This window comes from Bos javanicus, chromosome 4 (genome assembly GCF_032452875.1).
Source record: "Bos javanicus breed banteng chromosome 4, ARS-OSU_banteng_1.0, whole genome shotgun sequence".
In the NCBI taxonomy this organism is placed as follows: domain Eukaryota; kingdom Metazoa; phylum Chordata; class Mammalia; order Artiodactyla; family Bovidae; genus Bos; species Bos javanicus.
In genome coordinates this window covers 69,130,955-69,707,670 of record NC_083871.1, presented here as the reverse complement: position 1 = coordinate 69,707,670, position 576,716 = coordinate 69,130,955, and the positions used below count along the sequence as shown (strand labels likewise).

At 42.8% G+C, this 576,716-nt stretch overlaps 14 protein-coding genes, 5 long non-coding RNA genes, 1 other non-coding gene and 1 pseudogene across 28 annotated transcripts; 5 read left to right on the top strand and 16 right to left on the bottom strand.

Annotated features, from left to right (window-relative positions):
* The first annotated feature begins 41,933 nt into the window (after positions 1-41,933).
* Positions 41,934-42,711, top strand: LOC133246803 (protein crumbs homolog 3-like; annotated as a pseudogene).
* A 56,530-nt stretch (positions 42,712-99,241) lies between these two features.
* HOXA1 (homeobox A1) lies at positions 99,242-102,041 on the bottom strand. Of its 2 annotated transcripts, XM_061414294.1 has the most exons (3): positions 101,576-102,041; positions 101,278-101,372; positions 100,702-100,789 (listed from the first exon to the last, which is right to left on the bottom strand). In XM_061414294.1, the coding sequence occupies exons 1-2, from the start codon at positions 101,921-101,923 to the stop codon at positions 101,313-101,315; spliced, it is 408 nt and encodes a 135-aa protein (XP_061270278.1). In that variant the 5' UTR covers positions 101,924-102,041; the 3' UTR covers positions 100,702-100,789; positions 101,278-101,312. The 2 variants fall into 2 exon arrangements, with proteins under 2 accessions (XP_061270277.1, XP_061270278.1); XM_061414293.1 differs by having other exon boundaries at positions 99,242-100,789; positions 101,278-102,040.
* Positions 102,042-102,199: 158 nt separating this feature from the next.
* LOC133246224 (uncharacterized) lies at positions 102,200-106,143 on the top strand. The gene is made up of 2 exons (XR_009735952.1): positions 102,200-102,397; positions 105,778-106,143. It is a non-coding gene; the product is annotated as an uncharacterized LOC133246224 (long non-coding RNA).
* Positions 103,358-112,937, bottom strand: HOXA2 (homeobox A2). The gene is made up of 2 exons (XM_061414291.1): positions 108,119-112,937; positions 103,358-107,483 (listed from the first exon to the last, which is right to left on the bottom strand). The coding sequence occupies exons 1-2, from the start codon at positions 108,495-108,497 to the stop codon at positions 106,744-106,746; spliced, it is 1,119 nt and encodes a 372-aa protein (XP_061270275.1). The 5' UTR covers positions 108,498-112,937; the 3' UTR covers positions 103,358-106,743.
* A 71-nt stretch (positions 112,938-113,008) lies between these two features.
* On the bottom strand, positions 113,009-127,930 carry HOXA3 (homeobox A3). 4 transcript variants are annotated; one of them, XM_061414284.1, is made up of 4 exons: positions 127,848-127,930; positions 124,601-124,828; positions 116,143-116,788; positions 113,009-114,718 (listed from the first exon to the last, which is right to left on the bottom strand). In XM_061414284.1, the coding sequence occupies exons 3-4, from the start codon at positions 116,666-116,668 to the stop codon at positions 113,916-113,918; spliced, it is 1,329 nt and encodes a 442-aa protein (XP_061270268.1). In that variant the 5' UTR covers positions 116,669-116,788; positions 124,601-124,828; positions 127,848-127,930; the 3' UTR covers positions 113,009-113,915. The 4 variants fall into 4 exon arrangements, with proteins under 4 accessions (XP_061270268.1, XP_061270267.1, XP_061270270.1 ...); XM_061414283.1 differs by lacking the exon at positions 124,601-124,828 and having other exon boundaries at positions 127,848-127,928; XM_061414286.1 differs by lacking the exons at positions 124,601-124,828; positions 127,848-127,930 and adding an exon at positions 123,833-124,586.
* On the top strand, positions 119,853-128,169 carry LOC133246225 (uncharacterized). Its single transcript, XR_009735953.1, has 2 exons — positions 119,853-119,940; positions 127,193-128,169. It is a non-coding gene; the product is annotated as an uncharacterized LOC133246225 (long non-coding RNA).
* A 5,632-nt stretch (positions 128,170-133,801) lies between these two features.
* Positions 133,802-136,115, bottom strand: HOXA4 (homeobox A4). The gene is made up of 2 exons (XM_061414295.1): positions 135,389-136,115; positions 133,802-134,836 (listed from the first exon to the last, which is right to left on the bottom strand). The coding sequence occupies exons 1-2, from the start codon at positions 135,999-136,001 to the stop codon at positions 134,490-134,492; spliced, it is 960 nt and encodes a 319-aa protein (XP_061270279.1). The 5' UTR covers positions 136,002-136,115; the 3' UTR covers positions 133,802-134,489.
* Positions 136,116-145,359: 9,244 nt separating this feature from the next.
* On the bottom strand, positions 145,360-149,242 carry HOXA5 (homeobox A5). Of its 2 annotated transcripts, XR_009735951.1 has the most exons (3): positions 148,348-149,242; positions 147,022-147,333; positions 145,360-145,448 (listed from the first exon to the last, which is right to left on the bottom strand). XR_009735951.1 is itself a non-coding variant. In XM_061414289.1 (2 exons), exons 1-2 carry the CDS (start codon positions 149,240-149,242, stop codon positions 147,083-147,085), a joined length of 1,146 nt encoding a protein of 381 aa, XP_061270273.1. In that variant the 3' UTR covers positions 146,304-147,082. The 2 variants fall into 2 exon arrangements, 1 of the variants encoding a protein (XP_061270273.1); XM_061414289.1 differs by lacking the exon at positions 145,360-145,448 and having other exon boundaries at positions 146,304-147,333.
* A 1,699-nt stretch (positions 149,243-150,941) lies between these two features.
* Positions 150,942-153,017, bottom strand: HOXA6 (homeobox A6). Its single transcript, XM_061414298.1, has 2 exons — positions 152,576-153,017; positions 150,942-151,201 (listed from the first exon to the last, which is right to left on the bottom strand). Exons 1-2 carry the CDS (start codon positions 153,015-153,017, stop codon positions 150,942-150,944), a joined length of 702 nt encoding a protein of 233 aa, XP_061270282.1.
* A 5,921-nt stretch (positions 153,018-158,938) lies between these two features.
* On the bottom strand, positions 158,939-161,831 carry HOXA7 (homeobox A7). The gene is made up of 2 exons (XM_061414297.1): positions 161,453-161,831; positions 158,939-160,484 (listed from the first exon to the last, which is right to left on the bottom strand). Exons 1-2 carry the CDS (start codon positions 161,829-161,831, stop codon positions 160,147-160,149), a joined length of 717 nt encoding a protein of 238 aa, XP_061270281.1. The 3' UTR covers positions 158,939-160,146.
* A 5,806-nt stretch (positions 161,832-167,637) lies between these two features.
* Positions 167,638-170,701, bottom strand: HOXA9 (homeobox A9). Its single transcript, XM_061414290.1, has 2 exons — positions 170,122-170,701; positions 167,638-169,040 (listed from the first exon to the last, which is right to left on the bottom strand). The coding sequence occupies exons 1-2, from the start codon at positions 170,699-170,701 to the stop codon at positions 168,802-168,804; spliced, it is 819 nt and encodes a 272-aa protein (XP_061270274.1). The 3' UTR covers positions 167,638-168,801.
* A 5,122-nt stretch (positions 170,702-175,823) lies between these two features.
* HOXA10 (homeobox A10) lies at positions 175,824-180,299 on the bottom strand. Of its 2 annotated transcripts, none has more exons than XM_061414287.1 (2): positions 178,572-180,299; positions 175,824-177,358 (listed from the first exon to the last, which is right to left on the bottom strand). In XM_061414287.1, the coding sequence occupies exons 1-2, from the start codon at positions 179,539-179,541 to the stop codon at positions 177,084-177,086; spliced, it is 1,245 nt and encodes a 414-aa protein (XP_061270271.1). In that variant the 5' UTR covers positions 179,542-180,299; the 3' UTR covers positions 175,824-177,083. The 2 variants fall into 2 exon arrangements, 1 of the variants encoding a protein (XP_061270271.1); XR_009735950.1 differs by lacking the exon at positions 178,572-180,299 and adding an exon at positions 177,909-178,563 and having other exon boundaries at positions 177,269-177,358.
* Positions 180,300-186,922: 6,623 nt separating this feature from the next.
* Positions 186,923-190,735, bottom strand: HOXA11 (homeobox A11). Its single transcript, XM_061414296.1, has 2 exons — positions 189,814-190,735; positions 186,923-188,397 (listed from the first exon to the last, which is right to left on the bottom strand). Exons 1-2 carry the CDS (start codon positions 190,529-190,531, stop codon positions 188,165-188,167), a joined length of 951 nt encoding a protein of 316 aa, XP_061270280.1. The 5' UTR covers positions 190,532-190,735; the 3' UTR covers positions 186,923-188,164.
* Positions 190,736-192,540: 1,805 nt separating this feature from the next.
* LOC133246227 (uncharacterized) lies at positions 192,541-197,800 on the bottom strand. Its single transcript, XR_009735955.1, has 2 exons — positions 197,250-197,800; positions 192,541-192,769 (listed from the first exon to the last, which is right to left on the bottom strand). It is a non-coding gene; the product is annotated as an uncharacterized LOC133246227 (long non-coding RNA).
* LOC133246226 (uncharacterized) lies at positions 193,328-194,583 on the top strand. The gene is made up of 2 exons (XR_009735954.1): positions 193,328-193,521; positions 193,874-194,583. It is a non-coding gene; the product is annotated as an uncharacterized LOC133246226 (long non-coding RNA).
* A 305-nt stretch (positions 197,801-198,105) lies between the features above and the next one.
* Positions 198,106-205,719, bottom strand: HOXA13 (homeobox A13). Its single transcript, XM_061414288.1, has 2 exons — positions 204,540-205,719; positions 198,106-203,820 (listed from the first exon to the last, which is right to left on the bottom strand). Exons 1-2 carry the CDS (start codon positions 205,459-205,461, stop codon positions 203,576-203,578), a joined length of 1,167 nt encoding a protein of 388 aa, XP_061270272.1. The 5' UTR covers positions 205,462-205,719; the 3' UTR covers positions 198,106-203,575.
* An 18,341-nt stretch (positions 205,720-224,060) lies between these two features.
* Positions 224,061-246,776, bottom strand: LOC133246211 (uncharacterized). Its single transcript, XM_061414282.1, has 3 exons — positions 246,573-246,776; positions 245,837-245,928; positions 224,061-226,162 (listed from the first exon to the last, which is right to left on the bottom strand). The coding sequence occupies exons 1-3, from the start codon at positions 246,774-246,776 to the stop codon at positions 225,703-225,705; spliced, it is 756 nt and encodes a 251-aa protein (XP_061270266.1). The 3' UTR covers positions 224,061-225,702.
* A 198-nt stretch (positions 246,777-246,974) lies between these two features.
* On the top strand, positions 246,975-251,712 carry EVX1 (even-skipped homeobox 1). Its single transcript, XM_061414281.1, has 3 exons — positions 246,975-247,401; positions 248,992-249,239; positions 249,808-251,712. Exons 1-3 carry the CDS (start codon positions 246,975-246,977, stop codon positions 250,345-250,347), a joined length of 1,215 nt encoding a protein of 404 aa, XP_061270265.1. The 3' UTR covers positions 250,348-251,712.
* Positions 251,713-323,694: 71,982 nt separating this feature from the next.
* HIBADH (3-hydroxyisobutyrate dehydrogenase) lies at positions 323,695-574,068 on the bottom strand. 2 transcript variants are annotated; one of them, XM_061414279.1, is made up of 8 exons: positions 573,860-574,068; positions 564,606-564,766; positions 550,356-550,465; positions 547,341-547,462; positions 483,021-483,154; positions 481,382-481,458; positions 474,373-474,529; positions 465,568-466,540 (listed from the first exon to the last, which is right to left on the bottom strand). In XM_061414279.1, exons 1-8 carry the CDS (start codon positions 573,948-573,950, stop codon positions 466,382-466,384), a joined length of 1,011 nt encoding a protein of 336 aa, XP_061270263.1. In that variant the 5' UTR covers positions 573,951-574,068; the 3' UTR covers positions 465,568-466,381. The 2 variants fall into 2 exon arrangements, with proteins under 2 accessions (XP_061270264.1, XP_061270263.1); XM_061414280.1 differs by lacking the exons at positions 465,568-466,540; positions 474,373-474,529 and adding an exon at positions 323,695-324,038 and having other exon boundaries at positions 573,860-574,031.
* Positions 353,113-360,492, bottom strand: LOC133246208 (uncharacterized). Of its 2 annotated transcripts, none has more exons than XR_009735948.1 (4): positions 359,943-360,492; positions 354,843-355,057; positions 354,073-354,280; positions 353,113-353,284 (listed from the first exon to the last, which is right to left on the bottom strand). It is a non-coding gene; the product is annotated as an uncharacterized LOC133246208 (long non-coding RNA). The 2 variants fall into 2 exon arrangements; XR_009735947.1 differs by lacking the exon at positions 359,943-360,492 and adding an exon at positions 359,740-359,916.
* LOC133246962 (small nucleolar RNA SNORD56) lies at positions 557,383-557,453 on the bottom strand. Its single transcript, XR_009736208.1, has one exon. It is a non-coding gene; the product is annotated as a small nucleolar RNA SNORD56 (small nucleolar RNA).
* Positions 574,069-576,716: the final 2,648 nt, after the last annotated feature.

Sequence of the window (576,716 nt, the reverse complement as noted above, 5' to 3'; positions counted from 1 at the left end):
TGGAGTTTTAATCATAACATCTACTAAAGGAAGAAGCTAATCCTAGGACAAAGATGAGATGTCACTCTGATTATTTTAGGAATTAAATGAGATAATTTACACAACACACTAAGCTTAGTGTCTAACTTAGTAAATGCTCAAAAATGTTATTATAATTTCTTCCAATACTCCAACAGATTACGACTTATTTTAACCCCATAGATTAAGACTTATTAAGAAATTATCATATTTTTTCCCAATACTTCCAATAGATTAAGACTATTTTCTTTCCCTGAATTTGCAATGATGAATCTACATAGAATTCTTTCCTTGTCACACAAACACTTGCATTACTACCCCCAAAGAGGGTGCTGACTGTGAGCTGAAGGAAATCTCAGAAGACAACCATCCCCAGTAGACTACCAGCACAAGCTTTGACATGCTTTTCTTTCCTAAACTGACCTCTTTTCCTGGGTTAAAGTTGAGTAGCCGGGCATTAGCTGCTGCTTGGAAAAGTGCTGAGTGGCTGCTGCATTTTGTCAGCGTTGTTCAAGGTCAGCCAGACAATGTCAGCATGGCTCCTTCTTTTCCACTCGAATTTGGCAAAGACTTCACATCTTGATCCTTAGAAAGGTGGAAAGTGATGAAAATGCATAGTTTTTTCTATGCACATCATATCATACAACCACTTAAAAGGCCATCTTCCCCATAGTTTGTTGAGCTTAGTAGAAACAGCAGTGAAAATCACAAAAGGAAACCGTCATCTCTCTGAAAGGAAGTCGAATCTGGCAGCCAAATTTACAAATTAATCTATCTGCTCCCTATTCTTTCACTAACTGACTGGTAAAAGGCTAACTGGTATGTATTTCCCATCTGTCAAAAGTGGGTAGTCATAATTATCAAATAAAAACTGCATAAAAGATGCATCTTTATTAACAAACAGTAAATAAAGGGTGATTTCCCTTTGGTAGTCTTAGTTTGTCCTGACCTGACACAGTTTAAGTTCATCACTGGGCTTGATGGACTTGACTTTCTCTCCCCTCACCATTTTGAACCCCCAAAAGTCTTTGACCTTAACTATCCACTTTCATTTTTTTAAAACCTTGTGACACTTTTCAGCAAAGGCAGGAAGAAGCAACCATCTCTCATTCTCCTTCTTCCAGAATCCCTTTTTCTTCTCTTAGAAGACTCTGGTTCCCTTGAATCCTGGCAGCCTAGTACTTTGGTGCTCTGGTTTGCCTTCCAGGCACTGCTTCTCTCTCTGTCAGTTATAATCTGACATGTATTTATGTGAGATACAATTCAGGCATAAAGAGGTGTTTGTTAAACTCCATTGTGAAATGCTCCTAAAATATTTTATAAATGAGACTAGCCTTGTTAAAATGTTTTGTCCTCTAAGTGGTATGGTATCTAAATATCCACATCTGAATAAGCAAGAAGTATAGAGTTAGGGCAGAAAAAACTAAGATTTGGTCTTCTTATTGACAATAATAACTCCCTGTTATCTGAACAACTATCACTTGCAGAAGGTCAATAAAAATATTTAGACTAAGGTTTAGATGAAAATTGTTAACTACAGAGTGAAGACAAGGAAAGAGAGAACAGGTCATAAAATAGTCAAGAATTTAAAAAGTGAGGATTAGAACTCCCTCTTCAAGGTTATCAATTCAATGGAGGTTTGGGACAAGATATACTGCCTCTGTAAGAATTATTTTCCTTTCAGAGAGTGATTACTCTATTAAACAGGTTAACCACCTAATCCAAACTCAGATACAGGAGGATGAATCATAAAGGGGAAAAATAAATATGTGTGAAAATGAAAAATATACATATATATATATATGAAAATGTCAAGGTACAAGGGGTGGGAGAATTAATAAGTAACGCAAACAGAAGGATAAGGTAAGGGGGACAATATTTATTATGTCAGTTTAAAGACAAAGACCTATTAATATTTCCTGCCCAAGGCTTCAAAATTATTCTCACTCTCCTATAATCTTCTGGCCTCAGACAATAAGATTATATGTACATATACAACCATCCAGTGAGACAATTGGGTTACACAGAACATTTTCCTACTTCCTCTAGGGCTTCCTAGCACTGCTTTAAATCTAATAGGAGCAGAATGTTATGAAGGGGAATGAGTTTGTACAGTCCACTTCAGACTTAATTTCATACAGTGTATTTAAAATGCTCTTGTAATTTACTTGAATATCTACATCCACTAGGTAATAAAGAGAATGATTAATATGTAGTGACTAAGGAACAGAAAGGGAACTGGCACCGCCAGTCATGGCCCCTAGTAGAGTCAACAAATTGCAAGGCAAATCATTAATATTCCCCTACCCCTGCATGGCCAAACTCACATTGGATAAATTTTCTTTTATGTATATTATAAAACAGTGGACATATAAATTTAAATTTCTTAAATGACTGGTTTCTTAAATAAAATGGCTGCCACAGCTGTACGAATGTAGCCTTGTATTCAAAGTCAAGCACCCCTACACACAGTCCCAAATATTTTTTCCAACCATATCTCTCAGCACTTGCTGATAAAAATTTTCTACTCCAACCAGACTAGCATACTCTCTGTCCCCATGCACGTTCCCATCTCATTTGTCTCAGGTAGTGAAGAGAAGTGAAGTCGCTCAGTCATGTCCAACCTCTTTGCGACCCCATGGACTATACAGTTCATGGAATTCTCCAAGCTAGAATACTGGAGTGAGTAGCCTTTCCCTTCCCAGGGGACCTTCCCAACCCAGGGATTAAAGCCAGGTCTCCCGCATTGCAGGCGGATACTTTACCAGCTGAGTCACAAAGGACATCTGGAAAATAAATGGATGTCCTCCTCCTTCAAGCCATTAGAATTAGATATCATAAAACCTTAGCACTGGATGTGATTTTTTTGGTCATTTGGGCTAATTTTCTAACCCAGTGTATTCCCAAAAGTGAGCCAACCTAGACCTGAACACCTATTTTTTTCTTCTTTATCAGCCTGAGCATTATTTCATTCAAATTATCTTTAGGAGTAAAGAAAGTAAAAGGAACTTGGAGCCTTATGTTGAAGAATTCCTGGTTAACTATGCTAATAGACGGAATAAGGGATGTGAGACATCTATGTTGTGATGAGCACACCTAGAGCCCAGATCTTGATTTCTAGTATTATTCTCCAATAAAAGGAACCAGGGCTCTTTGGAGAAATGGCTAATTCTAAGACTGGATCAGGAAATATACAAGATGAGCCTAGAGCATCTGACAGTGCCAGAAATTAAGGAAGTGACAAAAAAAAAAAAAAAAAGCCATAATGACTGGGTATGTCAAAGGGCCACAGGACCAACAGCCAAAGATAGAACAATCTGAGCAACAAAATAGATAAAACAGCACTGGATTCTAATCCCTAAAATAAAATAAATGTCTGTGTGTGTGCTAAGTTGCTTCAGTCGTGTCCAACTCTTGGCAACCCTATAGACTGTCGCCCGGCAGGCTCCTCTGTCCATGAGATTCTCCAAGCAAGAATACTGGAGTGTGTTGTCATGCCCTCCTCCAGGGGATCTTCCCTGGCCCAAGAATTGAATCTGAGTCTCTTATGTCTCCTGCATTGGCAGGTGGGTTCTTTACCACTAGCACCACCTGGGAAGCCAAATATTCATGAGTCCAGGTTAATATAAAGAAATGATTAAATAAATGAAAATAGATCTCATGATTAAAATAATTCCCAATAATTTATGTAAATCCTCCACCCTCAAAAAGGCATGGCTCCCTACTCCTTAAGTGTGGGCTGCCACAGTGACTTCCTTCCAGGGACTACAGTATGGAAAGGGGGATAAAGAGAGAAAGTTTATAGTACAGAAATCTGACAAACACTGCCTCAGCCAGGTGATGAGGACTGTAATCAACAGTGGTAAGTCATGACGATAGTTGTTTATACCCTTCATATGATGTGACGAAAGTGGCATCTTACCTCTCTGGTCTTCTTCCCTCACACACATAACCCCAGTCTAATCATGAGAAAAATATCAAGAACTAATCCCAGTTGAGGTACTTTCTACAAAGTACCTCACCATTACTCCTCAAAACTGTCAAGATCATCAGAAACAAAGAAAAAAAAAGTCTGAGAAGTTGTCAAGAGTCGAGAGAGTCTTAAGGAGGAGACATGACTAAATGGAATATGCAATCCTAGATGGAATCCTGGCACAGCAAAAGGATATTATGAAAATTCTGAGGAAACCTGAATAAAGTATGGACCTTTGTTAATACTAATCTATCAATATCCACTCACTAGTTGTGACAAAGGTACCAAAGTAATATAAGATGCTAATAACAGGGACACTACCTGCAGGGTATATGGCAATTCTGTCCTATCTCTGCAATTTCTCTATAAATCTAAATTACTCTCAAAACTTTATTTTAGAAAGTCACAGAAGTAGTGAGGAGTCTGGAGAGGTGTGTGGGTAGTGGGATGGAAAACAAAAAGAGGATGGAAATATGGGGCCTGAATCTAGTTGGAAACCATAGGCATCCCACTTGCAAAGTAACCTAGGTTCACCGGGATTCTTCTCTACATGATTCTTGCACCCCTCACGATTCCACTCCCAGCCTGCTAATTTCTTGGTATTGGTCTCTCTCCTGTGAGGATGCTTCTCATAAACCTGCCACCCTGTGGTTTTAAGGAAAAACAGAGCAAGGGGACAAGTTCAAGTGTTAAGAAGCAGCAGAAATATCCTCAGAGTCCTTCCTTCCCTCCTTCTTTCCTTCTTTCCTTCCTCTTGTCTCCTTCCTGTCTTCTCTTGGGGAAGAATAAATTAAAATTATCATTCTGAAACTTGCAGATATATGAATCAGTCAGAGTTTAATCAGGTAAACAAGCCACCAGGAGTATTCGAAACAGAGGAAATGGGTACGACAAGTGAGAGGAGAGCTAAGATGGAGCTGGAGACAGTGAGGCAGCCTGAGATAACCAAAAGCAGGAAGCCCTGCACTACACTCCGCCGCTCAAGAAGACCTAGAGACGAGGTAGTTCCTGGAGGCTGGGGAGTGGGGTCACCTCGTAGAAGCTAGAACCACAGCTGCTAAGAGATGTTGCCCCAGGCAAAGGGAAGAGGAAAATAGGACGGCTGCTTCTTCCGCTTGCCCTCCAGTCTCCTGCTTCCGCTTGCCCTCCAGTCTCCTGCTTCCGCTCCAAAGCCAGCGGAACAGTTTGCACAAGCGTGCCCTCCTGTAACATAGGCCAACCTGAGGCAACCAGTTCTACGTGATATGCTACCTTTTAGAGAGGCTATTTCTAGGCTCTAAAATAATTTATATTACTTCTAGTTGGATGCATAATTAGATCTGGGCAAAACCGGCAGATTGTTCAGGTTTTTTTACTTGGAAATTTAAAAACCTTTTTTATAAGCACCTACTAAAGTAAACATGGATAATGATTCCCACTTCATAACTGGAAGGTTGAAATAGAGCTGTTTTATGAGACCTCAAAGAAGGTCAGTCACTGGACTAGGGGAAAGACAGAATCTGTTTTATTTGCAGCATCGTTTTCTGTTGTTTCACCTTTTCTCCCTTTTAATTATGTACAGGATCACTGGCAGAGTTGAAAATAAAACTGGGAGCCTAGTGTCTCGTCTAATAATACCATTCTTCTGACAAACTCAGCTTTGGAAAAGAGTGGTTTGATTGTTTCCTTTAAAGCTAGGATTTTCTCTAAACAAAGTGAAATGTTCACACATTGTTAAAAAAAAAAGAAAATACAAACAGAGGAGCCAATACTTTGTAGTATTTGCTAATGTTCAGTCACTATGGAGGCAGGGATCCAAGACTCAGATGAAAAGACACCTCATATAAGCAGGTGCGGGGTGGGGGGAAATATTTAGCAACTTTGGAGAATATGTCTTGTCTTTCTAGGAGTCTTGTAGCCTCAAAATGGCAACACACTCCAGTATGCTTGCCTGAAGAATCCCGTGGACAGACTACAATTAGGGTCGCAAATAGTCAGACATGATTGAAGCAACTTAGCACGCACGCATGCAAAAGGTATTTCTATTATTAACAGTACCCTAGGAGTTCATTGGCCTCCAGGGAAGGCCACAGCCTCTCATTCTGTGTCTGTGTCACTGGATCAACTGGGTTCTGGCTGCCTCAGTGATACCCTGAGAATCCAGGAGAAGTTTTGATGCTCCTTAATTTGAGGTTGAAGCTGCCCTTGTCTGCAGCCATCCTGAAGGTTTCACATGGGAGCCTTCTCTACTCTCCCTGGGATCATGGGGAGTGGGACAAAGGGAAATTTGACTGTTCCAAGGACAGTGGGATACTGCAAATCACACTGGAGATTTGAGAGGCTGTTAGATTCCTGGGGTGAGGGTAACAGGTGGTGGTGGTGGTGGTGGTGGTAGAAACACAACCTCTGGGAAGACAGCATGTTTTACACTTCCAAAGGTCTCTTCATTTGGTGATAAATATCTAGGTCAGAAAGAATTTAAAATGAAATCAATAGCAATATTACAACCCAAACCATACTGCTGATCCAGAATAACTAGAGCTCTTCTACCTCAAATTTAGTCCTTTCAAAACACTGTCCTCAGAACACAAAGTTTAGGCAGAAAATTATGGTAAAATCTTAAAATAAGGAGGTATGAATAATTTTTACACCTCTCAAGATAGTTTTCAGCTTAATTTCAGAATCATGAAACACCAGTGCAAGTTCTATAAGACTTGAGCTCCATAGATGCTGAGTACAAGCATTCACTCAACTTAAATTGGAGTAAAGCATACAGACTTTCTATCCTATTATGAAAAGATGTGGATTAATTTTAGTTCATCTAGGCAAGGATAATTTATTACATTTATCAATGTTACTGTTTTTATGAAATTCATCCAAAAGAATATCAATCATTTTAACAAGCAGTTTATTTTGTGAATTAAGCTTAAACCAAAAGTAAAGTTGCCCTTGAACTTATAATAAAAGCTTTATTAATAAAAATCTTTTGAAGTGATATGAAAATCATTGCTTCATTATCTTTGTTCCTGAGGAACTTCCTAAAACGAATAACAGCCTCATCTGCATTGGCAAGGAGGAAACTGAAAGCTTCGCCAAGAGTAAAGCTTAGTTATTACGTTAGTTGCTTACAGATATTTTAGAACAAGCATTACTTCAGCATTTCAGTATTGGCTAAAACAGCTTTAATATGCAAGACAGGATGTAAGATGCTTAGCTGATCCAAATGCCAGTCTATGGATTTGAAAGACTAAAGATCACATCACTAGAAGGTTGACAGAAGTGACACTTCGCAAAGTGCCAATGATTTATGCCAATGTCTTGCTTGATGATACTGTTATAGACAGCACTGTCATTAAAAAGTCCCTGCTGACTTCCTTCTACATTTATGGTGCACAAATTATAGGTGAGCCCAAAAATCGAACCCTCCCTGCCTTTAAGATTTCAATGACCATGTATTTCTCATTGAGGTTAGTTATTGCATGTACCCTCCTTTCCACCTTTCTACCTGCTTCTTTATTTCATCTATAAACATGCAATGAGAAGGAAAGGATTTTTATTCATCTTGCTAAGAAATATACACACATTCCCTGAAATCTCTCACAACCATAAACTGGAAGGGATATTTTTCACATATCAAAAGTCTTTTACAGTCTGTTATTATTATGGAAAAAAGACACCAAACACAATTTTTAAAGAGCATATTGGGAAGCACAGCTCTGGAGCAAACTGTCAGGAATACTATGGCTTGACCTTTAGCGATGTGTATCATATTCCATCACTGCATGGGGACTTGCGCATTTCTAAGACAGCTCTTAAAACAGCAAAGAGCAGATGCAATTATTTTCTAAGTACTTAATTTTAAATGTTTTCTGCTAAACTTCTGCTTCAAATATATAAATATTTACTGTGTAAATATGAGTGAATTTTTAGAAATATTCTGAAGGCAATTTTTAAATGGTGTTGTTTTCAATCCCATTTATAGAGACCAATCATTTTATCTAGTACTTGGAAAAAATACTCCAAATTTTATTAGCTAATCTCAATTTATTAAAGTGAAGTCAAGATTAAAGGATTTCTTTTCAACACGGATTACAATAGCTCTACAGCTTTTTTTGTTTTTCCCCTGAAAAGTAGCAGACAAACCCAGAAACATTTATGTGTGCTTAATTTGTTTGAAATGACTACTTTAAGTTTTTACCTCAAAGAAAAGCAGATAACTTTGAAAATACAATATGAAAAGAAACTGGCCCAAAGGTTTAACTGCAACTCTGTTAGTCAGATTTTTTAGTGTTGGTAGTGTTCTTTTCTTAGTACACTATTAAATTTTTCTAAATGAAAACCATCAAAGATAATTTATAAAACAAGAAATACCTTTTAATTTTTTGGAAAAAGGTGATGAAATAGAAAGCTCAACCGAAAATAACTACACAACAGTATTAAATCAAGATGTGCTTTTCAGAAAACCAACCACAATGAGAATTAAAATACACATTACTTTCTGTTTTGCTGGAGTCCACAGAGGCTGACAGCAAGGAGACAAAGGCAGCAAAGCTTCGGCCAAAGGGACTGGGAATTAGGGACAGCTCCAACCCCAGGGACTCCCGGTGCCCAGTGGCAAGCTGAGACACCTGTCTAAGCTGGCTCACAGGCTACAAATATCAGAGGTAGGGCAGGTAGACCATCATAACGTCGCAACGACGAAAGTGGGGACAAATGCCAAGTGGTTGCTCCAAAATAAGGGTTATAAAAATGTTTAACATTTCATTATACAAATAGTACATTAATACATCCTCCTTATTAAAAAATTAAACATAACAAAAACACCTAAAACTTAAGTCAACCCTCTGGATTCCTCCTTTTAAAAGTCCATAGACTTATTAGAAGTGACTGAAGCATCAACCAAGATAAAGTGAAGTGAAAGTCGCTCAGTTGTGTCCAACTCTTTGCGATCCCATTGACTATACAGTCCATGGAATTTTCCAGGCTAGAAAACTGGAGTGGGTAGCCTTTACCTTCTTCAGGGTATCTCCCCAACCCAGGGATCTAACCCAGGTCTCCCGCATAGGAGGTCTCCAGGTTTCCAACATCGGAGGATGGTTGAATAGATTATGGTATATACATACCAGAAAGTATTGTACTATGCAACTTTAGAATGATATTGGGTTTGGGGGGGAGTTTTTTTTGTTTGTTTTATTTTCGCCTCACCACATGCCTTATGGGATCTTAGTTCCCCTCACCCCTGACTAAAGATTGAACACAGGCCACCACAGTGAAAGCATTGAGTCCTAACCACTAGACTGCTAGGGAATTTCCAACATAGATTTTTTTTTTATGCTCTAACATGGAAAGATCTCTAAGACATACTGCTGAGTCAAAAAACAAATTAGAGAATGACATATACCTTATGATATTATTTGTGTTAAATATATCATTTATGTAAAACAAGATTAACACTCATCTTTGGGAATCTTCCTGTGGGTCCCAATACCTATGTGTGTCGCCATCTTTGACACATAATCATGGATCATCTCGTTATTTGTTTTCCGATGTCTCACACTATTAATTTTTCATTTGAGTATACTTCAAAAAACCCTCCACAGCACCAAGTACACCCAAGAATAAGCACCCAGTGAATACTATTTAGACATATACTTTTATGTCTAATACCAGTGATAAAGTGTGACAGCTATAATTCTTGTAAGCTCACTTCCAACAGGCTTAGAATAATGTGAGATTCACTGTAAATGCATATTCATCTTTTGAAATTATTATTTTTTCACCTTTTAATAATAGAAAAGCAATTTTTGTTTGCTTGTTTTATAACATTCAGAGCTGTCATGAATAAGAAAGGCTGCTGGTCCATTTCCCACCTACTGATAATTAACAACAATATACAGTATTTAGTAAAACTATTTTAGTGTCTTTTACTCATTTTATTCTCTGTGTTACATATTCACTATGTGGCCTGGGAGAAGAGAATTTAAAAATTAATTGAAGAATTAATTAAGAATTAAAAAATTTTCACACTGGTAATTTGTACCTCCTTATAAGTATTTGCCTATGGTTTAAAAGGAGAAGGCATTGGCACCCCATTCCAGTACTCTTGCCTGGAAAATCCCATGGACGGAGGAGCCTGGAAGGCTGCAGTCCATGGGGTCGCTGAGGGTCGGACACGACTGAACAGCTTCACTTTCACTTTTCACTTTGATGCATTGGAGAAGGAAATGGCAACCCACTCCAGTGTTCTTGCCTGGAGAATCCCAGGGACGGGGGAGCCTGGTGGGCTGCCGTCTATGGGGTCTCACAGAGTCGGACACAACTGAAGCGACTTAGCAGCAGTAGCATGGTTTAAAAGAAAACATATCCATTTTCTTTGTCTTAGCTAAAGTATAATTTCACTGTATCCATTAAGAAATGGCACTTGATCATATATAGAACCTGAATTAAGTCATGGAGTGAGGTTTTTGCCTTAAAAAAAAATCTTACTACTTTCTCAAAACACCTCAGCTTTTTTCTTTTTACTGTAACAATCCAAACTTATAATTATCCTTCTAACCTAAAGGAAAATAAGAGAACAATGTATTTTGTACCTAAATTCTATAAAGCCTACAGTCAATATGTTTCACACTGTAATAATTGCAGATAATCTGAAAACATGGAATGACCCCATGAACTGTAGCATGCCGGCTCCCCTGTCCATAGGATTTTCTAGGCAGGAATACGGGAGTGGGTTGTCATTCCCTCTCCAGGACATCTTCCTGACCCAGGGATAGAACCTGGGTCTCCAGTACTGCAGGCAGATTCTTTACCTTCTGAGTCACCAAGGAGATTTACTGTAATCCAAAAGCATCATGAATGGTTACCTTGTGTAAATTATCAAATTTTAGTTCTGTTTCTCAGAACTTAATGGATCATCTGCAAAAATAAAATCTTTAAAAATCATCTCAAAGTTTGTACTTTCTCTGCCTTACATACTGTGCTATTTCAAACAGAATAAAATAAAACCTTCTTAGTCATAATCAGCCTCTATCTAACATCCTTGTTGTAACTCCAGCTGTTCCCTCAAACCCACCACATGCTCCGGTCATACTACATTTCTCACTTTCTGGAGCACTTTCCCCCAAAACAGGTCTTTGTACATGTTATTCTTTCTATCCAGAATGGCAGCTTCCCATGGATCCTTTCAGAGCAAGCTTTCATGACACCACCACAGAGGAGCCTTCCCTACTGCCACCAGGCAAGGAACTTTACCACATGCTTTGCACTTTTCTCCTCAGCAGGATTTACCTTAAATACTATGTTTATATGATGGTTAGATTGATGGCAGGGATGGTGTCTTTGTCATATTTATGTTTCCAGAAACTAATTACAGCAGCTACCTCAAATAGGTGCTCACTAACTGTTTATGGAATTGACAAGTGACCAGATAATCATGATGGTGTGATCACCAACCTAGAGCTAGGCATCCTGGAATGAGAAGTCAAGTGGGCCTTAGGAAGCATCACTACCAATAAAGCTAGTGGAGGTGATAGAATCCCAGTTCAGCTATTTCAAATCCTAAAAGATGATGCTGCTGTGAAAGTGCTGCACTCGATATGCCAGCAAATTTGGAAAACTCAGCAGTAGCCACAGGACTGGAAAAGCTCAGTTTCCTTTCCAATCCCAAAGAAAGGCAAGGCCAAAAAATGCTCAAACTACCACACAATTGCACTCATCTCACATGTTAGCAAAGTAATGCTCAAAATTCTCCAAATCAGGCTTCAACAGTACGTGAACTGTGAATTTCCAGATATTCAAACTGGATTTAGAAAAGGCAAAGGAACCAGAGATCAAATTGCCAGCATCCGCTGAATCATCGTAAAAGCAAGAGAGTTCCAGAAAACATCTAGTTCTGCTTTATTGACTATGCCAAAGCCTTTGACTGTGTGGATCACCACAAACTCTGGAAAATTCTGAAAGAGATGGGAATACCAGACCACCTGACCTGCCCCTTGAGAAACCAGTATGCAGGTCAAGAAGCAACAGTTAGACCTAGACATGGAACAACAGACTGGTTCCAAATAGGAAAAGGAGTGCGTCAAGGCTGTATATTGTCACCCTGCTTATTTAACTTATATGCGGAGTACATCATGAGAAACGCTGGGTTGGATGAAGTACAGGCTGAAATCAAGATTGCTGGGAGAAATATCAATAACCTCAGATATGCAGATGACACCACCCTTATGGCAGAAAGCAAAGAAAAACCAAAGAGCCTCTTGATGAAAGTGAAAGAGGAGAGTGAAAAAGTTGGCTTAAAGCTCAACATTCAGAAAACTAAGATCATGGCATCTGGTCCCATCACTTCATGGGAAATAGATGGGGAAACAGTGGAAACAGTGTCAGACTTTATTTTGGGGGCTCCAAAATCACTGCAGATGGTGACTGCAGCCATGAAATTAAAAGACGCTTGCTCCTTGGAAGAAAAGTTATGACCAACCTAGACAGCATATTAAAAAGCAGAGACATTACTTTGCCAACAAAGGTCTGTCTAGTCAAAGCTATGGTTTTTCCAGTGGTCATGTATGGATGTAAGAGTTGGACTATAAGGAAAGCTGAATGCTGAAGAATTGATGCTTTTGAACTGTGGTGTTGGAGAAGACTCTTGAGAGTCCCTTGGACTGCAAGGAGATCCAACCAGTCCATCCTAAAGGAAATCAGTCCTGGGTGTTCATTGGAAAGTCTGATGCTGAAGCTGAAACTCCAATACTTTGGCCACCTGATATGAAGAACTTACTCATTTGAAAAGACTCTGATGCTGGGAAAGATTGAAGTCAGGAGGAGAAGGGGACAACAGAGGATGAGATGGCTGGATGGCAACACTGACTTAATGGACATGAGTTTGAACAAACTCCAGGAGTTTACTGGAGTTTATGGACAGGGAGGTCTGGCGTGCTGCAGTCCATTAGGTCGCAGAGTCAGACACGACTGAGCAACTGAACTGACTGACTGACTGATGTTTCTTTTCATTTCTTTTCAGTGTTATTGTCCCAGCTCACTCAAGATAGATCCCTGGATGGCTACAGACAGAAGGGTGCAGAAGCCCAAGGGGCTTAAACTGACACTAACAGGAAGACTTGGCCAGTGAGCAGGAAGTTTGCAAAAATAATTTGTTTCTTTCAAAATGCAACATATCTCCACAACACAAAGGGTCTCAGTTAGTTGACAGCCTTAAAGACAAAAGTTCTTTATTCCATGTTACATAATCCGCATTGAAAGAACAATCTTGGACTCTTAATCTTAAAAATATAAGTTTTGCTTTGTTTGAAAACAAAATAATAGAGAAAACTAAGCTGAGGAAAAGAGCCAAGAAAAAGAATCTCCAGTTATGTGGGAGTTAAACAAACTGTCTCAACTTTTCGGACTGCCTAATAAAAAATAAAATTCAAAAGAACTAGCAGAAAGAGCCCCCCACCCTGTTTTTTGTTTTTTTTTTTTCACTTATATAGTCTATCCCTAATAAGAATATAAATAAGTTGTCTTCTACACTGGTTCAAACTGAAGCTTTCAGTAGCTTGAGTACAGACAGCTAAGAGTTCACTGCCTGCTTTATTCCTCCATATCTCTAGCAGGCTCAGAGGCTTTTGTTTACAAGTATGACCTAAAATCTTCAGGAACATTTGGGAAATCTGCTTTAACCTGTTAGAAGGTGTTAAAGGAGCACTTCTGGAAAAACCACTTCATTAATTTATAGAAAGGAGGCTAGCAGCAGGATTCTGATCAAGTTAATTTGCCACAAAACTAATGAAGATTACTCTTCCAGCAATGTGCTTATAATGTCATAGTGAAAATGAAAGTCGCTCAGCCATGTCCGACTCTTTGTGACCTCATGGACTATACAGGCCATGGAATTCTCCAGGCCAGAATACCGGAGTGAGTAGCCTTTCCCTTCTCCAGGGGTTCTTCCCAACCCAGAGATTGAACCCAAGTCTCCACCACTGCAGTAAAACTTGGAAAAATAAGATACATATCCTCAGTAGACTTTCCTTCTCTCACACTTTCTCTCAAGTGGGGCTATCTTAGAGTGGCCACAAACATTTTGAGACCCAAAAAGAAGTTACGTTAGTGATACACTTAGTGTGGCTTCATGAGATATTTATGTGATTTGTAGTCACTTTCATGCTGCTGCTTAGTCGCTTCAGTCATGTCCAACTGTGTGACCCTCTGGACTGTAGCCCACCAGACTCCTCTGTCCATGGAATTCTCCAGGCAAGAAAACTGGAGTGAATTGCCATGCCCTCCTCTAGGGGATCTTCCCAACCCAGGGATCAAACCCAGGTCTCCTGCATTGCAGGCAGACTCTTTGCCACTGAGCCACCAGGGAAGACCAGTCACTTCCATGCTATGTGCTTAGTCGTGTCTGACTCTTGGCAACCTCACGGACTGCCACCAGGCTCCTCTGTCCATGGAATTTTTCAGGAAAGAATACTGGAGTGGGTCACCATATCCTTCTCCAGGGGATCTTCCCAGCCCAGGGATTGTACCCAAGTCTCCTGTGTCTCCTGCGGTGCCGGCCGAGTCTTCACCATCTTAGTCACTATGGAAGTTCTATCACTTCCATGTATTGATATAAGTAAGAATGGCTTTCAGGAATCCATTGATCACTGTGCAAACTAACCCAATGTCAGGATACAAAGGTGCTGGACCAGATGTTTCTCCATATCTTTGAATAAAATGATGGAGGATACTACTGACTGTTCCCCTGCATTGTGTCTTCTGGGCCTTTGCTCTTGTTATTTCTCCTACCCAGCCCTGCCTCCCTACTTCCTCCAATTAAAATCCTACAAAAGATCTGCTCAAATGTCATCTTCTCAGTGCAGCCTTTCCAAGTATAGAATAAATCTCTCCATCTGTTCTTCATTCTATCTCTTTTATGTATGTCTCTATTTAAAAACTAACAAACACTAAGTTATATTTCAATTATTTGTGAACATGACTATCTCTTCCACTAGATTATAAATTCTTGGAGGGCCAGAAAATATCTTACTTAACTTTGTACTTTCCACACCGTCAACCATGGTGTCAAACAACAGTGCCTAGAAAATGCTGACACAAACTTAAATTTCTAAGTTGATCTGTTCTTTTGTTAACATGAAGCTGAACATATTTATTTGTCTCATGCACTATTTCTGTTGTTAAAACAGGTTCTTCCACAAAGATAAAAATATTGAGACAGGTAATACATATATATCATTGATATGTAAACAATTAAAAATCTAGTAATCTAAGTCCTAGTATCTTCATAAAATGAAGTTCTAAGTAGTAAATTAATCTTTGCAAGACTAAGGGCTTAAAAGAAGACAGAAAAGACCACTGAAGGTCACAATTTGCATATTGATCTAACTGTATGCTTATTCTCTTACAAACACATAATTAACTTTGCTTTTATTGAATTTTGGTTCTAAACCAATTTTATTAGCCATAGTTTCACTGGCAATTTCAGTGAAGTGTGAGAGACAGATGTTAGTTAAGAAGATAGCACGGATACTAATCTATCTGGATAATAGATTTAATACGTACTGAATGTATTGCTTTGTAGGCCTTAGATTTCATCAATAGCTATGCTCCCTTCTTATAATGTTTCTTGGGGCAAGAAGTATTTCATGATTAAGACTAAATTTAATCTAAAGGTTACCATACAGAGGAGATGTACAAATAAGCCATAATTAGAAGCACCAACTATCTGGTATGAAAGCAGGAGAATTAATTACAGTAATATAATCTCTCCCTAAGTTTTGGAGTTTTAAAAAATGTTTTTTCTATAATTAGTGACAGTAGTAGAAAGCGCACTGAGTTGGGAATCAGAAGACCTAAGCTGAGTCTTGGCTGTGCCATTTATTAATAGCTCTCAGTTTTCTCATGTATGAAATGATGATATTCAAGTACTAATACTTGTTCTGCCTACTTTATAGGTCTGTTTTGAGGAGTCATTGGAGCTCATTCATTGATTCATCAACATATATTTAGTACTTATGCCAGATAATGGATATTAAAGAGATTTGTAAAATTTCAAAGCTCTAAAGAAATAAAGATTATTTGAGAAAATATTTTATTTGGGTACTTAATATTAGGGCACGAAAGAGAAATGTGAAACTTTTGAGATAAATTACAGAACAGAAAAATGACTCTCGTTTTAATTGGTACAAAGCTCAGCCTCCACTGCCGAGGCAAAAGACAAACATTTCAGCATTTTCTCCCTAATCTAACACCAATGCTGATTAATTCAACATATGTAAGAAGTTCTAAGTATATGAAAGTATGTGTGTGTATGTGTATATACCATACATACAAATATCCAGAGCCACACTCCAAAGCCTCTGGACTTACATAAGGTTGAATTGTAAGGCACCTGCTGTCGTGGAATTAAAACTGTACCAGGCTCCACTGGGAGAAGAAAGGTCAGAGTCACATTCAGGATGCCTTGGGAAGTCCATGACATCAGCTAAGCAAAAATATTTATACGGCACATTCATTTGTACAGTTAGTCCTAACTGCTAGAGAGAAAAACAAACAGAAGGAAAAAAAAAAAAAGTCCCTAGCCTTGAACTGCTCACAGTTCAGCTAAATATCAGGAAAGACAAAATAAAATGTCTTCATAAACATTCACAGAACAACCCAAGTACAAATGAACACCATATTGTTCAGCTTTTTTCTTTCTTCAGTATCTCACTTGGGCCCCATCAGAATAGTCCAGAAAAATCTACTTTTCTAGGGGGAAAGGGGACTTACAATATGCTGATCATTAAACTGTATGCTTTATTTGAAGAAACACACTCATGGATCTTAAATAAGTTTCCCAAACAAAGTCATAAATCTGCTCAGTAACATAGCAGGTTTCAAACCAATATCACTAGTGGGCAGATACACTGAGAAGACCAGAATTCAAAATGATACATGCACCCCACTGTTCACCAAAGCACTATTTACAATAGCCAGGGCATGGAAGCAACCTAGATGTCCAACAACCTAAATGCCCAAGGAACAGATACAGAAGTTGTGGTACATATATGCTATAGAATGCTGCTGCTGCTGCTAAGTCACTTCAGTCGCTTCCGACTCTGTGCGACCCCATAGACGGCAGCCCACCAGGCTCTGCCATCCCTGGGATTCTCCAGGCAAGAACACTGGAGTGGGTTGCCATTTCCTTCTCCAATGCATGAAAGGGAATAGTGAAAGTGAAGTCGCTCAGTCGTGTCCAACTCTTTGGAATGCTACTCAGCCATAAAAAGGAACAAAATTAGGACATCTGTAGAGATGTAGATGGACCCAGAGTCTGTCATACAGATGAAGTAAGTCAGGAAGTGAAAAACAGATATCATATACTAACACATATATGTAGAATTGAGGAAAATGGTATGCATGCTCAGTTGTTCAGTCATGTCCAACTCTGCAACCCCATGGACTGTAGCCCACCAGGCTCCTCTGTCCATGGGATTTTCCAGGCAAGAATACTGGAGTGGGTTGCCATACCCTCCTCCAGGGGATCTTCCCAACCCAGGGATCGAATCCACACCTCTTGCAGCTCCTGCATCGGCAGGCAGGTTCTTTACCACTAGCGCCACCTGAGAAGCCCAGGTGAAAAATGGCAGACATGGACCTATTTCCGGGGCAGGAATAGAGACACAGACATAGAGAATGACATGTGGACACAGTGGGGGAAGGGGAGAATGGGATAAAGTGGGAGATCAGGATTGGCATATATACACTACCATGTGTAAAACAGAAAGCTAGTGGGAACCTGCTGAAAAATCACCGGGAGCTCAGTTCAGTATTCTGTGATGACCTAGAAAAGTGGGATGGGCAGGTGGGTGGGAGGGAAGTCCAAGAGGGAGGGGATGTATGTATGCATATAGCTGATACACTTGGCTGTACACTAGAAACTAACACAACATTTTAAAGCAATTGCATCCACTAAAAAAAGTATTTATATATAAATGTCATGATAACTGAGACTTGCTTTAAAATACATCACCACCACTTCTCCCAAATAGTGAGAAGGACAAATGAAACAAGATTGGCCAAATGTTATAATTTAGTGATGCAGAATGAGGGGTGCATAGGGATCCATTATACTATTCTCTCTACCTTTATTAATATTTGAAATTTTTCATGATAAAAGGGTTGTTTTTTAATGTAATGCCTCTGCATAGCACCTGGCACATCAAAAATTCTTAACAAACATAATGCTGAATAAAGTCCACTAATAAAAGGAAAACACTTTGAAATTCCAATGTAGATTGCAGTAGCCACTGAAAAATTATATTATCTTCCTGGGGCCCTTTAGTGTTGTTTTCTCTTATACATTATATAATTATCAACCATACTGTTTTCTTTTGTGATCTAGAGATCCCATCAAAGAGTGAAAGGAGATTTGTATATCTATATCAATAATTAACATTATATAAACACACAGCACTCTAGCGGGATCTTTATAACATACAAGACAACAGTCAAGAGTTATCTACTCAGATAAGAGTTATCTACTCAGAAACATCTTTATGACACCATAGGTGAAAAACAAAAGTTGTTCGCATATATAGAAAATAAATTTCATCATATCTGTGTTTATTACCACAAGTTCTAATTCTACTGCACTTCTTATCTCTGGTTTTCTATATTAATGCAAGTGAGCCTGCTGTCACTATATGCAGAACCAAACCATACTCACTGAACTGTGTTTCAACTTTTAGAACTAAATACTACTTTTGAAATGATCTGTCACTCATGACTATGATTTTTCACCATATTCATAATTTATTCCTTACACCCAATGTGGCCATTCAATTTTCTGAACTACTTAATAATACACAAATATCTGTATCACTTATAAGATGAATCAAGTCTAGAGACCCAGTGTACAGCATGATGAATATAGTTAATAATAATGTATTATATATTTGAAATTTGCTAAGAGAGTAGTCTCAGTTCTTCTCATCGCACAAAGGAAACTAGGAGGTAACATATGTTAATCAGTTTGATTATGGTAATCACTTCACAGTGTATACATATACCATAACATCATGCTGCATACCTTAAATACATACAATTTTTATTTATCAAAAATAAAAAATTTAAAATATATCTAAGGCAGTCTTTTAAGAGTTTAACTTATTGTTATCATGCACAGATTAAAAAGGAGGCTTGTCCCAAAAAGGAAAATCATTCTCTCCTAAAAGAGTATAACAGAGGCTTTATTCCAAATTTAAATTTGATGAGAATTTCATCAGGTAGAATCTAAATTGCTTTAGACTTTAGGGAGTAGAATGTGTGTGAACAAAACACTTTGTCTATCGTAGAATCTGATATCAATATTTCTTTCTTCAGTTTTGCCATGCTTTTTGAATATTAAAATATCCCCTTGATTTAAGAAACATAATAATGAGATGCAATACACTAACCATAAATGGATCCTAGTTTGAACGAAAACACTATCAACATTTGGAAGACAAAGGGAGAAATGAGAATACGGATGGGTTATTAGATAATTAATAACCCAAATTAGGTTATTTGGGTTTTACTGTTAATTTTCTTAGGTGCAATAATAGTATTGTGGATAGGTAAGAAATTTCCTTACTTTTAGAAAGTGTTGAATTTATTTAGGGTTGAACTAAATACTTCATGATGTCTGAAACTATTTGAAATGGTTCAGATAAATAGATATAGGTAATAAGGCAAAACATTAAAAATGAGTGAATCTAAGAAGAGACTATACATTCTTCTATGTTTTTAAATTTTTGAAAATACAAACTTAAAGGAAGCTCTTTTTCGTACTTTACTTAGACATGCTGAAAGGGTGACCTAGGAGAATACGTATGCAGACTGATGTACCCTTTTGACCTAGAAGAGTATTTTTAAAACCAGGTTACTTACTGACTTACTGCCCAAGGGTTCCATAGCTGGGGAATACACAATGAGAAATCAAGCCCATCACAAAGGTATCAGTGATGGTTATCATCACTTCAGCAAACTGCCGTACCCTCAGTACACAGTGCCCTCAGCCACCATCTCCAGATCAATATGGCTATCAATGACGGATGGCCAAAGCAGCCCCATCCACTCAGGTCATTCTTAGTTCACATGGTCCAAAAGGATTTAGGAGTCTTGTGTCACTAGACATCTTTAGAAAACAACCTAGCCATTAAAGGCGGAAGCAGAGTAATGTTGTATGTCAGACAGCACACTGTTGACAGTTTAAATATACTCAGAAAGCTTAAAATGTGTTGATTTTCTGTGTGCTACAATTGCATTTTTACTGGCGGAGAATGTGTCATTAAAATGTAAATGCATGTTGAAAGCAAAGCTATAAAAAGACTTTCTGTCACAAGCCATTTCTAGACACACCATAGCTAAGAAGAAAAGGTAATATTGTTCAGCACTGATTTAATCAAAATTGTAATTCCTTTGGAAAGGAGCAGGAACTTTTGGTCCAAATATATTTTTTAATGTGGTTTATACTTAACAGAATCTGATTTGGGATGCACTTAGTTTGAAGACAGTACATAAACAGGTCACCTACTCAAAAGAACCTTTGCAGTAACATTTCATGAGCACATCAACAATTTTCTAGTCATTGAAATATTAACATCCTTACTAAATAATCTAAATTAATCACTCAGTGCATTCCTTGAGCATCACCTCTTCTGCCCCAAAAGGCATAAATGCGCAAGCAGCACAGGGAAATAGTGATGAGGCCCTACATATACTACAAATAAACACCTCTTTCCTATTTCAGTCCTTAAATAAGCTTACTCACAAGTGATTGGGATCGAGGTAAAAACAATTCTATGAACAGTCACCACATTAGTTATGGATGCATAGGAAAATCCATTTTAACTAATTGAAAGCAAGACCTTGAAATACATTTAGCCATTTATGTTTATAACATACAAATAACAGATTTATTACTATCATGGGGCAAATTACTTCTTACACAAGTATTACTGACTTTGCTATCTGAGGGCTGGACTTGGCCCAAAGTGTATTGACTCACAATATTTTCCTTCATGGCAAGATTTCCATGAACAGTTGCTTTAACTTGAAAAACAGACCCAGAGTTGTTGAAGGAGGTAGAAGAAAGAGATTCAGCATTGGTGAGCGATGTAGTCACTGAATACAATGACCTAGTTCTGGTCAAGGAAAAAGTCACAAATACTCCATTTAGAAAGAGAACGTAAACTTTTTTTTTTTTTTAGAAAGAGAGAAAAATAATTTCTTTAGGGAGAAACTTCCTTCAGGCAAATCTCAAAAATAAATGGTAACATTTATATAGTAGTCGCTATAATGCTTCGTCACTGACAAGAGAGAATTCAAAAAGCAAAGAATCTTGGCCTCTGGAAAAAGCAATGGGAAACCTCTGGCTTTTAGTTTAATTTTTTCGAGCTAGACTGTGAAAAGTTTTCTAAAACCAAGTGTCTTTTGAGCCTCCCTTCTCCACCATTAAGAGCAACAAATACAGCTGTGCAAACAGCAGGAATGTGTGTTCCTGTGGTAAGATGTGGGCCCTGGATCTTCCTGGCAGAACTCTCCAGCAGACATGTGCCCAGTCCTCTGAGTCAGCAGGCTCAAAGAGGAATTGGAGATGTTGGCAAAGGTAAATTCCAGCCTCAGACAGTAAGAGAAGACATTAGGCCAATTGGTGGGAATTCTTGGGCAACTGAGGTGAAGTTTCTGATAGCTGGCAAGAAAGGAAAAGACTGAAAGCTGTGCAATTGGAGTTGCAAAGAACACAGTCTGAAAAGGCAGGAAACACTACACTTTTCTTCTTATCTATTTTTATACCTGTTTCTCTTTTTAGTCCTTCTGCCACCTCTTTTTTTTTTTTTTTTTTTTGTTCTTTTTGCTGGTAAAAACATAGATTTTAGACCCATTGCCAGGGAATGAATCTCGGTCATGAATTAGTTGTGTGGTTCTGGTAACTTATCTAGTATTTCTAAACTTCAGCTTCCTCATCTGTAAAATGGATAGAATGATACTTAATGGACTGTTGTGAGGCTGGAATAGGATAAACTAAAAATACACAGCAGGTGTCTGGCTCATAGCAGGTGCTTTAAAATGTGTTAGCACCTTTCCTCTCCTCCTTCTTTTATTCTTGTAGCCTATATTTCTAACTTTTTTTTCACATCTGCTAGAACTTTGGGTCCTTTACTTCATTATTCATTTTCTGTGGGTCAGTGACCTTGGATAAAGAAAGATTTCCCAGTTCCTAAAGTAAATGGGATATTCACTCACAAGAGCTGATTGCCTTCATGTTTATCTGATTCCCAAAAGACTGAGTTTCCTGTTGATCTGATGAATAACATGATGAATGCAATTTTCATAACAGGAAGTTTTAGGTAATCTGGGGATTAGAAAAGAAGAATGCCTGCCTCCTCTTAATCAGCGGGTGTTATAAACTTGGATTCCTTCGCAAACAATGACAAAGCAGTTAGATAGAGATGGACAGACTTCAGTCCAGCCTGAGACCTGGTGCAGGCTATGTCCCCTTCCTGTGCAACAATGAGACCTGGGCTCTAGGGGACTACTTTCTTAAAAGCAAGTTTTGGGACTTCCCTGGTGGTCTCTTGGCTAAGGCTCTACGCTCCCAATGCAGGGAGCCTGGGTTCAATCCCTGGTCAGGCAAGCTGATCCCACACGCCACAGCTAAGAGTTTGCATGCTGCAACTAACTGAAGATTCTGTGTGCCACAACTAAGACCCAGTGCAGCCAAATAAGTAAATAAATATTTTAGATTAAAAAAATAAAAGCAAGTTTCAAGAGCAGAGAAGGAAGTCTGCACCGTATCCATAAAGAATAAATTCTGCATTCAAGATGAAATGAATTATAACTCAAATTCCAGCATTTTTTGCTTTTGAACTAGCAATGCAAGTAGTGTGATATGTTTTGCTTTGTAAGGGAGCATCAAAGGAACCCCAAATTCATTTCAGGAAGCAACTACGGTTTAAAAGAAGAGTAAAAGCGTAGGAGAGGAGTGAAAGGAAAGAGGAGAGAAAAGGAAGCATCTATTCAACAGCACATATTTTCTCTCTCTCTCCAGGCCTCTGACAGAGCCCTCCAAGAGAGCCCACCTACAGTGAGCAGCTGCTGACAGCCCCCATTCTCTTGGCTTTCTGAACACATCTCTAGTCTATCCCTCCTTCTCCTGTGCCCTCCCTGATTCATCTCCTGCATCACTCCTTGTAGCTCTCACTTCGCAAGCTTTATCTGAACAATTTTATTTCTATGGCTTCTCCTATCCTTTCTCCAACCAGGGATTCCCACCAGGGTGGCTCAGACAGTAAAGAATCTGCCTGCAATGCAGGAGACCCAGGTTCGATCCCTGGGTCAGGAAGATCCCCTGGAGTAGGAAATGGCAACCCACTCCAGTATTCTCGCGTGGAGAATTCCATGGACAGAGGAGACTGGTGGGCTACATGGAGTTGCAGAGAGTCGGACACGACTGAGTGAATAACCTACACTTTGAATAATGATGACTCGTAAATACACATCTTTAAACCAGTTCTCTTTTCTAAATCCCACAAGCAAACTGGCCACACCAAGCTGGCTTGTGACCACATCTAAAATCAGAAATGTTTTCTTCCTAAACCTCTTCCCACCATTCATACCCTTTCTACCAGTTCTCAAAGTAAAAGCAGCTTGAACTAATTTTTTATTATCCTTCTACTTCAACTCCCAAATCCAGTCTATTACCAAGTGCTAGTGATTCTACTTTCTGAAGCTCTCTCACATCTATAGTCTTCTTCTAATCCTGTCACTGTCTTAGATAAATCTCTCTTCATCTCCCACCTAGACTCCTGACTTCTCTCTTTACGGTATTTTTTCTGGACAAACTTTGTACCAAAGTGATTTCTCTAAAACATAAATCTGATACTTTCTCTTTTAATAACCTAAATAACCTCTGATAGCTCCTCTCTGCCTCCCAAAATAAAAACCCAAATCCAAACAAGATGCATAAACTTGCCTCAGTCATCTTTAACATATCCATCTCTTGTAATTCCCCCCACTACTACATCCCACAGCTCTTATTTCAAGCCCTACAATTCAGCCACACCAAGCTGCCTACCAATCCCCAAACACATGATCCTTGATTTTTTGCCTTTGCATATTCTGTTCCTTCTGTATGAAATGCTTTTCCCTGCCTCCACATGCTTTAAGATTAAGCTTGAATGTCACTCTTCTATAAGCTTTCCCTCACTGCCCAGTACCTTACTTACTGTGGGATCCTGCAGGTCCTTTATCTGGGCACTTTCCAGATATACTGGAAGTATCGGTTTATATATTTGTTTCCCTGGACAAATGAGACCAAGATTGCAAGCTCCAATAAAACAGGCATGAGCTCTCATTTCTTTTGGTGTCCCCAGCTGTTCACTAAACATTTAACAAATGCTAATGGATGTCAAGAGAATCAGCTTTGCACACAAAGAAAGAACCTTAGGACCCTCCAGGAAGAGCTACCCTTTCCCAGAGAGAGCTCTTTGGGCCATGTAGTCTTGCCCTATGTATCAGCCCACAGCTGGAATGAGTTCAGAATGTTTCCTTCAGCTTAAAAGAGGGACTGAGAGAGGGTAGTAGAGACAGGGAAAAAGCAGGGGAGAGAGGGACAGATGAGCGTCCCTTTGATAATTCATTGTACTTTTCCCACATAGAAAAAGACCTTATTCCTTGCTTCTAACATTGAGGAATAAACAGAAAACCTTGCCACAGTGCTCTATATTTTTAGTAGATACTTACAAAGCAGCTGAACAAACGAAGAACAAATGAATCTGCGGACAAATGCTATCTGGTTGGTAAGAAATTTACACAAAAAAACAAAAACTGAGCTTCTCATTCACTTTAGGTTTCCTTTCTCCAGTGTGTGTGTGTGTCTCTGTCTACCTGTGCCTCCCTTTCTCTCTTTTCTTTACTTAGCTGAGTTCATTTCCGACAAGCACAGAAAAGTTAGAGTGGTGACCAGGAAATGTTTTGAGCTTCTGGATTCAAATACCTTGTGGAAAAGTACATTTGATTTACAACTACAAAACATACAACTGGGTATTTTAACTGTAAATCCAATGTGATGGTTGTTCCTTTAGATATTTCCTTAATTTTATGTGAGCATTAAATACATATCCTTTAAAGAATATAGGTTCTAACCATTTCCAAATGACTGATGTTCACTGCCCCGCTACTGTGCATTTCCTTTATGTAAATAAAGAAATATTTCTAAATTGCTCCATTAGCATATAGAAAAACATTTGCTATTTGCTTTTAAATGACTTTAGGGGGGTTATAAGCACATTGCCCAAAAATGAGCTTTATAACAATTCTCTAGGCATTCATGTTTGAAAATGTAATATTTATATGGTAGAAATTATAAGATTAAAACCCAGCAAGCTTCTATAAATTTGTCCTTTTAAAATATAAACTATTAAAATACTTTAAGAAATACAAATGCAACTGCTTTAATTCCAATTCCATATCAAAGTTCTCAGGATTTTGCATTTATATAGAGTAGAGTTCATGAACTCCTGCTAACCATGTTAACAATCTACTAGGTTTCTAAAGACTCAGCAGGGGTTAGAATTAGAAGGCTCTGCCATCAGCATCAATAACAGAGGCAGTGACACTCAGAGGAGTTTTTCACTGTGCTCTCCAAAGAGGGCTCAGCACACTCAGAGACCACAGCCCATAAAGGAAAGAGGTCTCTGGCTAGTAACTCCAAATACAATCTGGAGAGACACATTATTTCCGATTTCATTTTTAAACAGTGATAGTCTTTTTAAAATTACATCTATGCGTGTGTATGTACCTTGTGTGTACATTCATAAGTCCATCACAGTCATACTTATTTTAAAGGGCCTTAACCACTTAAAAGGAGTTTTGAGTTCAGTTTTAGTTCTGATTCACAGGGAAAAGATGTGAACAAAATCACAAATGTACCTCTGGGAGGCAAGAGAGTGGCTTAACTCCTTAATTTAAGACGGAAGCCTATTAGATGACTCAAGCATTTTGGTGTGGCCTGGGTCCAAGGCAGGTGGCAAATGAGAGACACATAAAAACAAAGGGAATACATCTAAATTTACAGATATACGTTATCGGCTAATTTCAAAGCAGTTTTTGAAATAAATAAAACTTTGTACAAAATGAATTTGCTACCTATGGGCACGGAAACATATTTCCCCCTCCTCCTACCTCCTTTTTTAACAATTTTCACCTAATTCCCTTTCTTCATTCCCTTGTTCACAAAAGCCTATCTTTTTTTAAAACTGGGTTGTTGGGGGTTGGTTAAAAAAAAAAAAAAGCTCAAGAAAGGGCAATATTTTTGGAGAGCCAAATAGTACAGAATATCTGTATCTTCTGTTGTTGCCTGCAGCAGGAAAACAGCGTCTAGCATTCTATCACTTGGTCATGAACCTGAAGGAAACATGACCTCTAATGCAATGTTTTCTGTGGTGGAATCAGCACTGATCACATACATGATTTGCATTCTAGTCTTCTGGATCTTCAGTTTTCTGAAATTTCAAGTATTATAAATCTGTATATTTATAATGCCCAAACTTGTTTCCCTTTCAGCTCATCATCATTCCAGCAGTTATTGCACACTAGATAAAGACTTTCGTGAGCTTTTATGTTGTTCTTGCTAAGTACTCTCCAATTACACTAGATAATAAACTCAATTTTTGACTCTTTCAGATAAAGCTAATTCACTAAAGCCAAAACTAGTGATTTCACAATAATCTCAATCTTATCTGTCCCTGATTCTAGGAAGCATATCCAGGGTAGTCATGGCAATTTACACTAGGGAGCTAAATTATCTCTTTTCTAAATTACCACATGGACATATTCTGCCTTTGGAAAAAGTGCTATATTATTTGCATCCATGGACAAGTTATTTATATCTGAAGACATTCAAACTAGTCTTTCCCATTCTATTGTTTTCCTCTATTTCTTTGTATTGATCACTGAGGAAGGCTTTCTTATCTCTCCTTGCTATTCTTTGGAACTCTGCATTCAAATGGGTATATCTTTTCTTTTCTCCCTTGCCTTCCTTTGCAAAGAAATAGAGGAAACAATAGAATGGGAAAGACTAGAGATATCTCTAATAAAATTAGAGATATCAAGGGAACATTTCATGCAAAGATGGGCACAATAAAGGACAGAAATGGTATGGACCTAACAGAAGCAGAAGATATTAAGAAGAGGTGGCAGGAATACACCTAAGAACTATACAAAAAGATCTTCATGACCCAGATAACCACGATGGTGCAATCACCCACCTAGAGCCAACATCCTGGAGCGCAAAGTCAAGTGGGCCTTAGGAAGCATCACTATAAACAAAGCTAATGGAGGTGATAGAAGTCCAGTTGAAATTTTTCAAATCCTAAAAGACGATGCTGTGAAAGTGCTGCACTCGATATGCTAGCAAATTTGGAAAACTCAGCAGTGGCCAAATGACTGGAAAAAGTCAGTTTTCATTTCAATCCCAAAGAAAGGCAATGCCAAAGAATGTTCAAACTACCACACAATTGCACTCATCTCACGTGTTAGCAAAGTAATGCTCAAATTCTCCAAGCCAGGCTTCAAGAGTACATGAACCATGAACTTCAAGAAGTTCAAGCTGTATTTAGAAAAGGCAGAGGAACCAGAAATCAAATTGCCAACATCTGCTGGATCATCAAAAAAGCAAGAGAGTTCCAGAAAAACATCTACTTCTGCTTTATTGACTATGCCAAAGCCTTTGACTGTGTAGATCACAGCAAACTCTGGAAAATTCTTAAAGAGATTGGGATATCAGATTACCTGACCTGCTTCCTGAGAAATCTGTATGCAGATCAAGAAGCAACAGTTAGAACCAGACACGAATCAACAGACTGGTTCCAAATTGGGAAAGGAGTACATCAAGGCTATATATTGTCACCCTGCTTATTTAACTTATATGCAGAGTACATCATGATAAATGCTGGGCTGATTGAAGCCCAAGCTGGAATCAAGATTGACGGGAGAAATATCAATAACCTCAGATATGCAGATGACACCACCCTTATGGCAGAAAGTGAAGAACTAAAGAGCCTCTTGATGAAAGTAAAAGAGGAGAGTGAAAAAGCTGGCTTAAAACTCAACATTCAGAAAACTAAGATCATGGCATCTGGTCCCATCACTTTATGGCAAATAGATGGGTAAACAATGGAAACAGTGAGAGACTATTTTGGGGGGCTCCAAAATCACTGCAGATGGTGACTGCAGCCATGAAATTAAAAGACACTTACTCCTTGGAAGGAAAGTTATGACCAACCTAGACAGCATATTAAAAAGCAGAGACATTGTCTTGCCAACAAAGGTCCATCTAGTTAAAGCTATGCTTTTTCCAGTGGTCATGTATAAATGTGAGAGTTAGACCACAAAGAAAGCTGAGCACTGAAGAGCTGATGCTTTTGAACTGTGGTGTTGAAAAAGACTCTTGAGAATCCCTTGGATGGCAAGGAGATCAACCAGTCAAGCCTAAAGGAAATCAATCCTGAATATTCCTTGGAAGCACTGATGCGGATGCTGAAACTCCAATACTTTGGCCACCTGATGCAAAGAACTAACTCATTGGAAAAGATCCTGATGCTGGGAAAGATAGAAAGCGGGAAGAGAAGGGGGTGACAGAGGATCAGATAGTTAGATGGCATCACCGACTCAATGGACATGAGTTTGAGCAAGCTCCAGGAGTTGGTGATGGACAGGGAAGCCTGGAATGCTGCAGTCCATGGGGCTGCAAAGAGTCAGACATGATTGAGCGACTGAACTGAACTGAACATTCAAACTGACAAGGAAGTTAAAAAGAGAGAGAGAAAGATAAGTTAATGGAAATATACAGGAAAAAATTTACCAGAGCCAGCAATTTCCCCCATTACTTTCTTTTTATATTCACTGTGACTATAGTCATCAGTTCAGTTCAGTCGCTCAGTCGTGTCCAACTCTTTGTGACCCCATGAATCGCAGCAGGCCAGGCCTCCCTGTCCATCATCAACTCCCAGAGTTTACTCAAATTCATGTCCATCAAATCAGTGATGCCATCCAGCCATCTCATCCTCTGTCATCCCCTTCTCCTCCTGCCTCCAATCCCTCCCAGCATCAGAGTCTTTTCCAATGAGTCAACTCTTTGCATGAAGTGGCCAAAGTACAGGAGTTTCAGCTTCAGCATCATTCCCTTCAAAGAAATCCCAGGGCTGATCTCCTTCAGAATGGACTGGTTGGATCTCCTTGCAGTCCAAGGAACTCTCAAGAGTCTTCTCCAACACCACCAACTTTTGGCGCTCAGCTTTCTTCACAGTCCAGCTCTCACATCCATACATGACCACTGGAAAAACCATAGCCTTGATTAGACGGACCTTTGTTGGCAAAGTAATGTCTCTGCTTTTCAATATGCTATCTAGGTTGGCCATAACTTTCCTTCCAAGGAGCAAGTGTCTTTTAATTTCATGGCTGCAATCACCATCTGCAGTGATTTTGGAACCCCAAAAAATAAAGTCCCCATGAAGTGATGGGACCAGATGCCGTGATCTTCGTTTTCTGAATGTTGAGCTTTAAGCCAACTTTTCACTCTCCTCTTTCACTTTCATCAAGAGGCTCTTTAGCTCCTCTTCACTTTCTGCCGTAAGGATGGTGTCATCTGCATATCTGAGGTTATTGATATTTCTCCCGGCAATCTTGATTCCAGCCTGTGCTTCCTGCAGCCCAGCGTTTCTAATGATGTACTCTGCATAAAAGTTAAATAAGCAGGGTGACAATATACAGCCTTGACGTATTCCTTTTTCTATTTGGAACCAGTCTGTTGTTCCATGTCCAGTTCTAACTTGCTTCCTGACCTGCATATAGGTTTCTCAAGAGGCAGGTCAGGTGGTCTGGTATTCCCATCTCTTGAAGAATTTTCCACAGTTTATTGTGATCCACACATTCAAAGGCTTTGGCATAGTCAATAAAGCAGAAATAGATGTTTTTCTGGAACTCTTGCTTTTTCCATGATCCAGCGGATGTTGGCAATTTGATCTCTGGTTCCTCTGCCTTTTCTAAAACCAGCTTGAACATCTGGAAGTTCATGGTTCACGTATTGCTTAAACCAAACTGTTGTCTGACTAAGTTGTTTGACAGTCCCATTTCTGTTGCAATGTCCTCCTTAAGAGGAAGTAGTATACTTTTCCCTATTAATTTGCTCTTAGAACTGAGTTTTTCCCCCTTCTCTTAATGTTAGTATTTTAACTTTCCTGGCAGTCCAGTGGTTAAGATTCCACCCTTCCAAACAGGGAGTGTAGATTCAATCCCTGGTCAGGACACTAAGAGCCCACATGCTACATGATGTGGTCAAAAAATATCAAGCTAATATCAGTATTTCAACACAAAAATTTGCTTTACTCAATTATGAACATTTGTTCATCATGTCTAAAATTGCACTTTTATCATGGTTCAGTTCAGTTCAGTCGCTCAGTCGTGTCCGACTCAAAAACACTTAATGTAACAGTTATCATTTTAACCATTTTTCAGTAGACAGGTTCAATGGCACTCACATTTTCATAGCTGTGAAACCAGCACTGCCATTCATCTTGAGAACTCTTTCCGTCTTCCTAAATGAAATTCTCAGTCCTTCCTCCCCTCCAGCCCCTGGCAACCACCACTCTACTTTCTGTCTCTATGAACCAACTCTAGTCACCTCATATAAATGGAATCATACAATATTTGTCTTTTTGAGATGTCACCAGCTTATAATAATCTCCTCAAGGATCATCCATGTTATGTAGCATATGTAAAAATGTCCTTCCTTTTTAAGGCTGGATACTATTCCATTGGATGCATACACCACACTCTGTTTATCCATTCATCTGCCCATGGATACTTGGGCTGCTTTTGGCTCCTGCAAATGATTGCTATGAACATGGGTGCATAAATAATTGTGTAAGCCCCTGCTTTCTCTTTTGGGTATACACCCAGAAGTGGAATTGCTAGATGATATGGTAATTCCGAGCTTCCCTGCTGGCTCAGTGTAAGAATCCACCTGCCAATGCAGAGGACACAAATTCAACCCCTGAGTTGGGAAAATGCCCTGGAGAAGGAAATGGCAACATACTCCAGGATTCTTGCCTGAGAAATCCCATGGCCAGAGGAGCCTAGCAGGCTACAGTCCACAGGGTCACAAAGCAGTTGGACACGACTTAGCGACTAAACAACAATGGCAATTCTATGTTCAATTATTTTTTTGAAACATCATACTGTTTCCATAGTGGATGCATAGTGTTACATTTCCACCAGCAAATGCACGAGGGTTTCAGTCTCTGCACAGCCTCATGAATACTTGTCTTGAGTTTTTTTTCCTCTTTTAAAATAAGTCACCCTAATAGTGTGAAGTGGTATCTTATTGTTGCATTTCCCTAATGATTATTGATGTTGAGCATCTGTCTCTTCATGTGCTTAGTGGCCACTTATATATCTTCTTCAGAGAAATATCTATTCAAGTTCTTGGCCCACTTTTCAGTCAGATTGGTTTTGTTGTTACTGTGGTGGGTTGTAGAAGTTTTTCATATATTCTGGTCAGATGTATGATTTGCAAATACTTTCTTCCATGCTGTATGTTGCCTTTTCACTCTGTTGATGGTGCCCATATTATAGCTTTAAGTTTTAATATTCTATTGCTACAGATTTTTGTTATTTGTAAGTTTAATTATTCTAATTTTTAGACTTAATCAGTTTTATAAGGTTTGAGTAACAGATCTTTAATTTTATGTTTTTCTTTTGATCTCTCTGAAGACATAAAACAAAAAATATTATTAAAATTCACAAGATTAAATAAATATGAACTCAAATGTTTAAAGTGCTATTTTTATAAGTTAATAGCATTTTACTTCTAAAATTATTAAAGCATAAAACGGCACTAAGACTTTTAGAACACCTTATTTTAATTGGAGAATCTAAGTAGTGAGTACATGGGTAAACTATACAATTCTTTTGAGTCTTTTGCATGTTTGGAAATTTTCACAGAAACTACTGGAAAAAAATTGGGTCAAGAGATATCATGTAATTATGGCAAATTAATAAATATGTATTTTAAAAGCTAAGCAGTCTTTTGAAAAATGTCTATTCAGACATGCAGATGGCCAACAGGTACATGAAAAGATGCTCAACGTTGCTAATCATCAGGGGATGCAAATCAAAACCATGAGATATCACCTCACACCTGTTAGAATGGCTATCACCAAAAAGAACACAGATAGCAAATGTTGGTGAGGATGTGGAGAAAAGGGAACCCTCCTACATGGTTGGTGGGGATGTAAATTGGTATAGCCACAGTGGAAAACGGTATGTACATATCTCAAAAAACTAATAATAAAACTACCATATGACCCAGCAACACTACTCCTGCATAAATATCTAAAAAAAAAAACCCACTAATTTGAAAAGATAAATGACTTTATTGCTTAACATGAATACATTACAATAATCACAACTACAGAGCCAAAGTGAACCTAATGTAGTTGGTTCACACTTTCAGAAAAACTGGACTGCTAGCCTGTGGAAGAGTAATAAGTCATTGTTCAAGTAGACTGCCTAGGAAGACACAACTTGATTTCTTTCACCATGGATATGAAATCTTTAGGTTCAAGAATAATAAGAACAGATTAGCGAACAGACTTGGGAACACAGGGGACGAATTGAGACAGTGGCATTGACATATATAGACTACCACAATGTAAAATAGATAGTGGAAAGCTGCTGCATAGCACAGGGAACTCAGCTCAGTGCTCTGTAATGACCTAGAGGGTGGGAGTGGGGCTCAAGAGGGAGCAGATATACATACATATATATATATATATATATATGTAGCTGATGCATGTTGTTGTAAACAGAAACTAACACAACATTCTAAAGCAATTACTCTCCAATTTAAAAAACAAATTAAAAAATTTTTTAAATAAGATATTCACTTATGTTTCTGAAAATGTCACCCCTCAAATATTCAATTTTTTTTCAAAATCTATAATACTATTAAACATATTTGAACCTCAAATATTTTTCCAGGGTTGTTGGTCAATTTTTAAAAGAAAAAAACTTTGCATTGGTAAATAACATTTTTGAACCTTATCAGTCTTCACAGAAGAGAAAACAAGTTAGCTGATTTCCTTTCCTCCAGACTTACTTAGATTTCACAGTTACTTAGAACTTTAAAATGTTTTTCTCAGTTAAATTCAGAAAACTTTCCCAAAGTAACAAAGAATACAAAAAGAATCCTGATAAGCTCCTTACAATTTCATTAACTCCAGATATTAAAGAACCTTGCTATTTCTAATCATTATATCCATAGAACGCACCTCCTGAAGAGGCTTCTATAGAAAATCAAGGCTAGTGAAATCTGACTGCATGAGATCTCAGTTTCCTGAGCAGAGACTAAACTCAGGCCACATAAGTAAAAGCGCTGGATCCTAATCATTGAACCACCAGGGAACTCCACCTTAACTTCTTTTTCATACCTGCCTTATTAATATCCTCACTCAGGACCAATATTTATAAATCTGAAACCAATATGTCTTTGATATTCCTCTCTTTTCATCTGGCTCTTTAAAAACAAAAGAGCATAAACAGCCATAACATAAAATAAGAAAGGAAAGAAAAAGAACCTTTTGAGTTTATATCTGAACATCAACTTCAGTAATTTTATGTTTTCTTCCTTAAACATGCAATTCTGAAAATTATTTGTAACAATAATGAGTTAATTGTTGTTATCTTCCATTTAATTATCAATCCATACAGCTGCATCTCTGTAACACTGGTATAAATTACACTTGTGCATTTTCAGGTATATTCCATTTTTTTAAGTTCAGTGATAATTCATAATATCAGTTTACAAGCTATCCTTTAATAACAGAGGTTAACCATGGATCCATATCAAAACTAAGATATAAAATCCCACATATATGAGTATTAACCTTGGACAGTCTAAGATTAAATTGCTTCTTGATCTTGTCATCAAAACAAGCATTTAATAAGCTCTTAAATATTATATGTTTAAGATACATCATTTCTATTTTAAATATTTTACCTCTTACTGAGATTTTTTTATTTGACATGTGTCCAAGGTACAAAGATAAATCTTCCCTCTTGCTCCTTGATAAGATGTCAGAGCTTACTTAAAGGTTTACGAATAGAGCTATTAGACTAATTTTTTTTCTATTGCAAGTTACTTATGAGAACTGGTAGCAGCCTGTTGAAAGAACTTTACCTGCGGATAATAGTCCTTATCTCACCTCTATCTATCATGCTATCAATTTCTTTATTATAGGAGTTTACCTTTGGGCAGCTCATACACCAGCTGTCAATCTGTCCTCACCCTGAGACTTTGTAGCAAACTAAGCTCAGGTGTATTGAAGCTTTACAAGAATAAATTGTCTTCCTTTGTTCTCCAACTAGGACAGGTGTATCAGTATGCAAGCCTCTGGCACTCCAGATGTGCTCCATCACAGTGCAGAGCCAGAACTTTTTTATTCCTGTCTCCTAGGTCACGATTCTTCGTCTGGAGATTTCCTAGACTTTACTTCTTGTCCTAGTTTTTACATTTGCCCCTCACCCCTCCTCACTAAAGGCAAGTACAATGGCAGCTTTGAAAGGACTGAAACAATTCCAATATCCATCAATAGTGGACTGACTAAATAGATTATTGTACTCCAAAAATGAAGTAATAGGTTGACCAAAAAGTTCATTTGGGCTTTTTGGTAAGATGTTATGGAAAAACTCAAACTTTTTGGCCAATCCAATACTATGTTTGTTGAAAGAAAGAAAGAAAGTTCTCAAAGTACTAATGTGGAGCGATTTCCAGGATATATTAAATTAATAAAGGAAGACAAAGGATAGTATCACCCTTTGCATTAAAGAAGAGAAAAACATTCATAATTGCTTCTATATTCATAAAGAAAGTCTGAAAAGACACATTAAAAACAAGTCATTGGTTCCTGGGGCTGGGGGTGTGTGGGAACCGGACATGATGAAAAGAGAGTGGGAAGAAAAATTTTCATGATATACCTTCCTATACTTTATTTTTTAATTATATGACTGTATTGCTTATTCAAAAATTTAAATAAAAAAGAAATAGTAGCTTTATTCACTATAAGGAAGCTGAAAGAAAGAAGGAAAATATTAAGAGCCTCATTCTTAGACTATTAGAACAACAGTTTGGTGAAGAGAAAATAATAATTACCAGGGAAAAGAAAAATAAAATTTAGAAAAGCATCAGTGAAAGAAGCTAGGATTGCTTTGGCTGAAGAACAGGCTAAACAGTCTCTGAAATTATCTACTAATTGATTTGCATCTATGTTTTAAAAGTGAGAATTACATTATAGTAGGATTGAATGCTATCTCCTTAAGCATTTTCTTCTATTTTCTAAAAGACAGCCCATACACAGCCTCTTTCACACCTCTGATTCTGAAGGCACCCAGTGAAACGCGAAGGCCTGAGCCCTGGAGTAAAGCTTAGGAGCCTAATGCCATCTCCACGGCTCAGTGCTGTGTGGCTGAGCACATTATTTAACTGCATGGTACCTTGTTTCCTCATCTGGGCAGTGGGGATAAGATTAGAATCCGCCTCATAAGATCACTGTGAGGATTACTTTACACACAAAAGGCACATAGAACACTGCCTGCCTCGCCTAAGAGCTGTGTAAATGTTTGCTTTTTAATCTCTTCTTCAACTCCTTTGCTGTTTATCTTTCTTTGTTGCCTCCTTGGCCTAATAACTTACTCTTTCCATTAACCCTTTGTTCTTTTTTACTCTGCTTGCCTTCCTCTTTTCTTTTTAATAAGAGGATGCAGTCACTAAAATTTTCCCATTGAGTTTCTGGGACAAGATCATCCCAAAGAAAGTCATTCATAAAGGAAACAGAAAGTACAGTGTTGGCCAGGGAAATTCAGGCTTAAAACAGTGGCATAAAGTCAATTCCTTACATTTCTGTACTGCTCTGTAAAACTACATGTTAACTCATTTGATCCTCGCAACAACCCTCTGAGAGCATCAGGGCAGATAAAGAATAAAGAGCAAAGGAGGTTAAAAGGCTTGCCTGAGGCTGTGAGGATGTCTGACTAACTCAGTTCAACAATTTAGTGAACACCTGCTAGAGCCTGGGTACTGTACTGACCTCCACATTCCAAAATGCTCTGCGCTTCAGAGAGTTTCTGTGACATAACGCATCTCTCAAGACGATCATACTACTTAAAAGCTACCACTATACTACTGCAAAAGATCTTGGGCTTTGGATATCTGGCAAACTCAACTACTCTATTCTCATCTCCAAATGTGTGCACCATACCACCAGTGGATTGTAAGGGTTAAATGAGAAATTAAATATAAAAGAAGTCTGTAAACTGTAAAGTTCCATAGCAGATAAAAGTCATTGTTATCTGATTTAGCAGTGGAAAGCAAGATCAAACCCAGGTGGGGAAAAAAAAAAAGAAGGTCTGAGAGCAAAACATCCCTAAGTCCCCAGCCTTTAAAAGACCCCCCAGGGAGAGTAGCAAGATTACAAAAACTCACACTGTCTCCCCTGCAGAGGGTACCCACTGAGCCAACAGGGTAGACTGCCGATTCTAGCAAATGTATTCCTCTCCATTTGCTCCAGTTGGTGGCAGGAGTTGAAGAGGGGCAAACCATACAGCTGGTGTGACATGAAACAGAAAGATCTACATTTTACCTTTGAAAAAAATCTGTGGGAAATAGTGGGAGAAGGAAAGAAGCAGGCAAGTGCTTGGGGCATTTCAGCTGATAAGTGAGAGAGAGAGAAGCTATACTGAGACAGATGCAATCCACACCCTCCATCTGTAATCGCAGAGAGGCTCACATGTCAGAAAAAAGTTTGTCCTCCCTCAGGGGAATTGTGAAAGCTGTCAATGTTCTAGCCATGAGAAAACAAAAAATCTATATAGAACATCCCAACATGTGGAGGCCTGATACAGAGCTCAGAGAGATGTTCTATGGGAGTCTGACTCTTGCAGGCTTCTCACTTGGACTGGGAATGTAGGCATGAGGCATGCTTCACCGGGGAGGGCAAAAGATGTCTGAACCTGCTAGGAGACAGGCCTGAGGCTTACGACTTAGGAAGGCAATAGAGCGAGGCACTTAAGTAAGCCGATTGTCCGTCAAACCACTTAGGTTCAAAGCCCAATTCCTCTGCTTATGTACTTAACCTGCATGACTTTTCAGTTGCTTAACTTTCGCTGCAAAATTATTTAATTTTGCTAAGTTTCAGTTTCCTGCTCTATAAAATGGGAGCCAATAATAATACCTTCCTCAGGATGCTGCAATGATTAAGTAGTATGTTTATAAAGCAATTATGAAGTGCACACTTAGTAAGCAGCCAATAAATGTTGGCTATTGTTTCAAAAGGCCAGTTTACTAGTTAATCTTGGTTCCTGTGGCTTCAGTTCAGTTCAGTTCAGTTCAGTCACTCAGTCATGTCCAACTCTTTGCGACCGCATGAATCGCAGCACGCCAGGCCTCCCTGTCCATCACCAACTCCCGGAGTTCACTCAAACTCATGTCCATCGAGTCGGTGATGCCATCCAGCCATCTCATCCTCTGTCGTCCTCTTCTCCTCCTACCCCCAATCCCTCCCAGCATCAGAGTCTTTTCCAATAAGTCAACTCTTCGCATGAGGTGGCCAAAGTATTGGAGTTTCAGCTTTAGAATCAGTCCTTCCAAAGAGCACCCAGGACTGATCTCCTTTAGAATGGACTGGTTGGATGTCCTTGCAGTCCAAGGGACTCTCAAGAGTCTTCTCCAACACCACAGTTCAAAAGCATCAATTCTTCGGGCTCAGCCTTCCTCACAGTCCAACTCTAACATCCATACATGACCACTGGAAAAACCATAGCCTTGACTAGATGGACCTTTGCTGGTAAAGTAATGTCTCTGCTTTTGAATATGCTATCTAGGTTGGTCATAACTTTCCTTCCAAGGAGTAAGCGTCTTTTAATTTCATGGCTGCAATCACCATCTGCAGTGATTTTGGAGCCCAAAAAAATAAATCTGACACTGCTTCCACTGTTTCCCCATCTATTTCCCATGAAGTGATGGGACCAGATGCCATGATCTTCGTTTTCTGAATGTTGAGCTTTAAGCCAACCTTTTCACTCTCCTCTTTCACTTTCATCAAGAGGCTCTTTAGCTCCTCTTCACTTTCTGCCATAAGGGTGGTGTCATCTGCAAATCTGAGGTTATTGATATTTCTCCCGGCAATCTTGATTCCAGCTTGTGCTTCCTCCAGCCCAGTGTTTCTCATGATGTACTCTGCATATAAGTTAAATAAGCAGGGTGACAATATCCTGTGGCTTAGAGGACAGTAAATTAGAGTGAAAGAAAGGAAAAACTTTTCTGTAGCATCAAACAAAAGAAACATAAGAACAGAACTTGCATACTCACTGGTGACTGAGAAAAGTTTCAAATGTTTCTGTTTTGTGAGCTAACAAATTGAACATCTGCACAGAAAGGCAGCAAATCCCAGTGTCCAAATACCTAAAATCAGCGCTGGGTTTGTATTCCAGCTCCACCTCTCCACTCTGAACAAGTCATGTAAGAGTCGAGCCTCTATCTATCTATTCCAGATTTGTGGATGATAGCAAATAAAATGAAATAGTATCTACCTCATAATGTTGGAGTGATGACAAAGTGGACAATGCGTGTCTTAGTACCTTCCTCAGTACAGTCCCTGGCATATGAAAAGTGCTTAGTAATTAACAAGGATTATTACTTCCTTCACTGCAAAAGAAGAATCAGAGGGTGGTAGATTAAATTTAAAGCCCACTTCTTTGAGTAGAGAAAGCAGAATACACTGCTTATCGGGAATCATTTCTTACTCTATCAGAAGTAACTTTCTCTTTTGAGACAAATTTATCTAACAATCTCTCCTAGGAAGAAGTAATTTACCTGGGGTATCAGAATACTTTCAGTTTGATTCACCATATGGTCTTGCTGTCTTCATTATGCTTTAAGTAAACTAAGCAGAAAATTTATATGAGATAATAGAAAATTTTGAATTTTCTCCGAGAGCTATGATTAATATTCTGTTCATATGTATGTATTGCTATTTTATAATTGAGTCATAGTCCTAAAAGTAATAAGACAAGTGTCTCAAAAATTCTAGCAAAAATAGGGAAATCCCTGGAGGTCCAGTCTGCACTCCCAGGAGTTTTCGCTCTCACTGCCAAGGGTGTGGGTTCAAACCCTGGGAGGAGAACTAAGATCCTGCAAGCTGCTTGCAGGACCAAAAACTAATAAGTAAATGAAGAAAAATTCTAGCAAAAATAAAACAAAACACATTTGATTAAAGGTTTATCAGCTTTACAAAAATTCATTCTGCATTTTTTTAAAGTTTGCCAGTTCAGTAAATTACAGTAGCAGCAAAATTTTTAAATGTATATTAAGCACATCAGAAAACATAAATACAGTTGATAAAAGTTTCTGAATGCCTACTACACCAGACACTCCCATCTGTTTTAAATATATTCATTTACTTTTACAAAATTGTTTCATTTATCATCATCTACATTTCACTTAAATTTTCCCATGATCTGATATTGCAACCTGATTGAATCAGTTAAAATATTAAAAACTCTGTTACTCTAAGAATTTGTAACATTTTCCATCAACATTCCTCTCTAGTTTTATGTACTCGATCTGTGCTGTGGGATGTAGTAAAAATTGTCTGCCTTCAGCAAAATGAACAGCTGAAGTGCCCTGCTGCCTGACAGCGCTTGTTAGGCCACGATCTGCTGTGAGCACACACTGTACTAATGATTGCCTTTCAGCTGCCTCAAAGAAAGCCTTTAAGTGGTTCAAACCATGTGAGTTTGGTCATGTTGTTGCTGTCCAGTCGCTAAGTCCTATCCGACTCTCTGTGACCCCATGGACTGCAGCACGCTAGGCCTCCCTGTTCCTCACTGTCTCCCAGAGTTCGGTCATCCAGTACCCCAAATGAGCCCAATATTTTAGCACCATGCTTGGAGGTTAACTTATAAATGTGGTGAAAACAATCCTACAATGTTTATTTTTAAAGAAAAGTACCATTACAAATTAATGCTTTGTGCTTTACTAAAAGACAACAACAAGATAGAATGAACAATATTTTTTAACAAAATCTTTCTAATAGAGCCTGGGAAGAGGACATATATTTAAAACAAACAAACAAAAAACCCCACAAAGTCATTGTTTACTTAACTAAAATTTATTCATCCAATATCTCCTCTTACAGTAGCCTCACATCCATGTGCTTGCTCTATCTGGAACACCCTATCTCACCCCTTCTTCTCCTGCCTCTGTTTCCACACTATGCCTTCTAAAAATCCTTTCCAGCCTTGCACAGCCTACTCAGAGGCTCTCCTCTCCCACCTCCCCACCCATAACCACACCCTGGCTGGAAGAAATCTGAGCACTACACTTTCTTTGGAAAATAATTTGACAGTATTCATCAAGGGCTTTAAATTTTTTAATTTTTTCTTAATCACTAGATCTAGTTATCAACCCTAAGGAAAAAACGGGTATAATTTTTTTTTAAAAGGAATGTAAACATGGAATAATTTTTTTTAGCCATGTGGTGGGATCTTAGTGCCCCAACCAGGGACTGAATCCCCACTCTTGGCAGTGAAAGCATGGAGTCCTAACCACTGCACTGTCAGGGGATTCCTTACATAGAATAATTTTGAAAACACTGTTCAAATATTATTTATAATAATTCAAAATGCTAAATAGTTCAGACATCCAACAAAGGAGAATGGGTAAGTAAATTATATTCGACAATAAAATATTATACACAAATTTTAAATCATAATTATTTCAGAAGATGTCATAACAGACAACATGAAAAATGTTTAATATGTACTATTAAAAGCAAAAATGAGTACCAAATTGTACAGCTGATTTAACAAATATGTAAAAGAGAAATATCTACTCACACACAAAAAAATTGATTAGAAGGAAGTACTCCAAAACACTAATAATGGTTATTTGGGAGTAAGAAGATAATGAGTACTTTTTTTCCTCTTTATATTATTTTGTATTTTCCAAACATTATACAATAAGTACATATCATTTGGAAAAGAAAAATAAACTTTAAACAGTAATTAGAAAGCTACATAAACACAAGCTATTAATATTGTGCCCTTAGATCACATTACTTCATTGCTACATTAATGTGTAGGTTCTGGGATTGGTCATTTTCTTAAATAAAATGAAAGTAATTAAATTAGGCTATGCCCACTCCAGTTTTCTTGCCTGGAGAACGTCATGGACAGAGAAGCCTGGTGGGCTACAGTTCACAGCGTGGCAAAGAGTTGGACAAGACTGAGCACTCCTGCACCAAGGCTAGTGCAAACAACCAAGAAAAAAGTTTCAATCAGATTGATTCAACCTGTGCTCAAAAATAATCTGGATAAGTTTAACCAGTGAATATAAAAGGTCATTCATCCCTTTTTGTTACTCAGATATCTTGTCAACCAGTTTGAGGACCTGTCTTCTAGTTCATAAATGTTCATGTTATCTTCAGAGTATTTTAGAATCCAAAGCTACCTTTTACTTTCTCTTCTGAACCTTATCCTTCTTTAAAAAGTTGTTCTGTTTAAAAGAATCATCTTTGCCCACTGTTTGGCAAATTTAAGGGCTTTTCTGGGTTACCATCAAATGCCAAGGTTAACAAGATTTTCAAAAGTAGTGTAGGCTACCAAATGTTTTCACACTGGGGAAAACAGTTTTTAAAGGAGAAGAAGAAAAGAAAATGCCCAGTTTCTTTGGTCATAAATCTCATTCCATAAAGTCATTATTTGGAATATGATTTTATGTTACCCTAAATATAAAACTCAAAATAGGAAGGTACCCCCGGCCAGAGATGCGGTAGGAGCGGCCCCCGCGACAAGCCCTTCCCTGTGCCACCAGCCTGTCACCCGGCCCATGGCGAGCCCGAGCCTGGAGCCGTTTCTGGCGCTCAGCCTGCCACTGCTGCTGGCCCACTGGGGCCGGGTTGGGGGGCAAGTTTCTACGACCTCTACAAGTGTGAACACCACCACTATGCCCTCTGGCTCCAGCCCTGGTTTCAATGGAGCCCTGTCACAGGAGGCAACCACCGCCATCATCGTGGTTTTCTCTCTCCTGGCTGCCCTGCTCCTGGCCTGCTGGTGCGGAAGCTACGGGAGAAGAGGCAAATGGAGGGCACCTACCGGCCCAGCAGTGAGGAGCAGTTCTCCCACGCAGCTGAGGCCCGGGCTCCCCAGGACTCCAAGGAGACTGTGCGGGGCTGCCTGCTTATCTAGGTCCCCTTCCTCTACCCATCACCATTCCTGGTCGTGTGACCTTGGGGGAAGGCAGAGCCCTCTCTGGGCAATCCAACCCACCCAGTCCAGTGCTTAACAATAGAAGGGAAGAAGGTGCTTCTAAGACTGTGCCCTTGATGGCAGGGGACACTGAGGCTGCTCACTTTACACATATATCTATCTAGTGGGTGGTGAGATATTATAAGACCTTCCTGTGGGCTGGTAGGAGTAGGAATTAGCCTAGATGGAGGAGACTCCTACAGGGTACATAGGCTGTTGGGAGAGGAATTCTAAGTTCTCGAGGGCCCTAGGGGCTGGGAGGGCTTCCTGGAAGGGAGGGGCTTTTAGCTGCACCTAAGAGCCAGCCTGAGGTTGCCTCAGGAGGGGAGGTGGTGAGTGGTGTGGGTTTCTGAGCAAAAGAGGGCTCCCAGATAAACTCATCAGGAAAAAAAAAAAACTCAAAATATTCACTTCTCATTTTTCAGGTACTTTTCATGCACTTTTAAAAGCATATCTCTTAGTGAAGGTTGTAATTACCATCCTCTTTCAAGTAATATCTATAACTGATTTAATTTACTTAGAGAATAGTTTTCACTGAAGAAAAAAGAAATTTAGCCTTGAATTTATTCCAAGTCTAAATCTTCCTTTTAGAGCACCTGAATAAGAGAACTACTTTATTTGATGATGCCATTGATCCTTCCCAAGTTAATTTTATTAACCTGCTTTTTCATTGAATTTGTCCACTCACATCTAACTGACCCAGATGCCTTATCAAGTGCCCAAATCAGGTCAAGGATAAGAGCTGCTAGTGATGCTATTTTAAGAGGAAACAGAATGCACTGAAGCTAGACCAGCCCCTATTCTGTCAAAATGCACCATTTCTTTGGCATACACAAGTTATGGTTCACCAACAGGAGAAATGGTGAAAAGTTAACAAACTAGCTCATTCCTGGAGAATAGTCTGGCTATTTTGTCTATGAATATGCACTGAAAACTTTTTAAACAAAAACATGGTTAATGTGGGCTTCCCAGGTGGTGCTAGTGGTAAAGAATCTGCCTGCCAATGCAGGAAGGAGATTAAGAGACTCCGGTTTCATCTCTGGATTGGGAAGATCCCCTGGAGAAGGCCATGGTAACCCTACTCCAGTATTCCTGCCTGGAGAATCCCATGGGCAGAGGAGCCTGGCGGGCTATAGTCCATAGGGTCAGAGAGTCAGACAGGACTGAAGTGACTTAGCATGCATGTAGGCATGGTTAATATATGAAACTGTATATTTTGATTCACAACTAGGGGCTTTAGAAATTACATGCTAGCCATAGATAGTCATCTATTTCTTTCAAGGACATTAAGTGTGTCTTTTTTACTCCTTATATCCAGTATCTAGCATACTGCCTGCATATAGTAGGTACTCAATAAATATTTGTTAAACTTGTGACACAATGACATAATTAACTTAACTGAAGAGCAACTGCCAAGTTGTATCATCTTGCAATAGCATGTGTGTGTGTGCACACGTGCACATGTGCTCAGTCGTTTAGTCGTGTCCAACTATTTGCTGCCCCATGGACTGTGGCCCACTAGGCTCCTCTGCCAGTGGAATTTTCCAGGCAAGAGTACTGGAACGGAGTAGCTCAGTCTCTCCATGTAAAAAGCAGAGGTCAAGGGCTCAGTCCCCAAAAAGGTCTTTTGGCCTTGTTCTACTCACAGTTTCATATCTTGTTACAACCAGTCATCTCCCTCACGATGCATGAAGAATCGACAAGCAGAGAAAGAGAAAAATAGTTTTTAACACAGTTCATCACTGTTATAAAACAGATAATTTATATGAAGTATTTATTTAGAAATTAAACTGATCCTTGTACAGTTCTTCTGTGTATTCTTGCCACAAAAAAGATCTTCACAACCAAGATAGTCATGATGGTGTGGTTACTCATCTAGAGCCAGAATTCCTGGAATGTGAAGTTAAGTGAGACTTAGAAAGCATCACTACAAACAAAGCTAGTGGAGGTGATGGAATTCCAGTTGAGCTATTTCAAATCCTTAAAGATGATGCTGTGAGAGTGCTGTATTCAATATGCCAGCAAATTTGGAAAACTCAGCAGTGGCCACAGGACTCGAAAAGCTCAGTTTGCATTCCAATCCCAAAGAAAGGCAATGTCAAAGAATGCTCAAACTACCGCACAATTGCACTCATCTCACACGCTAGTAAAGTAATGCTCAAAATTCTCCAAGGCAGGCTTCAGCAATATGTGAACCGTGAACTTCCGGATGTTCAAGCTGGTTTTAGAAAAGGCAGAGGAACAGATCAAATTGCCAACATCCGCTGGATCATCAAAAAAGCAAGAGAGTTCCAGAAAAACACCTATTTCTGCTTTATTGACTATGCCAAAGCCTTTGACTGTGTAGATCACAATAAACTGTGGAAAATTCTTCAAGAGATGGGAATACCAGACCACCTGACCTGCCTCTTGAGAAACCTGTATGCTGGTCAGGAAGCAACAGTTAGAACTGGACATGGAATAACAGACTGGTTCCAAATAGCAAAAGGAGTACGTCAAGGCTATATATCGTCACCCTGCTTATTTAACTTCTATGCAGAGTACATCATGAGAAACGCTGGGCTGGAGGAAGCACAAGCTGGAATCAAGATTGCCGGGAGAAATATCAATAACCTCAGATATGCAGATGACACCACCCTTATGGCAGAAAGTGAAGAGGAGCTAAAGAGCCTCTTGATGAAAGTGAAAGAAGAGAGTGAAAAAGTTGGCTTAAAGCTCAACATTCAGAAAACGAAGATCATGGCATCTGGTCCCATCACTTCATGGCAAATAGATGGGGAAACAGTGGAAGCAGTGTCAGACTTTATTTTTGGGGCTCCAAAATCACTGCAGATGGTGATTGCAGCCATGAAATTAAAAGACACTTACTCCTTGGAAGGAAAGTTATGACCAACCTAGATAGCATATTGAAAAGCAGAGACATTACTTTGCCAACAAAGGTCGGTCTAGTCAAGGCTATGGTTTTTCCAATGGTAATGTATGGATGTGAGAGTTGGACTGTGAAGAAAGCTGGGTGCCGAAGAATTGATGCTTTTGAACTGTGGTGTTGGAGAAGACTCTTGAGAGTCCCTTGGACTGCAAGGAGAGCCAACCAGTCCATTCTAAAGATCAGTCCTGGGTGTTCTTTGGAAGGACTGATGCTAAAGCTGAAACTCCAATACTTTGGCCACCTCATGCAAAGAGTTGACTCATTGGAAAAGACTCTGATGCTGGGAGGGTTTGGGGGCAGGAGTAGAAGGGGACAACAGAGGATGAGATGGCTGGATGGCATCACCAACTCAATGGACATGAGTTTGAGTGAACTCCGGGAGCTGGTGATGGACAGGGAGGCCTGGCGTGCTGCAGTCCATGGGGTCACAAAGAGTCGGACACGATTGAATGACTGAACTGAACTGAAACTGATCCTTAAATTAATACAAACTAATATTTGACCCCTGTCTCATTTCATTATAACTGAAATAATTTGTCACACAGTTCTATTTCTGAGGACAATAATCTTATGATTGCTATGAAAAATCATTTAACTCAAAACATTTCACTAATTAAGGGACTTATATTTTTTAGACAAAGAAATTTCAATAATATTCTTTACAAAATAAGTAATATAAACATATACAAGACATATAGCCTAAAAATAGGACCGCCAAATAAACTTCTATCACAAATGGAGCCTGTTTCAGAAGTTTAAATACTAAAGAGTTTTAATTTGTATTAAGATCTCACTAGCTTTGATTCAATAAAGCCAACCAGCTTCTGTCTGTACATTTTCTCGCTGTGCAAGTGGAGATAATGATGCTGCTGCTGCTAAGTCGCTCAGTCGTGTCTGACTCCTAGCGACCCCATAGACGGCAGCACACCAGGCTCCCCCGTCCCTGGGATTTTCCAGGCAAGAGTACTGGAGTGGGGTGCCATTGCCTTCTCCGGGAGATAATGCTACTTACTGCTTTACAGGAGTGCTGTGCGAATTAATTGGTTAATGTTCTTAAAGCACTATGTGCCAAATGTTATCATTACTTTGCATTGTATATCTCTTTGCAATTATCTGCCACCTTAAAATTCTATGGCTTCAAGGGTGCTTCACTCTTAGAATACTTTAAAATGGGTTAAGGAAAGTTCAAGAAGGAATTTAAAAAACACTTGGGCTAAGTTAGCATGAAAGAAAGAGAAATTTAGAATCTGGCATATTTCATTTCATACTTCTTACATCAAGTTACAGGCTTCTAGACTCAAAACCACTGAACCATTTTAAATGGGTAAATTGTATGGTATGTAATAATATCTCAATACAGCTGTTAACAAATAATAATAAGGCCAAATCAAATATACCCAAAAAAAGTTATATACGCCTTGAAAGTGAGATCATTATTCTAGAAGAAAAATTTCTATCTACACACATCTTGAGATAAAATGCTATACAGTTTTAGGAAATCAAATTACAATAGAATTAAGCAGTTAAATTACAGTGATATCATTCATCTCTAATAATTTAATTATTAATTATAATCAGTCAGTCAGTTCAGTCTCTCAGTCGTGTCCGACTCTTTGTGAACCCATGGACTGCAGCATGCCAGGCTTCCCTGTCCACCACCAACTCCTGGAGCTCGCTCAAACTCATGTCCATCAAGTTGGTGATGCCATCCAACCATCTCATCCTCTGTCGTCCCCTTCTCCTCCTGCCTTCAATCTTTCTCAGAACAGGGTCTTTTCCAATGAGTCAGCTCTTTGCATCAGGTGGCCAAAGTACTGGAGCTTCAGCTTCAACATCAGTCCTTCCAATGAATATTTAGGATTGATTTCCTTTATAATTGCTGGTTTGATCTCCTTGCAGTCCAAGGGATTCTCAAGAGTCTTCTCCAACACCACAGTTTAAAAGCATCAATTCTTTGGCACTCAGACTTCTTTATGTCCAATTCTCACATCCATACATGACTACTGGAAAAACCATAGTTTTGGTTAGACAGACCTTTTTTGACAAAGTAACATCACTGCTTTTTAATACAGTGTCTAGGTTGGTCATAACTTTTCTTTCAAGGAGCAAGCATCTTTTAGTTTCATGACTACAGTCACCATCTGCAGTGATTTGGAAGCCCAAGAAAATAAAGTCACTCACTGTTTCCATTGTTTCCTCGTCTATTTGCTATGAAGTGATGGGACCGGATGCCATGACCTTCATTTTTTGAATGTTGAATTTTAAGCCAGCTTTTTCACTCTCCTCTTTCACTTTAATCAAGAGGCTCTTTAGTTCCTCTTCTTTCTGCCATAAGGGTGGTATCATCTGCATATCTGAGGTTATTGATGTTTCTCTCAGCAATCTTGATTCTAGCTTGTGCTTCATCCAGCCTGGTATTTCGTATCATATACTCTGCATATAAGTTAAATAAGCAGGATGACAATATACAGCCTTGACGTACTCCTTTCCCGATTTGCAACCAGTCCTTTGTTCCAATTAATTATAATAGTTACATATTTAATCTGATTGATCTCCTTGAAAGAAGATTCGAGGAGAAAGAAGATTGAGTCTATCTTGACCTAAATGAGCCCAGATCCAATAATGCCTATGTTTGCTTTTGCTTTTTTTCTTTGAAGAGAAATTCTTACATGAACAGAATGAAATTTCAGCCAAGTTAATAATGACAATAGAAGTAGTAGTAGTAGTAATAGTTACATCTTATACAGTGATTTACCCAGTGATTTACAATTTATACAGTGATATATAACAGTTACATTTATACAGTAATTTACAATTGAACCGGGTAGCAAGAAATGTAAAGGATCTGACACTTCACCCGTTTTGCACACTAACAAGTCAGCCTGCCATAGCTTCGTGCTTGCTGGTAGAAGACACAAAGCTCATGGATCAGAGACAAAAATCAATTTATTAACTGCAGAATAGCAGTAGCCAGAGTATTATTTTCTTGTGCCCGTTCTCCAAGCCCCAATCCCAACAGCAGGATACAACAAGGCCTGGAGACAGCTGTGCACACAGCGGGTTCTGTTAAAAGAAGGGCACCTTGAGCTTTGAAAACCCCAATCTTTTCCTTCTTCAGAAAGAGATACTCTCTTTTCCCAGGCTATTTCCTATAGCACCATTCTTTAAAAAATAGTCCTAAACAAAAGGTTAGCAGTGGCTATACTCATAAGACATGCAGAAATGTTAGAGAACCAAGGAGAATTACATGCTAACACCATGTACTAGCATGACCATGTATTTTGGTTTGCTTGGGACAAGCCTGGCTAATACCTATTGTCCAAACTTAATTATACTTAATTATTAATAACCTCTTTCACACTCACAAGTGACCCAGTTTAGATAAGAAATTATATGGTCACCACAAATTAAAATTCTGAAGGAATTCCTCTGCCTGGTCAAACCTCTGATGATCTCACAGTTAAGGTTTAGGTCAACCAAATAAGAATGGAGGTCACCACCATATAAAAAAAAAAATAACTCAGATCTTGAACATAAGCCTTGAAACCATAAAAATCCTAGAAGAAAATATAGACAGTAAGCCTCTGATACTTGTCTTGGCAATGTTTTGGGGAGAGGGAGGGAGGAAGTGGGAACCTGACACCAAAAGCAAAGGCAATGAAAGCAAAAATATACAAGTAAGACCACATCAAATGAAAAAGTTTCTTCACAGCAAAGGAAATCATCAATGAAACAAAAAGGCAGCCTAATGAATGGGAGAAAATATTTGTAAATCATATATGTGATAAGGTAAAAATATCCAAAATATATAAAGAACTCATATAACTCAATAGCAAAAAGACAAACAAACCAATTTTTAAATGGACAGAAGATCTGAACAGACATTTTTCCAAAAGAGACATGCAGATGGCCAGAAGTACATGAAAAACTGCCCAGCATCACTCATCATGAAGGAAATGAAAATCAAAATCACAATGAGGTATCACCCCACACCTGTTAGAACAGCTATCATCAAAAAGATAAAGTGTTGGTGAGGATGCAGAGAAAAGGAAAGCCTAGTGAACCGCTGGTGGAAATGTAAATTGGTGTAGCCACTATAGAAAATAGTGTGAAGATTCCTCAGAAAATGAAAAAAAGAAGTACCATATGATCCAACAATTCCACTTCTGAACATTATCTGAAGGAAACAAAAACACTAACTTGAAAAGATATACGCACTTCCATGTTCAATGCAACATTATTTAGAACAGCCAAGACATAAAAGCAACCTAAGTGTCCATCAATAGATGAACGGATAAAGACATCATGGTTTATGCATGCAATGGAATGTTATTCAGCCTTAAGAAAGAAGGAAATATTGCTATTCCTTACAACATTGATAGATCCTGAAGGCACTATGCTAAATAAAATAAGTCAGAGAAAGACAAATACTCTATGATATCATTTCTTGGTGGAATCTTTTAAAACAAAACAAAAAATTCATAGATACAGAGAATAGACTGGTGTTTGCCAGAGATAGAAGGAGTGGTAGGAGAAATGGATGAAGGTACTCAAAAAATATGAAATTCCAGTTATAATAAGTCCTGGGGAATGTAAATAATTAATAATACTGTATTTTATATTTGAAAGTTGCTAAGAGGATAAATCTTAACAGTTCTCATTACAAGAAAAAATCATAACTATGTGTGGGATGAACATTAGTAGATCTATTGTAGTTATCATTTTGTAATATATACCAAATCATGTTGTATACCAAAAACTAACATAATGTTAATTAACTATATTAGTTAACATAGTTTTTATATATCAGTTAATCTCAAATTTTTAAAAAAGAATGGAGGCCAAAAAGGTGAAAGTCAAATCATATATATCACTTTAAAAATCACTACATGAAGGGGACTTCAAGTACTTATCTAGAAAGAAAGATTATTTCAGGAAAAATTAAAAGCTGGTTTGAACATTAAGTCAAGCTACTAAAAGTGGCAACTAAATCTTTCACATAGCTCATATAACAATTATATTATTTTGCCTGAATTCTTGTACATCTTCACTGAAAAATCTCAGGTGATTTTTACCCCAAGTATTCCTGAAACTGAGAAATAATTTTCTGACCTCCCATTTCATCCAGTGTATTTCAGCCACATCCTTTCAATCCGCTCTTGCCAGATTTCCCTTCCCTTCTCACCCTTCCAGTAGCTCAAGCTGTTTCAACTACATTCCACTCTTGTTCTCATCCCTTTGTCCTACTCTCTCTTGGGCTCAACTCTGACCCCTGTCCCTACAATCAATCTTGACCTCAAATAATAACGATTTAATGAGTTTTAACTCAATACTATGGAGCCACGTTCAATTTTCTTCTTCTGACTAGTCGAACTAGCAAAGTTTTGTCAATGGCACTTTAGTCTTAGTCTAAAGGATGTCCATCAAGAGCTCCACTGATGTTGAGTGAATCCTGGATGGTCTCATTCCCTGAATTTGAGTTGGCATGTCAGTTCCTGGGGGCTGTTACCCAGCCAGGCTCTTGTCACGGCCTGTCAGGGAAGAGAACCCTAAGTCCTGAGCAAAGTGTTCAGATACCACAGGCTACTGGATTCTCTGTACCTGTGCTTTCAAGCTTGTTGAAGACCACCATTATAGCCACATGAGACTTTCAAGACACATGCAATTTTGCTGTTAAGTCTTCTACGTCATATACCATGGAGTGCCCATCAGCCTGGCCTTCCTCTTTAGACCCTTCCAAAGTCTCACAGTAATGACCATTTCAAAAACCTCAGTTCAATGAGTTTTGCTCCTTTCCCACCTTGACATTTCTGCCCCAGGTAGCCTGTTCATGCCTGACTATTCTAAAACATTATTGAGGACTTCTGCATTGCTGTTCTCCTTTTACAATTATATCTAAAGAATTAATTCCATGAAAAAAAAGAATTAATTACATGATTCTAGTGGGTTCTCAGTATGAAGTCAAGAAGGTTTAAAAAAATAGTCTGGAGGGAGGTGGGAGGGGGGTTCAGGATCGGGAACACGTGTACACCCGTGGCAGATGCATGTTGATGTATGGCAAAACCAATACAATATTGTAAAGTAAAAAATAAATAAATAAAATAAAATAGTCTGTACTTCAATATAATATCAGTATGTGAGAGATTATTAGAATGCTTGGACTCTGTTTATGAATTTATGAATTTTCAATTCATATGATCCTTAGGGAACTACTAAAATCTCAATGTAAAACAAAATTTGAAAAAATCTGTAGTAAAAGTTATATGTATATTATGATTGCAATTATGTAAAATAATTATGATGTGAGCAAAGCCTGAAAGACAATCTACAAACAGCAATGTCCTTTAATATTATTTTTTGCATTACTAATGTATTTTATTTTCTTGAAGGTGAAGAGATGTTTATAAAGAATTGCTTTTAAATTAAAGTACCAGATTTGAACAAAATAGTATTTGTGAGCAATGCACTTTATACACAAGTGAATAGTTCAGTCAGAGTAATGTGATTATGGAATTATTTTCTCTTAAAAAATCTATTTTCACACTTTGATAAGGAAATGGAAATTATAATATTTATTTATCATAAGACAATACTTTGCAATATGCTGAAATAACTCAGTGAAAAATATTGTAGTTATCCATGCTTCCTTTTTAGTGAGCTCTTCCTGAATCAAATTTTGTTTAGCTGTGCATTGATTTAAAACATGTCCCCTTTCATATGCACATATGTGTTTTCCACAGATTCTGAAAGGTTAACAACTGTTATATATCATTATATACTAACAGTGTGGTCTAATGGATAAGAACTGAATCAGCAATCTTAGTATCTTCCTCTTAATTCTATGACCCTGTCAAGCCATTAACATCGATCATCCCAGTTTCTTTTTCAAAATGAATAATAGTAATTGTTGAATTAGGAAAATACCTATAAAGTTTATTAAGAGCCTTTAGTGAAAAATGAGAAATGAACGTAAATGAGTATACTATAAAGACCCAGTTTAGTCTGTCAACTTTTCTAATACATGAAATTTTAATTTGATAGAAATGTGTTCTTGGATTATAACTAAGATTATTGGCTGGAATGTAAATTAGACTGTTAGTACATTAAAAACATATTAATAAATATCAGAATAATATTTTGACATAAATTTTCAATAAGAGACATAGTATGACATGTAAATATATATAATTCTTTGCATGGCCCAAAGATAGGATTTACAATTGTAAAGAAAAAGAAAAAAGAAAAAAAGTTGTAGAGAAAAGAATTAATTGGTAACTGCTGCTGCTAAGTCGCTTCAGTCGTGTCCAACTCTGTGCAACCCGGTAGACGGCAGCCCACCAGGCTTCTCTGTCCCTGGGATTCTCCAGAAGAATACTGGAGTGGGTTGCCATTTCCCTCTCCAATGCATGAAAGTGAAAAGTGAAAGTGAAGTCACTCAGTCGTGTCCAACTCTTCACAACCCCATGGACCTCTCCGTCCACGGGATTATCCAGGCAAGAGTACTGGAGTGGGTTGCCATGTCCTTCTCCAATTAATTGGTAAAGATGACTGTTAATTAGCAAGTGGCAATCTCAAACTAAAAATTTTATACTTCCTTTCAAATGTATAGTAATAATTTCACAGATTCACATATCACTGTGATGATACTCTTAGAAAATTCCTACTTTTTCACAAGTAATTGAAGAAATATTGCAGCAAAGATTAATTACCATTCTATTGTCTAAAAGTGTACCTTCAAGCTGTTAAATGAGTGAACAGAGATCTATTATGACTTTAACAAGAACGTTATTCTCCATGGGGATTACGGCCATTAACAGTAGGAAATGCATCATTTAAAGACATTAAAATTAAATGGAAATGTTTTTACCCATTTAAATAAAAGTCCTTGATCTTTACTTCACAATAAAACTTGCTTTCACTTTATTCAAGTGAGTTTATTGTAGGAGCTTATTCAATTTTATTGTAGGAGTTTATTCAAAATTTTCCTGGTCAAGCCATTTCAGATGGCTTTTATACTTATTAATCTCTATATTCCACTCTCTTCCATCTCCTCATTTTTTAAAAGGTAAAATTTGCTTGCAATTCCCAACCCAATGATTTTTTTATGGTTATAAAAATACTCCATTCTCATTATAAAATGTTTAGAAAGTACTGAAAATTATTAAGAACCAGAAAAAAATCACCTACAATCTCCTCAATCTAGAAATTACCCCTACTATTTTTTGGACACAGTTCCTTTTGATCTTATTTTTAAAATTCACTTTCCTATCTGCATTCACATTTAGATTATAAAACACATGCAACTTAACTTTATTATTATTTTTAATTGAAGTATAGTCAATTTACAGTGTTGTGTTTCTGGTATAAGGCAAAGCGATTCAATTGTACATTATTTTTCATATTCTTTTCTATTGTGGTTTATTACAGGCTATTGGATATCCTTGTGCTATACAGTAGTACCTAGTTGTTTATCTATTTTATATATAGTAGTTTGTATCTGCTAGTCCCATACTCCTAATTTACCCTAGAGCCCATGCTTCACAACAAGAGAAACCATCACAATAAGAAGCCTGTGCACTGAAGCTAGAGAGTAGCCTCTGCTCACCACAACTAGAGAAAAGCCCATGCAGCCAACGAAGACCCAGGACAGTCATAAATAAATAAAAACTTTTAAAAAAAGATATGGTATATATACTACAATGGAATACTACTTAGCCATAAAAAAGAATGATATACTACAGCAACATGGGTGGATCTAGAAATTATCATACTAAGTGAAGGAAGTCAGACAGAGAAAGAAAAACTCCACATGATATCACTTACATATGGGATCTAAAATACGACACTAATGAACTAATTTTAAATTGGAAACAAACTCACAGACATAGTAAACAAACTTATGGTTACCAAAAGGGAAACGGGTTGGGGGAGGGATAAATTAGGAGTATGGGGCTAACAGATACAAACTACTATATATAAAATAGATAAACAACTAGGTACTACTGTATAGCACAAGGATATTCAATAGCCTGTAATAAACCATAATAGAAAAGAATATGCAAAATAATGTATATGTATAACTGAATCACTTTGCTGTATACCAGAAACTAACACAACGCTGTAAATTGACTATACTTCAATTAAAAATAATAATAAAGTTAAGTTGCATGTGTTTTATAATCTAAATGTGAATGCAGATAGGAAAGTGAATTTTTAAAAAAAGATCAAAAGAAACTGTGTTAAAAAAAATAGTAGGGGTAGTTTCTAGATTGAGGAGATTGTAGGTGATTTTTTTCTGGTTCTTAAAAATTTTCAGTACTTTCTAAACATTTTATAATGAGAATGGAGTATTTTTATAACCATAAAAAAATCATTGGGTTGGGAATTGCAAGCAAATTTTATCTTTTAAAAAATGAGGAGATGGAAGAAAGTTCTTCATATATGGTCAAATAGAAAAAACAAACCATTTAATAGTAGATGTACATTGATTCTATTTTTGTTTTTTAATAACAAATCCATAGAAACAGAAAGTAGAATGGTAGTTACTGAGGGGAGGGAGAATTGGAGAGTTGTTTTGTGGGTATAGAGTCTCTGTTTTGCTAGATGAAAAGTTCTGGAAATCTGCTATACAATGTGAATATACATAATACTATTGAACTGTACACTTAAAAATAGTTAAAATGGTAAATCTACGTTACCAGTTTTTACCACAATTTTTAAAAAGTATAATTATATGAAAATTAGTATGTGTATGAGTGTGTATCAGAATAAAATACCAAATTATTAGCAAGAGTTTTCTCTTAGTAGTAGGGAAAGGGGATGATCAGGAGGGAACTTTTACTTTAAATATTTCTTTGTAATTTGAATATTTTCAGTAAGCCAATACTACGTTTATTACATTTTTTTTTCTTCATCTGGGGTAAAATCTAAATCCATTTGTGGTTTCTTGATCCTAATTGCCATAACTTTCAATGAAAGAGTAATGAGCTAAATCACTTGTATCCAGTTTAGCAGTCAATAGCAGCATGCAGCCTGCAGATCAAAGCAAGACTGGGAAACATTTAAACACCTGTATTGTTTCCCTCAGAAGTGACCTGAACTTTTACACCAACTTTCCAAAGTATTGCATAAAGAAATGATTACAGTACTTAAGGGATAGAATGGAATAAATTAAAGATATAAAAACTACTGGAGTTAATATCCAACATACATAAATAGCTCACATCAAAGTAAGTCAACATCAACTTTTAAAATAGAACTTTAAAATTAGAAGGAGTATCAAAGCAGTCATTTCTTATTTTTTTGGTGTGTGTGTGCTTAGTTGTTCAGTCGTGTCTGACTCTTTGCGACCCCATGGATTGCAGGCCACTAGGCTCCTCTTTCCATGGGGATTCTCCAGGAAAGAATACTGGAGTGGGTCGCCGTGCTCTCCTCCAGGGGATCTTCCCAACCCAGGGATCGAACCCAGGTCTTTCTCATTGCAGGGAGATTCTTTTTTTTTTTTTTAATTTTATTTTATTTTTTTAACTTTATTGTATTGGTTTTGCCACATATCAAAATGAATCCACCACAGGTATACATGTGTTCCCCATCCTGAACCCTCCTCCCTCCTCCTTCCCCATACCATCCCTCTGGGTCATCCCAGTGCACCAGCCCCAAGCATCCAGTATCGTGCATCGAACCTGGACTGGCGACTCATTTCATATATGATATTATACATGTTTCAATGCCATTCTCCCAAATCATCCCACCCTCTCCCTCTCCCACAGAGTCCAAAAGACTGTTCTATACATCAGTGTCTTTTTTGCTGTCTCATATACAGGGTTATTGTTACCATCTTTCTAAATTCCATATATATGCATTAGTATACTATATTGGTGTTTTTCTTTCTGGCTTACTTCACTCTGTATAATAGGCTCCAGTTTCATCCACCTCATTAGAACTGATTCAAATGTATTCTTTTTAATGGCTGAGTAATACTCCATTGTGTATATGTACCATAGCTTTCTTATCCATTCATCTGCTGATGGACATCTAGGTTGCTTCCATGTCCTGGCTATTATAAACAGTGCTGCAATGAACATTGGGGTACACGTGTCTCTTTCCCTTCTGGTTTCCTCAGTGTGTATGCCCAGCAGTGGGATTGCTGGATCATGAGGCAGTTCTATTTCCAGTTTTTTAAGGAATCTCCACACTGTTCTCCATAGTGGCTGTACTAGTTTGCATTCCCACCAACAGTGTAAGAGGGTTCCCTTTTCTCCACGCCCTCTCCAGCAATTTATTGCTTGTAGACTTTTGGATCGCAGCCATTCTGACTGGCATGAAATGGTACTTCATAGTGGTTTTGATTTGCATTTCTCTGATAATGAGTGGTGTTGAGCATCTTTTCATGTGTTTGTTAGCCATCTGTATGTCTTCTTTGGAGAAATGTCTATTTAGTTCTTTGGCCTATTTTTTGATTGGGTCATTTATTTTTCTGGAATTGAGCTGTAAGAGTTGCTTGTATATTTTTAAGATTAGTTGTTTGTCAGTTGCTTCATTTGCTATTATTTTCTTCCATTCTGAAGGCTGTCTTTTCACCTTGCTTATAATTTCCTTTGTTGTGCAGAAGCTTTTAAGTTTAATTAGGTCCCATTTGTTTATTTTTGCTTTTATTTCCAATATTCTGGGAGGTGGGTCATAGAGGATCCTGCTGTGATGTATGTCGGAGAGTGTTTTGCCTATGTTCTCCTCTAGGAATTTTATAGTTTCTGGTCTTATGTTTAGATCTTTAATCCATTTTGAGTTTATTTTTGTGTATGGTATTAGAAAGTGTTCTAGTTTCATTCTTTTACAATGGTTGACCAGTTTTCCCAGCACCACTTGTTAAAGAGATTGTCTTTAATCCATTGTATATTCTTGCCTCCTTTGTCAAAGATAAGGTGTCCATATGTGCGTGGATTTATCTCTGGGCTTTCTATTTTGTTCCATTGATCTATATTTCTGTCTTTGAGCCAGTACCATACTGTCTTGATGACTGTGGCTTTGTAGTAGAGCCTTAAGTCAGGCAGGTTGATTCCTCCAGTTCCATTCTTCTTTCTCAAGATTGCATTGGCTATTCGAGGTTTTTTGTATTTCCATACAAATTGTGAAATTATTTGTTCTAGCTCTGTGAAGAATACTGTTGGTAGCTTGTTAGGGATTGCATTAAATCTATAAATTGCTTTGGGTAGTATACTCATTTTCACTATATTGATTCTTTCAATCCATGACCATGGTATATTTCTCCATCTATTAGTGTCCTCTTTGATTTCTTTCACCAGTGTTTTATAGTTTTCTATATATAGGTCTTTAGTTTCTTTAGGTAGATATATTCCTAAGTACTTTATTCTTTTTGTTGCAATGGTGAATGGAATTGTTTCCTTAATTTCTCTTTCTATATTCTCATTATTAGTGTATAGGAATGCAAGGGATTTCTGTGTATTGAGAGATTCTCTACTGACTGAGCAACCAGGGAAGCCCAAGAATAATCCAGTATTCCTTCTCCAGGGGATCTTCTGGACCCAGCAAGCAAACCGGCATCTCCTGCATTGCAGGTGGATTCTTTACCAGCTAAGCTACAACAATTTTTAATGAACTGATGATTCTATTAGATGGTATTTATTTTCCTTAAAGCCTTAGTTGGGAAAATAACACATTTGAAACCATATGAGTTCTCTTATTTTAAACTTTTACAAGTGTATGAAATCCAAAAGTTTAGAAATAATTGTCCTAAATGTCATCTAGAGAAAAGTATATATTTAATTCCATAAGCAACTGGAATGGTCTGTAAGTAACAGAATGGTAAGATTGGAGCAGTATAATTGTGACAGATTAGAGGCTCATTATTTGTTGACAACTCCTTACTAGATTTTAGCAAAGGCAATTTAGTAAAATGTAAAAAGCTAAAAATATATAAAAAGGAGAACCTATTGCATAGAATAATTTAATACAGAAAATATGACAGACAAATAGAATGACTAGGATATGTTTCAATGGTTCAAATCATTTCCAAACACACCCACATGCACACACATACTCATATTCAGTGGCAATATTGACATTTCAAAATTAACTCAATACATTATGCATACCCTGTTCAACAGTGCTGTTCACTAAGCCTAAGGAAAAGAGTAAGTCTTGAGGTATTGCTTCTAATTTTTTCAAGTCAGTGAGATATTATTTGTTTAATATTTTTGTAAGTTGAGTTAGTAGTGCCCCAATTTTAATTTCTGATGATGACACTGACCCAAATATAATTTGTCACTGCCTTGGCTTTCTCAGAGTAGGCAGTAAGAGAAAAAAGGAAGACTGATAAACTCTTACTTACTTTGGATGAATGTACCAGGAGCAGTCCTACAAATAATGGGATGAATCACTGGATTGCAGAAGACAGCATCTGCCAAAGTTCCATTTTAAAAAGCTAACATTTCTATAGCTCTCTTTGTTCTTCCTTTGCTGTAGGGCAGATGTCTCACACTATTTGGAACATCAAGTAGTGGCTGAACATCAGGACTCAATAATTTTGACTGTCAAATTGACAGCTTCATTTTTATTTCTCTTCTAAAATATGTACGTTACCTTTGATTTTCTTCTTGTATCATTTCTCTATTGAAAAGCTGCTCTTTTAATTTTTTCTCTTTACAGAAGACTCATCAAGCTATCTCCTCTGGGCTTTCTGATTATACCCTGAACACATTTGTTTATAAACATGAACTTCTGGATATTATATTAATATAAACTATTTGATTCCAGCCTTGATCTTCAAGGAAACTTTCCAGGGCTTGTGATTTCTTGTGTGAACCTGCCTGGAAACTACCAACATTTGCCTACCAGAGCCAAGCCTTTGTCCTCAGCAGTAGTTCATAAACCTGATGGCATTAGAATCACCCATGGGGCTACTTTGGAGGAGGAAATGGCAACTTACTCCAGTACAGTATTCTTGCCCGGAGAATTCCATGGACAGAGGAGCCTGGAGGGCTGCAGTCCATGGAGTCACAAAGAGCTGAACACAACTGAGTGACTGAGCATTTATGGCTTCTTAAACACATGGACTCCAACTTCAACCCAGATCAATTAACATGAGAAATTCTGGCGATGGCACCCAGGCATATGGATTGACAGTTTCTAACTTTCTCTACTTTGCCTGAACTGAGAAATAGAAATTAACTACCATTTCCAAAGTTATCTTATTAACTTGTCATTATTTCTTTGTATGTCTGTCTCCTCTGTTAGAGTTTGAATCCCTTGAAGATAGTATCTCAAATAGCAGATTTTCAATAATTTCATTAAAAAAAAAAATCCTAACTCTTTACTATGGTCTACAGGGCCTGATGTGACCTAGTTTCCTTCCTGTCCACCTCATAACCACCCCCCTCACCCTTGAGTTTCTTGCAAACATTCCAAATTTATTCTTATTTCCTGGCCTTTGCATTTATTACCCACTGCCCACTCCCCACTCCCCAACCAGAAACACTCTTCTCCCAGTCCTTTATTTATATGGCTCTATTTCATCATAAAGTTCTCTGATTTGTCCATAGAAATTCCTTTCCTGACCAACCTATACAAAATAACCACTCTCCCCAAAGTTTCTATCATCTCTCACCCTTATTTCCTTCATGTTATTCACCTCTAAAAAAATTAACATTCTTATTTATTATGTTCTTACTTACTATTTCCACACACCCATTCCACTCACCCCATACTGGATTCCAAATTTTCTAAAAGAGTTAGACCTTTGACTTCTTTGCCATTACAACTCCAGAGCTTACTTACTGTGCTAGGACTGGATAATAAAATAATAAATATTTTTGAATGAACACTGAATAAGCATATAAGTGTGTAGGGCCACCCAAGACAGATGGGTCATGGTGGAGAGTTCTGATAAAACATGGTCCACTGGAGAAGGGAATGGCAAACCACTTTGGTATTCTTGCCTTGAGAACCCCATGAACAGTATGAAAAGGCAAAAAGATAGGACACTGAAAGATGAACTCCCCAGGTCAGTAGGTGCCCAGTATGCTAATGGAGATCAGTGGAGAACTAATTCCAGAAAGAAAAGACAGAGCCAAAGCAAAAATAACACCCAGTTGTGAATGTAACTAGTGATGGAAGTAAAGTCCGATACAATAAAAAGCAAGATTGCATAGGAATCTAGAATGTTAGGTCCATGAATCAAGACAAATTGGAAGTGGTCAAACAGGAGATGGCAAGAGTGAACATTGACATTTTGGGAATCAGCGAACTAAAATGGACCGGAATGGGTGAATTTAACTCAGATGACCATTATATTTTCTTTTGTGGGCAAGAATCCCTGAGAAGAAATGGAGTAGCCATCATAGTCAACAAAAGAGTCCAAAATGCAGTACTTGGATGCAATCTCAAAAATGACAGAATGATCTCTATTCGTTTCCAAGGCAAACCATTCAATATCACAGTAATCCAAGTCTATGCCCCAACCAGTAAGGCTGAAGAAGCGGAAGTTAAATGGTTCTATGAGGACCTACAAGACCTTCTAGAATTAACACCCAAAACAGATGTCCTTTTCATTATAGGGGACTGGAATGCAAAAGTAGGAAGTCAAGAAACACCTGGAGTAACAGGCAAATTTGGCATTGGAGTACAGAATGAAGCAGGGCAAAAGCTAACAGAGTTTTGCCAAGAAAATGCACTGGTCATAACAAATATCCTCTTCCAACAACACAAGAGAAGACTCTACACATGGACATCACCAGATGGTCAACACCGAAATCAGACTGATTATATTCTTTGCAGCCAAAGATGGAGAAGCTCTATACAGTCAGCAAAAACAAGACCAGGAGCTGACTGTGGTTCAGATCATGAACTCCTTATTGTCAAATTCAGATTTAAATTGAAGAAAGTAGGGAAAACCACTAGACCATTCAGGTATGACCTAAGTCAAATCCCTTATGATTACTCAGTGGAAATGACAAATAGATTCAAGGGATGAGATCTGATAGAGTGTCTGAAGAACTATGGATGGGGATTCATGACATTTTACAGGAGGCTGTGATCAAGACCATCCCTAACAAAAAAAAAAAAAAAAAAAAACCATCCCTAAGAAAAAGAAATACAAAAAGGCAAAATGGTTGTCTGAGGAGGGCTTACAAATAGCTGTGAAAAGAAGGGAAGTGAAAGGCAAAGGAAAAAAGAAAAGATATACCCATTTGAATGCAGAGTTCCAAAGAATAGCAAGGAGAGATAAGAAAGACTTCCTCAGTGATCAATGCAAAGAAATAGAGGAAAACAATAGAATGGGAAAGACTAGAGATCTCTTCAAGAAAATTAGAGATACCAAGGGAGCATTTCATGCAAAGGTGGGCTCAATAAAGGACAGAAATGGTATGGACCTAGCAGAAGCAGAAGATATTAAGAAGAGGTGGCAAGAATACACAGAAGAACTATACAAAAGAGATCTTCATGACTCAGATGACCATGATGGTGCAATCACTCACCTAGAGCCAGACATCCTGGAATGTGAGGTCAAGTGGGCCTTAGGAAGCATCACTACAAACAAAGTTAGTGGAGGTGATGGAATTCCAGTTGAGCTATTTCAAATCCTAAAAGATGATGCTGTGAAGGTGTTACGCTCAATATGCCAGTAAATTTGGAAAACTCAGCAGGGCCGCAGGACAGGAAAAGCTCAGTTTTCATTCCAATCCCGAAGAAAAGCAATGCCAAAGAACGTTCAAACCACTGCACAATTGCACTCATCTCACGCACTAGCAAAGTAATGTTCAAAATTCTCCAAGCCAGGCTTCAAGAGTATGTGAACCATGAACTTCCAGATGTTCAAGCTGGTTTTAGAAAAGGCAGAGGAACCAGAGATCAAATTGCCAACATCCGCTGGATCATCAAAAAAGCAAGAGAGTTTCAGAAAAACATCTACTTCTGCTTTATTGACTATGCCAAAACCTTTGACAATGTGAATCACAACAAACTGTGGAAAATTCTTCAAGATATGGGAAACCAGACCACCTGACCTGCCTCCTGAGAAATCTGTATGCAGGTCAAGAAGCAACAGTTAAAACTGGACATGAAACAACAGACTGGTTCCAAATTGGGAAAGAAGTACATAAAGGCCATATAGTGTCACCCTGCTTATTTAACTTTATGCAGAGTACATCATGAGAAACGCTGGGCTGGAGGAAGCACAAGCTGGAATCAAGATTGCTGGGAGAAATATCAGTAAACTCAGATATGCAGATGATACTACCCTTATGGCAGAAAGTGAAAAAGAACTAAAGAGCCTCTTGATGAAAGTGAAAGAGGAGAGTGAATAAGTTGTCTTAAAACTCAACATTCAGAAAACTAAGATCATGGCATCCAGTCCCATCCCTTCATGGCAAATAGTTGGGGAAACAGTGGAAACAGTCAGAGATTTTATTTTTGGGGGTTCCAAAATCACTACAGATGGTGACTACAGCCATGAAGTTTAAACATGCTTACTCCTTGGAAGAAAAGTTATGACCAACTTAGACAGCATATTAAAAAGCAGAGACATTACTTCACCAACAAAGGTCTGTCTAGTCAAAGCTATGGTTTTTCCATTAGTCACGTATGGATGTGAGAGTTGGACAAAAAGATATCTGAGCGCTGAAGAATTGATGCTTTTCAACTGTGTGGTGTTAGAGAAGACTCTTGAGAGTCCCTTGGATGGCAAGGAGATCCAACCAGTCCAACCTAAAGGAAATCAGTCCTGAATATTCATTGGAAGGACTGATGCTGAAGCTGAAACTCCAACACTTTGGTCACCTGATGCAAAGAACTGACTCATTTGAAAAGACCCTGATGCTGGGAAAGATTCAAGGCAGGAGGAGAAGGGGACGACAGAGGATGAGATGGTTGGATGGCATCACTGACTCAATGGACATGAGTTTGAGTAGACTCCGGGAGTTGGTGATGGACAGGGAGGTCTGGCGTGCTGCGCCCATTGTGTTGCAAAGAGTCGGACATGACTGAGCTACTGAACTGAACTGAATAAGCATTTGAATGAATGAAAGCATCAACTCAGCAGACTGTTCAAAAGTCAGGACTTCTTGGCCTATGTTTTAGTAACATCTTTTTGATGTTACTTTCTTATCACTTTGTTTCCCTTCAAAAACGTGTCAATAAATGTATTATTCAGTTTATAAGATTCATTCTTTATTTTAAATCATTGCATTAGATTTTTCTGTAATTTCCTCCCTTTTTTGCCCAGATTAACTTCTGTTTCCTAAAGTCATCAAGAAACAAAATATGGAAAACCACATGCCATCCTACTGTAGATTATTGAGATCTGGAGGCTGATTAATTATTAAGATTATTCATTCTGCAGTACTATAGTCAATCATGTCATTGGCATCTTTCTAGAATTACCTTTATTTCATTGTTTTAAAAATAGAAATAATCCTAACTTATTTAAATTTATACTTTAAATATACATAAATGTATATATTAAACTTGAATTAAATTACTATATTTTCATTTCCCTTTGACAGATAATGTTTAAAAGTTAAAATTTCAAATCTTAAAGTCAACAGTGCTTTCAGAAGGACCAATTTCTAATTCTATAGTGAGATCTGGTATGGAAAGCACTTAAAATATAAAAGTTCACTTTATAGAGGAAAGAATTCGTCTCTTACATAAAGCAAACTTTAGCTAAATAGCTCATGTAAGAAACAAGATAGGAAAAAATATTAACAAACTATAGTCAGAATAAATGTATCATAATGTGGTATCTATTACTATTTACTATTCTGTAACATAAACAACTATTTTTTTTCAGTTGCTTATATTTTTGATCACACACATCAACCCTGATCAAATGATCATGGAAAGTGAAAGTGAAAGTGAAGTCGCTCAGTTGTGTCCAACTCTTTGCAACCCCGTGGACTGTAGCCCACCAGGCTCCTCCGCCCATGGGATTCTCCAGGCAAGAATACTGGAGTGGGTTGCCTTTTCCTTCTCCAGTGGATCTTACCGAGCCAGGGATAGAACCCAGGTCTCCCGCATTGCAGGCAGACACTTTAACCTCTGAGCCACCTTGCAAACAATGGTAACAAAATTCAAATTTTATCTTAAGAGCAATGCAGCGCCATTGAGGGGTTGGTTCTTAAGCAAGGAGAATATTATCAGGTTGTGTCTTAGAAATTTCACTCCACTGGATGCTGAATGGAATAGAAGAGATCAGAACTAAAGGCAGGGAGAACTATTGATCTAGAATTTGATAGTGACAACATATGTGTGTGTGAAAGTTGCTCAGCCATGTCCAGCTTTTTGCGTCCGCCATGGACCATATAGTCCATGGAATTCTCTAGTCTATAATACTGGAATAAGTACCCTTTCTCTTCTCCAGGGGATCTTCCCAACCCAGGGATCAAACCCAGGTCTCCCACACTGCAGGCAGATTCTCTACCAGCTGAGCCACAAGGAAAGTCCAATAGCGACAATAAACATGAAGAAAAACAAACAGATTTAAGACAGACTTAAGGGCACCCCACTCCAGTGCTCTTGCCTGGAAAATCCCATGGACGGAGGAGCCTGGTAGGCTGTGGTCCATGGGGTCACTAAGAGTCGGACACAACTGAGCGACTTCACTTTCACTTTTCACTTTCATGCATTGGAGAAGGAAATAGCAACCCACTCCAGTGTTCTTGCCTGGAGAATCCCAGGGATGGAGGAGCCTGGTGGGCTGTGGTCCATGGGGTCGCTAAGAGTCGGACACAACTGAGCGACTTCACTTTCACTTTTCACTTTCATGCATTGGAGAAGGAAATGGCAACCCACTCCAGTGTTCTTGCCTGGAGAATCCCAGGGACAGGGAAGCCTGGTGGGCTGCCGTCTATGGGGTCAGACACGACTGAAGTGACTTACCTTACCTTACCTAAGGAGATAAAACAGAACTTAATCATTGCCGTTTACTATATCCTGTCCCCTTTTATTTATACTTTTTGTGTATTTTACATAAGAGGAGGGTGTTCAAAGTTTGTGAATTAAAGTTTCACATTAAAGACTAATGGAAGCAATATCTTATCTTGCTCCCTGTTCATCCCCAAATCTTGGAAGAATTACAGAAGCAAAGCTATAACCAATTCACAGAATATTGATCAGATAAAGCATCAAAATATTTGACATGTAATTTCTTTTGTTCTTTTTACAATGTCCTTGTTATAAATTTTACATAAGTTATTTTTCTAGGAATTTCTAGAAAAGAAAACAATCACATCAAAACCTTGAAAAAGAAAACCTCATTCCCATAATAAAAAGACTGAAGATGATCAGACCCATACATGTGGCAGCTATGGTATAAGTTGTATCTAACTCCAGGAGTTGGTGATGGACAGGGAGGCCTGGCATGCTGCGATTCATGGGGTTGCAAAGAGGTGGACATGACTGAGTGAATGAACTGAACTGAACTGAACTGAATACAAAAGTAACATATAAGATACAAGTTGACAAACAGCAATACCCTTGTTTGTCTGTACAACCAAAGGACCATGGCAGGAGCCTCCCTAGACTCCTTTGTAAAAGATATAATGGTTCATAATGATCTTCAGGCCCTTTATTTTCTTTCCTGCCCAAGACTGCCTGACCAAATCCAAAATACACCCCCAGCTCATTTTAACTGCCACCTCTCTGCCCTGCAGCTGTCTCAGATCCCAGAATCTGTAAGTAACAAATCTTTTCTCCTACAGAATTCCTGTATTTCTTTTATGACACTTCATGTACTTTGTGTAAAGCTCTTATCTAAGGTAGACTATAAGCTACTTGTAACCAAGGTCTTTATCATCCCTCCTATGCCAGGGACTTAGCATAGTGCCTGGCATGTAACAGAATCTCCATACATATTTGTCAAATGAATAAATCAATAGCTATTTCCAGCTGCTCTTTCCACCTCTGCCTTGTTTCACCTAGATCAATAGCAATGGAAATGCTGCCAAAGATCAAAGCCTCATGGGGATCTTCTGAATTATAGGTTCAGCGAACAAGGTTCACTGGCAACTTTGTACAAACTATATCGGCTATTTCACTTAAAGAGATACTGCTAAACCACTTCTAAACTTTTAATTATAGTCTCTCAGACAACAATACCAATCGAATATTTTAGCATAAAAATTCTAACCACAAGTTTCTCTTCCCTGGTGGCTCAGATGGTAAAGAATCTGCCTGCAATGCAGGAGACCGGGGTTCAATCCCTTGATTGGGAAGACCCCCTGGAGAAGGAAATGGCAACCTCTCCAGTATTCTTGCCTGGAGAATCCCATGCACAGAGGAGCCTGGCGAGCTACAGTCCATAGGATTGCAAAGAGTTGGGCACAACTGAGAAAGTGAGAAATAGATTTAAAGGACTAGATCTGATAGACAGAGTGCCTGATGAACTATGAATGGAGGTACGTGACATTGTACAGGAGACAGGAATCAAGACCACCCCCAAGAAAAAGAAATGCAAAAAAGCAAAATGGCTGTCTGAGGAGGCCTTACAAACAGCTGTGAAAAGAAGGGAAGTGAAAAGCAAAGGAGAAAAGGAAAGATATACCCATTTGAATGCAGAGTTCCAAAGAATATCAAGGAGAGATAAGAAAGCCTTCCTCAGTGATCAATGCAAAGAAATAGAGGAAAACATCAGAATGGGAAACACTAGAGATCTCTTCAAGAAAATTAGAGATACCAAGGGAACATTTCATGCAAAGATGGGCTCAATAAAGGACAGAAATGGTAGGGACCTAACAGAAGCAGAAGATATTAAGAAGAGGTGCCAAGAATACACAGAAGAACTGTACAAAAGGATCTTCATGACTCAGATAATCACGATGGTGTGATCACTCACCTAGAGCCAGACATCCTGGAATGTGAAGTCAAGTGGGCCTTAGAAAGCATCACTACAAACAAAGCTAGTGGAGGTGATGGAATTCCAGTTGAGCTATTTCAAATCCTGAAAGATGATGCTGTGAAAGTGCTGCACTCAATATGTCAGCAAACTTGGAAAATTCAGCAGTGGCCACAGGACTGGAAAAGGTGTCTTCATTCCTATCCCAAAGAAAGGCAATGCCAAAGAATGCTCAAACTACCACACAGTTATACTCATCTCACACGCTAGTAAAGTAATTCTCAAAATTCTCCAAGGCAGGCTTCAGCAATACATGAACCGTGAACTTCCAGATGTTCAAGCTGGTTTTAGAAAAGGCAGAGGAACCAGAGATCAAATTGCCAACATCCGCTGGATCACGGAAAAAGCAAGAGTTCCAGAAAAACATCTATTTCTGCTTTATTGACTATGCCAAAGCCTTTGACTGTGTGGATCACAATAAACTGTGGAAAATTCTTCAAGAGATGGGAATACCAGACCACCTGACCTGCCCCTTGAGAAACCTGTATGCAGGTCAGGAAGCAACAGTTAGAACTGGACATGGAACAACAGACTGGTTCCAAATAGGAAAAGGAGTACGTCAAGGCTGTATATTATCACCCTGCTTATTTAACTTATATGCAGAGTACATCATGAGAAACGCTGGGCTGAAGGAAGCACCAGCTGGAATCAAGATTGCCTGGGAAATAAATATCAATAACCTCAGATATGCAGATGAGGTTACCCTTATGCAGATGAGGTTACCCTTATGGCAGAAAGTGAGGAAGAACTAAAGAGCCTTTGGATGAAAGTGAAAGAGGAGAGTGAAGAAGTTGGCTTAAAGCTCAACATTCAGAAAACGAAGATTATGGCATCCGGTCCCATCACTTCATGGCAAATAGATGGGGAAACAGTGGAAACAGTGTCAGACTTTATTTTTCTGGGCTCCAAAATCACTGCAGATGGTGGTTGAGCCGTGAAATTATGCGGTCACAAAGAATCGGACATGACTGAGCGACTGAACTGAGCTGAACTGAACTGAGTGACTAATACTTTCTACTTTCTTTCAATCCCCACATATCAAACTATACATAAGAAAATGGCTCAAGATAACCAGATTGGGGTGCCTGTATTGAAACCCAAGTGACTATTAACATTAACATAAACTTTGAGCTTCACATTCACTTTATAAGTGGTTTCTAAGGAAAGCAATTTCTAGAAAAGAAAACAATCACATAAAAACCTCAAAAAAGAAAACTTCAATCCCATGATAAACAGACTGAAGATGATCAGACCCACATATGTGGCAGCTATGGTATCTTTCAGATGTCTAGCCTGCTTCAACAGAAAGCTAGCCAAAGTCCTGCCCATGTAGGCCTAGAACGTAACTATTTTTAAAATTCCTTTCTTACTGTATGGAATGCTGCAATCTTTCAGTATTAGGAATATTCTGTAGGCCTGGTACTGAGTTAGAGATTGGCTTCTGTGGTTTTAGGAGAAAGGAGTTTAAAATCCTTAAACCCCAGAATACTTGGATGTATAGCTGAATCATTTCTATTTGTATTAAATAACAATAGCAAAACAAGGTTATTAAAAAGGGGGCATTTGATACTGAAGTATTTAGGGATAAAATGGCATGAATTCAGGATCTCCTTTAAAATATTTCAGCAAAGGGGAAAAGGAGATAGTAGGTAAAGAAAATGACAAAATCCAGATGGTAACTGAATTTGGGTAGTGAGTTTACAGGGGTTCATTACACCACCTTTCTACATTTGTGTATGTTTGAATTTTTAAGTATTACATTATTGTAAAAACAATTTTAAATTAAAAATTAAAATCCAGACAAATTGTGCCCAGAGTCCTGAATCATCTTTGAGAACTGCAGGGTGTGTTGCATTATGGGTCACCTCAATTTGATTCTAGACTCATGTCTTTAAAGCTGGCTCTCAGCTTTAATATCATTTGTTTCATGGGGAAAAAAAGAAAAATAAAGTGCTTTCAGAGAGCCAACTGGACCTGTGGCCCCGAACACTGAAACATAGCCAAAATTTCAGGATGGTTCTTGACTTCATATCTCCTCCTAGATAACTGGGAGTCTCTGTGACATCCAAGATGGGGCTAGAAAAACAGGAGTAGACATTTGCTTAAGATTTCCTCTGGCTTGTGACCCTAGAACAAGGAAGATAATTTCCAGAAAGAAAGCCGAGACCAAGCAACACAATCCCACCAAAGCAATAAATTGAGGGGGATGGGCACAGAGAGAGACAAAAACAAATAGGAGCTGATGGAGAAATCAGGAGCAACTGGTTGGAACAGAAGATGGAAGAAAGCCTCTGAGACCCAGGTTTTCACACCTGGAGAAGGGCTATGAAGGTACTAAGCTGTCTCAGATGAACAATAAGAAAAATATTGTAGAATTATCATTATTTTAACTATACTAGTGAAAAAAAATTCATTTGTCAAAATGAAAATCAATTGACATTAGAAAGAGAAAAAGATCACGTGGATTTTCTATCCTGTTACACCTTTTTTGCTTCTTTAGACCATGAGGTGAAAAGGGTGGATTAGCAATCAACATCCATCCCAGTTCCCCTCTAGTGTGCCTTCCAGTGGTGCAGAGACTAGAAAACTCAAAAGCGTATTTCCCTACATTCCCTTGTAGCAAGAGTTCTGGAATCAGGACCCACCAAACAGATGCAACTGCATGAGATTTGGAAGGTGGAGGGAGATGAGAGCAGTCACTCTGCTCTTGCTTTGCTAGCTGCTGACAAGTAGGATTGTGGGGGGAGTGGTCAAAGGGGGGACATGTTGGGTTTTTCTGCAGCATAATCCCAGTGTGCAGTCACAAGATCTGTGAGGCTGTTGTGGGGTGTTCTTGAATTCCACAGTTCCATACTGATTCCCCATCTTCCTGATCAAACAGGAGCTAAAATTTCACGCCAGTTCAGCAGTTCTGGGAGTCACTCCTGCAGGCCCAGCAATGTGCTCACAACTCCAAACTTAAAAAAACAGAATACTCTATATTTAAATCTCTCCTTAAAAGAGCGAAATGGTTTCTGCTTCCTGAAACTGAACCATGAAATAGCCTACTTCTTAAAGCATTACAGGTTTGTGATGATAAACAAGTCAAGCCAAACATGAATTCCATTTATAGGGAGGGGTCATTTGGACACAAATGATAATACCCATAAAATAAAAAACACTGGGGTGTGCGCAAATGAGCAAAGCAGCAAAACATATATATCTCCGCAGCAGCTGATAGGGTCTTACTCTTCTATCTTTGTCCTCAGGTAGAAGGGTTTCCATGAGGCAAACTTCCCTAATGCCAAGCCATCCATTTAGAAGTGTTAGCCAAGTTAATGAGGTTACTGGTCCTCACTTGTCATTTCCCCATTGTAGGCACTTAGACACAATGTGAAATATTAATAAATTGAATAGGTTACCAAATACAGTGGTCTCATCAAGATGGAACTGTTTATAAGAGGTTATGAATCAGATTAAAATCCTCATTTGTCACAGAGCCAGGGAGGTAATACTCTTCCCTTAGCCACAGATCCCTCCACACTTTTCAGAAAACTAATTCTATAAACCCAGATTACAATATTATTAGAAAACATGGCCAATTGGAGTATGCAGATCACTACCTGTTTCTCTCATTAAGAGCACAGCAAGGAATAATAACCATGAAATATCCTGGGGAAAGCACAGGCTTGAAAGTAAATATAGCAGTTGAATTTGGAGTCCTGTCATGGCCCTGGAGGGAAGGTAATTCAGCTAAAACTTGGTATTTGTGAAGATCTGACTCAAAACCTGTACCATTTTTCAGCACTGCAAGTAGGACACAGAGGGCTTTTTTCTTTTTTCCAGTGGAATCAGATGGGAGCGCCAGCTCCGTCCTGTGTTTAGCCCTGCCTCACAGACCTCTAAAAGACCTGGGAGTCCAGTCCCTACAGTGCTGCTGCAGTGAAACTTTCAAAGTGACTCTGGAAAATTCTAAAAGCAGGGTCAGTTTGTGAGCTGCAGTGGTCTTTGAAAAGCTAAAAATGAGAAAAAAATTCAGAGAAACAGAGGATTTTTATAATTATTTATTTTTTGTGACTAGGGCTTCCCTCACAGCTCAGTTGGTAAAGAATCTGCCTGTAATGCAGGAGACCCAGTTTCAATTCCTGGGTCAGGAAGATCCCCTGGAGAAGGAAACAGTAACCCACTCCAGTATTCTTGCCTGGAGAATCCCATGGACAGAGGATCCTCGCAGGCTGCAGTCCACAGGGTCACAAGAATTGGACACGACTTAACGACTAAACCATTACCACAATTTTTTTGTGAATAATTGTTAAGTGCATTTTACACCTGGAAGAGATTGTACATATATGATATTTGTATTTTTACCAGTTGATTGTAAACATTTTAGTAATTATGCATGTGCTAATAATTTATCTTTTTTAAGGTGTTGTTGCTCTTCAGTTGCTAAGTCGTGTCCCACTCTGTGTATCCCCACGGATTGCAGCACACCAGGCTTCCCTGTCTTTCACTATCTCACGGAATTTGCTCAAACGCATGTCCATTGAGTTGGCAATGCCATCCAATCTTCTCATCTCATTTTTTAAGGTGAGTGTATCTATTTTTCATGCATGAGAATCTGAGGGGAAAAGTGTTACAAGAGAAAACAACAGAAAACTCTCCACTTTAGTCATTGAAAGCTAATGCTGTAACCTACATCCCTGTTGCTTAGCTCCTCCAAATGTCTATCCTCTTACTAACAATTCTGCTTTATGAAAATAACTGTTTCACATGGCATTTTTACAGCAAGGGAGCATGACAGTCAAGCCTAAATCCATATTCTGCAGCCCTTGGTATGTTTGGTGTGCTTCCCCTAAACTATCATTTTTAACCAGGCTATAAAGATTTAAGCAAGAAATTTAAAATGCAAGCAACTTTTAGGGATAAAGAGCTACCAAAAACAAAACAAAGGCTAAATTTTACCATAAAATGCCATTTGTAATTTTAAGCACTTTAGAATATGTTGTTCCACCACTGTAAAATTAACTCTTGATGTATGTATGTGTAAAACGTATACACACTCAAGTACAAGTATTTGAAGACATGGTTAAATTAGAATATTTTAAATACAATGAAAACTTATTAATTGTTCCTCTATGAATCTTAACTTTACAAAGCAAGGAGCATCTAAAGTCAACATTAAACCCTCAGAAATTTATTTCATGGAGTTGGCATGGAGGTGGCATCCTTGTCACCTATGTGTATATCAGCCCTTGCAAGTGATTCTGCAGTTGCCTCACAATGGGGCCCTCCAAGTCTGTTAGATATCTGATTCCTGTGCTCTGCGACATATCTAACTCCTGCATCCAGCAGAGCTCAGGGTCATTCTTAGGTCACAGTGGTTAAAGATGGCTGTCAATTCACTGCATGGGCTGCGTTTCAAGTCTCCTTTATCTCTGTCATATTAATGATTCTTAGTGATATCTTGGGAACTTAACCACACCATCAATATGCATCTTAATGGTGTGTTTTGTGGCACCAAAGTGACTGCATTTAAAGCTCAGTGTGCTGTATTTGAGTCTGTTACCCTTTGAAAGCTAAGAACTGGAACAAATACACACTTTTGTCTGAATAAACCATATGGTTCTATGCTGCCTTGCAAAGTTTTTAAAGGAGGGGTTGTAATAAAACAAGTTGAAACTAGCTGATTTTGCCTTTTCTCAGTACAAAAGTAATTATTATTCAGTCAAAAAATATGCAGTGAAAAGAATAATTGCATAAGAGGACAATATGATCCTGAAAGTACCCACCTTGTGTTTTTATTTTGATGAATACCCATTTGGATCCTTAGGCTTGTGCAACTTAATGGTTGTCACAATTCTCTGTGACTAAGGAGAAAGATGAGCCTTAATTGTAAATTTGCACATGCTTTATTGTCAATGCAATGGCAGGAACACATTTAATAGGATTGTCATTCCATTTAATTACTCCAATTTTGACATGGACCTACCACAGATAAAATTGATGGCATGGGTTATGAGCACTATAAAAAATCACTGCTTTCTCCTCAAGGGGTGAGTATTAAGGTGTTCTTCCATATTCTCTACAGCTATCTGCATTAGGCGAAGGGAAAATAAAGCATGGTAATAGGATACCCATCCTCAAACTTCTTCCTTCCAAACTGAGATATGACTGTGACATGACAGTGATGCATGGTCATTTTTTTAAGCTTGCCTGGGTAAGATCTGTGACAGTCATAGAAAAAGAAATAAATAATGGGTCAGTGGACAAAACTAGAAAAGTTTTCTGCCAAATGAATCCTATGTTTAATTTCTGACATATTTGCTATTCCTCAGCTTTTTCTCAGCAATATTTAATGATACTCATTATACTTTTGCCTGAAACAAGTAAATAAATATCTCAGGAACTAGGCACTAAGCTTAAGATGTGTGCAGATGTACAGGAGGTATGACATGGCTATGGTAACAGTCATCGTCATAAATTCAAAACTGACAACAAGAAGAAATCAGCAGCTCTATTCAAGAGAGAGTGGTGGTGAGGTGCCTGGCATCTTGGCACATGTAGCCAAGTGGAAAGTTGCCAGATACTGGCTGGAAGAACGTAAAGAGCTGGCTTTCCCTTCCACAAGTTGAGGGAAGGGCTTTAACAGCACAATATCAATGTTTTATTTGGCCACATTAAACTGTCTGCTACTTGAGTTCATTTTCCACATTCTAGTTTATGACTCACTGAAAATAGGAGCTAGTATCTTCTTATAATGTCTCCATAAGCCTCCTTTCCCAGCCCATGGAGAAAATCTAAGTTTCTAAGTAAATCTATAAATCGATTACTCAAATAGATGATGAATCAAAGCATTTTTTTTTTTTTTGGTCTTTTAAACTTGAAACTGTCATTGAAAATAAGCTCATATTTATTTGGCTATTGATCAAGTAGAAATCTTCAATAAAAATATTCTGCCATTTGGTTTTATCCCAAGCTTCCTTTGTCTTTCAGTTAAGAAATGGTTTTATGCTATGCCCATAGAATGAGATATTCAGAGAATTAAATCAATAGACTATAAATTATATGTAAAAGAAAACATCAGGTCATTGCCCTGACACAACAGATTTATTATTAAAGTAGGCAACTCCATGACAATTCACTACATTAGTTCTTATAAAGTAAGAGACAGGGAGAGATCAATGATAACTTTAGCTTACTGTTGCTTTTAATGGTTCATTTATAATAACTACTTATCTCCTATTATTTTAGCTTGCTATAATAATGTCAAGCCATGAAAAAAAAGATAATCACCATTATGGGAATATATATTTAATTCACATCTGACTGACTATTCCTTAATCTGATTCATGTATTTGTAGAGTAGCCAGAAATATACTAAAATGCATAGTGATTCTTAGGTACACATAAAAACTCCATTATATCAGTTACATTAGGTTTAGAGTACAAAAAATCAGGCAGTTTTGGGTGTACTTTCATAGGTGTGTTATTAGATGAACAATCACATTGCAAGGCCCACCCACAGCCCACAAGCTCAAATCTGCTGTGCTAGCAACATCAAAAATAATAGCTGATGGGGACTTCCCTGGTGGTCTAGTGGCTAAGAATCTGCATTCCAATGCAGGGGATGTGGGTTCAATCCCTGCTCAGGGAACTAAGATCTCACATGCAGCAGGGCAACTAAATCAGCATGCTGCAAGTACAGAGGCTATATGTCGCAACTAGAGAGAAGACTGCACACCCACAATGAAGACCCAATGCAGCCAAAAATAAACAAATAAATCAAAAACTTTTTTAAAAAAGAGTAACTGCTGAATCCTAAAAGGACCCTTCAGCTTCACTATGTTTCCTGGAAAACTATTGACAATATAAAGCAAATTTTTGCTGCAGACATGCATATGGATCCATATTCCATTTGTGGATTCTCTACATTTGCTTTACCATTCTTGAATAATTATTACTCTGATTTCAGTGGAGGTTTGATACAGGCTTCTAAAGACCATCTCAAATGAAGGAGGAATAAACTCATCTATTTCTTTCAATAAGGCTGAAAGAGGGGAATCCCTAGCAACCAACTGCCCAGATATTTTCTCCCAGGGAAAATGGGATTAAATAAATATTAAAAGGGATGAAGTATGATTGAATCAGGGAGGCAAGGCTCACTACCACCACTTTTACTTTTTAGTGACACAAAAATGATTTAAAAAACCCCTCGGGTCTTCTTAGCACACATGGTAGCTCCACCACTGCTTACCCTTGCTGGTTGTCTTCCTACTGATCACTCCAGATTCTCCACATGTCTGAATTGCACTACTGGTGTTGCACATGCAATTTAACTCTATTTAAAAGCAATGATAACTAATATCCAGACTATAGAGAATTGTTAAAACTCAACAATGAAAGACAATTCAAAAATGAGCAAAGGACTTGGCACACATTTCTACAAAGAAGATATACAAATTACCAATAAGTACATGAAAAGATGCTCAATATCACTAATCATCAGGGAAATTCAAATCAAAATTACAATGATGGAAGCAACCTAGATGTCCATCAACAGTTGAATGGATAAGAAAGCTGTGGTACATATACATAATGGAATACTACCCAACTATTAAAAAGAACACATTTGAATCAGTTCTAATGAGGTGGATGAAACTGGAGCCTATTATGCAGAGTGAAGTAAGCCAGAAAGAAAAGCACCAATACAGTATAGTAATGCATGTATATAGAATTTAGAAAGATGGTAATGATGACCCTATATACAAGACAGCAAAAGAGACACAGATATAAAGAACAGACTTTTGGACTCTGTGGGAGAAGGCAAGGGTGGGATGATTTAAGAGAATAGCATTGAAACATGTATATTACCATATGTGAAATAGATCACCAGTCCAAGTTCGATGCATGAAACAGGGCACGCAAAGCCGGTGCACTGGGACAATCCTGATGGATGGGATGGGGAGGGAGGTGAGAGGGATTTTCAGGATAGGGGACATGTGTACACCCGTGGCTGATTCATGTCAATGTATGGCAAAAACCACCACAATATTGTAAAGTAATTAGCCTCCAATTAAAATAATTAATTTTTTAAAAAACTACAATAAGATACCACTTCACACTCATTAGGATGACTACTATTTAAAAGTCCCAGAAAACAAGTATTGACAAGGATATCGAAAATTAGAAATCTTGTGCACTGTTGGTGAGAATGTAAAATGGGATGTAAAATGGGACAGATATCAAAGCGATATCTGTATGTCCATGTTTATTTATAGCAGTATTGCTCATAAAAGCTAAAACATAGAAGTAACACAAGTGTCCAATGATAAGTGAATTAATAAGCAAAATATGCTAAATACATATAATAAATACCACTTAACCTTAAAAAAGAAGGTACATGGGTGAAACTTAAAGACATTATGAAAGTAAAATAAGCCAATCAGAAAAAACAAAGACTGTATCATCTCATTTATATGAGAGCAGTCAAAATTATAGGGACAGAAAGGAGCATGGTGGTTGCCAGGAGCTGGAGAGAAGAGAGGAATTGGAGTTACTATTCAGTGGACATAGAGTTTCAGTTTTATAAGATGAAGAGTTCTAGAGATGGATGGTGGTCATGGTAGCACAACATTATGAATGTATTAAAACCACAGAACTATATACTCAAAACTTGTTAAGACAGTAAATTCTATGTTAAGTGTATTTTGACACAATATAAAAATTGGGGGGGAAAAAAGGATAGTGGTACTCTAATCTACAACTCTCTATAAAGGCTAAAGCATAACTGACAATTCCAAGTGTTGGCAAGAATGTGGAGTAATTAGAACTCTCATACATTGATGATGAGAGTGCAAATTGGTACAACCACTTTAGAAGAGTATTTGGCAACATACATTAAAACTAAGTATATGCCTAGCCCATGATCCAGCAATTACACTCTTACGAAAATATCAAAGCGATATGAGTGTACATTTTCACAAAAGACATCAGCAAGAATGTTCAACTTTCCTCAAAATAGCCAAATGTTAGAAACAACCCAAATGCCATCACAGTAGGATGGATAAATGAAATGTGGTATATTCATACAATGGAATACTATACAGTGATTTTTTAAATAAAAAACTATTATTATTAGTTGTAACATGAGTGAATCTTATAAGTATTACATTAGGCAAAAAAAGCCATTATACTACTGTATAATTCCATTTATATTAGATATGAGACAGATAAAATTAATACATTGGTAGAAGTCAGAATAGTGAGAGGAGGGTACTGACTGGAAAAGCACAGGAGAGAAGCTTTTGGGGTGCTGAGACAGTATTAGATCTTGATCTAGGTGGCAACTATACAAATATGTGATGAATCTTAGAAGCATTATGGAAAAAAGTCAGACAGATAAGTCTACATAGGCTATGATTTCACTTATACATTTTGGAAAGGGCGAAACTATAGGGATACAAACAGATCAGTGGTTTCCAGGAACTTAAGGTGGAAGGAGGTGACTGACTTGCAAAGGGACACAAAGGAACTTTGGGGGTTGATGGAAATAGCCTATATCTTAACAATGGTGGTGCTACATGACAGAATAAAGCTATCAAATTTCACCAAACTATATATTTTAAAGAGGTTGAATCTTCTTATAGCTGCTGAAATAACTTTCTAGGCCCAAGATGGAGCCACTCCTGCCTGGAATGCTGTGTCAGCAAACCAGAACTTAGATAACTTTTGTGTCCCTGTGACTGCTCCACTTGACCAGAAGCTTAGTGCACCGGGTCAGCCCACTCCCAAGGGCCAAGCCAACTCTTGGCCTTCTCATCCCAGACAAGGTTGACTATGTGGCCCCAGGCAATCATATATTTTCTATTTGTCTCTTCCTTGTTCTTAGTTCTTTACCCTGTTAAAGCATCCACTTTGCAGTTCTCCAAAAGGAGAATATTCACTTCTTGAACTGTTAAATAAGTTTATTTGTATAACTTGAGTTGTCTTTTTAAATTATTTTCTAACATAACTAAATTATAACTCAATACCTACTTTAAAAATATTGAACAATCTGTACACTTCAGATTAGTGCAACTTATACACTTACTATACTAAGTATATTTTATATTTCAATAAAAAATAGAAAAACTTAAAAATTCTAAGTAGAGGTTAAGTGGGTCCTAAGACCTGTGTTCCAGTCCAAACTCTGATACCAGTTTGCTGTGTCAAATACTCAAGTTGTTGCAACTGAGTAGAAACAGTATTATGTCTGAAATGAGCCCTGAGATTCACACAGGCTCACATCACCCCAGAGAGGAGAAGCGATCTGTGGTGTGCCACACAGCTACTCAGTGTGGAGCCAGAAACTAAAAACTAAGACATCTGACTCTCAAGTTCAATTCCAGTTAAAAGGATATTTTAAAAAGAAAAGAAAGAAAAGTCAAACTGATCATCTGGCACTGCATAAGCTGCACATTTTCAACCAATTGTACAGCACTGTGTCTCTGTTGGTACATATTTGCGCTCCACTTCCAAAGATACTAAGAGAAGGAATCAGAAGTTTGCAAAGTGCCTTGAGCTATTTAAGCAGCTCTACCTGAATAATCTGAGGTATCAGAGATCCTTTGATAACAGCAATTTACCATAAAATGTAGAGGATGGCAGTCCCCATTTAGGGAGCTCCAACTCAAAATCCAGTCTTGGCATATCCCCTACGTGTCCAGGGCCATCTCCAAAACTGTTCAGTCAGTCACGCAAAGTACACAAACTGCTCTACTCCTCAGAGAGTTATTTTAGGGTATAATCTAGGTTGTATGACCCTTAATCAACTCCTATGAAAATGTAATTCCTCTGCAACAAAGTCAGCTTGTTTACATACACACATACATACACATACAGATCTTAACAAATCTTACAAAGCAGCGTTCACATACCCCATAGTGTCCAACACTGTCCTAACAAAAGCACAAACCTGAATGGCCATGCCATGCTCCTCTCTAAAACGGAGACATTAAGGAAGTGCTCAATCAGTGACCCCTAGATCCCCTTTCTGTGCTCTGCTTCTACCTAGATGACCCTTTGACCTCCCACCCTTTCCTGCCACCTCTAAGGCCAGAGCACCAACTTCTAACTTCTACTCCACGCCCCCACCTTGCTCACCCCCCAATCCCTCTCAAAACAGAAAAGGCTCTAGTATCAGTTATTTATACTTTTTGACTGATTGGTTACACTTTAGCTTCAATAAGCTTTGGTGGGTATGTTAATTCAAGCAGCATTTACACTTAAACCATTTTACATTCCATTGTATAATGAAGTATGAAAGTATTTTGAACTTCTATTTAACTTCAGTAAGCAAGTAAGAAAATATTTTGGAAACATGGAAGAACTTGAGATCATACTCTGTGGACTCAGCCTTGGTAAGCCATGAGCCACATTAGAATAGCTGAGAGGCTATAGAAAGAACCCAAAGAATTTTTCCCTCACCCACTCACTCATTCACCCATTCATGCATTCAGCAAACATTTATCAAGTGTCTACCATGTACCAGGGATTGTACAAGGCACAGAGAATGATTAATAAGATGTGGTCTTTATCTTGGAGTAATTTACAAAGAAGAGTAACAGACTGGTTAAAAGAATTTAATGCCCCAAAGTAGGAACTGCTCTAACAAATAAAATGCTGAAGGAGGATGATTCACTCTTCCTGGGGCAGGTTTCACAGAAGACAGACCCATGAGCTCAGCTGGAAGGAGTTTGACAGATCACAACACAGAAAGGGGGCAAAATGGGTTCCCTGAATCTTTTAGCCAAATATATTGGGGAGATGGGAGGGGAATGGTAACCTTTTTTGTGCAAGGAGCATTGAAGGCAGGAAGGGTCTCCTGCGGCCACAAACAAAGAGGACTTGGGCTGTGGCAGCAGCTGGGCCCCTTCCTTTCATCTCTAGTCACCTGACCAGGCCAGTTGATGATAAGCCAAGATGCCCTGAGTCACTCAAAGAGAAGGACACGTGCAAGGACTGTCATGCAGTTCCACACTCAAGCCACACTTATAAAAATGTGATTTCTCTATCAGGACACATCACTGAAACATAAATTTTATCCACATTCTTTAAAATAATTACTATTTGGGGGCTTCCCTGTTGGCTCAGTGGTAAAGAATGCACCTGCCAACGCAGGAGACGCGGGTTTGATCCTTGATCCAGGAAGATCCCACATGAAACTAACAGAGCAACTAAGCCTACACACCACAACTATTGAGCCTGTGCTCCAGAGCCTGGAAGCCCCAACTACGGAGCCCACGGGCCTACAGCGCATGCTCCCCAACAACAGAAGCCACTGCAGTGAGAAGCCTGCAGACTACAACTGGAGAGCAGCCACCACTAATGAAGACCCAAACAGTCAAAAATAAATAAAATTATTTTTAAAAATAGTTACTATTTTGTTTTGCTCTATTTTGGTCCTTAGAAATTCAAAGCTTTTGTTAGAGTCAAATCTAAGTCAACAAAGAAAAATTGGTAATCAAGTAATGCCCTTGCTTCAGACTAGTTCCCTTCTGATTAGGGAGTGTTAGTCATTCAGTTGTGTTTGACCTTTTGTGACCTCATGGACTGTAGCCCACCAGGCTCCTCCGTCCATGGAATTCTCCAGGCAAGAATACCAGAATAGGTTGCCATTCCCTTCTCCAGGGGATCTTCCCAATCCAGGTCTCCTACATTGCAGGAGGATTATTTTACTGTCTGAGCCACCAGGGAAGCTCCCTTCTGGTCCCTAACTATAGCAGCTAAAAGTTTATTTCTGGGCGCTTACTGAAGACAGAGAATTCATCCCCCAATTCAAACAAAGCCAGGTGCACACCCACAAGACCCAAAGCTGCCCATGCTCTCTTTGCTCAATTTCTTGGCTTGAACAAATTTCTTAGACCTTTAAACTCTCTTGTTCCAAAATTTGCAGGTGAATAGGTTGTGTCACGAAACATATTTGATGTTATCTTAGTCTGTATCTAATATTTTTGTATCACAAATATTTTTCTAGAGTTCTAAAACAGCCCTCAAACCCTTATGTTATTCCAACTCTGATAATGTAAGAATGAATATTCATTCTTTCAACATTTAGCCAACAGTGATGCAAATGATTACTTATCCCCCAAAGACCCATTCACTTTTTCTTCCATTTTAGATGGCTATGGGCACCACCCAAAGACAGCATTTTCCAGTATACTTTGCAGCTAGGTGTGGCCATGTGACTAAGTTCATCACAATAAAATGTGCCACTTACAAGTCACTTACTTTGTAGGAAATTGCTTGTCTTTCACTTTCCCTCTATTACTCTTCCTAAAAACTGAAATGTGAAGGTAACACAGCTTCAACTATGCAGGAAAGACCTAAGGAATGTAGGAACAGCACAGTGGAGGAAACCCAGCTTGTGAATGGCTTCATGAAACTAAAGCACATCAGCAGTCTGAGCTCTTATATTTTTCTGAAAATTTACATGCAAGAGAATTAAATTTAGCCACATTTAAGCCACTGTATTTTTAGATTTCTTTTTAACAGCAATTTAGCTCGACCATAGTTAATATAAACATTCATTCAATGTCCATTGAGCATTTCCTATATGACAAGAACAGTATGCTGAGGAAACATAAAGTAATGAATGGACAGAAAAGCTCTCTGGGCATAGGTCACCATGGTCTAGAAGAAGAGACATATATATGTGTGTATGTGTGTGTGTGTGTGTGTGTATCCATGGGGTTGCAAAGAGATATGACTGAGACTAACACTAACTAAATATATATATTTAGTTATATATATAAATATATTTTTATTTTATTTAGATGGGCTTCCCTGGTGGCTCAGACAGTAAAGAATCTGCCTGCAATGCAGAAGACTGGGTTCAATCCCTGGATCAGGAAGATCCTCTGGAGAAGGGAATGGCAACCCATTCCAGTGGGCAGAGGAGCCTGGCAGGCTACAGTCCATTGGATCGCAAAGAGTCAGACACAACTGAGTGCCTAACACTTTCACTTTCATATTTATTAAACATATTTTTATTTATATATCTATTTTTAATATATATTTTTAGCTAAGGCCTCAAGATCTTAGGAAAAAATGGGACAACCTTGATTCCAGGTTGCAAGTCCCTGAGACAAGAAAGAGATTGGATCTTTGTACAGAATTCAAGGCAAGTGAACAATGTGAGTAGTGTGGCATTAGAAGGAAAGGTTTTCCTAAAGAGATACCCACATATATGTATTGCTGCATAGATATATTAAATTATCTTGCTTTTAGAGTTGTTCCTAACTCTATGTTCTTTTTTTAAAGCAGGTTTTTTTTTAAACTTCCTCTGCTGCTGCTGCTGCTAAGTCGCTTCAGTCGTGTCCGACTCTGTGCGACCCCAGAGACGGCAGCCCACCCGTCCCTGTGATTCTCCAGGCAAGAACACTGGAGTGGGTTGCCATTTCCTTCTCCAATGCATGAAAGTGAAAAGTGAAAGTGAAGTTGCGCAGTCGTGTCCGACTCTTAGCGACCCCATGGACTGCAGCCTACCAGGCTCCTCCGTCCATGGGATTTTCCAGGCAGGAGTACTGGAGTGGGGTGCCATTGCCTTCTAGTCACTCACATATTCCAGCACTGGATCACCTTGAAACCATAAGAATCCTATCTTACTTGGTAGCATCCCTAGATTCTATCTATAGAATTTTCCCCAAATTAAATCCTCTTTTTCCTAAGCACACAACTTCACAAGGATCTGTTCCATCTATCTCATCCTTCATTTTCATCCTTTCTAATTCACAAAACCCTAAAAGCCCCAAGTTTATAAAATTCTGACCCTCTTCTCTTTCCATTCCCTTGGTTGTCACAGTCAAATAGGGGGCATGAAGCTTATGTTGACATTTCCCCTACGTCTTGTCTTCTCCGGCAAAGGTCATCATAAAACCTTAGCATTTGACTCAAATGACATGTTGATCACAGTCCCAACCAGAATTAAAGGCTTACTCTCAAGTTACACATTTTGGGGAGAAAAGAATGTCACCTGCAATTACTCTATAAGACTTTTACAATAAAATCCTTAAAGTTTAAATGTATAACTAAATTCTAATAAAAATATTAATTTAAACTGTTATACAACATAAATCAAGTTATATACTTCATTATGATCTGTAAACTCCTTGAAAGGAGATGGCATCTTCTCTCTAAAATTTTGCATCATCTCTGAATAAACATTTTAATTAATGAAGGAGCAGAGTCATAAGACAGGATTCAATAGAAGGTAGCAAGAAAGAAACCAGATGACAAGAGAGCAGAAATTCCATGTGGGAGGAGGGATGGAGGTCAGGGAGAGGTGAAGCCAGAGGAATTCCTGGAGCCAGGAAAGCAAAACTAGAGGTATTCTCAAGGGCACCTGCAACCAATAGGTTCTGAATCCCTCACCTCCCACAGTTACAGATGCTCAGTTAGAGACTGCAAGGGGTGCCTTTGTGTCATTCTCAAATAGAAAGAAAAAATTAGAGGATGAGAAAGAGGAAACGTAAGGAAAAGAACAATGGGATGAGTCAAGCAAGTCAGGAGAAAGAGTATATACAATGTTACTAAGAATGAATCCTCAGGAATAAGACTGCAAAGTTGAAAAATAAATGTTATTCGATTTTCTATCTGGGTGACCCCTCCTCTCAGTTTTTCCTTCTTTAAAACAGAATGGGGTATAGCTATGTTGTGGAGAGGAGTTTAGGGAGACAATCCAAGTAAAGTGCTTAGCCTAGTGCCTAGCAAAACATGAGCCATCAATACGTCTCAGCTACTCTCCTACATATAGGCTCAGCCTCAGAATAACTCCTCCAGGTGATAAGATAGGAAAGCTGTAAAATAAAATAGAAAATAAGTTCTGTTCTAAAACTCAGTTAGGTAAATTTCTGTTTTCTTGGTGGACAAACAAAGGGCCAACTTTGGCTCTTTTCATGTACTTGTTCAGATTTCACAAGGTGAAAAGGGTGTGTTAAAAGAGTCCAAAGCTGGGGAAGGAGAGAAAATGGGATTAAAAGAAGTTGCCATCTGGCCATCTTACATAGATACTCTCTAAACCATATAGTCCAACTTCCCTTCCACAATCCCAGGCCATAGGTCACAATCTCTAAAAAAATTCAAAGCACCATTATTTGCTATGTCACATGGCACAATATCAGCATTCTTCTTTATAAGCAACAGAAACTAACTATTGGTTATTTAATTGGAAAAGGGACACATGGATAGCTCAGAAAATTGCTAGGAAGACTGGAAATCAAACTTGAAAAATGGAATATTTGGCAGCCAGAGCCAGAGCTAAACATCCACATAGCCAGTCTGGTGAGACAACCACCCTCACCACAAACCCTGATGCCACCAAGCCACTAGGCCTGACTGCTGCTGGATACAATCTCCCCTACCTTCACCATGGCTATGTTGGAAATAGGAGAGGAAATGGAGAAAGTAAGGATATGGCCTTTTCTGGCTCATAGTGAAAAATTCCCTAAACATAAAAGGTTCACATGCTGGCCAATCCTACTTAAAAAAAAAGGGAGGAGGGGGAGGAAGGAAAAGGAAGAAAAATATCTTATATAATAAGTAATGATACTTTCATTGTTTTACCTAAACATCAAATAAAAATTATATCACGTAAACACAGATGTTTATGATATAACATAAGAGAGGAAAAGTGGGCTTCCCTGATAGCTCAGTTGGTAAAGAATCCACCTGCAATGCAGGAGACCTGGGTTTGATCCCTGGGTTGGGAAGATCCCCTGGAGAAGGGAATACTCACTCCAATATTCTGGCCTGGAGAATCCCATGGGGTTGCAAAGAGTTGGACACAACTGAGTGACTTTCACTTCACTTCACTTCAAGAGGGGGAAAAGAATTCAAAATTGTGATACACAATAATTGTCTTTAAGTAAAGTATGTGGTATGTTCAGTCGCTCAGCCGTGTCCAACTCTTTGCGGCCCTTTGGACCGTCAGGCTCCGCTGTCCATGGGGATTCTCCAGGCAAGAATACTGGAGTGGGTTGCCATGCCCTCCTCCAGGGTATCTTCCCAACCCAGGGATCAAACCCAGGTCTCCTGCATTACAGGTGGATCCTTTACTGTCTGAGCCACCAGGGTAGCCCAAGTAAAGTATCAGATCAGATCAGATCAGTTGCTCAGTCGTGTCCAACTCTTTGCGACCCCATGAATCCCAGCACGCTAGGCCTCTCTGTCTATCACCAACTCCCGGAGTTCACTCAGACTCATGTCCATCGAGTCAGTGATGCCATCCAGCCATCTCATCCTCTGTTGTCCCCTTCTCCTCCTGCCCCCAATCCGTCCCAGCATCAGAGTCTTTTCCAATGAGTCAACTCTTCGCATGAAGTGGCCAAAGTACTGGAGTTTCAGCTTTAGCATCATTCCTTCCAAAGAAATCCCAGGACTGATCTCCTTTAGAATGGACTGGTTGGATCTCCTTGCAGTCCAAGGGACTCTCAAGAGTCTTCTCCAACACCACAGTTCAAAAGCATCAATTCTTTGGTGCTCAGCCTTCTTCACAGTCCAACTCTCACATCCATACATGACCACAGGAAAAACCATAGCCTTGACTAGATGAACCTTTGTTGGCAAAGTAATGTCTCTGCTTTTCAATATGCTATCTAGGTTGGTCATAACTTTCCTTCCAAGCAGTAAGCATCTTTTAATTTCATGGCTGAAGTCACCATCTGCAATGATTTTGGAGCCCAGAAAAATAAAGTCTGACACTGTTTCCACTGTTTCCCCATCTATTTCCCATGAAGTGGTGGGACCGGATGCCATGATCTTCGTTTTCTGAATGTTGAGCTTTAAGCCAACTTTTTCACTCTCCACTTTCACCTTCATCAAGAGGCTTTTTAGTTCCTCTTCACTTTCTTCCATAAGGGTGGTGTCATCTGCATATCTGAGGTTATTGATATTTCTCCCAGCAATCTTGATTCCAGCTTGTGTTTCTTCCAGTCCAGCGTTTCTCATGATGTACTCTGCATATAAGTTACCTAAATCAAATCCCTTATGATTATACAGTGGAAGTGAGAAATAGATTTAAGAGCCTAGATCTGATAGATAGAGTGCCTGATGAGCTATGGAATGAGGTTCGTGACATTGTACAGGAGACAGGGATCAAGACCATCCCCATGGAAAAGAAATGCAAAGCAAAAATGGCTGTCTGGGGAGGCCTTACAAATAGCTGTGAAAAGAAGAGAAGTGAAAAGCAAAGGAGAAAAGGAAAGATATAAACATCTGAATGCAGAGTTCCAAAGAATAGCAAGAAGAGATAATAAGAAAGCCTTCTTCAGCGATCAATGCAAAGAAATAGAGGAAAGCAACAGAATGGGAAACACTAGAGATCTCTTCAAGAAAATTAGAGATACCAAGGGAACATTTCATGCAAAGTTGGGCTCAATAAAGGACAGAAATGGTATGGACCTAACAGAAGCTGAAGATATTAAGAAGAGATGGCAAGAATACACAGAAGAACTGTACAAAAAAGATCTTCACACCCAAGATAATCACGATGGTGTGATCACTCACCTAGAGCCAGACATCCTGGAATGTGAAGTCAAGTGGGCCTTAGAAAGCAGCACTATGAACAAAGCTAGTGGAGGTGATAGAATTCCAGTTGAGCTATTCCAGGTCCTGAAAGATGATGCTGTGAAAGTGCTGCACTCAATATGCCAGCAAATTTGGAAAACTCAGCAGTGGCCACAGGACTGGAAAAGGTCAGTTTTCATTCCAATCCCAAAGAAAGGCAATGCCAAAGAATGCTCAAACTACGGCACAACTGCACTCATCTCACACGCTAGTAAGGTAATGCTTAAAATTCTCCAAGCCAGGTTTCAACAATACGTGAACCGTGAAATTCCAGATGGTCAAGCTGGTTTTAGAAAAGGCAAAGGAACCAGAGATCAAATTGCCAACATCTGCTGGATCATGGAAAAAGCAAGAGAGTTCCAGAAAAACATCTAGTTCTGCTTTATTGACTATGCCAAAGCCTTTGACTGTGTGAATCACAATAAACTGTGGAAAATTCTGAAAGAGATGGGAATACCAGACCACCTGATCTGCCTCTTGAGAAATTTGTATGCAGGTCAGGAAGCAACAGTTAGAACTGGACGTGGGACAACAGACTGGTTCCAAATAGGAAAGGGAGTACGTCAAGGCTGTATATTGTCACCCTGCTTATTTAACTTATATGCAGAGTACATCATGAGAAATGCTGGACTGGAAGAAACACAAGTAAAGTATGGATGAGGTCAAACACTGAACTATAGGAAAAAGCTGTATTTGGAGGAATGTGATGGTAACTGGGTTATTTTCTTTATTAACAATTGTATCTGTATGCTATTATAGAACCATGCTATTTCTTTACTAGGCTATGAGTATTACAAGCAAATCATTGTCTTTCTGAGAGCTTTAATTCTATCAGGAATAAAACCCCAAATAGAAAATTAACTTTTCTCTATGCATGTGCATAATTCTATATATTTTAACAGAACTAAGATCATTCATAGTGTACCTGCAGGCTTATAACAATCTGACACTAGGCTTCTAAAATATAAACATCTTAAATCTGAAATTAATTTCAGTTCAGTTCAGTTCAGTCACTCGGTCGTGTCCGACTCTTTGCAACCCCATGAATCATACGCCAGGCCTCCCTGTCCATCACCAACTCCCGGAGTTCACTCAGACTCATGTCCATCGAGTCAGTGATGCCATCCAGCCATCTCATCCTCTGTTGTCCCCTTCTCCTCCTGCCCCCAATCCGTCCCAGCATCAGAGTCTTTTCCAATGAGTCAACTCTTCGCATGAAGTGGCCAAAGTACTGGAGTTTCAGCTTTAGCATCATTCCTTCCAAAGAAATCCCAGGACTGATCTCCTTTAGAATGGACTGGTTGGATCTCCTTGCAGTCCAAGGGACTCTCAAGAGTCTTCTCCAACACCACAATTCAAAAGCATCAATTCTTTGGCCCTCAGCTTTCTTCACAGTCCAACTCTCACATCCATACATGACCACAGGAAAAACCATAGCCTTGACTAGACGGACCTTTGTTGGCAAAGTAATGTCTCTGCTTTTGAATATGCTATCTAGGTTGGTCATAACTTTTCTTACAAGGAGTAAGTGTCTTTTAATTTCACGGCTACAGTCACCATCTGTAGTGATCTTGGAGCCCCCCAAAATAAAGTCTGACACTGTTTCCACTGTTTCCCCATCTATTTGCCATGAAGTGATGGGACCGGATGCCATGATCTTCATTTTCTGAATGTTGAGCTTTAAGCCAACTTTTTCACTCTCACTTTCACTTTCATCAAGAGGCTTTTTAGTTCGTCTTCACTTTCTGCCATAAGGGTGGTGTCATCTGCATATCTGAGGTTATTGATATTTCTCCTGGCAATCTTGATTACAGCTTGTGCTTCCTCCAGGCCAGCATTCCTCATGATGTACTCTGCATATAAGTTAAATAAGCAGGGTGACAATATACAGCCTTGACGTACTCCTTTTCCTATTTGGAACCAGTCTGTTGTTCCATGTCCAGTTCTAACTGTTGCTTCCTGACCTGCATATAGGTTTCTCAAGAGGCAGGTCAGGTGGTCTGGTATTCCCATCTCTTTCAGAATTTTCCGGTTTATTGTGATCCACACAGTCAAAGGCTTTGGCATAGTCAATAAAGCAGAAATAGATGTTTTTCTGGAACTCTCTTGCTTTTTCCATGATCCAGCAGATGTTGGCAATTTGATCTCTGGTTCCTCTGCCTTTTCTAAAACTAGCTTGAACATCTGGAGGTTCACGGTTCATGTATTGCTGAAGCCTGCCTTGGAGAATTTTGAGCATTACTTTACAAGCGTGTGAGATGAGTGCAACTGTGCGGTAGTTTGAGCATTCTTTGGCATTGCCTTTCTTTGGGATTGGAATGAAAACTGACCTTTTCCAGTCCTGTGGCCACTGCTGAGTTTTCCAAATTTGCTGGCATATTGAGTGCAGCACTTTCACAGCATCATCTTTCAGGACCTGGAATAGCTCAACTGGAATTCTATCACCTCCACTAGCTTTGTTCATAGTGCTGCTTTCTAAGGCCCATTTGACTTCACATTCCAGGATGTCTGGCTCTAGGTGAGTGATCACACCATCGTGATTATCTTGGGTGTGAAGATCTTTTTTGTACAGTTCTTCTGTGTATTCCTGCCACCTCTTCTTAATATCTTCTGCTTCTGTTAGGTCCATACCATTTCTATCCTTTATCAAGCCCATCTTTGCATGAAATGTTCCCTTGGTATCTCTAATTTTCTTGAAGAGATCTCTAGTCTTTCCCATTCTGTTGTTTTCCTCTATTTCTTTGCACTGATCGCTGAGGAAGTCAAAGTGAAGTCGCTCAGTCGTGTCTGACTCTTTGCAACCCATAGACTGTAGCCCACCAAACTCCTCCGTCCATGGGATTCATCAGGCAAGAATACTGGAGTGGGTTGCCATTTCCTTCTCCAGGGGATCTTCCCGACCCAGGGATCAAACCCAGGTCTCCCACATTGCAGGCAGATGCTTTAACCTCTGTGCCACCATTACATTATTACTGTCATGTGTGAGAGTAATATGAGGCTTCAACACAGGAGAATTAAAACCATGGGCTGTAAATTTCAACTTTACCCACCACTCAGTACGTAATGGTGAGAAATGTAGAGAACTTCTCTAAGCTTCAGTTTCTTGATCTGTGTGTGTGTTAGTCACTCAGTCCCACTCTTTGCAATGCCATGACTGTAGCCTGACAGGCTCCTCTGTCCATGGAATTCTCCAGGCAAGAATATGGGAGTGGGTTGCCATTGCCTTCTCCAGCAGATCTTCCCAACCCAGGGATTGAACCCTGGTCTCCTGCATTGTAGACAAATTCTTTACCATCTGAGCAACCAGGAAAGCCTGTTCTCTATCTGTAAATGGGGATAATAAAACTGATATCATGATGGCCAATAAAGACATGAAAAGATGCTCAACAAAGAGAAAGATGATAATCATAGAAAAATGATTATCTACAAAGAAGTATCTTTGTAGAAAAACTACAAAGAAGTATCTCCTCACACCAGTCAGTAGGTATATATATACCTACAAACAATAAATGCTGAAGAGGACGTGTACAAAAGGTAACCCTCTTGCACTAATGGTGGGAATGTAAATTGATAACAGCCACTATGGAGTACAGTATGGTGATTCCTTTAAAAACTAGCAATAAAACTACCACATGACCCAGCAATCCCACTACTGGGCATATACCCTGAAAAAAGCATAATTGAAAAAGGAACATATACCCCAATGTTTATAGCAGCACTATTTACAATAGCTAAGACATGGAAGCAACCTAGATATTCATCAACAGATAAATGTATAAAGAAGATATGGTACATATATACAGTAGAATATTACTCAGCTATAAAAAAGAACAAAAATTTGTCAGTCCTAGTGAGGTAGAGCCTGTTATACAGAGTGAAGTCAGAAAGGGAAAAACAAATACAGTATATTAATGCATATATATAGAATCTAGAAAAGCTTGTATTGATGTATGTATTGATGAACATATTTACAGGGAAGGAATGGAGATGCAGGTACAGACAATGGATTTGTGGACACAAAGAGGGAAGGAAAGAGTGGGGTGAATGAAGAAAGTAGCACTGACATATATACCATGTGTAAAATAGATAGCTGGTGAGAAGTTGCTATATAACACAGGGAGCCCAGCCTGGCACCCCATGATGACCTAGAGGGGTGAGATGGAGGGAGGAGAGGGAAAGGAGGGAGGCTCAAGAGGGAGGGAATATATGTATAATTACTGCTGATTTCCATTGTTGTACAGCAGAAACCAACACAACATTGTAAAGCAATTTTTCTCCAATTAAAAAGAAATTTTAAAAACCCACATCACAAGGCTGTTATGAAGACTAACTTAGATATAATACAAATAAAATTCTTAGCTCAGCATCTGGTACTAAGAAAATGAATAATAAATATTAACATAAAAAGAATAAGTTGTCACAACTTGCTAAAGTCTGGATCTCTCTCATAGAAGGAGTGTATATATATTAATAAGATAATGAACTGCAAATGAAGTCCTTATGGTTCATAGGAACCAGAATGCTCTCAACTTCCATGGTGCCTGAATCAGGGAACAACCAAGGAGTTAACGAACCATCTGAGTGGCTTGGGCAGGGCAGTTAAGAAGCCTGATATTTTCTTGATTTTGTCTCTGTTTCAATAAAAAATTTCTGAAATGGATCCGCCAGTTCTTTATCCATGGGATAGGAAGGATCTGAGCAGTCACCTTTTCTGTAGGATTCTAGGAAGTAAGTAGGAAGGAAGAAACCCTCTGGCCATATATCTAGTTATCCAAACCTACTTCTTAATAACTTTGGGATCTTCAGCAATTAATTATTATTGAGATTAATTATTATAATTACAATACTTAACAGAGTAATCATTAATGTTACTAAATATATCTAGCTTGAGATTAACTTTTGCCTGCCAGTTTTAATACCCACTTAAGTACATATTAAAGATATATGTAAATATTTTTTCTTACCAGTAGCACTGCTAGCACCTTTCTGGGCCTTGGGTTCTTCACCTGAAAGTGGAAAAACCAAGTTACATGTCTAAAGGGTCGGACACGACTGAGCGACTTCACTTTCACTTTTCACTTTCATGCATTGGAGAAGGAAATGGCAGCCCACTCCAGTGTTCTTGCCTGGAGAATCCCAGGGACGGGGGAGCCTTGGTGGGCTGCCATCTGTGGGGTCGCACAGAGTCGGACACGACTGAAGCGACTTAGCAGCAGCAGCAATGTCTCTTCTTACCTTATATTCTTTGATTCAAAACTAAATAACATCAGTAACATTGTAATGTTTGTAATTATGCCAAGCCCTTGCTCAGTTTTGGAAATTAGAAAAGTAAGAGGAAGTAAATTGTAGCAAATGTAGCACTTTTCTACATAGAACTCAGCCCGACTTCATGCAAATTGAGGTCTGAGAATAACTGGCTTCTAAAGATTGGCTCTCTTTAGGCTTCATAATTCATGCCTCTAAGTTCTTGTTGAATCTGGTTCCTCTTGTTATTCTCAGTCAGCAAGTGTTAAGTGGTAAGATAACAGGAGGAGTAACCCCTATGGGTGAGGATGAATTATTCTTTTCCTTTTTTCTTCAATGGAAATTGTGACTGGATTTTCAGTATATAAAATAAACAAATGCAAACTGGGGTGTGGGACATCATGCATTCAAATGTTTTCAGCTGTATGGATGTTAGCTTTCATAGCGACAGTACATCTATAATTTACATTAAATATTTTGAATTTTGTCCACATGTTAGGCATGCCACAGACATAATTTGTGAATATAAGTGGTATCTTTCCTTGCAAATAATTTCCTTAACCAATTACTGTAAGATATGAAAAAAAAAAATCTTTTATTCTTAAATCAATCCTCCCACTGACTGAATTGTTAATTTTGACCTCTCTTTAGCTTTGCTTTCATTTAAATATTTGCCATTTGGTAATTTTCCCAAGCATGTACAGCCACAGTTTGCATATACATCTGATATTAAAGTTTCCCAACTCTCTAATTCTTTACCAGTGAGCAATCATCCATGCTAGTACCTGTATCAAACGTTGATAATCTGATAACTCTTTGTAGAGGACTTATGTGGTTAGCTATCTGGAGAAACAATACAACAAAATGGATAAGAATTTAGGCTCTGGATTCAGTGGACAAGTCACTTAGCATCTTAGAATTTTCCATTTCCTTATCTGAAAATCAAAATAATAAAATACTTCCTTCTCAGGGCTGATTAGATGAATTATTGTCTGTAAAGTATCTGACATAGGACCTGGCTCAGGGTAACCACAAATAAACACCAGATTTACAAAAATCTGAAAAATCACATAAATTTTACAGAATAACTTACAAGTCAACAAAAACGTACATCTTATTTTCTAATTTAAGAATCTCAAAGCACAGAAACATTAAGTATCCTATCTAACCCTATACTGCGAAGGAGAAAAGAGTAAACACAGGTGTCTTGAATTCCAGTCCAGAGCACTTTCCGAAGAGACTATTTCATCATTATTAAACGTCAAGAGCCCTGCCCTCAGGAAGCTTAAGAACTCTTAGGGGGAGTCAAGACTAACATACAACTCTAGTTAGTTGTTCTATAACAAAAGATGGAGTACTAAGGTACTCAGCTGAAAGAGTGGGAAGTGGTTCAGGGAACCTTCTAGAAGCAAGGCGGGGTTTGACTCTACAACTTAATGAGAAGAAGACATTTGAGAACCCAGGATGTTTCCCTGAGCAGAGAAGTACTTGTCTCTCTAGGAACATTCACTACTGGGGAACTGTTTAGAAACTCACCACACCTGCAAACCCCCACCTCTACCCTCAAAGCATCTGAATTGAACCAGAAGGGGAATTAATATATTACTCAATTAAATACACTTTGAAAATCTGGAAAGAGGAGACAGGCCGGGAGTAAAGCCTCCCTCCGCTTTCAAATCAAAAAGGTGAAGCCTAGGCTTCCGACCTGGGTTTCTTCTCCTCGGGGAGAACGTCCTGTCCAGCACCCTAGGTGGGTTCGCTCGCGGGAGGGACACAAGGCCCTCACCTAAGCCGCGAGGAGTTAGGCGGCCGCCTGCGGCATCGTAGGCCGCAGCTCAGCCCCTGGGACTCGCTCCCAGGAGCCCAGACTCGGGGGTGCTGGCTGGGAAAGAAGGAGGAGACTGGAAGCGGGATGGTCCCTAGAGGCACTGCGGGGCTCTCGGCCGCCGCAGGGGACGCGCCCCGACTCCCGCGGCGTTCACTGTCAACCCCGCGGGCGCTCGGCCGGGATCGGCAGCGCCCGCACACCCCGAGACCCGGCTGCTGGTGCCTCCTGATCCGCGTGGGTCCCGCGAGGACGCGAAAGGCAGCCGCGGCGTTCGCTCCGGATCTCAGAGCGAGAAGGCAGGGAAGCCGAGGGCGGAAAGTAGTAGTAGCCGTGATGTATGGGCTCTCTCCACCCGCCGCGGGCCCGCGGAGACCAGACGGCAACCCCCACCTCCCCCGCCTCTGCCAACCCGGTCCCCGGAGGCCAGGTCTCTGCGCCCGCGATGCTCTCCCAGAGGTTCAGGCAGCTGCTCCCTGTAAGCGCTGAAGCAAGGACCCCATTTGCTCCTCAGAATGGAAAATTCCTGTCCAAGAACATTACTGACATTGGGTGGGGGCGAGGAAAGGGTCCCTACCATCTTAAGTCATTGCTTTCTGCCTTTACGTTATGGGTCTGGGCGATTTTTCTTTTAAAAGGCAGCAGGTCGTAATTTGTGAAATGTCAAGCGCAGCTATAATGTTTCCCGACTTAAAAAGAAAAAAGCCATTCAATAATTTTTCCTTTATTTTCTGTTGCAAAGTTACTCAGTGCTTAGAAAAAAACAAAAAACACTTAAAAACCAAATAACCACCCAAACCTAAAAGGAAAACGTAAAACAATCTGATTTCTATTGATTAGCCCTGTGACTAGACGTTTTACAAACACATTTTTAACAAGAAAAATATAATGGGATGTTTTAAAATGGAGACATTTTAGATGTGTCTGGAAATGTTGGAAAAAATTGGTCTTTTCATTCATTTGAAATAAGCTAAAAACACAGTCTTTCTCGACTATTTTGCATGATATAACGGACCATAGGCTAGAGTCTACTGAGTAGCTTCGCTTGATTGATACTTGTTTTCAGTTCTGCAGCCTGAAAGGCAGCTATATTGGATAATTGGCTTTGTTTAAAATAAGGCTGTAAAACGCTAGGGATTCCAGTTCAGTCCTTCAAACACTGACAGGCATAGATGTCTCTTTGGGCAGCAAGTTCTGCTGAGATCACAAGGACCCCACTGAGGAAGGAAATCGAGGCATGTTGTGATGCAAGGAAACTTGATGTTAATTGGTCTTAGAGTGTGTGCTTGTGTGTGTGTGTCTGTGTCTGAGTTTTAGGTTCATGAGTGAGTCCTGGAGAAAATTAAGAAATTTGGACCAGAACCCTTTAGGAGGATATGCTGTGCCACAAAACAAACAGAAACAAACAAGCACACACACACACATGCACAAAGAGTCAGGGTTAAGACACCCCCTGGAATGTTCCTGCATCTCTAAGCCCTTTCGAGTGATACCTCTTGCAATTTAAGGGAGGTTGAACTTGGGTTCAGGCAACTCCTCTTTCATTTACTCTTCCCTAGTATAGATTTAAAAACAACAAAAATATACGTATGTTGAACATTGCCTGCTCTACCTCTATTTTTTATATTTTAAGAACACGTGTGTTTAACAGCAAGTAGCCCAACATTTTGTTGTTCAAACAAGATGGCAAAAACATTCCATCTGCCATACTGGGAGATTTGTTTCAAAGATTCTGTTATCCTGATGGCCTCAAAATAAAAAACTTGACTGAGTGTGTGGTTAGTAAGCCAGAAGTAAAAAAGTTTAAACAATATCCAGCCTGAAACTAATCATATTGAATAAAATAGGAAGAAACAAAATTAGGAATTTAAAATTCAGAGCACTGACCTCAGGTGCTAAGCCACTCTGGTTTTCATTTAAGAAGTAAGAATATTGATATTATGGGCTCTGTGGCAAATCAATACACCTTTGGGTGATTTATCTCTCTGATTCATAAAATGGGAGTTTGGGTAGATGGATTTCTTTCTGTTCTGGTCACCTAGGTACAAGAATTCCTAAGACAGAACTTCTAGGTGTACTCAGAAACTCAGGCAAAAAGGTGATTATTTACAGCAGAGGGTCACCAAAGTTAGCTGTCTAGTGAGTAGCTTATCTGATAGGGGCATGCTAACTCATGTTCTTGTGTGTATTGAAAAACCATAGCATTTCTGAGAGAGGTATTATTCAGTCCCAACCAATATAAACAAAGATACTGTTCATGTACCAATTTAAAAATTTTAAAACCGAAGTGTTGCCTGTCGTTCAAAATAGTAAATTAAAGACTCAGACTCCTACTCAGACTTCAGCTGCAAGGATGATTATTCTTCAGGAAGAAACACAATCTGCAGTGACCATTTTTCTTCACAGACGTGATCAGCCATTAGAAAAGCTTAATAAATCCCTATTTAGTATGCATTTATGCAGTGATTACATGAACTTCGACCTCTGAAGAGCTGTAGCAATTAGCTTCAGTGTCCAGCATCTTCTCCCACCATTCCCCACTGGCTTCCTTGGGTCTTCCTTTCTCATCTCAGCAGTTTGTGTGCTAGGAAACATACAGTTTTAAAGTTGACTTTCCACCTGAGGTATTTGCTTCTGCTCAAGTCACTTCCCCCTCTGTTCCCCCTACTCCTGTCTAAACAGCCATCTCAGATGGATATTGGGGCTCTGATCGTTGATATTACTCAAACGCAAATGGATTTCAATTCAATCTTGCCCTGTACTTTCGCAAAGAAGATAAACTCTAATGGCCCAAAGAGTTTCATTTCATAGCTTGTGGCATCTGAAATAAATCGGATCTCTTCTGTCAGGCTAATTTAACATTTTTTAAATATTCAGTGTAATTTATTTTAAGTGAAATGAAAGCTAGTGGCTTGGCAGAAAGCTAGAGGAGGTGGCAGGAGGGCCGCTGAAAAGCCCGTCTCCATGCGCTGCACCCTCACCCCCTGCCAAAAAAAAAGCCAGGAAGGCAGAGGAAAGTGTTTTAAGTTTCTAGTAAACACCGTTTAGCAAAAGAATAATAGGAAAGTTATCCCTTTCTCAAAGAGGGATGGAACTATAATTGTTGCCTTTAGCAGAGAGCTCAGATAAACCGCTGGGACTCATTCTAAAGTGACCCATCACTGCATTCATCTCTTCTTGAACTTTCAGTGAACCTGAGATTAAACAGGGGTGAGCAGCTAAGCAGTTTGTTGTTAGCAGCCTTTTCAACAACCCTTTCAGACTGAGTAAATATTGATCGGTTTGAATCTGATTGCCCCAGAGGAAAACACCAGGGCATCTGAATAGCCTCCAAAAGTAAACTTTCAAAGGTGAAACCGAGAACAGACTTCAGAGTCACAGCCCAATTTCAACTCAGTCCTATTTGAGGACACCCTGAATTTCTGGAGTACTTTGAATGAAGGTGAGAGAAGAGAGGAAAAGCATTTGAGAAGTGGAATTTTATACTGCGATCAGCCCAAGTCCCTAATTGAGACTCTTGTCCTTTTAAAATTTATCAGTAAAATGTTATTTTCTATGTTCTATCCTCTGTCATTTCAGTTACCATGGCTGTCATTTTTTCAAGGAGCTAACTGTGCTCTTCAGAGACCTAAACAGAAAAAGAGAGAACTTGAAATAAGATGTGTTAAGCGCCTTTGATTTAATCGATAGGGACAACTAAAAAGATACAAATGTTTTCCTCGTTGAAAGGTATATTAATGCTTCCTAAATGCATTGCTTGTTAACTGATTTATTCCATGACCTAGAGAAAGCTTGGGATGTTTTGCCATAATTCATTGTTCTCTCAGCTACATTAAAACAACCCAGCACCTTGAAGATTGGAATCTCTGGGATTCCAGTGGGTCGGCTCTGCTTTTAGATATTGAAATCTCGGCAGTGGCATGCAAATGACACTTTAACACATTAAAGTATTTCAAAACCAGCCATCTGTTTTGCTGTGTGGTCTTATACTAATAAACAAAAGATACTGTATATGGCTAGGCGGGAAATGAAAGAGTTGACTGACTTTGAAGTTCTCTTCCATCCACTTGAGTCTTTTAGAAGCAACCCCAAAACCCAGGAGCCGGGCAGGGGTGGGGGGGGGCGCTCCGGGTATCGGGTGCTCTTGATATGGCCGCGGCAACCGTGCCTGCAGAGTCCAGGCTTGCTCCCTTTGACAGGGAACTACAGGAAATCTCAAGGAGGCCTGCAAATTATAAGCTTTTGTAGGATTTCTCCCCTCCCACCCCGAACCCCAACCCATCCTTTGTAAAACACCCTTCGGAAAGGAAGGAAGTCATATGGCTGTATTTGTTTGTGATGCTGTAAAATTTCTGCTCTGCTGTTGGGGCTAAACTACAGCCTCCAAAACTGTGTGAAAGTAAAGGGAACGTGGTAACAGGTCTGGGAGCAGGGTCACTTAGAACTCTTTGCTGGCTTCCTCTATTTGAGAGCAGCAGATACAAGTGTTGGTCAGAAGCAACTTGAATATTGACCAACTTCAGGGCAGCTTCCACAAATTCACCTGGAAGAACCTGTTGAACCTAGAGAAAAAAAATTTTTTCTGGGTTATATGGCATGAAGTGAGAGCAGTAGACCCTTTAAAGCCATGAGGGCTGTGAAATCAAAGCTGAATCTGATGGGAATGAGATGTGTAACCCAGAAGGAATTGGGAGCTGGGGTTTAAAAAGTGACAGGAAGGAGTGGATATTGACAGGAGGAACTGGAAGAGGGATGCGGGGTTTGCTCAGTACAGACCACACTGAGTTTAAACAGTGGAATATTTTGGCACACTGACAACCCAAAAAGAAGGAAGAGGGGTGGGGTGGGGACCTCATCCACAAACAGCTTTATACTGGAGCTAATTAAATGTGAATCTCTTGGTTCACTGATGTGAGGAAAGACTGACTGAAGAGTTTCAGCTTTTGAAGGAGATTCTGTTTATATATATGTCAGCATTGAGTTGGAGGTGAAAAGGTTAGCACTTGACCCAGGAAGTATCCATGTTTGTTTCAAAAATAGATCTGCTTCATAAATTTCTTCACCATTCATTTTTTTTTCCATGATGAACTTTGATTATAATATAGCAACTGCTGGAAGTATCCATGTTTGTTTCAAAAATAGATCTGCTTCATAAATTTCTTCACCATTTTTTTTCCCATGATGAACTTTGATTATAATACAGCAACTGTTGCTCTTTTAGAGAAAACCAACCTATTCCATAGACAGTGTTAGGTGCAATTACACTCATAGGAGAAGCTTCAGCTACATGATGAAAAGCTTTTACTTTTTTTTCCTCAAGAAAAGGCCCACCTCTTTGAAAATACACACCACGCTTCTCCCCTTCCCCACATGAAATGAGCCAACTTTGGAGAAACCAGCAAATTGCAGCCATGCTGAAGCATATCTGAAACTTGAATATATTTATTACAGACATCTTAAGACCCGTAAACTCTGCTCTGGATCACACCACCCCGGGATCCCAGAGCTGTTCATGATTGTACAGGAAATGGGAAATATCACAAAAGGATAACTGATAGAACTCAGTGTGGTACTTCAGGAACACCAAAACATTGTGCGACATGCAAAAGACTATTCACGAATCACACAAAATATACATTCATTGTGCCATCCATCACATTAACAATTGAGCTGAAAATACATCATATCCAGCTAAGATAACTGTGGAAGGAAGAAGCTGGTTTGAATAATACTTTTAGGTCCCAGATAATCCAGCACAAATTTTAAATAGAGTGTGGCCAGAGAAACAAGAAAGGGGTGGGGATGGGGAGAGATTTAGCCCAGGAAGCAAGGTTTCTGACCCTTGTATTCTGCAGGCCTTCTTAACTCACTGAAAGAACAAACTGAGACTACCCTCTGAGGCATCTGATTGATTTTAAGTGAGAACTTTTATTCTTTAACCTATAATCACATACAAAGTTGTACCAGCTTTGAGAGTTTGCCCACCCTGTTTTAATCTAAACATTAATCTAAACATTTCTAGAAAATCTGTATAAAGATAAATCTTTCAGGACAAAGTATTTACAACCAGCAAACTCACGCACATGGAATTAAATTAAATTAAGGGATGAATTAATTGTGTAAACACGCTCGTAGAGAATCTCTTCTTCATGAGCTCTTGGACTCTCCTCTCTCTCCAGCCTACTTTCAGGGCAAAGTAGGAGAGAACTGTAAATATACAGATAGATAAAAGATGAGAGGCCTCCCTCTGATATATTTCTGCTGGCAAAGGAGACTATTTTCCAAAGGGCATCTGAAAGGAGCAGTAGGTTCAGTCGAAATCTCCTAAAAGTAGGGGTGTTAGGGGCCATCAGAAAATTGATGCTGGCACTCAAGCTGCATTAGGGAGCTAACACCCTTTTCCCCCTCCCCCCCATCAAGTCTCTCATCTAGAATTCTCTGGAAACACATTATCCCCAGCCAGGAGTTACCCAGATAGGATCAGAAAGGAAGAGAGAGATTGTAAATGGAAAGGAAGATAAGCTAAGAATGTGCTTTGGGTAAGAAGTCCCAGCCTGAGGAGTAGCCGTGGCTGCTGAGTGGGGCTGGGGCAGCCTCAGTGGGAGGTAGGTAGAGTGTCTGAGGTAGAAGAACCCGGGGAAGGAACACAGGGCGAGGAGCTGGACTTCTCTGAGGATTCCTCAGCCTTCTCCTCACTTCCCGTCGGAGTGGCTGGAGAGATGGGCAAGAGACCCTCCTTCTCTCGCTTCTTCTGCTTCATTCGGCGGTTCTGGAACCAGATCTTCACCTGGGTCTCATTGAGCTGCAGGGAGGCGGCAATTTCCACCCTTCGGGCGCGTGTCAAGTACTTGTTAAAGTGAAACTCCTTCTCCAGCTCCGTGAGCTGCTTAGTGGTGAAGTTGGTGCGTACCGCATTGGGCTGACCCACGTAGCCATACTCTCCAATTTTCCCTGGGGGGCAATGAGAGGAAAAGGTAAAAATGTTTATAATCATATCAGATTCCCTACATGCTTCAGAGCAACCTTCAGGTAAAGGGGGAAATCAAGACTTTCTCAACCTAATCCGGGCTTGGGAGGGTAAGTGATGAGGTGTAAAGTGTTGATCTGAAGTCAACCATTAGCATGGTCAGACCGTGATTAATGGAGCCTGGAGATATTAACAGAATGCCCTCCACACACACACACACACACACACACACACACACACCTACCCACTTCCTACTTCCTAAACCTCTAAAATTCAGCCCCTTTGGAAACACAACAGTCCCAGATGCTCCTCTGCCCCCAAAGGACCTGGGCAATCTCTCCACATCCTATAACAGAAGTGGGAGGCCAGAACTTTTCTTAAGAAAAAAAAAAAGATTAATTTTCCTTGGAAACTAAGCATACCAGCTCCTTTCAGAATCATAAAGGAGCATTCATGGAATGGCAAGACTGACCTGTTTTGGGAGGATTTCTTTTGACTTTCATCCAGTCAAAGGTTTGTGCTGGAGAAGAGGTCTCTGACGCAGGGGAGCGACAGGCTTCTTGGTGGCTGGCGTGGAGAGGGGACAAGGAGTTATTATACGTGGCCAGGGCCAGGCTCTGGTGCTCTTGTCCATATGAGTGGTGAATGTACTGAGGCGAGCCCACCGCGCCCCCGGCATAACCCTGGTGGTGGTGGTGATGCTGGACCATGGGAGATGAGAGGTTTCCAGAGTAAACAGCGGGAGCGCACGAGGGGTACCCACCACTTACTTCTGCTTCCTGATTTAACGCGTAGGTGCTGTAAGGCGCGCCGAAGTTCTGCGCGCTGTAGCTTGGACCACAACTCGAGTGGGAGTAGGACACTCCCAGGTTCCCAGAAGTCTGATAGGTGGTCGGCTGGGGGTGGTGATGGTGGTGGTGGTGGTGGGGCGGGCTGATCTGCACCCCCCTGCCCACTAGGAAGCGGTCGTCGCTGCCACAGCTGTTGGCACTGACCGCGCACGACTGGAAAGTTGTAATTCCGTGGTCGGAGGGGTAGGCTCGCGCTGAGCAGGTCCCCGAGTCGCCACCGCTGAGGATGGGGTATTCCAGGAAGGAGCTCATTCTTGCATTGTCCATCTGTCACTGAGTGACCGGGTCCTGCGAAGTCCTGGGTGACCGTGCCAACTTTCTCACTTCCTCCATGGGGCCCGAGAAGAAAAATGATATGAATGTACAGTGCGCAAGAGGGGGGGCGGGAGGGCGGAGGGCGCTACGGGAGGGGCACGTGATTCTATCAGCCAATGGCGGAGCCTCCTGAGAAAGTTTGTTGGCTCCTGCAGTGATGGATCACCGTTTCAGTGGCATTTAAATCCCCGGCGCTCCTCAGTCTAGGTGACGCGCAGTCGCCCCCCCAGGCAGCCTGGGCGGCGGCAGCAGCAGCTGCGGCGGCCGCAGGGGCAGAAGCGGAGCGCTAAGGCGAAGGGGAGCAGAGGCTGCTTTCTGCGCGCGCCGACTCCGATCGCCCTCCCCGCTCCGGGAGGTGGGGGCTGGAAGGCATCCCCCGTCACCGCCCCCCTCTCCACCGCGCCCAGAAAGATGAATTGGCAAAAGGTGAGAAGCACGAAGGGCTCCGCGATCTCTCGGGCTGGGAATCAGTGGGGAGGAGGAGCTCGCTGGGCCGCCACCAGCACACTGGCCGAGCCCGGAAAGCCAGGAACTGAAAGGGTCGCTTTCCGGGCTCTTTCCCTTTCGTCCTTTCTATGGTGCCTTGAGAAGGGCCGAGAACGGTGGCGTAGGACATGGTTAGGCCACTAGGTCTCTAAAGTCGGGATGGAGAGGGAAGTACGCAGAGGGCTGGTTCGGAGGAACCCGAGTGGGCGTGGAGGGAACGAGGGCAAGAAAGGAAACTTCCCTTCCTCAAGGAGAGTCCTGAAGCCTCCTTTCCTCCCGCCCCCCGCTCCCCCCCCTACACACACCTCCCCACCCTTTGGCTATTAGTGTGGCAACCGGGAGCTTCTGTAATTCAACGCCTGGGAGAGGGGGTGAGCCTTGGGAGCTAGGCTTGCTGGCCAAGGCTGGGGGTGGCCCGGCTCTTCGCCCTCCCTCTCTCCTCGCTCTCCGCCCCTTTCTCCTCCCCACTTAGCTTTGCTCCGGGAGCCCTACGGGGAGCAACTCCGCCGCTGGATTTTGAGGGGTAGGAGGAGGGGGAAGAGAGATGACGATAGCGGACGTGGCCAGCGTGGGGGCCGGGCCCTGCGCTGCAGGCCATCTGCCGGCTCCCTACGAACCAGGAGCCTGCAGGCTCCCACCCGGGTCTCAAAGGGTGAGACCACAGCTCCGGCGAAGTACGATGAACTCCTCTTTCCCACCCCCACCCACCCCCGCAAAGTTTCTTGTTTTCTGGAGGGGGACGTTAGAACTGGTAGAGCTTCTTTTATCTACACCTCCCCCCCATTCAAGTGGGGGTGGGAGCTGGCAGGTGGGAGGGGCGGGGGACAGATGGCTGATGGTGGACGGGACATTCTCTTCTTCCCCAGCAACACCTCCTCCCTTTTGTAACTGACTGTGTAGTTCCTTGTGTAAACCTGCCAGTCTACCCCTAGAGAGACACGTGCAAATCTGAGCGTCATCCCAGGACAGCGTTCCTGTTCTCCATCACCTTCCTCTTACCCCGATGCCCACGGGGTCGTTAACTGCTCTTTATTATTAGGCCTCGTGTCAGCCTTTGGCTTGTAGAGAGAAAAGGCCAAAAAGAGGCAAAGAATTGATGCATTCTTAGGTAAAAGAAGTCCAGACATCATACAAGAATTTTGCAGCCAATGCTGTACAGATATTACTCTGACCATGTTCACCACATGGGGATCCAACGGATCAAATTTATCTGATCGTGTGTGGCTTTGGGGTTCCCACTCCCTTCCAGCTTTCCCTCCCCGGTTAAAAGAAGGAAATTTTGCTTGACGCAGGCACATTTCAGAGGCGTTAGCCTTTCAGGTTTCTGTGTTCTGTTCTCCACCTATACAAATTCCCTCCTAATCTGTCTCCTCAAGAGGGAAAACGGACATACATTTGACTGTGGATTCCTTCAGAAGCAAAGGCGCATTTTCCCCTAAACATTTCCTTTTGAAAGGTATTTTCCTGTGACCTGTGACCTATCCCCAATCATAGTTAAGAGGGAGGCCCGAAAAGGTCACTCCTGTCTCCCCCCCGCCCCCCCCCCCATTTCAGCACCTAGAGAACCTCATCCTGGAGAAGAGAAAAGGCAAGGAGGCCCTCCTGGAGGTGGCTTCCTTGGGAGTGCCAGGCGTCCAGCCAGGGGGGAGAGAAGGGGCTCTTGGGGGGAAGGAGACAGGACATTAGGGGGTCCAGGCTGGCTTTGCGGACGACCTGCTCTTCCAGCCAAAGCTCGTCGGTAGGTTCTGGCCCTTGCCTCACTCCTGTCCCTTTGTTGGCTTCCTCGGCCCGGGTCTGCACGACCCCCTCCACCGCAGGGCTCACACCACAAAGTCACCCCAGTCTGCAACCTCTCTCCTTCCTCTGCTAGTTCTGGGCCTCTGAGCTCCTCTCTCTCCACCTCTCTTCCTCCCTCCGGGCTTCTTTTCCCCCCTCCGGGCTTCTTTTCCCGGCCTTCGTGGGTGGAATGTTTTTCTTGGGATCACACATAAGCTTTCGCTCGCACACAAGTCCGCTGCACAGCGGCGGGCTACCGACACGCCTCCGCGCACCGCTCGGGGCAGGCAGGCTCCCGCGGCTGAGCCGACTCCGCCCAAGCTGGTCGCCCAGAGCGCCGCTCTCCCCGTGCGGCTCACAAAGGCAGCCTCCTCTGGCCTCGAGCCCGGGGGCTTTCGTAGCGCGGTTCCTTCCCCACCCCCACGAAATCCCAGGGCTCATTCCGCCGGGTAGGAGACCCGAGGTCCGTGGGGCATGTAGGCCAGCACCCCACGACTCGAGCCAAAATCTCTTAAACCACCCGTGAAGACTGGATGAAAGGCGAGCCCGGTCCCTTGCAAGCCGCTTGTTGGGCTCAAAGCGCCTTTCATGGCTGTACTAGAAAGGGAAGGAGCGAGGAAGAGACAAAACGCCGCCGAGGCCTGGAGCTGTTCATGGCATCCGCAGCTCAGCCAAGCTGCTGTTGTTTTAAAAGAGCAATAAAAATGAATTATGACTAAACGCCTTCTAACTTAATGCTTTCGGACGGGGATCCCCGGCAAATACGTAAGAGGATTTTTATTTGTGCATGTGTTCCTGCAATTGATCTCTTTGATGACATTCTCATTCATAGAAAGCGTTTGATTTATGAGTGGAGGATGAATCGCAAACAGCAGCGGCTTAGCCCTGGCCGCGGCCCGGCCGCCTGCTCCGCTCTGCTCCGCTCCGCGCCGAGGGCAGGAGACCTACCCGGGTCCTCACTCGCCTCCGCCGCTGGCAGGATTTAGGGGGCAAAAGGTGGGGGAGGTAGGCAGTAAATCCGTGGAGAAAGATCGCGATTTCCTCATAACTTCCAATCCTTTGCTATTAAGAGCCGGGTTCTTAAATCAACCCACCCCCCACACATGTTGCTTACACTCTGCGTTTTCTCACGGTAAGTAGCCATCAGAACAGAGCTCAGTAAGGGAAAAATAAACATGGGGAGACATAAGAAGGGAGAAAAAAAAAAAAAACAGAACAACCCAGCAACATCCCTAGATCACATTTTATTGATATTTCATTTAAAGTGCTTTTTCTCTTTCTCTAGAAACTGGGTTAATCTATAACCTGGAGTGTAGAAACACTCCACTTTAAATCTCATCTTGCTAACTTGACTTCAAAGCTTTAATGATCCATTATTTGCCATGTAAACAGATTTAAGAATGAAATATTGATTTTTCTGACCCTGGGGAGAAAAAAAAAGAATCCTAGAATGACTGAACCAGAGGATTGGAAAGAAGCCTTTCTGAAGTGCATTTTCCAGCTAGTAACCATTGTTTTGTTTTATTTTTGTTTTTCTGTTTTAGACCTGTTTGCCTGGACCCATCAACAGCTGGGAGACTAATCAACCACACTGAAAATGTTTTGGCATTTGTGGGGGAGGGAGTTGGGATGTAGATATTTGAAACAAACATGTATAAATAAATGAATTGTTGATAACTTAGTTATTGACCTGGAGACTGGTAGCTTGTTAAAGAAACTCCATGTTCCTCCTTCCTGGAGTTGGAGGTTTCTGTAGGCACTTTATTTCTCCACTTTCAAAAGCTTGGGCTTGGCCCAACTCAGGCTGCCCAATTCTGTTTCTATTGCCAATTTAAATCTATGGCTTGAACCTCTACGTTGAAAACCTAATCCATTCCCTTAAAAAACAAAAACAAAAACAAAAAGCAAAACACACTTCTCAGAAGCCCTAACCCTTTTCTGGCTTTCCTTATTGTTGCTGTTTCTGTCTGTTGAAGACTTTGAATATGCCCATTCAATAAATATATTAAAATTGGAAAAGAAAGTGGATTGTGACCAGAATTTTATTTACCAAGTTAGACTAAAAGAGGAAAAAGAAACTGTTATGAGCCTTGAGAAAGAGGGGGAGGAAAAAAATAAGAAAGCTACTTATAGCAAAGGAGAATTTATTCTACCAAAAATACGCATGACAATGCACCCTAACGTAATACAAAAATAAAAAGAAAGTGAAGATACAATTATATGATCACTTTCTTGCAGGCCTCATATATTGCTTTCAGGAAATCACATAGAGGGTTGTTGGATTAGATTTAAAACAACTAAAACTCCAAAATAGTCTGGAGAAAAGATGACTCTGAAACTGGGTCAAGGGAATCACTAAACAGAAAAATCTTCCAACATTTAAAAGAGGGAGAGGGTAAGTCAAGAAGAAAATAAAATAAAAATTAGAATAAAGGAAGGCAAAACCACCTGGTCAAAGGGGTCTTTTTTTTTTTTTTTTTTTTGTGATGCTTTGTTTTGCTTTAATGTTTTTAGTAATTCAGATGCTGCAAGTCAATTGTGGTGAGTGTGTCTGTAAAAAAGTCAAAGCTGTCAGCTGAAATATCTACTGGACTGTCGAGGGAACCCGGCAAACTGGGCGAGACTGCATCTGAAAGCTGCAGGCAGGAATCTGTGGAAAAAACATTAAAGTCCTGCAAAGAGGGGACCTCGAGGGCCTCGGGACTGTCATTGTTTAGGCCAGAGCCACAGTTCTGGCCCATTGTTGACAAGCAGTTAGGAACAGTGGGTGACTGGTGCTGAAAATGTTTCAGATTTTTCTCATTGCTGGTTAAAGGCGAAACTGGGAAACTTTGGGAGTCGCCATTGTGTCCATTGGAAGCCTGCTGCTGAGAGAGGGCATTTTGCTGAAAAGTGTAACCTTCCCTCTCCAGAAGGGCCCCGGAGACGCTGAGGGCTTGCTCAAAGAGCGACTTCTCTTCCTCGTCCTCGTCCACTTTCTCAGAGTCTTCCAGGCTTTTAAATTTTCCTTCGCTGTTTTGGTTCTCCTTGCACTGGGTCTGCCTCTTGTGCTTCATCCTCCGGTTCTGAAACCACACTTTCACTTGTCTCTCAGTCAAGTCCAGCAGCGCTGCAATTTCCACCCTTCGGGGTCTGCAAAGGTACTTGTTGAAATGAAATTCTTTTTCCAGCTCTAAAAGCTGCGTGTTGGTGTAAGCAGTTCTCAGGCGCCGAGAGCCCCCGCCGCTGCCATCGGCGATTTCCAGGGATTCTGAGGAAAGGGAAACCAACAAGAGACACACGCACAGTTGGAGGTGGAGGGGTCCGAGCGGGGTTATTCCACTGGAGAATAAATATAGCAGAAAAGATCAACTGCAACAAAATGGCCGCCCCTGGATGCAGTAAAGCTATTGTGCTGCCCTTCCTGGGAGCCTAGCCTGGGGAGACCCCATCTCTTCCACCTCCATCAGATTCCTGCCTGTAGCTCCCCCCAACCTCTCCATCCGGGAGCAAACTTTATATTAGCCACACCACAATTTATAATTAATGCATCAGCTGCTTAGCTGAGCAAGAGCGATCTATCACTCTTCATTACTGTCAAAAAGCCAAACTCTAGGACAACTAGACAAGAGGAGGTCAGTTCCAACTCAAATAAATCATCCCACATTACACAAGTTAGGGAAAGTTCCCCCACCCCCTTCTTAAAAATATATATATGTCTCATTGTGGATCCCTTGTCTCCACATCAAACCCACTCCTGAGCCCACAGGGGAAGGGAAAGCAGCCAAGCATCTCTCCCTCTCCCCCTTCTCTCCCAGCCCACGCTCCCCTCCCCCATAACCGCTCTCAGGGCAACCCAGAAGGGGAAGAGGGTCCCAGGACCTGGGGCCAAGTCTTTGGACTGACCTTTGTGGCTGAGGCAGGCAGGGCCGGTGGCGGAGGCGGCCGAGGCGGGCGGCAGCACGGTTTTCTTGGCCGCCTTCTTCTCCTTCATCCAGGGGTACTCGGGCGGCTGCAGGGCGCCGGCGGGCACTGGGCTGCCGCGGCTGCCCGCGGGGCTCGGCTTGGGGCGGCCGCCAGCGCCGTGGCGAGGGTGACTGCCCGGGTTCAGGCTGGGAATGGTCTGCTCAAAAGGAGGAGGAATCAGTGTCGAGTGTGAAAGCGTCGAGGTCTTGATTGATGAACTTTGAAATGTATCAGCGACAGGGGGAAAAGATGTCAGGCACTCAGCGAGCGACGGCTGGCTATTGATAAAACCAATCTCTCGCTCAAATTCGTAATTCATGGCCTTCTCCTTGGAGCCCCCTCGGAGAAAAAGTTCCCTCTTCTGGAGGGGTTTGGGGGGGCAAGGCCCAGGAAAAAGGCGAGCGCAGAGGGGGAAAAAAATCTATCATAGAAGATCGCTGCTGGGGTGTTTTTTTTCTAATTCACTGATTACAGCCGTATGGGGACCGCGCTACTATTAAACTATTGAATTCATGGAGACAAGGTTGAAATTGGACCGAATTGGCTGTCACATGATTGCTTCTGCCCAATGACAATTTGGGCTTTAATCAAAAGAAGCCACTGTCTGTTTGATTGATCCAAAAAAGTCGGGAAGGAACGCCTCATTGGGGGCCAGCGAGGCTTTATTTACACTTTTTTCAGGGCAAAAATACATATATGTGGGTGTGGGTTGGGGATGCGTGGCAGTGCGTGAGGGCGAAGGTGCCTGCTTGCCTCCTGATCCACACGGAGGTGGTGTGTGCGCCTGGGAGTGTGTGTGAGTGTGCGAGTGCTGAGCCCCGCTGCCGGTCCCGCCGGCGGCTGCCCTCTGCCTCCCCCGCACACTCCGCGCATTGTTTGGGACTGTCGGGAAGACGCCTCGCACCTCACAAATCATTTAAGCACCTCAGTCTGACGCCTGCAGTCATTAACAAAGTAATCCATTAATCTTCAAAGTTTTGACACCCGAGGGCCACGCATCCCAGCCACACAAGTTCTGCTAAGGCAAGAGGAAGAAGCAAAGGGAGAGGGGAGATGAGACGGAGTAAGGGGCGTCGGGGACAGAAAAAGAGAAGGATTATTTAGGGGGCTCCCCCCTTTTATTTCTCTTTCCCTCCTCCGCTTTTTCTAAAACCAGTTCCTGGATCTCAGAACTGATCTGCCTCTGTTTTCCTTCCCGTCTTTCCCTCTTTTCCTCTTTTTTCCCTCTTCCGTCTTCCTCCTCCCTTTCCCCTCTGTACACCTCTCCTCCCCCCACTTCCCTCAGGCTCTCACCCCCCCTCCCAAAGCCCAGCTCGTAGTCCGCGCCCCCCGGACCCCGGCCCCCGGCCCATTGTTAGCCGGCTTTTCCACGACAGCTTCGCATCTGGCTCCAGCGGGAAGCGGAAAACGGGAGGCGGCTCTCATGGCTTCCCGACCCTCCTGCGCCATCAACTTTTCAGGAGTGGCTCGAGAAAGATAGAAGCATGTGCCAAGCGAGACAACAACCCCAGATCCATGTGCCCAAATCCCTGTAGCCAGGGCGGCGGCCAGCCAAAGAAATGCCGCCCCGAGCAGGCGCGTGCGGCTCCTGGCATTCTGGGTTTCATACCCGTAGGGCTCGGGTGCGGTAAGTATTTCTGATTTCGAGGAAGTCTGTTGGAAGTTAGCAGCACGGAGGGAGAAAGAGCTTGCTTGTTCTTTTTTTCTTTTTCTTCTCCTTCCCTTCTTCTCATCCTTGTCGCTCTGATGGGGCTTGTTGATTCAGATGCAGTGAGTGCTCCTTGGCAGCCAGAATTGTCTCCTGAACTGTCCTGCTTCTTGGCCACCAGGAATGTTTGCACTCAGGGTCTGTTGGAAACAGCACCGCGGGTGAGAGAGGGCGACCCAAGGAGGAATTATAAAGGTTCTGTTTCTCTGTTCACTGTCTTTTTTTCCAACTCGGAGACTTGAGACCGAGCGCATCTTGGACTGTGCTGGAGGGTTCAAAAGATAACACCTTTAGATACCAAACAATAACTGCAAAAATCCACCAAGGCAGCAAAAGGGAAGGAGGCTGAGAGAGCAATCTGAAGGTATCTCTTTTCCCCCACACCGAGGATGATGATTCGCTTTTGCTTCTTTGAAATGGACCAAGTGATCAGACTCCCCCTGGCCGGCAGGCATCAGTGGCAGGAAAATAAATCATTCTGATGGCCAGGGAGAGAGAGATTGTTGGGGGAGAAAAATCTACGTAGAAAACAAGAAAGGCTGACCAAGCCACAAGGACAGGACTCCATCTCTGAGGCTGGCATCAAAGAGGGCTTGGGTTGGAAATTAGATAGAAAGTGGCCTCCGTCATTGACTAGCCCAGAGCAATGCCTTACAGATAGAGAAGCTATTTTGGAAAATGTGAGGTTTTTTCAGTTTTCTTGCTTTTATTCCAAACAAAGCTCTGAAGGAAGTCTGGGTGCGATCAATCTTGCTCACCAAAAGCCTTGACAGCTTCTGGCCCTTAAGAACACATTTCAGCTTCGAGCTCTTTCCAAGATCAAATGTGGCCGAGCAAAGAGGAGAGCAGGAAACGCAAGTAAACAAGGAAAACTAGTCTTTTTAAAGATATTTTTGGCAGCAGATTTAGAGGGCTGCTTTTAGGAAAGGTGCTTTGCGGGCTTTGGGATGGTGACTTTTGGCATTTGCTTTTACCAGAAAATATTGAGGAGTTTAAGGGGAGGGGGAGTGTGGAGAGGAAGCAACGCTGCCCCCATATCGCTGAGGCTTTGTCAGGGGCTGCGTGGGTGAGAGCTTTCTGCTCGCCTCAGCGGCCTTAATTCAAATACCATCTGGAAGAACCACCCCCCCCCCAGTTTTTTTTAACCACTCAACATTGAAATCTTCCCCAAATCTATTACTTTAACTCAGGAGATATTTTAATACATATTTCTTTTTAATATCTAGAAAACGGGGGTTGAGATTGATATTTTTTCTCTGAAAGTCAAAATGAATGTCTTGACTGGCAAGATATGGGAAATCATATTGGAATCTCACTTTAAAAATCTGCCCTGAAGGAAGGTGGACACCTCCAAACCAGTTCTTCCTCAGCTAAAGGGTAGATTTTAGAAACTATAAATAGTGGTATCCCTGAAAGATTTTTTTCTTTCTGGATGGGTAGCTTTCTCTCTCTCTCTGCCTTCTCTTTCTCCCCTCCCCCCACTGTCCTGTATTCTCCCAGGTAATTTTACACACTTCTCTAAAATTATTACTTAACAGAAGACTCCCTTGTCTGCTCAGCCTACTGTATTCATATATGAACAAGCAAAAGGGTGGAAGCTACAGTCCTAACTGGAGAAAAGGCTGGTTTTCCAACTTTGCATTTCTGAGTTGCGCCATATTTCAGCAGGGATGTTGGAGTTGGGTAGAGAGCAAAATCTACTTTTTCCACATCCTAAACTCTTTTGAAAAGAAAAAAATAAAATAAATATAGCAGGAGCTCCAGGACAGATTTGGGGGAAGCACTTCTAGCAGTGAAACATCCAGCGCTTTACAGCTGCCTGGCTTTGCATCTTCCCAGTCTTTTTCTTTTCTTTTTTTAGACTTCAGGAGGTTCCCTAAAAGCAGCTCCTCCAGGCCCAGTAGGTACCCCTAAAATGGCTCCATTGCCTGTTTTGAAAGCTCATCTTCAGGAGTTTCTTAGGGGAAAGATAGAGGCCATGATGATGTATATTTTGGATTGCAAACAAAATGGCGACATTTCCCATCTCTGCCTCTGAAAGATACAATCCAGGGAGATGGGGGTTATATTTCTCACATCAGATGCTCCTGATACCCAGACACAGGTGGTTCCTCACTTTCTGCTTTGGAGGGGGCAGTTGCTGATGGGGATGCAGTTCTGAGGTTTGCGTTTTCTGATTTTGGTTTCTTCTCTGAGCAATTCTTTAATCTGAAGATGAAAGTATTTCCCTTTCCTGTGCCTGCCTTTGCCTCTGCCAGCCAGTCAGTAGGCAGCCCTCCTTAAATCCAGCAATAGAAATATAATGTTTAGCTCCTGTAGCATCAAATAAAATAAGTACTTGTAAAACTGCATTTTTATTAGAAAGATACCAATCTCCTCTCTCTCTCCCCCTCCCCCTGGGCCATAAAAGGAAAACAGGGAGGGAAGAAGGAGAGGAAATAAATCCAGAGAATGCCAAATCCTATATTCCGGGAAGAAGCCAATGCTAGGACTCAAACAGTCTATGGAAGGACTTGAGGAGGCTCCTCGGAGTTCAGCCGTTCTTTTGCTGGAGTCGTGGGTGAACCATAGTCTCTTTCGAACCGCCCCACTCCCAGGGGCGATTTTAGCTGTGATTCTTTCCTCTTGGAGCGGTAGGGAACAGCGAAGCATCCGCGGACGTTGGGTTGCTCCTAGAAAATGCATCCTCAGCGCAGCCGGTGATTCCCCGAGTTAAGGCATTGGCTGGTCCGCTTTGATCCGAGAAAGATCGTGGAGAAGACAGCCCTACCTTACTCCCTGGCGGGGCTGCCGGGTCACCTGTGCGCCCCCCTCCGCGTCTCAGCGGGGTCGCCTTTGTTCCTTCCGCACTCAGCACTCCGCCGCCTCTGCGCCCGCGGCTGGCCACGGTGGCAGCTGGGAAACGGGCAGCCCAGCGGGCTGGCAGCTCGGCGTTTCCAGAGCGGCCGCCGCCAGAAGCTCCGGCTGCCTTCCCCGAGAATTCGCCGCGCTCCCGGGCGAGCCGCTTGGCCAGGCCTCACGCCGGAGCTGGAGGGCTGCCGCGGCCTGCTCCTCCAATTCGCCTCCGCCTGGACTCCATGCAGACCCTTCTCTTTGGCCAAAGAATCTCTTCTGAACACGGATATTATTCAGAATAAACTTTATTTTTTTTGTTTTGTTTCTCAGAATGTGAGCAGCAAGGAATGTAGAACTTTCAAAACAAATCTAGCATTTTTCGCGTTTACAGATTTTTTTTTTTTTCAGTTTCGCCGGATGTTACAAACCTAAATCACTGTTTTCAAAAGCTGGATCCTCTCTGGTATTATTGCATCATTACCATCTTTATAAAGGAATTATATTTCCCTTTCGAATAAAATTTTTTTCTATGTATGCCAATACACCATTGAACAAAAGGCCCAAGAAACCTTCTGAACAATCAGGGTACAGAATTTCTTTAATATAAATACAGACGGATGGGGATAAATAATATTTAAAACTTATTCAATGCTTGCAAAAAAAATATAAATAAATCTGACTTCACCAGCATACACACACGGAAAGACGTACACTTAGTCATCCTTGTACAGGGAGCCCCTGTCTCAAAGCGCCTTTGATTTTTTTCTCGCTCTTTACAAGAAGTGCAATAAAAAAAAAACAAACTAAAAATTAATTGCTTCCCCTCGGGAGCCATAATGTACGAACAAATTCACATTGAACAACTCGGCTAGAAAATTTGTTCATATACCCTGTTTCTGATCAAAGAGTAGAGAAGGTAAAGGGTGCGAGGCCAACGGCCCAGCGAGGGGCGGGAGCAGATACATATCGCTACTGATACCAACAGCCATTCCAGCAACCAAGATTGCTACGTCACATAAACCATAAAAACGTGTTACCAAAGAAAACAAAACGGGTCGGGGGAGAGCGGGGCGGGTGGAGAAGAGAGGAAAGGGAGGTGCAGAAAGAACCTTAAAACAAAAAAAGCAAATGAAGAAAGATGGGCGGGGGGGGGGGGGGGGGAGACTCTCCTGGCGTGCAGCCCCAAGCCCACCATCACAGATGGGTGAGCTTGGGGGCTTCCTGAATTCTTCCCTGAGAAGGATGGTGGGCGGTAAGGTCCGTGTAGGTTGGATGCGGTTCCCCTGGCCCGGGCCCATGATGGTGACCGCTACCCAGTGGCCCAGCACCCCCGTAGTCCATGGCAGCCGAGGCTGTGTGGGGCAGGTGAGTTAGGCCAAAGAGGGGCGGGCCAGAGTTGCTCATGGGCTCCACGTAGCTGCCCCCTACAAAGACGGGGCTTCCCTGTAAGTGTGGAGTCCCATAGCTGCCGTTGCCCTGCAGGCCATGCGCGTGTGGATCATAGTCAGGTGTGCCCCCCGCGCCCGCGCCTGCCGCCGTGTAGCGTTTCTGTGGAGGCGGCGGTGCGCAGCTGGGCAGGGGCGCAGGGTAGGAGGCGGGGGGTAACCCATAGGCGCCCTGAGGGGGCTTGGAGAAAGGCGGGGGCGACTGGGGCTCGTATGGGACGCTGTTAACCAGCGAATGCATAGAGTTCAGATAACTGCCAGGGCCGGGGGGCACGGGACTGCGACTTGGGGACTGACCCCCTGATGACGTCAGCATGCCCTTGCCCTTCTGATCCTTCTTGTATTTCATGCGTCGATTCTGGAACCAGATCTTGATCTGGCGTTCAGTGAGGTTCAGCAGGTTGGCCATCTCCACCCTGCGCGGCCGGCACAGGTAGCGGTTGAAGTGAAATTCCTTCTCTAGTTCCACCAGCTGCGCGCTTGTGTAGGCCGTGCGCGCCCTCTTGGATGATGCCTGCCCAGGTGGGCTCTTGTCACCTGCGCAGCTCTCCCCTGCGAGATCAGAGGAGAGAGGAAGAGTGGCATCAGGGGCTGCCCCGCCCAGCCCCTGACCTAGCCAGGCCCCTCCTTCCTCCAGGCCCCAAAGATCCCTCCATCTATCAGGGCCCAGAAAGAGGAAGAAGGACGTAGGTACTATTTTCTGTCCTGGTAGGGAAACAGTGTCAGCAGTTTCTCACTGACTAAAGCTGCAAGTCATAAGCCTCTCCAAGGGGGCAAGGAACAGAAAAGCAGAACGCCCTGTTTGCATTCCTACACTGTGTTTCCCTTCTGGAGCTATTCAGTTTCTGGTTCATCTCCTGATCCTTTGCCCTATCAGACTACAAGCTCTGCGTGGGCAGGTCTCATTCTGTTTATTCCCTTTACAGTAACTGGAATGTGGGGCACCTAATATACACTCAATAAACCTTCCCTCCATCACTATCTCACTGAAGGATTGGACAGTTGCCTCCACTGGCCTCTTATTTACTCTGTCCAGTAAAGAGGACTGGAGTGGAAGCTCCAATCTGGAAGGCTTTCTCTGGCCAAAGAAGGAGATCCCATTGAAAAGAAATCCCGTTTCTGGTGGGGAGGCCCAGGCATCTGGTGCTGGATGCCATTAATTAGGGTTCTTCATGTCACCAAGCAGCATGCCCCAGCTATGCCCACTAATCCTGACCCTCCTTTTCTCCCTGCTCCCCACCCACCCCCCCTCCCCCTGCCCTGCCCCATTCCTGGCTCCGGATGGCTCCAGATGCTCAGGTTCAGAACAGAGCTCTAGCAACTGGAGAAGGCAGTGGCATAGGAAACCAAGATGCTGGGAAGCACAAGACCCAGAGCCTGTCCTGGAATCTGGTTCCAGGAGGACCATGTGGTTCCCATTAAGATGACAAGGCTGAATCCCCTCCCCCAGGAAATCCCTGGCGACCTTCATTGTACTAAGTCTGAGCAGGGCCTTCCCAGAGGTAAGGCAGCCACTCCATCTGCTGGAGCAAAAATTAAAAATAGGTTCTGATTATAGGCAGACCATTGATTCTGACTTGGAGGCCTGCTTTTATTCTGCCACATTTCCTTGTGGGGTAGGTACCACCGTTTCATTAGAAATAAGGAGCTGTGCTAAAAAGAGAAACAGTGGTGCCCATGTCTGTTCTGCCCAAAGGTCCTAACTCTACAAGCAGGTATTCCAAAGTCACTAGGGCCCACTTGTTCTTAGATCCAGAAAGACTCATCAAGTCTCCCTCTAGGGTTTCCCAGGCACACAGAGTCCAATCATTTCCCTAGTTGCAAAGACTCTGGAAACCTTTGAGGGTTGGGGGAAGGAGGAGCAGTGAATTCTGGAAATATTCCAGCGCTCCCAGACCCTGCTGGCTGTGGCTGGAGGTGGTTTGGGGGGCTGGAAGCCAGGATGGAGGGCCCTCTTGCGCAAGGCACCTCTTTACCTGAGCTGGAGCCGCTGGTTTTCTGCTTTGTGTTTTGCCGAGACTCTTTCATCCAGGGGAAGATTTGTTTGGCCACGGTGGGCGAGTTGAGGAGGGGGCTCTTGGCTGCACTGGAGGGGGTGGGGTTGCTGCTGCCATTCTGAGGTGGGGAGACTGAAGAGGGGGGCGGGGGCGCGGCAGGGGTGGGTGCAGGGGGCTGCGGCGGGGCTGGAGGCTGCGGTGGGGCAGGGGGCGCAGCCTGAGGTGGCGGTGGGGCCAGGGGCGGCTCGCCAAGAACCGGAGGCTGGCTGGGCGGACCGCTCAGGGTGCGCAGACAGGCCTCGCTCAGCTCGTGCGCCTTGGGGTGGCTCCCGGCATTTGCAGGCGACTGGAGTGAACAGGCGGGTCGGTGGTACTCGCCATCGGCGCCCAACGCTGTGGATGCCGGGTACGGCTGCTGATTGGCATTATAACCGAACCCGTTGGCTGCCTGGTAAGGGTAGCCACCGTAGATCGCCGAACTGTCGTAGTAGGTCGCTTTTTGCATCGCGTTGTTTCACGATCTTGATCGCACGCTCTGACAGAGGCTTGACACCCGTGAGGGCGCACATTGGCACGCCCCCGCGGTCACGTGACGCTCCGCAGCCAATGGCCGCCCCGCGCAGACCTGGGGGGCGAGAATCGCAGCGCCGTGAGGGCTCCGCGCAAATCCATCTTACTCTCAATAGCTAAGTGACATGAAAGCCATAAAAGAAAAAGTGGTCAGCAATATTTAGCAGCACGACTTGGCCCCGGGCGCAGAGAGCCGCGCTATAAAAAGCCGCTGGAATTTACTGGCAGCTACAAATATTTGCTTAACTTGCGTCTGGAGTTGGGGGGTTTTCCAGGGAGAGAGGAGGAGAGAAAGAGGTCGGGAAGCCGGGGCTGGAGTTCAAAAGGAGAAAGGCCTGATGGGCTAGAAAAGAACAGGATTCGAATCCCTTATTTTCCAGGGAAGAAGAAACTTGGGGTCTCCCCTCCTTGCATTCCTCCCTTCTGGAGATCATGGGGAGGGGCAAAGGAGAGTTTGGGTCACCAACGTTTCCTCCAGTATTTTCTTTAAGATTAATATATGCCAAAAGAACCCATGACGCGGGGTGACTTCCCATCCAGGCCCTTCTTGGACCTTTCAGCACCCAAGAGAGGTACGCACAATATCTTTTCAGGCAATAGCCCGACTGGACCCTTGTTGATTTCAGAAGCTGAGCTTGTTAGACAGTTAATCTACCCTTGTGTAAGGATATGACCCACCTCCTCCTAATGAGACCTCTGTGGTCAAGAAGGGGAGAGAAAACGGTGGCTGGAACATTCCGGGTGGGAAAAGACAGACAACAAGACCCTCTCCAAAAAGTAAAACTCAAATCTTGAACAGTTCTTTACTCCTCCCTCTCCCTATTTCTCAGGCAGGTCCCAGCAAGCCACTCCCACCTCTTTCCCCCTGTTACAGAAGTCCCCAGACCCTCCTGCCTTGGACTTTCTGAGGTCCTGTTATTCAGGACAACTATCAAATTCTACCTGTTAAAACATGATGGATTAGAGAAAAAAAAAAAAAAACATCAGGAACCTGAAAAACCAGCGTCATCTCCATGACCACCGCTTGAACTCTCCTTCCAACTTAACGATAATAGGTTCTGTCTTAGAAACTGCTATGTAATTTGATGTATGGGGGTCATTTGGCTCCGGACAAGGGATGGAAGCACAAGCCATAAAATCCTGCCAGAGTTCTCTGATCTTTGTGTGCTGTTATTGTTGTTATGTGCTACTTGGCCTATTTACCTGCTTCAGAAATACAAAGTAAAGGACAAACCTGGAAAGCTAAAAAGCAACTGAAAGCCTTCTTAATCCCTTTTCATTTAGAAAGCATGTTGTAAAAGTGAAATCTGTTTTATGTTTTCACCTTTGCATGGTCAACCTCTAGCTCTCAGCTCAGAAAACTTTCATGTGAGTTCATATAGTCACCCCCACCACCACCACGCAATCAGAATGTTAGTCTCTGACCATTTAAGAAAATTACAATAACAAATTCATGAAGAAAAGGGTTTACACTTCATACCTCAACTATGTGTATTTGTGCCCTGGAGTTATTAAAGATTTCCAGAAATAGCAGACCCTTTGTTAACTAGAAAAAAATTAGTGTAATAAGCATCTACCAGTGAATGATTATAATTTTGGTTTTAATAATAGACTCTTTTGGATTTCATTATTAAACCAACAATCTGACCACCATCTGGAAAACAGGCACAATTAATTTTCCAGAACCAAAATTAAAAATTACAGCATCCCTTATCCGGAGTTATTGTATGTGATCTTGAGCCTGTACGGTTTCTCTTTTGGAAATAGATAGGAAGCTACAGATCCCATGATCAAAAGTAAATAAAGGATAAAATAAAATTTAAAACAGAATAGCAATTTAATGTCTGTTTCCTGTTCTTTCACTGAAAATAGTTCCAATTACATTTGGCAGTGTTAATGTCTGCCATTATAAATTTTTAAGATACTGGGCTTGTATCTTTGTAAAATAAAACGTCAGGTTAAGAAAATTACTCCAGACACTTGAACAGAAAGATATTAGATAAAACAAAATTAAGCTGATCTTGAACATGCAATATTTCAAGTGACTTGCTAATCCATTATCAGAGGCTACACCCGCCTGCGGCTTACTTAAGTCTTTTCATCAAGTTATGCATTGCCTTGTAAAATAATTTAAAATACCTTTAAACCTCTAAGAGCAAACAACAAACTCCATAATCTCAAAATGTGAACTCACCCACCAAAGCCCTTCCTATTGTTTGAGGCCCACCTTGGGGCCCACACAATCCACAAACCTCCTCTCTACCCCAACCCAGCCCCCAAAGTTTGCAACCTGGTAAAGAAGTTGGAGATTTGCCAGCCAGGAAACTTTGCTTGGCACCCCCAAGCAAAGGTTGGGGATGGGAGGAGATTCCTCTGAAAAGCTCCGTTTCTGGAGAATAACCCCCAGGTGCAAGAACTGAAACAGAGTTGAGGCTAAACTGACTGCAGGAAGCAAGCCCTATTGTCTCTCTGGAAGATCTGCCCAAATTCAACCTCCTTCCTTCAGACACCGCTCTCTTTTTCCACTCCCGCCCCTTCCTCGGCCTGCCCTCACCCCGAGTTCAAACGGGAACGGCGGGTAAGAGACCCCGCGTCCCCTCGCCCACCCCTTCCTCTCCTTCCTAACCCCGAAAAGTTCAGGCTGGGCTTGGGAGAGGGAAGAGGTGGGGGCGGGGATGGGAAAGCGGCCTGAACTCGAAGTGTAAGGGTATCAGTCACTGCCGGGAAGGAAGCTCCGGCTTGTGAACTCTTCTTGAACCGAGATTTAAGTCTGCAGCCATAAATCACCGAGACGTAAACTCCACCATTCAGCGCTGAGAGCGGCCGGTTGGAGCCCTGCTTACCTTAACTTCTGACGAGCTCGGGCTCGGGCGCAGGCTCGGGCTCCGGCCCCCGGCCCGGCTCGGCGGCCCGGCCGGGTCCCCTCGGCGCGGGATGGGCACCGACCCTCAGCATCGGCCGAGACGGCGGGCGGGAGGGAGACCCTGAGGCCCGGACGTCGCGGTGCAGAGCTTGGCCGCCTCGCTGCTCCGGCACGGCTAGCCCAGGGCGGACTGGGGCGGCTCGGACCCCCCCTCCCACCCACCCCACCCACCCTCCCCTCCCCCACACCCCCGCCCCCTGCCCTTCCCGAGGGCAGCAGCCGCGGCCCGGAGATAAGCGCTAGCGCGGCGCGGGGCTCTGCCTGGGCTAGTGGCACCGACTTGGGTATGTTTCTTATGAATATTACACGCGGAGCAGCGTCTGGTCGGGGGGTGCGGTGGGGGTGCTGGGGGCGGGCGGGAAGGGAGGCCGAGGCGGCCGGGTTGGGGGGGAGGACGCCGCCGGCGTGGGGGATGGGGCGGAGGCGAGCGAGAGGGGGAGCTCGGCGGCAGCGGGGGGGGGGGGGGGGCAGTCTCCCCCCAACCCCCAACGCCCTCCCTCTCCCCGCTCCTAAGCGTCACTAAAGTCCAGGAAAATTATGCTAATGAGGACAAACGGCTCTCACAAAGGGGCTCTCTTCCTGGGCTCTATTTCTTTGGAATCCGTTTGAGAAACTACCTTACCCCATGCTCTGAACATTTCCAGTTGCGGGGCAGAGAACCAGGAGAAGAGAGTTCCCCAGACTTTGGGCAGTTTACCTCACCTGCCACCCCCAAGCTGAGAACCTCAAAGCCAGTCTCTAGGGGCTGGGACAGGGCCTCCTTTCTTGGGAGTCCTCCCCCAGAGCCAACTGGGCTTTCTGGTTATATTTTTTCAGGTGGAAATCCTTGAAATCCTGGCGGCCGGGAGGGAGGTAGCCTGGGGGAGATACGGTTTGTCCAGGCAGTAAAACGGGCCGCTCTGGGCTCAGGTACACACAAAGGTGTTAGAATTCTAGGTGTCCAACCCTTCTGTACCCATTTCACAGTACAAACACGCGGCTCACTCTCGGGCTAAGACACCTCTGACCCCAATAGGAAACCGCGTCTATATTTTCTGCCCTAATTAGTGGCAGATAGGGACGCTGAGCAGAGGAAAGGCCCAATATGCCCAGCGATTTTGCCAAAACTTTAAGGAGGATAGTCTTTCTCCCTCCTAATGCCTCCCTCAACTTTCCAGATTCGGAAGTGAACTCTGTCAGGATATGTGTGTGGCAAAAGAGAAATGGAGCATTCGTGCAATTCCAAGGTGTCAACGGCCGGTCCTTCTCAAAGGAAGGTGTTAAAAATATAAGTAGTATGTTTAAACTGTCAGGGAGCCAAAGTGTCACCTTAGAGCAAAAACAAAGCCAAGGGAAAAGGGAGAAATCAAAAAGCACTCCGGGCCAGGGTGGCCTCATGCATACCAATGGTTTTTGTCATTTATGGCTGGGCAAGATTTATGACTCGGCGCCCCAAAGCTGTAAACAGAGCACAAAACAGCAAACACTTGCTCCTTATGGCATACTGCTGCAGCGCGACTTGAAAGGGGGAGCGAGGCAGCGTAGGAGGCAAGAGCCGGCCGCAAAAATCCGCTCGGCGGCATTTTCTCTTCAAACCGGCTGGGTCGGATGTAGCATTTGAAGAAAGAAGGCGTGGGTCAATAATCAACCCGCACTTTCTCCTCCAAACTGCTGACGCGACTCGCCGCCTTCTCAGCTAAGCCAGCTGCCGGGAAGGCCCGCTCTCCGTGAGAACCTGCCAGGGGAGGGGACGGCCCGGGGCGCCGAGGTGAGGGCTGGGGGACCCGGGACGCATACCTTTCCGCCGGCGCCCAGAGAGGCCGGGAGCCGCCGAGCAGGGAGCCCAGGGAAAGATAGGGCGGGAGCTTGGGCCAGGACCTCCTCTGGGCAGCGGGCAGAAGTGGGGCTCGGACCTCAAGACTAGGGTCTGGCGACCTGGCACGCAGATTGCTGGGGCCCAGGCCTCTCTGCTAAAATCCAAAGGACTGATCTTTGGAGCCAGATGGGTGAATTGATTAAAAATAATAATGTATAATAGCTGAAGGATTTTTGTTTGTTACTGCTTTTTTAAAAGGAAAATATCGCCTGTCGATTTCAGCCCCTACCCAAGCGCCCTAAGTAAATCCCGCAGCCATTCACCCGGCTCCACCAAAACCACTGAGGTTCTCTCTGGGGAGAGGACCCCTTGGCTCCCCCAGTACTCTTAAGCCCTGTTCCCTGCCCCCATCTCTCACCCATGAAGACTAGAAGAAAACATATTTTCAGCACTAGAAGAGTGTCTGGAACATCAGAAGTGCCCTGGTGCCTTTCTATCCTTTACAGAAGTATCTTTATGAACTTATCTGTGAGAGCCTGTGGGTGGCTGTGCAGCCAGGGAGGAAGGTGGGGAATAACTGTTGGCTACAAAAGGCACAGAAATCCCAGGTTGGGGAAGAAAATCAATGAGGAAATAAGCTTGCTTCTGAGGGTGAGGTTGGCATTTTGAGGGTAAAGGGGGAGACTAGCCTTTATTTTTTTAATGGCTATAGTTCAGCTATGATGGAGTGGCTTTGGCTCTTTCCATGTGGGAAAAACCAACCAGTTCTCTATAAATACCTCTACTGGCTTCTGTCTGTGTACACTTTTATACAGAACCAGCTCGGTAGTCCATCCTTAGATATTTATTCCACTTGCTGGCACTGAAGCGACAATAAAAAGATGCATTTAACAAACCTCTATTCCTTCTCTCATTCTTTCTAGTGAAACTATATTATTTATGAGTCTTTAACTGGGTCAAAAATGCGCCAGAACTGGGTCATAAATCATATGAAATGCTGACAAGTAATTGAACAGCAATTAAAGCTTACATTTTATTTCCAAGGGGTGTTTTAGAGCACTTGAAACGGCCTCAGTTAAACACGGTTAGTGCCTGGGCCAGTAGCGGGGAGGGCTGAAGCAGCCCTTCTGTCTGGGGAAGTAAATCTCACTCAAGTAGGGGAAATCTGATTTGATTTCTTTTTTTTTTTTCCCCCAGTGCGGAAAGTTTTGGGGTTTTTTTGTTTGTTTGTTTGTTTTTAAGTCAGGACACAGATCCGATTCCCAGCTCCTTTGTAGGCATCCCTTTTCTCTGCTCCAAGAACTTCAGCAGAGGAAAGTGAAATTTCCCTCACCTTTTTAGGGAGTTTCCATCCTTCCTATGGGGTCCCTAAAGCCCAATTAGCTCGGGCTTTCCCAGTAATTTGGAAGCTATTTAACTCTCATCTGCCCCCATTCTGACTACAGCACTGCTCCTGGGACTCTGAAGATGTCTGCCTCTGCTTTCTGCAGACTTTGCTTTCAGACTTCCCTCCAGCCCAGGGCACACCGGCCAGTTCTCCAACTCTCCTAGCCGGCTGGGGGTGAAACAGGGGGCGCCCCAGCCTTGTGTCTTACGAAGCTCAGCTAGCTCCAGCTCCCTCCTTTCTCTGTCTCCTGAATGTTAGAACAACAGAGCTTCTGGGCATTCAGCATGCTTGCCTCCAGCCCAAGCCTCTCCTAGATTTGAGCTGTCCTTCTCCACCCCTGTTCAGGCAAAGGGTACTCGGGCAAACAATGGCTAGTCCTCAGGGTCTGGCTCCTTCAGTCTGGCAAGTGGGAAAGCGCGTGCAACCACCTAACACTGAACAAAGTGGCCCGAAGCATCATCAATAAAATGGCAGCGCATCTGGACACTCATTGATTTCTCTCCCCCAGCTGCTCTGGCTGTCCAGGTCAGCCTTCACCCTCCATCCTAGCCAGCAAACACGGCTAAACGGAGCAATTCCCCTTCTCCTTCACTCAGCCCCCACCCTCTCCAGGCAGTTCCATCCAGCAAGCTGTGAGCTGCGCTCGGGCCACCTTGGCTGGAGCCGGCAGTGCTCCAACACTCGCATCCGCCAGGGGCTCAGCTTCTGGGACCCAATTCCCGCTGCAGTGGACAAAGCCACTCGAGTGTTGGAGGCCACCAGGCCCACCTAGTAGCCCCCAAATGCTCTTTCCTTTACACCCCCCAACACTTGCCAGGGAATTAAATGCAGTCTGAGGCGCCACTGGGGATCTTTCAAATGCTTTCGATTCTAAGGAAGAAACAAAGGAAGAGAGGCGCTGAGGGTCCTGTCCATGAACCAGGGTCTCCTCGCCTGACCTTTGTCTCTCTCACAGCCATAACTCACTCCAGATATGAACAATCAACAGAAATACCTTAAAATAAATTCCATTCTCCCGGTGTGGCCTGGAGTCCCATCGGCTAGCTCGCCCAGAACCGCTCCATGAGCGCTGAAAACTGCAACCCGCTAGGAGAGCACTCTCCGGAGAAGGGGAAGAAGGAGGAGGTGGGTGCGTGGGGGTGGGGGAAAGCTCTCGCTCTGTAGAGAATCTAGAAAACGTAATCACAGGCAAAGCCCGTCTGGGTCTCCGCTCCAAATGCCACAATAATGCGCTGTATTATGTGCTCACGTGGTCATACGTCAACTTAAATCCTTTTATTTGAAATAGGGAATCACTGAAGGAACTACGTTTCCAATCAGAACATTTAGCTTTCAGGGAGGTGAACTGGGGGACCTTGACCAGCAATGGGGAAGTTTTATCCAGGACAGTAGGACACTGGGGCATCTCCCCCCATCCCAACACTCATCACACAAGGCCACTTAGCTCCACTTACATTTCTGTACACATGAGTCAGCACAAGGGAAGAGCAATTCTGTCCCCATTCTCACAGTCTGAAGAACTTTCCTTATAGTCTCCCACTTACACACAAGCTGAACCCAAAACACCCAAGCACTCCAGTCTCCCCTGGCCAACTGGCCAGTATATCAAAAGGCAAAAGGTGCTGGCCCTGTTTCCAGAAGAAAACCCAGTACTAACTGGCCTCTTCAGTGGACTCCCTAATGGCCTGCCATTGTATGGAGTTTGCTCACACCCACACCATACACCACAGTCACTGGAGAAACCCAAAAGGCCCATAATTACCTGACAAAAGGCCGAAGCACCTCCTCCAAGTCCAGCTGGTTTTGATAGGAGCCCCCTACAAGAGAGATGCTTGGCTCTAGAGTGGTGGGTCAGGGTTGCAAAATCTGGAGGGACCAAGTGTCCAGGCCAAATCTGCACTTACACATTTCCTTAGTGCATAGCTGAGTGATACATGAAATTACAGGCTTCTAATGATGAAAAATGTAAGGGGAAATGATCTAATTGTCGCTGCAAGAGAGGGGAAAAAAAAAAAGAACCAATGTTTGCTGGCATCCCTTGAAATAACCTACAAGACAACCTAAGACCCTTTCTGCAGACAAGTGTGTCCACTCTCCTCAAAGACAACTCTGTGTCCACCATCAGAAACTGAACGGGACCAACTCTGCTCATGAGGAACCTGGCATTCCCCCTCCTCATCCCACTCCAACTCCTGCCTTCTGCTTGGGGGCTCTGTCCACTGACTTCAACAGTTCACGTTTTCAGAAGCCATCTAAAAACTCCCTCTTTTCAGGTCTTTGTTTCTAACTTGGGGAATGCTCTGAGGTGGTAAGATCCTCATGCCATATTCTTTTGTTCCTTGAGAGTGGGTCTTCAGCTGGCTATGACTCTCTAAGCATGAGGGCTCACTTGTAGCAGCTGCAGAAAGCTGTGCATGGTTCTTTCCCTCCCCTTCTCCCCTGCAGAGGGACAGAAGGCGCCTGGTGAGAAAATAAGGCCCTCAGCAGAGGCCTGGTCATGGGGGTGTCCAAATGAGAAGGGCAATAAAAAAGGAGGAGGCCTAATTCCTTGGAAGTAAGTCCCGGCCTAAGCTGGATAAAGTTCTGTCTATGGGATAGCTAGGAGAGAACCCCTATGTGAACCTTCCCAGCTCTGACCTAAGTCACAGGCTACAAAGTAAGAACCCAAATCGAAAACCAGCTTCTCTCAGGTTTGGGGGGTAGGGGTCAGGCCCAAAGGCTCTTTTCAAAAGCACTCTCTGGTTTCCCAAGGACTCAGACAACTAATACACTGGCCTCTGCTCCCCTTACCCCATCCATCCATATAATTTCACCCTGAGCTCTCCAGATAGCCTGGCAAACTCCCTTCCTTGCCAACTAAAGTTTCTGCATAGGCTTCAACTCAAAAATGAGAAGAGGCCCCCTTTAGAACTCTCAGAGCAGTCTGGAGCAAACCGAAATTCCGAGGCGATAAATCAATGAGAGAAGTCTTTGGTCCTGCTTCAGAGAAATGCCTTAATGCCAGAAAGGCCCAGCAGCATCTCAGCTTCAGCTAGGAGCCTCTATACCTCTATTAACAGCCCAGTTAATGCTTCAACTGCTGTTTAACAATTAACATTAACGACTTGGAGTGGGATGGGGTGATTGGGTGGGATGTGAAGGGAAAAATCTGAACAAGTCAAAGGAAGTTTCACTTTTGAAGTGAAAATGGCTTCCCTAAGAGAGATCTTGGTCTGGCCAAGCCCCCAGGGAACCAGCAGCTGAGAGTCCTCCTTCACCACTCTGAAACCCACTTTCCTGAAGCAAGGCTATGGGCCTTTTATGGTTCCGTTTTGTTCCAGAGAACAAGAATAGAGATGCTCAAGTATCTAGGCGCAGGTTGGGAAACCCAGCTGCCAGTTCCCCCTTTACTGACTCCTCCACTCAACCTGGCCAGGGCTCGGACACAAGCCCTAGATCCATGCAATGGAGCCAAAACAGCACAAAGTTGTCTTAGAAGGAGCAAGTGACCAAGGATACAGAGCTTTAGTCAATATTTGCAAGGCTGTTGGCAGATTAGCTATATCTGTATTCAAACACTGTAATCTGATTTCTCCGTCAAAAATACACTTAACATTTTTCTCCCTTTACTTAACTGTAGTGGTTTTTTCTATTCAGTGTCAGGTAAGGCCCTTAGCCCACTGTGTGTGTGTGGGGGGGGGGGGGGTTAGGGGGGCAGGTTATAGATCATTATTTAACATGAGATATTTCCTGTGGGTGCAACTACAGTACAAATGGGCTCCAAGTTCTCTTGGATGTGTATTATCATTTTATACCCCTGGCCACAGACCTCTGCAACTGTTTACACATGCGGTGGTTCTGTTATGTTCTGAAATGCAAATCCTAAGTACATCTAAGTTACAAATTCCTGAAATGCTCTATCTATACTTGGGATAAATAAACATACAGTAGCTGAGAAAGTACCAGCTTTACTATTACTCTGTTTACTTCCTATCTGATAAAGTAATAATTGTATCCAGAACACCTTATCAGCCCTAGAGCATCAGTGAATAGTGTTTCAATTAATTAACAACCTGATATCTATTGTAGGAGCAGATTTTAGGGAAGACTGAGGCCTAGGGAATAGAAGATTTAAAAAAAATCTCAGCAAACTTTTAAAAATAAATAATTCCTAAAAGAACAAAGCAAATCCATTCCTTCATCCCACGCTTTTGAAAGCTATTCCAGCGGCCCCTCCCCCAAATAGGCACGAAATTTATGGATCTTTTACAAGGTAATAAACCACAGTAACTACCTCCCTGCATCCCAAACTAAGAGAACAAATTAAGCCAGAACTTGGAAAGAATTTTAAAGAGTTTTCTCTTGTTCTAAATAGGAAAAGAAAACGACGAGACACAGAAAACCCGTGCTTTTCCCACAGGAAGATCAGTGGATCAGTCCGGCTAAAGAAACCGAGAAGCCCAGCTGCCAACGATGGTCTACACATTTGAAATACAGCAACTTCCCTCTTGCCAAGGAAAGGCAAGACGATAGGAGAAACTACAAGGCGTCGAGGCACGTTTTCTGCGCGCAGACCTGAGGCTGACCACAACGGCTGAACTCCCAGGCTCCGCAGGCGCCGTGAACAGTCCACAAGGAGAGCGGCCCACGCGGCTACCGCCGCGCCCGTGGCCTCTACTAGTAGGCTTTGGCCCTGCTGTTCCGTGGAGCGGTTCGGTTCGTCTGAGGCATGCCCGAAGAAACACACACGCCCTTCTGAGCCCCCCACTCGCCCCCGCCCCCGACGAACACACATCTTTGGTTTCTGCAACCGCCCCTCCTGCACGAAGCCGGTCTGGGGTAGAGCTTTGTCGCCGAAGCCCTCGCTGGCAGGGCGCGCAGCTGAGGGGAACTCCTCAGAAGTTATATATTGACCAGCACCTCTTTCAATACTGACCAGCTAGCTGCAAGGGGTGGCAGCTGCCAGGGAAAGTAAACTTCTTCACCGGTGCGAGGGCCGGCGCGGTGAAGAGTTGGGACGCAGCGCTTACCTCGAAAGATGTCCAAGGCTGAAGCCGAGAGTGTCTCTAGCTCCGGGCGCTCAGGGACTCCCCGTTTCCGGCATCCGGCGGCTCTGCGGACAAACAAACAGCAGAGGGTGAAGGGCGGCCGCGGAAGAAAGGACTTGGAGGAGCAGAGTTGGAGGCGCCGGCGATGCGGGTGCCCGGGTAGCCCCCGGGGTGACGCGGACTCGGAAGAGTCGCCAGGACACTCGCCCATGTGGTGCACTCATTGCTCGAAAGGTTCCGGTCTACAAATGGCCTGAAGGTGGTGATTTATTTTTGTAAAATAAATACATACTCCATCTCCGCACCCACACTTTTTTTTTTTCTTTCTTTCTTTTTATGGCGGGGGGGGGGGGCGGGGGTGCAGGCGGAGGAAGACGGGAAGGTGGAAGAGGCTTTCTGTTGGTGCCCTCCCTCTGCTGCAAGAGCTGCTCTCGCACCTCAACTTGGGAGTGTGAATGCACGCTTTATTTTCTTCTGCTAACAAAGGGAAGCCTTGCCTGGGAGCATTCAATCACCGGCTCTCCTGAAACCTCACTAATAGTGTTCATTTTTGTTTGGCGCGAAATCAGACTCCGGCTCAATCCATGGGCCAGGGGCAGTTTTGGAAGGTTTTGTCTTCTGGTTCATTCAAGCCCTGGGGCGTCCTCTCTCTCGGCCCCAGTGGGCTGGCGGGATCACCATAGCACCCAGTCCCTCTGAGTAGGCTAGCTATGGTTGCTGGAAGTGGGGGAAGTTGGGGAGGATGCAGGTATTAGACAATACCCCATCTGGGGACCCTATCCAGCCTCCCTTTACACAGCAGCGGCCAGTCCCTCCAGGCCCTAATTCTGTTGCTGCCGCCTCCCTCCAGATATTTGCAGCCCTCTCTTGCTCTCTAACTGGCAAATGGTCAGCCAGCTTTGGGGGGATAGGGTGAAGACACTGAGGAGGGGCAAAGAATCCTCCTGGGTGCTGGGTCCCTGGCTTAGAGAAGTTCTCTGCTGGGCTGGGACTCTGAGGTCCAGTTGCTTCCACAGCCCTGTTCCTGTCCCACACTCTAGCCTGCCCAAATCAGCCCCAGTGGCTGTCCTGCATCCATGCAATCCTGCTAAGAGTGCCAAAAGGGGCTACCAAATAGCCCACAAGTCCCCTGACCCTCAGGCTTCATGGACCCCTAACACACTGAACAAGTGGATGCACACCAGCCCTTAACTGCTCTCTGCCACCACCTCGACCTGCAGCCCCCAGTGTCCATCAAGCACTTGGAACTCCGAATCCATGCTGGGCCCTTTTCCTCTATTCAAACTTGTCCTCTGTGTCCCCAAAGGGAGTGCCCCCTGGCCTTGCGGACAGTGGCCTGACCCTAAGCAAGGTGGGGCTTAGCTACCCTGCAGTTGCCACTCAACATAGTCCCAGAAAGATCCACTATGCCGCCATCCACCGCCACCCACCCACCCACCCACCCCCTGACTCTTAGGAGCATTGTAATTGTTATGGTTATTATTATTGTTGCTGTTTCCTTATCCCCAAGTCAAATATTCATGGCTGCAGTTCCACCATAAATCGTTCAGACTAATGAGTCACAAAGAGACGCTGCCCAGGTCTCTCCCCTGCAATGGCTGCCGCTGCCGCTGCCGCTGCGGCCTCTCTCTCCGGCGTTTTTGGCGCTCGCTTGCTCCCTCGCTCGCCGGGCGCGGGTGATTTATGAACACCGGGAAAATTGAACAAAGCCGCGCGCCCGTCCTGTGGTATCTCTGCAGCCTTCCCCAGTGTGAATCAGAACATTACCAACTGTCTGAGCATCAGTCCCACTTCATCACGAAAGCCAAGATGTGACCGCAGAAATCCCGAACCCGAACTCACGTTTCCCCGGTCGCGCCGCGCTCCCCAAACTCGCAGAAACCCTACGGAAAAAGCCCACGACCCAGCGTGGGTCGGCCAGCTCCGGGTCCTGCCCGCTGACGGCCTCTCTCCACCCCTCCTGAAACAGTTAAAAAGCTTTTGGATATAAATCTGAGGGTGTGTGTTTTTAAAAATCAAATAGGAAGTTGGGGGACTCACTTCTGAGATTCATTCCTAGTGAGGCCCTGACGACTACGATCCATTCCTGACGATCCACATTAATTATTTAATGAGTCACGTGACCACAAAGATTACAATTTCAATATCTCCCTGGAACAGGCACTACACCTTTATCTGCTGCAACCAGGGTCCTTGTTTGGCTTTTTTAGTTCCCAGGCCTCCAGAACCCAGACGCCCTTGACAGGCTCCGAGGCAGCAATCACCTACAGAAATCTCAGGGCTAGCATATTAGAAATAGTCATTCCAGGACTAGGAGAATTGTGGACAGTCAGATGCCCTGACATCCGTTCCCTCCTGAGTCCAGAGGTCAACCCACCTGTCTTAGCACACTGGCTACAGCAGTTTGGTTATATAATTTCCCCAACTGCTTTGGTGGCTCATCAGGCAAGAAGCCACCCTTGTTCCCTGGCCCCTGGACACCTGAGGCCCTCCCCTCAGTTTCAAGTGAAGCCCAGAAGCACATGTCTATTCCAGGCAGAAGAGGCTTCTGCAGAGAAAAGATGTCGGTACACTCACCCCATCCAAGATGAGACCCAAGACTCTATTCAAGCTACATACTGATTAACATAAAGAACATAAACGGGAAGCATTCAGCTGCCTCAGTTTCCTTATTGGTAAACTGAGAAGACTAAACCAAAATGGCATCCATTTCTCTTTCGCCTTGGACATTCTTTCAATCAAGGAATCTCTTTTGGCCCCAGGAATCAATCATAGAGCGAGTAGGGCTGGCCTGAAAGTAGTAGGGCTGGCCTGAAAGTGGGGATAGGGGAGAGTGGTTACTCCTGGAGTTTGGGACCTTGGGAAGAAGAGATGCCAGAGTTCCAAGACTGAAGTTTCAGGCTAAAATGCTTCACAGCAGCCCCTGCAGCCTCACTGCTACTGTCAAGGAGTCAGAACACACTCTCTTCCTCCTCCTTCCCAGCCCATACTCTTTGAGAGAGGAAGCAGAATTATTCTCAGGCTGGTGTATAGTACAGAGAAGGGGCAACAGGAGCAGCTGTTGGGAAAGGTGAGACTGAGTTCTTCCATACCGGACCACAACTAGGGATGCAGAGACTAAGGAAGTACAAAGAACCAACTCACCCACACCGGAAGTCCTAGGTTTCTGTTTGCTACATAGATTCTTTGGGGTTTTCTTTCTTTCCATTTCAAAGAACCATTGATCTGTTTCTATGTTGAAAGGGTGGTAGGACAGGCAGTGGTGAGAAAAGCAGCACAGTTTGGAAGCTCAAGGTATGGAAAGGGATAGAGGGAGAGAGAGTGATACCCGCTCCAAGGGGAGGAGGCTGAGAGGTGGGGGGAATGTGGGCATCCTGGGACAGCTAAATATAAAGTCAGAGATGCTGTCTGGAGGGCCCACTCACCATATATCTAGGTAATCTTCCCAGGAGCTCCATCCTGGGTATTAAGTACTCTACTATGCCTGTCACAGTTGAATTCCTGCTGTAATAAAACACCGGGTATATTGTAGATTTCAGCAAAACTAGGAAAGAGAGCCTGCAAAGTGCCATTTTTCTTCAGGGGGGGATAGTGTTAAGTACTTAATTCAAACTGTGACCATTAAAGTGTCTCCAATCCGATTTAGGTTGATTTCAGATGTTGACAAAACTTTTATCTTAGGAGTCATGCATAGTGTGGCTCTGTGACTAAAACTGATGAGTGTGTGTTAGAGGGAAGAAGGGGGAAAGAGAAAAAGAAGAAGGGACCATGTTTAAGGGTCATTTTGGTAGGAAACTTACAGAGCTTACACAAAATACTGTCTTTAAAGGTCAAGGGTTTGTGGGGCCCATAGGGTTCACGTAAAAAAAAAAAAAAAACAATTAATGAGATAGAAAATTTGTCCTCTGGGTGAACTCTTATGGTTGCCCTAGCAAGGGGCAGACAATGCAGGATTTTGAAACACAAAGTGAGATTTTCTAAGCTGTTATAACAAGCTCCCTTAAAGACCAAATCTGAAGCAGGTAAATCACTTGAAAAAATGAAATAATCATTTGGATCATTGTGGGTAATTTTGGCTTTGTAAACCTTACCAATACCTTAATAATCAAGACAGCTTGGGCAAAAACTGACATTCCGTCAGGGAATATTAGAAAAACAATCTTGATCTTCTCTCTTTTCTCGGATAGATTAAGAAAATCTCCTTCCACCCCCAAACAAGTGCCTCCATATGAAGTTAATGAATGCCCCCATATCCCTCCTTTCCTACCAAGGAGAAATATAAGAATTTACCTTAAATGATGATAATCTGCCAATTGAGGTTTTGCAGCTCGACACTCAATTTCCACCAAGAGGCTAGGCATTTTTTGAGCAGACAGCCAAGATGCTGAGTCTTTGCCCGAGACCACATTATTTGCAAGAAGATCCCTTGCTTCTCCACAGACTTTTCCCAGAGAATGCCTTTCAGAATTGCTGTTGAATTACAAAGAAGTATTTATTGTATGAGGTGATTAATGATTCCTGGGAAAATTGCTATTTTCAGCATGATTTAATTTCGTTTTACAAGTGCATGTAGTAGGGGGAGGGTTAATAAGTTTTTGCGGCAGTTGCAGGGCTTCCAGAGCTCCCTGGCACCCGTTCACTGTTCACACCTTATAAAATGCACTTTATGCCAGGTTTGGCCTGACTTGGGAAGGAATATATTTGTTTGCTCCTGAATTTTCTTGGGGAGAGGAGGAGGCCCCTCAGAGACTGGTGTCCACTTTCCTCTAAGATCTGGTTTGTTCCCAGGTAGAAAACGGATCACCCTTGCCTCTGGCACACAGACCAGTTGAGAAGGAAGGTCTAACAGCACTGACCACTGGCTACGTGTAGTTAGCCTCTGATGGGGAAATGCGGTTACAACTCCTTTGATACTGCAGAGGTGGGTGAGACCCCTTTCCCATCTCTGCTAAAATTATTACATGAACTAAAAACCATACTCATTCAAGGTCAGGTGATAGTTCTTATATTCTGGGACTAGGGGCTGTTGGTTTTCTCAGTCTTGTTGGAGATACTCCCTTCAGTGACAATGAAGTTAAATCCTCTTTGCTAATTTGTAAATGAGTAAGCAGATACTAGGGCTATGAAGATTGAGAAGTGGGGTTTGATTTCAGCCTTTTGAATCTAGATCTCTAGGTTGCACAGTGCGATCTGGTGATATTTAAGGAAGATGTCCCTGGTTCAGAGTTTGGCTTTCTTCCAACACTTAATACTCCCAGATCTACCTTGGTTATGGTGTCATTATGCTTAAGGTGTCATTATTCTTTCCTCCCAAGAAACTTTGGAGGATATACCAGAAAAATTCAGTTTATTTTTAAAGGTCTTGCTTGGAAAAAAAAAAAAAAAGAAGAAATGAAAAAACAAACAAAAATCCCAAGTTGCAGTTAGTGAAGGGAACCTTAAAAACGGCCAAGCGACAAAAAGCAATCTCAACTCTTTGCACAAACTATTTTTTATCTCCAGGGAAACAGGCAGATTAAGTGTGAAGGTGCAATAAATACCAAAGGGACCACTTCTTTCCAAGTGTGCTCAGAGTTCAGCATGTAGAACAGCTGCAGAAACTCGTGGGCCCGCAGCACTGCATGGTTTCACCTTTCATTGCAGAGAAGGACACGTTTCTATGCCTTACAGAGACTTGAAGCTTGAAAGCCTGGCCAAGTTTGGGAAGAAGAGGAGCCCTCTCAGAGCTCAAGAGCTTTCCTGCTCTTTGGAACTTTTCCCACAGTGGGTCAAACTTGACAAGAGTTCAGCTCAAGTTGAACAAATTATGTGAGCAGTCAGTCCAAGTGAATGCAACCCAAACCATCTACAGGATTTTTACACGAAAGGTCAACCATTTCAATTCAGAGAACTTTTCTTTAATTAAAAGTAGGAAACACACAAATATGTCTTAGAAATTTGTTTTTTAAACAGAGTTTATTCTTAGCACATGGCTTTCTACAGAGCCACACCACAATTTATACAGCTGCACATGGGACTAAATGCACTCTCCCTTCCAAGATTGTGCCTCAGAATTAGACAATATCTCCATAACAATATTTTAAATAAATGAAAGGAAGGGAAACCAACATGTGTCACATCTACCATCAAGGTCTATACATTTTTGAGAATTAAATAATCTTGTGAGGTCCACAGTGGCTACTCATTTATTCAGTTCAGTACAAGCTTTTATGAGCTGCCTTAAGGAGGGAGGGGAAGGGAAGGAATGTAGGAAAAGGGTCTGTTTTCTTCTGCTTGCAACAAATGTACATGTTCCCAGTCAACATGAGTTGTGTGACTGGCTTCAGCCATCTCAAAAGTATTTAATGCCAAGTGGTCCTTCTCAGGTACCCAAACCTGGCAGCCTTGTCCAGGCCAGCAGGTTGTTCCACCAGCCAGCATCCTGGTCATTGTCTTCTCTTCAGTGGCAAGCAGTTCACACACTTTCTTACCCGCAAAACATCTTCGTTTTATCATCCTTTTCTCCAAGTTGAGTTTTGTTTGGGGGGTCTGTTGTAGTCCAGATGGGGACGGGTGGATGGGAAAAGGGGCAGAAGAGAGGAGAAAAGCAGGTGAGGGACAGAACTGGTCTGGAGCTCTGGAACATTACATAGAGGAAGGAGTGAGCGCGGAGGCGCCCTGGTGGGGTTGAGGATGCAGATGCGGGCTCTGAGTTTGTGGTTTTCCTGGTGGGCCTGCTGAAGCCGAGCCGGAGTTGGAGGATCGCATCTTAGTGTTGGGCAGTTTATGATCTTTCTTCCACTTCATCCTTCGGTTCTGAAACCAGATCTTGACCTGGCGCTCAGACAAGCAGAGCGTGTGGGCGATCTCGATGCGGCGACGCCGGGTCAGGTAGCGGTTAAAGTGGAACTCTTTCTCCAGCTCCAAGACCTGCTGCCGGGTGTAGGCGGTTCGGGAGCGCTTGGGCTCCCCTCCATTATAACTGGGGTTGACTGAAAGCCCATAACCCCGAAGGAGAAAGCCAAGGAGGAGGGAGTGGAGGAGAGGGAAAGGAGGAGGAAAAAGAAGGTGGGGTGGGGAAGAGCAATTGGACATCATCATTATATAATAACCTGACACCAAGTTCACGCAAGATACATAAAACGGCAAAGAAAATGTTTCACAGGCTATTGACAACGGGAAACACCCGAGAGCCATAAAGAATAGTGCTGGGCATTGGGGCTGAAGAAAAGCTTCAAAGACACATGGCCTGAAGCCTCTGCCAGGGCAATTAAATTTATGGGGGCTATAATTACTGCCCTAACAGTTTGTCGTCTCGTAAATCTCCAGATAAAGGGACCCCGGGTACAAAAGGGTTCTCACACTGGAATCAGGCGGCTGGCTGGCGCTCACACACCCACATCCCACTGTAGCTTGGGCCAGTTGAGTGCTCCCCTCCCGAGGCCCTCTTCCCCTAGGGGCCTCTCCCCCGATCCCCGCCCCGACCCTGGAACCCGGCTCAGCCCCAGCCCACCCTTCCGCGCCTCCCCAGCGGCGCCACGTACCGGCGCTGACATGGATCTTCTTCATCCAGGGGTACACCACGGGCTCCTTGCCCTTCAGGCCCGGCGGGCTCTTGTCAGCCAGGAGCAGCGGGCACGCGGGGGCGCTACCCCCTGACGGGACGCCCGGGGTGGCTGGAGCAGCCTCGCAGCGCCGCTGGGGCGCAGGGGCCGCCGCACGATGCTGCGGGGGAGGAGGCGGCAGGACGTGGCTCGCGTGCAGGCCGTGCGCAGGAGCCTTGGCGTGCGCCGGGGGCTGCTCGGGCTGTGGCGGCTGCCCCGGGCTGGCGCCACCGCGGTAGCCATAGGGGTAGGCGGTGTCGGCCGCCCCATGCGCGGGGTAGAGCGCGGCCGCGGGATAGGAGGACTCGCGGGCGGCCCGCGGCGCGTAGTAGGAGGCTGGGGGCTCGCGACTGCCGCCCGCGTGGGAGAGCTGGGGCTGCTGCTGCGGCGGCGGCAGGTGCTGGGCCGCGGGCGCTGGGGGCTGCTGATAGCCGGGGCCCCCGCCCGGGCCGCCGTCTCCGCCGCCCGGGCCGCTGTGCTGCGCGTACTCCTCGAAGGGAGGGAACTTGGGCTCGATGTAGTTGGAGTTTATCAAAAACGAGCTCATGGTCATTAATTTGTGAAGTGCAAAAATACTAATTTTTCTCGCGTTGTCGTTTTTCTGGGCTCGCCGAGGCCCCTCCCCCTCCTGCCTCGTTTCCCATCCCCCCTTCCTCCTCTCCCTTCCCCTCCCCCGCTGTCAAGCACCCACCCCTCCCCCTCCCTCCGCCGCCGACGCCACCGAAGTTCGCGCCGCTCCTCCCCCCCGCGCGCGCGCGCGCGCCCTCTGTCCCGGCCGGCGCGCATCCCGCCCCGTACCTCCACGTGACCCGCCCCCGCCAATGTGCGCGCCGCGCGCGCGGACCCGGATCAGGAAGCGCGCGGACGGGTGATGGATACTGCTGTCCCACTTCAGCCGAAAGGAGGGAGCTGGTGCTTTGGTCCTCCAACCCCCCAACTTTGAGTCCCGCTGGCAATTCGGGGCCCACAGGCTTCTAGTTCTCTCGCATGCCGGGACCGAGCCTACGCCTGCCCTGGTCTAGGCCTCGGGGCAGGCATGCGGCCGCGGCCCAGCGCTGACCTCGGGCCCCAGCCTAGCTTGGTTTGGAGTCCTCCAGAGTTCGAGGCCGCCTAGGGGAGGGAATGGCGTGGGGACCAAGGCGAGGGGGGTGGTATTCCGTTTTTCATCCTGGCCCCGGAATAAAACGAATGGAGCCAACAGACCGGTTTTCTCACCAACTGATTCCTTCCTCACATCGTGCTCACCGCATCCGCGCCCGTTGTACCTTGTTTGAGAAGTCAGGCAGGAGCCAAAAAGGGTGGGTGGGTAAGCAGCTGAAGGAAATCGGCCCCTAGATTTGAAACAAGACTATTCCAGTACAACCGGATGAGCTTTTTTTTTTTTTCCTTTTAGAAGCAGAATTGATTTGGTTATTTCCTAAGAAAAACAAGAATTTCCTAATAGCGTCTCATTTGATGGAAGTGTCGATTCAGAATTAAATATGCTCGAATGTAGTAGGTGCGATTGTGAGAGAGAGAGTGGCCCAAGGGTGGGGATAGATAGAAGCGACGATGTCTTCACAAAATCCACCATTGAGACCACCAATTTCCTACTTCAGAACAATCTCCAAGCAAAAACAAGCTAAGGATAGCATAGGCATTGTGCCGACAGGTTTTTTCCCGCTAAGAATTTTGTTTTGTCTTCGGGTGTTGCTTTTCCAGGCTGTATCTGACGTTAAAGTTATATTTAAAGATAATCTATAATTTCTGAATTGCTGAAAATTAGCATATTAACGATGTCAGTAGCTCTGGAAAGTGGAGAGAGAGGGCTGTTGCCTGCCATTTGGTAATTGAAATTTGATGGGTAAACTAATTACGCCATTATTAACAAATAAATTACTTATTAATTCCACCTAATGTTGATCTTTGAAGTAAATACTGATGCCTTACTCGCAGTATATACTTTCCCTTTCCTTTTCTGAGTAATAGTTCTGAGTAATAGACACACCTAGATCCTCTTTTCAACCTAGATTAAAGCAGTGCAAAGTACCATAGTCACCATTCTAAAAATACTTTCATACTGGCATGCAAAGCAAGTATTTTTCAGCTGGTGCACCTTAGTTGATTTTTCAAAGAGCAATATAAACAGCCTTCTCACAACAGTCTGGAACGCAGACAAGGAAAGTTACAGCCTAAGCCTGGAGACACTTAAAAAGGAATCTCAATTCTATTTTCATTTATATGGGTTACTCATATGAGTTACTAAATGCTGGAATATATCCATTTGATGGATAGTCTTTAATGCCTAGCCACATAAAGCCTATTATATGGGACTAATCTTTAAACTAACTTAGGGAAAGAGGTTTAAAAGGGGACCATGTTAGCTTTCTAGCTGCAGTCATCCTGAAGTGGTACAAAGAGGTTTTCCACATTTGAAGAGAGTTGTCCATCGACATGGGCATCCTAAAAAATTTTTACAAATGAAACCTAAGCCACAGACAGAAATCAACACTGAGTGTAATCTTGAGACATCCTCTTTAGACTCAAGGGAAATATCTAGCCTGTGATAGAACTGCCTAAACCAATATCTCTGGACTGCAAGGAAAAATAATATATACATATGTATACTATATAACATGAATAATATATACATACATAAAGTAATTAGCAAAACTGCTCACTAAGCTTCAGGGAAGAAAAAACCTGACAAGGAAATGTTGACTCCCTCCTCGTGTCATCAGACTAGGGTTTAACCATGTCTGTTCAATATTATTTACAGATACTAAAACACAAAATTCATGTTGTTTAGCCTCAGAACCTTCTACCCAGTTTCTATTTAAAAGTATTAAGGAGGCTCAGGCACTGTTTTGTATATGGTTAACCTAAACGAGTTAACTGTGCCTGTGTTTCGTGTGGCTCTATTCCTTTAGGAAGATGGGCTTACACAGAATCCCCCCAAGGCCTGTAACTTGTCTCTGTGGTTCCTATCATAAACACAAACGGAGCCAGGACCACCAAGTGTTATCTCGCACACCGACATTTTGACATTTTACTGCAAGATTTATGGCTGTAATAAACAATCTCAGTACCTTTTTTGATCCTTCCACAATCTCTCTTTGCAAGCCATAGCATCATTCCACTGAATGAAATAATCTTTTGAAAAAACAAACAAACAGAAAAATCTCTTGCTTTCACATGAGATTCAAGACACCAACATAAAGCCAGGAAGAAACTAACTCAATTAATAAATAAACTGAAGTTTACCGGCAGAATCTTGCCCAGAAAAAGATGGGATGCCCTGAAATCAAGCCGAGTGGGAGCATACTAATCTTCGCACACCAACTGGCTCCAGTCCCAAGCACGGTGAAAGCGTTATCCTTTTCTTGGGAAACTGGTAAGCATATTTCCTCATTTCCATGTGCAAGGATAACATATATTCCTAACGAAAGCTTTCTTAAAATCCCATTAAGTGAAATAACTTTTCATCATGTCCTCAAATCCCAAATGGAGAAGGAAAGCAAAGGGAGTCCCAGGGAGAAGGGAGGGTGAGAGGGAGTCAGTGTTTTGCTGCTTAGTTTGAATTTGATTTGAATTATTTTGAATATATTTGGAACAGCCTTCCCTCTTGAATGCAACCCTGTCCCAAGTTTCAAAGTGACCGAACAGTGACACCGTGTGCATTTTGTTTCTTATTAATCTTACACATTGACAGTCTTTGTTAAATCACAAGGCGCGCCCTTCACCAGCCGACATTTTCATATTTGTTAGACGCGCTGACCTGAAGTTCACCTCGGCCTTGGACTTTGCGCTTCTAAAAGGTCTATACAGTGCCTTTTAGAGAGCAGGGTGCTTTGCCCAGGTCACTCCTTCTCAGGGAAAATCAAGGCGGGAGCGGGGGTGGGGAGGAAGCAAAGGAAATGTAAACGTTATGGAATGTATTGACTGTATTTGTCCTTTGTTCTCTAGAGCTAGAGTCCCTCAGACTGACTGTTCGCTATCTGAAGCACGTCTCTGGAGCGTTCAGGAGTACTGAATTTCAGAATGCCTGATGGTGGCATTTGAGGGCTCCCCCCACCCCCACCTATACTCGATAGGATTTTGGAGAAGCAATACTTTATCAGCCATTTGATAATCAATTGTTTTGGGGGTAATTTCCTTAACAGTAGTTTATACTAATGAACACAACCCAGGCGTAAGGCATATGAAACTCATATTTGGATTAGATATCAATTTTAAGCAGGGTTGTGCCAGAGGCCTAAAGATTAAAATCGTCCAAATTAAAAAAAGTAAGCACTCTAAATGTGATAAGTTCTGCAGGTACCTTTTCTTTGACTTGAAAAACTAGCTAAGAGGTGTCTGTGATTTTTTGAAGCTGACATGTTCCTAAGGTGTGGAACGTTTTTAACCAATAACAAGGTTTTCTCTAAGAGACACATAACTGTCTTTGTGAGGAATACAGGGGGTTTCTGCTTTCTTCATCTCACTGGCCCAGATGTGGTGAAGTGTTCGCTGCTGTAACAGCAGTCACCACAGTTGTTCCCTTTCCTCTGTTCTCATCTGGCACACCCCCATTTGGCTTCAAGCTCTTGGCCAGAGTGAAAACTTTACACATTGCACAGTGGAAACAATCTGACTACTTCCAGGAAGGCAGTGTTTGGGAAATATTTGCTTTATACCACTGAAGTTACCTGGCACCAGCAAATCCAATCAACCAGATTATAGTGGGATGATCTTAAATGTCCCTGCAAAGATCTATATTCTGAGTAGTTGAATTAGCTTATCTCCAAAGTTAAAAGAAAAACCTAGGGAAAAAAATTTCATCTTTCTCTTCTGTTTCCCTTCATAGATTACTTGAAGATCAATACATAGAAAAGGAAACCATGTCCCCCAGAAAATAGATGCTAATGGCACCAGCACTTAAGGTTAATATAGGTGCATGAAAAATAAAATATTGTTTAGCTCTCCAGCTGCAACGCACACACGAGGCATGGTTCCAGTTGGCTTCCCTCACACACTATTCCCTTTCTTTCCTATTCTCCCGCCCTCCCTCCTTAGCTTGCTTCCCCCCTCCTTAGCTTTTATTCCAAATGTATTTTTAAGGAGTATTTTCTGGAGAACAGAAGTCTGTCACAGTGGTCTCATGAAGCGATCTGGCATTTGTGGATTCCACCTTCCAAATGGCATATTATTTACAGTTTATTCACCCATAAATTGTAGCATTTCTCTTCCGTTCAGTGTAGGGTTAACAATAAGCATAAAGAAAAACGTTTGACGACAGGAATATTTTCCTGGTACCAATAAGCATTTTCTCATTGGTGGGGAGGTAGAGGGTTTCCACTTCCTTTCTCCCCTTCCCTTAGCATTTAGTGAGTGGAAGTTTCAGAAAAAAAGCATTCTGTGCTTGAAAATGGCAAAGGATACATTTTGTAATCAGTGCCTGTGTTTGCCCTTGTTTTCACACACTTTTTAGGGATCATTATAGGTACTAAAAAGGAAAAAAAATTAGCCCATCAACATGACAGTTTTCAAAGAGAGGAAGTTTCCTTCTCCATTCTTTTCCCTCTGAAGGTATGATGGAACATTGGCAACTTCCTACATAATTTTTTTAAAGGTCCACTGAGTTTTCAGCTTTTTTGTTTTGAGACAAACCCACAGATTCCTGGATTCTCCAGCATCTAAGTGTTGGTGTTTCAATAATCTATGCCTATTTACCTGCTGCTATTCCCTTAGAATGGGAGTGATAATTCAAGATGAAATACAGCACGTATTACTCTTGAAAAGAGGAATTTTCTATCCTTTCCTTCGTAATTGAGGTCATTCAACCACTAGGGTTCACCTGGAGTCCATACCGTGATACACGCGTCACTCCGAGCCATTTTATCTTTTGTGCTGATAGTCAAGATCGCAGCTCTAACATTGACATCAAACTCTGTCTGGACAGATGACTAAGAGTGCTGCACAACGTAAACTTTTGACCCTCAACTTTTTGACCTGCTGTTACAACCACAAAGATACACAAATCTATGCCTCTTCTTTCAAGGGGAAGCGCCCCCACAACCGGAGGAGCCCAGGGACGCCCTGCTTCTGCCACTGCCTTTTGGAATAAGAGAGCGAATTGGATATTTTTGTGTGTTTTTAACTGTATTTCCTGTCGAATCAGCCTCCTGCCTCCTTTTGTCATCACTTAAATAGGAATGAGATTATTTTAAAATCACTCATCATTTCATTTTCTAGGAAAATTTGGAGCAGAAGACTTTTTCGAGGGGACCCTCGCAAAAAGTGAAAGAAAAAAGAAGATGGGGAGAAAACAGGCAATGGAAGCTGGAGACTTTTCCTTTATTTAAAAATAAAGACGCAGCCCTAATTGTTGGGAGAGCTGGCCCAGGCAGGAGAGTTGACTGTGAACTTGTACTAAAGCGTGCTCTGCTGGCGATTCCTAGGGTGTGCAGATTTATCTTCTCTGCATTTACTTAACCCGGCAGTGAACTGCACGGGCGTCATTTGTTAGGCGATGACAGACTTCACCTCCAGCAAGGGCTGCTTCACAAAATCGCAATAATTACCCAATAACCTTCATAACAAATATTATTATTGAAAAGACTGGTTTGTGGGGAGGGGAACTGGTGGGGGAAAGGCAGCTTTCTTTGCAGGAAAAACACCAAATAAAACAGACCTAGGCAGACCTTCCAGTCCTGGGGTTTCGAATGGCTAGGACTGTGGCTCCCCTCTCCTATGTGGGTGGGAGCCTAGGCAGACCCCCTCAGCCCAGTCTGGAAGCCCCGTGTATAGTTTTGTCATTGTCTTGAAAAACGTTCTGCCTTAGAAGCCAAAGGTATGGCGCCCACAATGTTCTGCACTCTCCATGGTGGGCAAACCTCAGACAGACTCCAGAGTGAAGGTGGGAGAGAGGCTTTGAAGGGCACCTTTTAAGCTAAAAGAATTGTTTTCCTCTTTAATAGCCTATCTTTTAGGATGTAATTTGCTCTCCCTCATTAATTGTTTGGATATAATACTCTTCACATCTCAACAACTGAACATGACTCCGTTTCTAGTAGAAATTTCTGTGTTGTTCTCTCAGAACGCCAACAATGAAGCAGGGGGAAAGAGTTGGGGAGGGGGAGGAATCTTGGCATAATGTTGTGAAATTAGACCATGGAAACCCTAACAAACCCCTAAGTAAGTGTGACCAGAAGCTTCCTATTATATTTATACTTCAGGAAATATTGTCTCTTCAGCCTGTAGAAACAAATGGGCCCCGGCACATTTCGGATGCCTTCTCCTTTTACAAGGCTAGGATCACAGACAGACACTGCAGCCGATGGGCTGAGACTAGATGTCTTCATAAAGCCCTCAGTGTGACAGAGATTTTTTTTCTTAGGTAAGTTCCTCTGCAAAAACAACCCCAAAAGAATGCACAAGAAAAAAACAACTTTATCTACAAAACAAGCAGATAACCAGCCATCCTCTTTATGATGCTTCCTATGAAAATAGGAAGAAAAAAAATTCCTCCAATACCGCTCACATAGGTCTGACTGGATGCTGTATTTTTTAAAGTCGTTTAACCCCATGTGCGTTGGCCTGCTCTCTTAAACTCTAAAGTTTTATGATAATTACAATAGACAGAATTAAGCAAGCTGACAATATTTATAGCCCATATATTTTTTTAATGCATGGGAAAGATTCCCCCATATTGTGTGATACTGGTCCAGAGCCTTTCTGCCCATTCCCACACCCCAGGGTGGGATGTGATCACGGAAGTGGTATGAACACTTCTCCAGGCAAGTTACCTAAATGAACCTGTCAGGAGCACTATCCCTCTTTTTTCTGCCACTAGTTTTAGTCACCAAGAAATCACTCATGCAGGATCACCAAATGAGTAACCAAAGTAAAACCTTAACCCAGTGTTTTCCATTAAAGAACCTGAAACTCACAGCAGCAGAACAAAGACACCAGAATTCTCACAAACACATAATATAATAAAAGACAACCCAAATAAAGTTAATATCCTGGTTCTGACTAAGATACAGACCCATCTTCCTAAGTGCTTAACTATCAATGCTCACTTTAATAGATTACACGAAAGGACTTCAGAGATTCGCCTTCCCACTACTCAAAAGGAGTGGGACCTGTGGGAGGGTTTCAGTTTTTCAAAAAACTTCTGAGGTTTTGCTTTCTGGACCTCTGAGTTTGGGGACATCTGTTGGACTTAGGTTGAGTGAAAGTGGCCTCTGCACAATAAAATTTGTGGAAATTCCAAATTACACATTAAATGTTTCCACTTGAAGGACTTTACTTTACAGTCAGCACTTGCAGAAAATTTCCCTAAGGAGAAAAGCATTTGGAGACAGAAGATCCCAATTTCTGTTTCATTTCTGGACTGGGGGATTTGGCTTAGTTCTTCATCCAGGATGGGGAAAATCTGCTAAATCCCTTGTGGGTACCCATTCAGAGAAAGGACCCAAGACAGGCCACAGGGTCCCCAGTCATGTCTTTGCCACTGAAGAATGTAGGGGGTTGGGTCCAGAAAGGGTGGCTGAGACCAAGCTGCAACTGTACCCAGGAAAAATTTATCTCACCCATTGGTGCAATATTGGGAACTGTTTTGGAAACCATAGATTATGTAAATTTCCTGGGATCAAACAGAAAGAGCAGCTAACAAAAGAAAGGCGGAAGTCTCCTACTGACAAACGACCAATTTCTCCCCTAAAGTACCCTTTATGATGTGTGAGGAAAAACAACCTAATGGCTCTAGGGGCTTTTAAGTTGGGCCTTGAAGACACTTCGATTTCCCCCCAAACTTCAGGGCACAGTTTGCAACAGAGAGTTTGCCTGTATATTGAGGGGGAATAAATTTCTCTAATCTTAAGTGTTATCTAGGGAGATGGCTAAGTTGCCTTTTGAGGGTCCCGTGCCTGGATGGTTTAATTCTGCAGAGGAGGAGAGGAAAAGGAAAGAAGAGAGGGCGAAGAAAGGCACGGCGGAAGAAAAGAAAGCTCTGTAACTCCTTTCATTTAGACTGGGGATTCAAAGACTAAAGTTAAATCCGGCCATAAAGTTTATTGCTTCAGACTCACAGGCGGGTGAGAACAATCTCACCGAAATAAAAAGAACGTGCAGGCAAACAAGGTTCAGGGCCTCATCCCGGGTTGCGGGGGGGGGGGGGGGGGGGGGGAGATACTGAGCCCTCCCCTCAGGTGGGGACCTGTGGTCCCCAGGGTCCCGCGGGTGCCCGCGGCCTGGACTCGGCCTGGCAACCCTGGGGCCCAGCCTGGAGGTGTGCCCCCGCCCCCGGCCCCTGCCACGCTCGGGCTCTACCGAGCCGGCCTGCGACTCGGCCCTGAAAGCCGTCGCCTCGATTCAATGCTGCCAAATGACCCCGGCCCGCGAAGACGTATTGCCACAGCCCCGTAAGGAATCCCGCCAGAGTCCTCCTCGGCCCTGCTCGGCCTTTTCTTTCAAACTCCCGAGCGCGCCCGGGCGCAGCGCGGCCTCGGCGCCCGCGGCCCGCGCCCCCCCGGGTCTCCCAGCCCCCACCCAGGGCTCCGCAGACCCCGTAGAGCCCGGCCCGCCAGTCCCGGGATGGGGGCGACTCTGCCCAGTCTCCACATGCAGGCCCACTCACACACAAAAATCATCTTTTTGCACGCCGGCGAGAGCAGCGGAAGTCATTAACATCCGCGCTGGTGCAGCAATTAAAGTTAGGCCTGGGGATGCGGTGCGGCCACAGGCGCCTTGCACCGTGGTGCCTCCGAAGCTAGCTCCTGGCTCTCCTCATTTGAGCCGAGGGAAAGTCTGCTCTCCCCTTCGGAATTCTGAGGCAACCCCAGAGTTAACTGAACCAGAGAGAGAAAGAAAGATGGAGAAAGAAAGTTTTCAGAGTACAAATAAACTTGAAAGCGCTCAGGGGAAGAGCTTACCTTAACTCGGAGGTAGCCATTTTTCAGAGAGTTTTGAGAACTTGTGGTGTGGACACTTCTGGACCTAAAATTGACAATTTGAATGACCAGGCGGCACACGTAGCCTGCAAAAGAGTCAAATGGAGTCCAGCGTCAGTGAGATTATATGTTATGTGGTATATAATGTTGGATGTCAACTCCCCAAAACCATAAAACTTACTTTAATGGCCCCACGTGACGTTTTATAGCCAGTGAGCCGATCTGTCTGTGCTATGGATGATTTTACGATCTAATTCATAGACAAAACCCTATTCATTTGGCACCCAAATGTCATATAGCCGGAACTGAGGCTTATAAAGTTTACTGTTTTATAACTTTTAAAAGGAAAGACGGCATCAGTGTAAGCAGTCGGTAAATGTGCAAATCTCTAGTTGCTGCTTTAGCTGCTCTGAGGAGTTTCCCACTCAAGCTAGGATGGGGTAAGTACCTTCCATTTGTAGCAAATTAATTGTAGCAAAAGAAGCCAACTGGGTTCAGGAGGGTGAGGAGTGGGAAAGGGTGCCTGGGTGGTTTAGGGGTAAAGGGCCACAACTTGACACAGCAGCCTTTTCAGCAAGTGGAGGCCTAGGATGGCCTTCAGAGAGAGGCAGCAACTGTGTGGGCCCCTGAGGGCCGCTAACAAAGCCCTGGGTTTTTTCTCCTTTTTCTTTTCTTTTTTTTTTTTGTACCCAGCCGGTTAACTTGGTTTCCTCAGAAATGGGCAGGTTAAACTCAGGCTTTGCAAGCACCTAAGGCTTTTCTACCTCCTGCCCTGAACTCTGCTGTGTCAGAGCTAGGGAGGCCGCGGGTCAGGCTGCTGATTTGAGGTCCTTCTTGCACAAGCAGGCTGCTCAGGTAGCCACAGACTCACTGCCTCCCCGCATCAAACAGACAGAAGAGCAGAAAGAGCCGCTTGCTATTTGGCACAAACCAGACCAAGAGAACTTACAATAGAAAGTTTATTTTTTGTTTCCAGTCAGTATTTTTTTCCTTAAAAACAAATACCAAAAAAAAAAAAAAAGCTGATCACAGTTTGCTTAAACAGCCAGACTTGGACAATATTTGTAACTTTGTTCACAAAAACATACATCACTGAAGCTGCGCTTATAAGAGCCACTTCCAGAGTTCGTGCAAAGGGTCCTACAAAGGCACGCAGGGACACACCGCTCAGAGTCACAGTTTTCGTCACAGAGTCACTAGTCACTACACGTCGAACAAGTTAAGTTGTGTCTCATCAAGTCACCTCTACAACAGCATTAATTACACAAGGAATATAGGTAGTTTGAATAAAAATATCTTTAACAGCTTGGAGCTATTGAGACAGGGACACTTCCACTCACATGCACAGTTAAACAACGAGTGCGACACACAACATTGGCACTAAACGAGGTCGAAGGGGACTTTTTGTGTGTTTTTTTCTCTTTTCTTTTTTGTTATAGTTACTTCAAGTAACACAGCTTGCTTCATATAAATAAGTTAAAACATCTATTTTTTTTTTTTCAAGACAAAGCCATTCAGGACAAAGAGATGAACAGAAAGCATATCTACTTATACAGGCGCTATAATGGCAATAAACAGGCTCATGATTAAAAGATGAATTAGAGCAACGAGAACAGGGCTTCTTCACAGAAGGAACACAAGGGAATTTCAGAAAGTCACCTTAGTACTGACACTACGCGGGATCCGCTAATACTGCTCAGTACTTTAAACGCTCAAATACTCAGGGGCGGAAGGCCCCTCCCGCCGCCGCCATGCTCATGCTTTTCAGCTTATTATCTTTTTTCCACTTCATTCTCCGGTTTTGGAACCAGATTTTAATTTGTCTCTCCGAGAGGCAAAGAGCATGTGCTATTTCAATCCTTCTTCGGCGGGTCAGGTAGCGGTTGAAGTGGAACTCCTTCTCCAGCTCCAGGGTCTGGTAGCGCGTGTAGGCCGTTCGGGCCCTTTTGCCTTCCGGGCCGCCTATGTTGTCTGCAAGAGAAAAGTCAGGGGTTTAGCCACCCACTCCTCAGCCTCTGGCTACCAAAAAGTCTGCCAGCTGGAACTGCCAGGGTCCTGGACAGGGAACAGGGGAAAAATGCTCAACAAGTCCTCCCTCCTCGCCCGCCCACCCACCCCTCCCGAATTTCCTTCCCTCTTCCTTCCTAGAGAGAAAACAATACGGTTTGGACTCTGGGAACAATCGGCCCATCCGAGGTTGAAGCCGCTCCCAGGAGGATCGCCCGGCTTTCCCCCGTCCCTCTCCTGCCCTTTGGACCTGCCTCTGGCGTCCCGAGGCAGGGCACAGCCCTCTCAGGCTGCCCGACACTCAGACACCCACCAAAGCAAGGCCCTTTTCTGAGCGCCCAAGTGGCCTCCAGGTCACCCTCAAAGTTCCAGCCCCGCGAGGCGCCTCTTGTTCCAGCCTGCACGCTTGGGGCGCCTGCTTTCTTTTTTTTTTTCCCCACCCCCCTTCTTCTTCCCTTTCCTTTCTTGCTCTTCCTCCTGCGCCCAAACTTCAGCATCTCGCCAGCTCTCGCCTCGATGATCCCCCCCACCAAGCCCCTTTTCGGGGACTCTAATTAGTAACGCTGTTTCCCCAGCGTAGCCCTCCTCATAAATTATCCGCCCTGACAAGCCCGATTCACGGCTCCTACTGCCATCCTCTACCCCTCTGCTCCCTGCTCGACTGGCCTGACCCGTCAGTGCGTTCTGAGGCGCTGGGGTTCGATATGTTTTTGTTTTTCCTTTTCCCCCTCTTTCAACGTCTAAACTTGCCTGGCCAACGGCCCCTCTCCCCCCAACCCCCAATTCGTGAGCGCCCAGCGCTTCAAAGAGAAGGAGGAAGAAGGAAGGCAGGGGAAGGAGAACGGCGGGGAGAGGCTCCACCGGGTTGGGAGAGGGGAAACCAGGAGAGAGACCGGGAGAGAGAGGGCGGTAAAGGAGATGGGAGGGGGACCGAAAGTCGCACCCCCGCGGCTGGATTTAGGAAAAGGCTGGCTTTACCATGACTTATGTGCAGCTTGCGCATCCAGGGGTAGATCTGGGGTTGGGCGGGCGGCGCCGGGCTCGGCTCGCTCTGCGCGCTCGCCTGCTCGCTGCTGGCGGGGGCGTCCTCCTCGGCTCCGGACGCCGTGCCAACCCCCTCTCTGCTGCTGATGTGGGTGCTGCCGGCGTTGGCCGAGGCGCCGCTGGAGTTGCCCAGGGAGTTTTTCCCGCCGTGGTGGCTGTCGCTGCCGGGCGAAGGGGCCACGGCGGAGCAGGGTAGCGGGTCGGGCGGAGGCGAGTGCGTGGACGTGGCCGGCTGGCTGTACCTGGGCTCGGCGGGCGCCGCGCTGGCGCCGGCCGCGTAGCTGCGGGCGCGCTCCCCGGAGCCAAAGTGGCCGGAGCCCGAGCGGCCGACGCTGAGATCCATGCCATTGTAGCCGTAGCCGTACCTGCCGGAGTGCATGCTCGCCGAGTCCCTGAATTGCTCGCTCACGGAACTATGATCTCCATAATTATGCAACTGGTAGTCCGGGCCATTTGGATAGCGACCGCAAAATGAGTTTACAAAATAAGAGCTCATTTGTTTTTTGATATGTGTGCTTGATTTGTGGCTCGCGGTCGTTTGTGCGTCTATAGCACCCTTGCACAATTTATGATGAATTATGGAAATGACTGGGACATGTACTTGGTTCCCTCCTACGTAGGCACCCAAATATGGGGTACGACTTCGAATCACGTGCTTTTGTTGTCCAGTCGTAAATCCTGCCTGATGACCTCTAGAGGTAAACTCGTGCACTAATGGGGGAGTTGGGTGGAGGCGAGAGGGGTGGCGCGCGCGCCCCAGGCGCGTGCCCGCCGCCCGCCGCCGTCGTTCAGTCGGACTCGAGCGCCACCCGCTGGAGGCAGAGCGCATCGCTCCGCTTCCGACCCGGGGCTGCGAGGGCCGGGGTCGAATTGAGGTTACAGCCCATTATGGCAAAATTATTGCATTTCCCTCGCAGTTCCATTAGGATGTACCAATTGTGAGGCCGTCAGCTGCCGATCGCGTGCCCGGCGAGGATGCAGAGGACTGGGGGAAGATGGTGACTTGAATTTTATTTACAACAACTTTATTTCCCCGCTGTGTAGCCCCTCTTATTTTTGTGGCGAGATTGGGGTCGGTTCTGCCCATCGTGCCGACAGCTCTGAAATTTGAAAATACAGATATCACCTTCGGGGAAGGGGGGGAGGCCATTTAGCCAATTGGAGAAATAAATCCTACCCGCAGCAGCAGTTACAATTATGGCTCTGTTTTTTCGAGCGCGTGAGGGGCAGTGTCCCTGCCGCTCTTAAATGACAGGCGTCTATTAAAGATAGCTTTTGTGTAGTGTTTCTCCGAGGCGAGGTCAAATTCCATACACTTTTATAACCAGAGTCGATTTTTCTTGCGTGTAAATATGGTTCTCCTGTCATTAGTTTGCTATTTGATTTGCTTTGAGTATCCAGCTTGGAGAATCTTCACCACCCAGTCCCTTTCCTCCAGCCAACCCGGCCCCAAGTCGAAGGGTTCTCCGTGAACCCAGAGAGTGGGCCCAGGCTCCTCACAGCCACAGAAGCTGTTTGGGGCTGGGGATACGTGGGTCGAATTATTAGGGTCTTGCTTAGACCTCCAGGAGTAAAATGAGGGCGCTAATGAAAGCATTTTGTGGCAGTGCCTAGTACCTCCGTGGTTATCTTTCTGGGTTCTGAAAGACGAAAGTAAATCACAAATATAGCCTAAAGGCGAGGCAGGGGAGTCTCCCCGATGGAGGCCAAGCATCTCAGGCACCCCTGGCACGTTTGAAAAACAGGACTCTCGCTGCTCCCATGGCTCTGGGCCGTCTCCTTAGGTTCTGAAAGCTGCTGTGGTGGCAGCGCCGGCGCTATCGGAGGTGGGGAGCCGGAATCCGGAGCTCAGAGCCTTCGGGGAGCCCAGTCGCTTCCAGGGCTGTGAAGTTCCATCCGTGCCCAGGTTGGCTCGGCTGGGCTGAGGCTGTTTCTTTTCCACGGACGGTTGCGCGCAGGGCCGAGACACAAGGCTCTCTCCGTCTCCCTTTGTTCCTCGCGCGTCTTCCTGTCTGGGGACGGCCTGGAAGGCCACGGCAGAGCTGGGGCCCCAGACTTTAGGCCCCCTCTTCCCAGTGGTCGGGGTTGATTTAGTGATCAAGATCTCTGGGACTTGGCGAGGAACTGAGGCGGAAACGCCCAGACACCAAAACGGGCTCGGTCCCCGGGTTCTTTCCTCTCCAGCAAACCTGCGACCCGAGCTCAGGGACGTGCAGAGGCGCTAACAACAAGAGCCCGGGACGGATTCGGGGCGGGCCCGGAGATCCGGATCCGGCTTGGGCAGCCTGGGAGATCGGGACTGTGTGTGCAGTGCGCCTCGTTCTACCGCTGGGATTGGCTGTGTGGGATTTTTTTTTTTTTTTTCCTTGTAAGAAATAAATGCTCAGGCGTTTGCAAAGCGCCGGGCTCCCCTGAAGCTTCGAAAGCCCCCCGGGTGAGAGCAGGCGGGAAGAAAGTTGGGGAGCAGGCGAAGGCAAGGGGGCAAAGCAAAGGGAGGTTGCGGCGCGGGCCTGGTCCTGCCCAGGCGCCTATTCGCCTGCCTTTGCCTCAGCGTCCTCCCCGCTGGGTTGTGTGGAATTGATGAGTTTATTTTCCTTTTTCCACTTCATGCGGCGGTTCTGGAACCAGATCTTGATCTGGCGCTCGGTGAGGCAGAGCGCGTTGGCTATTTCGATGCGGCGGCGCCGCGTCAGGTAGCGGTTGAAGTGGAACTCCTTCTCCAGCTCCAGCGTCTGGTAGCGCGTGTAGGTCTGGCGGCCTCGGCGCCCGTGACTCCCATACACAGCACCTGCGGGCAGAAATGGCCGGACGCCAGTAAGCCAGGATCCAGGCACCCTGACCAGTCAGCCCTGAGCCCCACGCTCTGGCCTCGGGGCTGGAAACCACCCGCCTCTCCCACTATGTCTGGGGCCGAAAGCGGACTGGATAGGAGAAGATTATTTCATACCAAGCGAGATATTTTCCACCTAAAACGACTTAGGGTGGGAAATGATTGTTTTTGCAAAATCTGCTCAGTAAAAATATTACAAGAAAAAAGAATAGAACAGCATTCTTAAATCCGGGCACCTGAGCCTGTTTTGTGAGGGTACAGTGTGTGTGTCTGGAAATGATGGGTATGGAACCCTGTGAGTAGGGTACACACTCCGAATTCACACACTGACCTCTGTGGAGTTATTACTGTGGTCAGCACTTCAGGACACAATATACTTTTTGGAAAATTTTAAATGGTCAGCCCTCTTAGATCTTCACAAATGCCTTCCCATTGTATGGCCCTTCTGAGAAAAGCAGAGCTCTTGAAAACACAAATGACTTTTAAAGCAAAAGACTGTAAGTTTTAAAATCCGCATTAGGCTCCTTCCTTCTCCAAGAATTCCCTGTGGAGTTTTGGAAATCAGGGGCAAAGAGATGGAGATATGGGCCATCTGGGGCTTCTAGAATGTAGGGCTGTGATGGGCTATCTATTCTGATGCCAAAAAGACCCATGGGTTGGGGGCTCCCCCCAAGTTGGGTGTGTGAGACTCAGGCAGGGCCTCAGAAGGAGGCAGAAGTTGGCTGTGAGTGAGCAGTTGAGTGGAGGGGGGAGGAGGGGAGGGAGGAGAGAGCGGAAAAATCCTGAGGCCGGGGATGTGGCCCTCCAAGGCTTTGGGGAGACACTGCAAGGGGCCAAATGAGGGCCTCTTTCTAGATGGGTTTCTGAAGGGCAGAAAGGTGAGGAGACAGCGAGGGAAAGAGGCGTTCTCAGGACGGGTGCAGAAGGCCATCAGGACTAGGGAACTGAGCAGGGTATTACCAGGGTGCAGGGTGGGCAGGCGCACTCTCCCATCCAGCCTTGCTCTCTCTTCAGATTGCCCCTGTCACTGGGTTTCACACAGCGTGGAGTGACCCCCCCCACGCTCCCCTAAGGTGTCACCTTACATGGGCACTTGGGCCCTGCCTTCACTCTTTCACAGCCTGATTGTCCCATTGGGAATGGGTTGGGTTTTTTATTTAAAAAAAAAAAAACAAAAAACCTCTTTTTTTAAAAACCAAAGAAACTTTGTTTATTCTTTCCTCCCTTCTTTCTATGTCCTCTTTCTACTGTCTCCTCCTTCCTTCCTTCTTTCCCTGCCTCCTTCCCCCTCTCCCTCCACACTCTTTGAGGGGCTGCAGGGAAACACCTTACCCGCGCAGGAGTTCATCCGCTGCATCCAGGGGTAAACAGGGCTCGTGTACTTCCGGTCGGTGCCTTCGTCATGGAGGGCTTTGCCCGGCACGCTGCTGCTGTCGGGTTTGTACTGCTGCTCGGGAGAAAAGTGCAGGTAGTCCCCGGGGCCCCTCTGTTTGCCACTGCCCGAGGGCGAGGCGCCACTGAGGTCCTTATCAGAATAGAAACATGAGGCCCCGTACTCGTAGGATGCCCGGTTGCAGGCCAGGACCGAGTTGGACTGTTGGTAGAAACAAGGTGAGGTGTACGTCTTGTCCGGGAGGCTCGACGCCCCGTACGAGGCCGGGAAGGGCCTTAGCGCGTCATAGCCGGCCGGATAGAGGGGCAGCTGGCCCAAGAAGGAGTCCTGGCCGCTGGGCAGGCTCCCGGGGAAAGTGGGATTCACAAAATAGGAACTCATTTGCGCGCCCCTCTGCAGGACTGTGATTTGTTGTGTATTAGTACATCTGGCTATAACTATTAGTAGTCATCGAACTGGTTTGTTTCTGGATGGCCGAACGCCAAAAGCGACAGCAGCAAATCGCACCAGCTGACGCGGCGGCGGCCAATGGGAGCGAACGCCGGAGCCCGCTCCCCGGGGACCGCGGCGACCGAGGCAGCAAAGTTACAAACAGCCCCCAGTCCGCCCGCCCGCCCGCCCGCCCGGCAGATTGATGGGCGCGCACAACCAACCCGCCCGGCTCTCTCCCCCAACGCTGGCGGCGGGCACAGCCCGGGCAGGGGCGTGCGGATCGGCCCGTGGTAGGGGCATCGGTGTCCCGGCGGCCGCAAAGGCCCCAACAGGCCCGCTCTTTGCTCCTTCCCTTTTGCCTTGTTGGATTTTGCTGGTTTTTCTCTCCAAACAGGAAACCTGACAGCCCCGCGCCGGGAGGGGCGGTGACAAGGATGGCTCTACTCCGGCGGGCCTGCCCTACCGGCAGGGCCCTGAGTTTGCCCCTCCCCCTGCACTCCTCTCCCCGTGGGTGCGGGTTACCGAGATGGAGAAGGGATCTGAGAAACCAGGCCTTCGCCCCAGTTCTTCTCTCCTATGCCTTAGGAATCGGTGCATCATCTCCTTCTCTCTTTCCCCACTCCCACCAAGGGCCTGGGCCTCACCACCAAAGGGAAAGGCTCACCTCGAGCCAACCAGGACTAGGATCAGGCTAGTCTCTTCCCCTGCCGGCCCCCTACTCCCACGTACAACATGTCTCCTTTGCATCTCCAGAGGCCTCCTTACAATGGCCAGCTATTGCCTGGCCTCAAAGCGCGCACACACACACACACACACACACACACACACAAGCTGTGAGCCCCGCTCTGGGTGCCTCTGAACCCAGGAACGCAGAGGCTGGAAACCACTGGTTTCAACGAGAAAGGAATCTACAGAGGAATAGCTGTGAGACTGAGTTCCAAAGCCAGCCCTAGGACCTGCTCCCCTCTCGTGCTCCGGGGTGGGTGGCAGAGATGAGACAGGTCCAGATGTGGAATCTCTGCCCTCATTTCAGAGATGCTAGTGACCCAGGGTACCTGGCTCAACCCAGCAGAGAGGGCAGCTCTGCTGGCCCAAGGTGGTGGCAATAACGAATGTGATTGGTTTCTGGGCCACCTGTCCAAAGGGCACTGTCCTGGGATATCCCCTTTTCCTGCCTTTTCTGGGACTTTGGGGGAACCTGCCACCCACTGTGCTCCAGAACCAGAAACAGTTGTCTCCTCAGGTCCAGAAATTATCTGAATTGCGTTCACCACAGTCGCAGGCCTGGCCTTCCCCAGACAGGACATGAAAAGCCTGTCCTGGGCTGTGCTCTCTTGCCTGAGAGCTGTGCCTTCAAGATAGTTGACTTTTACAGTGCATAGATCAATCTCATTTTGTAAAATGTGGTATCATTCCAGTGGCATTTTTACAACTGTATTTGTTAGGCTTGTAAAACCCTTGAATTAGCTTTAAAGTCCTCAATTCTGTGCAGCTTGAAGAAAGACTTATTTATATGATTTAGTTGAATTTCCGGAGGGTGTTTATAAGATCTGTAAAACTGGTGAATGCAGGCTGATGGGGTTCAGAACTTGGGGGGGTGGTAAGGGCCCCCTAGGAATCTGGCAACGACTTCCTTAATCTCTTTCTTGCTTTTCAATTTTTTCCCCTCACTTCCACCAAGGAAAAAAATTTGAGAAAAGACTGGGCTCTGATTGGCCTCCCCAGAGACTATGGTGCATCCCTGAAATCAGCTGCTGCCCACTGAATGGGGGCTGCACCCAGATGCCTTCTGCCTGCGCCCCAATCAATTGAACCTGGGAAAGTTTCTCTGTTGCATATATAAATAAGGGCCTGGTAGGACAGGATATAATTTTAACTTGCCCTCAAATTTCTTTAGGAAAAGGATCTGATAGGTGAAAATTAAAACTCGAGAGTTGAAATTTAAAAAAAAAAAAGCTGTGTTAGAAGAAAACGTTTGAGTTGTTCTTTAAACAACGCCATCAGATGACAGTGATTTCAAGCAAGTTATTAAGACGAAAATAATCATTTGGAGATGTTGATAAATATTTATATTTATAATGTCTGCTTTATTCCTCTAGGTTCCACATAGTGTTGGGGCTGGGAGCAATTTACTACTATTATTAGTATCTGTTATGGTTTGACCTGGATTCTCGATCTAATCATTGTCTCGGTCAACAAAATATTTGATCTGTCAACTAACAGCAAAACAGCGTATTTCTAGCTTCTATAGGCACTAAGATGGCAAAAATATATTACACTGAAATCTCTAGATGTTAGCCAAGGCTAGTACATATCATGTTGGCAGCTGCCCAATTTATTTCTCCAACCAGCATTAGCTGCATATATATATAGAGAGAGAGAGAGAGAGCGCGCGCGCCGGAGAGCGCTCCTTTCAGGCAAGAATAGAAGCCCCAGACGCTGGAGGGAGCCTCTCCTAGGAAGGTGAGAATGGCCACCAGGGCTCTTTCCTCGGTCAAAGCCACACAGAAAACCCACTTACCTTTCAGCTGCTTTTCAAGGCGGACGGGATGGTGAGCAGAGCCTCACATTTCGCCCTTTTCCTGGGCTGCCCACTGAGCTCCTCGACCTCCGCGGGTGTGGAGGGAGGCCTGCTGTCGTGCGGGGGGGCTCCTTCGGGGCCCCCGAGTCCACTGGACTCGCTGGCCCAGGCCAGAGCCCATAGCACACAGGTGCGGCCTCTGCCTGTCACAGGCCCTCGCGTGGAGCCAAAGCCCGCCTTCCTTGCCATAGCCAGTCAGGCCTGCAGGCCCCAGGACTACGAGTGATAGCTCCAATTTCTAAATCCCAAAGCGGGCGCGTTTCCCGAAACCAGCGTGCACCCCTGGGGCGCCTTGGAACGCGCAGTTTGGAGAGAAGCAGCCATGACGTGCCAGGCGGCCTGTGCGACCAGTCTCCATGGTTGCTGGGTGGGAGCAGGACCCGAGTCTAGTCAGGCGTCCAGCTCCCGTCAAGGGCGGTCAAGGCGGGGGAGGTTCCCGGCCAGTCAGGCCCTGGGAGGCCGCCCTTCAGGTCCTCCCTCGCCCCCCTGTCCTAGGGTTGCTTGGAAATCTCTGAGGGGCCCGCGCAGCAGTCGCGCCAGGCTGCACGACGCGGGACTGCTATTGGCGTCGGTTCCGGAGATGGCCACAGCGTGGCAGCAGCGAGCGCCCGGCACGGTCGCAATAAATTATCTGCCCGCGGCAGCCGCAGTCGGGCAGCCCACGGCCCCGCGATGCAAATACGCCGCTTTATCCGCCCCAGCGCGTCCCGCCCCACCCCCGGCGCGAGTGGAAGTCCCCAAGGTCCACAGACCCTTCTCAAGTATCGAATGCATACCAAGGCATTATCTTAAGGTGGGGAAAACAATAACCACCAAAATCAAACAAACAAACAAAAAGAACTCGGGCCCAGAACCACAGGGTCATTTCGCTGTCCCAGGAAGCTACCGGGACAAATCTGGCCGAGGTTCACCTAGGCCAAGTCAGCTCTGCGCCACGGGGCTCCTTCAAGCCCACGCCCGCCGCACCCTCCGCGCCTCATCCCAGGCGGCTGCACAGTCCTCTCCCAGCTCTCTCTGGAGATGGGGAGCGCCGTCGCCAGTCAGCCCGCTGCGCCGAGGTGGTTGGGGGTGGGAGGGTCCCCCTATCGCCCAGACTCGGTTTGTGTCCTTCCTTCAACCTTAGCTGCGGCCCCTGCCACTCACAATAACACCACTACATCCTCTGCACCGAAACTTCCCGCCAAGCAACACCCAACAATTAACCCCATCCTCTCCTTCAACACAGAATTCCACCCACGAACCTGTTCCCTCTCCCCGCGCGCTCCTGACATCTCTCTCATTGGAAAACCACGCGAAGCGAAGCAGGCACTCAGCAGAGGACTCTGGCTGAATTAGTAAGTTTTTGGTTTTTTGCTTATTCTACCTTTACTCTCTAGAAACCGCTTCCCAAGGAATAGAAGATACTATGATAAAAACTCCTGTCGATGAATTCACTTTGCCTTCCTCTCTTACCATCTTCCCACCTCGGGAACTGTCTCCAGTTATTGGGGGGATTCAATCCGGCCAATTGGGTCATGAATGAAAAAAATCCAAACCCGGGAGGCTGTCGGGGAACGCAGGGTGCAGGGTCATTTCCTTTTGGGGGCTCTGCGAGGTCGCTGGGGAATGGGAGAGAGAAGCCCTCAGCTGCTGCTGCCCCGTGCCAGGGAGCTGTGGCATGGAAGGAAGGAGGGCACCGACTGCCAAGGTGAGCACGCGCGGGAAAGGAGAGGGAGGGTGTGTGTGTGTGTGTGTGTGTGTGTGTGTGTGTGTGTGTGTGATGGGGGGTGCGTGTGTGATCAGGTGAGTGGGTGGGAGAGGGTTAGGTCTGCCCCCTTTCAGCGCCACCCTGGGGTGCCCTCCCCCAATGCCGCCGGCGCCCGCTGCCTTCTCACCACCTTTGCTCCTATCTCCCCACGTGTCTCACCTTCAGATGGCGGTTCCCAGAAGCTCCAGTCCCTCTGACAGCTGTCGCTTGGGCAGCCCGGGGAGACGAATTGTCCTTCGTGGTGCTAGAGGACGCAGGAAATTAGCCAGGTTGCGAGTTGCAAAGCGACCGCCGCGGCGCCGGGAACTGGGCACACCCCACCTCCAGCGGGAGCGGCCGGGCCGGGCCGGGCCGGGGCCTCGTCTCGCTCGCCATCGCTGGACAAAGCACAGCCGAGCCTGGCTGGAAGGCTGAGCTCCGAAGCAGGCAGGACGGAGCGGAGCAAAAGAATGCGGCTCTATTCTCGCAAGGGAAATTATAAAAAAGTTCATGTTCACGGTTCCCATCCACATGACCGACAGCGGCCAATGGAAGGGCCGAACAACTCATAAAGTTGTATTGCAAAGTTGTAAATTTTCATAAACAACAACGGATTTATGACCCTTTCCCCATCACTAAGAGGAGGCAGCTCCTACACCGGCGCCATCTTACCACCGAGGCGGCCCCGACTTGGGGCCGCAGGTTTTACAGACCCAGTTGTGCCGGGGTTTATTAAAAGAGTAATAAGAAGCCGGTCCAACCCAAGCAGGAGACGGGAGTCGAGGTCTTCGCCTGCGAGCTGCCACTGTTCTGCGCTGTCCCCACCGCCCCCTCGCCCCTTCCCCAGCTCCTCATTTTTCCGCATCCAGACGCCCTTGCCAGGGTTTCGCAGCGGGGTCTGCGGCCAGTGCCCCTTCTACCCCTTAGCTTCAGTGCTGGGTTCTGGGGCCACCTCGCTTTTCCTGAATGTGGGGCTGGGGGCGGCATCAGAGGCCCTGAATCTTGCGTCCTTTCCCGGGCCGGGTTCAGGGCTCCTGGGGAATTCGGAAACAGTCGCAGGACGATATACCTTTTGGAACCCACTCTATAACCTTAGAGGAAAGGGTGGAATCCATGGAGGGTTTGGGGGAGGTTCATAGAATAGACTATAATGTATCAGTCGAAGATTTCCGTTTTCAAGGGATCTGGAAGATGTTTGTATACACACCCAAACCAGACAAAAATCTCCACACAGAGAAATGTACATGTACAATTATGGACACACAGAAATGTGTGCACACAATTATGGACACAGAAATACATACAATTGTGGACTCACAAAAATAGACACACAAAGAGGTACACACACACCTATATAAATCTCCATAGCGATCCACGCAAAAAGGGATTCAACAGGCATATACACTAATACATGGCAACCAGCACTTGAACCCTATCCCTCCTTCCATTTTTGCTGTCCCAAAGCCCCTTTGGCCATACAGACCTAGCCAGGGCTTGCTCTCCAGACATGCTTCACCCTCTCTTCCCCAGCACACTGCAACTCCCAGATAAGGCAGTCCACAGTTCTTTGTCATCAAGCATCTTTATTTTTCTGTTACATAAAACACTGTTAACTGGGCAAGACGGAAAGTGTAGGAAAATGTACCTTCCCGTTCCTGGAAGCCCAGGCTAGAGCTGAGAGGGATGAGGGGGGACACAGGACAACACAGGAGATGAAGAGCGCTGGCGAGGGCATCAGTCCCCTCACCAGCTATAGAGTTAGCTCAAGACAACACACCATGCTACAAAGCCACCCCATTAACACATCCTTCCCAAGTCAGGACATTGCCTTACAAATGAGCTCCAAGACTATATAAATGACCAAAAAAAAAAAAAAAAAATCGTGTTCAAATATACAATATTTGCCATTGTAGGAAAAGTCAGGATACACATATTCAACATGGCTGGACAGTGGGACACAGGGGCCAGGGGAGGGGCAGGGAGGCTGGGAGCATCTCTGCGGTCCTACTAAGCAGAAGCGAACCCAGAGGCCCAGGCAGCTAGCTTGGGAATGCTCCAGAAGGAGGGGATGATGGGCCTGAACATGAGGTGCCCAGACCAAAGAAGGAGGGATTCTAGATTGTAGCACTTAGAATGCTTTGGAATAAATATATTATTTTTCCATTTAAATAGAAGCCAATGCCCTGGTCCCCGGATCCCAGCGCCTTCTCAGCGCAGCCTCAGGGACCCCAAAGGCTACTAGCCGGAAGCAGCAGAGGCCTGGCCGAGGAGGGGGGAGGGTTCGGCACTAGGTAGCAGGCAAGCCAGCGAGCACAAAATAGGTAGTTTGGGGCGAGTAGGTAGTACTGAGAATCAGGTCCTTGCCGGTTCCGGGGGAGGTGCTGGGGGTCTGACAGTGTTGGGACACTTCTGGGCTTCCTGGGAGTGGAGGCCCTCTGGGGCTGGGCCCTTAGGTAGTTTGGGAGTGCCTCTCCCGGAGGAGGCCTGTGCTAGGTAGTATTTTAACCGTGCCAGCGCAGAGCTGGTCGGCCTGGGGTTGGGGGTGTCTGTTGGGGGTCCTCAGAGGCAGAGGGGATCCCCAACGGGACCCAGTCTGGTGACTGCTCGGTCAAAAAAAAATTGGGAGCTGGAGTGGGTAATGGGGTAGATTGGGTGCAGGTTGGGGAGTAGGGTTTTTTTTTTTTTTTACATTTTCTTTTTTTTTTTTTTCACTTTTGTAAATAAAATCAGTCTCTAAAGACGCTTTCCAAACTGTCTGGGGCAGCCGGGCCTCATTCCTCCTCCTCCTCGTCGTCGTCCTCGTCCTCCTCGTCGTCGTCCTCGTCGTCGGCCTTGTCCGCGGCAGCGGCGGCGGCGGCGGCTGCAGAGGCGGCGGGCGCGGCACCCTCGGGGGCGCCGGAAGCGGCCGGACTCTCCTCCTTATGTTCTTTCTTCCACTTCATGCGGCGGTTCTGGAACCAGATCTTGATCTGGCGCTCGGTGAGGCAGAGCGCATGGGCGATCTCGATGCGGCGGCGCCGCGTCAGGTAGCGGTTGAAGTGGAACTCCTTCTCCAGCTCCAGCGTCTGGTAGCGCGTGTAGGTCTGGCGACCCCGCTTTCGGTCCGGCCCTGCGAGCAGACACATGGACACATGGACACACGGACAGACAAGCCGACAGGGACACAGGCCAGGGCATCAACCCGGCTGCCATTCAGAAGCGCGCACCTCAATCCGGGCCCTGACCCAGGTCCGAGTCCCCCTCCGCCCTGCGCCCCCAACCTGAGCTGGGGGAGGAGCGGGAGTGTTAGCGGAAGACACCGACTGCGGTGCCAGACGCGCAGGCAGCTCTGTGAGGGGGGAAGGCGCAGAATCCCAACTTTACAACTGCTCTTTCCAGCCGGCTAGGCTTCCACAATGTCCTGCTTCCCCCTGACAAAGGCAAATTGTAAATATAGAGTGTGGGCAAGTGGGAGACGCTGCGCTTTTGCCATTCAAAGGCGAGCCAGCCGCTTCCCCGCCTAGCTAGGCAAGTGGGAGACCCTCTCCGGCGGCCCTCACTCCAAGGGCGCCTTTCCTCCCCAGCAGCCCGCGCCCCCATCCCCAGACCTTCCTAGGGCACTGGGCTCTCTGTCTCCACTCCCACCCATCCGTCCCTCCCTGCCTTTAAATGGCCCCTGGCACAGGGGCGCATAAGGGACCCAAAAGCGTTTGGCTCTCCCTGCTTTTGAGAAGAAAAGCCAGGCTGAAAGGAAAAGGAGGAGGGAGAGAGAAGAAAGGGAGGGAGAAAGAGAATACGAGAATAGCGAACAAACCAACTTAATGTTGAGATTCCAAGGCAAATAGAGTTAAATAAATTTACGAGGATCGAACCCATTAATTGGGCCATAAAAAGTTTTATGAGCCTCATTTACATACAATGCTAGGAGCTCTCCTTGCTATGGCGCCTCGGCTCTAATTAAAACCAGAAAGGCAGCGCCGCCAGGAGTCAAGGGGCCGCCGGCTCGCAGCCGCCTCGTTCCGCGCTCCGCTCCCCCAGCCCGGCGCTCCCAGCTCCCAGTCCGCCCGCCCACCCGGCCCGCCTAGCGGCTGCGCCTACCTGAAGACCGCATCCAGGGGTAAATGCGGAAATTGGCCTCGGCCGAGCCGTGCAGCGCGCCTTCGTCTGCCTTGTCGCAGGCGCCTTTGGCGAGGTCACTGCAGAGCCCCGGGATGTTTTGGTCGTAAGAGGCACAGGGCAGGTTGCCGTAGGCGTCGGCACCCAGGCCGTAGCCAGACGCGAAGGGGTTCTGATAGAGGGGGCTGTTGACATTGTACAAGCCCGGTACAGTCGAAGGGAAGGCGCCGGCGGCCGCCCCATAGCCGCTTCTCTGCGAGTTGGGCGCAAAGGAGCAAGAAGTCGGCTCGGCATTTTGGAACAGAGAAGCCCCCGCCGTATATTTGCTAAAAAGCGCGTTCACATAATACGAAGAACTCATAATTTTGACCTGTGATTTGTTGTCCGGCAGCTTTCAGTGTCGGTTTTACGAGGTAGCGTGATATATGATAACATTACACCCCCAGATTTACACCAAACCCCATTTTCTTTTGGACGGAGCTCGCCGCAGCACGTGACCGCCCACATGACCGCCTCCGCCAATCTCAGCCGCCCTCACAGGTGGTCTCGCTCGGCTGGGCCCGCGGCAGCCTAGAATGGAAGGGAAAGAGGTTCAAATATGTGGCCAACGAATCTGTTCGCGCCCGGCCGGCCTGGCGCATCCCGCGGGAAAAGGACTCCCAAGGCACTGCGTGGAGGCTCCGCTCGCCGCCAGCCCGGACCCCTGGCCGGCAGAGGCCGCGTGGAACCGGCCGGGCGCAGTCCCTTCCTTGCTTATTCCCGGACGCTAAACCAAGCTGGCGGGTCCTCCCTGCCCCTCGTTTCTGCCCACTCACCCAACCCAGGGAAGGTCTCTGCGCTCCCAAGTACCGGCCCTCTACTCGGTGGCCAAGCGGACAAGTTTCAGCTCTGGGCAAATCGACTCTTTGCCTACGTTCCCCGTCCCAAGTCCAGTGGGCCAGAGGCCGAATTAGACTCCGATCCAGATGGGGCCGATCCAGATGGGGCCAACGCAGCGTCGCTTTCTGCTGCAGCAAGAAGGCCACCGCTGACTGGAACCATGTGGTTGGAATAAAGTCAAGGTCTCCCAGCTTCCTTTCTTTAATCGGCGGCGCACTGTTTATCCGCCTAAAGGAAACAGTGAAATATTTATCTATTAATGAGCCTCATTTGCCAGTAGATTTATTAACGTGAGGTTTCCCTCCCTCCTCCCGAACACCGCTGGCCTGTCAGGCTCTGTGCGTTCTCTCCTGGGCACCTGGCTGGCCTCTAGCAGCCGAAGACATGCGTGGACACTCTTTTGTCCTCCCTGCAACTCTTGGTTCCTCTTCGCTCAGACGGAACCAAATCTCTTTCCTCCAGCTTGTTGGGACCTCAGGCCCACACCTTTCCAGGTGCCAATGTTACTATAAGGTTTCTGGTAACCTTCACTGGGGACATTCCTGGGCCTCGGCTACCTTCTCTTGGGCCTGGATGCCTGGGAGCCAAACATGCTTTAGAGCCAATTTGAAGAGAAGAGAGGCCCCAGGGGCCTGGGGACCACAACCCCTACGTTTCTCCATTTCTTTTGGAGACCCCCAAACAAAAGAGGAGACCCCCCCTCCCCTTTCAGACCTTTTCCAAAAGGCCACCCAGCTCTGGCAGCTTCACCTTTCCAAGGACTAGCTTTACTTTTCCAAGACTGAAGCACAAAGTAGTCTCACTCACTCCCACCCAGGGCCCCCACTCTAAGACCTTACTTTCCCAAGCTTCCAATCTCTGGGGCAGGGTTGGAGCACCCTAGAGGGTGGTGGGGCGAGCCTTCCCCTATATGCCTCATAAACTGCCCAGACAGCGATGGAAGCCCAGCGGCTGGGTCAGTACGCCTTTTACTGCTCAGCTCGATTGCACACCATAAACCCGACCTCACAATGGAATTGCCCCGGAAATTCTCCTCTGAGTTATAGAGTTTGATTCCTTGTGTACAAAGCACTTCCCATCACTTTCAGAGGGTTCAGGCCATCCCGTTCACCGCACGCTCTCAGGGGGTTCCAGAAGCACAAAAGGTGGCAGGAGGGTTCATGCTTGGATGAAAACGGAGTCCCAGCTCTGGCCTAGTGGACGGCCTGAGGCATAGGTGGGGCAGTGGGGGCTGTCTGAGCAGGTGGGTGCCTGGTGGTTCCCCCTGGGGGCGCAGGGGCCATGGTGTGGCAATATCCAGGGATGCCCTTTATGGAGGACCAGGGTGACAGTGTGTCCCCGTTGGGGAATGGAGGGGGTAAGACTGGTAGGAATGAAAAAAACAACTATTCCAAATAACATTACTTTCTGGCAGGAAATAAAAACCTAAGAAAATTAAAGAAAGACCAAACAAACAAAAAGGCTAGGAGATCAAAGAAGCGGAATTAGACAGCTTTAGACCAATAAATTGTTCCTCGGGTGACACAGAACAAGATGCAAAGAGAAAGACCGGCTCTGCCGCCGCCGTCTGTCTAGACTCCGGGGGCTGGAGCAGCCAACAGCTATGGCGTTTGTAGTAGAACCTGCCCTAGTGGGGCGACCCGACAGACCGAGGGGGAGCGATTTCTGGGAGCACAGGAAAGGGCCCGTTCCCAGCCAAGGGGTCTGGGAGCCCGTGCCACAAGCTCATCCCTGCCCGAGTTTTGTCGGGAGTAGGTCCAAGCCGTCCTGGCAGAACGCACTGATCCTCCTCCTGGGCCAAAGAGGATCCAGATACTGCCAGCAAGGCTTCAGTCCTTTTGAGCCCAAGTCAGCGAACCCGGCCGAGCCCCACGGGTGCTGAAACCTCTCTTTCGTTTCTGAGCTTCTCTCTCCTCTCTTGCCTTCTGCAGCGGGGTTTTAAAACGTAAAAGCCAGACAACACCAGGCTTTCAAATATGGCCTCTTTAAACGCGTGTTCTTGAGCCTCCGGTTTTCTATTTATTTGGCCAAACAGACACATGCGCTGGATTAAATGTGATAATATTCATACAAATACTCGTTGACGCTCAACCTGAAGCAGGCCACGTGAAGGCGGGTTTCTTATCAGCCGAGTGGTCTTTAGATAAAGACTTTTTCCTAGGGCTCTCCTGGAGCTGGGGTCCTACCTACCTAGCAAAGTGTTTCCCTTGCTTCTCTTTACCAAAAAGTCCTCGATATTGAAATCCAGCTAAGAAGGTAAACCCAGCTCTGGGGCGGTGAGTGGAGCCTGCCAGGAGTCGGGCGGCTGAAGATTTGCTTCTATAAACGTTGCCACACGCACCCCGCGCTCGGGTTGCGCGCCTCTTATGCACCCAATGCTCAGTCTTCCATCGCAACTCGAACAGCGACTCATCCCTGACGAGTGCAGAGGCGCTCCGGAGGACGCGGGGTCCCATCTGCGCGCCTCCCAGACACCCGCCGGCCAAGGGCAAGAGAGGCCTTACCCCGGGCAGTCCACGAGGCCTCTGAGTTCCCGACAGGCTTGCACCTACCTGGGGCCTCCGTGACCGGTAACCACCGATCTGCTCCTTCGCCGTTTATTTAAAGTTACGTAAATCGAGCTTTGTATCTGCGGCTTGGAGACACGGCCACGGGCGACTCTTGGGGAAGCTATAAAACCTCTTTCACCAAAGGCTGTGAAATTTTATGTATTAAGTAAGGAAATATAATGAAGGCGTGTGTCTGTAATACCAACGTGTGTATATAAACAGAAAAGAGAGGGGAGAGAGACACACGGGTAGTGACGCCCAGGAGATGTCAGCCAAAAAAACGCAGTACTGGGTTTTACAGCGTGTACAGCGCCGAGATGTAGGTTGTAAACATTTTGTGGGCTTGGCGGAGATTATTACAACCCAAATAAACGCACAGCGTGGCGTATTCACAGGGCTCAGGAGTGCTTCGGAGGGGTTCCCTGTTTGCTTTTGCATTTTCCTTCTGAAACTATTCTGCACCCGGGGCTGATCCTCGAAAACGCAGGAACGCACCCGGCCTCCTCCTGTTAGGGTCTAAGGCATATACCCCCGCCCAGGGTCGAGGGTAGGCTCGAATGGGATTGGGGTTCCCTCTCTCCCCCTCCTCGCCTCTTAAGCTGGGGACGGACGCCAGAGTAGCTTGGTGCCTCCACTACCCAGGAAATTCGGAGACGAGAGAAAGCAAGGGCGGCTTTCACCACGTGAACTCCTGTCCTGGAGCTGGGATGTAAATATAATTATTTTAAATATCATGTATTTTAGAATAACCAAAGCAGTTTCTGGTCCGGGTCCCAGGATTCCCCATCCTTCCAGACCCACACTAGACAATTACCAAGAATGCCTTTACGCCCAGTTCTCAGCCGCCTGATTGTACCGTGACGTTTTTAAGGCGGCCGAGTCCCGGGGTCCTGGCTCGCCTGCGAGTGCTGACTCTCCCTGCACCGGGACGCAGCCTTCGGGGGGTCTCTCGGGTCGCCACAGGACCCTTGGCCACTGTGTATGCCCTCTGCGCGCCCTCTGGAGGGTCACCAGGTCCACGGGCTGTAGGCCTTAGTCCTGGTGTCTGTCCGCCGGTCGGTCGCGTTCTCCGAGTGTCGTGAGGCCCCGAGGCTTGTCCCGGGGTGGGAACGGTCACCCTAGATCGGTCCCCGCGACCGCCCCGCAGCCTCGGGACAGCGGCAGCACCGCAGCCCTAGGCCCCCTGCCCAGGATGGGGAGCGGAGCGAAGAGGGCGCGACCTGTGCCGATCAGGCGAGACCCCGCCGCTTGCTTTTTTTGTTTCCCAGCGAGGCTTCTGGCCATGCGTGAGCGGCACCGAAAATATACGACAGCCGTTCGTTCAAATGTGGGGCTCCCATTCCAGAAGAGCTTGCATCAAGTCGACATCTTAGGAACTTCCCAGGGTCGCGGCGGCGGGAGATGGCGGCGCCGGTGCCTCTTGCGTGGAGCCATACTGCCATCTGCTGGCCGTGCCTTGACACTGCAGCCCAGCCCCGGCCTGAACTTCGTCAGCAGCCGCCGCGGGTCGGGGGTACCACTTTCCAAGCCGGGCAAGGGCCCATCCCCGGGGGGTCTGCACGGAGCCCGGAATCTACACTGCCGAGAGGGCAGTGCCCATAAAAAAAAGAGCTGTTTCCGCAGCTGGTTTATCGGCGGCAGACAGAGCCAACAAATGAAAGGGCTTTGGTGGAAAATCTTAATTGGGGTTGGACAGTTGTAAACCCATTAAGGGCCGAATTCCAGACAGTTCGCAGACCCGGCCTTTATGGCACACCCTCACTGCCCATTCTTTGAAGTTTCCTCTGTCTGCAACAACAGAGGGCGTCCCAACCTGGCGGCAGGGTGGGGGTGGGGGTGAGCGGACGCCCCATCCTCCGTTGTCCCCGTTCCCCTTTTCCGCGCCCAAACACAGATAACTTTGCAGAAATCGAGGGCGAGGGGCGGGGAGGCGAGAAAAGAAAAGTGGGGTAGGAGGCTGAACCCTCCGCCACATCTAGAAGGCGCTCGGGCCTCCGAAGTTGTGGCCGTTCCCCCCGCAGCCCTTTACACCCCATAAACGGTAACAGCCCTCATTTTCTTTTATGGCGCTCGGGGCTGGTCGGTTGCCTGGGCTCTGCCTCTGTCAGGACTTGTGCTTGGGAGAGGTGTTGGGGCGGGCCAGCCTGGCAGGATGCGGGGGGCGGGGTGCGGGGGCGCAGGCAAAATCCAGTCCCCTGGGAGCCGCCAACTGTCCGTGCCCGCGGCCACGTTGGGGCGAGCGGGCTCCAGATTCCCTCCTGGTAGAGGCCTTAGGAGGCAGCTCTCGGTCCTGCCACCGCCTTCCCAGCTCCCCCTACCCACCCCGCCAGGGAAGATCCAGGGCCCCCTCCAGTCGCGGTGGACCCGGGTTTGGGGAATTCTTGGGGCGCCAAAACGAAAGAATGGCCATTCCCAGCCACTGGACAGCCGTAAGCGACATCCCAGACCGACCAACTTTTCTGAAGCCTCCCCGCAGTCCCGCAACCGGACACAAAGCCGGGAGCAGGGCCTCTCCGCCTCTTGTTGTTCACCCTTCCTCTGCTCGCTGCCTGCAGTCGCCAGGCAGCCGGCGGGGGAGGCAGAGCGGAGGGCCGCCTGGGTCTGGCTGCAGCAGGTTCATGCTCCCAAGCCAGAGACACAGCTGAGCTCTGTCCTTCATTTCAGCCCGTCTGCCACCCCCCAGACTACCCAGGCTCCCCTGCCCCGGAGAAGAAGGTGCAAAGAGCTGACCCGCAAAAATTAGAAAAGAATCAATATATTTTATTGGCAAAAAGTTAAATATCATTTCAACACAACGATTTGGTCAGTAGGCCTTGAGGTAACTATTGCAAAATATACAGTGTGCGTTCAGCCTGATGGAAACCCCAGATTCATCAAGGATACAAATCTACAGTAGCCCAATGGCGGTTTCATAGTGTATAATTTATTATCAATAAAATTAACTCCATTACAATAAGCATTCATTTTTCCCCCAATTAAAATTAAACGTAAACCATAGGTAGTAACCATCTGCACATACGTAGTATAGCTCCAAATTTCCTCACTGTTTGGTGCAAAAACAATATTCAAGCTTGTTTACTTTTTCTTTAATATGTGGATTATATATACACAATGGACGAGATAGGTCTAGAGAGCATGTAGAAACTAAAATGTCCGCATTTCAAGAATGGAGAAAATCATGAATCTATGCATCCCAGAGAACGCTTTCTTTTTTTGTTTTAAAATTTTATGTCACTGGGAAATCCTTACAGCTAGTTTACAATCAAAGGTTAACAGCCTAGTTACACAGAAGACATATTCCACTACAGAGCTATACTCTATGCAACTGCTTTCTCCCCTCATAAACAACCTGAGTTCAAATCGAATTCTAGCTTTCACAATCACAACGGGTGCATCACCCATCACAGAAGTTTGAGTCACAAAACATAATTACCACAATAAAACACAGTATTCAAGTATCTGGGCAGATCGCTCTGCCGCACAAAGAGCAAATTAAATTAACTACACACAGTCTAAAAACTATACAGCCCGCCGTCAATAGTTGTGCATTATAAAAAGGTAGTTTTTTTTGTTTGTTTGAAGTCAGGAACAGGTAGATTTTTTTTTTTTAATATATACAAGCTAGCACATATAGCCATCAGCGCTAATGCCCCCGCCTTTTTTTTTTTTTTTTTTTTAATCTTATAGAAAATGGAAAGCTTACAATACCTCCTCCATCAAAGTGGCAGGCCAAGGAACCAGCCTGAACAGGGTTTGCCTAGGACATGAGGCCTGGAGTTTCCAACCGCCTTTTTAGGGTGGTGGAGGCTGGGGTGGGGTGGGGTTGGGTGGGGATAGGAGAAGAGGACGGGCAATTCTTTCTCTCTAGCTCACTCTCTCTTTTCTAAATGAACTCGAGTCGCATCACTCGTCTTTTGCTCGGTCCTTGTTGATTTTCTTCATTTTCATCCTGCGGTTCTGGAACCAGATCTTGACCTGCCTCTCCGTAAGGTTGAGCAGTCGGGCCACCTCGTACCTGCGGTCCCGGGTGAGGTACATGTTGAACAGAAATTCCTTCTCTAGTTCCAGCGTTTGGTGTTTTGTATAGGGGCAGCGTTTCTTCCGCGTGGAGCGAGCGTGGAGCCAGTTGGCAGCCGGGTTACCTGCGGGTGGGGGACAGAGAGGGGGGGATTTAGGAGGTGAATAAGCACACCCACCCCCCTCCGCTGGGGGCTAGGAAAACTCCTGGGGTCTTCAGCCAAAGTGCAGGACGCTGCTGAACTGGTTAGGGAAGGCAGCCGAGCCTCGGATACAATGGAACCCTGGCAGACAGACGCAGGGACGGTCACTTACAATTGCACGCCAGAAAACCTCGGCTCCCCCCACCCACCCCAGACCCTTCTTTCTCCTCCTCTGTCCTCCTTTCCCCTCCTCTGCTTCCTCCCACTCTCCACACGTTGTGTAAGAAGTGAAATTTACAAACAGATCTCTTTCTTGCCACACAGGAGGAAACCACGCTGCCATGTGTTCCTTAGCAAGCTTAATATTCTATTCTCCTTCTCACTGACTCTCTTTCCTTCCCACCTTTCCATCTACTCTCCCCATTCCTTATTTTGACCTCCCTGGAAGGCTGTGGGAGCTGGCCAGGCCGGTATGGCGCCCCTAGGCACCCCAAGGCCGTAGATCACTTCTCCAGTTTATTTGAATAATCTAGCACGGGGACCCTCGCGTCCCGGTCGCCTGCAGCCGCATCTTGGGCAGGGTTTACGCCGCCACTGGCTGAAGCAAGAAGTGGAGAGAATCGGCCGTCTTCCCCAGAGTCCCGGGTCAGGCTGCCCGGGCTGCAGTTGCTACCGCCGCTCCCGGACAATCTAGCCGCACAAAAGGCTTTCTCTGACGCGTTGCTTTCGAAGAATCTCGCCCAGAGTATTTCTGTCTTGGTCCCGGGCAAGCCAAGGAGAGGGTCACCAGGTCTCGGGTCGTCCCGCAGCGCCTGCCCCGCCCCCTCTCCAGGCAGCCGCCGCCTCCCCTCCCCCGAAGCCCGGCAGGCCGGCTTGTCACTGCTTTCTGGACTTGGGGGGCCCCATCCGAGGAGGCTTCCTAAACAGCAACTTCTGGCTCCCGGCCTTTGCTCAGGAGGCTCCCAGCGAAGGCGAAGGCAGGCTCCGGAGAAAGCTGGAGGGCCGGCAGATCCGGGTGGCCGGCGTGGAGGCGGTGGCCGGCCTGTAAGGAGGAGACACTTACTGGGATCGATGGGGGGCTTGTCTCCGCCGCTCTCATTCTCAGGATTGTTTTCGGAGAAGGCGCCTTCGCTGGGCTGTTTTTCTCTATCAACTGGAGGAGAACCACAAGCATAGTCAGTCAGGGACAAAGTGTGAGTGTCAAGCGTGGGACAGTCACCCCTTCTGGCCGACAGCGGTTCAGGTTTAATGCCATAAGGCCGGCTGGAGGGCAAGCCCGCGAAGGAGAGCGCGCCGGGCGTGGGCTCCAGCCAGGAGCGCATGTACCTGCCGTCCGGCGCCGCCGCCGCCACGGGCGCCTGGGGGTGCACATAGGGGTGGTGGTGATGGTGGTGATACACGGCCGCGGGCACCGCGTTGGGGCCCGCCGCGTGCACCGGGTTCCACGAGGCGCCAAACACCGCCGCCTTGGACTGGAAGCTGCAAGGGCTGAAGTCGGGGTGCTCGGCCAGCGCCGCGGCCTGCCTGGGGGGCTGGCCCAAGGCTCCCGGTGCGTAGCGGCCCGCGCCCAGCTCATCCGCGGCATCGGCGCCCAGCAGGAATGAGTCCACGTAGTAGTTGCCAAGGGCCCCGGTGGTGGCCATCGCCGTGCCCCGCGCCCGGCCGGCCCGGCCCGACCCGCGGAAATTATGAAACTGCAGATTTCATGTAACAACTTGGTGGCACCAGGGGGGGGAAGTACAGTCACCTAATAAGTTGGCGGCGCCCGCGCCCCCATTGGCCGCGCGCGTCACGTGCCCGCCCGGCAGAACAATAACGCGTAAATCACTCCGCACGCTATTAATGGCCCGGTGTTTTGCAGTCATAATTTTTATAGCAAAAGCCATATGTTTTTATGCAAAGGGATCGTGGCGCTCCGCGATCGGGTTTGTTTTAATTGTGGCCAACGAAGATTAAAAGATCAAATCTGGCCTTGCCTCTGTACTCCCTCCCCTCCCACCGCCACCACCAGACACACACTTCTTAAGCGGACTATTTTATATCACAATTAATCACGCCATCAGCAAGACGCGGGTCCCGCGCGCGAGTGCGGCCAGCAGAGCCCCTCACATAAAATTAGACAATAATTGAAGCCATAAAAAGGCAGCCAAATCGCATTCTCGCTCTACTGTATTTAAATCTATATTTATGATATTTCATAAGGAGTTATTGTTCAGAAGCCACACAGGCTGGTGGGAAGTTGGGAACGACCAACAGATTCGTTTGCCTCCTCGTGACTCGCAGCTGTAAAAATTTACGAGGACTTGGAAAGGTTAAATTAGACTGTTGTGTTTGGTTGGCGAGCTCCCTGTAAATAATCCTTGCGATCCCTAGAGATGAGAGTTTACCCGGGGCTGGTCGAGAAAAGTCAAATTCAACGCAGTATCCGTCCCAGACTGAGCCACCACCACCTCTTCCGGAGCGCGCTGGACAGGGACAGGCCACAGAGAAGGCAGCACCAACTGTGAACTCCCCTCCGGCATCTGCCCGACTGGAGCGCAGGGCGCCCGGGCAGCTCCCAAAATCGCCGCTGAGCCTCCAGCGAGGGCCCCACCGAGGAGCGGCCAGGGAGAGAGTGGCCAGTCTTCCCTGGGGCCACGGATTTGAGGACCTGATTGTGCCGCGCGCTCGGCTCCATCTCCGCGTACACGCACGACCAGCGCGCCCAGCTCGCGGTCCGCCGGAATCACTATCCACACCCCGGGCGGACCCAACAAGCGTCCCAGCCGTGTGTTCCGACCTTGGAGGCCCTAACGCTGAGCTCTGCAAGCCTCGTCGCATTCCCTGAACCCAAACTGCGAAAAAACACGAGGCAGGATCAATGAAAGGCGAGTTTGCTGGCGAAAAAGCAGCTCCGCCTAAGAGACCCCTTGGCTCTAGTAGCTGGGAAGCCGGCTCCGGAGCGGTTAGCCTCTGGTCCCCCGTATGAGTCCTTCTGGGCTCCTTCCTTTCTGACCACTATCCCGGACCCGCCTAGGTTACCCACTCGACCCTCGGCTCGGCAGTTACAAGGCCTAAAACTCGGGGTTGCAGATCAAGTCCAGGGCTAGAAATTAAAACAGGGAGGGGCACAGGGCATTGACTTTTAATCCTGTTTCTTAGCTTGGCCAAATTGAGGAAGGTATTTCTTACTCCTTAGAGTCTTTCAGAGGTAAAAGACCTCGGCCTGTATGTTAATTGGGGAAAAAAATAAAAACAAAACCTACCCCCAATCCGAACAGAAAGAGGCGACCCCTAAAAGGGGGTAATTAAATTCACGTGTGAACATTGTGCCTGCAAGAGTGTGTTTCTCATTAGCCCTCTTCCCTGGCGGCGAGGGCAGGCGGGCGGCATCGGTCGCTTCCATCTTCTGTTTTTCCTTCATCCTCCCCAACAGTTCCAGTAATCCCCCCAAACCCTGATACATCCCTGTCCCAGGCGAAAACCCGCAAATGCCAGGCTCTCCCGGAGAAAGAGGCTGCGGAGCCGCGCAGAGAGGCACCGGGTGCCCCTTCCTCTGCTCGCGCCGGAAGAGGGAAGTGGCCGACACAATGAACTCCGACGTGGCCGGTCCAGGCCGCCTCAGCCCCCTCCTCCCTAATATTTTCCTTTCCTTGTAAATTCCTCCGCCGTATCCCCACCCCCACCGCAGCCCAGGGTGTCCTAAATATCGACCCCTTAGATTTTCATTAAGAAAAATTAACTCTGGGGGAAACCTTCACTCGTAATTGTCTGCAAATAGGCTGGACACGCCTGGTTGCCTTCTCCTTTTTTTTTTTTTTGTGGTAACCAAAGAAGACACCAATTATTGTTAGTAATGTTTAAAATAAAACAGGCTATGTTTCTTTAAATAACCTTAGACTTTCCAAATAGAATGGCTTCTAAATAATTATCCGGCGTTGAGAATTAAGCAGTCCTTACTGGTGCCAGGAAAAGGGGGAAATCACAAAACTAAATATTATTCCTATTTAGCCACAGGTTTGGAGAGAGAATATTCAGGCTTTTGTGTTTGCTTTTATTTTGGAGGTGAAAGAGATTATGTGTGCATAAAGAAACACTAAATGGGTGTAATTACAAACTGCCTTTTCTAGCCTGAGAGTTCAAAAACCTTGGCCTCCAAAACGAATCCACTACTCAAGTCCTGAGAGGCAGAGAGGAATTGAGGCGAATGCCCTGTGACAGCCTCTCCGATAACAGGAGGGCAAGCTGGGCAGTGAAACTAGTTTCTGAGCTGCTGGAGCTGGGAAGGGAAGCACCGTTCGGTGTGCTTGAGCCTGAAGGCCCGTAGGCGTGTTGGATTTCCAGGGGTGGAAATTGTTTTCAGTTCCCGGTAATGAGAATGGCCCCTCTAGCTTCAAACCGTGGCCTACAACTTGGAACGCCAACTCAGTGTCTAGAATTTAGGCCTCCTTTCCCCTATTATTTGAAACACACTGGCACTGGAACGGTTCCCTTCTGTAGTACTGTCCCCACAAGGATGTCATATCTAACATCTTCTGACCCTGATAGAAACTACTGGCAAGCAAACAGCCAATCTTTGCCCTAGCGGGGCTCCCTTATCGCGATTAAAGCCGGAGCCTGGACCAGCAGGCCGGGAAAGCAGAGGAAGCTTTGTGGCAGTTCCCTGCGTGTTGTTCCATCGAGCCTGGCTGAGCCCAGGACTCAGCCTCATCTCCCCAATGAAGTCAGCGGAGGCCTCCTTGCCCTCGGAATGGGCACACAAAAACGACGTGAATTCCCCCCAATCAGAACGCCTAGGCTGCCGTTCAGGACCCGCGGAGTAGGAACGCCAGGCCGCCGCCATCCGGTCGTGATCATAACCGAGGCCTTGCCTGGGCCACGGCACACCAGGCCGAGATCCATAGCCCTAGACAGCCGCGCCCCTCCAGCTCTTCCTCAGCAGATTGCCACCTCTGATTGAAGGCGCATGGAAAAATAAGACACCCCCCACCCCGCTCTCCCCAAACAAGCCCTGTATCTCTCCCCCGGGTTCCTCCCAAAGGAATAGTTGGGGAGGAGACAGAAAGAAAGAAAACTGGACACAGACTGAAGGTGAAAGAAAAAAGGAAGGAGTAAACAAGAAAAAAGAGGAAGGAAGGAGGGAAGGTAAGAAAGAAGAAAGAGTCAAAGGCAACTCTTGGGAGTAGACAGAGGTTTACAGAGAGAAGGGTAAGTGACAAGGCCAGTGATCCAGCCCCTGTCAGCCCTGTCCGCTTCCTAGTTTAGGCTGAATCTCCACTGGCAAAGCGATCTTTCCTCATCTGGTGCCCCGGATTGGGCTGGAGGTGCCCCGGCCTTGCAGGAGGATGGCAGAGTCCCTGGCCAGGCGCAGGCCGGGAGGAGGAGAGAGCCAGGACAGAGGCGTGCGCCCCTGACCTTGAAAGGCCCGGGGCTCAGAATTCCTACCACGCCCCTGGCATCCTCGAAGGAGCAGGTAACCTGACTGTACCTGCTCCAGGCCAGGTAGGGGGGGGTGGAAGGGGGGATGAGGCCGGCAGCCTGGCAGAGCGTTGAGGAGGCAGGGTCCAGGCTCCTGTGCGGGATAAGCCGAGGTTGCCACCGCAGGCCTGGCACGACCAGGGGTTGGATGCCCCTCCCGGCCCGGCCCGGCCTCCGCGCGCACAGGTACCTGGAGACGATTTCAACTGAAGTAATGAAGGCAGTGTCGTGCTGTCGAGAGAAAGGTGGATCCCAACAACAGGAAACTACCTAAATCACCGACCAGTTCTGTTGCTGCCCGCTTGGCGCTGCCTCGCCCGCCGCCGCCGCCGTTACTGCCGCCGCCACCACCGCCGCCAAGTGAGAACCCTGCGATCGCGCCTGGCCCCTCGCCAACCTGCGCCCGCCGCTGCCGCTGACGCATCAAGGAGGAAGAAGCCACCGGCCCGGGTAAGGTAAACCTGGGAGAAGGAAGGTAAAGGAGAGAGGAAAATGCAAGGAGGAGAGAAAGCCAGAAGAGAGGAGGGAAAGAGCAGCGTGCGCGCTTGTTTCCCAAATCTTGCAGCTCAGCGAGCCGGCGCGGCGCCGAGCGGCGGCAGCCCAGGGCGATTCGCAAGCGCCAGGGACAGCTCGGAGCCCGGCTCCCTGTCTGGCCTCGGCCTCCCGCGCTCGCTCCCCGCCACTTGCTCTCCCCCTCTTTCCCTCCCCGCCAGCCAGCCAGCCGGGGCGCGCGCTCCCGCGCCCCCTCCCCCATGCTGTCGCGCCCCCCCCCCCCCCCGCCTCCCGCGAGCAGGAAACGCGTGGCCCCGCCGAGGGCGACCAGGTGGGGGAGGCCGTGCTGGGGGCGGGAGGACCCGTGCAGCCCCGCCGCGGTCTACCTAACCGCTGCCGCGGACGCTAGTGACCCGCTGTGGGCCCATCCTGCTCCCCGGAATCCTAGGCTGGGGGTCGTCGAGGACCAAGAGACCCACGAAATAGCCAGCCTCTGCGAACCTCCCAGGGGGCTCCAGAAACAAATCCTGTTTGGCTTCCTCTGTCTATGCAGCTCCCCTCTCAACTGAAACCACTGGTCCAAGACAGCCACAATCCAGATATACTAGCAAGTCATAAAACTGAACAAAAGCCGACAAACCTTACGGCACCAGGGCTATAGGGCCCAGACAAATTACGACCGTCTAGGTAATATTTAAATAGATGCCTAAAGTAATTGCAGAGGGCGCGGGCTAGTCCTCCTGTTGTAAAAGCGGTAGACGGGATAAAGTGGAAGGTGAAGATAAGAAGTCAAAAAAAGAGGTAAAATTAAAAAGCTTCATTCCACAGCTTTTATTCTTCTATAAGAACATAAACATCATCTTTTTTTTCCACGCACAGCAGCATTACAATATTAATTTATTCTGATTTAAGATTAGAAGTAAATAGAACTAGAACTAACATTTATAATAATGATAGAATGCATTTGCATAAAACAAGATTGGCAATTTTTCATAATAATAGACATTTATACAGATTTGTATTTTATAGTTTTTTCTTTTTCTGCACCTACAGGTTTGACCCTTTTATGCATGTAACTTCACAGTATAAAGGAAACCCAGCAATGTCTCCCTTCTCTAGTCTATTCCGCTTGCTCCAGCCCTCCTCGGCTTCTGTGAATTTTGGAAAGAAAAGGGGGGGAAAGGGGGGGAACCTCTGCAGACTAGGGAGAATTGTGGTGTGCTTGTCTTATGTTACCAGTGGTAACAATTATTTAATGACAAAAAATGCACTAAACCTGCATGTATAAACAAAACTACATTCTATTATTTATCTACAGCCAGAAGGACATGGAAATTCAAAGTAACTGAAATAATTTAGTCCCACAATGCAAGACCTTACACAAACTGGAAGAGACGTTTCCTTCTCCTGGTCATTTCTTCTTCTTTTAAAGCTGAGCTATCTTACAGGGGAAGGAAAAATGAATCTTTCTGATTTTCTCAATTTTACCAATCAGCCAAAGTCAACCCTTTTGCCAACCTGCATGTACATTTCTGCAAGCCCTTCTCTTTGCCAAGGAAAAAAAGAGAAAAGAAACCCAGGGGCCTGTGCCCCCTGATTAAAGACAGCCCTGCACTCCAGGCAGGCAAGCCCGGTGGCGGCTCCTTGCACCATTGACCTCAGGCCAGACACCTCAGCTGCCTACAATGGGACCTCCGCCTTCCGGCTAGGTTGCTGGCCCCGCAGGAAACCAGCTGCACCCGGAGGACAGAGGCCATTTCAAGCAGTGGAACCCCGAGACAGCAAACCATCCCAGTCACCACTTGACACTTAGGACAGCATTCTCTATAGAATTTTAGCGCGATATGGCTTTTTCCCCCAGAAAACAACAAATAAACCAGCACCAAGCAAACAGACAAAGAAACAAAAAGTCAGAACAAACCAGCCCTGCACAGATGTAACGGCCAGCGAGATGGCGAGTGTGGGAGGGAAGAATGGGGGGGCTCCCGCACAGGTGCGAGTTCCTGGGCAGAGCCGAAGACAAGAGGGAGGAGAACGGTTCTCTGGACGAAATGAACCACATTGCCTGGAGCTTCATCAGGAAAAATTAAAGTTGGCTGTGAGCTCCCGGATCCGGTTTTCTCGGTTCATTTTCTTCAGTTTCATCCTGCGGTTCTGAAACCAGATTTTAACTTGTCTGTCCGTGAGGTGGACGCTGCGGCTGATCTCTAGGCGCCGCTCTCGAGTAAGGTACATGTTGAACAGAAACTCCTTCTCCAGCTCCAGCGTCTGGTGCTTGGTGTAGGGGCAGCGCTTCTTCCGGCCGCTCTTTGCAGTGAGCCAGTTGGCTGCGTTTTCGCCTTTGGAATTGCCTGGCATTTGAGAGAATAAAGAGGGGAAGGTTAAATCGAGGCCATGCGGGCTGCACGCAGAGGGGAATTCGGGTCGTTTCTACAGTATGAGGGATGCCCTAAGTCACCCAGAGAGAGTTATCCCTCCGCCCTCCGCCCCTTTTAGTTTGCCCAGGGAGAGCAGTTCCTCCAAAAGTTATGTGTAAAATCGAGTGGGCCTCCTATCTACACCTACTCTCTTACATTTTCCTCCACTTTTCCCCCTAAACACCTGTTTTAGCACAAAGCTGCCATTCGCTTGCAGAAGGAACGGACTGGGAGGGCAGGCTGTATATCTTGAACTTAACGCCTTTTTTTTGCCTCTCGCCCCAAGGCAGACAAGCATTTCCTGCAACCCCCAGGCTGGGAGGACAGGGGTGCTCACTTGGAAGGGGGGGGGCGGGTAGGCAACGTGGCTGTGTCTCACTCCAGCCCCGTGGTTACCCAAGGCCTGTTGAGGAGAGGGAGAAGGGCATAGCTGGGAGCTAGAAAAGGCACAAAAAACTGATTGGGGTCAAGGGCCCTCCCTCACGTCTCTCGAGGAGCCAGGGACGTGCAGTCTGGGCGGTTTCGAGTTCCAGGGGAAGCGAAATGACCCCTCTCTGACTCTCAGATCAGGGCCCAGGCGTCCGGGACGGATCTGCCTTTTCTTCTCCCCGCAACGAGGATTCCCGCCCCTCAAGCAAGTTTGAAAAAAGCAAGGGGGATCGTAAACTCGAACTTCGCCGGTTAATGGGCTTATTTATTGGTGCTGGCGGCTGCTTATTTTGGATGCCTTACAAACATCCGCGCTATCTGCGGGCGAGCCACTTTCCCTCCCTCCCCCTCCCCCCCGCGTGGGCCGCGCCTCGCAGGCTGGGCCCAGACTCGGTTTTGGGTGCTCTGGGGCACGGAGAAGGGCATGCACAAGAGGGGAGTTGCTCGCCGGTGTCCTCGGCTCCAGTCGGAGTGACACTGGGGAGGCGAGAGCAGAGAACGTCGCGGTGTGGGGCGCTAAGCCGGGACATGAATTTTTTTACTGAGTCCCCACGCCCAAATATTAAAAAAGCAAGTTCACAAGGTCAGCCTGCCTGCAGCTCGGGCCAAGGCCGGCCGGCTGCTGTGCGGACTCCTGGCTCTCTGCTCCTTCCCTTCTCTGGGTCTGCCTGTCTGCCAGCCCGCCTGATTGCGGAGCCCTTCAGCGCGCCCTGCTTACCCAGGGAGTCCTTCTCGGGCGAGGCTTTGCTGCTCTCGGAAGGGGCCGGGGAGAGCTCCTCCGCGGCCGAGGACGACGCGTGCGCCTCCTCGTCGCCCTGCGAGCCCCCGCCGCCGCCGCCACCGCAAGCCAGCGTGGGGGGCGGCGGCGAATCGAGGGCTCGCTCCTTCCGGGCTGCATCCACCGAACTGGAGGCGAGCGCGGGTGGCGGGTCGAAGCCGCGCCCCGGGGGCTGAGCCGGGAACGGGCCGGCGCCGAGCTGCGGCGCGCCGCCACCGCCGCCGCCGTAGCCCTTGGTGGTGCCATAGGCCTGAGAGAGACGGAAGTAGCCGGGCACTGGCACCCCGCTGGAGGTACCCAGGGTGCAGCCGTCGGGCGGCGGGCCCCGCGGGAAGGGGGCCAGCTCGGCAGCGGCGGACGAGCCTTTGGGGCATTTGTCAGCCGAGTCGTAGAGGCAGTAGGAGCTCTCCTCTTTGATGTTCTGCGCGAAAGAGCACGAGGTGGCCTGTGGCGGGGGCTGGGGTGGTTGCGGTGGGGGCGGCGGCTGGGGCTGCTGCGGCGGCGGCGGCCCTTCGGGCTGCTCCATACGGCACGACCGGGGCGCTTCCAGCCACAGGTCTATAGGCGCCGGCGCGTAGCCGTGCGCCCCGGGACCCAGGCCCCCGCTGCCACCACCGCCGCCCGGCGACGCCGCCTCATTGCGCTTGCCTCCCAGAGCCGGGAAGATCCCGCAGCTCTGCAGCCCATAGGGCAGGTCGGCGGCGGACGGCAGGTAGACCCCGCCGTGGGCGTAGTAGCTGCCGCCGCCGCCGCCGCCGCCCCCAGCGCCGCTGCCACCACCGCCAGCCTCGCCTCTGCCGGAGCTGATCAGCGAGTCGACCAAAAAAGAGTTCGCGGCGGGGCTCTCCGAGCATGACATTGTTGTGGGATAATTTGGCGAAGGGAGCAGATAGCCCTTTCTGGCTGACATTTCTTGTGCAAAACATGCTGAATACGATTAGCAATCCCCCCGCACCGCGGCGGGCGCCCGCAGCCAATCCTGAGCCAGAGTTTCCGCGCGACCACTCCCAGTTTGGTTTCGTAGGCGCGGGGCCGCTCTCCGAGGGCGCCCTCCGAGCCCGCGATTGATATAAATATGTAATCTGTATTGATGGGCCGCAAGACGCACACCCGATACCTCAACCAAAAGGCCAGAAGCGACGGGGGCTGCCCCAACGTGGCTGGTGGGGGGCCTGGCCCCTGGGCTCGCTCCGCCCATGCCCGGACGCGCGCCCTCCTTTGGGGTCTGTTTGAAGGGCCCCTGGGCCCCATGCAGTTAACAAGTGGGGTGTTTATGGTGCGCACCCCGGCCCTCTTTGGGGGCTCCCTGTTTTAATTTTTCGAATCAGCCACCAGACTTGGGTGCACTCTTAAAATACTAAGCGGCGGAGGCCTCAGTGCCTCAAGTTCTTCCCATTCAGCCCCAGACCCGGAGCTCTATCACAGGGTGGGGACCTAGTCCTAAAATCACCAGGATTTTCAGAGTTTCCGAAATCCAGAGGAGATTGGAAACTGGCAATCACCACTTCTTTCTAGCATCCCTCACCGAACTTCCCCCAAAATGCAGTGCCCTGGCCTCTTAGCCCCAAACCCTCCACTCCTCCTCTGCCAGTGGGTAGATCCAGTTAGGATCTTTGCCCATGGTGTGCTCACCTGGCTTGCCTTCTCTGCAGCTCCTGTTGGTGAACCTTGGTGGGCTGGCATCAGTGGGGGCGGGGGGGGGGGAGGGGGGTTGAGGCGACTGACAGCTTTGGCTGAAAGACTTCCCCACCCTTACTCCAAGGCCAGAGCCAGGTCCAGGCACCCCACAGCCACATCACCCTTGCAGCCTCCAAGCTCATACGCCTTTGGGGGGAAGTGAAAGAAGTGTTGATCTTGAGGGTCTTTGGCTTACCCAGAGGGGAAGACCTGGAGGGGGAAACTTGGGTGGGGTAGGCCAACGAACACCTCTGCCACCCAATTCTCGAATTCTCCCTTTAGCCTTGGCATTCGCAGAGGAGGCTACAAGAACCAGTGTCACCACACTCCTGTCTCTGTCCCCTCCCCTCCTTCCCCCTCCCCTCCAAACCCACGGATGGGGCAGCCCTCACTCCCGTGGTGTGAGCATTTTAACGAGGCCCGCGGTGAGGAAATCCGTTCCCTGTGGGGCCTGGCTGGGCTTGTGGCCCAGTTATAGGCGCGTTCGGAGGCCAGGCCCTTTGCTCAACAGACACCCAGGCCTTCTCCTTCCCTGGTCGTAGGGACCGCGCTCTTGATGAACTGGAAACGGCCGGCCTAGGGTGCTACCCGCCAAGTGTGGGCCTCATACATGTCTCAGGAAACGCGACCTTTTCCGGCCGGATCCAGGGAGCCCAGGTGGTCGCTGCCTTGTCCCGGGCCTGAGGGCTAGGGCTAGAGCTCTCCAGGATGCCCCAGGCCTGCCCGCTCCGCCAGCTCCGGCCCCTGCTGCGGGCTTGACGCCGGCATCCCGAGAAGCAGACCGCTCAGGCCTCGGCGGGCGGCGGCGGGGAAAGACCCTTGCATCCCGAGTGATTTGCCAGGCACTTGGCCTTGTTCTTCCCAACACGAACCTAGTCGGAGGAGGAAGCTGAGCCTGAGAGGACCTAGAGAGAGCCTACGGGAGAGCAGGCGGCAGAGCCCCGGCGCTGGCTTCTGAGATGTAAAGCACGCAGTTGCGGTCTCTGCCGGCAGCGGCTGCTCGGCTCGGCGCGCAGCACCCGGAGGCCGCGCCACCGCTTGCGCTGCGCTCCAGCCACTTCTACCTCTGCGCCCCGCGGAGACCGGCTCCGCGGACTGGGCCTCTGGGGTGGAGAAGAGAGGAACAGAAAAAGAAAAAAGGAAAAGAGGAGAAGACAGAGGGAAAGAAAAGCGAGAGAGGTAGAAAAGGAGAGCGCTAACTCGCTGCAATTCGACAGGATCTTGAGGTGGCAGTAGCATCGCCGCCGAATCAAGTGAGGGGTCGGTGCCGAGATCAGGAAATGTCCTTCGCTCTCCATATTGCTTAAACGCCTCAAACGCACAAGGCCACGGCAAATTTTCATCAGGCTAGGCCCATGAGGTCAACGAACTTGAGGACCAGAAGTTTGAAAGTAAGGCAGCTTAGGACCTTTCCCCAGATGAGCTTGGTCCTTACCCAGCTTGTCAGGAGAGTGAAACTGACTGGGACTGTTGTGTTCAGCAGTGCTACTGGGAAATGCCACAAAGCCAAGGACTGGCTAAGAAGGGGGCTTTGCCCCTTAGTACTGTTCATGCCTATCAGGAAATTTCTGCCCAGGCGGAAGTAGGTTCTGAGCATAGGAGAGGGTCCCTTGAGAAGAATGAGCCCCAGCAGGCAAGTGGGCCAGGACTGGGTGCTTTTTCAGTTAAACTGATGCAGAAAGCATCTTCCCAGGCCACAGGTTCAGAAGGGCCAGTGGCCACAGGAGAAAAATGCTTAAGATAGTGGAGGCTAAATAAAATAAAGTGAAAGACAATGATCTAAACTTGTCTTTCTCAATATTTTTGAAAGTTGGACCCCCTTTGGTAAATCTAAGGGCATGTTCGGACTTACCCTGTGAAAAATGCAAATCTGTGCATTCCCACAATTTGACCCAGTCATTTTCAGGGAATTCACAGACACCCCCCCCCCTTCCGCCCCTCAAAGCCTTTTCCTTGGCCTCTCCAGAATGTTCCAAGACTCTGGGAATTCAGTAGCCCTGCCAGTTTGACTGGTAAGACAAGCTGGGTTCCGGGCCGTAGACAGCTCAGGCCCCGTCTAGTCAGAGCTCTGTAGGGTGGCCAAATGGCCTTCTAGGCTGAATGGGATCCAAGAGCATGCACGCTCCAACCAAGGTTACAAATATCAGTTTGGTGCCGTGTCTGTTATGATAAGGCCACCGCAGCTGAAGAGTAGAGAAGGTGGAAAGCCGGCTGTGAGCTCACAGACCATGGCATTGGCACTTGGGTCTTCAGAGACCTTTGGGGAGAGTTGGATGTTTCTCCCTAGCATCTTTTACCCCCTTCTAATAAGCCAAATGGGATGTTGAGTTTGTGCTGTTTCTTGCTTGGAAAAAAAACAAAACAGAATACATAAGCCAGTGTGGGATCTTCTCTCTGGCTCAGGTCTGCCACTCTCCCTCCACTGCTGAGCCGAGAGTGAGAGTGAATGGAGAGCCCATGGGTGCACCTGGGACACAGACTGGCTTGCCCCGCTGGTTTGGACAAGAAGATATCCACACAGCAGAAGCTCAAGTCAAATGCCTGCTACCTTCTCAGTTAGTCTCGGAGCTCCCAGCATCCCCGACCGCCCCCAAGGCTCCACACTCCCCAGACTGTAACACCGAGGTGTTAGCTTCCTCAATAAAATATTCCATTTATTGATCATCTCAGCTTTCCCAGGGTTCCCCACCCCCAAGAAATTAAGAAAAGCAATTCAGTGGTCGGCTTCTGGACAGTGTCTCCCTCTCACCCATTTGCCTTCTTTTTCTCTCTTTCCTCCTCTTTCCCAGCTGCCGAATTTCTCTCTTGGTGGTCAGAATGCCTTTGACCTAAAACTCTCAAGTGTCTGCCTGCTTCAACCAGGCCTGTGCAGTTGCCGGGGCCCATGTTTTATTTAGGAGTAAATATTGCTCATTTCTACCTGGTTCATTACACCCCATTCAGCTATGGAGCTGAAGTAAATGCCAGGCTAGTGAAATAAGCCCTCTGTTGAGAATTACCCTGCAGTTTACCAAATAGTACATTCCCTCTCCTACGAGTAGGCCCTTGCAAACTACGAGAAATAATAAACTGTTATTACAAAAAAAATTCTTACAAAGAATACCAGGTACTGAGATTGAGATAGCCAGTAAACAATTCGTATCTGGAGGTTGCTCTCAGTGCTTTCTGGGCGCAGTATTATCTGATCGGCTGTGGAGTTGGAGATGCAGCCCCGGAGAGGGAAATAAATGCTACTTTGACATATTCGGCTTTAACAAAAATTCTGGACTTTTTCAATTCATGTATTTACAGCATAGTTTAAATTTTGGAAGGAGCAAAGACCTGATTCTCCCATTCGTCTTTAAGAATGTCAACATTTTCAGGGATACAGTATTTGATGTGTCTTCTTAGAATCAGTCTATCCCTAAGCAACCTGCTTAAAAGTTTTTTCTAAATCCAACCACTGAACTGGCCCTTCTCTCCTGATGGGGGAAGTGTTGGAGACTTTTTTCGTACACGCCTCACATACACCCCTCAATTGCAGTATCCTCAGTTTTGTCCATCATAAACTGCCTCTGGCCTGGAAACGATATCAGGAAAGGCTCAGGCTGCAAAGAGCACTGTCTGGGCGCCCACTTCTTGCTTTACTCTGGCAGAGTTTGAGAGACCATACTCAACAAAGACTGGTGACTGTGATCGGCAAAATTATACACTCATACACGGTAGCATCTACTTTCTCTGAGATTCTCCCCACCCCACTCACCCATGCACAATATATTTGTAAAAAGAAAATAACCATTTCAAGAAACTAATGAAAACACACTGGAATGAAAAATTTAAATATAGAAAAAGAGGGAATTTGAGTTTGGCTTCCGAAATGTAAGTGACATGATTATTTTAAACTTGTTTTATGACAATTCTGATGGAGAGATTGTTTGATCAGAGTTTATCCTCACTGCTAGCCTTGGGGAAATGTATAGGTATTTACCAATACAATTTTTGCATGTTTGCAGAATATGCAAAATATCTCATTTTTACATATAAGAAATTGCTGCAAACCTCCAGCCAGGTTTATAGCAGTACAGTCAAAATAAGCAACACAGGTTTCTCTGGCAGCCTCAAAAATATAATGCGACTTCTCCGAATTGGCCTTTTTCGAAACAAAGATTACCTCCAGTCTGTTGGACAAACCTAGAGAACGCATCTAGTAGGAAATCAGCTACTTCCCTGACTTCTGCCCCAGGGAATAAGCCTGCCCCAGTGACCACAGTCGCTGACCACTTCATTGTTTCGAGGAGAAACTCTATTTTCCCCAGTCCCGCCATCTCCTCCCCCCGCCCCTTTTTTTAACCACCATAAGCCGGTATGCCAGCACAGCCAGGAGGATGCTCCCCATCCCTGGTTCATCCCGTTCTGAGTATTTCTACAAAATCTAAAGATCGCCTCAAGTGAAATGCTGGCGCAGGGAGTTAAAACCGTCAACTTCTCCACTGGGGCCTCCCCTGCTTTCCAACCTTAGGGAGCGATGGGAGAAGGGGGGGTGGGGTGAGTTGAGCGCCTATAGCGTCACCCCCGAGCTCACACACCCAGCCACTTTCCCCAGCCCTGCTCAGATACCTGGCCCCGCTCCCGCCACAGCCAGATTGAAATTGCTAAACTTGTGGCCTCTTACCTTGACACATTTCCGAAATCACTGCCAAGGGACAGCTGGCTTCTCCGCGCCGCGACGCCTGCGAGGCCTAGAGAAGGCGCGCTGCTTTAAATTACAACACCAACCACTTCTTGAAGGTGAGCCCCCCCCTTTTTTTTTGATACGGAGGAGAGCGGGACAAGTGAAATAAAGTAACGTGCTGCTCTTAGAATCAGAAGCGAACAAAGGCCAAGAATCGCGCTGGGGTTCCCCGCTCCCCGGCGGCTTTGACATTGATCGGAAGTGCGCCATCTCGTGGCGACCGAGCGCCTAGACCCGGCCCAAACTCCGGCCCGCAGCCCGGAGAGGAGAGTAGTCTCAAGGCAGAGACAAGAAGGAGAGAATGTGCCCAGCCCGCTGCTAAAGAGATCTCATTTTTACATCTAAGAAATTGCTGCAAAACCCCAGCCGGGTTTATAGCGGCGCATTCCAAATATGCAAATTGGCCGGCCCCGGACGGGTTTACGACCACATTGTCACAGCCATCGGAGGATGGGCTTTTATAGGGCTCAGAAATCAAACCCGCGCCCGCTCGCCGCCGCCCGCCCTCGAACAGTCCTCCTGGCTAGACTCTCCCTAGCAACTTGTGAGACTTTGGTTAATCTTTAACCGTCCCAAAGGAAGTCTTTCCTTAAATCCTAGGCTTCCCTGTCCGCTCCCTCCCTGCCCCGCAGGAGAGTCCTTGTTCACTTCTGTGTATCTGTCTATCAACCTAGACATTCATCTCGGGGTCTGTCCCATTCCCATTTGAGCTTGATTTCCCCAGTCGCGCCAGTTAGACAAACACACAAACAAATAAACGAAGTGGGGGTCTGGGGCATGGGGCCTCTCTCCAAATTCCATCCCCTCTGCAGCTCTCTCTGATCCTGCCTGGGTGGCTAGGGAGAGAGAATGGGATGGGGTGGGATGGGATGGGGTGGGGTGGGGTTGGGTGGGGGGCAGTGGGGGTGGGTGGGATGGGGGTGGAGGGTGGGGTGGGGGTGGGGTGGACAAACAAAAGGCACTGGCCTTTCACCCTGCCCCTCAAGGTTATGGGTGATGTCCAAATTTAAGGCAGAAGTTCAAAGGCAGGAAACAAAGAAAACCAGCATCTTTCTTTCCCCAAAGGGAAAAGGCAGCCTCAGCTGGGAGCTGGGGAGAAAGTGCCCTTAGATACTCCTGTGAGTCTGCTCTTTGTACCCAGACCAGTCCCCCCCTTGCTGAAGGGCTCCCCAGGGCACCCTAGAGTGTTTCCACTTCAGGCCTTCTAGTCTGGAGATGAGTGAGGCCAGCCTGGGATCAGACCCATTGGCCACCTCAAGTCCCAAGACTTTCTCCCAGGGCTGGGTCAGTCTGAGGGGATGAAGCCCCATATTCCAGGCCCTGGGATACCCCATTCCTGAGACCCCACTTCCCCAAAGGACCTGGCCATTCACCTTGACTTCCTAAGCCTGGCTTCTAATGGAGTTAAACCCTGAATAAGCCACCTCCCCACCTCCTCAGGGGCCTAGTAACTTGCCTCTTTCCTAAGGGGGGTAGTGGTGTTGGGGGTGGGGGTGACATTTGGCAGTAAAAGGCGAGTAGGGAGAGGAATGTCACACCAGGACCCAATACTCAAGTTTCCACAGTCTTTATTTTCCTTGTGCCCTGTTGCCTATATACATGCTGCAACTTACGCGGTGGGCTAAAACGGAGGACAGGGCATTCATTACTCCCTTTACACGCAGAGCCACCAGACACTTCTTCACACGGGGAGGCAGAGGAGATTTAATGGGAAGGTGTCTACCTTTCTCAGCTGAGGTCCCCAGACCCTGACTGGCTGAACTACCTCAGAGTATCTCCCTAATGCTTTTCAAATATTGCAAAAAAATTAAAAAGACCATTCCCAACACCTGTCCCATCCCCTCCAATACCCCAAAGGCAATCAACTAATGGCAAAAAAAAAAAAAAAAAAAATCAAACAAAATAGGTTATGGTTCCTTTATTTACAAGTCTTTTGAACACCATCCCTGTATGAAGCGTACATTCAAATATTTTTAGCAGTGAGTGAGTTTAACCGTGGAACACTGTAAACAGATAGAGCCTTTAAATATTCTCTTCATCATCTTTTTCCCCCCTCTACATTGCATCTTTTAAAATTCACTTTGGTTCTTGCAGGGAAATATATATATATAATATAATATTTATCTTTTAAAATAATTCCAAATCACTCTTGAGCTCTTGGAAGGTCACCGAAAGCTTCCAAGCTCAGTTCTGGGGTGGCGAAGGGCAGAGTGCGGCGTGGAAACTGGGTGTTTGGGGGACTCAAGCCCCTCATAGCTGGGGACTGCTGGCCAGGCCCACCGCTTCACTGAGCAAATCCAAGCTTGAATTAAGTGTGGCATAGACTTTGCCAAATTGCCGCACTCCACAGGCATTTCCTGCAGGGATCCGGGGGCCAGCGGCCTGGGTGCAGCCTCTGGGCTTTTTGATGTCGTCCACCTCAGGGAATGGTCTGCTCTGCCACCAGGCTTTAGGCCCAAAGTGGCAGGCCAGACGAAGACCCTCGTCGGTAGGAAAAACTAGGTGGGTTGCAGAAGGCAGTCGACTGCTAGAAGCTCGGGACTAGGACAGTTCGGTGAGTGGCTAGGAAGACTGGAGAGCCAGTGATGCCACCTGGGATGGTAGATTAGTTTTCCCCTCAAGGATCAACAGCTCTCTCCCACCTTGCATCGACCTCTTAATCCAGTCATTTTTCACATTAGCTTTGGAAAGCAGCCCCGATCCAGACATCTAGGAATCCTCCCCTTTCCTTCTGCTCCTTTTCCCAAACTGAATTGGGTATGGCGATCTTGACACAGGGGTCCTAGAGGTGACCAGGCTTCATGTGGAGGGTCCTGGGTTGGGATCATTTTCCCTGGGGGGCCAGGAAGGGGGCCCAGTCCCTGATGGAGACCACACCCAGCCCATAGCTCTAGCAGTCTTCAAAGGTGAACCACCAGAGGCCCTAAACCATTCATTCTCGTTGATGCACAACTCTCTGAATCATTAGAAATCTTAACCACCACCGGGCAGCCTCCTTCCAGGCTGTCTCCATGTATTGCCTTTCCTCTCTTGCACATCTCCTTTCTTGAAAAGTCACCATGTGCCTTGACCTTGTCAAGGGCAAAATCTGCATATAATCTCCTGTGTATGAAGCCCCCCACCCAGGTCCTGCTGGCTGGAGCCTTTAGAGAAGCGGATTGGCCGAGTAGTACTGTAAACGGTCTCTGTTAATTTTTTTTTCCTTCATTCTTCTGTTCTGAAACCAGATTTTGACCTGACGGTCGGTGAGGTTGAGCATGCGGGATAGTTGCAGGCGTTTCTCTTTGTTGATGTACACACTGAAGAAGAACTCGCGCTCTAGCTCCCGGATCTGGTACTTGGTGTAGGGGCAGCGCTTCTTTCGGGTTCGTTGGCCACCTGTGAAGGCCGAAAGAGGCAGGGAGTGAGCCAGGTGTGACGGTTGCAATCCATCCCAGAGCCCCAAGTGAAGGGAAAGGGCTGGCCTCAGGGAATGGAAGCCCTGCCTCAAGCCCAAGCAAGGTCCCCCGACTAGGTCCCTGCCTTCAGGCTCTTACTGCCGGCTGGGGGAGAGGCTGCGGGAGGAGGCTCAGCTCCGGATAAAAGCCAGCTCCCTAGATAGGCCCCCAGGGAAGCTGCTTACTCTGCTCCGGAGCAGAAAGGAGGGTTCCTCACTGCAACAGGCGAGTTAGTGCCGCGGAAACCGCTTTCAAAGCAGCGAGTGGGGGTTGCTGGCTGCCTCCAGCCCGGCCAGACTAAACAAACAGCCGCCCGCGACCATTTCACCTTCCAGCACCTGGGCGGCCGAGTCCCGAGGCAGTAAAGGCGGCCCCAGCCCCAGACTTTACCGGCTTCGGCGGGACTCGGCCCTCGTTAACATCTGGGGGCAGCTGCCGGGTCTTTGTCAGCCTAAGTCCTGGTCATCAGCTCCTGCCTCCCCGGCCAGCCCCCTGGCTTCCGCGGGGTGGGGAGCGGGTGGCGGAAGCCCCCTACCCCGGGCCTTCCCTAAGGACCAAGGCCACCCAGCCATCCTGGTGCTCTGGCAGGGCTGGGGTGCTGTCCCCGATAGGCTGGAGGACAGAGGGGTTTCCCAGAGCTGCGGGCAGGCTCGATTTGCACCCCTTTCAATAAAACGCCACCAGAAGTAAAGAAAAAACCCGCTTTTGACAGATTGAATAACAATTGTAACATGCAGTCGGACAGAAGGCAGCACACGTAATTGCCACTGCGCCCAAGGAAAATGGCTTCCTTTGGACAAAAAGGCCAACTTTGGGTTAATTTGTTTCTTTTAATATATTGCTCGAGCTAAGCGGGCTATTTTATCTGTTAAACACGCTCCTAGAGCCATCGTTAAACAGCAATGCCTTTGAATCCCGGCCGGGACTGGAGTCCCGGCGCAACACATGGCTTTTATAAAAATCTCCGGATTACCTCGCTATCAAAGGCTCCCGAACCCTTGCAGGGAGAATTTACAGGCGCCCACCTCCGGCTCCCCAGCCCCAAGCTGGCCCCGAGCGGGGTCGAGCTGCTGGGCTTGGGAGCCGAGAAGGGAAAAAAAGGGGAAAAGGGAGGTTTTTTGTTTTTTTGGGTTTTTTTTTGTAGGCATGCCTTGGCCGGTGGGTATTTCACGGCCAATTTCAGCACTCGCCACGTGATCCCGCCTTTTATAACAAAGTTTTGTTGGGGGGAAACCTAAAGGCCCTTCATAAACCTTATATGCTTATAAAACAGCATATAAAAATTTAACAGCGGTGCTGCGCTAGATTTCCAACTCCCCTTTCATAAAGCGCAGGGCGCGCTGCCTTTTATACGTACTGGAGCCGCCGGCCTTGTCCTCAGTGTGGCCGGAAGACGACTCGGGGCTGCTGCTGCTCTCGGGGCGCCGCCGCCGCTCCTTTTCCTCCGCCGCCGCCGCCGCCTCCCGGCAGCCGCCGGCGCCGCTGTCCGAACTTGAAGTTGCCGGCGTGCCCGTGGCCGCTGCCGCCGCCGCCGCCGCCGCCGCGGAGGTCGCCGCGGCCGCCGGGGGCCCCTTCTCGGCGCTCTTGTCCCCGGGGTAGTCGGAGGAGGCGAGGTTTTCCGGGGTGCCGTAGGCCGTCTCGAAAAACTGGTCGAAAGCCTGCGGCAGGACGCCGTTCCTGCCCACGGTGCTATAGAAATTGGACGAGACGGCGGGGGTGGGGTGGTGGTAGACGTTGGCCGAGCTCTTGGCCAGAACGTCGCCAGGCACGCCGGCCGCGCTGGGCGCCTGCAGGCAGTCTCTGTGCACGAGCTCCTCCGCGGAGTAGCAGTGGGCCAGATTGCCGCGGGGGTGCCATTTAGTGGCGGGCTCAATGGCGTATTCTCTGAAGGTCACTTCGCGCACGGGTTGGACCTGGGGCAGGTTGGAAGAGTAGGAGTATGTCATTGGGCGCGAAGACGGGGTCTGGGGTAGAAAAGAAGGGAGGCTGGAGAAATCTGGACCCGAGACGTAGTAAGTACAACTTGGCAAATACATGTTAGAGGAGCAGGGACCACGCTCATCAAAATCCATCATTGGGCTACCTTGGGCTCTCCGCAGTAGCCGAGCTTAACATGATTCTCCACTGCAGCTGCCTCTTTGAAGCGGATCCGTGAAGTAGAAATTTGGAGACGTAAGCTGACGTGGAAATCTATCCCCATCCTTAGCAGGGAGGTGCTGGTCATGTGACCCGATGTTGAAATTGACAAGCTGCGAGCGAGTCCGGTCTTTTTTTTTTTTTTCCCCTTTCCTTTTTTCCCCCCCTCCCTCCCCGGCTTCCTTTCTTTGTAGCCACCTCAGGGGAAGCAACAGATCGTCACTCGGTGTTCTCACCGAAAGCACGTAATCGCCGGTGTAACTCATGTTGGCTGGGGGGCCTCCCGGCGCGCGGCGAGGCTGGGTGCTACCCCGTGCCAATTGCTTGAGCTCAGCTGCACGGTGCTGGCCCTTGAGTGCGCCGAGGGCGGTGAGAGAGCTCAACTGCCACCCACCTCTCCCTGGGTGAGGGATGCCACAGGCTGGGGGTGGCCGGGTGGGAGCTCGTCGCTGCGTGGCCCGTGCGTGGTCTTGGAATCTATCCGCCAGGAGGCTCGCGTTCGCACCTCCTTCTGCGCTGTCCCCCTCCCACAGGCTTGCTCTGGAAACCACCTCTGCCTCCGATCCTGGCTGGACCCCCTTCGGGGCCAGGGTTCGCAGCCGTGGATGTGACTGCCTCGTGGCTTGCCCGATTTGCACGGTGACTTGATTACACGCTCGCATTCATGGTCACTTCCGAAGCGCTTTAGTGCCTTCCGTCCCTAAACCGCCAACAACCAGGGCGGCTTCCCCCGCGGTTTGTCAGGGATCCGCAGGTCCCGGAAGGGCCTTCGTCTCACCCGGGATCCACCTCCCTTTCATTCTCCCTGCCGGCCTCCTCACCCCCACGCCCTGCCCTTGAAGAAACCCGCTCCTTCTCGCTGTCTGCCGGGGTTCGGAGGGACTCAACAGAGCCAGAGACGCGGGGGCTGCGCCGCTGCGCACTGATCCGCCCTCCGGGTCTTCCGGAGCTGAGGACTCGGGAAACCATGCGGTTGAGGCGAGCCTTGGGCGGCTTCACAGGCGCTGACATCCGAGGAGACTACTCCTGGGTATGCTGCACCTTTCCGGAGCCCACATCTGAGCTCCAGAGCTGCAGGGAGAGTTGGGGGCAATGAGCAGGGGGCGAGGGCCCGGGAGCCGTGGCTGAGAAAGAGGTAACGCGCCTCCTTTCCTCTGCAAAGCTTGAGGGCCAGGGATGTGCAGGGCAGAAACTCAAAAGGACCGAGGCCTTTCCTGCAACTCATCCCACGGAAGGGACACAATGCCAAAGAAAAGAGATGTCCTTCCGAAACTCCCAGCACCTTGGATGAAAAGAACGCTTTGAAAAGGCTAGGTCTGAACTAAAGATACAGAGGTCATGGCGGCTAGGATGAGTCTAGGTTTCTTGGGAAGAGGAAAGACAGAAACTTGAGATGGTGAAAACTGCTTGCCATCCTTCAGGACTGAATGAACAATATTCGGGAGAAGCAGAAGAGGAGGGCATAGAGCAGCCAGGCAGGGCCAAGAGCTGGGAGGGGCCCAGCTCTGAGGCCTCCCCACATCTATCTTCTTGGAAGGAACTGGATGCCGCTGAAGGAAAGTTGAAAAATGAAAAAGGATAACCTTTTCCCTTTCCCCATCCAGGAAATAGCTGAAGGTATTTATATATCTTGGGGAGATTTAGAGTATAAATTCTAAGATCTTTGGTATTTAAGTGTCAACATCGATTTATTTATTGCTGAGCTGACTGTAACTGACTCAATAACAAATCTAATCATGTATTGCACTGGAAAAGAAATTTCTCATTATGTATTTTCTCCAAATGATGGCCACCATTGCATTTGAATACCCGCTGTAAATATCAATAATATCAGGTAATTACTCTGTAGTGGAGTAAACTAATTTATTAGCATTCATGTTTATGTGGCTCCTACCCCTCTCCTTTACAGGGGTTGCGTATCACAAATCAAACTACTGGGACACATTGGTTTAATGAACTCTTTATTCAGGATTTGCTGCAAGAACTTCCATGCCCCTTGAATCCCTGAGAGCTGAACTTAAAATTATTTGTGCATCTTCAGCTTGACATATTTGTCCACAGTGGCTTGTGCAGAGGGCAGTATCGGTGTGAGTGAGAAGCTCTGGTGGGAAAGAAGGTTGTTTGGGAAGGGTAGCTTGAGACCTCCTAAAGCCGGGAATCACAGTTGCAGGATTGCCCTGCAGCAAAAAAAAAAAAAAAAACTTCTATTTCCATCGGTGACCAACAAGGCAAAATATTTATTTCTCTACAGCATTTCTTTCTTGAAGACTGAATATAAAAGGGAGAAGGAGAGGTTTTCAAACAGCAGTGTTTAAGTCATTCCCAGGCTGATTTTGGCTCTTTCCAACTCTCTCCCAGCAGCCCACCCAGTCCCCGCCACCCCGACCCTCGAACAAAAGGAATGCTTGAGGGGTTTCAGTGACTTTGCCATAACAAAGGCGCCACCACTGCGGGGCTTGCCCCGCCCCTGGGTGAAGGCAAACAAATTCTTGCACTTGTATTAGGGCTTTTAAGACTATAATTGAGCCCGGGGGCGTCTAGGAGAACCGAAAACAGTTCTAGACAGACCTGGGGTTTTATAGCAGTGTTGGCAGTCAACTTCAGCTTGTGCCTGAGCAGACCGGCTGCGGTGGCCCGCCAGCGGGGGACGCCAGGCTATCAACTCTGGCTGCAAGCCCCTCTCCCAATTAGATCAGTTTTCCCCTTGATGCCAGGGAGGGCGGGGGGGGGTCATCGCAGAAAAGTCGGTATAGGGACTTTCTCTTCCACAGAACCAGTGCCTCCCACTTTCTTGAGAGCCGAGCTGAGAGGGTGCTGGTCAGTCTGGATCCCATGGGTGTCTGCAGGAGACAATGGCGAATTCCCGAGGACAGGCAGGGGGTAGGGAAGGTGCTCTGGGAGCCGCTGGCAGAACTGAAACGGGGTGCAGGTAGGGTCTTGCAGCCTGGAAGGGGGCAAGTGGGGGCGCTGCTGTGAAGATAGTTGAGCATTAAAGCTTTTGATGCCAGAAGAAGGGAAACTGCCTGGAGCGGTGAATGCTTTTTAGTTCTGCAGCAGGGACAGGAGAGGGTGCTCAGAACCCCAATGCTGTCCACGGTTCCCAGCTTTGCCTGCTTCTGCCCCTCTGGCCTGGAATATACTCATGCTGTGAATGTTTTTTGGGGGGGAGGTGTTCGGAGGTGGGCGCAGCTCTGAGGATCAGACCAAACCTTGGGGAGGCAGAGCTTTGGGTCCTTGGTTTTAACTTTGCTCTGAGCCTAATTGACTCTTCCACTTTGCAGGAGGCCCAACAGCCAAGTTGAGCCCACCCGGCTCGAGAGAACACCCGATGGGGTATAAGTCCGCCCTGGAAGGCCAAGTGCGAGTTGTATTTTTTTTTTTTTTTGAGGAGTCCAAGATGGGCACGGCTGTGACATTGGCCCTGGAGACTGATTTCCCACGAGCTGTTCTTTCTCAGAAGCTCCACAGTGCAGGACACTCTTCAGCGTGTATTTCCTTTTATCGTCAACCCGGAGCCCCACGGCAGCTAATGTGAGAGGCCGAAAATGTTTTGGAGGAAGAAAAACAAAGGCAGGAAGTGGCGGCAGCCTGACGGTGCGTGTGTGTCTGCGGAGAAGGGAGGGAGCCATTTCAATCTCTTCTTGTTTTTCCAAACTTCACGGTCTAGGCAGCCCTAGCAGGGCCGGCCCGTCACTCCCAGTGCAGCATTTGGAGATGGCCACCCGGACAGGAGAAGGCTGGCGCCCGAGCCAGCCTCGTCAGGCGGAAACGGCTAACGAGGCACTTTGCTCAGCAGAGCAGACCAAGTCTTTCCAAACTTCATTTGATTTGGCCCTAAAAGTCAGGGATTGGGGGATTCTGCAACGCCTCCCAGACCTTCCTCGGCAGGCGGGCTGAGTGCGTGCCTTGCTGGGGATTCTTGAGCTCTGCACTCCACTCCACGCCTCTTCCCAGGCGGGATATGGGAATAAAGTGTGTCCAGGTGCATCTACCCAGCACTGCCGCCTCCCCTTCTTCTTGCAGCCAAGGGGCCTGGGAAGCAGCTGGGTAGCCTTGGCATGGTCAGTGCGCACCAGGGCAAAGTGAGCCTTTTCACCGGAGTTATCCTGTGTGTGCATGTGTGTTGGGGGGGTGGGCAGAGAATCATTTCCAGCATAGTCATTCAAGGGAGATGAGCAGAAAGGACCATCACTTGATAGGCAGCCTAACTGTTCACTCCAAGGGAGGATAGAACTGGGGGGCAGGGAGTGCCTCCAGACTCTGGGCCTCTCATCCCTAACTGATCATGCTCCTACGTTGCCTTCTCTCTTTGGGGCTGATTTGGACTCTGGCAGTGGCTCATTGTCCCTGAATCTGAGAATGCAAAGTCTCAGCACCTGCACTGGCAGCCCCTCAGACTGCTCAGTGCATAACCCTTAAAATGAATGCCAACAGCAGACTGCCCGCTCACTCCATTTCCTCTCTAACCATCGTCTGTTTCTATCTCTCTGCGGCTCCTGCTTGCCAGTCACCTGCCCTGCCCCTTTCCAGCCAAGTCTCCCTTTCTGTGGCCTCTAGCCTCTTCTGATACTTCCCCTATGCTGAGCCAGAGCTGAGGTGCCACTGGAGGGCACTCGGTTCAGAAAACACAGGTTCTCTGGAAGCTGGTTAGGTTCCTGACTCTTCTCCCAGTTCAGGCCTCCACCAGCGGTCTGAATTGGACCTCTCACCTCCTTCTTCTGAACATTCTATTCCAAGGCCCTACCAGGCTCTTTTTCTCTCCCTTCCTCTCTCATCAACAGTCCCTTCTTCTCTTCTTGGAACTCAGCTCCTGATTTTCTAGGCCTGGCAATCTTGGATGGCAGCTGGCCTGGGAGGGGGCAAGGCCCACCTGACAGACCAAAATTCACTCCCAAAGATCTCTGGTTGTTTGTGGATCACATAAGGTACCTTTTTTTTTTTTTTTAGTTCTGACCTGAGCCCCTACTGTCCTCTGTTCCCAAATGTCACACCTGTTTCTAGAAAACCATAGCAATGACTGTGGCAACCCTTGCACACTGCACACAGGTGCAAGAGCCAGCTGGAGGACCCAGGATGAAAATGGCTATCAAGCCCTTCACAGGGTTGGAGGCCAGGTCCCCATTTGAGGGCTTTCTGTGTCCAAGTGGGAAATACCCTGGAGGCACATCTGTCTTCCTTGGTAAAACCCAGGAGATCTCCTAGAATTTGTTCTTAAGAAATGGTCTATTGGCAGATCATGGCCAACTTATCACATTTCAAGACACCCTCTAGAGGAGACACTGAGGCTTCAATAAAATATCAAGAGACCTCCTTCTATCACTATGGATGCGGGGGTTAATTTATCTCCTTGGCTGGGAGAGGCACCTGTTCCCCCCTCCCCCAAGCTCTTCGTCCCTTCCCTAAAGCACAGGAACAGGTAATGCCTTGAACTTGAACTTACAGTTGACTCTTTTCTGACTCACAGTTTAAATCTCCAAGGTCCTTAAACATCTGAAGAAGTCCACATCCTTCCCGTGGCTACTGAGGCATCAGGTTTAGCAGAGGGTCTCAGACAACCAAGCAATCTGGTTACTATTTAGTTTAGTGTGTCCCAAAGTGATGGGAGAAAGAGGGTTACTTCCTTTGAGAAGAACTATTTTTATTTTTATTGTTGTGCACTCATTAAAGATTTTTTTCCCCTACTGAGTGGGAACAGATGAGGGGGTGGGGGCTGAAGGGCAAAGCCCTGGTTCTCAGTGTCGGCCTTCCATTCTCCCTGCAACTTCGCCCCAAACGGGGTTTCCCCAGCCAAGTGTATCTGTAATAAAGAGGACAAAAGGCAGAGGGCAGCCCAACCCAAAGGCCAGCTCTGGTCCTGGGGTGGGGGTGGGAGCGTGTCTTAGTCTTGATCGCTGTGGCTCACAGGAAGCTCCTATACCCCAAGCTTCAGCTACCACTGAGGGAAGTTCCCCCAGGCTCCTCTGGTTCTACTCAGCCTGAATCCATGGCTCATATTCCAGGCTGGAGAAGAGCTAGCCCCTGCCTCCTCAAACTCTGCCCTAGGAGTCTCCCCCAAGGGCCCTAATACTCAGTTCTGTGATGGTACCTATTCACAGACAATCCTTCTGCCTACTGTCCCCTGAAGACCCTGCTCCACACATGCAGCCCTAGGGATAAAGCCCTGCTTTTCTATATGCTGTGAAAAAAAGACAAAATCAGTCATTTACAAGGCCTCTTTGATTCATCTGGAGCAATAAGCTCAGAGGAGGACCAGATTTAAGTGACTGACCACTAGGCCTGAAGTCATGACCTGCTGCAAGCAGGCAATGGACAGAGGGAAGGGACCCCCACCCTCCTCAGCACAGTGAAGGGATTGTGGGGGGTCGGGCTGGGAGTCAGAGAGTTTTACCTTTGGCAGAGTGCACCTCACTTCGTGGCCCATATTTTAGGCAGGAGAAGAAGCACATGCAAGTTCTCACCAAAGGCCTGCCATGTACTGAGGGGGCAGACCTGGCCTCAGGGGCCTCAGGAGAGGCTCCCAGCAGGCTCCTTGCTACCCCATCCTATTCTCCGCCCACCGGGCCTGGTGGCCCCTGCCAGGTTCCCTGTCTCTCGCAGAGGTCAGAACTCAGATCCAGCCGCATCCACTCTACTGAGCTTGCAGGTTTTGCCTCTCACCCCGGCTAGGCCTCCGCGGGCTCAGTTCTTCGGGACTCGACGGGAACAGAGCCTGGGCCACCTCTGGCTGTGCGAACTCCGCTTCAATATGGCTGGAGGCGAAGGAGTTGATCACCAGGAAAGTGCTACCTCCAGTCCGCGATCTCCGGTTATCAGAACCCGCTTGCAGCCGGCCGGTTGCGTGTCCTGTGCCTTCTCGCGGCGACCGGCCCTGGCCGTGGAGACGGCGATGGCGCGAGAGGAGAGCGCTCTCTAAGCTGACAGGAGGGGGGTTCTGAGGTTTCCAACCTCTCCCACCCAATAGCAGCCCAGACACCCACGCATGCCCCTCAACCCGGTTTCCCCCTCCATTTTGTGCATTGTCCTCAGATCCGCAGCCAGAACAAAGCCCCCAGCAGTGGTCTCTCCATCGCCTTCGCGAGCTCTTGTCCCTATCTCCCGTGAGCCAAAAGGCTCGGAGCTTAAGTCGAGCGGTCTAAGTCCAACCCCCTCCACCGCCTCCCACCCCAGCGCCCTCTTCTCTCCCTTAGCCCCAGCCGCCCTCAGCCAGAGCCAGGGTACTACTCTGCATGCCAGTCGGACCCCTGCCCGTGCCAACCTCCCATGCGCCCCGTCCTGGCCTCGGACTGCGGGCGGCCCCGGACCTACAGCCGAGTCCAGCGCGGCCGAGGCACCCGGCGCAGTGAGGCCGAGCCTGCTTTCCGGCCCCGGGGCGGGAGACCCGAATTAGGCCGCCTGGGTCCGCAACCTGCCCGGCCCGCTCTGGGTTCCCTCGGATCCCACCCCACCCATCAGGCCGGGGCTCAGAAAGCGGAAGTATTTGGTGGAGAAAAACACGGTTTCTTTTAAGCCCGTCTCAGAACCCCTTTTAGAGCAAATGCTCCTGTCAAGTTTTATTTCCCGTTGCAAACCACCTTCCACGCTGCCAAGAATTAAGACCGGGAGAGATTAAATACCCGATTATTCTCGTGGGGAGTTAGGGGCGGGAGCGGAGAAGAGGGACCCGCACCAAGACTTTCGTTGGACTCGGTTTGTCCGCATCAAATAACGCCCAGCGAGACCCGCGAAGGCCCGCGCGGGCGGCGGTGACGTCAGCCTGCAGCTGCGGGGCGCCGCGCGGGACTGGGGGGCCTGGGCCTTGACCTCGGCTAGCGTCCCGATGCACGCCCCCTCCGGCCACTGGCCGTCTGGGAGAGGCAGGCTCTCTAAAGCTTTGCGCCTCCATTTTGAGGAGAGTGTTCCTAGCGACGCGCGGAGAATTCTGAGCCTTCTCGGCCCACGAGGGGCGCGGCATCGGGTGGCTTCCCGGGTCCGCTGCGGCGCCTCTCCCGCGCGTCCTCGGTCCCTGAGGGGTAGGGGGCGGCCCCCGCGCCACTGCGCGACTGCTCGCCAAGGTTCGCACATCCCCAAGGCCTCGCCGTGATGACCGCTTCCCGGTAGATCCAGCTCTTCGGCGGCGCGACGGAGCCAGGCAGAAATGAAATCAACTGTGGCGAGGCCTTGGCTGCTTCCACGGAGTTTTTCTGTGCCAGCCTTTTTTTTTTTTTCCCCTTCCCTTGAAAATCAAATTAAAAATAGCAAACACCTTTCAGACATTGGTCGGGCGCTAGGTAGATGCGCTAGGATTGAAGCAGCCGATCAGTAAGTGGGCATTTTCATAAAGAATGAAGCCGGCTGTTATTTACACGGCGGCCTGGCGGATGAAAACTTAATTATTTTGTGCGTGTCCTAAACCGAAGCATAAATCTCCCCAGGCCTCTTGGATAACGCTACATCTCTGCTTATGAAAAATGGGATGTGAGCAACTTGCTGCACATTTCTCTGATTCTCCAGGTCTTGGGCTGCTGACACGCATTCGATCAACTTTAAAAGAATGCGCATAAATCAGCGAGCCCCTAGCGTCTCCTCCATAGAAGTTCGCAAATCCGGAAGGGCGCCTCTGAACCCACCCGGTCTGGGGCTTAGCAGTCCCGGGCAGGCTCCGTCTCCGCTACAAAAGAAACTCGGGAATTCGCAGACGGGAGCGAGAACCCGCACCCTCACCAAACCCTCCAAACACACTCAGCAGGATGTAATCCGCACATATATTATACGGTGAAATCTGTCATTAGCTACCCGCACACATATGTTATCATCCTCAGCTGAATTTCGCTGCCTCGCGAAGTTTCAAGAAAATATCTCAAATAGGTTGAATTTTTAAAAAGAATAATTCTCACCCTTTCTTGAAAATTTTAGTTTTCTGTTAAAAAAAGAAAACCAGTTTAAATAGATGGCTTAAGCTCTGTATCAGGCATAAATAGTAGTGAAAAGCAAAGTGGCACTTTACAATCATCCACTTAAAATACCTTAATAAATTTGACAGTATTAAGAGCAGATGGAAAGAGTAGTTTTTTTTAAGTCCCATATTTACAATTTTAAAAAATGGTAACATGACAGTCCATTACGGGATTAAAAATCATTGTTAATTTGATAGATGGAAATGGTGTGTAGCTGTTTCCATATTATAATTTCTTACTCTGAAAGGGTATCCCTTTTGGGGAAAAGAAATATACTTGAATCAGGGATTCAACAACACTATCCCAGTGTCTGGCATTATTATTCCTATATGGTGGCGGGCATCCTCCTGGATGTCTATTTTCTAAAGGTTTAGATTAATTGCTATTTGGGTATTAGGGAACCATCACACTCCATGCTTACTTCAGGTTATCTGGTAGATCCATGATAATTTTAAGTAAAAGGTAAAATCAACATTATCAATAACTGTTTCAGAAAAGAGAGAAAGAGAAAAACAACCTCTGAAATATCTTCTGTCATTAATTTCAAAAACTGAAGGGAGAAAAAAAAGAAAACTACTTTACCCAGAGTTCCTGCAGTGGCGATGGCTTGTGAAAAGGGTGGTATTCCTGCTGCAGAGCTGCTGTTGGCCTTCTTCCTAGGCCTGAGGCTCAGAATATTTCTTACATCTAAAGAAAAATATCCCCCATCAACAGAAGAGTCCCCTTTGGAGCTGTTCGTAAACACACAGTTTGATCCAGCTTTGAGGGGATTTTCCACCACTTTAAACATTTTGGGAGAAAGTTGTTACTTTGGCTTGGTGGCAGCTCGTTTAGAAACGGAGTGCTGTAGAACAAGATGTGGGGAGGTTGATTTGAAGCACCATTTTCATTTGTTTCCACAAGTGGAGTGAAAATCCTCAGGGCAGCAAAACTAGATTGCACTTCACAAGACCATTCCATGTGTACGTTTCAAGACCATGCTGTTTTTAGACAGCTTTAGAGATTCTTTCTATAATTCTCCATCTATAAAGGAGTTCTAAGTCTTCAGGTTGGAGAGGTTTCTGTTGGCGTCAGCCAACTTTGTTATCAACTGATATTATTTTCCATAAAATGATGAATAAGATTACTCAGTTCACAATTACTTTTGTCTTAACATAAAGATAAAATTCACCTCATCTCAAAATTTTGCATCCTAAAGATCTTGGTTCCACCAACATTTCAATGCATATATGCGCAGCATAGCATGTTTTTGACAAAAACATCACCTTATGTGTATATTAAATATAGAAACATACATATGTATTAGTTATGAGTCTACATACAGCATCCAATGTGTCATTAGGGGTCAATAAGTAGTAAATATGACTGTTATTGTCAGTATAGTTTTGATGGTGGTTGTTAATATTAAATGTATATATTTCTTCCATAAATCAAATGGCAGCTTAGAAAACATCAGTATAAGATTGCACACCACCCAGGCACAGCACTCGACGCGGAGCTATCCAGGATAACTCTCCTTCTGCATCCATATTATGGTCATTTTATAGATATGAGATCTTTAAGCTCTCCATACTGACCTCTTAAGAGGTGAGTTTCTTTGAATTTCTGAAATGTAACTCTAGAGCTCTAGAGTTAGCAAGGCATCTAAAACTTTTTATTTACCGTATAGATCCCTTACAGCTCTAGTTAGGATGGTAGACCACCTTGGAGGGTGAGGGCCAAGAAAGAAAGGTTATTTAAGAACACCTCTTAGACTGTAACAAAAATGTACAGCTTTAAAGCAGATCTGCAGAAATCTGATGCAGGGGAAGCTGCTATGAATACAAATCAAACTCGGCCATTAAAGAAAAGGAGCAAAACTTCATCATATAAGGTACATTTTGGACCTCAACACTCAAATCACCTTAAATTACACCATCTTGGGTCATCACTAATTAACGATACTCTATCTGTACAGATTCTACAAATATATATACAAGCACACACAAGCAGTAATATGCAAATGTATACATGTATACACATATGATATATATTCACACATATACAGGCACATGTATAACTTACATATATTCAAATTTGCTCCATCTGGTGCCAAAGAAATGAGTACCAAATCTCTAAAACAAGGAGTCAAGGAGGTAAGACCTTTTGATTCCCTTGAAGCTGAAGAATTACAAGGAAGCTTGTCAACGCGAGGTGGCGCCCTTGATCTACTAATCCAGCTGAGGCCAATTCATGAGCTGTCAAAAGTCAAGGTCACAAATTGTCTTTTTTCATCAAGGTCAAGGTTTAAGGCCTTTCCTAGTCCTGTCATTTCAACAAATATCAAAACCTGCCCTTTCAGATACATGCAGACCCAACAGCAGATTTTAAAATACGACAGCCTGGGCATCACTGATACTAAACAACTGGTTTTCATTTTCCACAGGGAGCCTGGGAATTTATACTATCTCCTCCTCCTTTCTTTTCTCTTCTTTTCAGAATACCTGAAACTTTAACCTTCTTAAAGCACTTATCTAAATTTTTAGGATTTTAGTTGTGAGGGATTTCTCCCTTTGCTTAAAAAATTTGTAGCAAAAAAAAAAGCTGAATAATAATAGAAAAGAATGGTCCTTGGTTTGTATAGGACAAACCACCGGCTCCTTTTCTTTCTGTGAAGTGCATGTTTAGCATAGGAAAATAATGACTATTTCCTTCAGATTTTAATGACAGTGTCTATTTTATTAACATAATTAATACCACTATATCAACTATCTACAGGTCTAAGGCTTTTTTAAACTATTATTTTTAGTAGAAATATTTGAAAAGCAGGTGCACAAATACATTTTCACAGTGTGCTGAATGTCTTTATTTACAAGATAGCATTTTATAGTGAATATGAACAAAATGAATGTGCTGGTTGAAATAACTGCTTGATTAAAAATGTGCTGTGAAGATGAACCCCTAAACTTTCTAATGCAGTCTCATAACACAAACAAACAAGGAAAAAATACTAATCCCTTAACAGATCAAACATATAGAATGTAAACATCTAAATGTTTTAGGGGAATGGATTTCCATTTTGAGTTTTCTAAAAATAAAAAAAAAATTATTTCTCTAGCCAATGTTTGTAAATATTGGGAAATATCAAATTACGTGAAACATTAATTGTATTCAAACCAAAGGCCACCATGTTAGGGTGGGACCTCTCAGAAGATCTGACATAAAGTGAATTCTGTGAATTATCTGATGCTTTAAATATTTTTAAATGTATCAAATCCTTTGAAAAGTAGATTATATTGGGGCAGAAAATATTGTCCAAATGTCACAAAAAAGAACTTGTCATAAGCAATTAAAAATTATTATCAGAAGGACATTCCCAACCCGGGGTTCTCCTATGGCCTCAAAGGCTCACTCCGATGGTTGTATTTACTCCCAAGACAAACGATCCTCGATCCTCAGAAGAACTTTCTCTCCCTTTGCCCCTTCATAGTAAATAGTCCAAGATCATTATTTCAGTACCTTCTTCTCCTTTCCTTTCTAAATCTATACATGACGTGTTTTGCAGAATATACAACAATGGTAGGAATTTCACTAAGATTTACCTGAGCAGTCACTTAACATGCAAAGGGGATGGTAATGGTGACCCAGAAGACAAGCAGATGTTTACAACAGCCTCTTGCATTTGTAACCAACTTTCCGATCATTGATCATTATCACATAACATAGTGTCCTAAAATACAACGGTCACATAAATACTTACAAGATTTCAGTAAAAGGGTAAACTTATCTGAAATTGCGTATTTGGGGGGCTGATGTTTGACTCTAGAGTTTGTCATTTAATGGTCTGTCGGAGTTGGCGGGAGAACTGGCAGTCTTTACCATTTCTTTAAGTTTTAAAAGAGTTGTAGATTCCACAGGAGAAAGAGATCCCCCTTAGAAAAGCAAAATGCCAGTGTCTCTCTTTCTCTTTCCCATTCTTCAATTATTATTAGCATTATAACCATTATCTGAGCAAAGCAACGAGTTCTGAAGCATTTCTTCAAGTTGCCCTTTAGCTCCACTTTTAATCCATTAACTAGTGGTCTTGAGTTTGTTGATAACTTTTTTCTCTTTGACCCTCCTGTTCTGGAACCAGATTGTAACCTGTCGCTCCGAGAGATTCGTCGTGGCTGATATCCGCCTCCGTTTGTCCTTGGTAATGAATTTGTTTGTAGCGTATTCCCGTTCGAGTTCTTTTAATTGGACTTTGGTGTAAGGGACACGCTTCTTTCTCCCCCGCCTGTAGGAGCTGGCGTCTGAAGGATGCGAGACCACGTCTGGAAGATAGGGAAGAAGGCAAGTTAAAGAGGGATCGGATCCAGGCCAGGACACAGGCGACAGCTTTCTCTGAGCCACCGCCTTGCAGTGCCTGGCTGCCTTTTGCCACCGCTGTACAATCCAGCCCTTCTGCCAAAACCTGGAGGGTCAGTGGGGAGGATGGGAAGTTCTGCACTGAAATGAAATCGCCGAAATCCAATTACTACCCCAGCCTGGGCCACTCTGCCCGCACAGCGGCGGGGCTTCGCTTGATCTCCTGGCCCAGCGGCTCAAATCTTAGCCTCCAGGCTCAGGGGACAACACTTCCATTCCTGATTCCTTTCTATGTCGCCAAAGCCCCAACACTTGATGCTTCTACACTGAAGACATTTTTGAGAGAATGAATACGGGCAATTTGATAAACCATTTCCAGGTCAATTTCCCATCCTTAAAGTCCATGTCAGGGGCTGGCGAGGGCGGAGCGCAGAGGGCGAAGGAAGCCAGCGAGGGTCCGCACGAGCTTCTTCCCAGCCATCCCTCACCCAGGGAGAGCCAGGACCAGCCCAACTCCAGGGCAGTGAGGGTAGAGCCAGCCTGCCAGGGTCGGGCTCCCAGGGGTGCAGCACCACTAGGACAGGCCAGGGAGAGAGCAGAGGGGCACGAGGGTGACCCAGGAGCGAGCGGAGGAGAAGCTGGGGCGGAACCGGAGGACCGGGGCTGAGAAGGGGGCGCCATTTACCGGGCAGAGTGGACTTCCAGAGGTGGGGAGGCTGCGCCTGCTCTTTGGGGCAGTACATTTGGCCGTTCCAGCCGTTGGGCAGCGCCCAGGGCTGGTAGCTTTCCATGGGAAGACCCAGGGGCTCGTGGCGCGACTCGCCGGGGCCCCCGAGGCCCGGCACCACCGGCATATCCAGGTAGCCAGGCACGGGCTGGTGGTGGTGGTAAGGCCCGGGTGCGTAGCCCTGGTGGTAGAAGGCGAACTCCTTAGCGCGGGAGCTGAACTCCTCGGCCGCGGGGCCGGCGGTGTCCATGTACTTGTCCGCGAAGGCAGCGGCGGCGGCGGCCGAGGCGGGCTGCGCGCACGACTTGATGGCGTTGGGGTGCGGGCCCATGCGCGCGCAAGGATAGTAGCCGCTGCCGAAATAGCCGTAGGGCAGCGCTGCGGGCCCCGACGAGCTCTGCGCCGCCGCCGAGCAGGGACTGCACTGCTTGGCGGCCTCGGCGCCTGCTGGGCCCGCGGGGCCCGGTCCTCCTGAGGACGACGCCGCCGCCGCAGCTGCTGCAGCGGCGGCGGCGGCGGCAGCGGCGGCGGCGGCCGACGGGGGCGCCTCCCCGGGCGCGCTGCTGTAGGCGGCCGCGGCGCCGGGCGCCAGGGGCGCCGGGTGCGCCATCAGGTTGCGGCACTGGTTGGCCGCGGCCGCCGCCGCCGCCGCGGCCGCCGCCGCCACCGAGAAGTTGCCCCCCGCGGCCGCAGCCGCCGGGTGGGGGAAGCCCCCGCCCCCGGCCCCAGCAGCCGCCGCCGCTGCCGCAGCCGCCGCCGCCGCCGCCGCCCCTTCCATGTTCTTGTTGAGCTCGTCGGCCACCAGGCCGCCGCCGTTGTCGTAGAGAAACATGACGGTGGGCTCGATCCAGCGGGGGTGGAGGAGCACGGAGGCTGTCATAGCATGAGCCGCATGGAGAAGACCCCAGTGGCGCTGTTTTAAAAAGCCCCCAAGAAGTGAAGAGCGCGCGGCGCGGGGCCGGGGCCCGAGCGAGGGGGGCGGATCGCGCCCCGCGGGGTCGCGCCAGGCGGCCGCCCATTGGCCCGGCCCCCCCTTCCTCCCGCTCCGCCCACGGCGTATGCAAAGCGGGCGGCTCCAAGCCCGGCTCTGCCCTGTACACTCGCCGTCCCCACCGCCGCCCGCGCCGTCCTCAGCGCCAGCGCCCGCAGCGCGGCCGCGCACCATTCACCCAGGGGAGAGGCGGGGGGTGCGGTAGGGTGGGGGCGAAGGACATGGCGGGCGGGGAGGGGAGGCAACGGCGACCTCCTCGCAGTTCGCTTTCCCTTCCCGTCTCCCAGTGGGGCTCGGAGCGGCGTACGGCGGGGAGGGGACAGGGCGAGATGTTGGGTGACGACCTGAGGCGGTGGGGACAGGTCAGGTAAATCTGCGGGCATCTGGGGACGGTAAAGTATCGCGCCGTAGACCAGGCTGGGTGTTTCCTGGGGCCTCTGGCGCCGTTTTCTTTACAGGTATCCGCACCCCTTTCTGCGGCGAGACGCCTGCACCGACACTTGCGCTTTCGGCTGTCGGCTTCGACAGCTTCGCGATTTGGCTCTTTCCGGGGAGCCGTGGTGGGGCATTTGCGGATGTGCCTGGCTCATGAGTCCCAGGACATTACACTGGAAAGCTCGGACTGCATGTAGAAGCTTTCTCCCCTTCTCTGTCCACAGTGTTGGTGGGCAATCTCCTAGACTCGCCCTTAGGCCCATAGGCTCAGGACGACCCATCACAATCACACACGGACATAAGCGCATACACAGCCAAGTGTACTTTGGTGCCACACTCACACGTTTATATGCAGACTTTGTTCCTCACTTTGTCCCAGTAGCAACTCTTCTTCCTCCAGAAGCTTTGAGATGGAGAGACCGATTTCTGAGCATCGTTTTTCAGTGCTCCCTTGTCTCCAACCAGTCTGGCCTGTCTTGGAAGGAGTTTAAGAGGAACAGGCCCCAGCTGGGTGCTGAGTTGGGACTCTCTCCTGGGGTTTAATGAGGCTTCACAGAGCCTGGGCCGGAGCTGATTCTCCAGGCACCTGGGCATTCTCTATCACACTCTGTTTTGGGACAAGAGAAAGAGACTCTTTGGGGCCATTTCACATCTCCCTCCCCAGCTTCCCCAGGTAGTACTGGGGAAGAGCACAGACTCCAGCCGGCAGAGAGGATGCCTGGCCCTCCTCTGTACATGAACCAGCTGAAGAAGCCTTTTGCCCTCTGTGCCTGGGAAATGCAGCCCTTTCCTGAGAGCACAGTGGGGTGTTGATGCTGGAAGAGCCAAGCGGCTGCCACATTTCGGTGAGAAATTCTGGGGTCCTGTGCCTTTGGGATCATATACTTCCATCTCCGATTGTGAATGTTGTGAGTTGCTCAGATACCCAGAAAGGGGACTTGCGTTCAAAGTGAAAGTGGGTGCATTGTATCGGGACATGAGGGTTGGGAAGAGTGCTGGACTCCCATCCCAGGCAGACTGGTGAGCAGCCAGGCTTGGACCTGCCTCCTGTTTCAGCTTGCAGACTCAGTCCTAAGCTCAAGGCACTGTGAACATCCCCACCCCAGTGCGCTCTCTAAAGTTTCTGGTCTTCCTGAAGTGTCCGAACCAAGGAGGCTGAGCTCCGGCTTTTATCCACCCTGATCCCCGGTTTGTCCGGACCAATGTAAGTGTTGCCCAATAAAACCTTCTATGACCCCCACTCCCTACCATACACATAGCCAGTGTGCCCTTTCCCTCCTGCCTTTTTAGTAGCTCCGGGTAAATATTGATTTGCCCCCAGTTTACCTCTTCCCTGACTTGGCCATTTGCAGCCTAAAGAACCAGCCCCTGTAGGGACTTGATTTTTGTGTTACTTTCCGGCCCGTTCACCCCCCTTCCTTCCTCCAAGTGGCATTGTAAAACTCATGATGACAAAGAGACAGGGTAGGGTTTGAGGCCCCAGTTCCCAAGGACTTGAGGGCTGTTTTACATACAGGTCAGACACGGCTGGAGGCCAAGGTCAAGTTGAAAGTTGCAGTCTAGCCATGGTGAGAACTGCCCTGCAAGCCTGGAGACTCCGTACGCTTCTCAAGGAATACTGCCCACCTCCCCTCACTCCTGATTCCTTTTTCCTTTAGAATTCCTCCTGTTTCTGGTTCCGTTTGGTTACCCAGGTTTGTTTTTGTTTTTGTTTTACTGCCTTCTCGGAGTTTTGGGGGCAGTGTTTACAGACTCTTCTTCTCTGCCTCCGCCCTGCTCTTGGCCCGAGCTTCGTGCCTCTTCTGTTTTCTAGCCAGACCCGGAAAAACGAAAACACTGCTCCGAGAGCCCCCACCAGCTGGCGCCTGTGCCAGCTCACCTCTGGTCATGGCATGGCGCAGCTGCCTGCCGGTGCACACCGCGGCCAAGGCCAGCTCCACATTCTTCCCTCACTCTCCCCAATTCGCCGGAGACCAAGCCCTGAATGCAGAGGAAGGGCCCCAGCTCCACAGACTGCCAAAGCCAACTGGGTCCCTCCTCACCAAAAATGGTGAGATAAGATTTCATTTTGTCTGCTGAGAAGCCCCAAGCAGGTTTGTCTGGGAGGGACGGCACCGAGGGGAAGACTTTGGGTTGCATCTCGAATTAGGTTTTGCTACCCAAGCTTGGTGACCCCGCTAAGGAAGGGCTTCAGGCAGGCCTGAATTATTTATTGCGCTTTGAGGTGGATCTTTAGTGATCAGGTTATGGGGATATTTTTTTTTTTTCTAAATATCTGTATCAACTTTTGAAAACTCTTGAGATGTGATTACTTACAGGGAGGCAGCCTGCCTGTTTCCTTCTTGTCTTAGATCTCAATCTACATGAAGTGATTTTTCTACCAGACAACTTAGTGATGTCCTGGCATGCCTTCACTGTTTTTAAAAGTCTGCAGGTCCCGTTAGATATTGAGTTATATCTAGTGGAGATGGTTTACAGAATTTGGATTAACTCTGTGAATAATTTTGGTTCTCCAGAATTTCTTCTTACTTTGAAGAAAACCTCTTTCTCTCCCTCTTCTTGTCCATTGCTGAGGGACCTAAGAGATGCATTATAAGTTCCCAGTATTGTTTCTTAGCCTCTTAGTCCTCCAGGCAGCCACTAAACCAGCTTGCTGGAAAAGGAAAGGTCGGAGGGCAGTGAAGAACTGGAGAGCCTTCTGGGAAGCAAGCACAGACTCTTTCCAATGGCAAGGTCAAGACTCCCTTGCCTGCCCAGCTCTTGGGCCAGACCCTCTGAACTGTCCCTCTGCTTTTTTTTTGGGGTGGGGGCATCTACCAGGCTCAGAAATTCCTGTGGGATTGCGGGGAGATGCCTCAACTTGAATCATGGCAATGACAGTTTTTATCTTCAGACCCTTTGTAGGCTAGGCTGGGAAGCCATGGCACCCATTGGGTTCTGTAAACAGCAGATTCATGGCCCATTGAGCAAGAGGGTGGCAGAGTGGAGGTGGGTTTTGCCCCGTGTTCCCTGCTTTCCTTTAGAGGGGCCCTCAGCGGGCAGCAATGGCAAGATCAGAGGCCAGCAGCTTTTGTTCCAGAAGTTGCCAGATCCTTTCTCTTACCAGCCCCTTGGCAGACATGGCTTCAGACCTTCTAGGGCAGGCTGGGGTGCCCTGAGGGGTTTTGGTTGCTCTGGAGCGGAAGAAAAATACCCTGGCTGGGTGTTATTTTGGGGGAGGTGTGATGGGGGGGACTCACTGCCAGCCTGGCCATGAAGCCCTGGGTTCCCAGGGTTGGAAGAGAAGAGGACAAAGGGAAACCCAGGTTTTAATCGAGTTTGATTTTCACTAGCAAATGAAATTTACCTGCTCTCACTTTAACTTGGAGGAGGCTGTCAGCACTGCTCTCTGGCACTATTTCTCTGCATCCATCCAGCATTAGGATAAACATTCCTGGGTTGGTTTTAAAGACACTTTGTATTTCAGGATATTCATGTGTTTCTAATGTATCCAAGCAGCTTTACGAGCTGCATTTGCAGAATATCTTAACCCTCTCTCTCCCAGGGCACGAGGGATATGGGGCTCAGAGATAATGGCAAAGGAAGAAAGACCTAGAGAATGGGAAAGGGCTGAGGAGCTGAGGCTAGCTAAGAGAGAAAGAGAGAAAAGGAAAAACACTTGAACAGGACAGCACTTTCAATACTGTAGTCAACTGGACATTTTGGGATGCAGGTGAGGGACAACTTTGTTCATGGTGGGTTTTGTGGAAGCTGAACTCTTACTTAAGGAGAAAGGGTAGGTTTTCAAGAAATTTGGGCCAATGCTGGCCACTAGGCAAAGAAATAGCATGTCCTGAGTCACTTGCTCAAGCTTTAGGGTTTTTTTGTTTGTGTATTTTGTTTGTTTTTTGTATTTGACACATGAATAAGGCAGCACAAGGCCCAAGGTGATAGGAACAGTGTCTGGCTGTGGGAAGTCACTTGGCATTATGGTGACCAAACGCTAACATGGTGAAAATGGGAGGGTGTGCAAGGTCTAAGAAAATCCACAAAGACCCCTACTTTGTCTTGAAAATGCCCTCATCCTGTGAATTTTGAGGAGAGTAAGGTTTTGGAGGCAGCAGCTCTGCCTGGTGGGTTCTTTCTGGTACCAGACCTTCAAGGCCACCAGTGACCAGAGCGTCAGGAAGGACCCCACTTCCCGCACTGCCCTTTCCTAGTTCTCACAGAAAGTCCCTGAGCAGGGAGAGGGGCGCCATCCCCGTTTTAGAACAATTAGTCCCAAGTCTCCCAAGCTCCCTTGAGGACCCTCTGCACAGCGCCAGCCAGCCAGCGGCGCCCAGACTCCGCAAGATTGGTGCAAACTTGGGAGTGAAGGTGGAGTTCTCGCCTCTGAGACCCGCCGCCTTCGGGCTCAGGATGGGTGGGTGATTCCGCCAGTGGCGGTGGCCTGGGTGACGATGAGGTTGAGTGCTGCCTGCCCCCGACGCTGCCGCCGCTGCCCGGCTCTTGACTGGACCTGGAAACTCAGCCTCGGCTTAAAGGACCGAAGCCTGCGCTAGAAGCAGAGGGAACCCGGAGAAGCGCTCCTCGCAGGGAGGAAGCGCCTTCGCGCTGTCCTCAGCTGGCTGGCGGACTCCGGGACTCACGCCACCAGGGGAGTGAGCTCGCCGTCACCCTGCCGGGCCGCTGGGAGAGCGCAGAACGGCCGAGGAATCCCGGGAGGTTGCGGCGGGCGTGAAAGAGGCGAGAGATCTCCGTCCCGACGCTGTCCGTACGGCCCTGCCACAGCCCAAGAGAAGTCCCACCCGCCGGCCCCCACCCCCTTCCTCGCTCGATGCTCACTCAGGCCCCACAACAAAACAGGAAATCGGCTCTTGCGGGGGGGTGGGGGGGCTGTGGATTCATTATGTCAACAAATACACTGAAGACATTCGAACGTTTGAAGGAAACAGGGGCTTGGACAGTAAACCTGGCCCCGCGGAGCCCCCAGCTTTCTCGCCGAGAAACCGGTGCAGACGACCAGCGGCCACGCGGCCTGGGCCCGCGGGAGTTCGTTCCTCCCCAAAGACTCCCAGGTCCCTGACCCGGGATGCAAATTCTTAACGCAGTCAACTAAGGAAGGGATGAAACTCACTAGCGCGGCCAAGAGAAAGGGGAACTTAGAACAGAGAGGTGTGATCAGACTTTTACAGGCAAGTGATATGCGGTAATCATAAGGATGCGTGTGCCTCATAAGGCACTCACAGATTCACGCCATAGTGAACACGGACATCCAATGTCCTGTGGGTGAAACACAGGCATCCTACCAAGTCCTGAGGAAGAATAGTTCACCCTGTCAGACCAGTCTGGTGACATATTTCGGGGTGGCTGGCGTCTCCCTACCTTTGCTGATTTTTCCATCCACTCACCATTCCTTTACCCGCCGCCGTTTTCCAAATACACCTGTCCCCAGGGGAAGGCAAGCCCCCGATTGGCATTTACCTGGTTTGGATGTTCTCCCCAGAAACTCCGGCTGGCTCTGGGGGCCGCGCCAAGCCAACCAAAAACGCCGACATTTCTTGTGGCTCAGCTGCTGCTCCTTTGTCCCGCTGCTCTGGCCCCGCTCGGCCCAACGCTCAGGGAAACGAAGCAGCTCAATAAAAACTTTTGATATTAGTTTTTATGGGTATTTACACTCTGTTCAGAGGAGCTGAGTACGGAAGCTCCATTAATCAGCCCCCAACCTCGGGTTTGGATGCTCAGTTTATGGGTTGAGAAAGGAAGATTGCCGGAAAGAAAGCGTGGGGATGGCGGGCTGATTCCCGAGAAATGAAAAAGGGAGCAAGGTCGTTTACCATTCTTGAAAAACGAAGATTAAAAGGGTAACTCCAGGTGCTACCCGATGGACTACGTTTTTATTTGAGCCCCCTGGCAGGGATAATTTTTCCACCTTTGCTTAACACATTAAAAAAAAACTTTTATTATGGAATTTTCCAAACACACAGAAAAGTACAATGAACCCCTATATACCCAACTCTAAGTTTCAACCCCTATTATCATTTTGTCTTTCATGTTTCACTGTTCACTTCCACTCTTTTCTTTCTCCTGGAGTATTTTAAAGTAAATCCCTGACATCACATCATTCCACTCCCAACATAGGATTTTGAAAATAAATTTCAAGTTGAACAAAATTACTTAACAAAAGGAATCCTTCCTATGTCTGAGGGTAAGGGGTCAGTGTGTTTGAACTTGAATTGTTCTGATTACAATCTAGAAAGAACTTGAGGGTCCACCAGAGAGAAATCTAGATAAAGAAGGAGTGTGGCATCTCGCCTGAATTTTTATGTCTCTTCATCAAAAATGCGTATGTAGACACTTGTTACCCTTTTCCATAAGCATGTCATCTTTTAATTGAAGATTTCTACTGCTGCATCAGGATTTGGGGGAGAGATAAAAACCATGCCTCCGTCCTTTCTATGTCCTCAATTGACATATATTTCCTTCTTATTGGGCAAATAACCATTTCTCATTTCAACACACCTCCTCCCCTTTTAGAAAGCAAAGAACGATTTCTAATGATTAAGGGAAAGGTTTTCTGGGTTGATACATCATCGCAGTAACCACAGTTTTCAAGAAGAAATTCAATTCTGTGTATTTTATAAAAATCTCAACAGTAAAATATTTTTTAAAAAGAAGTACTAGTGGTGTCGTAGCTTCCTTTGTTTTAATTTGGTGGTCTAATTGACAATGCACGTGATCCTCCTCTGAAACATGATTTAACTTAAAGAGTTGGCAATTTTAGAAAGCAAGAAGGTAAAAATGGAAACCAGCAAACCGTTGAATCTGAAAATCCTGCACCAACCAGTTACTTAATAAATTCTAATCCTACTTTTCTCAGTGGATATCAGTCACCCTTTCTGTGGCAGAGTATTGGGTTATTTTGCATTTGGAGTGTTTATGGCTCCTTAATGTTTTTTGAGGAGTTGTTAAATATCTGGGACACTTTTACTCGGGGATATTTTTATGCTAATAATAGATGCTAAAATGTTAATGTATGCTAAAACAACTCCTCATTACATTAGAAAAGAACTATTTGGGTAAACCCATCAGGGATGTGTAAATTAAACAAGAGAAGAAATTATGTGCACAGATTTTTATATAACTTTCTGACAACCCCAACTACAGCTAGCAGAAGCCCCTGGGGACACTGACATCGAGTCCCTTTCCTGCAGCCTGAAGGTCATTAGCAAGACCAATCCCTGCCAGGTCTACTGGGCAGCTTCTTCAGGGCTCCCTGATCTCCTGATTCTAGGATGGAGTTCAACATGGGGGTTAACGTTCCGGCCAGGGTCAGGGTGGAGACTGCAGAAATGGGAAGATTCAGAGGAAGGGGGAGAAGGGAAGAAAGCTACTGCAGCAAAGCCAGGAGACAGAGGAAAGGGGAGATAGGAGGGTGCAAAATAAAAAGTAGGGAAACCATGTGTGTTTGTGTGCTCAGTCGCTAAGTCATGTCCGACTCTTTGCGACCCCACGGACTGTAGTCCACCAGGCTCAGACTCTGTCCATGGGATTCCCCAGGCAAGAATACTGGAGTAGATCACCATTTCCTTCTCCAAGGAAACCATAATTCTCATCAAAAAGTCAAGCCATGGCCGCCCAAGTCAGGCCCGTGTTTTTAAAGCTCCACAGAAACCGGTTCTCTGTGGAAGCCTGACTTCCCCCGACACCCACTCCCCCCCCACACACACCCCACCTCGATAGCCACTGGTGTGGAAAAGATGCTTAGGTTGCAAGTCTCCCTGCAATTTCTTTAACTTCACAAAAATAATCTGAGCTTTCTAAAACTGATTCGAGTCCAGAGTTAAATGTGGGCATAACCTTCTGACCATAGGGAGCCCAAGCAAGGAATTCTGGCTGGTCTCCGCTGCCCCGTCATAGGACTTGAGCCATACTTGGGACAACCTCCGGAGCCTGCTAGCAATTACGTGCTCTCAGTTACTTTTAAAAAGGCCATATTTCTTTACATTTCTAGGACCTAATGTGGGGTTATGTCGGGTCATGGGACCCTTGGCTGGTGCAAAGTAATTTGATGTCACTGAGAGCAAACAGACTCGTTTGTCACCCAGAGGAATAGACATCCCTGCGGGTCTGAGCTGGGAGCAGAGCAAAGCGGGCTAGCTGGGGCTGTGGGATCCAGCCATGGGTCTAGTGCTGACTTAGCCAGGTGGGCTGGGAGGGGGGCTGCCTGAATTGTTCATGTAGGTGCAGGGAGTAAAGGGTCAGCTCTGTTCCAAGCACACACATTAGCTGGTAGAGCTTGCATGGAACCCAGATTGTTTCAGGCCCTTGGATCCTAAGTTCATTTTCTACAGGATCCAAGTCTCAGTTTTTCATTCCCTAAAGTTAAGGCTGGTTATATCAGCAGTCCTTCCCCCTAAACCTCACTCCACTCACCACTGCTCTAATGGTCTGTATCAGTTTCAATAAAACCTAAGGGATTCTCTACTGAGGAATAAGATTCACCCAGCTAAGAGGTATGAAGAGGAGAAGGCAGAAAGAACCATACCTCTTATACTACTTTGGGGATGCACTTCAGGGAAGAAGATGCACTTCAGTGTGTGACAGGGCTGGCTAACACCTTGGTAAAGGGCTTCAAAGCATTTGCCTATGATGGTATCATCCACTGTTTCTAGTTACTTTCATTTGGTGGGGGGTGTAGGGTAACACAAAAAAGAACAGGGTTCCCTAAGCCCTCCTGTGAGAATCAGGGAGTGGTTAAGCCCTGGAGTATAGTAAGCTGGGCTTGCCTGATAGCTCAGTTGATAAAAAAAAAAAAATCTGCCTGCAATGCAGGAGACTCTGGTTCGATCCCTGGGTCTGGAGGATTGGCTGGAGAAGGGATAGGCTACCCACTCCAGTATTCTTGGGCTTCCCTTGTGGCTCAGCTGGTAAAGAATCCACCTGCAATATGGGAGACCTGGCTTCGATCCCTGGGTTGAGAAGATCCTCTGGAGAAGGGAAAAGGCTACCCCCTCCAGTATTCTGGCCTGGAGAATTCCATGGACTGTATAGTCCCTGGGGTCACAAAGAGTTGGACACGACTGAGTTTGGAGAAGGCAACTTGATGGGCAAAAGGAGGGAGGAGGCCATTTCTAACAGCCCTGGAATGAGCATAAGATGGGGTCTTCCTATTGAGGGCAACTCTCAGCATCATCACTGTCCTCTCAGGCCCCACCCCAGAGGGCCTGGAAAGTCTATCAGTGGATCCATGAAGTCCCAGGATTCACACATAGAAATGTGACACATACACATGCTTTGTCCTTCTGTATCATTGGAAAGTATCCTGAGGCTCCTCCTCCCTAGTGATTCTTAGATGATGTGTGCCACAATCAGTGGAACAAAAGGGAAACTTAGATCCAGCTAAAGTGGTCAGCCATGAGGGCCCGAGGAGAAGACCCTGATTTAAACAGGTGAAGCTGCCAACAGAGAAGCTGTAATTGGCATCTCTGAGGAGGAGGCCTGCCCAGGATCTGCCTGTCTTTCTGCCCACATCCATGTTAGGGAGAGGCACTGGTGCAGCTGGGAGAGCTAATATAAGAGATAGCACTCATAGTGTGGTTCATTCTCCCAGGGTCCTTAAAGGCACCAGGTCCTCCATAGAAATGAGACAGTCTGGGCAAGAAGAAGAAGATGGAGCAAGGTGCAATGGCTCCACCACACAGATGTGGTGAGAACACACTGTATCTGGCTGTGCACCTGGGCAGCCGGGCTCCTCAGTTTTGCAGTGTGCCTGGCCACCACCAGCAGGTGTTGAGGGTGATGAGAGCTCAGAACAGGTAACTGGGTGGGATGGCCTTCAGGGGATCTGCCTCCCATGAATTCTGCCGCTGTCTGTGGTTCCCAGAGTCACTCAGTACACTGGAGGAGAACCCACACGTGCAGTTCACCACTCTATTGGCTCTGGGTTCAGGATCCCTAGTAAGGGTTGAATGAAAATCAGAGGAACCTGGGTTCAAGTGGCCTCAGTTGGCTGATTAGGACCAGAACCTGGAGACTGGAAAGCCAGTGAGAGCTGGACCTGTCCTCTCCGAGGTAGAAATAGTGTCTCGGCACTGAGTGGGATTTCTGCCCTGACTGGAAAACTTTGAGATAGTCGCCTGCTTCGAAGGCACGGCCAGGGAGAAAGGGTCTTCTCTTTTCCGTCCTCCCACCCTCACAATTAAACAGTAGTCAGGATCGCGGCAGGCAGAGGCAGAGGATGCTCGAGAGACGTCGCTGCAGTTGCGACCTCTTCCCACTAGATGTCTTCCCAGTTAATCGGAATTGTAGGGCTCTGTCTGTTCCCCAGCCCGAGACTCGGTTTCCCCCGCCGCTTTTTGAAGTCTGGAGTTCCGCTGGGAAAGCAAACCTTTTTCTTTCTTTCTTATGGCCCCCTGCCATGCCCCGTGCTCCCAATCCTGGCTGTGGAAATCCATCAGAATTAAACGCTGACTCCCTGCAGGCCCGCGTTGGACCCGCTCATGGCATTGGAATCCTTTTATGACCTTTGATGTGTTTAAATGACACGGCAAGGTTGAGGACACACCCCGGATTAAAGTTTAATCGGCTGCCGTCAAGGTCGCCCAGGTGGTAAATGCGTTTCCTCCGATGTCTTCTGGCAGACATTGTGGGGTCCAAGGTTTGGGGCTGAGGTCCCACTGTGCCCTCCTCCCTCTGCTCAGGCCTGGGTGAGGGCCAGGATGAGAGCCATCCTACTGGGCCCCAAGGAGGACTGAGGAAATAGGATCGATTGAGGCAGACACCCAGGGTGGGCTAATGACTGGAGCACAGTTTTTACAGCTATTAGACAAAATAGTTAAAAATTCCAAGAGGCACTTCCAATTTCCCCTGACTCCAGAGAATAGTTGTAGATCAAAAGTCATGGTCAGTGCCTTAACTATTTCCCCCAGCATGGTTCTGGTCACTCAAGGAGTGATTGGGGTTGCTGCTAATGATGGGTGGTGAGCCAAGTTAGCTGACTGTTTTGCAGGTTGCCAAGTCCTTTAGAGGTATGTCAGGATCTAGAATCCAGGCTATAATGACCCTTCCCCCGTGCCAGGCCACACAAGGTTAGCATGAATGTCAGCTGGGTTGAGTCACCAGGGCTGAACATAACTTTCTGAACCAATACATGTGTCATCGAGAATTGTCTTGGACAGTTACTTAGGGAAAAAAATCCAAGGCCAGGGCAGCATGCATATTGAGGGCTACCAGTGTGGTTTAAAAAAGGAGGTGTGTATGTAATAAGAGCTGGAAGGATAGTCAAGCCACCAATAACAGCAGCTTCCTATGGAGTAAACTGGGGGTCAGAGGGTCAGATGGTGAATTCATTTTTTGCTGTAACTTCTCTTGTATTGTTTGCAATTTGTACCAATTTCATGTGTTAGCCAGTGGGATAGCACTTGTCAGGAAACAGGGTGCCCTGTTCATCTCACGGCCAAACATGTCTGTAGGAAATTCCCTCCACATATCAACCTAGATTTGTACTCAGAGGAGACACTGAAATAAGACACCCCAAAACTTAGACCTTACCCCTATAGGAATCAGATTCCTATCCCTTGGGAGGGATTCTCAGGCCTTTCTCTGCTGGGCTTGCCCTAACCTGGAATTGAGCATACCAGCCCAGGATATAAAGTCCCAGCTGCACATAGCAACAGGAGAACCCCATGGTCTCAAAACGGACTGAAGTCTTATCTTCAATTTTCCCCCAAATCTCCGTGTGCCTGGGGGTTTGTAGACAAAAACCCATCCATGCTCCTTCAGTTCAGAGATTCTCACAGCCCTTAACCATGGTGTGAATAGTAAATATCCTTTCTGTGTATATTTGGTTTGTCAATTTTTGTTGCTGAGGGTCAACAGGCTCCACATACTTGACCAGGGTGTTGACTTCTTGAGTTAGAGACAATAATGTTATCGCTGACTAAAGTTAGTTTTAAAAGTGCTTCTTCATGGAGCCTTTTGGGGGTTAGTAATTCTCTGTATCTTGATCTGGGTAGTAGTTATACAACTATATACACATATAAAAATTCAGTGAGCTGGGTGCTTAAGATTTTTATGCTTCACTATATATGTAAGTTATATGGCAATAAAAAAATTTTAAGTGCTTCCTCATAACAACCTGTGAAGTAGGTCCCGTGGTTATTATAATCATCTCCATTTTACAGACACAGCAAGTAAGACTCAAGGGAAGCTAGAGCGTCCCTGGCCTCGGTGGGAGAAAATAACCACTCCCAGCTTCCTCCTCCCAATCTTGCTGCTTCAACAGGGAGCTCTTTTCCAGCAGATTTCTCAGGTAACAGTAACCAGTCCCATCTAAAGACACCCTTCTCAGGATGGTTGCGAAGTGGGGGAGGTGATAATCAGCTCCTTCTCCAAAATGTTTAGCCTCTGAAGAGGAAAAGGATGGGGAGAGCAGTGTCCAGAGGCTGTAAGGCCTAGAGGGCCCCACTTACATCCCTCAAAAGAGGAAGGTGGCCTCCCGCTGGGAACCTATTTTTCTTCTCCCTATTCCAGTCACCCCTGTCCAGGCACAGAGCCCTGGGAGCCCTCCCTCATTGCGGGACACCTCTCCAGGAGGCTGCACCCTCCTTCCCATACACAGACCCCCACTCACCTCAGGCACCTTTTCTCAAAAGCACCAGAAGGGATGGGGTGGGGGTGCTCTAAAATTACGGTGGCTGCAGTTTAGATGGCTGAGGACATAGAAAGCGGTCGTTATTTATTCCAGGCATAGTCGCAAAAGGCTTCCAAAAATATCGAGCCGAGATATTTTATTGTTCAGGCTGTCTGCAGCCTGTAATTATGCGTTCAAGATGTTTAATGTGTGCAAATGCATTAGCCGCTTTCGCTGGTGAAAACCCTAGCTGGGAGCGGGGGAGAGGCAAGTCTGGAGATAATTATGTCGTACAGTCGCAAACATTATTCTGCTCTTACTGTAAACGGCCTCAGCCACCTTTACGAGAAGCCAGGAAAACTTGGAGAGTGCCTCGTAGCGTTTATGCCGGCAAAGTGGTTTCTTTCTTTCGTTCTTTCTTTTTCTCCCGTATTGTTCGAAGTGTCTATTGGGCGGCGGCTTCTGTGCCAAGTTCAGGGGCGCGCCAGAGAGAAGGCGCCGGCCGAGGAGCGCCCGGAGCGGCCCGCGCGGGTGTACGGAGCCCGGGGCCCTTGGAGGCCGGGCCTGGCGCGCGGGCCTAGCAGCCGGAGGGGGCTGGGCTGGTGGCCTGGAACCCTGGCGGCCTCGGACAGCCCCCAGCTTGGGCAGGAGCGAGCGCTGCCTCTCTTCCCGGCCGTTCGGGTCTCATCCGCACTCTCCGCATCTTCCCATCAGGCCGCGATCCGCGCACCCGCAACACCCCTGCGAGACTGCTCCGTGTGGAAATGTGACCGCTGGGCAGAGGCCCTGGGCCCGTGATCCCTTGCTGGGGAGCGGTGCGGGTTCGGCTCTCATCGGGCTGACCCGGCGTGAACTGGCTATTTTGGGTCCCGGGTGCTGCGGGGCCAAGAGAACAGCTGGGATGGGGGACCCCCCTCCCGGGCCGGCACGTCCGCGCCCCCATCCCCACCCGGCCCGGTGGCGCCAGGGCTCTCCGGGAAATTGGTACAGGGCTTGTGCTGGCACCTCCCACCGCGCGACACGTACATCTCGGTCCCCATATCCAGTAGGCGGCTCCGCCAGCCGAGTGTGAGTGACCAGCACAAGGGACTGCAGTCCAGGACGGGGACCGGCCCCCTGAGGGACCAAGGCGCACATGTGCAAGGCAACCACAGCCTCGACTCCCCAGCTTTCTATTTCAGCTCAGGCTTTTAGGACAAAAACAAGGCCGCCGTGTGGAGCAACAGGAGCGGCTCTGGCCAGAGTGCCAGGGCTTGGGTGCACCTCTGGCAGCGCGATCCCCGGAAACCCCTGAAGCGCGGTCTTTTGGGAGGCGGGCGGGGGCGGCTGCAGGAGGCTCCTCTTTTGCTGGAGGCCGGCAGACACCCTATGGGAATCACTGGGTCCCGGCTCGGTTAGTGCAACATTCAACCTCGGGCTTGTGTCCTCTCATTTCTCCTTCGGAAACCAGATTTTGAAACTCATTTTTGGCCGCTGATTTAAAACAAAACGAAAATATTGGGCGTTCAGTCCATCTTATGGGACACGTTAGAAAATCCGTGTAGGATCCAGCGTGTATTTTATAAGACCTGGCAGCGCTGCTGCCCCGCAGCCCCGGGGCATGGAGAATAGGCGGGTGTGGAAGGATCTGGAAGGATGATGTAATCCCATGAGGGGAAATACACAGAGAAGAAAAACAAAACCCAGGAGACATACATGATTTCCTTTTGCTTCAAATGCATCATCCAAGAGGAATCCCTTTGGGCTGCACTTACTTGAGCTCAGGGGTCTGGGTCCTTAGATCTCCCAATATTGGGCAAGGTGTGAGCTTCCCACCTCTCCCTTGAGGGTACAGGCTCTTGCTAAGGGAGATGGAAGGGAGAAGAAAAGCCTAGTGGGGGTCCTGAGTGGCTGCAACCCCAAAATAAACTCCATGACTTGGATGCCTCCACATAATAAAGTCGTCAAGACTCCCAGACTTGGTTAGTGATGCAACAGCTAGAAATTTGGGGACAGCAAGAACCTGGCAGGAGGTGCAGATAGACGCTTTCACAGAAGCTTTCAGACTCTCCTTGTTCTTCCTGTGTCTCCCTTGCTCTCTCCTATCTTTACTCCACTCAAGAGGGTCAGACCTCCAGGTACAAGTGACTTTGCTCCCAGACCCTACTTGGATGAGATGGAGAGACTGGGAAGTTTGAGGAGGGGTCTCTCACTGGTGGTTCAGACCTCAGAGACTCCAGAAGTGGTCACAACCTATTCCCCCACCCTCGAAAAAAAAACCCTACAAACTTAACCACGTTCAGTGTCCCACAAGGTTGTGACCTGGAGAGCCTAAAAATGCCATCTTCTAACCCAGAGGTTCCTGGTTGCCTGAGAAGCTAAGCAGGAATTTTGCAAGCAGAAGGGAACAGGGAGGGGAAAAGCCATGGTTTCTGCTGATTTCCTTAGTCCAAAATCAGTGCTTACAGAAGAAGGAGGGCACATGTCCTGTTCTGCTCTCTTGAATGTAATTTTTCTTTCTCTCACATGAAACTGAGGGTTTCTTTCCTTTTTTTTTTTTTTTTTGAAACTGAGGGTTTTTAAATGCCTTCACAGCAATTTGATATTTGATCCTTCCTATGGGAAATGAATCTGATCATGGCCTTCCTTGCTCTCCTCCTATGTTCTTCAGCCTCCTCAGAAGAGCCCATAGAAACACGGGAAGGCCCAAGGGGAATCTCTTGCTGCTGGAAATGACACTGCGTGGGACTCAGAGTCCAGAGATGGTGAGTGGTTTCTCTTCAAAGCTGCCTAGGTCCTGGGACTGGGGGGAGGTTGGGCTGGGCAGCCAGGGGGCCTCCCTTGCCACTGCACCCAGCCAGGAAAAGGGGTGGGCTCTCATGAAAATGGGTGAATATAGGGCCACCTGGAAAAATTAGCTTTCTCAGCTCTCTAGATCACCCAGAGGAGGAATTCTCTGGCTGGGAGTGATTGTTGCCAATTCCAGTTTCCAGATTTGGTTTTCCGGCCCAGGAAAATTGGGGCCTTGTTTAAGTCTTTTCCTAGAAGTTATATATTTGCTCGTTCTTCGGCTGTTTTCTATTAAGCAAATAGAGAGTTCACATGAGATAATCTCGGTTTCTCCCTGTGACCTCTGAAACATATAATTTGGGGGAGATACTGTATTTAAAATGCCAATCCCCATAATGAGCCCAGCTTACCAGTATGAGCTCCCACCCTCCCCTTAATGAACAGAGCTGTCGAGAAATAATTTCACTTTGATCTAGTTTGTGACCTGATTTTTTGGCTTAAAGAAGACTGGGCAGCTAATTGGATTCTTCAGTTGCCTTTAATCTCCACCTCAACACTTGGAACCTGACCAAGCTGAATTAAATCAAGTCTGATAAACAAGAATGGAGCTGGCTCCCAGGTTAACAGCAGCAAGAAAATCCCCCGACCATGGTGGGGTTTAATGATCACAGCGTGGCTGGCACCTCACAAAAAAAACATGAGGCTGTAGGCCCCCAGAACCTGCAGCACGGAAGTCTTCAGAATCCTTTCCCCTTCCCTCCCAACACCCTGGATGTGGTTTAATTAGAGAGAGAAGGCGGGGTAGAGGGAGGTGGGGAAGACAAACTTACAGTTGGTGAGAGAGGCAGGGTTGGGGGGTTCATCTCAAAGGGAGGCAGGACGTTGAGGAGACTTTGTCCCTGGGAGAGGAAGCAGGCTGAGCCTTTGAGGGCTGGACAGTAAAAGATTGCAATTTGAATTTCCAACTGTGCTCCAAGAGTAGGGGGTGCAGGAGGGAAATAGGAGATGAGGGGCAGGCTTATGCAGCCTGAGGGGCTGGGAATCATGGGTTTTGTTTAATCTTTTCAGATGCCAGGATTTTGTGTTCTGCAGGCAAAGCAGGAGGAAGGAGTATGTTGGGACCTCCCCATTCTTAGCCTGGGGCCCGAGAAAGCCTTCTCTTGGGCTCCTCCCCACCAGCCCCATGCTCCAGTTTGCTCTCTGCCTAGGTTGCTGGAGAATTCTGAGGGATTACTTCCTCCAAGGCAGTTGGCTTTTGGTTTAGGTCAGGATCTCTCAATCTAGGCACTATTGACATTTTGGCCTGGAATGGTTTTTGCTGTGGAGGGTGTCTTGTGCACTGCAGAGTGTTTAGCATCATCTCCGGCTCCTACCCACTAGATGCCAGTAGACCCTACCCCAGTTGTGACAATCTAAAATGTCTGCAGACTTTGCCAAATGTTCCCTGAGGGCCATAATCATCCCCCTGTGGAGAATTACTGATTTAGGCCTAGGTGAAGCAGGCATTTCTGGGGGGAAAAGTGGAGTGCTCAGAGGAGGGGCTCAGTTCTTAAAGTGCTAACACAGTAGGTTAGGAACCTACTGTGTTCCCCTTTTGAGTAGCAAAGAAAATCACACTTTCTTTCTCAAAAAACAAAACAAAACAAAACCGGAGTGCTCGGCTTGAAATGATCTTTGTAGGGTTCCAGAGAGCTGGGGAAGCAGGATGGGAGCCAGTCTCTTCTTTTTTGGCCTTCTGGCCAGCTGGGTCATGAGCACCTTCTCAGGGCTGCCTTGAACCTCCACTTGGAACACCTTCATGAAGCCTTTTGGAAGCCTATAGTTTCTACAGCATATAATCCAAACCATTAGACATGCTGAATCCAGGACAGATGTGTGTGTGTTTAGATGCTGGAGGAAGGGGATCCAGGCCACACCTTTTCAGGCAGGCTTGAGTGAAAGAAGGGCTTCCTAGGTGGCGCTAGTGGTAAAGAAACCACCTGCAGTGCAGGAGACTTGGGTTCTGGGTGGGGAAGATCCCTAGAGGAAGAAATGGCAACCCACTCCAGTATTCTTGCCTGGAAAATTCCATGGACAGAGGAGCTTGGCAGGCTACAGTCTGTGGGGTTGAAAAAGAGTCGGACACGACTGAGCACCAAGTGAAAGAAAGCTCCTTTCCTTGTCATACCTGGTCTTGAAGTGGGAAATGGCTGAGTTTTGTGCAACCTGTGCCGTTGATGCTATCAGGGAGTGGAGGGCCTATTTCAAGTGTGGAAGTGGGAGTCGGTCTCTGTGATGCTGGTGGGCAGATGCTTATCCGGTGGCTGCAGCCATTGCTTCCCTCCAGGTCTGAGACCTAGCTGACCTGGCCCAGCAATGTCTTCTGACCTAGATTTTCTAGAAACTGTAAGATCCAGGAAATTATGAGTTTGGCATTATTTATTGAACATTTGGCATTATTATTCTAATTCTGATGGAAAATAATTTTAAAAATAAGAATTTTTATCACAATTCGGCCTTCTCAACCTGATCCTTCCTCTCTTTTTCCCCCTTCCTCTTTCCCTCCCTCCTTCTCTCTACCTCTCCCCTTCTTTCCTTTCTTGTTTTCCTTTCAGAATGTGGCCATGCACACATAACACAAATGAAGGAAAGTAAAGGTTGAGAGAGATTAGTTTATTCCCAAGTACAGTTCTATCAAGCTTAAATATCAATAAGACCAGGGTTAAACTAGGTGATCCTTGTGCATATTTTTACCACAGGTATCCTAGGTCTCTTTTTCAGAACAGTTTACAAGCATTTAGGGCTAGCTAGACACCTTTAGGAGTCAAGGTCTCCAGCTGTATTAAGCTTTAGGTATGTGACAAAAATTACTGAGGGCTTACAGAGTGCTAATCACTGTACAGATATGAACTCATTAATCTGCCTAACAACTCTAGGAATTATTATTGTCATCATCCTCATATCACAGATGGAGAGACAGAAACACAGCCAGGTTAAGGGGCAATGCCAGGACTGAACTCAAGCACTGGATCTGGGGGCCGTGTTTTCAACTGCTAATCTGCTGTCTCTTGTTACTGTACTGTGTGCAGACAGGGGCCCAGGGGACAGAAGCTGGAGAGGTGGGCATCTCTGTGCTAAGCAGGTAACCACTGCTCTAGAAATCTTACTCTCAGCTTCAAAACCAGGTTCCCTGTCAATAACATGTCTATTAATAGAAGCTTTTCTGATCATTGAAAGTAAGTTATGGGAAATATAATGCATAACCCTGGTATTTACTGCTTCAGGAACACAGGAGACATAATGAAGGAGGGAAGGTTGTAATTGTAGAAAAACATCAATTCTAGGAACAGAAATCAGTGGCAGCCAGAGACGTTCTCCCCAGGTTTCCGGCCCTGCTGGTGGCCCCTCCACCAGGCTCCATAGAGGCAGGAACCCCCCAGAGGAGGAAAGGGGCCTGTTATAGGAGTCATCAACCTGTCACCACGGCTAGGGTGAATATGGCTTCTGAGTTGAGGGGAGGGGGTAGAGGCTTAGTCTTTAGCACCACCAGCTGCAGAGAAAGCGGGGAGGGCGCTGTGAGGTGGGGGTTGGGAGGAAGAGGCTAGAGGTGGTGCAGGCCTTCTCTACCTACCGCCCTGCCCCACAACAGACATTTATTGGGCTGGCAAGTCTCCGTGCTAGGCACCAACTTGGCATTTTGATACTCATCCTCCAACAGCCTTAATAATCTGTAAGTGTGTGCATGTGTGAGTTTGTGAGAGAAAGGTGGGGTGACACAGCTACATAAATGTTCACACTGAAGGTTGAGAATAAAGACCCAGGGACAGCATGCCTAGTGTGCTGAGAGGTATGGGGGAGTGAAGGCTGGGGCAGGCAGCAAGGAGGCTGAATACTTGTGCCAGGCCTAGAGAGTGTCTCTGATCCAGGACAGGCAGAGAGAGAGGTTTTTGGGAACAAGCACAAAGGGCAGTTTGGCTCAGGCTGGGGAGGCTAAGGAAGTATTGTCCAGTACCCACTACCTGCTAAATGCCGTGATTTGCAGGGGTATCTCATTTCACTCCCATGCCCAACCCCCATGAATTGGACAGGGGGTCCAATCTTACAGATGAGAAAAGTGAGGCAGAAGGTCCATGACTCGTGCTAGGTCCCAGGGCTGGATGGCCAAGGCCAGGATCTGTGTGACCCAGGAGACCCTGTCTCAGCCACCCTGAGCCAGGTCCATAGGCTTGTGTAGTTAAGTCGTGGTCAAGGGGAGCCCAAGTGGGAGGTTTTTGTTTGAGGTCTAAGAAAAAGCTGTGTTCTTCTTACATTTCTGTATTTTCCTACTGCTGCCATCACATCCAATGGATGATATCCAATAGTTCTGGGAAGCTGGGGCTTTTTTCCCGAGGCTGGTCACAGTAGTTCAGAGAAGGGGACCAGGGTGCGGAGAGCGCGAAGGTGTGGGCGGACGGACCGGCGCGGCCTGCAGGACCGCGGGCCCGGCGAGCGACCGCGGGAACGCGGAGCCGGGGGAGCCCCCGCGGGCCGGGCCGAGCGCAGCGATGCCTCCTTCCGTCCGCTCCGGTCGCGTCCTGGGAGCTCGCTCGCTGCTGCGGGCTGGAGAGCCGCCTCCGGCCGCCCGGCTTCTTCCGGCCAGCCTCGCTCGGGACTGTGGCGGGACCCCGCCCGCGCGGCGGCGAAATCGAAATGGGGCGGTGATCCACCCTCTTCCGGCTCGGCGTCAGGAACCGAGGCTCCCGGCCCCGCGACTTAACCGTGTGACCGGGCCAAGATCCTGGAACGTCTTCCAACCTGTGAAGAAAGGTTAATAATGACGACAGTATCAACAGTATCCTACGAGTCTGCTTACCCCACGTGATGGGATCGAACGCGATCCTTTATTCAATGAACACAAACGCGATGTCCACCTACTATGTAACAGGCACTATGCTGGGCTCCTTTCATTCTAAACTATTTTTCATCTGTACCTTTTCGGATAAGTTATATTGAAATACTACGTACAAAAAAGTGCATAGTATCACAAAGTACCTGTGTAACCTGCAAGAGATCAAGAAACAGATGTAGTACCTTACTACCCTCCCCGCCCCGTCACTATCCTGACATCTAACACTAACAAATAGTTATTTTCATTTGACGAATAAATGATACTGTTAAAGGACACTGCACACAGGCAGTAAAATGCTATCATCGCCAAAGTTAGGTGCTATTGAGCTGAAGTGGCATTTTTCTGAGCACCTGTCTCTCCTGGATCTTTCCAATGGGCTGGAAGACTTGTTTTCTCATCCCCAGAACACCTAGGCACCCTCTTGTGGTCTCTGGGATTCTTTCATGCAATAAGGGGCTTGGTTTCCATTCTGACGGCCCTTCCTTCTGCAGCTAATGAGGGTGGCGTGGGTTTATCTCAGAAACGATAGGACAGATTTGGAGCATGGCTTGTTGTAGTATTTATTAACACAGCAAATATTATTAGTGTATTCATAATAACAACACATTTTTGAAGGTGAATGTCACCAGCCTGAGGCTCATCACAGAATGTCAACTAGGTTTTACTGCCTTAAACAACTGGAGATGTCTTTAGAAATCTTTAGACAAGGGTGTTTAGACAAGTGTGGCAGCAGAAATTGCCTATTAAACAGTTTTCTCCAGTACCACTGGGTAGTGGATGGACCAGTATTGAAATAGTCCGTCTTGAGTGTTAGAGTATGCTGCTATGAGTTCCAGTCTAAATATTGTTAACAGTAGGAGTCACCGGGTCTCTAAGCCCGCCCCACCATGTTCCTTTCCTGTTAGACAGGGTGATGGGTAAAGGTTTAGTTTCCCTCTCCAGGCTGCCTGAGGATGCACTAGGACAGTGCCAGGAGCAACGTCTTTAGATATCAGAAATCTTGATCCAGCCAAACTGAGTCCTTTATGCTACCAGCTTTTTCCCAAGGGAGCTAAACATTCTCCAAACAGGGCCGCATCAGGGATGGAGAATATGATGGAGAACAAACTCCTTATATATGAATGGAGATTTACAACTGAGGAAGCCCTGGCCATTTCTCTCTTTGGTGGGGTTTATATGAATATTTCCTTGAATTTTGTTTTTGTGATGATAGAAAGGTATGCAATTTCAAAATTGTTAATTTTGAAGGTGACTCTGGCTTTCATTCTGGTGTCAGATAGATTTAGGTTTAAGTCCCCACCCTACTGCCTACTTGATTTGTGACCTTAGATTAACCTACTCACAATTCTAAAATAGTTTCATCAACTCAAAAATGAATATGATGTTACCCAGATAACCCATAAGGCTGTTGTAAGGTTTAAGTTTTGTGATGCAGATAAAGCAGTTAGCTCAGTGCCTAGAATAATATAGGTGTAATAGTAATTTTAATTATATAATATCAATATTGCTATATAATGTAATTCTCATAGACATGGTAGAAACCATTCTAATTTTATAAGCAATAAAATAGGAAATATTGAGCCACTAACATATGCTACATCATGGATGAACCTTGAAAAGGTAAATTTTTAGTGACAGAAGGTGGATTAGTGGGTGCCTCAAGCTGGAGGGAAGTAAGATTAACTGTAGGTCATGAGGGATCCTGGCAGGGCCAGGGGGATGAAAATGTTCGAAAAATGATTTGTTATGGTCGCACCACACAGTAGAGTTACTAAAAATCATGGAATCATACACCTGAAATGGATGAGTTTAATAACATATAAAATACACGTCAGAAAAGTTTTCTTAAAAACTCAGAGACTATCACAGAGAGGAAGAACAGAATACAGGTTTCCAATTAGGTGTTCTGTGAAAGTGAAAGAAGCTTAGTCATGTCCAACTCTTTGTGACCCCACAAACTATACAATCCATGGAATTCTCCAGGCCAGAATACTGGAGTGGGTAGCTATTCCCTTCTCTAGTGGATCTTCCTAAACCAGGAATCAACCCAGGGTTTCCTGCATTGCAGGCAGATTTGGTATTTGCCTCCCATTGAGTAGGAGAGAGAAGGAAAAGAGAAGGAGAAGCTATTGTTAGAATCTCCATGAAATCAGGGATGGAGCTAACCAGGACAATTAAAAGAATGTGGAGATGGCAGTGTCTTAAGGAGAGGAGAATGAAGCATAAGCTTTCCTAGGGGATATAAGAATAGGCAACAGTTGTGGGTAACTTTTATTAAACTCAGTATTCTAGCAAGCATTATATTCTAAAGCTATATCTCAGTATTCTAAAGAGCTTAGTGTTCTAAAATCTTTATATATATGTATACACACACACACACACACACACACACACATATATATATAACCTTGTTTAAGCTGCATAACACCGTAAAATGGGTAATGTTATTATGTCCATTTTTGAGGTGATGAACTTGAAACCCAGAGAAGTTAAATAACTTGACCAAAGTCATAAGTTAATATATGGCAGAGTCAGGATTAGAACCGGGGTAGTTTGTTCCAGAACACCTGCCTTTTATACTGATGCTATTAATGCATATGAAAAGGAGGAGAAAGATAACAGGGGTCTGAGCAAAAATCTTGACTTATGTGTGTGAGTGTATGATTTTGGTATATTCTGAGATTTTTGCCTAAGGAAATATGATGTTTTGTGTGTAACTACGAATCACAACAGACATCTTGATAGGGGTGGATGCTCTTGGCTTGTTGTTGCTGAGTGCCATTTTTCTATATGAATCTTTTAAAAGGCCAGACAATCCCTGCATTTCTGCATGTTTTAAGTGTGGCCATGCTTATTTCCCATAATATGAATGGAGCTCATGTTTCTGGGACAATGTTCAGATTGATTTAAACAATCCCAGAGTCAAATACCCCTCTCCCAGCTCTTTCACAGTATCCTTCCTTCAGCCAAGAGTGCCCTGCCTGCTCCAAATCTTGTCCCTGGAAATCCTATTCAACTTTCTAAGATTATTTCCTCTAGAAATTATGAAGGCTTTATGGATTAAAAAAAAATTTTTTTTAAACCACTTAAAGATCTACTTTTATGGTTTACTGTATTGAGAGAGAATATGTGCTGCTAGAAGACAAAATTACACAGAACTTGAGAAGTAAGGAGGATTAAAAACTTCATTGCTTTCAAGGGTCAAAAAATACTATACCTAATATTTTCATTTGAATAGATTAAGTGGAAATAATATTCTCATTTCTTTTATTCTTGCAGTTGAAAGGGGTTAAAAATTATTTGCACATATGAAACAAGCAGTTTATAAGTTATAATGAAAGGAATGCAATTTTCTTGGATACTCTACAGGGAGGAGAAGAGGCTGAAGGGAAAAATAACACTAATGAAACAATCAGTAATGAAAAGTGATAACAATCTGGCGGTCTGGAAATGAGGAAAGTCTACGATTTTTAAAAATACCTTTGTTATTTTTTGAGCATGGGAAATGCAAAACTAATGCATGCTTATGTAAAAAGAAATCAAAATTTGAAGAAATATGTAATGTGGTAAGTTAATGCCTCCACTCATCATACCTCAAAGCTAAACAATGTCTAGATGTATGTGCATATAAAATATACATATGCTTCCTATATAATCATCTATAAGAAACCAATAATCACATCTGATTGAGTTGCAGAATTTACTTAAAATTTCTTTCTGCACCTTAACAAAGGAGTAATCATACCATGTCATTTTTTAACAACTTATTATTTTTTCATTTAATGTAAATTTAGACCCATTTGCCTGTGAACTCACACTTTTACATATAGAGTTTTTCCATTACTTGTTGAATCAGTTTATATGTAGTTGGATGGTTAGGTTGTTTCCACTTTTTCATTATCACTAAAGTGATGCAATAAATATTTTTGAGTGCATTGTGTAGGAAAATTTTCAGGAAGTGAGACTGTGGAGACAAAAGGAGTAATAACTACACTCACAGCTATCAAAATTACCTCGAAAGAGGTTTTAAATGTTTGTATATTTATTTTTATGTTTCGCCAGTAGTGTGAGGGTGAGTGTCCTTGTACGCTGTTGTCAGTCTTCAAAGTTCCTTTGCACAAACTGAATCAGTAGAAAAATAGGTTTTTGTGTTTGAACTTGACAGAGCTCCGCCTCTGTAAAGGGCAGGCTGGAGTAGGTGAGGAGCCTGGAAAGAACATCACCTCTGGGTGCACTGGGGTGTATCCAGAGGAGGGGCCCCGGGAGTCATGGTTCTGCCTGGGGAACCGTGTTCTGGGGAGTTCTGCTCCCCACAACTAGAGGGGTGGGACCCGGCCGCTTGGAGCCGAGGCTTTCTGGCAGATGGAGAATCCCTGTTGAAACCGGCAGGAATGTGCTTGCCCAGCCCACTGTTGCTCCAGGGTCGAATTTCCTTCTGACAAATACGTGGCGTCGATTTGGGGGTTCCTTGGCCGCTTGGCCCCTTCCCCACCATCTGCAGCCCGCTGGCGCCAGGATGCTGCTTCCTGGGGGTTCTCGGTGGGAGCTGCGGTGCCCACCCCATGCCAACCTGCCCCTAGCCGCGAGTCGCTGAGTGGTGGGCTGCGCGAGCCCAGCACCTGCCCCAGGCATTGCTGGCACCAAGCCGTGCGTCTCTGCGGTGACCGGACCCTGGAGGCCTGGTACCCGCAGGCCAAGGGTCATTTCTTGCCCCCTACATCCTCTTTCCAACCGCTACTGGCAGACCACTGGGGTTGGAAGCAAACAGGCCCAGGCTGACCCAGATCACTGCAGGTGCACCAGGGAACCAGGCTAAGGTAGGAGCTCAGGCCAGACTAGCCGGCTCAGTCTTGGCCAACACGGCCACGTTCTCCACATGGGGGACCCTCCATCAACTGGGCTACCAGCCAGGTCCCCACCTAATCAGTTTCTTTCTCCAGTCAGTGGAATGCAGAAGTCCCCCCAACTGGACTAGTAGGGAACTTCTGCCCTAGAGTCATCAGCTAGTACAGACTTTTATAACAATTCGAATTAGCTGCCAACATGTAAAAACATTTGCAAATGAAATATTTGGCAACACTATTAGCTGATGCTAATCTGGCATCCCAGTCTATGACATCCTCAGTTTCTTAATATGACCAAGCCAGCTCTCTCACTGCTACTATCAGGCATGGTGTGTGACTCCTGCTGGGGTTACAGAATGTTGTGGTTGGGACACTCTAAATACAAATCCCTTCAGCTTCCTCTGATACACAGTGCTGTGAATTTGTCAAGGTCACCAGTGTGTGGCAGAGTTGGGACTGTGCTCTATTTACTGACAAAGGTCCAGAAGAGTGAAGTGACCTGTCCAAGGTCACCCAGCCAGGCTATGGCAGGGGCAGTACTAGAGTCCATTTCCCTGACCACTGGCCCATTCTCTTGACGTCAGTACCACATAGTCATTGATCAAAGACGCTGCACATGACCCTGACCTGGGCTCTTGGCTTTTGACCTAGTCATTGGTTAGACTCTATCCTATAGGCATAGATGGAAACAAAGTTTCCCTTGCTACCATCTACGCCTATAGAATGGAGACAATCCCTAATGGCTGGCATGTGTCTTATTTCCACCTTTCAGGGGCTGGATTCTTGTCTAAGAAACATCACAGACCCATGGGCAGCTTTTCCTCATCCTGGTGCACAGGTCTGAAAACAGATCTGGCCGGTACTACAGCGATTCTACTTGAATGTGCTAATCTGATCCCACTAGAAATCCACTGTCTAGCCATCAGGGGGATTTTCCCAGACCTTTAAACTCGCCACCTACAGAGTGGATGAAGACAGCAAAAGCAAGAGCCACGTTATATGGCCAGCCCTGTCACGATTCTGCGTTCTGTCCCCCATTTTTCACCAGGGAGGCAGGAAGAATTGGTCTCACAGTGGTGAGGCTCCCTATCATAAAACGAACATAGGGAAACATGGTGGGTGAAAAGGGAATTGTTACAGTTAATAAATAACCGATGTGGAAAAGGAGAAAGACTTCTGAAATGGTTTCTTATTTTACTTAAAAGCACTTCCCACCCAAGACTAAAGTACATAAAATAAGCCAGAGACCCTGATGTCCCTCCATCAAGGATATAAAAATTTGAGGCATTTATGTTAAGTTAGCATATGGAGTATCTATCGGTAACTATGTTAGCTCTTCAAACATATCCTCTTACCTCCTTAGCAGAAAGTGAACAGCTTTTTACAAAACCTACATTTTTGCATGTGAGAGTCTCAGTTTGGATTTGAAATCACTCACTCTATATGAAATTACCACCCCATTTTAATAAGGTCCAAGATGTTTAATAGCTCACTTAAGGTTTCACAGCAAATTGAGAACAGAAATAGAAATAGAAGGATTGGCTATTTTTCTCAATTGGTCTCCTGAGAATGGCTTGTTCATTTTCATTCTGTCTCCAGAGAAACTTCTCATTTGCCATCTTCACAATCCCTCTATAATATCTCACTTAGTTATCACTGTGTGGGTAAAATTATTTTTTTTTAAGTGGCATATTGTACATGTAAAAATAATTAGGTCTCTGTAATACTCTAGCAATTTTTTCTTTGGTTCAGCTGCTTGCCTGGAAAAAAGGTTTAGGGTAGCCTGAAGCTCTCTGAAGATGTTTTATAATTTTTCAGTGGAAAATCTCTCACACACATGCATACATCCACACCCTTTATCACAACTCTGAAACCTTGGGAAATTTACATTTTCTTATAGGTCTCTCCTTTCTTTCTCTCTCTCCACCTCCCTCCCTCCCCTTTCTTACTCTCTCTTTTTAATTTGGAAAACAGAATTCCTTCATTTCCCATTCTCCTGGTGTGGTGCTCCATGATGTCAGAGATCCAGGCTTCTTCCACCTCGTTGCTCTGCCATGTGAAGGTCTGGGATCTCCGTAGACAAGCTCCAGGCAGGACAAAGAAACAGTAAACATGACTGTGTAAGGGTTTATACACTTCTGTCTTTTAGCGATAGTGCCTGGAAGTTGCCACATAACATTCTGCTGACATCACTGGGTCAGAATTTACTTCCAGTGATATCCCTACTTGCAATGGAGGCAGGGCAATGTGGTCTGTAGATGTGAAAGCTATGTGCATTGCTGAATTATGGAACTCTTTCATGATGAAAGAAGGGGAGAAAGTTAGCAGTCTCTGTCACAGTCACTCTGTAACTGAGTGTTATCCTCTGTAAGAGGATATGGCACACAGCACGTCCATGTGTGCTAAGTCACTTCAGTTGTCTCCGACTCTGCGACCCTATGAACTATAGCCCACCAGGCTCCTCTGTCCATGGGATTCTCCAGTTAAGAGTACTGGAGTGGGTTGCCATTCCCTCTTCCAAGGAATCCTCCAGACCCAGGGGTCAAACCTGCGTCTTTCATGTCTCCTGCTTTGGCAGGCAGGTACTTTACCACTAGTACCACCTGGGAACCCCCAGGGTGCACAGTAGGACCCCAGCAAATATTTTTTAGATTGAGTTTATCTTTTGAGGATTTCGGAGACATTCACCAGGAAGACTAATAACACTGGAACCTTCTGCTGGGCATAGGGACAAAAAATTGGGAGTGGAAGCTGATGAAGGGGACTTAAATAGTTTTGCTTAACAAATTGGCCGCCCTTAAGCCAGCCAGCTGGAGAAAGGAGAAATCTTTGTAATGTACTTCCCCCACCTTCCAACATCCACTGAAAACATTGCCCAACATGGCAGCCTCCTTGCATTTCTTATACTATCCACCTCCCACAGATATCAAAGAAAGTCCCATGCCACCAAAACTCTATCTCTTCCCTCAAAATAGAAGAGAGACTGTCAGGAGTAGTTCTCATTTAGCAATTTATTTTTTTAATATGTATTTTTATTTATTTATTTGGCCGCACAGGGTCTTAGTTGTGGCATGTGGGATCTACCCCAACCAGGGATCAAACCCAGGCCCCAGCATTGAGAGATCAGAGTTTTAGCCACTGGACTACTAGGGGAGCCCCTCATTTAGCAATTTATTATATTTGCAGCATTAAGCTAGTGACATTACTGTAAGGCACTGGGTGCAGAACTTCTCAAGGAGACAATGTGAAGGAAGTGAAAGGTCTTGGAAATCCACTCATGTCCTGCTCTCATTTCCTCAATCCTGCTTCTAAGCCTGCCCCTCCCCTGCCCCAGCCTTCCTCTCACCTACTCTCAGAACACTGGTAAAGTGTTGTTGGGTCTCTAAGGACTGAGAGGTGATGGCTTAAAATGGGACTCCTCCCAGAGGGTGTGCTCCTTAATAAGCAGAAGAAAATCTTTATGAGTCCAAAGATTAAGAGCTAAAATGGCAGGCAATAGGACTCTATCTGGGCTAGTAACTGCAGGAAGATGACCAGGCAGCTACTGTTTATCCCCATTTTATAGGGAAGCTCCTGAAGGTTAAGCAATTTGTCCTAGCCCACTAGTGGTGGAGCCAGAACTGAACCCTATGTCTCTCTAGCTCTGATTGTAAGTGGCTGCCCACTGGTATATCTGCCCCAGGCGTGGAGCACTTGCTTCACTCATCTTTCTTTCATTGCACAAACTTACAAAACTCCCTTGGGCTTATAGTCAGGGAAGTAACACATCACAGTAGTAACAGCTAAATTGAAACTTACTACAAGCTAAATACTCTTCTAAGTTCTATATAAATAAAAATAACTCATTTTATCTTCATATGACTCCATTTTATATATGAAGAAACCGAGGCTCTAAGAAGTTAAGTAACTTGCCCAACATTACTCAATGCTATAGTGAATGTCAGAACTGGAATCAGAACCCAAGCTGTCTAACCTGAGTTTGGGCACTTAAGTTTTAGGCTAAATTACCACTATAGTTAAGAGGGCAATAGTGGTTCCCTGTTTTTATTTATGTATTATCTGCCTATACCTTTAAACTACCATAAAGGGGAAATTCCATCATCACACTAGGCATGTCTTGATTTTTCTTCTCCCTATCCAAGTTCCCAGTGAATGGAGTTATAGAAAGGACTCAGGAACCTGGATGCCATGTTACTGCAAAGATGGTACCAACCAACCAGTTTCTTTACTTCAGTTACACATTTACCATCTCCATATTTGTTTGAACTCCAACAAGTGCATGAATGCACCTTAGTTTTGCTGTGTAATTTTCTCCGGGAAATGTTAGCCATCATGCGAGGAGAAGGGCGTATCATACAGTGGTTCTCTGGGCACCATTCCCCTTTACTTCACATTCAGTGCTGGTTCTCATTCACCAGGAGTATAATGTTGAGTAAGGAGAATCAGAAACATAGGGTGAAATAAGGGCACTTCCCTGGTAGCTCAGCTGGTAAGGAATCCACCCACAATGCGGGAGACCTGGGTTCGATCCCCGGGTTGGGAAGATCCCCTGGAAGAGGGCATAGCATCTCACTCCAGTATTCTTGCCTTGAGAATCCCCATGGACAGAGGAGCCTGGCAGGCTACAGTCCATGGAGTCATAAAGAGTCTGATATGACTGAGTGACTAAGCATTACATCGCAGGGACACTGAAGTGAGTATCCACCATAGGCCAGACACTGTGCTAGGCCCTTTCCACTTGGCATCTCATTAAATCTTCAGGACAGCTCCATGAGGCAGACCTCATGTCATCCCTTAGATCTAATGTCCTGCAGCTTTGGTCTGCACAGGGTCATTGGAGTAAGTGCCAGAACTGAGGTTCAAGCTCAGGTTCATCTGGCTCCAAGTGCATGCTCTTACCTTGAAACCAAGTGTCTTTGCAGCACCAGAAGTCTTGGCTGGGTGAGTTTGAGAGCACTCCTCGACTACTGATTCTGTTCTCATAGAAGTTACAGGTCATCTTCTATCTTCCCAAAGGTCTCTGGGATCTCTCTTCCTCCTAGACTCAAACTTCAGGCCTCACTACACTCCTTCTTGCTCCTCTCCTGCTGGATCAGACTTCAAAATCTACATCCATAGTGAGAGTGAATTTATAGCTATTGGAAATAAAATTTGGTATCTGCAAATCTGGGTTTCCTCCCTGGCTCTCCCTTTGCTATCTGTGTGACCTCAGGCCAGTTGCTTAACCTCTTTATGCCTCAGTTTCCTCTTCTGTAAAATGGGGAGACCTATATGTTCCTCTGAGACTTGTTGTGAGGCTTGGATGAGAGCATGCATCATGTCCTTAGCTTAGAGGCTAAGTACACAGGCTTTTGTTCTTTTCATTGTATTGGGAAAAGATTAGGATTGTGATGAAAGTAAGATTCTAATAAAAGGAAAACTGGTCAATTTTTGGAGGTAATCTGGCTCTTCAGTTGCGGATGGGCCATATTCAGGATTAAAAGTATAGTCTGAGTGTTGGCACTTGGGAAAGCATAAACCCCTGCCTCAGGCCTAAGATCAGGGCAGAGTTACATCCTGAGTATGGGTTTCTTTGGCCCTTTCCATGCCTATTTTTAAAACTGACCTTTCTTTCCTCTCCTAATTCTTTCCAAGAACAGTAAGGCTGACTCCAGAATAATTAGGAAAACATTCCAAAGTTGACATAATGCCAATAATGGAAGTTATGAAAGAACTTTAAGTCCATTATAACAAAACCATGCACTAACAGCACATTATATTTTGAATACTTATAAATTGTCAGTAGTACTTTACAATTGTCTGGCTTTCTTTTGAGTGTCTGTCTGTATTGCCAGGCTTTAAGGATGGGCAGGGACTAAGAATAATTCATTCATTCTGTAGAATTCTCTGCAAAATTGATGTGCTTGTCTGTGAAGTGCCTGAGACTTCACATGCTTATTGAGGCTCTGTGCCCTTGGTCAAGTCCTCTGAACTCTCTGGATCTTTGCTTCTTCAAATGGAAACTGAAAAGAACAACTCTGGCCTCTTTGATGTCATTAGAGAGCTGGGGAGGCGCAAACAAAATGCTGGACACAGAAGTCTTTCAAAGCAACCTAAACGAATAGATTAGTGTCAAGGATTAATATGATGATACATGTATGTGTGTCTAAAGTGAGAATGAAAGAAAAAAATCAGAAGCAAAACCGAAGAAGTCAAAAGGAGCAACCGTATCCCTTGCTTTGACATTCATTAACTGAGTGATTTGAGGGGAGGCACTTAACTTCCATGGGTCTCAGTTTCCTCATCTGTAAGATAGGAATTATAGCAAGAGCTGTTCTTCCTATTATACAGAATTATTGTCAAATGGGACTGTGGGTGTAAAAATGTTACCTAGATAAGAAAAGGCCGACCACCTGTTAATTGTTATTAATATTAGAAGTAGTAATGCCTGGTGAAGTTGCAGTATTCTTCACAGTCATCCAACTAGTTTAGTCTTCTTTGGAAATGAAATCTATCCGTTTAGATCCTAGGGCATGATCTGTTGGCTTCCACAGGCAGGGGTTGAATCCCATGAGTAGGAGACTGGCCTCTAGCATCACACTGTTGGATTTAGATCTCACCTCTGTCACTAACAGGATGTGTGATTTTGAGTAAGCATTTAACCCTTCTTAACCACAAGAGAAACTTGGTTTCTCTATCTTACCTCATGGAGTTATGAGGACTAAACAATATAATACATGTAAAGCATTTATAGTAGTACCCAGTAAACAAAGATATTTATGGCTATCTTTATTCTTGGTGGCACTCTGGCCTCATGATGCCTAATTTATAACATTAGTTGTATATTTAATTTATCAAATAATATCCCAGAGTATGTCTGATATTAGAAAAACCTGAATGAACAAGTGTTTGTATCTATAGTAAAATGGCTAGGCCTTTTGATTCCTACTAAAGCTGCTTGCTTTTAACCAGCTACCACAGCTGCCTAAATCACTGAGTCCCTGTCCATAGTCCTTGGGGGCATGGAAGATCTACTCTTCTCCACTCTAAAGCCAGCAAACCAATCACATCTCAAGGCCTTTGATTCCTTTCTGTGAAGGAAATGTCTGGGTAGGGCAAGATTTCCACTCTGCTCCAACTGTTGTACTTGCAGGGTAGTTTCTAATACACCAGTGAGTAAGGAATGTCCTTAGGCAATAGATGAATGAGATGAGTGAGGAGCTAAATTAAATAATGATATCGTTAGGTAGTAAGTTAGTGCACAAAGAGACACATGGAGGTGATAACGTGTAAAGAACAAGGGTGAATAAACATGAGTAAATGAGGCATAAAGCTCTGCACCAGAGGCTGAAAAACAAGTCAACTTACAAAAAGCTGTTCCAGGCAGAGTGAAGAATCATGGGAACTTAGAAACCAGGGTAATGGAATCCATAGGGCAGCAGTTCTTAAACTGGAGTGCGTACCAAAATCACTTGGAGGGCTTGTCAAAATGCAGATTGCTGCCCACCCACCCCCACCAGAGTTTCTGGTTCATTAAGTCTGGAGTGGGACGGATAATTTACATTTCTAACAAGTTCCCAGGTGATGCAGAGAGCACACTTTGAGAAGCACCTCGAAGGGAATCTGAAAAGACTTGCTGCCGGGAGAGTTACTGCTCAGAATCAAGTGAGGTTCAAAGAACCCCTTGAGGTCTGCGGAGACAGGGGTGTCCAAGGGGACCCCCTGGGCTTTCTGCACCACAACAAATTGGGTGGATTCTTGCTTTTGGGGTGTGATTTGCTCATACTGGCTGACCAGGGGAATCGATAAGACACTCTCACCTATGTGACCCTCCTTTAGGCAAGCTTCGACTGGTTGAAGGTAAATGTTCTCTGCCGGCTCTCAAAGGAGTGGGGAGGGTAGCATCTCAGAGTTGTTTGCTCTTTCCCCCTCTCACGGTAATAACCGGTCCCTAGAAGACAAGACTAAGGGGCCGCGACCTGCCACCCATTCCTCCTGGGGTCCAGCTCGGAAGGTGGGCGCTTAGGGAGAGGGGAGACTCCCTACCGAGTGAAGGTGGGCTTCAGGGATGGGATTTGGGCTGCCGCCCACCGCAGAGTCGTGGGATCGGAGCCAGCGGAGATGCTGAAACGAGTCGCGACTTCCTCCTCTGGCGGTCGGCAGTGGGGGGCGCACCAAGACAGCAGTTCAGGAGCTGCGCTTTGTCACCGCGGCGGCCAGGGGAGGGAGCGGAGGAGGGCTCAGAAAAGGGTCAAGAGGACAGGACGGGGCGGTTGACCGGCTCTCCGGCCAGACTGGGACGTTCAAAGGACTGCGGGCCACACTTCGCACGGCCCTGCGGGGGAAAGGAAAGGACTGAGATTCCAGACCTAGGCCCAGACTGCGCGGGCACTCCTATGCTGGGCCTTTGACACCCTGTTCTCCGCGGCGACATTCCTCCTGCTCTTCCTCCACTACAACAAACCCTTGATAGCCTGTACCCGACCCACGAAACTCAGCGCTGCAGGAAGTGGGCACCCTCACTGGCTCGCTGAAAGGTTTCTGAGCCGGGAACGCACAGTCCCTCCACGTCGCGGCGCCCTCCGGCCCTCCGGGTTCTTAGCCAACCTTTTCACTATGCGCCGCTCCTCTGAGACTTACGGTAACAGCTGAAGCTGGCTCAAGCTCCTTGCTCACCCTCTGCAGTGGAGGAAGCAGCATCCATCCATCCAGCCTGAGGAGGGTGGCCACTGCCGGGTCTTTCAGTCTTAGCCGAGGCACTGCAGTTGGTTTATCTGCGGTGTCAGGGGACGTAGTCCTCGGCCCTGGGGGTTCAGTGTTAACCTCACAAACAGAATCTTACGTTTGGCTGGACGACTTGGGTTAAAATCCCAGCTCCGGCCACTTCCCAGCTGAGTAACCCTGGGCGAGTTCCTCAACCTCTCTGAGATTCAGTTTTCCCTCTGCACATCCGGAGGAACTGTACCCCATCGGGACTCCCTAAAGCTCAGTTGGAGGAAGGGGCTAGCCTGGGTCGGGAGGGGCTCTATAAAACTCAGTCCCCTTAACTTCTCACACAAAGGTTTTTCCATTTCGGAGGGAGCGGCTTAGCCGACCCAACTGGTTGGACTTCTCGCGTGCCGGCGGTTCCCCACCCCTCACCCGGGAGACCGGCTCCTCTGTTCGCATTCCGGCGCCACCGCGTCTCCTGGCCTGGCGAACCCGAGAAAGCAGAGAGGAAGGGGCTGCGGCCTCCTCCTTGTCCCGGGAACGGGCAGAGACAGGCAGTCAGTGAGCATACAGAAACAGAGACTCACAGGGAGACCCACAACGGGAGGGAGAGAGCGTTTAGGGCATTTAAGGCTAGTTAAATCGTAGAAGACAGATCCCACTGGGTAGTGACGCCACCAAGATAGGGGTCCTCCGGCTGGACCACCCAGATGGGTGCCTCAGTAGGCAGGCTCCCTCTACCAGCACCAGGGTGAGGGGTGGGTATGTTCCACTGCGGGGAGGAGGGGAGCTATCAGGCTCTTCTGGCCTTTGGACCGTCCAGAAAGTTTGGAAATGGTTTGTGCCCAGTCAAAATTTATTAAAAACAAAACTGAAGGACTACTATCCCCTCCCTCCTCCTCCCTAGAAGGGAAAACAACCCATAATGGACTCCATAATAACCATCCAGTTCCTTTCCCTGTGGGTCACCCTTATCCCAAGGGAAGGTCAGCCCAAATGAAGTCCTGCCTTTAACAACAGAAGCATTAGATCCACCATTCTCTCCACCCAGATGTCACCTCCCAGGTCTGGTTTTGAATGGAGGCCTATGCAGAGCCTGGAGGACGCGTGGGCAGGCTGAGCCAGTCCCTAAGGTTTTGGCCCTTGGGCCAGTCAGTGCTGGAAGACAGTTTGACAGAGGTAGCTGCCATTTAAGGGAAAACATCTGGTAAAGCCATACCTCCTTATCAGAGGGATTAGGCAGTTGTGTCTGAAGTTTGGTGGCTCTATTTGGGTTGTAGAGGGCATGGGAAACTGAAGGCTAACTTCAGTGTCTCTGTGCATTTTTCTGGAGAGAGGTTTGCCAGATACGTGGAGGCCATAATGCCCTAGATGTTAAAACTGGCTAGGTAAGCCTGATGAGTTTTGCTGCTTTTCAGATAGTTGCTCAGGGCCTCAGTGGATTGTGATGGTTAGAGAAACCAGACTTTGTCTCTCAGGGTCTCCAGAATCACCTGCTGCAATGACATTCTTACTTGGAATTCAGGCCCTGAAGACTCTTCCCACCTGCAGTTTAGTCTCTCTTACCCCATACCATGAAGGGTGGCTCCAGCCTCTCTGTAGGTCATGCATAATCCCCACTCAGCCTCTGATTCCTTTCTTAAAAGAAGAAAGGAATTTCTTCTTTTTTCTTCTTTTCTTAAAAGAAGAAGTGGCCTTCTCTAGAACAAGTTTCCAAATGACTTTGGGCCATTTTATTCCTTACTTTTCTTCTTCATGCCTAAGATGAGTGGTTAGAGGTTAGTCGCCTACACCTCTCCCTGCTCCCACACCTACCCTACCCCAACACACGTTTTTCCTAGCCCCTGTGAATTCATCTTGGCAAAAGTCCACAAGTGGAGGTTTTGGAAGGAAAGGCTCAGAATATGATAGTCCCTAGCACTTTCTAATAGCTCAAATTGTTGTGAGTGTGGTCCTGAAGTTAGAGGGATGGGAGATGAGTCATTTATATATGAGCCTCCTCTCTGTGCTTCAGAAAGTAGGAGTGATTCACAAGATCTTCCTTAGCTTTGTTGTGACAATGAAAAGAGCTAATACAAGTGAAATGCTACAACAGTGACTGCTTTTATCATGTGGGGTTCCTAGACTTCCAGATGCAGTTTCTCTTTGCCCTCCTGGGAAATTATGGAGAAGCAGGGTGAGGACAGTTTAGATATGTGGGTCTTTGAGCCTCCTGATTCTGAGGGCAGGTGGATAACCTCTCTGTGAGGCCTCTGAACACAGCTTGACCCCAGAAAAGGGTGGGAGGTTGTGGAGGCTGCCTTATGGAGTGTTAAGGCACTGTCAGATGTTAAGTTATCCCTGCTTGCCAGGGAGGGACAAGGACTTGGAAGGAGCACTAGTCCAGGGCCCAGTGTTCAGCCAGGCCCTGGCCATGAGTCAAGACCACTGGTCACCCTATCTGTGTGGGAGAAAAGGCACTGCTGCTTGCTTTTAAAGGTTTAAGAGTCAAGGAGGAATGGGCATCAAAGCACTTTGTAATGAAAGCAAATTTCAGGACAGTAATGGTGAACTCCCCCGCCCCACATACCATCTCTGCTAGGATAGGGGAGGGGGCCTTTGGGTGCTTGGGTGTTGGAGAACTGTGACCAAAACATGGGCCCTTCCAGCTGGTAGCTTCAGGAAGAAGCAAGCCTTGGGCTTGGGGAGATCCTCCGGCTCCTCGATGGTTAGGTGGTGGGTATAGGTTGTAGGCTGTCCAGGGCTTGCTGCCACTGGGCTCAAGCCTATAGGAGCCAAAGGTTGACAGGTGTGGAAGCAAGAGTGACTGTGGGACTGCCTGGCTCCGAGAACATGAGGAGTAGGTGTCATGGGCCGGCAAAAACATCTGAAAACATCCAGTTTCCTGTACTGGGTGCCTGGCCATTGGCTCCAAGAGTAGAGAGAGAAGGGGGTGCTTGCTCAGAGTTCCGGAAGCCACAGGTTCTGCCTGCCTGAAGGAAAAACTGTTTTGTGGCGCCCTCTGCAGGGCGGGCAATGGTGGGGAGAAGTGGGCAGGGCATGATCTGTCTCCTCATTCCCCAGAAAGGCCGACCGCTGGGCTTCTGAGATCCAGTTGACCTTGCTCCCTGAGGAGCACATCTTGCAGTGCCTCTGTGCTCTGGGTTCGGCAGCTGCCAGGGAGGAGATGGGGACCAACCACCAGAAGTCTCCTCACCTCCCACTATTACCGCGGTGGAGACCACCGCGCGGGGAAACTTCGATGGCCACAGCCCGCGCCTCGGCTTGGAAGGTGACTGAGGGCCCCAGATCACTGCCGCGGCAGCCCGGCGACGCTTACTGTTTAAAGGGAAGCTCCCTTTGCTCTGACATTTCACCAAAGTGAGAAGCAAAAACATTTTCTTGATTAAAATTCTGCCCACACTGAGGTAGCCAAATCACCTCCCGAACCCTACTCCTCTTCCCACGTCTCCGCGTCCCTTCCTTTCGCCCGGAACGCGTGCCTGCTGCCAGGAGACCCAGCATCCAGCTGGAGAAGGTACTCAGGGCCTCAGACTATCGCTCCGAGCGGGTCCGCTGGCCACTGAGGCGTTCCCTACCCCCTGCCTCAGCTCTCCGGAGCCGGGGTTTTCTCGGGAAGCGAAGAGGCTCCTGAGGATCGGCGCGTCTGGTGGCCCTGGCCCAGCTTCCGATTCCATTTAACACAACCCGCGCATCTTATCTCCGCGTCGCCTCCCCGGGGTTCCCACCCACCCTCTGCCCAGCCCAGCCCAGCCCAGCCCAGCCCAGCCCAGCCAGGCGGAAGCGGGGCCGCGAGCTTTTGAAGTCCGGAGAATTTCAATCCCAGAGGAGCCGGCTGGACCTAAACCCCCGCCCCAGCGGGGGAGGGGACAGCAGGCCCGCAGACAGGAGGGTTGTCCCTCCCGCCGCGGGAGGTGAGAAGCGGTGGGGGCCCGGGCCGGACCCCACTAGGCTGCTATCACCCCCTCTCTTTTATGGGGTCGCCCAGGCCTCGGCGACGCGCGGGTTTTACTCCCTCTGTGAATTTACCTTTCTTCTGCCGCATAGGGACTAACCTCCATGATACAGTGATAACCACGCTATTACAGTGCCTCCCCGTAAACCAAAAACAAACACTCCCTCCCAACACCCCCCCAGAAAACCCCAACTAGAAACAGTGCTTTTATCGAGCCTCCTGTTTTCTTCTTCTTCCTGTTAAAAATTAGACCCCTCTTCATCTGATATTAATGAAAGATGCTTTTGGAAGAAGTGATATTTGGTTTAAAAAGGAAAAAAAAATTTTCTCCTGCCATCGAGGTACGTTAGGCGTCTAAAGAAGGGGGAATTGAGACATTTTCAAAGAGTGGAGTCAGGAGTCAGGAGAGGGATGAAGGCGTCCCTGAAGCTTCAGATCCGAAGCCCAGAAGAGGCAGCCCCCTCTGGGAGAGGCTGAGCCCGGGGCTCGAGCCTCCTTCCTCCCGGGACACCAGGGGAAGTCCGGCTCGGATGGGCCGGGCCCAGGAAAGAGACGCAAGTGGCACCTCTTGATCTCTCAATCCTACTCCTCTTTCATCTCACACGGAAAACCCGGAGGAAAAGAGGATCAAACACAGAGCACTCCCATTGAATGCAAAGCTGGGGGCGGGGCGGGCAGCCAGGGGTCCCTCTGAGGACCCGGCCTCGCCGAGGTGAGCGCAGCGGGGGCGGGGGGGCTGCTGTGAGTTGGCCGAAGGCTGCGGAGCATAGAGGAAGGGAAGGGGGGGAGCGCCCCAGGCCCAGGGCTGGAAGGGCCCAGAAGAAGGTGAAGGATAGTGGCAGATCTAAACGCAGACGCTGGTGGCTCTACTTTGACAGGAAGGAAGGAGCAAGCCAGGTGTTCTCTCAGGCTCTGCCTACCAGCTAGAGAGGACAGGGCACCATGGAATCCTAGGATAACTCTCTGCCAGGGCAAAAGGCTCTGGACTCTGATCCGGATCACTCCTCTCACCTCTGAAATATTCTCCAGGACTTTGGGGCCGGCAGTGCTCAGCACCTGGTGACTCTGGGAGTCCCGGGGATTGGAAATGTTTATGAGAACCTTCCCTTCCAGTTCCCTCTGCACACCCGACCCCAAGGGGAGGTCAGTGAACAGTTCTTATCAAGTGGGGGGGGGGGACATGTGGAAGGCAGAACTTGAGAAGGGAACTTCTGTCTTTCCTCGTTTCCTTCATCACCTCTGGAAGCCCACAGATAGGAAGATTGAGACAGGGGGGAAGAGTTGAGAAAAAGAAAAAGGAGAAGAGAAAAAAGATAAAGTTAAAAATACTGAGTGATAGAGGGACTTTTCTTTCGAATTTCAGAAGTTGGGGCTTTGTCTTGGAACGTACAGAAGGAGGAGGGGCAAAGCAGCCTTTTTCAGCCATCAGCTTAGCGCTAGAAGCTCCTAGAAAGGGGCAGAGAAAGTCTAGTGGGAGCGGTTGCAGCGCAAAGAAGGGGCCTGCCTTCTAGCCTCAGCAAAATGAGAGACCCAGCCTGCCTACCTAGCCCCAACACACTCAAAACTGGCAAGGGGTCAGTTTCCTAATGGGTTCCACCTCCCCTGGAAGCAGACCTGAGAGGGAGCCTGTGGCTATTCCCAAAGACATTCGGCACTACTCACACACCCCCAGCCCTGCCCTGGAGGTCCCCCTCTGTCTTTGACAACTGATGAGAACTCCAGTCACTTGTACTTTCATGGCATTTTCGATGCCTTCTCTCTCTTCAATCCCAATGCCACCCACTTTTGGAGCAGGGGACCAAAACCCTGGGGCAGGGCACTAGGGACAGAGAGCCCCATTAGACAACCCTCTATGAACCCCAATGCCACGTGCTGGTCTTTCTCGACCCCTGCCCCAAATCTCTGGGTAAGAACAGCACCTTCTCCCAGCTAGGAGCCTTTGCCGCTGCCGCTGTGGGGGGCGCATTTGCCAGAGCATCTTAACTCCCAAAAACCTGTTTCCGGGTAATTCGTTGACTCTGAACGAATACATTAAAATACGGGCAAGAAAAGAAACAAGGCCACCCTTAGAACCTCTTCCCCACTCTACATACCTGAAGTGCAGGCGAGGCCCCAGCAAATGGGAGATTTCTTCCTTGAATAGCCATCTGGAGGTCAAGCCAGGCTGTGGAAAGCTTAAGGTCACCTAGATGGGGAGAGGGGCAATGGGAGAAGAAAAAAAAAACACGAACATTTGGAGTCAGCAGCCAAAGCCGTCTTTAAAGAAAAATATTAAGACATTTATCTCTTGCCCCTTGGGGAAGAAAAATGGCAAAGTTCTCTTTTGGTTCCTAGGAGGAAGGAAACAGCTGGGGGTAGGGGCTGGGAGGAGGTGGGAGGAAAGGAGATCTCAGGCTCAAGCTGTCCAGACAACTTGCGGGGGAGGGAATACGCTTTTCGGTAGCTTGTAATGAAAAAAAAAAAAAAAAAAAAAGACTTAGGAGCCGCGGCTCGGTTAGCTCACCAGGGACAGACAGTTGTAATAATAAGAGAAGCGAGGCTTGTCAATCGGCCTTCACACTTTTAAAATGCAGTTATGGATTCTCTCATCAGTGTTAGAACAAGGCACCAAGTTAAGAAAACAAAAGCCCAAACAATAAAAAAAATTTATATATATCAAAAGCGTATTCAATTACCGAGTCCCGCAACCCCTGCGGAACTCGCCGCGTTAAGCTCCCTTTTCTTCCTGCGGAATTCCATTTGCATCCCCTGTGCCTGGGTGTCTCCCTCTCTCAGTGTGTGTGTCTCTCTGTTTTCACACTCTCCTCCCCATTCGAGCGAGGCCCACACCTGGCGCATCACTGCCGAGCCATTAGCTGCGGGTCTCCTTTCATCTTCGCTGTGGCAGACGTTTCTATTTATCCACTTGCGCTCACCGAGTGGCGTCACCAGCGGTACTGTAATGACGACTGCAGCAGGAGGATGACAGCTTAGAAAGAAGAGGGCAATGGGGCTTCCTCCCAGAGGCGGTGCGGCACAGAGGAGCGCTCGCATCACAAGGTGACCCCAGCTCCCCACTGCCACCGCCGCCGTCACCGTCGACACCGCGTTCCGGCCGCTCCGCGCCCGCCCAGTCGCCTGGCCTTTTTCTCCCTCCCTCAGCCAAGATCTGTCGGACCGCTGGGGACCCAGGGAGCCGGGGGGCTAGGAGCTCACTTGGGGCTTTCCCCCTCCCCCCTCCGAAAGTCCGGGATGGAGAGCCGAAAGGACATGGTTATGTTTCTGGATGGGGGTCAGCTTGGCACTCTGGTTGGCAAGAGGGTCTCCAATTTGTCCGAAGCCGTGGGCAGCCCGCTGCCCGAGCCGCCCGAGAAGATGGTGCCCCGTGGTTGCCTGAGCCCGCGGGCCGGTCCTCCGGCCGCCCGGGAGCGCGGCGGGGGAGGCCTGGAGGAGGAGCCGGTGGACGGACTAGCAGGCAGCGATGCGGGGCCGGGCGCCGAGTCGCGGGCAGCCGGGGCCGCGGTGCTCGGCCCCGGACCTCCGGCTGCCTCCGCCGACAGTCTCTCTGGCCAGGGACAACCCAGCAGCTCAGACACCGAGTCGGATTTCTATGAAGAAATCGAGGTGAGCTGCACCCCGGACTGCGCCACGGGGAACGCCGAATACCAGCACAGCAAAGGTAGCCACCGCGCCCCTTCTCTCCCCCGGCCTCCCACCGCGCCCACCTTCCACTTCAGCTCTAGAGGAGAGGAAGACACTCCTTTACCCCAGGGCGGGGTGGCTGGGGGAACCCACCTGAACAACTCATCCCCCGCTATCTGCGCCCTGGCGGGGGTCTCTTTCTCTGCTCTGGCATTGGCGGGACTGAGGGTGACAGCTGTGCTTTGGGGGAAGGAGGGAGACGCAAGCCCTGGGCTTGAGGGGGATTCAGAGTGCACCCCAACCCCCCAGAGCTTTGTGGCACTGCTTCAGCTGCGCGGGGAAGACACTATCTCCCGGCGTGGGCGAAATCAAACGAGGGTCCAGGCAGTTTGTGGCTAGCAGGGTGTACGGCGCATCCAGGCGCGGAAGCGGGAGTCCATAAAGGACCGTAAAATCGCGAGCGACTAGGGCCGACAGGCTGCTGCGGCCCTCCGACCAGTTTGCACGTCGGTCAGAGGTCCAAATTACCTTGTCACTTCCCGGGCTCGGTGGCGCCAGGTCGGAAATGGTCCCAATGGTCTAATTGCCTTTGGTCTCCGGTTGCATTTGAAAAGGCAGTGCTCTGGCCCTCCCCCCATTCACCTTTCCTTCCTAGTCCCACTCCTCCACCCAAAGGAAAAGAGCGGCAGGGGGCAGGAGCCCCACCCTTCCCTGGGTTTCAGCTCAAATTGGGGGTGGGGGGGTGGGGGGGGTGAGTTGTGTGTCACTGCTATAACTGGAGAACCCCTCCCTGACCTGGGGCTAGGTGAATGATCAGGAAGGGAGTCTCCCTGAGAGGGGTGGAAAGCTAGGAGGAAGAGCCCACCAGCGGACACTCCTCCACAAAGCTGTGCTGGTGGGTGAGAAGACCCTGGTGTGGAAGAAAACCCACCCCCTGGCCTTGGCAGCCAACACCTTGCTGAGAACCCGCATCCACCCATTGCCATCTAATCCACTCAATCCAGACTAACCACAGCATACCCTCAGAGTAACCCATACTCCATTCATATATAGTCAGGCAATAGGACACTCATACACACACTCCTGGGCCATTCCCACAGCACACGCAGCCTAGTGTACATTCCCACACCTGCACCAGCCATCTGGCACACAAAGCAAGGAAACTCAGTCCCTGCCCAACATCCAACAATGCACCAGGACCCAAGTTTACAACACTCCAGCACAAAGGGGGCATCTCAACTCACTTGACTGTCAGATATGCGTATCCTTGTCCACTCCTGTCAACCGTGGGCAGAAAGTTCAGAGTGGCTGCATCTGTCCTGTGCCCCAAGGCAGGTGGCCAGGGCGCCTGGGGCTTTCATACCCAGCAGGCCTAACACAGCAGCCCAGCCAGGCCTAATGGCTGCTATGTGCTCATCTGAATGGTGAGCCTCTGTCCTCCATTCCTGGGTTCTCAAAGTCCTTGCCACCCTAGCAGAGGTAGAGTCTGGGGCTACTGGGAAGAGGGGGGATGTCCCTTTCCATCACCTCCTCCACACCCATCAACCAAGGCCTACAGCCCCACATCAACAGTGTCTGTATCTGTTGTGTGTTCTGTGTGTGCCTATACTCTGGGCTCCCTGAACAGGGCCTGGCTCTGAGGCACTGGCCAGCAGTCCCAACGGCAGCAGCGAGACCCCCAAAAGCAATGGCAGCGGTGGCTCCCAGGGCACCCTGGCCTGCAGTGCTAGTGACCAGATGCGACGGTACCGGACTGCCTTCACCCGGGAGCAGATTGCACGACTGGAGAAGGAATTCTACAGGGAGAACTATGTATCCAGGCCTCGGAGATGTGAGCTGGCGGCTGCCCTAAACCTGCCGGAAACCACAATCAAGGTATGAGCCACAGGGAGGAGGGAGGATGCACTCCGTCAGGAGGAAGTAAATACCACCTTCTTAAATCATGAACCAGGAAGTAGGGCCTGGAGTCTCTTTACAGGGCAGCTAGGCCGGGAATGTCTAAGCCTGGTGCAGGAGCCAGGTGCATGCAGATTTGCCCCTACGGGAGACACTCTTTCGTGGCCAAATAAACAGCGGGGATGAAGTGCTTGGGCAGGTGACAAGGAAGTGCTTCCAGGGAGAGCCTCAGGAATGGGACGTATTTTGAGGGGATCGCTGCCTGCTGCCTCAGACCGGTGGAGGTCTTAGTTGCCCCACTACTTTCCCACCCACACTGCGTTTGGGCGTCCTGGCAGCGAGGGCTGAGGGGAGGAGGGAGAGAGCCTGTCTGGGAGGGATTCCAGATCCAAGGGGGTGGTGGGGGGATCTGCCCGCGCCCAGAGGAGCTCCTCTTCGGCTCTTCCCTATGCTACCCTCACCGTCGCCCGCGGTGGGACGGGACTTGTGGGTTCTGCGCACCGGGCCGGACGCCGCCGAACCCGCTCCTCTCCTCCCCGCCCGCCAGGTGTGGTTCCAGAACAGGCGCATGAAGGACAAGCGGCAGCGGTTAGCCATGACGTGGCCGCACCCGGCCGACCCCGCCTTCTACACGTACATGATGAGCCACGCCGCGGCCGCGGGCGGCCTGCCCTACCCCTTCCCGTCGCACCTGCCCTTGCCCTACTACTCGCCTGTGGGTCTGGGCGCCGCGTCCGCCGCATCCGCCGCCGCCTCGCCTTTCAGCGGCCCGCTGCGCCCGCTCGACACCTTCCGTGTGCTCTCGCAGCCCTACCCGCGGCCCGAACTGCTGTGCGCCTTCCGCCACCCGCCGCTCTACCCGGGCCCGGCGCATGGACTGGGCACCGCGGCCGGCGGCCCCTGCTCCTGCCTCGCCTGCCACGGCGGCCCGGCCAACGGGCTGGCGCCCCGCGCCGCCGCCGCCTCGGACTTCACCTGTGCCTCCACCTCCCGCTCGGACTCCTTCCTCTCCTTCGCGCCGTCGGTGCTCAGCAAGGCCTCCTCCGTGGCGCTGGACCAGAGGGAGGAGGTGCCCCTCACCAGATAAGGGGCCACCCGCGGGCAGCCGGCTCCAGGACGCCCGTGGGGACCCCTCGGGGACTCAGACAGCATCCCTCCCCGCCCCAGGGGCACCGAGGGGAAAGAAGAGGGCCGCCGAGGACCAGCGGGACTTGGTTTCGAGCATCGAGCATCGAGATGCCTGGGAAGGGGTCCTGGTTGGCGCGTCTGGGGAGCAGGAGTGGGGTTGGGGAGGCCGAGCCTGAAAAACCTTCCTCTGGGTCGGCCCCTCTTTGCCATTCTTCACCCGACCCACTGCCCTGACCTGGGCTTGAGGCCGTGGCTCCAAAGCTTAACAAACTTAGCAGTAACAGCAACCAATATCAAGCCCCTTAGCCCCCAACCCCCAACCCTTTTCTCACCCGGACCCCTCCCCCTTGCAAAGGCCAAGCCCATGCGATGAAAAGGGAAATTGCTGTCTCTCTGAACAAAATGCTGTGTATGCAGAGCAGGTAGAGATTAATCTTTGCCAGCTTTTCCAAGGCATGGCAAGGGGCTTGTGGATGACAATGCACCAGCCATCTAGGGGAGAGAGGGAGATGATTTACTACCCTCCCAAAGAAGCAGGGGGCTCTCTGGCCCCCCTGGAGCCTCAGTTACAGGATATTTTCTGATTTTGGCATCTACCAGCACCTGATCTCTTTCCTCTCTCCTGGCTTCTTCTCCACTGTAACTTCATCTCCACCCTCACTTTTTGTGTACTGTGGGCAGGGAAGCTGCAGATACCCTTGGGTCCCCTGGCAACTTCTCCCAAGCCTCTTCTCCTTGGGCCCAGCACACACCCTGATTAGCAAGTGATGTGTGTGAGGAGGGTTTTTGAATGTTGAATGTATAATAATGATTACCATGCCTCTGGCTGGCCATGGAGCCCAGAGCGGAGCTGTTAACAAGGCGCCCAGGGAAGAGCTTAGGGAGCAGGAACCTCATCTCCCTCCCTCCATATCTGGTGGCAAATTAGAGGCTATTTCCAGCCTTTTTCTTTCATTCACTAGGAGCTTTCTGGCCCTTCTCTTTGCATTTGGCATTTCACACCCATCTGCCTCCCAAGCTGCCATGGGGCTTGACTTTCAGAATACTAGCAGGAGCCTTCTGCTGCTTCTGGGGACTTTGTCTCTCCCCTCCTCCAAGGCTTGTTTGGGAACCACTCCCAAACTCTCACATCTGTAGTCATTCTTGCAGCCAGTTTTTGAGGGATAGGAGAACTTATACCCCCACAAAGGCAAGTTTCACCCTGACTGGGAGGGAGTGGTTCTTCCTGTAGGGACTGAGTTTGATTTGGTTTTCCTTTGAAGCCCAAAGAATTTGCTGTTACAATTTGTTGACCATATTGCAATAAAGCTGGATATGATTCTCACTTTAGCATTTTAAATTTTTTGGTAGCAGGCAGTTTGTTAACTCCTTTTGAATTATTAGTTAACTATAGCCTTGGGTAGGGGAGGAGTCAAAAGAGGGACACACAGTCTCCCAAGCCTCCATTTGGCATTGGCAGTCTCCAAATGGACATTTCACAGAGGTGGAGAAGGAGGAGCTGCTGTGAGGTGCATATTTCCTTAATTTTGTGCAAACTAGGAGACTTGGCTCAACTGGTCCAGCAGAGCACTGAGCCCATCAGGAACTCACCCTCATGAGTCCTCTCCATCTGCTCCAATGCTTTGAGGAAAGGGGATTCTGGACTCCGGTCTCTGTAATCCTATCTCTACCCCAATCCAAGGTGGAGACAAATGGGGTGGTGGGAGTGGAGGTGGAGCACTGCAGAGAGCGGAGTTTGTTGGTCAAGCTGAGTCTGCATCTTATGGTGAAGGGAAAGGAGGGAGGACTCCTGAGTTGGGAAGAGAGGGTTTGAATCCTTTTCACACTGGAAGTTATCTCCAAGGATGGAATTCTGGGCTGGTCAGGGCAAAAGGACAGACAATCCTGAATGGCCACCTCATTGTCGTTCTCTGTCCCTTTAGGAGAGCCACTGTGGCTGCCTCTGAAGTCAAGTCGTGCTCAAGCAGGAGCGAGATGGGTGTCAGCAGGCTGGGAGCTCAGGACTGTATGGGTTCAAGGGTCCTCTGCCCGTGTACCCATGGGTCTCCTTAATCAGCCTTCATCCCTCCTGGGGCTTTAAAACAAACCCTGTCCAACACAGTACTCCCTACCCTCCCAAGCAAATCGTTGTGCTGAGGTTTCCAGCATCCTATCTGCCACTCATCCCGTCCCCCTAGCCCTGCGCAGCTCCCTCTGCAGTTGGGAAGCTCCCGGTGCCAAACCTGGCAAATTTCTGGGTTACTTCGTGTCGGGCCAAGATTGCTTGCGACAGGTAAATGGGCTGCGGGCTGCCGTAATGCCAGGCGTATTTTCAGTTAATAGGGAGGGAAAATGAGGTGTCTGCAGCGATATTGGAAAGTACAAGATCGATGATCCGGCCTCGTGTCCAATCAGCAGCCTTTAATTGACTGTATTTTCTGGGTAATTGAGCCTCTCTTCCTCCAAATTGAAGTGGAAGATATAACAATACATCTTGCCAGGAGGAATTACTCATTACTTCATAATGAAATTTCCCTTTTGCCAAGGTTTGCGGTTTGGCGCTAGGCACGCACTACTCACACTCCCTTGCAGACCCCCGCACCTAAAAATAGACTTTTCCCACCTGCACCGTAAGCAGCATCTGGCCCAATTAGGTGGTGATCGTTGTAGTGGGGGCTGGGGCGGAGATGATCTTAAAGGCACTGCGTCCTCCGCAGCCTCTGTCTCTTCATCTGTAAAATGAGAAGGCTAGTCCAAGCAAGAGGGCTGACATGGTATTATTGTTTTCATTTTTCATTTTTCCGACCGTCTCTTAGTTTCCCTCCGTCTCAGTCCCATTTTGCAGGTGGGAAAACGGAGGCTCTGGCCTCACACAGATGTTAGTGACTTATGTAGCTAGAGGCTCCCAGCTCCGGTGGCTTCCCCTCCCATGCCTTAGGCCTCTTTGGGCCCCAGAGTCCACGGTTACCGTCGTTTAGTCTGACACCTCACATTCGACTCACACTTTTCCTAGGCTCCTCAGCATAGTCGGGGACCCAGCGGGGCCTGGGAGCGCAGACGTGCGCTCAGCCGCGGTCCTTTTGGCCCGGGAAGAATAGCCACCCCGCAGCCCGAGTGCGCGCTCAGCGCAGGCCGTCGCCGTCTAGTTAGCGAGTGATTGATTGCCTTATTAAAGCGTGTTCTTGTAAGTGTGACCAAACTGATTGCATTGCATATGTTTGGGATAATGCTCATTTTAAACAACAGGATAAAGAGGATGAGCTCGGCAGAGCCTCCGAAGAGGAAATGATTCCGGCCAGCAGCTCCCTAACTCTGGCATTAAATTGCCCGGTTACATAGCAAATCACTTGGTTTCTCCACCCTTGTCCGCATGTTTCCCCCCTTGGCCTGCAGTTTGATTGTATCCCCCCAGTGTTGTCTGCCCCACCAATGATTTTTCTAGTGACTATGTCGGCCCTGCTTTCCCAACCGGGAAACCCGCAGCTGCACATTCCACACATCGAGTCCCTCTGCCCCCATTCCGGGCATAGTGAGAGGTGATTCAGGATGCGCCCTCTCAGCCTAGGCCTCCCAGGGGGATATGGCCCTAGACGGTCGTGGCTAGCGGGAGCTTAGGTCCCCGCCCAAGTCGCGTGTCTCCCCACCCCCAGCCTAGCACGTTCCTGAAAGTTTAAAAGATTCTTTTGTTCCCCAGGCTTTTCCCGCTCGGTTGCTTCCATTATTCCCCAATCGAGAAAACACTCGCAGCCATATGTCGGCCGAAGGGCGTGGGTGTCACGGGCGGACAGTTGTCGGGGATGGCCAGCGGATGGCATTCTCCTAGTGGAAAGAGCTTTTCCTTCCTAGAGTCCTCTCTAAGCACCCTCACCCGGAGTGAGAGAGGGAGTAGTGTCGGTGAGTGGGGGCAGGAAAAGGAGTTTGAGCCCCACAATGGTGATTTCCTTCTAGTTACTCTGCCCCCCACCCCAGTCCTTGTGGCTAGGTTCTCTTTCTGGGCCTGCTCCCTAACAAAGAAATCCTCAGCCGGCCTCCACTCACTCCAGTCGACTTGCACGGGAGCCAAACTGTTGGCAGACTGAACTTCCTAAGGGACACCTTTCAGGTATGCTGGAATTCTGATTTGTTCAAGATGATGATGGTTATCAGGATAAGTCAGAAACGATGCCACCCTTTGGGGTGTCATTTGTCAGTGCAGTCGCATGGATTCGTTTGCAAGACCCAGCTAAAACTGGATAAGTGACTTGATCCAAACGGAAAAATTCTCCCATCGCTCAGCTCCTCCCTGGCTCTGTGGGGGCAGACACATCAGTGTATTAGGGTGAAACCAAGCCCCAACTCACCATTTGTGCTGGTTTGTGGACCCCGAAATGTTAAGCCCGAGGAGGGAAAAAGCCACCGGCTACAAAGCAAATAGAAACACAAAGTCCTTTCCAAAATCGCTTTCTCAGCAAATAAGTGTGTGATATTCTGAGCAGGAGCAGGAGAGAGATTGCCACTTAAAAATAACATGAAAGCATTAAGTAATTATTTAAAACAAGGCTGTTTAGAAAAATATTTGTATTTATTGCAGCTGCTCAATTGGCCTCGTTAAAGTCGGCAAGCATTTAAATTGTGTTACAATCTCATTTAAATCCCTCTCCGTTCCAGCAGGCTGAAGAGCTTGAATAGACCAATCACTTCATAATGATGATGAATGAGAAATTAATTCAGATACAAGCAAGACAATTTAGGCCTTCATCTGTTTAAATAGCCTTCCAATATTATTCGCGATCGCGGGTCACAGATTGAATCAATTGTCCAATCTTGTGAAAGTCATATCCTTGCATCTTCATCGAGATTATTTATAGCGCAGTGAGGGCTGCTGAAAGGTATACGCTGTTAACAGGGACAATTACTTAAAGGGAAGCGTTTATAAAATGGAAAACAAATGCCGGGGTTAGTAACAAATGGGATCAAAAGCAGCCATTCCAATCTGGCTCCTCGAGGGAAGCTAGCGGGCGCGGCCTCCGCAGGATGAGGGGCGCCGAGGGCTCGGCCTCTGGCCTCCCGCCGCCCAGGTGAGGCCCGGGCTTCCCGGTACGCCAGCCGGCGCTTTGGCTGCCGTAGCGACCCGGGGCCAGCCTCATCCCGGTCTTCAGGTCTGGCGGGAAGCCGCGGCAAAGCCGCGGCGAAGCCTCACTTGGGCATCTAGAGGCGCCGCACCCGCAGACGCCAACCGCACGCGGTGCCCTTTGTGCCGGGTCCTGGCCACGCCCTGAATTCACCCACCAGCTCTGACATGCTTTGGCCTCGGCCGCAGAGGTTGGAGGCCTTGCCAGGCACGGGACTAGGGGGATGGACTTCTGGACTTGGCCTCGGGTCGCATTTCCACGGGGCTTATCGCCCCGCCATCCCTGGGCCAGGGGTCTCCTGTCCTGCGGGGCCTGGGCCCCTCCCCGGCCCGTTTCTCCCAGTGCCTTCGGGCCTGCGAGTGGCATCCAGCTCCACAAAGAAGAGCCAGTTCCTTCCTTCCGCTGTCGAAGTGCCGCTCCCCGAACCTTGAAATAACCCCCGAGGGACGCTGTCCCCTGCGTTGTCTGCCTCGCGTCCTCAGTGCAGCCCATGAGGCCGAAACGACTCCCGGGTGACATGTGCCTCCCCGAGGTGTCCGCTTCCCCTTCCTGGGCCAGGTTAGGCAGAGAACCTGAACAATGTGCGCGGGGGTAGGGTGGGTTTGTTCCCCCCACCCCGCATCGGTCCAGGCGCGTCTGGTGGTGTGTGCCGCGTCTACACGGTCTCTGTTTGCGGGCCCAGGGGCGACCGAGCCTTAGCAGGCGGCGCTCTTTGGGGATAAATGTGCGGTGGGCTCATATACCGAGCCTTGAGTAGGAGGGGAGAGCGAGGGGCTCCCAGTGAACCCAGAGAGGAGTCCTCGCGGTACAGCACCCTCGCCACTCCCGTCTGCGTCGAAGTGCTTTTAATTTTATTTTTTATTCCTCTGTATTTCTGTGTTTTGAAACAAAAGCCCAACTAATGGATTCCTGGCGCTCTGAGGACCCACTCCCGGGAGCGACTTTGATGTATTGCTGTCCAATTAGTGCCTTTAATTGGTGTCCTTAGGGACAAGCTGGCCCGGAGCTGGGACACAGCCTCCTCTCGCCTCTCCTGCACACTGGAAAGGTAAAATTTATAACGCACTGCAGCAATCCCTTGGGAGAGCGAGCGAGGAAGGGAGGCTGGGGAGGAAGGGAGAGATACAGCTCCATCTTGCAATTCCCCGACCCTCCGGGGCACAGGGGTCCTGGATAAGGGCCCAGATCACCCGATTTCTATAGTTTCCTGACTCCCTCGCGGACCTGGCAGGAGGGCTCCGGCTGAGTCGCTGAGGATTATGAATTTGTTCGCAGAAAAGCCAAGGGAGCGCGCATTGTCTGTAGAAGCCCACCCCATGTGGTCCCTCAACTCGTTAATAATGGCTGTTTGTTAACAAGGATGCGGAGGTTAAATAATCTGGGTGGAAGATTAAACACGCCTCATCAAGGCGCTAGGAGCAGAGACTCACAGAGACCTGCACCAGAGTTGCAGGGCTTGCTGGAACCCGGAGGAAGGTGGGCATGAACCGCCTGCAAGGAGCCCAGGGGTAGAGGAGGAGGGAGGGTCTAGGTCCCCTTTTCAGGGTGTTTCCCCTATAAAGTCAGCACAGACCCAAACCCTTGTAGTGTTGAAGAGCAAATCCCATCTAGGAGCCCACCCCAATGAAGTGTGGATGTCAAATCCTGCAGGGAGAATCTGCTGGAGATCAGAAATGGAGACCTGAGTCTCAATCCAGGGCCCATTTTGAGGAGTGGTGGCTATCTGCTGCCTTCCAAGCCTTACAAACTCATACCTCTGGGAAATAAGGGATATTTGTATCCACATAATCCAGAGTGAGTTGCACTGGGTTGGAAAGCAGATGAGGCTTCTAGCTTGCACTCTGCCCTTAAATAGCCGTGTGTCTATATTACATTATTTTCCTATTTTATAAAATAAACAGGAGGTAGGGCTTGATATAGATGATGTATAATATTTCTTTCTTCCCTCAAGTTCTCACCAGAGTTAGGGAGCTGAGCCCCTTCTCAGATACTCTGCTTTGGAAGGTTCAGTCAAGGAGGATTTTATTCAGCAAATATTTGAGAGCCTACGATGTGCCAATTACTGTGAAGTGTGTATTTTTTAACTGTGACAGCATAATATCAAATTGTATATTCCTGTGTGTGTCATTCTCAAATATAATCTTGTGAAGGAAGACAAGAGAGAAAGAAGTAGAGAGAACTGAATAGAATGTGTGTGGTACATGAGATGGTGACTGCAGCCATGAAATTAAAAGACACTTTCTCCTTGGAAGGAAAGCTATGCAAACCTAGGCAGTGTATTAAAAAGCAGAGATATCACTTTGCCAGCAAAGGTCTGCATAGTCAAAGCTATGGTTTTCCCAGTAGTCATGTACAAATATGAGAGTTGGACCATATAGAAGGCTGAGTGCTGAAGAATTGATGCTTTTAAATTGTAGTACTGGAGAAGACTCTTGTGAGTCCCTTGGACAGCAAGGAGATGAAACAAGTCAATCCTAAAGGAAATCAACCCTGAATCTTCGTTGGAAGGACTGATGCTGAAGCTGAAGCTCCAATACTTTGGCCACCTGATGTGAAGAGCTGACTCATTGGAAAAAACCCTGATGCTGGGAAAGATTGAAGGCAGGAGGAGAAGGAGGTTACAGAGGATGAGATGGTTGAATGGCATCACCAATTCAATGGACATGTGTCTGAGCAGACTCCAGGAGATGGTAAAGGACAGGGAAACCTGGCATGCTGCAGTCCATGGTGTTGCAAAGAGTCAGACATGACTGAGCAACTGAAGAGCAACATAGGGTAGAGAGATTGGAGCATGCAGGGAAAAGGAATCAGAAGTAGAGATCTTTGAGATGGTGGGAAAGTCAGTGAGGATGAATACCGCAGAAGCAGTTCCTTGATGGAGAGTACTTTCAAGGGAGCAGAGAGAAGGTCCTGAGATTTGACAGCCAATGAAAGGTAAACAGTGGTTTCAGAAGTTAAAGTTCCACTCTTAACTAATTTCTCCAAAATATCACTTTCTGAGTCCACCATACAGGGAACTCAGCTGCTGGGTGGGGACTCTTTAAGCTTCTGACTGATGGGTATCTGGGCTCAAGATGGCGATGGGCAAACCCTAGGTTGAGGTTTTCCTTAAAATCAGCAGTAACTGTGGCTCCTACATTACTCTGCCTTCACTTGGAAAGTCCAGTGACCAGACTTGTGGTGCTAGGCTTCGAGGTTGAATACCTAACCTTTATTGAGTTCTTGGGCTTCCCTGGTGGCTTAGCCAGTAAAGAGTCCACCTGCAATGAGGAAAGGTTGGGAAGATCCCCTGGAGGAGGATCCCTCTCCAACCCACTCCAGTATTCTTGCCTGGAGAATCCCCAAGGACAGAGGAGCCTGGTAGGCTATAGTCCATTGAGTACTTGGTCTCATGCACTTACTGTTCTATGCTTTCTATGCATTATTTAATTAAATTCTTACAACAACCCCTTGAGGTGAATACTGTTATAACTCTTGTTTTATAGATGAGGAAATTGAAGCACAGAGAGCTAGTGACCTGCCTGTGTCACACAGCTGGTAGATCAGTCTGATTCCAGAGTTCTCACTGCTGATTGCATCATTAAAGTTGTCTTTGTGGTGCACATGGACATCACCAGATGGTCAACACCGAAATCAGATTGATTATATTCTTTGCAGCCAAAGATGGAGAAGCTCTGTACAGTCAACAACAACAACAACAACAACAAAAGACCTGGAGCTGACTGTGCCTCAGATCATGAACTCCTTATTGCCAAATTCAGACTGAAATTGAAGAAAGTAGGGAAAACCACTAGACCAGGTATGACCTAAATCAAATCCCTTATGATTATACAGTGGAAGTGAGAAATAGATTTAAGGGACTAGATCTGATAGAGTGCCTGATGAACAATGGAATGAGGTTCATGACATTGTACAGGACACAGGGATCAAGACCATCCCCATGGAAAAGAAATGCAAAAAAGCAAAATGGCTGTCTGGGGAGGCCTTACAAATAGCTGTGAAAAGAAGAGAAGTGAAAAGCAAAGAAGAAAAGGAAAGATATAAGCATATGAATGTAGAGTTCCAAAGAATAACAAGAAGAGATAAGAAAGGCTTCCTCAGTGATCAATGCAAAGAAATAGAGGAAAACAAAAGAATGGGAAAAACTAGAGATCTCTTCAAGAAAATTAGAGATACCAAGGGAACATTGCATGCAAAGATGGGCTCGATAAAGGACAGAAATGGTATGGACCTAACAGAAGCAGAAGATATTAAGAAGAGATGGCAAGAATACACAGAAGAACTGTACAAAAAAGATCTTCACGACCCAGATAATCACAATGGTGTGATCACACACCTGGAGCCAGGCATCCTGGCATGTGAAGTCAAGTGGGCCTTAGAAAGCACCGCTATGAACAAAGCTAGTGGAGGTGATAGAATTCCAGTTGAGCTATTTCAAATCCTGAAAGATGATGCTGTGAAAGTGCTGCACTCAATATGCCAGCACATTTGGAAAACTCAGCAGTGGCCACAGGACTGGAAAAGGTCAGTTTTCATTCCAATCCCAAAGAAAGGCAATGCCAAAGAGTGCTCAAACTACCACACAATTGCACTCATCTCACATGCTAGCAAAGTAATGCTCAAAATTCTCCAAGCCAGGCTTCAGCAATACGTGAACCGTGAACTTCCAGATGTTCAAGCTGGTTTTAGAAAAGGCAGAAGAACCAGAGACCAAATTGCCAACATCCGCTGGATCATCGAAAAAGCAAGAGACTTCCAGAAAAAATCTATTTCTGCTTTATTGACTATGCCAAAGCCTTTGACTGTGTGGATCACAATAAACTGGGGAAAATTCTGAAAGAGATGGGAATACCAGACCACCTGACCTGCCTCTTGAGAAAGCTATATGCAGGTCAGGAAGCAAGAGAACTGGACATGGAACAACAGACTGGTTCCAAATAGGAAAAGGAGTACATCAAGACTGTATATTGTCACTCTGCTTATTTAACTTATATGCAGAGTACATCATGAGAAATGCTGGGCTGGAAGAAGCACAACTGGAATCAAGATTGCCGGGAGAAATATCAATAACCTCAGATATGCAGATGACACCACCCTTATGGCAGAAAGTGAAGAGGAACTAAAAAGCCTCTTGATGAAAGTGAAAGAGGAGAGTGAAAAGGTTGGCTTAAAGCTCAACATTCAGAAAACTAAGATCATGGCATCTGGTCCCATCACTTCAAGGGAAATAGATGGGGAAACAGTGGAAACAGTGTCAGACTTTATTTTTTGGGGCTCCAAAATCACTGCAGATGGTGATAGCAGCCATGAAATTAAAAGACGCTTACTCTTTGGAAGGAAAGTTATGACCAACCTAGATAGCGTATTGAAAAGCAGAGACATTACTTTGCCAACAAAGGTTTGTCTAGTCAAGGCTATGGTTTTTCCAGTGGTCATGTATGGATGTGAGAGTTGGACTGTGAAGAAAGACGAGTGCCGAAGAATTGATGCTTTTAAACTGTGGTGTTGGAGAAGACTCTTGAGAGTCCCTTGGAGTGCAAGGAGATCCAGCCAGTCCATTCTAAAGGAGATCAGTCCTGGGTGTTCTTTGGAAGGACTGATGCTAAAGCTGAAACTCCAGTACTTTGGTCACCTCATGCGAAGAGTTGACTCATTGAAAAAGACTCTGATGCTGGGAGGGATTGGGGACAGGAGGAGAAGGGGACGACAGAGGATGAGATGGCTGGATGGCATCACCGACTCAATGGACGTGAGTTTGCATGAACTCCGGGATTTGGTGATGGACAGGGAGGCCTTGCATGCTGCAATTCATGGGGTTGCAAAGAGTTGGACACGACTGAGTGACTGAACTGAACTGATGGTGGCTAGTAAAGTAATGCTCAAAATTCTCCAAGCCAGCCTTCAGCAATACATGAACTGTGAATTTCCAGATGTTCAAGCTGGTTTTAGAAAAGGCAGAGGAACCAGAGGTTAATTGCCAACATCCGCTGGATCATCGAAAAAGCAAGAGAGTTCCAGAAAAAATCTATTTCTGCTTTATTGACTATGCCAAAGCCTTGACTGTGTGGACCACAATAAACTGTGAAAAATTCTGAAAGAGATGGGAATACCAGACCACCTGACGTACTTCTTGAGAAACTGTATGCAGGTCAGGAAGCAAGAGTTAGAACTGGACATGGAACAACAGACTGGTTCCAAATAGGAAAAGCAGTACGTCAAGGCTGTATATTGTCACCCTGCTTATTTAACTTCTATGCAGAGTACATCATGAGAAATGCTGGGCTGGAGGAAGCACAAGCTGAAATCAAGATTGCTGGGAGAAATATCAATAACCCCAGATATGCAGATGACACCACTCTTATGGCAGAAAGTAAAGAAGAACTAAAGAGCCTCTTGATGAAAGTGAAAGAGGAGAGTGAAAAAGTTGGCTTAAAGCTCAACATTCGGAAAACTAATATCATGGCATTCGGTCCCATCACTTCATGGCAAATAGAACAATGGAAACAGTGTCAGACTTTATTTTTTGGGGCTCCAGAATCACTGCAGATGGTGACTGCAACCATGAAATAAAAAGACGCTTGCTCTTTGGAAGGAAAGTTATGACCAACCTAGACAGCATATTAAAAAGCAGAGACCTTACTTTGCTGACAAAGGTCCATCTAGTCAAAACTATGGATTTTTCAGTAGTCATGTACAGAAGTGAGAGTTGGACTATGAAGAAAGCTGAGCACTGAAGAACTGATGCTTTGGGACTGTGCTTTTGAATTGATGCTTTTGAACTCTCGAGAGTCCCTTGGACTGCAAGGAGATTCAACCATCCCATCCTAAAGGAAATCAGTCCTGGGTGTTCATTGGAAGGACTGATGTTGAAGCTGAAACTCTAATACTTTGGCCACCTGATGTGAAGAGCTGACTCATTTGAAAAGACCCTGATGCTGGGAAAGATTGAGGGCAGGAGGAGAAGGGGACGACAGAGGATGAGATGGCTGGATGGCATCACCGACTCAATGGATATTGGTTTGGGTAGACTCCGGCAGTTGGTGATGGGCAGGGAGGCCTGGCGTGCTGCGGTTCATGGGGTTGCAAAGAGTCCGGAAGGACTGAGCCCCTGAAGTGAACTGAATGGTGGCCAAGGGCAGACTGAGTGTATTTCACCACAAGTTACTAACATCAAAAGTAGGCTCTAGATAAGGGCAGCTAGTGTAGGAGGCACAATGGACTCGAGTCTGTTTGCAAAGAGCACGACTCTATTCTGCCTTCCAAAATTACCATCTTCAGTTTCTTTGGTGGATATGCAGTGAGCCAGGTAGTCCAATGAATATATCAATAAATATTCATTGAGCACCTACTCTATTGCCACACCAGACTTACGTTTACATTGTATTTTCTCTCTCTTCCAATTTGGGGCTGATGTGGCTTTGATTGTGTTTTTAATCTATTACAGCTGTACAACTTCCCTTTCTCATAAAGTTATAGCTTCACCTGGAGCCATGAAAGATGATATGGCCGGCCTGAATGTGGTGCTGGGGTGTGGGAAGGCAGTATGTCAGATACTCCATTAGCACTCCCAGCCCTGCCTGACCTAGCTAGTAATATCACCTGGGCTAAAAGCTGACTCAAAAATGGGGAGGGGATATATGTATACCTATGGCTGATTCATGTTGAAGTTAGACAGAAGACAACAAAATTTTGTACAGCAATTATCCTTCAATAAAAAAAAAGTGGGGGCAACCAGGAAGTCCAGTTGCAGCACCCAAAGGGGCAAGCTTTTTTTTTTTTTCCATAATAAACTTGTAGTTTTATTTAGGTTTGATTTTAACAAATGTGTCAGGGAGAAGATTTGGTTAAGGCAATTTGGTAAGAGGATAAAAAAGAATTCAAACTTGACTCTAGAAGCATACTGATTTGAATGGCTCAAAGATTTTGAAATTGTGATATAGAAAAGGAAGCATAAACCGGCATATTTGGCAGTTCTGCAATAAAAAAAATTGTACAGACCTAACAATAAGGTATATATATCAATCAAGGAAGATTAAAGTCTGAATAGAACATAATTGTTATTATATATAAAGAAGGATGCAGTTCAGTGAATGAACTGAAAATAGTGACATAACTGGATTGGAAAATGACAGAAAGGAATGTGCTGCTGCTGCTGCTACTAAGTCGCTTCAGTCCTGTCCGCCTCTGTGTGACCCCATGGACAGCAGCCTACCAGACTCCTTTGTCCACGGGATCCTCCAGGCAAGAATACTGGAATGGGTTGCCATTTCCTTCTCCAGGGGCAAGCTTTTGATACTGGGCTACTTAATTACGGAGGTGGAGCTCAATAGCAGAAGGATAGAAGTTGAAGATGCATTATTACTTAGCAGCCGGAGGTAAAATATAAAAGCTATGGAACTAAAAAAAAAAAAAAGCTATGGAACTGACAAAAGAAGTTGATGCAAAGAGGGCAGGACAAATAAAGCTCTCAGACTTGTTAAGCTGATGATATTCAGGTAGGGCTACAGTCCAAGAGAGGAAGCCTAGAGGAGGACATGACAGGAGACAGGAAAACATGGCTGAGACTTAATTGCCCCTGTCCTTATTCCATAGTAAAATAACTTTTTTTTTTTTTTTAAGCTGGGTAAATGGCCACCCTATGATAAAGGTTACATTTCCCAGCCAGCAAGATGTGGCCATGTGACCAAGTTCTGGCCAATGGGATGTAAGCAGACCTAATGAATGTGACTTAGCAGAAGTGTCTCTTTATTGTTTTTAAATATATATTATGCACTCAGGTTATCTACTGAGTAACCCAAGTTTTAGTAGTTTGGACATACTGCATAACTGGAGTCCCCTTGATATTTCAGAGCCAGAAGTAACATCAAGATCATTTAGCCAAACTACTTTACTTTTCAGGTCTTTCAGTTTTCTCCAGGTAAAATGAGCCTTGTATGGCTATCATGGTTTTAGAACAGACACAGGATGTTATATAGGATATATGCCATCTCTAGTCTTGTTTTATTTTGATGCCAAGGCTGGAGTGACTGCACATTCCTTTTGTATTTCTCTTGGACAATTCTAAGTCCCAGCATCAAGTCCAGATCCAAAAGCCAAAGCTGCTTTACTTAACGGCACTTGAGGAACTTCACTGGAAGCTGGTATTCTAACTGTACATCTCCAAGTTTAGCCATTGAAGTTAGTGAAATGCCTGGTGCTAAGAAAAACAGAGTAATTGGGCATACTGTCTCCTAGATGTTACTCTACTAGCCACCGGGAAGGAAGTGCAAAGGAGGAGTTACAAGTGGCACTCACAGACTCCAGAAGGTAAGCTTCATGTTAACTTCAGTGTGCCTACAGAGGGCAGAACCTTTGAAGAGCCCCACCAGCTTCTGTTATCTAGATGACCAGAACTACAGGTCAGGTGACTTTGAGAATCAAGATTGTTTAAGATCGGAGATAATGTTTGGGGATGGTGGCAACTCTGGAAGAAATATGTATAAAAAACTGTCTTGCATCTCCAAAGAGAATTTCTAGAACTCCAGGAAAGTGATCTTAGCACTGCCTGAAATAGTGTCTGTTTCTGAACTTTCATAATATCACTGCAGATGAGCCAAAAATTCTACTTTCTTCAGGGAGAAAAAAAATGGTTGTTTTATTTTTTTCAGCAACTGATTTAGTTTAATACATACATAGTACTTCTTGAAGTACCAGAGACACCTTGGTAAGGATATCTTCTCTCAGCTGCCACAGCCAGAGACTTGCATGTGCTGGGATGTCTGGATCAGATCAAAGGAGATGAAAAAGAAAAGAAAAAGGAGAGTGGAGTATAATCACAAGCCTTGGCAAACCACTCAATAATGTGGACTGGTGGAAACAGGAAACACTACTTGAGTTGGAGACTCATACTTGGGTTTGACCTCATGGAATAAAGTGCACAAGCTCTTAGTCACTTAAAGGTGACCTAAAGGACAGTTACTAATCATCCCCCTAGATTATACTGATGACTCTACCCCAGATCTGATAATCTTTTAATAGATGAGAATTATTATTTTGGCCTGGTGAAAAATCTTACTCTTATTTTATTTATAACAAGTTTTTTTGTAAAATCTGATGAAGTGCCCTCAACTGGTCTCATTGTATTTCTCCATCTTTGGAGGAACCAGGATTATGGGTATGTAAGTGGGAGTACTGCAGTAGCTTAGATGACTTAAAGTGACTGTCTATTTGAGGGTGGACATTTAATGGAACTTTCTTTTGTATGAGATTGCCTCTCTCTGGTTTGAGAGGTTTACGTAGGCTCTGAGAAGCAGCAGCAGAGTTTTTGGCTCTGTCTGTGGCATGTGCTGGTCTCCTGGACTATTTATGGGATGGTCTGGGTCAGACTTAATTCTTAAGCTTGGCATTATACCTTCCTATGGTGAACTGAGGTTCAGATCTACTTCCCTTGACCCCTGTATCCACATTACTACCCAGGAATGCTCTTCAAATCAGAATCTCTACCTTATTAGAGTGAGTTTCACAAAACTTTTAAAAGGTTATTAGAAGCCTTTCAAGAGGCAGTTTCTTCTGAAGGATTGATATGGATTTAACTGGGTGCTATTTTAACACCGTACTTGTACTTCCAGATGTGTGGTATGGGTTTGCCTAGTGATGGAATAGTGCTTTACATCAGTGATGATTTTGAAATGGATTCCTACTTCTGTGATCAATTGTGGACCCCTTAGTTTTTCTCCTCATCTGTGAAGTGAAGTCCCAGTGACACATAGAGTTTAGTTTGGCCCTTTTTCTACAATGTAATTTTTAGATGCTGTCCCTAAGAAATTGCCTCGACTTACATAGTGAGTGTTTGAATGCTTTGTTGATGGACAATCTCATTGGTTAAAGGAAGTAGCCTTGGTTATTGGCTAATAAATGTGGTTTAGAACAACCTCTGTGCCTTATTCCTTCCTTCCTTCAAAGTCAGTTATTCCAATTTCAGGACAAAGCAACACATTCTTGGGAGAGGGGTATGTGAAATAGCCTCATTTTTTGCTTGCACTCTGCTTTTAATTCTTCAGGCCATGTCTCATCTCCAGTTGAGTCATGAAATACAAATGAATAGCATCGGGACCTAACAGTGCTGTATGGACAGGTGAGGATAATTGATTTCCAGAATTTTGTTTATCAGTTATTTGCTGTAGTATGGTAAGTAAATCAGTGTATATTTTGATTTTATAAAAGGTGAAAAAGTCTTTAATCTGACTTATCTCAGAGGAAAATGTATGATTTGAGAAGCTAAAAAATGAACCAAACTAAAAGGAATATTCATGTAAGAGGGTTAAATGACTTTGAGAGTGAAACCTTGGGAATTCCCTGGTGGGCCAGTGGTTAGGACTTCAAGCTCTCATGGCTGAAGGCCCAGGTTCAATCCCTGGTCAGGAAACTTATATCCCACAAGCTGCATGGCACAGCCAAAAAAAAAAAAAGGTGAAATCTTATAAGAGCATCTCATTTCAAAGATTTTATAAGTAATAGTTGTAAATATATGAAGGATTGATGTAAGTTGACTTAATTTTATGTGCTTGGTGGGGGTATGAAAAAGCTTCACTAAAAGAAATTTTGTATTTTGAACCATACTTTGTTAGTGGTTTTTGTTACAATTTTGGAACTACATCCTTATATAAATGTCCTTCTAATACATATCAGAAATCGAGCATTAGACTTCTGGTATTCCTGTCAAGTAGTATTCTTTATGCTTAGTCTCTGGGCATTTACTTCTCCTATTTTCTCTTTAAAGAAGAAAATCAAACGAACAATCAACCTGATTTTCAATTCCCATCAAACAACACTGATCCTTGTTCGTTGTAAATTCATTTCTATGGCACTGATCTTTGCTATTGCTTGAGAATCATTTGAACACTTTAGCTGGGAGAGAAGTTTGAACAGTTTCTAAAACAGCTCAAATGGAAGTAGATCCAGATTCATATGAAATACTATCACTCCGAAACAAAAGAGGTAACTTGATTAGTGGAAACAGTGTAGGCTTTTAAAACCAGGAAAGCCTGAGCTCAAGTCACCTTGCACCACTTAGTATCTGGGTGTGAAAATTAACCTCCTAAACCTCAGGGTCTTCTTTTAGGAAGGTACCTACCTAGTTCCTGTGTAATATGGAACGTCAAACTGATAGCACTGCCACAAACTTCCTGCCTGCCCCCAAAGGCTGAGTGATTAGTGACACACATCCGCCCAACAATTCCAACACCTGAAGATAAGGTAGGAAGCTTTGAAGTGCAGACTGTGTCAGCAGGAGTAATCTTCCCTGGAGCCGAAGTATTCCTAAAACCTTCCTGGAACGAGAACTGCAAAACTGTATCACTAAGAAGATAAGTTTAAAATCATGTTTGGACCATTTCAAATTTTAGGTATATCAAGGTGATGTGAGACACTGCAGCTGGAGCTAAGACTTTAGAAGTTCTGGTTGGTTCTGCATGGTGAGTTATTTGGTGAAGAATAAGAAAAGCCAAGCCACTGGCATAGGTCAGGGCCCAGGAAGCTCAGCAAACAGGGCTACTTTCTGCATATGGGAAGCCTTCCTTCCCTTTTCTCAAGGATTCTGAGATAAATTTCAGAGGGTCAGCTTGGGGATTTGGGCCATTGGAAAAATTTCATTCTCACTCTGTTCCAGCCCTATTTCTGGTTTGGAAAGACATCTCTCCTTATTACCCTCTCTCCACACACAACTAGATCGTGTTTTTCAAACTCTGGAGTATTCTTCACAGTGAAGAAAAAAAAAGACATTTTATATCACAACCCAGTACATTCCCCTAAAACACAAAGCTTTGCTTAAACAATATTTATACTTATTCATGTACTCCGATGGTTTCTTTTCCATTCCATTTAATTCCATCCCATTCCAAAATATGCTAGTGGTAACCCACTACATTTCTTGATTCATTCAAGGGCCTTGATCCTCTGTTTGAAAAGACTAGCCTTGGCTCAGTGGTAAAGAATCCACTTACCAATGCAAGAGACTCAGGTTCGATCCCTGAGTCAGGAAGATCCCCTGGAGAAGGAAATGGCAACCTACTCCACTATTCTTACCTGGGAAATTCCATGGACAGAAGAGCCTGGTGGGCTACAGTCCATGGGGTCACAAAAGAGTTGGAAACAACTTAGCAACTATACAACAGCCTTAGATGACTTCTCAGTGACACTGGCACTTTAGGGAAGATTCAAACACCAGAGAGTAGTCCTAGATTTACCCTCCCCAACCCCACTGCCTCCCAAATCTTATCCAGGCTGGAACTAGACCACAATGACTGGCCTGAACTGGATTAGGCATTTGAGGATCATTCATATACTTTCTCGGAGAAGGCAATGGCACCCCACTCCAGTACTCTTGCCTGGAAAATCCCATGGACGGAGGAGCCTGGTAGGCTGCAGTCCATGGGGTCACTAAGGGTCGGACACGACTGAGTCACTTCCCTTTCACTTTTTACTTTCATGCATTGGAGAAGGAAATGGCAACCCATTCCAGTGTTCTTGCCTTGAGAGTCCCAGGGACGGGGGAGCCTGGTGGGCTGCCGTCTATGGGGTTGCACAGAGTCAGACACGACTGAAGCAACTTAGCAGCAGCAGCAGCAGCAGCATATACTTTCTACAGTTTTGGGACCCCCAGTTCAGTTCAGTCACTCAGTCGTGTCTGATTCTTTGTGACCCCATGGACTGCAGCACGCCAGGTTTCCCTGTCCATCACCAACTCCCAGAGCTTGCTCAAACTCATGTCCATCGAGTCAGTGATGCCGTCCAACCATCTCATCCTCTGTCACCCTCAGAAGTTTCCAAACTGAACTTCCAGCTCTGTTCTTAGGGTATAGATGATTTGGATCATAAAGTTATGGATATGAAGACCAAAAAGGGTAAGCTAATGACCTTAAATCAGAAAAAGGAAAGAAAGCATTGACCAATGTTCACATCAAAGTTAAATGCTGGTTCTTATATCCCTGTCTTCATCATTTATAGCAAGTCCTAAAACCTACCTAAGTGGGCTAACTCAGACTCCTTTCCATGACACACCTCATAGATGCCATTTTAAAAATAACTTTGCAGTGAGATCTGTTCACTGAGGTAGATTTTCCTGGTCCAAAGCAACGGAATTATTCCACATGCCTACTCTCCTTCTGTCGGAAAGATGATGGAATGTTCCCACATTATTTTAGAGAGCCCTGGTCCATGGAACAGTTTGTAAAAATCACCCCATTTAGAACAAAGAATGATGACCTGGACCTTCTCCTTGTCATCTGTAGATTATATTGTTGATAGAGTCTATTCTTTTGGCAGATTTTTAAAAAATGTCAACTATGAAACAGCAGGCAAAGGGATATGTGAGGGAACTCAGAGAAGGAGGAGGAGGAGGGGAAAGGGTGAAGGAAGGGGAGGAAGAGAAAAGGGAGAAATTCCTGTAGATTTCTTCATTGAACCGTAACAATGGCCCTGTGAAGTAAGTATTATTGGCTTCACTTTACATGTAGGGAAATCAAGGTGCTGAAACTTTTGAAACTCCCATTTAATTGGCTGACCTTTCCATTATTGAATCCTCTAAAAGTCTCCAACAAATTTCTCATTGATTACACCATTTTTGGACTGTAAGTGAAAGTGAAAGTCTCTTATTCGTGTCCCACTCTTTGTATACAGTCTATGGAATTCTCCAGGCCAGAATACTGGAGTGGGTAACCTTTCCCTTTTCCAGGGGATCTTCCCAACCAAGGGATCAAACCCAGGTCTCCTCCATTGAAGCTGGATTCTTTACCAGCTGAGCCACCAGGGAAGTCCAAGAATACTAGAGTGAGTAGCCTATCCCTTCTCTGTAAACTTCCTGCCAAGAAGTCCTTTTCTTTCCCCATTCCTCTACCTTCTCCTCACTTGCCACATGTAATCCTAGAAAGAATACGGCCAATTTGGAATGAGATGTATGTGACATCTCACCTCTTCCACAGAAGAGCTGTATGGCTCTCATTCGCAAAATGGAGAAAATATAATGCCTGACTCTTTACTTCTCAAGTAAGTGGAAATGTACCAATATTCGTTTTGTCAGAAAATTTAGAAACGAACAACACATTATTGGCTAGAATGTGAAATCTGCAAACCGTAAGAACACAAGGACTGCAAAGAATATTCATGGCTTTGGTGGACTGTTTTGAACTCCTTCCTCAGGTCTTCATAATAGAAGTCAGCCTCCATCAGCAGGGACACTTAGTGCAGGAGTCTGAGCACTACCACACATTCTACTGATATCTGCAATGAGAGCAGTGAGGAACGAGAGCAGTGATCAGTGTGATAGTTTAAGTATAGTAATTAAGGAAAGTATTTTGTTGTAAAAGCCTGGACAAACAAGGCCTACCTTCATTTCAGTTTTTGTTTCACTCACTCTTCCTCTGCCTATCTTTCACCCCAGTGGCTGATTTACAGACTGACCTTTTACCAGGACCAGTCTTCACCTGCACTGACACTGTCTTGGGGTGGGAGGAGGGTGGATACTGTGGGTAAATGCATGTTCGGATTTGCTTTGCTTTCAAAGGTGGACCTGATCTTCTCTTTGTCTTTCTGACTAGTTATGACTCATAGCCTAGCTGAACTCCAGGCCCTTGAGATCCCAGGCAGAGTGGAGTGGTGTGTTATTTCTCTGCCCATGCAGACTTCCCCAGGGTTGACTGGTTCAGCACTGGGGTTGGGAATGGGAAAATCAAGTTCCATAGATGTGGTTACCATCTCTATGGATACTGATTTTCAGGGATCCTCCTTCCTCACAAACCCAGATCCCACCTCTTACAGAATTCATCCTCGACTGAGTAAAAATGAGCGTTGAATTCTTCACTCATTTTCTGGAAGCTTCTCTTAAATTTCACACTGCCTGTATCAACAAAGCCACCTATGTATTTCCAAGTGACAAGTAAGAATTTTTACCTTTGAACCCAGTTCAAATTTAGATTACAAATACCAATAGAATCTGTTCACTTTGTATTGAACAGCGTAAATAATCATATACACGAATTTTTTAAAATCATAAAAATAATTCCAGTTCATCAAGGAAAACAATGAAAATAGGGAAAATTGAAGTAAATATCTACTATTAATATTTTGTTCTTCCCAGATTAAAAAAATTTTCGTAAGTATTGATCTTTTTAAAATTTGCCTTTTGGCACATACCTAATGATATTTTAAGCTGAGTTTCATTATGGGTGGGTTTCAGGAAACACCTGTGCTCCTTAAAACTCTATGTAAAATTGTTTGTACCGATAGGCATATACATTTTTTTCTGGGGGACTGCTACTGCTAAGTCACTTCAGTCTTGTCCGATTCTGTGTGACCCCAGAGACAGCAGCCCACCAGGCTCCCCCGTCCCTGGGACTCTCCAGGCAAGAACACTGGAGTGGGTTGCCATTTCCTTCTCCAATGCATGAAAGTGAAAAGTGAAAGGGAAGTTGCTTAGTTGTGTCTGACTCTTAGCGACCCCATGGACTGCAGCCTTCCAGGCTCCTCTATCCATGTGATTTTCCAGGCAAGAGTACTGGAGTGGGGTGCCATTGCCTTCTCCGTCTGGGGGACAGGACAGTCTATCAGATAGTCAAAAGAACTCTAAACATCTTTAAAATTTCGGTAAATTTGCATTATATTTTTCCCACTACTCTAGAAATAAATTTTCTCTGGAGATATGGGTGATGTCAGTATATTACCAGAAGGATGCCAGGGTTCACCATTTTAATTTTTTTGTCTGCATTGGATCTGGCTGTCCTTGTAAGCGGTTAGATCAGGATGTCTCTTATAGCATGCAGGCAGTAGAAGGCTTTTTGATAACAAACAATAGCAAAGAGAGTCTATTGATATTTGTAATAAAACAGTACTTTAATTTCCATGATTCTGTTCAATGTATGTAGTGGGAGGAGCCAGATAGGTCATTCTCAAGGTGACAAAATGCGGAGCATGTAGAAAATCAACAATTTCAGATCTCACAGGAGAGGGAGGTCTGATACATGCTGGGGTTAGAGTTAGTCCTCACTGTCCCTCTTTAAAGCTGATTTAATGCAGTTACTAAAATAGCAAACATTTACTGAGTGCTTACCATGTGCCAGATAATGTCCTAAATGGTTACATGCATTACTTCATTTAATCCTCTCCATGGCTTATGAAATAAAAACAGTTGTTCTCTCCATTTTACAGATGAGGATACTTAAGTTAGACGTGGAACCAGAATTGGAATTCTACTTGCTATATATTCTGTTGCCTCTATTGGCAATAATTGTACAAACACCTGAAGTTGTATATTGTTTTACCTGCCGCTCAGTTGTGCACCTATTTTTCATCTATTCCTCCACATAATCTTGCTGTTATGAAATAAACAAATAGTTATTGAATGTTTTTGATGGGAGATAGATATAATTATCATTTCTCCTTGGCGAACTGAGAAAGTGAGGCTCAGAAAAATCCCTGTAGTTTTCGAAAATGCCTAGTAGCAGAAAATGAGAAACCTGGAATTTGCACCCAGGTCCTGGGACTCCAACTCAGCAAGCTTGCCCCTGAATCATAGCCTGTTATAGATCACCCTGATCTGTGTTTTAGGAGGGTGATCTCCAAATATTAATATTTTGGAAAGTTTTTGAATGGTCAGTTGATTTCTGTAGGCACTTGGTGGTGTCCAATGACAGCAAATAAAGCTAGATGCTAGATGTGGTTTGGTCATGATCTCCTCACTCGTAAGAGCAAGAAATAAGTACGTAACGGAAAAGAAAGAAGTAAGCATATTTCCTTGCTCGGTATTTGTGTTGCATAAAAAAGCCTCTGAAAACTAACTGGATGAAAGAACCTAATTTTCTAAATTTATCTCTATTTGGAGCGTTGTGCTTATTATGCCATTACTCTTTCGTTTCTGTGTTTAAAACATTTTCCTCTAGTATTAACAACATTTATCTCTCATCACTGAAGATAAGTGACCCACGAGAGAGGCAAGAGCAAGATTTGTGGAATCTTGTGAAAGAGAAACATGACAAATATTTCATAATAGAAAGATACCAAGAAATGAAATTCTTGGACATCCAGGGAAGGTTGGTAGGTTAACAGACTTTTACTTTAAAAAAAAAAATGTGCTTACAACAAATCTAGTGAGATTTAGTAATTATCCTTATTATTAAAAGATTTGAATTACATCCTTACAACTGATGCTGAAACTGCTCAGCGGTAGATTTTCAAGATGCTGTACTTTACACATAGCACATTCAATTGATTTTCTCATTTTTAGATATTACAGTTTAAATGTTTCTTAAATGCTATGCAGAATACTGAAGATTTCAGCAGACAGGGATTTTATTCAGCATGGTATATATGCCCCACAATTGGGCTTCCCAGTGGGGCCATACATTTCTGAGAGAAACAATTAGTTTTGAGTAATTAGTTACAGAAGGTGCAAAGAGGTATCCCAAAATGTCAAGGCAAAGATGCTTGACAATTAAGTGCAAATTATTTAACAAAGATGCCATGTGGTTATACAGTATTTTTGTAAACAGCATTTTGATGTTTCATGCCATTTGACATTTTTAAGGTACCAGGCATAGTTTCATATGTGTGTACAATACACACACACATACCATTTATTACATTTTTAAAAAGTTAACTGATATTTTAAATTATAAGTATAATACATGTTCATGGAAAAAAATTAAAACTATGCAAAAGACAGAAGAATACAAGGGGGAAAAACAAAAGTCCACCTCCTTACTTCTTTCAATCCTAAGTTCTACTACCCAGAGGTAAACAATGTTAAAATTTCCTGCCATCAAGGTTCACTGTCATATACACATATGTCCTTTTAAAACTCTATACAAATGCTTATAATACTGTTATACAATTTGCCTTCTTTAGTAAACAGCGTCTTAAACTACATCTTTGCACATCTGTCCATGTAGACCACTTTCATTCTTTTTGATGCTGCTTTACATACCATTTTAAGAATGTGCTTGTATTTACTAACCAAATTGATGGGACATTTTGGTAGTTTCTAGTTTTTTTTTCTTTCCTTTTGCAAACCTATGCAAAAGGATGTTCTTTACATCATTATCTATCCATTCATGTGCAGGTATAATGCTGGATGGTTGAGTGATTTCCTAGAAATGGAATCTCTGGGTAAAAGGACACGTATGTTTTTAATGAACTGCTGCTGCTGCTAAGTCACTTCAGTCATGTCCGACTCTGTGAGACCCCAGAGATGGCAGCCCACCAGGCTCCCCCATCTCTGGGATTCTCCAGGCAAGAACACTGGAGTGGGTTGCCATTTCCTTCTCCAATGCAGGAAAGTGAAAATGAAAGTGAAGTCGCTCAGTCGTGCCCGACCCTCAGCGACCCCATGGACTGCAGCCTTCCAGGCTCCTCCATCCATGGGATTTTCCAGGCAAGAGTACTGGAGTGGGGTGCCATTGCCTTCTCCATTTAATGAACTAGTTTTATACATTTAAGAAAATATGTGCATAAGGTAAAAAAAGTCAATCTGTACAGAAAGTACAAAGCATAAATTCCCTTCTCAAGCTCTGACCTCCTCCCCAATGATGCTTAACAGTTTCTCAGTATCCTCATAACTTTAATATGTATTTTATGTAGGTGCCTTTAAAAAAATACAAGTGGGATGATTCAGTATTGGTTATGTTCACTTTACATTTGCTAGGTGCTGTGAAATTGCTTTTCAAAAAAGATGACGTCTATTAACATTCCCATCAAAATTGTGTGAGGGTGCCTCTCCATCTCCACTGTCCTTGACAGCAACCTTGGATGGCATCACACTTTCCATATTTTGCCAATATGATAGACTAAAATGGCATTAAAAACATTGGAATTTGTATTTCCTCATTTATGAGTGAGGTGGAGCCACATCTGACTGACTTCCTTACTGATTTCTGTCCTGTGACACTCATAATCACATACGCTTGTCTCTACTATTACTTGAAGCAAGACGTCCACTCTGTTCCTTGGTAAGATGCTGTATTTCTTCCTGGTTTCCTCCAACCCTCAAAACAAGACCTTTAGATGAGACCTTGGTGTGTTCCCCTTTCTCTGTTTCCTTCCTCTTCCAGATGAGATCTTTGAAATATTGTCTTCCCTCTCCATCCCTCTTCTGTTCTTACCTTCTAAGTTAGGCCAAAGTATTTAGTAATTTTAGCTCTAGACTATCATTTCTTCAGATGGAATATGGGAGGTGGTACATTCTTTGAATCCTTTCATATGTGTAAATATTAATATCAACCTTTCACCTCAACAGGAGAATGCTATCTTGAAAGACTACAGCATTCTTAGGTTGTAGCTTCCGTTTTCTCAAATACCTGTAATGTTAGTTAAATTTCCTGTCTTGGGGAAAAGTCCAGGGTCAGTCTGTCTCTTTTGTGATCTACTTATTCTGTCTAGAAGCTGTTAAGCTTTTGTTTTTATACTTGGAGTTCAGGGATTTTACAGTGATTTTCCTAGGGGTGTGACCTCTATCACTGAACCTGGTGGTAACTTGGCATGCCCTTTTAATCTGAGACTAAGGAACGGTTCTCCATTTGTTTAATTATCATTACTCCTCCATGTCTTATCTGCCCCCTCTCTAAAACTCCTATTGTTTACATAATAGATACCCTCTTGGTCTTTTTCTTCCTAATTTCTACGTCTTTGTACTTTGGTTCTGTTCCTTGATATTTCTACCGTTTGGCCTCTAATTCATACATTTGTGGTAACCAACCATCCTCTTCTTTAATTTGTCTACTAATTTTTTAAGTGGAAAAATCAGTCTCATTTCCAGAAAATTATTTTGTGCTGTAACTGAATCTCCTTAAGTACTCATTAATTTTTAGATAGAATTAAGTAAGAGACTATCTAGATAGACCCTTACTTTTCCTGAGACCCAGTGAAGGTTCCTAGATCTTCTCATGGTCTCAGTACAGATAAAATCTTGGCCACTTAACCCCCAGTCCACTTTCTTCTCTCTACTGGGCTATTCACAGGAAACATTTTTGGCGGGGTGCGGGGCGGGGCGTGTGGCTGGGTGAAGGGTGTGCCACCTGTAGGACCCTGGTTCTCTGCCTGTGTGCTAAGTCGCTGCATTCATGTCTGATTCTTTGTGACCCAATGGACCATAGCCCGTCAGGCTCCTCTGTCCATGGGATTCTCCAGGCAAGAACACTGGCATGGGTTGCAATGCCCTGCTCCAGAGGATCTTCCCAACCCAGGGATGGAACTTGCCTCTCTTACGTCTCCTGCATTGGTGACGTGATGCAGAAGGACGTCTGCATTAAAATAAATTAGATTAAATTAAAGAAGGTTCTTTAACCTTCTTTACCACTAGCACCAGGTTCTTTACCACTAGCACCAGCTGGGTTAGTTCCCTGACCAGGGATCAAACCGTCACCCCTTGGCTTGGAAGCTCGAATTATTAACCAGTGGACCATCAGGGGAGTCCCCACAATAAATAGTTTGATTATGTCCAAATAAATCCTGTTCTGAAGATCAGAAGGTAAGGCATTTATGAACTCACTTCAGTAGTACCTATACAGAAGGTAAGGCATTTATTTCTGTTGCTATTTCTAAAAGCATGTAGGATAATATTTTTAAGTTCATGGACAGACAGTGGAAGTAATCACATGGATTTGTGCTATGAGAATAATCCTGGACAGGACTACCACCAGGAAGTTTCTCATTTCCTTCAGGTACTCTTTCCTAAATGTCACCAAATTTCTTTCCAACTTGACTCATAGCTGTGATTCAGAATTGTCTCTGTCCCCTCCAGTAATGATTTGAACCGTATCACATGACGGGTGAATGAAAGACACAAGTTTATGGGGCAATTATTCTTAAAAGTTTCCTCACTCAAACTAGTTTGTATGGCTTTCCTGTCAGCCTGCTAATAATAACTGTGTATGAAAGTTATATAAGGCAGAGTAGAAGTAGAGTGTGGTAAAGATTATTGAATGATGGGAAGGGACTGGTTTTTTCAATGGAGAAGAATGAAGATGCTTGTTTTGGGTCCTTTTCCAGATGTGGTAAAGATTATTGAATGATGGGAAGGGACTGGTTTTTTCAATGGAGAAGAATGAACATGCTTGTTTTGGGTCCTTTTCCAGATACATGTCTGTCTCCTGAATTATTGTTAAACAATTATTATTATTATTTTTTAGCATCTTGAATGCTTATTTCATTTTTGTTATTTGATACCAAGGTAGGGAGGAAAGATTTAAGAAATTTCTCATGCTGTTTAATGAGAAAACTGAAGCATTAAAAAGGTATCATGTAGTGTCTCTTGGAGCCAAGAAGGAAAACAAACCACTTACTTTGCGCTATTATGTCCTTTCTTACTTTCTGAAGCTCTTTATGCAAGAGGTAGAACATGTACTCTTTATATAACTTCTAAACTCAAGTTGCCACAGTCCCCTCCTACTCAGATTTACTGATGTTTTCAACTCTTCTTTCTCTTTGCTATTTTTATGTATGAAGAGGAATTTTTTCCTTCTCCTCCTAAAGCCAACTTGTTCAGACTTTATGATCTATAAACAACAAAGTGCCTTTATTATTTAAGCCATTAATAGGGAGCTAAGTTGCTACCTGCAGCTGAAAGCATTGTTACCAACCCTGAGGCTCTTGTAAGGTATAGGTGACAGCTGGTTATTTGGACTAGAGTGTTAGTGCTGAGTACCAACCTCATGCAGATTACTTCATGTTCAGCTCTGATCTCTCCTTCTTTCTCTCTCTTACTCTCTTGATTGGCAGTTCCATTTGTTTGCAGTTTCCTCATGTCTAAACATTCCAGGAGGCTTTAGTTTCCAACCACTAATTAGATACGTTCTCTATCCAATTTTCCCATAATTGTTGGAACAATACCAAGGCCACCTTCCACAGCACCATTCAAGAGCTGACTGGATCCTGATAGTCACTGTGAACAAACCTAAAGTGATTCAGCCTTGCATTCAAGATTTTTTGCCAGAGGAACCCATTCTCCTTGTACAATCTCATGGACTTGTTACTCTTGAAACACACTCTTTGCTTCAATTTCAGGTTTGTATGCAGTTGAAATTAGATTATATATATATATATTCTAAACCCCATTATATATATATATTAAATGGTAATAATCATTGTAATTGGTTAAAATTTTTAAATATTTCTTTCTTTCTGTGCTGGGTCTTAGTTGCGGGATGCAGGATCCAGTTCCCCAATCAGGGATTGAACTCAGGCCCCCTGCAATGGGAGCACAGAGTCAGCCACAGCGGCTGGACCCCCAGGGAAATCCCACAATTGCTTGCTTGATCTCTGGGAATTCCATTTCTCTTTGGCCTGTCTCTCCAACCAGATTTCAGACTTCCCAAGTGCATGAGCAAGCAATATATTCTTCTGATTTTTTGTTTTTTTTGCTCATTGACAGAGTCCACATTTACCTCTCTGCCTACTTCCCTCATCGCCGTTCCCAAGCTGCTCTCTCCCATGCACTAACCAACCACTTCACCCCCAGATCAAAGATTTCTTTCAGTCCCTTTCCTATTTAGTCTTCTTCTCTTCGCTTTACTCTGAGCTCCCTGAGGACAGAAACCATGTCTTCCTCCTCATCGTATATCCACTCTCCATCAGAGTGCAGGCACATAACAAGATTTCAACATTAGGAAAATGCAGTAGGTGATTAACTGATACTTGTCTAATAAATCACCGAATAAAACAATGAGAATCTTGCATTAAATCTATGTATCTGGCTCCATATAACCCCCCATATCCTTTGATTTCACTCTTACATTCACAAAATCTAAGTACTAATAAACACTATTTTCTTGTTTTTTACCACAAAAATTCCAACATGTTCCCCATTATGGTGTTGTATTTGATAACCTTTCTAATTAGCATTACATTTTAAATGCTTTTAAAATGCCCCATTACATATTTATCCAATAGTCCATGACAATTCAGATATGTAATTGCTGTTATGGATTACCTGGTTACCATCATTAAATAATTAGAGAGACTTAAACATGTGTAATGCTAATTAGGAAAGTTATCAACTATGGGCAGTTAAGATAATAGGGAATATGATGGTTTTGTTTTGGAACTGCAGTAAAAAACATGGCTACAGGGATACAGGCGATTCTGTTAATTTAGTGCCCTCAGAAGCAAGAAATCATTTTGTAATGAAGAATTCAGCACAGCAGAAAGTGACTTCATGAACTGTGGGTTTGTTTTTTTTTTTAATTTTTGTCAGTCTGTTAATAGCTGTCCATGACTGCCAAAACAGTTCTCCTGGAGTGTACCAGGGGAGCACAAGAGGTCAAGCCATGAGCAACACATGGCTAGAGAGGGCCACTTTTCTGGCCCCTTGAAGGGTTCCTGCCATATTAGCATCACTCTGCTTCTAGCCTTGCTATCATAGCCCTAAAATCTATTAGGCCCCTATTCAACGTGTTCTATTAAGTGATTGGTTTTTTTTTCTTTCCTTACTGAAAAAATTGATGAGTGCCTTATTAAGAAATCATCCAAGATTGTTCCCAATTCTCACAAAGGCTACTTGACCCTGCCTATTGTTTTAAGCAGTTCCTGGAATCTTGGAGAATTATTGTAGCATAAAAGCAAGGTAGATTCTCTGAAGGAACACGACATGGTTTGGGGACATTTCATTTTTAAAGAACTAATATTTCACTATTCTTTAGTGGTAAGAAGTAGGTTTGGTAGAGAGGTGAGGAAGTAAACTAGCTGTTTAAATGTCATTTCAGAAACATATATGAAACAATATGCAAAATTTGCGTGTGGGTGCTAAGTCGCTTCAAGTTATGTCCAACTCTTTGCAACCCTATGGACTATAGCTTTCCAGGCTCCTCTGGCCATGGGGATTTTCCAGCTGAGAATACCAGAGTGGGTTGCCAGGCCCTCCTCCAGGGGATCTTCCTGAGCCAGGAATCGAACCCGTGTCTCTTATGTCTCCTGCATTGGCAGGCAGGTTCTTTATCACTAGTACCGCCTCCTTAGGAGGAGGACTAGCATTTTCATCAGATTTTGTACATGAGCCTTTTGGTTAGCTGTGAAATAAATGCACATTACATGCCGGGTACCAAGAAACAGTAGCATGTAAGAGACTTACAATGTTCTATGCTTAATAGTAGCCAAAAAAAAAAAAAAGCTAAAATCAGTGGTGAAGCAAACACTCCCTTACAGCACTTTCTCATAATTATATGGCAAAGAGCTGTGGAGATGTCAGCCCCAGCTAATCATTGTCCATCGGAGGCCTCTTGGCTCCCTCGAGCTCTCTGGAGTCTTGGGAATATAGAGAAGAGGGTGGGGTTTATGCCTGTTTACCACCGAACATTCCAGAGTCACACTGCCACCTTAGGAATCAGGCAATCATGATTTGTTTTATAAAGCCAAACTTTTAGGTGAGTTTGAGGTACATCTTGCTGAAATAGGAGTAGTTGACCTCTGGGATGACTGGGGAGTGAGTCATGTCAGTAGTTAAAAGACACGTGAGAAGAAAAGTGAACGTGTTCATTGCTCAGTCATGTCCAGCTCATTGCGACTCTATGAATTGTAGCCTGCCAGGCTCCACTGTGCATGGACTTCTCCAGGCAAGAATACTGGAGTGGGTTGCCATGCCCTCCTCCAGGGGATCTTCCCGACCCAGGGATTAAATCCACCTCTCTTATGTCTTGTGCATTGGCAGGCATGTTCTTTACCACTGGTGCCATCTGGGAAGCCCAATATAGACCATACCTGTGCTCTATTTGCCCTTTTCCCTCTCAATCCAGTCATAATTGGGAACCCAAATTGCCTCTTCAGTCACTTGAGTTTATCATTTGATTTTATTCAGTCTTGATATCAGGGCCTGAAAAATTTGTGACTTCTTCACACATGGAATTCAGAAGGTCATCAGCAAGGTAAGAATGGTAGATTTAGCAGATATTTTCTCTTTCAGATGAAGTAAAAGCATCTTCATATATTCTGTATTTTCCTTCAATTGAATGCCTATTTAGATGTGGCTGGACGGGTTTATCCTGCTCTATTCAAATTGGAAGCTATTTTCATTCTTTTATTCTCTTAATTTGGCAAATGTTTGTGGCATGCTGCTGTGCTGTGTGTGTGGTGGTGGGCTGTGTGCTGTGAAAGAAGCAATGAAGGACTGCATATGGCCTGTGCCCTGGGGCCATTGGAGAAGGAAGGCTTATTATGGGAAATTTAATAATGTAAGCATTGACTAGCAGTTCAAGGCCATGTTAAGGGAGGCCTCATAGGCTGTGATCATGATATTTCCCTGCATGAGGTGAGACTTGAACTGAGTCTTGAAGAAGGGCTGAGAGGAAGCAAGGAGGACATCTCCAAGTGGAAAAATTGGTGTAAACAAAGGTTTGAGTTTAAGGAATGCAGTGTGTGCATGTGTGTGTGTATGTGTGTGTGCGCGTGTGTGTATAATGGCATGTGTTTAAAGCAGAGGAAGATAAAACTAGAAAGGTAGACTAGGAACAGATCATAGGAGACTTTGAATTTTGAGGGTACTTAAAACTTGATCCGGTAGATAATGGAAATTATTAGAAAGGTTATTGATGGGTTGAAAGAGGAAATCTGACATTTATAAAAGCATCTATGATGTGCCAGGCTCTGTGTGGGTCCTTTATTTACATCAACAATTTAATCTTAAAATAACCTGTCCTGGAAGCATCTGCATTTTTCAGTTGGAAAAAAACCAATTAAAAATATTTTTATTAAGGACATTGTGTACCTCCTGATAAAAGTACAAAAATCACTTATAGAATATTCTTGCCCAAAATAGAATTTCTATGTGATCAAAAACACCACTAATAATTTATAGAACATACAGAAAACAGAGGAGCATGTGAAATGATACTTGAGATGCAAACAACAGAATCCAGAATCTTAGAAATGGCAGAATTGAAGAGGAGTTTATCTGAGAAAATTTCAAAAGAAGAAAAAATAGTATGATGAACTCCCTATGTATTTATCACTCAGCTTCAGCAATTATCAATTATGGCCAATCTTGTTTCATCTTTATTCCCCACTTTCCACCAGCCACTGATTATCTTGAAGGAAATCCCAGTTGTCATACTACTTCATAAATATTTCAGCATGTCTTTAAAAGGTAAAGACTCAAAAACCAAAACCACAATACTTTCATAGTAATTAATATGACTACAGTATTAATTACTATTAATCAAATATTAGTTGAATTAATAGTAATTTTTATTACTACAACTATTAATAATTCAACTAGTATTAAATTAACCATAATTCCTTAATACCACCAAATAGTCATCATTCACATTTTCTGGATTGTCTTATAAATTAGAAACAAATAATTTATTTTGTTTCAATCAGAAACCAAATAAGACCTATATATTAAAATTGCTTGCTATCTCTTTTTGAAATCTCTTGCTATCTCTTTTCATTGAGAAACTCCTTCCCTCTCGTTTTTTGTTCTTGAAACTTCTTTGTTGAAGAAATCAGTTTTTGTTCCTAGAGTTTCCACATTCGAACTTTGCTGATACATCCCCTTGTTCAATGTAGCATGTTCCACTGTCCCTTGACTTCCTGTAAACTGGTAGCTGGCTCAGATTCTGAGTTGTTTTTTGGCAAGGATACAGATAGTGGTTTATATTTTCTAATTTAAGCAATTCTACAGCCAGGAAATGGAGAAGCCCCAGAGTTTCACTGAAGTCTCTCTGGTTCCAAAACTGTGCTCTGAGCCTCTCTTCCCATTGCCCTGTAGGATTAATCTGGCAGAGAAAAATGGGAAGAATCCACAGGATGAAGGCTGAGCACAGTGAGACTGATTCATTTCAACATTTAAGTTCTAGACACTCCACCAGGCAAGAAGAGGGCAGACAGCTGTTGTAAAGACCCAGCCATGCGGTGATGAAGAGTGTGACCAGACAGTCTTATCTCTCTGTGGAGGAAGGTACAACCCATAGGATCTTGTAATATTTTGCTTCTTGCAGTTATGTTCTAAGAGGTTCCAGGTGCCTGGTTATGCAGAAATGTTTAGGTTTCTGTGATTTTTGAATGTTCTGCTGAACTCTGGGGGTAAAGGAAGGATGAATTACCCAGATTATTAATAGATAACTTTGATCACTTTTAAAATACTTTTATTTCTTTGTTCTGCCCTTTTCCAAAAAGGATTTGAGATGAAAAAATTTTCTTTTAAACGTGCATACTCCTTTTCAGATAAGAACATTGTATGTTCATTAACACACATACACACACAACCTCTACCTCAGAAATATTTAGCATAGAAACCTCACATGACAAGGCTTTGCTAGTGGTGGAAGGAAGGATTACCCGGAGCTGACATTTAGTGCTAACTTATTGTGTGTTTGAGTTTGTCATGTATTCTATTTGTAATCAGAAAAAAACCCAACTAATACAGATGTGATTAAAAATAATTGTAAAATGGAATCATATTGAACATTCATTCTTTTTTTTTTTTTTTGGTTGATGAACATTGATTCTTTTACAACTTCCTTTTTCATTTAACAATCTATCTTTGGAAATGGCATAGTTATATAGGCATAGGTATTAGTTACAATAATTATTATATAATTATACAAATTATTTATAATAATGTAAAACATAATATAATATACACTCATATAATTATTAGCTATTCTTATATAAACTACTAAATGGCAACCCACTCCAGTGTTCTTGCCTGGAGAATCCCAGGGACGGGGGAGCCTGGTGGGCTGCCGTCTATGGGGTCACACAGAGTCGGACACGACTGAAGTGACTTAGCATAACATAGCATATAAACTACTAAATACTATTATATGATTATATGATTCTAAGCAATGCCTATATATAGTTACTGTATATTTTCTAATTTAAGCATAAATTAGAAAAATCTAATAGATAAAAAGATAATATAGTTACTGTATATAGACATTGCTTAGAAATTATAATCATGGAGGTGAAAAATTAAAATCACACCTCTTATTAATTGATCAGCAGTAGCCTTATATATTCATTAGGGCAAATGATAGATTTGCTCCTGCCTTAATCCTCCTGTTTATTTGTCCTGCCTCTACCCATTGCCTAGATTTGGCCCCAAAGTCAGTGGTCCAGAAAGCACTGTAGCACATGAACCTTTTTAGGCCACATTTCTGTTGTCGGCAGAGGTCTTTCATTTTTTGCAATCATAGACCAAGAGATAGGATCTTCTTTCCAAAAACCTAAAAAAATATTTCCAGTACAGTGTATCAAAAGAAACATTGTGACAAGTGGACTTTATTAATCAAGTATCTGAGTGCACAGGAACTGAAGTGAGCACTGAGGTTCAAGCAAAAATAAGAAGCCAAGTGACTGCCCTGAAATTCTGAAATACATATTTTCCTTAATAGCCCAGGGCTGAAACAAAGCTCTCTTAACTTTGATGGTAGTCTCACTGCCTTCGAGTTCATGTCCCCTCTGAATCACCAGGTTGTGGGATGGGTTTGGAGGGGATGCTGCAGCACAGACTGATCACTGGGTTTCTGAATTCATCTGCGCTTTTCTCAAATGTGGTGCACAGGCCACAATGCAATTAAGCACCCAAACTGCCAAGTTCAGTTTCTGAATCCAGTATATCTCCCTAGGTCTGACCTGCATTTTAAAGACACCCACTAAATATACAATTTGGATGTATAATCTGCTTATCTGTCATAGGCACTGATACCAAATATATCTTATTTTAAAATAAAGACCAGACATCATAGACATGGAACTTACAATATAATTAATTAAGCAAGTACTAATAAATAGCAAAAAAAAAAAAAAAAGCAAAAACAAAATAACCCTGGAAATTGAGCTCATACAAGCATATTTCTGCCAGCTTGGATTTTACTTTAACACGTTATCTGCAATGGTTTCCTCAAATGGAGTGCTATTTACAGATATCTGCCAAGCCTCATCAAAACAAACAAGCCCCTATAATAAGAGTTAGCATATAAAGTGAGGCTGAACAGAGCAAAAATCTTTTCCCCAGGGCTCTCTTTTATCAAACAACCCTGCCTGAAGAATAGAGGCCAGTGTTTTATGTTTCAAGTGGACCATATGGCAGGATATGAGTGCACTTTAATGACTTATTAGCATATTCTTCCAACTACGCTTTTCCTAGTTAAACCAGCTTGATAAAATCCGAATTTTAAAATATTTGCATGAAACCTCCTGGAATAAACAAGATTTGGTGATTTGTTTACCCTTGCTTTAGATGAAAGAGAAGTCAGTTGATCCTTCGTGACATGAAAAAATCACATCAACCATCTCCTCTCTAGCCCTTTTGAGTGGAAGATTTTTGGAATGTCTACCACGTTATTCAGATGTTTTGGCTCTCCATGGCATGAAGATTCCATACTCTACCAAGAGTCTGTGCTTTAAAAATGCTTACTCTGTCTTCTGTGACCTTGATCCTTCCTTTGTGGGGAATGAGATGCTTAGGCTGAGATCTTGTTTGTTGCCTACTTGCCTCATTAAAAAGCCTGTTAGCATTTTGGGGAGGACCAGGCACCAGATCAGGGCCTGGGACTTATGGCTTTTTATTGTGGCTTGGTTAGGGGGCTATGTGAATCTAAAGTCTCGTCATGTCTCTGCTGTGACTGCTTGAATGGTGTCTGGGAATGGGATATGTGACGAGGAACACAATGGAGCTGTCCACACAATCTAGGCAGAGACAGCTATAGGGTCTGTATGTTCTTGCACACACTGGAGCATTTTTTGTTCTCTTCAGATTTGTCTAAGTGTAAATGTCTCCTTTTCTCTCTTTCTCAAGTTAGTTCTTGTTGCTTTCTGTGGACCAGGATGCTTTTGGTGGAGGTTGTCACTGACCACATAGGATGAGGGTGACAGTCCTTGGTGATCCCACAAAGGACTGTCACCTGTAGTACAACCACAATGATGTGGGTGTGCGAATATGGATTTCACTCCAGGAAACTTGTCTGTTTTATGGCAGATATTGCCACAACACCCTTCTCCCTAGTTATTTTCCAGTTAGAGGTTTCCCTGTGACAATATTATGACCAGTGAGACGTAAGTGGAAGTCTGTTGGATGCAGTTTTTGGCAAAACTTTTGCTTTCCTTGTATAAAGAGAGAAGGGCTTCTTAACTGACCACCATCTCCTTGAGTGGAATGTAGATGAAACAACCGGAGGTGCTGCAGCTCTCTTGCAATTATGAGATGACAAGCAGCAGGAAAGAAGCCAACAGACTAAATAGGTGAAACAAATATACTGATTAGGAAACTGAAGCCAGAGTGGCTAAATGACTTGCTTAAAATCAACTAAACAAGTCCTCTGACTTCAAGTCCTGAGTTCATTCTTTGTATGTTGTTAGCAAATCAAAAGGCAATACGTCTTATTGTACTCTTACTAAATGTCAGACCCTAAGCTAATATTTTAACTGTTACTTTATTTAACCTTTATAAAAACTTGGTAAAGTTGTGCTATGGACTGAATTGTCCCCCCCACACACACAATTAATATGTTGGAAACCTAACCCCCAATATGACTGTATTTGGAGATAGGTCTTTAGAGGGGTAATTAAGGTTAAATGAATTCGTAAGGGTGGGCCCTAATCACATAGGGTGAATGTCTTTTTAAGAAGAGTCTCCAGAGAATTTATGCTCTTTCTGTCTCTCTCAGTCTCTTCCTCTCTCATTCTCATTCTCTGCGTGAGAACATAGAGAGAGACAGGGCAGCCTTTTACAAGCTAGGAAGAGAATTCTCACAAGGAAATGAACTGCCTAGCACTTTGATCTTGGATTTCCCAGCCTCCAAAATTTGAGAAATAAATTTCTCATTAAGTCCCCAAGTCTGTGATTTTTTTTTTTACAGCAGCCTGAGTATACGAGGCAAGTAGGTACTATTATTATGCCCCATTTGCAGGTAAGGAAACTGAAGCTCAGAAAAATTAAGTTATTTTGGGGGCCATATAGCTCGTAAATGACAATAATACTTGAGAACAGAGCTTGACAACTATTTCTGTAAAGAACTAGGTAGTAAGTAGTTCAGGCTTTGTGGGCCATATGGTCTCCGTTGGAACTATTCAGTTCTGCCTCTATAGTGTGAGAGCAGCCACAAACAATGAGTGAATGAATGGGTGTGGCTCTGCTTTATCTGAAAGCTTTATTTACACAATCAAGTGGTAAGCTAGATTTGGCCCGAGGTCTAGCCCATTGTTTACCAGCCGTTCTTTAGAACAGCATTAAAGGGATCATGCTTTCTGAATTATATGCACTGGATTTGAATTCTGCCATGTAGCTTTAGGCACATCCTATCATCCGGGCCCCATTTTCCAAGTTAGAGAGGTATTCTCTGCCCTGCCAGCCTACCAGGGTCATTGTCAGGAATCTCTAGATGGAGAAGGGCTCTGAAGAAGAGCAAGTGCTTAGCAGATACAATTTGATACCAGTATAATTTGATACCCATATAGTTCAGAGTACTTCTGGAAACTCCACCCCAGGCAAAACATCTTTGGTTTAAAGACTAGAGTCAACTGAGGCTGACCTGGGTGCCCTCCAGGGAAGGTCCCTCCTCCTTTCACCAGGGGGCTTTGGGTGCAGTTGACCCTTGGCCAGACTCCTTGCTCCCTGGCATGGAGAGCTCTCTTTGGCTTTGAGCCTGCATCGTCAGTGACTGAGTTGTTTATTTGAACTAAGGATGGATAGGGAGGGGTGCCACAGTGGGCTGTGATACTCCTGGTTAGGCAGAAATGAACCAGCCTGGGTCTCTGGAGTGCACAAGTCTAAAAATGAAAATGGATTCTGCTATCTTCCCCACGCCTTGAGAAACCAGAAACCAGACCAAAATCTGTCGCTTTCTTCCATTCTCGATGTTTTCACTTTCTGAAATATTATTTATTCTTTAAGGGAGATTGTATGTGCAATCTCTGGCCTCTGAAAATTTTTTTGGTCTCTGAGAATTTGGGATGCCAACTTCTTTTAAAGATGGAGAAGAAAGGGGCAGAAGAAAACTCTTAAAAACATCTTGGGGATCCAGAGAGGGTTTCTTTTAAATGTTGAAATGTTTCAGAATGCCATTCAAAGGCCTTTGGATTTGAGCCTCAACTACTCTTTCAAGCTTCCTCTCCAGCTGCATTCCTGATCTGCCCAGTGAGCACTCAACCTGGATTTCTCATCCTGGCTGGATCATGTGGGTTAATGTTCCAGCCTTCACCAGCAATTCCTCTCCCTGGAATGCGCTCCCATTTTCACCTTTTGTCCCTGTATACATTCTCTTCCCTCCAGCCAACTCTCCTGGCAACTCTTACTTTATCTTTGAGAGCACTCTCACAACTAAAGCCAGCTTTCTCACCTTGCCCTGTGCAGTAGGACTGTCCCCTCCCTCTACCCTATCCCTATAACACTTCATGTAGATCTCCAGTTCCACCCTGAATTTTATTCATCTATTCCTCAGAGTTTCTTATGTGTGTGTGTATGTCACTCAGTCGTGTCCCACTCTTTGCGACCCCATGGACTGACTGTAACCCATCCAGCTCTTCTGTCCATGGAATTCTCCAGGCAAGAATACTGGAGTGGGTTGCCATTTCCTTCTCCAGGGGATCTTCCCAGCCCAGGAATCGAACCCAGGTCTCTTGCATTGCGGGGTGGATTCTTTACCATCTGAGCCACCAGGGAAGCTCTTCTTACGCATAGTTGGTACTTAATACATACCAACGGAATATAGAATGAGAGCAGCTAGGAGTAGAGGAAAGCAATGGCTTGGGAATAAAGAGACTCTGGTTCCCATCTCTCCATTGGGAGCTAAATGGGGTATATTAGGCATGAGAAAGTGCTTTGTAAACAGAATATGTCAGGCACATTCAAAGTAATTCTTTTCTTTTCAGGATCAGTTCTGTTTATTGCCTTTACGCTGCTTACCTTTAATTCCTAATTGTGTAACTCCTAAAGAAAGATCTCAGTCAATGAAATGGTGATTTGAGAATGCATCAGTGCCAGTTATACTCTTGTGTCTCCAAAGAGAACTGAATCTTCCCTGAGATTCAGAGGATTTTATTTCTGGCCATGTCCTCATGTATTTCTATTTCCATGTTCTAACCTAATACCAGACTCGATTAGCATGTCAGCATGAAGAGAGACTGGTCTCTGAAATCTGACCCTGGCGGGCTCCATCCCTAGCTTCATCTCTACACTGTGTTTTCTGGAACCCTCCTCCTGATGACTACCCGATTAGAAGCTGCTGCATGTCCTCATCTCCTTAGCCATATTTTCTATGGTCACAAACTCAGGGGACAGCAATGTTGGCAAATCTCTCTTAATGTGCCTAATTAACTTGCATATGCCAGAGACAGGAGCCTGTACTATTTATGGCACAGAGAAGTGAGAAAATGTCCCCTACCATGGGTATCAGGTAACTGACGCAGTCCTGCCAAAGTTTGGTTGTGAAACACGAAGCCTCTGAAACCTGTTGGTGTTAAGTGCACACCAAATATTCAATCCAGACATGTCGTGCTTGAGCTATTCTGGGGCTCATAAACCTTTCATCAGAATCAGAGGTGAAATATTTGGCCTTATTTGTAAGTCCCATATTTCTAAAGACCTTGGGGGCTCATTTAGTATTCCCAGCAGAAAGGTCACAAGGTTGGTTTTCAGAGGTCCTGGTTTAGTGGAACTGATGACTTCAAGCAGGAGATACTTTGATGATTTTCCAGGAACCAGCACCTCACTCCTCCTGTGTGTTGCCTACTCTGGTCCCTCTCCCTCTCCCTAGCCACCCCCCTCCACCACAAGCCCCCTAAACACAGGCACTGTTGTATAGGGCTGTTCAGAGCTCTTACATTTTCTGACCAAAACACTGACACCTTTATTTAATGGTAATATTAAGGAAGAGGGCTACTCCTTTTTAGGCAAACTATGTTACAAAAGGCTTTGAAAGTTGTAACTTTATTGGTGGAGGGGTTACTTAATTTTATAGAAACCTGAAATCTAAGGGTTAGGAGGGTCCTTTGAGATCATCTAGTCCACCCTTAGTTTTCCAGGTGAGTGGACTGAGAGCCACAGAGGTAAGGTGACCAGCTCAAGAGCTCACAGCTGAGCCATAGTACGTCTGCTCTCTTACATATCAGCTCTTGGACCTTAGGCAAATGATGTAACCACTGATGGCCTCTGTTTCCTCATAGAGATTCTGAGGACTGAGTGAGATGATCCACTCAGAATAATTGGCACAGTGCCTGGCACAGAGTCAATGTGCCATTTTTCTAGATTCCATATATATGCATTAGTGTATGATATTTGTTTTTCTCTTTCTGACTTATTTCACTCTGTATGACAGACTCTAGGTCCATCCATGTCTCTACAAATAACCCTGTTTCATTCCTTATAGTGGCTGAGTAATATTCCGTTGTATTTATGTACCACATTTTCTTTATCCTATTTCCAAGGCAGGAATAGAGACTCAGACATAGATAATGGGCATGTGGACGCGAATGTCAGGGAAGAAGAGGGTGGGATGAATCGGGAGACTGGGATTGACATATATACACTACTATGTGTAAAACAGATAGCTAGTGGGAAGCTGCTATAAAGCACAGGAAGCTCAGCTTGGTGTCTATGATGACCCAGAGGGGTGAGATAGAGGGAGGATGAGAGGGAAGGGATATATGTATATTTGTGGCTGATTTCTACAGCAGAAACTAATGCAACACTGTAAAACAATTGTATTCCAACAGAAAAAATGAGTGTGCCAGCTCAAACTTCCAGGAGAAAAGAGTAAGAATTTGTATTCTCCCCAATCCTTGCTAGTGTTTAAATTGAAAATTTTCGTGTTTCAACTATATTACACATTGAGCCTTTCCTCATTGCAATTTAAAGCCATTTTTTTTTAAATTTATAATTTTAAAAATTATTTTTATAAAAGTAATATAGTACTGAATAAAAAGAATTCAGAGCAAAAAAACCATATACGATGCAAAGTAAGTCTGCTCCCATTTCTGTTTTTCTTTCTACCGGGGAAGGTATCCTTATTTCTTTATTATTTCTTATGTATCCTTCCAGGGTTGTCCATGTAATTACAAACATAGATGCATGGTGTTTGTGTATGTGTGGGTACATATGTACATATATATGTATATACTGTACTCCCCTGGTGGCTCAGAGGTTAAAGCATCTGCCTGGAATACGGGAGATCCAGGTTTGATCCCTGGGTCGGGAAGATCCCCTGGAGAAGGAAATGGCAACCCACTCCAGTACTCTTGCCTGGAGAATCCCATGGAGGGAGGAGCCTGGTAGGCTACAGCCCATGGGGTCGCAGAGTCTGGACAGGACTGAGTGACTTCACTTTCACTTTCACTTTCATACACTTAATTATCCCATCTGTGCTGTCTGCATGTTGGTGTTTCTCCTTAACAAAAGGCCTAGGAGGTTGTTTCAATTCAGGATTATTAATATTTATTTCATTTTAAAATGTCCAATTAAAAAAATCTATATTCCACTTATTTATGTCTTTGTATGAAAACAGAACACGTCTATTATCCAGCTTTATGCCTGATCTAGATATTCACTTCTAGTACCCTACTTTGAGATGCCCTGCAGTGAGGTGCCTCTTGACTTCTGTTTAGGGCCAGGCTCTTCTAGCCAAAGCCAAGCAGTTATCCAGGTAATACAGACAGAAAGTCTTTACCTAGATGATTGTTGTAAAAGCATATATTGGTAATGACAATGACAGAAGAAATAGCTGAGAAGTGTTTTGTTGGCATACAAAGGATGCAGAAGTATTACTTTGATGTTAATATCTGCTATTATCAAGCCCTTACTATTGCCAGATCTTGCATTTTATGTAAATTATACTTTTACTACTCTCAGTATTTCTATGAGGTTAATATTATTATCACTCCCATTTTATAGCTATTGAGACTGGGCTGGGGCTCATGGCACTTAAATAACTGATCTAGGGTCTCAAGGATGTAAAAATTAGTAGACCCTGGATTTAAGCTCAGGTGAATGTGGCATCAGCACCAAAGCCCGCTTTCTAATGTCTGCCATAATGCCTCCACATACACATCTAAAACTTAATTTAGTTAGTGATAAGAGAATATATTTTTAAGTATTAGAAATATTAATAATTAATTAATGTTAATTTTTATGACCACGCTGGTTATTGGGCATTTTAATACCACTCTAGCTTCCAATATTACTCATTGGCCCCCCAAATCTGACTGATACTCTAGTTAAATTGAACCAGTCTCTCCTACTTAAAAATACCTTGTGCTTTCTTGTACTAGTATATACTTTGGTTCTAGAAATGCCGAAAAAAGTCCTCATGTTAGCCAGTTCTGTTTTGCAACAAATGTATATAGAACAATTACTAGGTCACAACTAAAAAGAAAATAGTAACAAGGAAGTGGAAATGATGGAAAATTCCAGGATGTGGCTTTTGTCTAGTCTCTGTTCATTGGCTGAGTCAATAGACTTGAAGGACTCCCTTCTTCATTGCAGGTTTTGCAGGACACCTCAGCACCTCTTTCTCTTTGAAAAGAGGAAAAACACTTCCCTCTCCATTATTTTATTTGCCTCCATCTTTTCCCATTTTTCTTCTACCTCCTTAACCCTAGGTAATACTCTCATTTTGAATTTTTCTCCATCCTTATCTGAGAACAAAATGGATACTGGTGATGGGGAAGTGGAGGAATGAAGGAAAGAACTAATTTGGCTCTGCATGAAAATGTGAAAGGTAAACTTTGCTGTCAAGAGGTAACTGTGTGAATATAAGACTGTTAGGGGGAAAAGTGTTCTTCATTCTTAAAGATTTGGAGAGCACTGTGAGTGAGAGTTAATGTGTGCTGTGGGAAGCTAAGTGTGTGATTCAGCGGGAGCTTACTGAACGTTCTCTTATAGCCACTTTGGTCTGTTTGTTACTCGAACTTAGCTGGCATTCTCCTCCTCTCCAGTTCAAGGTTTCTTACCAGTGGCACTTATTGACATTTTGGGCTGGATAATTCTTGATTGCAGGGTGCTGTTCTGTTCATTATAGGATGTTTAACAGTGTCCCTGGACTCCTCTCACTGAATGCCAGTAGTATTCTACCATCCAAGTCTTAATGTCAAGCATGTCTTCAGATATTGCTAAATGGCCCTGAGGGGCAAAATCGCCCTCAGTCGAGAACCACTGCTGAAGCTGTTCCTTTTGCCTGGCACACTCTTCCCCTAAAGGGCCTTATCCATACCCTCTCACCTCCTCCAAATCTCAGTGCAGATGTTACACCACTGAGGCTACTCTGACATATTTATTTAATCACACAAACTCTTAATCTCTTAACCACCTGTATCCCTTACCCTCTACTTTTTAATTTTCATGACCATCTAATGTACCAAAAAATGTACTTATTTTTATGTGTTTGTATTTTGTTTTCTTACTCAAATGTAAGCTCCTTGAGAGAGCAGTTTTGTTCCCTGTTACTTCCTAAGCACTTAGAGCAGTTCCTCACATACTATTTAAAAAAATAAAAATACATATGCAATGATCTACAGTGAAAAGATTAGCCCTTACTTCTGTACTCTGTGCTTCCAGTTCTCTTCCCCAAATCAAGTAACCATTTTTTCTCTAGTTACTAGTATATCCTTCTGGAGTTTCTTTATGCAAAATCAAGTAAGGGGGAATGTATATTTCCTATCCGAGTTTTATTCTATTTTCTTTTTTTACCAAAAGTTGGCATACATATACACCTGCTCAGCACCTTCTTTTTCATTTAAACTTATATGCATTTTGAAAATGGTATTTTTGTCTAGGAAGATTTTTCTCTCCTGTTTGAACTTTTCCTCTCTGTGCTTAAAACTTGAAGATCTACAGTCCTGGAAACAGTGACCTGACTTCCTTGTCCTTTAACAACAAAAACAACAAAACTTGATTTGCCCTTTAAACTTGAATTCAGATTTCAGTCACACCCCAGCAAGGTCTTAGCCAGTCAGAGGTCTGCCTCCTTGCTCCTTGCATGACAGCTACTCATTGACTCAAATCCATATGTCATTTGATTATTTTGGATTATATGACAAGCTTTTTTTTTTTTTTTAGTATAAATTAAATTGGTTCCCTCTAGGACAGGGCCAAGCATTGGTTCTTCTTGGAAATCAGCCAGTCTGTGAGGGGATGCAGACTCTGTTGATTTGGACCTTTGGGCAAGAATCCCCTGGGGTGTTCCTAGGCAGCCTTTCAAGCTGTGACTACAGAAGGGAACCCGGGTGGGACAGGTACCTTGTGCAGCTTTGACTGCACTGGAGGTGACCTAGACATTTGTTTACAACCTATTCCTCTGAATGTCAGTGCAGAGAGAGTGGCTCTTTGCCCTGTTTATGTATATACTGAGCCTCCAGTAAGCCTGAAAAGCAACTTAGGAGTCTAAATGTTTGAAAGGCTCAGGAAGGAATATCTGGCCTGGTGCCAGTGGTGTGACTCTGTGATGGGCACTTCATCCCATGGAGGCAAATGAATGGTGTGTGTTTTGAAATTAAGCACTTGGTGATTATTACAGTCTTAAAACATTTAGCTCTCAACTTATCAGACCTCAATGTATGACATTTCATGTTAGCCAAAACGGCTGTATTTTTTAAAGAGCTAAAAGATAAAATACATACCAACCTTCAAAACTGTAAACAAAGAATTAGAATGACAGATCACTACTGTTATCTTGGGTGTACATAAGAAAGATCCTCTTCTCATTTGGGAGGGATGTGTTCAGGTCATGGTACATTGTTTTTCTCTCCTTAGTTCCAGAAAAGTTAACAAGAAGTTGCACAGGCAAAAAGAACAGCTGGATCATGCATCTTTCAAAATGGAAAAACTTGTGCCTTAATCATGGATGAACCCACAAGGAAATACTTTAGAAAAGACTGAACTCATCCATCCTTTCATAGAATATGCAATCTAATCAGCACTCCGAGAAAAGCAGAAAGGAAGGATTAAAAATAAGAGTCTGTGTTTACTTTTGTCTGGGATCTATGGAAACATAGGTTTATGACTTGACTTGGACTGTCATAGTTAAAATAGATTGGATTACACAAGGTAAGTGGTGGACCATGGGCCCTGTAGAGCGGCAGACAATTAATTGCCTTTCTTCTCAAGCTTGGAAGCTGCACTAACCTCTCAGAAGGCTTCCCGACTGTACAGTGGCCAGTGGTGGCCATTGCCCTGACCTTTCCTACCCTCCGTCTTCACAGTCACTGACTCCCACAGCAGAATCACAGTCAGGTCTCCAATAACCATATTTAGTTATGGTTTGTTGGGAAGAGAGACTCCCAATAGTTTGGGGTTTTTTTCATTATTTTTTTAATCTTTAATATACAAACTAATACAGTTTATTTCAAGCTTGAAAATAATATTCTATTTCTTTTTTGCAATTTGATCTCAGATTTTCGATTTGTAATGTGTTTGGGGGGAAGAGTCTAGTACTCTTCTTCTTAAATAGTTTTATTGAGATATAATTCACATATTATATAGTTCATCCATTTAAAGTATACAATTCAGTGGTTTTTAATATATTCACAAAGTTGTGCAGCCACCACAAAAATGTAATTTTAGAACAGTTTCATCACTCCAAAGAGAAATCCTATGCCTATTAGCAGTTATTCCCTATTTGCCCCACTCACCTGTAACTGGCAGCCATAGTTTTCTTTCTATCTCTGCAGATGTGCCTATTCTGCACAATCTCATATAATGGAAATCATTCAATATATGGCCATTTATGACTGGCTTCTTTCACTTGGTCCATGCATGCTGTAGCATGTGGCAGTACTTCATTTCTTTTTATTACTAGGTAATATTCCATTGCATAGATATGCTGCTGCTGCTGTTGCTAAGTCACTTCAGTCGTGTCTGACTCTGTGTGACCCGATGAACAGCAGCCCACCAGGCTCCCCCGTCCCTGGGATTCTCCAGGCAAGAACACTGGAGTGGGTTGCCATTTCCTTCTTCAATGCATGAAAGTGAAAAGTGAAAGTGAAGTCGCTCAGTCATGTCTGACTCTTAACGACCCTATGGACTGCAGCCTTCCAGGCTGCTCTGTCCATGGGATTTTCTAGGCAAGAGTATTGGAGTGGGCTGCCATTGCCTTCTCCATAGATATACCACATTTTATTCACTCATTCATCAGTTAGTGAGTATTTGGATTGTTTCCACTTCTTGACTATTGTGAATAATGTAGTGATTATACATGTACAAGTTTTTTTGTGGATTTGTGTTTTCATTTCTTTTGGGTATATACCTACAGGTAGAATTGCTGGTTATACGGCAACTTTACTGCTGCTTGATTTTTTATAGAGCCAGGAGTTTCTGTCAGGACTTGTGTGAAGAACACATATTTGAAAAGGCAGAGAAAAGTCTTATTTCCAGACTTTTAAAAAGTGCTAAATGAATATCATAATCAGCTAAATGTGACTTTTGATGATTATTAAATTGAAAAATATGAGGCAAAAAAGAAGTTAATTAAACACTTTCATTATTTGAGCCTTAAAGGTTTTATTTCATTGGACTTTATTTCATTGACCTTAAAGTAACTTCATTATTTGGGAATCTAAAATTAGGTTTATTTTGTTCTATTTTTTTTACTTTTCGCCTGTGTTCCTACCACTATTTCACTGCAACTTCCCCTAGTGATTTGTGCCATGACTGTCAATATAGAAGAAGGTTTACCCGATTTGCAAAAAAAGAAGAAGAAAAAGAAAACACTCCTTTTCCAACAGTGGTTTTACATAAGTGTGAACATATATTTCACATTCTGGTAAGGTACACTATTACACTAATCTAGCTGAGTCTTTGCTTAGTCATCTACCATCTGGTCTATATACATTGAGTTACACTTGAATTCTAGTTAAACCCAGCAGACCCATCTAACCACTCCTAAGGTCGAAATCCAGATATGAGATGCTTCACTGCTTCTCAACTTACCAAAGAAGGCTGAGTTCAACCAGGGTCCCATCTTTCTGGGGTGGAATCTAGGAAATATCAAGCACTTTCTTATAATACTGTGAGTAAAAGACTCTTGAACTCCTGGTTTGCTTTGTTCCAATACTCCACACCAGCCCACGGCATGAAGAAAGCAAAAATCTGACAAGTTAAAGCCCAACTTTCAAGACTTTGAAAAGGGCTGTGGAAATAATTTCTTTCCTATTTTAATGCTTCATAACCCTGATTATAGTTATAAATAATTCTTATTTTTATCTAATGAGGCTAACATCATGTATGATAGCACTTTATCTGAGGAGGCATAAAATTGAGCAAAAAATCATTACTAACAATGCAAAGGAAATTTGAAAAATCAGCAAAGTTTAAAATGAAATGTTCCTAGTTGATGTCATGTGCTACTTGCCTGATGATAAAGGTAGCACATGATTATAACTCAATCCAGAGTACTTTTTCAACTTCTTCTGTGGTACTGCAGGCCTTGGGTGACTCCTTTGTATATATCTGGGCACAGCTGCAGCTCAGAAAACTCTTGTTTCTGGGGATGTAATGGATACCTACAATTTTTTGTCTGTGCAGCATCCATTCCCCTCTTTTTTAGTAACCAGATTCCCTTTAGAGAATTCCCCTCTCTTGTAGAGTGTGCCATTTTGAAGGGACTGCCCTGCCCCTGATTAGGTGATGATCACATGACCCGAGCCTGGCCAATCACATGTTCTTTCTTGGTAATCTGACTCTTGAAGAGTGGACTCTGTAAGACAAAGGCAGATAATAATTTCTCCAGGCAAAGGCACTCTGAGACCAACCTTAGAACCTGGAGCTGCGAAGGTCCTGGCCTTTCAGCGTTTCTTGATTTTTCCATTAAATTCTCTTCAGTTCAGTTCGGTTCAGTCGCTCAGTTGTGTCCTACTCTTTGCGACCCCATGAATTGCAGCATGCCAAGCCTCCCTGTCCATCACCAATTCCTGGAGTTCACCCAAACTCATGTCCATCGAGTCGGTGATACTATCCAGCCATCTCATCCTCTGTCGTCCCCTTCTCCTCCTGCCCCCAATCCCTCCCAGCATCAGAGTCTTTTCCAGTGAGTGAGTTCTTTGCATCAGGTGGCCAAAGTATTGAAATTTCAACTTCAACATCAGTCCTTCCAATGAACACCCAGGACTGATCTCCTTTAGGGTAGACTGGTTGGATCCTCTTGCAGTCCAAGGGACTCTCAAGAGTCTTTTCCAACACCACAGTTCAAAAGCATCAATTCTTTGGTGCTCAGCTTTTTTATAGTCCAACACTCCCATCCATGCATAACTACTGGAAAAAACATAGGTTTGCCTAGATGGAAAATCATGTCTGCCTTCTTAGAGCACATCTCTTACTGAGCATCCACCTGTGGTTCAGATTTCAACTGTGATACATTTTATTCCTTGAAAGGTAGCACAGTGTACTGAGAAGACAGTCCACACCCTGGAATGGAATTACCCATATTAAAATTCTGGCTTTGTGCCTTAACTAAACCTGTCTCCTTATCTGTTAAAAGAGAATAGTAGTATCTACTTAATAGGGTAGTTGAGAAAATTGAATAAGATCATTCACATAAAGTGCTTAACCTAGTACTGGGTACATAATAGATCCTCAACAACATTAACTATGGGGACAATAGCTTAAATCTACTTCCTTAGATTTCCTTTTATTTGTTCTGTATGACATCTCTTTTTGGATAATAGGATTAAGCAAATATGATGTCTCTCAGATACAAAGATACAGTGTGATCAAGTGAACATGTGTTTGGAGTTATTAAGCAAGCAGTGATTGTAAGAGGCTGGAGTCAGGGACTTTGCTGAAATAGAGCTCTCTGTATTTAATTATTATCTATTACAGTCTCTCTCTCTTTACATCATCTCCTCGGATTCCTCTTTTTTCCTTGACTTTTTATGGTCAAATCTTGCAGCTGAACATACCTCTAATTCAAGAAATAGTTATTGAGGGCCAGCATTGAACATAAAGATGAATTAGAATGCTTAACACTCTTCTTCATCTTCATTTCTATTGCTTTCCCTGACATTCATGCTCTTGGGAATTCTTACTCAAATGGTCAAAAGGACTTCTTAACTGATCTTCCTTACTCTTCCTCCCACCACTCAAATCTGTCTGCCAGATTAATCTTCCTAAAATTCAGCTCTGACTACATATATCAGCAAAACCCCCTATTATTCATCATTATGAACCAAATAAGTTCAACTGTCTTATCTCTAGTGTGTGGGGTCTTATACTATGGTGTCACATTTTCTTTTGTCTTCCCCCTTCTGTTCTCCATTGCCCTGACCATCATCTCTTCCTCTCTAGCAGGATTTGCAATTCCCTCCCAGAATGGGTCAAAACCTTGACCATTCTTTAAGACCAGGAATAAATGTCACTAGTCTAAGAAGTTTTTCCTGGTTTACTAAGACACGCAAAGGCTGTCCCTCCCCTGAGGCTTTAGTGCACACTGTAACTGTTTCCAGCTTTTTAGGACTCTGCTTTATTTCATAGACATTGAGGTAATACAGAAAGGACTCCTGGACTATAAGAAGAGAGATTCTGAAATGTACTTCCAAGGAGCGAGTAGGGAATTTAGTTTTCTCTGGAAACTTAAAGACAGGAATAGATATTTCAGGGAAATTTTTTATAAGGTCCTATTCTGCCTGGAAGTCAGTCAATGAACTAACATCTGCCAAAAGATTTGGGTAATTACAATTCTAGTAAGTTTCTGGAGATAGTTTAATATGCCTTTAGACAAGAAGAGAGAATACTAGCATGGAGTCTCATGAAGGAGATTAAAGACTACCTGGATGTATTTTTCCTTTGCCAAAGGAAATAGTAGCCAGGAGAAACCCCTAGAGGAGGGGTTGTTTTGAGATTCTCTATACCTTCTTGCATGCTCAGTTGCTTCAGTCATGTCCGACTCTTTGTGACCCTATAGACCATAGCCCACCAGGCTCCTCTGTCCATGGGTATTCTCCAAGTAAGAATACTGGAGTGGGTTGCCATGCCCTCCTCCCGGGGACCTTCCCAACCCAGGGAGTGGACCCGCGTCTTTTACGTTCTACCTGCATTGGCAGGGTTCTTTACACTGACCTTTCCTGCTGCCATGTCAGTCTTAGGCCTGTCCGTCACCTTCCACCAGAATCAAAGAGAACTTTCCCTGTGTCTCAGTCATGTCCGACTCTTTGCGACCCCGTGGACTGTAGCCCACCAGGCTCCTCCGTCCATGGGATTCTCCAGGCAAGAATACTGGAGTGGGTTGCCATTTCCTTCTCCAGGGGATCTTCCCAACCCAGGGATCGAACCCAGGTCTCCCGCATTGTGGGCAGACACTTTAACCGCTGAGCTACCAGGGAAGCCCCCTTTTCCTTCAGGGATAGGTTATAAAGCCATCTCAGATTCTGAGCTAAACTATCAATCATATTGTGCCTCTTGTGCTCAGTTGTGTCCAACTCTTTAGCGACCCCAGGGACTGTAGCCTGCCAGACTCCTCTGTCCATGGATTATCCCAGCAAGAATACTGGAGTGGGTTGCCATTACCTCCTCCAGGGAATCTTCCCCACCCAAGGATGAAACCCGTGTCTCCTTCGGTTCCTGCATTGGCAGATGGACTCTTTTACCACTTAGCCACGTGGCAAACCCCTATCAGTCATATATCTTGGCTCAAAGAATAACATTTATTCATCTATAATTGTGGATTTATTTATTCCACCTTTTAGTTGTATTAATTTTGTTTTGTGTATTTTGAAGTTTATATTAAAAGACACATGTGAATTTAGGATTGTTACATCTTTCTGGCAAACTGATTCTTTTATCATTATGAAATACTTTTCGCTATCTCTGGTAATATTCCTTGAAGTCTACTTTGATAGTGAGGCCACATCACTTTTTGCGGCTGACATTTGCATAATAATTTTTTTCCATCCTTTTACTTTCAACCTCTTTTAGCCTTTATATTTAATCCATGTCTCCTGTAAATAGTATATGGTGGATTCATTGAGTCATTTTAAAAAAAATAAAATCTGATAATCTCTGTCTTTTAATTGGAGTGTTCAGTTCTTTAGCATTTAATGTAATTATTTATCTAGCTATATTTATGTATCTTATTTTCCTATTTGTTTTCTGTTTGCTTGTTTTCATAAAGAGCTGCATTTGAATAGGGAACTCATGGATACCGTGCTTCTACCCTTATTTGGTAATATTTTAGAATATCTAAGCCCATGAAGTAAGGGGTCTTTCTGATATTACTCAAATGTTGCCAGGTAAACACCTGAGTTTTTGCCTATCAGTTAGGAAATGCCCCAATTATTTAACACGTAAGCCATTTTCAGTTTTATTTCTGTAAATGGTAGTTCAGATACCATCTTCTCCCATGTCTTTTACATAATTTGGGCTGATATAATACATAGGAGTTCCACAAGAAGGATAACTGAGTCAAAGAGTATTAAATAAGTGTAAAATTAATAATGTACATTACTCTATTGTTTTCTAGGTGGGTGGTAGCAGTTTACTATGCAACTAGCAATGCATGAGAGTGCCAATTTTGCCACACCTTTAGCTGCATTGGATATTTTCATGTAATATAAAAATTACTTTATTTACAAATTTAATTATACCTTAACTTTGGGGATTATATTCAGTATATCCTAAATTTTGTATGTTCTGTAAGAATCTCAGAGCAATATGGGAAAATATAAATAACTATTATTCTGAGAGTTCTAAAGAATGTTTTTATATAGGCTGAGTGAAAAATTCTAGAGAAGATCCAGGGAGACTAAAAAAATTCCCTGGTTGATTCCTGAAGAACACAATTGCTACTTAATAGATCTTTCTATCTCCTCCTTTTCAAAACCTCATGCCAAATCTATATTCAGTTTCATTCGAAAGCATTGTCTCAAGAGGAATTTGCAAGATGCAATGTTGATGCACCTAAGAAACAAGCATGTGCTTAGAGCGGTGATCGGCCCACCCTGACATTAGGGACACATAAAAACCTGCTAATTAGGTGCTTTTGTAGTAAGGACACGTAATGATTTCTTTTTTTTTGTAATGATTTCTACTACGGAATTGAGTACGAGAATTTCTTTCATTATAAACTGCAATTCTTTGTTAATGTGAAAGCAAGAACTAATTTTATTTTCAGATCAATAGATGCTGTGATGAATTAGTAGATGTGAAATGTTGGACATAGTATAAAATAGCAAATCACACTGATTGAGTTTGGGAGCATCTGTCTAATCAGACCACATGGCTATGGCCAGGTTACACAAATCACATAGGTTGCTGCTCTGGAGTTTTCTGGATTGTAGAGAACTTCCTGATTGAGACAGGCCTCTGAAAAATCACAATGGGACTTTGAACAAATGCTTTCATCTCTCAGGCTTGTCTCATAAAATTGGTGTGGTTCTGAAATGTGTTTTCTCAAAGGGTGTAATGCGTATTTGCTTTTTGTTGGGCGGGCTGAGCCAATAATGATTGCAATCGATAAGAAACCCTTTCATCACTTGAGTTTTATGATAGTGACTTTAAGGGTCTCCTGACATGAGATGAACTCAGTTAAGTTTTATTGGTAATTTGCCAGATATAAGTCATGAAATGTACTAAGAGGAGTTCAGAATTCATTTTCATCTGCACCTATTGAAAGCCTCCAAAGATTATGGGAGACCGAAGCCCATTTCCAATCTGGTCAGCATCTGGGGGTAATAGCCTACACAATCGGCTCCCAGCTGTCCAGACCAGTTCTCACAGGAGCATTGACTGGCACAGATTTTCTGTCTGAGCTTTAATCCTCTCCTTTGCCTGTCTTTCCTCTAACTGTTGCCCCCATCCAACCCCTGCCTTTCCACGTACACACTCATATACCCTATCTAGCTGCCCCTTGTAAGTAGGAGATAGTCTGCTTTGATGGTGTTCTAAGATCTAGCTGCCTTCATGAAGCTTAAAAAAAAATCATAAAACATTCTTAAATTATTTTTGAGTTGTAGTGATGCTTTAGATCTGTAATTTCACTTAAGCCTTACAATGATATTTTGAGAATATAATAATTCTTTTATAGAGGAGGAAATTGAGGCTAAGCAAAGTTAAGCAACTTGCCAAATGTCACGCTGCTATTTTACTTGGTGGATGAGGGATACTGTACACAGATCTAACTTGCCTTCAAAGTCCATAACCTTTCCAGATACCACTTTGGCTTCCAGGGAGCACTAGGTAACTGAATACTTGCTTTAACCCTGCCTAAACCACTGAGTAGGTGAATTATCCATACTATATGTGCTCAGATGAAAGATTATATGTAGAAAGTGTAAGTGGATATCATTAATATGTGATGTGATTATTTGTTGGAAGGTCAACAAAAACATCTAGGTCCAAGGATCTCCTGACATCCCTGCAGGACTTCTAAAAGTGTCTTTGTAGTTAATTCTTTGGGGTGATGGTTCTGGCTCACCTTACTTCTTCTATCTCCATGATCCTTGGCCAGAACCAATTTACCTATAGTCATACTGGGCCCAGTACCTAGGGCCCATGATACTTTTAGAAGCCCACAGAAATGTTTTAATTTCTTTCAAATCAGAAGAAAAAAAGTGAATAGAGTCTAGCCTGGATTATATTAATCTTTATGTCAATTCAGTCACAAAATAAAATTTTTAATATATATAATATAATTTAAAATATCAGTATATTTTAAATGAAAGAAACAGCTTTTGAAGGCAAAAGTGCCTACAAGTCTGTGAAAGTTAAAAGGTGGTGCTGACCTCAGCTCCTTCTGGCTGGGGCCATCGCCTCATATAGACTGAAGTCTGCACTCCAGGCCACAGCCCCCACTCTCTAGCGGGGTTTGGATGTCAGGTTGCTGTGAGCAAGTGTTGGGTAACCAGTCATAACCAGTCTAAGTTGATTTGTGGGCTCTTGTGTATGTCCCTGCTTACCAAGTGTGACCTGAGACTTCTAGCCCACACTTCTTGCTCTGTCAACACTTCCCTCCCCAATCTTTACCTGTTAACTCCTGTTCAGCCTTTGAGATAGCTTAACTATCACTTCCTTAGAAAGTCTTTCTTGACATCCTATTCTCAATCTAAATTTTGTACCCTTGGTGTAGTCTAGAGCATCTTGATTGACCTATGAAGTGCTTGCTACACTCCATTGCTGTGTTTATTTGGCTTAAGATCTATCTTCCTCTGTTACATCTATGTACCTTCACTAGCTGTCTCTGGTATCTACCCCAGTGCCAGATACTTGCTAGAAGCTTGATAAATATTAATTGAATGAATTACTGATTGATTAAATGTCTTCATAGCTGACCAAGTCTTGTTTTCAGTGGTCCAGGGCAAGTTCTGGGCCATGTCCATACAACCTTCCCATGCCTTCCCATCGTGTTGAAATTCCTGTATGATGGAGTTCCAACACATTGAGTTCTAGCTTGCTTGGTTACCTTGAATAGCACCCCAGATCCTCTGGGTTTGGGGCTCACCCTTCCATAGTCAGAGATTAGACTGACACTTCCACCTGGACCAGAGAACCATATTTAAAGTTTGTCCGGTTTACTTCTGTGATACAGGCTCAGATCTTTGGAAAGCATGACTAGCACCCTCCTAGGTCCCTGAACTCTGATCTGAATTCATCCCTTGTAAGCTCTATTTCTCTACTGGGGTATGGATTCTGCTTGGCCCCAGATTCCTCTTCCTTTTCCATGGCCTCTGTGTCTCTATAGGCTTCATGCTGATGCCCGTCCTCATATAAAACAGAAGTTACAGAAAGCCTCAGCTGAAATGGGAGAGGTTTCTATGTTAAGCCATTATCAACCATTAACACCAAGTGATTTTCTTTTCTGAATTCTTGTAATTCAGACAAAGCAGAGGAAATATGAGAGGCATAATCAATACTTCAAAAATTTTTCATTATGAAATCAATGAATATTCAGTGTTGGAAATTTATAATATAAAATAAGCAAAAAAAGAAAATAAAAATATTCAATAAATATTTTTCTTTTTGCTCACCTATGTTTTCAGTTTTTCAACATTGAATATGTATTATTTTTTTAATAAGAAAAAAGTTGTTTTTAATTTTTAAAAAGTTCAAGAAGATATATTCCAAAATATTAGCAGCTTTTGTTTCACTGGATGGTAGGATTGTGGGAAATTTAAATTTTCTTCTTTGGGGTTTTTTTCTTCCAATTTTTATACAATGATAACCATGCTATTTTATGATTGAGATGAAACAATTTCACAATAAATATTATAAAAATTAATTCCACTACTCGGAATTATTGCCAATATTTTGGTGGGTATGTCTATGTCTCCTATAGAGAGACATATAGGTGGGTTTCCCTATGTCTAGATACAGTTTTTAAAAAATGGTTATAGTCACATTGTATTGAAGCCTTATTTTAAAACTTACTCACACATCTTAAGCATCTTTCTACATCATTAAGATTTTGTCCAATAATCAGTTTAAATGACTGCCTAGTACTCCACTGTCCAACTATTACACAGTTTATTTAAATAATTCACTGTTATTGGACACTTATGTTGTTTCATATTATCATCATTATTAATAATACTAATAACTATGTTCTTTGAGAAAATTCCTAGAAGCAGAATTGCTTGATCATTTTTTTTTCATGTGCCTTTGTAAGGCTTTGTGTTCACATTGAAAATCCAAAATTATGGTTCTGTTGCTGGAGTCACCCTGAGGGGAACTTGAATGAAGTGAGGACCTGAAAGGGAAAAGGAGAAAATAGTGTGATTATAGAGGACCACAAGTCTGGGTTGGGTAATGAGGATTGTGTAAACTGTATCAAGGTAAATACAGGTAAAGCCATGACAAACTAGGATGAGGCAAAGAGTAATGTTTTTATTGTGAATGCCTGTACTTGTCATCCAAAATCCAAAATTTCTTCTTGGCTTGGACTCTTTTGTCCAGGCTCTTCATTTGAATTCCTGATTCTATGCTCAGTCTCGCTGTGTTTTCAGTGTCTCTGTCACTATTACTTAGGGCTGATTTCAGTCTAAGCTGGGTCTTGTGCATTCTAGGGGACACCATTCATTGCGGCTTATGAGTTGTGCTGTCTGTGCACTGCACAAGTGCACAACTCCTTGCACAGCTATTGCTCCTTTCCATCTCTTTGTTGTGGCTCTGCCTTTTTGTTATTTAGAAGAGCCCTTTATTCTCAATCTTTTGTCCAGGTCCTGGATTAGCTTTTCACATAAACTCCCATACTACTCCCATTCACTTTAGAAGGTTGGTGCTGTTACGAATGTAACAGAGGAGATTTATACTCTGGATGGAAATTTGGGCAAGAAGTTCCTTGAAACTCAGATTATCTAGATTTCCTACAAGTCTTTTTTGTTTGCCTTGGAAACCAGCTGAAATCAGAAGCATTAAATATAACTGATCTTAAAATACATTAAAAATAGAAAAAAGGATCCAAGTACCTGGTGTGCAATCCAACTGCCTCAAATACTAAAACTTTATGTTCATCCATAATATTTTCCTCTTAGAATAAAAACATCTGAATATAATAGTAAAGCAGCAGGGACTCACCAAAGAGTGAAGTTATCACCCGCCTGCAGGAGAGGAGACATTTAAAAGTACTCTATTCCTTGTGGCCCTCTCTATTATAAAATTTTCATGATAAATCCATCCCCAGCTAATGCCTAGGGTGATTTAAATATACGACAGCAGAGTCTCTGGTGGTCAATAGAGGGATAATGAGTTGTAGAACTACCAAAGAGAACGGAAAAATCTTCTTAGTTCAAGCTTTTTGTTCTTTCTGTTTGAAGCTTTTTGACACATTAATTGCAAAGGAAAGGAATAGATGAAGAGGAAAGGGAGGCCAAGAGACTAAGTGAAAAGACTGAGTCTAGGTTTTTGTGCTTATATCCAAATAAATACCAAGTAGTGTGGTAAAATTTCTCTGCAACGCATAGCGTATTCCATGTTGAATGTCCGAATGGAACGTTTCTAACACCTTCCAATGTTGCTCATAAGCAAAGAAGTGTATTTGGCATGAGGAAACATTTGAGTATATTTTGTGAAGTGGGAGATAACAGAAAAGTCACCTCTGAGATCTGCCTGCACCACTACGTGTGCATGTGTGTGTACACACGCACACACACACATACACACACGCACCCACACACTTGCAATTGTTATGACTTTCCACCTCTCTATACTTTTAAATATATTAAAAGACTTGAGATTGGAAATCTTCCTACCCTCCCGTCTCATGTCTCTCTTCTCCTCCCCTCTGTAATTACAATCACTGATTATAATCAACTTCAGAGCACTTTTCTTTTCAAAACACATTGACAACGATGAAAAATTTACTTACTCATCTTTGTCATATATTTAGGAGTATTTGGAAATAGACACAAAGAAAGAAGTGGCTTCCCTGGTGGCTCAGACCCTAAAGAATTCACCTGCAGTGCAGGAGACCCAGGTTCGATCCCTGGGTCAGGAGGATCCCCTGGAGAAGGGAACGGCAACCCACTCCAGTATTCTCACCTGGAAAACCCCATGGAGGGCTACAGCCCACGGGGTCGAAAACAGTCGGTCACAACTGAGCGACTAGTACTTTCACTTACTCGTCATAGAGAGAGAGAGAGGAGATAGAAAGAGAGAAATAAGAAAGGGAGGAAAAAAGGAAAACAACAAAAAGAATAATCGCTTAAGCACTGGAACACAGTAGTTCTTAATAAAAATCTTCTATATTTACCACATTCTCTGAATGATTTTAAGAAAAAATCTCGCCCACTACTCTCTCTTCTCTGGAACTCTGTTCTGTGTACTCTGGCTGCCTTGATCTCCCTGTATTTCCATGCATGCATGCTAGGTCGCTTCAGTCGTGTCTCACTTTTTGTGATGCAATGGCTTGTAGCCCACTTCCCTTTATCTCTATTTTAATTATGACGTGCTTTGGCATGGTTTTCTTGTGCTTGGGGTTTATTGAACTTCCTAGATCTCGGGGTAATGAAATTTGGAAAAGTTTAGTCCTCATTTCTTTACATATTTTTTCTGCCTGCTTCCTTCTTCAGGGATTCCAGTTTACATGTATGTTAGGCCTCTTGAAGTTGTCACGCAGTTCACAGATGCTCTTCGCTTTTAGTTTTTTCTCTTGGTATTTCATTTTAAATAGTTTTCACTAATTCTTCCTTCTGCCATGTCTAATCTGCTATTAACACCATGCAGTGCACTCTGCATCTCAGACGCTGTCATTTTCATCTCTAGAAGTCTGGGTCAGATCTTCTCTTCTTGGCACATGGTGTTTTGTGCTGTCATTTGTTAAAGACTTATTTTGAAATAATTTTAGACCTAAAGGTGACTTCAAAGATAGTTAAGTTCCTTGGAATGGTTTGATCTTTACAGATTTTGTTTTTAAACTTTTTTAGGCAAGACCAGAGCTTTACTCCAGGGCTACTGTGGCCCACTACTGAAGCGAAACGCTTCTGAGTACTCTACCAAATGTCCCATGAATTGTGAGCTTCTCTCTGGCTGGTGGGAAGAACTATTTCTGCTCCTGAGTGACTTCCAGAGATTGTTTCCTCTAATCCTTCATGTGCTTCTTTTCCCAACCTCACGTAGGTAAGTTTCCTGATCGGTACTTAGTATAAGTCCATGCTCAAGAGCATTTCCTCTGTAAATCTGTGAAGTTCTCTGTGCAGTTCTCTCTTCTCTGGTACTCTGTTCTGTGTACTCTGGCTGCCTTGGTCTCCCTGTATTCCCATGCCTGCGTGCTAGGTCGCTTCAGTCACATCTGACTCTTTGTGATGCTATGGGTTGTAGCCCACTAGGCTCCTCTGTCCATGGGATTTTCCAGGCAAGAATACTGGAGTGGGTTGCCATACCTTCCTCCAGGGGATCTCCCTCACCCAGGAATTGAATCTACATCTCCTAAGTCTTCTGCATTGGCAGGCTGGTTCTTTATCATCAGCGCCACCTGGGAAGCACTGACCCCGCCCCCACCATCCCACCCCACCTGTATTCCCAATTTTCCCCAATGAAGGGAGATTTGGGTTTTTTTTTCCTGGGTTTTCCCTGCCAATGCAGAGGGAAGTCTGTAGGCAGTAGTAGACTGAGGTAATTTTAGGACTCATTTTGTATGTTTCCCATCTTTCAGGGATTGCTATTCTTTGGTATTTTATGGCCAATGTCTTGAAAACTATATTTTACACTTTTTTTTTTTTGCTTATTACTGTATCATGGCCAAAGAAAAGTCTCAGTAAATGTAATAAATATTTGTTGAATGAATGAATAAGCTTTGTATCCTGTCCCATGGCGGGAGTTCATTAAAATGTTTTTACTGAAAATTGTTCTGTTCTTAGAAAGTCAGATCAGGAGAGAACAGTAGTTCCTAATGGCAAAGAAGTTGTAATTATTTGGCCGTTTTGTCAAGAAACGTGGCTTTTACAGATGACCTCCAACCATTTAGTCTCCTGTCCTTGCACCCCTATAAAGATGGAAAATCCCAACAGCCTGATGGATCCAGCTTGGACCACATATTCTTCCCTTGGCTTGAGAGTGCAGTGTGCCACAGTTTACAGTCCTATTGAAGCTGCTTGCTGTGACAGGAAGGTAAGGTGCCAAAAGGAAGCAGGGATGCTCTGTACAAACAAAGGAGATGGATTCTGTGCAGCCAAACCAATAAATGTGTCTGGTCAGTAGTCATTTACAAAGATATTTATTGGATTTTTTTTTTAAGTACTGAAATGTTATTGGCTTCTGATACCAGGAACTTGCAGGTAAATGACTGCTGATTACTTTGCATTGTATTCTAAAGCATTTCTAATGGTATCATTCTCAGATGATTGATGCTTCGTCCTATTATTAGGAGAACTTAGATATATATGCCCTGCTACACGCACTTGGCTTCTTTTCTAAACCTCTAAAAATGCTCTTATACCTAATGTATTTTGGCAGCATGATGGCTACAAGACAGGGCAAGTCTAGAGTCCTCTGGTCTGGGAACCAGGCTAGGTTGGATCAGGCAGACAGCATGATGTGGAGGTAAGAGGTTTGAGTGTGAAGGTTCAGAAAGAATAATTTGAAAGATGTGTGTGTGTGGAGTTGGAATACAGGAAGCATGATTGAGATCTAGGCCTGGAGGGTCTGCAGTACCCATACAGGCAGACTGATGAATCACAGCATGTGTGGGCAGAAACAGAGACTAGACATACAGATCCAATCCAAGTTGAGCTTAAAGGAGTAAACAGAGAACATATTCTCTAACTTCTAAAAGATGAGGGACCACAGTACAGTGTTTGTACACGTGGGAAGACATACATAGCACCTGAATTGCTTGTGACCTTTGAGGTGGGACCATTTGTTCCCCAATAGCTAGTGATTAGGGCACTGATGCTTTGTAGGTTCCTTACAGTTCTAGCATCTGTTTTTTGTTCTTTTTTTAATAGCTTAGTTGGTCCTTAAATTTGTGCCTGTGAAGGGACATCTGGAGGTCACAGTGCTCCTTATGAAATCTCATAAAATATCAATGTAGCAAAAAATGTAATTTGTGCTAAACCACATATCACTTTATTTGGATTCTTATAAAGACATGTAGTAATATGTGTCAGTGATTTAAGAAGAATTCAAGATTAAAACTCAAAAGTAAGAAAAACATGCATTATCTGGGTTTTTTCTTTGTGAACACAGAAAAACCATAATCTTTTCCTTTTTCATTAGTGGAATACTTTGATTTGGCTTGTATGACACTGGGGTTCTGTGTATGACTAGATGACAAGGACACTTAGAAGTGCCTGCCTTTTTATTGAAAAACTTTTAATTGCAATATATTTACATATTGTATTATTAACAGTTACTGTGTATCCACGGTTCACCCCTTGCACTGTTTGGATCCATGTACTGCTGAAGCTGTCTTTAAGAAAGAACTCATTGCCCAGCTGTAAGGAGTGTGATCAGCTGGCCGCTTCTCATTGTTCATTCATTCAGGTCTGCTTTTGAGCTGAGGTCATGCTCTTCTCAAGGTGACCCCAGTCAATGACTCTGTAAAATTTATCAATTTTTGGCTCCACTGGATCTTCATCGCTGCGCATATGGGCTTTCTCTAGTTGTAGTGAGCAGGGACTATACTCTAGCTGAGATGTGCGGCCTTCTCGCTGTGGCATCTCTTGTTGCAGAGCACCAGCTCTAGGATGTGTGGGCTCAGTCGTTGCAGGTCATGGATGCTAGAGTGCAGGCTTCAGGAGTTGGTGCATGGGCTTGGTTGCTCCATGGCACATGAGATCTTCCCAGACTAGGAACTGAACCCATATCCCCTGCACTGGCAGGTGGATTGTTAACCACTGGACCACCAGGGAAGCCCCAGCCAAAATAAGACTTTTCACAAAGACAGTCATGTCTACCTATCATGGAATTCCTCCAATGAGCAACATTTGCTCTGCAGCTCCCGATGAGCTGGTAGACTCTTTACCAGCTCTGCTGATTGTCTGACAGCTCCTCCTGCCAGTCCTCCATCTCCCCGTCCCTTACCAGTGTTACTCTCTAATAAACATTTTGTACCCTCTCTCCCTCTTGGCAACTGCTTCTGAGCCAACAGATGGACAAGTGCACAGATCATAAGTGTACAGCTTAATGCATTTTTACAAACGGAACACACTCATGTAATCAGAACATTATGAAGAAGACTATAAACAGCACCCTAGAAATCTCGTTGTGCTGTCTGCCTTCCAGTCATTACCCCTCTTCTAAGGAGTAACCACGACCCTAACTCTTTTAACATCCTAGATTAGTTTGTCCTAGTATTGTACTTTATATAAATGAAATTTTAGGGTATAACTTGTGTTCAGCTTCCTTTGCTCAAGATTATGCATTCTTTTAAATTCTTTTAAGTATATAATAGTTGAGGTGTAAGTTTTCAAGTAAGCATTTTACTTTTTCATCATTACATTTTGGTCACTTTCTTTGTCTCTTTGTTTCTCTCTGCTCCTCTTACACACACACCCACACCCCAAACATGATGAATCTTATATATATGTGACAATAGCAAAAATTTCACAGGATGTTCAAAATACTAATTTAGTAAAATTACGATGTGATGGAGGATTTTCTGGATGGCTCAATGGGTAAAGAATCCGCCTGCAATGCAGGAGACACAGGAGATGTGGGTTTAATCTCTGGGTTAGGAAGATCTCCTGGAGAAGGGAATGGCTACTCACTCCAGTATTCTTGCCTGGGGAATTCCATGGATAGAAGAGCCTAGTGGGCTATAGCCCATGGGGTCATAAAAGAGTCAGACATGACTGATCAACTAACAGTATACCACACTATAAGACATGCTGGAATTGTCTGTGCCTCTGTTTGTCTCATGCTTACCACGTTTCTCTAGTTTAGCTTCCACTAGATCTTAGTCATCAGGGATAGATCACCTTTTAATACTATTACAGAGGACAGTGATTGCTTTCAAATAACTACCAATGGACCATCAATACCATATCTATGTGAAGCGGATCTTTCCTGAGTTTTAGTTTAATCAATTCCCCAGCTCTGCTCTAGAGAAATGGGGGTCTTATTACACAATTCTTTTTGCTCAATTCTAAAGACATTTCTTCACTCATTAACTGCCTCCTAGTTTAATCGCTTCTAGAAAAACTCCTCTTTCTCAAGCTGCTTGATGGTCGAGGATTTCACTATATGTGTTTAAAGAATTTCCACCTTTCATTTCTTATTTCCTACCCAACTTAGGAGCATTCTTGAAAATAATAAAAGGAAATTTAAAAGCATTTTTCATTCTTGAGTATATACACTTATAATTATCATAGAGTCCTCTGGTGAGAGGGTATCTTCCAAGGTGTTTTTACTTATAAGTCTATTGTTAGTGGGATTATTTTTAAGCCATCTTGGAAAGAGAATTCTCCATTTCTCTGTGGAGCAGAGAATATCTTGCTACAGATTGCTGTGCTTTTACATATGATTTTTTATTTCAAACTCTTGAAAACAAAATGTTGGTTTGGTATTGTAAGCCATCTCTTTCCAACCTTGTAAGTATTCCCAAACATTCATGTTAGATAGATAGACAAATGAGGTCAGGGTTCTTCCTAGAAAATCATTTTTTTCTTAATGCAGTAATATTGGTCATACATAAACTCTTCATTGGCTTTCTTTGGGGCCTCAAATGCTGCATTGTTCAGAGTAACCTTCAATAGAATGAATGAATTGATAGGGAATTCCCTGGCTGTCCTGTAGTTAGGACTCCACACTTTCACTGCAGGGGGTATGGGTTCAATCCCTGATCAGGGAAATAAGATCCCCCATGCCATGTAGTGTGGCCAAAAATAAAGAAAAAGAATGAATGAATTGATGTAAAGGCTTTGTGTGTTTATGTTTTAAATTTTAAATAGTTACTTCAAAGAGAGGGGTAGATGATGTGAATTTTTTCCCAAGATTTTAAAAGGTTTCTGTTTTTATGACTACTACTACTAATAGTAGTAGAATCTGTTATGAAGTGAATTACGTGTGAATCTAGATCACTTCTTTGAGATTTGATCTGAGAGCAGTAATGAAGTTTCATAGCTTTTAGCAGGGTTGTATGTAATTAAATATACTTACAATATAGATTCTTACTGTTTTAGAACTATGTGCAGTGTGCTCAGTCATGTCTGACTCTTTTGCAATTCCATGGACTGTAGCCAGGCTCCTCTGTCCATGGAATTTTCCAGGCAAGAATACTGGACTGGGTTGCCATTTTCTTCTCCAGGGGATCTTCCCAACCCAAGGATTGAACTCATGTCTCCTGCATCTGCTGCACTGGTAGGCAGATTCTTTACCACTAGTGCCACCTGGGAAGCCCAGGTCATTATAAAATGACCTTAAAAATAATCTAAGATAACTCCCTCTCCAACCTGCACACCTTTACAGGTGGGGAAACTGACCAGTTCAGTCGCTCATTCATGTCCGACTCTTTGTGACCCCATGAACTGCAGCACGCCAGGGCTCCATGTCCATCACCAACTCCGGGAGCTTGCTCAAACTCATGTCCATTGAGTCATGATGCCATCCATCCATCTTATCCTCTGTCATCCCCTTCTCCTCCTGCCTTCAATCTTTCCCAGCATCAGGGTCTTTTCCAATTTTCCAGTTTGTTGTGATCCTCACAATCAAAGGCTTTGGTGTAGTCAATAAAGCAGAGGTAGATGTTTTTCTAGAACTCTTTTGCTTTTTCTATGATCCAACAGCTGTTGACAATTTGATCTCTGGTTCCTTTGCCTTTTCTAAATCCAGCTTGAACATCTGGAAGCTGACAAGAGAACCGGGAAATTACTGACCATGCCACCCAGCTGAACAGCCCTGGGGTTTTTCATGTTGTCCGCACTTTAGGAACTCTGGCTAAACTAGACCATTGTTCTCCAGAGATTATCAGTGTTACAACCTCAAATTTACATATGTTCAGTAAAAAAATGACTGACATCCGAGGGTCATCTCATCCACCTCAACACTTGAGGTTTTTCTAAGCTATTCCAACAAGTTTCTTTGTCAGTGTCCATGAACATGCATTTAAAAATTCATCCAACCAAACTGTGCTGGATAAACCAGATTTAGGACCTGCCTTTAGGTCCAAAGCCTTTGACTGTGTCAGTTCAGGTCAGTCGCTTAGTCGAGTCCAGCTGTTTGTGACCCCCATGGACCGCAGCACGCCAGGCCTCCCTGTCCATCGCCAACTCCCGGAGCATACTCAAACTCATGTCCATCAAGTCCATGATGCCATCCAACCATTTCATTCTCTGATGTCCCCTTCTCCTCTTGCCTTCAATATTTCCCAGCATCAGAGTCTTTTCCAATGAGTCAGCTCTTTGCATCAGGTGGCCAAAGTATTGGAGTTTCAGCTTCAATATCAGTCCTTCCAAAGAATATTCAGGATTGACTTCCTTTAGGATGGACTGGTTGGATCTCCTTGCAGTCCAAGGGACTCTCAAGTGTCTTCTCCAACACCACAATTCAAAAGCATCAATTATTCAGCGCTCAGCTTTCTTTATAGTCCAACTCTCACATCCATACACGACTCCTGGAAAAACCATAGCCTTGACTAGACGAACCTTTGTTGACAAAGTAATGTCTCTGCTTTTTAATATGCCGTCTAGGTTGGTCATAACTTTCCTTCCAAGGAGTAAGCGTCTTTTAATTTCATGGCTGCAGTCACCATCTGCAGTGATTTTGGAGCCCCCAAAAATAAAGCCAGCCACTATTCCCACTGTTTCCCCATCTATTTGCCATGAAGTGATGGGGCCGGATGCCATGATCTTACTTTTCTGAATGTTGAGCTTCAAGCCAACTTTTTCACTCTCCTTTTTCACTTTCATCAAGAGGCTCTTTAGTTCTTCACTTTCTGCCATAAGGGTGGTGTCATCTGCATATCTGAGGTTATTGATATTTCTCCCGGCAATCTTGATTCCAGCTTATGTTTCCTCCAGCCCAGCATTTCTCATGATGTACTCTGCATATAAGTTAAATAAGCAGGGTGACAATATACAGCCTTGACGTACTCCTTTTCCTATTTGGAACCAGTCTGTTGTTCCATGTCCAGTTCTAACTGTTGCTTCCTGACCTGCATACAGGTTTCTCAAGAGGCAGGTCAGGTGGTCTGGTATTCCCATCTCTTTCAGAATTTTCCACAGTTTATTGTGATCCACACAGTCAAAGGCTTTGGCATAGTCAATAAAGCAGAAATAGATATTTTTCTGGAACTCTCTTGTTTTTTTGATGATCCAGTGAATATTGGCAATTTGATCTCTGGTTCCTCTGCCTTTTCTGAAACCAGCTTGAACATCTGGAAGTTCATGGTTCATGTATTGCTGAAGTCTGGCTTGGAGAATTTTGAGCATTACTTTACTAGTGTGTGAGATGAGTGCAATTGTGCAGTAGTTTGTATATGCAGAGTACATCATGAGAAATGCTGGGCTGGAGGAAACATAAGCTGGAATCAAGATTGCCGGGAGAAATATCAATAACCTCAGATATGCAGATGACACCACCCTTATGGCAGAAAGTGAAGAAGAACTAAAGAGCCTCTTGATGAAAGTGAAAGAGGAGAGTGAAAAAGTTGGCTTGAAGCTCAACATTCAGAAAAGTAAGATCATGGCATCCGGCCCCACCACTTCATGGCAAATAGATGGGGAAACAGTGGGAATAGTGGCTGGCTTTATTTTTGGGGGCTCCAAAATCACTGCAGATGGTGACTGCAGCCATGAAATTAAAAGACGCTTACTCCTTGGAAGGAAAGTTATGACCAACCTAGACGGCATATTAAAAAGCAGAGACATTACTTTGTCAACAAAGGTTCGTCTAGTCAAGGCTATGGTTTTTCCAGGAGTCGTGTATGGATGTGAGAGTTGGACTATAAAGAAAGCTGAGCGCTGAATAATTGATGCTTTTGAATTGTGGTGTTGGAGAAGACACTTGAGAGTCCCTTGGACTGCAAGGAGATCCAACCAGTCCATCCTAAAGGAAATCAGTCCTGAATATTCTTTGGAAGGACTGATATTGAAGCTGAAACTCCAATACTTTGGCCACCTGATGCAAAGAGCTGACTCATTGGAAAAGACTCTGATGCTGGGAAATATTGAAGGCAAGAGGAGAAGGGGACATCAGAGAATGAAATGGATGGCATCATGGACTTGATGGACATGAGTTTGAGTATGCTCCGGGAGTTGGCGATGGACAGGGAGGCCTGGCATGCTGCAGTCCATGGGGTTGCAAAGAGTCAGACATGACTGAGCGACTGAAATGAACTGAACTGAAGTGAACTTCAGGGAATGCAAAATCAAGAGAAGTTGCAGTGATCACAACAGGGTGTGAAGAGTGTGATAATAGAGGAAAGTTACAGAGGGACCCTTAACCCAAACTTGAAGGGGCCTTGCGAAGACGGGCTAAGGAATAAGCTGAGTGCTCAAGTCCCAGAGTTACACCTGTAAGTCTACAGGGAAAAGTGATTTTAGACTTACCATGGGGAAAACCAGAAAGGAAAACAACAGAAATGGAAAAGTGGATTGAGGTTAAAAATACCAATAAGCACAGGATGGGAAGTCTGGAAACCCATATTATCCTGCTGGCTCTGTCAGTAACTGGCTGTATGATATAGGCATGTCTCTCCACCCCAGGTTCTTTACCTGAACAATAAGGACTAAAGGATGATATCTGAAGTTCCTCAGACTCTGGCATCTGAGTATTCTATCAGTCTAGGCAGCTTTATGCACTCATGTTTGTTGCTTGAGGAAATGTAATTAATAAAGTTTCTAAATTCTATCCCAACCTGATGAGAATTAGCTTACTAATGAATAAAACTCATTTAGAGAGGCATAGGCAATGCAGACCTCCCAGTATCTTCCTTCCCTTTTCTAAGGGGAAGGAGAATAAATATTTGTAATTTATTGTGCTTCAAGTATTTCATTTAATCATAAAAATAATATTACAGGCTAGGTATTATTATTATTTTAATTTTACAAATGTGGAAACTGGGGTTCACAGGATTTGTCACTTGCTCTTCCATACACAGGGAAAGTGGGGGTGCTGGGATTGGTACCCAGGTCTGTAGACAGGAATCCATACAAACAAGTTCAAGAAAGAAGTATTTTATGTAAGATTTAACACGAATCTTCATAGAATTCCATGAATACAGCTAATAAAAGGACCAGACCTCACAAAGTCCAGAATTCTTGGGCATTTCTGGATCCAAGGTGGTCCTTACAACCCAAGGACCAGGAGTCTTGGATCCTTACTCTGTTGTTGCATCTGTGATGTGATCTGAATATTTGGGTATCTATTGCTTTTTGTCTCTGACTATAGCAAGCTCCAAAATGCCTACTCTTTTTATATATTTTATCCTTTAAAAAAATTCATAGTCTTTGCTTTCTCATAGTTTTGGCTTAATCATAACTTCAGCTTGCCAAGATCCTTCACAGCCCTACTCTACTTCCCTCTCATAAACTCTATGCTAATTTATGGCTTCTTTCTCTATATTCTTTAAATTTCTACTCCTTCTGCTAACTGCCTACATTACTCCATGTTTCCCAAACAAAATTATCAAGGGATAGGCCCAGCTCTTCTTTCATGAGAGCCATGTGTATCTTCTCCAGTCTCCAAACACACCCAGAGCAAGAATGGGTGCCTGACTCAGAGAAGACAATTTATTGGCTAGCCAATGACTTATGACAGATTTTGGAATAAAAGTACAAGTAGGGCCTATAACTCGTTGCCTGAAATCTTATATTTTTTGAGGAGGAAGTCTATGGGAGTCCACTCAATCTGTTAATAGGCAAGCTGAAAGAACAAGAAAATTAATGCCTCCCAAAGCAGTGTTCAAAGATGAATGGGGGCTTGGCAGACATGTTCCTGAGTTACTCCTCTTAGGAAACCAAGCTGTGGTCCACAATTCTCCCAGGGTTCCCCAGGAAGATTGAGTTCCAGTTGCTGAAAGTGGCAACTGACTTGATAAAGCACCTCATATTCGCTCCCTTCCCTTCTCTGACTCATTTCCTACCCCCTATTGGCAGTTCCTGGGATCACTTTCTAAGTAACTACTTGTCCTTAAATCCTTGACTCTGGTTCTATTTCTGGGGGAACACAAACCAAGACCCTCCCTTCTTGTGTGTGAGGGGTACACATCAATTAACATCTACTAGGCTCTGAGCATGAGATGGCTGGATGGCATCACCGACCCGATGGACATGAGTTTGGGTGAACTCCAGGAGTTGGTGATGGACAGGGAGGCCTGGCTGCTGCAATTCATGGGGTGGCAAAGAGTCGGACACAACTGAGCAACTGAACTGAGGCTCTGAGCAATGTTGATCTAAAGTACCCAGGAATTAGGGAAGGTGACATTTAAGTCAAACTAATTGAATTTCCTGAAATTTGCTGATAGCAAAATGAACTGCTCAAGTGTTTTTGATTCAAGGTGTTATTCACTGAGAGTAATTCAGCTTACATGAGGATCTTTGGATCTTAGATATGCAACCATTACACTTTTATTTTGCTGCTGCTGTTGCTAAGTTGCTTCAGTCGTGTCCGACTCTATGCAACCCCATAGACAGAAGCCCACCAGGCTCCTCTGTCCCTGGGATTCTCTAGGCAAGAACATTGGAGTGGGCCGCCATTTCCTTCTCCAATGCGTGAAAGGGAAAAGTGAAAGTGAAGTCACTCAGTCGTGTCCGACTCTTAGCGACCCCATGGACTGCAGCCTACCAGGCTCCGCCTTCCATGGGATTTTCCAGGCAAGAGTACTGGAGTGGGGTGCCATTGCCTTCTCCACACTTTTATTTCACCTCTTTGTTATTGTTACCTGTTTGTTTCTGTCACTAAAAAATATGTACATTGTATTCTTTTATATCTTCTTAACATCTCAAAAGGAAGATGTGTGTATGTGTGTGTGTGTGTGTGTGTGTGTGTTGCTCAGTCATGTCTGACTCTTTGCAACCCCATGGACTATAACCCACCAGGTTCCTCTGTCCATGGGATTTTCCAGGCAAGAATATTGGAGTGGATTGCCATTCCCTTCCCCGCATTGCAGGTAAATTCTTTACCATCTGAGTCACGAGGAAGCCCAAGGAAGACCTAGTAGAGCATTTTTCTTGGCGTGACTGTAAATCCTGGTTGTGTTTTTGACATTGGATCATCTTAGGTGTCATTTTTAGGGACTCTACGAGTTACCACGAACATCTCTGTGATGTTAAAAAGAGACAGAGAAACAGTGTGGTCTGTCAGTATAAGAATTTTCTCCATTGTAAAATTTAGAATCATAATGGTTTTCCAAGACAAGTTTTATTATCCGAAGCTTTTAACTAATAAATTTCCAACCATTTTGTTGTTCTGATCTCCAAATTTTAATTACATGTTATGATTAAGAAACTGAGATGATTTTATTTTAGGTCTTTGAGGTGCTTTCAGATCGAGCTAGAAGAGGATTCTCATTTGAGGAAAATAAAACATATTTTTAAGGAAGCTGGAGCACCCCACAAATATAGTATCCTATTCCAGTTAAACAATTTAAGACACATTCAACTGGTTATAGCAAAACTTTAAACACCCCTGAATTGAGATATGTATATGAATGTATATAACCTATTCACCCATATAAATTTTGGTAGGAGATGTTTGACGGCAAGTAATGGAAAAATTCCAAGTTAACTCTCCTGAAGAATAAGTGCATTTTATTTTCTTGTATAACAAGAAGTCCTGAGAGAATGGCTGAGGGTTGGTGTCAACTCATTATTAAGGACATAGCTTCCTTGCACCTCTCTGTTACCCTCAGTAAGTTGGCTTTTTTCTTAGACTGACTTCTCTCATGGTCATGTGACAAGCTGTTGATTAAAAGAAGGGGAGTATTTCTTGCCATGCTTCTCTTTTTTTTTTAATTTTATTTTATTTTTAAGCTTTACATAATTGTATTAGTTTTGCCAAATATCAAAATGAATCTGCCACAGGTATATATGCTTCTCTTTTTAAAATCAAGGAAACTTTGCAGAAAAGGCTCCTGGTAGGCTTTCCCTTGAATTTCATTGGCCGGAATTGCATCACATGCCCTTTCCTAAATCAGTCACCGGAAGGAGATGGCCTGATCTATTCAGGCTTTACCTATGAATTGTATAGGAGAGTGCCCCCCAGACAAAATCAGGGCTCCCTCAGCAAGGAAAGGCAGTGTGGGTAACTGCTGGGTAGACAATCAGTCAGGTCTGCTATTATCTCCCAAACTGTTGGCCTTGGGAGGACTAGAGTAAATGAGTAGCTGTTCTTAAAGCACTTTCTTTTGTGATGTTTTGTGAGTAAAGAAATACAACCCATTAAAGGATTACCAGTGATGAACTGTCATGAAAGATGACTACTGAGCATCATGCAGCATTCAGGAGAGGAATGATTTGGAGAGAGAAGACATAAATTTATTTTCTGATTTCAACAGTTACCAGTGTGACCTCAGGTGATGAATCAACTTCTGAGTCTTAGTTTCACTATCTGTACAATGGAAATATTTTCTATCTCACAAGGACCTCAAAGTTTACAGTGAGGATTAAATAAAATTGGGTGCAAGGGAGAGTGCTTTGTAAACAATTAAGATCCATATATGAAAGATGTTTTAAAAGAGAAGCAATAATCTGCTGTTTATATAGACAAAAATATCCATGCTTGGCTCTAAGGGAAAGCACTTGGAAGAATTCCAGTGTATGAATAGATTTTCAATGAAACAAAGCTGTTTTATTAACAATCTCAATAAAGTTAATCAAACTTTTTTTTTTAAGTTAATACATTCAGGAAGGGGTTTAGATGTACAAATGTGTCACCTGTCCTTCTACTTCTGGGTTTAAGAAGGGGTATACTCGCCTGGGACTAGTTAAGAATCATGTAGACTTGTATTTTGACACAGTTAAGCCTGGAAACTAAAGGTTTTCACCATCACTGCAGGCTTGCTATCTTCATTATGACCAAGTTCACACAAGGTCCTGTTAGCTCCTAAGAAAGCTGCATCACCTATTTAAGTTCTAACTAGCTCAAACCCACACACATCTCCAAATGGTCTACCAGAAAAATATTATTTTCCTAACTAATAAGTTACTGTGATCTCAGTTTCTCTCCCTGCCCCCTCATCCCTTCAGAGCCTTAACCTTTCATCTCTAGCCTTGGACCTGAACTCCAACAGCTCATACTCAAGGAGGCTCTGTTGACCTTGAGCTCGAGAATTTGTATGTGTTGTAATACAAATGTCATTAAAATATAACATTTACCTGCTGAGAACAACATTATACTATTTATGAAACTGTATGATTTCTGTAACTAAACTCAGCAAGATTTTATTGCTCTTCCCACCTGTAATCACAGAAGTGCTGACTCAACATTCTAGAACCACAGCTTACCAATATGCAGTTTCACTAAAATCTGCAACTAATCCTTGTTTTTCCATCGTTTCTGTTTAACCTTTTTTTGTAGTTAAACAACCCCTTTCTAAAAGGTTATTATTAATTAAAGGCTCAAATTAACACCAAGAAAACTTTCATGTCACAAATTCTGCCTCCGTGGTTAGAAAGAACTATATTTCTGTTACCATGATGATAAATATTCATGAATGTCTTTTAAAATTTTGTAGGTATTTTAAGTCAATTTCACTTTCTCTGAAGATATACCAAAAGAAGTCTTTGATGTACTGACGTGATTTCTTCCTTATTTCCTTATCCCCTACTCTGGCTTATTTATATTTTATTTTATGTTATACACATACACACACAAATTTTCTTCCACGTATCTGTCCCTTTTTATTGGAATGTTTAAGTGATTTTGTGTTTCTCTTAAGGTCCTTTAGATATTTCCAAATAACCATTTATACTGCGTTACATCCTGATCGCCCCGAAACAAGAGAGGGGGAATGAAGAGTGGCACATGGAAATGGACAGACAGTTCACTTAATCCCATTTTCACTTTGAACTACGGTTATTAATAACGTGAATACAGTTAAGCTGAGAGGAAGGTATGGGAGCAGCAGAAAAAGTTAATTGTGTACCAGATAGTGCTGTGTTTATATGTCACAAACTAATTGTTAGTACGTTGAGGGCATGTAAACTGTCCTCCTGACTTCAACTGTGGTGTGAGTGTATGTACAGAAATGTAAGAATTGATAGAGTTACCAGTCACTAATACCACTGTAAAACTGATCTCTAGAAGTTTTACATCATTTAAAATTTTTTTACTAAGCTCTTCACGTCAATCATACCCTGAAGCAGTTATTTCCACAGGTTAATGATGTGTTATATAAAGAGCAATTTCCTTTTTATTCTTGGTGAATTTGCCTTTTAATTTCATTTAGCAACCATTTTGTCTTACATGATGGAATAGTGTAGATTTAAATGAACTCTCCAAAGATTGATAAAATCGATGTCTGTTCACCAAGCTTTGAACTATACTTCAACCTTATAAATGAAATTTGCTGTTTTCTTTTAAAAGGATCATAAAGAATATTTGATTATTTTGGTAAAGACGGGCTTCCCTTTGTAAAAAAGATGGTATATTATGGAATGACATTTATAACCTAATGTTATTCAGATAAAGTGGGGGAAAAAACCCCAGCAAGACCTCAATGAGGGAAGCAAATCTGGAAAATAAGGAAATCTGAAAAAATATAAGGCAACTATCTTCATCTTGTTTTGTGGGACCTTGTCGTTACCTGCTGGGGAACTCTGGCAAGTCTGTTCAGACACAGGCTGGCAAATGCATTTATTAATCATTTCAGGAAAGATGAAGAATACCTTCAAAGACAACACCCTCTCATTGGCTTCACAGAATCTTTTAAGGTTTTACTGTTATTAACATTAAATAAGAGATGGGCAATAAAGATATTGGAGCAGAGTTTATTATGAGAAAAAGTACACATTAAGAATCGGGCTCCCCCACCACTTAGTTCAGCACTCTGTACACATTCTTCCATTCAGATTTTTTTATTGTTGTTTGCTTAGGGAAAAAAGTCCCTGGTGAAAGAATGTAGGCATGAGTACATTAGCTGCCTCTCCAGTGCTCTGTCTGCTGTGCGGGCCCACATACCCCTCCCAGGTTTGCAGTTGTCTGCTGGTCAGGGTTGTAGGCTGCTGCTGGCTGCAAACCAGTCTTCTCCTTGCAAATAAAGGAGTCATCTGCCAGCGCTGTATTTGTTGGGGCTCTTCTGAGCCAATCAGGACTGCCCTGGATGGAGGGGACAAGGAAAAGTTTATAATAGGATCAGTTTTGTTTGCAATTTGTTTCTAATAGATGCCAATAAGCCAGTTAACTAGGCTCCAGTTAATGGACATTTTATTGTTTCTCCCCCTCGTTGTGCACATGACCTCTCCTTAGAAGATCTGCTTTGCCTAAAAACATGGATTTGCTGCCTGGTAGCTGGAGGGCTCTCTCTGCTCTAGAAAACTTGTTCGCCAGCCCTGGGCTGCAGACCAGGCCAAAATACTTTGATCATCCTGTCAGTGGGAAATTTACAGCAACATTTGGGCTTTTGTTCCATGTGTATTTCTCCAAATATAATATCTCCCTCAAGAAATCAATGATAAGCTGTTAAACTAAAGAGCATGGTAACATCCACAGAGCAGTAAATTAATGGTCTTTTGTGGATAGATGGTTACAGATTTCATCATAAAAAATGGATAAAAGATTACATATCACACAGAGCGAAACTTTTAATAACTCAACATGACTTTTCTTAATGGGTTTTATTCATTTTAATCATTATAGTGTCAATGATGATTATAGCCTTATTAGATTGTAGTGATTGAGGGGACTGTTTATGAGATATTGAAAATCTCAGGCTGCTCAGAATAGCCCAGCAGCTTGTGTGGGTTTGATGTGTAACTTTATCTGGAGGAGTAGGGCTTGTCAGGGAGAGTTTCAATTAATACTTTTACTAAATTGCTCCTGTCTTTAGTGACCTAGGTCACAGATGACTTAAGAATTCCACAACATCAGCTTTTCAAAACAGTTGAGCTGCAGCAGTGTAAATCAAAGGAGGTTCGGAGTGAGTGTGTTGTGTTTAAATAAGGTGGGCCAGGAAAGGCCTTGGACAAAAGTGGCCTAAGTCCCTCTGCCTCATTTTGCAGCTAGGAGAGTCCTTATTCTGCCTGATGGTGCCTCCCCAGAAAGCAGGTATCTTAATAACAGGATATAAATTTAGCCACAAGAATCTTGAAGGTTAAATTCTCAGTTTTTCCCTTAATGTCTGGACACATGATTAAAATGAGAGCCAGGACTCTATTAGTGATTAATAAGGTGTTAGTCCAGAGAAATGCCCCAGGACACTGTCATCCTAGGAAAATTATTGTAATAAATGTGTTAATGCTATTTCTTAAAAAAAAAACAAACAGAAAGGACCCTACAGATGAATACCTTCAATGGAACCATGGTCGTAATACTATCCAGCTGATATCCTCTTGATTTAGTATTGATTCTCCAGAATGTCTGTTTCTATTACAAACAATTCTGTCACCTAACAATTATTCCAAATGTTCCACTATAATGAAAATCATGTATAAAAGGTCCAGGAGAAGCTGCGTATCATGGTGTCACAGCAGGAGACCTGGTTTGCATTTAGGCTGCCTCCTTTAGCAGCAGTGTTTTGGGGGGAAAGTGACTTGAACTGTCCCAACCTCCATTTTGCTGTCAGTAGAAATTGGAAAAACACCTGTTTTGCTTATGTCTTTCACAAGGTGATTAAGAGAATTAAATAAGCCCACATTTGTGGTTAAGAAAGCCTATGTTTTCAAGTTAATCTTTAGCGCTCCACTAAGATCCGGAGGCCAGATCCCTGGCTTATATACAGGGATCATCATATGTGTGTGCTAAGTCACTTCAGTCATGTCCAACTCTTTGTAACTCCATGAACTGTAGCCCACCAGGCTCCTCTGTCCATGGGATTCTCCAGGCAAGAATTCTGGGTGTGTTGCTGCACCCTCCTCCAGGAGATCTTCCCAACTCAGGGATCGAACCCATGACTCTTATATCTCCTGCATTGGCAGACGGGTTCTTTTCCACTAGCACCACTGGGAAGCCCAATCAGTCACTAAGCCCAGTCAATTCAAATTCCTCACTGTGGTGGTTTGAAAATAGATCCCCAAATTCTTTGACATTTTTCCTATTGAGAGGTGAGTCTATGTCTCTTTCCCTTGAAATTTGACTTCTGTGACTGTTCTGACCAATGGAATGTGAAAGTGTCACCCTGTGACTTCCAAGGCTAATCCATAAAAGGTGGTTCAGCTTCCATCTCACCCCTTGGAACTCATCAGCAAAAGGCCTTCATGTTGTGGGAAAGCCCACACTAGCACATGGGGAGGAACCACATAGGCCCTGAGACAGAAAGCGACAGGGACTCTTGGCCAACTCTCACCTACTTTGCTCCTCTGCTTTTGAGGCTCCAACCACCATCTGACTACAGCTATGATAGGTCCCTGCCTAGCTATACTGCCTGGCAAGCCCTTCCCAAATTCTGCCCTTCAGAAAACATGAGAGATGATAAAATCATTGTTGTTGTTTTTAGCCACAAAGTTCTGGGGCAAACTGTTACAACACTAGCTAGACCACTAGTTCAGTTTAGTTCAGTCGCTCAGTCGTGTCCCCCTCTTTGCGACCCCATGGATTGCAGCTTGCTAGGCTTCCCTGTCCATCACCAACTCCCTAAGCTTGCTTAAACTCATGTCCATTGAGTCAGTGATGCCATCCAACCTCCTCTTTTGTCCCATTTTCCTTGTGCCTTCAATCTTTCCCAGCATCAGGGTCTTTTCCAATGAGTTGGTTCTTTGTATAAGGTGGCCAAAATATTGGAGTTTCAGCTTCAGCATCACTCCTTCCAGTGAATATTCAGGACTGATTTCCTTGAGGATTGACTGGTTGGATCTCCTTGCAGTCCAAAGGACTCTCAAGAGTCTTCTCCAACACCACAGTTCAAAAGCATCAATTCTTAGGCACTCAGCTTTCCTTATGGTCCAACTCTCACATCCATACATGACTACTGGAAAAACCGTAGCTTTGACTAGACAGACCTTTGTTGGCAAAGTAATGTCTCTGCTTTTTAATATGCTGTCTAGGTTGGTCATAGCTTTTCTTCCAAGGAGAAATTTCATGGCTACAGTCACCATCTTCAGGATTTTTGAGCCCTGCAAAAAATAGTCTCCTACTGTTTCCATTCTTTCTCCGTCTATTTGCCATGAAGTGATGGGACCAGATGCCCTAACCTTAGTTTCTTGAATGTTAAGTTTTAAGCCAACTTTTTCACTGTCCTCTTTCACTTTCATCAAGAGGCTCTTTAGTTTTTCTTTGCTTTCTGCCACAAGGGTGGTGTCATCTTCGTATCTGAGGTTATTGATATTTCTCTCAGCAATCTTGATTCCGGCTTGTGCTTCCGACAGCCCAGCATTTCACATGATGTATTCTGCATGTAAGTTAAATAAGCAGGGTGACAATATACAGCCTTGATGTACTCCTTTCCCAATTTGGAACCAGTCTGTTGTTCCATGTCCAGTTCTAACTGTTGCTTCTTGACCTGCATACAGATTTCTCAGGAGGCAGGTCAGGTGGTTTGGTATTCTCATCTCTTTAAGAATTTCCCACACTTTGCTGTGATCCACACAGTCAAAAGCTTTGGCGTAGTTATTAAAATGAAGTAGATGTTTTTCTCGAACTCTCTTGCTTTTTCGATGATCCAATGGATGTTGACAATTTGATCTCTGGCCTCTGCCTTTTTGAAATCCAGCTTGAACATCTGGAAGTTCATGGTTCGTGTATTGCTGAAGGCTGGCTTGGAGAATTTTGAGCATTACTTTGCTAGTGTGTGAGATGAGTGCAATTGTGCTGTAGTTTGAGCATTCTTTGGCATTGCCTTTCTTTGAGATTGGAATGAAAACTGACCTTTTCCAGTCCTGTGGCCACTGCTGAGTTTTCCAAATGTGCTGGCATATTGGGCACAACACTTTAACAGGATCATCATTTAGGATTTGAAATAGTTCAACTGGAATTCTATCGCCTCCACTAGCTTTGTTCATAGTGATGCTTCCTAAGGCCCACTTGACTTTGCACTCCAGGATGTCTGGCTCGAGGTGGGTAATCACACCATTGTGGTTATCTGGGTCACGAAGATCTTTTTTGTATAGTTTTTCTGTGTATTCTTGGCACCCCTTCTTAATATCTTCTGCTTGTGTTAGGTCCATACCATTTCTGTCCTTTATTGTGCCCATCTTTGCATGAAATGTTCCCTTGGTAACTCTGATTTTCTTGAAGAGATCTCTAGGCTTTCCCATTCTACTGTTTTCCTCTATTTCTTTGCATTGATCACCAAGGAAAACTTTCTTATCTCTCCTTGCTATTCTTTAGAACTCTACATCCAAATGGGTATATCTTTCCTTTTCTCTTTTGTTTTTAGCTTCTCTTCTTTTCTCAGGTATCTGTAAGGCCTCCTCAGACAACCATTTTGCCTTTTTTCAGTTCTTTTTCTTGGGGGTGGTTTTGATCACTGCCTCCTGTACATTGTCACAAACCTCCATTCTAGTTCTCCAGGCACTCTATCAGATCTAATCCTTGTAATCTACTTGTCACTTCCACTGTATAATCAGAGGGGATTTGAATTAGGTCAATACCTGAATGGTCTAGTGGTTTTCCCTATTTTCTTCAATTTAAGTCTGAATTTGGCAATAAGGAGTTTATGATATGAGCCACAGTCAGTTCCTGGTCTTAATTTTGCTGACTGTATAGAGCTTTTTCATCTTTGGCTGCAAAGAATATAATCAATCTGATTTTGGTATTGACCATCTTGTAATGTCCATGTGTAGAGTCTTCTCTTGTGTTCTTGGAAGAGGCTATTTGCTATGACCAGTGCATTCTCTTGGCAAAACTCTGTTAGCCTTTGCCCGGCTTCGTTTTGTACTCCAAAGCCAAATTTGCCATTACTCCAGATATCTCTTGACTTCCTACTTTTGCATTCCAGTCCCCTATATTGAAGAGGACATCTTTTTTGGGTGTTAGTTCCAGAAGGTCTTCTAGGTCTTAGAACTGTTCAACTTCAGCTTCTTCAGCATTACTGGTTGGAGCATAGACTTGGATTGCTGTGATATTGAATGGTTTGCCATGGAAATGAACAGAGATCATTCTGTCATTTTTGAGATTGTACCCGAGTACTGCATTTCAGACTCTTTTGTTGCCTATGAAGGCTACTCCATTTCTTCTAAGGAATTCTTGCCTACAGTAGTAGATGTAATAGTCATCTGAGTTAAATTCGCCCATTCCAGTCCATTTTAGTTCACTGATTTCTAAAATGTCAATGTTTACTCTTGCCATCTCCTGTTTGACCACTTCCAATTTACCTTGATTCATGGACCTAACATTCCAGGTTCCTATGCAATATTGTTCTTTACAACATCAGACTTTACTTCCATCACCAGTCACATCCACAACTGGGTGTTGTTTTTGCTTTAGTTCCATCTCTTCATTCTTTATGGAGTTATTTCTCCACCTATCTCCAGTAGCATATTGCGCACCTACCAACCTGGGAAGCTCATCTTTCAGTGTCCTATCTTTTTGCCTTTTCATACTGTTCATGGGGTTCTCAAGGCAAGAATAATGAAGTGGTTTGCAATTTCCCTCTCCAGTGGACCACATTTTATCAGAAATGTGGTTAGGGTTAGACCACTAGTTAGCAATGCTAAACAGACCACTTAGCATCCATCTCTTTCTATGACTGCCACACTGTGTCAGACCCTTGTTGCCTTGCCTGGCCAACGGCTGGCACAGAGGAGGACTGATGATCATTTTGGGCTGAAGGAAAGCCAGCTCCATGAGAACAGGCTTTGTGGGCAAGATTAAGATCTTAAATCTATTTAGACCAGAATTTTGTGATAAGAGATTTCTCCCTACATTATGAAACTACAGATCTATGATACAGATATTAATAAATCCAGCAACTAGCACAAGACACATGCCTCCATCAGAAATGAACAATAAAGAGAATAGGTTTTTTTTAATGAGTATTATCAAATCCTACAAGAATGATATGTTTAGAGTTGGTTCAGATACCCCCACCAGTTTACTCTTTTTCTTATCTTATCAGTTGAAACCAGACCAGTTACTCGAGGTTTTCTCCCCAAAGGGCAAAACAAAGATTGTTTTACAGTTTTCTTTTCATGCCAGCTAGTATTCCCCAGTTTCCATTGGCGACATTAAGGTTTTAACTTCTGTTAATCCTTAGACAACACTAAAATGATTCAGAGATTCTGATTTACACAGTCAGTGAGAAACAGCCTTCCAATTCTTATTGCCTTTTATGTGTTCCATTTTTCAATTTTATCTATTGGAATGTAAAATTTCAGCTCTCTTATAAATTGCCTACTAATGTTTAATTCCTTATATCATTGTATTGTTACCAGATAACCACAATTGCTATGTGGAACAATACAGAAGATGCATTAACTATCAATAGACAAAGACTCGAATAGATAGCAAAAGTAATATACATGAAAAATAGACTGTCAAGCAATGTCAGCCTCAATGAGCATGAATTTACAGTCGTGTACAGCAGCCACAACGGCTCTCACTGTTGATTCATCCTCTGATTACTCCGTTTGCACTGTAGACAGAATGGTCTAAATGAAGACCAAGATAATAAGCGAACTATCTATCATCTCTTTTATTTTTATTCCAAGCTAGAATTGGCAGAGAAAGAACAGTAAATGGAGATTCCTGCTGGTTCTGTGTCATATAGGACTCTTTTAAAAACACCGAAGGCTCCGTGAATTATTTAACACAGAATAGAAAGTAGGACTTTGCAATTTTACCGAAGCTTTATGTCAAATTCTTTACCCACACCCCAACCACCATAATCTCAGGGTACAGGTTTTTGTTGCTGTTGTTTAGCAACTATCAGTACAAGAATGTTTGCTTTCAGTAGATGGTAGACTGGCCAAGTTAGGAATTAATGAAAGAGTAAAAAATGGAAATAAATATTGCAGGTACAGGCTGAGAACTCAGAAGAATATTTTCAGTTACTCAGAGAATTTCTCATTTTAGGCCCTCTTTAAGTAATTTTACAACCTTGACAGTCCCACAGACTTGTCAGGTCTTGGAAGTTCCACAGAATCTTAAACTCACCATAGTTATGAGAAAACTTGCTATTATATTTTTTCTTAACCATTCTACAATACAACAAAACTAACCCCATCCTTTTCACTTTGACTTTCTTTCTTGCCTTAATGGCATTATAATTTTCCCACTTACTGGTACTCCTAACCTTACTGCCTGCTCCATTGTCTACTTACAATATTCAATCACTGCTGAAAGAGACATTTTCCATGAAGCAGATGAAGCTTTAGTTCAGGGCTTCTCTTGTGCACAGGTCTCTGGCAGCAGCCCAACAATGTGTTTTTGTAAAAGCATATGTTTTTTGTAAAATTGGGGAAAATAAGATATTTCAGCTGACGTTCTTTGCACTGTGCCCTCTCCTCAGCCACACTTGTCCTCTTGTCAGGTGCCAAGTTGGAGACTGGGCAAGAGGGTTGTCAAATTGAGCTTGGGGATTCATTCATTTGGGTTTAATGGGACATGTTTATGTGTTCTGGAGGCACTTCTGTTTATATTTAGTTAGTGCAAGTTGTCCCAAAATAGGGAATGCCTTCCAGTATATTCCTCCTGCCCAGTGTGCTGAATCATTGATCTTATAACATAAAGAAGCCAGGCCAGAAGTGCATCATGCTGTGCGGGTGGGAGGAAAACACAGCGTGAATGTGCGGAATGTTCAGTTGCCTGGCATGTAAAGTTGTAAGCCGAGGAGTCACTTCTCATCAACACCTGGTCAACGTAATAGTTCTCTCCTATCAAGAATGTACTCTAAAATGTAGTGTATGCAATTATGAATCCACCGTACATTTTCTTTTCTTTTGTAAGGAGAACACACCAACAGCCTCTTGATGAAGGTGAGAGTGAAAAAGGTGGCTTAAAACTCAGCATTCAAAAAACTAAGATCATGGCATCTGTCCCATCACTTCATGGGAAATAGATGGGGAAACAATGGAAACAGTGACAGATTATATTTTCCTGGGCTCCAAAATCACTGCAGATGGTGAATGTAGCCATGAAATTAAAAGACGCTTGCTCCCTGAAAGGAAAGCTATGACAAACCTAGACAGCATATTTTTAAAAAGCAGAGACATTACTTTGCCAACAAAGGTCCGTCTAGTCAAAGCTATGGTTTTTCCAGTAGTCATGTATGGATGTGAGCTGCTGCTGCTGCTAAGTCACTTCAGTTGTGTCCGACTCTGTGCGACCCCATAGACGGCAGCCTACCAGGCTCCCCTGTCCTTGGGATTTTCCAGGCAAGAACACTGGAGTGGGTTGCCATTTCCTTCTCCAGTGCATGAAAGTGAAAAGTGAAAGTGAAGTCGCTCAGTCGTGTCCGACTCTTAGTAACCCCATGGACTGCAGCCCACCAAGCTCCTCCGTCCATGGGATTTTCCAGGCAGGAGTACTGGAGTAGGGTGCCATCGTCTTCTCTGATGGATGTGAGAGTTGGACCATAAAGAAGGCTGAGAACTGAGGAATTGATACTTTTGAATTGTGGTGCTGGAGAAGACTATTGAGAGTCTCTTGGACAGCAAGGAATTCAAACCAGTCAATCCTTAAGGAAATCAGTCCTGAATATTCATTGGAAGGACTGATACTGAAGCTGAAGTTACAGTACTTTGGCCACCTGATATGAAGAGCCAACTCATTGGAAAAGACGCTGATTCTGGGAAAGACTGAGGGCAGGAGGAGGAGAGGGCAAAAGAAGATGAGATGGTTGGTTGGCATCACTGACACAGAGGACATGAATTGGAGCAAACTCCGGGAGATGGTGAAGGCAGGGGAGCCTGGCGCGCTGCAGTCCATGGGGTTGCAAAAAATAGGACACAACTTAGTGACTGAACAACAGCAATATGAATAATGAAAAATAGAGTTCATCAGCCTATGTTTGTATGGCACAAACTGATAGCAGGTCTGTAAATATTAGGTTCATCTTTAACAATTTACACATAAAGGAAACTTACTAGAAATGTTTTGCAACTTTAAACAAGCCTAAAAATTTACATGACAGCACTAATAATGAGTTATGAGCCAAAAAATTTTAAAACTAACATTAATAGAAAACAAATTGTGATCACCCATGCTAAAAGAGAGACTGAGGTTTCTTCCTAGTCTTTCCATAGGAAATTGTATTATAAGATATTGGCCATATGAAGATGCAATCCAGTGTACAGCCAAAAATGTACAAAGATAGGAATTCTAGAGGTTTGTCAGGCAGTTCATTTTTAAAAATATGCTTTTTTGTGACACTAGTGGTGTTTGTCAGGTTTCTCGATTTTGTTATTTGTTATGATCTTTTTCTCATTCTAAATAAATGTTCACACTTATGGTTTAGTTGCTAAGTTATGTCCAGCTCTGTGCCACCCCATGGACTGTAGCCTGCCAGGCTCCTCTGTCTGTGAGATTTTCCAGGCAAGAATACTGGAGTGCATTTCTATTTTCTTCTCCAGGGGATCTTCCCCACTAAGGGATCGAACCTGGGTCTCCTGCATTGCAGGCAGATTCTTTACCAGCTAAGGTACCAGGGAAGCCCAGTTATTAGCCCAACAATTAGTATTACTGTAACTTTTATACTTAACACTTTATTGTTTTTCTTTATAAAAGAATCATATAAGATTCTTGATTATATGAACTTCATACCCATCAAACCTGGCTTCATCCTGACCCAGCCCTATGGGTTCCTCCTCCATGGTGTTTCTTTCTTTCTTTTTTTAAATTATTTATTTGGCTGCATTGGGTGTTAGTTATAGCACGGGGGTCTTTGTTGCTTCATACAGATCTTTCATTGCAGCTCATGGATTTTCTAGTTGTGGCACACAGGCTCAGTAGTTATGGCACATGGGCCTATTTGCTTCATGGCATGTGGGATCCTAGTTCCCCGACCAGTGACTGAACCCAGGTCCCCTTTACTGGAAGCACAGAGTCTTAACCATTGGACCTGGATCACCAGAAAAGTCCCTCTCCACGGTGTTTCTTGACTCTGTGCCATCTTTTCATTTGTCACAGACATCACGTTACTTCAGACACCACTTTTCCTTGTATTATAATCCAGCAGAGGAAGTACTTAAAGTGACTCTCTTAGCATCTTCTATTCCTTACTCTTATCCATACTGCTTTCTCATATCAGATTACTCTTATTAATAACAACAATAAGTACAATTTGTGCAGTACTTGTTAGGTATCAGGTACTTTATATATATTGCCTTTAATTCCCACAATCACCCTAATAAGTAGGTATGACTACCATTACAGAGATGAGAAAATCGGGTCTCAAAATGCTTAAGGCACTTGCCCAAGACCAAAAAGGTACCACAGGACAGAGGCGAGATTCAAACCCAGTTCCCCCAATTGTCTGCCAAGAGCATACAGCCTCCCTCTTTTCTAAATGTTTATCTTCCCTCACTGTTTGCAGAAATAAACCTTAACCTTTAGCTCTTCCCAGTAAGATGCTGGCCTCGCCTTCCAGGCAGGTGGATCACCTTTCCTGTTTACATGCCCCCAAGTCAGCCAAATGGGATCCTTGATGGTGCCCAGGTATAGCACACCTTTTCCTTGGCACTGAACTATGGTAACCCCTTCTCAACTTTCTGGAGCCCTTGAATGCAAGCTTCCATGCCATCTCCAGCCTCCCAAATGGGTGTGATAGCTCCTCTTTAGGTCACAAAGAATCTTGGTTTTGCTGTTAGAGATTATATCACATTGTACTTCTTTTGATGTGTAGGAGGAATATGGGCAGCATCTGTACATTGTTGCAATCATTTCATTTTAGTTTACTTAGTTCACTTAATGCCATAGACACTTTCCGTATTTTTCCTCACCGTCAGTCATTTCCATTTTGAATGGCTACTTTTTTACTTGATGTGAGTTATTTAAATATTACTCTATATGTAGACCTTTTTGTTTCAGTTTTTGTTTGTGTTTTTACTGTTGTTGCTGTTTGTTAAAGTCAGCATTGGAAAGAACACCATTGGAAAGTAGATTTCTTTCCTCTATGGCATTATTTCCCCAGGATAAAACTCTAGACATGGTCTTATAGGATCAAAGAGAATGGCCATTTTATGACCCTCGTGGCCCTGTTGCTTCTCAAAGGCTTGCATTGTTAATGTTGTGATTGGTAGTACAAGACTGTACTAGTTTCACCTTATAGCATTGGGCGGTATTTAACTTTCTGTTTTTGCCATGAGCAGGTTGTTCCCTTTGATTTTTTTTTTTTTTTTTTTTGAGATTGAGTGTCTTGAAATTGGGATCAGAGAAAGGAGGGAAACCAATGAATTATGTGAATAAAATTTCTTTAAAATTTAGAAATTTTAAGATGAATGGTGGGAGGAGAAAAAGTTTGTGAATAATTTGAGCCAAATTACAGAAATAATTTGACCCACAAATATATCAAAGTTTTCAAAACTACATGATTGTTACCTGATAACCAGGCTCAGTTGGCTGATTGGTTGGCTATTTACAGATGCAAATATTATGACTATGCCAGATGTGTAATTGGACAGCCACTGCCAATTAAAGGAGGCAGCAAATTGAAGGGGTCTGGGAGATAATTGATTCTCCAGATTAGTAACCCAATTGGTCAAAATTATAATACCTGTTGAAGTTGTTTTAAATTATGCTCTAATAGTAATTAGAGGCTTTGCCTCATGTTCTATGAAATATTTTCTCTTTCCCAATGAAGTATTAAGGGACTGGTAATTTAGGCGAATAAATGATGATTGCCTGATCAAAGTCATTAAATTAATATAAAATGTAATGGTAGTAAATTCTCCAATAAAAGAAAATGGTTTTAATATCTCTATAGGGAGGTAGCCAAAAATACATTCTGCAAATATTTGGATATATTTTTCATAAGGTCCAGCTGCCCATTCCATTTTGCAGGTTTTCTTGATAGGTTCATAGACCCATCTTTTTTCTTTTACTATGGCAATAAGTAATTGTGTCTATTCCATGCCTTTGTCCTACCTAATTGCCACTTTATTGTTCCCGAAGGGCAATCGGACTAAGACTTAAAAAGCTGAATTTAAAATGACGAATAAGAATTAAAAGAAGGAGCCCAGAGATTGCAGAGCCATCACAGCCTGATGCTATTTTCTACACTTATATTTTAAGATAATTAATGAGAATCATGCATTGTTGAGAGAGTTGAACTGTGCTTTCTCAAGATCTAAACTTTAAGAATTATTTATTTACTCTCATTTGTGACATAGCATATTCTGACCCTCTCAGATACCTTTGGCTAACCTGTCCCATCTAACAGGAACATTTATTTGAAAAATAAAATTACTCTGATTTGCTGAGCTGTATCCTTAAAGAAAATGAATCTGAATAAGAAATGATTGCTTTCCCCACATACTGAGAATTCCACTTCATATGCAGCATTTAGATTGTGATAGAATTTCTGGTATCTTCTAATTGTGGCTCCTGGTTGCTTTATAGATGAGGAGACTATGGCTCAGTTTTTGTCTCCTAAAACAGAAATCTGGAGAGCACTCGCTTTTTCACTTAAAAAGAAAAATCACTAATTGTGAGACTGAGTTCTGCAGCAATAATCTTTAGCATAAGTGGAGAATTTGGCTGCCATGAACAAAAGTTGTAGTCAAAATTGTTCCTGGGACTCTTGAATAAATATAACCTAAAAATATAACCCTTCACTGCTGTGGAAACAATGTAAAAGTTGAACATGATTTTTGGAATCTTTTTTGACAAAGCAAGTTTCTCCTGGATCCTGGGTAAGTGGACTGGGAAGGGGGCTGCAGTTTTTGTGTTTAGAACTTACCAAGAGTTAGTGAATCTGAACCTTAATCACCGCAATTTCAGTTGGTCTGCCCCAAGTAAAGCACAAAATCCTGTTTTAAAGGGGTGAAGAGATGCTTTAAAAATGTTTTCAAAATAAATGTTCTGAATGTCAGTTTGGTCTCTGGGTTAAATTGCCTCTAAATTATCCAGTTCTAAAATCGCATTTCAAAGCTTCGGGAAACCCTGTCTGGGGCCTGTCTAGACCTCAAAATTGGCCTGGTTTGTTTTAAGGTTTCAACAAGGCCTAGGCCTTCTGGGTTTGCCTAATGCCAGGGGAGAGGCATGTGTGAGACGTGATACAGATTTCTAAGGTACTGTTGCGGGTTTTTTTTTTTTTTTTCATTATACTCTTTGTGGAAAAATAATTTAAAATGTGATATCATGGTATATTTCTGGAATTGCATCATTTCTTGGCTTCAGAGCTTCTTAAGTGAGGAAGTGCAGTGTGGTAGATCACAACCAACAAAGTGGAATCAGAGACTTGGCTTCTAGTCTGACACCATCACTAACCCACTAGGACTTTGGAGAAGTCATTTAATCTCTCTGCGCTTCATTTTAAAAATGAGGACATTTGGAATATAAGCTCCCTATGGTCTCTGGTTCTATACATCTATGATATTACAAAAAGTGCTGACAGGTTTTCTCAATTTTATTGTATGCTATATGTTTTTACTGGAAAACAAACCAACAGTTCATCTCTAATTATATACCAGGCAAATCTAAACCTTAGAATGGACATGCAGCTGGGCAGTTGTGGGTTAGTAAATAAGGGTTTATGGAGATTCGGAAGTCCATGCAGTTAAGGCACCAAGCCAGTCGGGGTTATGCATCTGTCACAATTGCTGTGATGAAAGAGTCTAACTGAATATATACTTTTAAAATGTAGACAGGGTTTGGCTGTTTTTTTCAAAAATAAAGATTTGGCGAGAACTAGAAACATTGATCAAGTCAATTAGCTCATACCTTAGCAGTTCTGCTTTGCATGCATTTGACAGAGTGGAACATTCATAAATAGTATATTTAAGCCCCCATCAGGGCTGGATTGTGTAATAGTCTGGCACATGTAACTTGGACATTTCTTTAATTACTGGCTCATGTAGCACCTGCATTACAAGTCAAGCACTGTGGGTCTGGTGGGTCCAGCTCACACTGAAGGGATGACGGGTGCCACTCACGTCTGTTGCCTGATCCTTTGAAGTGGGACAAAGTAATCGAGTTAGTCACTGGGGATGGGCCACTGGGCATCCTACGGGGCCCTGTCATTCTGGCCAACAGAGATGTTCCCTCAAACAGCCAAAGCCATTTACACATGAGTTCCTAGCACGACATGACGCTCCTACTTCTGGTAGCTCCGTCCTGGTGTGGTTCTTGCTGTGTGAGGAAATCTCATTTAGAGAGAGATGTATTTACTATCTTTACCTAGGGAAGATATTGTTGTTGTTGTTCAGTCACTAAGTAGTGTCCAACTCTTTGCGACCCCATGGACTACAGCATGCCAGGCTCCCTGTCCTCCACTATCTCCCAGATTTTGCTCAGATTCATGCCCTTCAGTTGGTGATGATATCTAACCATCTCATCCTCTGTTGTCCCCTTCTCCTCCTGCCCTCAATCTTTCCCAGCATCAGGGTCTTTTCCAGTGAGTCAGCTCTTTGCATCAGGTGGCCAAAGTATTGGAGCGTCAGCTTCAGCATCAGTCCTTCCAATCAGTGTTGATTTCCTTTAGGATTGACTGGCTTGATCCTTGCAGTCCAAGGGACTCTCAAGAGTCTTCTCCAATACTATGATTTGAAAGCATCAATTCTATGAAGTCTTTTTAGGTAGTTGAGAAAAAACACTCTTCTGTCTCAAATAATAGCTATTGAATGGACTAATCGGTTAATTGTTAAACTCTTTTCTTTAGACCCATTTGGTGATGTGAATTTTCTTAGAACATATCCCTGAACCTCTGTCTCATAAGAAAATTGGCTGTAGAATGAAAAGTGAGTGAAGTCTGTGAGAAGTGTTTTACTTTTGTAAGAAATTGAGGCTCAATTCACATAACATAGAACTAACCCTTCCAAGGTGTTAAATTCAGTGGCATTCAGTGCATTCACAGTGTTGTACAATCACCACTTTTTCCCTAGTTTTCAAAGCTTTTTCATCATCACCAAAGAGCACCTCAAACTCATTAAGTGATAACCCCTCATTTCCTCTTTCCCCATCCCCTGGCAACCACTAATCTACTCTCTGTCTCTGAGGATTTGCCTCTTCTGAATGTATTTTAGGTTTTGAGAAGCTACTTTTATTCCAAAGTATTTAGCTCCAAAAGATATGAAGGAAAAGAGTATGGATCTGAAGAGAGAACGTTCCTTTCACTATTAAATATTTACCTGTCAGTATCTCCAGCTTCCTTCCCCCTGAATTACAAGTCTTCCCTGATAGCTCAGGTAAAGAATCTGACTACAATGCAGGAGACCCAAGTTTGACTCCTGGATGGGGAAGATCTGCTGGAGAAGGGATAGGCTACCCACTCCAGTATTCTTGGGCTTCCCTGTGGCTCAGCTGGTAAGATCCACCTGCAGTGCGGGAGACCTGGGTTTGATCTCTGCATTGGGAAGATCCCCGAAGAAGGGAAAGGCTACCCACTTCAGTAATCTGGCCTGGAGAATTCCATGGACTGTATAGTCCATAGGGTTGCAAAGAGTCAGACACGCTGAGAAACTTTCACTTTCAGAGCACAACAGGCTGCCTACCAGCCAGGAAGGAAGAATGATGTTCATATAGATTTCCAGGAAAGACATAAATAGGGCCTAATAAAATGATTTGAGCTGGAGTTTAGCCACATTCAAGGGTTAATTCATGGGGATTATGAACAAAGTGAGGAATGTACTCCCCAGCTGCCACCAAGTTATCAATGTGATAAAGGATGGCCTGAGTTTCCTAACCTCTGCAGAAGGATGTCCTTGTGCTCCATCCAGCATACTGAATCTGTAAAGTGCTGAAGAAAACTGGACTCTCTGCAAGGATGTAGTCTTTTATTCAGTCCCTGAGAGTTTGGTGCTTAAATCTGCAGGGAACTTGGAAGTTCAATCTTCTGATCTCACATCTCCCAGGGAAGGGATTTGGTTAGCAGGCTCTGTGAAGGTGGCATTCTGAAGCTTCAAAAAGCAGAAGAAGATATCATCTACTTTTCCCCCTCCTAACTCAGACAGTTACTAATTTTTACAATTGAACTGAAAATATTTCTATATAGGTGCAAAATAAGAAAAAAAAAAATCATGGACCAACAAGAGCAGCTATGTGGTCTTGTTTTTTCATTAAGTATTTTATAAACCTGGGAACTCTAGGAATGCTAGGCTGGGAAGAGAAAGGGAAATGAGGAAAATAGCAAAAAATGGAAAAAGGTCTTTTTATCCCTCAGGCATCATTCTTCAGTGAGTAAAAAGAGTTTCCAAATACCTGCCTATGTTCCAGGAATATTTAAGAAATCTTAATATACTCACTCCTATTCCTTATGCTTCCACAGCCTAGTCATTTTTTCCTCTCTAGATTTAAGCACCAGGTTGCATGGAATATGGAAATGCATGGGTTTCATCCAAAACCTGCTATTTCTTCAAAGGTGAACTCTTTCACTACTCACATAAAGTAGCATTGTACATAAAAAATATTTTTAAATTTCTAGTCCATGGTTTTTAAAAAGTAACTTGCCTTCTCCCACTAAAGTTCTGCCCAGGTAATACAATAAATGAAAACATTTATTCATTGCCATCCAACTTTTAAAATTTGGCAACAGTGAACACTCACTGAAATCTGCTCTATTGCACAGGGCATAAGGGGCTTCCCTGGTGGCTCAGTGGTAAAGAATCCGCCTACCAATGCAGGAGGCTCAGTTTGATCCCATTTTTGCACAAGGAATGCCACATTTTAATTTGTGTGGCTGGCCTGAAGGAAGGTGTGCAGGGGCAGTGTTGGGGCTGGAGGGCTGTGGCTGGAACTGTAAACCTTTAAAGCTACAGATTTTTAAAAATGACTCTGAGTTCTTCAAAGCTTCCTTCTTTTTTCTCAATAATTACTCTTCATACCAAATAGCATGTTTCTCCTCCAAAGCACTTTCCCCCACTCTGTTTCTATGAGATGGGCTCATTTTTCAAGTGAGAACATAAGCTCCAAGGAGTGTCTTGTACTTGTTGTCTCTTAGGGCTACTACAAGGGCTGAGAACTCATGTCCCTCTTCCTTCAACAGAGCTAATCTGGTTCTCGTGAACCTCATATTCAAGTTTATATTACAGACCACTAAAAAACTTTCTATAAAAATTATTTTAAAAGAACAGTAGCCAAGTTAAAAAAAAAAAAAAAAGTATTGTAAAAAGGTTAAAAAAAAAAGTCATTTGGGTAACTTTTTTTTTCAAAGGCCTAAAACCACCATCTGATATTATTATAATTTGAGGCACCATCAGTCATCTCTTGCGTTTGTTTTCATATTTGTAACCATGGAGTTTCTCATCTCAGAGCTATAATACTTTTTATAACTGTAAGTGGAAGCTGTTGCCTAGGTTTGATTTGTTAGTCTTCTATTCTGCCGTTAATTTATTGGTTGGTTCTACATATTTTACAAAATTCAGCCCTTGAAAAACAAGCCTTGGCAATTTAGTGCCATATACACTTTAACACTTAAGAAATGGCTAGATGTGTTTCATTTATATTCTTTATTATTCATTTGACTTACAAAGTATATAGGCATGGAAATTGCCTGTCAGTTTTACTACTTAAGCTCCAGCTACTCTTACTTAAGATTAAAGTCGTTCTTTTTATAATCACTCACTTTCCTCCAGGAAAATTCTCGGTGTGGGGGGAAATCTTCAGTAGAGAAGGATTCTATGTGGACTTCCAACCCTTTAACCTAGATTATAGTAGGATGTTAAGTCAGGAAATGACATATCGGGGCAGGAATCAGTTGTGCTCCCTCCCAAGTCTATTTTAAAGCACTTTCCATTTTAAATATAGCAATAAAATATCAGCCTCGAAATGTCTGATAAGGATAAAAGCAATAGATCCAAATCCAATCTAAATCTGACACTGCCAGGAACAAGAATTCACATTGGTAAGTCAGGACTCATTTATGGGGCCATAAATGGGTGGGCCAGCTATAATTTGGGTATTAAACTTGTAAAATATATTGATGGTGTGCAAGAGCTAAATAAATAATTTACTACAAGAAAATTGGAAATCTTTACATGGTACTTAATTGACCAGTGGGTCTCCCAGAATCTTGATGGCTCTTTGCTTTGCATTTGTGTATTTTTCACAGACTAGATTTTTCTTTCCTCACTTCAGTTTCTTTTCCCTCTGCAGTGAATGATCACAAGTTAGTGCATTTCTGAAAACACACACAATTTCCATTTAAAATTCTACCAATCCATTACATGTCTTTGACAATTTCATTTACCTTGTAGGAGGATAAGTATACCACACACTTGGGCTATTCTGGAATTAGACAAATTTCTTTCTGCCCCCCAAAAAGTTACTTCAGTACTGCATCTCAGATTTCTGTTCCATGCACAGAACAGAAGTGAGGGTTGGGTTTCAATGAGATACTTTCAATAACGCACTATAGGGCTTCCCTGGTGACTCAGCGGTAAAGAATCCTCCTTTCAAGGCAGGAGACATGGGTTTGATCCCTGGCCAGGGAAGATTCCACATGCAGCTGAACAACTAAGCCTGTGCACCACAACTATTGAGTCTGTGCTCTAGAGCTGGGGAGCTGAGGCCACTGAAGCCCTCTCTCCCTAAAGCCAGGCTCTGCAACAAGAGAAACCACTGCAATGAGAAGCCTGCACACCAAAACTAGAGGGTAGCCCCTGCTCACTGCAACTAGAGAAAAGCCTGCATAGCAAGGAAGGCCCAACACAGCCGTAAATAAATAAATATTTTTAAAAGAGAATGTACTGTATTCTTTTGCTTGGTATTTTGGGGAAATGCTGAATGAGGAAAAAAAATGACAACTCTGTCACTGTCTCCTACACATCTATGAGATGCTACGTACAATTGATGAAGGGGAAGGAGAAAAAAATAGGGAAACTCAAACTAAAGTATTGTGAATGGCTATCCACTCCAGTATTCTTGCCTGGAGAATTCCATGGACAGAGGATCCTGGTGAGCTACAGTCCATGGGGTCACAAAGGGTTGGACATAACTGAGCAACTAACACAACAATAACAACAGCAAGGGGTTAAAAGAAAGACAAAAGCAGAGGCATGGAGTGATGACAAACATGACTCAAGAACTATTCATATACGTGTATCTAAAATGAAAGCGAACACATTATAAACTTACCTATCTTAAAACTAGGGCTTTCCAGGTGGAACTCGTTTGGAGAAGGCAATGGCACCCCACTCCAGTACTCTTGCCTGGAAAATCCCATGGATGGAGGAGCCTGGTAGGCTGCAGTCCATGGAGTCGCTAAGAGTCAGACACGACTGAGTGACTTCACTTTCACTTTTCACTTTCCTGCATTGAAGAAGGAAATGGCAACCCACTCCAGTGTTCTTGCCTGGAGAATCCCAGGGACAGGGGAGCCTGGTGGGCTGCCGTCTATGGGGTCGCACAGAGTCGGACATGACTGAAGTGACTTGGCAGTAGCAGTGGTAAAAAAACAAACAAACAAAAAACCACCTGCCAATGCAGGAGACATAAAAGTTGTGGGTTTGATCTCTGGGTCAGGAAGATCCCCTGGAAGAGGGCATGGCAACCCACTCCAGTATTCTTGCCTGGAGAATCCCATGGAGAATCCTGTAGCCTGGTGGGCTACAGTCCATGGGGTCACAAAGCGTCAGTTAAGACTGAAGCGACTTAGCACGCACACAGCATCTTAAAGAGTAAGAGCTCATGTATGTATACAACAATGACGTGTTTCTTTACTAAATGAGAAAACTGATGTTGGGGAACTTGGGATTTGCACAAAATAATTTGTAAATAATTAATTTGTAATAATAGTAAATAATTAGGTTGGAAAGATACCTGCTCCTTGGAAGAAAAGCAATGACAAACCTAGACAGCATATTAAAAAGCAGAGACATTACTTTGCCAACAAAGGTCTGTATAATCGAAGCTACGGTTTTTCCAGTAGTCATGTACGGATGTGAGAGTTGGACCATAAAGAAAGCTGAGCGCTGAAGAATTGATGTTTTTGAACTGTGATGTTGGAGAAGACTCTTGAGAGTCCCTTGGACTGCAAAGAGAACAAACCAGTCAATCCTAAAGGAAATCTACCCTGAATACTTATTGGAAGGACTGGTGCTGAAGCTGAAGCTCCAATACTTTGGCCACCTGATGCGAAGAGCTGACTCCTTAGAAAAGACGCTGATGCTGGGAAAGATTGAAGGCAGAAGGAGAAGAGGATGACAGAGGATGAAATGGTTGGATGGCATCACCGACTCAATGGACATGAGTTTGAGCAAGCTCTGGGAAATGATGAAGGACAGGGAAGCCTGGCATGCTACAATCCATGGGGTCACAGAGTTGGACATGACTGAGCGACTGAACAACTGGTGCCCAATTCCTCCAAATCCTAGATTGGCTCTAGTTCGAAGGGTCATTTTGTGCTTTCAGCTATAAGCAATAGATAGGCCAACTCAAGCTTAAACAATACAGAGCTACATTGGCTCGTATATTGGGAAGGCCGGAGAGGGTGGGCTTCAGGCTCAGTTCCATCCAAAGTTCGACTCTATTTCTCTGCAGTCCTTTCTCCTTGGGGCTCTTCTGGGTTCTGACTTTGGCTTCTGGCTGGCTTTCCTCAGGGCTGCACAATGGTGGTCAGTAGCAGTGGGGGCAGCAAGCTCCCTAGTTCACTTCCAGCAGGCAGGAGGGTCTGATTCCCTCATTGCTCTTTCATAAAAGCAAGCTAGAACTTCTCTAGAAACTTCCATAAACCCTTTTCCTTTTCCAGAATTGAAGCACAGGACATTCTCCATCAGCGATGGAACAAGGGCTGTGAATAGACAGTCAACAGAATTCCTTGGCAGTTAAAGAGATTCTGGTTATCAACAGATTTGAGAAAATCTGTGTTTGTCATGGTCCAAGGCAGCAAAAAGAGGTTATTTTATTTGGTCAGAGGGACTGACCAAATACTAAATTCTGTTTGTCACTGTCTCTTATGTGTTTCCTTATTTTATTTCCCTGTTATCCCTCATGGTTTCTGCTTGCGCATGTCAAGACCTTGGACGACTCACTGGCACAATGATTGTACACCCCTCTTAGGTAGGAAACCCATTGGTTTGGCAGAAGCATCTACTCCCTCAGAGGCCCAAACTTAATTCTATGCTGAACCTCATTTTAAAAGGGCAAGCAAACAAGGAAGTTAGTCATATGGAATCCTATACAGTTCTGAGGAAAAGTAGATGAGAGTTCATTGTTTCTCCTGAAGTGGTGTCTGGCAGCCCAAAATACTCCCAAATGTGCTGAAAATTAGTTTATAAGCAATGTGTTTTTCTTCTACCAAACTACTGTCCCAGCCACTATTCCATTCAAGACAGTAGGGCCATGTAATGAACACAATCCTATCTATTCTCCCTGAGAATTACCTTATTTAACAGTACGTACTATGAAGCTTTTATTTTTTGGTCTGGAAGATTCCTTGGTGTTCCAGATATGCTGAGCCTTCCTTACAGTGGGCACCTGCCTCTCACCCTGAAAGGTGACAATACTGGTTAGCTATAAAACCAGACCGGGTCACACACTGGGACCCCATGAAGCAGATCCTGCAATACACGGAACACACACTCAGAGAGCAGTATTTCAAACAGCACTCATTGGAGGTGCTGAGGACAAGAAGGCCAGGTAGACAATGATTAGTACTTTGCATGCTTTCCATTGGAGGAGTCATAGAAACAAGGGGAAGTACTTTCTCTACAAGCATCTGGCCCATGTAGGTAATAAAAGCAAAGAACAGAACTCTAAACCCCAAATGCTATGCTTTTAAATGAGGCTTGAGACTGAGTTACTCATATGTGACTGGCAGGACTGGTGACATAATTTGCAAGGCCCTGTGCAAAATAAAAATGTGGGCTCCTCATTAGAAAATTACTAAGAATTGTAAGACAGTGACATCAGAGCATTGAATCAAGCGTGGAGCCCTTTTAAGTGTGATCCCTATCTGTCCGTGCATGTCTCAGGCCATGTAGCCAGCTCTGGTGACTATCTTCTTCAAAGTGACAATAAATTCTCTATCACTATTTACTGTATATACTTCTTAGATCTAAATAGTCATTTTCTTTGAAAGTGCTCAGAATATGAAAAACTAAGTTGCTTGGATATTAAGAACTGTTTTAAATAGGGAAAGATTTAAGAGAAGCAGAGATTGCATCAATAAAATTGTTTTTGCTCTAGAGTCAGTCTTGGTTTGCTAGACTCACTCCCGGTTGAATTCTGCTTTAATCCCTGAACAGCCTTAGGTGAATCACTTAAGACTCAATGTCTTAGTCTCATTTTATGTAAATTGGGAAGAATTCTAGTAACTACCTTATTGGTCTCCTGTCAGGATTAAATGCAACATTGAAAATAAAGTGCCTAACATAATGCCTGGCTCATAGTAATTGCTCAATATTAGCAGTTGCTATAATAATTATTCCCAATTCCCAGAGAGAAGGGATGGTTGAAGACTGAATCCTCCAAAGATGACTTAGGGTTAGCAGGCTCAAGCTATGTTATCTTTCCTGAGTCTAGTTACCACCAGAAAAAATTTTATGTGTTAATTTTTTCCCTAATAATATACTTTTTAATTGTAGAACGTTTTAGAAAAAAAATTTTTAAGTACATTTACCCATGGATTTGGAGAAAGAGCTGGCAACACACTCCAGTATTTCTTGCCTGAAAAATCCCATGGACAGAGGTACCTAGTGGGCTGCAGTCCATGGGATCATGAAGAGTTGGACATGATGGAGTGACTAAGCACGCACACACCCATGGATTGGTCATTCAAAGATAACAACTGTGAGTATTTAATATATTTGCCTGAAAATTTTTCTTGCATATTTATGTATAAAAATTGAATCCTATGTATGTACAGTTTTATATCCTACTTTTCAATCCATGACTCACTCTGAATAGCACCTCATGACATTGTGACTATCACCTCATGTTATTAAGTGGTCTTCACAAAATTTTATGACAGCTTCATTCCACATTGGGCAGGTGTTCCACAATTTATTTTTTCCCTATCTTTTAGACTTTACTAACTTTTCCCTATTATACATCATGCTGCTCTGAATAACTATATGCATATATCCCTGGTCACCTCTCTGATATATGTCCTTAGAGAAGTGTTCTCTCTTAGAGATGGGTAAGGAGTAGGGACACATCTCAGCTTCTCGACATATACTTCTAAAAAGATTATGCCAGTTTCTCTCCCACTGGGTGAGGATGGGGGATTCTACCCCTCCTGAAACCTTCACCAGCATCTAGTAATATCACAGCCACAAACCTTCTTTACCATTTTATAGGCAAAAAAAATTGATCATTGTGTTTATAATAATTCATTTGCTTTGATCAATAGTGAGGTTGGACATGTTTTCATCATTATTAGTATTTGCCTTACTTTTCGTGAATTTTAAGTTCACGACGTTGTCAATTTTTCTACTGGGAAGTCTGATTTGTGCCTTTGTATAAAATAATAAAAAGTGGTTGAACAGGGATTTTAAGCCTAAGTGGTGTGACTCTAGAATCGACATGAGTAACTCCAATATCACTTTGGCTTTAAATAAACAAATCCCTATTGATAACCTACTTTCTTTTTGTACTTGATATAATTCCTTTATTCTATCTCTCCAAATAAATCCAGCTGCTCTTAGACTTTTCTCCAGGTCTTATCGTCCAACTATTTTTGTTTCCATTAGCCCGAGTTCAGCAATAAACACAATCAGGAGCCTATTTCTACATTGTTTGACTCCTGGGTTATGACTTGGCTTTATAGTCTGATGGACTTAATCCCATTTCTGGGATTAAAAAATGGTTTAGTTGTTAATATTTGTCTGACTTTTTGTGACTGCATGGACTGAAGCCCACCAGGCTCCTCTGTGTGTAAGATTTCCCAAGCAAGAATACTGGAGTGGGTTGCCATTTCCTTCTTCAGGGAATCTTCCCAACCCAGGGATCAAACTCACGTCTCCTGCGTCTCCTACTTGGCAGGTGGATTCTTTACCACTGAGCCACCTAAGAAGCCTGGGGTTATTACTCGTGCTAAGACAAAACTGTCTACCTAATTTGGGTGTAGACTCCCTCAGGAAGTTTTTCCAAGTCCTACCTCTTCAAGACTAGCAGTCATTTCCCTCCTATTCTCTGCTCCTGTTTCCTCCAGGCAACACACTTCTACTCAGCAGTTCACATTGGATAAAAACTCAGCAACCGTTATTCTTGAAGCTGCTATAAAAGTCCCCAGTATAATGTGTACAGAAGATTTTCCATTGTTTTGAATAATTATCAAGTTAATTTACAAAAATTAATCAAAAGATACTATCAAAATGAAGTCAAGTCAAATGAACCTCTTTGAAAAGGAGGTTCAAGGACACCAAAAAAAATGGGATTAAGCCCTTCAGACTATAAAGCTAAGAAAAAGTGCTTTCATCCTTATTTTCTGGATAAAATTCCAGAGCAATTCTGGGCATGAGATTGAGGAATGACAAAGGGATTGCCCCCTTAGGACACCTATTGTTTCCTTGGAAAGAAGCTTTTTGCTAATTTGTTCTGAACTATCCCTAGCTATCAGCATTGTCTGTGTCTAGTTACACACCTTTTCCTCTCTCTCAAGCCTTCTCTGATGCCCCTCGAAATTTGGATTAGGTGTCCACTTCATGCTCTCTCCCCATCTCATACTTGCCCATTCTGCCTAACAGCATGGCCTCCATCCTCACCTACTTTGCAGGTCCTTGTGGGCAATGACCTTATCTCACCCTTCACTGGATCCTAGTCCTACCATCTAAGGGGATTCATTCATTGATGCTCAATAAATATTTAGTAAATGAATGAGCGAGTCTCTGCTAGTTGGAGACACTGCTTTTCGTTTACTTTTTCATTTCTATAAAAAGGCAACCTGACTCCTATGTTGGTGAACATAGAGTGTTTTCTTTTTTTCCCTGATTTCTCTCCTTTAATTAACGGATCATGAAAAATCACAAAGGCCTATTAAAAATGAACTGGTTCAGAACATCCCTCCCCATTGTTAGCAGCTCCCAAGGATTCTACAGAGCCTTTTCACGAGGTGCTCCCCTTTCCTCCCTGATGTCTCCAGAACCCAGTCCTGGAAGAATTTTGTTGAAGAGATAAAAAAACGGTGTGCTGCTGGACTGCTCTTTCTACCCGGCTCCCAGCCAGGCCTTTTTCTCCTACAGTTTCCCAGTGATCCAGCTGGTGACTGCTTCCTGGCCCCCTGCTATGCTGGCCCAGGGTAGGGGTAGGGGGTTGAAGGTTTTACTGTTCTTCAGTAATCATGCAGATTAACAGCTGCGTGTTCAGTAGCTCGAGGCCTCCCTTAAATTGAGATGGCTGGGGCCACACATTCCACAAGCGGTTGGAAACAGCTCTGCCTTGGCTACCTTATTATGAGAAAGTGACTGTGACTGTGGAGGAATAAAGTAATGGTTTTGGTGTCTTTTGTTTCATGCAGCCCATGAAGAAAAAGGCAGTTTTGTATCCCCATCCATGCTTGGTTTGGGCAAATAGACCCTCTGTGATCAAGTCCTTAATTTTCGCTCTCACCGCCCTCCCTGTTACCTGCAGCGGGATGGCTTATTTGTAGGTAGCATCCTTACCATGCCCACCCCAACCCAGTTGCTCTGAGACCCTGACTCAGGCTGCTAAATAGAGTATTGTATCCATTTGGTCTTTCTTAGAATTGTACACAGCTCATCAGCCTGCTATGACCTTCCTTCCATTAGTAGCTGTGGCTGAATTTTGTGATATCCCTTTCTTTTCTGCGTCTGAGGTAATTTTGGGGAATACGTGGAAATCTAAATCTCCTGCTGGTCGACAGGCATGAGCTGGGTACTAGAGGCCTTGCGGTTGATGGGGTATTTGATTCTTTTTCATTCTGATTAAGCCTCTGGAGACTCATAGTCCAAACATGAAGGACAAATGGATTTTAAATTAGTTCTTCGGGTCCAAAAACTCTGGCTGCAAGTACAGAAAGGTTAATGGTATTGTAGGCATTTTTACTTGCATCTCAGTTTTACAGCTTTGAGTCCTATGTGAGCCTATACGTGCTTCCCTTTCACCAGAGATGTGAGAGAACTAAATCCAGAAATAATAGATATAGTTTAAGGAAAGACAGGTAACCTGCAGAGAGACTGAGGTTGTTTTGACTTCTCTGCATCAGAGCAAGCCCACTCTCAGTAGGGCAGAGGAAGACATGGGAAAGCCCCGTCTTGGTCTGTAAGTGTCTAGACAGCACAGAATCAAAGGCTGTCAACCTTTCTCCCTATTCTGAGGTATCCACTCAGTGGAAATGGTCCTGTTTTTTAAAAAAGGAATTTCTGAGGAGTGGACATTTATTAAATAAGGAAAAAGTCCATTTGCTGATCTTGGTGTGATATGTGATTACTCATTCAATATTGGAAGTGGTGGAAGTCACATGTAAATAGCATATATTAACAGTTAAGCATGAGATGTATGATTTCCTCAACTAGTAGCAAAGAAAGTGATAAAATAGCAGATACTTGATTAAAAGAAACTCAGATGAAGAAGATAAATAACTGTAGCTGAAGTTGTAATGGTCTTCCCTGTATATCACCATCAGTCTTTCGGTTCAAATGAAGATTTGAACGTACAGCTACCAGAAATTCCAAAATTGAAAGTAAATTTTCAAGTGCCAGGATGAAATCTCCTGCAATAATATATAATGTAGTAGCTCCATTTACTACTGCAGAGATTATCAAAGTCCGTTGTTGTTTTTAATGGTGGTGTGTCTTAATAGCAGTGTGCTTTTATCTCTCTGATGGAAAAATGGCCCTAAATCTGCCTAAAATAGCCCTAGTGAGCACATTTCACACCTCTGCACAAGGCACTGGGGGTTTCTATGGGAGGAGTCTGCTTGCTTGGGTTGAAAGAGACTTGATTTGGAAAGGGGGGTGATTGTTAAAGGCAGTAGGTACTTGCATTCAATTAAGGCCACAGAGAAGTGCTGCCCTTCTACCACCTTCCTCTAGGTCTTGGGGGTAGCAGTGGATTAAAGGTGTTGTTGAGATGGTGGAAATAAAGAGAAAATAGTTTATAAAGTTGAAGACTGAGTGCTAAGTGGAAAAGTTTTACCACCAACCAGAAAACCTGTGTCCAACCTGTGGGGGGATGAGGTATAAGGAGTGGGGAGAAATAGGGTAGGTCCTTCAAAGTGAAACATCATGAACTTCTCTGTGTTATTAGACAGCAAAGTCTCTGAGCGTCATTGGAGGGCTGCTGGTGTATGAGCTGGTCAGTGGGCTGGCCAGACGTGGTCAGCTGCATATGCGGGGGCCTCGGTTTTGGGATATGGAGATTGGGATGTGACACATGGTATCCAGTTGCCCCTGCTTTGCACGTGACACCCGGATCAGGACTGTGTGGCCCTATCAGCTCTGCACCAATATCAGCAGGTTCATGGCCAAGTCAAGGTTTATCAGTGGCCAGAGTACTAAGGAGATAAAGAGAGGATCCTATACATATGTCCTTTTGGTTTATGATACTCCTTTGACCATTTCTACATTGAGTCACAAAGGAATCAGGAACAAGCTGTTTGATCTGGTCAATTTGCTTAGCTTCTCTGAGCCTCAGCTTGCTATTTGCTGATGACCCTTCCCTCCCATCCCCCAACCTCCAGCCTCCAAGTGTGATTCCTTCTTCTTGTATTTCTTCGCAGACACTACTAACTCCTCCAAACACTGGTCAACTCATTAAACTGGATGATTTAAAAGGTGATCAGTTGAAAAGTCAAGATGTGGATTAGGAAGCTACCTATTTGTTAGTGTCTTCAATCGGTAAAAAAGCCATTTATGCTTTACAGCAGAAGAAAAAATGTATTAAATTCTGTGATCTAGAACATTTATAATGCATCTGACCACAAGTTGCAAGACTCACTGAAATGACATTTAAATCTCACAGCACCTCAAGACTGAGCCAATACCAGTGAGGAATGTAGTTAAGAGACTGTGTTTCATCCTTGATCTGAGGTTTTCTCTTTTAAATACAATCTTGATAATGATTTCCTAGGTACCTCCTTCCTTTCTCTGTTGCCTTAACCTTGAAACTTGATTTGATATCCACTGGGCAATACAGATTTGCAACTTGACTAGATGGGATGGAAGAGAAGGGTTTGCAGCTGTGAAACAACCCTGCTTTTCCATTTCAGAGAGAGGGCATCTTTAAGTGGGACTTTGCTGGGTGCTACTCAAGGTAAGGATCAAGGAAGGGGTCATATTCCCAGTCCCCAGCTGGGTGAACCACCCCAGGGGACCTCAGGCAGCACACTGCTGATGCAGAAAGGTGGGTCTGCCCTGCAGAGTGGTGGTAAGACTTGCAGGACACTGGCTGCAGTGTTGAGTCATTGGATGAGAAAGCTGGACAGAGGGGCCTTCAGGGCTCCCAGGTAGAGCACAGGGCAGTTCTCTCGGTGCTCATCAATGGTAAACTAGTAGCAGGGTCTTTAAAGCAGCATGAAAGAGGCTTCAGTTCAGTTCAGTTCAGTCGCTCAGTCGTGTCCGACTCTGCGACTCCATGAATTGCAGCACACCAGGCCTCCCTGTCCATCACCAACTCCCAGAGTTCACTCAGACTCACATCCACTGAGTCAGTGATGCCATCCAGCCATCTCATCCTCTGTCGTCCCCTTCTCCTTCTGCCCCCAATCCCTCCCAGCATCAGAGTCTTTTCCAATGAGTCAACTCTTCGCATGAGGTGGCCGAAAAAGAGGCTTAGAAAGAGGCTTACTAACGTTTAATAGAGGGTATGTTTTTGCCCTAATGCTAAAAACACATTATACTCTAATTGTCACCTTTATGTTTCTATTCAAACTATCACCTATCTTCTCCATCGTTTCTTCTTTCTTGTAGCCCCATCCCCAGTCCTCCATCTGGGCATCCTGAGACAAAATTGTAGTGTGGGCAGAGCTTGCCCATGGCAGGTCCAGGACTCTGTTTGTGCTGCCCTTCATCTCCCTGCTCCCCATCCTCAAGGCCCAGGAAATACCCTCAGTGACTTGTTCTCCAGTGGGTGGTAGAACACAGGCTGGGATGAACCACCAGCTTCCACTGCAACTTCTGTCCTTTACTACAAAGCCTCCAAAACTACTCTGTGTCATGGTCTCTCCACATATATTAAGTGATAATAATCCTCACTCAGTCAGTAGGATGTTTTCAGCAACGAATAACAGAAAATTCAAGTCAAATATCTTCAACATTCAGAATGTTTACTGACTCCCAGACAGGAAGCCCAGGCTAGGGAGGGGTTAAACCAGCACCACAGCTTTCCTTCCCATGTGAGCCACATCCTTCAGCTAATCTGGAGGTGGAGGCAGCAGTCCCCAGCGGAGAGAGACAGGGTTGCCTCTGGGAGGTGTCCTGAAAGAGCAAGGTGAGCAAGAAATTGCCCAGCTGCCTGGAAAACCTGTTCTTGAATCTCAGTACCTTGAACTGAGTCACGTGGGGAGTGGGATCACCCTTAGACCAACTGGACTCACCTGTGGATCTGGGTCAGGTAAGCTTCCCTGAGGGCATAGGGGCTGCAAGGGGAGGGGAGTTTGTTTGTGCTACAACAAAATCTGAACTCCCATTAGAAAGGGGCAGGGGTTAAGGAGGCCAGGGCAACATCAGACATTGTCTGCTTCGTGTGCTTCTCTGGATGGTCTGAGCCCTCCACCCCGTGCACCCCCCCAAAAAAATAAAAGGAAAAAAGGGATGACAACATACTGGCGCCTTAATATTAAGTTCATATAAGGGACAGTTAAAAAGTTAGCGCTGTCAGGCTGTAGATGATTTGTTTTAGGGGAGCATCCAGCCTAATAGGAGATTTTAGCCTGTGAAGGTCCCAGCCTTTAATGATGAGATTTAGTTCCCTATGTACAGTCACTGGCATATGTTTGGGATGTGAGATAGACTTCCAATATCTGACTGTCATGGCTTGTATAAGAACCTTGGATCAGCCTGGCTTCCCTTGGCATTCTGGAGCATATCTACACCACAGCATAGGAGCTGGAATGGCCATGCCTTCTGTGGGATAACCAGTGTCATCAAATGATGCTCATCTTAAGAGGAGGCAGTTCCTGCTGTGCTTAATTTACACCCACATCTGAAGATGTATCTTGAGGCTAAAATTTTAAAACTTGTCCAGAGACATCAGGTTGTGTTACCTTGAGTTCTCTTAGAGGAAAGAATGCAGAGCAAGCCAGTGGTTATTCCTGTTGGTGGGTGGTCTTCTTCCAGAAGCCACAGATGGCTGAGCCACACCCCAGGAGTTTCTGATACAGGAAGTCTGGAAAATTTGCACCTTGAACAAGTTTCCAGGTAATGCTGATGCTCTGGTCCAGGGACCACACTTAGTGAACCACATCCCCTGACCTAGGGGATGAAAAATGGAGTGTGATTTGTAGCAAAGGAAAAAGAAAAACAGCAGCTTTTTAAATGCAGTTGGCTTCATCCCTATTCTGGCTTTGTTCATTATTCTCAATATGCTCCCCCGTTCATTAAAGTGTCCTAGGTCATTTGTTCATGGAAGGATCCCCTTTTTTCTCGATAGTCTGGAGCTCCTTGTGGAAGAGTAATTGATTTATAGTCTATAGTCTATGAGGAGCTAAAGATTTTGCCCCCATGGCTGTTTATAATGTACAAGAGAAAAATCGAGTTCCTAGAGGTGTTAACCCTCTCTGCAATGATATTCAACACTGGAAAGTACAAGGAAGTCCTGAATAGAAACCCCATACAGTGGCTCTGGAGAACTTGTAACTAATGGGCACTTGTAAATCTAACAGGATTTCCTACTGGTGTGAATGCCTTGGGTAAAATGCTCATTAAACTGTCAGCTCACAGAGAGGTGTTGCTCCTGGGAAGAGGGTCACAGCATCCTGGGGAGGAAAGAAGTCTCCCCAGGCCACCAGGGTCCTTCCCTCCCCTGATCACTCACCACCCACTTCAGACTCCTTCCAAAGCCCTTCAGAGGGTTTTTACAACTCTGTACCAATTCCATCAGGAAATTATTAATTTTCTTCAATCCAAACTATATATTCACTTTGTTGGCTCTTCTTGTTGAAGAAGATCTCTTCTATGGAAATGGAGAATAGCTAACCACTGTCCATGGTAGAACAGTACTTCCATACTTAAAACCAGTTTGTTTCAACCCTGAAAATATTAACGTTTATTTTTACTCAAATAACACTTGCACATCAGGAAAAAAATTACATAGCACAAAATGGTATATAATGAAAACTGAGTTTCCTTCCCATCTCTGGCCCCTGGGCCAACTGCCCAGAATTAACCTCCAACACTTCTTTAGTGTGTACTTACCAGAAGTTTTCCAAACACGTATTTGTGTACACACATACACATTCACACACGTATTTTTAAACTTAATGATACATCTTGGATTCTCTTCACATTAGCACATATACTTCTTTGTAAGAATATATTATAAATTATTTAATCAGTTCTTTATTTATGGTATTTTGTCATTTCCAGTTCTAAACTTCCAATGTTATAGATGCATCTTTGATTATACTGGCAAATATAAGATTTCCTAAAGCAGAGTTGCTGGGTCAAACGTTTTATGTATTTTTCATTTTGGCAGATTTGGTAGAGGTTACACCAATTTTTACTCCCTTCAACAATGTTCAAAAGTTCCAGTATTTTGCTGTATACTAAACAATGTGTTAACAAACTAAATTTTTTTGGCCTGATAGGCAAAAATAATGTAACTTCAGACCTGTAATTCACATCTCTCTCATTGTACTAATATCACTGAACATCTTTGCATATGTATGAGAACTTTGACATTTCTTGTTCTTTGAAGTTTGTTTATGTTCTTTTACCTATTTTTCTATTGGTTGTTGACAGTTTTCCTTTAGCTTTGTTGGTTATCTTTATATATCAGAAATTAGCCTTTGTCATATATGTTGTAAATTCTGTCATGCAAATTTTAAGTCCCCCCCCCCATCTATTATTTCCTTTTTGATTAAAATTTTATTTAGCTCAAGGTGTTTTATGCTATGGAACAATTTCTTATTTTCATAAGAAAAACGTAAGTTAAATGTAATCATGTTTATTGGTGACCCCTGGGTTTTACGTGATGCTTAAAAGAGAAAAGGCTTCCCCGATCCAAGATTAGTTTTTTAAAGTTCTTTATTTTCTTCTAGTAATTTTGTGGTTTAATATTTATTTTAGAATAAGGAGAGAGGTATGGATCCAACTTGATTTTGCTTCCCTGTGGCTTCCTATTGGTTCCAATATGACTTACTGAATAATCTATTTTTAATTTAATGGTATGCAATGTTACTGTGATAATAACCTAAATTCCCATTTGAGCTTGAGAATCTTATTTGTGCAATCTGTATTCATTCCACTGATTTGTATTTCCATTTGCCAGAATCTCATTATAAGAAATAGTACAACTTTATAATGCATTTTAATATCTGGTCAGACTAGTATCTTCCATTATTTTTATTTTCCAGAATTTTCTAGCTATACTTACTTATTTGCTTTTTCATACAAGCTTGAAAATTAGTCTGTCTGAAATTTAATATTATCTTGTTATTTCTATTGAGACTGCATTGAATTTATAGGTTAATTTAGAGAGATATTAAGTCTTCCCACCCAATAAAAGAGTTTACATTTCTACTTATTCAAATTTTCTTTTGTATCCCTTTGTTAAGGTTTTAGTCATCTATAACTTGAATATTTTTGTTAAGTTTATTTTTTTATATTTTTGGTTATTATAAATGGACATTATTTCCTATTTGTTTTCTAATTAATGTGTTTTTTTTGTATCTTATTTTCATACCCATCAATTTTATTATATCTATTTGTCTACTATAATTTTGAGTTGAGTATCTTCTGTATACTCCTCAAATAATTTTACTTTACTTACTCTTTTTTAAAAATATTTTCACTTTTTATTTCTTTCTCCTGTTCTACTGAAATGATTAGAATAATGTCAAATTTCAGAGGGGTTAGTGGATACACTGGTCTTCTGATTTGAACAGGAAGGCTTTTAAGGTTTCCTTGATCAATCAATAATGATTCATGCTTTGGTTAATGATCTTGTTATTTTATTAAGATATTTAGGATGCATCCATCAATAATGTTTTGTTAAATCTGCATAAAAATTAGAAATGAATGTCAGGTAATTCCATGACTTTTCAGCATCTATGGAAGTGATTATAATTTTTCTCTTTTGATTTATCAATATGGTGAATGATATATATTAATAGCTTTTTCCACTATTGAATAATAAATAGCCAGCTTTATTCAGTATTTACTGTGTGCCAGACACTGTTCTAAGCACTTTACATGTATTAATTCATTGAATCCTCTCAATACACTATAATGAGAAAACTGTGGCATAGAGAAGTTAAATAATTATGTGTCCAAAGTCCAACACCTGGTGAGTGAGAGCTGGGAACTGAACACAGTCATTTTACTCCTGAATCTATGTTCTCAATAGCTATTCTCAGCAGCCATCTTTTAATTTCTCATTAGGAAGTAGCATCCTCTTGACCTACTGCTGAATTCTGCCTCCTAAAATTTTAGTTTTTTTCCCTTGCTATTAATAGATTAGTTTGGACTATAATTTTTCTTTTTGCATGTGCATGTTATCTTCGTCAGGTTTTGGAACTGGTATCTCGCTAGCTTCAAAAATTAATATGGAGGTTTTTCTTCTTTTGCTGTGACCTGAAACAATTTAAGTAGTACTGGAACTGTTTTCTGTAAAGATTTGGTAGAAAGCATTCTTCACGCCTATTAAAGTGTTTGATTTTGTTCCTGAGGGAGGGAATGAATTTTTTATAAAATGTTTTCCTATTTTTCTATGATAATTCATCATTTAGATTTTCTACAACTCCTATGGTAGGTTTTAGTCATTTATATTTTTCTGAAAACCATTCATTTTATCCAGATTTTCAGCCAATTTCAGTAAGTCTGAGCAAAGGAGTATCTCAGAATTGTTAAAAAATTGCATATATCTATCAGTTCCTCACTTACCACTTTCATTTTGCATTGTTTGTTCACTTTTTCCCTTAATTATATTAAACAATAGATTTATTCTTTTGTTTTCAGAGAACAAGCTCTTGGATTTATTTGTTGGTCTTTCATTTTATTGTAATTTTCCCCTCTTTATCATTGGTTACTTCTAATTTTGTACAATTTTGTTCCACTTTTTTACTTGACTAGGTTGGCTCATGATTTGTTTTTCTATTTTATTGTTTTCTTTGCTTTATCTTTATTTCTTTCCAGGAACCATCTCTTAGATCTATTTATTAGCTGCACTATTTTTAAAATTAGTTCCTTCTGCTTTTAATATAGGTATATTTTATTTCTTTTTAAAACTTGCTTGCCTGATTGACTGCTTGTGTTTTTTTTATCTTCATTCTTTCCTGTTTAACAATGCTAATAAATAGAACTATGCTATGAGAGGAGATATCTCAAAGGTTCTAATACATAGTTCTTGCATTATCTATTTCCGAGATAGTATGTTTTTTATTTCTTCTTTGGACCAAGAGTTGAGAGGGGTGGTTAAGACTTCTTTTGTCTTTGATTAAAACATTAATTTGCAGCTTAATTGCACTGAGTTCAGAGATTGTGACATACAATATTTCTATTTTTTGAAGTATATTGAGATTTTCCTCTGTGGTTCCAACTTTTAGAAATGTGGCTATTTTTATCAGTTGAATAATAGGCTTATTCTCTGTATTCAAGGTTTAGACATATATAGATGCAGATACACATACACACGTTTGTGTGCTTACACATACATGCACACTGTGGGATTTTCAAAGCCTTACTAACTTGACTGTTTACTTGATCTGGCATGGACTGAGAAAAGTGATTTAGATTATCCCACTGCAATTGCCTTTTTGTATATTTCTATTTTTATTTACTGCAGTTTTTCTTTTATGCATTTTGAAGCAATGCTACTTGCTGCATGAAAATTCACTATATTGTATGATTATCATTACAAAGGGTCTGTTTTTAATATAGTATTGTCCTGAATTTAACGTTGGTTGACACTATCAGTTCTTGCTGTTTTTTTCTTGCACTTGATTTCTACGTCTTTGCTAATCCTTTTACTTTCAACCTTTCCAACCTCATCAATTCCAAGATGTATTTCTTGAATGTGTTATAAGGCTGAGTTATAATTTTTAAACAATTTGAGAGTCTTTTTATTTTAAGTGGAAGAGTTTTCTCATTTATACCTACTAATAAACTCTTTTTGATCTTAATTCTATCATCTTATTTCATGATTCATTATTTTGCTCTTTCTTTTTTATCTTTTCCTATATGGTCTAGGTTTCCTTGCTTTATGTTCTGTGGTGAGTGAATGTATTTGCCTTCTGGTAATTCTGAAGACTGATATTCTGAGTTTTGCTATTCTAATGATACCCTAGTAACTTTTAATAATATACCGAAAACTCTTCTTGATTTGTCAACTTCAAACAATATATTTTAACAGCACACTGTAAAAATAAGGAAATTAGCAGGACTTCCTCTTGCCCTTCATACCTTCCTGCCTTTAAATATTAACTCCCTTCCCCTAGTATAGTACATCACTATCACTAGTTTAGTTCTTCTTGGCACTAATCACAATGTATAATTACCCTATTTATTTATTAATTTAATTGTTTGTTCTTCAGCTCCCCCAGTGGACTATATAATGCTTGAAGCCAATGATTTTTTTATGCTTTTGCGTGATCCAGAAGAGGTGACACAATTACAGAATAAGAGCCAGCATTATAAGAGACCTTTGGGATCACCTCCCCCAACTCGCACTTTACACATGAAGAAACCAAGCCCTCGAGGATGGAGACACTCACCCTATATCATAGAGCTAGTTGTGACAGGAGCTGGGCTTCTGTTCACCCAAGCTTCTTCCAAAATTCCAGGCTCCCTCAAAATGCATCACACAAAGTTTCATTCTAACACCAGGGGAAGGTTCACACTTAATTGCCAAACCAATGTGGAAAATACTTTTTCATTATGTCAATTCCTATCACTCAGTGCCTTCTAAATGACATACTTGAAAATAGCTCCATTATAATATGCATTTGAAAAGGACTGCCACTTCATACATCCACGATAACCTCGTAACTATTTACAGATACATTCTGAATCTCTGGACGTGTCTTGACTGAGGAAGCCCGAGAGGAAGACCACCCTCATTCTAAGCTGGGAATCAAGATTGTAATAAGTGACACATTCAAAGACACTTAGAATGGCAAGAATTGATTCCAGAAAAGAATCTCTGTTTCCTGGCAACCAGCTCAGTACTCCCTGAAGGGCACTTTGAAGAAAAGCTCAATCAATGGAAGGGTCAAATGTTTTCTTTTTCAAATGTCCATTTTGCATGTAATGGCTGCTCTGTGCAGACTTTATGGGGTGTTCGCTTGTTCGGGAGAGGTAGGGTCCTTCTGAGTAAACACGTGTGCTATGGGTGAGAAATTACTTCAACTGAGTTTATTGGCATTTCTTAGAGCATATGAGTTCAAAGAAAATTATTACAGGTAAGAGCTCTGTCCATTGAAACACCACTGTATAGATTACATAGTGATATATACAGTCAGAGAGACATCCAAGAAAAGCTCAGTACAGAGCTTGCCAATTCTGAAGATCAGCCTTTACAGGGGTTGGTAAATCTTTCTCTTGACCCTAAAGCCACCTGCTCTGCCCTGATTATTTTTTCAATCTGACTGAGATCTCCCTAGTGGAAATGAATGGAATATAGAAAGGGTACTGTAGTCATATAGTCCTTGGTTTGAACCAGGTTTTTGCATGGCCCTGAGAAAGCCACTTAACTTTGCCAAGTTCTGCTTTCTCTAGATGTGGACAGAATGGAATAACACTCTTTTAGAAGGCTGATGTGATACTTTGGTAGGATTACATGAAGGAATCTGCCACTTGGTATGAACTTCACTTGACAGCTTTATTAGTTGTCTAAGATGGACATGGAGGTGTGGACCAAATGGAAAATGGAGGACTAAGTAATGTTGAATTATATTTGTGCTCAGAAGCTTATGTTAGTGTCTCTGTCGGCTCTCAAAACTATATTAAGCATATATATGATAACTCTTTAGGACTTGGAAAGATGGGTTTCCACTGAACAGAAGGAAAAGTGGGGCCACCAAGAAGTACAGTCATAAACCTCAATCTGCATCAGTCACTGGTCAGCTCAATGTATGACAGCTCTTACCAGGGGCACTATGGTACCCTGGGGGCTACCTTGTGAGTATGAAGGGGATTCACAGATCCCTGGAGCCTCAGTACCTTAGACAGTTCTCTGTTTCTGACTGATATAACACATTTCCTTAAACTGTCCATTGCCACACTGCAGACATGCATTCCCCTATCCATTGCCATTATTACCTTGTATATGAGTTAGACAGAATAGGTCAGACTTTTAGAAGACAGGCCCGTGAGGCATAACCCCAAACAGAAATAGTTTACATTTCTCTCACTCAGCTCAGGTTATGGAGCGCTTATATAGTGTGCTAGACTCTGTGAGTTCTGGATGAGATGGACATGTAGGTGAATCAGACTCAAACTTGTCCAGTGTAGAACTAGAATAACAGAAGACCATGTGGTGTTCACCTTGGCCAAGTTAACCTGGACCTCAGTTTCTTAATGTATATTAAAAAAGGAGGTCTTGGCCAGGTGATTCTCCAAGATCCATTTTACTTTTCTGATTTTTATTTATATATGAAACTTTACGCTAAGTTCCTTAAAACAAAAGAAGCAAAAAATAAACCTTAAAGGATAGAGGGATATAATAAGAAACAGAAACATTTAAAATTATTTTAACATCTTAAATTTCCTCTCTAAAAAAATTTAAACTGAATCAATAATGATGGCTTCATCCAAGAAGCCAATTTTAGCTCATTGTGGAAGGGTCCCAAGGGTCTCAGCTGTCCTTTCCTTCTTTTCTTTTTGCCCCTTCAAAGTTTTCCATGTAGATTTTTTTCCCTTCTCCTGCTGTTGGCTGTTTCCTTCAATGTTGTTTACTGCTGGTGTTAATTCACTTTTATTTGACCCCTCACATCATCCATCAAATTCTCACATGGCCATTATAATATCATTGTTTTAGTTGAGGTCTCAACAGCTTCAATTAATCTATGGCCAAAATTCCTACAACTCTTGCTACTCTTTTTTTCCTTCCTTCCTCATTTGGCTCTAGCTCTTTATGGGTGATATTAGTGTTTCGAGGTCTTCCTCCTATTCATCACCCATATTTCTCCCTACAAAATCTCAGCTTTCAAAAATGAACAGAGTGATAATGCAGTAGACACTATTATGCTAAGAATACTGGGATTTTGCTTATTAAAGAAGTGAGGCTTCAAATCATAATAGATACGAGTTTTTCTTTTTAAAACATTACATTCAATTAGGTTGTGTGTGAGCTAGGCTCACAGCCTATGGTTTATATTGTTATAAGCCACAAATGAAATAAGGATTATAAAACACACTGAAGAGGAAAATGCAGCTTGAGAATATGATACAAGTGTTAATTCAAGACATTTAAAGTTTTTTCTATTAGTCTCTTTATAATTAAAAGCAGAAGCTAAATAAAATTAAAGAATAGGATAAAAGGAGGAGGATGTTTTAAAGAGCCAATTTAAGGTAATTACTGGACAGTCCTAGTTTTGCCCAAAGTCATCTCTACCCATCTGTCCATCTATCCATCCAATAGCTTGGGCACTGGAAGGTCAGGTTGTGCAGTATACAGAAAACAAGTTAGATATTGTCCTTTCTATGGAGCTTTTATTCTAATGTTATTTAGTCACTAAGTCATGTGTGATTCTTTTGTGACCCCAGGACTGTAGCCTGCCAGGCTCTTCTCTCCATGGAATTTTCCAGGCAAGATTACTGAAGTGGGTTGCTATTTCCTTCTCCAGGGGATCCTCCAACCCAGGGATGGAACCAGAGTCTCCTGCATTGTAGGTGGAGTCTTTACTACTGAGCCACCTTGGAAGTCCTTTATTCTAATGTGTGCTTAGTCGCTCAGTCATGTCCAACTCTTTGCGACTCCATGCACTGTAGCCCATCAGGCTCTTCTGTCCAGGGGGATTCTCCAGGCAAGAATACTGGAGTGGGTTGCCATGCCCTCCTCTAGGGATCTTCCCAACCCAGGGATTGAACCCAGATCTCCCACATTGCAGGTAGATTCTTTACTATCTGAACTACCAGGGAAGCCCAAGAAGATTGGGCTTCTTCCCAATCTTCGCAACCCAGGAATCGAACCAGAGTCTCCTGCATTGCAGGCAGATTCTTTACTAGCTGAATTACCAGGGTATCACTATTTATTCTATAGTGGAGACCATATTTTTGAAAAGATTAACATATATATGAACTTAATAATCTCAAAATGTGGTAAATTCTGTGAAAAACAGTGGAGGGAGAGATTGTGGAGAATATTTGGGGAGCTTTTAGGGTACTAACATCTGAGTAGGTGACATTGAGTGAAGCCGAATCGTGAGAGGGAAGTAATCACGCACATATTTAAATAGAGTGCTCTTTAAAAAAAAAAATTATTTTACTGAAGTATAGTTGATTTACAATGTGGTGTTAATTTCTGCTGCAGAACAAAGTGATATATATATATATATATATATATATATATATATATATATATGTGTGTGTGTGTGTATATATCAGAGAAGGCAATGGCACCCCACTCCAGTACTCTTGCCTGGACAATCCCATGGATTGGAGGAGCCTGGTGGGCTGCAGTCCATGGGGTCCCTAAGAGTCAGACACGACTGAGCGACTTCACTTTCACTTTTCACTTTCATGCATTGGAGAAGGAAATGGCAACCCATTCCAGTGTGTATGCATATATACACATATATATTCTTTTTCAGGTTCTTTTCCATAATGATTTGTCACAGGATTGTTAATATGGTTACTTGTGCTATACAGTAGGAACTTGTTTATCTGTTCTGTATATAATAGTTTGTCCCAAACTATCTGCTTGTCCCAAACTCCCAATTTATTTCTCCCCCACCACTACCTCCCCCACTTGGGCAACCACAAGTCTTAAACAGAGAGTACTAAGTGGGAAATATTAATGATCTTTAAAGGGAAAATGAACTTCCACCTCAGAAACTAGTTTTCTGAAAGGGCTTTAAGAAGATGAGGAGAGAAATGACCAGTTAGGAGACAGTTCTGCAAACACAACTGTAGCTTCCAGAATACAAATCTTTATGTAATAGGAGCGGGGCAGGCTCAGCTGTTAGCCAAAGGCAGTTAGCGGTCCCACTCAGCCACTGATTATTATCGTAGTGAGCCCCTCCCCCAAAAGAGCAACCAGCGAGTGACCGTTAGCGGTCCGCCTCAGCCATTGGTCAGCTTTGCAGTAGGCACCGCCCCCTCCTCTTTATAAAAGGAGCCCGAATTCAGCCTGAGGGAAGATGGTTCTCTGAGAGACTAGTCTGCCCTGTGCTCTGTCTGCTAGCTTTGTGGTTACAGTCGTTATTCCTTGCCCCAACAACCCACCTCCTGATTTATTGGCCTTTCCTGTGGGGAGCAGAGCGAGCTTGGGCTGGGTTATCACTTACAGTGACAGTTTCTAAAGTCAGAGATGACATGAGCCTGACCCCCGGGTAACCTCTGTTCTCATCCTTGTCGCTCCTCAGTCACTCTGACATCTTTGCTGTTCCCTGAACTGAAAATTTCAGTCCACCTCGGGGCCACCAGACATGCTCTTCCTCTATCTGGAATGCTTTTCCCCCAGAGTCATATTTCTTGCTCTCTCATTCCTTTTGAGTCTTTAGTCAAATATCACATTTCTACCGAGGCCTTCTGTGGCCATTCTGTTTAAACATGAATATCCTGTTCCCACCTAGCTTTATTATTTTTTTCCGTAAAACATCATATTCTGATATACATTTTATTCTTTTTTTTATTGGCCAGCCATCCCTCAACATTCTATGTAGGTTCCATAAAGGTAGGGAATTCTGTCAACTTTGTTTAGTGTTGAATCTCCAGGACCTACCTAGAATAAGACCTGACATAGAGCTGGTGCTCAATCTCTGTTAAGTAAATGAAATAATAAATGGTCATATTTGAATATATATAATATATAATATGAATGTAATTATATAATTCTATATAATATATAATTCTATATAATATATAATATGAATATATATAATATAGAACTAAATCTATATTATAGTATTAAAATTATTTTACTTCAGGCCAAGTATGATAAATAGAACATATCTGTTTATCTCTGTTCCTCCCTGAAATTGCTGTAAAAAAATATAAAAGGCATAAACTCACAAGGGCTAAGAGAACGAGAGGAGACAGTAGCAGAAAGGAAATTTCACCAAAATTTTCATGACAGATAGTCCTATTTTGCCGGGCTGGGAAAGCTGAAACATAAGCCTGAAGGGGAGAAACAAATTAGATAGAAGTTATTTGTGCCACAGTTCCTTAAGTAGGCTCAGGATTGGAGGCATCTTATATCCCCCTGCCCCCCCGCATCTTTCTCAAGAAGCTACTAGAGTATATACACCACCAAACGGGAGAAATTGAGGAAGAAAAACCTAGGCTTGAGGAAATAGGACTCTTAACACAGGAGACAGGTGAAAGAATTTCCAGAATGAGAGTGAAGAGAAGTCCCAGCCTGACAGATGGTCATCAGGCATAGGCAGCAACCAGTCCAGACTATAGGAGCCAGACAAAAGACTTCAAGGTTGACATCTTTAAAAAAGAAGAAACTGAAAGACAACCTGGTATATTTGAACATACGGAGAGATTTTACAGTTCTATCAGATTTTAAGGAAGGTTCAGTTAGTTTATAGGGACATGGAAAACTAAAAATATGAGAAAAGAAATGATTAACTCTGAAGAAAAAAAGCTATTAAGGAAAAAAAGAAATGGAATTATGGTCAACTTAGGTGGCACTAGTGTTTAAGAACCTGCCTGCCAATGCAGGATACATGAGACGCAAGTTCAATCCCTGTTTCGGGAAGATCCCGTGGAGGAGTGCATGGTAACCCACTCCAGTAGTCTTGCCTGGGAAATCCCCATGGACAGAGGAGCCTGGTGGGCTACAGTCCATAGCATTGCAAAGAGTTGGACACAATTGAAACAACTTAGCACATAGTGGCTCAACTGTGAATAATTATTTATTCATCACAATACTACAATTGAGAGGCTGACGGGGAGGGTAAGTCTTTGATGTGTATGGGGAAGTAATCGTATTAAAAAAAAACACAGTATCTTCCATAGTTGGGAGTCAGTAGATATTATCTAAAACTGAAATACCAAAAAATAACAGAAACATATTTAGAAATATGAACAAGAAGTGGTTAAAAAACAAGAAGTGGTTAAAAATTGAAAATGACTTCTGGAAAGCAGCATTAACGGTAGGGAAAAGTAGAATAGGAACTGAAATTTTCCTTTACAAACCCTATAAGCCTTGACTTTCTAAGCAATATGTACATGTTATATTTTGATGTAAATAAAAAATAAATAAAAGGAATGTCTGATTTCTTGTTAATCTCAGGAGAAAGATCTTGAAGTAAGACATGTTTATGTCGGAATATCTGTAAATATAGAAGATACAGGAAATATTTGTTAAATGGTAAGTGAATGAATGAATGATGAGAGTTGTCACAAGTTTATTTAAAAGTTGAGAGTATATCACTGGAAGCCAGTGAAATGATGAGAGGCCTTGCATAGAAGACGATTTAAGGAAGCCCAGAAAAGATATGAATTTGTGTACCCCACCACAATGGAGCCCCAGGGTTTCTGCTCAGTTTAACCTATTACACAGTGTAATGCTGGCAAAAATTGCTCGTTTCCATACAGCTGACTTCGCAGATTTAAAAAGTCCTGAATGGGAAATAAATATGCTGCTCTTAATAAATGTCTAGTTAAGGTAGAGTTAATATAGTTAAATGTGAAAGTGTATGAATGATATATTTTAATAGCATTCAGAGCACATTTCAGCATCAAGATAAATGCAAACTTGAAAAAAAAAAACTCTAACATCCTCTAAACACATTGCCTTATCATAGCAAATGATAAATTACTAAAGAAAAATGTTATTCTGCAGTGTTTTGAAGATTAAGTAGAGTATGAGTGAAATTAACATTGTGTATAAGTGAAGCTGTGACTATATCATGTCAGGATGGTAATAAAATTGCAAAGGGGAGAGAATTAGAGTTTTATGCCACAGAAATGGAAGTAGTTTTCATTTTAATTGTTTTTCTTTAAATGGATTGTTTCTGTAATATACTACATTCTTTCCAGTTCACAGATGTTCAGGAGGGATAAAAGAGTTATAAAATATTCTAATGTGAGCTTCTAAAATAGCTTTTTTGGAACAGAAAAAGAACAGCCTAAAGAATTCAGAATTTTTAAAGTACAGTAAAGCATTCATATTGCAAATTTAGTGATTTGCATTTTGTGATATGGGAAAACAAATGGACTTTTAACTTTTATGCCATAACTGGCCTTTTAGTCAAATAAATCAATTTCATCTATGATATTCCACTTTTTAAGTCGGGTGTCTCTCTACAATTCAATTTCTTTCTTCCTCATCTCATCTCCTGCTAGCAGTTCTTTATTCCTGGTGTTAGAAGTCCCCCTTTTCTCCATTAGATAGATGGGGTTCTGGTCTTCACCTGAGCTAACTCAGCAGGATGGATGTATTGTGCCAATGTCAGAGGCTCCTAGCTATCCACTCTATCCCCCTCAAAGTCCCTTTCTCCCTCCCCTCAACCTGTAGCCCTTACCATGGACTACTCAGCTCATCTACATCAGCTCCGCCAGGGATGCTGTGTTCCTCGCCAGTTCTCTATTTGACTTTTCTTTTCTTCTTCTTCATATTTCTTTTCAGAAAGCCATTGTTTTTCCATGATTCTAAGGCTATTTGTATCCTTGTGCTGTGTACAAAGGTTCCTGTTAATCCCAATGGCTCTGCTTTTCTTTTACCATCATAATTGCCTTTTCCTCTGGCCCACATGGTCAGAGCCTCATTTATATGTCCTGAGACGGGGATCAACTGCCTTGGGTGGGTTAGAGTTCCGTGGGAGACTAGCCTCAAGGTTAAAGTGCCACTTTAATCACTTATTTAAACACCACCAACAAATAGTTACTAGGACCTACTATGTAGCAAGTACTATGGTAGGTTTATAATGTTGAACAAGATAGGATCAGCTCTGGCCTTATAAAGTTTAAAATCAGGTGGATAAAATGTGAATTAAACATACAATTGAAATGAATTCATCGTGAACCCATGAATTCCAAGTAACATAATGCTAGGAAAAAATACAGGATGCTATATGTTCACATAACTAGGATATCTGACCTAATAAGGGAGTTAGGAAAAGTTTCCTTGAGGAAACAACATTTAAATAAAGAGCTAAAGAATAAGTTGGAGTCAGCCAGGGAAAAGTAGAACTTTGTCCATAGAAGGAACCTGAGAAGCAAAGGCCTTAGGCAGGGCAGACAGTGGTGTGTTTCAAAAAACCAAGAAAAGGACTGAGAGGCAGGAACACAGGCAAGGAGAAGGTATAAGAATGAGGTGGGAGACTGTGGAAGAAGCAGATCATGTAGGCTGGTACCCAAAGGGCAAGAGGAGGCTTAAATGGAAGCATGATTGGTTCAGATTTGACCAGACTGATATTATGCCAAATGGATTGGAAGGGCATGAGTGTGGATGGGGGACTTCTACTCCAGTCCTCATCCATATCCAGATCCACTGTGGATCCAGGGCTTCCTGTGGTCCTGCTGCTCTCACACACGGGGGCTGGGGGAGTTAGGGTGGGGCTTGGCGCACTAACTCTCTTGAGATGCCTTGACGAGGTTTCTCATCTAATAGGAATATGGCTATTAGAAGATTCTCTCAGTTTTTCTTTGGGCATTTCTCTCATTTCTCAATGTCCGATCAGTGATTGTTTTAAGCTTGCTTCTGCTTTCCTGGTCTTGACCCTCTGATCCATCCTGTGGAACATAAAGCTCTAAAGTAGCAAAGAACTGGGTACTCGCCCTTATTTATTAGCATGTGGGTCATCTGATTGTCCACAAAATAGTTACCCTTGAGGTAGGGAAATGTGTGCTATTTTGAATGGACAAACAGACTGGTTCCAAATAGGAAAAGGAGTACATCAAGGCTGTATATGGTCACCCTGCTTATTTAACTTATATGCAGAGTACATCATGAGAAACTCTGGGCTGGAAGAAGCACAAGCTGGAATCAAGATTGCCGGGAGAAATATCAATAACCTCAGATATGCAGATGACACCACCCTTATGGCAGAAAGTGAAGAGGAACTAAAAAGCCTCTTGATGAAAGTGAAAGAGGAGAGTGAAAATATTGGCTTAAACCTCAACATTCAGAAAACTAAGATCATGGCATCTGGTCCCATCACTTCAAGGGAAATAGATGGGGAAACAGTGGAAACAGTGTCAGACTTTACTTTTGGGGGCTCCAAAATCACTGCAGATGGTGATTGCAGCCATGAAATTAAACGATGCTTACCCCTTGGAAGGAAAGTTATGACCAACCTAGATAACATATTCAAAAGCAGAGACATTACTTTGCCAACAAAGGTCCATCTAGTCAAGGCTATGGTTTTTCCAGTGGTCATGTATGGATGTGAGCGTTGGACTGTGAAGAAGGCTGAGCGCCGAAGAATTGATGCTTTTGAACTGTGGTGTTGGAGAAGACTCTTGAGAGTCCCTTGGACTGCAAGGAGATCCAACCAGTCCATTCTGAAGGAGATCAGCCCTGGGATTACTTTGGAAAGAATGATGCTAAAGCTGAAACTCCAGTACTTTGGCCACTTCATTCGAAGAGTTGACTCATTGGAAAAGACTCTGATGCTGGGAGGGATTGGGGGCAGGAGGAGAAGGGGACGACAGAGGATGAGATGGATGGATGGCATCACCGATTCGATGGACATAAGTTTGGGTGAACTCTGGGAGTTGGTGATGGACAGGGAGGCCTGGCATGCTGCAATTCATGGGGTTGCAAAGAGTTGGACACGACTGAGCGACTGAACTGAACTGATTAATTAACTACATTGTCAACATTATTGACAAGAAAAAGACCAGTGATAGAATGAGACATTAAAGAAAAACACAAACACAAATTTCCATTTGCCTAACTGGAGGGTGGTATTTTTTTGGTTTTAAAATTCCATCAGTCCCTCCAGAAGGTTAGGATGACCTACCCCTCCTATCTTCCTCTGCACAGCCCAATAAACAAATTCACTGTGGGAAGCAAAACTATTGGACGATATTTTAATTTCTATCAACTATTTAGAAAAATGAGTTATTTTACTCATCATGCTATGTTTAATTTTCAGCATCAGAGTATTTTCTAATGTTTACCCTGTAATTCAGCACTTAATATCACCAGGTAAAAATACTTTCTGACTATAAGGGCAAATTCCTCCCTCCCTCCCTATCTTTTTATCTCCTTTCCTCCTTTTCTTCCTTCTCTCTTTCTCCCCTTCCATCAGTAAGTATTCTTTATGGACATTCAAAGTATTAACTTCACTTAAAGGTAAAATTTGAATGAAATTAACAATTTCGACAATGATTCCAGCATTGTCCTAAAATGGCCCAATACTGCCTTGTCAAGCCAGATGACATCCTAACCACATAGATTTTGCAACTGCAAGTCCTGTCTAGTGTATTTATTTCAGTTCACCTGGGCCTTCTCTACATGTGTGCCTTCTTTAGAGGTGTATGAGAAAAGATAGAATATTTGGGTGGAAAAGGAGAGTCTATTCTGTAGAAAGAGGGGGAGAGAAGGTGACAATACAGCTCTACACAACAGACTCAAAGAAAAACTAGGCACTGTGTGAACCACCAAGCACTGCAGTGTGTGGAGCTCTGGTATACATAGGCAAGTGAGGAGAGATTCATCAGGGAGAGAAGGTGGGAGGCAGCCGGAAGCTTAGTGGGGTAGGCTCATCGAAACGTGTCATCGTGCTTGACTAGGGCATGGCTGCCTCCCTGACCAGCAGTGGAGGTGCTGACTACACCACACACCCACCTTGGGCTCTATTCATTTGCACATCTGTTCACCCACCATGGGCTTAGCAGACATTTATTGAGCACTTCATATGAACATGTCATTGAGATAATCACAGATCTTTTTATTCTTGTAGGAGTGTAAAGTCTAGCAGGACGGAAATAGATTGGATAAGGGGGTCCTAACAGAGTGACATCGGCAGGGTTGCAGAGAGAAAGGAAGATTTCATTCTGATTGAGTCTGAGGTTCAAATATGGGAACTATATGCTTAGCCATTAGGTAAGATTATGAGATATGAAACTGTAACATATGCCTGAGGTATATGTTAACTCTTCATATCAAATAAGCCTAACATGAAATTTTAACCTTAGAAAAATTAGGTAGGACTGTTACATTATGAATAGGTGCCCTGCTATATAAAAAAGATTCTATAAATAACAAGTGCGTCTTAAGTCACTATGACACTGACTAACAGAATTCTTAAAGAGATGGGAATACCAGCCCACCTGACCTGCCTCCTGAGAAATCTGTATGCAGGTCAAACTGCAGTCCATGGGATCGCAGGGTCAGACACGACTGAGAAACTGAACTGAAGGCACAGACTTAGATAAAAGACTTGAAATGTTAATATATCTGTGTGAAAATATGGTTCAAGCTACCAACATGTCATTGCACATGACTTTTCATAATATTTCTGTGAAAGTCAAAATTCTCAAAAAGTTCTTCCTTTAGTTCTTTTCCCTGGCTGCATCTTAAAATCATATAGGGAGCTTTTAAAAAAATCTCAGAGCCCAGGACATACCATCAGAATCTTTTGGAAATAAGACCCAATAATCAATAGTTTTTTAAGCTCCCTAGACAATTCTGGTGTGTGACCAAAACTGAGAACCACTACTTTGGGAATTGCTTCTCAAATTTTAATGTGCATAGAATCTTGTTAAATGGAGATTCTGACTCATTAGGTCTACAGTGGGGCCTGAGATTCTGTACTTCCAACAAGTTTCCAGGTGGTAGTAATACTGCCAGCCCAAAGCCCACACTGTGACAATGACATCAGATCTAAATCTTGTGCACCAGAGTATCTGGGGGAGCATCTGATTTGACACTGGGGACTTGATTTCTCCAGATCTCCTCATCCTAGAGAACAAATGGAATTATGTAACAACAACTCGAATTCTACTAGCTCTTGTTTAAACCAGTTCTTATGGGTATATAGCACTCCTGCCCCCCTCCCATGAAAAGAGACCCAGTAAATGTGTCCCTTGATAGTTCTTGGGTAGCGGGGGATAGTCTTAGGAAGGTCTTACATGGCCTCACAAACGTTTTCCCCCTTCTCTTGATTAGCTTTGTTTTCACTGAGACCCTACTCCTTTCCTCCAATCAAAGGACCCACAATTATTCCAATGGGAGCTACAGCCGGTAGACAATTCTAGGTCAAAGACACCACCCTGTCTTCAGAATCGCTTGTCCCAAACTACTCTGGACAGTTCCAGGGGTGAGGGCTGTTTTTCCATTAAAATGATTTCTTTCTCAGGAGGACCCCCGTGGCCTACTGTGACTGTTCTGTCTGAATCCTTGCTCATTTTCAAGTAGGAACCATGGACAAATCCAGTTTTGTTTTTAGAAAGAACAGAACAGGTCCAGTAAAAAAGAGTGCTGAGAGGAGATGAACCGTTTGTGGGAGGAGTTCATACCAAGGAGCACTATAGCCAGTCTCCATAGCAACAGGAGCACTTATTGTGATTGCTGACCAATGGGCTATGCTGGGTTAGGAGGGCCGGATTCCCTGGCAGTGTGTCAGTGTTGGGACTTTTGGATGTTCCACAGACTGGCTGTCTCATGCTAGAGTGGCCTTAGTTCCAGGACAGTGGGTGGGCGGGGTTCCTCATCAGTGAAGAATTCTGTGGTTAGAGAGGCACCTTTCCCTTCCTCTGTGATCATCCAACCTCTCTATAATCCCCTCTCATCATTTCTCCGAGTTTTGCTCTCCTTGTGCTCCATTCCCATCTTATATGTGTATCATATATGTGTTTACACCTCTGTTACTATTAAACACAAAATTATCTTGTCCTTTACCAAATGCACATTTCTTTTAGTTATCTTAGGGGTGACTAGCCAGTCAAGTGACCCTAGTAATGATTTTAAATGCCTCCCTGCAACAATTTACAACCATTAAGAAATACTAGCATAGTGTCTCTTAACATTGTAGTATAAAATAGCAAATCCTGGGAAAATTCAATGAGGCCTAGATTTCCAAGCCCTCCTATAGACATTTATGCCAAATGGGGTCTATGACATTATATGGCTCACTCTTTTGCACATATTTCTATTGTTTCATAAGTAAAACTCTCTTGAATAAGTATCATCTGCTTTCCAAGCAGAATGGAAGTGCAAAGATCCCATAAAGTTTTGTCTTATGAAGCAAGTAGCTTGAGTGATACTACGTTTAATTATTTTAGCATAGTTTAAGATGTAGGAAAGCAGAACCATACCTATTGCAAATCACCACCTCCACTACCACTGATGTGTGAAAACCCACGGTTTTCAAACATACAAACTAAATTAATACTGCTGCTGCTAAGTCGCCTCAGTCGTGTCCGACTCTGTGCGACCCCATAGAGGTCAGCCCACTAGGCTCCTCTGTCCCTGGGATTCTCCAGGCAAGAATACTGGAGTGGGTTGCCATTTCCTTCTCCAATGCATGAAAGTGAAAAATGCAAGTGAAGTCGCTCAGCCGTGCCCGACTCTTAGCAACCCCATGGACTGCAGCCTACCAGGCTCCTCCATCCATGGGATTTTCCAGGCAAGAGTACTGGAGTAGGGTGCCATTGCCTTCTCCGAAATTAATGCTAGAACCCTTCATTTTACAAAATTTCTCTTAAATGTTGTGTTTCTAGGATGCATTCACATCAAGGCAGCTTTTCAGCAATTAACCTTCTGTACACTATGAAGTATGCATGCCTCTCATTCTGCACAAAACCTTTTTTAATCATGCAGTCTGGATTTAAATGCTTTTCAGGAGAAGAAAAATCCCATGTTTTCACATCTGTAATCAGAGGTTAAAACAAGATCGAAAATCATCTCTGAAGCCAAAAAATTTAGTCCTGAAGAGCAAACAATAACATATGATGTTTGCTAATGTTATAGTATCTCTGGCAGAAAGGTAAAGCTGAGTGGCTCTCAGTTCAGGCTACAGCCAGGGCTTGCTTGAGCATACAGGTCCCACTCTTACTGGCACCTCCTGTAGAATGACAAGGTGGTTGCTAATCCTATGCGGTGGACATCACCACTATCAGCTCACCCTCACTAGGACCTTCCCCACACCTGGTAGACTCACCCAGTCAGGTCTAACTGGTGTTCAACTGTTCAACAAGGCATTTCTGGGCTAGAGAGGTCTTAGGAAACCGTGTATTTCAGTCCCTTTGTTTACTATGGATGAAAGGCAAAGAACTTGCCCAGAATCATAACTGGAGGCTGGTGTTGAGACTACAGGCTTGAGTTCTTGGCCTCTAGTCTTAGACTCTCTCTCTCTCTCTTTCTGCCTGTTACCATAACTCTGCATCTCTTTACCTGTAAAACGGAGTACTCCTTGTTAAACTGCTAGTTAACCTGTTCATTAATACTGACCATGGAAAACTCTGGGTCCTGAGCTTTGGTGCAAAAAAATGACTCATTAGAAAAGATCCTGATGCTGGGAAATATTGAAGGCAGGAGGAGAAGGGGACAACAGAGGATGAGATGGTTGGATGGCATCACTGACTCGATTGACATAAGTTTGAGCAAGCTCTGGGAGTTGGTGATGGACAAGGAAGTCTGGCGTGCTGCAGTCCACGTGGTCGTAAAGAGTCGGACATGACTGAGGAACTGAACTGAACTGAGCTTTTACAGCCATAGCTTGGGTTCATCAACTGGGAACACAACAAACCCCAGGCTTCCACAGACTCACCTGCTCCTGAACCCAAACCCCTGGGCTCTTAGCTGGGGCCTCAGAGCTCCCTAATTCGCTCCCAGTACAAATCTTAACCTGATACTTCAGCTTTTGCATTAACGCTGCCTTGATTTCCTCCAGGAACAAGCAATAGCTCATGGAGTGTTTTCTGTTGGCTCCACATGGTTCCAAATCACAGCCCGTGGCCAGGAGAGCTGCCAGCTCCCTCAACAAAATTGGGAACTTTGTGGACCCCACGAGAGGCCTTATTTATTACATCTCCCAGAGAAAGCAGACTGGGGCAATAATCGTCAAAGTAATATTTACCCCTTAATAACTGCCTATTTTTATACCAGTGTTAGAGGTTAATAGCAGTGTTATTTACTTCTCTGCCAAAAAGAACTGAAGGATGTGAAATGTGGCAGTCAATAAAGCTGAACAGTCAGATAAATAACATTCATATTATTTCCTGACAAATCCTTCTGCAACCCAGGGATATAAATAACCCTAAGAAAGCAGTTCCTGCATTACAAGTTTACTGATGTGTAAAATGTAATTTTAAAAAGAGCTGCAAACCCTAGAAGCATTGGATTCTGTAACTATATACTCCGATAGCACTCAGGATATATGCACACACACGTGTGTGTGTGAGTCCTCTGGGAACACACATGCATTCTCCAACATACTTACCACCACGTATCCGTGTGGATGGGGTGTCAGTGTGTGTGGTTATTGCCTCTCATTTCCTCTCTGCTTCTGTGATATGCACTCTTCTGCTTTTTTCCTACCTCACTGGTGGCTTATTCTTAAACTCCTGCTCTTATGCTCTTCATTTGGAGCACACAGGAGCTCTGTCCTATTCCCAGGTTTTCTGCTCTGGCATCTTCCTAGGTGATCCTATCCATTCTCATGGTTGACACACAAATGTGTATCTCTAGCTCTCAGTCTCCTGGGGCTCTAACTCCAATATTAACAGGCTCCTTGACATTTCCAACTGAAAGTATAGTAGGCATCTTGGCCATGGTAGGGTCATAGTGTAGCTCTAATTTCCACCCCCAAACTGCTCCCCATGCCCCTACTTTCTACTGTCTTCCCCACAGCAAATGCTACCACTTCCCATGCAGTTATTCAATTTAAAAACCAAGCACCTTTTTAATCTGATATTCACCTGTGTGTAATTCACAAACAAGTTCTATAAATTTTTCCTTCAAAATAAATACATCAGGATTTACATCCATCCATCTGTCTTCTCTCTGTCTTCACCACTGCCCCCCAGTCTACATGTAGCATTTTTCTGACTGCTTTCCCAGATTCTACTCCAGCCCTCTCTCATTCATTCCACTCTCAGCATAGTAAGCTTTTAAAATATGAATTCAAATATCTTTCTTTGGCCTGCAGGCCCTGTATGACCTGACCCTGCTCCTCCCTCCCCTCCTTTCCTGCCCATCTCCCCTTCTTTGTCCTCCGGCCACAGTGTGCATTTCTTCGATCCTCCAACAGATCAGGCAACTTCCTTCTGCCTGGGGTACACTGGAGCTGGTGTTCCTATACTGGCTCCCTCTTGTCAGTTCATGAGCAGGTCCTCTCTGGTGGCAAGCCATCTAGTCCGAATAGATGCACCAACACCCATGTCACAGCATTCATATCATCATTACTGTTTTTCTCATAACATCTACTATTTCTTGAAATTATGTTGTTCCTAGATTTGCTTACATGTTCATTAGTTATCTCCACCAGAATAAAACCCTCATAAAAGCAGTGTCACCACCACTGTATGTCCAGTGACTGGGAAAGAGCCAAGCGCATAGTAGGTGTCTGTACTAATGTCCTAGGACGGCCGTATAAAATGTACAACAGATCTAAATAAAAGAAATTAATTTTCTCAAGTTTCTGGAGGCTCTAGATCAGGGTGTTGAGAAGGTTGGTTTCTTCTGCGGTTTCTCTCCTTGACTTATAGATGACCACCATCTCCTTATGTCTTCACATGGTCTTCCCTTTGTATATGTTTGTGTCCAAATGTCCTCCTTCTTATAAGGACACCAATCATATTGGATTAGGGGCCACCCAAATGACTTTATTTTAACTTAATTGCCTCTTTCAAGGCTCTATCTCGAAATAGAGTAATATTCTGAGGTACGGGGGGTTAGGACTTCAATGCATAAATTTTGGGTAGGGACACAATTCAGTCCATAACAGCATCTAATAAAAAATAACAGTGATCTTCATGAAAGCTAATATTATTGAGACATTATGTATTAGATGTTGTTTTTAAGTACTTTCCCTGTATTATTTTAATCTTCACTATTAAGATTTAAGAATGTCACCAATCAGTTCCATTTTCCAGATGAGGAAACTGAGACACAAAGAAATTAGATGACCCGCTGGAGGTCACAGGTTAAAAGTTGTAGAAACTGATTCTGGGACCTGTGTCCTTTTCAACTGCCCTACACTGCTCCCCTGTGTTTATAAAGCTCTATTGAATGAACAAGTGAAGAGGAAGCAGGCATGGCAATCAGTGAGCTGTAAGTGCACAGATACCAAAGGCAGCATTTTAGCCAGGAATACTTATTTATATCTTAGGCTCCTAAAAGTGATTTGAAGTAAAATATCTTAATGAATCTATACAATATCATTAGTAAAATAGAAATTAAGATCAGAAAATCAGGAGGAAGAAAAGGAAGAAAGAAACTTAAAATCATGAAGACAAAGAGAGTTACTGAGATTAAATGTCAGTTGTCTTTGAGCTTCCTTAGTTCATTCCAAGAAAGCCTACCAATCCCCTAGAAAGATAAAAATTATCCTGTAGCTAAGTTCTAAATACATGTTTCATGTAAACTCTTACATGATAGCCATATTTAAGTGACAGAAAATGGTCTTTCATCAAACTCAGGAAAAAGAACAGCTGGATTTTACTTTATAAGGTGCTCCATTTGCAATATCCTGAAAGGATCCACATACTTTTTCTGCACATCAATGACAATTCTGTGGCCTTGTTCATTCTCAGTTTACTAATCCATTATGAGTTAGGCCCAGCAATTCCACAGAGCCCTCACTGACTTTCCTACCAATTAGGTGGAAGAGCTTGGCTGCATCTCCAGCAGAAAGTCTCAGAGGGCATTTATCTTGGTGCTGAAATGTTAACCACAGGGAAAGTCCCCATTTCAAAGAGAAGGGCTGGGCTGGGTGTTTGCAAAGGGATGAACGCTTTTCTTTTTTAAATTAAAGTGGAAGTAGAGTATTGGGTAGGCCAGGGAGATTTGCTTCTCCTTTAAAATCGGTTCCCCCAAGAAATAAGTCAGATACAACTTTCAGCAGCAAATCAGAATTTGACAATGGACGTTGCCTATAAAACCTCCTGCATAGGGCCTGGCATGTAGTAAGTGGCACTCAATAAGTATTCGTTATTGTAGTAGTGGCTTAAGAGAAGAGTTAGGAACTCTAATGTGTTCTCCCTAGTATTTTTAGTAATATAGACACACACACGGTGATGGGGGGAGAAGAGAGAGGAGTGAAGCCAGGGTGGTTATGGAGATCTAATGGCTGCTCCTCTCTCTTTTAGGACTTGGGAGTCCCTAAAAATCAGGGCAGACAGAAAGATGAAGCAGGGTAGGGAAAGAGGGGGAGGAAAATACAAAGACTGGTATGAGCAGGCTGACTTGGAGATTGACCCAGAAAGGCTTAGAACTCTATTAGTTGTGAAAAATCAGTCTTTAAAAAACAAACACCACTGAAGAATGATGTTTGTGGTATGGCGGTATCCCATTTTGGAAATCTCAGGCAACTATGTTGGCATTGTGTAGCACATCATCATTGTCTCTTCTGCCTACTTCTGAGAATAAAAAGACTTGGCTGAAAAAGCTCCTCACATCTCCATCAGTTTGTAATCAGTGAATACAGTAAGTGCAGGGGGTTGATGACTGTTTGCAGAGTATGTAATTTTATATATCTTGTGGGAGAGGTTGAGAGGATTCTGTTTAAAAAGGCTGCCCTAATAAATGATTTACCAGGGCAGCCAGAGATCAAAGAAATTGCTCAGAAATTGCATCTCAGGGCACCTAAAATTGTAAGTTTATGGAAGTCCTCAGAACCCCAAACCTTTTATGACTTTTATATTAGCTAACCACTAAATTTTCAAAGCAGTGTGACTGGCATGGGTTTTAATGAGAGCTGCATGCTCAACCCCTCCCTCCTTTAATAAATATAAGGGTGATGCTGCCGAGAGATATATTGAAAACATGGCAAGTGTCATGGAAGATCTACCAGGAAGCAAGACTCAGGTTGGATAGCAGAAATGTTAAATTCTGACAAGAAAAAAAATCGACTCCAAACAAATCCCACAAACCTTGTAAGAAGGTAACAGGAATTCTGCCTTGGATGCATCTCTTCGCTGGAGTCTGCATGTAGGAGTGCCATGAAGGAGGCTAAGTCACTCTGGAGATTGGAAACTGAATTTAGTGATGTCAGTCAGGCGGGCACTGGTTGCTCCTGCTCACTGTTTGGCAATTAGAAAAGTTCCCCCAGCACCCTCAGGACTTCAGAGAGTTTCCCCAGAGTTAACTGGTGTCCCTTGTCCCAGACAAGCCATAGTCCAGTCTGAAAATGAAGAACCAAAAATAGGTTGCCTACTGGTTCTCAAAGTGGGTTCCAGGGACCCTTTGGAAGGAGGTCCCTGAGACCCTTCCAGATGGTATGTAAGGTCAAAACTATTTTCATAATAATACTGAGATACTGTTTTTTACCTTTTCATTCTCACATGAGTGACCACCAACAGGACTGAAGGAAGAACTACTCAGCTGAATATTGTTCAGATTTTTAGAATCATGAGCAAGTAAAATGATTGTTTTAAATCATTATGTTTTGAGGTGGCTTGGTTTGCAGCCAGAGATAATTGGAATAGGCATGTCAGAGATGCATACTGATGCTTGTAGTATTGGTCACATTGACTGGGGATCACTAACTTTTTTCAACCACATAGAGACTGAGTCTGGGTGTCACTAGGGAAGATTGGTAAAGGGGTTATTCACAGGGACAGCGATCAGAATGACTGATTTCTTGACATGTTCAGAAATAAAAAAGTGAATCGCTAAGCTCAGTCATGGTTTCCCCTTCATGGACAGAGATAAAGGTGGCTACTGACACATGAAGGAGGTTTCTTCTGATGAATAAGTTTGAGGAAATTCATAGCAATGATGATGACAAGGATGGTATGAGAAGGATGGTGATGATGATAAGGATGATAAAGGTAATAGTGGTGATGGTAACGATGATTGTATAGTGAAGATGGAACTTGGTCCTGGGACTCCAGTCCTGAAATAAGAGAAGTGACTCCTGAGGACAACACATTGTGATGGGAAGGGTGCAGACTTTGGTATCAGACAACCTGGTCCATGTCCTGGCTTCACAATCTTGGAGAAGTCATGCCTTCTAGATGCAGTTCAGTTTCCTAACTGCAAAAATGTAAAGAACTGTATTCACAGCTCTTCCCCCTGACAAAGTTTTCATGAGGGTCAAGTGAGAGTACATGAAAGTGCTCTATAAACTGTAAGCTACTATGCAAAAAGGAAGAATATGAAGATAAGAAATAAGAGATTGTTGCTGAAAGGAATCTTCCCTATAGTTAAGCAGTTCTAAGAAAACATAAAGCAGATGATTAAAGGCCCTTCTGCAGGAAATTTTTAAGTTTGCTTGTGGAAGTTACTGAGCTTGCTGCCCCACAGGACAGCCAGCCAGGGAAAGAGGATGTAGCTTTGAAAATAAATACGGGTTCCACATTTCCCGAGTTCTAGAGAATGTAGCATTTTCTATTTCCCAACATTACATATAAACCAGTCAGTACTTCCTAGATGTTCAACACTGTGCTAGAAATTGGGAATAAGAGCTGAGGAAGAAAACTAGCTTCTCCTTTTCTGGCCTGCTTGTGGTAGGTAGAATGGCGGCCCCTTAAAATGTTCTAATCCCTGCTGCTGCTGCTAAGTCGCTTCAGTCGTGTCCGACTCTGTGCGACCCCATAGACGGCAGCCCACCAGGCTCCGCCGTCCCTGGGATTCTCCAGGCAAGAGCACTGGAGTGGGTTGCCATTTCCTTCTCCAACTCATGAAGGTGAAAAGTGAAAGTGAAGTTGCTCAGTCATGTCCAACTCTTAGCGATCCCATGGACTGCAGCCCACCAGGCTCCTCCGTCCATGGGATTTTCCAGGCAAGAGTACTGGAGTGGGGTGCCATTGCCTTCTCCGTCCTAATCCCTAGAACCTGGGAATATGTTAGGCTGTGTGGCAAAGGGAATTATGGTTGCTAATTAGCTGACCTTAGGGTGGGGAGATTATCCTGGGTTATCCAGGCAGGCCTCAGTGGAATTATAAGCATCTTTAAAAGTGGAAGCTGCTGCTGCTAAGTCACTTCAGTCGTGTCTGACTTTGTGCGACCCCATAGACAGCAGCCCACCAGGCTCCCCTGTCCCTGGGATTCTCCAGGCAAGAACACTGGAGTGGGTTGCCATTTCCTTCTCTAATGCATGAAAGTGAAAAGTGAAAGTGAAGTCGCTCAGTCGTGTCCGACCCTCAGCGACCCCGTGGACTGCAGCCTTCCAGGCTCCTCCGTCCATGGAATTCTCCAGGCAAGAGTACTGGAGTGGGGTGCCATTGCCTTCTCCGAAAAGTGGAAGAGGGAGGCCTGAAAGGGAGAAGCAGAGAGTTGTCCATGTGAGAAGGACTCAGCCTACTGTTGCTGACTTTGAGAAGATAGAGGAAAGAGCCATAAGGCAGGGAATGTGAGTCTCCAGAAGCTGGAAAAAGCAAGGGAACAGATTCTACCCCAGAGCCTCTAGAAGAAACAAGATTCTACAAACACCTCGGTTTTAGCTCAGTGAGACCCATCTCTTACTCCTGATGTCCAGAACCCTAAGATAATAAATTTGTATTGTTAAAGCCCCGACTTTTGTGATAATTTGTTATGGTAGCAATGGAAAACTAAGATAATGCCCCACAGTCTCTGAAGCAAGCCACCTTTATGGGAAGAATTTTAGTTCCATCTGTCATGGTAAGTTCAAAGACCTAAACCAGTGGGCAACAAGCAAGGTCTGCTGATTTCCCCATTTTTGAAGCTACAGTTATATGTATACACAGGAAGTAGTGTCAGTACCAGTGGCCAAGCTGTATACAACTTACCATCTCACACTGATGTATTGATTTATCTGCTTTATGTCTGTCTTTCCCTCATGTAAGATATAAGCTTTGTTAGGTTCACTACTGTAACTTCAAAGCTCAAAATAATTTCTACTTCACAGTAAATGTTCAATCTAATTTTTTGTTAACAAATTCACTTATTCAACAAAATTTTAAGACTATATGCATCAATACTAGAAAATAAGTTCAATGAAGGCAGAGATTTGTATCTGTTTTGTTATCTGGTTTTTTATTTGTGTGCATAGAATAGTACCTAGCACTCAATAAACATTTATGGGATGGAATGAATGAATAATTTAAAGAATGAAACAAAAAAGCCCCTGTACTTCAAGAGGTTGTAGTCTAGTGGACTTTGGTTTCAGATTCATCAATATAGCGACCTACACCAAAACTGGACTTGCCTTCTTCCTCAAATTTTCCAATAATTTTCAATGATTTGCCAAGTCGCTGTATTGTGGGGGAGGAGAGTAGGCCTGGAGAAGAGTTAGGGAGATAAAAGGGGATTCCATGTCGATGGTATTTTTGTCAGATAATATGAGGACTCATCTAGACATTTCTTTTCTGACACAGTTTATTTCTATTTTTGTTATTTTTACAAATGTACATTATTTGCAATTTGACTACAGTATATGCTCATTGTAACAGGGTCAAGAAGCAATAGAGCTCTCTGACTCCTAAGGTCTGCTCCAAACCCCCTCAAAGGTAACGGCTATTAAGAGTTTGGCCTATATTCATCCCCTTCTTCAAATATCTTATTGGATGCCTCATTTTCAGAACTGCTTAAAATAAGTATAGGACTAGACCTCAATCTTATCCAAAATTGCTGAGGAAAATAGTTTAAAAACATATACTAAAAATAATGTAAAAGAGAACCATGTAACAGAAATCCCTAGATGGGAAAAATCATTTTTAAATTGCTGTGATTTGTACAATAGCTGATTTTCCCATGCTCTATATTTTTGTCCCTTTAAAAATTTTCATATCTTGAAATTACCAGGAGCCCCAAGGCTATTTGCCTGAGAATGAACAAATAAGCTTCTATTACTGTTAAAAAAAAAAAAAAAACCCAGACTTTTCCCAACACTAAACAGGAATGATGTTTTTGTGAAAAGTTGAATAAAATACTTTGAAAAACTTTGTGTTTGTAGAAATATGAGGAGGTGAGGTTATGAGTCATTGTCTATAATCCTAATGATTTCTCACCCAGGATTGACATTGGACCCCTCGAGAAGATATGTCAGCAAACTAGGACCAAAGCAGAGTCAATAACCTTATGGCTGTCCTTGAACCTCTCTCTCATTTTTAGTCCCTCTTAACTTTGTGTTGGTGCAATATTTAAAGGCCAACTTTATACTATAATAATAGTTAATATTTGTATATCACTTACAAATATTTACAAAAGTTTACAAAGCAATTCCCCACCTATTATCTTGTTTGACCTTTGAACTTCCCCAGAGATGTGTGTTACCACTCTTGTGATGACTATTAGCTCCCATGACTCAGATGAGAAAACTGAGGTTCAGGGAGCTTGAATGACTTGCCAAAGATCATATGTTCCATAGCAGCAAGACTTCTGCCTTTAAATCTCTTGCCTTTTCCTAGAAGCAATGTTGGCCCCCAGATAAGAAACTTTGGGTCATAATCTCCTGTTATCATCAAAATCCTCAATAACTTGTAGGAAAACAATTAGACAAGGTATTTTATATCACTGCATTTTTCTTTTTATGCAGCCAATACTAAGTGCCCAAGGTGTCTCTGAGGTGTCTGCTGAGATGAGGAATGAATTTGCTTGTGGGGGAGTAGTGAGGATGTGCATGTGGCCATCTCTGACTCCAAGCCCTGACAGGGGCCCTGGCCAGTGTGTTTGATGTGAATCCAGGGCCATGAACTCCCCTTGTGCTCAAGAGGGTACTGGGGTTCCCCACAGCATATTTGACAACACTACTCACCCCAGCCTCCAGCCTCTGTCTTTCCCTGGCCTGCTGTCTCATTGCTCATACCAGCTGCAGTGGGCCAGAGAGGCAGACGAGTGAAACTGACACTCCAGGGACCTTCCGGGACTCTATTGAGTTTAACAGCGGGTCTGGAAAGATGAAAGGCCTATGGGTAGGACTACTAGACCCTCCTGGAAGATATGTTGGGCTTTGGGCCTCAGGTAGTCTAGCTCATGAGCTACATCTGGGTACATAAAAGTAAGTAAGAAAGTAGGGCGCTCAGTCGTGCCCAACTCTTTGCGACCCTGTGGACTGTAGCCCACCAGGCTCCTCTGTCCATGGGATTCTCCAGGCAAGAATACTGGAGTGGGTTGCCATTTCCTTCTCCAGGGGATCTTCCAACGCACCATGGGAAAGTCCTGCACCAAATAAATATAAGATAGGTCAGGGGAAGCTGAATTTGAATCCTGCCTCTGCTACCAAATAGCTAGAAGCTTCCTAACCTCAGAGATTCCCTTTAATCATGGAGGTGAGATGCAGGAGCATTACCTGCCATATATGGTATATAAGGTTGTTACAACAACTCAATGAAAAAAAGTTTGTGAAAGCACTTAATAGTGCTAAAGCACTAAAGCAACATCTGTTTGGGTTTTGTTTTTGTGGTTGGTTTGTCATCCAGATAGAAATCTCTGCCCATAAAATCTTCCACACTAAAGGGACACGGATACAAACACATGGCTCCCCTCCACTGTTTCATCATCTATGTGCTCTTTCAGACAGCTCATCATTTCCTTCTCCCTTTTCCCTACACCTATTGGAATCCTTTCCCTGACGATTTATCTTAGTAAAATTAGTTCCTCCTAATTTCAGCAACACAACTCAGATTGCAACTCTGAATGTTAATAAAGTTGAGGTTCTATGTCCAAGATTGTATTTTTTTCCCCCTATATGTAATTTCCTCTATAATTTCACAGAGTTTTTATTTGGGCACATAGCTGCTGAATTAAAGATCACATTTCCCAACCTTCCTTAGTCATGTGACTAAGTTCTGGGCAATGGGAGTGAGCAGAAGTGATGTGTGTAAACTCTGGGACTTACCCTTAAAGGGAAGGAGCATAACCTCTTTCCTCTTCCCCTTCCTGCTGCTTGGAATGCTGATGTAGCTTGGGACAACCATCTCAGACCACAAGATGGAGGGCATGTGTTAAGGATGGCAAACAGGACATTAGATGCAGCTTGGGACCCTGACCCTGTTGAGCCATCCTACCTTTGTCATAAGACGGAAAAAATTAATTTCTTTCTGGTTTAAGCTATTATGTTTGTAGGTCTTTTGTGAGGGCAGCTTGACATACCTCATAACATGTTTTAAAGAGGAATACTTTGAGGTCTACAGCTTCAGATTTTTTGAGTTTGGCAAATTCCATGTCTGTCCCAGATCCTGGTCTAAACTAGAAAAAACTCATAGATGCTTTTCTATGACTTCCTCCTTCTGTGTTAGTGTTCACCATTATTAAAATCGTTGTTGTTGTTCACATTAACATTGATTTAAAGAAACCAGGTGAAATGATACATTTATATATACAGCTAAGTCCCTTCTCTATTCATCTGAAACTACTACAACATTGTTAATCAGCTATACCCCAATACAAAATAAAAAGTTTAAAGTTCGGGGAAAAAACAGGTGAACTGAGCCTGAACAACAACAACAAATAGGTAAGTTGGGATTCATCAAAATTAAAAGCTATTGTGCATCAAAGGACATCAGCAAGAAAGTGAAAAGACAATCTACAGAAAGGGAGAAATTATCATTTTTCTGATAAAAGTCTAGTATCCAACTATATAAAGAATTTTTACAACACAGCAACAACAAAATAAATAATTAAAAAGAGCAAGGAACTTAAATAAGCATTCGTACATTTGCTTCCAGCACATGAAAAGATGATCAACAGCATTAGCCATATGGAAATGCAAACCAAAACCACAGTGAGATGCCATTTCATGTCCACTAGAATAGCTATTAACATTTTTAAAAAAAGGAAAATTAGCAAGTGTTGGTTAGGATGTGGAGAAACTGGAATCCTTGCACATTGGTGATGGGAATGAAAATGATTCAGTTGCTGTGGAAAAGTTTGTTTTTCTTTACAAGTTAAGCACAGAATTACTATATGACCCACCAATCCCACTCCTAGGAATACTGCCCAAAGAACTAAAACAGGTACTCAAACCAACACACATATACACCTGTTTATAGCAGGGCTATTCATGATAACCAAGAGAGGGAAACAATTCAAATGTCCACTAAATGAATGAATGGATAAACATATGATGTGTGTGTGTGTGTGTATGTGTGTGTTTTCATTTGCTCAGTCATGTCCCACTCTTTGTGACCTCGTGGACTGTAATCCGCCAGACTCCTCTATCCATGGGAGTTTTCTGGCAAGAATACTGGAGTGGGTTGCCATGTCCTCCTCCAGGGGATATTCCCAACCCAGGCACTGACCTCATGTCATGTCTCCTGCAACTCCTGCATTAGCAAGCAGATTCTTTACCACTGCACCACCTGGGTAGCCCACAAGAAAGAATTAGTCAGCCAGAGAAAGGAATGAAGTACTGATTCATGCTATCACATGGGTGCATCTCAAAAAACACTGGGCTAAATGAAAGAAATCAGACACAAAAGGGCCACATATTATATGATTCTATTTATAGGAAATATCTAGAATGGGTACATTCATAGAGACAAAGAGTAGATCTGTGGTTACCAAAGCCTGGTGCAAGAGGAGAATGGGAAGTAACTACTTAATGGGGTTTCTTTTCAGGGTGATGAAAATATCTGGGAATGGCACCTCACTCCAGTACTCTTGCCTGGAAAATCCCATGGACGGAGGAGCCTGGTGGGCTGCAGTCCATGGGGTCGCTAAGAGTTGGACACGACCGAGCAACTTCCCTTTCACTTTTCACTTTCGTGCATTGGAGAAGGAAATGGCAACCCACTCCAGTGTTCTTGCCTGGAGAATCCCAGGGACAGGGGAGCCTGGTGGGCTGCTGTCTATGGGGTCACACAGAGTCGGACACGACTGAAGTGACTTAGCAGCAGCAGTAGCAGATGGAGGTGATGGTTGTACAACATTTGAATGTACTAAATGCCATTGAATGGTTCACTTAAAAATTAAAATGGTTCATTTTATGTTATATGAATCTCACCCCAGTTGTTTTTTAAATATCCATGGGGCCCCAAAGCAGTAGTAGAATTGCTTGTTTACAGAAAGGTGGCCGATGGTACTGGGGTCTGCTTGAAACAAGAGGCTGAACCATCTGAGCAACTGGATAGCTAATGAGCACCTCTTTTCCCCTAGAAGCAAGCACTCCTGCTCCTATTTCTCCCAGCCATTCATTAGGCTCCAACCTGCTACTTGTCAGGTAGCATTAGCCATCCAGGTACACAGGGAACTGGAAGTCTCTTGCTCTTCCTATTCCTTATTTATTAGGGTAATGAGAACATGACCATGGCTCTGAGGCAGGAATTCCAAGATGGATATTTAGGGTGTATTCAGGTGCAGCTGGTCCACACAGGGTGGACTGAGGGACCCCTACCCACAGGTCTGGGTCTCTCACCCACAAGCCCAATTTTGTCACATCCTTGCTCTGTATTCTTGAGAAAGTCAGTTACCCTGCGACCTAGTTTTCTCACTTTAAAATAGGACTAGATAACATTTTCCTTAATTAATTTCAATATCCAGAAACTGTTTCTCAGCACTTCCCTTGATACTACCCTGGTTTGAGTCACTGTCATCTTTTCCTTGATAAATGCAGTGGTCTCCTAACTTACCTTCCTCCTTCTGCCATTGCCCTCTTCCCAGCCTATTGTTACACTGCCAAAGACTGGTCCTTTCAAGCAAAAGTCAGACTGTGTCATTCTTCTGCTCAAAGCCCTCCAGTGTCCTCATCTTAGTTAGGGTAAAACCATGTGTTCACATTTAAGGTCCTACAGGATGGGATTCTGGCTTCCACTCTGATCTTATTTCTTACCACCAGCCCATTGCTCACTTCACTCTACATCCAATGACCTCCTTTCTGTTCCTGCCTTGGGGTCTTTGTACTTTCTGTCCTCTCTACCTGAAAGGTTGCTCTTGTCCTTAACTCCTCCAGGTCTCAAATTCATGTCCATTGAATTGGTAATGCTATCTAACCATCTCATCCTCTGCCACCCTCTTCTCCTTTTGCCTTCAATCTTTTCCAGCATCAGGGTCCTTTCCAATGATTCAGTTCTTCACATCAGATGGCCAACATATTTTGCTTGCTTCTATTTTATTTTAAGGGCTTCTCTGTTGATTCAGATGGTAAAAAATCTGCCTGCAGTGCAGGAGAACTGGGTTTGATCCCTGGGTCAGGAAGATCAAGGAAGAAATGGCTATGGGCTCCATGGGTTTGCAAAGAGTCAGACATTACTGAGCGACTAACACACACACAACTTGTCTCCTACTGAAATGTAAGTTCCGCAAGCTATTTTGCCTACTACTATATCTGGAGTGCCTAGAATAGTGCCTGGAAAATAGTAAGTGATCTATAAATATTTACTGAATGAAAGAACAGTTTCCTTTGAAGAGCAAGAAGGACAATGAATGTGAAAACACTGTACAAAGGCATAGTATTTTTTATTTGTATCAAAATGTAATGTGCTTTAACAAGGTCTACACTAGAATGATCCATGATATTTGGGGGAAATAAATAACAAAAATTAAAAATTTCACTATTCAAAAGACTTCCAGAAACCCCAAAGTATATTTTAGGACCTGAAAGAGCCTCTGTTTTTAAGCCTTCATCATTAATAATCTTCCCAGAACCCATTTCATCAACCTTAATGGAATGGGCTTGAGATGAGCAGCTTCCTGATATGTGTGAGTCAAAGGAGACTGGGTATTTCATAGCCTGTGTGGGATTTTATGAACATATCAAATTGGCATTTTATTTGCTACTGCAAAAATTAAATTAGAAATGAAAGTAATTTGGTTCAATGAAAAAAAAAAAGTAGGGGGGGAAAAAAGGCCAAATCGCACAGAGGTCAGGATTGCCAGGAAGGTTTTCTTCTTAAAGTCTTATAAATAGAAGGTAATTTCTAAAATGTCAAGGGTTTCTCGGCTCAATTAAAATTATTTGTAGCACAAATGGTTGAGACCAGGGAGTACTTTAAACCATGGAAATGCAGTTACAAGAATAATAAGTAACTAGGTTATTGTTGTTTAGGAGAAACCTTATTTAAATGTTGAAGAATTTCAATCATGTCGGATGCCAGAAAGGGCCAGTTATAAAGGGAAGTAGAGCTGTTTTCCCTCAGATTTCTTTCCCCTGCTTCCACTTAGAAATAGGAGACTGCCAAGAGCCATTTTGCAATCGAAACAACTTCATTTCCCATGTCCATTTGGAAGAAAGAGCTATAACTCAACTAATACACATTTAGGACAGGTTGGGGAACGGCTGTGATGCTGCAGCCCTGAGCTCAGAGCATATAACTTCTTTCTAAATGTGTTTTGGACTCCATGGCTGTCATCTACTAAAGGATGAATTTTGCAAATATTATGAACTTATCCATTTGGGAAGCAAAAACAAATATCGGATAGACCCAGCTTTTGTCATAGATAAATAGTTCTTTACATAGCAAGCCCAGGAGTGTTCAGAGCAACCTTGCAAAGTCCAATGAAGTGTCAGTTCAAGCCAGAGGCATTATCATTTACTGTCAACATGGACTGTCACCACTTATGGCCATAATCGGAAAAATTACTGATGATTGATACTGACGGCAATGATGATTACTCTTGCAATAAGCTTAATTAAAATAATGAAGTGCTACTGAATGTGACTTAATTGTGGCATGGGTGGGATAATGTGTACATGCCACAAGGAAGTCACCAACCTGCATGACATTCATATTTCAGTCCTGACACAGCTGGGGAGCCCCAGAGACACTGTGTGATTTCCATGGCCCCCTCCCTTCTCTCTTAGGCCCACAGCTCCTCATCCTTCTTATACACATAATTGCTGGAATAAGTGCAATAGCAAGAGTTCTACTCATTACTCCTTTATGCTGCAAATAGAGCTCAGCAGATGATTGGGACTGTCTCCGCCTTATTGGCCTTCCTATAGAGCTACTGACCAAACTGCATGGGGATAACAAGTTAATCTCTCTGCTTCCCCGCCACTAAGTCACCCACACAAACAAAGGTGAGGGAAACCGTACAGAGAAATGCTTCTGACCTCCTGGAACACCAGCTCTGAAAGCCGACTCTCTGGCTGGCCCCTACCATCAGTTTCTTTTTCTTCTCAGAGCTTTTTGCTGCTTTCTTTTCCTCTATTCCTCTGGGACTTGGGGTGTGGGGGAGATAGGAGGAGAAAGAATAAAAACCTTAGAGGGACTGTTAAACCACCCAGAAGGTCAACCTCAAACCCAGTCCTGTGTCCATTTCACGTAATTGTTGAAGGCCTTAAAAACACAAACAGCTCTCATCCACAGTGGGAAGATCAAAGAGACATTTACCCACTTGCTTAACTTAGAAAAAATAAAACACCCAGTGCAAATTGTGGGCTTTTAACTATCTTGCGGGACCAAAAACTTAATCAGAGTGCTGAGGACTATAAACATGTAGGAAGGGAAGCAGACAGTCATTAAAATCTGATTATGAGGCCAGCAGTGCTGATCGGGCCCGACTGCCAGCCTCCCTGCAGAGGGATCGGCTGAAAGAGAAAGGAGTGTGATGGAAATCAGCCTTGAGCATCTTTCCTGCACATTTAGAAGAATGTGGAGCCATAGGGGCCACTACACTTTACCTCCTTTCAAGAGAAAATTTGGCCTCAATGGTTCATGGAATTGTTTTCCCTTCTGCTCACTCACAAAACATTCATTGTATATCGATCATAGGAAAACAGAAAAATGCAAACTCTCCTGTAGCATATCATAGCAACTTTCTCTGGCTAAATGGAACTGGGATTTGTTTCATTTGTTCATTCGACAAACCTTTACTGAGCATAATCTATATGCCAGACTGTATTTTGGGCGCTGAGGACATAGCAATAACTTGACAAAGATCTTTGCCCTGATTGGGCTTATATCCTAGTACAGAGAGATGCACAATAAACACATAAGCAAAATACATCGGTTGCAGAAGCGATGTAGACAAGGATAGGAAGTGTGAGGGAAGGGCTGCAATCTTAGAGAGACAGCCAGAAAAGACCACACCGAGAAGGGACACTTGAGTAGACACCTGAGGAAGTGCTTCTTGGAAAAACTAGGACTGGAATCAGGAAGAGCTATCAGGACAAGTTCTTAAAAGAAGGAACAAGAGTGACGTGTATGGAATGGTACCCTGTGACAGGGCTTCCTAAGATGGCACAGTGGTACATAATCTGCCTGCCAGTACAGGTGATGTGAGAGATGGGTTCAATCCCTTGGTCAGGAAGAGCCCTTGGAGTAGGAAATGGCAACACTTCAGTATTCTTGACTGGAAAATTCCATGGACAGAGGAGCCTGGCAGGCTATAGTCCATGGTGTTACAAAAGAGCTGAGCACAACACCACAACACCCTGTGACAGGCACAGCGTTGGCCAGTTTACCTATACTATCTCTTAATTTGACAGTGACTTCTGTTAGCACTCATCTAATTGCAACAAATTAGGTGATCAAAGCCAAATGCACTTAGGTCAGTGCCTAGGGCTGTCTGTCATCCCAACTCTGAAGTCCCCTGGAGCCTATCAAAACAAATGGCTCTGAAACTATATTCCCATAGCACCTTGATCACACTTCTATTACTGTGTTAGGTATCAGCTCATCTGTCTGTCCATCTATCCACTCACACAAATGTTTATTGAGCACCTGCTCTGCCAGGCACCCTTTGAGACCCAAGGTTTGAGATGTAAACAAATCTAGCAAAAAGCTCTGTCTTGGCTGGGCTTACATCCTAAGCATATTTCCCTTCTCCAGGGGATCTTCCCAACCCAGGGGTTGAACCTAGGTCTCCTGCATTGCAGGAGGATTCTTTACCAACTGAACTATCAGGGAAGCCCTACATTCTAAATAGGGATCTGGAAAAGAAAATAACTAAATACATGTCATATGGTCATAGTGCCAGGGCTTCATATCTTGTTCCCAAAACCCCAAAACTTGCTGTTGGTGATGGAGCAAAAGGAACTGAAAAACACCTCCATCCTTCCTAGGATATACCTCATTTGCAAATAAATGTAGACAAATTTCCATGATGCTACCTGGGAGGAAATACCAGGAAATATAAAGGTTGACTCCCATGCACACTCCCCTAAACTGGAATATGTAAAATAAAAAAAGATCATTCCAAGGAGTGATGTTAAATTGATAAAAGACCCTGTGGGTTTTACTGGACCTGTTTACCTGGTTTGTCCTATTCTCTCCCACCTTCCCATCTGCCAAGACTTCAGGGATGTGTTGGCTTTCATTTCCTTGAAATAGTTAATCTTTGCAACCCAGGTTCCAAATGGGAGGTTTAAAGTGGGATCAGCTCACTCTATGAGCAGGTCATTTAAGAGCTCAATCTCATCTTTGAAATATAGATTAGCCAGGAGAGTATGAGTTCAGCATTTCTATGTAATGTTGTTTCATTGATCCTGCAGGCCAACTGGACATGGCTTCAGACGGATACCTAAAAATTAGTTTTAAAACTTTCCTATCTTTTAATATTTTATAACCTGTCAGAAAATCAATTATGGACTCTGCCCCCTTTCAACGCTTGGTTTCATAGGAGCTGATGTTTAACCAAAGTGAGGTTCTTTCCTCTCCTTTACAAAATGCAACAGACAAATTCAGAGTGAATGATGACTTCAGGGAAATTCTTGGATTTGTAAAGATTTAGAGACGAATTGAATAGCCATGACCTGCCAAGTCCAGAGCTTGGCTTTCTCTCTTTCCAGTGCAATAACCAAAGACTGGTTTCCCTAAACCCAGGGAAAGATCAGGGATCCAGAGGCTAGTGCTATGGGGACCCAGGCATAATTTGAACTTGTCAAATATCTTGATATATTTTTTTAAGCCGAGTGAACCACAAAGGGCTTTATCCAAAACCCATCCCTCCTTTTAGGCACACACGTACACATGGAACATAGTCTTTCAGATTTAAAAATATCTTTCTATTTTTTGTAACAGAGAAGGATTTAATGGAAAGAAAAACATTAGGAGACATGCTGAAGTGATTTTTATTCTCTTCTTTACCTTTTCTATACTCTGTAAAATCTCTAATATAAAAATGTATTAATGTGTTTTTTTAAATAAGAACTTAGCAAAGTTCCACCAATGTAACATTAAGAAAGTGGAGTTAATTTCAGTATCAAGTTAACAATAAAAATTCCAACTTCCCTATCATGGGAGCTATTAAAGAAAACTCATATGAACCAATTTCTACTGAATGGCCAAGTACATCAAGATGAACCATAGTTTGTCCCATGAAAATATCAAACATTCATAATTTAAGAAATTAGGGGTGAGGAAGGAGGGAGGAAGAGATAGAGGGGAGAAAAGATAAAGTCCTGAGCTAGGAGGAAAGGAAATAAAAAGAGGATTATCGTAACCATCTTTCTAAATTCCATATATATGTGTTAGTATACTGTATTGGTGTTTTTCTTTCTGGCTTACTTCACTCTGTATAATCGGCTCCAGTTTCATCCACCTCATTAGAACTGATTCAAATGTATTCTTTTTAATGGCTGAAATTAAAAAAAAAAAGAAAAAAAAGAGATGAAAAGTCAGAAAAAGAACATAGACTGAGTCAGGTGCCTGAGGAACCAATAATGTATTGGGTTCAGTAGGGAAATTCCAGCTCACCTCATACCCGTTTATCGCAGTAACAGCAGGAGCCATGGTACAATAATCCTCATCCCTGGTAGAAGCTATGGCACCACTGAATGCTATTCTTTAAGTGGAAGTGAAACCCTTGCTGTCTTTGTTATGCTGACATTTAATAACCGGAAGAGTCCTGGGAGAAAGACACCTAAGGTAGCTGCCTTTGGAATAGTGGCCACTGCTGCCAGAATAGGGATCCCAGTTATTTGCCTCTCTTTCCACTTTCTAAAAACTGTGGCCTGAAATCCAAAATTCAGAGGTCTGTCACCAGTTGAGTCTAAAAGCCTGGGAAAACCCCAGTGGTGCTAGTGGTAAAAGAACCCTCCTGCCAGTGCAGGAGACATAGGAGAGTGAGTTCAATCCCTGGAACAGGAAGATCCCCTGGAGAAGGAAATGGCTACCCACTCCAGTATTCTTGCCTGGAGAATCCCATAGACAGAGGAGCCTGGCGGGCTATAGTCCGTGGGGTTGCAAAGAGTCAGACACGACTCAAGCAACTTAGCATGCATGCAGCAAGGGGGAACAGAGAGAATAAAGAAGAAAGAAGGTAGAAAGATGGCAGATGGGGAAATCGGGTTGAGGTGGCCATAGTGAATCACAGTAAACAGTTTACCTAAAAGATTAACAAAGAATACATTGGATTTCTGCTTTATGCCTACCTGGTTCTGAGAACTCAAGTTCTTTCTTGGTTATCACATTTGCCAAATTTGCCAAGTCCCTGAAATGTGTTATCAGGTAAATTAACCATTTTTTTTCCAGCAAATAGAAAGAACCATGTTATTTTCTTAGTCCCATTTGGCAATGATATTTCATACTGAATAGGGGAAATGTCTAAATATCCTCCTACTTATTACAGATGTGCCCAACGTAGGCCTCACTCTCAAATCCACCTCTCACTAGCAGCAAGAGCTTGAGCAAGTTATCATACTTCCCTCCCTGAGCTTTATCACCTCTGAAATGCAGAAGATATTATAATAATAGTACCTACCTCTCCAAGTGGTTACAAGGGTCACTCTTATTAGTGGAGGTGAAACACTTAGAAAAGTGCCTGGCATGAATTTAGAGCTCTGTTTTAATTTCGATCATTGACAGACATTTTTAGTACCTGTTATGTGCCAGGCACCATGCTGAACACCAGGAAGAGAAAAGTGAAGATGTCTTTGGAGCTTACATTCCAATGAAGTCATAATAAAATCATGACAAAAATAGCAGTAACAGTGGCAGCTAGAATTTATTGGGAGTGTAATATGCAAAACATAATTTGATCTTCATACTAACCTTATGAGGTGCTGTGCTGTGCTTATTCGCTCAGTCGTGTCCAATTCTTTGCAGTTCCAAGGACTGCAGCCTGCCAGGTTCCTCTGTCCATGGAGATTCCCCAGGCAAGAATGAATACTGGAGTGGGTTGCCATGCCCTCCTCCAGGGGATCTTCCCAATCCAGAGATTGAACCCAGGTCTCTCACATTGCAGGCAGATACTTTACCAGCTGAGCTACCAGGGAAGCCCAACCTTACCGGGCCAGTAGGAATATTATTTATAGGAGAGGAATCCATGGACTTAGAAAGGTTAAGTACTTTGATCACACAGCATAGCCAGTGAGCGGCTGAGCCAGGACTAAAGCCAACTGACACGGATCCCAAGTTCTGGGTCTTAACCTTGTCTATCATTTTAGGGGAATATGGGCTACTTGCAAATAACAATCATGGTTCTGGGCAACTGCACATCCACCTTGTGTCCCCAACTTAAAAAGTGCCATTGCCCTGCCTCCATTTCTTTTCTGCCAGGCATTGAATTTTTGGGGGCTTTCCAGGTGGTGCTAGTGGTAAGGCACCTGCCTGCCAGTGCAGGAGATGTAAGAGGCATGGGTCAATCCCTGGGTCAGGAAGATCCTGAAAGAGGAAATGGCAACCCACTTTAGTATTCCTGCCTGGGGAATCCCATGGACAAAGGAACTTGGAAGGCTACAATCCATGGGGTCACAAAGAGTCAGACATAACCGAGCACGCAGGCACTTGCTGAATTTTTTGGTACCACCCATTTAATGTGATAACATAAAACTACTGGGTGTAAAACATCTTCCCGACTGGTTAGAGGAACAACTCAGCATCTGAAAGAACATTTAACACTGTTCAATTCGGCCTTCATGCTGGGAGACAAGCGCACATCTCGAGGCCTACCCTGAGCCAATCACTGGAGAAGGGTCTAATTGGTTAATCATATAAATTACAATCACTTAATCATTTTAATCACCATCAGCCAATTAGCTCAGAGTTATGGGCTCTGAGGTAACAGTTATGCAAATGTTTGTTCCACCGTAGGCTATTAACAGCCATATTTCCTCCATCAAGCAGACAGAGACTGATGGGTGGGGGAGAAAAAGGAAAGTGAGCATTTGTTCAGTTTAAACTTCTTTCCTGTTGGGTTATAATGAGGCTTTCAGTGGGGAGAAGCACCAAGCACAGTGATTTCTTTATTTTCCTCAATGTGAGTGTGCCATGCAGACTAGAGGGAAGCTCCTGAGGGCAGTGCAGGGGCTGGAGAAGGGGAGGATGGACCAGCTAAAAACGTGCGTGGGGCTGAGTTTAGCACGCTACTGCCAAGAGGAGTGGCTTTGCTGGTCGCTTAGGGTACTATGGTGCTGCAGATAAGGAAACTGAGGACCAAAATGGGGACACGACTTTTACTGCTGCCTTTCCTCCACTAAGCAACTGAGAATGTCCAACAGTAATTCAGGGGGATTAGCTCAAGTGTGAACAGAGCATCTGTCTATATTTTTTCATTACCACCTATAACAGTAATAATTACTTTATAATAACAATGAAGAATATATAACACTGCTGAAAAGATAGGCTGTGATCAGTGGACCAGAAATTTTGAAGGATCCTTGAAACATTGGTGATGTGGGAGTAAATGTATTCTATACATCCAGTCTCTGGTTTAGTGCCTGGTATATGATAAGTGTTCAACAAACACTTGTAAATGGACAAATTATTAGTGGTTAAATGGAAACTCTTCAGGAAATAAATGGGTTCTCATTTTTTAATATGAATGTGCTCTGCAAATATGTATGTATGTGCTAGCATGCCCACAATGGTTGGCTTCTGTGGTAGCCTTCTGCCTGCTTCTATCCCCTATAGTTCCTGCTGTACTAGAGCTTTCTGTTGAGGGGTCAATAGAGTGGACCGGCTCATTTGTGAGCCCCCCATTGTCATATTTTCAGGAATAATGACAATGAGAAACAAACAGAATTGCAAAGAAAGAACTAATTTTGTAAGGTATGTGCAAGAAGTGACATGGTTTTATGGCCCTTAGAAAGGCCATCTATGACTGGCAGTCTGCTACTGTTCAGTAGCTAAGCCATGCCTGACTCTTTGCGACACCATGGACTGCAGCACACCAGGCTTGCCTGTCCTTCACCATCTCCTGGAATTTGTTCAAATTCCTGTCCATTGAATTGGTGATGCTATCTAACCATCTCATCCTCCACTGCCCTCTTCTTCTTTTGCCTCCAATCTTTTCCAGCATCAGGGTCTTTTCCAATGAATCAGCTCTTCACATCAGGTGGCCAAAGTATTGGAGATTTAGCTTCAGCATCAGTCCTTCCAATGAATATTCAGAGTTGATTTGCTTTAGGATTGACTGGTTTGATCTCTTTGCAATCCAAGGGACCTCAAGAGTCTTCTCCAGCATCATAATTTGAAAGCATCAGTTCTTTGGTACTCACCCTTCTTTATGGGCCAACTCTCACATCCATACATGACTACTGGAAAAACCATAGCTTTGACTATATGGACCTTTGTCAGCAAAGTGATGTCTCTACTTTGTAACATTATCTAGGTTTGCCACAGCTTTCCTTCCAAGGAACAAGAATGTTTTAATTTCATGGATGCAGTCACCATCTGCAGTGATTTTGGAGCCCAAGAAAAGAAAATGTGTCACTGCTTCCACTTTTCCCCCTATTTTCCATGAAGTGATGGGACTGGATGCCATGATCTTTGTTTTTTGAATGTTGAGTTTTAAACCAACTTTTTTACTCTCTTCTTTCACCCTCCTCTTCATTTTCTGCCATTAGACCTCAAATCACATCTGAAGTTGTTGATATTTCTCCTGGCAATCTTGATTACAGCTTGTGATTCATCCAGCCTGGCATTTCACATGGTGTACTCTGTATATAGGGCTTCCTAGGTGGTGCTAGTGGTAAAGAACCTGCCTGCCAATGCAGGGGATGTAAGAGTCTGGGATTTGATCACTAGGTCGGAAAGATCCCCTGGAGGGGAGGACATGGCAACCCCACTCCAGAATTCTTGCCTAGAGAATCCCATGGACAGAGGAGCCTGGTTGACTATACTCCATGGGGTCGCAAAGAATCAGACATGACTGAAGCAACTTATCATGCATGCAAACATTCTGCATAAAAGTTAAATAAATAGGGTGGCAATATACAGCCTTGTCCAACTTTTTGTGACCCAATGGACTGTAGCCCACCAGACTCCTCTGTCCATGGGATTTTCTAGGCAAGAATACTGGAACGGGTTGCCATTTCCTACTCCAGGGCATCTTCCTGAACCAGGGATAGAACCCACACCTCTTAAGTTTCCTGCATTGGCAGGCAGGTTTTTTTTTTTTTTTTTTTTTTTTACCACTCGTACCACCTGGGAAACCCATTGTGGCAGTCTAGTCTTTATTTAAAGAATACCTCAAGTGATCCTGAGACTTTGCCTGTCTTTGCTGGTTAGTTAAGAGTGGGGTTGGGGTTGGACCCTTCCCCTCCCCTTTACCAAACACACACACAAACACACACCATGTTTGTTACAAAATCTTCATTCATTTATTCAATAGTTCATGTTGAACTATTGAACTTCTGTTATGTGCCAGAGATCATGCAAGGGACCAGGCAAATAGCACGAAATTGGCAAAACACTTGTGATATGATGACAAAGTGTTGCCAAATTCAAAGAGGATAGGTCAGTTCTTGAAGGCTGATGGAGTTTTGGAGAACTTCCTAAAGGAGGTTGTGTTTGATTTGGAGAAAAACTGAATAGAGATGAAGATAGGGAATTTACAGGAGAACATTAATTTGGCATCACACTTTATGGTACATACATGTATGAGAAATATCCCTGTCATTAGTGTAGTGATAGTTTTTTTAAAAAAAACTTTCTTTATTTTCCAACTTAGTGTTTTTTAATGCCTAAAGGGAGTAACTGGCCTTGTTTGAACTTGTTTACATAGATGGGGTCTAGAGTTGCCTTACCCCGAGGCTGGTGGGTCAGTAGAGGTTTCATGGTAGCTTCTTGTTTGACCTGAGCAGATGACATCTCCCTGTTGCTTGTCTTGCTTTAAAACTTCCTCAAACAGGGAAAATGATATTTACCTAACCTACCAGTGTTGTGAGGAAAAACATAAAAAATATGGCAACGCACTTCAGAGAATGAGGAACTGCTCTAAAAAGTACCTAACAGTGAGTATGCTTGGGTTAGTGAGACACAGAAAACAATGGGTAGAAATGGAAAATTCAACAAAAATCACATACATAGGTTTTAAAGATTTTCTTCCTTCCTTTGTAAATGTAAATAGAGCATTTACAACACTCTATTATTGAATTTAGATTTTTTCTTGCACTTAATTAGTCAAAAGCCAGGCAAACACTCTCTGAAATCCTCTTACAGGTTAGACATTAGCCAGGGTCCATACTCGAAAGGACAGAGTGATTGAACCACTTCCCTCTTTGATTACTTCTCTGTTTTCCAGGTTTTGGACATACAGTTTGTACTATATACATTTGCCCTTGTAACGTTGAAGTCATTTTGTTTGTCTTTGGGGGTCTCTCCACCTTCACCCACAAATATATGTCCTGGAGAAGGAAAAGGCTACCCACTCCAGTATTGTGGCCTAGAGAATTCCTTGGGGTCGCAAAGAGTCGGACATGACTAAGTGACTTTCACTGTCACTTGGGGGTCTCTCCACCTTCAGTTCAGTTCAGTTCAGTCACTCAGTCATGTCTGACTCTTTGCGACCCCATGGACTGCAGCACGCCAGGCCTCCCTGTCCATCACCAACTCCTGGAGTTTACCCAAACTCATGTCCATTGAATCCGTGATGCCATCCAACCATCTCATCCTCTGTTGTCCCCTTCTCCTCCTGCCTTCAATCTTTCCCAGAATCAGAGTCTTTTCAAATGAGTTAGCTCTTCACATCTCTAGGCCAAAGTATTGGAGTTTCAGCTTCAACATCAGCCCTTCCCAATGAACATTCAGGACTGATCTCCTTTAGGATGGACTGGTTAGATCTCTTTGCAGTCCAAGGGACTCTCAAGAGTCTTCACCAACACCACAACAGATTCAAAAGCACTTTCACCCTCAAATATAGAGATTCCTGACCTCCTGGGGAGTTTGTTTAATGAGGATATTTTGACAAGACAACTCTCTTAAGAGATCTGATCAAATTAAAACAGCAGACTCAAAACTGATTCCAACTCCAGGATCATGAGGTGAGTTAAAGGCATATGCCCAGTTTGATTCAAATTCCTCTTCCTTTTCCTGGCTCAGGATGGAGTTGAAACTTACCCTAGTCCTTTCCTAGACTCTAAGTCCAGCTTGATTTATATAATATACGATGTTTTGTGTCCTAGTTTGAGTTTCCCTAGAAGCAGACCCAGAGACAAGGATTTGAATGCAATAATTTATTTGGGAGGGGTAGGAAACACTGGCAGGGAGAGGGAAATATTACAATGAGTGGCTGGGGCTGAATCTGTGGAATAGTATAGGATTCAGAACTAGATCCCCTAGATGGCTGGTGAACCCGATTATTTAGACAACAGCTCCAGTCAGTTTTTGGTTGAAGGCTGCTGGGGGAGGGGGTGTTAGTTCCTGGCAGAGAGCTTGGCTTAGTTCCAGAAAGAGCCCTTGGGTTTGGAGATACAGGGACTGGCATCAGGAAGTCATCCATCCTGTTAGGAGCACACTGATGCTCCAACTGAACAAAGGAGATTTCCCTGCTTTTTCTTTATACTACAGCCTCTCTACATTCTTCAGACACCCCAGTACTTTCATAAATATATGCCTTTACATATAAACCACTCAATTCAATACAACAAATAACTGAGTTCTCACTAAGTGTACTGGGCATGGGAGATACATGGACAAATGGTACAGAATCTGCCCTTAAAGAGGACTTGATTGACCAGTGTATCAAGCCAGTGCTTCTTAGACTATAACAAGCACATGAATCCCTGGGGATCTTGTTAAAACACAGATTTTGCTTGAGTAGGTCTGGAGCAGGGCCTGAGATTGAGTTTCTAGCAGGCTCCTAGGAGATGCTAATGTTGGTTCCCCAGCACTTTGAGGAACAAAGCATTCTGTGCATCTGACTGAGTCATGGCAACTGTTTAGATGGCTCTGTCAACAAATAAGTCATAGCCTGATTCCCTTACCATGTGTAGACTTCACCCTGGTCTTCTTATCCCCAGCTGTGTCCGAATTCCACTGTGCCAGCCTCCCAGCACAAGTGAACTGAGGGCAGTCAGAATTATCTTACCATTTTTCTGGGGTGTGGAAGAGACATGATGGTGGATTCAGTCTGGGTGCTGATGTTTGGGGGGTGGCAGGTAAGGCATTTCTATACATTGCACTGGTAATAGAGTCAGGTTCTCAGATTATATCATTTTCTTTTCCACTGCTGGAGACAGTTAAGCACATTTTCATTGTCACGTCTAGTTGAGATATTTCATAAATCTGCAGGGTAATCATTTAGAATTAAAATTCTTTCCCACTAAAAAGTGTTCATAGAGGATATGAAACTTAGCAAAATGTAAAGGCTTTCCCCACCCCCCACATCATGAATGTGCTTCCTCAGCAAATAACAACTTTCAAATGATCTGTCATACTTTGCATAATTAAATCACAGTCTCAATGACAGCGAAGCATTGCAGGAAGAGCTAGACAGCACTAATAGAACATGAAGTACAGAGAAGGAGAATTTCTTGGTTAGTAAATTTGTCTTACATCAGGCTAAGTACTCCATTTCAATGAACAGCGATGTAGGGAAATAAACTCTCAATTTAAATAGACTGAAAGAACATTTCTAGAGCACCAACTGGGTGATCCCTGTCCTTGAGGAATCTACAGTCCTATCAAGAACAAGAGTTCAACAACAAAATAGAGTTCACCTTTGATGTGTCAGGAGCACCATCCAGATGACGATAAGTACGGATTGGTTATCATAAGTGTCATTTGAGAGAGTCACTTTAAAATACAATTATTCATGTCCACTTTCCTAACACTCACCAGCCACTGAGCAACATGATTTCTTCATCTCTTGGAACTTTTCTTCCTCCAAGACTTTAAATTCAGATTCAGTTCCCCACCACATCATTATATTGCCATCTACTTTTCCTGTACCCTACCCTCACTAAGCATCACCAGGGCTTCCTATCTTTTTAGATCAATGTAGGAATTTGGAACATACAGGAACATAGACTTTGGAGCCTAACTTTCTGGGTTTGTGTGAACTTGGGTAAGTTACCTAATTACTCTGTTACCCTCATCTGAAAAATGAAGGTAACAATGGTATTAATACTATTTCATAAGGTTCCTATGAGCATTAAGTGAATTTGGTAAAAGAACAGTAGCTGGCTCATAATCATTAAGCATGTATTTGCTTAGTCTTTGCCCATTACAATTACTGATCCTTATTTTCACAGTTCGTCTCCAGCTGCATGGCTTCCGTTTTCTCCTGGCCAACAGCAGTCAGCCTACCATGCCCACTTTCATAATGTACAGCTCTGGAAACCCCTGGTCTTTTCCTCCCCCACTGCTAAAATGTCAAGTGTCATTAGAGAAGATGGGATTATAAACCCTCTTGGTGTGTCGGTCAGGCTCACTATGATCTCCATTCATGGGAAATGTCACCAGTACACAGAGGGTGGTGGACTTACAGCCTTTGTGAGCCCTTGTTCCATAGCTATAGCTGACTGGTCTATGAACAGACCACTGACCTATCCTGGACACAACCGTTCTGTCTCCCAGGAAGTTGAAATTGAAACAGAGGTCTTGATTTGAGCATTTGATGGCAGAACTTTAGAGAGAGGGTCCCTGATGTTTTGATGCTGAGGCTCCTAGCATTGCTCTGGTCCCCTCACTTCTCTTGGCTTCTGCTGAGATACTCCCGTGTCTTTCCAAGAAATTCCTTTTTTCTCATTTGCTGACCATTTCTACTTTCCACATGCAAAGGAATCTCAACTGGGGCTGTCAAGAAACAATTACAACGAATTCTTCTTCAAACTCATGCTATTGAATCTCAGATGGTCCACCACTACAGCTCAGCACTTATTCATTCATCTCTTTTTTTGACTTCCTGGAAAATTCCCCCCTGCAGTAACAGTCAGAAATTCACTCTACTCAGGATGCATTCAACCTTCCACCTCTTCCTCGCACCTGCTCTTCAGTGCAGAAGTTCTCAACCCTGGCTATATATTGGAATCACCCAGGAACCTGAGAAATACCAAGCCTGGGTCCCACCCCCAGAAATTTTGATGTAATGAGTTCAAGAGCAGCCTGGATTACTTCGATGTGTACCCAGAGTTGAGAATCACCCCCAGCCAGACCAAGACTACCCTACCCAAACTTATTCAACAGTCTTGCACTTACTCCCACAGTTTCCCCTTTCTCTGGTCCTTTTCTCTTTCCTTCCAGGCTTAGAGGATGATATGTACCTGCTCTTGCAAAGGCCTCCACTGATGAAGGTGGCCAGTCTCTATGTTAATTTCCCCACTCTTCCGCTTCTTCCCTGTTCCTCCAGCCAAGCTCTTGGAATGCAGCCTACATTCCATCATGTGTTAAACCAAATTAGGACGACTGAAAAATAGATTTATCCTTCGGTGCATCACATACTTGTTTCTTAATTATCACAATTAAGAGTTTTTAATGAGTGGAAAATATGCAATAATAATAACAGTGAGCAAATAATAGAGTGCTTACTATGTAATACCAGGCACTGTACTATGCATGTCCCATCCCATAGGTGTATATCTGATCTCATTCTCAAGCCACCTGGTGAAGTAGAAGCAACTGTTGCCACTTTATAAATGACAAAACTGAGATATGGAGAGGCCAAGGAGCTTGCCCAGAAACACAGCCGGGACCTGTGTAGCTAGGATTCAAGGGGCTTAATAACAAGCATTTAGTAACAGCCATTGTTTTTTATTTGAGAAACTTATCTGTGTCTGTTTTAACTTAAACAGTTCTCTACATATGGTTAACTTGGAGTCTGATTTTTTAAATGGCAGTCTGACCAGAATTTTAAAATTAAGACAAAAATTAAACAGCTGCTGTCCCTTAGCCTACAGTCACTTATTTCTGTAGTAATAGCCTTTTTTTTTAATGGGAATGAAAATGTGGAAGGGTAATTGACAGCATTTTATAGTCTGTGTGAAGGCCAACAATTGTCTAATCTAGCCATGTCATATGCAAATATTGATTAAGTTCAATGCTGAGAGTTTTCAGCAAAGGAAAAAATTCAATCTATTCATACCAGCCTAAGAGGGACCATTCATGGGATGCTTGCTGTTTGTGACTGACGACTGCTAGGGCAGACACGGGGTAATGCAGTTACTCTCAGTGATTATTTTCGACTTTCCTTCAGAAGTTGCAGTGGTGCTCTGGGAGCACTACTTTGCCGAGCAGTCTTTGCAGGGCAACAGTGGAATTACCAGCCAAGCACCAGCAGGCAAGTGAGGCCACTGCTGCTCCCACCATCATAACTAGCTCACCCAAGTGACAAACAGACCAATGCTACCACCTGGGCTACAGAAAGCAATTGACTGCTGCTCAATTAAGCAGAAATGAGACTGTCACTCGCTGAGGTGGGGATGTGAGAACTGCCTTTTCTGGTTCTCAGTAGCAATTTGTGTTTTGGAAGTTGTTTTACAGTTGTAATTACAAAGGGAAATGAAGTCCGCTTTGGCAATGTTACCAGGTGCTCTTCCTTCCATTATGACCTTGATAAATAGGCCCCCAGAGCCAACACTGGCTGGTCTGTTAACTGGTTCTATTACGCAAATACAGGATTGAAAAAACACTATTCAACTGAGGCAGCAGCTTAAGACCCAGGGAGGCAACTGTCCTCATTCAGACCATTAGGTGACTCATATGTTATCTTTAAACTCAACATCTTTTTAGACCAAAGAAACCAAATTCTAATCCAGAATTTTTGCTTAAAAGTTAGATCTCATGAACAAAGATAAACTTAGGGTCATCAGCTAAACTAGTCTATGAACTTGTCTCTAGTCCCAGAGAATTACCTGGGACAAATAGAATCGAATCGCATAACAAGCTCTGATCTCAGGCTTCAGGGAGAGCAGAACTCTTCTAGTGTCTTCCGCTAATTTCTACTGCAGGGTAGGTCCCTTCACTTTTCTGTGCCCCTTTTTGCCTTAATGGAGTTTCCTAAAGGAGGACTGCCAAGAAAAATGCTATGGAACAGACCAGAGCAGAGTCAGGGTTCCTGACTTGAATGTTGTAAGGGACTTGAACAGCCATGCTGTCTTGTCCTCTCTTTGACAGTGGGGAGAGACTGTGAGCCTGGAAGGTAGAGTGAATACCCCTGGCCACATGGTCTGTTGCAGAGCCAGCTAGAGAAGCAAGCCTTTGAGTTCCAGGCCAAGGGCCTCTTTAGAAAAGTCTTAAATGCTGTTTGGAATCCAATGCAAAAAATCATAACTTAGTGCTTCAATTAGACACCCAGTGGGTTGGTTGCACAGTGTTTACTGCTTGTATCTCAGAAATAGCACTAGCTTGTGGTCAAATGGTCAGGCCATTCCCTCTTGAAATGGACATCACTGCCATGTCTGTATTAAAGAAGGCACCAGTGATATGACATTTACTAAGCATGGACCATCTGCCAGGTGCTGCCCTGATCAGTAAGCTTTCTGATGGGATTCCCATCCACCACCCTCCTCAGATAAATGAGTAGAGTGGAATCCTTTTATACGCTTCTGGCTAAAAAGTTTTTTCCTCTGAAGCTCAGACACAGTAACGGAACTAACCAATGAATCTTCATCTCCCAAGTACTTCAGAAACTCTACACCTCCGGTGGCCTGAGCAAGAAACCACTTGCAAAGAGTTGGGTTGGTGTGCTAAGAGCTAACCCTCTGACCCTTGCAATAAACAAATAGTAAAGTTGTCTTTTGCTAGTCAGTACAAAACTCCCTCTCACTGCTCTAAAAACCATTTGGAATTGGTCCAGCTTACATATCTGTTGGATGTTTAAGAAATAGATTAAGAGGTCAGCAGGGAAAACGAGACATCTCCAGATGGTTGTCTAAATGGACAATGGTAAGAAGAAAGGAGTGGTGAGGGGTAGGGAGTTGGGGAGGGGAGGCTGATTGTGCTGAAACAGAGAGGGACTAATCAAGACCACAGAATCACAGAAACCTAGAGTCACCAGGTGAGGGAGCCTGTGATAGGATTCTTCTGTTGAGAGTAGAAGAAAACCCAAGTCAGTGGGATTAAACTATATTGAGCAGTACTTCTTAAACTTTAAAGTACACATTAATTACCTGGGGGATCTTATTAATATGCAGATTCTGACTCAGTAAGTCTAGGGTGGGGCCCAAGATGCTGCATTTCTAGCAAGTTCCCAGGTAATGCCTATACAACCCCTCAGACCATACTTGCTAGGTTATTTGTTAGGCCATGGTCCTAACAAGACAACTGGAGGAGCAAGCTTTAGGTCCCTTATCCAAAGGCTCTGTCTTGTCCTCAAGAATCCAGTTTCTTTCCATTTCTCTGCACTGCCAGCTACAGCTTCGGCCAGAGTCAAAGGATCCTTTATCTACTGCTCAAATGACTTCCAGTCATAATCTGGGCTGCTTGCCTCTTCATTCTCATATAGTAAGTGAGAGATTGTTAAGCAAAGCTCTGGAAGTTCGCCCCATTGGATCAGTTCAGGTTGCATGCCCACCCACAAGTTGGTAGCTGGTCAGATGAATGGGATATAAATTTGTCAGGACTCATCTCTCAAGGTGGACAAAGGAGGAGGTTCTCCGGAAACACAAGAGCTTCATGGGCAAAAAATGGCCAATAGATTTTAAAAATTGGGTACACATGAAGGTATGGATGCTAGGTAGCCAATCAACAGAGACTTTGGTTATGATAGTTGGTGAAGAGTGTGGGCCCTGCATTCTTTGCCAGTCTTGGGTCCGTTGATGACCTGAAGCTTCTACTCTGTTTGCAAAGTAACATCCATAAAGGGTCCTAACCGTGTCATACCCCTACCCCTACCCACTTATAATCCATTCAGTGAGGGAAGTAAAGCAGAGACAGGGACATTCTTATTTCATGAGTGAAGTGTGTTTTCTAGTCTCCCTCTTCTACATTATGGACCTCCCTCCTTGCCCTTACCATGTCTATGGCACTGTTGCAAGATCCAAATGTTTTCTTGCGGGAACTCGGTAAAATGCACCTACCCTCTGTTTCACTTTCCAAGGTAATAACTAGCTGACCTGATAAACTAAGTGATATGTGTATGTGTACATGCTCAGTAGCCCAGTTGTGTCAGATTCTGTGACCTCATGGACTGTAGCCCACCAGGCTCCTCTGTCTATGGGGTTTTTCAGGCAAGAATACTGGAGTGGGTTGCCATTTCCTCCTCCAGATGATCTTCCTGACCCAGGGATCAAACCTACATCTCCTGCATCTCTTGCATTGACAGGCACATTCTTTACCACTGAGCCACCTAGGAAACCCTGATATCATGTGTGCCCAACAGGAAATGTATTGCTTCTCCCAGAGGGAATATGGTGACATTTTTAACTTACATTCTCTGGAGTTGCAGCATCCTGAGTTAAAGGACTAAGGCCAACAATGAGATTTCAGGCATTCAGACAGACCTCTAGGAGAAGACATTTTTGGGTAACAGAGCTTTTGGAGCCCCTTAGGCCATACACATCAATAGCTATGTATTCTCACCAAGAGACAATGCTAGCCCAAGACGGATGGGAAAATGACTAACAGTGTAAATGCTGTTTCTCATAGGGGAGCTTTCTCTAATTGCAGTGCACACACACACACACTCACAAACACCCCCCTCCACTACCACCACCATAATGTAAAAAACATGTTGCTTACACTTATGTTTAGAACTTAACTCCAACTTGCTGCCATTTTTGTTTCTCTTCCCCATATTGTAAGTTCCTTGTACTTGGTACAGTGCAGATATTGAATAAATTTGTGTGGCAAGCTGAGCTGAAGTAGTGAGGCAGTCATAAATCCACACCAAGATTCTTATCATGACTGCTCTCCTAGAGATTCTCTACAACAAGCAAAGCAAGCATACCACTAAGATTCATTTCACTTGTTTTTGAAATTGAAAGATACTATTAGGAGTGATCATTTCCAGCCATCAGGAGATACATTCCAAAAGGGGGAAGCAATAACATAATCAAGGATTGAGAACTAATAAAATCTAAATATAGCTTGTCCCCATATTTACAATACCCTTCTCAAAAGAGGAAGGAAGGGAGAGAGGGAGGGAAGGAGAGAAGAAGGAGCAGAGGAGAAGAGAGAGGGAGGGATGAAGGGCAGGGGAAGGGAAGAAATTGCTGGCAGGGTGAGTACTTTGGTTACTGAGCAGTGGGGCTGCCCGCTCAGTTATTTTCTCTTGCTGCATCAGTTCTCACAAAATAAAGTCAAAATTAAAGATTAAAAATGAGAGTCTTTTGAGGATTACTCAATATTGTCTGTAGGTTCTAGTAAATCTCCATTTGGGAAATAGCCGAAGCAGCCAGCTACGTTAGGAGTCGGACACTGCAAGCCCCCCTACCGGAGGCTGGAAGTGCCATCACCGAGAGTTCCCTGTGTGGCCGCCACCATCAGCTCTGACACAGGACCACTCTGTTTTGCACCCAGAGGAAGCCGGTACCAAGGGGGAGTTAGAGCAATCTTGGCTCCCCCAGAAATCTTCCACTTTTCATTTTTTCCCCAAACTGGCAAGAAAACTATTTAGATTTCCATTTTTAAAAGTGCTAAGCTTTCCTTAACACTAGTTTAAATGATTGGATATTGGACAAATAAAAGAATAGTTTCACATATAAGTTGAGCCTATAAAAAGCTTTTCCAGAATCTGCTTCCATGGCAAGTTGTGAAAGCTGCTGTTTTGCTCAGAGAACCACTAGAGGTAATTTTCAGTTCCTTAGATCTGGTAAGGAAGTAAAAAGAGTGGGGAAGGAGATATTTTTAGTTTCCTTTCCTCAAAATGGATAATATTCTATTGGGAAAATGACAGAGGAGATCAAATGAGTTTATAGAGCTCCATTGTGAAAGTCCGTTCTTGAACTTTCGGCGTCTGCCCTGGAAAACAGAGATGAGGGGGTTGGAGAAGTGGAACAATGGGAAATTTCCTTTTTCACCTGCAAGAAGCTTATCTTCAGCCTTATCTGCCAAGGAAGGTATGAGGATGAGGCCTTCATCTTCAGGGAATGCTTAGAACTTTCTAGCTATGGGTACAGCTGTACACAAGAGAGAAGTCAAGTATAACTTCCTATGAAAAATTAAAAGGGTTAAAACCCAAAAGAGAAAGAAAAAAAAAATTAACGAAGAAACTAAGAAACGGACACCAAATTGTTATAGAGGCCTATTTTCAACTCTTGCTTTCATAAAACCACATTCTAGGATGACATTGAATAAGGGGAAAGAGCTGAGTTAGTTGACCAGAGGTTTGGGCCATGGTGCCATTTCTGCCATTCACTGCTGTGTGCCTTTAGCAAAACCGCTTAACCCAGCAGGACAGCCAACTAATCCTGATTTTAGCCCTGAAAGTCCTGAGCCCCTCAAAACTTCTCAGTCTCAGGAACATTAGGCTGGCTTTTCACTTTGCTTAACCATGCTGAGTCTTCTTTTTACTCATGTAAAACAAGGGAATTGGATTAGATCATCTAAGTCCTATGCAGCTCCAAGTAAAACTGGTTACCTTAAGTTGTTCCATTATTGTGTTTATTTACACATACTTGGGTGACTTTACCAAAGGTCTGAGGAAGCTTATGAGGATAAGCAGTATAAAAACAAAAAAAAAAAGAGTAGACTTTACAACCAGACTCACAAAAACATCTCGAATAGAAAAACAAGACCAAGGTTAAAGTGGTAACATAGATACACTGCCATTTGATCCAAGAATTATTAAAATGGAGTGGCAAATCTGGTGCTGGGATACCTGGCAGTCAAAACAAGAGGGAAAACATAATCTATAATGTGATACATGTTATCCATGAGAGAAGTATCAATTTCTCAGGAGAATAAAAGACTTTTCTGGGATTTTGTCTGAAATTTACACATGCATCCTTATGTAGAAGACACCGAATCCTGTCAAACACTGCACTTAACAATATCCTAAGGGCAAATGCAATAATGACTGTCAAATGGCTGTTTATTGAGTGTCTGTCAAAGTAAGCAGAGGATATTATACCAAAACAAACTCAGTGGAAACAATCCTGCCAAAACAATATGGTACAAGATGATATTTTTGAAGTTGGCTTGAAAAAGAGAAAATCTACATAATCTAGAACACTTGGTGTACTACATGGCCATCAAACAATACTCCTTAGATTAATATCTTTCAGCCAGACTTCTTCTTGATGTACAAAAAATCTAAGATTGTAAATCATGGAAGAGACATTGGAGCTTGGACCTCAGATAGAACCACTCCAAGAGTCCACTGTCCATGGCCTTGAGGGAGGCCACCCCCTGGGTCCCTTTCCTCATGTCTTCTCCTCCCCTCACCCAACCGCCACATCGCAGGCCCTTGTACTTCTCCGACGTGAAGCTCTCAGGACTAGTTCCATCCCTCTTTTTGAAAGATCGAATAAAATATTAGCCCACAATGTACAGATGAGATCCTCCTATATTGTGTCCAGAACTATTTATCACAAAACCTTTAATTCAGAATTTGACTTAGATTTATCTTTAAACAACTGTCTGTTGAAGTGTTTTTGTCCTCAGTGAGCTCAAAGTATGGTAGTCTTTGCAGACTAACAGGCTTTCTCCGAATAGTGCCTTGTGGGTGGGAATTTTGGAAGACAAATTCCAAATTTTTCCACGGCAATTGCCAAGATTGGGAACTTTTCTTTTTCTTATACCTGCACACAGATATAAAGACAGGGAAATTAAGAAATTGGAGGCAGGTCAAAGTAAATGATCATCTTGCAGAAGCAGGGTCCTTTGTAAAAATTACCTCTTTTGGTTTTCTTTTGCTTTTATTATTGTTACAAAAGTACATGCTTATAATTAAAAATTCAAACAATAAAAAAGGGTTAAAAGTGAAAAATAACATTTCTTTTCCCTCAAAGGAAGGTATATTTCTTGTATATCTGATGCAAAAATGATCAAAGATGGCCCACCAAGGCTCCAAACGCTGTGCTGCTGTGCTTAGTCGCTCAGTCGTGTCAGCTCTTTGCGACCCCATGGGCTGTAGCCCGTCAGGCTCCTCTGTCCATGGGAATTCTCCAGGCAAGAATACTGGAGAGGGTTGCCATGCCCTCCTCCAGGGGATCTTCCCAACCCAGGGGTCGAACCCAGGTCTCCTGCACTTCAGGTGGTTCTTTACCATCTAAGCCACCAGGGAAGCCCAAGAATACTGGAGTGGGTACCCTATCCCTTCTCCAGGGGATCTTCCCAACCCAGGAATCAAGCCAGGGTCTCCTGCATTGCAGACAGATTCTTTACAAGCTGAGTTACTTAACAAATAACACTACTTTTCTTTCAAAAAGTAGATGCAAGCTATTGACTGAGTATAAAGTCATGGCTGTCAGTTGGATCTCAAATCAAAGCATGCACCTTACCACTTCGTAACCAAAAGACACTCACTTAACAAAGTCTACCTAACATAGGTGGCCTAATATTAGGCTAACATGGGTAGCCTAATATTCATGGGTAGCAGGCAAAATATTCCAGAAGGAAAAAATGTGTCTTCAGTAGTTAACTAGTAAAGGCAGAAATTCATTAGGAAATCCAGTGAAATTCAAAAACCTATAAAACCATCATGTGCAGAAATTTAGGTTTTCTAAGATACAACTTGAGCTGTCTTCGTATGAGATGGTAGATCTGTTACATTCAAATTTTTTAAGTTAGTGGGATTCTTCAGGTGGTTATAAGTTCTAACTATAAGTTATAAACTATATAACTTCTATATAGTTCAGGTGGTTATAAATTCTAAAACTATATTAAGGTTATTGGGTATTGAAAACTGGAGTATAAATGGCACCAAATTCAGCAAGAAGAAAGTAATCTAACTTCCTCGATTCTTGCCTCACTTTTTTATCTTTATGGGTCCTTTTGAGGGAATCAAGACAAGCATAACAGGAATGCCTGTTCCTCAGTGTCAGTGGCAGCTGGAATTCTGAAAGCCTGAGAGCTGGAAGCATCTGTAGGTTCTTCTCTCTTGTGTCTGGCGGTTGTTGATGACTATTGGCTGAAGGCCTAGGTTGATCTGAGGGTCAGAATACCCAGACATGGCTTTTCCATGTGGCTTTGGCTTCTTGAAAACGTGGAAGGTGGGGTCCAAGGGCAAGTGTCCTGAGAGAATGAGCCAGGTGGACATTATATCCTTTTTATGACCTATCCTTGGAAGTTATATGTTAATATCATCACTCCATTGGTGGGCAGTCAAACTAAGATTCTAGGGAAGGGAATACACGACCTGGAGAAGTCTATGGACCTCCATCTCTGGGTGGAGAAATGTCAGGTACACTGTAAAAAGATCACATGGGATGGGATAAATGTTGCCATCTCTGGGGAATGCAGTCTGTCATACCATCCAAGAGAAGAGAGTAAATTCCCTAAAAGCACAAATTATCAAAACTGGTAAAGCCAATAAAGCTCTTGATAATTTGTGCTTTTAGGGAATTTACTCCTTTGTTCAAAGAGCAAAAGGGTGTCCCTGATATTCACCCCACTGTTAACTCTTGTTATCTGTGGGATTATGTTTGATTTTTCTTTTATCCTTTTAGAAGTTTCCCACAAAAAATGTGTGATTGATTTTGTAATTTGGAAACAAAGCTATTTTAAAACAGTTTTATTGAGATATAACTCATGTACTTTACAACTCACCTATAGTACAATTCCGTTGCTTTAGTATATTCAAAGTTGTGCATTCATCACCGCACTCAACTTTAGAACGTTTTTATTACCCCAGAAACTGTGTACCTCTTATGTGGCACTTTCTCAATCCATCTGCATTCTACACCCCTATTTTCTATATATATAGATTTGCCTAGACTGGACCTTTCATGTAAATGAAATCATATAACATGTGGCCTTTGTAATGGGCTTCTTTCATGTAGCACATGGTTTTAAGGTTCATACATGTTATAGAATGCATCAGTACTTCTTTTCCTTTTATTGCTTAACAATATTCCATTGTATGGATATATCACATTTTATTTATCCATTCATCAGTTGAGGGACATCTGAGTTATTTCTACTTCTTGGCTATTATGAATAATGCTGCTATGAACATTCATTTACAATCTGAGAATGGACACAGGGTTTCATTTCTGTCTAGGAGTGGAATTGCTTAGACCATATGGTAACTCTCTTTAACGCTTGATGAAGCACCATAATTTTTTCCAAAGTGGGTGCACCATTTTACATTCACACCAGCAGTGTATGAGGGTTCTAAATTCTCCATTTCCTTGTTAACATGGACTATTATCTGTCTTTTTTACTCTAGTCATCCTACTAGATGTAAGGTGACATCTCATTGTGGTTTTGTTTTTCATTTCATGAATGGTTAATGATTTTGATCATTTTTTCATGTGCTTGTTGGCCATTTGTATTAATACATCTTCTTAGGAGAAATGTTTATTCAAATCCTTTATTTTTCAATTGGGTTACCTTTTTTAATGGGATTGTAGTAGTTCTTTATAAATTTTAGGTAGAAGTCTTTTTATCAATATATGATGTGCCAATTTTTTCTCCCAATCAGTGAATTGTCTTTTCACTTAATGATGTCATTTTTAAAAATATAATTTTATTTATTTGGCCGTGCTGGGTCTTTGTTGCTGTGCAGACTTTTCTCTAGTTGTGGCAAATGGGGGCTTCTCTCTAGTTGTGGCGCGTGTGCTACTCACTGCAGTGGCTTCTCTTGTCACAGAGCAGCCTCTAGAGCGTTTGGGTTTCAGTAGTTGTGGCACATGGGCTCAGTAGTTGAGGTGCACAGGCCTAGTTGTCCTGCGGCATGTGGGTTCTTCCTGGACCAGAGATCAAACCCATGTCTCCTGCATTGGCCAGTGGATTCTTTACCACTCAGCCACCAAGGAAGCCCCTTAATGATGTCTTTTGAAGCACAGAGGTTTTTCATTTTGATGATGCCCAATTTACCTATTTTATTTTGTTGCTTGTACTTTAGTGTAATATATGTTTTTTTTTTTTTAATTGCATAATACAAGGTCACAAAGATTTAGCCCCATGTTTGCTTCTAACAGTTTTATAGTTTCAGCAATCACATTTAGGTTTGATCCATTTTGAGTTAATTTTTGTATATGATGTGAGGCAGGAGTCTAACTTCATTTTTTGGCCTGTGGATATCTAACTGTCCACATATAATTTATTAAAGACACTATTCTTCTCCTTGTTGAATTGCTTTGACACCTTTGTCAAAAATCAATTGACATAAATGTTTATTTATGTTATTTTGTTTGTTTATCAATTTTACTAATTTATTTATACATCTACCCTTATGCTAATTCACAATGTCTTGGATACAACAGTTTCGTAGTAAGTTTTGAAACTGGGACACGTGAGTTCTCCAACTTTGTTGTCCATTTTCCAGATTGTTTTGGCTGTTCTGGTTCCCTTGTATTCTCTTATGAATTTTAGGATCAGTTTGTCAACTTCTGCAGAGAAATTAGCTGGAATTTTGAAAAGGATTGTGCTAAAGCTAAAACCATAGATCAATCTGTGGAATATTGCCATCTTAACAATACTACATCTTCTGATCCATGAACATGTGATGCTATGCCATTTATTTAGGTCTTTAATTTCTTTCAGCAACATTTTATAGGTTTCAGAGCAGGAGTTTTGCATGCAAAATTTTGTTGAATCTGCTAAACAATAAATTTTTGTTAAATTTATTCCTAAGTATTTTATTTTTTCTTGGTGCTATAACAAATGTAGCTATTTCCTTGATACTTTTTGTTGGTTCATTGCTATCATACAGCAATACAGGAGAGTTTTGTATGTTGATCTTGTATTTTGCAGCCTTGTTGAACTCATTTATTAGTTCTAATAGTTTGTTTTAGTGGATTTTAAGGATTTTCTAAAACAAGATCATGTCATCTGTAAACAATTTTATTTCTTTGTCTTCAATCTGTATAACTTTTATTTCATTTTCTTGCTTAATTTCCCTGGCTAGACCTTCTAGTATAATGTTGAATATAAGGATGGACATCTGTGTTTTCTTTTTGATTTTGGGGGAAAATCATGCAGCCTGCTGCAGTCCATGGGGTCGCAAAGAGTCGGAAATGACTGAGCGACAGAACTGAAATGAACTGATGATATTCGCTTTAGCTTTTTCATAGATGTCTTTTATCAGATTGAAGAAATTTTCTTTTATTCCTGCTTGTTGAATATTTTTATCAAAAATGGTGAATTAAATTTTGTCACAAGCTTTTTCTGTGTCTATCAAGATGACTATGTGTATGTGGTTTTTGTCCATATTCTATTGATGTGGTGTATTACACTAATTGATTTTCAGATGTTAGTGTTGAATTCCTGGGATAAATGCCACTTGAGAATAGTGTATGATCTTTTTTATATATTGCTAGTATTTTGTTGCAGAGAAGGCAATGGCACCCCACTCCAGTACTCTTGCCTGGAAAATCCCATGGATGGAGGAGCCTGGTGGGCTGCAGTCCATGGGGTCGCTAAGAGTCGGACAAGACTCAGCGACTTCACTTTCACTTTTCACTTTCATACATTGGAGAAGGAAATGGCAACCCACTCCAGTGTTCTTGCCTGGAGAATCCCAGGGATGGGGGAGCCTCGTGGGCTGCCGTTTATGGGGTCGCACAGAATCAGAAACAACTGAAGCGACTTAGCAACAGCAGCAGCAGCAGTATTTTGTTGAAAACTTTGGGGTCAATATTCAGGAAAGATATTGCTCTGTAGTTTTCTTTCCATATGATATTTTTTTGTCTGATTTTGGTATCAAAATTATAGTGCTTTATAAAGTGAGTTGAAAGTCTTCCCTTCTTTCTTAATTTTTGGAAAAGTTTGTGAAGAATTCGATTTGGTTACTGTTTATATGTTCAATAGAATTAGTCAGTGATGAAATCTGGGCCTGGGCTTTTCTTTGTGAGAGGTTTTTGATTACTAATTCAATCTGTTTACTTATAGGCTTAGTCAAGTTTTCTGTTTCCTTCTTGTGTAAATTTGACAGTTCATTTCTTTACAGGAATTTAATGGCAACCCACTCCAGTATTCAAGGCTGGAGAATTCCATAGACAGAAGAGCCTGGTTGGCTACAGTCCATGGGATCTCAAAGAGTCGGACATGACTGAGTAACTAACACTTCCTTCAAGTTATCTAAATCATTGGCATACAGTTGTTCATAGTATTCCTTTATAATGCTTTTTATTTCTGTAAGGTCGGTAATAATACCCCTCTTTCATTTCTGATTTTTAACAATTTGAATTTTCTCTCTTTTCTTGTTCAGTTTAGCTAATAGTTTTTCCAGTTTTTGTTGATCTTCTTGAAGGATCAACTTTGGGTTTCATTGTTTTTATCTATTATTTTATGTTCTCTATTTCACTAATTTCTGCTCTGGTCCTTTTTATTGCCTTCCTTCTGCTTTCTAAGAAAGCCACTTCTGAGTTACTAAAAAGAAGAAAAATTATTTATCTAATACACTATCGGTGGCCATTGGGACCATTTCCAGATAGAAGCTACTATGGGTAAAGTTGTATGAACATTTTTAACATGTATTTATATGAATATATATTTTCATTTCCCTTCGATAAATATCTAGAGAAGGATTAGGAGTGAAGTAGGTGTGTGGTTAACTTTTTAGGAAACTGTCAAACAATTTTCCAAAGTAGTTGTGCCATATTACATGCCAACCAGTATCACCACACCTCCAACATGCAGTGTTGTCATTCTTTTTCTGTTTAACCCTCTGATAGAAGTATAGTGATATCTTCTGGTTTTAGTTTGCATTCCCCTGATAATCAATGAGATTGATCACCTTTTCACTCCTGTCAAAGTGATTACTCAAATTTTTGTCCTCATTTCTATTGGGATGTTTGCCTTTTTCTTGTTGATTTGAGTTCTTTATATATTCTGCATATGAATCATTTATGAAATAAATTATAGTACTCAGATGGGGTTCAGGACACACTGCCCTAAAATATGGCATCTTGGCATATTGAATATTTAAAGTTGAAGGAATTTGAGAAATGGCATGTGTAGGAAGGACTTTCTGATCTTCCCTTGAAGCAGGTTATAAAACCCCTCATGCTGTCTTGTGAGAGACGGTCTCCCAATATCCAGAGGAAAGGAGCATCCTTATCTCCAAGGATGAAGGGACACAGAGAGGAAGCTGAATGAACAGGCCTTGCTAAGGCTCCCCCCAGTTTACTGTACTTACTCTACACCCTGTGTCTTATCATATCTTCCCACAGCTCTCCACCCTTCATCAAACCTAGCATAAAAACACTCATATTTACCCATTTCCTCATGTCTCCATTTCCTTATGAAGGCTCTTGAGTCATGTAAAACATATTAAATAAAATTTTATGCTTTTCTCTTGTTAACCTGTCTTTTGTTACAGGGTCCCAGTTAAGAACTTAAAAGGGTAGAGAAAAAATATTTTTCCTCCCTTACAGTACATTCATACAATGGACTACCAGACAGCAATCAAAGTGAATGAACTATTGCTATATACAGTTATGTAGATAAACTCACAGACATAAAAATGAGCAAAAAGGGGGCATTATAAAAGTGTACATGCTGTGTAATTCTATATGCAAAAAGTTCAAAAACTGGCAAAACTACCCTACTATGTAATAAGTCAGGAGAGTAGTTCCTTTTAGGATACTGGGTATAACTCAGAGGATGCATATGGGGACCTCTGGGGTCTTGGTAACATTCTATTTATTCTTCAACAGGTAACTGGTTACACAGGTGGCCCAACTTCATGAAAATCTATGGAGTTGTCACTTTGCAGTTTGTTTACTTCTCTGAATGTTATACTTGAACACTTTAAAAGAAGGAAAATTGTGTTCTTGAAAAAATGTGATAGTTACCAAATAATTGGTGTTACTAGCAGGTTCTCTGCATTTGACATATTTCTCACTTATTATATTAAGGTGCTTTTTTCCTTTGCACTATTTTCCTTGTGCATACTTTCTTTATACTGTAAGACTAAAAATTCATCTAATAATAGGCCAATAGCAGAGTTTAATTTTTCCTTTGCTCTGGACTATAGACACCTTGGCAAATAACACAACCTGAGTTCCCAAGGGCTATAGGATTGTAAAATCTACCCCTTCCCCATCAGCCCCATAATGCTGAATGCAGTGCTCATACAATGAAATGCGGCAGCTAACACCACTGTAGCTGCCCCTTAGGAATTCATTGTAAAAGGGTTTCACTGTACTTTGTAAAGCAATTTGGAATCCTTCATGATGAAAGGTTCTATATAAAGAAGGTAATATAATGGACTTGGCTTTCAACTTCTTTCATTTAAGCCTTAACAGAAACATGAATCTACTATATTAGCATCATAAACCAATAGGTGCTATATAAATGGTGAAGAGAAATATTCTGGGTGAATAAAACTGCAAATATAGCTATGTATTAGCTAAGTGCTTTACGGAGTATTATGCAAATGAGGATTAATAAGGCAATTATACTTAATTAAAATAATAATAATAATGCTACATTCTTCTAATTCTCTTGGCACCCATTGACTCAGTTATTTGGTGTGTGTCTGCCTCCTAAATCCCAGGTCTAAATGCAAATGCACAGAACCTACTGTAGAGCAAAAGAAATATTTTGTAATAGCCTATAAGGGAAAAGAATCTGAAGAAGAATATATACATATATATATATGTTCCCTGGTGGTCCAGTGGTTAGGCTTTGGTGCTTTCACTGCAGTGTCCTTGGGTTCAATCCCTGATCAAGGAACTAAGATCCTATAAGCCACAGCACAGCCAAAGAAAAATACAAGAGAAGTTATATATATGTATATAAATGGATCACTGTGTTATACACCTGAAACTAGTACAATATTGTAAGTAAACTCAACTTCAATTAAAAAATTAAAAAACACAAACTCACATGAGATTCTTCTTTGGAAGGAAACAGTCTTCCACTGAGTAGATACCAAACAAAAGCTCCAGCAAGTTAAAAGGGATGGAGACAAAGGAAGCCTCTCTCACATATTTAAAGAGCCCATGGTACTGGAAACAATTCTCCCAGGCCCTAGAAAATATGTAATACTGCCCAGAGTTACTTTTACACTTCTTAGAATTTCTTTTGGAGATTAGATTCTCCAGTGCTTCCCAACACTATGATCATCATCGGGTCTTATATCATCAAACAGTTGCTGTGCTTCACCCCAAAGAGTGATAAGCAGAAATACGCGACATCATCCCTATGTGGCATCTAAAAAGTAATTAGAATTCTGTTGATGAAAGGTGTGTTAATATGAATCATAAACATCATACTGTTCTTTCTTTATAACATCTTCGGGGAATGAGTGGTCATCCCTACTTCTGTAGAATCTGTAGTCCAAACAAAAATATTTTTTGTGGGTCTTCAAGTTCAGATTTACAGAGAAATGTACTAAATCTACAACTATTAGTTTTGTATGTATGTCAGATGAACTCCTCAACTTTATGGGTGAAAAAAGGCATTTCTATTTTGACCTCTTATCATTGAGCCTTACCATGATGGGAGAGAGCACAGTAAGGCTCTCACTAGAAGCCAGTTTTCCTGCAGCCCCAGCCCTCTGCACAAAATGATATAAATCATCAATTCTTTGGCAGAAACCTTCAAATTTCATTTTGAATATGCACAAAAATTTGAAAGAGCTTGCACAGACTCAGGATGCTAAAGAGAGGATGGTAAACAGCTGTTTCCTGTCTCACTGAAGATGGGGGCAGGGAGCAGACTTAACTGAAGTGGGAAGGGTGGGATTTTATGTCTCTTGCAGTGAAATGTGCAAGTCCCATACCCCAAGGAAAGCCTAGAATGAATCCCATTCTTATTTCTATTCCTTTTGGCTGCAACATCACAGATATTTTACAAGAAATAGCATATTCTATGCAAGAATATTCTTGCCTTAAGGTTGTCTAGGGGTTCTAGAACTCTTTTTGATAAGGAACACTTTGTTCCAGGAAATCTTAACATGAAACCCCAGATAGAAAACAAATTAAAACCCTCCAAGGGGGACCCTCAGCAGTCTGTTTTGTCAGTTCTAGTCTAGTGGAATCCCCCATGTGAGGTCATTATTAGTTAGATCCACACACTCTTCAGTGAGGTCTTCATGGTGAAGAAAGGACCTAAATCAGGCTTTGCATGGTCAGTAGACTCTGCCTGGATAATGTGTCTCCCTGGGTTCAATGCAGAAAGTTAAACCACTTCAGGCATGTTGAGAAGAAGGAGATAAAATAGAGGGAATTAGGTGCCTATAGTTTCACTGGAAGGGCCAGAGGAATAAGTCAGGGGGTCTTCAGGCCAGACATTTAGCTTTGAGTTCACACTACAGTAGTAGTCCCATGGTTAAGACTGTGCTTCCAATGCAGAGGGGCAAGTGTTCCAGCCCTGGTCAGGGAACTAAGATCCCACATGGCGAAGCATGTCAGCATATTTAGGGCTTCCCTTGTGGCTCAGCTGGTAAAGAATCTGCCTGTAAAGCAGGAGACCTGGGTTCAATCCCTGGGTTGGGAAGATCCCCTGGAGAAGGCAAAGGCTACCCACTCCAGTACTCTGGCCTGGAAAACTCCATGGACTGTATAGTCCTTGGGGTCGCAAAGAGTCAGACACCACTGAGCGACTTTCATATAGAGTTGTGATGCAGAGGTCAGGAAACTCTGCCAGGAACTGTACTGCCACCAATCTGGCCACCCCAGAGCCACCCAACATGCATGACCTATAGAGCTGGGCTGCTGCAGCCAGTGTCAATGTGTGTGTTAATCAGCACCACTGCAGGAAGGTAGCATCTACCTCTTCCTGTCTTCTAATCTTCATGCAAGAGCATCTCACTGCAGAGCCTAAGTCAAATCCAGAACCACACCCACAAAACCGTCTAGGAATAGAGCACTTAGCCTTTTTTTAGCTTCATGACACAAGAAGGAACCTAGACGAATCTAGGATCCTGACTGGATCTAGGCCAGAAGAACTGGGGAGAGGCAGTGTTTGGGAAGAGCCTGAGCAAAGATAGAGCTGATGCAAACTAAAGGACAAATTCTGGGTCAAGTGGAAATCTGCAGCCTCACTGTGAAATTGGTAAGAAGGACTTATCCACTCAATGGATAAATGGAAGGCAAGGATCACTTTCCAAAGAAAGTTTAAGAATAGCCCAAGCAATCTTTTTTAGGTTGGGTTGAGATACAGTGTTTTATTTCTTTCCTGTTTTATAGCATAAGTGATCTAAGTTCATTGTAAAAATATAAGAAAATATATTGACCTCAAAAGAAAAATAAGTCATTTTTCCCAGATATTCCAGTATTTCATTTATTATGATAACATAGTTTTTGACTTTTTTTTTTTACTTATGAACAAAACTTTCCACATTAATAAATGGTCATCTAGTGACAATATCAATATGTTACCAGCTACACTGTCAGTAGTATTTTGTTATAGGAATGTCTCATATTTTATTTAATAAATACTGTATTTAAAGCCCCTCTTTGTTGGACGTTTCAATATTTTAGATTAATAGTGATGGAATTAATCGAAAATGCAATATTTCAGAGCAGTAAATGCAGGGGTTGAATTGTGAGGTGCTAAAAGCAAAAATATCAGTGAGATGGGAGATATAGCAAAGCTCATAAAGTGTTAAAGCTGGAAAGAACTTAGAAGTCATCCTCGTCCATCTTCCTCATTTAACAGATGGGTGTACATTGAGACCATATTTCACCCTCTTCATCCCAAACTCTTTAGTCCTTGTTCTCCATCTTTCTTTCCTGTTTCCTAAGCCTTGTGTACAATTCACACCAAGACTCAAATCTAAACAGCAGCCAACAGAAAATATTACTTAAAGAACAAGATCAACAAAAATCCAAGTTATTACAATTCAATTCAGTTCAACTCAATTCACCTAGCATTTATTGAGTGCCTTCTCAGTAGTCAATGCAGTGTTTGGGGAGACGGGAACATAAAAATAATTCAGATAACTAGCCCTACCCTCAAAGCATCTACTCTCTTACCTCCTTTGATGAGAAGGAAACTTTGAGGTGTGTTAAGACACCTGCCTGTCTTTTAAGTGGGAATAGCATTGAGTCCCAGACAATTTTCCTCCACAATTTCTTTACTTCTTATAAAAAAGCAGGAAATCAGGTTGTAAAAAAGCAGGAAAGTGAGAAGGAACTGTACAAGTTCTCCTATTTTCCAGTACAAGAACATTTAAGACATGAACTCTAATATTTTTCTTGTCTAGAAATCCTTGTCTTTTTACTTTTTAATAAAGCAGTAGGCAGTTATCCCTTGTGGTTTGTAGCTACAGTTCATTATCAGAGGAACACTTGGCTTTTAAATGGTGCTAACACTGAAATCCTCTTCTCTTGTCCCTTTCTAGTTAAGATTGCCTTGTCTTGATCCTCTCTCTCCACATATTGATCACACATTGCCTGCTTCAAAGTGTTCACTTAATCATTCCACTTTTTCCAAAAGAGTAGCTAGCTCTTAATATGCTGCAGGTTTCCTATTACACTTCCTTTGCCTTAAAAATATCTTGAAAGAATAAATCTGACAGTAAAGAAACTCCCAGACAAGAAAAAGCCTTCCCACAAATTCTCCCAAGTGGAGTTGGACTGTAAGTGGAGAAAATGCAGCACTAACATTCACACACTGTCTCTGAGCTGCTGGACCCATACGTTGATGGTCCAACTCCAGTGTGAGCCTCAACCCGTAGCTCCCTTGTCCCACACCTTCTGAGATGTCAGCTGAATGCATTGGAAGTTATTCAGGGAAAATGAATTCCAAGCATGGTATAAGATCTGGTCATTTTGCCCTGTTTTTCTAGTATTCCTTCTGTTTAACAATTTGTAGCTTTTCATTTTTTTTTTGCTCAGAGTAATAGCTCTTAAGCAGATGGTTGCAATCAGTCCCCAGGTCTCAGCCTTGGAGGGAAGCTGGATGGAAGACTCCACAAGGAATGAGGATTCTGTGACTCACTCTGCTCAACCCCAGGGCCAAAAGTGAGGGTGCTGGTTGCTCTCAACTTGCTCTTGCATGAGTAGTAAATGCCGATAGATCTGTCTTCATTTGGTAGGGAAGATATCCATAAGAGGGAACATGAAAAATAGTATGGGCCAAAATTGTATTTACAGGAGCCAAACTCATGCGTGCTTAGAATCAAGATTCTGAGTCTAGTCCATTTGTCATTCTTTTTATGTCCAAGTTTTAGCAACAGGATGTTTTCAAATAGTTTACATTTCTCTTGGGATATGTTCCCTTACCAAATGTCATACTAGTGTTAGCCGGGAGTCATTTGGACTTGCTCAGTTCTTGCTTCCAGCCCCCATGATTTAGGCTTTTTATGTAAGCAGACTCCTGCATTGAAGATAATGGGGTTTTCTTGTCTGTCCATAAGGAGAAAAGTTATTAGATCACTGGGAATTTTACAGAGTATGTTATTGAATCCTCGGATGTTAAACATTTCACTTACTTGGAACACACACTTGATAGAAGCAAACTTCAACTGACATTCAAAAGCATATTTGATGAAAATGTCAATGCTGATATCTATTTTTATTAATACTATTTTATGTAATGCTATTCTCTAAGGAAATTATATTTATCAGGCCTTTCCTTTTTCCTCTAAACCCTTTTATTATACTCCAAAATATCTTTTTTTGTTGGTTACAGAGTGGTAGATCTTTATTGTGAAATATCTGGAAAACATCAAGAAGTATAAAGAAAATGAAAAAGTACCTATGATTCTTCAATTCTGGGCTCTTCAATTTTTCCAAGATAGTCAACAGTGAACATTATTTGAAATCTTGTAAAACTTAAAAAATTTTTTTTTAATTGAATATTTTCCAATTTAAGCCCTGATTCATTCTTCTGCTAGATATCTTGCCCTAAAATATCAAGACGACCTGATGTCATACATCAAATACAGCTTAATTCTAGAATGACTCTTTTTCAGGGAAGTGGACAAGAAGGTATGGGGTTAGCCTGGTTCCTTTCACAGAAGTATGGTTAACTATTTCCTTTTTAACGTAATATTCTGTGAATAAAACCTAGAACAATGAAGCAGCTGAGGAGCTCACCTAGTTAGAAAATGAAGTCTCAGCCTCGGCTGCAAGGATTTCTGGGCAGTGAATGTTAGGAGCTAGATATATTGCTGCTGTGGGCAAAATGGTGTTTCTGAAATGAGGGGCAGGGAGAGAGTGAATACCTGGTAGGCAACTAACCCTGTCTGGTGAGGAAGTGTTACTCGTAGAACCAGCTGGGGAAAATCTGGGACACTAACCAGAGACCTCTAACCCCACAATCCACAAGTTTTGAGTTAAGTGGACTTATTATGCCCACTTTTCCATATAAACCTGAAACTAGATGAGCAAGGCAGTTATGTTTTAGAGTTGTTCAGCATGAGTAATGAAAGATAAAGTAATATTCTTTTAAGAGAGCACATGGAGTTTTTACTGAACCATCCATGTAGATGTACTTATGACTAAATTCACTTCCTGTCTCCAGCCAAATTTCTGGAAGTAAATTCTTGCCAGATAAAACTATGCTAAGATCCATGCCAAGAAATGCTTATTCTAGAAGCAGTAGTTTTTCACACAAGAAATTTCTAAAATGAAAAATATACCCTGGCTGATAAACATCAGATAGGGAAAAAAAAAAACCAAAACCGTATGCATTTAATTCAACAGATTGTTATATTGGTATAACTTAGTTCTACAGGTTTGTGTATAGATATAATTTTAATCTTGTAGTATATCCTTCATTTAATGTGCTTCATATGTGTTGATTCTAAAATTCTCTCTAAAGTGACATTCCTACAGCTTTTTCTTAGGCGTGTATCTTCTGATCTCTGTTTGAAAGTAAAGGCATTCTTCAGCTTTTACTTTTCATACCCACCATTTTGAACCAATGCTGAGAACTTGCTAATTACTCATCACCTTTCCATTCTTTGCCTTCACTTTCCTCTTATTACCTTAATTCACTTATTCTAGCCTATCAATTGAGAGAACAGTCTAGAAGCATAAAGGACATATTATTCGGAACAACAGCTGTCACACAAGGTTTTGTTTTACTGCCTTTTTGCCCTTCCTCACTCTTTCGTGCAAGTGAGTGGCTAATTGCCCAGAATTTCTAAGATCTGGGACTTAAATTCCACTGTCTCCAGGCTGTACCCATTACTGAATGAGATAACTACATTTGGCAGAGAGGTGCATAGAACTGTTTTGATGGCAGAGGACATTAATTTGCAACCAACACTGCACAGAATGAAGGAAATGCAACTGCTGTCCTCCTGGGAGAAGCCACTTAGGCAAGAAAATAAATAAGAGGATTTTGATTATATTAGGAACTCTTATGCTTGTATCCCAGGAGGCTCCATCTTTAAACTTGTGTCGTTTCATGTTTACACAAAAATTATAATGGAAGAAAAAAGGCTCAGAGCTCTCTGGGCCAGCATTTCACATTTTTAAAAATGTATCCATGTTCTATGGGGGTAGTGCAAGCCACCACATGCGTTTATCCATTATTTCATCTCGTTCAATGAGATAACAAATGTAAAGGGCCCGGCACAGTCCCTGGCACATAGTTGGCCACCTAGAAACATTCTTGCTCTTCCCTTCTGCCTCTCTCCTTATATCTTGTTTCCCATGCTTCTTGTCAGAAGTTATTTCTGAGAAGAATCGAGAATTTCAGCATCTCTGTGCAGTAGTTGGTCATTGCCAATGAACACACACTCTGATGTTGGGCATCAAGCTCTCCGGGTCCCACTATTCTCTGTGTGCATTATGGCTGGCTCTTCATTGCTGGGTGCAGAGAATCATTTTCACCCAAGTTGCATTTACCCTATCTACTACTTGTGGAACAAATGGAGTGTTGCTCTTCTGGAGGAAGAGATATGCTTGTGAATAGCTTAATAATACTCTGTGCTATACCCTGGGTGATAATACTATAATGATAGTAACTATTATTAATACCAGGTCTGTCTAGTCAAAGCTATGGTTTTTGCAGTAGTCATGTATGGATGTGAGAGTTGGATTATAAAGAAAGCTGAACGCTGAAGAATTGATGCTTTTGACATGTGATGTTGGAGAACATTCTTGAGAATCTCTTAGTCTGCAAGGAGATCCAACCAGCCCATCCTAAAGGAAATCAGTCCTGAATATTCATTGAGAGGACTGATGCTGAAGCTGAAACTCCAATACTTTGGCCACCTGATGGGAAGAATTGACTCATTGGAAAAGACCCTGATGCTGGGAAAGATTGAAGGCAGGAGAAGGGGATCACAGAGGATGAGGTGGTTGGATGACATCACCAACTCAATGGACATGAGTTTGAGTAGACTCCGGGAGTTGATGATGGACAGGGAGGCCTGGTGTGCTGCAGTCCATGGGGTCACAAAGAGTCAGACACGACTGAGCAACTGAACTGAACTGATTATTTATATAGCTAGTAATTATTAGCACTTCTTAGATGCCAAACACTGTGCTAGATGTTTTTACATACAGGGTATACTTATTTACTGAATGGGCCCAGTGAACTAGGCTTCAATCGAGAAACATTTTTATTTATCTCTTTCAAACACAGTCTGTCAGAACTTTGACAATATCAGATACCTGTCTTTCCAGCTCACTTGCGATGATTTAACCAGTCTCAACTTCAGTTATGAAAAAATCCAGACCAGACTAAAACAAAATTTCAGACTCAGGTCAGGTTTAAATCTGCCTGGATCCCTCATGGCCTCCCAGTTCCGGTCTACAATCCCCATGAAGACCAGCTGTGCTAGACTTCAAGAGCTGCCCCCACACTTGTCGAATATCCCTCTCTCTTTATTTAAGCAAGCTGGCAACCTTACAACCAACCTTCCTTGACTAGAGGAAGACGGGCAATAAATTCCGAACAGAGCTTTTGAGAAACAAGACACTTTGGCTGCTGCAGTCACATTGGCCACCACTCAGTTCCTCTGGTAGTAACTGGCTACCTCTCTCTGCCTTTCTCTCTTGGACAGCTCACGCATGGTGGTGTCATGATTTCTTAACTAACATCTTTGTTTCTGTAAAGGGATGTTGAGGCTAAAGTTTAGACTGGGCACTAAGTAAGAGATGGGGGAAGGGGATTTATTTACTTATTTATTGGCTGCCCTGGGTCTTCTGTTGCTGTGTGCAGGCTTTCTCTAGTTTCACCATGCAGGCTTTTCATTGCAGTGCAGGGAATGGGCTTTAGGTGCGTGGGCTTCAGTCATTGTGGTGTATGAGATCAGTAGTTGTGGCTCATGGGCTTAGTTGCTCTGGTGCATCTGGAATCTTCCTAGAGCAGGGATTGAACCCATGTCCCCTGTATTGGCAGGCAGATTCTTAACCACTGGATCACCAGGAAAGTCCCAAGGGGATTTTTTTGAGGAGGATATCGAATTGTGGTGTTGGAGAAAAATGTTGAGAATCCCTTGGACAGCCAGGAGATTAAACCAGTCAATCCTAAGGAAATCAACCCTGACTATCCATTGGAAGGACTGATGCTGAAGCTGAAGCTCCACTACTTTGGCCACCTAATGTGACAAGTCAACTCATTGGAAAAGACCCTGATGCTGGGAAAGATTGAAGGCAGGAGAAGAAGGAGATGACAGAGGATGAGATGGTTGGATGGCATCACTGATGCAATGGACATGAGTTTGAACAAACTCCAGGAGATTGTGAAGAAACAGGGGAGCCTGGCGCGCTGCAGTCCACAGTACTGCAAAGAGTTGAACGTGACTGAGCAACTGAACAACAACAAATTTTGTTGGAAAGACTCATACTCTTATCTTTCACTCAAGTGAGATGAGGCTACTGGGCAAATTTAATATGTAAACCTCATGAAATTCACTTCATCTCCAGCCTTTTCTCACACAGTCTTTTGGGATCATGATTGCTGGGTCTTGGAAACCCCTTTGTAAATCCCGTGTGGTGTGTCTTGTTCTGCTCTTTCATGTGGGGTTACTTATCACCTCACAGTCACTCCAGAGATTCATTAGAAGCTCAGGCAACAGGATAAGCCCCCTCCCACATCCTGTTGCACAAATATTACCTGACTTGATCCTCACAACAGCATGCAGAGGGAGAGAGTAAGATTCTTGAATTACACATGAGGAACTGTAGAGAGATTAAATACCCACACCAGATTATATACTCAGTAATTCTATTATAGGAATAAAACCCAGGTTGGTCTGACTCCAAAGTCCATTCTTCCCACTGCACCATGTCAGAGAAGAAGGGGAAAATATTACAGAATAAGCAGGGCTGTGAGGGATGAGCCTGCAGTATCCGTACCTCTGATGGCAAGTGCTCCCATGGAGTTGCAGATATAGGGAGCAGGTGGAGATGGGTCCATAGAGGGAGGCTGAGGCCAGACCCCACTGGAGGGCCTCGAGTATGTGAAATGCTCAGAAAAAAAGGGCAGGGGGGAGTTTGGACCCTGCCAGAAATAATCAGAGTCATTCAAGTTTTGAGCAGGTGACTCCCTCATCTCTCTGCCTCTGAGATCGTCCAGGTGGTCCGGTGGAGAACAGGTGGAGGGGAGCAGGACTGCAGTGAGAAGCATATTGTAACCGTCTGAGCAAGAGGAGCAAGAGTCCACCAGGCAGTGCTGGTGGGGTGGGAGAGGTGGGGCTGGAGCAGGAGCCAAAGCGGTGCCCACAGGGCCCGCTAGTTCTCCCCACATACACAGAGGATGGAGCCAGGAGAGGAAAGAGCGTGGGTGCTATCCAAGGTGCCCTGGAAAAAAGCAGATCTCCAGGCTTCTCCAGGCAGCTCAGCCCAGCTGGCTCACAATACACAGAGGTGCTGAGCTCTGCAAAGGGAAGGTAAGTGCTCAGCAAAATGCATCCCTGCAGCTTTAGATCGGAAAGGTCCGAACGTGTGTGTGTGTAGTGGATTCTCAGGCTGCTAACAGTTAACACTGATATGACCTGTGGAGAGTTCAGAGTGATATGTAAGGGCTACCTGTGAAGCTTGGCAGTCACTTGGAGAGTTTGCAAATTGAATGTGGACTTGCTCTTCCCTTCTGAGAGTGTGTGTATGTGCGCACATGCACGTGTTCATGAATAAATTGTCTTCTCTCCACATTCAGCAGACTGGTTTCCCTGCCTGAGTCAGGTCACCTGGCAGTGGCTGGAAAACTCTATGCCAAACATGAAGCCTTTCATTCTAAATCAGCTTTTGCTTCTAAATGAGTTTCACAAAACAACATCCATTAATCAACACCTTGTTTGGCCATGGGTCCTTTCCGCCTGCATTAGGTGATATGGGAGCATCTATCGGGGGCTCCCAGATGAAGTCCACATTTCTGTCCCTCCAGCTCTTCATGAACTGCCTGCTTCTTGACCTTTCAGCCTCATCTCTCACCATTCGAATCTCCCTAGCTTGCAGTCTTTCTGAACTTACAGTTCATACCACATGCTTCTTCACACCCAGGAGCAGGGGCTATATTTCATCCTTTCTGCTTGAACTGTCCCTCAAGCACCGGCGCTGTGAGCCCCTCTCCCTTCATCCTATAGTTCCAACTCACCTTCCATGCTCAGATGTCTCTTTCAAGAAACTCTTCCTCATTTACTGCTCTGAGTTTTCTTCTGTGTTTACATGGTTTTATCACAACACCTTCACACTGTATTTTTAAGTATTTTTCATTCATTATAAAAGGCACTCAGGCTTACAGTACAAAATTTGGAGGAGGCCAAAAAGAACAGGTCTGCTTCCTGGAGAGCCCCACTTGCAATGGTAGCAATCTAGAAGATGCATAGACACCCCCCCTAACTTGAGTCTCACTCATGTCTAGATCACAGGCTGTAGCACCTTGAGCAGAGATCATGACTTATACCTGTCATAGCGCTGACCTCTCTAGTATGTAGAACATTCTCAAATATGTGCTGTGATAAAAGGATTATAATGAACAGAGAGGGCTGTGTGAATATGAGGAGTTCTGAGTAAGCATCAGCTGAGTGTTGCCAGCTATTGAGATTAAAGGCAAGACTGACTGGTTCTCAAGTTTCAAGTCTGAGAAGCTACTGGGAGCTGATGTTAATTTTGTGGAAAACTGGTTTGATGTTCAGTTCAGTTCAGTTCAGTCGCTCAGTCGTGTCCGACTCTTTGCGACCCTATGAATCGCAGCACGCCAGGCCTCCCTGTCCATCACCAACTCCCAGAGTTCACTCAGACTCACATCCATTGAGTCAGTGATGCCATCCAGCCATCTCATCCTCTGTTGTCCCCTTTTCCTCCTGCCCCCAATCCCTCCCAGCATCAGAGTCTTTTCCAACGAGTCAACTCTTTGCATGAGGTGGCCAAAGTACTGGTGTTTCAGCTTTAGTATCATTCCTTCCAAAGAAATCCTAGGGCTGATCTTCTTCAGAATGGACTGGTTGGATCTCCTTGCAGTCCAAGGGACTCTCAAGAGTCTTCTCCAACACCACAGTTCAAAAGCATCAATTCTTAGTCTGGTGCAAATGTTGCATTTGAACTGTGTCAGAATCTTCAAGGAAAAATGTCTGCTAGGTAGAAGGTATATAGAGCCGGGTCTTGTGTATGAGACAGTTTGAAGATAGATATTGAAGCACTATGGATTCACGTGGAAGTACTAGTTGAACCTGTGAGAATAAGGAAAGTCTCAGTCAGGGTTTTTTCCTTTTTAAACTTAGAAATAGAAGAGTAGAAGATCCATTAAATGATGGTGCCTTGGTTAAAGAAAGAGAGAAGAGGAGGCGCGCTGAAGGGAGAGAGAAGGGGTCAAATGTATGAGGAAGAGACTCAGGATGCTGCAGTATTCCCATGGACAAAAAGAAGAAAATTTCAATAGTGAGTTCTTCATGTTAATTTGGCTCAAGTCGCACAGAGCTGTACACTTAGTTGTCTGTCCCACATGCATGTATGGTAAAGGATACAGAGGTGATGCAGGGAGGAGGGCAAACTTCAGGGAACAATGATTGATATCTTCAGAGAGAAAGGAAAATAGCAAGATGCTGGAAAAGAGCAAGATCCAGTGTACAACAGGAAGCTCTTGGAAATTAAACACATGATAATAAAGATTTTTAATCTATTTTTAATCTTCTAACAGAATTAGAAGACAATTGACCAACTCTTCCAGAAAAATAGTACAAATAGGGAGAAAAGAAAGTTGGAGAACCAATTTAGGAAATCTATTTTCTGAAAGATAGAACAGATAAAACAGACCAGGGAATTATCAAAGAAATTATATAAAGCAACTTTTCTGTAGGATGTTTTCAGATTGAATAGGCTCCACAAAGGCCCAACACAATGAATACAAATGACTCACAACAATAATATTGATATCAGTGATATTGCAGAGTTCTGGGGATAAAGAATAAAAGTTCTGAGAGACACAGAGAGAGAGAGATCACATGCAGAACTAGGATGGTATCAGACTCTTTAGTAGCAATACCAGAAGTTAGAAGATAATGGAATAATGCCTTTGAGGTCCTAAGAGAAAATAATTTTCAAGCTAGAATCTCAAACCCAACTGAGCTTTCAATCAAATTAGATGGTGGAAAAAGACAAGATCTCAAAATGTATCTCCCATGTGTCACTTTTCCTTCTTTCTTTGTTTTATCGGCAATGCCCCATGACTTGCAGGACATTAGTTCCCTCACCAAGGGTTGAACCCAGGCCATGGTAGTGAAAGCACCGAGACCTAACCACTGGCCTGCCAGGAATTCCCCATGTGTCACGTTTCAAAAAGTTCCTAGAGGATACATTCCACCAAAACAAGGTAGTTAAGAAAGAACAAGACATGAGATTAACGACATTGTGCGTGCTAACTTGCTTCAGTCGTGTCTGACTTTTTGAGACCCTATGGATTGTAGCCTGCCAGTCTCCTCTGTTCATGGGACTTTCCAGGCAAGAATACTGGAGTTGGTTGCCATGCCCTCCTCCAGGGGATCTTCCCAACCCAGGGATCAAACCTGCAACTCTTAAGTCTCTTGCACTGCAGGCAAGTTCTTTACCACTAGCGCCTCCTGGGAAGCCCTTAACTAATGTAAGGTATGCTTCCTTGTGTCAGTCACAACAAATAAACAAAAATTAGAGGATCCAACAGAGAAGAAAAGAAAAAGCAATTTCCAGGATGGTAAGTTGGGGGAATATGAGAAAGCTGAATTCTGATCTTTCACAGCAGGAAGTTAATGGGTAACAGCTGTAACTGAAAAATAAAGAAATAGCAGTATAATATTGTTATTTAGAAATATGAAGGTAAATAACAGGAGGTACAGGTAAAGAAATGGAAGGAATTTCCTGGAATCTCATGGATGAAGAAATTAGGGGCAACAGTTGGGTGGGGAAAGGGTTGCTGTTTTTCTTTAAAAGTTTTGTAGCAGTCAATTTTTAAACTAAACACATTTATTTCTTTCATACAGATTAAATCTAAATTAGTAAAAAGTCCACGAATATGCCAGTAATCATTTGTAAATTGTGCGTAAAAATAGCCCTCTCACCTAGACTATTAGAAGTCATCTTTCAAGACAGAAGGCAAGGCCCTCTGATTTGTCTGTCTTCTGCAAATGGCTTTTGAGGAAATTCTTGGGAGCCCATCAATCTGCCAATTAGAAGAAAATGCAAGAGAAACAGCAGGAATCAGGACCGCAAGGAAACAATTACCATCCCATAAAATTATTGCCTTTACCAAATTAGAATAAACCTGTCAAGGGAATGTTTAACTATTTTTATGTAAAAATCAAAACGGTCTGACTTCAACTGTCAAACAGACTCTTCCAACTCATCTGTAACAAAATGCTCCCTTTGTAAGTCGTATACTTCAAGTTGCATTTGCACTCTGGGGAGACGGAGCTGCCAGCTCAGGAATCCAGGAGCCTCATGGGGGCCTTAGGTGCACACAGAATGGCCGGCTCGTGTAGTTGGCCTGGCAGCTGCAGCAGGATAGGTGGATGTTGCTCCTGCAGGCAACCTACAAAGGGAAATATCATTGCGCCTACCTCACTGATCAATAAAACAAAATAAAAAGTCTAGCTTCTCCATTTGGATGAGAGGCAATTTTCTGTGGCTTCTCACATTTGCTATAATTTTACAAATACGTTTTCCCCAAACCACCAGATGAGGAAAATTGGTACACTACTAGTTATTTTTATGGGCCGCCTCATCCTTTATACAAAGTATCTCAGATCACTTTAAAGTGCAAGGGCAGAATGGAGAGTGTGATTTATAGAGCCTAAGGGACCAGAGCTCATGCTACAGAAGTAGGAGATGGCCCACAGAGGACCTGGGAAAAAAGAGGGGCTGAAAGTTGGATGTAACCACAGTTGCTTCCCCTTGCCAGGACGGAGAGAGATCTGTAGCAGGAGTGACAGCTTCACTCTCAGAGTTGAGGAGCTCATCATAGAGGGATGGGCAGAATTAGAAGACAGATGAACCCCAACAAGGGTTGAAATGCTTATAAATCTCTCTTCACACTAATTACTTTTTAGAAAGAGCTTGATTGAGATATAATTTACATGCCATAAATTCACCCACTTAAAATGTAAAATTCCATGTTTTTAAATATATTTACGAAGTTACACAACCACCAATAAATTTTAGAACATTTTCATCACCTCCCAATAAAACCCATACCCCTTAGCGCAATTACTGTCCTGTTTCCCTCCCCACATGACACACAGTCCTAGGTAACCACTATTCTACCTTATGTCTCTGTGAGGTTGCCTTTTATAACTGAACATCTCATATAAACAAAATCATATAATACGTAGTCTACTGTGACTGGCTTCTTTAATGTAGCATAATTCTTTCAAGGTTCATCCATGTTGTAGCATGTATCAGTACTTCTTTCCTTTTTGTGGCAGAATAATATTTCATTGTAGGTATATACCACATTTACTTATCCATGCATCAGTTGGTGGACATTTGGGTTGTTTCCACTTTTTGGCTACTATTCTAAGATCATGACATCTGGTCCCATCACTTCATGGCAAATAGATGGGGATACAATGAAAACAGTGAGAGAGTTTATTTTGGGGGGCTCCAAAATCACTGCAGGTGGTGACTGCAGCCATGAAATTAAAAGACGCTTGCTCCTTGGAAGAAAAGCTATGACCAACCTAGATAGCATATTAAAAAGTAGAGACGTTACTTTGCCAACAAAGGTCCATCTAGTCAAAGCTATGGTTTTTCCAGTAGTCATGTATGGATGTGAGAGTTGGACTATAAAGAAAGCTGAGTGCTGAAGAATTGATGTTTTTGAACTGTGGTGTTGGAAAAGACTCTTGAGAGTCCCTTGGACTTCAAGGAGATCCAACCAGTCCATCCTAAAGGAAATCAGTCCTGAATAATATTCATTGGAAGGACTGATGCTGAAGCTGAAATTCCAATACTTTGGCCACCCGATGGGAAGAACTGACTCATTGGAAAAAACCCTGATGCTGGAAAAGATTGAAGGTGGGAGGAGAAGGGGACGACAGAGGATGAGCTGGTTGGATGGCATCACCAACTCAATGGACTTGAGTTTGAGTAAGCTCTGGGAGTTGGTGATGGACAGGGAGGCCTGGCGTGCTGTAGTCCATGGGGTCGCAAAGAGTCAGACATGGCTGAGCAACTGATACTTTCACTCTCAATATCATTAATACTTTAGAGAACATTTGTATATCAATTTTAGTGTGAATATATGTTTCCAATTCTCTTGGATAGGTATCTAGGAGAGGAATTTCTGGGTCATATAATAACCCTATTTATATATTTGGGGAACTTTTCCAAAGCACCACTTTACATTTCCATCAGCAATGTATGAAGTTTCTAATTCTCCCCCATCCTTGTCAATGCTTGTTTTTACCTGTCTTTTTAATTATGGCCATCCTAACCTTAGCATGTGCAGTGGTATCTCCTTGTCCCAATAATTTCTCATTTTCAATTTTGTTGCTACACTCTCATGATATGTGGGCTTTAATGGCCAGTGGTTGTTTTATTAAAATTCCAAGATCGAAAAGAAAGGATCAATAAAGAACTCTTGAACTTTAGTGCACCTTTTAAAACCATCCACAGACCCCAATGTTTGGAAGAAAAATTACCCAATGCTTGGAAAGGGTAAACATGGGTTTAAAATAAACTATATGTTATTACTATTCATTACACACCATTACTTATTGAGGACATATATACCACCAAAGGACCATGCCAAGTGCCTTAGAGGAAATGAAAAACACACAGGCTCTTGACCACCAAGGATTTGTAGAATTCTGGAACTCATAATGATGGCAATAATACTATTTGCACACAACTTTACAGATTATAAAGGGCTTTGAGATCTTAACTCTGGGTCATTTGGGTATTTTTTTTCTTACAAACTGAGAGTTAAAGCAGTCAGGAGGTCTGTGACCTCACCCCCACCCCCAATAAGACAAGGGACCAGGGGCACACTAGGAGGTAGAGGTACCATGGGGAAACACAGCAGGGGGACCCTCTCATACAAGGCACACTTGGGGAGCCCCACAGTGCAGGCAGCATGAAGAGCCAAGAAGGACTGATAGCTGGGAAGGAAGTCCAACCATGCTATGACACCATGGAGAAACAGCACAGGTGGAGGTGTCCAGACAGATCACAGAGGACTGGGGACCAAAGGCCAGGTGCCTGGGCACTTACCTGAAATGGCTTCATGAGTGGCCACTAGCTTTCCCAGGCCACCTCCACTTCTCTAGCAATCCTGGCTCCTCTGCGAATTTTCCAAATGTGCCTCCCATTCCTACCTTTGTGTGTTTCTTCTATAGGTTGTTTCCTGAAACACCCTCCTCCAGTTCCTACACAACACTGCCAAAAGCAATTACTTACCAAAAACCTTTTGCCTTCTCACCATCACCTATACCAAGATGACCAAAACAGCATTCAATGCTGTTCCCAAACTGCTCCAGCCCCCACTTTCCCAGCTCCTCTGCTGCCCTTCACCTTGCATTTGCCATTCCCCCCACATATTCCACAAGTCTTCCCTGACTCACCCAGGCAAAAGCGATTACCCTTTGCTTTATGCCATCATTGGTGTGTTACAATGTTGTGTACATTTCAGTTCCTCAAGTTGTGGGGTCACTTTAAGCAGGGCTTCTGCCTCATTCATCTCTGTGTTAACAGTGCCACAGGAGGTTATCCAAGTGGAAATATCCAAAAGGTAATGTATGAATGATGGATGGATGGATTAATGAACAAATGAACTTATACAAAATGTTAGACCAAACCTGGAAATATTTAGGAAAAAAATTGCCTTGGACAAAATGTTATGGCTAAGGGTTAACTTAATCTCAACATCAGATCAGAACAATTGGTGAATTGTTCTTTTGTATATACCTTTGTTCTCCAGAAAACCTAAATAAACCTGCTTTGATTAGAGCTCTTTTTTGATTAGAGTTTGTAAAGGATATAGAAGTATTATTCAATGCAAAAGTGACAAAATATAAACGAAAAAAATGAAATGCAAGCATGCTTTTATTTCACAGTGGTCATCAATATCAGTGAGCTAGAAGAGCAAACAGAAGCATAGTGTCTGAGCCTGATTACTCTCCATTATAGTAAAACTGCTTTAAAAGGGTGTGGGGTAGTCATGCTGGCCTTTGTGTTGATTTTCAAGAAATGCAACAATTACAATTACAAAGTGAGTGAAAGTCACTCAATCGTGTCTGACTCTTTGTGACCCCATGTACTATACAGTCCATGGAATTCTCCATACCAGAATACTGGAGTGGGTAGCCTTTCCCTTCTCCAGGGGATCTTCCCAACCCAGGGATCAAACCCAAGTCTCCTACATTGCAGGCAGATGAGCCCCAAGGGAAGCCCAAGAAATGCAATAGACTTGTACATTTGTGAAACAACTGCACAATATCAGAGATACATTTTGTGGCATACTCTGTCCTCAGCAAGTAAATTGATCTCTATAGGAGAAAATACAATGAATTAAAGATGGCTGCATGTTCTTTGCCACTCATTTCATCAAGAGATGGATCTATATCCTTTCACCTTGATTCTGGGCTGGCCCTGTGACTTTCTTCATCCAATAGAAAGCAGTAGAAATGACACTGTGTAATTGCCAAGGCTGAGCCTTGAGAGGCCTGCAGTTTCTGCTCTTGTGTGCTAGACATGTTTCCTCTTGGAATCCTCACTATGCTATAAAAAGCTCAAGCCATGTGGAAAAACTGAATGGAGGAGAACTAACATGCTCTGGTCAACAGTCCCAGATGAGCTTCCAGCCAACAGCTAGGACCAATTGCCAACCATGTTGGTGAGGCAGCTTAGAAAATCCACCCTGGTGAAGCCCCTAGATGACTGCAACCCCATCCAACACCACACAGTGCAGAAAAACCATCCAGCTGAGCCTGGTCAACCCTCAGAATTATGAAAGACAATAAACTATTGTCATTATTTTGAGTCATTAAGTTTTGGTGTGGTTTGTCATCCAGCAAGAGATAACTGAAACAAACCCTGGTTTAGAACAGGGTAGGTTGAATTTACTGGAAAGTGAGACCAATTCAAAATACTTCTCAGCCCTAGGAATACCAAAATGGAACAGAAATAAGACTTTCTGCCTCTCAGGCAATTCCCAAGAGAAACAGAGCTTAGTTGGCTCTGGGAGAATTAATAAGAACAATGCAGTAAAGTGAGATAAACTGTGCTTTGTCAGCAGTGTCACTGGCAACATGTACAAACGCTATTGTGCCATTAAAGTAAGCAATCTAATTACTACAATATGTATGAAGCAAAATAATCAACTTTCAGTTTGATGAGAAGAGTATATAAAATCAGTAGCTATAAACAGCACAGTGGAATCAATAAAGTTTATGAAAATGGGATTAATTTTTTGTGAATGTGAGGAACAAATGCACAACATGTCTTGTTCTTAAGAAATGTGAAGAGGGCCTTCTGTGGTCTGAGGCCACATTCAGAACAAAGAGCTGACATATACCTATCTACTGCTTGATTTATTTCGATTATATCCAGGACTCTCAGGTTTATTCTAATTTTTTAGGTTTTGCATTTGTCCAGACATCCCCACTCCAGTAGTCCTGCCTGGAAAATCCCATGGACGGAGGAGCCTGGAAGGCTGCAGTCCATGGGGTTGCTGAAGGTCGGACACGACTGAGCGACTTCACTTTCACTTTTCACTTTCATGCACTGGAGAAGGAAATGGCAACCCACTCCAGTGTTCTTGCCTGGAGAATCCCAGGGACGGGGGAGCCTGGTGGGTTGCCATCTATGGGGTCACACAGAGTCGGACACGATTGAAGTGACTTAGCAGCAGCAGCAGCAGCAGCAATCTGTAACTTGCCAATTTTGCCTCCAGTGGACTCCTACTTATCTATGTCCAGCCAATACTGCCGCTGTGAAGCTTTGTTTTATTTCTCCTACCAATAATTAATCATTTTTTTCACTGTGTCCCAATGATACTCTTTACAAGTTGCTAAAATAGCACATATCACATTGTTTCAATTTCTCATTACATGAGCTTATTGGGGGCAGGACTAAGCCTTATTCAGGTTGGTGCGCCCTCTAATGGGTAAGAGCTGGTTCTGGACACATAGAAAGGCTACACAGTGGGTGTTCAGTATTCAAATGAGTATGGATGGATAGAAAGAATGGCTCCCAGAGCCGATTCCATTGATGGAATTCACTGGATATCAAATGAATATGAATGGATAGGTGTGTGGATTTCCCTTAAATGGTGACTTATGGAAAATTCCAAGAGTTGGAAAGATGAGCAAGAAAGTTATGTGATGGCTTGAGAGCTTCTCTATAGGAAGAGGTGGCTTAGATGGTAAAGAATGTGCCTGCAATGCAGGAGACCCAGGTTCAATTCCTGGGTCGGGAAGATCCCCTGGCGAAGGAAATGGCAACCCACTCCAGCATTCTTGCCTGGGAAATCCCATGGACAGAGAAACCTAGAGGTCTACAGTCCATGGGGTCACAAAAGAGTCGGACACGACTTAGTGACTAAACCAAGCATGGGAGTACTGCTGGAAGGAGAGGTGGAAGAACCCACTTAGAAGCACACATTCTTTCAATTTAGATTTCATGTTTATTTGGAGCAGATTTGGGGGTACTTACTCCTTGGTATAATTACTTGCAAAATAAGTGTGATTGGTTCTCAAAAGCTTACTGGTTGGTAACAATATCTAATGTGCCCGAAGAAGGCAACTGGGACTGAGAACAAAATTACCTGATTGAGATCTGAAGCTCTACCACAGGGGCAATAGCAAGAAAGCATTATAATTTTGCAGCACCAAGCATAGAGATCTCTGTAGATGGGGTCTCTGCCTTCCCAAACAGTTTCCCAACCGTGACTGGGCTCATCCTTTTTCCTTGGAGACCTTGATTTGATTGACTGGAAGGCAGTCTCCAGAGTATTTTCTAAAATCTTTCCAAGTGTGTCTAATGGACCATTGGATTAGAAACCATTCATTGCTCTAGAAGCTTGCAGATACGATGACAAGGACCACAGTGGTTTCAGGATGCTCTGGAAATCGAATAAAAACACTGTCTACATGTGAAGAGAGCCACATTGTATATACATTAATTGAGCTGACATTTATTGAGTGGCTATGAGATACCAGGCCCCACATGAGGGGCTTGAAAACAACGATATGCAGTGCTCATGGTGTTTACGTAAGTCTCGTTGGGGTATTAGACATTAAATTATAAACACACATATAATTACAAATTGTGACAGGTGCTCTGGAGGAAAGGACAAGATGATGTGATACAAGATAATCCAGTTTAGCTGGAGTGGGGCAGGAAAGGGAAGCGGAGAGCAAGTCTCATTTAGGTTGAGATCTCAAATACAATTCAGTACATGTATTTGAGGAGCTGGAGGTTAACATTAGGTTGAACCACATGAAATTACTAAGATTTAACCATTTATGACCTACAAAATGGCAATTTCATACAGTTCAACCTAATATAAGCATGTAATCTGAGCAGGGACCAGGGAGAGGAGACAAGGGGTGTTCTATTTTCATCAGAGCTGGGACAGATGGCTGCAAGATTAGAGGCAACTGCTGCAAAGGGAGGAAAACTTGCAGCCCCACATTATAAAAGTAGCGCTGGAATTTGAGCAGTATACTGAATGTTTATAGCATCCTTTGATTTTAAATACCCATACTTGTTCTCAAATCACTGAATCAGTGTTTGGAAAAAAATCTAAACTTCTGTTATCTCCCCTCCTTCTAGAGTAGAAATGAAGAGGCGCTGTTGTTTAAAGTTTAGTTCTTGGGTACAGTGCATTTCTGAACAAATCAGCGGCTCCCATCACCAGGTAACCACACAGCGGTGGACAATGTGGTCCAGTTACCATGACTGCATAACAAAACCCCCCTAAACGTAGTGGTGTAAAGCAACAACCATGTCGTATGCTCATGGATCCCAGGTATCGAGTGTTGAAAAGGTCACAGTGGGGATGGTTATTCTGTGCTGTAATGACCGGGGCCTCATTTGGGAAGATTTGGACTGTGAGGGATTAGAATTGCTGGAACTGGAGGATCCACCTCCCACATGTATCTACCTCCCCCACTGGAGGATCTCCACTCCCTTGTCTGCTGCCTGAGCTGGGATAGATGGTAGGATGGCTCAACTGGGATGCTGACTAGACCACTCCCCAACAACTTGGGCTTCTTGCACCCTACTAGCTAAGTTCTGAGAGGAAGGTCTCAGGAGGGGGCCTTTGCAGAGTGAGCATTTCAAGAAGACCATATCAAAGCCAACTAGACTTTGACCCTGTTTCAGAAATCACAATGAATCCCTCTGCCCCATTTCATTGGTGGACACAACCATGAGCTTACCCATGTCCAAGCAGGGGGAGAGAAAGAGAAAAATTCCACTTCTCAGTGGGAAGAGTGTCAAGGTCACATTGCAAAAGAGCACGGGGGATGGGAGATATTATTGCATCCATCTTTGAAGATACAATCTGCTGTGACACGGTTAGAGAATAACACCCAGAGAAAATTTCATGATGGGCCAGGTATTGACTTCGCACAGGGTAGTTGGGCCTGGGCACAGTGAAGGTGAGAGCGAACTAACTCTGTTACAAGAAAGCGGTGACTCCACCAAAAGGAGTTTTCCACTTCTCTCGTGATAGTGTACAGAACAATGCTGGTTCTTCCTGAGAGGATGGACACATGCACACTCAGTTTAAAGAGAGACAGAAGCCTTCTGCCGGCAGAGCTAGAATTTTGCAGAGCATGTTAGAGGGAAACAGAGTCTTGCAAAGAAATCAAAGGCTCAGTTTGAAAAGATTTTCTCAAGAGAACTGCAGAAGCAATAGCTGAGATAGAGTGACTGAAGGCAAGAAGCAGATGTCAAGATTTAAGACATCTTAGACTGTAGCCTGGAAAGAAGGAGCCAGTGGGATAAATACCCTGACCTTTCTCAACTCCTGCCCTTTGATCTCCTGCCAGTGCCTCCCATTGGCCAAAGCAAACCAACAGCTGGAGGGCAGGAAGCCTGGGGCCAGGCAGCCCCAGGAGGCCAGCTTTTCGAGGTACAAAGCGATGTGGAGATGGTGGAGGTGAATCCAGAGTACAAGCCCTGTATGAAGGAGCACACTCAGAGTCTGTGACCCAGCCTCTATGATCACCTGGACCAGGGAGGTCTGATCTGTAGACCCAACCTAATTATTACATTCAAGGTTCCGCAGCCGAGATGAACAAAACTTAGGTAAGCATTGTTCCTGTTTTGTGTTTGAGGCTGAATTTGGTCTTTGTGTGCTAATGCTGCAGAAGCATTCCAAAAAAATACTGTAGGTGAATACATGCAGGAGTGTCTGTGTGCCCCACGTTAATTATTATAAGTCAGGGTAGCGAGGGGGTTGTATTACTTAGTAAAATTGATTAAATTAAAACCCCAACACAATAAATACACAGCAAAGGATACTGTTCTGTACAGTAAGCAGCAATGACACATTTGGGGACTGAAGGAATAACGTGAGCATAATATTTAGGTAGCACATTTCCAATGATGCATAGCCAGGATTTCTAGGGATGCAGAAGAAACAGGGAGGGAGAATCCACAGGAAGGTGGGCTGCAAGGGAACATGACCATGGTCCTCAGCTGGGAGACAACTCTGTGGTGAGGGCTCTGATGAGGAGGAGGAGCCTCTCTCTGGGTGACTTGGCCAACTGTCCACATTAAATCCCATTCTCACTCCTGCCATCTGGCAAACTGGATGTGACTTTTAAGAGGCAGAGCATCAAACTCTGACTTGGCCCATTTATTCTTTTCCAAGATGTCAGTTGTTGACGTATTTGTAGCCAAATAGGAGTATCTTAAGGCTGCAGAGAGAGGGAGGAAGCCTGGCAAATGCCGGGAAAGTGAAAACCTTGCCTGGACAGCAGGAGAGGTTTCTGAGTGACCTTCAAAAGCCCGACTTAGCACCCACCACTCACAGCCCTCCCTGCTTCTGAAGGGGAAGGTGCCATGCAGAAACGTGCCTACGCCACACGGGGCTCTGTGAGCTCCACCACTGGGTTGCTGCCCAGTGCAATTTAACTTTAGCCTGGGCCCCAGGAGCCGATTGGAGGTGCCCAGCCTTGAATGTGAGGCTCCGTGGCTTTCAAGAGTCTTCGTGTATCCTTAGGGATGACCTGTCTGCAAATGACCAGGCCATGACCCCCTTCCGCTTCCACGTACCCTGTTGAACTGAGTCAGCCTCTCCATGGCACTGGGGCAGTACTCATGCTAGAGGCTGGTCACCTAGTGGACAGTGATTAGACCCTGAGTCAGGCAAAATGAAAACACAGGGCTCTCAATCCGGGTGTGCAGAGGCCGGTGGAGTGGAGAGGTCCCCTGACTGAAATCCTGGGGACAGACGCCATACAGTTATACATGCCTACATAATTGTTCACAGGCTTCCCACAGAGGCCAGAATTATTACAGAAGTACATACGTTTGATGCAGAGAAAATGAAGGAAATGAAGGCCTCAACCAAAGCAGTAGGGCACTAAGCAGTAAAATAAAAAGTATAAAATCCAGCCACCCACCCACCCATTGCTCGGGGGCCTGGTTTCCTCTAGTGGATACTCACCTGGCCTGGAGTCCTACAGACGACTGCACGCCTCTCTACCTCTGAATCCCACTTTACATTGGGCTTATTTGCCCAGAAGGAATGCATTTGTCCTATACAATTTTTTAAAAGAAATACATTTTCCTTTTAATGAGAACCCTGTAAGCTTTACTTGACCCCGAAATGCAGTGGAGGTCCCAACCCAGGTACCATTTCCTCTGGACTCTGGAGTGTGAATAAGACCCAACTTGCTGGCACCTCCTCTCTGCAGGTCCCTGCTAGATGGTTAAGAGCATCATTTCACTTAATCCTCACACCTTCTGAGCTGTATTTTATTTTTAGCCCCATTTTACAGAGAGGAGATGGGTTCAAAGAGGAAAAACAAGTCACCTATAGTCACCTGGGCAGTGTGACTATCACTCCATACACCTCATACTCTTTAACATATGACAACAAAAAGTTAAAAATCCAAGATTCTATTTCTTGACTCCCAAAGTTCTGCTTTTGAATTCAGTGACATGACCCTGCAATCCAAGCCATGCAGGGTGGAGATTGAGCTCCAAATCCACCGCCCATGGGCTGGACCTGGGTGCAGGCAGGGAGAGGGCACTGCTGCCCACCACTGTCCCCAGCATGTACCTTTCCCTGGTCCAAGCTAGATGCTTCCCAGGTAATGTGCCCCCGTGAGAAGCAACTTCTTCCTGGCAGACCCAGGCTGTGTTTAAGCAATGGGTGCAGACTAGGCCTGCTCCTGCAGGTGAGGTCTGCCCTGGCAGCTGACATCTGGTGTCAGGATACCTCCTCCTCCTGGTCCTGGTCATCGGTGAGCGGGGAGGCAGGTGGTCGTCTCCACCAGGCGAGTCCTGCTTGGGTCCATGCTCAGGCTTCCTTGTACCTTCTCCCAGTGGGGAAACTGCGTCCTTTCATCAATCTCTAAAGAGGTCCCTACCTGTTTTAACAAGAGCCAATGCTGTCCAGGCTATTTGCAGAGTCTTTACAAAATCTTTGCTTTGGAATCCCTCGAGAGAAAGAAAGATTCCCTAAACATTTTCTCCCCTACTTTTGAAGGGGCTCTCATCCAACATCCTCTCCACTTTCCTAAACCAAAGGAAAGACATTCTTTGCAATCCCTCTAATTAACAGTTTGTTTTATTTTTCAATATCTGGTGGTCAATTTAGTTTAAGGTCCTTGGAGAATTTAAACTACATGGATTAAATAAAAGCAGCTGGAAAGTGGAGAATGTTTCAGCAGAGTTTTTCCCTCTCTTTTTAATTGGTAGCAGCACAATCTGTAACAAGGTGAGTCTAATTCTATTCTGCTGAAAGAGAAAGAAAGTTTTACTTTTATTATCCTTCCAAGAATATCTAGCAAATCGGCAGGGTTGGTGGATTTTTTTGTGTTTTTCCCCTCTAATATAATGAAAAGGAGAAAAGCCCCAATTTCTTTCCATTTCTGAGGAATCATCAAGTGTGTAGGTCAAATGAGGAGATAGACATGTCCCTTGCATGAAGACTTTGCCTTACTCTGGAGTCCCGATCTTGGTATCCATTTTATCCAGGACCATGGGCTGGCTTCACTGTCCCCAGCCATTAAAGCCAGCCTGGTCCTGCTCCTCTTGGAAGTGTGAAGCGCATTCTCTCCTCCAGCAACTCTGCGACAGCTCCCTATTGGGGACAGGTGGGCCTCTGCTTTACATCAGTTGTTTCCTTGACCTCTGGGCCAGTCAATAACCTGCTTTCAAGGCCTCCCTTAAGCCTCACCTGCCCCACAAAGCTTCCCTGGACTAATACAAACTCATCAGACTACTCCCCTTCTATGAATTCCGCACAGTCCTGCACTGTTGGGCATAATTCTCCAGATGTGACCACAGCAGCATAGGCAGCAAGCTTCAAGCTTTCACAGACCTGTTAAAAACCATTGTTTACGTAGTCTCAGAGTTCTTATACTGATCAATTAAAAAGCAACTAGATACAGCCTTAATGGAAGGCAGCTTAGTAATAAGAATCAAAAAACTTTCAATTTCACTGGGCCTTTGACCTACCAATTATACCTCTAGGAATATATCCTCAGAGAAAAATTATATATGAAGAACGCTCATTAGAAATATTTATTACTTCTAAAATTTGGAAATAATCCAAGTGTCTAACAATAGGAAAATAGCTAAATAAATTATACAGCAGCTATACAATGGACTAGTCTACAGCCATTAAAAATATTACATATAATATTTAATGACACAGAAAATTATTCAGATTATTTTTTTAAGTAGAAAAACAGACTTTAAATTAATGGCAAATTTTACTTTTAATCATACAATATACATCTTTGATTTATAAAAGTCTAATGCTATTTTATATTTTTACTCTATTATCATTGAATTAGCTGTTCTTTGTTCCTTTGAATAGCAAAAGAATTACCAACAAAACTGCAGAAAATCACTTCTGCCTGGGGCAAATTTAGGGGTATATAGCCATTCAAGGATTCTTTCTTTGTAGTTCATCTACCTTCTGCCGACTTTATTAGAGACTGATGCTTGATATTGCCTGTGTGTGTGTGTGTGTGTGTGTGTGTGTGCGTGCACACGTGTGCTTAGTTGCTTCAGTCGTGTCTGACTTTTTGAGACCCTATGGACTGTAGCCTGCCAGGCTCCTCTGTCCATGGGACTTTCCAGGCAAGAATACTGGAGTGGGTTGCCATGCCCTCCTCCAGGAGATCTTCCAAACCCAGGGATCAAACCCATGTCTTTTATGTCTCCCTCATCGCAGGCAGATTCTTTACCATTGAGCCACCTGGGAAGCCCCAGGATATTACCTATTGCCTGGCAAACCAAGGCCCAAGTGAGAATGAAACCTGATGTCTTCCTGAGTAAAGACCATACTGCATCTTCCCTGTTAAGGTCTAATTTTGGTCAAGGGGTGAAAGTGTGTATTGAGTCAGGTCTACGGTTCCAATTCACAAGATAATATTTTGATTTGCCTTTTGTCCCCTCACTTGTATTGGTGAGAGCTGCAGCTACTGACCCCTCTTTTGAGTGACACACATACACACACTTCTATTGCTAGTGCTCAGTTTCCCAGCTACTGGAAAGAGAATCTAACGTTTCTTTTTCAAAGGTCAAGTCTATAAGAGTTATTAATTTCCTGTTTGAGCTAATTTGAAGAATAGCCTTCAGAACGGAGAGAGGAGGAGGTGGCATTCTATAACAGTGCCTCCCTCTCCAGGGCTCCTGATGAACAGAAGTGGGTCTTGGGAGGTGAATGCAGCAGTGTCAAGGACCTCAGGGCATAGAACTTCATGGCTTCTGGCTTCTCAAGGAAGCTTCAGAAACAGTGGGTTTTCTATGCTCCATAAAGCCTGCCTCAGTTAGTAACTTTTGGACACTGATGGACAGACGAGTGCCATCGAATTCATGCTTTTTAGAGAACAGGAGTTTTTCTTTGCCATGCCGTGCAGCTCATAGGATGCCAGCTCCCTGACCAGAGAATGAACTGGGGCCAGGGCAGTGAAGGCTCACAATCTTAACCACTAAGCCCCTAGGGAACTCCCTAGGCAATTGGGGGTTTCTAAGCCTGGCAGGGAGGGATCCATCCTACTCCTATCACAATTCCTTCATCTTTTTATGCAAGGAAGATCTGCCAGACTCCACTGCTCATGTGAGTACCAGCCCCAACCATGGCTCAAAGAGGATTTTAGCAACACTTCCACACCCCCTCCCTCAGGCAAGTTTTTAATAGTTCTTTCCCCATCCTAACCAAGCTTCCAAAGCCAGGGGATCAAAAGAAATAAAGGCTCTGGGGGATCAGACTTTAGAAATCGAATTCAATTCAAATCACCTTTGTTGAATTCTTGGGGCTGCATATATGACTAGGACATTGCATTTTCTAAAGAAAAAGCAGTCTTTAGTGTAATAACCTCAAGATATCTGTCATATGCTTTTTGGGGGAAAAATAGCACATATATATACATATATATATGATAATACCATTTTTAGACAAATAGACACATCTATGTATAAGTAAATAATAGTATATACATTTAAAAATTTGTAAGAACACAAAACATGCTATTAATATAATTAGAAAGGGAGGACTTATTTTATGTACTTTGTTTTCTTTTTTTACAAGCAAAAATTACTTCTTAATAAACATTTAAATTTTTTAAAAATAGAGACTTTGGAAGAGTTTCATGAAAAATAAAAGTATAATGAAACACACTAGAATACTCAGAACTTTAAGTTATTTTAGATTTAAAATTCTGTAATTGATTCATTTTTTTTTTATTCATCCCACACATATTTTTAAACATCTCTGTTCTCAGCATTTTATTACTAGGTGATTTTAAAAGTTAAAATGGACTGGGTCAGGGGAGGGTAGAGGGAGCAGAAAAGAACCAAAAAGGAAGGCCAAAGAACTAGAAGACAAGGTCCTTATGCTTAAACTTAACAAAATTCATTACATCCAAGCATCGCTCCATCTCCTCAGTGAATATATACTACTTGCAAGACCCTATGCTAAGTACTTCAGGGTATAAAGAGTTTAGAAAAATCACTCCCACCTGTAACAATTCTGCCATCAGGGCCCTAGAATGTTTGCCCTATGCCATGGACACTGTAGTGCACCTCCCAAAGCCACCTTCATCAGAAGATCTGCAGTTCCGGCGGCTGGAAGGCAGCCTTTCAGTTGTCAGTTCCTTCAGGGATGCCCTCAGCTCCAGAGAGCCGCCTGCCCAAGTTCTGACCCCTCCCCTGTGGCTGATACCCAATAACGGACTCTTACAGGAGTATAAAGGCCCAGACATCTCAGCCCAACTTGGGAACACTCTAAGGGGATGTTCTACATCCAGAGCACCTGTGGAAATGGCTGAGTCTATTGCCAGGTCTGCAGTAGCTTGGCTTCTCCCTCTATCTATTCTCTCCCATTTTCCACAGGTGATGATATCAAAGGCATTCCTTAATAAACATCCTTTTCATTAAATTCCCTCTCAGAGTCTGCTTCCTAGGGAATCCAATCTGCAACACACTAGCCCTATAAAATCCAATATTTACAGAAAATCTTAGAATAAGTCAGATTCATCTACTTGGCACTAGTCTGGCCAGGGTAGTTACAGAAGCAGTATTGTGTAGGGCCGGGGTAGCAAACTATTCTGCAAAGGGTCAGACAGTCGGGCTTTGCAGGCCACAAAAAGTTTCTGTTGCATATTCTGTATGTGTGTGCGTGTTTAAGATGCAAAAATCATTCTTAGCTCACTGGCTGTAGAATAAACAGGCTGCCTGCCAACAGATGGTAGTTTACTAACCCTGGTGTAGAGCATTAAGAGCACAGACTTGTTAGGAGATTGTTCTCCAGGGGTCTCGTATTTTTCACATCTAGCAAAGTAGAGGTGTGAATAACATTGTCCCACACTTATCTTTTTAAGCATTTTGTACAGCCTGCAGTCTGGGAAGGTACAGCATCTCCCTCCACAGAAGAGGTCAGGCATACTCTGCCTACTGTAAAAGAGAGCCACTTAGGTGACACGGAAAACAGAGTCCATAAGTCTCTCTTGGCATCAAGCCCATTTCATATTTTTCCAGAGTGTACTATGCCTCCTTCCCCACCCCCTTTCTCATGTGTCTTCATGAGGGAGCATGTTTCTGTCCCCTCTGCCCCCATCAAGAATCTCTGATTTAATGTCAGTGGAAGCCTAACAGAGAAAAGAAGTATAGACCACGGTACTGTAGAGTGTGTGCAAGTTTTATAACTTATGTAAAATAAATACATTGTTATTTGTGAAGTGTAGGCCTACGAATACAGGTAAAGAAATACTTTGCTAAGTATTTAGCACCTTCCTTCTATTAACTACACAAGAGGACCCATTTGGGCTCCTTCCCAGAACTCCGGAACCAGAACCAGTTTTGAGGGCAGGGTGAGCAACACCACTACCACCCCTTTCCTGATTTAAGAAACTGAAAACCTGGAAGACTGGGCCTCTTCATGATGGGCTGGTGCCTAATCAGTGGTCTAGGGGGATCCCCACATCTGCTGGACCCCGAGGCCTGTGCTCTTTCATATAATAGTGACCTCGCTGATCATTTCTGATCATGGGTCTCTAGCCAGACCGAATCAGGATCATCTGGGGGAATTTTTTAAAAAAATGTGGTTGCCCAGGGCCCACCCCAGGACCAAGTCAATAAGAAACCCTGGAGATCAGGTCTGGGCATCTATGTTTTTGTTTTTTAAAAAAACCTCCCTGGGGTGGTTCTCAAGTGCAGCAGTGTTGAGAGCCACTGATCTCTCTGTCCCTGGGAAGACCAGTTCCTTCAAGACCTGGAACTCGCCCACAGCCCCCAACCACAGAGGGGAAGGGAAGGCTCACTGGTGCCTGCCTGTTCCACTCTAACCCCTACACAGAGCAAGTTCACTGGCTTTCTGGGTGTCTGGGAAGCTGCCAGTTCTGGGCCTACCCGCTCTGGCCAGGGCCCTGGAACAGAAGACGCGAGTCCATGCACCGCCAGTGGCACTCAGGCTGCCACCTGCCAGGAACATTCTGTGGCTTAATATTTCTGTCAAGAAGGTGATCAATAAAAATAGTATCTGCTCAACAGAAAGAGCAGCTATTACAATGCCACGATGCCTGGGGTGGAGGCTGGGGGCTGGGAGCTTACTCACAGGGCCAGACAGAAAGAGGCCCCATTTGGGCTCCTTCCCAGAACTCCTCCGGAACCAGAACCACTGCTCTGACTCTGCAGTTATTTTCCTCTTCGTGCCAAGTAGGACGCAGTGTGGGGTTCTGGGAGGGATGCCTGTCAGGCTTCAGGGATTCCAAAGCCCAGCATCCAGCAGAGGGATATCCAAGCTCCTTGGCCACATCCTCCTCTGCCTCCCACCTGGTGGTCATTTCACTGCTCATTAGCACCTCCTCCAGAAGGTGAGGGGTTGAGGAGGTGAAACTCAAACCCAGACATCCTCCTGCCTGTTAGCAGCACTTATAAAAGCCTCGACAGAGGCGCAGATGAAGGCAATTGGCAAGAACCCCAGCCTCAGGCATCCCAGTCCCACAGATGCCCGGGGCCTGGCATTTACTGAGCACTTCCTGTCACTACCAGGGCCTGGCGTTTGCTGAGCACCTCCCGTAACCACCAGAGCAGTAGCTGATGGTGTGGGAGGCGCTCGGGAGTCCAAGAGGTGCTTTACCTCCTGGGCTCATCACTTCAGAAGTAATCCTCCAGCAAGCCTGTGAGATGTGTACAGTTCTTGTCTTGACAGATCTGGAAGCTGAGGCTGGGAGAGGCCAGTGAAGTCTGTTCAAAGGTCACACAAACCACAGAGAGGAAGTCTACCAGAAGTGTGAACTCAGACGGAAATCAGAGTCCAGATGCTATAGGCCTTACTCTATCCCTCTGGTTTCCTACCATTCACTCTCCCTGTGAGGTTCAAGGTCTCCACTCCCAAGGGATTTCTATCCAACAGGAAAGGAACGTCATTCTCAGGTTAAAATTTTAAAACCCTCAAAACCCAAAAGGAAAGTAATGTGTGAGAGTCATAGCTGCTGAGAAGAAGAGAATGAGGAGAGGGAGCCTGAAGGGGCAGCATCGGAGATCTGTTTGGAAAGGGGGTGGCATTTGTGTGGATGGAGATCAGAGGAGATTCTAGGCAAGGACTGGGGAGGAGGGGGTGGGAGGCCCTTCAGAATGACAGGGGCCACGGTCAGGTGAGCAGTGGTGGGGCCGAGGCTGGCCTGGGGCGACTGAAGCGCCTGCGGCTGCCTGGCAACTCTGAAGGCCGAGCAGATCAGGTCCAAGTTGGGGCTACGCTCCTGGAAGGCCACAGGGACAAACATGGGTGGAACAGGTTGAAGGGGAAACGCACAGGAAGCAGGATCAGTCCCACTGCCGCCATGGTCCAGACTGAGCCAGGAGGGAGAAGCTGGGAGAATAGAGTGGCCCGACAAGCAGAGAAATGTCCTGCAGAAAGAATCATCTTTGTTTATGGAGCCTGTAACCAGCTCCGGGGAGTGCCTGTAAAAAAAGGCTACTGGGCTTCCATGAGGTCCGGTTACCCTGTTACAGCATCAAAGGGGTTATTAGTTTTTGGTCCTCAGATGGCTGATATATCTGTTCTGGGATTTACAATTTTTCTTGGAATACTCAAGTTCCTGGAATTCTTAAAGATTTCAAATCCTTCAGCAATAATTTTTAAACATTAAAATTTTCTCCAGGAGCCCACCTCTCAGGTCTCTCTCCTTGCCTGCCAGTCAAGAGGCAGCCGTTATGTAAACGACTTGCCCCCATCAAGCTGATCCAAGAGTCCAGTCCATAGGCTGGCCAGTGACTTATGGGTGGCTGGGAGCAAAACACTGAACTGGGCTAATCAGATTCTAGCTCTTGAGAATTTGATCTGGCAAATATAGAGGAAATTAGGCACCAATATGAGCTGAAGTTGAAAAGATGTGATGATGGAACAAAGAACAGGGGAGGGACCATTATGGGCAAAGAGGAAAACAAAGTTATGAGGCAGCAGCTTAGGTCCATGTATGTCCCATCAGTAAATCCTCTGCTTCTGGTTTTCACTCCCAAAGAATACCTCCTCAAACTACATCCTAACCACAGTATCCCCTAACATAGCATGGGCTGAGCCCTACTCAAGACACCAGCTTTTCTCAGACCTGAATGTGAAAGGAATCCTCTGGGGATCCTGTACAGATTCTGATTCAGCAGCTCTGGGCTGGGGCTGGGCTTCTGCTCCCAGGTGATGCCATTCCTGCTGGTCCCAGGTCCATAAGAACGAGATGACAGGTAACTGTTGTTACTTGGGAAGAAAGAAAAACCTAAATCAAAGCCAACAAAGACATTTCCATCCTGTCCAAAAGATAAGCAGTAAAGAGGCAAAGTCAGTGATACTTTCTAGCCCTCCTTTTCCTTTCTATTGCATTTAGAAATAGAGTGGATGTAGATGGTCAAAATACAGGACCAAGGGCCTCTGACATTTCAGTATACTATAATATTTGAAGCAATCATTAAAAATTAAAAAAAAAATAGAAGTCTTAGGTTTTTAAATAAATCTGTACTCTGGCATCAATAAATTCCATCATTTTGCTAAATGGATTGGTTTTGAATAATTTTTATGACACAAGAAACTGTTAGAGTTCACCAGAAGGCAGTATGATGGAAGCTGGTAATCATTCTAAACTCAGTAAGAATTCCCTGGCAGTCCAGTGCTAAGGAAGGGCTCTGTGCTTTCACTGACGACGACCTGGGTTCAATCCCTGGTTGAGGGACTGAGATCCCACAAGCCAAGAAAACAAAAAGGCTTATATGGTCTAACTCAGGAAGTAAGCTTCCTGCTCCATCATTTCCAACAATGCTGCTTTCCACTGATGCTAAGTCTGGGATGTGTGTTTTGCTATTGAAATTAGAAGGCTAATTCTTGATTGAATGCAAACCTCATTTTCCGTGTACATATTTTCCTGTTTTAACTGCAAGGTGGATTAAACTGCACACCCTCTTCAAACACCAAAAAGCCCCACTGGAGCAGAGGTTAATAGTGAGATGGGAAGTACAGGGAAGAAAAGGGGTACGTTACTGAAAATATGAAAGCCAGCCTTGGAGCTGGTTTAATGAAATCAAAAAGCATAAGATAAATATGTGAGCTCTAAAAGTATTCAGTAGACTACACACTTACTTATCTGAAGGGGGGAGAAGGAGGGTTTTGCCTTAGTGGTATTATCATCTGGGTGAGAATCTCAGGCAAGGGGTCTTTTAGTCCATTATGGTTTGTGAGCATTTACTGCCTGTGATAAGCTGGGAGCCTCACCATGAACTTTTAGTGCTTCAGGTAGAGTGATCACAGCTTTCCAAACTGTAAATTACTTTAGCAACTACTCTGGACAGACCGAAGTAAAACAGGAGACTCAAGCTGAGAGGACCGCTTCTTATTCTCCCTGTGTCCTGGTGCTTATCTGCATGGGACATTTGGGTAAAAGCAGGCTTTCTGCCATCCCCCATCCCTAATCTGAGCAGCCTTTTTAGTTGGATTTTGAGTAAACTTCAAAGCCCTCTGTCAGTCATGCAGTACATGCACACGTGAACACAGCTCACCATGACAATAAACACAAGTGCGTACTGGAGGCTTAAGCACCACATTTCACGTTTTTAAACTACTTCTCTTGGCCTTCCTAATCTACTTCTTCACTACTCAACCAACTCGTTGAATCAATCAATAACAGGGTCTTTAATCGATAAGGTTGGTACAAGGGTAAATGCTTTAAAATTTCACTAAGATAATGAAAAAGTATACAAACTATATAAACCAGACCTTTCACGTCTGGGACATAAAACAGTTTTAAAGATGTTACATTGATCATGTCCTCTGGATTTGAAATCAATGCATCTTGTACACTACACAGTTTTCCTGAGGAGACACCTGGACAAAATATTTGAAAATGGAGCTGAATCGTATTGACTATCTTCCATGGGTCAGATGCTTTATAGATACTCTTTCATCTCATTTATTTCTCCCCAAAGCCCTCTGAACTGCTTTTCCATTACAAAGTTAAGAAAACTAACTTTAGAAATGTTAACATGCTAATTGTTGGCAATGCTGGTGTTCCAATATAAGTCTGCCATACTCCAAGGCCACTGTTCTTCTCCTTTCTAGGTATCATTCCAGATAAAGGCAGCCCTCTCTTTACTGCTCTCTTCTCCCCTATTCCTGACTCCTGTCTTTTCCTGCCTCCACACAGTAGTTCTGTTTTAGTTTCCATAGCTCTATCATTTACTCTAGGATCATATTTGTCTGCCTAAATAGTCATTTGTGCTTCCTCTCCAGTAACTAGGAGGCTTATAGGTAGCTAGAAGCAAAGATGCATGGATAATCTTCACTGGCTATGCTGTGCCTCTATTCACAATTTAACAGATGTAGGGAACATGCAGAGGTTCCTATAGTTCTGTGGTAGCTCTTCACACCTTTCTCACATCTCTAAAGCCAAACCTCTTCACCAGCTGACTCTAAGCCTGGCAAAGCTTGACTGGAAAGAGCCTGAGGAAGACGATGGTCAGACAAGGCACTGAACGACCTGTCAATGCTATGAAACAAGCTAAGATGAAGGGGTATGCTTATAAATATATCTCTATGTGCTGAAACAAACAAACGTTTCATTGTCTCTTTAAGATGCATTCCTAGGAATGAAATGACCCGCTCAAAGCATCTACTCTGTGAAAGCACTGTGCCATGCACTGCACATATCTTGTCTTTTTAAAGCCTTTCAACACCCCCATGAGGTAGGCACTATCATCACCCCTATTTTAAGATGAGAAAATGGAGACTGAGGGAGGCTGTCACCTTTCCAAGGCCACACACTAGGACATAGTAAAGCAGGGATTCAAACTCCGGCCTGATCTCTTATGGCCCAACGACCCTGCCTCACTGTTGCTGTGTTAAAAGGTGCAGAAGATGAGTGGAATGAAGGATGGCTTTCATCATTATTTTCAGAAGTTAGGTTATAAGTTTGTAAAATAAAGATGGGGTTTTAAACCTATTTCAGTCATGTATGTGAACCCAGGAAAGAGAGACTAAGCAAAGCTTCTGACTTTCTGCTACAATGGGTTTCTGTGTCCCCTAAGCTTGGTGATTAGCCAAGCAGCATTCGAAGTGCTCACCTGCCAGCATCCAGACACAAGTCACTCTGGGACATTGACTGAGTATCTGCTATAGGTCAGAGCCTGTGCTAGTGGCTTTACAAGTGTAACTGGCTGTTTAGAGGGGCTTTTCCTGATGCCGTAGAATTGGCCTTGGGGCCCTTAAAAACAGGGGCTAAGTGTTGTTTCGAACTCAGGAGAGCTTCTGGAGCTGGGCATGGGGCAGCACCCATACAGTACCCCAAGGCTTCCAGAAACCAGGCAAACCAGCCCCACTGCAGCCAGTCCCTCCCCTCCAATCGCTCCCGCTCAGAGCCCACAACAGCAGAGCCCATGGGAGCTTTGGCTTCAGCTCTCTTCCTGGTGAGCCAAACAAAGGGGAATGTCAGAGTATTACTAATAAAAATTGGGGATGCTTATAACAGAAAACTGGTATCTCAGCAATTTGCTCATTTATTCATTCATTCTCCCTATAGATGCAGTATTTAGTGAGTCTATACTGTGTGCCAGGCACCGCACTGGATGCTTGGGACACACGGGACAGCAATGGCTCTTGCCCACGTGGAGCTCCATCTGGACATCTGCTCCGGCACTAGCCATGCTGGCCTGCCTCAGGCTGGCCTGAGCTGGGAAGAAGTAAACTGGAGAGTGATGTCTATAGAGAAGAGGGGGAGAAGGAAGGGGAACAGCCTGGCTTCCCACCGTGGGGTGTCTAGGATGCAGGTGTTGCCCAGACTCCTGAAAAGCAGGTTCCTGGAGCCTTCTTATCAGTACTCACGTAGAGGGTTACTCTCAGACAAGCACACCTGCCTGAAGAGGCTGTCAGGTATATTCCCATGTAGAAGATGAGAGAGATGTAGAAAGGGGCAGGCTGGAAGGAGATTCTTCCTATGAAGGAATACTGTGGGGGTGTGGATGGGGGATGGGGGTGCCAGAATGGGGGAACCGCAAGGCCTTCCAAGGCCCCGTATATGTTCTCTTGAGAGATACAGAATGCACGTGAGCCAGCTTTCCTAAGGAGTACAGGTGACTTGCTTGGCCTCAGCTGGATTGCCCTGCAACCCTTTCCCTAGCAGTCTTCACCAGCAGGCACCTCAAGACCTTCTCTTCCTCCTCAGCCTAATCAAACCCATCTGGAGAAACAGAGGGCATGGCCTCCCTTTACACCCTCCATCCATCTGAATTAGCTGGACAGGACCTGGAGTCCTGGCCAAGTCAGTATGAAATTGTCCCCGGCCTCTCTCCTAACACTTACCAGAGCTGGAGCATTTTTTTTTTCAGGGTGGAATGTCTCCAAGGTGACATTTATAGGAGTGTGCTGATTAGGAAGCAGGGTAAGGCTGAGGTCCTTGGCCTTGACAAGGCCAGACACAAAGGCTGAAGGTTATTATTTAAACTCAAGTTCCCAACTAAGCAAGTTAGTGTCACCAATGTTTACAATACTTAAAAAGCATCTTGCATAAGCATAAGGATGCTGCTGCAAGCCAAAGAAATAGACCACTGCCCACCATTAATTCACTGCCTTTTTGGAAGGTCACAGGTGAAAACTTTCAAGATCATTTCATTTTCTTTAGGGACTGTTTATTTTCCAAGTTATCCTTTGTCTCTACTGAGCGGCCCATTTGTTATCTATTCAAGGATCAGAGTAAGCAAAGGTTTTCTTTTGACAATTTCTTCACTCCAGAAGATATTCTTGATTACTGATAGCAAGGTAATTACTTATTATTCTGAAAACCAAAAGTAAAAGTACAGTTATACTGATCAGAGGCTCTTTTCTCTCTGGGAATATCAGTCTTGCCCACTTCTCAAGCAGAGGGCTGCTAACTAGCAGATTTTATTTAGAACGCGCGCTTAAACTGGCCCAATTCTTTCCTCTACTGTTCCCATTTCTCCATAATGGTAGGCTCTGGAAGGTAGGCTCCATGGGGTCAGGGCTTTTGTCTGCCTTGAGCACTGGTGGAGGGAAGCCTGGTCCATAGAATACAGCCTGGCTCTAAGGAGGTCCTCCAGAAACAATGGTAGGTAAATAAATACCTGTGGTCTGAGTCTGCAGTCCAATGTTACTTTTTCTGTGATCATTCATATTAATCCTCCTTTACCTCTCAAATAACATAGAAAGGGAGGAAAACCTTTTTGTAACCTAATTTTAAACTCATAACCTATGTCCTTCATTATACCCTTCACCATTTAGAGCAAGCAAAACAAGTCTTAGGTCATCATTTTCCCATTAGCTGTGGACAGAAAGTGTTCACTTTATATGAATATTCTTTCCCTTTCCCACAAAGTAATTACCTAAGATTTTCTAGCTTTAAAAAAATGGTGTAATTTCCAACCTGGAAACAGCATTGCTCATTAAGGTTGAAAAAGTGACTGGGGCTAGCTGAATCCTATGCAAATCAGTCCTGATGAGCCCTTAACTAATCTGTTTACAAACCAGACCTGCTGGACAGGCCTCACTGATTTTCTATCAAAGCAAAGCACTGCTCTTTATGGGCATCTGGCTGTCCCTGAATGGGGAGTTTAAACATAGACTTTTTCCTTCAAAGTAAGATCAAAGGCTTTATTACTCTTAAATGAGTGCATTATTTCCACTTACTACCTTCTTGTTTGCAATTTGTGTTTATTAACAGCACTGTCTCAGGTTTACTTTGTGAATTACTCGTTTCTGAAAACAGTATGGCAGTTTTATGGACCACAGTATACATTTGTGGAGATTATGTAGCATATAATACATAGAATGGCCCATCAGATAGGACATTAGGCAAAGAAAATTCTCCGCAAAGATGACAATACCTGACCATGCAGAATTCATTTATGATTTCTTTTTTTTTTTTTAAGAGGAAACCATCTGGCATAACAGGGCTAACATAAGAAAAGATTCCCCAACTCTAAAGAGCTGGAGATTAGATAACTCTGACTGCCTTAAGGAGAATTTTCTTTGAAGTTTTCATTTTATTTCTTCCAAAGAGAACAAGCACACCAAGCTGTACCATAGATGAGCGATGCCATCGGTACTGTTCCAGGACAAGCACAACCAGAGAGAGAAGAGAACAGACTGTTTTCAAAACCCGAAAATGCCAGCGTGTGAGTAGTAGCACTGCGGAAACCCCTCTTTCAGAGAGTCCTTCAAGTCCGCAGTCTCCCTGGGGCTCCTGGCGGAGGACAGGCGTGTCTGCCCTCCTTGGTCCTAACACGGAGATTAGAGTCTTGTCCTTCACTCCCACCCTCCAATTCATCTCAGGAGGATGAAGCTGCCAAGAAAATTGCATCTTTTAAGATTTGTGGTGACACGGGAATACAAGCTCAAGGGTGTCACTGACCTATAAAAGGGGCCAGACTAAACTGCTGTGAGTGCAGTGCAACTCAGGGAACAGGCAACCTCGGGAGGGGCAGCTTTTAACGCCACTAGTTGGACCAGCCAGAAATTAAATGGGATGGCTGGGAGAGGCCATAATCAGGGATCAAGCCACTGTTCAAAGTCATATCAGTTTTTAATAGTGGAGTGTTTTTTTTTTTTTTTTTCTGGACACTGAAGCAAGCATAAATTCACAAGGATAAAAACACATTGTCAGAACCCCACGGTCAGACCCCAACCAACCCAAATGAGTTGGGCTGAAAGTGGAGAGGCAGACAACAGAGAAACTAAACCATCGTAAATCTCTTTAAAAGTCTGTTCGTGCTTATCACTTTCTAAGCGTCCTTGATGGCCCAGGTCTGCCGTTGCAATATTGAAAAAAAAAAAAAAAATCAGCATGCATTAAACACCATGTCAAAAAAAATTCCTGCACACACAGACAGGATCAGAAATTACATTAGAAAAGCTGGAGAAATAAGACATTCATACAGCAAAGCTTCAAGCACGAAAATTTTTACTGAAGACATTATGACTCCTACAACTCAGAAGAGGAAACTGGTTCTGAGAAATGGCGCATTAGGGTATAACTGCACAGTGAACTATGCTCTTAATGAACATTTGCACTGTCATCTGTAACATGGTACACATATTTGTGTGCAGAGGCACACAATACAAAGACTCTCTCCTTCTTGAGCAGTTTGCTTTATCTTTCATTCCTGGGTAATGTCTGTCTCCTGACTGGCTTGTTAACGTTAACTGTTTGCATCTCCCTTGTCTAAAATATGGACTTTTCATCTCTGAGACAAAGGGTCAATTTTAGGCAAGAGTAAAAGACAAATAAATGAGTTAAGAGTTAACTAGTAGAGCATACTTACATTAGCACAAATAAGCTATCAGGTCTCCCTAGTCATCTTGGCTCATTAAAGAGGCAAAACTAAATCAAGCAAGGAGAATGAATCATGTTTGGCACTTATAGAGAGCAGGCTTGGGGTCAGGGTTAAGGTCATTAAAAGGAGGAGAGGGGAATGAAAGCTACATTTGCTCTTTGGGGTCTCTGAGATTGGAACTCAAATGTGAAATTTCTAGAGGAAGGCTTCAAATTGTCTAAAATTACCATAGAATATTTCAAGTTCCAGCCATAAATGGAATGAAAATTGAATGCAACAGGCACAAAACAAATGTGAAAGAACAGTGAATTTGATATCATCTGAGCTGTGCTCAGAGGGGCTGAGAAGCACCATCTGGAGGCGAGTTAACCATTTCAGGGCACAAAGCTATCTCTTCATGGTGTCAGGAGTCATCATCTACCTCTAAAAGGCCCAGACCATTCATTTTTATAAGGAGATGTGGCAACAATTATACCCAATATCCTCTGACTTATAGGGAAAATAATGGAGGATTTTTTATTTTCTGATTTGACAAACTTCAGTGAGAAGTTTTCTACTGTAGGGTACCGTCTGGTCCTGAAACAATATTTGTTCTAACCTACAAGAATCCCAACTCTCAAGCATTTTAGGCATTTATCATTTTTAATGACCACAGCAAATGCCAAATTTTGTCCTTTTGAAGATAAAATGCTACACTCAAAAAGTCATGGGATTTACATATACAGCCAAGGCTGAGAAACACACCCCAAATCTGCCCTTTGATTTTATGAGTCTGGCTGTGAGGAAGGTTTCCATAGTGTTTCCCTCTGCCAATGTCATTATTTTACAGAGAGGCCTGCCAAAATGCAGCTCAGAGCTAAGCTCAGTGTGTCAGGCTTATTCAAGGGGCTCATTCTAGACGAGCTCTCTTGCCATCTCTTTACCAGGCATGACGGACTATCATTAATAAAAATGTATTGATCTCTGAATCTATTCCCAGCTACAAAAAAACCCTAATAAATAAGATGCCTATATGAGCAATAAATAATCCCTGACCAGACAGAGTCCAAAAACTGTCAGAAGCACGTGCCTTACATTTTCCTAAACCCTTAACTAAGAGGAATCAGAAATTTAGAGCTAAAACCAACCCTGGAGATCAGTGCAATGCCCTCGTTTTAAAGAGAAGGGAACTGAGCCATGATGCTGGACAGGTGAATGCTGACCCAGGTCTCCTTTCTGCCAGCCAGGGGCAACTTTGGGAAACAATACACTGAGGCACTCCCGACAGGCTGCTCGAAAAGTGCTTCGGCTTTACTGTATTTTCCTATTAATGTTCTCCAAGAGTCGAATTCTAGTCTGAATGAAGAAGTCATCATCCCTTTTAGGTATTCTTGAATTATTAACTGATGAATACAATTAAATAGTAAAAGGTCATCTTCAATCTCTCTGCCACTGACGAAAGACGATTCCCCATGCGCACTGGCGAGATAGACATGCTGGTTTATGGGCCTGACACCTTGCATGGAACGTTACAAATCTCTATGATGTCCTTAAGCTACCACTTCAATTGAACTGAAAGATGGCTAAAAACCCCACTCAGGCAGACAACTCCCCATTGGTTGGCCGTTTGAGAATGCTCAAGGGGGCAGTTACTGTGGCTGAAGCTGGTGGTAACCTGTGAAGTTTCCCTGAGCAGCAGCAGGCTTCTGACAGTAGCCCGGGTAGGATTTATGCACATGGATAATGCAACCCCATTCTCTGCCCTTTCTCCCCCAACCCCCATAGGAAGCGGATAGATGACACGCATTTCAGAGTGCTTAGAAAACAAGTCAAGATCAAAATCCCTGCAATAAGATTGGCCAAGGGTGGACCCAGACCATTTGAGGTTCCCTTAAATAGGGACCCAGCAGTGGCCTTGCATATGTTCTCTCATCATGGTTTCAGATCACCAGAATAGCGAGAGAGTCTCTGAAATACCTAACTCTTCAAGGATCCCTTGAATAAATCAAACCCGTGTTATTATGAAATTCACCTTATGCCTCAAGGTCTAGGCTGCATGATAAAAAAGATCACATTTGGAATTGCTGTACTCCATAAGGTGGAAGATGTGCATGCTTTATCTGCATGCAAGTTGATGTTTAAAGTACGTTCACATGAGACTAAAGCTTGCTACCCAAAATGCGTATTTTGATTGCACAAGTTCTTAGGTCAAATATCATAAGCTAACCTTTTGACTAAGAAAATTGTGTAGAAGTTCCACACTCTGCAAGTGTCTAACAAACTGCATCATTTATAACCCAAAGGAAAATAAACTTGATCCGCCAAGGAAGAATCTTTCAGGAAAAAGTTCATGCAGATCATAGTTAACCTAACGCAAATGCAATGCCGCTGCTTCCACTCACTCGGTCTTCTATTGAGCTCTTATTTGATGCCAGGTGCTGACCTCAACACAGGGACTCAAAGCTGAGTAAGATACATTCTGTGCCCTCAAAGACCTAACATTCTGTTTAGAAAACAGATGAGCAAACCAGCAAACATAATGTAAGAGGAAAGTCCTATGATGTAGGCTGGATCAACAAAGAGCTATAGAAACAGGGGAAATGACTCAGCCTGAGGTGGCCAAGGAAGCCCTTTTAGATACGGTACCTGAGCCAATGGGTCAGGAGTGTAGGAGAAGGGTATTTCAGGTGAAGGAAGCAGCATGTGCAAAGGTCCCGAGGTGTGAGAAATGTGGCATGCTTGGGAACCGGCAAGTGCTGTGGTTCACAAGCTGGGGCCCACAGGGTGCCATAGAGGAAACAAAGGGCGACAGTCTGGTGAAGTAAGACAGGAGCCAGAGGATGCAAGGCCTGACTCCCACACCAAAGGGTTCAGGCTGCATTTGAGGCTCAAAGGTGTTAAAGCGAAAGTGAAAGTGATAGTCACTCAGTTCTCTTTGTGACTCCATAGACTATACGGTCCATGGGATTCTCCAGGCCAGGACACTGGAGTGGGTAGCCTTTCCCTTCTCCAGGGGATCTTCCCAACCCAGGCATCAAACCCAGGTCTCCCAAATTGCAGGCAGATTCTTTACCAGCTAAGCCACAAAAGGTGTTCTGCAGGGAATTTTAGCCTTCCACTTCTCCTGCAGTGGGGGAACAAACAAATTGGGGAAGAACCAGATTGGTGGCTAAGAAGCAGCTGCAAGTCTACAGAGTCAGAAAGATGAGTGGTTGCTTAGAGTTTTGGGGTTAGGGCAAGGAGAGCCTGGCAAGTGACTAAATGAGATTTGAGGGTGGTGGTGATGGAAAACTGGATGGACCGTGGTGATGACTAAGGGTCACTAAGTCATACATTTAAAATGAGCAAATTTTATTGTATGTAAATTATACCTCTGTGAAGTTCTTAGGAAAAAAAGAAGTAACCACAAAGAGACCTAAGTATTCTAGACAGGAATCCATGAGGGTGTGAAGCAGGTATGAGAGATTTAGAATCTGCTTTGGAGAATGGGTGGAGGAGAGAGCCTCAGGGATGCTTCCTGGGAATCTGGATGGACAGGGACAAGGAGAAGAAGCAGGTCAACAGGGGAGGATGTGGGGCTCAGGCTTGATACACTGAATTTGAGGTATTTAGGGAATACCTGAGCAAGGCTTCTCAGATGCCCATGATTGACATCAGCGTGCATTAGTAGTCTGCTCCTCTTCATGGCCAGTCCTCCACAGCATGGATACACCACGGTGTGTTTATGCAATCGTCAGTTGAGGGGTGTTTGGATTACTTCCACTTTTTGCATATTATGAATACTGTTGCTATAAACATTTATGGTCAGGTTTTTATGGAGGTGTATATTTTAACTTTTTTTGAGCGCTTTCTAGGAGGAGAATCACTGGATCACGTGGTAACTCCATGTTTAACCTTTCAAGGAACTGCCAAAACATTTTCTAAAGTGGATGCACCGTTTTACAGTCCTGGCAGCAATGTTATGAGGGTTCTACTTCCTCCACATGCTCGTTAACACTTGCAATTGTCCTTGACTCACGTTTTGTTTCAAGTTTCCAAAAGAGCACTTAATACTAAGCTACACTATTGATGATAACTTTGTAGATGAGAAAGCTGATGATCAGGAGGGTGACTGATACAGATAACGCTTATAGGTCACTGAAGTCCTTTCCAGCACTAATACTTATTCTGTTGAAAAAAAAAGTATAATTTTTAATTATATTTAATTGTAGTATTTAACTGCAATACTACTCTATCCTTCATATAAGATGCTGGCAGTTTGACACATGATTTTTATGCTGGTTTTTAGTTTTCAGAGCTCCATCCATGCCTCTACCTTTCTCCTCTCACTACTCAAAGACCCCACTTAGCAAGCATCCTCTTTTGTGCATCATTACTTTACCCCTCTCTGATCATTTCACCTCCATCAGCATAACCCTATAACACCTCCCATCCTAAAAATATAATGAAACTTCCTTTGACCCCATGTTCCCTACCAGTATTTATCCCATTTGTCTTCTTTCTATAGCAAAACTTGAAATTTGCCTCCATTCATTTCTCTCTTCCCATTCCCAATCTTATTTTTAACACTCCACCAAAACACTTGTCAGAGTCAACAATGACTTCTATTTTGCCAAATCCAAATGACTAATTCTCATCCCTTATATTACTCAACTTGTCAGTAGCTTTTGATACAAATAAGCATTCTCTCCTTATAGTGAGTCTTGCATTTGGCTTCTGGGACACTGCTCCCATTTTTTCCCCTACCTTACTGGTCATTCAGTCTCATCTGCTGGTTCTGCCTCATGTTCCAACCATTAAAACCTAGAGTAAGATGGGGCTCGGTCCTTGGACCTGCTTTTTCTCCACTTAGATGTCTATCATAAACTCCTGATTTTTTCTCCTATACCTCTCCCAATCCTCCCTAAATTCTTCTCCCACAATCTTGTTCTCATAGTACATGGTCACACCTTTCTTCCACCTTCTCCACCAACCTTGGAGTCATCCTTGACTCCTTTTCTCTCTCCCCATCCATCTTTATGTTTAGAATCTGACCACTTCTTGCCTCTTCCATCTTCATCATTCTGGTCCCAGCCACCATCATTTCTCACCTGGATTATTACCATTGCCTGCCTGGTCTCCTTGCTTGTACCCTTTCCCCAGTAGTCTGTTCTCCACACCACAGCCAGAGGGATCCCTCTAAACCAAAATCTTTCATGTGCTGGCTGGGATTTAGGTTGTTTGCACAATGGTCCCATACTGCCCCCTTCTCCGTGTCCACATCTTATGCAACCCCTCCCATATTGACTCAGGGCTTTGCTAGGTGACCTGCTTTAACCAATGGGACAATACAGCCATAAAGCAAGCAGAGGCTTGAAAAAAGCTTGTTCACTGGGACTTGTCCTATGTTGCTGCTGGGAACCTTCTGCCACCAGGTCAACAAACCTGGATTTTCCCAAAGGATAAGTGACCATGTGGACAAAAGCCTCAATCATTCCTGCTGTCCCTGCTACATGAGACCAAACCACAGCTGCCAGCTCCAAATGAGTTAGCCCAGTCAGAAGAATAACATAGCCCACGTTGAGAATCTTAAAAAATAATAAATGCTTGTTATTTTAAACCACTAAACTTGGCAGTTTATTGGTTACCTTTCACTTTTGCTAACTGACATGCTACGTTTCACTCAGAATAAAAGCTACCATCCCTACATAGCCTCCAAGGTCCTACACGATCTGGTTTCCCTCAGTCTATGACATTTCACAGTTCTGGCCTCCTTAGTCCTCATGTATCTTATGCTGTCCTAACTCAGGGCCTTTGCACTTTCTGTTCCCTGTGCCTACAATGTTCTTTCCCAGATACCTATATGGCTTGCTCCCTCGCTTCTTTCCTATCTCTGCTCAAAGGCCACACTGCCCTTACCTGCCTAATAAGGTACCCCTACACTCCCCATCCATCTCCCTCACCCCGCTTTATTTTTCCTTTTAGTTCTTATCATCTGACATACACATTCAACACTTATTTCTTGTCTCTCACACCTCCTCACATATACACCTAAGAGACACCAGAATTTATGGTCTACAAGGGCAGGACTTTATGTTTTGCTCATCACTGGAGCCCTAGCACTTACAATAATGCCTGGAATTTCTTATCACCAGGAAAATGATTAAAGTAGCAGTACTTTGCTAAATCTGGTGTCTAGGTATATGGCCTGGAGTATTTCTAGGGGCTGTGATGGGGAAAAAAAAGCAACTGTGCTGCCTATTGGGACATAATTACATCTACTGCAGGCCAAATTCCTATAGTACCCACGAACCAGAAAACAAACAGACTCATTAAGGATGCAGGCAGAGGGGAGGATGGGGGCTGCCCACTGGCCAGTTCACACTCAGTTCCTTTTGACCTGCCCTCCCTTCCCCTCGTCCCATCCTTTCCCCATTAGTCGACAACACCAATCTGTCAGGTCATTTGGCTGTTCACCAAAAAGGTTAGGAAGACACAAAAACTCCAAGGAAGTATTATCAGCATAGAAATTTATTTGAATTCAAAATAATATGGTTATATTTAGGATAATGTAATAATTATCTAAAGCATATATCATTGGCTCTGAAACAGTTCTAAAGAAGTCATTCTTCTGAAGTCAAAAAATATGTAGTAAGAATGTACAAGGAAGCAAAAATATATTTAAAAAAAAAAGTTTGCTGAGTATTGGGAGTTGTTACAAGAGGGGCACACTGAGATACTATAACAGGGTCCAAATTACATAACATGCAGCAAGGCATTCTCTTGCTTTATCAACTCTTGGAAAATAAACCATAACCTCAATGCAAGACCACCACCACTGGGTTAACAGGATAAACTTCCTGAGGGACACAGGGAGTAATTCACTATACTTTCCCTTTCCCTAACTCATTTCCTCATACCAATTTCTTCTCCTTCCTTGAGGATAGGTTTTATCCTGTTGAAAAAAATTGGTCTTATTTGTGAAAGTGAAAAGTGGAGTAAATAATATCCTGATTGAAGTAGGCAACGTTTCAGCTGAGGATGCTCAGGAATCAAACTTTTGAAAAAGGTCAGTTGGCTAGCTAGCAGAGACCATCAGTGGCTTGCAGAAAAGGAAAAAAAAAAAAAATTCAGGTACTAGGTGTTTTCTAAATAGATAAAAACAATAAGCAGTTAAAAATGGGTGAAAAGTCCCAGGGTTTATTGTGACCTAGACAATCAAAAGCAGACAGGTGACCTCTGATTAAGCCCATTTACTTGTGAAGTAAGCTGTAAGTGGCTCCAAGAGAGTTTGGTTTCCAACAGTGTCCCCAGCCAAAGGGCAAGTTCAGAATGTCTCCTCCTCTCGTAGAAACTGGAACACGGATGAGAAGTCTTTTTTTGAGTAGCCTTTTGCACACATCATCCTGTAGATCTGATGGGCTTGACTGCCCAGAAGGATTGGGCTCTTCGTGCTGGTGGCAGAGTCTTGTGCTAATCCCAGATCCTAAATCAAACAAGGGTGGAGGGAACACATTGAGGCTGTGCAGTTAAGGCTCACTTCGGAATTGTGGCTCCTAATGCTTGGGTTTCAAAGAAGAAAAAATGAAATCTGAAAAAATAAGATACTTACAAGAATGACGTTAAGTTATCCGTGTGTGTGTGTGTCTATAAATATTTGATAAGTGCTATCTTACAGCTACAAAACTGCTCCAGAGACAAACCTTGATTTCTGAGTGTCCTCTCCACTCCTCCACAAAACCTATCTGTTTTGACTCTGGACAGGTATGTTCCTATCCAGAAGAGACCACATAGAGAAATGCTTTTTCACATTTGCAGAAGCCTGTAAGCCTAAGACAAACCCCAATATGAAATTAAGCATGATGAAATTATCAATGATGAAAATATCCATTCAATCTCTTAGCACATATTTAAAAACTCCTGTGTGCTAGACACTGTTCTAAGTGCTGGTGATACGTAGTCATAATAAAACCAAGTCATTATTCTCAGGAACTTAATGTCCAATGTGGAAGACAGACAGGAAAACAACTGCTGAACTTCCAGATAATGACAAGTGATGAGGAAAAATAAGCAGGGTAAGGGGTCAGGAAGTCATACATAGCAAGGGGTAGAGTGGAAGGAAAAGAGTTCTGATTGATGAGATGTTTAGGGAAGACCTCCCGAGGTGAAGACACTTGACCTACGATGTGAATGTGAGGGGGCAGTGAGCTGTTTGGAGAGCTGGGGGAATAAAGTTTCAGGCGGGTGGAAGAGCAAGGGAAAGGCCCCACAGGAGGCATAGCTTGGATGTTCAAGAAACAGTAAGAAGGCCAATGAGACTGAACTAGAGTGAGCAAGGGGCTGGGGAGGGTAATGAACCTGGGGATGGGCAGAGGTGGAACAAGAAAACTTTATGATGTTTGGTGAGAAGGCTGGATTTTCTTTCAAGTGCAATGGACAGTCAGCATCACATCAACCCTTTAACATCTGTGAGAGCTAATGCTTCATTCTGAGAGTTTTAGAAAACTTATGGTTGTTTAAAAATAGACAAAAGCTAACATTATAAATTTTTTACAGTTCAACTGTGGTGAATGATATCTTCTACTAAGAACAGAATCTTGTCCCACCTTGAAATATGTAGGGTAAATGGAAGACAATGAAGGCATGGATAACTGAAACAATATTCCCCACATTTCATTTTATTTGTGATTATATAAGAGCTGCACAAGTGGCAAAACCAACTAGATTGCCTTCTTACTGTTACCATCCTCATTGCCTCATCAACAGAAAAGTCAACAAGCAATGAAAAAGGAGGCAAGATCAGGACCATTTGTATTCTTTGAGGAACATTCTTGATAAATGAGCAGATTTATGGATACCATCCACTCAAAGGAGGAAATGATTCAAGAAAAAAGAAGGAAAGTTTAAAGAATGGGTTAAATCTCTAGCTGCTTGGATATGTATGATGCTATAGGTGTTAACATGATTTTGTGCTTACTTATATATTTTCACATGCAAACTCATGGATTTGGAAAATCTACTTAACCTAAAACTTGTCCATAGCTACTCACACATTTAACAAATGTGGGTGAATAAGCTACATTATTGCTTATACCTGGACAAGCAGATAAGCCTCTTGTCAACATCATTTTGCTGCATATCTGCAAGATGCATTTATTTAAAATGACAGGAAATCGGCATAGAAAGACTGCCTGTAATTTTTAACCTAGAAATATAACTAGAATATAAAAACTTAGAGTAAACATAACATATTGAGGAGAACACAACATTATTGAGAAGGAAAGTCTATTAGAGGTTTTCAAATGGGCAAGTAAATATCCCAAATAAGAGCTAATAAAACCAAAAAAAGGAAGCTAAAATAGCTTTGCTGGCTGCTACCTCAGAGGACAGACATTCTAAAAAGAGAAAGGTGATTTAGTCTATAAAACTCTAAGTGGTTTGTCTGTCCTGAAATGTAAGAAAAGAAGGCATGCTTTGAAGTCTGTAACATGTAATCTAAAACAAACAAATGCCCCACTTCACTAATCAAATAAAAATATTTATGAATTCATGAGCTCAGTGGGTGGTTCAGGGGAAAAAATAAAACAATTGCAAAAGTTTTCAACAAATTAATGAAGGACCAAGTCACTGCATTTTACAAGGAGACAGGTACATTAAGTAAGTAACAACAGTGGTCATGATATTCCGTAAGTTGTTCCTTAGAGGCCATCAGAAACAGACTTTTAGGTTGAGGAGTTTTTGGATGTTCTAATTATGTTCTGATTATATACACACCCTATATTAGAATTTTATGATGTTAAAAAATAAACATATAAGCCTCTACTTTAAGAACACACTAACATTATCTCTCCCAACATAATATGATCTAATAGCAGTCAAGCAAAATATCTCCTAGTAAGTTAAGACCTTGTCATGGTGAAGGGGCTTGCATAACTCAATGAAGCTATGAGCCATGCCATGCAGGGCCACTCAAGATGGACATGTCATAGTGAAGAGCTCTGACAAAATGTGGTCCACTAGAGGAGGGAATGGCAAACCGCTCCAGTGTTCTTGCTGAGAGAACTCCATGAACAGTATGAAAAGGCAAAAAAGATATGACACAGAAGGAGGAGTCCCCCAGGTCAATATGCTACTGGGGAAGAGTGGAGAGCAATTACTAATAGCTCCAGAAAGAATGAAGCCGCTGGGCCAAAGTGGAAACAACGCTCAGTTGTGGATGTGCCTGGTGGTGAAAGTAAAGTCTGATGCTGTAAAGAACAATATCGCATAGGAACCTGGAACGTTAGGTCCTTGAATCAATCAAACTGGACGAGATCAAGCAGGAGTTGGCAAGAGTAAACATCAATATTTAAGGAATCAGTGAACTAAAATGGATGGGAATGGGCAAATTTAATTCAGATGATATAATTCATTATATCTACTACTGTGGGCAAGAATCCCTTAGAAGAAATAGAGTAGCCTCATGGTTAACAAAAGAGTCCAAAATACAGTACTTGGGTGCAATCTCAAAAACAACAGAATGATCTCGGTTTGCTTCCAAGGCAAACCATTCAACACCACAGTAATCCAAGTCTATGGCCCAACCACTAATGCTGAAGAAGTTGAAGTTGACCAGTTCTATGAAGACCTACAAGACCTTCTAGAACTCACACCAAAAAAAGATGTCCTTTTCATCACAGGGGACTGGAATGCAAAAGTAGGAAGTCAAGAGATACCTGGAGTAACAGGCAAGTTTGGCCTTGGACTACAAAATGAAGCAGGGCAAAGGCTAACAGAGTTTTATCAAGGAAAGACACTGGTCACAGCAAACACCCTTTTCCAGCAACACAAGAGACAACTCTACACATGGACATCACCAGAGAGTCAATAAAAATAAGATTGATTATATTCTTTACAGCCAAAGATGGAGAAGCTCTATACAATCAGCAAAAACAAGATCAGGAGCTGATTGTGGCTTAGATCATGAGCTTCTTATCGAAAAATTCAGGCTTAAATTGAAGAAAGTAGGGAAAACCACTAGGCCATTTGGGTATGACCTAAATCAAATCCCTTATGATTGTATACAGTGAAGGTAATGAATAGATTCAAGGGATTAGATCTGGTAGAGGGTCTTAAAACTGTGGACAGAAGTTCATAACACTCTATAGGAGGTGGTAACCAAAACCATCCCAAAGAAAAAGAAATGCAAGAAGGCAAACTGGTTGTCTAAACAGGCTTTACAAATAGCTGAGGAAAGAAGAGAAGTGAAAGGCAAGGGAGAAAGGGAAAGATATACCCAACTGAGAGCTTCCCAGGTGATGACAGTGGTAAAGAACCTGTCTGTCAATGCATGAGATAAAAGAGACACAAGTTCGATTCCTAGATTGAGAAGATCTCCTGGAGGAGGGCATGGCAACCCACTCTAGTATTCTTGCCTAGAGAATCCCATGGACAGAGGAGCCTGGAAGGCTATAGTTCAGAGGGTCACAAAGAGTTGGACATGATTGAAGCAACTTAGCATGCACACATATCCAATTGAATCAAGAGTTCCACAGAATAGCAAAGAGAGATAAGAAGGCCTTCTTAAATGAACAGTGCAAATAGAAGACAACAATTGAATGGGAAAGACAAGAGATCTCTTCAAGAAAACCGGAGCTATTTAGGGAACATTTCATGCAAGGATGGGCAGGATAAAAGACAGAAATGGTATGGACCTAACAGAAGCAGAAGAGATTAAGAAGAGGTGGTAAGAATATATACAATTACACAAAAAAGATCTTCATGACCCAGATAACCACGATGGTGTGATCACTTACCTAAAGCCAGACATCCTGGAATGTGAAATCAAGTAGGCCTTAGGAAGCATCACTACAAACAAAGCTAGTGGAAGTGATGGAATTCTAGCTGAGCTATTTCAAATCCTAAAAGATGATGCTGTTAAACTGCTACACTCAATATGTCAGCAAATTTGGAAAACTCAACAGTGGCCATAGGACTAGAAAAGGTCAGTTTTCATTTCAATCCCAAAGAAAGGCAATGCCAAAGAATGTTCAAACTACTGTACAATTGCAGTCATTTCACATGCTACAAAGATTATCCTCAAAATCCTTCAAGCTAGGTTTCAGTAGTATGTGGACTGAGAACTTCCAGATGTACAAGCTAGGTTTAGAAAAGCAGAGGAACCAGAGATCAAATTGCCAAAATGTGGTGAATCACGGAGAAAGCAAGGGAAAAACATCTACTTCTGCTTCACTGACTATGCTAAAGCCTTTGACTGTGTTATTACCACAAACTGTGGAAAATTCTTAAAGAGATGGGAATACCAGACCACCTGACCTGCCTCCTGAGAAATCTGTATGCGGGTCAAGAAGCAACATGGAACGACTGAGTGGTTCAAAACTGGGAAAGGAGTACAACAAGGCTGTATATTGTCACCCTAGTCATTTAACTTATATGCAGAGTACTTTGTGTGAAATGCAGGGCTGGATGAATCACAAACTGGAATCAAGATTGCTGGGAGAAATATCAATAACCTCAGACAGATACGCAGATGATACCACTCTAATGGCAGGAAGTGAAGAGGAACTAAAGAGCCTCTTGAAAGTGAAAGAGCAGAGTGAAAAAGCTGGCTTAAAACTCAACATTCAAAAAACTAGGATCATGGCATCCAGTCCAATCACTTCATGGCAAACAGATGGGGAAACGATGGAAACAGTGACAGATTTTATTTTCTTGGGCTCCAAAATCACTGCAGACAGTGAATGCAGCCATGATATTAAAAGATGCTTGCTCCTTGGAAGGAAAGATGTGACAAACCTAGACAGCATGTTAAAAAGCAAAGACATCACTTTGCTGACAAAGGTCCATATAGTCAAAGGCATGGTTTTCCAGTAGTCATGTACAGATGTGAGAGCTGGACCATAAGGCTGAGTGCTGAGGAATTGATACTTTCAAATTGTGGCGTTGGAGAAGACTCTTGAGAGTACCATGGACTGCAAGGGGTCAAACTAGTCAGTCCTAAGGGAAATCAGTCCTGAATATTCATTGGAAGGACTGATGCTGAAGCTGAAGTTCCAATATTCTGGCCACCTGATGCATAGAGCCAACTCACTGGAAAAGACACTGATGCTGGGAAAGACTGAAGGCAAAAGGAGGCAGTAGAGGATGAGATGGTTAGATAGCATCAGTGACTCAATGGATATGAATTTGAGCAAAATCAGGGAAATTGAAGGACAGGAAAGCCTGGCATGCTGCAGTCCATGGGGTCACAAAGAGTCTGACACAACTCAGTGACTGAACAACAACAAATAGCCTCATCTGCCCAAGCAGGTACGATTGCTTTCATCAGTAGCATGAATGGGGATTTTTTTAACCTCTATCAATTTCTCGACACAAGTCTCATCATCTATAGTGTGTTTCACTACCAGCTCTCTGAGGTGATGAAAGCATTTCTGTGTAAATTCTCTCATTTTAAGCAAAATTCAGAAGTCTTGTTCTTTGTAAGGGAAATGACACCTGCATTTTACAGAGAAAACAAGGGCAAAAGAGAACAATGTTCATATGTTTTACTACTGAATTGTCTTATGCTACCTTCTACTATCAAGGAAATAATTTTGAAGCACCTCAGTAGGGACAGATTCTTCCTGGGCAGGGATACTGGAGCAAACGGTGGAAGGAGAGGTGTGACACAGGGTCAGCTGCAGTTGAGACCCACAATAAAGCCAGCACTGCTCACAGGCCACTTGGTAGCTGCTTCTTCAATTGGAGCCATTAGTAGTACTTGGGAAACCAAACAAGCTAACAGGCCACAACCTACTTCACACAGATAGAGAAAGCAAACCGGGCATGAATGCGGTTCTTTCACTCTTCTGTGTCCTGATAAACGACCCTGCAGCTTTGTGAAAACAATCCGCGTAAGGAGCTACTTTCTCCAATAAAAGTAACACAGCACACTACATCAATAAAAGCCTGTGTGGAAGATATGCAAGCCGAAATACAAGGTACAGACTGGCATAAAAATTAGTGTTTTCTTAAATGAAACATGAGGAGAAATGAAACTACAAAATCCACAAAATAAGAAACATAGTTTCAAACCTGGCTTCACCCAATCAATATTTCAAATGAGCTGACAATGTGCCAGGGGTCAGGCTGGAGGGAGAGGAAGCACTGAGGTAGGCCTGGGGCAGACCAGGCGCAGGGCTGCCAGGGAGGGGAAAACAAGGGGCCAAATGAGTCCCATGCGGCTAAAGCAAAGGAGGGGAGTGGGAAGCAGAGATGAATCAGGAAGGAGAGCAAAGCCCTTTAAGAAAACGTGCAGAGACGGACTTTAACCTACAAGCAACTGGAAACCACGAAAAGAGACTTAACAGGAGAGACGACATAATCAGGTTTTTACATTTTAGGAAGCCCACTCTTTGCCATGTCATGGAAAATGAACTGGAGACGATGAGAATGAAAGGCAAGGAGACCGGTTGAGGGCTGAGGTGGCAGCATCCAAATGAGGTTCAGCCAAGGCACTGGAGGTGGTGGAGAGGGCAAGTGGACAAAGTCAAGGCACAGTCGAAAAGCAGAATGCACGAACATCATGGGGAACGAATGAGGGTGACCTGCGCACCACATCCAGGTGTTCGTACTATTACTTTGGTCGAAAAGTAAAGGGCAGGGTTGTGGGCAGTGAGAATGGGACAATGCGCTACACAAAAATCTGAAAGTCTGTCTAAAAAGTATTTCCTAATGTTGAAATCACAAATGAAAGAAGGCTGATAATTTGCTTTTCAAATGACTTTACACATAAACACATATTCTTAAAGCAGGAAGATGTATTTAGAAATCTAGTATCATGAGAAAGATCCTCTCTTCTGTGATATGTACATCTAATGTCATTAGATTATTAGCCATCAGAAAATGCTTACTGCTTCCATTTCTAAGGACTTGGCAAATGACTAGAAACAAGAAGATTATAAAACATAGGAAGAACAAAATTTTACCGACTCACATTACAAACAGCCAAGCACAAGAGAAACATCCTAATCTATTCTCTATCAAAAGACCAGGATTAAAAATGAACAAGATAAGGGTTTTTATCGAAGCTAAGTTTGAGCTAATTTCCTGTGAGTGAGTCACTATTTTAGTCATCTTGCCTTCTAGGATAGGGGTGTGCTTTGTTACAAGCAGGGAGGAGTGGGGTCGGGTGAGGTGGGTGGGGTGGTGAGCCCTGGGGAGGGAGGGAGGGAGTGGCAAGGCGGGTGGGTGGAGAATGATGGAGGGAAAGATGGAAGGAGAAGAACAGACCATGACACATTTCCCCACTCTCTTGGGAAGTCACTGCATTTCCCATACCTTCGCCATGAGTGTTGTTCCGAATCCGCCCTGATAGTTATTAGCCGAGGGAACTCCATCCATCACCCCAGGTACAGGATTATAAGTGTCACTTGACCAACATCGTCCTGAGCTCATATTTAGGATTTTAGCCAAGAGTTTTGGGTCAAGCCCTAACCTGTCAAAGGTCAAAGGAAAGAAGTGTTAAATGTCAAAGTGTACAAGTCACATGTGACTTATTTACGTCTGAGGGTGCTCCATCTTCTCTCCATTTATGATGTCTTGAAAAATCAAAGCAGATGGATGAGTGAAGAATCCAATCTTAGATTATAGGGTGTTAAAAGCTAGTGAAGAAACACTTCTGAGCCAGGACATTCTACACTGAGAGAAAACCTGTGCTACCCTGCTTTTAAGAAACAATATATAATTGCATAAAAAGTATTGCTGGCTTATCATACACATAGGTTTTCTAGTCTTTTAAACATTATTGCATTTATGCATCACCTAAGAACCTTAAGCCAAGATGATCATCTAAAGTCTTTACTCGCAAATGATATATTTCAGAAAGAAATACTGACAGATAAGCTACGTACCATGCGAGTCTATGTATCATTTATGTGTATGTTTATTCTTTTAGCTTTTATGAGAATAAATGCAAGAGATGAGTCATGAGCAGTAAAATGAGCTTATGAGAAGTTATTATTATAAAAGAGGACATTTCTTGCTGTAAACTTTTCCTTATTTATTAAATCTTCATTAGCCCATCTTGCTTATGAAGCAAGTCTGCACAGAGCTGTGACATATGCTATCTATTCAGAGGCATGCATTATAGTTCTGGGTCAACTGCTGATAAGGTTACTGATCCTGATAAAACAAAGCCTGCCCAAGCGGAAACATCATTTGTTCTATCACTGAGCTGATGGCATAAACGGCTGTTCAAATGTGGACCCAGAAAAAAAAAAAGAATTAAAATGCTGTACTACCTTGATTTCAAGTATCTTAGTGCAGTCTGGGAAGCACAGTTTTGCTAAGTATCTTTTAATCAAGTTTCAAATAAAACTTTCTGCTTTTCCTTAAAATGAATCCGTTCCAGAATAAAAAAAGATTAAAAAGAGACATATAAATGTTAAATGAATTGTGTGTTTTGGTATGCTGCTTATTACCTGTGTGTTGAAAGATATCTGTTTATTGCCAGGGCGGAATATAACAACCAGGAAAACCTTTTTCCAAATGCTCAAGTGGGGTCAAGGGCTAATACCCGGGATGGGTAAGGACTGTTATGTAATCATACAACTGTTATGTAATCAGACTTTCAAGGAGCAACTGTGATTCAAGAAATACGATATGGCATGCCATCTACACGAATTCACATAGTGGGCCATGTTATAATGAGCAGTTTTTACTAAAAGATTTTAACAGATAAAGATTCCATTGAAGTCAGCTGTTCAACTGTACTCTGCTGGAAAGTAACCTGACAATTTCATTCATTCTTTTATAAAGATCCAAGTTTGTTACATGTACAATTTGCTACTGATGCTTTCTTTCTCTTTTAAATAAAATCAGGCTATCAGGGTTCTATGGTAGCAGATGACCCAAACACAATGCACTTAGGGAATAACTATGAAAAATAAAGTCCCAAATGAACAATTAGTTAATTTGCTTAACTGCAAATATATTTTCTGAGCACAAATATTGTGTTCTAGGAGCAGGGGATATTTTTAAAGACCCCCTCCCCAAAGCACTGCTTTTTCCTTCCATTTGAAATGTAATTCAGGCTTCCTAATTTAAATTTTCCTTTAAAATGGCTCATCACATTCTGAGCAGCAGAGATACTCCCTGCTTACCAGCCTGGACTCAACAGTGCCTCACAATGCTCTTTATTGCTAAAGAAATTCATACTCTGTCTATAATACTCACCAAATGGGAGCACAGCTTATTATCTGTCGTAAAACCCTATATTCCATTTTGCTTGAATGTTCAAGGAAAAATACTGGCACTGATTTATGGAACTCTTTGGTGAACATGTTACTATTTAGAAGCACCCTGAGGGGCACACCAAAAAACAAGGTGACAGTTGTTATGTGCTCACTTTTCAAATCTGATGCTCCCCCACCATGCTGATACCCTTTAGGAGATGGCTGCTCCCTCTCCGCTCCTCCCCAAGGCATCCCCCCCACCCCCAACAGCAAAGTGTATCATTAAAAAGAGCAAGTTAGAAGTGTTTTGCATTTCATCTTTCTGAGGATTCTTTCACTGGCATATATATAACTGACAGCTAAAATTAGACATGATATTAAAATCAGTTACTGAAGTCCTCTGTCTTCCACTGTGCCCAAGGCTTGTAATGGTCTGCAACCAGCTAGAATACACAGTAATTGTCATTCAGGGAGTCTATCCTAGAACGTCATGCTTCACTGGAGAAGACTGAGTTTCCATTTGAAATCAACAAATTAATCCAAGACAGGTATCTGAAAGGGCAAGTTTAATAGGAAGCAGCTACTGGGCTCTCAACCATGATAAAATGTTATTGCTGTTTCCCTGTAAATTGGCTGGGAACATATGATACTTTCTGCATAAGAGCCCCATTGCTGTTCAGGAGATATACAGCTCAAGCCGTCAAAAGGATGACAGTCTGTCAGTCCCCATAATAACTTGCCACTGGATGTGGTTCGAGAGTATGCGCGTGCATGCATGTGGCTTTACAATTGCTGGAATGTTCTCTGATATAAACAGAGAATGAATTCATTGCTCTGACCGCATATATAATGCAACTCAAATAAACGTCACTGTGTCAAATCTACTCACCTTTAAAACACAAGAATTTTAAATGAACTTTTGAGAGAAGTAAAAATGATGCATAAACTGTAAGAAAAATTCAAGAGAAGCCAAGTGTTTGCCTTCACTGTAACCAAGGCTTTTAAAGGCCAACAAAGTTTGCTCACTTTATAGTCTCTGTAAGTATCTATACTGTGTGGTTTATATAAGGACACAGCAAATGATGTCCCTAAACTGAGATGTGTGTATCACAGGAACAAATCTGGAAATGAAACATCCAAGACTAGGTCAATTTAAATCAATCATTCCCTTATTCACCAAAGTTTATGCCGACTTGCCAGCTAACAAGAGGCTGTGCCTGCCCTCCAAGACTGGGCCAGTTAGGACATCCAGATAGTAACATTTACCTAAGGCAAGGGGAAGAGCCTTGCCCACCTCCCTCCCTCTTTCCTCTTCATTCACCTGACAAATCTTCACTGAGTGCCTACTATGTGCCATGGATGAGCAGACAAAGCTCACAGAGCCTGCATTCTAGTTGGGAAGACAGGCAATAAACGAACAAACAAATAAATATATAAGGCTAGCCAGTGAGAAGCATTATGAAGAAAAAAACGTTAATTGTACGTTAAGTACAATTCAAATACTAACCACCACCATCACGTCAATAACTGCCATGTATTAAGCACCTACTACATGTCAGGAACTGTTTTAAAAGATTGACATGGGTGAATTTATTTACTCCTCACAACAGATTACGGGGCTTCCCTGGTAGCTCATATGGTAAAGAACCTGCTTGCAGTGTGGGAGACATGGGTTCAATCCCTGGATTGGGAAGTCTCCTGGGGAAGGGAATGGCTACCTCCAGTTTTCTAGCCTGGAAGACCCCATGGACAGAAGAGCCTGGAGGGCTACAGTCCATGGGTTACTTAGAGTTGGACACGACTCAGTGACTAACACTTTCACTTTTCACAATAGATCCTATTATTACTGTGGAGAGATACTATTATTTTTGTCATTTTATAGATGAGAAAAGTTTAAGTTGGTGGCAGAGCTGGGATGTGGTCATCAACAGGCACCCAGACTCACCACCCTGAGTCTCACTAGGTCATATGGGTAGTCACTTAATCAGCCATCAAATTTGGTCAAACTTTTATTATAAACCTTTGGCCATATGTTTATCTATTAGGGTATAGGTTTCAGTCATCACTTAAACAAAAAGGCAACACCATCTCAGGGCAGTAGCCAAGAAGCTAAAATTATGCTAGTGGGAAAGTCTTCATCTTGAACAGTCTTCCAGAAGTTTAACTGTTTTAAGCTTCTTTTGGTGGAAGGAGACAATATGGCTGTTGGTAGAGGGCCCTGGGCCCTGGTGGTAATGCAAATAACTTGTTACACCACCCATATTGGGGAAAAAAAAGAAAACCAAACAAAAACACAATTTCTGGTAGAAGAAAAATGAAAACAAAACAACAAAACTCATATTACCAACCTTATTCTTATGTGGTACATGGGAACAAAATCTCTCTAAGGCACATAAGGCATTTTTAGTACCTAAAACTATGCTCTGAGTCCTAAATAGAACCCAATTAGAAGGCAGAAAGGTCCAGTAAAAAAGAATCTCAAAATATGTTGTATACCAATGCTTTTTACACTTTACTTTTTTTAATAGCATTTAAACTTTCACTGACATCCATAAACATTCATTGTAAAAGATCATATAGGGTCAATAAGAGTTTAAAACTATAAGGTTTTATTCTACTTAAAAAAGGGAAACGTCAGTGTTTCAGAAAAAAACACTGCCTTATGAGAATGAAATTAATCAGAAATGATCACTTCATAGGAACAAGTGACTCAATTTGTAAATGTTGACATTAATGCTCTAGAAAATTTTCACTTCAGAGTGAACAGAATATAAATGTGGCTGAACCACTTTGATGCTATAGTACTTTGTGGGAATTTACTACTTGGGAATTTATGCTTGCTGATGCCAATTTTCTCTTTCACCTTGCAAAGCTCAATAAATCGTGGTTGCTCTCTATACTCTGTTAGAGAACAATCCTGTCATTTTAAACCATGTCTGTAAACCATGGAGAAAAGACAATAGCCAAAGCAATCATTTTTAGGACTTTCAAACCACTGAGAATCTCTGTAAGATAAACTGATAAAATCCTAATGTTATGAAAATAAACAATTCATTAGTACAGTGTAGAGTACCACAAACTTACAGATTATTAATATTATAGCACATAAGTAAAAATAATGAATTCCTGCTTTGAATTCAGACATATATGTGTGTGTGTATATACATATGTAAATATTTCATTTATACACATACAGATCAATAATAGTAATATGCAGTTTTGGGAAAATTAAACATTGAAAGCTTAATATTTTCCAAATATTGTTTTTATCATAGTGAATCAAAGCCAACAATAAGAGAAAAGATTTATTACTTTTGCTCTTAATACTTGTTTGAAATTTTATCACTTTTTTTTCTCTTTGATAATAAACTAGTAGCCAAGGTATACATTTTATTCATTTGATTCAACTGATTTTCATACTACTCTTTATTAGCTGGCCTTTGGAGTTAGACTTCCATAAGCACTTACTGTACAAACATTTCATTTTAGAACGATCACCTAATAAGACTTTTGCTAGGAAAAACATTTGAGGAATGCTATAAGATGCCTAATGAACATTCTGATCCAGTGATGCTTAAAGTAAGAGGCCAGAATATAAAATAAACTGGCAAAAATAGAGGGAAATTTTGGTATAGTGTAACCTAGGCTTCTACTTTTTTAATTATATACTCATTTATATCCAGAAAAACGAAAATAAAATTCTAAAGGTGAAAATGCATACTAACTTTAATCCTGTTGTCAATACCAATTAATTTTGTATGCAATTTGGTTCCAGAAATTTACATTGTCTCCCTCCACAAAATTAGTCTAAAGAATGGACATGAAAATAAGTTACTAATAACTAGTTTTCCAATTATGATAAGTGACCCATAGCCTAAACTAGCTACATTTCAGACACAGCACTCTGAAAAGCTTCCTATATACTACTAGTTTTATTAAGACTTTGTACAGATATGCCTTACCATCTTACAGACATTCAATTTTAAAATGTAAATGGTACAGGATATTGATAAACCAATTAGCACTGATGCAAAGCAAATTCCTCTTTTATCTCAATTACAACATGACAACTTAATAGGTCAAGATAGTTTAACATCTGAGACAAGGGCAATTCAATAAAACAACAGCATCTTGATATGGTAATTAAGAGGAAATGTGAATCCATTACTGTGTTTTAAAAAATATCTCAAGTCCTTTGGCTCTTTTATTACTTTTATCAAAAGCTATGATATGAAACACTACTCTGATTTGTAATATATTTGGCAAGCAGTTCTGGCAAGTGTGAAGAAAACACTTGAATAAAAGCATCTTTCTCATTAAGCATTTTCTAAAATAAGAAATATATATTATATTCATGAAATACAAAACATCCAAAAAATTAATTAGGTGATTAATCATATTTAAAATTCCTAACCCAAAAGATTAAAGACTAAAATTAAGGCATTAACCTTAAGCATTCTAAAGGATGATTCCCATTGTAGGAAAAACTGAATTCCTAAATCAATTTCAGCAAAGTATGAATGCCATTTTATTTCAATGAAAAGATATATTTTTAATGTAAAGTAAGGATAATGTAAAACCCTAGGCAAGTTAAAATGAAGAGTTATGCTATGCAGTCTTATGAATGCCATCCAGTTTATCCTGAGAATAAATAACCAAGAGTCCTTTTAGTGTAGATACTAGGGACTGTATTTTAAATAAATACATAAAACCAGTCACATGGTAGCCTAACACTTGAATTCACTACACATTAAAACTGTATTTTATACAAATTTGTCCTACACTGCCAAAAATTGTTTAAATTTTATAGTAAAAGTGTTTCTTGCATTGTGACATAATAGAAGAAATGGAGCTCTCAATATAAAAAGGATAATGTAACTTCAAATATACAGCACAATACATTTTATGGCTTAGGGCAAAGAATATTCATGCTCTCCAGGGTCCTATTGGTTGTCCAATAAACAAAGTCTATTAAAGTTCAATAATGAAATACTTTCAAAATGTTTCTGGATCAACTCATTTATCTCTCATGAACATTTGTTTTCAACATCAGGAAATCAAATTGGAAAGCTCGTAAAAATTGTTAGTATATGAAAATGTACTATTCAACAAACCTGATTCCCAGATTCATAGCTTCAGCAGTTCCAATCATACTAATAGCTAACAGCAAGTTGTTGCAGATCTTCGCAGCCTGAAAACAAATTGAGTACATATTAAATATATTTATTTTCAAGCCGTAACTCACAGGAAGATATCTTCACCCAATTCTACATGTTTCTAAAAGTAAGAGCATTCAACTGTTGATTCTCTCAAGCAGGAAAAGGCATTTGGTGCTGCAAACCTCCCTCCAAGCCTAACACAAGCTCCCAGAGCTGACGGGGGTGGGGGTGTCTCTTGCACCAGGGAAGAACCGTGAAGTGTAGGTGACCGAGTTACTCCCATGGGTGCAGGCACGACAGGGAATACTGACTGATGTGGCACAACTGTTCCTTCAGGAATGGGGCTGACATCCTAACTGGGGAAACAGTGGTAACACACTGAATGAAAAGGCAGTGAACAAGCAAACACAACTAAGTGGTAAATTGCATGGGAGAAGCTGTAGACAGACAGCAGGAGTTCAGAGACACCAGATCACTGAAGGCAGGAGCAGAAAGGAAGTGAAACCTGAAACCATCTCTCAGAAGGTCACGAAGGATTTAAATAGGTAAGAGAGGGAAAGGAGGAGACCAGGAGAAAAAGTAAATATCTCATACACAAGAGAATGAGATATTCTTGAGAACAGTAAGGAAACGGATTCCTGGGCAGTGGTTTTAAGGAATGGGAAGAAGTAAGACTGGGTCAAGAGTTACAGAAGTTAGTATACAGCGTCTGAGTTTGACATGGTAGGAAACAGAGATCTACACAAAGTGTCAGAACTGGGAACTCTACAAGGACGCAAACATCTTGATTAGTTCTGGCTATAATGTTGGCAGAGGGGTAAACCCAGTGTCCAGAGATCCACTAGGCCCTGTGAACAGTAAACAAGGCAAGACACAATGAAAGACCAGGTAATGTGTGGACTGAACTAGAGAGAAAACAGTGAGAGCCACTGAAGCTAGAATCAGAAACTGGAGACTGACTGGATAAGGGAATGGAGACAATAGATGTATCTAAGATCACAGTATAGTCCTGAATATGATTAAAAAAAAAAAAGGGGGGGGGGACCAGTGACCAGGACAAAGCATGAAGAGGAGTGCGAGTGTTGGGTGGGAGGGGAACAACCTGTTTGATTTCAAGATTCAATGTGATCGTTCACCTTTATCTGACTAGAAAAGTAACATAACACATTTCTTAATGAAAAAAAAAATTTTTTTTTTAAGTTAAAGTGCATACATTACTTCTACCCAACAGTACTACGAATAGAGCTGTGGCAAGCAATTACAAAGTTAGAGGGTGGATAACAGCAGATAAGACAACATGAGCACTTCACACGGAAGCCATTTTAAGGATAATTTCAGTGGTCGCTGGGGCAAATATGTTAAAGTCTGAAATGAAGGAACTTTTGACATCTTTTTAAATTAATTGGCTGATCTCTGCTTACTTCCAGTAGGAATGATGGAAAACTAATGTATTCTAATTTAAGAAAATCTGAGCAAACAAAAAATCCATAGATTGAACAGAGTAAGGCAGAATCAGACTGTGGTCAGGAAAGAAATAATGAACATTAGCTGATTTTACATCATCAAATCAGTGTCAGTGATGTGAAAACGTTACCTGCCCTGTCCCAACAGCTCCACAATACACCACATTGGAGCCCATGCACCCCAGCAACTCTTGGGCAGCAGCAAATTCTTCTTCGACTCCTCCTACCATAAATGTGAGGTTCCCCGACCGAGCGGCTCCCACACCTGAATGGTTTGGGGGTAAAGGGATAGAAGCAGAGGGATACATTTCTTCAAGTGTTTAAGTAGATTATAAAATCAGAGAAAATTCCAAACCAAATCAAAAACCTTGCCTCCAAATTGTATTTGTATCAGGCATAAATCTCTCTTGGAATATTTTAATTGTCAAGTATTAAGAAGGTTACTCATAAGCCAAAGGCAACACACAGATTCAGTCGAACTCAATTCATCTCAAGTTTTTTTGCAAGATCATGGAGTACCATGGGAATTTGAAATGTGAATTTTATTATTTTCATGCATCTTTTATTCTCCTGAAAAACCTATTCAGTAATAGTGTGTGAAAAAGATGACCTGTACCCCGACCAGTACCTGTGCCATGGGAACAGCCATGGGGTCAGCTGCCCAGGTTTGGATTTGGGGTCTCTGGCTCACTCACTCCCTCTCTACACACTATCTACAGATGAGACCGACAAAGAGAGGGACTTGTCTTTTTCTCCCATAAACAAGTAGGCATTTCAGATGGAAAGATTCTTTTTTAAGGTAAAGAAAACAATTGCTTAGTTAGACTGATTATTCTGATGTGCACTTTTTAGCTATTACTTGATTTTTCTTTTTCCTCCTGCTATACAAGCATGCATACCTTGAAGATTCTGTGGGTTCAGTTCCAGGTCACCCCCGTAATGTGAATATTGTAATCAGGTGAGAGTCACATGAATATTTAGATTTTTTAGTGCATATAAAGTTTATATTTACACTATTCTGTACTCTACTACATGGGCAATAGCTTTATGTCTATAAAAACAATGTATACACAATTTAAAAATTCTTTATTGTTAAAAATGCTAAGTATCACCTGACACGTCAAGGTTACCACAATGCTGGTTCTTTCTGTTAAATAAATATTTAATTTATTTATTATTGAAGTACAGCTGATTCACAATGTCTTGTTAATTTCTGCTGTAAAGTGACTCAGTGATACATACATATATTCTCTCTCATTACAGCTTATCACAGGATATTGAATATAGCTCCCTGTGCTATACGGTAGGACTTTGTTGTATACTCATTCTGTGTTTAATGGAGAAACCCAATATTTGTAAAGAGCAATATAACAAGGTATGCCTATACACCTTTTGGGCAGTTCATTCCTAGTGACATGATGGGAAGAAGAAATAAACTTTATCAACGGTTTGGCCACTCCTCAGCCTCTCAAAGGTCTGAAGTATGTTCACTAATGGAAATGACTGGAGAAGCAACTTCTACTTCAGCACAGAAAATATGGCCTAGACTTGTCTTAAAAAGGAAGTAGGGGGGAGCTTCACTCATCTATATTATTATTAACTATAAAATAAAACCAAGAGTATTATTTATTGCCTTTAGCATTAGAAAAAAATCTTAATTCGTAATTTTCAGGTTAGGTTTTGTTGTTCAAAATCAGGGAAGTATGTGAAAGAACTATATTAGTACAATTTTTGCCTTTACAACTTATTTATAGTATAGCTAGGAATAAAGAAACTGTAACTATTTGTGCTATGTATCAAACCTGGCTATTAGACTAGACAGCTGCAAGTAATGGCCTACTTTTAAATTTGATTTATTCAATGAAATACAGGTTTTATACATAAAAAGCCAAATGAGGAGATCTTTATTTCATTCTAATTGTGAACATTTCACGAACTGATAGCCTTTCTATTTTACAGTTCATGCTATTTTTAACTAATTATTAAAAGGAAGAGAAGTCAGCATTATGTTAGCCAAACAATCTTGGAAGAGGAAGTGCCCACATGCTATGAAAGTCTGAGATGCTTACATATGGTTAAATTACATTATTTCACAATATTTTCAGACACACTATGGAACTGATTATGTACAAAAACCCAATTAGAACAAATGCTTTTAATTAGCTTATCTGTGTCATTTGAACATTCTGATAATGGTGAAGTTTAAGTGACTGTCATTTTGTTAGTTTCTAATTTACTTCACCAAGATGGTGGATCATTAATGTTTTACAATCATTTTGCTCAATTTCTATGGCTATTTTAATTCCAACCACATAACCACCCTTACTCCAAATCCTGTTGATCTGACCAGGAGAAATTAAGCAGACGATTTAAGTTAAAGCTTATAAACAAACCCAGCACTATCCATCATAGGTCAACAGCTTTGTATCTAGATTACAGGCTGCTAAATAGCTTCAGAGAGTCATTTATTAAAGGAAAATTAATGCTGACAATGGTTCTCAGCTGGTTAATCTTTTGACAAGTGTACTTTCTCACTTGTTCAAACACATATTTCAAAAAGAAGAAATAAGTTACTTAAGAGAATACCACGAAAGAAAGAAGAATTCATCTTTTAATTTGTAAGTCTGTGGTATTTCCACTCTTTCCTTCTCTCATTATGTGATGTGATTATTTCCGACTTCATCATAATCTATATTCCAACGTAAGGGTCTGACCAAACTGGGTAATTCTAAAGTTCTGGCATTCCCTGGGACCACATTCTAACTTTCCACATGTATTCCTTTAACCATATGTCACTACCAAGCATAGTCCTATTGCAATGACAAAATTAAGACCTGGTCCGTCTAGTCAAAGTTATGGTTTTTCCAGTAGTCATGTATGGATGTGAGAGTTGGACTACAAAGAAAGCTGAGCACCGAAGAATTGATGCTTCTGAACTGTGATGTCGGAGAAGACTCTTGACAGTCCCTTGGACTGCAAGGAGATCCAACTAGTCAATACTAAAGGAAATCAGTCCTAAATATTCGTTGGGAGGTTTGATGCTGAAGCTGAAACTCCAATACTTTAGCCACCTGATGTGAAGAACTGACTCACTGGAAAAGATGCTGATGCTGGGAAAGATTGAAGGCAGGAAGAGAAGGGGATGACAGAGAATGAGATGGTTGGATGGCATCACCAACTCAATGGACATGAGTTTCAGCAAGCTCTGGGAGTTGGTGATGGACAGGGAAGCCTGGCGTGTTGCAGTCTATGGGGTCACAAAGAGTCAGATATGACTGAGTGACTGAACTGAAGTTATCCCAAAATAAATGTAACCATTTCAAGTTTTGAAATAACATAGAGACAGCTGGAACTCTAAAGCTGTATAAGACAATGTCATGGATTTCAGAAGACACTGTATATATTTTTATGTCTATGAATAATAAACAATAACTTTATTACTCTGCCATGCGTTTTAAATCAGATCCACTCCCCAAAATAGGAAAATATGGAATATATAACTAGGCAGCTGCTAGACTATTGGGAGTATTTATTTAAACTTATATTTTAGTAATTGTATTATATATACAAAACCAAAATATGCCCTATGCTTAATTTTATTACAGCATTTATACACCTTATTAAAACCTTTGACTTTCTTACCTGATTCCTCCATGACACCATAAATCACTTACAAGGGGAGCATTTGGGTCATGCTTATGTCAGCACTCCATTATCTATCACATTCAACAGATAGTTGTTCAGTAAATTAATTCATGAGCATGGTACAAACAGTAAAGGATCTGGAGATGAAATACCTGGTTTGGGGATGTGCTGGTTATGTTGTTGTTATAAACAAATTATAAACAAATTACTTCACTTCTCTGAGGTTCTGTGTATAAAAGAGGAAAACATTAATGGCTTTTTCAGAGTGGTTTTTTCTTCACCTATATAATATCTTGAGTCCTTTCCTATTTGGTTATCTAAGCTGTCTGCTGTAGTATAATTTTAGCCTCTCTGGCTAAATAGTGGCTGGCTTGAGCCAATTCTATAAATAATGGAACCAGGCTGGTTGAAGTTAAGAACTACTAAAGTAGTCCATAGCCAGTGTCATTAAGATTACAGTGAAGACCTCTTGTAAAATCTTTCAAAAGCAACACAATTTGGGAAAGTGACAAGAAAGCTTGCATTCGTTTGGTCTTATTCATTCAACAAAATTAACCTACTAAAAATCAAGCCCTGTGCTAAGCCCTAGGGTGACAGATGAATAACATGTGTTCCCGATCCTAAGAAGTTGTTATACACTTGTGAACTAGCCCCCTCTCTCCTTAACCATCACTAAACCTGGGTTGAGTCATCACCGTCTCTCACCTGAATTACTGCGACAGCCAGGTCCTACCTGATTTCTCTTCAGCTCTTGCCCCTAAAGCCTATTCTCCATACAACAGTCAGAGGGATCCTTTTTAAAATATAGCTGACCCTTGAATAATACAGAGATGGCGAGCACTGACCCCCACCCAAATGCACTTGAAAATCTGAGTCTAATTTATGGCCAGCCCTCTGCATCCAAAGAGTTAACCAATCATGGGTCATATAGTACAGAAATACTTATTACTGAAAAAAATCTGCACATAAGTAGATCCCCTGTTGTTCAAGGGTCAACTGTATAAATCTAGTTCATGGTTCCTCCCTCCTCTGCAACCTCCAAAGTGGCCCATCATTCTCAATATAAAATCCAAAGTCCTACAAAGCGGTACATGGTGTGGTCCCTGGCTACCTCTCCTAGCTCATTTCATACCATTCTCTTCAGCACTCACTGCTTTCCAGCCATGTGGCCTCCCTGTTGCTCCCGAACCAGGTCAAGTAAGTTCCCTTCTCAAAGCCTTGGACTTGCTAGTCCTTCTTCCTGGAATGTTCTTTTCCTAGGTATTTAATACTTGTTTCCTTTATTTCATTCAGGTTTTTTCTCAAAATTCACCTCTTTAGAGAGGCCTTCCCTATCTCCGTAACATAATCATCTAAAATGGCACCCAGCCACTCTCTATCCCCTCTTCCAGATTTAGTTTTATTCACAGCACTGATTACCATCTGCTTATGTTAACACCTCTATTTATTTGTTTCTGATCTGAATTCCCCACATTAAAATTAGCTCCAGGAGAGCAGCAACTCTGGCTTATTCACCCTGTATACACAGTGTCCAGTCCATAAGAGATGCTTAGTAAATACAGTATGTGTTCCAGAAAGAGAAAGGGGCAAAGGGAGAGCCAGGAAGTGAGTGACTACAGTACATGCAGGAGCTGTTCCCATAGACGCACAAAGCATTTGTCATTCTAGAAAGTTTCTCACATGTAAAGTGAGATGATTAGACAAGATTATCACTGAGTTACTTTTAAGCTTTTGAAATTCTGTAATTTTGGATTCTCAAGTTCATACATATACACTTTCCCACATTCATCATATTAACACACAAAACTGAAGCAGGTTTCATTTTATGCAAATAATATATAAAAAGTTTCAGATTAGAGAAAAGAGTTAAAAAATGAATTTTTTCATGTAACGACAGTAATTAAATCTGACAAGCCTAAAGACTTGTAGTTGCCTTTGATGGTTTATCTAACGCTTTCCTGTGATGATGTCGTCTGTGTTTCTCTCCTATGACCCTAGATCAGAAAAACTGAATGCACTGGTACAGACAAATGAAAAGGCAAACGCCCAAACCATTCAAAATGGGTGGCTGACCAGCCTGCTTGTAAAGTGATAGATATCTATCACTTCTCTTGGTAGCAGTTTGATTTCAATCAACCTTACAGTGGAGAAGCACTTTAATCCAAGACCCTAAATCACCCCTCCCCTTTATAAGAAAGGTATCACAGGGAGCCTCCGTTATCTAAACTACCTTCCTTCTTTCCTTCCTTCCACTCCTACTTATAGCCGACATAAAAAAATGTGACCATCCGAAATCCATTCCTCAGTAGTTCTCAACCAAGAATGGCAAAGAAACAGTCCCTGCACCCAAGGAGTTTGACAGCTAGTGTTTGTGGCACTGTGTGGGTGCATGTGGATGGAGACAGGAAAAGAGGTAAGACAAATGCAAATATAAATAATAAAAGACTGTTAGATGCAAGCTACAGGAGAGGTAGACACACAATTCCAAGAAGTTCAAAGAAGAAAACATCAGCAGGAAATATCTATCAGTCCTTCTCACAGCTTGATAGACCTTGGTGCTAGGTACAAAGATTCAAGGAGTAAGCCTATTTTCTAAATGAAAAATTGGGAACTCTTTTTTGGTATCAGGAGAATATCTGAAATACAACTGTTCTAGAAAGTCCAAAATGTAAGGTCATGATAGGTATAAAACATAGTCTTTGCTCTCAAAAAGTCTAACAAATAATTAGGAAAAAGAGACACATTCAGAAGTGAATGCCAAAAGGTAGCATCACATACAACGTGTCAGATGGATGAAGACAATCACCACCAAATACCAACTCCCACTTTCCTTCTATTTTTCAACCTCTATCATCAAAACAATACTGATTTTCAGAGAAAGAGTGAAAATCAAATAAGAAATTGATCTCAGATAGTAACGGTCTTGCTGTCAACTGTGGGTAGGCTTATGAAAAGTTTGATAAGAATACAAGTATTCTGAACCCATTTGTAAATTGTGTTCAGAGCAGTTTCAAGTAACTTGAGCATGTAATTTTGTTTGTTTTATACACAGTGAGTTCTGCCTGTTATCTAAATGCACATAATACCCTACCTCTCTTCACAACACATTTGAGCTTGCTTAGTAGAACAAAACAATCAGAAAACTGAAAATGAGAATTAAGAACAAATACCAAAATGAAACCATAAGATTTCACAATGAATTTCAAACACAGATATCAGGTTTTGTTTTATTTTGTTTTGTTTTTGGGCAAATCCTATTTGGGAGAGGAATAAAGCAGTCCCAAGGAAAATATAACTTTTCCTTGAACTAAGTTACATGCTTAAAATATTATCATTTGGAACTTTATGCAGGAGACAGTAAATAAAGTAATGGACAGTGTTCTTCATATTTTTACAAAATAGTAGTGATAATTTTTTTCAAGGTAAACTGAGCTAAAATTCAGTTCCTTCTTTATATCCTTTTCTGGCTAACCTTAGTCTTGTACCTGTCATATAAGTCAATATTAATAACCTTATTCTAATATTTATGTTTATCCTAATCTTTGGCATTTTTTTTTTGACAGAAGAACCAAAATGGGCTTAAGTCTCAAGTCATGCATCAACATGAATATAACCAGTAGCTAGAGACATTAATAACTGTTTCTTACTATTTCTGTATAGTCTCACAGTTTCTTTTTCCATTAAGGAAAAGCGATTTTTTTCTGAAGTACTTAAATGTTTATGTTTCTGCAAAAAAGAGAACTTCATAATTCACTGTATCTTCCCCCTCTTCTTTAGTTACAGGAAGCAATAACAATAACTTTCTATTTCTCTTCTTTCTCCGTAACTGGTTTCTGAATTTTTTTCTTTTTAATGAACTCTTAACTTCTCTGGTTTCCTCACCTAGCCCTGCAACAAAATGCACTATGCAATGCATACTGGAAACCCTTTTCAGTGGCTGTCATTGTGCAATGGCTTTTCATGCATCCATGCCTCTTCTGGGCATTCCTTCTTAAGAAATCTCCTTCTCTTTCTTCTTTGCCTAACTCCTGCTTATCTTTCTAGACTCAAGGGACTTCTTTGATGGTCCACTGGCGAAGACTCTGCACTCCCAATGCAGGGGACCTGGGTTCGATCCCTTGTCAGGGAACGCATGCTGTAACTAAGATCCGGTGCAGCCAAATAAATAAATAATAAATGAAATAAATATTTAAACAAAGATTCATCTCAGGTTAACTCTGAGAAGCAGTGAATGACCATGACCCCCTTTTTCTATTATTGTGACATTCCTAGTGATATCTCTGATAAAGCACTGATACTAATCAATGATTTTTCTGGGGTCTTGATAAGATTATTATGGGCATAATATCATGTTTGAATCTTAGCATCCAGCATGTGTCTGATAAATGATCCCTGGCTTTTTAGGAGGTAAGCAGAGAAGAAATCAATGATTAACAAAATGATCAAGAATACTAAGACAATGTTTTCTAACTTATTAAATAACACAATGTTTTTACTTTGGAATAGCATGATTCTCCACATGTGATAATGGCATTCTCACTTATTGCTGAATAAATATGCATGCACATAAGTACACATGTATGGAGATACTATCATGAAGACTTGAAAAATGAACATGTGATCTGGGTTAAGTGACCTGGAGTGAGGGTCACACCACTTGGACCACTTACAACACCTTTCAATCTTGGTTGCTTCATCTGAAAATGGTGATATAAAAACACTTGCCATACTTAAATTTGAAACTCAAAAGAAAGAGTACATTGGAAAGATACTGAACACAGTTTCTATGCTGGTGTTACAAAAAATTCAAATATAACAAAAAGTAAATCTACTCAATCTGAACATGTTAAAGTCTTTGGTCTAACAGCAGCAAAGAACTGAAATATGGAATTTAGCCTTAATGAGAAGCTGAACAAGAGTTCAGCTCATAATAAAAAAACTATTATGCAAGCATAGACAACTTAGAATAACCATTTATAAGTCACAAATAAGGAGGTCATTTTCAATACAATGGCTATTAGAAAGAAATCTTCAAAAACCAGAGAAGGGAGAGATGGCAATCTAAAGAGTACAATTGAGTTAGATTTGTCTTCAATACTGTAAAATCCTGCCACCAAAGCATTCTCATTGATATATAGCAAAATGTAGTAAATCACTTAATTTACTCAAAAGAACTTAAATGTTTTAACCAGTCTGCCATCAGAAGAGATCAAGAAGAGGGCCAATGGGACTCGGGCTGCAATGTGAGCCATCTTTAAAATGCAATTGTTCTAATCATTTTCTACAGATGCAGCCTCACAAGGGGCTGCTGTCACAGGGACCATTTACGACTTGTTATGGTGTCTCTATTGTTTACCAGCGACATTCGCTGAAAAAGGCGACAGCTGGGACAGAAAGCTGCTACTCAACGAACAATATAATCCCGTGAAAGTAATCAACAAATTTAAGGGTGTTAATTAACTTTACACTTTATCATGTTCAATTAGTTGTCCTTTCTAGAAAAGATTGCCGTGCACAATCAGTTTAGAGCGTGCCATGTTTGATTTGTAAGTGATCACTGTTTCTGTTTCAGAGCCCATGTCAGATGTCCTCTTGGGTTTTGGTGACACAGATGAATGGCTCTGCACATGTTAGGGGGTGATCTGGTTTAACATAAGCCAGCATAACATAACCCCTTGTTAACACTATTTCTGGCATTATCCAAGCTGGAAACAGAAAAGCAGAAACATTCACTGCACTATTCTGGAGTTGGATAAATGAAGTTTAGTTCTTCCTGCAATAAACACAGACACAAATACATGGAGAAATAAGCAATTTTTCATCATTATTTTTCAAAATAAGACTTGTCTTTCAGGGGCATGTTTGGGATCATTTCCTCCCAGCAAGATCTTGAAGCTCTGCTGCATTATGCACAAAGCACCAGTGTCTCCTCAGCCTTTACATAATGCAGACAGCCTTCTCCATGGCAGGTGAACAAATGCTAGGATGTGTTGTTAAGTACTAGCTGGTATTAAATTCTAGACTGTGACTTTCAAATCCAGACGCCCTGTTTTATGTGTGGGAAATCTTCAAGGGACTATATCAATCTATGAACACAATGTGTTTCTCTCTTACCTTTAATGCACCTGTTCTGACATGCTAATAGTACAAGGAAAAGTTCATGATACAGTGACAATATATTCAGTATCATATTTTAATGTAACTCACTGCAGTTCCTCTGAACTGATAAATGGAGCTTTGTATCAAAATATTTCATAAGTCTCTGAATCAGTGAACAAAACCTGAAACAGGTTTGGCAGGAGGTGTCCATCAATAAAAAAACAAAAGCAAGGGACATGTTTCTCTTAAAAAAACAAGTAAAAACCATTTACGTAGGATTTTGAAACATCTTCATAAAGCTGCACCTTGCTCTTTCAGACTCTTTCCTATATAATACAAATTAAACACATACAAATAAACTACAGCTGGCTAGCTAGTTATAGACATACAAGGACAAAGCTGAACTTCTTCAAAACAGAAAAGTTGTTAACTCTGAAAGCTAATAATGTCCTAAGTTAAATATTAAAGAAGGAAATTATAGGCTCTATCTGAAACAGCTGAAACCACAATACATGGCAGCAGAAAACATTAGTTTTCTGCAGAAGATCTGCAGGGAGAAGGGAAGCGGTCGATAGATCCTTAAATTGGAAGCAATAGCCGTTCTTCTATCCCAAGTTGGCAGCTGCTACATTTGCAGACCTGGTTCATTATTTACCCATAATGACCATCAAGCTGCAGTCAAAGTCAGATCACAACAACTGTCAGCAGCTCTTTTAATTAGCCTTGTTTGAATTCAGATAAATATCACAATAGACCTGCTTATGCTGAAAGAGCAACAGAACGTCCCGCATGGAACTGGGCTGGTTTCAGGACCAACGCAGTACAGAAGCCGTCACACAGAGTGGGGATTTTTATAGGGTGGGGGTAAATCAGAGAATGAAATGGTTTGCTTTTATTTTGAAAATCACTTTAAAAACCAATTCTCTGAAAGTCACCCCAGATCAAGATGGTGCATAATGTTGGATTTGCTATGAAACTCTAGGCTCCTAAAAGCTACATATCTGGAGCCCAAGGAGAGCCCAAGGAGAAAGTTAATGATGTCTTCAGAGATTGTGATTTTCAAAACTCCATCTTACAGATAACGTGTCTTTCAGCTTAAAAAAAACAAAAACAAAAAAAAACACTTTTAAAAGCCAAATAAAAAATCTTGTATTAAACAGCTTGTAGCCTTTGTCCTTCTGTTTGCTTTCTTTAGAAGTAGCATAATTTGCAACAGTTTTCTGTGATAGGAGTCAGATTCTTCCCTATACATTTTCTACACATTCCTTGCATTCAGCATTAACAATCACAAAGTATAGCAAGGCTAACACGCCAAATTCTGAGTGATCCAATCACTGCAGTATTTCACAAACCTCTGAGGTTCCCTTTTCCTCCAGTTTGCTTGAGAAGTAACACAAGCATGTTCACCCACCTTCTATTTTAGAGAACTGATCGTTCACCTGAGTTCTGTTTTAACTTTGGGGAAAGGTAAAAGAAGTGACGACCAACAGAGAAGGGAGAGTACAGAATAAGGAGGAAAAAGCTAAAGGCCAGGTGATAACCTGGCAGCAAATCAGAGCCAACTCAGGATAGAAACTAAAGATTAAGAGAAAGCCATGCTAATAAGTTACCCTCAGCTAACTGGGAATTACGGTCTCCAGGACCCACTGGGAACTCCTTGAGACCCTGGCCTCTGGAACTGCGGGGCAGGCACAGTTGAAGAGGTGGCGCTTGCGAGTGTGCGCCAGTCTCAGTCCACTGTCGTGCTTTCCAGCCCTTTGGTTTTTCAGTACCCTTTTGCACCATTTCGAGTTGCATAGCATCATAGTAAGAAAGGGTAATTATCGTATCTGCATGACGATCAAGAACATACTGCTGTTTACACAGGGTTTAGATCCCATTTACCATTTCCTTATTGAGTAGAAAAACAATACTATAGGAAGTAATAAAAATTATTATATTTGTGGTCAAGTACTAAAACCTGCAGAAGAAAACTTTTACTGAATACTGTGAGACCAAATATGTCGTCAAGGCAACTAGTGAATGTTGACCATGTAAGCGGTATGAGAATTCTTCGCCTGGTTTCATGAGAATGAAACATGGCAGGAAGGAATGCTTCTTGCCCTACCTCTTTTTTTTCCCCTGAAAGTAAAGAATAAGCCATATACATCATCCTATCATAGATGACAGCCTTCTCCCTCCTCACCCCTTAATACAAACTACCTCCTGACGACATTCATAGCCAGCCACTTTATTTTGTTCAGGATGCTGAGTACGAAGTCAACTTGTCAGTCCCAGGTCTAGCTCAGTGTATTTGAATCAGAATTTATTCTGTAAGAATACCAAAGAAAACCTCACATCCAGTTGGATGGCTACTCTAAGACAAAACAGAACTATAACAAGCAATGGTCAGAATGTGAGAAATTAGAACCCCTGAACACTGTTGGTGGAAATAAGAATCGGTGCAGACGTGCAATGCAGTATGGTTCAGCTTAAAAAAGGAAAGAAATTCTAACACATGCTACAACATGAATGAAAGTTTAGGTCATTGCATTAAGTGAAATAAGCCAGTCCCCAAAATACAAATGCTGTATGAGGTACCGAGAGCAGTCAAATTCACACTGACAGGAAGGAGATGGGCTTCCAAGGGAAAGAGGGAAATAGGCAGTTGCTGCTGAATGGGTGTGGAGCTTCAGTTTTGCAAGATGAAGAGTTCTGGAGATCAATGATCATGATGGTTGCAAATACTACTGAAATTTACACAAACTTGGTTAAGATGGTAAATTTTATGTAATATGCATTTACAACAATTAAAATTATACTAAATAAGTAAATTCAGTTCAGTTCAGTCACTCAGTCGTGTCCGACTCTTTGTGACCCCATGAATCGCAGCACACCAGGCCTCCCTGTCCATCACCAACTCCTGGAGTTCACTCAGACTCACGTCCATCAAGTCAGTAAATTAATTAAAATAAAAAGCAAAGAAAAATAATTTTTAACTGGTGGTATTCTGATGCTCTTTTGTTGATTGTGAGGGCTACTCCATTTCTTCTAAGGGGTTCTTGCCCACAGTAGTAGATATAATGGTCATCAGAATTAAATTTTCCCATTCCCATCCATTTTATTTCACTGATTCCTAAAATGTTGTTGTTCACTCTTGCCATCTCCTGCTTGACCACATCCAATTTACCCTGATTCATGGACCCAACCTTCCAGGTTTCTATGCGATATTGTTCTTTACAGCACTGGACATTACTTTCACCATTAGTCACATTCACAACTGAACATCATTTCTGCTTTGGCCCAGCCTCTTCATTCTTTTTGGAGCTATTTCTCTGCTCTTCCCCAGTACCATACTGGATGTGACAAACCTAGACAGTGTACTAAAAAGCAGAGACATCACTTTGCTGACAAAGGTTCATATAGTCAAAGCTATGGTTTTTCCAGTAGTCATGTATGGTTGTGAGAGTTGGACCATCAAGAAGGTTGAGTGCCGAAGAACTGATGCTTTCAAATTATGGTGCTGGAGGAGATTCTTGAGAGTCCCTTAGACTGCAAGGAGATCAGACCAGTCAATCCTAAAGGAAATCAACCCTGAATATTCATTGGAAGGACTGATGCTGAAGATGAAGCTCCTATACTTGGCCACCTGATGCGAAGAGCCGACTCATTGGAAAAGACCCTGATGCTAGGAAAGATTGAGGGCAAGAGAAGCGGGTGGCAGAGGATGAGATGGGTTAGATAACATCACTGACTCAATGGACATCTGACCAGGCTCCAGAAGACAGTGAAGGACAGAGAAGCCTGGCGTGCGGCAGTCCACTGAGTCACAGAGTCAGACATGATTTAGTCAGAACAACAATTCTTATATTCTCACATACTGCAAAAGAACAGAGTATTTCAATGATATGCTATTAACTGTAAGTTTTACAAATCATTAATGCAGTTATGTAGAGAGTTTTACAAATCATTACTGCAGTTGTGCAGAGAAAACTAAGGAAAGTCATACTAGTCTTACAATTTTTAAAACACATAACAATTAACAGGAAATAAGTAAACGTACATAGTTGAGCCAAATGGGTAAAACTAGGGTCCTCTAATTTGCAGTATTATGCTCATTTCACTAGGCCAAATTGCCTCCCCAAAGAAAAATGCACAAATTCTGATAAGAGGTCACCCAGGAGTTAAGATGAAAAAGGAGACTAATCAAAGGACAAAAACTAGGATCAAGAACTGGTTCAACTAAAAGCATAGGCTAAACTAAAGAAGCAAATAATTTTAAATCCACGTGGACTGGTACTTAAACTATAAACAAGGGAGTAGGGGGAACCCAGTATGTAATACACGCCACGTATACACATGCCGTCGCACATAAAGCAGCACCCAGTGTCTTACATGGTTGAGTGAAGGATAGGCACGCAGAGCAGGAGAGACCATAAAGCAAAGCGAAACGCCTTCAAGATTCAGGAGAAGGCAATAATCCCAGGATAACACTACTTGGAAGCAGAATGATGGTTATCTGGTTTGCCTAATTATGAAACCAGATTCGGGCCAAAAGAAGAGGGTTTTAAATCTGCCTTTGTGTAAACTGTAAAAACCCTCCAGGGCAAAAGCACCCAGAAAAGAGCAGCCCCTGTGGGTGAACAAATCAGAAAAAGGCTTTACCCCAAACGGACAGAAGGAGGTGAGACCACCAATACTGGCACGTGGAGAATAAACTCAATTTCAGCCCCAATTCAGGTCTCCTCACCAGGAGACAGCCTGCCGAGGGGGACACAGCAGCCTTGGGAAGACACACCAGACCTATGCTCAGGCTCCAGTTCTGACAGGACAGTGCTATTTTGGGCAAATCAACCACTTTGGGCTTTAGTGCCCTCTTCTATAAAATGAATCTCATCTCCAATTTTATTCATCTGTGAAAATGACAAATTAATCACAGTTAATTCACATATCCTCTCAGCGTTACTGAACTCCTACTGAAATCCACAGCACAGGGCAAGGCAACTTCAAGACAGAGTTACAGTCCTTGGGCCCCCAAATCTTCCAGTCCAAAACACAACTGAAAAATGTCCAGTCTAATGAGCTCAGCTGGAAATGGCAACCCACTCCAGTATTCTTGCCTGGAGAATCCCATGGACAGAGGAGCCTGGTGGGCTACAATGGGGTCTCAAAGAGTCGGACACAACTGAGCGACTTAACTTTCACTTTCAAACCTAGACAGTGTATTAAAAAGCAGATACATTACTTTGCCAACAAAAGTCTGTATAGTCGAAGCTATGGTTTTTCAGTGGTCATGTATGAATGTGAGAGTTGGACTATAAAGAAAGCTGAGCACCGAAGAATTGATGCTTTTGAACTGTGGTGTCAGAGAAGACTCTTAGAGTCCCTTGTACTGCAAGGAGATCAAACCAGTCAATCCTAAAGGAAATCAACCCTGAATGTTCTTCATTGGAAGGACTGATGCTGAAGCTGAAGCTCCAATACGTTGGCCACCTGAGGCGAAGAGCCGACTCACTGGAAAAGACCCTGACGCTAGGAAAGATTGAAGGCAGGAGGAGGGGACGGCAGAGGACGAGATGGTTGGATGGTACCACCAACTCAATGGACATGAGTTTGAGCAAGCTCTGGGAGATGGTGAAGGACAGGGAAGCCGGGCATGCTGCAATCCATGGGGTCAGAGAGAGTCAGACATGACTGAGCGACTAAACCACAATGAGCTCAGCATGTTTTGTCCTCCCAACCTTCCTCTCACACAGACCCCAAACTGGTTCTTTCTTCTGTGCATCCTTTCGCAGTTAAGACATTACTACTATCTGTATGTGTGCTCAGTTCCTAAGTCGTGGTCAATTCTTCGCGACCCTATGGACTATCGCCCACCAGGCTCAGACTTTGTCCATGGGATTTCCTAGGCAAGAATACTGGAGTGGGTTGCCATTTCCTTCTCCAACTATCTGTATACACTACCCATATACACTAGAAATCCCTGGCAGTATTTCTCAAGGCCACTTCCTTAGAACACTACTTCTACAGGATGTTTTTGCATGTTTAGTGATATGGTTTTGTTTCTGGCCCCTGTAAGCTTTCCCATTCTCCTTCTATTAACAAATCCTCCCTCTCTGGCCAAAGAATTGTACTCATAGACTATAAAGATACCCCATCCTCAGGAAAACAGTACCTAGTCCATGGGGACAAGGAAATTCAACAAAACCAAGAGTCTTGTCCTAGGCTGCTAAGTTAAGATTGCTGAAGGCTCACATGGACAGTGTCTGCAGTAAAAGATTATGAGGCTGACAAGCAAAAAAGCATAGCAGAAACTAGCAGATAATAAAGACAAATAAAGAGTGTTTCAGCAGCATCAGCTGCTCAATTCTAGTCACTAAAACCCTGGTTCTTGAAGCTCTTCTTTCAATTTGAGTTATCCCATAAATTTCCTACCCCCTGACTCCCATCTCTTAAACTAATTAAAGGCTTTATGGTCAAACACATACTGGTTTAAACAAAGTTAAAACAGATAACTAAGAATTTAAGGGCTTATTTTAATATGAAAACATGTACCCTGAATAGTTCCAATTAACTATTGGAAAGGTTAACCAATAGTTAATCGGTTAATAGTTAATTGGTTAAAAAGGGTGACCAAAAAAAATGTATCATTTCTTAAATTTATTTGAATACAAAAAAAGAAACCTCCTCAGAATTAGTTTTCTCAGAAGCTGTCTCAGGAAATGCTACTTCAATCATCTCATTTCTTTTTAACTTTCTATATCCAGCTACTATTTTTTGTTAATTCTGATCTGAAATTTCTATTCTGGTTAATATTTTCTCAGTGTTTTCTCTCGCCCTATGTTTAATCTTTTTGCATAGCTTTTATTTCTTACTTTCTAAGCACTGCACAGCCTATGGGATCTTAGTTCCCCCCAACCAGGGATTGAACCAGGGCCCTCTGCAGTGAAAGCTGGGAGTCCTAACCACTGGACAGTCAGGGAATTCTTTCTTTCCTTTTTCCCTTTTTAAAAAAGATGTTTGGATATGTCTCTCATAGGGAGCAGACAGCTTAAGTTTTAAATAACAATCTCAAGAAAAATGAACTTAGCTAGCTTATATGTATTACAATTAGATTTATTCCTCACATAGTTTTTGTGTTTACTTTCATTTTTCCTTAAATTACTTTCTTCCTATTCTCTTGCCTCCTGTTGGATTGATAAACATTTTCTAGTATCTTTTCTGTGACCAGTGGGCTTTGGAATCTATGAATCACTTTTCTATTCTTCTAATGATAGTCCTTAAAAATTTTACATATACAAAGTTAACTATAACATTTTCCAGTAATATCTAAAGGTTTTCAGTGTTTCTATTCTCCTCTCAAACACAGTGTTGAACTTCAGCATGCATTAAGCCAGAGGATACTCACTGGCTTAATGAGTATTAAGTAGTAGAGGATACTACTCCCTCACTACACGCACACCTCAAATCTTATTATTGTCCACTTTTAGCTTTACTTCTTAAACACACAAAAACAGGCCTTTTTAAACAATCAATACTTAAAGTTTGATTTGATTTTTTAGAAACTATTTATTTAGCTATGCCAGGTCTTAGATGCAGCATGCGGAATCTTTAGTTGTGGCATGTGGATCTGGTACCCTGACTAGGGCTCAAACTCGGGTCTCCTGAATTGGGAGCCTGGAGCCTTAGCCACTGGACCACCAAGGAAGTCCCACACACACACACACACACACACGTTGCTCTGGGCCTTCATGGCAATGTGCACACACACACACGTTGCTCTGGGCCTTCATGGCAATGTGCACACACACACACACACACACACACACACACGTTGCTCTGGGCCTTCATGGCAATGTGCAGGCTTTCTCTAGTTGTGGTGCAGAGCCCACAGGCTCAGTTGCAGCTTGCGGGCTCAGTTGTCCCACAGCATGTGGGAATCTTAGTTCCCCAACCAGGATCAAACTGGCGTCCCCTGCACTGGCAGGTGTATTTTCAACTACTATACCACCAGGGAAGTCCCTGTGATATGATTTCTAAAATCATCTTGTGTTTGTGGCTCATTTTTTAAAAATTAATGTTTTTCGGAGTATATAGTTGCTTTACAATGTAGTGTTGGTTTCTGTTCTACAGCAAAATGAATCTGCTATATGCATACATATATCCCCTCCTTCTCGGATTTCCTTCCCATTTAGGTCACCACAGACCACTGAGTAGTTCTCTATGCTATACAGTAGGTCCTTATTAGTTATCTATTTTTATATACAGTAGTGTGTAGACGTCAATCCCAATTTCCCACCAACATTTGTCATTTTGTTTTTTCCATGGTAGCCATCATAATGAATGTGAAATGGTATCTCATTGTGATTTTAATTTGCATTTCCCTAATAATTAGTGAAGTTGAACACCTTTTCATGTGCTTATTGCCCATTTGTATACCTTCTCTGGAGAAATGTTTAACTCAAGTCCTAGGCCCATTTTAAAACTGGGTTGTTTTCCGCTATTGTTAAACTCATGTGTTTTTATTTTTGCTTTGAAAATAAAAAAAAATTAGGAGTTCTTTCCTATACTCACCTTGTTTCCTTTTAATATATACTTTCAGAATTTATTCAAAATTTGAATTTGCTTTCTTCTAGAAGTCCTACTTCAGCTGCATCCCAGTTGAATATATTTTTTTCTTTATTGTTGAGTACTATTCTTTTGCTCTCATACGATTTGAGTAAAGAACATGAACTCTTTAGAAATGTGGTTTTAAATTTCAAATGTAGAGAAATTATTTTTGCTATTCATATCTCATTAAATTACACTGTTGTTAGACAATGAAATCTATAAGATATAAATTCTTTGGAGTTGGAGACTTGCTATATAGACTTGCTTTATACACGTGGTCAATTTTTAATACTTTGTCCATGTGTTTTAAGAAATACATTTCTTCAATTTCTAGATATAAGGTTCAAACTTGTTAATTGTGTTATTCAAATTATTGCATTTTAAAAAATTGTTCACCAATTGCTTAAAAGATGTATACTGGAATGTCTCACTATTATGGTGGACAATTTCTCCCTATGGTTGTCTTCTTTTTTGCTTTATAAATTTTTAAGGTTATTTTGTATGTGCAGTATGTATGTTTTTTAAGTAGGTCTGGTGAAGATAAAGTCTCTTAATTTTCCTTTAGCTGAGAATGTCTCTATTTCACTTTCATTCCTGAAAGATATTTTGCCATATATAGAATTCTGGTCTCAGCACTAAAAATGTTGTTCCACTGCCTTCTGGGCTTCATGGTTTTTCTAAAGTCACTCATATCACTGTTCCCTGTAATGCATTTTTCTCTGGCTGCTTTCAAGATAATTTTCTCTCTCTCTGGTTTTTGGCAGTTTGTTTATGATATATCTAGGCATTAATCTCTCTGAGTTTATCCTGTTTCAGGCTCGCTGAACTTACTGGATTTATAAGATTTTCTTTTGTCAAATTTGTGGCACTTTCAGTCATTTTTTCCTTCAAACATTTTTTTTTTTTTTTTGCACCACACTGTCTCATCTCCTTTGGGAACACCAATGGCACATACACCTTTTGATGGTATTTCATAGGGTCCTGAAGCTCTGTTCATTGTTTAAAGTATTTTTATCCTCTGTTGTTCAGAATGAATAATTCGCATTCATGTCATTTCTATCTTCAAATTCACTGACTCTTACCTTTGTCATATCCACTCTGCTTTTAAATACATTCTGTGGTTCTTTTTTTCCCCAAATTTCTGGTCATTGTATTTTTCGGTTATAAAATTTCAATCTGGTTCTTTCTTACAGCTTCTATTTCTATACTTCTCGGAACATGGTTATGATAGCTATTTTAAAGTCATTGCTTGATATGAAACATTTGCGTAATCTCAAGTTGGCATCTTGATAGCCTTTTTCACTCGAGGATTTTTCAGATTTTCCTGGTTCTTTCTATGTCAAGTTAATTTTTCAGCGTATCACAGACATTTGGAACATTATATGCTATGAGACTCAAATTCTATGAAGAATATTGCATTTTGTTTTTTTGTCTGTTTGCTTTACCAATTGACCAGGTAAGGGTCAAGCTACAAACTACTATTTGCTTTTTGTGCATTGTGGTTTCAATGTCAGTTCGGTTTTTAAAGTCTCAGTGGTGATATTTGAATTGTACTGCATGTGCATCAGCAGGGGCCAGTCTGTCTATCCCATGGTGAAAGTGAAAGTAAAAGTGGAGTCGCTCAGTCATCTCCGACTCTTTGAGACCCCATGGACTGTAGCCTACCAGGCTCCTCCCTCCATGGGACTCTCCAGGCAAGAGTACCGGAGTAGGGTGCCATTTCCTTCTCCAGTCTATCCCACAGTTAAGTTCTTAAAGCTTTTGGTATGCTGTTTAGGGAGAAGTCCACGCTGTGTGGCTCTGGGATGGACCCAAAAGTGCACACAAAACTAAGGGATCCCTTTTTCTTGAGTCCCTTCCCATCTGTGAACTCCTGCCAGCCCCCACTCACTGACACTCCAGTACCCCCACTTCAGTCTTCTCCCTCTTCTGGTCCTCTGGCTATGTGCATGGGTGCTCAGTTGTGTCTGACTCTTTGCAACCCCATGGACTGTAGCCTGCCAGGCTCCTCTGTCCATGGGATTTTCTAGGCAAGAATACTGAAGTGGGTTGCTATTTCCTTCTCCAGAGAATCTTCCCAACCCAGGGATCGAACCCACATCTCCTGCATCTCCAGTAATGGCAATAAGATTCTTTTATTACTTGAGCCATCAGGGAAGCCCCATCCCCGCTACCAATCCTCACCCTATTCTGGTCCTCCGGCTGTAAAGTCCTGCAATTTGTACAACTAGATCTGTCTCTGGGTACCAGGAGCAGAAGAATAAAGAAAGTAAAAAGCAAGGGAATTTTCCCACACTCTTTGGACCACAGTTTCTGTGGTCAGAGAGATGGATTTCCTTCCTAAGATCTTTAAGAATCTGTATGCCTGCTGCTGCCACAAGAGAACTGCAGTTTCAGAAGTAAGACTTACCTTTTAAATAAGCCCTGCCCGTGGCAGAGCTGGGAGGAAAAAAAATAAAGAATTTCTTCCTGTTTCATGGGGCCTTTCTTTCTGCTCCTTGGACTAGAAAGTACCCTTTCCTCAGAACTCTTTTTGTTTGTACTCATGCATAGCTTCAGAATTCGAGCTGTCTTTGAAACCAGGCTGGGAGATCTGGGGGTGGGGAGGGATGTTAGGTGGATTCCTGTTTTTTGTGGATTTACGTCAATCTTGGAAATTCTTAGACATTATCATTTAGACCATTTCCCCCCATTACATCTGGGAATTCCAATCAGACACATTTGACTTTTTCTATCCATGTAGTCATGCCTCTTAACTTTCCTATTTTTCATCTCCAAGTCTTTCTGTAATACATTTGGGTGATTTCTTTAGATCTCTCTTCCTATTTACTAAATCTCTCTTCAGCTCCCTCTCCAATGCCCTTTAACTCATCTATTAACTTTTAAATTTCAATATTTTTTTCCAAATTTGAGTGGTTGATCCTTCTTGATACTCTCTCGTTCTTTGTTCATTTATTTTTAATTCTATGTTTGTCATTTTAAAATGTTTTATATATAGTAATTATATATATTCTGTTTGGGGGTTTTAGTATCTGTAGCTCTTCAGGACCAAGAGCTTTAGGGATTTGTTTGTTCCTGTTAATTCTTGTGCTGGAAACTTGCCTTATGTTTTAGATATATATATTTTTTGTCAGCTCGTATTTACTAAGCTGAATACTTGTGAATTCCAAGAGGTCTGGATTGAGGGTGATTTTCTCCAGAGAGGATTTTCATTCTTTCTGTGGATGACAAGCCCTACTAGCCTTACCAACTCAGAAACTGAACTTACTGTTTGAGTGTTTCCCCAACTGGGTTAGTTGCTTAAATTTGAACACTATACCTGAGATCAGACCTACTGTTACAAAGATTTGGAGGGGAGAGCAAGGCTGATGTATTATGCAAACTGTCAGTTCGGTTCAGTCGTTCAATCATGTCCGACTCTTTGCAACCCCATGGGCTGCAGCATGCCAGGCTTCCCGGTCCATCACCAACTCCAGGAGCTTACTCAAACCCATGTCCATTGAGTTGGTGATGCCATCCAACCATCTCATCCTCTGTTGTCCCCTTCTCCTCCTGCCTTCAATCTTTCCCAGCATCAGGGTCTTTTCCAGTGAGTCAGTTCTTCGTGTCAGGTAGCCAAAGTATTGGAGTTTCAGCTTCAGCATCAGTCCTTCCAATGAATATTCAGGACTGATTTCCTTTAGGATTGACTGGTTGGATATCTTTGCAGTCCAGGGACTCTCAAGAGTCTTCTCCAACACCACAGTTCAAAAGCATCAATTCATAGGTGCATAGCCTTCTTTATGGTCCAACTCTCATATCCATACATGACCACTAGAAAAACCATAGCTTTGACTAGACGGACCTTTGTTGGCAAGTAATGTGTCGACTTTTTAAAATGCTGTCTAGGTTGGTCACAGTTTTTCTTCCAAGGAACAAGCGTCTTTTAATTTCAAGGCTGCAGTCACCATCTGCAGTGATTTTGGAGCCAAAAAAAAAAAAAAAAGTCTCTCACTGTTCCATTGTTTCCCCATCTATTTGCCATGAAGTGATGGGATGAGATGCCATGATCTTATTTTTCTGAATATTGGGTTTTAAGCCAGTTTTTTCACTCTCCTTTTTCACTTTCATCAAGAGGCTCTTTAGTTCTTCACTTTCTGCCATAAGAGTGGTGTCATCTGCACATCTGAGGTTATTGATATTTCTCCCGGCAATCTTGATTCCAGCTTGTGCTTCATCCAGCCAAGTTCATTCATTTCTCATGATGTGCTATGCAAATAAGTTAAATAATAAGCAGGGTGGCAATATACAGCCTTGAGGTACTCCTTTTCCAATTTGGAACCAGTCTGTTGTTCCATGTCCAGTTCTAACTGTTGCTTCTTGACCTCCATACAGATTTCTGAGGAGGCAGGTCAGGTGGTCTGGTATTTCCATCTCTTGAAGAATTCTCCATAGTTTGTTGTGATCCACAAAGTCAAAGGCTTTGGTGTAGTCAATAAAGCAGAAGTAGATGTTTTTCTGGAGCTCTCTTGCTTTTTCGATGATCCAGCAGATGTTGGCAATTTGATCTCTGGTTCCTCTGCCTTTTCTAAACCCAGCTTGAACATCTGGAATTTCACGGTTACCACCATAGATAGTGCGGTTTTTCCAGTAGTCTTTAATCTACTTTATCAGCAGGGATATTATCTACAGACCACCCTTTTTCCAGAGGATACGGCTTCTGGGTATTTTGGCTTTTAGGAAGTAGGGGAATATGAGGCAGGGGTCAGCCTTCCCAACTGGTGTGAGCACAAGGCCTAGTTTCCCATTACACTTTGATTCTTTGTTCATCAGTATTAATCCCTAAAGCTCCTGGTTCCTGAAATCAACATTTGCCTCTGGGGCAGCCAAAGCTTCTGGATTTATTACTCTGCCTTCAGGTTACAGGCATATCCTGTTTTATTGCACTTTGCTTATTGCACTTCTCAGATAGTATGGGTTTTTTTTTTTTTTTAAACAAATTGAAGGTTTTTGGCAACCCTATATTGTCAGATGATGGTTAGCACTTTTTTTAGCAATAAAGTATTTTTTAATTAAGGTATGCACATTATTCTTTAGACATAATGCTATTGCTCACTTAACAGACTACAATATACTATAAACATAACTTTTATATGCACTGGAAAACCAAACAATTCATGTGACTCACTTTATTGCACTGGTCTGGAACTGAACCAGCAATATCTCAGAGATACGCCTGTATTATTAAATTATTTGGTCACTGAGGATTTCTCTTATTTTTTGAAGTATCTGAAATGCATTTAAAAGTATGTTTGTTGTAATTTATCCTGCACCTAGGTGTCTTATTTTAACATACCTAATTCACTATACTGCCAGAAGAAGCAGATAGATATATAAAAAAAGAAAACAGAACATGTCCTTAAATGTCAAAGGCACGATTGATTTACATGTTATTTTTATGCTGAGATATCTTTAATTCTTTTATGATAATAAAAAAGGTTTTATCTTTACCATTAGCACCTGTGTTACACTAAAAATTTACAACAGAGTGTTGCTTTTATGGCATCTACTTTTACAAGTGAAATCCAGACATTTTATCCAGGTAGAGCAGCCAATCAAATTTATGAATATTTTTCATGAAAGTAATCTAAAAGAAAACATTAGGTTTTGGGAGTCTCTAGATTACTTTGTGTTTTTGTTTGGTTTACATCTCATAAAATATATTTACTACACATAAATCAAATACTTACAGAATATTTCCTACATAGAAGGAATTCACTCTTGGTTCTTCAGAATATAAAAAAATAATTAAGACCCAATTCCTGCTCAAGTTAATTTTTGTGATCCAGAACAAGGATTACTCCATTATAAAATTAATCTTAATACAAAGACAACTGCCATAAGAAAAGCCAAAATGGAAAAATAAAACAAAACAAAAACAAACAAACAAAAAAGAAAAGCCAAAATGTTCAAAATTCAAAAGAAGGAAATGTCACATTCATTTATGGAATAAAACTAGGAAAAGAATGTAGGAGAATCTTCACTAAAAAGATCAGTTCAATATGGGCCATGAAAGATGATTAAGACTAGGATATGCTAGCAGGGAAAGATTTGGGGCAAAGAGAGAAATTCTAGAAGTGAACTACAAAAGCAAATACATCAAGGTATAAAAGTACGAATCTGTTCAGAAAATAATAAGCAGCTCAATTTGAAACAATTAAAACTCCAGAAACTGACTCTCACTTAATAGTCCTTAAATATGCCCTTTTGCAGTTCCAAACCTTCAAAACTATCTTTTTCTTAAAATACCCTAACCCAACTATAAAATACATGGTAACACTCATCAGCTCAGGAAAGTAACTGACTTTGAACTTATTCAATCTGATAAATACATATAATCCAAACTATATCATCATCTCATCATGGAACTTGCTTATACAACTGTTACCGCAACTATAAATCTGCAATGTAATGGGTTACTTTTTCCATGCCCATCTCATTGCCTTTTCATTTTGCTGATGACTTCCTTTGCTGTGCAGAAACTTTTTAGTTTGATGTAGTCCTACTTATTTGTTTTTACTTTTATTGCCTTGCTTTTGGAATCAGATCCTCTTAAAAAAAAAAAAAAAATCACTAAGACTGATGTCAAGGAGCTTACTGCCTATGTTTTCTTCTAGGGCTTTTATGGTTTCAGTTCTTACATTCAAATGTTTAATCCATTTTGAGTTAATTTTTGTCTATGGTGTTAGGATAGTAGTCTAGTTTCATTTTTAGGCATGTGATTGTCTCAACATCATTTATTTAAGAGACTATCTTTTCCCCATTTTATATTCTTGCCTCCTCTGTCATATATTAATTGACCATGTATGCATGGGTTTATTTCTCTGCTCTCTATTCTTTTCCATTGATCTGTATGTCTGCTTTTATGGCAATACCATACAGTTTTGACTACCACAGCTTTATAATAGTTTGAAATCAGGGAGTGTGATGCTTCCGGCTTTGTTCCGCTCAAGATTGCTGTGGCTACTGGAGGTTTTCTGTGGTCCTATACAAATTTTGCTGCTGTTCAGTTGCTCAGTCATGTCTTGACTCTTTGCAGCCCCATGGACTGCAGCATGCCAGGCTTCCCTGTCCTTCACAATCTCCCAGAGCTTGCTCAAACTCATGTCCACTGAGTTGGTGATGCCATCCAACCATCTCATCCTCTCATCCCCTTCTCCTCTTACCTTCAATCTTTCCCAGTATTAGAGTCTTTTCCAATGCATTGGCTCTTCATATCTGGTAGCCAAAGTTCTGGAGTTTCAGCCACAGCATCAAATTTTAAGATTACTTGTTTTGCTTCTATGGAAAATGCTATTGGAATTTTGACTGGAACTGAATCTATAGATTGCTTTGGGTAATATGGACATTTTTAACAATATTAATTATTCCAATCCATGAACAACATAGAATATTGTTCCAATTATTTGGATCATCTTCAACTTCTGGGCTTCCCTGGTGGCTCAGACGGTGAAGTGTCTGCTGCCAATGCAGGAGACCCAGGTTTGATCCCTGGGTCAGGAAGATCCCCTGGAGAAGAGGATAGCTACCTACTCCAGCATTCTTGCCTGGAGAACTCCATGGACAGAGGAGCCTAGTGGGTTACAGTCCATGGGGTCACAAAGAGTCGAACACAACTGAGTGACTAACACATACACAACTTTTTTAATTAATGTGTCAACAGTTTTCAGTGTATAATTTTTTTACCTTCATTAAATTTAGTGATAGGCACTTTATTCTTTTTAAAACAATTTAAAACGAGATCGTTTTCTTAATGTACTTTAGGTGTAAAATGAACACCAGATTTTGAAGACTCAGTACAGAAAAAAAGGATGTAAAAATACATCAGTAATTTCTACATTGATTACATGTTTAAAAAATGTTAACATTTTAGATATTCTGGCCTAAATGAAATATTATTAAATTCTATTCCTGTATTTTAAAATACTTTTAAAATGTGACTACTAGGAGGTTTTAAATTATCCATATGACTTGCATTATATTTCTATCGGACAGTGCTGTTTTCAGAGTCTAAACCTTAAATTAAAAAATTTTGAAACTGCAGCACACTATAAATAGAAATCAAGAGGAAGAACTTGTTTTATAGAAAAGATGAGCCTGACTTAGAAAAAAAGAGTTTAACTTAAGGAGTTAAATTAATAAAAATGCAGGTCCAGAAAGTAAAAAAAAAACTGTGATGGAAATACAGAATTAGGAAAACATTTCAGAGATGAGCTACTTGAAATTTTAGAAGAGTAAGTGAATCTCACAGGAAAATTTAGAGCCCACAGCCTAGAAAGAGGAGGAAGAAGCAGTAAGTTGATTTTCTTAAAGAATAAAAAGGGCTGGCATCCTGGCTGGCATTCCAAGCTGAATCTCTGAAATCATTTCCCACAGAAACACGATACTTATCATAATTTAGGAATATCCTGTGTTGACTACATTTGATAGAAAAAAGGACCTGAATATACTAGAAAATGTTGTTTCCAAGGAAAAGTATATTCCAAATTCAAACAGGTAATACTTTATTTTACCGTGTTATAAACAAACACTCTGCAAGTTAGCTTCTATCATAATAAAGTGCATTCTTTATTCCTCTAATAATATGGAATTTATATATGTATTCAGCCACTGGAAAGACTAATTGAAAAGAGCTGGTTCAAGTTCAAAATGTATATATCCTCTTACTTTTACAAATTTTTATAAAACCACAAAAAATTGTAGCTGTTTAAGCAAAAGGTTACTTTTTAACTAAACTCTCAATCTCTTCAAGATAGAGCTATGCAAATATGAGGAGAATCATTTCAAAGTATAAAATACATTTCCATTTCCCTTTCCATTAAGTGATACAATAAAGAGCTATTTGTACCAAACAAAGAACTGTTTGTATTTTAGGACTTCTGATTTATTTGCCAAGAATTTTATTCAATGACTCTATATTGAGTGTAGGCAATATTGAGTCGAGGCAAAAACACAGGTACACAAGCCATTACAGTGCAAGGTGGGATGGTAAGTGTCCTACCTGCTATGGCGGTTCAAAGGAAGGCTCAGCACTACTGAAGGAGAATATCACAGAAGGTAGCACCTATGCTGGGCTTATTGTCTGACAGATAGGAAATGAGGAAGAGATGAAAACTGTAGCAAAGGAAAGCATAAACAAGAAATAGAAACTTGAGTAAATAAAAGACACAATTAAGAAATCATGAATGGTTCAGTTTGGCTAGAAGTTAAAGCATGTGAAGAGAAGTAATAAGAAATAAGAGTAGAATAGTTAGCTTGCTCCAGACTGTGGAGAGCCTTAATGGCAGGTTGAGAAGACTGGGCTGGTTTGGGTGAACAATATATCGTGTATGTGCATTGCGTAGACTGAAGCAACCCTGAGAACTCTGAGTGAAAACAGGTGGCACCTCCTACCTGTGAATGCTGAACCTCAGGTACAGAGGGCCGACTGTCCTATGCCTTTTATATAAGAGACTTGAGCACAGAGGAGTTTGGTATCGGCAGGGGGTCCTAGGACCAATCCCCCATGGATACCGAGCACCCAGCAGCTGCCTAGCAGCAGGGGAAGTAAAGGCAACATGAAGCAGAGGGAAGTCTGAGTAGCAAAGGACTGATGTACCTGTTTCTGGGCAGAATGCACAAAATTGTTTTCAAGAACAGAAAACACATCTGCATGTGTTCCGGTTTTCTCCCCATGATTAAGAGGGCTCCTCCTGGGCAACCAGCCTAGTCTCTAAGGAAGAAAACAAATTTACATCACATGAGCAAGGAAATTTGCCTTTTCCTGAATGGATTCTGGGCTGGACAGGTTGAGGAGAGACATCTGCTTGGAGCAGCAGTGGTGGCAGCAGAACACACCTGCTCACATGCATATGGTTTTCCCTTTGCAGGTTTGCTGGGTCCAAGTCACCCACCCTGGGATTCCTTTAACATATGCAGTTAAGAGTCAAATCTACTCCTCACTTACTCAAGGCTGGAAAGCTGGAGAGTAAACAGTCACTGAGTTAATCAAGCAGCTGATTCACATAAAGTAGACCAAAGAAGGCAGGAAAGAAACCAGGTTAGACAGAGCAGAGAACAGAGATGGGATCAAGAGAAACCAAGAATGAAGCATGAAGATGTCAGACAGGCAGAGGGTGGACTGGATCAGAACCATTACACCTGTGATCACATAAATGTAATTTTCATTTACAGTGAAACTTTCCTTTCAAAAGAACTTTCTGTTCCATGAAAGGGGTGAAGGTGGTAACAAAGTTAATTACATCTCGTAATTAGTAATTAAGACCAGATAACAAAGCCTTTGGCAATACTTCTCTAATGATGGAGGACCAGTATCTGAGAAATATAATAGTATATTAGCATAACCACATATGCAAAATACATAGAACCACTGCCACAGTTAACTTGGCATTGAAGGATTAAATATGAATTCATAATTAGAAAAACCCACACTGTAATTTATTGGCTTTCCTGACTGTTCTGGTTCATTAAAAGTTGATTACTAAACAGTGACCTCTAGTGGCCTGTAATTTTCTAATGCTATGTTTCTCTTTGAGTCAGCAAGAACCTATTTATTCTAAATAAGGCTGTTACTTTGAAAATGTTAATATTCTTTTTCCCCATAAAGGGAAATATTTGTTACCATCCCTCCTTAAGATACACTCTGTGTCACAAATACAAAGTGTTAAAGAAGTTCAGTTTCTGCACAAGTGACACATACTCATTATTAAATTATTACTGAGCACGTATCTATAAGACCGTTGAGCTGGGTGTTTGTGGTGTTTTATTAATATCTGGAAACTGAATTCATTCATTCTATACTATCCAATCAGAAACTAAGTCAACATTAATACAAGAGTCATGCTACTATTCACTGCCTATATACACATGGGACATGTGTATATTAATGTGCATATTATATGTATAAGACATTTGAATTTAAAATTCAAAGAGACTAGTAACTTCAGAGTCACTGAATACTAAACTACTGAAGTTTATCTTAAAAGGCAGCTGACTAGCAGCTACTTAAAAATCTAGCCCTTTTCTTAAAAAAGAGGTTTTTCATAACAATGACACTTCTCAAGAAATCTACTCTCATAGTACATAACTAAGCTTTCCAAGTACCATCTCTCCCTTAAAATGAATATATCTATAAAAAATATTCATATGCCTATAATTTAAAATTAAATCCAAATTAAAAGTCTGTAAACATTTGCTTTTATTACTTGCTACCCAGGTATACTCACTCTTCAAACAAGTTTTCAGAAAGGTTTACAATATGAAAAAAAACTCTGGGTGTATTATTTACAAAATTCTACACCCCTTTATTTCCCCAAATCAGTCAGAACATTTTAGTCCTCTAAAATAGTGGCAATGCTGCAGCTTCCATAGAGAACGTGATTAAGCCTCCAATAAATTTAAGATGCAAACAAAAGAAATATATACTTCCTCATCTTCTATTTCTACAGAACACATGGATGTGGGGGTACCATGATGATTTAATACAGTAGCTGGATAATGAGTTGTACCTTCTGCAACAAGCGAATCACCATTTAATGCTATTATCAACAGTTCATGACCCACCAGCAAGAAATGTCAACCTGATTAATCTAAACACTGCTGACCTCAATAAAAAAAAGGTGGGGGGAATTTACTCCTGTTATTAACATCTACTGTTCTTTAGTATGAACTTACAGAAAACAAATCTTTAGATGAAAACAGTATTTTTAGAAAATCTGGTATGCAAATTTTACTAAGTGAAAGTTGTCAAGAGTTCTGAAAAAGGAAGAGCTAAAGACAATACTTAAATATCAACATTTGTTACAACTATTGAACTATTGTTTTGGAAATACCTGATTTTATAAGTTCAATATATGTTATTTTAAATATTTGCTTTATTTTCTTAGACAGCATTATAAACCAGGGCTACAGTAAGATGTCATTTTGGTTTTAAAGTTTACTGTTAAACTCTTACTACTTATACACAAGTTCCTAAATTAAACCAGAGATAAGCTCAGAATAATCTAAAGATACAGATATTGGAATGCCTATTTCCTCCCATGAGCATAAGGTTCAAGAGAGCTAGTACAAAATACTCACTTTCTTGGTTTTATTTCAGTAATCCACCTGCAATTCAGCCTGTTTCTGTTTTACACAATGTGAATTTTTGATGGGATGTAAATTTGAAAGCTTTGAATTTCAGAAGAATATTTAATGCTGTTCTTTTAAGATTTCTATGGGGCAAACACCCTACCATCAGGTTTTGGAAAGGCTCATTAGATCATAAATTGGACAGCTGAGTTTTGCTTAAATATTTTTTTTCATTACAATATGTCAGGTTTTTAATATCTACAACAAACAAACAAACAAATTCAACTACTACTTCTTTATACCTGGTTGAGACTCTAAGGAAAGCATCTGAGAAAGGCAAAAAATCAAGATTCTCTACAAGTGAATGCCAACTTTTTTTTCTTTCAAATCAAGCTCTGTATGGTAACCAAAAAGGTTTAACCTTATATCAATAAGGAAACAAATTCAGAATGAGAAAAATTCCGTAAGATAACTTGATCTGGACTCCAAAAATGACATCATGAAAGATTTTTTAAAGGAAAAATTTGGAAGGCTGATGAAACATGACAACCAAATGTAATATATGAACCCTTATCAGAATGCGGATCACAACAAAAGGAAAAGCCCAGTTATTTGGGGAGTAACTGAGAAAACCTGAATATGGATTCTACATTAGATGATACTGAATCAATGTTAAATTTCCTGGATGTGACAGCAGTCTTGAAGTTATACAGGAGGATGTCTTGGTTCTCAGGAGATTTATGCTAATAGTTTTCAGATAGAAGTAAATGCTTCAGCCAAAAAGAGTAGGAGGGATGGGATGAGGGTAGGGAAGGGATGTATGTATAAATATGTCTGACTTGTGCTGTTGGCAGAAACCAACACAACAGTGTTAAAATTTTTAAATATAAAATAGAGAAAAAAGAACAAAGTCTCAAGGGAAGAACCTACAAATTGAAATTTAAAATAAAACACAAAATTGTAAATCAACTATACTCCAATAAAATAAAAAAATAGAATAATAGCACTGATCCACCTATAAATGGTGTCTTTGTATACTCATTATTTAGAAATGTTTCACAAATTCTACTTTTACTGTCTTTTACAAAGGCAAGAGGTGACAGAGGGAAAATTCTGACCTAAAGACCAACAGAGATAAATACTTGTACCTTGATTTACAAAAGATACTTTCCTGAAACATCTGCATCAAATTTCTACAAATGGAGCAATCCTTCATTAATTTACACTATTATATTGCTGAGTTACTTTGTATCTCCACTCTTACAATCAGCTTTACATATGTGCTTTCTGTCCCTGGTAGCTCTGAGTCCACCCTGGCAACAGCTTCCCAAGTAAATGACTAACCACACCAACGGTATTTGTTCTAGACTATCTACCAGGGCATACATATAAAAATTACGTGAGTTTCATTTTAAGGTTGTTTTACAAATAAAAATTCAACTACCAAAAAAAGAAGCGAGTATCATTATCCTAATATTATTTGATTGACATCGGTAAGGAAGCAGCGCTCAGGGACTGTTTTATTACATAGCGCTATGCTACTGAGTTACAGTTCATGAAAATCCACAACACTTTGCTACGCTGTTGTTCAGTCGCTCCGACACACCTGACTCTCTTCATGGTCTGTAGCATGTCAGGTTCTTCTGTCCTCGACTATCTCCTAGAGTTTGCTCAAATTAACGTCCATTGAGTCCATGATGCTATCTAACCATCCCACCCTCATCCCTAGTGCTTACTTCCCACACACATGTACATTGTTCATGTACATTGTCAAAACGCACAGGAGTCTGAATAGCCACATTTCTATAAATTAGGATTTAGAGAAAAGAGATACAGAGCCAAATTAAAATATATGTGGCTTTTTCCTATGACTTTTCATCAAACAGAGGTATCATGAAAATAAACACTTTTATTCTCACTTTAAGGAAAGAAATGCAATCAATTACACTCAAAGCCAATACAGAATACGTCTTCATTTTTAACTGAATGAAGATCTCTGTCACAATCTAATTTCTTTTTATAACATTTACCTTAATGTAATTTTATATCATTTAAATTACACTTGAAGGTTTATCCTTACTGTTTCTCTCATCTAGAAGGTCTCCAGTGCCTGGATTAGTGTTTTGTCCACAGTAGGTGTTCAATAAATGCTGGGTAGGTACATTAATTAATGAATGAAGCTATTATCAACTTTTATTAATTAGATTTTTTTAAACCACAATTAAACTGGTTTTTTTTTTTTTTTGCTTAAAAAAGAGAAAAAAGAAATGCAATCAATTAGATTATGGTCATAATAGAATCTGTCTCCTTAAGAGAAAACATGATGGAGCTCTAAGCTAGGTCTTCTGAGCAGCAGTACTGGGTAAAAAGGAACAGGGGTTTGTATTTAAATAGATCCACTCATTTGTGAAACTGCCACCAAGAAATCCACATGAAAAGGCTTGAGCACTCATATATTAGAAAAACCTCAGCTCTCAGTAACCAAAAAATATCCAAGTAACTAGAATTACCTGCAAAAAACAAATTCTAGGAAAAAAATTTCAAATGAGCATATCTGTAGGAACTCATTAGAAACCTCACTCAACCAATATTTTTTTGGTGAACAGATCTGAACTTCTAATTATAAAGCACAGGGAAAGCCTATTTATTAGGTGTGTATGTTTTGCCCTTTTCAGAACTTACAGTTTATATCTTTTTTCGTTCTAGAAAAATTTATTCATTTACTCATCTATCCATTCAACACAATGGATAGGTGGATGCATGTCTACTATGTGTTAGGTATTGTTACAAATACTAAACAAAACAGAACAAATATCTGCTCTCATGGAGCTTATATTCTAATAAGAGTAGTTCTCAACCCCAACTGCAAAGAACAGCTCCTAGGGCTTCTGATTTACTTGGGGAGAAAGCAAGAGGGGTAGAAATCAGGGCAGAAGTACAGAAGTTAACTTTCAACAAAACCCTGAGGGCTCGTCCACTGTGACAGGAGGGAAGGCAGAGTGCACGCATCAAGTAGCATGGAGGTTAGTAGAGGCAGTGCTGGGATTACGTGGAAGTTCTTTGACGACTGCTATTTCCTCAGTGAAAGTCAAGAAGGAAGCTCCTGAGATGACACTGGGGAAGGGTCCTAGAGAAGCTATGAAAGAATTATTTAGGTGATGAAAAGCGTGAATGAATTAAGCAAATGAAAAACTGTCCGTCTTAAGGGCCCACTTGAGATTAGTGATAATTTACAAGTGAAACCAGGCCAACATGGGCATCCATTTACTTCAAGCATGTTCAGCTCCTCAAGGGCAAATGAAGGGCAGAACAGGGATGGAATAAATTCAACAGAGGGATGTTTAATCATGTACCACAGAATATAAACTAAGAAAAGTGAGGACTGGAGGAGGATAGGGATAAAGAATAGGCTGTTTTATGATTCTCCCTCAGTTCTGACTCCATCAGGCACAGCCAGTAACTATATTGCTTATCTTCTCAACATTTGAAATTCCCTTGTTTTAAAATTACTCAATTCTTTTTCTTTTACAAAAGGCAATTTTCTTGAATACCACTGTTTAGGAATGACCAAACATAACCTATAATGTTAGTCTCTTTCACAGTTCAAGAGAATTTAGTATTTGCAAATTTTTCAGTATTTGAAAGGCTTCCTGGTGGCTCAGCTAGTAAAGAATCTGCCTGCAATGCGGGAGACCTGGGTTTGACCCCTGGGTTGGGAAGATCTCCTGAAGAAGGGAACTGCTACTTCGGTATTCTGGCCTGGGGAATTCCATGGACTGTATAGTGCATGGGGTTGCAAAGAGTTGGACACAACTGAGCGACTTGCACTTTCAGTATTTGAAGACCAAGACCCAGAATATCAATCTTCCACTCTCACTGAAAAAAGAGAGAGAAAGAAAGAGATTCTATTACAAGAAGACATCTGGGAAGAAGAGACCAAGGCAAATAGATTTGTTTTTTGGTGGTTTCTTTGATAAAGGCAGATAGTTCAGATGAAATATGGGACTTGATTCTGTCCCCAACATTTAACATGAAGTATATTTATATGAGAGGAGATGCGTGTTTTTTTCCTCCTTGGATATAGTTAGTATTTGAGATTAGGAGCAAAAAGGACTTACTGTTTTTGACTTAATATGTAGAGTCTCTTTTGAACACAACAATCATCTGACTATCTGTTCCTCAATTGGTAAAGAAATCTAGGCTTCTTTATTCTCTTGAAACATTATATTGTATGCTTTCTGAATCCACAATCCCATCCCTAGAACTCTGTTCTACAAAACCTCTAAAAGCAAAAGGTTATTTTCTTCACTCATTTGACAGCAAAACTTCACCTGAACTGACATAAGGTTATTTACACAGTCATAGTCTTTATCTTTTATATTAATAGCATTTATTATGCTTAGTGTGAATATCACATTTCACTGCAGAAATAATTAATGTATTTGATTACCAAGGGTGGCCCTGGACCTTGTTAGGGATGTTACATAATATATGGTAAGTGTATGGTATTGTTTTTCTAAAAAATTTAAAATAAAACTCATATGGTTCCTAGAGTTTCAAGTAAGGGATTATGAACATACAGTGATATTTTTTCTTTTCATATTTTATAGTCAGGAACCCAAACTTTTGGCTTGGCCATGCAGTTATAACAACTCACTTCCATTTACTCAATGATTATGACGTATCAGACACTGTGTTTTATATGTTATTTTAACACTGGGGAATGAGACTCAGAGATCATGAAGTTTATAAACCTGAATCCAGGTTTTCCCCTACCTCAGAATCTCCCAAAGTGAGGAGCAGGGCTGGCTTGTTCCTTGTATTCATCTGGTTGTATTCACTTCTCTTTTATCAGAGGCAGTATATTATAGGGTTCAAAGTATAAACCTCATGGTCAGCCAGACGTGGGTTTGAATTTACTCCACCCTCACAAATGACTAAAGACATATTCTGTAACATCTCTGTTTGACCATTTCTGCCTCAGTAAAATGAGGGCTGTTGTGAGGATTAAATGTAGTAATGTCTGTAAAGCATCCAGCTATTTTACAAAAGTACCTGGCTGGGAACTTAGGTATCTGCAGCTCATTAAATACTTGTTTCCCATACCCATCTTTACCAAAAAGCATGTGCATGGTGCTGTTTACTTTTTGTATTACAGCTATTAGTCCAAATTTTTTTCACAGAAGATGATAGTCACCTGAAATGCTTTTGTTTTCAAAGGACCGTTATTTTGACTTCAAGGGAATATTTTACTAGCCACTGAATGTCACGGACACACTGCTACCGTACAGAATTTTAGCATAGAGAGAAATGTTATATTAGAGGGAAGTATATATATGGGACAACTATCATATGCCAGGTACTATTACCTCACTTAATTCTTTCAACTAGCCTGCTGCTGCTAAGTTGCTTCAGTTGTGTTCGACTCTGTGCGACCCCACAGATGGCAGCCCACCAGGCTCCACCGTCTCTGGGATTCTCCAGGCAAGAACACTGGAGTGGGTTGCCATTTCCTTCTCCAATGCGTGAAAGTGAAAAGTGAATGTGAAGTCGCTCAGTCGTGTCCGACTCTTTGCGACCCCATGGACTGCAGCCCACCAGGCTCCTCCGTCCATGGGATTTTCCAGGCAAGGGTACTGAAGTAGGGTGCCATCAACTAGCCTAAGAGGTAGCTATTGTCCTTATTTTTAAAATAAGGGGAAAATATTCAGGTTAGGTAAGCTGGTTAGAAAAGAACAAGATGTTTTCATCAAAAGCCAGGAAGAAACAGTATCTCATGATACACTTTAACATTCTTACAACTTTTTTAGAACTTTTTCTGCCTTCTTTCCCAATGAAAACTGCTTCATATCTGAGTGTTATAGAATACATTTGATATAAACATGATACACTTATAATATTTTTTTTACAAAAATGGAATATTGTATATATTATTTTATAGCTTGCTTTTCTTACCTAACAAAATACTGTAAAATTTTTTCATGCCAAATATTTAACATTTTGATGCATATTATGCAATCTAATCAACTCCCTCCTATTGGACATCTGTGCTATTTCCAAGTAATCATTATTTTAAACCAGTGGTTCTTAAACTTTCTGGTCTTAAGTATTATTGAGGACCTTTAGCTTAGGTGGATTGTATCAATTGGTACTTACTACATTAGAAATTAAAATTGAGAAAATGTAAGATTATTTATTTATTAATTCACTTAAAAACAATAAACCATTACATAATATTAACATTTTTGTGAAAAATAATAAGACTTCCTAAAGCGAAAAAAAAAAAATTTAGTGAGAATAGTAGCACTGTTTTACAGTTTCTCAAATCTCTTTAAATCTAGCTGATTAGAAAGCAGCTGGATTTTCATACCAGATTGAGTGCAGAAGCAAATATATGTTGTTTTGGTTGATATATATAAAGAAAAGCTGGCTTCACATGGGTATGAAATTGAAAAAGGGTGGAGTGTTTCAAGAATCTTTTCAGATAACTGTGGATACTTTTCTTTGATATTAAACCAAAACTTTGAAAACTGGTAGTTTATTAAAGGCCAGCTGCAGGGTGGAATCTAAAATTGTTACCAATGAACTTTTTTCAGTCTGTTATACTAAAATCTATCTACTTTATACTTTGAATGCATCTCTTACTCAGGATAGTTCTGTAGCATTATTTAACAATCTCTTGGAAAATAAGGGTTCCATAAGTTACGCCTATCTTTCAAATTACCAATATACAATATTAGAAATTCACACTCTTTAACAGCACCACAAACCTCTTCATAATAGTCTTTAGTGTTAAAAAGCTGTCAGGCTTGTAGAATCAGGTTTTCTAAAATTCTTATGTTTGCTTGAGAGGTCCAATATTATTATTGGCAACAAATATTTGAAGTAACAGGCTCACTCTGTCCTTTTTCTGGAAAATGTCTTATCATTCATTCTTTTAAATAAAAACGATATTCCACGGAAAAGCAGATAGTTCATCTGGCAACTCAATCACAAATGAACTTTTCCTCAAAACAATCTATTGTAGCAGAAGTGTTTATGCATGCTTTTCATTTTATCACACAGTTATTAAAAAAAATGTATTCAAAGATCAAGACTTAATTTGCATTGCTTCAAGGCCATTCTTAAGTAAAACTGCATGCAGGTGGCAGTGAAGAACACAATGCCAGTGCCTTGATTCATGTTGGGGGCCAGCACTTTTACCCACAATTCCTTTTGCACTGTATTAGTATTAAATCAATATTATTAGTATTAGTATGAAAACAATACTGACCTCATGGCCACCCCCAGGTCCATGGATAGCACATTGAGCAACAGTGTTCTGAACAACACTAAATGTACATTCTAAAAGGTAAATCTTTATATATATTCTGAATGTGTGGGGATACATTCTTAGAATTACTAGATAAATTATTTTACATAATTTTTTTTAAGCTTTTGATGCATCTAGCCAAATTGCTCTCTGAATTGGTTGTAATAATTTCCATCCCCAACAGTAATCAATGAGGCTTCATATTTCCTGTCTTGGCTGAAAACAGACTTTTGTATCTTTGCTTATTTGAAGGTTAAAACAGTAACCTTTTGAACTGTTTTTACTACCATAAAGCCCAAGGTACTCCAGTATGAATTGTGTTGTTTCATCAGAATTTGGTTGTATTGAGTACAAGAGCCTGGGGCTTATAACAGCAAATTTCTCATTTTACTGAAAAACGCTTCTGAGTTTTCCTGCCCTTAAAAAAAAAATTGTATTGTCTAGTTATATGATTTTTTAGAGTGAAAGTGTTATAGATGGCAAAAATCTCAATTTAAAACTATAGATGTAAACTTTATTAATAGCAAGCACAGAGCTGGCCTTCCTCTATGTTCATTCTAATCTAAGAAGACAGGTGGTTATATAATTCTTCTACATAAATGCAGCTCACCTGGACACAGGAAAGGAGTGGCCTGAACAAACGGACCTCATACCAGTTCACTCATTTTCTCTGCAGCTTATTCTTAAAATATATCGCTTTTTCTTATAAGCAATAAATCCAAGATAGATCATTAAACTATCACCTATTTGCCGCCGCCCCCCCCCCCCCGCCCCCACCCCGCCACCAACAAATATGCCCTGGTGGCAAGTATGCAAAGACATAAAAAACAATGTTCTCTTTCATCTCAACTGACAGTCAACATGTGCTCTCAGGAAGGTGGCCAACTTGGTTTCAAAGTTTTAAGAATATGACATAATTCAGAATGACCACAGCCTGAAGCAAATGTGTTTTTTAAAAAAAGAAAGAAAGCAAGCCTGTCCTCTTCAAAAAGGAGGGGAATGGCTCTGGAAGGCATTTGCTTTGGGGCTGCAATGGTGACCACCTCTACTTCCCTAGGACAGATTTCTTCAGCTTAACAACCCTCACTGGTGACTTGTGACATTCTCCTGCCAGTCCCTGCAGGTCCCATACCCTGACAGGCCATTATGAAAAGGCTCTCCAACCGGGCCACGGGCTGTCAGAAGCCACCAGCTGGCCTGCCACAGCCCTGCAGTCGCCAGGGTCCAGCTGCCAGTCTGGGCGGTGCTGTCCATGCTGAGCAACGTGCCGCCCAGCTGCTGCGCGGTCATGTCCATCTGGAGCTCGCTAGCTAGACAAATCTCTGTGCCTGTCAGATCTCTTCGGCAAGCCTTGTTATGCAAATTCAATTACTCAAGTGTGCCCTATTACTGCTGGCTAACTGCTCCTAGAACCAAGCTCACACTGACAGTCAGTTCACATTTTGTGCTCACCAAAAAGTACCTCATTTATTCTTGCTTTGCTATTCCCTTGTATCATTAAAACTGAACAGCCAAAGTCCACAGTATTCTAACCTCTCTGCAGTGGGCTACTATGCTCCACAAAGAACTCAGAGGAAAATTAATTACAAAAGGGAACCTTCTAATCAGACATGAAGTGGTGTTAAAGCTACAGCCTCCCTACACTTGACAAGGATGATTTTACTACTAGAAATATGAAATTTAAATCTTAATGACCTAAAGGAAAATCTAGTATAAGAAGTTATACTGGGCCAAAAAAAAATTATTAGGAAAAATGCAGCAGTGGTACTTTGGCTAATAGTCATTTTTAAATGAAAAGGAAAGAAGTGACAAATTTCATCAGGTACAGTTCATGTGGAGGGCTCACTGCCTTGTCTACGTTCCTCCCCCGCCACAACCCTCCCCAGCCAGGCACCCCCCAAACGTGCACACCCTCCCTCTCCTCTGCCTGCACCCTTTTCATCTCCCCTTTCAATCGGGTTTCTTTCTCATTTAATACCTTTTTAACCAACCAACAATCTGAGAATCATTTGGGGTGTGAGCATTCAAGAGCATTTAACTATTTCTAATCCTTTCAATACCTGAGAAAAGATTCCCACCGGGCTAAAGCTATAGTTCAAAGTCTCACCCAAGTAACATTATTATAAAATTGGACATTTTAAACAAGTGAGAGGGTAAGAGAGAGAGATGAGCATATCAGGTAGTCATACTTCCAAACTAGCGGATTCCATGTTCTGAGTATGGCAGTTCAGGAGGGAGAGGGTCTAAGTAAATGTCTGTTTATGAATCATGCAATGATACAAATACCAATAGAAATTTAGCTAAAACAGATATTCCAGAGTGGCAGAATGATATTTGGACCTCGGTCCCCAAGGAATGTTTCTAGCACAGGAATGTTTAGGATCTTTACTCTGAAAACAATTCACTATTGACTGCAAAACTGAAAGAATGAAGAGACTGCTGGCCAGGCACCAACCACATTTAAAATGCACTTCAGGTTTAAAGCTAAAGACAAGGGAGGAAGGGTGTTTTTTTGTTGGTTTGTTTTGCTTCATTTTCTAAGTAAGGAAATAAGGGAAGATGGTCCAGGATAAACGCAAGGCAAGAGATTTTGGTAACTATATATATATATAGTATTTTTAATATCAGTTGTACAGTAATTTTACATCAGTATGTAAGTATTTTAAATATATATAATAAAAGATACAGTACTTTAAAATATATCTCAAAATCATCTTGTTATCTGATAAGATGATTTAACTTACAATTCTCAGTTTTGCTTCTAAAAATTACTAACATTTCCTTAATGACATCTAAAGAATCAACACTCTAAAAGCAAATTATAGGGAATTCCCTGGTGGTCCACTGGTTAGGACTCCTCACCTTCACTGCCGAGGGCTATGGGTTTAATTCCTAGTCGAGAACTAATTCCACAAGTCGCGTGGCACAGCCAAAAAATAAAAGCATTTAACAAATTTAAAAATGAAAGCATATTATATTCTCTATTTTTATTGCTTTACCCTGTTCTTGATCATTATTTTATTTCACAAGAAGCACAGACATAAAATGGCATATGCTCACTCTGGAAATTCAATGGTTTTATGAACCAATTAATATGGTTTTCATTTCATGCAATATTTCACTTAAACTTCAAAATAGCATATATGTACTCTCACCACTTTTATATACACCCAGAAAAGCCAAGGCTCACAGAAGTCAGGTAATTTTCCCAAAGCTACACCACAGGCGCTGGAAACAAAGCAACTCAAACCTGTCTTCAGATCCCTAACACAACTGTCCTTTTCACTATGCCCAACTCTCTTGCATACTTAATTAAATATTCTGGTGCTAGCCTACAGTAAATTAGAATTTCCTTTGTATGTAAAGCCATCTACAAAGCAAAAATACTGGTGTCCAATCATCTGAATAGTTTCTTCTTGATTCTTTCAGAAGTATAAGGCACAAATCAAAGGTTTCCTACAGAACCAAGTCAGCAAAAACCATAACAGACCTCTGGTTTGCAGATTTGAAAAGGAACATCTGCTATTACTTAACTACCACCCATCTGATCCCTTTAGAGCTTTACCTCTATCTACACCTCAGCTGCAGAGCATTCTCAAAGTATCTTAATTCCTTCATAGTCCCAGATAAGGATCTCACTTAATTCTGTAAACTAGCAATATCAATTTCTTCAAAGTCTGGGCGTAATACTAGCACCTAGAATTAGAAAAGTACCCTCTTATCACACTTAGAAAACATACCAGCAACAGTTAAGTGAAATTGTATTTCTAGCTTTTCACTGAGGCACTCTGCTAGTATCAGCGCTTGAATAGCTCTCTCAAGCAACAGAGAAATGGTTAACAGGAGAAGAAAACAGCTCAGGAAAAGTGCTAATACTGCAAGAGAACTGCTGTAGTTTTCCTTTCGTAAGTGACTTAAATGATAACACTATCATATTTTGGTATCAAATGGTCTTACTTAAGGTTAATTTTTTTAAAAATAAGCTTTGCTTTCATCTTTTATGAGTGGAAGCACTACACAAATTTGATTAACTGAGTACCATCAAAATTATCATTTAAGATTCTTCACAAACCTTAAGTCTCTCCCTGAAAGTATAAGTCTGGTGAGGACCTGAGCCCTCTCAGCTCACTCAGATATCACTGAGCCACTGAAGTTCTGACTGCCTCCTGTGAACAACATAGGCACTTTCACTATTTAGTTTTACTATCTGCAAGCATTTATAGGTTACATAGTGTAAGGCAATTTCAAAGATGGTATCTTCTACAAAATACGTTATCTGCTTTCTTGAAACTCAGTCTAATAACGTTAGTCTAGATAATAAGACTTTTTAAAAGAAGTCATAAGCTTTTAAAAACAAAACATTGTTTACTCCCCAAACACAAATGCTTTTCTGAATGCAGTGATTCTGGAAGAAACTTCATGGTGAACGTCTTGCCAATTTGGCCCATTTCATCTTCTGCCACTTTCCCCTCCGTTTACAACCAGCAACACCAAAATTCAGAAATGTCAAACTGCCATATTTCAGAAAAAACATTGTGCTGTTTCAAGTTTCAGTGTCCTTCCACATGCTACATTCCCTTTGCCTGTTCTCCCCCTGGCAGATTTCTGTTTATCCTTTAAAATGTAATTTAGACCTCCCCTATTCTAAAAAACCAACCACGAGATGCCCCCAAAAGGATCAATAACTCTATTTTGCATGTTTTGTATGTTACATTTAGTACAGTATGTTGTTTTATGAATATACATCTGCCTTATCTATTACGTTACTATGACTTTGAGGGCCCAGTCATCTCTTTTCCAGGCACCCAGAAGAAAACATAACACAGAGGAGGTGCTCAATAAAATTTGCTGGATAAAAAATGCTTAAGAAGAATGGACAGAAATCTGATGTAAAGAGACTGGATTTCCAGATCAGGAAACAAAAAGAGTAAAGATGGAAAGAACTAGAGGACAGAGATAGAAACAATTAAAACCAACTCCTGGGACAAACATAATTTTTTTATTCAAAAGCTGGACCTCCACTTGGCTTCCCCCAATCTTCTGAGTTATTCTTGGTGAATTTTATACACTGACTCTTTGTAATGCCTAAATATAAGATACTTTTAGGAAAACAACCAAATAAACAATCAGTTAGGTTGCCATTTTCTCTAACTCCACAGCCACAACTCTAGCTCAAAGTACCATCCCCCAGTGTTTGGCCTATTGCAATAGCCTCCCAATTAGTCTCCCAGTTTTGACCCTCACCCTGCCTCTAAAATACTAATATTTTCCACACTATAACTATGTGATCCTTTAGAAATCCAAATCCAATCATGCTGCCTCCCTGCTTAAAACTTTCAAAGGCTTTCCATTCTCCTTAGCATAGAGAACAAAATGAGGAGCACCACTGAAAAGGTCTTGATTGTTAACCCCTGACCCCTCTCTTCAACACTGTCCAACATGGTGCTTCCCTGCAAATGTACCCACCCTCAGCTTGGAATCTTCTTCCCCTGTGCTGAGTTACTTCATTCCCTTATCAAAGATCACAAATCAGAAGCTACTTCCTCCAACAAGAAAATTTCCCTATTTATATACTTCTATAAGCCCAGTGTATCTCCAATGTACCATACTAGTAAGAATACTGTACCACTTTCTGTGATTCGATGACCAACATCTGTCTCCCCTCAACTAGATTATAAATTTCATGAGGGCAGGAACTGTACTGGTTATGACTGCTCACTTCCCAGTGCCAAAGTTAAGTGTCTGACCCATACTAGAAATGTAATAAACATCTGAGGGAATGAATAATGAAAGCACCCATTAAAATAAAAGTAATGGAATACTTTCTTAACAATTTTTTTTCAATCTCCCTCAAACCAAAAGCTATCACTCTATTTACCATCAAATCCAAAAAAGCCTTCTCATTAATGTCAAAGACATGACAAGGGTGCCTGTTACCACACTTTGCTATTCAAAACTGTTCTGGAAGTACCAACCAGTGTCCTTCGTTATGAAAGAAATAAAGAGAGCTGAAACTTGGAAAAGAAGCAAAATTATTATTTTAGAAGTGGAAAACCCAGAAGAACCAACTAAAAAACTACTTGATGAAACAGTAAGAGAACTCAAAAGGGAGGTGGAACTCAAATTAACATATAGAAATCAATATTTGTCATATTTATTAACAAGTTAGAAATATACAAAAAGAAAGGGCTCCATATTTGCCGACAAAAATAACAAAGATAAAAAAAGACTTTTTGAAATAAACTGCACAAGAAATATTTGGTGTACAAAAAGAAAACTTTAAAATCCTAATAAGAGACATAAAAGAAGAAATCAATAACGTGTAAATCTTACTCTTCAAGAGCTTTGTAACTATATCAATTTCTTTATAAATTCATCCATAAACTCAGTGCAATCCCAATCAAAATAACAACAGAATGTTTTGGGAGGAACATGATAAAATGTCACTCGTGTCTATACGAAACAATCAATAGGCCAAAGTAGTCTGGACAATTCTGAAAGGGAAAAAAGACCAGTGAAAGACTAACTTTCTAGATAGGAAAATAAAGCAACAGAAAGTTAAAAGGGCCTACATAGGAAAAACTCAACAATAAAGTATCAATAGAAGAGTACACAGAGCTCAAGATAGAGTATTTGAAATTAAAGGGAAAACATGGATTTTCATTAAGTGAATTAACAACAACAACAAAAAACATAATCTCCATCTCTACCCTTATTCTCTCCCCTACAATTCTAAACGAATCAAAGATTTAAATTTTTAAAAAATGAAATCATAGAATAACTAAAAGAAAAATGTGTAATTGTTTAAAAAACTGTTATAATCTTGGAGAGGAAAGGCCTTTTTAAAAAGGACATAGGGAATTTCCTGGCAGTCCAGGAGTTAGCAGGACTTTCCCTGCTGAGGGCCTGGGTTCAATCCCTGGTCAGGGAACTAAGAACCCACAAGGAGCGTGGCAAACAAAAAAGAAAAAGAAATGGGGCATAAAACTCAGAAGCCATAGGTAAGATTGACAAAATCAATTACATATAAATTCAAAACTTCTGTATTTCAAAAAGTACCATATACAAAATGAATTAAGAAAGGACAAACTGGCAAAAGATATTTGCAAAATATGTATCTCCCTATGGGCTTCCTTGGTGACTCAACAGTAAAGAATTAGCCTGCCAATGCAGGAGTCGTGGGTTCGATCCCTGGGTCGGGAAGACCCCTTGAAGAAGGAAATGGCAACCCACTCCAGTATTCTCGCCTGGGAAATCCCATGGTAGGACAGCCTGGTGGGCTATATAGTCCATGAAGTCACAAAAGATTCGGACACAACTCAGTGACTAAAACAACAACATATCTCCCCACACATACTCACACTCATTAAAAATATAGCCTCTCTAAGAGTGTGTATATATGTGAGTGCTTGTGTGTTTTCTCAATTATGTATTCCCAGACTTAGTATTTAAAACATGGTAGATGGTCAGTAAATATTTGCTGAATAAATGAATGAGCATTTGACATTCATACATATCAATTAGAAGAGATCAATGCCTAGCACAGTGCCCAGTACCCTCTAAGTACTCAACAGATATCTGCTGAAGGAATGAAGCCAATAAAAACATGCCTAAAGAACAGGAAGAAGCAATCACTGGAAAAAAGAAAAACAAAAGGTCAATGAACATTCCTAAAATGCTCAAACTCATAACTTAAAAAAAAGATAAAAACCACAGTATGGTATTTTAAACTATCAGATTAAAAAGGAAATGTAAAGATATTGTTGGCAAGAATGTGAATAAATACTTGTCCTACATTGTCGGTGGAAGTACACCTTTGGTGAAAAGACGGGCAGTGTCTAGCAAAACTGAAAAGACACACACTCTTTGACCCAGCAATTCCATTTCTTAGAATTTCTCTGATAAATTTGCATATACATGAAAAGACCTATGTTCAAGAATATTCAGAGTAACTTTTTCGTAATAACAGAAATCTGTCCACATAATAGAATACTTTGTAGTAACTAAAGTGTAAAATAAATCTATTACATATTAAAAGAGTAATTACATAAAACTTAAAAAATTGCAAAAAAATCCCATTTTGTTTTTTAGCAAGTGTACATGTGCATATACATGCAGTAAAATATATTTTAAATATTAAGATGCAGTCTTCAATTATGATATACAGAAGCTTTAGGAAGAAATGGCAGTCATTTTGTTCTAAAAAACTGATGAAAAATAAGTAAAAAATAGAAAACAAGGCAGGAATAAAAGTACACAGAGGAAGATTTTAGAGACAGAAGTGATAAGAAAACTCATGTCTTTGTGAGTCCATATTTATGACTCATATCCTTACTCCCAAAAAAGATTTGAGATAGTTGGTAAGATGACACAAACACACAGATCTTAAGCACTGAGAACAGGGAAAACAGGTCTCTCATGTTCACCACTATTTTACCAGTGCTTAGCAGCAGATAGTAGGGTCTAAATAAATACGTGTTCAGTTAAAGCTACAAATGAGAATGGAAACCATGTGGAAGAGCACGCTGGGGAAAATAATGATTACTACTGGGTACGTCAGCTCTGAGTCTCCTAGCAACCTCAGAAAAAGGAAAAATATGATGCTGTGAGTCAACAATCTTCCGACAGGTATATCACGGTGGGAGGTCCCTTTTGCATCCTCCACTTCAGAAGCAGTAACCACAGTTAAAGACTTGTGTGAACTTCAGATACCACTGAAACCACCCAGTATTCTGCTTCTTTCCCCCAACACCAGCAAAAAGAGGGGCTTAATAAGATTGTGGATACTCTTATTATTATGCTTTGCTATGCTATTCCTGACTACTGAAGCTATGAATACTTAAGAGGTAGAACATAAAAGGTAAAAGAGCTGGAAGAGGGAGTCTCAGATTAAAAACTACAATCTATTTTTAACTTTATCAATATAAGGTAGTATTAAATTGCAAATAATTGAAATGTGAGGATAATAATAATTTGCAAATTGCCCCCACAGATTCCGTAGAAGCTTCAACTTTACTCCTAGTTTTGATCATAGCCAATCTTGAGAATCATCCAAGAAAGAAATAAACTATCTTCACTTTTTCTTTTCTTTTTTTTGGCCGTGCTGTACTGCTTGAGGGATCTTAGTCCCCTGACCAGGGATATAACTCGGACCCTCAGCAGTGAAACTGTCTTCAAATGTCAGGTCATTTGGTTATAATCTCCTATGCATTTTTAGTAACAAGTTTGTTTATAAGGAGGATTCAGTCAATGAAAATTTATTTCAATTCAGCAGCCAGGTCCGGTAGCCAGTATCTTCCAATGTAGATAAATTATAGATCAGATATGCATAAAAGCTAGAATTACACAATTATCTAAAAACACTACTAGTTGTATTAATCAAAATTAAACTAAAAACAGTTGTGGCTGAAGAGGGAAATGCCTCTTAGAATATTAGAAACATGCACAAGGAAGTCTTTTTAACAATAAAACTAAGGCTAGCTATGCTATAAAAGACTTCAACACTATCTTGTGAATAACTTTTCTGTGAACACAAGAGAAAGGCACAACTGCTTTGCATTCATTCTTCTTTTATAAAATAGGGACAATCCTATATTATACAGCCACCTCTTCCTATAGGCTCTGAGAAGAAAAGTTTGACTATTTTTACCACTTACTTTACTTCAGACAAAACTGATCATCATTTCTAGCTTTTATTCCTAACCCTTCTTTTTTAAGGGAGGGTGGAAAAGTCACAAGCATCAAAGAGAAGCATGCATTATTACTGTTGATCTGCGGACGGGCTTGGCGTTCAACAGTGTGAATACTCAGATTCCATTTTCTTCAGGAAACTGAAACAAATAGTAATCTTTCCAGATCAAACTTCCACCAAGCAGTTTTAGTACAACATTTATCATACCTAGCAAAACCACCAGAGGACAACTCCATCTGCTACAACAAAACAGAGGAAGATAAAGGTCTCCAAACACTTAACAGCACTTTCCAAAAAAAGGGCCATAAACCTAACACCACTGAAAGAGAAATGCAATCTGCACTCTGCAGACCTAGACAGGAATTGCTTCAATACTATCTTTTCCCCTCTTCCTCGCCATAAAAACTACCCACCCCTAGTTGTGATGTACAGATCTACATCCCAAGGCTCTTAGGAGATTAGGAACCCACAAGGACCAACAAAGACAGGAAACAAGGACTTCTTTCCCACACAAGCTTTCATTTCAGTAATTACGTAGAATGAACACTGAAAGGAAAAGCAAAAACTGTGCCCACTTAGAAGCATATCCAAGACAGAGTGGGTACAGCGCAAACTGGACATACATAACACAACCATCCCTGTCAAAGGTTAGGCGCAGAACACCTTAGGACAATATGAGATTGATACCATCCATTTTAGATCATTACTGAGGGGGAATCATTTTCAGAATACAAACACCATATTCAAAGATGTGTGTTCAGATAGGAGTATATATACCAATAAGAGTCAAAGCTCTGGTTTGGGGTCCAAGGAAAGTTAATTAAATGCCTTCCTCAGGTTTAATTTAAAGCACAGTTAAAAGGAAGGAACTTTAAGAAATTTCAGTAGAAAACACAGGAAAAAGCCAGATGCAATTAGATAAATTTTTCATCCTAAACTTTTTGAACTCTTTACATTTATACTTTTTATTAGTCTTTTAGATTATGATAAAAATTAAGGAGAAAGGATAAAAATGTAAATAAAATTAAACAGCAATTATTGAAAAGATTTTCTTAAGGAAAGTTTTAAGTTTTTTTCTTTTTCAAAAAAGGTTTATATGGAAAAATTATAAACAGATGCTTGCTTCTTTCTTTGTGTACATTGTGGTATCATCATATAAAAAACTCAAGAACATTTAAAATTCAAGCATAAGTAAAAGGAAGGTATATCACCTTCATTTTTGTTGCCAATGGAAAAAAATTCAGAGCTTAATTTACTATAAGATGTGGAGCGCATAACAGAAAAATAACCTCTTACTTCTTAGACGTTAAAATTTTGCTTTGGCAGGATAAGGGAGAACTATCAGATAAAGATGCGTATCCACACACATACACATCTATGATTCTCAAAGGAAAGTAAGCGGGAAATAGTAAATGGTTAGGTCGTGACACCACAAACAGCTCATTTTCACAGTATCTTTTCCCAAAACTTGTCCCCTAGTTGTGACCTTCATACCCACATGACACACATGATAAATTAAAAGTCAACAATTCCTTATTTTGGAATTTTATTTGAAGTTTATTCTGTTGCTCAACTGTACTGCAAATATACTTAATAAGGGGTAGACATCAAAATTACTATTTCAAAACTGTTTCGTTCCTGTTGTTAACTTTATATCTACATATAATTGGTAAGATATACAAATGCCCTAGTTCTCCCACTGCAACAACAAAACAGAATAGGTATTGTTCCTTTAGGTTCTGTACAATTCCTTACCTCATTACTACAGTTTTCCCATATCACCTCCCCTATGAAAACACTGTCCCATGTTCACGTTAGCATACTTCCTGAAATAACAGCAGTTCATTCGTTCAAAGCCACAGCCTCCATCTTCAAGTATCATATCACCACTTAAAACTAATGCACAGATAAAGATCAAGATCGCTCATTTTTTCCCCATGAAGAATCTCAATATCATAGGCCACTTTGGTTAGAAAAGATAACATGACTGAAGCCAGGCAAAGCTAATCTTGACCCTGCCATAATTGGATGACCCACTAAAGGTCCCTTCCAATACAACCAACAATAGGAAAAGAAAGCAAAACCACATAAAAATAACATTTGACTAACTTTCAGTTTTCATCATTATCCAGATGGACGATTTTCTGACCAACAATAATAATTATTCACTTGGAATTTCACCCCAATAAAGATCAGGGTCAAAATATCCTTAAGAAAATTTTTTTTCCAGAAATTTCTTGCCAGTATTCTCTACTCTGCCTTTTTTATCCTTAATATTCCTAGCAATCCATCTCGTAAGCATTTCTGGGGAGAACTGGATAATCCTTAGAATAAGAACAAACTGAAATGAAAGAAGCTTCACATATAACTTCCAAAATAACCTGGGAAGACTACAATACTCTTCTTCAGTGTTCTGAGCTATTAGTAACAAGAATGCTGATTTATTTTTTTCCTGTTGAACACACCAGGATAAAGGGAAGAAGGGCCCATTCATCAATCTTTTTAAACTGCTGCCAATCATGCCTGAAGCTAGATCTATGAGGATGAAACCAGACATATCACACTTGAAATTCTCACTCTTAGTATATGCCAAAAAAGAGAGGAGGTGAGGTCCAGTTTGTATTCCCCACTCCAGTACTCTTGCCTGGAAAATCCCATGGACAGAGGAGCCTGGTAGGCTGCAGTCCATGGGGTCGCTAGAGTCGGACACGACTGAGCAACTTCACTTTCACTTTTCACTTTGACGCACTGGAGAAGGAAATGGCAACCCACTCCAGTGTTCTTGCCTGGAGAATCCCAGGGACGGGGAACCTGGTGGGCTGCCATCTATGGGGTCACACAGAGTCGGACACAACTGAAGCGACTTAGCAGCAGCAGCAGTTTGTATTCCAAATATATACTAGCATACTGCATTTCAACACACTTGATCTTTACAAAATTCAAAGAAAAATTGGCAAAGTAAAATATAATAAACATATTTTCCAATAGCTTTCGATGAAATCTATGTTTCATACTTAAGCTATGAGGAGTATGGGTTGGTTTGTACTGCTCTCATTTTTTTAACTAATGTGAATTATGTTTAGAAAATAACTTCAAGACAGACACACTCACATACCACACACAACTCTTAAAGGCCTTCTGCAAAAGCTGTTGGGACAGATTTTTTTAATAATATGACTGAAGAACTGTGCATATTGAGAGGGTATAAAAATATGACAGGATAAAAACCATTAACTCCCAATACATTATAATTCTTTCAGTAAAACACATGATGATAGCTATAATGTGAAATTAGACTAAATACTGTACTTTATTATTATTGAGCAATAAACTTTGATACACTGTTAATCACAAGGCTTAATGTTGAATACTATAAACATACTAAAAAAGGTATACGTGCAGTTAAACATTATTTTTGTAAAGGCCAATTTTTGGTGATTAAAAAGTTGTAAAAGTATACTTAAATAAATAATTTTTTTTAAATAAAAAATTTAAAACACAAGTTAAAAGAGTGAACATATGTAAAACTGTCTGTGTACTCATACTTCAACCACATAGCTAAAAAGATACCCTCTGGCATCTTTAAATCTTCTTTCCAAGGAAGTGATTTTAGAGGGTTTAAAACTTCTGGCTTTCACTTCTGGTTCTGCATTTTCTTGTCCCTTTTATTCTTGTCATTGACTAGATTCAAGCATAGAAGAACAAAACCAAAACTGATTTAAATTATGGAAGTTTTGTTTTTTCAGTTGGGTAATAATTTCTTCTATATTGGGTGGCAGGGGAAGGGGGGAAGTCACTGAGTGGTGATATCAATGGAATGTGAAAAAGTATTTCGCTGATTTCTTTTTTTTTTATTATTAAAAAAAAAAAAGGCTTTTTGTTATTCTAGCAACCAAAGAAATTCCAAATTTGAAAGTACTACTCCTTTCATAATAAAACCCTCTACCTAAAATGTCTTCTTGCTATATCAGGTTAATTCTTATAATAATTCCAGTTTGTCATATCATACCTTCCAAAATGAGCCTCAACTTTCACACTAAAAAAAAAATGAGGACAGCCTGCATTTCACGAAGTTGCTATAAGGATTAAATGATTTAAAATACACAAACCACCTAGCATGATAGCCAGACACACCAAAGGTACTTAATAAATATTACCTGCCTTCTAAAAATTTCTGTATTATGAATTTTAAGGAGGTTAAATATATTTTGAATCCACTTATTGATAAGGCTATGTGCTTTCCACTTCATTACGCTTCACTGCATTAAGATTGTCAGATTTTTTCCAAGAAAGAGGGGGAAGGGAGGTAGCAGACACAAACTGAAACAGAAGAACAACATAGATGGCATTGCCCTTTCGTTTTCTTAAGTATTTTTTAAAATAAACTTGACTTTTTATCGCTCTTATCTATTTTTCCAAGAAAGTTTTTCTTCATCTTTTTGTATAAGAAATCAAGTCTAAGCCGACAGTCTATGCTAAAAGTATACCTAAAAGTGAATGTAATGTATCTTGGTTGCTGAACATTTTACAGTTTAAGGGCCTCATGCAATCTCTTTAAAAAAAAAATAGAAGAGTACTGGCAACTAAGCCTTCTCTCCCAGTTATGAACTGTTTCACACCCCTTGAAGGTTTCCCTTCATTAATTGTATATGCCAACATACTTTCTCCTTCTTTACTCTCAACCCCGTAGTTTTCTAAGCCACAGAATCCACTGACGACTAAACTCTTTGCATTCCATTTCACTTCTCAACACCCCTCTCTATTCCAACACCCGCCCACCCCCAGGAGATGCCAGCATTGTTTGTGTGGAGTTGGAAACAATACACTTCCACTGCTGCTTGATTTACATCAGATTCGGCTGGGCCTGGGGAGCAGTGTGCGGTCTCCCCCGCTCCTCCTGTTTCCCCCCTCCCTTTTAAAAAAATTTAAATTACTCTTTTTAATTTAAAAACTTCCGGATGTTTTATGACCTTGGCAGCTTTCCTTTTTCTCTGGAAAGACTAAAAAGGTAAGCTTAAACAGTTTTTGTCAGGTTAATGTCTTTTCTTTTTTTTACATGGATATATGACAACCAGAATCCATAGTGTTAAAACTGCAATAATAATGTTGCATTTTACCACACTAACTCCTGTTTGGCACAATTTCACTGGTTTTTGTAGCATAAATATGCAAAAAACAAAAACCGTTACATAACAGTAAAACTGGCTGTTCTCTAAACCTATTTGTCAGCAGCTACATGTGCTCCTGAGGATATAAAAGGATTTGATGCTTGCTTTTGCTCTTTTCATTCTTTATTTTAGAAAACCATACAATATTATACATGTAAATACAGTAAATCATTGCTTCCTTGACCCATATTTATAGAAAAGCAAAAACTTCTTTAGTTTAAAAAAATCTAATATTAAAAATACTATGAAGCCTAAAAGTCAGTTTTCCTTTGAAAGCCCACATTAACTGTCTGCTTATCAGCAAAGTTACAGTTAAAAAAACTTTTTTTTTCAGATATCTGAAAAAACTTAAGTATTTTAAACTCTTTAATAAAATTTATAATTAAAGTCATCTCAGAGATTGAAATCCTCAGTTTCCAACCAAGAAAATTTCGCAGAATTAAATATTTTATCTAAAATTAAATAAGTTAAACATGTTCCATCAAGACAATTTAAAAATAAGCTATTGCAGACACTCCCCAACATATGCAAATGATACAAATAATCAGGAATCACATTTCATCCATTTAAATTTTAAAACACTTCCATCTATGAGACTCCAAAAGTACGATTTTAACTTTAACGTCTACTTTCTACACTACTTTTTCTTCCCTTCTCATCCTAGCTCCCTCTAGACCCCGAACATATACATGAAATAGATCATTTAAGCCAGTGGTATTCGAGAACATCGCCCCTCCTCCTCCAGTTAGACAGTCTTGCCTTTTATATCTATGTGGGGGTTCCCATGGCAACACTCACTTACACCAATACTATTTCCAACTGAAATGAAAGAAGCCAAAATCTTAATGCTTCATTACTAAATTACACACACCCTAAGAGTAAGGATTTTTTTTCTATCATTTTTCTAGTGAAAAAGTAGATTTCTAGAATTTCAGCAAAATAAGTCATTTAATATTTTAGAAATAAATAAAAAAACAGTCATTGTAGGTAATTACATATGCATATTATTACAGGAGATTTGCATGTGCTTATTCCTACTACGTAAAACTGATATACTGAGCCAGAAGGCTGACTCAATTATAATTATAAATAGTATAATTTTTACTAATCCAGCCTACTGTATCAAATTCTTCTCCCTGCCCCCGCTTAATGCTGGCTACTTAGCTCACAAAAACCCTGGTGAGAAATTCTAACAAAAAAAAAACAAGAAGCAATTCATGGACAGCAGGAGGCAATTCCAGAACACAGGCACAATCTATAAAGAAAAACCACTACAGCTTTTTGATGTTAAATAAGTAGAAATATCAGCATACAACAAAGCCAAGAAGCAAACTGTTGTATCAAGTTTAAAAGTAAAATATTCAGTGTTAAGTGTCATGCACACCTTTTGTCAAGTTTCAAATATGAAATTTTCCTTATTTTTAAAACAAAGTTTTCATGATAATACTGATGGTTTGTTTGTATGTATTTAGTTTTAGTACAACGCACATTACAATCAAGTTATTCAAAATATAGGGAAGGAGAGGGTTGTGTTGTGTTTCTGTGTGTATATATAAAAGCAGGAACATCAAAGTGGGAGGTCAAACACTTAATTTGAAAACATACACATTTCTTAATCAGGCTGTACACACTAAGAAGCCACAGAGGAAGAGGTGAGAATATAAATTGAGTAACATTTCATAAAGCATTTTAATAAATAATTAAAGCTAAGAATTAAACATCTCTCTGTACAGTGAACACATTTTTTAAAAGGATAAAAATCAATAGAATGTACACTGAACCTTATTTATTCTGACAAAATATTGTGGCACCTGAATACTTGTATCATACAATTTTTTTCTGAAGAGTTTATTAACATATATGGGTTCATAAAAATAGAACATTAATATATTTTAATGAAAGAATCTTTTTTATTAAAATTTATAATGAGCCTTTTTTTCCCCTGCTTTTACATTATCACTTTCTTAAAATGGGCTGACTCAAAAGACTATAAAGACTCCCTCAAAATCAGTACAGGAAACTACAAGAATTTACTTTCCCAAAAACAGCTTTTAAGACGTGAACTGCCTAATGAATCTCATAGTTAGGCCTGTGAAAAGGACCAACTTGCACGCTTCAGAGGTCCTTCCCTCTTTTTAAAAATTCCCATACAGTGAAACCTGCTGACACCGCTTTTATAAGGTGGGTGTTCAGGGGAGGAGGGCACTGATTTGCCACATTGTAGGAATGAGCGGAGTTTTGCAACATTTGTGAGGGTTTTATAGGCAGGATCCTCTCTCCAGGATTTAGACAAGTAAAACAAAACCAAAAAAATATCCAACTGTTAAATGTTCATTTTATTTAAAAAAAAAAAAAAAAAAAAGGTAATCCTCTGCGAATGTCTCAACGTTTTAATTTACTTTCATTTCAGTATTAACTACCTAAACGCAAATACTTGCAGTTCAGAAATCTTTCCAGTTCTTTGGAGAGTGACATTTAATCAACCTTGCTATTAGATGTATTTTTAAGCTAACTTCAAAAACAAAATCTAGAGAAAGTAGTATGACCTCTCCTGAACAAAAAGCATGTATTTTAAAATCCTCCCTTTATCACAAGCAGGTTTGGATATAATGCCACCTGGTGGTACAGAAAAAAAATTTTTTTAACGAAGCTTAGATTTTTAGAAACTGAGCTGTTCTATGAAAACACCAACCACCCCTTCAGACTCCTCTACCTTCCTCCTAAACAAGTTATTCATCCTGCCGTTTAATAATGACAACTAATTTTTATTTTAAAACATTAAAAATTTTAAGCAATTAACTGCATGTGAGAACATCCTTAGTGTTTAAATATCATAAAGGAAGCCAAACATTTTTTCTTTTTTCAAAAACCTAAAACTGTACCAAAGCTCTAATTTTTAAAAGATGAAATACATAAGAATTGGGGGTGTAGGGATGGAGTAACCGAACTGCTTTGTAAAATTACACTGTATAATTAATTCCATGGTAAGAATGTTTTTATGGTGTGTTTTGGTGACCTTTTATTAGCATCAAGTTCACAATGCTGGTGGGCTGCCTTTTAATCCCTCCGCAGACAAAGGCCCTAAATAAACACAGATCCCTTCCTGGGAAAAAGTCCACTCTGGTTAAATGGTAAGGAAATGAGTAAATCATTAGTAATCTTTAAAGCCAAAGCTATAAACTCAAGTTACCTTAAGTTGAAATGAAAGTGTCCTGCAAGAGTTTCAAAGTTCTGTCACAGATAGAAATCTCCAGCTCTTGACTCCAGACTAGGCGCCAGCTGATAAACAAACAATTTAAGTCAAGAGCTGGAGAATTCCCAGCTTTTTCATTTAATGGCTTTGGCCCAGAGTATTTATTGCCTCCAGTTTTATTCTCACTTAGCTCTAAGAGGAAATTTAAACTCATCATTATCTTAAAGCCCCATATGGGCAGCAGTCAGCTCACCTGATAGAGCTCCTCTTACTCGGTACCAGTTTGAGTCTCTACTAGAAGTGATGTAATAATGTAAACTAATTAACTAGTGTTCGGTTGACTTCTTAACAGGCTACATAAATTGTGTTCAATATAGTTTACATTCCCACTTGGGGTAGTAACGATTCCAAAAAATTTAATTCTGCAGTTTTATTCCAAACTACCAGCTAAAACGGAGAAGGACAATGTCAGCGTTCTCAATCCCCGACATGTGCCCACCTAGCCTCCCTCTACCCTCACTCTCACCCTTGCCCACCAGCCCTTGAATATTACATAAAAAGCAACTTTCCTGTATAAAAGTAGGCTATTTCTATTAACTTCAAAATACTCAGTGTTGTCGGATCTATTTCCCAACAGAGCAGGGTGTAAGATTTAAGATGTAAATGCTCGATCATGAAAAGTTGTTGATTTTATACGAGTACTAGTAAGAATACAAAAGTACAGCCCAACTAAAGCCCATAAGATACCATCAAAAATTTCTAAACGCTGTTTTTAAATGTTTGCTACTAAAGATTACAGATCTCAAAGCCAGAACTATACTCAAAATTATCATTTACTTTTAAAGAAAAATCTCATCTCTACTCAGGATTTTATGTCAAAATAATTCAACTATCTGAGTGAGTGCAGATATTTCACAATTACAATAAATCAACTATCCTTCTTCCTCTAGCTGCTTATCTAATGAAAAAAACGCTGCAAGAAAATTTTTATAGCCTAAGGTAAAGGGTTAATGTGGCACTAATGCAAAGAAAAATTCTCTCATTTCTTAATTTTCAGAAAGTTTTATAAACCTATCTTGGCTAGAAAAGCAAATTAACTATTTCAGCCGTCTGCCAAGATTATTTTTCTACTTTTACTATATGTACATAGTACATTAAAATGTTGGCCACTTGAGAATGAGTATTACCCTCACACATAAGAATTAGTGGAAAAGAAACATAAGTAATGATAAAACCACTTGTATGCCTGGCCTCACATTGTGTTTCACAACTCCATAAGAACAATGCTGTCTTAGAGACTGCAATGGATAAACATTCTGAAGACCACAACTAACAGGCAACAACTTAACTTATAAAAAAGATGGCAGGTGCAAATCTTAAAATTCTTAATACTCTTTTTAGAATAGAGTCCATACCTCTCCCTTGCTGGGTATAACCTGAGCTAAATACAAAATAACAACAAAAACTCTCTACCTTCAGGTCAATTTAAATTACTTGACGCAGAAGACAGATGGTGAGTTGGTTATCAAACCTTCACTGGCCATGTTGGGAGGATGGCCTCCAAGAAATGTGCATGTAAATTTAAATTTTTCACAATTAAAATATCCCAAAGAATGTAAAATAAAATAGAACTGTATGACAAATATATACAGAGAAGGTATTAAATTCTATGTAATATACTTTTCATCAGCTGATATTATCAAACTTTAAGAAAATCAGACAACTATAAAACTGCAAATAAATCTGGTAACAGTTTGTGATGACAAAGCCCTTGTCAAATTCTTAATTCCATTGCCTCCTCTCACCTCCCCCCAATAGCTATCCAGGGATCACAAGCAAAACAAAATAAAGACATATAATACATCAGGGGTACTGGAATTAATTTCATGCTGCTAAGGAATCAATAGATGTTAATGAAAAATAAATTATATACAATTAATAGACTTAATTTACCAAATCTATTTCACCTGTATATAAATACTGCTAAGCAGTTCTAAACTATGTGACCAGACCCAAATGTGTCTGGTCTGACTTACATCCTGAATGGCAATTAAAGGACATTAAAAATACCCCAGGATTACTTGAGGCAGGACCCCTGCCTTATCCATGCGCTTTCCAACAGAACCATGTGAAGAGAACACAGTGACCCTCCACCACAGGGTAGAGCCTGGCAAGAGCAACTCTGGTAATAGTTACTTGACTGCAAATTGAGATGCAGTTAAAATCTGGCCTGCAGATTTGGAGATGAGGGAATTGCAAACTGCAAGCGAGTAAATTCTTAAAAATAAACTAGGTTGTTGTTAGCAATAATAATTATTACCAACAATAACTGATAGTAATAATACGAACACTGAATGAAGTGATCACCCTGCATTCTCTATCCCATTCCTCCACTATTTTCTGAGGAGACAAATTATTAATGCTGCCTCAACCATGTTATCTTGGGCAGTGAGTCAGCAGTCTTCTCTAAACATGTTAAGAACTCATTAACACCTTATATAGGGACTCTCCACAACAACTGTTGTAAGGGAGTTTCAGACATGCCAAAGAATGTAAAAAGAAGCTTTTATGGGCACCTCTTCTTTGGGACTAATTTCAAAGAAATCCTTGGAATTTATTTACCAAACATCTCTGAACCACTTTGTGCGAACTGGAGAAAATCCCAGGCAAAATGTACTCTCCAGAGACAGAAGGGATACTTAATGGATACAGGGTGATAAGTAAAATTATGGGTAAATGCAGATGGATAACAAAATTAACTCATTTCTGGGTATACTGGTACTGATGAATCTTATGTCACTTCTAAAGAAATAGACTTATCCATTAAATCAAGTTAAAGAAAAATTTAATTATTTGAGTTACTACTAAAGTTTTAAATACCATTGAATCAGACCAAGGAGAGGCTTACTTTAGCCTTTTAAGATAAAATAATCCAAGTCTCTGATACAGAAGTCAATGCCACAAAGTACTTCTAAGTTTTATAATAAAAAATAGAAACTGATCATTTTAAAAGAACTAAAAATCATCACAATAATACAATTCTTTAAAGGAAAGAACCCATGAAAATGAATTATCTGAATCATGTTAAACCAACTTATTTCAAAACATTAAAAACAATATTACTGAGGTAAGACTAAAATTCAACAATGAATACTGTACAAAATACTACTGTGTAATCAAATAGCTTATGAGAGCACCAAAGACCTCCTATGATAGCTCTTTCCCCCAACACACACATTACAAACCACGGTAAATTAAGTTATATGAAATTTGGTAAAAGAATTTGCTTTTGGACAGAAATAGCAATGTTTCAGCCCAAAGCAAAGTAAAATTGCCAAGCTATAAACCTCTCTAAGAAAATGTTTTAATGGAAATGCCAAGAGACCCTTAACCATAATGGTGTGGTGTTAGGTGCCAAAACATAAATAAATTTTGTTTTTGTGCTCTCTTTACCCTAAATTAGATACAGGTCGAGTGGAAAAACAGTAGGTATCCAATTCAGTGAGCGGTAAAGGCCAAGACGTGCACATTTGATTTTAAAAACAATAATGGAGTCTATGTGAGACTTTCATTGAAGAATTAAGCGAGCAAGTCTAGCACTCTAAGAGAAACTCCTTAATAGGTCTTGTGCTTACTATTCCATATTCTAAGAATACCTCAAACAAATTACTAAAATTTAACCCAGCCAAGTAGAGTATAAAATCTGGTTTCCTGGTCGGGAACTGTTACACAAACACATACACACAAGTTCAATTATTTAATTCTGACATTAATCCTAACCAGGGCAATACAATTTAGCAAATCAATGAGGCTGGCCAGCACAGAAAGCCTTGGGCTATCTACAAGAGCCATTTCAGAGTCACTTCAACTCAAGGTTTCTGTGCAAACCTACAGACATACTATGTAATCAGTGATCTTATTCTTCAATTATTCAAGCACAGTTAAATGCTATAATTATGCCCTTGGCACAGAAAGAACAGTATTTAGATATCAATTACAAACAATAGTTTTTAATTTGTTTTATATCTAGCATTCATTATACAAGAGAGCTGGTCAAACTGGAACTAACTCTGTGGTAGCAGACCACACCCCCCACCAAAAAAAAAATGCATGTGTCCAAAATGGTGACACTAAACAACACTTCACATTAAAGGATTACAACTTTCATAAAAATATGATTTACACAAGACAGATAAACAGATTAGGGCATCATACTTATGAGGCCAGTGTCATGGCTAACAGACAGAGATCCTGGTTAGCTTTACTGTAATAAACAAACTGTTAAACAAAGGCATGGTATTAGACATATAGGGAATCAATATACAGGTGATCCAGTTTAACTAACTCCGAGTGAAACTACCTGCTAAGTCCTAGCAATACAAAGACAAACGTTCCACAAGCATACCAAGTTTGTTCATGCCTCAGAACAAGTACAGAGTACCTCTTACCTTATAGAGTACCTCTCTCCACTGAGAACAGTCTACCCCGGACCTGTGTGTTCAGATCTCTGCTTAAATGTCACTTGCCCAGAGAAGGTTCCCTGTCCACTCGATGTAAAAGGGCCCTCCTCTTGGTCTGTCGCCTTAACGGTTTACTCTATTTTTTCCTTTATCGTGCTTATTACTGAAATTATTCTTGTTTGTTTATCCTCTCTATTCCGGTCAAATAATAAGCTCCATAAGACAAAAGATGTTGAGTATCTTCAAAGCTCTCTCTAGTACCTAGAACATACCTAGTACATAGCAAGTACTCAATATATGTTTATTGCATGAAAGGAAGAATGAAGCATGTCCCTTGCAATCAAGGTCCCATCAGCATAAATTAGAATATATTAGAATAAATATATTCTAAAATCATTAGAATATATGATCAGAAAACAGTATATAACACTGTAAGAATTACATAAATACAATAATTTAAGTATAAGACATTCCACTGAAGAAAAAAATGAAGACCTTCACGTTTAAGTTCCAGGCTCTCTGGAACTTAAAAGTAAACGTGAAGGTCTTTCAATTTATCAACAGAAGTACAACAGAAAATGAAACTAAAGGTGGTAGAATTATATGAACTAACCAATTTCCTTTCTTCCTTGCTTAAAGAGTATTTACCAAAAACAGTCATATCTAATTCCAAATTCCAATGATTCTCCTTGGATCTGGGAATCATCTACAAGGTTTCCAGCTGATCTTTAACATAAGTGTTCCAGTTCCAGAACTTAAAATCCTTCACTAGCCTAGAATCAGGTGTATGAATCAGATCTGGTGTTACCCTCTTCTTAAATATCCAGAAAGGTCAAATTAAGTATTAATACCCACCCCAGATAGGACAAAGAGTAGGAGAAACACGTAAAAACTTCAAAGGTAATAGTAAGGCTTTATTTCTTAAACTGGAAGGGGGGAACACATGGGCCTGATGTGCACTTGTAGTTTGCACCTTTATAATTTTATAAATATTTTGTATATAAATTCACATTTAATAAAAATTTGGGGGAAAAGTTACTCCCTGCACTCAAAAGGATTAAGCTTTAGAGGAAGAAGAGAATCAACACCTATAAATATAATGTAATATGGCTTTGATAAAGGCATGTTTCATAGCTTCAAAAGGAAGCACCAGGATTTCCCTACTGGTCCAGTGGTTAAAGACTCTGTGCTTCCACTGAAAGGGTTCGATTCCTGGCTGGGGAAGTTAAAAAAGGAAGCACCAAAATCGGTTGAGGCATGTCAAAATATTTTATAAAGTAGTATCTAGGGTACAAAGCGATAACTGTACAAGCATATAACAATTATTTACAATGGTTTCAGGATGATAAGTAGAACAGTTTAAGCATCGTTTGCTTTTTATTTTTTTTTTAAGTTATATGAAACAAATAAAATTGAATAAAAGCTAGCAGAAAGCAGAAGGGGCTAGACTGAAGAAATCACTGTCTTAAAAATCTGTACAACTTCAAATTCTTCATCTGGGTTTTAAAAAAGGTTCTCTTTAAAATGCTAACCACAGAATAGGAATACAATGTGTTCCCATTTTAATTTTCAGAATACTACTGTATTTGTAGGTAACACCTCTATATAATTACACAAAAATGCATTTTTTAAGTCTAAGATAAGAAACAAATGAAGAGTGGGGGGGAGGAGGATAAAAATGGGGGAATTTTTTTTAAGATTTTATTACAATTACCTCAAATAATATATGTTTTAAAACTGACAAACATAGAACCTCTGTAAAACTGTAAGCCCATTTGGGTACCTAACCCAGACTTTTCCCAGGTCCCTGTTCCTAAATTTTATTTAGTTAAAATGCAATGATTTTTAAACCTGCTAACTCTAACTTACAGAAAGTTCCCTCTATTTTAACTGAGAAAGTGCAGGCATTTTTAACCCATATTAAAAATATAAAAATAATAACAATGAGAAGACAAACATAAGTTTCTATTATATGTTAGCCAAACTCATAATGATGATGTGTCAAGCAATGAATTATCACAAACCGTCTCTACACAAAATTTTCAATCTGTAATACAGATCAGACTGAAGTGAATAAACTTTTACAAATTAGCATTTTTATACTTTAAAACCAAAAAACTGTGATAAAAATAACTTGATAAGGATGAGGAGTAATCTCAAAGTTTTATCACAAAGAAGACTGTATTTTAAATGTTAAAATAATATTTAATGTTATTAAATGTTATTTAATTTATTGTATTTTTCATTATCAAATGATAATTTCAGGCTATACTCTTGAAGCACAAGATCAATCAACTAATATGTACCATATCAATTTTCAAATTAAATTACAGAACCACTCACAGAACAAAGAATTGTTCATTTACTGAATCTATTCTATAAATAAATTCCAATACCAAGCTTAAAATTGCTTACTAGTTTATTATTAATTTTATTTTATTATTAATTATTAGTTATTTATTATTTATTAATGTTATTTAATTTATTGTATTTTTCATTATCAAATGATAATTTCAGGCTATACTCTTGAAGCAAAAGATCAATCAATAAGATCAACTAATATGTACCGTATCAATTTTCAAATTAAATTACAGAACCACTCACAGAACAAAGAATTGTTCATTTACTGAATCTATTCTATAAATAAATTCCAATACCAAGCTTAAAATTGCTTATTAGTATTTTGTAATCAAAGATCCATACCACATTATAAATCTTTACACCTAAAATTCTACTTAGATGATTCAATATAACAATTATAGGGGCTAAAAATTATTTATACCTCCACCTATACTAAAAGGGCTTCCCTGATAGCTCATTGGTAAAGAATCTGTCTGTAATGCGGGAGACCCCAGCTGGATTCCTGGGTTGGGAAGATCCACTGGAGAAGGGACAAGCTATACCCACTCCAGTATTCTTGGGTTTCCCTTGTGGCTCAGCTGGTAAAGAACCCGCCTGCAATGCAGGAGATCTGGGTTTGCTCCCTGGGTTGGGAAGATCCCCTGGAAAAGGGAAAGGCTACCCACTCCATATTCTGGCCTAGAGAATTCCATGGACTGTATAGACCATGGGGTCACAGAGTCGGATACGACTGAGTGACTTTCACTTTCTACATTCAAAAGGGTTTGGGATATAAGATTTCTTTACAAGCTCACTAGGTTCTTTATGAAAAAGAAACTGATTTAAATTATTACATTTCATTATTTTTTAATTCCAAAGCCAATAATCATGTTTAATAGGAATAAAATTGCTATTTCATTGTCTACTGCCATATCGCTATAATTACATATGTATGTGTATGTGCATGTATATTTGATTACACAGTAACTCTGAAAAATTTGTAAATTATAGAAAATCATAATCTTGCCATTCCAAAATACCTAGATATCCATATTAGTATTTTATATAATATTAAGCTTTTAGAATTTTATTAGCTCCCTGTCCTCTGATTGAGATTGTGGTAAAATTTATTTATAAATTTTCTAATATTAAGTTATCTATACATACATGAGATAAACTGAACCTGGTTGCAGTGTCTGATGTCATTCATACACGGTTGTATTTCATTTGTTAATGTACTTTATAAAGTTTTTACTTCTATATTCATGACTGATGTAGACCTATAGTTTTTCTCTCTCATAATGTTTCTAACTGGTTTAATTATCAGAGTTATACACATTTTACAGAATGATTTAGGAAGCATTTCCTCTTTTCTCATTGTCTGGGAAAGTTCATATAAAATTGAGATGGTATGCTCCTTGAAATTTTGGTTAACATTTGGTAAAATCACTTGGGCCTAGTATTTTCCTCATGAAATCATTTTCTCTTTTTTGCTACTTCTTCAGTTTCTTTAATAGTTATAAGATTATTCAGGCTAATTATTTCTTGAATCTGTTCTGAAAAGTTAAAATTTTCTAGCAATTGATTCAGCCCTACCCACAGGATTCTGGATCAAAAATTCACAGCTCTTCAAAGCTGTAACATCCTTTTATCTGAGTTTAGAACAAGCATTGTATTTTGAGAGGGCTAAACAACATAAGTCAGTTTTGGTTTGTTTTTATTTGTAATGAGGAAACAGAATCTGCAGTAACTCTAAAAATAACTGGATTATCTTGGGTACCAAAAAATCGTAATTGTTACTTCTGACAAACAGAATAGGTGTGCATCTATTTTAGCTATGACTTACCACCAGAAACAGGGGCATCCATGAAAACTGCTCCCATTTTTTCAACTTCTTTGGCCAGTTCTTTTGAAACCATAGGATCAATAGTACTGGAATCTATTAATAGTGAGCCTTTCTTCACTTTTCTAAGTAAACAAACAGAAACATCGTTTTTTTAAAAGTACAGTTTTATAGTTTTAAAAATATAGTTTACAACTCTGAATAAGTCTTTCATGCACCTACTTACAGAATGAGAATCTGCTAAAAGCTGCCAGATATCAAGGAAGTCTCTAGTGTAAATATTAGAAACATTGTTAGGGACTTCCCTGGTGGCTCAGTGGTAAAGCATCCGCCTGCCATTGCAGGAGACATGGGTTAGATCCCTGATCAGGGAGGATCCCATATGCTGCAGAGCAGCTAAGCCCGTGTGCCACAACTACTGAGTCTGTGCTCTGCAACAAGAGAAGCCATCACGTTGAGAAGCCTGCACACCACAACTAGACTTGCTGCAGCTAGAGAAAAGCCTGCACAGTTACAAAGACCCAGAGTGGCCAGAAATAAATTATATTTTTTAAAAGCTCGTTATTAGAATTGGTTCAAAATCTCAAATTCATTTTCAGATCAATTACAGTTCAAAGTAAACTCAAACTATTTCAAACAAACCAAAGTAACCTAATAAACTGCATGGTATAAATTCTGGTTTCACGTGAAATACACATTAACCATAATAATGTAGGTTAGCTAAGATGTAAGCAATTTAAAACACCTATTAACTTTAAAGGGGCTATTTGGTAAGATTTAAATTTTTGTTTGTAAAATAGCTGGGTCTCTTTAAAAAGTAATTTACTTGTCTTTAACAAGCCATATTGCAAATTTCACATATCCATTTTATTTCCACTAGGTAGAAAAAATATAAGCAATTAAAATTTAGCCATTTGCTTTAGAATGGCATATTCTTTAATAATTGTAATTTTGTAAAGATAAAATAAAATATAAAACAGATACTAAGGAAAATATAGGAATGGACCTAGAAATCTCAAAGAGTCTTCTTGTTCTTTATGGTAAATTTATATATATACACTGGTAAAAGGGGGAAGCAGTCTTTTCATTATCATATTTTACATCAATATTTAAACGGCGTTCTTAAAGTAAAGGGATTCCCTGTGGCTCAGCTGGTAAAGAATCCTCCTGCAATGCAGGAGACCTGGGGTGGATGGATCCCCTGGAGAAGGGAAAGGCTACCCACTCCAGTTTCTGGCCTGGAGAATTCCATGAATATATAGTCCATGGGGTCGAGTGACCTTCGCTTTCACTTTTAAGTAATAGTTTTGTTTGCACTCTAAATACAGACTATACACCTGTCGAGTTCCCTTACAGTATATTATCTATGCTATTGTCACTAGCTTGGAGACTCAGACCTAAATTATAATTTTTTTAAAGGGCTATGGCTAACCTTCCCAAAGTTTTTACTACAGATAAACTAACCCGCAAGACATTTAATCATAACTATGATTGGAAAATTAAAACTGAATAAATATAAATATTAAAGGGGAAACAAAATCATTGCTAAAACCATTAAAAATGTTTTTTCTACAGAAAAAATAGCACATAAAATGCTTTAAGCAACAATTTTTGACATATGAATTGATCTGGTCTAAGTGCAGTAAATGAGTATGTTCTATAGAAAGGAAATAGCACACTCTATTATAGATCACTCCAGGATGTATATACCCTAAAAATGACAATTAAGTTTACCAGTCTTCTGTGATAGTAGTATTTTTAAGATCTTAAATCTTTAATCAAATGGGAAATCATTTCAGAAACTACACATGCAACTGGGTGTGGGGAAGTGATCCTGGCCCAGAAGAAAATAAAGAACCACCCTTGAGAAGCAAATTATAGTTCAGTGTAAAGCCAAACTCCTTCAAAGCACTCCCTAGACAAAACCACCCTGGTTGGTGGCCACCATATTCCTAATAAAGGATATTAATTAACATAGAATTTTGTCTACACAAAGTTTTTAGTGACTTTTCCCTGACAGGTAAAGCAGGGCCATAATTGGAACAGACTAGGTAACAACACAGCTAGGTCACCTCAGGGCCACACACACTGTGGGCCTGAGGGCTTCATCCAAAATAGTATCTTTCAACCTTCTCTGAAATCTAAACATTTATCTTATCAGTTTTCTGCCTAATATTCAAGTGTCTTTTGCTTCTAAGTTTGCTAGTTTTCCAAAGCAATTCTGTTTCCTAAAACCTCAAGTTCCATGCGTTACAGCTTCATGAAATTAAAACCCTTTCTTTCAGCCCTTCATGTGTCCACTGAGCCTACCAGTTTGTTCTAGCTCTCTGCTATAACTCAACAATGAAACAAGTTAGGTACAGGAATCAGTAAGACCAGAAAACTAAACTGCGAACTCACCCATTGCCATCCTAATATAACCACAAGGGTCTGGCAGCAGGCACCAATTAACCAAAAGGTTCTTGAAGCGAGGCACTGGGTAGGAAATGCTGGCCTAAATAATATATCATTCAGGGAGCTACTGCTAATCTTTAATTCCAGCTTCTCAAAGTTCTTACTACAGATGAACTAACCCAGAGGACATACAGTAACTTTTAATTTCATAATAAATTTTAAATAATAGTGTTCTTTCCAATGCTTGGTTTTATTTTTCATAGAAATCTTTTCCTGAATTTCTATAAACCATAAGAAAAGTATGCTTGTAACATTTGTGTACAGTTTAAAGTCAAGCTTTAAAAAGTCTCTTAAAACAGCTTACCAATGAAAGTGTTAAGTTTAACGCAAGAGTTAAAGGAAGAGAAGCAAAAAAAAATTCATTCCCAAAAGTCACATACTTGAATTCAGTGAAAAAATAAACCCTTTACAATGAGAGAGAAACCACACTATTCACTTTTAAGACATAAGAAAACAGTACAAGAAGACTTAACAAACATAACTGTAATTTCACAACTGTTCTAACAAATGTGAAATACATAAACTATCATAGAAAGAACATATCTACAGTTGAGAAATACATACTTTAGAATTCCATTTGCTCCAGAATAAGCTTCTATCGCATTGATGCTGGTGGGCAACATGGTAATAATTCTGTCAGCTTTTTCAGCTACATCTGCTGGGGAAGACACTACCTTTAAAAAAAATTGCAAAGGCACATTATTTAAATCAAATGCTTCTAGAGCACAAGTAGGACCCACTTTTTATGCATGCCTGTAATAGTAACAGTGAATAAAAATCAATACTTGTTTTCAAATGACAAAAAAAAAAAACCTTACTGCCTAAAATAGAGAGTCCACTCCTTACACACATACAGATGCAGCTTCTATGGAATCACATCCACTGTTTACTTTTAAAAGTGTGAAGTGAGTTGAGGGGGAAAAGGGCAAAACCCTACAGTCCTGGGAACAGACACACTTCTCATGGATTCCTCCAACTTGGACTCTTAAAACAGCATACTTCTTGGTAGATGCTCTAAGAAAAACATTCTAGTATAACAGAGCTGGTAGCTGAAGTACAGGATTCACCAGTTATTTCATGAGCAGCAAAATCCCCAAGAAAATTCTCAAGCCCCCATTACCACTATCTTCCAGCCTCTATTTTCAAGAGAAAAAAAAATTAAGCCTCTCATTAAAGTCAGAACAAGGACAAGCATGAACTGCGCTGACTGAGACCACCATGAAAGTCTGAGAGCGTGAGCTGCCAGGACTCCTGTGGAAACCACATTTACAAGGAAGACAAGCCAACAGGCATCAAGGTACGCCCTCTCTGCAACCCTGACTTCTGCTTTAACAATGACCATGAACATACCACACAGGAAAGCTGCTCTGTCCATCCTCTGAACATACGTGCACACAAATGTCGGTGTCTCTGCCCTCACTCACATCCCCCACATCCTCTGCTCTCTCGCATACATACACCATGATACACCTGACCAGCTGGGCAGCCACCAAAGAGGCCAAAAAAGACCAGGAAATCACTTCTTGACTAAAACTCCCCTTTAACAGAAAGAATCCACCACCCTGTCATAGAAGTTCCTGTCCAAAGCTTTTTTTCCTCTTTAAAAAAAGACAAAGGATTATCAAGAGGATAATCAAAGATTTCTCCGTAGGATGATTTACTTATGCATTAGAAACAAACGTATTTTCTACAAGGAAATGTGAACTGGCACATAAGCATCTTGGGAATGGGAATGACTCTGTTTTTCATGCAGTGGAAGTACACAAAACGTTTTCTTTTTGTCTTTGATGTACAGCTGATGAAAGAGTGAGAAGCCAAACACAGTGTGCAATCTAAATATTATGAACTAGAAGCAATTACATTTCAATTTTCCATAAGAGATTATCAGCTTCTAAATCAAAGTCTACATAAAGGAAGTTTTAACAGAATTTCCTATGTTGTACTTCAAAATTTCAGACAATCAAGTGTCCTGTCACTTTGTGTGTTAACATTAAGTGAAACACCACAGACTCTAAAAACCAAAAGAAAAGAAAAAAGATAGTCTCTCTTATTCTAAAGGCAAGACAGTACTTTCGAGTCTACAATGCAGCACATTCAACAACATGTATATTTTGATATATAGTAGGGATCTGCCACAAATCATTCCAGAAAAAACATTTTTTTCCATCCAACGACAAAGAAATACTTAAGTTAGGTGAAAACCTTTCCTACACTCAAACAAATACTGAGATTTGAAAAGAGGCAACTGTTTCCTGGCAAACAATTCAAGTTTATTCAAGCAAAAAAAAAAGTTCAGTAAGATGAGAAGATAAGAAAAAGAAAGGTTGTAGGAGCTGTAATTCCCTACTTCTGGACTGTGTCAAGAATATGGGTTACATGGAGAGAGCCCCACCCATTCACCCTACTTAAATGAAGTAATAAACACAGACAAAATGCTGGCGTACCTTTCAGTGGCCTTTCCTTCTATCGCAGCTCCATCTCGCTTGATCTTTCAGGGCCTGTATTCTAAGACCTCAGCCGTGAGGTCTAAGAGTCAACTTCAAACTTTCTCTTAGGAATTGAGTCTCTTCCACTGAAGGAAATTCAATTCCATCTAGATAGCTCCTTGAGACGTGCCTTCAGGGACCCCGACGATTAGCTCGCAAATCTAGGAATACTTCACACCTCCAAGCTTCTCATGTTCATGAATTGGCATTGCCAATTCATATAACTGCCAAGTGCATGGGGTGGCCAATCAGCCCCCTGCATCCTTAGCATCTGCTTCTTGGGATGCTTGGGTTGCCAGAGTACTGCTAACCCCTCAATTATAAAGGAAAGTAGTGTCAAAGCTCACAGGTCCGGAAAAAACACACAATGATAGTGATAGCTGGAATGTCACCACTCTACTGGCCACAACTGCTCCATATCTAATGACTATATACATTCGGTACATTATAACAGTCTCTAATTTGCACTACAGAAAAGGCATGTTTATTAGACAGATAAGACAGACATGTGTGTCCAGTTATTCAAATCATCTTGCCTTCCATGTGATGACTTCAAGACTGAAATAATTGACTAACAAAATTTGGCCACGACTCAAAAGCTGGCAGGAAAAAAACAAACCTTATTGCCAATCTGACACTAACCACAAAAGCCTTTAGGAGCCAAACTAATTAGAGTCCCTTCAATTACATTAGCTAATTGAATGGATAAGCACAGACAGACAGCGTGGATCAGTGAAAGGAACACTAATTTAGAAGGCAGAGACCCGGGTTTAGCTATAGCTCAGCCACTAAGTCATGTGTGCTTTTGTGCAAATCACTTAACCTCTCTGACTTCAGTTTCTGAACCTACAAAATAAGAAAACTGACTCAGGTTATCTTTAAGGGTTTCTACCTCCAAAGTAGAAAGACAACTCTGGCAAGGAAATTTTTCCATATTGAGTAAATTTAAATGCTAGGAAGGTATTGCCTCTGTGAAAAAGGACTGATAGGATAGGAAGCATCTGCAGCGACTCAGGACCCTTCTGCACCTCCACATGTGTGGGTGGTCACTGATCTGGCTGACTCTGGACCATGGCTTTGCTCTGTCATGCGCATTCCAGAAATTCTTGACAATTTCAACTGCCTCCTTCTTACACCACTGTGAATTAAGATGACCTTACTAAAGGGCAACTCATTCCGGTATTCTTGCCTGGGAAATCCCATGGACAGAGAAGCCTAGTGGGCTACAGTCCATGGGGGTCACAAAACAAACACAGCTTAGCAACTAAACAACAACAATTTTTCCATTATCTCAATTTTGATTACAGGAGATTGGTTCCCTTCAAACTATCTAGTTTTTAAGCATTTCTGCAATCAGATTCATCCATATGCTAGTAAGTACAATGGCAGGTGTACAATATAAAGAGTAGATGACTGGGCAGATGGAAGGCAAAATCTGCTTTGCTGGGTGGGGGGGCGGGGGATGATGGGCATCAGGGTCCACAGTAATCTGAAGTAACTGTGGATTTTTTCTACAGTTACATTACTTTCCTTTTTACATTATATTTTACATTACATTACACATTACATTACATTTCCTTTTTACATTATCAGTGGAAGGAGACAACAATTAACCTAGCTATTTTACATAAAGAGAAAAATCTCGCTGTCTCTTCTAGACAAAACAGTCACATAAGTCAAGCTCTTAGCACTGCTTCCAAATAAACTAAGTGGGACAGAGATATTTGCAAAGAGACAAGATGAAAATGACCTTGGTTAAACATGCCACTCTGTGTATTTTCATCTTTCCAAATAGAAAAGCATATTGTTGCTTCAAAATTGCACCACCCTTAAAAAAATTGACTGAAATGGTTTGTGCCTACATCTTGAAACATCTGGTCAACAATGATGAAGCCCACTCAGCAAGAGGCTTTTAAAGTTCCCATTTAACAAGACCTGAGTGGATGCCAGATTAGATCCCAAGAGACTTTCTTAACCAAACATGGTCAGCCTTATAATCTAGGAACAACAAGATGGCTTCCAAGTTTTTAGAGAGAATCCAATTAAGCCTCATTCAACCGGAAAACTCACACAGAAATGGTTGCATAAGTCTCAAAACTTTTGGTACCAATCAGAGGCATCTCCAAGGAAATTCCTAGACAATGAAAATGAAAATAAAGCACAAGTCACATGCCCCTGATACTAATGCTTAAAAAGAGAAACTGCTATCTTCTGTGTCCAGGACACAAGGCACTCTGCAGAATGTATTTTTAAGCAGGGATGCGGTCAAATTCCTCTTTGTCTCCTAATTTGGTTTTAACTTTTATCATCATTCTTTGACTTAAAAACATGTCTAAATTCTCTTCCAAGCAACTCTGGACTCAGTGACTCAGTCAGGACAGTGGTGCACTTCTATGTGTGATATTGGGGATGAAGATTTGGGAGAAATACAGTATAGATACTAAAGCAACAACCATAACAGTAGTAACAGCAGTGGCAGCAATAATAGCACTTCCCATGTGCCAGGTTTTCTAGAACTAAAATGAAGGTACTATTACTAATTGACATTTTATGAGACACTTTAAGTATTGATAGAAAGACATTAATCTGTCTAAAGTCACTCAGAGCTGAGATTTGAGACCAGACAGTCAAGTTCCTAAGTTTGTGCTTTTAAACCACTACATTCACCATTTATTGATTCATAATTTCTAAAACCCAAAGGGCTGACGATTACCAGGGTTACATTCTTATAATAGATGCTATAAGTTGCAAAGATGCATTCAGGGTTAAACCTGTAGCCCGCCAGACTCCTCTGTCCATGGGATTTCCCAGGCAAGAATACTAGAGTGGGTTGCCATTTCCTCCTCCAGGGGATCTTCCCAACTCAGAGATCGAAACCGGGTCTCCTGCACTTCAGGCTGATTCTTTATCAGCTGAGCCACCAGGGAAGCCCAGGTTAAACCTGAGTTTCCAACAGAAATAAAGACATAACAAAGGGTTACTGCAAGAGGAAGGCATAGGTTTTTGGTTTTTTTTTTTATGGGAATGACCACAAATAACATATTAAACCAGTTGTAAATGTCCCAATTCGTTAACATGTAAAGGTACAAATTTCCTTCACAACCCAGTAGCGTTTTTTACTACTAGGTACAGCTGGAAGGAAACCCTCCAGGGTGGTCACATCCAAAGCACTTCTGCACCTGGAGCTACAGGCGGCCACCTTGCACCTTGAGGGGAGGGAGGGGCTGGGCTGCGGAAAGGGGAGCCAAGACACAGACAGAAATGAATCTGCTTACATCTGTACCCAACATTCAACTATGCTTAGGTTCAGACCACTCCCCAGCTCTTCAGTTACATGAAACAACAAATTCTCAGTTTTTGCTTTTTAAAAATTGAAGCAGCACTTCTTCAAGATGTTCAAAGATCTTTAAAACCAAGTGATTGCTTTTTGATCCTTCAGATATGTCTAGTTTGGTACTTTCTCTTCCCGCAAATTTCCTACTGAAAGCACAGTTGACATTAGAAATCAACTAGCCATGCTTTCCACAAACTTTGAGGAAAAAAAATTATGTTTCCTTTGGCTGCCATTTCATGGACTTCCCTTGAGATAGTAACATTAAGGGAAGAAAGGGACATCTGTCCTTAAAATGTAAGCACCAACTCAAATATACTCTGAATTTTTGAATTCTTAATCCATCCATTGTACTACTGTGGACAATAGCCAGGGGTTTCAAAGTTTTCACCTGCATTTTCCCATCTAATCCCAAATCTTATCTTCATCTTTTAGTGGTAAAATGAAACTCACTTTTCCCTTTATCAAACATTTAAAACTAAATACAGCTATGAAATAATATTGACATTTTAACATATCAGATGTCATCCATCCAAATTAACACTATCTTTTAAAGTAGGACTCTTAAGAAATCACACTTGTTTGAATGACACTGACACTGCTCAAAATGGTTTTTAAGCTGCCAGCATAAATCATTTATCAACAATGTTTTCATTTTATGATATTTATGACAGAATATTCCCCCTCAGGCCCAAAGCTTTTTTACTTTTCACCCCTCTCCCTTCATTCATCTAAATTTCACGTCCTCCAGCCCTCCACTGCTGTTACAATCAATACACACAGGACTCCTTAGAGTCAAGACTCTGAGGGGAAGCAGAGATAGAATGTGGGAAAAGAGGAGCCTGCCTTCCAGGCTTGCCACCTTAGACTGAAGCATCTAAGAACCTTTCCCACCGCGTGCAGTGGTCAGGGGTGGGAGCTGCAGGCACGAAGCTAGGACATGTCTTCACTATTCACTACTCTGGGAGGGGCAGCTTTCCTTCCTCATACCCACTTCAGTGTCTCAAGGAAGACAGAAAGAAGGGAAATCTAATGACTGAGCCTGTGCCCTAGAACCCTCTGATTTCTATTCAGGAGTCTGAGAGACCTTGTCTACATGACTTTCATTTCAGACTACAGCATTTCTGTTTGCAGGTCAGCAAACCTTAAAAGCAATATTTATGTAGTTTTCTATGAGAAATGAAATGGCTCTTAACAGTTACTTATTATTTTTCCCCTCAAAACCTGCTTCAGCACTTCATTATTGTCAAAATGCAATTTTAATAGAAACTCCCTCCTAATTTTAGTCTGGCTATCTATGACACATCTAAAACATTGCTACATTCAACCTGTTTTATTCTCCACAGCACTAGGTGCTCTGCTAGACATAGTGGTTCAGTTCAGTTCAGTCGCTCAGTCGTGTCCGACTCTTTGCAACCCCATGGACTGCAGCAGGCCAGGCCTCCCTGTCCATCACCAACTCCCGGAGTTCACTCAAACTCATGTCCATCGAGTCAGTGATGCCATCCAACCATCTCATCCTCTGTTGTCCCCTTCTCCTCCCACTCTTAATCTTTCCCAGCATCAGGGTCTTTTCAAATGAGTCAACTTTTTGCATCAGGTGGCCAAAGTATTGGAGTTTCAGCTTCAACATCAGTCCTTCCAAAGAAGGACATGAGAATTGAGTCATACTGGTACTCAATCTCTATTTGTTGACCTGATGTAGAAATCTCTAGAAACTAGAGAGGGAGCCTTCCACTTTTATTTATTATTTTTTTCCCCTCTACCCTCAGCTTTACTCAGACCCAAAGTATCAACACTCACTAGGTGAACTGCTATTGACAAAAAATACTGCCATCATTGTAGAGACTTTCACTTTTAAAGAACACTGCTCCTTTGTCTCCATTATTCATCTGGATAAATCCTGCTTGTTCTTGCGCTATCTGCCTACACTGCTAGTCTTCAGCGAACAGCCCTAACTGCCCTCTAAACCAATGTAATACAGGTTTTTTACTGAAAACTGAGGAGACGCTACTTTTTCTTTTGACATCGAAATTTGGAATAACATATTTGTGTGATCTGATTATCTAATACCTCCTGCTCGTCCCCAAAGGCAAAATTGTAACTATTTTGTTCTAGGCTATAATACCCATACCCAGCACAAAGAAAGTACTCAAGAAACATCAATCAAAGTAGCAAATAAATGAAGGTCCTATCCCTTGTTTTGCTGCTGCTGCTGCTGCTAAGTCGCTTCAGTCGTGTCCGACTCAGTGCGACCCCAGAGACAGCAGCCCATCAGGCTCCCCGTCCCTGGGATTCTCCAGGCAAGAACACTGGAGTGGGTTGCCACTCCAGTGTTGTCTCCACTTCTCCAGTGCATGAAAGTGAAAAGTGAAAGTGAAGTCACTCAGTCGTGTCCAACTCTTTGTGACCCCATGGACTGCAGCCTACCAGGCTCCTCCATCCATGGGATTTTTCAGGCAAGAGTACTGGAGTGGGTTGCCACTGCCTGCTCCCTTGTTTTGCTAGGAGAGTCTAAGGTAGCCTTAATCTGCAGTGATCAAAGTAACTTCTCTTCACAAAGAAGAGATTCTGACATGTCATGTGAATAGAGAGCATTAGAAAAGGAATTACAGCTCTGCACAGCAGAGGGGAAACAAAGACTTCTAGGAACTAACTTAGACCTAACACACACAGTACTTACCATGCCAAGCATGACTTTAAGCTTTTTACAAATATGAATTCATGTAATCCTCATACTAACTCTCTGAGAAAGGTTGTTGTTATTATTCTTAGGAGGAAACAGATATATAGACACTAAATATCTCTCCTGGGATTGCAGACACTAAGTGGTAAAGTCATGTTCCAGGTTCCCAAAACTCTTGCAGTATTGGTTTCCTGTGGCTGCCGCAACAAGTTCCCATAAGCGTGGTGGCTTAAAACACAGAACCTTATTCTCACAGCTCTGGAGGCCAGAAGGACGAAATCAAGGTGTAGGCACCACCATGCTATCTCCACAGGAAGAGCCTCCTCTGCCTCTCCTAGCTTCTGGTAGCCCCGGCTGCTCCTTGGCTTGCTGCAGCATTAACTCTGAAGTCAGCAAGGACCTGCCATAGCCTGCCCTTATGTCTCTCTGTAAAGATGCTCATCACTGCCTTTAGGGCCCATGCAAAGTCCAGGAGGACCTCATCTCAAGATATACAACCTAATTGCATCTGCAAAGACCTTGTTTCCAATTAAGGTCACTGTCACAAGTACTGGGGTTAGAATGTGGACATTTATCTTTTTTTTCCAATAACTTTATTGTGATATATAATTTGCCCACATAAAGTATATAATTTGATGGTTTTCAGGGTATTTTCAGATATGTGCAACCATTATAATTTTAGAACTTTGTATCACTTCAAGAAAAAAATCCCATATCCATTAGCTCTCTCTCTGTCTTGTGCCTGCCTCCCTCTTTCCCACCCAGCACTGCTGCTGCTGCTGCTAAGTCGCTTCAGTCGTGTCTGACTCTGTGCGACCCCATAGATGGCAGCCCACCAGGCCCTGCTGTACCTGGGATTCTCCAGGCAAGAACACTGGAGTGGGTTGCCATTTCCTCCTCCAATGCATGAAAGTGAAAAGTGAAAGTGAAGTAGCTCAGTCAAGCAACCACAAACCCACTTTGATTTCTCTGTTCTGGATTTTCATGTGTCACTGCCTCATTCCTATTTATGGTGGAATAATATATCATCATATGCGTATACCATATTTTTTTTTATCACTGATGGGACATCTAGGTTGTTTCTGTCTTTTGGCTATAATGAATAATGTTGCCACTCATCTACAAGTTCCTGTGTGGGCATGTGTTTTCATTCTCTTTCATATATACCTAGGAGTAGAATTACATTCTCATCAGCAGTGTGTGATAGATAGTTCAGTTTGTTCACACTTGTCATCTGACTTTGTGATTCTAGCCAACCTAGGGGGTGGAAATCTCATTGTGATTCTGACTGCATTTCTCTAATGACAAAAGATACTGGCATCTTTTCATGTGTTTATTGCCTGTCTGAATACCTTCTTTGTGGAAATGTCTATTCAGATCCATTGCCCACTTAATTAAGTCACTTGTCTTTCTGTTTGAGTTGCACGGCTTCTTTACACATGCTAGATACAAATCCTTATCAGATACATGATTTCAGTTCAGTTCAGTTGCTCAGTAGTGTACGACTCTTTGAGACCCCATGGACTGCAGCATGCCAGGCCTCCCCGTCCATCACTAACTACCAGAGTTTACTCAAACTCAACTCCATTGAGTCAGTGATGCCATCCAACCAACTCATCCTCTGTCGTCCCCTTCTCCTGCATTCAATCTTTCCCAGCATCAGGGTCTTTTCAAATGAGTCAGTTCTTTGCATCAAGTGGCCAAAGTACTGGAGTTTCAGCTTCAGCATTAGTCCTTCCAATGACTATTCAGGACTGATTTCCTTTACAATTGACTGGTTGGATCTCCTTGCAGTCCAAGGGACTCTCAAGAGTCTTCTCCAACACCACAGTTCAAAAGCATCAATTCTTTGGCGCTCAGCTTTTTTCACAGTCCAACTCTCACATCCATACATGACTACTGGAAAAACCACAGCCTTGAATAGATGGACCTTTGTTGGCAAAGTAATGTCTCTGCTTTTTAATATGCTGTCTAGGTTGGTCATAGCTTTTATTCCAAGGAGCAAGATTCTTTTAATTTCATGGCTGCAGTCACCATCTGCAATGATTCTGGAGCCCAAAAAAAATAAAGTCAGCCACTGTTTCCACTGTTTCCCCATTTATTTGCCATGAAGTGATGGGACCAGATGCCTTGATCTTAGTTTTCTGAATGTTGAGTTTTAAGCCAACTTTTTCACTCTCCTCTTTCACTTTCATCAAGAGGCTCTTTAGTTCTTCTTCCCTTTCTACTATAGGGGTGGTGTCATTTGCATATCTGAGGTTATCAATATTTCTCCCGGCAATCTTGATTCCAGCTTGTGCTTCATCCAGTCCAGCGTTTCGTATGATGTACTCTGCATAGAAGTTAAATAAGCAGGGTGACAATATACAGCCTTGATGTACTCATTTCCTGATTTAGAACCAGTCTGTTGTTCCATATCCAGTTCTAACTGTTGCTTCTTGACCTACAAACAGATTTCTCATGAGCCAGGTCAGGTGGAATGGTATTCCCATCTCCTGAAGAATTTTCCACAGTTTGTTGTGATCCACACAAAGGCTTTGGCATAGTCAACAAAGCAGAAATAGATGTTTTTCAGGAACTCTCTTGCTTTTTCGATAGTCCAACGGATGTTGACAATTTGATCTCTGGTTCCTCTGCCTTTTCTAAATCCAGCTTAAACATCTGGAAGTTCACGGTTCACATACTGTTGAAGCCTGGCTTGGAGACTTTTGAGCATTATTTTACTAGCGTGTGAGATGAGTGCATTTCTGCATTAGTTTGAGCATTCTTTGGCATGGCCTTTCTTTGGGATTGGAATGAAAACTGACCTTTTCCAGTCCTGTGGCCACTGCTGAGTTTCCACATTTGCTGGCATATTGAGTGCAGCACTTTTACAGCATCGTCTTTTAGGATTTGAAATAGCTCAACTGGAATTCTATCACCTCCACTACTTTGTTTGTAGTGATGCTTCCTAAGGCCCACTTGACTTCACATTCCAGGATGTCTGGCTCTAGGTGAGTGATCACGCCATTGTGATTATCTGGGTCATGAAGATCTTTTTTGTACAGTTCTTCCGTGTATTCTTGCCACCTCTTCTTAATATCTTCTGCTTCTGTTAGGTCTATAACCATATAAATACCAAATAAAGGACCATTTCTGTCCTTTATTGAGCCCATCTTGGCATGAAAAGTTCTCTTGGTATCTCTAATTTTCTTGAAGAGATCTCTACTCTTTCCTATTCTATTGTTTTCCTCTATTTCTTTGCACTGATCACTGAGGAAGGCTTTCTTATCTCTCCTTGCTGTTCTTTGGAACTCTGCATTGAAATGGGTATATCTTTCCTTTTCTCCTTTGCCTTTCGCTTCTCTTCTTTTCACAACTATTTGTAAGGCCTCCTCAGACAGCCATTTTGCCATTTTGCATTTCTTTTTTTGGCGGATGGTCTTGATCACTGCCTCCTGTACAATGTCATGAACCTCTGTCCATAGTTCTTCAGGCACTCTGTCTATCAGATCTAATCCCTGTAATCTATTTGCACTTCCACTGCATAATCATAAGGGATTTGATTTAGGTCATATCTGAATGGTCTAGTGGTTTTCCCTACTTTCTTCAATTTAAGTCTGAATTTGGCAATAAGGGGTTCATGATCTGAGCCACAGTCAGCTCCTGGTCTTGTTTTTGCTGGCTGTATAGAGCTTCTCCGGAGAAGGCAATGGCACCCCACTCCAGTGCTCTTGCCTGGAGAATCCCATGGACAGAGGAGCCTGGAGGGCTGCAGTCCATGGGGTTGCTGACAGCCAGGCACGACAGAGCGACTTCACTTTCACTTTTCACTTTCATGCATTGGAGAAGGAAATGGCAACCCACTCCAGTGTTCTTGCCTAGAGAATCCCAGGGACGGGGGAGCCTGGTGGGCTGCCGTCTATGGGGTCGCACAGAGTTGGACACAATTGAAGCGACTCAGCAGCAGCATAGAGCTTCTCCATCTTTGGCTGCAAAGAATATAATCAATCTGATTTCGGTATTGACCATCTGGTGATGTCCATGGGTACAGTCTTCTCTTGTATTGTTGGAAGAGGGTATTTACTATAACCAGTGCATTCTCATGACAAAACTCTATTAGCCTTTGCCCTGCTTCATTCTGTACTCCAAGGCCAAATTTGCCTGTTACTCCAGATATTTCTTGATACATGATTTGCAGATATTTAATCCCATTCTGTGGGTTATCTTTTCACTTTCTTGCTGGTATTCTTTGGAGCACAAAAGTTTTTAATTTTGATGAAGTCTTTTTTTTTTTTATTATTCTGTTGCTCATGATCTTGGGTATCATACCTAAAGTCCTTTGCCAAATCCAGTGTCATAAAGATTTACCCTCAGGTTTTCTTTTAAGAGTTTTCTAAGTTACTTCTTTGGGGGGCTACTGTTCAACCTACTGTATACTCACTAACTATATTATCTATCATAATAGATAACTATTATTTACTTCCAACAAATTTCATGGGTGCAGAACAACACAATTAAGTAGGGTGTGGTATATAATCATTACTGCCCTGACATCATCTAATCCAAAAGAAATCTAGGCATTTTATTGTCTAGTAGTCTAGGTTGTAGACAGGTTAACAGGTGCTTATTTCAGAATCATCAAGGAAGACACCAAAAATACACTTAAAAATGTCTCATACATAAATTTCATTAGTTAGTGACTAACTCCAAAGTCAAAGACAGACCTTTTTTCAGATCCTGGCTCTTGCCATTCACTCACCATGTAACCTTGGGGATGTTATTTAACTTCTCCAAGCATCAGTTTCCTGAAAATACTTCTGTTGTGAAGATAAAATTAGATAATATGTACAAAATATTTAGTAAGAGACCTGACACATAGTAGGTACTCATTAAATATTGTTTCTTCTCTCTCCCTTTTAAAATGTAAATGTCTCCTTCATTCAAGTATAAGTCTTATTGTTAAAGTAACCTTCCTTCACATCTACCCAAAATTAGCAACACTAAAAAAATCAGAATTTTGTTAGGGAATGCCTCACTCTCTTCAAAGTATGAGGCAATTTAGGCAGAGCATCAAAAAGCTCCAGCAATCTGGGAAGCAGCAGCAAAGAGATTCACAAAAGGATGATGAACGTTTCAGTTCTCCACAGGCAAGCTGTTCAGTACTACAGGAACAGAGGGAAGAGTAAGGGCATTAGAAACAATCTGAAAGGCCCTAAGCATCTGGTTTGCCAGTCCATGGTAAATCAGCTTCCATTCAATTTCTACCTCTCTATTACTAGAAGGGGTAGGAAGAGGAAGAGGAATTCATGGGATTTTTCATGAACACACACACACACACACGAAAACATTTGGAACATTAGCTCCAAAATGCCAAAAGAATTTCCTATTGTTACTTTGATTAAATTCTGTATTTAATAGATATTTCCTCTGTTTAGAGATTATGTACCATTGTTATTTTTACAAATAAATACATAAACTATTGGAAAGTGCCAACATCAAATAGATGTGTTATCCCAAAAAGTAATATTCAACTCCTGAAAAATACAATTAATTCACCCCAGACTGAGTATCAACTTGGAACTCCTGTCCACCCTTAAAAATGGTAATGGCCAACCTGTCCCAGAACAAAGAACTGACCAAACCTCTCCAACAAGTCTAAGTCCCTTAGCTACTTAAGAGCATCAGTAACTTGCTGCACTGGTAGCACACTGTCAGCACCCAGAGACTATATGGGCATATGCAGCCGCAACCCCACCCTGAAAAGTCCCAACAGGATACTCACACATCCTTAGACAGCACTGCAGCCACCCCCATCTGGCACACAAACCTCAAGGGAGGAGGAGACAGAGGATATCCAAGTTACCTAAACCTGCTCTTTGCATACACACTGCGTCTTCTCAGTATTTATTTCAAGTCTGTTATCTAGAAGTTTATTTGTTCTCTAACTGTTTTCTATATTTCTCAGTATTTTTTAGTATTCACCCAGCTCTGGGATTGCATCCAGTTCTCAATTACCACTCTACACCTTGTTCAAGAAGAATTTCCTGCGTATCTTGTGGGGGAACCTCTAAATTTGGTTACTAGTACACAGTCTCCCGTGTGTGTGTGTGTGTGTGTGTGTGTGTGTGTGTGTACATGTATTTTACATATTATATAAATATACATATGTAATCTCACATATAAAGAAATAAAATTAACAATGAGTTAACTTTACAAATCCATCATGTATACTTCCAAGCAGCTATTACTTACTTGAATGTCAAATATCAAAATCTGAAAAACATTTTTAAACATCAGTATCTTAAAAGAAATTTAAGAAAAGGCCTTACCTGTTCACCTGCATCTAGAAACTCTTTGCAAGCATCAGGGAACACATCATAAATAATAAGTGGATAGCCATGTTTCATGAGATTTTTTGCCATTGGATTCCCCATGTTGCCAACTCCAATGAATCCAACTGGAGTCTTAGAAGCCATTGACCTAGAACACACTGATTTCAACACATTATTTTTAACAGGAGCAGACAATGTTTTATTTTAAATATTTAAAATATTCACTTCTGAATATACAGTTCTCTAGGAATAATCATAAATTTTTCTACCTCTACAACATCCCTTTACTATTTTAACAATAAACTTAATAATGTTACCATGTACCTATTATTTACATTGCCTGTTAAGTGAAGTATCCTAAATTCTCTTACCTATATTATCTTCTTTAAAAATGTGTACAAAAAAACTGGAAGTATTCAAAAAAACCTGTATCTTGGACAAGCACCAAGAATGGAAAAACTTTTTAGCTTCCCACCTTCACATTTATTGAAACTACTTCCTCCAATGGTATAAAAAAAACAATAAAATGTTAAACCCAGAAGAATGTATTTCAACTTAAAAGTGACCAGTTTATAAACGGGGTCCTAGGTGAGACCAGGGGGACACTTCCACGGGCTTTCCATGACAACGGAAACAGTCTCAGGACCTTGGGCTAACAACTCCAGGCACTTTCAGAGAAGAGACATTTTCACTCACAGAAAAAGAAAACTGTTCTTAAAAATCTGTATATAGCTTTTGATTTTATTTTCTTTCTTTTCATAAAAGACTTTGTGAAGTCACACTGGGGCATACAACTCAAGGTAATGCTTTTTGCAAGACAGCAGAGAAGCTCCGCATTAGATGGTGTTACTACTCCATTCAAGAAGTATTTACTGCATGAAGTTCTATGATATGGTCCTTGCCCTCCAAAAGTTCACACTCCAGTGAAAGAAGAAAGCAAAATAATTCCACTTGCCTTTTCTCCTATCATTTCCCAGCTTTATTATTTCTTTTTCTTTCAAGGACTCCAGTTTTAAAACTGTGTAGTGTTTAGTAAAGTGTATAATGACTAATCACAGTAACGCTTTTTAAGTTTCAGATCCTCTCAACTGATGGATCCCTGCTCTTCCTTCAACTTAATCTCAATGTAATGAGATTTCCTAAAAGCAGATTATTTGAAGCCCTAATGCTTAAGAAAAAGAGGTCATCTTGGGTCAGAAGCATGTTTAATTCCTACAAACTCCATGTCTGTCTCTACCATTTCCATTAAAGATGGGTGTGCTTTCTATGCATCACCACCTTACTAGTGCTGAGTTTAACATTCTGGGCATGACAGGAGTCCTGTGCCTAACTTTCTGGTTCACAAGAGGTTTAATGACAGAGAAATGACTCCTCACTGAATTTTTATTTTGATATTAAGTATACTTTGTAAGAGAACTCTCATAAATACTAGTAACTAGCGTGCCTGACTACTGTGTTAAGCTTGAAAAGGTATAATTTAACTAAAAACATTAGAAACTAGAAATATTATTATTTAAATGCAGTTAATTTTAACAGGCAACTCACTCTAAGTCAAACAATAACTATGGCAAAGTAGAACCATGATTTATTTACACATTCAATAAACATGAAGCAATCATTTGTACCATGCCAGATGCCATCAAAGACACAAGTGACATACAGTCCTTGCTTTCAACCAGCTTAAAACACAAGAAGACAACTAGGTACACAGACACTAAAACATGAAAGCAAAAGATAAAGTATGAAAAACAATGCTGATACTAAAGGAGAACTTGAAAAAAACAGCATTTGAGCTAAGTATTTTAGGATGGGTAGGCTTTCAAATGGAATGAGAGTAGAAACAAAGGGAGTTCCATACAAAAAAGGAATGAGTATGCATATGAGTGTATGCAAGCAAATAGGAAAGTCAAGCAAACATGAATAATAAAAGTTAATAGTTGTGGCAATTTTATTACATGCCAGACACTGTACTAAGCACTTGATAAATAGCACTGTCATTACATCCCATCATTAAGCCTATCTTCCAGTTCAGGTCCCTGACACTTAGTTTAAATAAAATGCACAGATTCAAGTTGTTGTAATGCCAAGATTCAAATCCAGCCAATCTGACTCTAGGTTCTTCATTTTTAACTGCCATCCACTCTTCCTACAGGACACACACAGAAACAAAAGAGCAAGATTAAGATTGAAAGAAAAAAATGCAACCATAACATGGCTGGAAAGTATGCTATAAACAATTTGACTGTATTTTGGCAATCCACTCCAGTATTTTTGCCTGGAGAATCTCATGGACAGAGGAGCCTGGTGGGCTACAGCCCATGGGGCTGCACAGAGTCGGACACCATAGAGCAACTAACACTTTCACTTTCTGTAAGCAAGTAGCGGTACCACAAACTCAATGTTTGGTGACCCCCAAATTTCTATGTTGAAAAAATAACCTCCAATGTGAGGGTATTTGGAGGTGGGACCTTGAGGCAATGATTATTAGATCCTGACGGAAGAACCCTCAGGATGGCATTAATGCCTTTACAAAAGAGGCCGCAGGGGGTGCCCTTGTCTCCTTCCACCCTGTGAGGACACAGTGAAAAGATGGCTGTCCTTGAACCAAGAAGTGAGCCCTCACTTGACACTAAATATACCAACACGCTGATTCTGGACTTCCCAACCTCCAGAACTGTGAGAAATAGTTTTCTATTGTTTATAAGCCACCCAGTCTGTGGTATTTATTTATAGCAGCCCAAACAGACTAAAACAGGTAGTTACTGAAAGGGCTGAGCGAGATAAATGACCTGATCAAACCCATGCTTTAAAAGGAGAGAAACAGAGCAGCAGTGTACAAAAACTAAACTGTAAGAGCAGCCTGGAGGCAGAAAAACCAATATAAAAGTGACTATCTAAAGTCTCAGTCCATTCCAGCTGCTGTAACAAATAAACCACAGACTGTGTGGCTTGCTACTGCTGCTAAGTCGCTTCAGTCGTGTCCGACTCTGCGACCCCAAAGACGGCAGCCCACCAGACTTCCCCACCCCTGGGATTCTCCAGCCAAGGAGATTGTGTGGCTTAAATGACAGGTTATTTATTTCTAACAGACCTGGAGCTGGGGCAGTCCAAGATGAGGTAGGCAACAGATTCAGTATCCAGGAGAACCCACTTCCTGGCTTGTAGATGACCCATTTTCTTGTATCTCTGGAGAGCAGAGAGACAACACAGGCTCTCCTGCCTCTGTTTAGGACACTAATCCCATTCATGAGGGCTCCAACCTTATAACCCAGTTATTTCCCAAAGGCCTCAGCTCCTAATACTATCACAGTGGGGATTAGGATTTCAACACATGAATTTTGGAGGGCTGCGAACATTCAGTCCACAGTTAAGTTCAGAACTAATAAAGGGTGGTGCCATAGAAAATACAGATAGGAAAAATATTTCAAATATAGTAATAAAAGGACACAGTAATAGGCCTCATTATAATGTAATAATGGAAGAAATACTGGAAGAAAAGACTTTAAAAACAAAGCAATAAACTATCCAAAACACAATACAGAGAGAGAAAAAAGAATTAAAAAAAAAAAACAAAAACATCAGTGAGCCGTGAGACAGCTTCAACCAGCCAAACACACAACAAAACTGGAATCCTCAAAGGAGAGGAAAGCAAACTGGGGACAGGAAGAGTGTGTGAAGACCTAATGGGAAAATTTTCCAAATCTGATGAAAACCATAAACCCCACGCATCCAAGCTCAATGAACTCCAACACAAGAAACATGAAAAAAACTGCAACAAGACATGTCATAATCAAAATGTTCAAAAGCAACCAGCAGAAAAAAAGGCATTACGTACAGAGGAGCAAAGATAAGAATGAAGGCAGATCTACTGTCAGAATCAAAATGAGTGAGAAAATAGGAGAGCACCATCTTTAAAGGACTGAAACAAAAAATGACTGTCAAGCTAGAATTCAGGGGTATGAGGAAATCGGCAGGAAACGGGTGAATGGATATGTTCTCTACCTTGATTGTCATGATGGTTTCCCACATGTCAAAACCCATCAAACTCTCCATGTTAAAGATGTGTAGTTTATTGTAGGTCAACTATATCGCAATAAAGCTGTTTTTAAAAAGTCAACATGTTCACAAAAAAACAACCAAGAGAAGACATTCCTCAGTCCAAAGATACTAAAGTGATATATCAACCAAATGCAACATGTGAAATATGGATGGATCTGGATTGGGGAGGTGCCAAGGAAGCATTAAGACATTCTAAGGAAAATTATGAAATTTTATATATAAGCTGTACATTAGGATGATATCAGGAAGTTCTAATTGCCTTGTTGTTGTTGTTTAGTCACTAAGTCATGTCTGACTCCTTGCAACCCCATGAACTGCAGTCCGCCAGGCTCCACTGTCCATGGAATTTTCCCAAGCAAGAATACTGGAGTGGGTTGCCATTTCCTTTTGCAACCCTGACCTAGGGATCTTTGCATCTTCCTGACCTAGGGATCGAACACACGTCTCCTATTGGCAGGTAGATTCTCTACCGTTGAGCCACCAGGGCAGCCTGCTAATTGAGATAGTGGTAATTTGGTTATGTAGGAGACAGTTTTTAAGAGATTCATGCTGAATCATTTAGGGTTGAAAGTGTCATGGCGTCTGCATTTTACTTTCAAATAATACACGTGGGATATGAACATGTTGGAAAGAAATAAAGCAGACCTGGCAAAAGGTTAACAACTATTGACACTAAGCAAAGAGTACATAGATGTTTGTGGCATTATTCTTTCAATACTTCATGTTTGAAGTTTTTCATGAAAAAACACAGGGGGAAAACTTACCAAATCTATATACAAAAAAAAAAAAATCAAAAACATGACCAAACACAAATAACTAGGAAGAACACTTGAAACACAAGATAGATATAGGGCTATTTTACTTTATATGCAAATAACTTTAAAATCTATAAGAAAAATTTAAATAACCCATTGTTTTAAAGTATGCCAAAATCACAAAATGACAGTTAACAGAATATACCCAAAAAAAACTTTTAAAAAAAGTTCAACTTCTGTCATAATTAGAATAATGCAAACAAAACAACGTAGTATCATTTTTACCTATCAGCTGGACAAATGTGTTTCTCTGATAAAATGCATAACTGGTTATTCCTGATAAAAACATATAGTCTTGTACACAGTAGAATTGTATTTTATATCAATCCTAGACAGCAATTTGAAAAAAAGATCTACATTTGAACCTTACTATAAAATTTAAATTTAAAATGTGCATACTCTTTGAAACAGTAATTACATTTCTAGGAATATACACTATATGTAAGGGGTCAGCACACTTTTTCCTAAAGGGTGAGGGGTAAACAATTTCAGTTTGGGGCCATAGGCCTCTGTCACAACTATTCAACTCATCCACTACATTTTCAAAGCAGCCATAGACAATATAAAAACAAGTAGTTGTGCTTATTTTCCAATATAGCTTTATTTACAAAAACAGGTTCAGCTGTTGGGCCACAGTGTGCTGACTCCTACTATATATAAACTCTGAAAAACACAAAAATGGGGATAGAAATCAATGCTAAAACAAAAGGTAATGATAAAATAGATCCAGCAAAGAATTAATTTAATTGGTATTGCAGCAACCATTAAACAAACATTTCAGGTTTACTCTCCAAATCCTTTCCTCCCGGACCTAGAGTCAAGCTCCACATTATTTAAACCACTTATGTACTGCCATCTCTCTGAACTGACTGTTCACAGACTGGTAACACTGAGTAAAAGATTTAGAGAAGCTCTGAAAAATATGAACATGTACTAGGAAATGAAATACAGATTAAAGAAACGATTGTATCTAATCAGCAAACCTCTGTGATTCTCAATACCACCACATAGGAGGAAGAAATAGCCAGAAAATTTGGCAAAGTTAAACTCTAAATTGATAGCTGTAAATTTACAGGTTATGACCTCTTTCTCCAATGGGACATGGACAAAATTACCCATATCTTGTTAACACTGTGAACCCAAATCAGGCTACTCCAAGTATAAAAATGCAAAAATTGGTAAGAGGTTAATTATTTTATATTTCCAAAAGTTTTTTTTCCCTTGCATCAAAGTAATTCATTGTAGAAAACTGGAAAATATGAAAAAGGTGCTTCCCTAGTGGCTCAGTGATAAAGAATCTGCTTGCCAATGCAGGAGACACAGGTTAGATCCCTGGGTCATGAAGATCCCCTACAGAAGGAAATAGCAACACTCCAGTATTTTTGCCTGGAGAATCCCATGGACAGATGAGCCTGGTGTGCTACAGTCCACGGGGCCACAAAGAGTCAGACATGACTTAGCAACTGAACAACAACTAATAAAGTCATAAGGGAAAAAGTTAATTTCACTACACAAAAATAACCAGTTAGCTTTTTGTATAGCCCGACCAGTCTTCTGAATGCATTTTTTACATTATATCATGAGACATGTTGTATATACAACTTGGTGTCCTACTTTATCACATATTATGTCATGAGCATTCCTTTTGCTTTAATGCTAATTATTATTAGACTAAGAATAGTGACTCTATAAAGGCCTTTATTATTTGGATCAAGTTATTTTAGAAATACAGTTGACCTCTGAACAAGTGGGGGTTTTGTGATGCTCCTCACAAATCCAAATATAATTTGTAGTTGGTCCTCGACATCCATGGTTCCAAATCTGCAGCTTAAACCAATTGTAGTACAAATTCATTGAAAAAAATCCATTTGTAAGCTGACCCTTGCAGTTCAAACCCATTTTGTTCAAAGGTCAAATGTATTTTCCTTATGCAATTTTAAGGTCAACTTTTGGTCCCAAGGTCATGTGCAGCTTCTCAGAGCTTCATGTGCAACCCTAGAAGCTAATGTAAAGAGAAAAAAAATGCCATTAGTTTTATTTACACAAGGAGTTAAAGCAGATTTCATACACACACAGCGTCAATAATAAAGAAATGTATTCCCATATCTGTCTATAATTCTGGCTAATTTTCCCATTCCAGTTTTGCTCAGGTGGTCACTTTAAGATGATCTGTTACAAATTTATTTTTACTTGTACTTGTTAGTGAATCACAATGGCTATAGAGGGTCAACATCTGTTAATTTTTTTGTCTGTACAAAGAAGTCTGAAACTAAATTTAATTGCCTTTAAGATAAAACACAAAACTTACTTTTATTAAATGGTGATGCAATAGTAATGTATGGCTAGTTTAATGCTTCTCATTTTTTTATTTCCTTTTTAATGCTTTAAATATTAAAATTAAGATATGCTATTAACCAGTAACTACTAGATCTTATTTTTTTCAAACTGTACAGTAAATAACTGTACAGATCTTTATAATATTACCCTCCACATGATAAAAACATGTTGAACATACCATGGAGGCAAACAGCCTACAGAATTTAGAACACTAAATAATGTTACTATTTGAACTTGGCTGTTTTTCTTAATGTCCCTAGACTCCAAATTGGCATGTAATTTTTAAGACTCCAACATCAAAAAAGTTAACACTTTTGTAGTAAATTAACAAAAACATTTAAAACAATTCAAGAGTAAGAATACTGAAGCATTTTAAACAATCATCACACACACATCAAAAAAAAAATTCAAAATTTGTCATATATCTATATTATTACAATGTATTTGGGCAAACAACATTATATGCCAAAGTAGTCTATCAACGTTTCAAGGTAGGCCTTTCCAGTCTAGAGAAGCATTTATTATAGTCAAAGGCCTCTGATCCTCTTCCATGAATTTTAAGAACTTTCGTAACTCTAAAAGGTACTTCAAGGGTTCATTAAAATATCATTAGAACACCTTGTAAAACCACTAAACAGCCACATATGCCTTCTTTGACTAATCAAAACTGAAAGAATCACACATTCATCTGAAAACTGGTGCTACATTTACTACTGCAGAAAAGTGTTGGGTTTTTTTTAATATCTCCAACATGCGAGGCATTGTCTGTAGTTCAATAGATGTAGATCAAGCAGTGGTTATACTCAAGTTTGACAAATTCTGTGAGTTTGTATCTTATTAGTGTGATTCTGTATCAGACATCTGTTTTCTCTCATCACAGGGAGCTTTCTTTTTTCAAACCAGAGAGGAAATCCACTCTTCTGCTTAGGTTTTTACTGAGGGATAGAAAGGGAGTCTGTTAAGAACTCAATTCTCAGCCTGCTATATTTTTTTTCAGTGAGGATCAGAAAAAAATTAATACCAAGGCTTTCTCAAAACTCGCAAGTATGAGAGTGTTAAACAGTACACTGTCAAAACTAAAAAATTTTACAAGAAGACAATGGCAGTGTCCGCACAAATCAACCAATTTTTCAGTTAAACAGGAATCCTGCTGTAGAAGAAACGTGCAGGAATCAGGAAGAACCAAGGACTACTTTCTAGATCCTGTTGTAATATCCTAATTCACTTATCCGAGAGGCTTTAGGTTCTTTCCTCTGAAAAATGAAAAGACTATTAGTTCTCTGTGGGTCTAAAAAAACCTGTTTCTTCCTAAATCGATGGTTAGCTTCCATAAGTTATAATGATACGGAAGGTGGAAGGGGACGGAAGCAGGATAGCTTCAGGCCACAATTTTAAGGACACAAAGTATTCTGGTTAATAAATTGACAGAAGTGCCATCTTCAGGTGGCACAGTTACAGAGAACTTGGAGGGCTGGGGGGAAGGGTAAGGAGCCCGCCTGGCCACCCAAAGGTGACTTAAAACTTTGCTGGAAAGACTGATCATCTGGCTTGTATAGACTCCATTTGTGTAAAAACATCTGAAACAGTTAAGGTAGTTTAACAAAAATCAGGTCCTGCGGCCAGACGGCGCGCCCACCCGGGGCGTTGAAAGGCCAGCCAGCGCTGCAAGGCCAGGGGTCGCCGGCGTGGGTACGGGGTCGCCCGTGGGGCTGGGCCCTCCAATTGTCCTCAAACTCCTAACTCTAAAGAGGCACGAATCGGACCCAAACACTCCTCCCTTTATCCCAAGCTCTTCGCATTACTAAGTCCCAGAAGGACGCTAATCCCTATTCATATAGATCCAGGTGGAGAGAGTTAAGAGACGCACTGGCGGCGCGAGCCGCGGCCGCAGAAAAGCCTAGGCCTTGGAACCAGCCAAAATGTTGGGTTTTAAGCCCCGATCTAATCGCAGCGCCTCCGGTGAAAAAAACCTCTTCCGATCAGGGAGCGAGAAGCAGGCGACTGGAGGAGGGACGGGGGAAGAAGGAGCGAGGTCCTTACCCGCTGCAAGGCTGGCCACTGCCGGAGGCTGCCGGCGGCTCCAATACCGGAGGCCGGAGGCGGCTCCACGGAGCCGTAAGGAGGCTGCCATGCTGCCCCCGCCCCGCCTCCCCACAGTGACCTCCGCGGCTCCCCGCTCACCCACTGACTGGCAGGGTGCGTGGTACGGCGGGCGGGCTCGGCGGCGGCGTGGGGCCGCTGGCGCACGCGCTCTGCTGCTCAGGGGGGGGGACACCTACCCGGGAGGGGAGGAGCACGGAGCCGAGAGGCGTGGCCCGGCGGGACAAGCGCCGTCAATCACCTTACAGACAGGGAAAGAGATCAATCAGAAATCCCAGGTCTCTCCGCCCTTTGTGAACCACCAATAGGAGGGCGCATACCTCCATGACCCCGCCCCCCAAGTTCCTCCCTTATTTACGGACTGCGGGTTGGAATCTCGTTTACCAAAACGCAGAGGGCGTGTGGGAGGCGGTGGCTGTCACTCAGCGCCTCCTTGCCACACCTGCCCCTCAGAACTGCCTCTTCGAGTGTTATAACTGCACGTGTTGCTTCCATGCAGACAAGGACGGAACTTTGGCTCGCGGAAGCTGCTGCAATATTTAAGCAAGAGCAGAAATTCCCATGCTTTCCAAAAACAGTGATCCCGTTTTAACTTCAATAAAACGTGGGCCTCTTGATGTTAACATTTGTGTTTTTAGTGTCTATTCATTGCGCAGAAATCTACCATGAATGCAGTAACTTTACCAGATTCAGTTTATTTTAATTTGCCGAATAGATTCTCCACATATTTGAAAAATTGTAGGAAAACAATACTGTTTTCTTCGAAGTATAGAATTGCTAGGAACTTGCTCCTCAAATATATATTTCTCTAATGTTTGAAAATTCTGCATCCATTTAATTTAAAGAAAGCTGAGCTCCAGAATTGATGCTTTTGAACTGTGATGTTGGAGAAGACTCTTGAGAGTCCCTTGAACTGCAAGGAGATCAAACCAGTCAATCAAAAAGGAAATCAGTCCTGAATATTCATTGGAGAGACTGATGCTGAAGCTGAAACTCCAATATTTTGGCCATCTGGTTCGAGAAGCCGACTCATTGGAAAAGATCCTGATGCTGGGAAGGATTGAAGGCTGGAGGAGAAGGGGATGACAGAGGATGAGATGGTTGGATGGCATCACCAACACGATGGACATGAGTTTGAATAGGTTCCGGGAATTGGTGATGTACTGGGAAGCCTGGCGCGCTGCAGTCCTTGGGGTCGCAAAGACTCAGACACAACTGAGCAACTGAACTGAACTGAAAGGCAAATGAAAGTGCAGAAAGTATGTTTGTGTGTCAGAAAGGAGATGTATTCATTCTTCTATCTGTGCTTAGTGTACATATTTGAATCTCTGAAACCTTTGGCGATGATTACAGGGCTTCATTTCCTCACTGACCCCATGGAAGGTTTGGGAGCCATGGACACCCAAAACAAAGACTTGCTTTTTGTTTTTTGTTTTTAATGGAAAAGTAGTACCGAAGGACGGAGAAGGCAATGACAACCCACTTCAGTACTCTTGCCTGGCAAATCCCATGGACGGAGGAGCCTGGTAGGCTGCAGTCCATGGGGTAGCTGGGAGTCGGACACGACTGAGTGACTTCAATTTCACTTTTCACTTTCATGCATTGGAGAAGGAAACGGCAACCCACTCCAGTGTTCTTGCCTGGAGGATCCCAGGGATGGCGGAGCCTGGTGGGCTGCCGTCTATGGGGTCACACAGAGTCGGACACGACTGAAGCGACTTAGCATAGCATAGCATAGTACCGAAGGAAGGGGCTTCTCAGGTAGCACTAGTGATGAAGAACCCGCCTGCAAAGTCAAGAGAGGTAAGAGATACAGTTTCCATCCCTGGGTCAGGAAGATCCCCTGGAGGAGGACATGGCAACCCATTTCAGTATTCTTGTCTGGAGAATTCCAGGGGCAGAGGAGCTTGGCAAGCTATAGTCCATAGGGTTACAAAGAGTTGGACAGGACTGAAGCAACTTAGCACACCGCACAGTACAGAAGGAAAAAGAGTGAGAATAGACTAGGGCAATAGAAACCACTCCCCTGAATTCATTTTATTTATTCATTTGCCTAGGTTGTTTTTACCCAACCTTTTGATCTATGTAGCAGAATCAACAGATTTGACTTTTTTTAACCTCCACTGTAGCCACACATAGGAGTTCAAAGTATCTAAAGGAACTGGATGATTTCCAAGTATGCTCTCTCCGGGTTCTTGGCATGGTAGCAGTGTTTCCAAAAACTGGTACAGAGTGCAAGGTCGCTGTTTGTAACTGATAGAGAAGCAGTTCCTTTCTTTGACTTTTTCTCCACCCCAGCCCTCTACTCCACACAAACCAAAACCAAGGAAAGGAGGAAGATAGGAAAGAAAACATTATTTCAGCCATGGGGACAGTCTCCTAGATTTGGGTCCCCACCCAAATCTACTTACTAGTTTCTGGAGCATTTCCTACTTGATCATCTATTGCTGGTTTATTTAGGTTTCAGCTTGAATAGACCTCCTGCAAACAATGAACTACAATTGTTAGTGCTACAATGTAGCACTACAGGTTTATATAATTGTTGACATGCAGTCTGCCTTTCAACTATGTGAGCCTACATAGCAGAGGTATTTAGAACACAGGCCCACATATCAATTGATCTCCCAACTCCTTAAGTTTGTATCCCAGTCCTCTTGAGACTTTATATCCAATCAGATGGATTTTTGTCTTTTTTATTGTGAGCTACAGTGCTTGTTTCTCTAAATTGTTTGTAGGACTCTCTTCTCAGAAAATGAATCTTTCTTTACAAAAGTCCCCTCTTATTAACTGCTTTCTC

What these genes read in the sequence shown, in the direction of transcription:
- HOXA1 (XM_061414293.1), bottom strand. Translation starts at nt 101,923, where the DNA reads ATGGACAATGCAAGAATGAGCTCCTTCCTGGAATACCCCATCCTCAGC. An exon ending in AAGAAATCCTCCCAAAACAG is followed by an intron (nt 100,790 to 101,277) that starts GTCAGTCTTGCC and finishes ATTGCCCCCCAG; the next exon opens with GGAAAATTGGAGAGTATGGC.
- HOXA2 (XM_061414291.1), bottom strand. Translation starts at nt 108,497, where the DNA reads ATGAATTACGAATTTGAGCGAGAGATTGGTTTTATCAATAGCCAGCCG. An exon ending in TGCCTGCCTCAGCCACAAAG is followed by an intron (nt 107,484 to 108,118) that starts GTCAGTCCAAAG and finishes CCCTTTCCTCAG; the next exon opens with AATCCCTGGAAATCGCCGAT.
- HOXA3 (XM_061414284.1), bottom strand. Translation starts at nt 116,668, where the DNA reads ATGCAAAAAGCGACCTACTACGACAGTTCGGCGATCTACGGTGGCTAC. An exon ending in AACCAGCGGCTCCAGCTCAG is followed by an intron (nt 114,719 to 116,142) that starts GTAAAGAGGTGC and finishes CTGATCTCGCAG; the next exon opens with GGGAGAGCTGCGCAGGTGAC.
- HOXA4 (XM_061414295.1), bottom strand. Translation starts at nt 136,001, where the DNA reads ATGACCATGAGCTCGTTTTTGATAAACTCCAACTACATCGAGCCCAAG. An exon ending in GAAGATCCATGTCAGCGCCG is followed by an intron (nt 134,837 to 135,388) that starts GTACGTGGCGCC and finishes ATGGGCTTTCAG; the next exon opens with TCAACCCCAGTTATAATGGA.
- HOXA5 (XM_061414289.1), bottom strand. Translation starts at nt 149,242, where the DNA reads ATGCGCTCTGCCTCCAGCGGGTGGCGCTCGAGTCCGACTGAACGACGG. An exon ending in CAAGCTGCACATAAGTCATG is followed by an intron (nt 147,334 to 148,347) that starts GTAAAGCCAGCC and finishes TTTCTCTTGCAG; the next exon opens with ACAACATAGGCGGCCCGGAA.
- HOXA6 (XM_061414298.1), bottom strand. Translation starts at nt 153,017, where the DNA reads ATGAGTTCCTATTTTGTGAATCCCACTTTCCCCGGGAGCCTGCCCAGC. An exon ending in GCGGATGAACTCCTGCGCGG is followed by an intron (nt 151,202 to 152,575) that starts GTAAGGTGTTTC and finishes TTCTGCCCGCAG; the next exon opens with GTGCTGTGTATGGGAGTCAC.
- HOXA7 (XM_061414297.1), bottom strand. Translation starts at nt 161,831, where the DNA reads ATGAGTTCTTCGTATTATGTGAACGCGCTTTTTAGCAAATATACGGCG. An exon ending in CCCCTGGATGCGGTCTTCAG is followed by an intron (nt 160,485 to 161,452) that starts GTAGGCGCAGCC and finishes GTCTGCTCGCAG; the next exon opens with GGCCGGACCGAAAGCGGGGT.
- HOXA9 (XM_061414290.1), bottom strand. Translation starts at nt 170,701, where the DNA reads ATGGCCACCACCGGGGCCCTTGGCAACTACTACGTGGACTCATTCCTG. An exon ending in CAAGCCCCCCATCGATCCCA is followed by an intron (nt 169,041 to 170,121) that starts GTAAGTGTCTCC and finishes CCCCACCCGCAG; the next exon opens with GTAACCCGGCTGCCAACTGG.
- HOXA10 (XM_061414287.1), bottom strand. Translation starts at nt 179,541, where the DNA reads ATGTCAGCCAGAAAGGGCTATCTGCTCCCTTCGCCAAATTATCCCACA. An exon ending in GCCCGAGAAGGACTCCCTGG is followed by an intron (nt 177,359 to 178,571) that starts GTAAGCAGGGCG and finishes CTCAAATGCCAG; the next exon opens with GCAATTCCAAAGGCGAAAAC.
- HOXA11 (XM_061414296.1), bottom strand. Translation starts at nt 190,531, where the DNA reads ATGATGGATTTTGATGAGCGTGGTCCCTGCTCCTCTAACATGTATTTG. An exon ending in GGACAAGGCCGGCGGCTCCA is followed by an intron (nt 188,398 to 189,813) that starts GTACGTATAAAA and finishes CGGCCTTCACAG; the next exon opens with GTGGCCAACGAACCCGAAAG.
- HOXA13 (XM_061414288.1), bottom strand. Translation starts at nt 205,461, where the DNA reads ATGACAGCCTCCGTGCTCCTCCACCCCCGCTGGATCGAGCCCACCGTC. An exon ending in CTGGAAGTCCACTCTGCCCG is followed by an intron (nt 203,821 to 204,539) that starts GTAAATGGCGCC and finishes CCTATCTTCCAG; the next exon opens with ACGTGGTCTCGCATCCTTCA.
- LOC133246211 (XM_061414282.1), bottom strand. Translation starts at nt 246,776, where the DNA reads ATGCGAGCGCTCCTCTGTGCCGCACCGCCTCTGGGAGGAAGCCCCATT. An exon ending in GCTCGGCAGTGATGCGCCAG is followed by an intron (nt 245,929 to 246,572) that starts GTGTGGGCCTCG and finishes CTCCCCATCTAG; the next exon opens with GTGACCTTAAGCTTTCCACA. An exon ending in GGGCCTCGCCTGCACTTCAG is followed by an intron (nt 226,163 to 245,836) that starts GTATGTAGAGTG and finishes CTTTCTTCACAG; the next exon opens with GTTGGAAGACGTTCCAGGAT.
- EVX1 (XM_061414281.1), top strand. Translation starts at nt 246,975, where the DNA reads ATGGAGAGCCGAAAGGACATGGTTATGTTTCTGGATGGGGGTCAGCTT. An exon ending in CGAATACCAGCACAGCAAAG is followed by an intron (nt 247,402 to 248,991) that starts GTAGCCACCGCG and finishes CTCCCTGAACAG; the next exon opens with GGCCTGGCTCTGAGGCACTG. An exon ending in TGCCGGAAACCACAATCAAG is followed by an intron (nt 249,240 to 249,807) that starts GTATGAGCCACA and finishes CCCGCCCGCCAG; the next exon opens with GTGTGGTTCCAGAACAGGCG.
- HIBADH (XM_061414279.1), bottom strand. Translation starts at nt 573,950, where the DNA reads ATGGCAGCCTCCTTACGGCTCCGTGGAGCCGCCTCCGGCCTCCGGTAT. An exon ending in AGTGGCCAGCCTTGCAGCGG is followed by an intron (nt 564,767 to 573,859) that starts GTAAGGACCTCG and finishes TGTTGAAATCAG; the next exon opens with TGTGTTCTAGGTCAATGGCT. An exon ending in GAGCTGTTGGGACAGGGCAG is followed by an intron (nt 481,459 to 483,020) that starts GTAACGTTTTCA and finishes ATTTGTTTTCAG; the next exon opens with GCTGCGAAGATCTGCAACAA.